At 47.5% G+C, this 471,652-nt stretch overlaps 17 protein-coding genes and 4 long non-coding RNA genes across 58 annotated transcripts; 13 read left to right on the top strand and 8 right to left on the bottom strand.

Moving 5' to 3' along the window:
* Positions 1-27,536: 27,536 nt before the first annotated feature.
* DEDD2 (death effector domain containing 2) lies at positions 27,537-38,576 on the bottom strand. Its single transcript, XM_083455794.1, has 6 exons — positions 38,029-38,576; positions 36,412-37,066; positions 35,883-35,993; positions 35,452-35,580; positions 29,375-29,770; positions 27,537-28,388 (listed from the first exon to the last, which is right to left on the bottom strand). The coding sequence occupies exons 2-5, from the start codon at positions 36,884-36,886 to the stop codon at positions 29,397-29,399; spliced, it is 1,089 nt and encodes a 362-aa protein (XP_083311920.1). The 5' UTR covers positions 36,887-37,066; positions 38,029-38,576; the 3' UTR covers positions 27,537-28,388; positions 29,375-29,396.
* On the top strand, positions 38,478-43,076 carry LOC310684235 (zinc finger protein 574-like). 4 transcript variants are annotated; one of them, XM_083455008.1, is made up of 2 exons: positions 38,478-38,611; positions 39,720-43,076. In XM_083455008.1, the coding sequence occupies exon 2, from the start codon at positions 39,739-39,741 to the stop codon at positions 42,334-42,336; it is 2,598 nt and encodes an 865-aa protein (XP_083311134.1). In that variant the 5' UTR covers positions 38,478-38,611; positions 39,720-39,738; the 3' UTR covers positions 42,337-43,076. The 4 variants fall into 4 exon arrangements, with proteins under 4 accessions (XP_083311134.1, XP_083311133.1, XP_083311135.1 ...); XM_083455007.1 differs by lacking the exon at positions 38,478-38,611 and adding an exon at positions 38,628-39,038; XM_083455009.1 differs by lacking the exon at positions 38,478-38,611 and adding an exon at positions 38,628-39,322.
* A 3,169-nt stretch (positions 43,077-46,245) lies between these two features.
* On the bottom strand, positions 46,246-65,452 carry GSK3A (glycogen synthase kinase 3 alpha). 2 transcript variants are annotated; one of them, XM_083455454.1, is made up of 11 exons: positions 65,354-65,452; positions 62,487-62,674; positions 62,316-62,399; positions 60,931-61,041; positions 56,193-56,323; positions 52,649-52,755; positions 51,945-52,042; positions 50,663-50,758; positions 49,204-49,390; positions 47,940-48,041; positions 46,246-47,770 (listed from the first exon to the last, which is right to left on the bottom strand). In XM_083455454.1, the coding sequence occupies exons 1-11, from the start codon at positions 65,379-65,381 to the stop codon at positions 47,694-47,696; spliced, it is 1,209 nt and encodes a 402-aa protein (XP_083311580.1). In that variant the 5' UTR covers positions 65,382-65,452; the 3' UTR covers positions 46,246-47,693. The 2 variants fall into 2 exon arrangements, with proteins under 2 accessions (XP_083311580.1, XP_083311579.1); XM_083455453.1 differs by lacking the exon at positions 65,354-65,452 and adding an exon at positions 64,555-65,008.
* Positions 65,453-81,190: 15,738 nt separating this feature from the next.
* Positions 81,191-83,243, top strand: LOC310684833. The gene is made up of 2 exons (XR_014514847.1): positions 81,191-82,749; positions 82,830-83,243. It is a non-coding gene; the product is annotated as an uncharacterized lncRNA (long non-coding RNA).
* On the bottom strand, positions 81,698-121,382 carry ERF (ETS2 repressor factor). Of its 6 annotated transcripts, none has more exons than XM_083455397.1 (5): positions 121,039-121,382; positions 115,321-115,407; positions 88,307-88,541; positions 86,210-86,325; positions 81,698-84,817 (listed from the first exon to the last, which is right to left on the bottom strand). In XM_083455397.1, exons 1-5 carry the CDS (start codon positions 121,082-121,084, stop codon positions 83,586-83,588), a joined length of 1,716 nt encoding a protein of 571 aa, XP_083311523.1. In that variant the 5' UTR covers positions 121,085-121,382; the 3' UTR covers positions 81,698-83,585. The 6 variants fall into 6 exon arrangements, with proteins under 6 accessions (XP_083311523.1, XP_083311525.1, XP_083311524.1 ...); XM_083455399.1 differs by having other exon boundaries at positions 115,326-115,407; positions 121,039-121,381; XM_083455398.1 differs by lacking the exons at positions 115,321-115,407; positions 121,039-121,382 and adding an exon at positions 97,566-97,689.
* Positions 121,383-131,561: 10,179 nt separating this feature from the next.
* On the top strand, positions 131,562-178,385 carry CIC (capicua transcriptional repressor). Of its 3 annotated transcripts, none has more exons than XM_083454678.1 (21): positions 131,562-131,693; positions 137,073-139,664; positions 158,817-158,966; positions 159,138-159,354; positions 159,703-159,832; positions 160,461-160,643; positions 161,250-161,409; positions 161,494-161,684; positions 162,262-162,481; positions 165,481-165,581; positions 166,116-167,385; positions 168,486-168,706; positions 169,723-169,889; positions 170,043-170,236; positions 170,395-170,664; positions 171,341-171,795; positions 172,445-172,719; positions 174,225-174,376; positions 175,254-175,385; positions 175,630-175,761; positions 177,035-178,385. In XM_083454678.1, exons 2-21 carry the CDS (start codon positions 137,105-137,107, stop codon positions 177,379-177,381), a joined length of 7,527 nt encoding a protein of 2,508 aa, XP_083310804.1. In that variant the 5' UTR covers positions 131,562-131,693; positions 137,073-137,104; the 3' UTR covers positions 177,382-178,385. The 3 variants fall into 3 exon arrangements, with proteins under 3 accessions (XP_083310804.1, XP_083310802.1, XP_083310803.1); XM_083454676.1 differs by having other exon boundaries at positions 174,222-174,376; XM_083454677.1 differs by lacking the exon at positions 131,562-131,693 and adding an exon at positions 132,804-132,955 and having other exon boundaries at positions 174,222-174,376.
* Positions 178,386-180,474: 2,089 nt separating this feature from the next.
* On the bottom strand, positions 180,475-186,827 carry PAFAH1B3 (platelet activating factor acetylhydrolase 1b catalytic subunit 3). 3 transcript variants are annotated; one of them, XM_083456125.1, is made up of 6 exons: positions 186,630-186,827; positions 185,769-185,864; positions 183,737-183,826; positions 183,521-183,637; positions 181,324-181,446; positions 180,475-181,109 (listed from the first exon to the last, which is right to left on the bottom strand). In XM_083456125.1, exons 2-6 carry the CDS (start codon positions 185,847-185,849, stop codon positions 180,843-180,845), a joined length of 678 nt encoding a protein of 225 aa, XP_083312251.1. In that variant the 5' UTR covers positions 185,850-185,864; positions 186,630-186,827; the 3' UTR covers positions 180,475-180,842. The 3 variants fall into 3 exon arrangements, with proteins under 3 accessions (XP_083312251.1, XP_083312253.1, XP_083312252.1); XM_083456127.1 differs by lacking the exon at positions 186,630-186,827 and adding an exon at positions 186,466-186,483; XM_083456126.1 differs by lacking the exon at positions 186,630-186,827 and adding an exon at positions 185,947-186,394.
* Positions 186,828-190,270: 3,443 nt separating this feature from the next.
* Positions 190,271-218,725, bottom strand: LOC310684284 (uncharacterized protein). Of its 17 annotated transcripts, none has more exons than XR_014514726.1 (9): positions 204,340-205,845; positions 202,033-202,273; positions 200,770-200,936; positions 199,187-199,284; positions 198,290-198,464; positions 197,128-197,245; positions 195,100-195,170; positions 192,843-193,839; positions 190,271-190,899 (listed from the first exon to the last, which is right to left on the bottom strand). XR_014514726.1 is itself a non-coding variant. In XM_083455156.1 (9 exons), the coding sequence occupies exons 2-9, from the start codon at positions 202,260-202,262 to the stop codon at positions 190,730-190,732; spliced, it is 2,022 nt and encodes a 673-aa protein (XP_083311282.1). In that variant the 5' UTR covers positions 202,263-202,273; positions 218,455-218,725; the 3' UTR covers positions 190,271-190,729. The 17 variants fall into 17 exon arrangements, 14 of the variants coding, with proteins under 14 accessions (XP_083311282.1, XP_083311292.1, XP_083311281.1 ...); XR_014514727.1 differs by having other exon boundaries at positions 198,299-198,464; positions 204,340-204,876; XR_014514728.1 differs by lacking the exon at positions 204,340-205,845 and adding an exon at positions 203,328-203,752 and having other exon boundaries at positions 198,299-198,464.
* Positions 206,437-219,153, top strand: LOC310684351 (guanylate-binding protein 1-like). Its single transcript, XM_083455361.1, has 12 exons — positions 206,437-208,473; positions 209,175-209,712; positions 210,705-210,930; positions 211,120-211,247; positions 211,851-211,960; positions 212,615-212,820; positions 212,971-213,204; positions 213,634-213,914; positions 215,325-215,537; positions 216,575-216,677; positions 217,432-217,625; positions 218,573-219,153. The coding sequence occupies exons 3-12, from the start codon at positions 210,756-210,758 to the stop codon at positions 218,699-218,701; spliced, it is 1,773 nt and encodes a 590-aa protein (XP_083311487.1). The 5' UTR covers positions 206,437-208,473; positions 209,175-209,712; positions 210,705-210,755; the 3' UTR covers positions 218,702-219,153.
* A 3,903-nt stretch (positions 219,154-223,056) lies between these two features.
* LOC310684346 (guanylate-binding protein 7-like) lies at positions 223,057-239,629 on the top strand. The gene is made up of 11 exons (XM_083455349.1): positions 223,057-223,383; positions 225,632-225,865; positions 228,193-228,320; positions 229,783-229,892; positions 230,755-230,963; positions 232,622-232,855; positions 233,114-233,394; positions 235,280-235,492; positions 235,839-235,941; positions 236,383-236,576; positions 238,744-239,629. Exons 2-11 carry the CDS (start codon positions 225,661-225,663, stop codon positions 238,879-238,881), a joined length of 1,815 nt encoding a protein of 604 aa, XP_083311475.1. The 5' UTR covers positions 223,057-223,383; positions 225,632-225,660; the 3' UTR covers positions 238,882-239,629.
* Positions 239,630-241,333: 1,704 nt separating this feature from the next.
* On the top strand, positions 241,334-257,903 carry LOC310684324 (guanylate-binding protein 7-like). Of its 6 annotated transcripts, none has more exons than XM_083455280.1 (11): positions 241,334-242,488; positions 243,712-243,957; positions 245,301-245,428; positions 245,953-246,062; positions 247,311-247,516; positions 248,785-249,018; positions 249,915-250,195; positions 251,555-251,767; positions 252,248-252,350; positions 254,725-254,918; positions 256,153-257,903. In XM_083455280.1, exons 2-11 carry the CDS (start codon positions 243,780-243,782, stop codon positions 256,279-256,281), a joined length of 1,776 nt encoding a protein of 591 aa, XP_083311406.1. In that variant the 5' UTR covers positions 241,334-242,488; positions 243,712-243,779; the 3' UTR covers positions 256,282-257,903. The 6 variants fall into 6 exon arrangements, with proteins under 6 accessions (XP_083311406.1, XP_083311405.1, XP_083311407.1 ...); XM_083455279.1 differs by having other exon boundaries at positions 241,334-242,570; XM_083455281.1 differs by having other exon boundaries at positions 242,197-242,488; positions 245,953-246,100; positions 247,304-247,516.
* A 1,905-nt stretch (positions 257,904-259,808) lies between these two features.
* LOC310684921 lies at positions 259,809-262,986 on the bottom strand. Its single transcript, XR_014514968.1, has 2 exons — positions 262,884-262,986; positions 259,809-260,152 (listed from the first exon to the last, which is right to left on the bottom strand). It is a non-coding gene; the product is annotated as an uncharacterized lncRNA (long non-coding RNA).
* On the top strand, positions 260,099-282,664 carry LOC310684331 (guanylate-binding protein 3-like). The gene is made up of 11 exons (XM_083455309.1): positions 260,099-260,171; positions 262,886-263,094; positions 265,413-265,540; positions 267,230-267,339; positions 268,330-268,532; positions 271,306-271,548; positions 276,826-277,106; positions 277,339-277,551; positions 279,050-279,152; positions 280,545-280,738; positions 281,196-282,664. Exons 2-11 carry the CDS (start codon positions 262,905-262,907, stop codon positions 281,409-281,411), a joined length of 1,881 nt encoding a protein of 626 aa, XP_083311435.1. The 5' UTR covers positions 260,099-260,171; positions 262,886-262,904; the 3' UTR covers positions 281,412-282,664.
* Positions 282,665-290,814: 8,150 nt separating this feature from the next.
* On the bottom strand, positions 290,815-291,792 carry LOC310684926. Its single transcript, XR_014514973.1, has 2 exons — positions 291,522-291,792; positions 290,815-291,297 (listed from the first exon to the last, which is right to left on the bottom strand). It is a non-coding gene; the product is annotated as an uncharacterized lncRNA (long non-coding RNA).
* LOC310684332 (guanylate-binding protein 3-like) lies at positions 290,840-322,598 on the top strand. The gene is made up of 11 exons (XM_083455310.1): positions 290,840-291,175; positions 297,604-297,812; positions 298,776-298,903; positions 300,637-300,746; positions 305,391-305,593; positions 315,145-315,387; positions 315,599-315,879; positions 317,285-317,497; positions 318,991-319,093; positions 320,516-320,709; positions 321,154-322,598. Exons 2-11 carry the CDS (start codon positions 297,623-297,625, stop codon positions 321,367-321,369), a joined length of 1,881 nt encoding a protein of 626 aa, XP_083311436.1. The 5' UTR covers positions 290,840-291,175; positions 297,604-297,622; the 3' UTR covers positions 321,370-322,598.
* Positions 322,599-326,007: 3,409 nt separating this feature from the next.
* Positions 326,008-341,310, top strand: LOC310684357 (guanylate-binding protein 1-like). Of its 2 annotated transcripts, none has more exons than XM_083455374.1 (11): positions 326,008-326,109; positions 328,307-328,521; positions 329,251-329,378; positions 331,624-331,733; positions 333,416-333,615; positions 333,984-334,226; positions 335,986-336,266; positions 336,873-337,085; positions 338,268-338,370; positions 339,714-339,907; positions 340,610-341,310. In XM_083455374.1, exons 2-11 carry the CDS (start codon positions 328,326-328,328, stop codon positions 340,679-340,681), a joined length of 1,740 nt encoding a protein of 579 aa, XP_083311500.1. In that variant the 5' UTR covers positions 326,008-326,109; positions 328,307-328,325; the 3' UTR covers positions 340,682-341,310. The 2 variants fall into 2 exon arrangements, with proteins under 2 accessions (XP_083311500.1, XP_083311499.1); XM_083455373.1 differs by lacking the exon at positions 326,008-326,109 and adding an exon at positions 326,475-326,757.
* A 1,485-nt stretch (positions 341,311-342,795) lies between these two features.
* On the top strand, positions 342,796-355,318 carry LOC310684309 (guanylate-binding protein 1-like). The gene is made up of 11 exons (XM_083455238.1): positions 342,796-343,168; positions 344,204-344,418; positions 345,491-345,618; positions 346,646-346,755; positions 347,612-347,811; positions 348,862-349,104; positions 350,332-350,615; positions 351,719-351,931; positions 352,726-352,828; positions 353,076-353,269; positions 354,398-355,318. The coding sequence occupies exons 2-11, from the start codon at positions 344,223-344,225 to the stop codon at positions 354,698-354,700; spliced, it is 1,974 nt and encodes a 657-aa protein (XP_083311364.1). The 5' UTR covers positions 342,796-343,168; positions 344,204-344,222; the 3' UTR covers positions 354,701-355,318.
* Positions 355,319-357,995: 2,677 nt separating this feature from the next.
* On the top strand, positions 357,996-374,802 carry LOC310684333 (guanylate-binding protein 1-like). Of its 2 annotated transcripts, none has more exons than XM_083455311.1 (11): positions 357,996-358,260; positions 359,142-359,356; positions 360,084-360,211; positions 362,163-362,272; positions 363,764-363,963; positions 364,554-364,796; positions 366,583-366,866; positions 368,981-369,193; positions 369,998-370,100; positions 371,483-371,676; positions 373,949-374,802. In XM_083455311.1, the coding sequence occupies exons 2-11, from the start codon at positions 359,161-359,163 to the stop codon at positions 374,156-374,158; spliced, it is 1,881 nt and encodes a 626-aa protein (XP_083311437.1). In that variant the 5' UTR covers positions 357,996-358,260; positions 359,142-359,160; the 3' UTR covers positions 374,159-374,802. The 2 variants fall into 2 exon arrangements, with proteins under 2 accessions (XP_083311437.1, XP_083311438.1); XM_083455312.1 differs by having other exon boundaries at positions 358,008-358,546.
* A 5,947-nt stretch (positions 374,803-380,749) lies between these two features.
* LOC310684529 (adenosine receptor A1-like) lies at positions 380,750-384,120 on the top strand. 2 transcript variants are annotated; one of them, XM_083455833.1, is made up of 3 exons: positions 380,750-380,864; positions 381,369-381,827; positions 383,097-384,120. In XM_083455833.1, exons 2-3 carry the CDS (start codon positions 381,502-381,504, stop codon positions 383,833-383,835), a joined length of 1,065 nt encoding a protein of 354 aa, XP_083311959.1. In that variant the 5' UTR covers positions 380,750-380,864; positions 381,369-381,501; the 3' UTR covers positions 383,836-384,120. The 2 variants fall into 2 exon arrangements, with proteins under 2 accessions (XP_083311959.1, XP_083311958.1); XM_083455832.1 differs by having other exon boundaries at positions 380,750-381,827.
* A 1,712-nt stretch (positions 384,121-385,832) lies between these two features.
* On the bottom strand, positions 385,833-387,013 carry LOC310684089. Its single transcript, XR_014514683.1, has 2 exons — positions 386,766-387,013; positions 385,833-386,540 (listed from the first exon to the last, which is right to left on the bottom strand). It is a non-coding gene; the product is annotated as an uncharacterized lncRNA (long non-coding RNA).
* Positions 387,014-388,852: 1,839 nt separating this feature from the next.
* Positions 388,853-399,105, top strand: RPS19 (ribosomal protein S19). The gene is made up of 6 exons (XM_083456365.1): positions 388,853-390,048; positions 390,110-390,487; positions 394,022-394,122; positions 396,406-396,589; positions 397,320-397,374; positions 399,039-399,105. Exons 2-6 carry the CDS (start codon positions 390,417-390,419, stop codon positions 399,063-399,065), a joined length of 438 nt encoding a protein of 145 aa, XP_083312491.1. The 5' UTR covers positions 388,853-390,048; positions 390,110-390,416; the 3' UTR covers positions 399,066-399,105.
* Positions 399,106-471,652: the final 72,547 nt, after the last annotated feature.

The following is a 471,652-nucleotide window of genomic DNA, read 5'->3' as shown; positions in this document are numbered from 1 at the left end:
CACTAAATACAAAATTAGGAAGAGTTTTAATGCTCTATGCAACTATGCAAAAGTTTTCTTTCTACGTTGCTCCCGTCTGCATAGATCTGCCTTCTAGATGGAAATGGAGAGGAAAAAATTCTGTGTAGTCTTTCACAAAGGGGCCATGAAAAAGACCTGGTGATAAAGAACGTAACCTTTTATAGAAACTGGAGGACTTGTATAGATAATCCTAATTCAGAATTTAACATTTTGTCCCGCAGGGAAAACATGCTGCCCACTTTGGAGATTTGAAATATGTAATTAGTATTCTGGGGAATCAAAGGTAATATAATCTGGACAGGAACATTGCTGAAGGGGATTAGGTGTTCTTGTACAATGTTATACTCAGGATTTCAAATTATTGTATCCTGACTAGCAAGTGCAAAAGATACATATAAGAAGTTATTATAAAAGAAGGTAGAGTAAAAACAATAAAAACAATATATAGAACAGATGTTAAGGATTAAATGTAAAATTTGGTTTTAAAAACTGTGTGAAGTAGATGTTGGAGTTAAAAGCATTTTATGGAATAATAGTCTATAGTGGAAGTACCATGTTCAAAGCCTTACATAACTAACCTGTTAATTAATTTAAATCTGACATTTTGGAAGTTAAAAGTCATATATGCTAAAATAATTAAGAGGTTTCTATGAAGTGCATATTAAGAAGTAGTAGGGCGACAATTTTAAAAAGAGAAAGTTATGTTTTTATGAATGCTTTTGAATAGCAAAATAGTCATACACTCTAAATAAGATTTTATTTAAATATGCAAAACAGTCTTTTAAAATGCATATTTATGATCCATAGTATTACCTTGAAATCAATGAAAAATGCAGCTAATATGAAATGCTTTATGTAATTGTTGACCCACAGCTGAAATTACATTTACTTAGATTATACAAGTTCCTGCATGCTACTTAGAATTTAAATGTAAATAATCATGTGGCAAAACTGAATAATCTGTGCATTTTATTATAGTACAATATATAGATTATTATGCTATATATATATATATATATATGCACACAACAAAATATTTAATTATTTCATTTGCAAGTAGAACAATATCAAATGGCATTCATACAATCAGCACAAGGTGAATATTACTCATTGGAAAACAAAATTAGTGGGTACATTTAGAAATACTTTATTTTAAATAAAGGATTTTATGTTCAATATGCAAAAACATTTCATGTAAAATCTATTCAAGGTAAACAATATTATATGCAAAGCAAAAAATTGAAAAACCCAATGGTGCTAATTTCTAGGAATTGATCTGTAAGGAAAACGAAATTTATAAGATTACATATGTCACTCCAGATATTATAGTTATATGTAAATCCATGTAAAGTTTTTGCATACAGTGAAAAAAGAAAAAGCATAATCAAACTGCAGTAATTAAAAGCGGATTGCTGTGGAAAAATGAACATAGGTATAAAATTGAGAACTTTATATTTAATACTCATTGATTAATTTTCAACTGATGTTATATGTAAAAGAATTAGCACAGATTAGATACAAAATGTTAAAGCCTAGCAAAGTTTCAATGACTACTGGAAATATATTTTCAATCACTTTATATGAAGAATTAATATGAAAATATGCAAAATATTATTCAGTTTCTTTCACCAAATCCAGAATCTTAAGAATAATTGCCAACACCGAAAATTAAGATGATCATATTAAATAATTCAAAGTATTGTATAAAATGGAAAAAGAAAAATCTGCAATTGACCTTTGAAATCTAAATTCTGGTCTGCATACATGAAGCCCAAATTTTACAACACTGGGTTTCTAATATTTAACTTTCAAATCCATTGAGTTACATGTATGTTAAGTAACTGAAACATGATGTAAGACATCTAACTTTTAATTAACTTTCCAAGAAAATTCACCCAGAAATTCCTTGTTAAATGAAATAATTTTATTTCGCTCTCAGACAGTGCAAAAATATACAAAACTAAGAGAAATTGCTGTAATTAAGTTAGAGAAAAATTCCTTCCCCCTTTCTAATGTATGCGAACATTCAAAAGCAGTTGAAGCCAATGTATTTTAAGAATTAAACCTACAGCATGTGACGTGTATCATTGGATTGCGATATTTTGTTTGTCCGAGGGCTTCGTTTCTCAGTTGGTCAGCTTCATTGCAAAAATAAAAAATAAAAATTGCCGGGGCTTTTTCCTGTTGTGTGCCATGGAAGACTCGGAATTAATTCTCACTAGCCAAATAGGTAATGTTAATAATATGCACAACATCCACTATACATCCGTAATTCTGTGTCTGTTGTGTGGGTATTCATTGGTTTGAAAACCAATCTTAGCAACTTGAACAGGATGAATTACTGCCTGCTCAAGTTGCTAAGATGACTATCATGCTAACATAAAATAATTCCCACAAGTAATCCAAAAGTAACTCAATATACATTGGGCATTAGGTTTAGATACCACACCTAGAACTTTGCATGTCATAACGATTTTACAGAATCGGTACTGCTTTATATGTGTTCTTGACGTACAGTGCACTGAAATCTAAACGTTATTTATCACATGCAGTCTTATTTACATGCAACATGAATTCAGCATTCCACGCAAAACAAAAATTGGGGAAATCCTGTACAATAATTAAAGTTGTCTGAAGATGCATCTTCAGGATCAAAGGAATAACAATTGACAATATTGCCGAGAATGAAGCATTTTTGCAACAGAAAAGCCAAATGGAAAAAACTGTTGCTTTTATCTAATGGGAACCTGGAATGAGTTATTATTTCCTTACATCTCTGAAGACAAATATATATACATATTTGTTCCAAATCTACAGGTTGCTATAAATGGCAATTAAAATATTTGCAAAGGATACACACTCAGGATTCTAGACATCGTACCGAGTGTGGTTTTAGAGTTACGTAGAACACTATCAAGCGAAGGCCAACACACAGGGTCTTTTTAAGTGGAAAAATACAGATTCTATTAGTTTGTGGGGGGTTGGGGGGAACCATGTCATGTGCCACAACTCAGGCTCACAGCCTGGAAAAAAATAAAAGCTCTTTGCACCGAATTTTACTGCAAAATGGACTTATCCTCTAACCCTTTTAACTGAGATACCAGAGTGGATTAATTATTGCAATTAATTTGAGATCCAAAACTCGGTGGCTTCAAAATGCATGGTTAGTTTCTCATGAAATGTATATTGCACACAGACACACACAAACACACTGTTAATTCAGCCTCGCTCTCCCAGCCGGTGCTTCCAAACCACAGCTGACATGCCTGATGCTTTGTTTGCCATTTTCGTCCATGTGTCTGACCACCAAACCTCGATCCATGCTTGCAAAGAAAGCAGGGTCGCACAGCCAGATATACCAAGGGCCAACAGTGATTCTGCTTGCCATTGGCTTAAGACATGGGTCCGCAAACTAAGGCCCGGATCTGGCCCAATCGCCTTCTAAATCTGGCCCGCAGACGGTCCGGGAATCAGCATGTTTTTACATGAGTAGAATGTGTGCTTTTATTTAAAATGCATCTCTGGGTTATTTGTGGGGCATAGGAATTCCTTCTTTTTTCCCTCCTTTCAAAATATAGTCCAGCCCCCCCCCCCAAGGTCTGAGGGACAGTAGACCGGCCCCCTGCTGAAAAAGTTTGCTGACCCCTGGAGCCTTAAGACATCTCAGGCAGCGTCATTTAAAACACCCCACTTTCCTTTTTAATAAACTTTGCAGAAACCTTGCATCTCCCATTTTGCGACATGGCGAAGGCCCAAGGACTACTTAAGAGCTGCGGGGGAAAGCTAAGGAGCAACCCTTCCCTCTCTAATTCATATATTTCGTCAGAAAGCTAGTTGTTTGTTGGATTATACGTTGTCTGGCGTAGCACTGACAGGCACGCGTTTCCCGGGAGCAAATGCTTGCGGTGTGTGGAAACAGCAACGTGATGACTTACCACTGACCAGATGCAGCAAACTGGAGTTGTGGTGGGGGCAACGTGTGTGGGGGGGTCCTAATGGAAAACCAGCCCCCGGCAAATCTAGAAGAAAGATTTCTGAGTTGCGAAAAAAGATTGCTGCGCGATTGGTCTTGGCGACTGTCGGTAACAAAAGAGAGTGGGTTTTGTTTATATTCAATTCATGGTTTCCTTGAACTCGGTGCTGTGTCTGGAGTGGAAGCTGCCATTGTAAGGGCTTCAGAAGGGATCGTGTGGCAGCTGCAGGGGGGGGGCACTGGGGGGGGCTGAGCAGCAAAATCTTTTCGAAAGCGAATGCCGGGGGATCTCGAGTGGCCGGGAAAACATGGCAAGCCCTGGAAGGTTATTTTGTGGCACAAATAAATAATGCCATGAGCATTAAATTTACATCAATATGCGTAATAAATTGTGGCGGGGGGGGGGTTGGCAGCGGGGGGACCATACTTATGTCGCATCAAGTTTGAAGGCTTTTAAGACATCTCTCATATGCCAAAAATAAATAGAACTGAGAAATCTCAAAGCCTGTCTAGTTCTATTTCAAATAAGCAATCAGTTCGAGCAATTGGTCATTGTCAAACAGCCACTTTTGGGCCTGGGGTAGCCAGGCCAGAGGTCCCACACACCTCAAAATGGCCTCCTACCAAATCTCATTGCCGGGGTGGCAACTTTCTTCAGCAAAATGGAGGCCCAAGTGACAGTGTCCAGGGAGCCCAGTTTGGTTCAAAGGCCACCAGTTGCTAAACCCAGCATCTGTCTCCCTCCCTCTTTCTTTCTTTCTTTCTTTCTCTCTCTCTCTCTCTCTCTCTCTGCCACCATTTCACGCAGGGAGTGGACAGGAGCCATAGCATTACTACATCAAGGTGGTCTTAGAATGGCAAGTGAGGAAGCGACTTTAATAAAGTATAGTGGCGCCCCCTACCAAATGATCTGGGAACGTCAGCTTCGAAAAATATTCGTCTCCTTGCAATCCAGGAAGCACCGAAGTTTGATCGTAGAACTGGTAATCTAGTGCCATGCAATATTCATATAACTTCCATAAACGAATGAATTACATTCCATTGTAAACATTGCTCTTTTCTTACAGCTGATGTTTAAATTGTGCGCTGTACAATGCACAGGCAAATGTGCAGCGATGCGTTTGCTCGTAGGCAACAGAAATGCTTGTCTTGGCTGTCACAATATATGTTAAAATGTTTGTTTCTTGAATTTATATACCTATATAAATATCCAGAGATCTAAGGGCGGTTCACATAAAAATATCACAGTATATAAAATAAAAATAAAAGCAATAACCCAATAATACCCCTCCCAAAAGAGCCACATTTTAAAAGGTTATGGGATGTCCATCAGGTCAACCGAAGGCCTGGTTAAAAAGGAACGTTCTTGCCTGGTTTCCTAAAGGTGTACAGTGGTACCTCGGGTTACATACGCTTCAGGTTACACACTCCGCTAACCCAGAAATCGTGCTTCAGGTTAAGAACTTTGCTTCAGGATAAGAACAGAAATCGGGCCCTGGTGGCGCGGCAGCAGCAGGAAGCCCCATTAGCTAAAGTGGTGCTTCAGGTTAAGAACAGTTTCAGGTTAAGAACAGACCACCGGAACGAATTAAGTACTTAACCTGAGGTACCACTGTATAATGAAGGCGCCAGGCGAACTTCCCTGGGGAGAGCATTCCAGACGGGGAGCCACTGCAGAGAAGGTCCGTTCTCGTGTTGCCACCCTCCGGACCTCTCAAAATGTTCTAAAATGTTGCAAAGGTCAGCCTTAATTAGTCGAAGAAATGTGACTGAACTGTCCCCCCACCTAGGTCACAGTTATCTGGCTGCACCCTAAAGAGGTTCCAGGCCCTTTCTGCAGGGCCAGGCTGAAGATGGTGCAGTCAAATAGCAAGAGAGAATGATAGGTTGGGACCCATAAACTTCCACAAGACAGTTCAGATTCTGGGGCTCAGGTGCAAAACAGGACCGGGACTCCTGCACCTTTAACAATAGTCCAGAAGAAGACATTCCAGAAAGCTAAGCTTGCATTACAAGCTACAAATGCTGCGAATCTCTCCTGTATGGAGCTATTAAAGTTGCAGGAGCCCCGGTCCCACACCCTACAACATTTCTCCAATGAAAATAGGTAAAGGGACCCCTGACCATTAGGTCCAGTCACAGACGACTCTGGGGTTGCGGCGCTCATCTCACTTTACTGGCCGAGGGAGCCAATGTACAGCTTCCAGGTCATGTGGCCAGCATGACTAAGCCGCTTCTGGTGAACCAGAGCAGCTCACGGAAACACGTTTACCTTCCCACCGGAGCAGTACCTATTTATCTACTTGCACTTTGTGCTTTCGAACTGCTAGGTTGGCAGGAGCAGGGACCGAGCAACGGGAGCTCACCCCGTTGTGGGGATTTGAACCACCGACGACCTGATCGGTAAGCCCTAGGCTCTGTGGTTTAACCCACAGCGCCACCTGCTAAAAATAGTGACGTCCTATTCCATAACAATGATTTTATTATTTATGCCTTGCTCACCTGGCTTGGTTGTCTCAGCCACTCTGGGGGACTCCAAACATATTTAAAAAACATAATAAAACATTAAACTTAAAAAAAAAAAAAAATCAAAACCTCCCTATACAGGGCTGCCTTCAGATGTTTTCTAACAGTTGTATAGTTACTTATCTCCTTGGCTCGGGAAGGGGGGCGCATAACTCCATACCTGCCAACATTTCTCTGATGAAAACAGGGACATCCTAAGGAAAAGCGGGTCATTCTGATATCAAATCAGAAACTGGGATTGCTTCTGTTCCGGGGAAACAGGGATACTTGGAGGGTTTGCTGTCCTCTGTCACGTCTGGTACATCCCTATCCCAGACGGGTTAAGGCAGGTGTGGAGAAGACAACAACTTGGGACATCCCACCCCAAAAAGGCCCACAACCTCAAGAAAGCATGAAAGAGCAAAGAAGGTTGGAGTCTGTAAGTGACATGGAGAGAGAGGTTTTATTGACCAAAGTCTGAGGACAGGAAGGGAAGTAATATAGGAACGGGAAAGGGCAAAGGGCTGGTGCAAAGGTGGGAGGCTCTAAATAGACTTGGCCCCAGTGAGACTGGTGGTTTTTTCCCCGAATGCAATGCCAGGAGCTTAGCAGAGTTGCAACCCAGGTTTTGATAGGCCTGCAGTTCAATGGGCGAAAACATGTTAATTTCAGTTTCTCCTTTTTCCGAAATTCAGTTCTTCACCTTTCCACATCGGTTTGCGAATATTTTGCTTGAAGGCCTCCTGAAAATTCACCATCATTCTAGTGTGAATTTATCCTAATATACCCTTTCGTTTTCGTATGCAGTTTTGCTGACTAGATTTTTACAAGCATTTTTCTAAGGCATTTTCACCAGGCATTTGTACAGTGGTACCTCGCAAGACGAATGCCTCGCAAGACGAAAAACTCGCAAGACGAAAGAATTTTTCGTTTTCTGAGTTGCTTCGCAAGACGGATTTCCCTATGGGCTTGCTTCACAAGACGAAACGTCTTGCGACTTTTTTTAAAAACCGCCAATGCATTCCTATGGGAAACCGTCAATACACAGTGGTGCTTCGCAAGACGAAAAAATTCACAAGACGAAAAAACTCGCAGAACGAATTAATTTCGTCTTGCGAGGCACCACTGTATATGCATTTTGCTCTGGTAAATGCATTTTTTGGGGCAAATATTACTCAGCTGGGGAACTGCACCACCAAACCTGGAGAAGTGCAAATTTCGAAGGAGGGCTCCGTTTTGATTCATACATTGTTGCAGGAAGTGTGCATCAAATTAAGTCCACCTTTCAAATGTGAACTGAGCTGGATTTCCCCCTCACCCCTACCTGCAGCTGATGAGACTTGCGCACATTTTGATACCTGTGCTTCATCTTGTTTCCTTTTGATCCTGTCTACGGCTGTAGCTGAAGCCACAGATCTTAATAAAGGTCTTTGCTGTGAACCAAGAAAAGTCTGCCCTGGTCCTAAGTTCAGGATCTGCGCAAAATAGTGTCTTACTAATAAAATCCTGCTAGCATTCAAGGATTTTATAGTCGCAGGAGCAGCAAAGATTTTTACTCCGCTTTTCAACTAAAAGGGTCCACAAAACAAGATACAGTGGTACCCCGCAAGACGAATGCCTCGGAAGACGAAAAACTTGCTAGACGAAAGGGTTTTTCGTTTTCTGAGGTGATTCGCAAGACGGATTTTCCAAAGGGCTTGCTTTGTTAGACGAAACAGCCCTGTCTCTCCTGTCATGGCGACGGTCACTGCACGCACGCACGCTCGCTTCCCCGCTCCTCCGGCTCCATCCCACCTTCCAGCTGCCGACTCCTCCGGCTCCCTCCGACCTTCCGGCTGCCTCGCGCCGCTGCCCACCGCCCTCTCGCGCTCCTCTGAGAGAGCCATTGCCGCCAGCAGCCAGCGTTGCAGCCGGAGTCGCGCTCCTGAGCCCCGCCGCCCTCCAGCAGCCGCGTCATGCGGTGGCCACAAGGCGCGGGTGAGTCTGAGCTACCGGATGCGGCAGCTGCCCTGCTTCTCCCCGCCCCTCCCCGCCGTTGTTAGTGTTTAACTGCAGAGGTGCTTCGCAAGATGAAAAAACTCGCTCAACGAAAGAACTCGCGGAATGAATTAATTTCGTCTTGCGAGGCACCACTGTATAAAGAGAAATTAAAACAGAAGAAGAGCCTGCCAACCAGTGGGAAACCCACAAATGGACCTGGTCCCATGAACGCTCACCCCAAAATAAACTAAAGGGGGGAAAACTGGATGTACATTTCCAAAATATAAGATAAAAAACAAATAAAACAAAACCTCCATACAGCAACCGTGTTTTGCGTTGTGTAGGCTCCTGTGATGTAAGTAATGGGCCCCGCCTGCTAGCCTGCTCCCGAAAATAATAATAATAAATAATATTTTTTTTTTTATTTATACCCCACCCTCCCCGGCCAGAACTGGGCTCATAGCGGCTAACACCAATAAAATTACATAAAACGTATTAGAAAAAGAAAGAACAGTTATTTAAAATACGGGTTAAAATACAATTTAAAATGCAGCCTCATTTTAGTAGCAACCCATAAATCAAAACCATAAGGGGAGGGAAACATAAGGGTCAGACTGAGTCCAAACCAAAGGCCAGGCGGAACAGCTCTGTGGCAAGATGTCAAATCCCCCAGGGCCCTGGTCTCTTGTGACAGAGCATTCCACCAAGCCGGGGCCAGTACTAAAAAGGCCCTGGCCCTAGTTGAGACCAATCTAACCTCCCTGTGGCTCAGGACCTCCAAAGTGTTGTTATTTGTGGACCTTAAGGTCCTCTGCAGGGCATACCAGGAGAGGCAGTCCCGTAGGTACGAGGGCTTTAAAGGTCAAAACCAGCACCTTAAACCTGACCCTGTTTAAGACCCTGTTTACTGGTTTGCTCATTTCCATATATAGGGTGCCTACATTCTGCATGTGCAAATGGCTTTAGATACCTATTAGGTCCATAAATTACCATATAGCAAATATTCAAGACAAAAAAACAGCGACCATTTGTCGCTGACAAAGGACAGCTGGACATATAAAGGGCCCTGTTACCTTGAGTAGCTTAGGGCCTCATCAGACCTTAATCCGGCCCTGCTTCCAGCAACTAGAATACAGAATGATTCCTGCCTCTGGAGACAGAGCATAGACATCATAGCTGGTAGCCATTGATATAGGCTTCTCCTCCATGAGTTTGTCCAAATTGCTTTTGAAACCCTGATCTCAGACTTGCAATTAAAAAACAACACCACCATTGGCCTGATCCAGCGGCCTCTTCTTGTGCTATTCCTCAAAAGGTGAGAAATGGCACTGTAAGTGAGAGGTTGTGTTTTATTTGGAACAATGTCGCTGAACCTCCCAGCAGAAAATCACAATAGATGTCTGGTACCGTGCACTTCCTGAATTTTTTGTTTTTAAGTCTGCATGCACAGCTACAGAAATACCTGATCACTTGGGGTGGGATCTACACACGGGGTGGGGTGGGGGAACGCTATAAATAAGTCAGAAATTAAATCGTCATAACAAAAGAAAAAAATTGCTATGTAAAAATCACAAAGAATATTTCTTTGCTCTCTGGCTCCACCTGGTGTTGCATGTTTATAGTGCATTAGTTTTTTTTACTAATGTAGCTGAGTCCTTGACCAGAGCAGAAGTCAAGGGAGGGCAGGCAAGGAATGGTGAAGGGGAGGAACAACCCCCTGACCCACAGACACATTCTGCCAAGTTTTGCCCAGAATAGCAATGAACGTCCATGAATCACACACAGAGAAATGTTTGGAAGCAAATGTACAAAATATGAAGAGGATGTAAATGACCCGTTTGTGTTCGGAGGTCTCCTCTTGGAAGCACCCAGAGCCTCTGATTTATTTCCCTTCTTATTTGCTTTTAACATCTGCTCGGGACTTTGGACTAAGAAAGAATATTTCATGCCGCCACTTTTGCTCAGGTGCTGCAAGGAGCATGGTCTCGCTGCCCAGAGGGCTTTGCACAATCAACATTGGAAGGGACAAGCGTGGGCTGTGGAGGGGAAGAGGTCAGAGGCTGGCAAATGAGCAGCAGCGATTGGGTCGGGAAGCAATGCTTCATTCCCAGGCAAAGCTGTCCAACCCACTTGGACCCTTTCCGTCTGAGCTTGTGAGTCGCACGAGGTCTGCACGACAAAAGGCCCACAGGCTGACTGCAGGGCCCTCTGTTGATAGAGACTTCACCCCACATATCTGTTGCAACATGGCAAGCTGCTATTCACACCCTCCAACATTCCTCTGATGAAAACAGGGACGTCCTATTCCACAACGACAACAACAACAACAACTTTATTATTTATACCCCACCCATCTAACTGGATTGCCCCGGCCACTCTGGGCAACTTCCAACATATGTAAAAACATAATAAAACATTTGGAAACTTCCCTATACAGGGCTGCCTTCAGATGTCTTCTAAAGGTTGTATAGTCAAGGGCGTCGCAAGGGGGGTGGGGGAGCAATCTGCCCTGGGTTTCATGCCTGGGGGGGTGACAACCCCCCCCCCAGGCAGATCGGCATTGCAGTGCTCTCACCCCCAGCGGGCGGATTTTTGTGATTGGTGCGATCGCCATGAAAATCCACCCGCTGATTGTGCAAATATGTCCGGCGATCAGCCTGGAACATAGCTGTCCACCTTCCCTTTTTTTGTGGGAAATTCCCTTATTCCAGCGCCGTTTGCCGCTGCAATTTAAAAAACAAGATTAAAATACAACATTAAAACATTAGGATGCAGCCTCTTCACAGGAGGAGAAAGGGAAAAGAAAGAGGGGGAGGGAATCAAACTGATTCTAAGCCAAAGGCCAGGTGGAACAACTCTGTCTTACAGGCCCTGCGGAAAGAAATCAGATCCCGCAGGGCACTGGTCTCATGAGGCAGAGCGTTCCACCAGGCCGGAGCCAGTGTTGAGAACGCCCTGGCTCTGATTGAGGCTAATCTGACTTCCTTAGGGCCCGGGACCTCTAGGGTGTTGCTATTTATGGACCTTAAGGTCCTCTGTGGGGCATACCAGGAGAGGCGGTCCCGTAGGTACGAGGATAGTATAGTCACATATCTCCTTGGCTTGGGGGTCACATAACTCTGTACCCTCCAACATTGCTCCAATGAAAATAGGAATATCCTAAGAAAAAGCGGGACATTTTGGGATCAAATCAGAAACCAGAACGGTTTCTGTAAATCTGGGACTGTCCCTGGAAAATAGGGGCACTTGGAGGGACTGCAATATACACAAGTAGCTCTTAAATTGATGTGAGCTGCAGACCCTGGGCCACAGCCCCTGTTCCCAGCCCCCGCTAACCACTAGGCCACTCAAGAAACCACAGGCTTATGCTCTGATATCAGTGCCCTGCCTTTTAAAGCCTTAGGATTAATTTTGCAACTTGGGAGCAAGTTTGCATACGGATCGGGGAGGGAATCTGCAACAATCCAAGATCCTGCCCTCCTCATTAATGATCAGTGGTGCATGATTGATTCATCATTGGGGGAATCACAGTCATTTACGGGCCTGAGAAAAGAAACCCGACAAATATAGACAAAATATCCGAGCGGCAGGGAAGGACATATGTAGCTTAGTGGAGCCACCCGGTGGCAGTTTTGACAAACAGCGAGTGCTGTTAATTTGCTGCTGCTCCCTGATTCACAAACACCTGTTTCAAAGATGATGTGGTGAAGTTTGTGTTTAGTCATGGAAAGCTGTCCTGAGATTGCTGAAGTCTTGAGTTCGAATCCTACCCTTCCCAATCACGAGATGATCGTATCCTGCTCCCATAGTTCATGGGTGAAAGTCCAAGGTTCAATTTTCAATCAAAAGCATTTCAGGTTGCAGTACAGTGGTACCTCGGGTTAAGAACTTAATTCGTTCTGGAGGCCTGTTCTTAACCTGAAACTGTTCTTAACCTGAAGCACCACTTTAGTTAATTGGGCCTCCCACTGCCGCCGTGCCACCGGAGCACGATTTCTGTTCTCATCCTGAAACAAAGTTCTTAACCCAAGGTCATATTTCTGGGTTAGCGGAGTTTGTAACCTGAAGTGTCTGTAACACAAGGTACCACTGTATGTGCTAGAAGCAGAGGCAACGCAATTTGTTGTCAGAAGTGGAGCACCAAATTCTGCCAGGGCCTGATGGGAATTGCAGTCAAAAACATCCCAAGGGTGGCAGATCAGGGAAGGCAGTTCCAGGCTAGGTGAATCATAGAATCATAGAGTTGGAAGAGACCACAAGGGCCATCGAGTCCAACCCCCTGCCAAGCAGGAAACACCATCAGAGCACTCCTGACATATGGTTGTCAATCCTCTGCTTAAAGACCTCCAAAGAAGGAGACTCCACCACACTCCTTGGCAGCAAATTCCGCTATCGAACACCTCTTACTGTCAGGAAGTTCTTCCTAATGTTTAGGTGGAATCTTCTTTCTTGTAGTTTGGATCCATTGCTCCGTGTCCGCTTCTCTGGAGCAGCAGAAGAAAACAACCTTTCTCCCTCCTCTATGTGGCATCCTTTTATAGATTTGAACATGGCTATCATATCACCCCTTAACCTCCTCTTCTCCAGGCTAAACATGCCCAGCTCCCTTAGCCGTTCCTCATAAGGCCGTTCCTCATAATGCCTGTTCCTCATAATGCCTGGTCTGACTTGAACACAAATCAGCTACATCTGTACTTTACATATTGATCTGGTGCCAAAGGATGGCAAGACTGAGCGTGTGTCAGGTTCCCAAGCCTAGCAGTGGACTTGCCACTCTGAAAAAGCAGCCATTTGTTTCCCCTCTTCATAGAGAGGATTAAAGAGGACCTAGAAATATCACTTAGGATGGATGAGGAGGGCCCAATGTGGACAATGGATCTGGAGGGGAGAGGAAATGCTGGAGACAGCTCTGTTTGCAGGTGTACCGTTTAAGACAGAAGGGGATAAGATTCAGCAAAATCCCCAAAACAATTGGGAATTATAGGAACAGAACCACCTAGAGTGTATAGAAATTTATTTGTGTATGCTACTACAGCGGGAAAAATGCTACTTGCCCAAAAGTGGAAAGAAGCAGAAGTCCCTGCAAAGGAAGAATGGATACAAAAACTCATGGAATAGGCAGAAATGGCAAAACTTACAGGAAGAATAAGAAATCAAGATAACAAACTTTTTATAAAAGAATAGAAATGGTTTATTGAGTATTTACAGATAAATTGTAAACAGATAAAAACATTAGCAAGATTATTGTAACAACTTGCAGTTTCATAAGAGTATATCTCTACAGTAGATAATTAAATGAGCAAGTGAAATGAATTTGGATATGCAGAATGAATTAAAAATTAAAAATAAAGATTAAGGAACCACAGAAAGAGGGGGAAGGAAGTCAGATTTTGAAATCCTAACTTGATTGTAAAACTAATTTTACATAGTACATACTTTTCAAGTACATAGACTTGAAAAGTATAAATGAAAACTAAAAAGAAAAAAAGATTCAGCAAAATCCAAAATGCTAGTTGCTGATGCCTTTGTAAAATATAAGTATGCCATGGCTGAACTTGGGGTACTGTGCATGGTTGCTACTGGCCTGTCTCAAGATGGGCATACAGTGGTACCTTGGTTCTCAGACTTAATCCATTCTGGAAGTCAGTTCCAAAACCAAAATGTTCCAAAACCAAGGTGTGCCTTCCCATAGAAAGTAATGCAAAATGGATTAATCCATTCCAGACTTTTAAAAACAACCCCTAAAACAGCAATTTAACATGAATTTTACTATTTAACGAGACCATTGATCCATAAAATGAAAGCAATAATGTACTGTACTATACAATAAATAAGATAGTATTGTAGATGATAAAAATTTAAAAAATAAAAAAAAAATCTTACCTGCACTGATGTTAGTCATTGTTTGGATGGGGGGCTTTCGTCTATTTTCACAGTCACACAATCAATCGATCGGTAGCTGAACTGGGTTCCACACAGTCACAAAAAACAAATCAACCAAAAAAGCCTCAAAAACAAAAACGCAAAATAAATAGCAAAAACAAAAGCGCCAAACTTAATCCATTCTGGAAGTCCTTTTGACTTCCGAAATATTCGAAAACCAAGGCGCAGCTTTGCATAGGTACAGGTGCCCAGGACACAATCATTAAACAACCAACCAGCAGCACCAGAACTGGCTTATGAATATAAAGAACAATTTTACTAAATAAGTATATAACCTCATAAACCAACTAGACAATGAGCAAACTAAACTGCAACGTGCATAACCAAGCCTGGAGATACTCGTGAACATAGAATGTACCAGTGTCTCTCTAGTTGCTGTACTGGTTATGTATGCGATAAGTATATCATAACACAGCTGGAACAAATAGTCGTTCACTGGAAGCACAAAGCCATAAACGTAGGAGCGGTTGCCAAAAAGTTTTCTTTAAGTAGTCGTCAGATGGAAGCGCAAAGCCAAATGATCAATTGAAGCCAAATAGATGAGACCTGTTCTCCGGATATTATCCAGGTTTCGCAGCAAGCTTCATCAGTCCATAATGCTAAATAATATAGAATAATACAGAATGGCATTCCAGTTACAATAAATGAGCGACCACAAAATACATGCAATACCCATCTCATGTTGTATCCTACTTAATCTCTCAACACAGTTCGCTCAAGACGAAAGGTACTCACAGGCACAGCAAATGTAGAAACTGGTGATCCCAAATATTTAAATACAGTACAGGTGCATGGAATCAATAATCACATTCATATATGGTTAAAGGTACAGTAACACTGCTCTGTTATTGCTAAACAAACGAAGGCACAAAAATAGATTTATATTTAACAACCAAGGTCAAATTCAGTATTCAAACCTTTTGGAAACAAGGTTCCTAGCTGAAATATTAATTTGTACTCTTTTTGTAACAAGGCTCTTCGTACATCAACAGGTCTAAAAGGTAGTTTTTCAAAAGTCCACAGAATGAAAAAAACTCAGGTCATTTTCAGTATGAGCCTCTTGCTGGAAATGCTGGATTCTAGGCAAGCATTGCGTATTTTGGACCTATGCTCAGAAATTCTAGTCCTGATTGCACGGGTAGTACTAAAGGTAAAGGTAAAGGGATCCCTGACCATTAGGTCCAGTCGTGGCCAACTCTGGGGTTGCGGCGCTCATCTTGCTTTATTGGCCGAGGGAGCCGGCGTACAGCTTCCGGGTCATGTGGCCAGCTTCCGGGTCATGTGGCCAGAGCAGCTCACGGAAACGCCGTTTACCATCCTGCCAGAGTGGTACCTATTTATCTATTTGCTCTTTAACGTGCTTTCAAACTGCTAGGTTGGCAGGAGCAGGGACCGAGCAATAGGAACTCACCCCATCGCGGGGATTCGAACCGCCAACCTTCTGATCGGCAAGTCCTAAGCTCTGTGGTTTAACCCACAGCGCCACCCACGTCCCTTACGGGTAGTACTACCTACCAGTGGCGTAGCATGGGGGTGCAGGGGGGGCCGGCCGCACCGGGCGCAACATCTGGGGGGGGGCACGCTCACACTCGCAGTTCTCTGCCCCTACCTGGCTCACTCACTCTCTCTCACTGCAGTGCTGGCTGTGCGAATCTGATCCGAGCCGCCGGGTCGCCACCCACTGTGGAGGGGAGGGTGCCAGGCGTGCGGTGCGGTGCGGAGAGAGAGCGAGGGACTATCTGGGGGAGGGACAGTGCAGCGGGGGAGGGGGCACAAATTACTTGCCTTGCCCCGGGTGCTGACAACCCACGCTACGCCACTGCTACCTACATATAAAAGCCCACAAGCACAACGGATACAGTACACACAATTTTTTGTAGAACAATTTGTAAACTGTTGCAAGACAGTCTTTCGCCCATTTATTGTGTTGGTAAATGATTTCACAGGCAAAGCAAATCTGCAACATGTGCAATGACCGCATCTATAATGCCCTTTCAGCGTAGTGTGTGGATCATCATTATGGTATTCAAGTAGATCAGTGTGGGCAAGAATGTCCCTAAGCCTTTTGCCTAAAGTGGGCACATTTTCACAGCCTGGAATATGGGGAATGATGTTCCAATGTCTCTTAATCACTCTTTCAATGAAAGAAGATAAACAATTGTACTCTATAGAACCAAAAATCCTGTCCTGATTGTTTTTGGGTTTCGGTACCAACAATTCCTGTCTAAGAGTTATTTTAGCCCTTTCAAAGGCTGTTTGAATTATTTCCTGCAGATAGCCTCTATCTCTTAATGAAGAGGAAAGGGATGCAGCATTTTTTTAAAAAAATCAGTATCAGTATCAAGGGAAGAATTTATTTTGAGTCTAATAAATTGGCTGAATGGGAGACTATTTTTTAATTGGACCGGATGGTTAGAATGATAATGAAGTAAAGAATTCCTATCAGTAGGTTTGCGAAACGGACGTTAATTAATGACATGTTCATTACGTTCAGTAACAAAAAATAATTCAACATCTAGAAAGGGAATGCTAACCTCGCTCTTTTTACCAGTAAATCTTAAAGCTGTATCACATTGATTTAACCAAATGTCAAATTCCAAGAATATATCCTGGTCCAAAACAAAAATTAAATAATCAATGTAACGATAATAAGCCAATAAATGCTTCCTAAATGGATTCGAATCACTCAAAATATATTCTAAATCAAAATGATGCATATAGATACAGGCAAGGGATGGTGCATAACAGACACCCATTGCCACATCCCTGCACTTAAAATAAAACTGTTTTTTAAAGCAGAAGAATTTATTTTCAAGAATAAGGTCCAACAGATTGGGTAATGTACCTGCGGATCATTTTGATTATTGTCATGCAGTATTTGTTCAACCAGGGAAAGTAACCTATCCAATGGAACATTAGTATACAAAGCTTCAACATCCCAAGTAGCTAATAATAATAATTTCTTATTTATACCCTGCCCATCTGGCTGGGTTTCCCCAGCCACCCTGGGAAACAGCGAGACCTTCTATAACAGAAATAAAATGTTGAGTATCCTTAATAGCTGACAACCGCATCGGACGTTCGGCTTCTGAAAAAGTTCGAAAACCAGAACCCTTACTTCCGGGTTTTCGGTGTTCAAGAACCAAAGCGTTTGAGTACCAAGGTACCACTCTATAGCATTGCAGGAAACACATTCTTAAGAGGAGCCTTGCTAGATTCAGTCCATTGTTCTGTTCTCACAGCACTAAACTGTGGGAAGCCTGTAAAGCCGGTCACTGATGAATGTCCGCAAATCTGGGAGGGCTGCAGTTCCTTCACTGCAAAGACAAGACCAGTGGCGTAGCGTGGGGGTGTAGGGGGGGCCGGCCGCACCGGGCGCAACATCTGGGGGTTAGGGTTAGGGGGCGCAAATCCACGGGTTAGGGGACGCAAATCCACGGGTTAGGGGGTGCAAATTACTTGCCTTGCCCCGGGTGCTGACAAGCCACGCTACGCCACTGGACAAGACTGCAATGTATGAAGCTATTTAGTTTAGAAATGAGGTAAGGTGTGATTAGAGGCTCCTAAGATTATTCATGGTGCAGAGAAAGTTGGATAGGGAGAGGTTTCTCCCCCCCCCCCTTTCTCTCATAGCAGTGGCTCACTGGGGTCATCTCATGATGAGAAATGGTCCAGCCCAAATCCCTCTTCTCAGGTCACCAGTATACTCACCGTGGGTGCTGATATTGGCAGTGGTGATCATTTGTGCCCTGCGATTGATCTGTAGCAGAATCCCTCTCAAAAGATGGCGAAGAAAAGAGAAGACACGCGTACCCAGTCGAAAGCCATTTGGGGTAGGGAAGTAGGAAGAAAAATTGTGCCCCTTCCATATTTCAGGGGAAAGGCAATTTCCCGGGCCACATTCAAGATGTCGTTGTTTTATTTTTATGATTGTTGCTTTAATGCCTTTTAAAATGGTGATTAAAATAGGAGAAAAGTTCTCAGGCAAAATGGGATGTGGTTTGGTTGCTAAAGGCATTCTGCCAGGAGACTGAACTGAGTAGTAAGTGCTCTAAATGTGGGTAAAAATGGGATTCTCCGTACTCAGGGGAACATCATTAGAATGGTTGTCACCTTCATTAAGACACTGGTACCAAGGTCAGGACAAATGGGAGAACCTAACTTGGAACTGGCACCGTTCAGAGGTAAAATGGAGGTACTGCCAATGATCTGGCAAGACCAGGATTTGAAGATAGGCTTCTGATGAGAGGTCTATCAAGACTTAGACAGCTCAGGGATTGGAGAACTGCCAGGCTGCTATGGAGATGTCGTCGTTGTCGTTGTCGTTGTCATCATCATCATCATCATTTAAGGTTATCGGAGCTGAGGACTACTCTCCAGTTCTCATATTTCTTCCAAACTGAGAAAGTAGTCAGGATCCCTCTTGCAATTAAACTTATTTTGTCTAGTACTGTACAGCGGTTCTCAACCTGTGGGTCCCCATATGTTGTTGGACTACAGCTCCCACCATCCCTGAGCTCTAGTCTTGCTAGCTAGGGCTGATGGGAGTTGTAGTTCAACAACATCTGGGGATCCACAGGTTGAGAAAGGCTGGTCTAGTAGATGCTTTACCACTGATGGGGTGTTTTTTTCCTGTCGCAATTATAGAATTGTTAAGCTGGAAAGGACGGTCATTGAGCCCAACCTTTTGCCCAACTTGGGACTCAAACTACAACCCTGAGGTTAAGAGTCTTATGCTCTACCAACTGAGCTACATATGTGGGTGAGAATTCAGTGGAGGAGCTTTTGAGATGGTTTGCACCAGCTTGTGGAAGACTATTCTACACATGGCCAAAGTACTGGTTCCTCCCACTGATGGCTTCTAAGGATGTGTGTGTGTGTGTGTGTAGGAGACGCTCTCTGTCTTAGGGTTTTTATGTTGTAAACTGTCCTGTGATGAAGAGCAGTATAGAATTAAAAAAAAAAGGAAAGATTAGACTGCCTGTTGTCTCCAAAGGCAGAGGGCTTAGCCATTCCCCTTAGGAAGGTCTGGAGTGGAAGATTTGCACGGATTAAGCAAAACTTGGCATATCTGTGCTGCTTCCAAGGGTACAAAGAGATTCACATGCATCATCTGGCTGTAGTTGTTTACAACAGCCCTATCAGGTAGTCACTATAAATATGCCCCAAATAAGGGGACTGAGGTTACGAGAAAATCCCTTGCCTAAGGCCACTTAGTGAATTACCGTATTTTTTGCACCATAACACTCACTTTTTTCCTCCTAAAAAGTAACGGGAAATGTCTGTGCGTGTTATGGAGGGAATGCCTACGGATTTTCCTCCTCTAAAAACTATGTGCGTGTTATGGTCGGGTGCGTGTTATAGAGCGAAAAATACGGTAATTAGTGATTCAAACTGACTACCGTATTTTTTGCTATATAAGACTCACTTTTTCCCTCATAAAAAGTAAGGGGAAATGTGTGTGTGTGTCTTATGGAGCAAATGCAGGCTGTGTAGCTATCCCAGAAGCCAGAACAGCAAGAGGGATTGCTGTTTTCACTGCGTAGCGATCCCTCTTGGTGTTCTGGCTTCTGAGATTCAGAATATTTTTCTTATTGTTTTCCTCCTCCAAAAACTAGGTGCGTCTTGTGGTCTGGTGCGTCTTATAGAGCGAAAAATGCGGTAGTTAGTGATTCAAACTGGGCACTTCCTGATTTACAGCTTAGCATCTTAGCCACTAGGCTACACCAGCTGCAGGAAAAACTAGGAGGATGTATTTTTGGGGTGTTTTTGTGGGGGTGAGATGGTGTGGCCTGCTGCATTTTCTTTACTGTCGAGACGCACTAATAGGGATTCCCCGAAGAATTTATCCCCTTCCGCAAGGCAAGGTTGCAGGGCTTGATCTGAATCCACGTTCAGCCAAGCTGCAGTTCACCAATTAAGGAGGCCACTTTTGCCAACCTGTCTCAGCTCAGGAGATCTTGGTTAAGGACACCCTGAGCTGATAAAACAGGGAGGGAAATGGCCAAAACACATTGGCCCGGGCATTTTTGGGAGCTAGGCTCCTGATCTTTTCTCCTAACCTTCTCTAAGTCTTCTGGGAAGTGTATGGTCCAAAGATGACTGAGGGGAAAAACTCAGTAGCCCCTCTGGGATGGCAGTGTGGCGTGAGCTCTAACACCCTTCTGACCCGGGTTGGCTGTGATGGGAAATAATCCCACTTGAGACTACAGCTGCTAGAGTCTGATATAATGGCCTGCTCTCCCGTGGGCACACATCCCCTACAATTCCTTGCTGACAAAATCTGAAAGCTCTGCCCTTCTTCTCAGTTTTTGAAGGGATGCGGGTGGCGCTGTGGGTTAAATCACAGAGCCTAGGACTTGCTGATCAGAAGGTCGGTGGTTCGAATCCCCGCAATGACGGGGTGAGCTCCCTGTTCCTGCTAACCTAGCAGTTCAAAAGCACGTCAAAGTGTAAGTAGATAAATAGGTACCGCTCCAGCGGGAAGGTAAACGGCGTTTCCGTGCGCTGCTCTGGTTCGCCAGAAGCGGCTTAGTCATGCTGGCCACATGACCCAGAAGCTGTATGTTGACTCTCTTGGCCAGTAAAGCGAGATGAGTGCCGCAACCCCAGAGTCGGTCACAACTGGACCCAGTGGTCAGGGGTCCCTTTACCTTTATTTAAGAGCTCTGCATTGGCTCCCAGTATGTTTCCAAGCACAATTCAAAGTGTTGGTGCTGACCTTTAAAGCCCTAAACGGCCTCGGTCCTTTATACCTGAAGGAGTGTCTCCACCCCTATCATTCAGCCCGGACACTGAGTTCCAGCGCCGAGAGCCTTCTGCCGGTTCCCTCATTGCGAGAAGTGAGGTTACAGGGAACCAGACAGAGGGCCTTCTCGGTAGTGGTGCCCACCTTGTGGAACACCCTCCTTTCAGATGTGAAGGAAATAAGCAGCTATCCTATCTTTAAACGACATCTGAAGGCAGCCCTGTTTAGGGAAGTTTTTAATATTTAATGCTGTATTGTTTTTAACACTTGATTGGGAGCCACCCAGAGTGGCTGGGGAAGCCCAGCCAGATGGGCGGGGTATAAATAATATATTATTATTATTATTAGCTCATGTGCTCACTGTCCCAAGGCCCGAGTGGTAAGGGACAGCATCCAAGCACAGGGGGGGGAGAGGGAACAGGATACTCTGTGGGGCAACGCTACGCCACACCTTCACCCAGGACCCTGCTTTCCAGTGAAAGGGCTGCACAGGGAAGAATGAGGTTGCCTGTGTGCATTGTGGGGGTGTTCTTTTGTGCTCCCCCGCCCCCCGCTCCCAGCAGATAACTTCCATCACCTTCTTGTATTATCCAGGGGCTGATGGGAGTTGTAGTCCAAAATGTCTGGAGGGTTGTCAAAGGTTGATTCAGGAAGCAGAGCCTTTAAAGGAGGGGAGAATGGATTCGTAAACTAAATGAATATGGCACAATTAACTGCTATAATAAGAAATCAGTCGAATCAAAAATTTAAAAAGGAGTGGAAATGTTTCGATGAATATATGGCAAAATATTGCTCAAAAAAAGATACACGAATATTAGCATATTAAATATGCTAATATGCCTAGATTAAAACGTGAAGTACTGGATGGAAGAAAAATTAGTAAGGAAAGATAATAATAATACATAGATGATTTGAGAAGGTTGTAGAATGCAAAGCAAATTGTACAATGTGGAGGAAAACGAGTGGGGGCGGGGGGAAGTGAGTGGGAGGAGAAAAGAATAATATGATGGATTGAGGAAATAGAAATGTAAATGTATAGGGGGATGGGAAGGAAATGGTGTTGGCTTTGGTACATCTGTATTGTAATGTAATATGTGAAAACCAGTAATAATAATAATAAAAAAAGTTTCAGACCATAAAAAAGGAAAAATAAATAAATAAAGGAGGGGAGAAGCTGGTTTAAAGGCAACGTCTTTAAGACAATCTCCGCTCACTGCCTTAAAGCAGCTGCCTTTGCGTTCCCCCTTTACATCTCCAACATCAGGGGTTTAATGAGCCAGTGTGGTGTAGTGGTTTAGAGCAATAGACTCGTAATCTGGGGAACCGGGTTCGCGTCTCCGCTCCTCCACATGCAGCTGCTGGGTGACCTTGGGCCAGTCACACTTCTTTGAAGTCTCTCAGCCCCACTCACCTCACAGAGTGTTTGTTGTGGGGGAGGAAGGGAAAGGAGAATGTTAGCCGCTTTGAGACTCCTTAAAGGGAGTGAAAGGCGGGATATCAAATCCAAACTCTTCTTCTTCTTCTAATGGGGGAACTTGCAAAGCCACACAGGGGATTTTGGCTGGTGGGTGATGCAACAGAGTGACCACAGAGTTGGAAGGGACCACAAGGGTCATTTAGTCCAGTGTTTCCCAACCGGGGGCCATATGGCCCCCCTCGGGCGGGGGTGTCCCAGCATATTCCAAGGGGGGCACAGGTGAAAATTACGTAAATGCTTGGCTATCTGTTTGGCCAATCACAAGCAGGTAAGGGGACGGGCCACCAGGGGGCAGCCTAGCGCTTCTTTTTGCCACATGCATTTTCATGGAGCAGTTCTGGTTTGTTTCCAAGATCGCCAAGGCTGCCGTTTTTGACCACTGCTTATGGCTGCCGCCAGTGCTGGTCCAGGTGGCAGCGTGGGCCTGACTCCCTAAGGTAGGGTCGTTTGGTGCTGCTGACTTGCATCTAGTAAATAACTAAGTGTCTATTCAGAAGAAAGCTGCACTGAGTTTAGTGGGCCTTACTCCCAGGTTGTAGTAGTAGTAGTAATAATAATAATAATAATAATAATAATAATAATAATAATAACAACTTTTATTTATATCCCGGCCGAAGCTGGGCTCAGGGCGGCTAACATCAGATATATAACATTAGTATAAAATCAAACAATAATCAAATTACCTCCTAAAAACAGGCCAAAATCAGATTAAAGTCTAATTAGATGGCTTTCCACAGGGTTAGGGTTGGGAACAGTAAGTGCTCATCGGCCCAACTGTTTACGCTGATCTTATATGGGCCTGTGAGAAGGCTGGGAGGCCTCTTTCATATTAGTTCTTATACAAAAAGAAAAGGGAAGTCAGGCTGAGCCCTTACCAAAGGCCTGGTGGAACAACTCTGTCTTGCAGGCCCTGCGGAAAGATGTCAAATCCTGCAGAGCCCTGATCTCTTCTGGCAGAGCATTCCACCAGGCTGGGGCCAAGGCCAAAAAGGCCCTGGCCCTGGTCGAGGCCAGCCTAATCTCTCTGAGGCCCGGGATTTCCAAGGTGTTATTATTTGCAGACAGTAAGGTCCTCCATGGGGTGTACCAGGAGAGGCAGTCCCGTAAGTATGAGGGTCCTAGGCCGTATAGGGCTTTAAAGGTTAAAATCAGCACCTTAAACCTGATCCTGTACTCCACTGGGAGCCAGTGCAGCTGGTATAGCACTGGATGAATGTGATCCCACCGCGAAGACCTCGTAAGGAGTCTCGCCGTGACATTCTGCACCCGCTGGAGTTTCTGGGTCAGTTTCAAGGACAGCCCCACGTAGAGCGAATTACAATAATCAAGCCTGGAGGTGACGATTGCATGGATCACAGTGGCGAGATCAGGGCGAGAGAGGTAAGGGGCCAACTGCTTAGCATGGCAGAGATGGAAAAATGCCGCCTTTGTTGTAGCTGCAACCTGCGCCTCCATAGAAAGTGAGGTGTCAAGGATTACACCCAAACTCTTGACAGAAGGCGCTGGCACTAATTGTGCCCCCACAAGAGATGGGAGTTGGGCCCCCAGCCCCATATTGTCCAGACCCAGCCAGAGGACCTCTGTCTCCGAAGGCTCCCACGCAGCCATCCAGCCACAACTTCCAAACACCTGGTCAGTGTGTCTGGGGTCGAGTCAGGTTGGTCGTCCATCAACAGACAGAGTTGGGTGTCATCAGCGTACTGAAGGCAGCCCAGACCAAAGCTCCGGACAATCTGGGCGAGGGGGCACATAAAGATGTTTAAAAGCATTGGAGAATTGGGCCCTGCGGCACTCCACACACCAAGGAGTGGTGCGACGACAGCTCCTCCCCTAATGCTACCCTCTGTCCCCGACCAGAAAGGAAAGAGCGCAGCCATTGTAAGACTCTGCCCTGAATCCCCACGTCGACAAGGCAGTGGTCCAAACACTCATGATTGACCATGTTGAAGGTTGCTGACAGGTCTAAAAGGATCAGCAGCCCCAACCCGCCTCGATCCAGCTGCCTACGGCGATCATCTGTTAGGGCGACAAAGCCGTCTCGGTCCCATGACCAGAGCGAAAGCTGGACTGGAATGGATCCAAGGCCGATGTTTCATCCAGAAATCCACCAAGTTGTTCAGCAACCGCTCTCTCCATCACCTGACCCAGATACGGAAGATTCGAAACTAGGTGGTAATTGGATAGATCTAAAGGATCTAATGGTGTTTTCTTTAAGAGCAGACGCATCACTGCCTCCTCCAGCTCCCCTGGGAATGTCCCCATGCCAAGGGACAAATTAATGATGTCACCTAGGGGGGCCCACACCTTGTCTGCACTGGCACGGGTCAAGAGGGCAAGTGGTGGGCTTTCCAGCTCAGAGAAGTCTGTCCACATTGGCTGGGCATATCCGATCGAAGTGGTCCAATACTGGACCCAGAGACAGTTGAGGTAAAGGTGTGGGGACTATAGTATTTTATCTAGGCAGCCAGGGCTTCTTCAGATGACAAGATCTTTTTGCACCAGGTCAGTGAGGACCACTTGCTTTTTAAAATTCTCCCACATATACAGAACTCCCTGTGCACCTTTTGCAGACCCTCCAAGTGTCCCTATTTTCCAGGGACAGTCCCGGATTTACTGAAGTCATCCACATTTCTGATTTGATCCCAAAATATCCCGCTTTTCCTTGACATCCCTGTTTTCATTGGAGCAATGTTGGAGGGTGCGGAGTTATCCAACCCCTGTGCCATCTGAAGGGAGCCCTGTATACGGAAGATTTTTTAATGTTTAATGTTTTATTATGTTTTTATATATGTTGGAAGCCACCCAGTGGCTGGGGCAAACCAGTCAGATGGGCAGGGTATAAATAGTTAATTATTTTTAAAGAATAGGACGTTCCTATTTTCATCAAAGAAATGTTGGAGGGTATGCTTTTGGACTGTTATCTGTAGGTTCCCCCCCTGTGTCAAATAACTGGAGTCAAATAAGTGTTGTTTACTTTTTACAATACATGGAAGATGAATCTCCCTCTCTTTACAAACAAAACATTTAAATAGCTACCATTCAATCAGTAGGATGGGGTGGGGTCCACAGGAAGGTAACAAGGTTGGAAGGGGGTCACAGTCGGAGAAAGGTTGGGAAACATTGATCTAGTCCAAGCCCCTGCAACCAAATAATCTTTTGCCCAACGTGGGGCTCGAACTCACGACTCTTGGGATTAAGTCTCATGCTCTGCCGACTGAGCTATCCCATTGGCAAATGTTTGCTCAGACCAGGGACTAGGTCAGGGGGTTGAGAACCTGTGGTCCTCTAGATGTGGCTGGATTACAACTCCCATCATCCCTGCCCTTGGTCCCCCAGGCTGATGGAAGTTACATCTCAACCTATAGAGGGCGACAGGTCCCCCTGACGCTGCTTCCCCAGAGGGAAGTCTGTGACTCACCAACTTGGAGGAAGACCAGAAGCTCAGGCCCTTTCTGCAACTCTCTGTGGTCTCATAGCCAGATCCTGATGGCACTTTCTGCATCTGAAGAAAGGGGCTCAGCTCTCTCTATACTCTGTGAAAGCCCATGCCATGATGATTTTTTTCTTGAAGGTGCTGATGCTTGTGTTATTCCTTGCCTCTGTTCTGCCTAACACACTTAGGACCAATGTCAGCGGCTGGCATCCTTAGGCAGCTGAAAGGGCCCACAGCTGTTCCTGCCTAATGGAATCAGGCGGGGGGAAGGGAAAGGAGTAGAAGCCTCTGAAAGGACTCAATTACGACAGGCATACATCCAAGTTGTTTGCGCAAGACGTAAGCTGTGGGATCTCCTCCCAGAAGCAGAAGTGGATGGGAGGAGTTGTCCGTATCAAATACTGTATACACCTCTGCAGGATCTTGGTAATGATTTATAGGTCTAGAATGGTTTTGGAGTAGGGAAAATACCAAACCAAACACTTGACATGATTAAGTTTGTTGACTAAAAAGAAATGGGAGAGGGGGATCTGGGGCCGAAAGAGGGTGACACGAGGGGATAGTATGGTTTGATTTTGAGGCTGCTAGGCATGCTAAGAACTCCAGTTCCGGTTGAAACGCCGCCTTCAGCATTACATAAACAGCAGAAGGCCGAAAAACCTGATGTACTGGGCTATTGCCAGTTCAGTTTCTTTGGCTGATGGCCGACATCTGAATGCCAAGGCATTCAGTTGAGAATCTTCAGTGTCACTGTATTCCGCCTTCCTTGGTAGCATCCACCCCCTTGGAATCTGGATAGCCAAGCCCGACAGCTGTACTTGCCTGTTCTACATTAACAGATGCTTTTTAATGTATCAGAGATAGGAGTCTATGGCCGGTATCTGGATCCTCTGTATTCTAGTCTGCATTGTCAGGCAGTGGCGATGGGTCAGTGTGTCTTACAAGTTAACCAGCCCACCCAGGGATGGCTGTGGGCAGGATTCCTGCATTGTGGGGGGGGGGGGGGGCGGTTGTTGATGGCCCTCTGGTTGCCTTCCAACTCTATGATTCTACGGCTTCTATGACCAGGTCCTCAGCAAAACTGACTCACCTAATTTTTGTCAGCTTGGCCAAAGACCACTAGGGGTGCGCAAGGGCTCTTGGCTTCCTAAACAGTATGTCCCTCCCAACTTCTCACTAATAAAGAATGGAGGAATTCACTCTAAATGTGTCCCCTTGCTCTTGGGATAGGCCTATCTGTTGTGTGGAAGGGTATAGGCCCTGCCCCCTTGCCAAACTAGTCACCTCAGTGACTCTTGGGTGGCCGGAAACTCCCTTTGGCAGCAGGCATACCAGCCTAACTGCCTTTCCTTGTTGGACAGGGAACAAGGTTTAATCACTACAGCAGCGACTGTAAGCCAGGACTCTTGTGTCCCAGCCTCTGATCCTGGTAAAACTGAAATATGAATCCAAGCAGTTGCAAATACTATTCTTTATTGACATTTGCAAATACAATACATTAAGAATCATTTGTCCAAAAAGTCTTTTTTTATATAAAAAAATACAACTTTTTAAATTACATGTTTCTGGCCTCTGGCCCTCCCACTGCAGTCAAGCAGTGTCCTCAGCTCAGAAATTCAACCAGAACGGGCCGCACCACCTTTTTTGAACCCTATTATTTATATTATGTACAAATAGCCACAGAACTGACAAGTTCCTCCAAAAAATGACTCAAGTTTCCACTTCTATCATCACTGGCTCTCCTGCCATGGGACTTGGATGTATACTTAAGAATGGAAGCCCATCCCTAGGTTCAGATTTGAAGGAAAATAGGTTATTTCTCTTTCTCCAGGAAAGTAGGCAACACAGCATGCCCTGCTACTGGCCTTAAGAGGTGTACCTGCAACTCTGCAAAATGAGAATGCTCTCCACCTCTGCAAAAGAGGTAGTGAGCATGATGCACATACCAACTTATTCCAAAAGGGTTTCAAAGCCCCTTTTTCTGCTTCATTATCAGGGCTAAATGGCTCTCCAAAAGCTGTCCCTTTCACTTCAAAATGAGGAATCCACGCTGAGTGTGTGCCTCTAGCCAAGCCCTACTTACACCTGAATGTCAATTAAGACCATTCCCAGTTGCTCTTTCAAAGCTTCAACCTATACAAGAGCAGCTGCGGCACAATTCTAACTCCCTGAAGTCCCATCGCCGTCAAGATCCAGCCCTGCCCCGCGACGGGACAAAGGTTCCTTGGCTAAAAAGAAATTTCCTTCCTGAAGTCTACATCCAATTCACGTAAGCCACGTGGTAATCAGGGAGTAAAAATGAAGTGCCCTGTGAGAAGAAAAAGATTAAGAGTGAAAACCAGGATGGATGCCAACTCCATACACATTTATCTGTTGTCATCCAGGCACCAGGAGGGCTGGTCCCCCACCCAACCCCCAGAGAACCTTTGGGACTCTGTTTAAATAAAATATATATGGAGGACCCAAGTCTTGCTGAAAAAGAGCAGCAATGGAGCTAGCCCTTATATCAGTGATGGCAAGCCTGTGGCACTCCAAATGTTGTTGGGTTTCCATCAGTCCCAGCCAGGATGGCCAAAGGTCAGGGAGGAAGATGAGAGGTTCAGTCCAGCAACATCTAGAGGGCCCCAGGCTTCCCACCCTATCCTGCACCAATCAGTCAAAAGAAGACCTTAGTCAGCAGGTTCTGGGAAACTGAACAAGTCTCAAAATTAGGACAAACACATATTGTTGCAGTGTAATTCAGTATCACTTGTGAAAATAGTTCAACTGCAGAACATCTGAAATTGTCCTGGCAGAAAATTGGCTTATTAGTTAAAAGCAAAGCTAAACTATTTGATTTTTACATTTATATGTATATGTGTGTATGTATACACACACACACACACACACACACACACACACACATTTTATTTTATATGCAAATCAGGGACCTTTCCCCAAAACGTCAATATGGTGAAGTATACAGAAAAAGTTTCCTACATACATGCTTACTTACAGATGAAGGAGAAAATATGCTAAACACATTACCTTCTGTTAGTAATTACAGATGTAACTCTATTTTGGTTTTGTAGTTTGGAAATATACCTGTTCAACTGCCTTGAGCTAGTCTCTTCCTTAAATTTATTGAAGCACTGGACATCTCATGTCATCCAGCACCCAGACAAAAAACCCCTAACGCCACTTGCAAAATCTTCTGTGTTGAGCCAATGGAGCAAGATGACAGCTGACAAATAGGGGGAAATGCTAATTTTTCAGAGAGTGTGAAGACGACAGATACTAGTGGAGGGAACATACCTAAATTTCCTAGTAGCTAAAGTTACCAGGCCTGGGGAATAACGCTTTCCAGTAACAGACGGCGACCCTCCTCATAATCATCTTCATCCACATTGACCAGCAGTCGGATAGCCTCCTGGCCCACGGCCTCTTTGAGAGAGTCCGTGATGAAAACCCCTTTCAGTGCCTCTAGCAGTGAGCCGTTCATATAGTCGCTCCAGAAGGCATCAAGGTAGGACAGCTCTGAGAACTTGATGTCACAGATTATTGAGCCCAGGTCACGGGATTTGAGGATGGTGTTGGACTGCCCAAAGACATCAAACTGCCGCTCCAGATGGTTCTGCTTGTTTGACATCACATTCTGACGCAAGACAGGGTCATGCTCACAGTATTCTGCACGAACACGGAGCCGGATGTCTGAGCAAGACACACAGAAAGAAAGAGAGAGAGAGAGAGGGAGGGGAAAGGAAGAAAAAGAGCGGCATTAGAGCTGGAGGTCGCAAACAGAGCACGCAGACAAACACACGGTCATGCAACAGTATTCCAGGGTTGGGCTGTTCAACAGCCATGAGCAGGTGCTGAACATCAATACCAACCAAGCTGAAGATGCAGGCCACCTAAGACTCCTGAAGAGTTCAGGTTCCTTAAGATGGTCAGTCCCAGCAAGGGGTGTTCACTCTCATTTTTGAAGTCTACCTTTGGCACAAAGTTACAGCTGAACTCCAATAATCACTTACTAAAAACATCTCAATTCTCAGCCCGGAAACATTCCTCTAGTACTCCCCACCCCCACTAAATCATTCCTGTTGAGCTATCTGCACCAATCCTGAAAAGTCATCCACAACAGCAAATTCTTCAAAAGGCTTCCCGCCACTTTCAATCCAAAATCTTGGAAATAATTTTTCCAAGTTAATATAGCTTGTTGTTACGTGACGGCATTATCAAACTGGACCACTGCTTTATTAAGGGCCATGAGCCATTCTTGACTTGGAAAGGAAATGACTTGGGGAGATCCTGAACTAAAGCTAACTACTGACAGCCAGCTGGACTCTTTGGCAGGAAAAACTTAAAATTTTAGCTAATTAAGTTCTAGCCCATCTCGTGAGTGACTTGCTGCAACAGACGTGTACTACCATGCTCTAGATGCCCCAGCAATTACTGAAGTTCAGCTGTAACTATGGACATTGGGCAGGTTTGTGTTTTGTTCAGTTGCCCAAAGTATTATCAGCATTGTAGCCAAAAAATTTAAAGGTTCAAGAGGGAGGGAGAAATGGAACAAATACAGAGTAGGATATGTTTTAAAAAATGAGGCAGGTGGTGTATTACATACGCTCAACAAGGCCGTCAGCTTTAATTTCTCTGTGTCTTGTGGTCATCACCTGTAGAAGCATTAACTCAAAGTGCAGTCACAGCCCTTTACCAGCAACTTTGTACGGCCTGGAGCCCACACCCACCCATACGAGTTAGCTACAAGGCAGCGTTTTGGTAGCCGGTTGCTAGTTTTCAACCAGCATGACAATTAGAACCCCTCTTTCCAGATGGGCAACAGCAGAGCTGTGCAACAAATTGAATTTGACAATTGTCCATGTAAGAAAGCCTAGAGCTTATACTAAGAGCAGTGCCATTTCCACCCCAAAATAAACAATGTACTGTAAAACTTGAGTAAGGAACAGATGTCCACAATTTCTCTTTACATTGTACACCAGCAACTGCTTTGCCTTGATAAGGCAGCACATTAAGAGCTCGGCTGTAGGACCCACTGGAAACCTTTCTCACATTCCAACCACAAGCTCCCACCCAATATGCTATATGCAGAGTAACTGAGAGGTTTCATTTTATTGGTACTGTACTCAGCTTAAGATATACAACTTTTGCATCCAGGGTTTGGCATACGATTTCATCTAAATATGCATCCCACCCACTTTTCAATATAAACAGTTCTCTGAAGTAAGAAGGATAGCAGCTGTCAGAGTTGGCATCAACATACTGGCACCTCTTGCGTCAGTTATGTCTCACTTAAGTGCCTGGAGGGCTCTTCCTCCCCCAGGACAGGATAAAAGCCTCAAATTATTGACCATGGGGGGGACGGGACCCACAGCTTTTATTTCAAAACAAGCAGGATGCACGTCAACTGCAAGACTGTGGGGAGAGGGTTTCTGCACAACTCAGTTGTACAAGGTGGTTAATTGTTCCATGGCCATGCTCAGCCAGTAGTAATGCAAGCCCTGAGCAGCTGCATCTAATTAGACACTTGACCTATATAGGCAATAATGAAACCAACTGAGGCAGCACAAACAACATGGTTCCCACCCAACCCTCCACTTTCAGGCCCCAGTCCCAGTGAAATAATCCCACTGTGGTTTCTGTTTGGAAGTATAGACAGCTTCAAAACACGCCACTGAGCCACATACTGTAGAGGCTTCTGCCAATGTCTTTTCCCAAGTTTGAATCACAGTAACAAGAGTGAAGAAGCCTCCAAGTTAATTACCACTAAAGTAGGATGGTTTCAGAGATTGAGGCCTGTCACCTCATCATCCATGCATACCCTTTAGTGTGTGTTCAGCATTAGAATTAGAAAACTCAAGTTATCAGTTTTCCAGAAAAGAACTGGGAACAGCATAGAGTACCAATTCAATTCAATTCCAATATACTACATTACCCCACCCACCTTTGACACACATATTTACAGGCCAGCAAAACCCATTACAGACAATGTTAACCGCGCAAAAATGCCTCCATTGTGCAGAAGGCAACAAGTCCCAGAGTCCAAGGCAGTGTCCCTCACAGCTTGTTTAACAAGAGCGCTGCAGGGTCCAGATGCAGGTCGCTTCTAACATAGGAGAAGCGGTGAAGAGGCAGCTGAAATAATCATGAGGGCCACACTTAAGTTTTTGCTTTTTTTAGTTTGTCTGGGTATTTTTGCCAGTGTCTGGTACTTGGCCCGCTTGCCTGGGCCAATACTTATGCTTTTCCAGGGATGAATTTCAACTGTGGACCGAGAGAAACATGGTTCAAGACTTTTAGCACATGGCAACATCAAGAAATCATTCTGAGATTCAATATGGCAAAAGAACACAAAATGGTGTGAAAACCCTGGCCTCACTTCTAAGTAAGTTGATAAAGAGTGACTGCTGCAGATACCAGACACAACATGGGAATTCTCACTGCAAGGACACAGGGTGCATGTTCTTGCTTATTCTTGACAACCACCAAATGGCACATGTATCAATGCAGGTTAACATTCATTGTGCTGACAGATTTATCATGAGAGAAATAACCAAGCAATGCAAGTGGATTTTGAAGTGAGAAGTGTGGAAGATTTTAGAACTATTAATTGTTAGCAGTTCATCCATCAATGATAAATGTTGACCAGCCAGAGGAAAAACTGTCCAAGAAAACTGATGGAAGCATCTGGAGGACAGGTAAAGTAGTTAAGGGAATGTTTATGCCCTAAGGAAAAAGGATTAACAGGAGCCCAGGATGATTCCATAGCAGCTCACAATGGCCTGATATCTGCAGCAGTAGCAATTAACATAACTAAGGGATCACGTGATATGGGAGCTATTTGCTTTTCTATCTAGTAGAGCAAAACCTTTAATTGACTGGCACTTGAGACATCAGCTGATGGCTGTCCCACAAGAGGCACAGTCCTCATAGCTTTAATACCCCCAGCCTGTTTATATCACTCTGCTGGAGGTTTGCAGCATATGCCCCCTACAGTGCCAGTTTTGAGTGGCTCTGTACACGATTACAATCCCAGGAGCTGCCAATGCAGCCTTGTCCCCACTGACCATGAGAATAGCCAAAACGCCTTTACAAATTGGCTGTTTGAGAGGCTGGCATGCAGGGTGGGCTGCCTGTGATTCCTCTGGAAATAGGTAACTCAGCACACATTTAAACACAGATTTGCTTTCACATAGAACTGGTGGAAATCTGGGTGCATGGATTCATTTACCTTTGCGAGACCATTCTGTGAGAGGAGTGCACAAGAGAGACAGAGTCTCTTTATCATCAACTTTTGCTTAGTAACCTGGAATTTAAATGGTGGATTGAGAAAGAATTGGCAGAAATCAAGCAGCAACAAAAAAAGAGATCATTTGGGGGTTTGTATGCTCTTTTTCAGTAACTAAGCTCTAGCTTCTGCAGGCTGAAATAGCTCAGGAGGTTGCAAACTGGAAAAGGAGATCAGTTTCAAACTCCCAAGCTTAGGTGTGCAATTCAGAAGGGTTATAAAATGCAGAGCTTATTTCAGAAGCAGCTGCCTGGAAAACAAGGGTCAAGCTCTGCCCCAGTGAAGCAAGGCAACATCATCAAGTATACAGGCAACAATCTAGTGTTGAATGGAGCTTACAGTTTGATCCTTGCACCTACCCGGCAGAAGCCTTATAGCTGCACCTTGAAGTTGCAGTTTTGACACTCATTGTATTATTTTTGAACCTTCTTCGTTAGAACCCATTGCCTGTAAATTGGTCAGATGGTAAGACAAGTGTTTTTGTGCATTCGCTTTTGTTTCATTTGCATTGCACTGACACAAAGACAATAGCACATTGAGCTATGTAGGGATCCTACACCAGCCCCTAGCACCCACCTGCTGAGTGAGAGCAGCTTCAAATGTTACGTGCAACACAATGCATTTCTGGGTAAGAAAACTGTAAACACTGTGTGTGTGTTGTCAAATCGATGTTTCACAGTTTCCCTATACAGAACATCTCTCCACATAGCAACATGTATCTGAAGCTCTAAGTTAGAAAAGGGTATATGCTGGCGTTAGAAATAGACATTCAACACTGAACTTAACATCAAGCCAGAAATTTGGATATAATTCACTTAACTGAGTTTTAATATGAATTCAGAGGCGAGTCTGGGATTTAAGAAAAATCCAGTTTGATGGGTTGGTGTTACGGACCAAGTCAGGAGAATTAACCCCTTTCGAAAGTCAGATACAGAACCAGTGCGTAGTATAGTGTGCTATAAAATAAACATGCAAACTCAACAGATTAGTCTAACAGAAAGATGTACAACAAGGCTCTCCAGGAAATATTACAGCTATGTTACTGGTGAGCACGTACAATTTTGGAAACAACTAAGGAATGTGGACAAAGTCATTCATAAGCTTGACCACCTCTTAATACTATTTAGTGCCGGAGCTGTGGCACTCATGACTCCCTTGCTCAGGAATCGTACTTTCTGAAGATAACTAGCTTCATAATCCTCAAAATAGTTTTATGTTATTCTATTCAAAATTATGTGCTGCACATCAAAAATCTCCAGAACCTCACTGTTCTGAAGAATTCACTGAATTAATTGGAAATATATAGTTTCAGCAAAAGTTGCATTTATTTTTAATTGGAGATGATTGAAGCAGAAAAATGGCAACTACCATGAATGAAACTACCTCATGTTATAGGGCATGATGTGTTTTGTTATTACAAAAAATAACATCAGATTAGCTAAACCAGTCTCTTTCCAAAACCAGCATATCACATGTAATGGTGTACTGACATTAACAGCCTCCACATCCCTTCCAGCAACTGGTGCCAAGGGATTAGTAGTCTGAAGGCATCCTTTCCTCATTTATAAAGCTTTCTTTTTGGTCTTATGTTGCTCTCAGAAAATTCTGCCTGAAGGGCAGGGTATGTAATTGAAGTAGTAAATAAATAGAGCTGGACCTTCTAGTGCACTATCAATAAAACAGGTACCAAACAGAACCCTGGGAATTGAAGACAACATAACAAGGAGTGGGTTAGAACCTTCCCACCCTCACCCCAAAGAGGGGGGCCAAAGCTCCCATTCCCCAACTGCACTGGAATGAAGTCCTATTGCCAGATTTGTACAGAAATTAATAGTGCAAGCCAAAACTCAAGTTCACTGACATAGAACAAAACTGACAGCACTGCAGCTACATATATATTTTTTCCTCCCCCCAACCCTTTCCCCATTTGGCTCCAGCCAGAGAGAAAATGAATCACTGATCAGACCCTTAACAGAAACCAAGCTGCTAATGAGCATTTTAGAATGGTTTCATGGCATTATAAAAATACTTTGTTCAAATCAAGGGCGCCCCCGGAAAAAAAAGCACATGCAAGGCTGACACCTACCACAGGTGACTTTCGTGGGAGTTTGGACCTCCTGCATTGGAGCATTAGTTGATTTAGCTCCCCGCCGCCTGCGGGAAGTAGACTTTGACCGGCCTCTGCTTACTCGTTTCCTTTTGCTCGTATTGGAGCCTAGAGAGAAAAAGCCGGGCATAGGCAATTATTTACACCAAAGCCTGGCAAGGAAAGCTCAGATTCCATACAGCTACTACTCCTAACCCCCTCCTCCAAATAATCTGATATCAAATGCAAACTATTTAAATTGCTGCCTTTCATCGGAGAGAAGTTATAAACTAGTAAAAATGTATCCACAATTGTAGCAGACAAGACATAAAACAGCTACGTAAAAACTGATGGCATTGTATATTTACTACACAAAAGGGATGAAACCATACACCTCCCCGCCACCCCCGCAGGCTGTACAACTCACACACCTGTCTCCCACTGATCATTTCGAGGCTCTGCAGAGGCTGAATTGAGACAGTTGTCCATCTGCCGGTCGGATGAAAGGACAGATGGTCCATAGGTGTATCTCTCAGGAGAAACTATTTTTTAAAAATAAATAAATCAAAAGGTAGACACTATGTCAACTGGGAAAAACAGTTCTAGAAGAAAGCAACATCAAACCTGTCAAATCAGTTCATAAGTGCCTAGAATCAGAATATTCTGAGCTAAGCAATAGCAGACATAATACCATAAACATACCCACCCCCCTATCTTTCTATTGCTAAAATTCTGGCCAGAAAGCTGAGTTGGAAGCTAGGATAATGTTCATTCAAGAAGGAACTTTATTTCACTCAATTCAGCCAGGAAGTCAAAGTTAATGACACTGGCTTGTATACAATGTTAGTCTTTCTCAGAGTATATTCACTGAAATGAGTGACTTGGGTCCACTAATTTCAACCGATCTATGCTCAGAAAACAGATACTACCCACTTGCTCTCTACTTTTCTGGCTCAGTACCTGTACGCTGCCTTTTCATAGTGACATATGGCAGCAGATCATGCCTTGTCAGTACTCTCAGGAGCTGCAGAAGCTGCACGAAGTTGGTTTCATCACATTTGCCCCTCCTCTCTAGCTCCAGGAGCAGTTGTACACCATTCTTGGGCAGTTGCCTCTGAGCAGCAACTTCAAGACTACCATCAGTCTTGCCCAAGCTACATCGCCATTGATTTTTCCTCTTCCAGCTCTCCAGCACAGGTGAGGTAGTCTCAGAACCACTCTCTTCTGCTGCTGCCACAGCCCAAAGGGCAGGATCCAACGGGTGAGTCCAAGGCTGTGTCTCATCCAGAAGGAAAGAGAGTGCATCCATGTCATTCTCTGTAAGCTGGGAACCAATGACCTCAAACATTCGATGCAGGGAAATCATCCCATAGTACTCTAGACATTCTTCCTCCTCCCATATGTGGGCAAAGATTGGCCTTCTCATGTCAGCCATATGGAGACACTAACCCCAATAGGGATTTACTGTTATGAGCTAACAGAACAGATGTGCTGTGCTCTGAACACCACAGGAAAGAGACACGTTTCGGCAGGCTGTGTATGATTATAATACGTTATAAGAGAGCCGGGAAAATGGAGGTCTTGAGGAAGGATCCCAACACTGCTCCACAAATGCCTGTAAAAGGAGAAATGGGGATGATTAGGGCATACCACTTTGCCCCACCCTAAAAAGCTGCTTAAGAGGCAGAATACACACAGAATAACACAGATAAAACGTTTCTAATTCTGCCATGAGTCCCAACCAAGAGTGAACATGCAAAGATACAGGGGAGAAAATCCTCTCTCAAGGCCGCTGCCGTGGCTGCCTCCTCCAGAGGATGCAGGGCCCAAAATGCGCCACAAGATGGCAGCAGCGACAGCAGCAGCCACAGGACGCAGCAGTCTCCCCTCCCCCTTGTCACAAGGGCAAGCACAAACCAGCCCGAGGTGTGTGTGGACGAGCCCCGTGCCTGCGGCTCAGCCCCATCTTGGCGTGCGCAGTGACCTCCCCTTTTCCATCCAAACACCCCTCCCCCCCGCTATCCCAGACAGTCAAGGCTCCGCCCCTCCATTTGCATAAACGGTCCCTCTGAGAGCGGGGGTGGGGCTCCTCTGGGCGTGGCTCCTCCTCCCCTCCTCCCACCGATGTTGTTGTTTTTCTCTCGCCTGCTCACACCACCGCCGCAATTACGTGTCCTTTTACCTCTTCCATGTTTTCGCGAGGGCATTTCTGGGACTCCCCTCCCCCCACCACACAGACGAGACTCTCCCCCCCCCCGGCTCTTCACATACACACCTCCCCCCCCCGCCTCCTTCAAGTGTTTTTCCGCCCTCGTCGCCTCACAGCTGTTCCCCTTTTCGACGCTCCTCTGCCTCTCTCGCCTATATTCTCTTGCCGGCCCCCCAAGCCCCGTTTCCCGGTTTCCCTCAGGGAAAAACGGCTCCCTCAGCCGTCCCCGTCCCCCACCTTCCCCTCAAAGCCGCACCACAGAACCCGCCTCGTTTCCTTTCCCCTGTCAGCATTCTTATCCCATACCCTTTTCTCTATCCGGCCCCCAAAATACAAATAAATCCCACACACGAATAAATCCCCCTCACCGGGTCTTCCTCCGCCGATACAGCCAGACGGCGCCGCCGTTCCGATCTTTCTGGTAGCTTCGACACGACTGCGCCTGCGCCAACCGAACCTCAAGCGCAGGGAGGGTTCTTTCACCCGCCTCACCCGTCGCGCATGCGCCCGGGCTGTCAAACGTCTTCCACTCCCCCACCTGGCGTCGCAGGATCCCAGGCTACGCAGGCGCAGACCCTGCCGCTAGTCCTAATAACTGCCGCCGGCGGCGCGTGCGTCGCCTTCTCCTGGCTCACGCGGACAGCCCGCTGGTGTCCTCGTGACCCACGTGCGGGGGAGGAGCCTCCTTTGAGGGGGAAGAATCTCAACGGCGGCGGCGGCAAAAGCAACGGCAGACCTGAGAAATTCCTCTCGCTCGCAGCCGGCGCCGCTGTACGCCGCGCTCTTTGCGTGACGGCTTAATCCAGCTGATTGGGTGGTGTGATATAGTAATTGAGGGCGGCTTTGCGCTACAAGCGCAGCGCAGCTCCCCCCTACTCGCCGCCTCTCCCTCCCTCAGACTTATGTTTACGTAAACGGGACGTGGGGTGTCAAGGAGACGGCGCTGATTGCGTAAGCGAGGGAACGGGAGGATAGGTCGATGCGGCTGTGACAGGAGTTACGTAACATGCGTAGGGAGAAGAAGGAGGCGGGGCGGCAAAGCGCAGTACCGTCTCCTCGTGACTGGGCGGGCCTAGAGAGCCGCCAATACGCTCCTCTTGCCTCCCCCCTGAATGGGCGCCTCTCGCCCCGCCTGTGCTTGCCGGCCTCACCTGAGGGCGGGCTGGCCTTGACGTCACCGAGCTGCTGGAGCCGAACCGCCCCCTTAGTATCGAGACAGCTGATTGGCTCCCCAGTGTTTGCGGGGGAGTCAATGAGAGGGCGCGGTGCAGCCTAGGCCAAGCAGGGCCTGTGTGAGGAGACTGAGAGAGACTGAGAGCAGGCAAGAGGGCGGGCGAGGAAGCAGCGGTGGCAGGAGTGGGCCAGGCCCACGGGCCGGGTGAGTGTGGCGTTCCTCCCACCACCCGAGCCCCCCGCCCCCTCTCCCTCCTGGCGGCATTGCAGTGAATTCCGCACAGATCTGTGGGGCCAGAGGCCCCTCCCGCATACCAGCAATACCCCCCAGGGCCGCCCCTTCACCCCTTTAAATGGCCATAGCAGTGGCACTGAAAGGAGGGGAACAAGGAGCTCCTGAAGGGTTGTGTGTAAAACTCTCTCAGGATCGCCTGGGGTTGACACCAGTTTTTTCCATTCCTGGTATGATCTCTCTTCTCTGCTGTTTAGGTACTTCTGCATGCCGCAGCAGACGTCTCCCTGGTCTTTTTGTTCTTCTTTTTGTACCTCCATTATAGGAACTCATATGGTGCTATGCATGACTTTACTCCCTTTATCCTTCCAGCAACCCTGCAAGAGGCATTAAAATAGTACACCTTATCAAAATGCCCACTATTATTACTACACACACACTCCTAATCTCCTATCTACCTTTCCTGTTGTTCCCTTATCTTTCTTAAGACATGATGGTGTCTTCCAAATATTAATATTCCTTTCCTGTTTTTATTTTTTATTTTAGGCTGAAACAACTATCCATTTATATAGTGTTCAAACACTGATTTCCTCTTTTCTTTTATAATCTGTCATGGTTCTTTAACTCACCTTGGTTTTTCTCTCCACCTTGCAGGCGAAAGCTTGCAGTTACCATGGAAGAGGAACTGCCTCCCTCTTTGTTCTTCCAGCATCAGTACATGTGCTCGGAGTGTGGACTCCTCTACAATACTTTGGAGGAGGTACTGATCCACCATCAGAGCCATCTAGGCGAGCCCTATGAGCCTGAAGCTGCTGCCACTGTTGTAGACACAGGGCCCCAGCAGGACAACCGCTACCAGTGCCTGGAGTGTGGCTGTGTCCTGTGGTCACCTGACGAACTGCTAGCCCACCAAGAAGTGCACCCCAGAGAGGTGCCAACCCGGCCTCAACCTCCACCAGCTACCAGTGGACAGATCCGCTACCAATGCAATGAGTGTAATGAACTCTTTCCTTCTACCAGCCTATGGCTAGCACATCGCCAAACGCACCAGAAACAAGAGGCTTCACCTGAGGCCCCCCTGTCAGCCCCACCAACCTCCCAGCCAGCTCCCTTGCCTCCTCTCCAATCATCTGTTCCACCACCTTCCCAGCCAGCCTCCCCACCACCCTCTCAGGCATCACTTCCATCACCTCCTCAGCCAACTCCACTCATGCATCCCTATGAGTGCTCAGAGTGTTCTTGCCTCTTCCCAACTCCTGAAGAGCTGCTGGACCACCAGGGTGAACACTTTACTGAGATTGAGAAAGAGAGCAGTGAGCCATCTGAAACAGCAGCTCAGGAGATTTGCAGTCAACGTGTGTCCCCGCTGCCATGCCCTGAAGAACCCCCTGCTGTGCCTCCACCTGCTCAGGCCTTCTGTTGCAGTGAGTGTAAGCAGGCCTTTGGGACAGTGGAGGCGCTGCGGAGGCACCAGCAGGAGCACATGGGGAGCAGTGAAGAGTTTCTTTGTGGCGAGTGCCAGCGTGGTTTCACAACAGCCAAGCGGCTGTTGGCTCACCAGCGCGTGCACGTCGATGGCACGTACGAATGTCCCAACTGCAACAAGATATTCAAAAAGGCAGCATCCCTTGAGCAGCACATGCGCATCCACAAAGGTGAGGCACTCTACCTCTGCGTGGACTGTGGGCTTGGCTTCTCTACCGAGATGACTTTGATCATGCACCGCAAGAGCCATACTGCCAATCCCCTGCACCGCTGCCACTGTGGCAAGACTTTCAGCAACATGACCAAGTTCCTTTACCATCGGCGCACACACGCTGGCAAGAGCGGCATTCCACCCACTCGTGGGGCTGGGGATCAGGCACCCAGCCAACCTCCTGAACCAGCGCCCAGCGACAGAGAATCAACTGTAAATGGCTCAGATTCCCCTGCCGTCGCTGCTTCCTCCCTGCCAGGGACATCAGTAGAGGTGCCCAGTGCTGGGTTTCTGTGCCCTCAGTGTGGAAAGGCATTCTCCACCCACATCCGGATGGTGCGGCACAAACGGGTGGTGCACGTTCTGGAGCGCAAGCACAAATGCCCCACCTGTGGCAAAAAGTTCAAGAAGCTGGTGCATGTGCGGAACCACATGCGGACACACACTGGTGAAAGGCCGTTTCAGTGCTCTGAGTGTGGCAAGACCTTTGTCTCCCAGGCAAACTTAGCTCGGCACCACGTGACACACACTGGAGAGCGCCCCTACCAGTGCCAGGTGTGTAATAAGCGCTTCACCCAGTCCTCTAATCTTCGCCAGCACCGCCTCTTGCACATGGCGCCTAACGGAGAGGGGCCTCACTCCTGTGAAGACTGTGGAGTAGCTTTCTCCCGAGCCCATCAACTGGCTCTGCACCGGACTGTGCATACGGGGTGTTTGCCCTTTCCTTGCCTAGAATGTGACAAATCCTTCCCACGCCGTCGCCTCCTGGAACTGCACCGGCTCAGCCATTCTGGGCATGAGCCTCACCGTTGCCCGGATTGTGGGGCTCTCTTTGTCACGGCTTCCAAGTTGCAGGAGCACCGCTGCGCTAGGCGCCGCGACCAGGCGACTCTGCAGTCCTTCCTCTGCATTTCTTGTGGCAAGTACATGGGCTCGTTGGCCAAGCTGGCGCTACACCAGCTGGTACATTCGGGCCAGCGTCCTTACCCTTGCCCACTCTGCGGGAAAGCCTTCACCACCCCCAGCGGGCTGAGCCGGCACCAACAGCGCCACGCTGGCCTGCGCCCCCACAAGTGCTCTGTTTGTGCCAAGACTTTCGTGGCGGCCTCTGGGCTTCAGCTGCACCAGCGTATCCACACAGGGGAACGCCCTTTCCCCTGCCCCGAGTGCGGTAAGGCGTTCCGGCAGGCTACCCACCTGCGGGAGCACCGGCGCCTTCACACTGGTGAGCGCCCCTACCGCTGCCCAGACTGCGGCAAGTCTTTTGTGCAGTCCATGCACCTTGCTGAGCACCGGCGCATCCACACTGGGGAGCGCCCCCACCCCTGCCCCCTCTGCCCCAAGACCTTCAAGACTCTTTCCAACCTGCGAAGTCACCGCAAGACTCACACTGAACTGGCTTCTAGTCAGGAGGCGCTCCAGTCTACAGGGTCTCTCGTGGCTACTGGCCAGCCCACCCAGATTATCATGTGCACGGAGTTTGGGGAGGCTATTGCTATCATTGAAAGCACTGAGCACCTCCCCTTGGTAGAAACTATAGAGATCTACCAGACGACACTAGAAGGCAACATTTAGGTGGCTGCCTTTGTTCAGGGACTAAGCAGCCACAGTCTCTTCTTTGCTCAAGGGCTACAGGTCAGCAGGAGGGAGAGTACTGTTCCCTTTCCTCCATGCATCAGTTTAGCATGGTCTATCGATGACAGAACCTGCAGACCAATCTCAGTGCCCTGATGCAATCTGTTCAGTTTTGTGGTGGGACCTGGCTCGTAGCCTCACCTGGAGGTTTCTTGAGGCAATGCCTTTTTTGTGTACAGCGGGCAGTGCTGTGGAATGGCGTCTGACTGCTTGTCTCTGCCACAACTTACATGTTTATTGTAAATTAAAGCAAAAAGTTCTGTTGTACTGTTAAATTATTCCTGTTGTGTCTCTTGATTATGAGACTCTAGGAATGTGCCTGCCTGCTGCTAGCTTGTCTGTAAAAGTCAACTCTCTAGTAGTGTTCATCCAGTCCCAGGAAATAGATGGCATCATTTCCTGTTGATCAGAGAGCGATGAAAGCAAAGCCTTTGCTTTTCATGATGAAGTACTGTTGCCTGATTTTGATAGTGGGAAAATACCTCTTTGATAATTTTACAGAAAGAAGGGTTGACACATGCAGCTCCTCTCACCAGATGAGCCATGTTTGTTAAAACTATCCCTTCTGTGCAACAGGTTGACATGCAGGGTCTCTGTTTCGTTTTGAAGATGTAACCCTTGCTGAAGGTCTGGTCCAGTTTTAATTTTTTTCTTAAATAAAAGTGGGGGAATGGGACCAATATCTTGTTTAGGTCACTTGGGGTATCTCAATCAATTTGAACTTGTCTTTTTTTACTTCAACTACTGGTAGGAATCCTGGATTTTAGTTTCTTCCAAGATGTTTTTCAGGGCAGAAGAGAGCAGCATAGGGGGAAAGGAAGCTGTTGCTTTTGTAGCTCTGAATGTTCTGCCAGGAAACTTTGTTTGTGCTGAGTGGGTTATATTGGGTCTTTCTAGGAACAGCCATTTACATCACCACTGTGAAAGAGGCAGATCTACAGACTGGTTCCTTTAGCTATGTATTACAGAGCTTTTATCTGTGTACAGGAAGGGTAAGATTAGTGAAGGATAACTCATTTTTCTTCCAGAAATGCATGGCCATAGTTCCAGTATTTGTAACTTTACTAGAACAAACACGCATAGGAGATTGACCTCTGATACAAAAGTGGAGTGTATCACTATTTTCAGTTAATGGCAAACACGCCTGAAATACAGCAGCAAACCTGTGGTATTTTTAGAGGAAAACCAGTCCAATTGCAGTAACTGTAATCAAGTTACGCAGCTGCTCTTTGGCTAGCGCAGAGCCCCGTGTGTTATGTACACTGTACAGAGAGGTTCAGGTTTAACCTTAGCTGGTAAATATTCAGATGGAGAGTTCTTAAAATTAGCTGCAGCCGCAGGATAGACTTTGAAAGGTCTTTAGCCACTTGCAGTTAAGGGAGGGAAGGAGGAGAGTCATAAGACTACTTTGGAAAGCAAGTGTTGGTTCATGCTTGCATTATTATAAGTCACAGAACACACACTATAGAGCTACCCTTCCACTGTCCCATTTACTGCAGTGGAACATACCCAAAGCCTTTTGGCTTAATTTTTGTGCTGGGACCTCAGATCAGGGACAATGTTCAGGGATGGTAGTTTTAGTTCACCATCTGGAGGGACACTGGTTCCTTATCCCTGCAATCTGTTCTTGTCCCTTCCTTGTTGCAGTACTGTAGCCGCCTTGTGCCTCTGGGCCCCTAGATATCACAAGCAACATACAGCTTAAAACATGCACAGATTTTCAACTCCACGGAGGCTAGTGGTATCCCCAACAGCAAGCTGGGGGGGGGGGTTCTTTACATTTAAGTTTACAGATGGTGAAAAATGCATGCTTGCTGACACATTATCGTCTACACTTCAGCTTGTCCCATGCTTTTGAGGTACAGGTCCGAGCGATCTATTTGCCCTGCCACTTTACCTGAGAAAACCTGCTATTTAGTGCTGAATTGGAGCAAACATCAATCATTGGAAAACCCAATTGAATTTTGTTCCGTTTCAGTGGTAAATGTCAATTTCCCTGGGGGAAAGCTGTAGTCTGGATGAGCCCTATGCGAGATATAATCCTTGGGCATCAGGACACTTGGTTTGGGCGTGTGAACATGTTATGACAGGAAAACATTTAGAGCTCATATTAGCCATATTTTAAAAGGTCATTTCAAACTCAGAGCCATGTTTTCAAAATCTAAATAGTTAACATTTTAATCAGCCCAGGAACACACAGATGGTAGGCTGCAAAGATTCATGCTAACAAAACTTGAGTATTAACTAGTTACATTGAGGTACCACCTTGCGAAACTGATGGAGGACTAAATAAAGGCCTTTTCCCCACTAACAATTTAATATTCATTTGTTGGTGTGAGGCCACAGTTCTTTACAGCATGTACACGTTTTATGTGAATGTAATATCTAGGCACTGGTGTTACTGCAGACAAATCTATACTTCTTTGAAGGGACACAGTTTTTCCTACTTCTCCCACAAAAGTTATGCAGAATCCAGGAAATCCAGCACTGCCACTTGCCGCTGGGTGTGGAACCAACTTCTAGCCTTGGAGCAGTTTTTTCTTTTTAAAATAGTATTCCAAGTGTGCAATTATGCAGAAAGGTGACATGAAGGCTAAGGTCATCTCCAGGAAAAGGTTACAAGCAGGCCTAAGCTCCTGTGCTCACTTCCCTCATGGGTGACATCAGCAACAAAATCAGGAAACTGCATTGTTCTTTGAACTTGAGTTAATCCCTGGGCTTTGGTGCTCAAAGACTGGGCAGAAGCCACAACTCAAGTAATTACAGAATCTTGCTGTTTGGTCATTCAGTGTTCTCTGCAATGGGAGTGCAGCATGCAAGCTTAAGGCTTCTGATTTCACCCTGAGGGAACAGTGTCGTGAGAAACAAGCTACAAAAAGGATTTGGAGTTTTGAGGAAACACAAATGCTCCTTGCGTACATCAGTGAAGAAATTGCTTCAAGTTTAACTAGCGGGAATGCTTAAAGCATGGGTCATCATGTGCAATGATAGTGAAGTGCTTACTCCTGGGTCCCTAGCACATGCACAACACTGAACAAAAACAGTGCTGCCTTTGCAAGTCTTTCCTTGTGTGGAAATTGCTTTGTATGCTCAGCTGGCAGAGTATGAGACTCTTAATTTCAGGGTTGTGGGTTCCTGCATTGCAGGGGTTTTGACTAAATGACCCTTGCAGTTCCTTCCAACTCTACAATTCTATGATGCGACATCCAACGCTTATTGACAATGGAGCTTTGGTTACCAAAGCCTGCTTTACCTCCATGCTTATGGCACACAATTCTTGGTCCCTACCTTAGGGGACTACCCTAGGGACGCGGGTGACGCTGTGGGTAAAAAGCCTCAGCGCCTAGGGCTTGCCGATCGAAAGGTCGGCGGTTCGAATCCCCGCGGCGGGGTGCACTCCCGTCGTTCAGTCCCAGCGCCTGCCAACCTAGCAGTTCGAAAGCACCCCTGGGGGCAAGTAGATAAATAGGGACCGCTTTCTAGCGGGAAGGTAAACGGCGTTTCCGTGTGCGACTCTGGCGAGCCAGAGCAGCGATGTCACGCTGGCCACGTGACCCGGAAGTGTCTCTGGACAGCGCTGGCCCCCGGCCTCTTGAGTGAGATGGGCACACAACCCTAGAGGCTGTCAAGACTGGCCTTACGGGCAGGGGTACCTTTACCTTTACCTTTAAGTATAGGGAAGCCGTGGTCATATGATAGTAAGCTTGGAAGCCTCTGGTTGGCAGCACCAAACATTTAACCACCAGGAATCTCCCTCCTTGCCAGTGGCTTCACCTGCTGCCTTTCCCAGCTCATCCACACTGCCAAGACCCTCCCCTGTCCCAACCCATAATAAGGAGCTCCATGCCGTTCTTTCCGTTCATGCCAATAATTTATTGAACCGGATGTCTGTACACAGCCAAAAAACCTAAGAAAGAAACTAACACACAATGTTGGAAGGGAGGGGGGGCAGTGATGAGGAATGGGCATGGGGAGGTGGGGGGAATTTATCCACAGGCTGCACCCTGGCTCCCCAGGGGGGGGACCTTCAATCCTAGAGCGATCTGAAGATGGAGAGGGAAATGGGGTTTGGGGCAATCATTGCAACGTTGCATTAAGAAAAAAAAAATTATAATCTATTTACAGGGAGAATGGTGAAAGGAAGCCACTGAGGGAGAGGGATGGGGAAAGAAGAGATGTATTTACAGCAGGAGAGAGAAAGGGCATGGAATTAAAACTTGTCTTCTTCTTCCCTCCCCTCCCACCCGCTTTGAGAGAACATCCCCCCCCTCATCCACCCACATCATTGATTTGCGGTGCTGGGGAGCAGACACGGCTGAAACTCAGAGCAAGCTCTGCTGTAAATTTATCCACCTGCCTGGGGAAGGAACAGCTCCCAACGCCAGCCTGTACTGAGGGCAAGGGGGGGGGGGAGGATTTCCCACAAGAAATCCTGGTGCCATGACGTATGGGAGGGTTGGAAGAGGAAGGTGCGGTTGGCCGTGCCCCCCTCACAGTCCAAGGCAAGGGGGATAGGAGTTTCTTGTTCCCATTAAGAGATTGTGGTGGAGGCACAGCCAGCAAAATGAGGAGGGGAGGGAGGCCTTTCAGGGAAGAGGAACGGTCCTAATTCCCCACCTGAAAGGGACAAGTTGGATTTTATTGGGGTTAATAAGAAAACGAAAAGGGGGGAAAGACTGACCCGCTTAAAAATACAGCATCCGTGTTTCAGAGGCAGACAGGTCTGGGGTGGGAGAGGGACACCCAGTGAGGGACCAGACCGGTGTGAGGGGGCCACAGGGTTGGAGTTCGGAGAGCATGGGTGACATGAGACTGGAAATAAAACATTTTTTGTATCCCTCGGGGATGTTAAAAACAAGAGCAAGTTAAAATCGAACTGGGCCATCCTTGGGAAAGGGGGGAGGGGAGGAGAGAAATGGGGGTGGGGTGGGGTGGCAGCTCTTGGGTCTCTCCCCCTCCCCAGAGGCACCAACCTTGACTGCTTTTGAAAAAGGGAGCCCTTAAGCCATGGGATTTTTTTCTGCCCTCTCCCCGTGCCGAGGCATCATGGGACAACATGGGAGGGAACCGCGAAGTGATTCAGGGAGACAGGGAATTCCGCCCCCTCCCCCTCCCCGTGGCCGTCTCGTCTCCGATTGGCCTCCCCACTGGCCAACGGGAGGCAAGCTCCACATGATCCCCCAGGCCACACCGTTGCTTCCCCACCCCCCCACGTTCACAGTTCAGAGAAGTCCATGTGGGTGGCCTGGAGGGTAGGGGGTAAGTGGAGGGGACCTGCCCCCCGGCCCAGCAGCCCCTCAGGATGTGTTGGCGATGGGTCCTGCTCCGTCCCCGGGCGTCACCTGGCTCCTGTCGGTTCCCATTCTCCCCTCACCTGCAAAGAGAGAAAGGAAAGGCCTCAGGTGTGATACTGAACCCTCTACTCTGTTCCCAGAATGCATCAGAGTGGCCTTACTTGAGCATCCATTCGCCCCTGAAAGGAGCAACCCACCCAAGCCCACAATTGTTCTCGCGCCAAATCCCAAGAGGATGAAGGCACTCACTGTGCGAAGTTGTGGAGCCAGGCACACTTCCCACCGAGCTGGCCTGGGATCGAATGTGTGGTGGAATGAGGTTTGTGTTCAACCCTGGCTGGATGGATAGCTCTGCAAGGGAAGAGAGAGTGGATCAGCCACACAGGTATCTGTCAAGGGAAGATCGTTCTTCATGCATCTGATGAAGTGAGTTCTAGCCCACAATTACATGGAAAAAAATAGGGTGGGGGTGTTTCAGATATTTCCCAGAGGTTCCGAACTGTTGTTAAGAGGGTTGAGCTTGAGAGGTTCTTCTTAAAGTTCTGATCAAACAGTTAATACAAAATGGGAGAAAGCTCGCTGAGGCCCACAGAATTACTAACCATGTCACTAATCCAATATTGGTGTGGGGAGACGCTGGGAGTCTCGCGGGGAGTAGGGACAGGTTAGCTACCTCCATTGTGCAGAATACATGGAGTACAATGTGGCACTGAGTCTCAAGCCCTCAGTGAGTTAGGGCCTTCCCCTGCATGCAGCAACAGGCTCCAGCAGAGTGGAACAATAGTGGGTCCAACAGTCAAGAAGGCGGTTTCTATACGTGCTGCAGAGGGAAGTGAGGGGCAGATGGGGCTTGTCAACCTGGGAAGGGAGCCCATCTAGGAGAAGGAAACTCTGATCGTAAACCTCTGCTGCCTCACAGGATATCTTAAGAAGAAGAAAAAGTCTGCACAAATCTGGAGCGGAGTCCCTAAGGCTGTTGGATAGCACCTTGTACAACTCTTTCCAGCAACTCCTGCAGCCAAGCTGGTGCCAAACATTGCTCTGCTTTCTTTTGGAACACATCAGTGAGGCTGAGAGGGGGGGGTCTTATCGTCTGGGCAGTCCAAGACCTCCATGCTCAGGGTTGCACCTCAGGGAGGTCACATTGGTGCTGCTAACACAGTGGTTTGACTTCACCCCTGGAGGCGCACTCCATTGCCAACAACCATCTTGGGGGACGACCTTTACATTACTGACCCATAAGCAGGGATAACAAGGACCCAAAATGATGAGGACAATGAAGCAGCAAAAGAAAAACTGTGGAGTGGCAGAGTAAACTGAATAATCAACATTCAAAAGCATCCACTCAATTCCTGGCCCAGTGAGGCCACATCTGGAGATGGAATTAACCTGCACCAAAGTCTTCTCTAGCAAATGTTTTGTGCTTCCTCGAGGACCCTGACAATAGGCCCCCTGCCTGACACCCCCCTCGGCCCCACCACTCTGCCTGCTTTCCAAGATGCCAACCACTTACCCACAGGGCTGAAGTTGAAGAGGGGGGGCAGGTCGCGGCCGTTGGGCAGCCGAGCATTGGGCTCGCGCAGCTCATCAAAGAAGCTGTTGGCGCAAGCCTCCAGTGGGGAGAGGCGGGTGGCGGGCGTGTACTCCAGCAGCCGGCTGCACAGCGAGATGGCCTCCAGCGGCGTGCGGGGCTTGAACACCTGGCATGGGGGGCACCAGAGGTCATCCACAATGCAATGCAGCTCCACTCCCCGTCCACTTGAAAAATGCTACTTGAGTTGCATGCAAAGGAACAAGTTTCACATGTGCATTTTCTGCAATATGCCCACCTTTATCACGGCCAATGACTTTTAAGCAGAGAACTGACGGAGCCCCCGGTAAAAGTCTTGAAGAGAGTAGTGTGCGCTCTCAAAGACAGCACGACATAGTGGCTAGAGTTATGTAACCAGTCTAGGGATATCGGAGCTCGAGCTCCTGTCCAGTCTTGAAGGTTATCAGGTGACCTTGCACCAAGATCGCGCTTGTTCTCTCCCTCGCTCTCTAACCTACTTCTCAGGTTGGCTGTAAGGATAAAGGCCTTTTTTGGCACCCTGAGCTCTTCATAAAGAATGGTGGGATAAATATGTAAATACCGTATTTTTCCGTGTCTAAGACGTAGGTTTTTTCCCTAAAAAATAATGTCAAAAATTAGGGGCCGTCTTATACACAGATACATCTCCTCCCATTTTCTTAAATCTGACCCCCAAAAAATAGGGGGCGTCTTATACATGGGGGCGTCTTATAGATGGAAAAATACGGTATTTGCTGTCACATAGCTGTGTTCCCCAAACTTGGGTCTCCAGCTGTTTTGGGACTAGAGTTCCCGAGCTGTAGACCCGAGTTTAGGAAACGCTGACATAGAAGGAATTATTTTTTTTCCTCCTGCTGCTTCACAAGGTAAGACCCTAACTGGTGGGTTCAAGTTATCAACAACAAGCAATTAGGAGGAGCCTCTGGAACGTACAGGGTAACGGAGAGCGAAACCTGTGCCGCAGCCTCCCCAAGCAGCTAAAACTCCCCCAACTGTCCCTCTCCAATGATACCCTTGAGCAGCTGTGGGGAAGCCTCAGGCCTAACTGGGCCCACCTGCACTACACCCAGCATTATGCAGTGTCAAGCGTGGGGCAGGTAAAGGTATAGCTGTACCAAGAGGAGGTTTGCAGGCACTGCCAATCGGCCGGCTGCTGGGGTCTGCAGAGAATGGTGCTCTGTGCAGCGGGGTGGGAATCGCCTGATGCTGTTGTGATGGCAGCTGATTGACAAGTGGGCAGCCCCACCCACCTGCCCAACTTGGCCCACCATGTGTGGAGTGGGGAGACAGGGATCCAGCATAGTAGATGCCATTCCCCAAGCCTGTGCAAGAGCCTCCCCGCACTTTGAGCAGAGGACAACAGCAACCTCCACCTACCCCGGTATTCCCCCACCATCTTTACCTTTATCCAGGGGTGCGCTTTAATCTGGGGGAACTTGAACTCCGTATAGTTGGGATTCATCTCTCGGATCTGTTCTCGCGTTGGTGTCCCCAACACCTTTGGGGGGTGGGGAAGAGAGAAAGAAGAGGGGGCGAATGTCACACTCAACAGTTACAGAAGGGAAGTGTATTTTAGTCACAAAGCATGTTGGGATGACGTCTCGGCTCTCCTCCCCTACCCACAATGTCTTACTGGCATCTCGATGGGATGGGAGGAATTGTGTCCAAATGAAAGGTCACAGACTGGTTGGACACAGAGGGATGGTGGGAGGAACCAGCCGGGGAAACCCCAAAGGAAGAAGGCTCAGAAACTGGCGAGTGGTGGTGGTGAGTGATCAGGGGGAGAAAAGGGAGAAGACTGGGAAGAGGAGGTGTCAGAAGCTGAAGAGGTAACAGGCTTTAGTGAGCAGGGAGAGTCTGTGGCAGAGACAAGTGCAGAATCTGAAGCAGAAGCAGAAGAGGAGGGAGGCCAAGAGGCAGAGAGGAGTCCAGCTGGGGAAGAGGCAGAGGTGTCTCTCCCTCCTGCTGCAACTAGCTCCCCTCCCTCATCTCCCAGAACCAGGAGAGGCATGAAGAGGGCAGAGAAGTTAGCTTCATGCAGGTGCAGTCTCAGATTGCTTGGGGAAAACCCTAGTGAGGAGGGAACTGAGGCAGCTGTGGGGAGGCAGGGACCTTCAGTCTCAGCAATGGCTTCATGGGGCAAGACCTGCCAGAGATGAGTTGCTGCGCTTATCAGGCCTGACGCACCTGTGCAGATCCTGTTCTCACTAGTAAAGAGTTAACTCCAACTTGCTCGGTGTGATTTACTGCTGGCTTGCTCCTGTCATGAAGGGAAGGATGACCCATAGTCCTCTGTTTGATGTAACAAACCCTTTCTAAGCAGGTATGTCCATAGGAAAGAGTACGCCAGTGGCCTTCAAACTGTGTTTTGGGTGGGCTTCAAGTTCTTTTCAGTGGTTCCTCATTGACAAGATCAGCAAGGAGAGACTATCACTTCCCCCACCTCAATACATTTTGTGCACCATCACCTGTCTTCTGTCACATCGGTTGTGCATGAAGGTGAGGTGCGTGACTACAACCCACATGAACCAAGCAGGGGCACACCAGAATTCATTTGCAATGCACAGGGTTCACCAGGCAAGAGTAAGATGTTAGAAAAACACTGAGGGAGCCCACAAGAGTGTTTATTTGAATACTTGAGCTGGAGTGGCCCAGCAAGAAAGAGTAAATGATCAATTCGTTACCTTGATGATCTCCACCAGCTGGTCCACTCCACTGTCCCCAGGAAATATAGGCTGCCCCAGAAGCAGCTCTGCCAGCACACAGCCAGCAGACCAGATATCTAGGAAGGAAGCAGACGGGGACTTCATTGAAACCTGGCCTCCTGGGAGGGAAGCAGCACCCCTTGCCTAGAAGTGGAAGTCTTCAACTTTCTCCTTTTATTAATGGGTGGGCAGAGGAGAGAGACTCCTGCCAGAGATCAGAAGTAGAGTACAAACTCCACATGTGGAAGGGACCCAGGTCAGATCCTCCAGCATCTCCAATCCAGTTAGCAAGAGTATTTTGTCAAACTCTGGAGAACCACTGCCAGTCAGTGTTGGCAGCAATGAGCTAGATGGTGCAGACTCTGGAAGGCAGGATGGATAACTTCTGGTCCTCCAGATGTTCTTGGACCACAACCTCTGAGGCTGATGGGGTGGGGAGTCCAACAACATCTGCTGAGCCACATTCTCCCCATCCCTGCTTTACGACATAATGCCAGCTAGGACGTACTGCATCTCACAATGGATGACGTTTCAGGCATCCACCTCTTCGGGGCATTACAGAATTCAGGAAAGCTTTCTTCCGTCAGCCACCAGGTCCCACTCACTTGTTACAATGAGAGGACATTCACTCTGCAGAGGCGTCTGAACCCCACAGAGATGCAAGAGTGGGGTCAGGCACTCACCTATGTTTGAGGTGTAGTCCGTGGCTCCAAAGATGAGCTCGGGAGCACGATAGTAGCGAGAACAGATGTAGGAAACGTTGGGTTCTCCTCGCACCAGCTGCTTTGCACTGAAAAGGGAAGCAGAGTATGGATGGGTGTGATAAAGACAGTGAGAGTATGGATGGGTGTGATAAAGACGGTGTGGTGTGGCAGTTAGAGCGGTGGTTCTCAAACTTTTTTCTATGGGCCACTCTTTCAGAATAAAACTTTGCTTGTGCCACTGAGAAGAAATACACTGGAAAACACAACTAGGGTTGTCCTCAAAATCACATGATGCTCTTGCTCTCATTGTGAAAAGATATCTATGTGTATTCTGCAAAAAGAAAAAAGATACTATACAGTGGACGCTCAGGTTGCGGACGTGATCCGTGCAGGATGCATGTTTGCAACCCACAGCGTTTGCAACCTGCAACGGCACTGTGTGACCACCGAAACCCAGAAGTAACCCATTCCAGTACTTCCGGGTTTCGGCGGTCCTGAAAAAAATACAACCTGAAGTGTCTGTAACCCGAGGTATGACTGTGCTACACTGAAATGTTTGAATGTTTCTTTCGACTATCCTTGAATCTTCCCACCACATTTGCTATCGTCTCCTGCCACACCAGCGTGGCACATCACATCCTTTGAGAACTGAGGTGGTACCTCTGGTTAAGAACTTAATTCGTTCCGGAGGTCCGTACTTAACCTGAAACTGTTCTTAACCTGAGGTACCACTTTAGCTAATAGGGCCTTCTGCTGCCACTGCACAATTTCTGTTGTCATCCTGAAGCAAAGTTCTTAACCCGAGGTACTATTTCTGGGTTAGCAGTGTCTGTAACCTGAAGCGTCTGTAACCCGAGGTACCACTGTATAGTGTCAGACTAAGAGACCTGGGGTCAAACGCCTCCTCAGCCTTGAAGCTCAGTGAGTGACCTTTCAACCAGCTGCACTTTCTCCCTCTCTCTTTCAGCCTAACCTACCTCACAGGATTGTTGTGAGGATCATAGAATCTTACAGCTGGGAGGGACCCCCAGGGTCATCTAGTCCAACCCCCTTCAATGCAGGAATCTTGGCTAAAGTATCCAAGGCAGATGTCCATCCAACCTCTGCTTCAAAACCTCCAAAGGAAGGAGAGTCTATAACCTCTCATAGGCGTCTGTTCTGCCGCTGAACAGCTCTGTCAGAAAGTTTTTCCGAATATTTACTCAGAATCTCCTGTATACAACATAGTGGTACCTCAGCTTACATACGCTTCAGGTTACGTACACTTCATGTTACAGACTCCACTAACCCAGAAATAGTACCTCGGGTTAAGAACTTTGCTTCAGGATGAGAACAGAAATCATGCTCCGGCGGTGCGGCAGAAACAGGAGGCCCCATTAGCTAAAGTGGTGCTTCAGGTTAAGAACAGTTTCAGGTTAAGAATGGACCTCCAGAACGAATTAAGTTCTTAACCCGAGGTACCACTGTATAGCTCAAGTCTACTCTTTGATTAAGGACTTTTTAAAAACCACCTGATGAAGTCACTAATTCATCAATTAAACGAATTAAAAGAACAGCTTGCATGGTGTAATAATTAAGGTGATGGACTAGGACTGGGGAGACCCAAGTTCAATCTGCCCCTGGTGACCTTGGGCTGGCTATTCCCCTCTCTCTCTCCATCTCAGAGGGCTGATGAGGATGAGAGAAGCAGGGGCCCAAAGCAGGTTTAAGATGTTACCCATAAAAAGGTCAACCAGCATAAAGCAATACCAAGTAGCTGCTTCAGTGAGCTATGAAAGCAGCATGAAGTTCGTTGACGGCAAGGTAAGCTGCCAGTCATTGTAAGATGAAAGGGAAGGGAGGACAAAGATGGCCTATGACCACAAAACCAGGGTGGATAAAAATCAATGATTTTTTTAAATACAGTGGTACCTCGGAAGACGAAAAACTCGCAAGACGAAAAACTCGCAAGACGAAAGAGTTTTTCGTTTTCTGAGTTGCTTCGCAAGACGGATTTCCCTATGGGCTTGCTTCACAAGACGAAGCGTCTTGCGCCTTTTTTAAAAAACCGCCAATGCATTCCTATGGGAAACCGTCAATACACAGTGGTGGTTCGCAAGACGAAAAAATTCACAAGACGAAAAAACTCGCAGAACGAATTAATTTCATCTTGCAAGGCACCACTGTAAATAAATAAATAAAATCAGGGTTTTTTTTTAAATTTAAATTGGATTTTTAAAAATAAAATGCTTTTGGAGGAAAAATCTTTTTAAAGTTAGTTTTCTATTTAAGTTGCATTACAGTCCAAAGATTATTCATCAGGAAATAAGGATTTGTTTTAAGTTTGTCAGTCTAAGGTTTGGGTTTTTTAAAAAAATGTTTAACCACATCAGTTAACAAACACGGATACATATGCTATGTTATTGTTTTAGTTAAATAATTTTTAAAATTCTTTATTAAGGAAATGGTTATTTTTCTCCTTCCAATAAAATACAGCAGAAAAAAGTTGTCCAAATAGAAAGTTAACTTACTAAACCTCACAATAATTTCATAATTATCTGTCTATGTATTTCTAATAGTATAACCAAATCAGCAGTTTTTTATATAACTGTAAAAACTACTCTGAAAATTTATTATTCCAAAAGTGAAACCTTCATATGGTTGTAAATGTTAATATTATACCAGCAAGAATGAGTCTTTCTTTAAAAAAATGATTTAAATCAAGTCTTACCGACTAGTGATTTAAATCAAATCTACCTTGCACAAAACACACAAAATTGTATGTAAACCTGCACCCTGAACTCAGAAACCCAACTAACTATGTCAGCCAGCTGCAGCCTTTGTTGATTAAAGACTGGAGCCTACGAGTCTCCATTTGCACCCTGAGATGTCACAGGGTGGTCAAACTGCTGAAGGGGAAAGGTCGGTCAAAAATGTGAAGGGAAAGCATTGGGAAGGAAGGAAGGGAGGGAAGGAAGGAAGGAAGGAAGGAAGGAAGGAAGGAAGGAAGGGTGGAAGGAAGGGAGGAAGGAGGGAGGAAGGAGGGAGGGAGGGAGGAAGGAAGGAAGGAAGGAAGGAAGGAAGGAAGGAAGGAAGGAGGAAGGAAGGAAGGAACTAATTGGTGGAGAAGCCTCATTTTAATATCTGATGTTTTATTGTATTTTTAATTTTGTTGTTGAAAGCCACCCAGAGTGGCTGGGGAAACCCAGCCAGACGGGCGGGGTATAAATAAATTTATTATTATTATTATTATTATTATTATTATTATTATTATTAACATCTGAGGCCTGTAGAATGATGGAGCTATGCAACAGGGGAAAAGGAGGCACGAGAGGCGGCAGAAGTCGAGTCGCACATATGGGTATGAAATAACCAAGCAAACCTTTGGCTGAATATTTTGAGCAAATGATGGGTCACGGACAGAAACAAGTCTACTTGTGTATTTGGAGCACAAGGGGGGTTTTGTAAATCCATCACACAAGGGCCGAAGTCCATTCTATGGGGCCGTGTGTGCTGGGAACAGCTGCTTCCGTGCTTCTCTCACCTGCCAAAGTCGCAAAGCTTCAGTACTGCTGTGTCGGGGTCCACCAGTAGGTTCTGGGGTTTGATGTCCCGATGACACACGCCTTGAGAATGGATGTAAGCAAGACTGCGGAACAGCTGGTACATATACACCTGGTTGGGGGAGAGGGAGACGACAGGCATTTAGGTTAAAACAGTAACTTAAATGATGTAATGCGTACAGAGGTGTTTCGCTCAGAGACCCTGGCTCAGTCATGGGTGGGGACGCAGCAAGTTAAAAATGCAAGCAAGGGAAAGCACTTTAGGCTCAACGTATAACCAACCTATGGAGTTTAATGTCATGGATGATGCAATGGCCGTCAGCATGTGACTTGGGAGCCAGGGATGGGAACCCTATGGCTGTAGCCACTGTTAGATGTTGCTGGACTCCAAGTCCCATCAGCCCAAGCTGGCCTGCTCCAATGGCCATGGATGATGGGAGTTGTTGTCCAGCAACACCTGCCGGCAGCCACAGGTTCTCCATCCTCGAACTAAAAGATTTGCGGTGGTGGCGCAGCCCATGGGGCTCCCTTAATGTCTCAGCGGGCTCGGAAAGAGGAAGACTGTCCTGCTGTCATTTGCTAAGCTGCTCCGATACTAAACTGAAGGCAAATCAGAGAATCCCAGGAAGCCGTGTGTGTGTGTGTGTGTGTGTGTGTAAAAGGCCAATGTCCAGCAGAGGTGAAAACAGATGTCTGGGAAGGCCAACAGAGGGAGCAGTGTCAGGGGGAAAGAAAGCAGGCCAGAAAGGGAAGCCTAAGAGGAGAGGAAAAACTCAAAGAGAACAGGCACACACACGCATCCCATTCAAAGGCCAAAGTTCACATATTGATTACCAAACAGCCGTCTTCTGGCAGCAACCACCAAAAGCTAGGCCTTTTCTTTAAAATTCTGTTTCTGGTGTGTTGTAGTTATGCATCTATTTGGACTGCTGTTACCCTGATGTTTTCTTTTTATTTTGCCTGCATTTTGTTGGCCGCTTTGAGCATCGGCATTGTTGGGGTGGGGAGAGCGGGTTAGAAACCTCAGTGCAAAATAGACTGTGGCACAGCGACGTGTTGTTCCCTGCATTTGCCCTGAATGGCGGAATGCATAAGATTCTCATCAGTGGCTGTCATCCACACAAACTAATTAGCACTGGGTTGTATCCAACTGTGGAAAGGCTCTTTGATCCAGCGGAAGCTTCTGTGAATGGGAAAGGGGGGGGGCAGAGGTGATTTATGTAAATTTCCCCTTTTTCCTGCAGCTCCAGCGCCATCTTCCACACTGTTCAAAGGGTCCCCCAACCCACTGGAGGAGATTTGAGGAAGGAGCATGAGGGGAAATCAACAAAATCACGTACCTCTCCACCTTTCTGTTCACTGGGGCATCTGGCGGCTTAAAGAGCCTTCTGCCACAACCCGATATCTCCACGTTCAACTACAATATACCTCTAAGTCCCAGCTACCGTGGTTCAGCAACACAAATGGGCATCACTGCCACGTCAGAACCATGAACCTCAGTTTAGCCACTGTTGGGCGAAAAACTGTGTCACTGCTCTGACCCAACCTTGCCATTCCTATTAGGATTCCCTACAATCAGAAAAAGGGACGCAGGTGGCGCTGTGGTCTAAACCACAGAGCCTAGGGCTTGCCGATCAGAAGGTCGGCGGTTCGAATCCCCGCGACGGGGTGAGCTCCCGTTGCTCGGTCCCTGCTCCTGCCCATCTAGCAGTTCGAAAGCACGTCAAAGTGCAAGTAGATAAATAGGTACCACTCCGGCGGGAAGGTAAACGGTGTTTCCGTGCACTGCTCTGGTTCGCCAGAAGCGTCTTAGTCATGCTGGCCACATGACCCGGAAACTGTCTGCGGACAAACGCCGGCTCCCTTGGCCTATAGTGCAAGATGAGCGCGCAACCCCAGAGTCGACCGCGACTGGACCTAATGGTCGGGGGTACCTTTACCTTTACAATCAGAAAAGCTACAGTGACTTGTGGCATGGCACCAATTTTATTTACACACAGCCTTTCTAGGATAAAAGAAAATCAAACTCAGGGCTGCTTCCAAATAAACACAGAAACTGCAAGAGAAGTAAAACCAACAAAACAAAATCAGCAGTAATTGAAGAAAACAGAACCACAGAAACCTCATCTATGGAGAAGCTTCAAAAGGACTAGAAGTGCCATTAAAATTCAAAATTAACTGAGAAAAGGGGTGGGATCGGAAAGAGAAGTCTATTGATGTTTAATATATATTTTATAGGTCAGTACAGGTCCTTAAGCAGAGATGTTACTCGCTACTGATAGGGAAACCCCACCAGCAGACAAACTGCACAAAGACAAGGGACCATTCACAGCACATCCCATCAGAAGGAGCAGAAAAAGACCCTTCTCTGCCCTCAAAGACCCCAGGGAGCTACTGCCAGACAGACAAGATAATACTGGGCTACAGGGACCCGTAGCTTCACTCAGTATGAGACAGCTTTATATGAATGTACACATACAGTATTTTAGAAATGTAAAATAGTTAATGGGAGTCTAAAAATTAGCTAGAGACTGTCTGTTATCCTGTTCCATTTGCAACAATTTTTCATGCTTCATAGTTATAGTGATTTTTTTGTTTTTACAAATTGCATATCCTGTCACTGGAACCCATCCTTGGACCTTGTGGGAACGGGCAAGTAAGAAAGTGTTAAATGAAAAATGAAAACCTCACTCCATTCACTCAGAAAGGTTAGCAAAAGAAGGAGAAAAGATAGCTGTGATTGGGAAGGGGCAAAAGGAGTGCCTCAGGGAAGGGTTGGGAAGCCTTTAATCCTCCAGATGTTTCTGGACTATTATTATATTTATTTATATCCCTCCTTTTTCTCCAGACCAGGACTCAAGGAAGCTTACACAAATTAAAACAACACATAAAACACAGAAGGTGAAGAATGTATAAAAGGTACTAGTTAAAAAGCAATTAAGACTATAATAGTACTAAAACAATATAAAACAGATCTATTAAAATTCAGATAGTAAAAAGAGCACAGCACTACTTAAAAGCCCTTTCCCTTAAATAATAAAAAAAAAGAACTATAATGTCAATCATCCCTAACCACTGGCCGCCTGGCTGGGGCTGATGGAAACTGGGATCAGTGGATGTTAGCAAAGTGGTTTTCCCCTTTCCTATATAAGAAGTAGGGGGAAACCTTCGGTCGTTCAGTGTTGATGAACTGTAACTCCCATCAGCCCTAGCAAGCATGGCAAATGGCTACAGATGAAGGAAGTTGTAATGCAATAGCATCCGAAGGCCCCAAGGTCCCACACACCTGCTACATAACATGCAACATTTAAAATCAGAGAAGAGGGTAGGTCCCAGCACTTATTTTTCCTTACAAGCTAACCTTGGGGTGAAAGGCAGGCGATAAATTAAAATAATATTTTCATCATCCCTTTCCGACAAGAGATATTTTATTTTAAAATAGGGGTGTTTAATTCCAAACTCAATGAAGGTGCACGTTCTTGCACGTTCTCGATCCGTGTTACTCAAATAAAGCTTTCAAAAATGATGGGAGATCCCAATCGACTTTATTAATACCCGAGGAGGCAAGAAAGAGCCCTCCGATTGTACGCATTAAAATGGCAACGCATGGGGGGGCTCTTGCCCCTTCAAAGGATCTAGAAGGCACAAGACGTCTTCTGGCCGTTGCCATCTTTCCAGGACGTCTTTGTTGAAACCAGGAAGAGCAGCTCCATAATGGGCCTTGTCTGTCTGCATCGCAGCCAGAACTTCTGAAGCATTCATTACACTCAGGACTCTGCATGTGCTGTTGTTGTACAGCATGCAAAATATGACATTATGGGCACTCAACTCCTGCTTCCAGGAAACCTCAACTTTCAGTTAAGTAAGTTGTTAATTAATCATAATAGTTACTATTATTTATTAAATTTATAAACCACCCTTCACCCAAGAACCACAGGGTACTAGGCAACTCCATGGAGGACTAGCTATGATGGCTGCTTATTTAGTTCATAAAAATTATACACCACTTGATTATAGAAAGAAAACCTAAAAAAAAAAAATTGAAACAATAAAATTGTCACTAAAAGATTTATAACCATAATTTAAAACACACAGAAGGTTAAAGCCACAATAGAACAGACTAAAACAATGTAAAACTCATGCAAACTTTCTAAACATCTGGGCAGGCTTATCTAAATAAGGATGCCTTCAGCAGGCACTGAAAAGAATACAATAAAGGCACCTGCCCGAAATCAATAGACAAGAAGTTCCAACGTGCTGGTGCTGCCACACTAAACAATCAAGTTCTTACAGATGTGGTGGGGTTATAATGTGGCAGCTGAATAAGTCTTATGTTCTATCTCTGCGGCCGGAGGTATTGCGCCTCTAAATATCAGCTGCTGGGAATCACAGGTGGGAAGTCCTGCTTGCAGGCTTTCCTATCCGGTTGGCCCCTGTGGGAATGGAGAGCTCAGCAAGATAGGCCTTTGGCCTGAATCAGCAGGCTCCTCCCACAATGCGAAGCAAAGGTTCACCCTTGGCTTCCCGAACTTAGTTTGAGCAAAACAACCCCGAGTTCAGACGCAATGCTAAATCCGGGATGGTGTTTTGCTTTTCTCACTCTTGCTAGGCAAGGAGGGAAGAGAGAGCAAGGCATGGTTCATTGCAATGTGCAAATGTGGTCCTGGGTGCCACTGTCTTCTTGGGCACAGAACGTTTTGCAGCAGGAGGGACACTCACCTTTACATAGATGACAGGGATGGTCTGTTTGGCTTTGGTGAAGTGCCGGGCCACGCGGTAGACCGTCTCGGGCACGAAGTCCAGGACTAAATTAAGATAAACTTCATCCTTCTGCAACAGATTGTGAAGAAGAGGGAAGTGAGGAAACCAACTCCACCTTACCAACTCCACCTTACAAATGGCAGTGAGCAACATGGAACCCTGAAGATACATCTGTTAGGACTGCCCCAACCCCAGCTTTCATCTCGAAAAGATATACAGACTCTCATATAATATAAAAGGACTTTTACACAAAGAGCTCATATGGTTGCAGAAGCGAAGGATAGAAGCGCAACAGGAAAAATGAGGGCTTAATTTTTAAAAAGAGAAATGTGTTGCATACTCCCGCTTATCTGGAAGGCAGAACTCAAGTCCCAGGTGCAGAGAGGGCAGCTGCTGCTTCCTCAGCAGTTAAGTGCTACGTATTTATGCTCAAAGGCATTCTGCTATTTCCAGGTGCTCTTGAGTTCAGCTCCAGCAATGAAAATGCATCCTGTAGCTGAGCTCTGATGAGATGCGCCTCAATTAGATCTTGGCAAAAACACCAAAGGGCTGGAAACAAAGAGGTCAATTAAGAGAAGCTTCAATTTTGTTATCACTGTTAGCTTTGCCTGCACCCCAACAGCCAGGATTTAGGAAGTAGCACAAAGGAACAAAACGTAACAGCTATTGCCACTTCGGATTACCAAAGTAGAGTAAGACTATCCTGTACAGTGGTACCTCGGGTTCAGAACTTAATTCGTTCTGGAGGTCCCTCCCGCTACCGCCACCACACAATTTCTGTTATCATCCTGAAGCAAAATTCTTAATCCGAGGTACTATTTCTGGGTTAGCGGAGTCTGTAACTTGAAGTGTCTGTAACCCGAGGCACCACTGTATAGAGTAAGAACAAAGTGTCAACAATCCGATTGCGGCTTTCATCATGCCAATCATGTGAACTATATACTGCTAAATCATCCAAATTCGCCGGAAACCTTTCCCCAGTGGACTCTCTGGTATAAAAGAGCCAGAATGGAAGGGCATAGCAAATAGACTAGGACTGAGGACACCCAGCTTCAAATTCCCATTTGGTCATAGAGCTGAATGAATGACCTCAGCATAGTCTTTGTTCCCCTTTGGACTGATGGGACTTGTAGCCCAAAACATCTGGAGGGAACCAGTTAGGCAAAGGCTGCCTTAGCACAGCTGCTCTCTCAGCCTAACTCAGGAGTGAGGAATCTGCAGCCCTCTAGATGTTGCTGTACCCCCCAACACCCATTAGCCCCAGCAAGAGCGGCCAATGGACAGGAACCAATGTTGCCAGACATTCTGAACAAACCATTTTCCATTTCCTCCCCTGTCCGTACCTTCTCCCCACTTGAGTAGAAGAAATACCGCAGGCGAACGATGTTACAGTGATCCAGCTTCCTCATGATCTGCAGCTCTCGGTTCTGAAAGCAAGAAGATCGAGGTGAGCTACAGAATCCCAAGTGGCGAAATCAGCAAGACGCATTGACAGACTTTCCCTTTCAACTCACCTTGAAGCGTTTATCTTGCAGCACCTTCTTGATAGCAACCAGCTCCCCGGAATCTGCTAGTCGGGCCTGGTAGACAACCCCAAATGACCCATTGCCGATGACCTTGATATCAGAATACGAAACTTCTTGGGGGCGGTCGGGGCCCTGACCTGGCGTGGCCACCACCGTGGTCACCTTGCCGCTATCTCCTGGAAGAAGGGGAATGTTTGAGAAAAGGGGTGAGAGTTCCAGATGCTGCAGAAATCTCAAGCACCACTTGACTTCCGCTCACCAAACACTTATCCACACCCTCCTCAACACAACACAATGTCAACATGCTCCAAATAGGACCCTGATGTTGGGAAAGATGGAGGGCACAAGGAGAAGGGGACGACAGAGGACGAGATGGTTGGAAAGTGTTCTTGAAGCTACAAACATGAGTCTGACCAAACTGTTGGAGGCAGTGGAAGACAGGAGTGCCTGGCATGCTCTGGTCCATGGGGTCACGAAGAGTCGGACATGACTAAATGACTAAACAACAACAACAACAGGTGACCCTCAGCACCCCCAAGCTGCTTCATCACTGAGTCCAATGGCCTACACACCCGTACCCAACAGCTGGTGCTGAACACACAACATTCCTAAGGAAACCCAAATGAGTAACCAAAAAAGTCACATCGTAACTCCCTGCGCTACAGCTAAACCTTACAAAGCACTTGATAATAGGGACCAGCAACTGCATATCCAAAACCTGATTTTTAGGTGGGGTGGTTGTGCTTTTCCCAACTGGTAATCCTAAGGGGGTGGACAGCAACACTCATAAAATATCCTTTGAGATTAGGAGGCTTAGAGGGTCTTGGTCTACACCCACTCTTCTCAAAGTGCCATTGCTAATTGATGGAATTATGATTGTACCCCTAAAAGCCTAAATTTTCATGCTGCACATTGCTTCCCTTCTCAGTGTCCAGCCGAGCCTCAGCCTCCCTCCACCCAACACCTCCGCCCCTCACTATCTTTCAACCACACACCTGCACTGCCTTACCTGTGCTGCCACTGCCACGCCCATTCTGAACTGCCTGTTACCAGGCAACCAGACCCTGCTCCAATTCTCCTTGCTCTTTCACCCAAGCATTAGTCGTTCTCCCTCCCCTTCATGGTCCAGCCCATCTTTCATTGCAACCCCCTCCTGGAGGGCACTGTGTCATTCCTACGCAAACTAGCTCAGCACCAGATTGGCACTAAGGAAAGCTTAGACAATTCCAGCAGCCGTCACAGGCTGCCTCCTTCAACCCCATGGAAATGAACACCCCTGGCTACCCTTACTAACCTCCCGGTTTCAATGATTTCATCCTGACGTCACCAGTATAATTCTGGACCACTCGTCCAGCTGCTGACCTCAAATAGCCTTTTTCCCAGAGCCCTGGTCCCACCAGCTGAGAACCTCAAGCCCTTGCAGATTCCCCCTGCACCGACCCAGGCCAACGTTTCTTCTGCAACACCACCCTGAGATGCCAAGTGACCCAGCTCTCTCCTGCACTGGTGCCAGTTAGCAAACCCCTCCAAAATAAAACACACGCCTCCTCAAACCTAAGGGGCACATTTCCAACATGTCCCCTCCTCGATTATTCATTCATTGGTTAGGCTTATATCCCACCCTCCCTCCCAAAAGAGCCCAGGGAGGCAAGTAGGACCCCCGTCCCCCCACCCCGCTTCCCTTTGCCTAAACCTCCGGAACCCCCAAAATTGGCACCACCCTCAAGAGCAGGTGTGGCTCTCGGAGACTCCTCCCTACCATCCTATGCCAGCCACCCCAAAGGCTGAGCACCCTCAGATACTCCCCCTGGTCCCATTTCTCCCCACATCTCCCCCTCCTTTGTCCCCGCCTCCCAAGCTCTCGCCCATCCCCCCACTTCCCTAGCACCCCTCTTTTCTTTCGCCCTTTCCCAACTCTCCCCCCCCCCCAGCCCCCAGCCCTTCTCCTCTTCCTCTGGTCGATTTCATTCAAGCCACCTCTTCCCCTCCCCCACCCCTTCTTTGTCCCCCCCCCTCCCCCTTCCCCACTGCCACCCCCGACCCAGGCGGTACTTACGGCCCAGCTTGAGCCCCGGGAAGGAGCCGACTGCCGTGCTGGTCCCGCCTCCCCCCGGCCCAGGCCCGGCAGCCCCCCCGGGCTTCCCCCCCGGCGCTGCCCCCGAGGTGGGGCCTGGCGCGGCGGGCGCCGTGGCGGGAGCCCCGCCTGACGGGTCTGCGAAGGAGCTCGTCCGGGGCCGGGAAGAGCCGGCGCTGCCGCTGCTCATGGTGAGGCCGGGACCGGGGAAAAGGGAAGGGGGGCCGCGCTGGCTGGCTGGCTCCGTCTGAGGCGGCTCGGGAGCCGGCCCAGCCCGGCCCTGTCGCGGGAGCGGATGGGAAATGGAGTCCCGGCCACCATCCGCCTCGCTACTCGCTAACGGAGGCGGGACTCCATTTCCCACAAGCGGCGCCGCGGAGGCGGGCCGCTCGGCCTCCTGCCGAAGGTCATGCTGGGACATGGAGTCCCCTAGCCCCGAAACGCCCCGCAGCCCGCTAGAGCCAGGGGACTACGAGTCCCAGGATGCCGAGCGCACCGCTAGCCGGCCGCCGCGAGGAAGGACGGGAGATGGAGTCACTCGGCGCACAATCCGGCCGGACTCCTCAGCGCAGAGCGCAATGGATGGACTGCGTTTCCCAGCGTCCCTCGCGCGAGGACGGCTAACCTATCCGGAGACGCGAGCAAAATGACCCTCTTGTGAGGCGAAGAGGGAGGCTGGGAAGGAAGCCGTACGGGAAGCCAAGAGGGTCATACAGAGCCGCAGGGCGGGGAGTGTCGCAGACGCCGCTCGGCCACCAGAAAACCAAGAGAGAGTTATAACCTTGTGCCCATCTCGCTCTGATATCCATTATCGCCTCAAAGCCCAATGGAGGCGGAGCGAGGCCTCATAAGGCCGCGGCGCGGTGCACGATGGGAGACGGCGTCGGTGCGGCCTGCCGCCGCTTTCCCAATACGCTCAGCGCGGACGCCCCGTGACGCGTTTGGCGGAGCCCCCCCTGTCCTTTCAACAATTAGCAGACTACACTTCCCATCGTGCACCGCGACGAGAAGGGCCGCGATTGGCAATGGGAGGCCGCTGTGGCTCGGGAACGGCCCGCGAGGCCCTTCAGGCCCGCCACTCTTGTAAGGCCAGCGCGTTATTCGGTGGGGCGGTCCATTCTCGCTTGGTGTCGAGTGGTTCCTTGGCATTAGGCCTCCCGTCATGCAGTGCCACACTGGGGCAGCGGCGTAGCTCCCGGCGTGCACTGCGCGGCTCCCGTAGGGGGTTTGTGGGAGATGTAGTTTTCTCAGCACTTCCAGGGAGCAGATGGAGTGGGTCTCTTCTCTACCGTTACTTGCAAGGAGGAAAATACAGGAACTAATTCTATTATTCATTCATACACTGCCTTTTCCGCCCTGACAGGCACTCTGGGAAAATGCTAGTTACAGCTCAGTAAGTAAGCCAATAACTTAACATGCATTTAACTTACGCACATTCAGCTTTTTTTGCACGTGTCTAAGGAAATAAAAGAGAGCAGAATGGGTGCATGGTTCTGGGGAAAATGACTTTGGCAGTCCCACCCAGCATTGGATCCAGTAGGTTTTGGCAAGGGGGTCAGTGCATCCGGCTGTGGACCAGAAGGTTGGTGGTTCGAGCCCACCCAGGGACTGCTGTGGGCAGGATTCATGCATTGCAGGGGGTCAGACTAGATGACCCTTGGGACCCTTCCAGCTCTACAGTTTTATGATTTTGACTTTAGGCACAATCCCTGGAACGTAACCTGTGTGTAGGTTACAGGCTATTTTTATTATTATTAAATACTTTTATTTTGCTTTGAACAAATACATATAAATATAGACAACCAAAATTACAAAAGAAAATTCGTTAATAATAATAATGGGGGGGGGGATTAAAAAATTACAAAAAAATATCAAAATACATGGCACAGAACATAAGTAACTATGGGAAAGAAAAAAGAAAAATAGAAGAAAAAGAAAAAGGAAGATGAGCCAAAACAGGAAAGCTCATCTATTGTAACTTCCGTCAAGTTCACAACAGATCATTATTCTTATCATTTCTCTATGCGGTATCATTCTAAACATAACCAGGTCTTTCTTGTTGAGCCCTTGTCCCCTAAATAATTATTTAAACGGGTTATTAAATAATTATTTAAACAGGTTGCAGGCTATTTTATATTTCTCCCACTGGACACCTGCAGAGCTAATGAAGGCAAGAACAAATAGGGTGACCACTTGCACACTGCTGTTTCCCCAGCGGAAAAAGAGTTGTGCAGTTTTTCATAAAATTTGCATATGCACATTTACATGTGGAGTTTCAAATTTATAAATAATGACCAGGGGCCCCATGGACATAACCAGGATTTTTGTTGGGGGGTGGGGCTGGCCTTTTGTTGGGGAGGGGACAGAACCTCAGTTAGCTATGTCTTTTTATTGATATGGGAGGGGGCAGCTGCCCTTCCCTCCCCCCCCCCAGGTATACCCATGAGTGGCCCTCCAGGATGTTGGTTGACTATAATTGGGATAGCTCAGTTGGTAGAGAATGAGAATCTCAGGGTTGTGGGTTTGAGGTCAAGCCCCCCGTTGGGCAAGAGATTCCAGCATTGCAAGGGGTTGGAGTAGAATAGATGACCCTTATGGTCCCTTCCAGGGACGCAGGTGGCGCTGTGGGTTAAAGCCTCAGCTCCTAGGGCTTGCTGATCGAAAGGTCGGCAGTTCGAATCCCCGTGGCAGGGTGCGCTCCCGCTATTCGGCCCCAGCGCCTGCCAACCTAGCAGTTCGAAAGCACTCTCGGGTGCAAGTAGATAAATAGGGACCGCTTACTAGCGGGAAGGTAAACGGCGTTTCCGTGTGCGGCTCTGGCTCGCCAGAGCAGCGATGTCACGCTAGCCACGTGACCCGGAAGTGTCTTTGGACAGCGCTGGCCCCCGGCCTCTAGAGTGAGATGGGCTCACAACCCTAGAGTCTGTCAAGACTGGCCCGTACGGGCAGGGGTACCTTTACCTTTACCTTATGGTCCCTTCCAACTCTACAATTCTGTGGTTCATTGAGGGTTAACCACTGGCCATGCTGTCTGGAGCTGATGGGAATAGGTGATTTCAGAATCAGTGCCAAGCACCCAATGGCATTTCTGGGCCAGTACCTCCCTACTTCCCACACTCCCACCTCTGCCAGCTTCTCTTAATGTAGAAGATATGATTCTGTGATTTATGAGTCTTTTATATAGAGAGAGAGAGATGAAACTTGCATGCACCTTGAAACAACACAAGAGTTAGATCAAAAAATATTTTTATTCCATGCCCTGGAGGCTGCTATTGGTTTGCCAACAATTGGTTTCTGGATGGATATGTTTTAACTATCAGGGCATGGCAGCATAATAGCCACACACCTTTCTAGCCTCGAGGCTTTTTATAAAAGGAGAGCTTAAGGTTGCAATAGGGGAACTTCTAAGTAGGCATGCCTAGAATTGCAGTGTGAGTTGTTTTAAGGAACATTCACCCTAGAGTCATAGTTCCAAGATAAATCTTGCCATGAAAAAGGCCAGTGCTCTCTCTTTCTCCTCCCCAACCCCTGTAAGCGGTATTATGTACAGAAGAGGTCTAGCAGCTATTAAGCCTTAAGGCTCAGATTACCATCTCAGAAATGAAAGAAGTTTAGAGAAGAAGAAGAAGAGTTTGGATTTGATATCCCGCCTTTCACTCCCTTTAAGAAGTCTCAAAGCGGCTAACATTCTCCTTTCCCTTCCTCCCCCACAACAAACACTCTGTGAGGTGAGTGGGGCTGAGAGACTTCAAAGAAGTGTGACTGGCCCAAGGTCACCCAGCAGCTGCATGTGAAGGAGCGGAGACACGAACCCGGTTCCCCAGATTACAAGACTACCGCTCTTAACCACTACACCACACTGGCTGCAACAAGATGACTTAGAATCATGGAAGTAACTGCAACGACCATCTACTCCAAGCCCCTGCAATGCTGGAATCACAGCTGAATAATCCCTGGCAGATGGCCATCCAACCTCTGTTTAAAAACCCTCCAATGAAGGGGAGTCCGCCATCTTCCGAAGGAGTGCAGTCCACTGTCTTACCGTCAGAAAGTTCTCTCTAACAGAATCATAGAATTGTAGAGTTGGAAGGGACTCCGAGGATCATGCAGTCAAAAGCCTAGCATCGCAGAAATATGCAACAGGCCTGTAAGGGGTTCGAACCCACAACCTTTGCATTATCATCACCACACTCTAACCAGCTGCAACTATTGTTTTGGGCCCTACCCTCTGGAGCAGCAGAAAACAAGCTTGCCACATGTGACAGCGCTTCAGATATTTGAAGGCGGCTTAACCCCCCTCACAGGATTGTTGTGGGAATAAAATGGGCTTGGAGGCTGTCCCAGGTGAGATAAAAAATGGGCTGCATAATAACACAAACTAATATGAGTCATCCTATTTCCTGATGCAGAAATCCTATCCAGAGTTACTTGAAAATAACCCCCCATTGAAACCAATGGGACTTATTTCTAAATGCCCATGAACAGAATCGGGCTGCTAGTCAGCAGGTGAGCTCTTTTAGAAGCTCTCGGGTTTTTCGGGGTACGGAAAGGAGGTTTTTTTGGTAGAGTGCAATGCTTTTGCATTCAAACTGTTCCAGATTCAATTCTTGGCATTTCCAAGGATCTAAAGTGACCGGGGCTGCAGCCAGTCGAGGCACATAATCAGGGAGGTTGAGGATTGTGGCTCCAGCGACCTCTAACCAAATCAGTTGCTGACCACAGCTATCATAAGTCCAAGCCGAGAGAGATATATGAAGCAAAGAAGGGCTGACTGTACATTGCACCTCTAAAGCACACCCCCCTGCTTCAAAGAATTCTGGGCACTGTAGTTTACCCATCTCAGGGTTACAGCGCCCAGTAACCCTTAACAAACTACAGTGCCCAGAATTCTTTGAGGGATGCAACGAGGGGTGTGTGTTCTTTCAATGTGCCTTAAAGGCATATACAGCCCAGGTTGAAGCCATGCAGTGGAATTCAGTCGCCACAAGGGGGCACTTGGAGCATTGTGTTCCTACAGGGAAGAGGACTGTTTCCACTCCAGCAGTATAGATCTGACCTAAAGGGAGTTTTGAAATATCTATTTGCACAAATCTGCTAGGTGTCTTTAGAAGGCCAAACCTGCCCTGCAGGTGAGCAGCTACAAAGAGCCCCCCTGCACGTCCTGCAAAGGGGACGATCCTTGTGGTAATTATAGGGGGGAACAATGTGCGAACTTGAGCACATCTTGAATTTAAAGAACGCACACAACCAGGAGTGATCTCCTGGGTGGATTAAGTGTCCAAGCCAGAGTCAGCCAAAGCAATAGAGCAGGCCAAGGCCTGTACTAATTTAGGAATTCTGTGTTCAGCTGCCTGGACCCCAGGACTCTTCCCCAGACTACAACCCCTCAGTGGCTCTGCTCTGATCCCTCCTGAAATGCTGTTGCCTAACTGGTAAGGGCAGACGAGCTGGGATGATGTCCCTTGCTTGCTTGTGTGTGCATGTTAGTAGAAGCCCTTGGCTGCCTTTTTGCATGGCAAGAAAGTAACCTACACAGAACAACAAACCCCTGTGTTGCAAACTTAACACAACAAGCAACACAAGCAACATGAAGACCAGTGTACTAGATAGCACTGTAGTTCTTATTGCATAATGTACACGATTTAGTACAACAGAAACAAAATATGTACACTTGTAAATTCAACAAAGGTCCGTATAGTAAAAGCTATGGTTTTCCCAGTAGTGATGTATGGAAGTGAAAGCTGGACCATAAAGAAGGCTGATTGCTGAAGAATTGATGCTTTGGAATTATGGTGCTGGAGGAGACTCTTGAGAGTCCCATGGACTGCAAGAAGATCAAACCTCTCCATTCTTAAGGAAACCAGCCCCTGAGTGCTCACTGGAAGGACAGATCCTGAAGCTGAGGCTCCAATACTTTGGCCACCTCATGAGAAGAGAAGACTCCCTGGAAAAGACCCTGATGCTGGGAAAGATGGAGGGCTCAAGGAGAAGGGGACGACAGAGGACGAGATGGTTGGACAGTGTTCTCGAAGCTACCAGCATGAGTCTGACCAAACTGCAGGAGGCAGTGGAAGACAGAAGTGCCTGGCGTGCTCTGGTCCATGGGGTCACGAAGAGTCGGACACGACTAAACAACTAAACAACAACAACAAAAATTCTCTGATATATCTGAAAACAAATGAACACACGTCTGTCAATCTTTGAAAGTCCATAGAAGTATAATGAGTCTATGGTTGAAACAAAGTAATAGATGCTATCTTGTGGGCTAAGCAGTAAAACTTTTTAGGCGTTCATGGTGCTGAAGTAGTAAGTGAATAACAACGTAGGACAGTGATCCTGGATCACTGGATTTCGCTGGAATCTTCTTCAGCACAATCCATAGATTAGAAAAATGCACAAGCGGCAGTGGTTACATCAAAAATTATATCCTGCTTGATTGTGTAAATAGAAGCTCTAAGGGGATTGCAATAAATAAATAAAAATGGTCAATTTAACATGAAGTTGAAAACAGGAATTCTGAAAATAAATAATCAAAATATAATTAAAATCAACATCTACGCTAGAAACAGATTACAAACACATGTCAGTTTTTAAACGCCCGGCTAGGCTTGCCTGAAGAAAACCGTTTTTAGCAGGCACTGCAAAGAGCACATCGAAGGCACTTGCCAGGTGTCAATCAGCAGGGAGTTCCACAAGTGTTGGAGCTGCCTCCTTGAGAGATTGATTTCTTCCAAGCGAATAATGATATTATGCAACACCTGTAAAGGTCCCAGTTTTGCAGATCTCAGCTAATTATTGATATGCAGCCTCTTGGCTGTGGAGGTTCCACTTAATTATCATGCCTTCCAGCTGCTGATAAGGCAAATCGATGGAGGTGGAGAGTTCATTCTTTCTTGAAGCTGTCAGAGTTGGTGGCTGCCATTACAAGCCTGCGGCAGGGAATGCTTCACCCTGATTTCATGTTGTGCGAAGACGTCCTGAGCTATAATTGTTGATCAACTTCGCCGGGTGAATCCCGCTTCTTGTATAATTATGGAGTGGGGTGGGAGAGAGAGAATCCATAATGAGACCGAGAGATACTTTGCTTGTTAAAACAAGTTTTGCTGTGGAGGAGTACAACTTCACCTGAGCCAAGTCTCAGCCTTCAGAAACCACCTTTGTTTGGTTTCCCCCCCAGTTCCTGGAACGTGCAAGGCAATTATGAAGTGAGGAGTGCTTCTGAGCATGTGTAAAATGTATCTAGCTCCACCCAAGGGGAAAGCGATAGCCTACTCCTCTGCCCACCCCAAATAGACCTGGGGTTAGGAGCAGTGTCCTTGTGTGATTGAAACGCCAGCCCTTTTGGAGAGTAACCACTGTTCTGTAATGAACAAATTTCTTTTCATGTAAGACCAGGCACTTGTGGTCAGCCTCCCGTTGGTTGTGGCTGCGAAGAGCAAATCGTAACCTAGGACTGCTACCACTGTGGAGAATTCACATACAAACACACCGTTTTGCCTGAAGTACCTTGGAAGATCAGAAGCCAAGGGACCTCAAAGGAGATCTGAGGGCAGATATTACCCTCCTAGGAGAGTGCCAGTGGAAAGACACACTCTCATTCACTCCAAGGCAACACTGAGCACTTGAGCTACACACCAATTAATTTTGCTCCGCGCTACAAAGCCTGCCACACTAGCAGCCTGATCCTAAGCATCTTTACCCAGAGGAAAGGAGCCAGCTTTTTTTTCTAACCAGCCTCTCAACCTCATAAGGAACATAGGAAGCTGCCTTAGAGCGAGTCACACAATTGGTCCATCCAGTTTATCATTGTTGGCTGTCGGGGGCAGGTCAGCAGTAAATCACTCAGAGAAAGTGAAGTCAACTATTAGAAGAAACAAGGTCTGCTCAGGAGTGCCAGGCCTAATGAGCACAGCAGCCCTTCGTAGGTCTTGCCCCTATGAGGCTGCTGTGGAGGTTGAAGGTCCCTGCCTTCCCACAGCTGCCTATGTCTCCTCCACTGATCCTTCCCAAGGAATCTGAGACTACGCCGGGGCACCTGCCTTTGCTACTCCCGCTTCATACCACTTCTGGTCCTGGGAGACCAGAAGGGAGGGGAGCTTGTTGCAGCAGGAAGGGGAGACACCCTGGTTTCTTCATCAGCCTGACTCCTCTCTGCCTCTTGGCCATCCTCCCCTCCTGTTTTTCCTTCTGCACTTCTCGCTGCCACAGACCCTCCCTGCTCACTAAACCCTATTATCTCTTCAGCTTCGGATACCTCCTCTCAGTCTTCTTCCTCTGACCGCTCATCGTCACCCACCACCACTCCCCAAACTCTGAGCCATCTTCCCTTGGCGGGTCCTCAGCTGGTGTCTCCCACCCACCATCCAGCCGGTTCATGACAGGTACATGTCCCAGGTATCAGCCAGGGGCAGGGAGTTGCTCCCAGACCTCCCTCGAGATGGCAGGGATTGAACCTGGGACTTTGGCATGCAAAGCAGATGCTGAGCTGTGGCCCATCCCCAAAGCCTCTGTCTCTAGAATCAGCGCATGATAAACACTTGCCCTACAGCTTTGCAAGCAATTACATCAGATTCTTGTTCCCAAAGAAATGCAAAGGCTGTTGGAAAAAAGGCTTAGACAGCTTGATGGGAGAGGTATTAGGCTGCAACAGCTATATAAAACCTTCACATCCGGGAGGAGTTTATCAGAAGTTATAAAAGGAAGTAAAGGTAAATGGACCCCTGACCATTAGGTCCAGTCGCAGACAACTCTGGGGTTGCGGCGCTCATCTCGCTTTACTGGCCGAGGGAGCTGGCATACAGCTTCTGGGTCATGTGGCCAGCATGACTAAGCTGCTTCTGGCGAACCAGAGCAGCGCACGGAAACGCCGTTTACCTTCCCGTCAGAGTGGTACCTATTTATCTATTTGCACTTTGACATGCTTTTGAACTGCTAGGTTGGCAGGAGCAGGGACTGAGCAACAGGAGCTCACCCTGTTGCGGGGATTTGAACCGCCAACCTTCTGATTGTTTAACCCACAGCGCCACCCACCAGTCTATAAAAGGAAGTACTTCTTCACAAAACACATAGTTAACACATTGGAGACAAATTTTAAAAACCCTCCAAGTGTCCCTGTTTTCCAGGGACAGTCCCAGATTTACAGAAGCCATCCCAGTTTCCGATTTGATCCCAGAATGTCCTGCTTTTCCTTAGGACGTCCCTATCTTCATTGGTGAAAATGTTGGAGGGTGTGCAGTTATGCAACCCCTGAGGCCAAGGAGATAAGTAGCCATACGACCTTTAGAAGACATCTGAAGGCAGCCCTGTGTGAGGATGTTTTTACAGTAAATGTTTTGTTGTTGTTTTTATATGTTGGAAGCCACCCAGAGTGGCTGGGGAAAACCAGCCAGATGGGCGGGGTGCAAATAATAAAATTATTATTATAACGGAATAGGACGTCCCTATTTTCATCGGAGAAACATGAATCAATAGAGTGCAAGGCGTTCAGCGGCCGCTAGCCACAATGGCTGTGTACTATGCCCAGGGGTCAGGGACGGCATGTACCCAAATGCCAGCTGCCGGGGATCAGCTGTTGACCTCAGCTGCTGCTTGCGGGCTTCCTGTCGGCCCCTGCGGGGACAGGATACGTCTTGGTCCACCTCCAGCAGCCATACTCTTCCTGGGCAAGGCAACCTCCATCATCTTCCGAGCTACTCAGTGGCCTGCCACTGACAAAGGCAGAGCCCCCTCGGAAGCTAAGCCGTCGTTAAACCCGATTAATGTGGCCGGCCCATTGCGGCCTACGCTTTACTGCAAGAATATTTTCGGCGTGTGCCGAAAGCAAGGACCTTTGTCGCTCGGCCCAGCAGTAGACGGGCACGAGTCCACGGCCCCGTAAACGCTGGCGGGGATTCCTGCCTGCCCTCCCCAGATCTCTACTCAGGAATGTGCGCGACCCAAAGGGTTAAAGCATGTTCAGTGTGGGGGGAGATGGAGAGGTTAATGAATTATTGAGTAAGTCAAGGGTAAGAAGCAAAGAGCCTCCCACCGGGAGCAGGCAAGATTAATTCAATTAGGGGATGACGGCACTCGCGCACACTCCTGCCAACTCACGTCAACAGAGTTGCATGGGGGGGGGGGCAGCAAAATCGGGACAAAGCTCGTGCGCAGGCAGCCGGCCGTTTTATACTGATGCCTGCATCCAGCATCCTCTCTAATGCTGCCGGGCCCTCACATCGCTGCTCCGTAGGGGAGGCATCGCTGTTGCTAAGAGACAACCCAGTCTTTTGGTTCAGGCCTTGCTTCCCAAAATAGCAGAGCCAGCAAGAGGCCGCACCCGCCGTTCTTCCCCCGTCTCAAAAGGGGTGGCAGGTGGATTGACCTCCCTAGCCTCCCTCCTGGCAATAGGTGGCGGGTGCCGCCTTCTCCCGGCCCAGCTCTCGCCCTACAATAGGCCCGGATCCAGCTCTTTGTGGAAGGCCCCACAAGGCTATGTTACCTGCCTGGAAATAAGATTCGAAGGATGTGTTTTATTATTCGGATCCGCACCAGGACAGGGGGGCTTGAAGGGCATAGAACTGTTGGTTCGGAAGGGACCGCAAGGGTCATCTAGGCCAATCTTTTTGCCCAGCTTGGGTTTCGAACCCATGACCTTGGGATCGAGAGTCTCATGCTCTACCAACAATCACTGGGGTGGTCGTAGGCCAGTGGCCCTCTCGCTCAGCCTAACCTACCTCACAGGGTTGTAGTGAGGATACAGTGGGAGGGAAGGGAACCGCCACATAGCCCTGCGCTCCGTGAATTAATAGAATTCATTCATAGATAGCCCCAGAAGTGTGTTCCAACCGGTGTGTTTTTTTAATCAGGGCCTTTTCTGATGCCCATCCCAGGCAAACCACTATCTCTGCTTCGACAGATGCATGTTAAAAAATGTCCTTAGCATGTCACCATTCTTCTCTCCCGCACTCCCCAGATCTTTAGAAATTGATTGAGTTGTGTACCAAACCTGTCACCGCTGCACAAACAGGCACGCACACAAATGCTCAGGCTACAGCATAGTGTGTTTATTGCCATAGCTGGCAAAGTTCCTTTCGCTCATTTGATGATCTGTTCCAGAACAATTGTGTTCCCTGTACAAACACCCACCCCAGCCATATTTCTTGAACAGAACAACACCCTCTTTGCCTTTCGGGCCGTGCAGGTATGCAGGCAGCCATCAGAGCTATGAGGCATGTTTAAGGTACGGGGAAATGTCTCCGTTTCCCTCTGAAAGACACTGCCGGCTTTTGCTGCCGTCCCTTTGGACAAGAGACTCTGCTTTGCACCAGAAGGTCCCAGGTTCAGTTGCCAGGTAAGCCCAGGAGAGACTTGCTTTGTGAAACCCTGGAGAGCATCTACCTGTGAGCACAGAATCTGTGGCGGGGAACCTGCAGCCCTGCAGAGGTTGCTGGACTCCAACTCCCATCAGCCCCAGGCAGTCAATTGTTAGGAATGATGGGTAACGTAGTCAAAACTCAACAGCCACATTGCTCACTGGAACAATTCATTTCCGGGCCCAAATCAATGTGCTATGCAGCCTTACACAGCTCAATATCTTAAGGACTGCCTTTCGCCATACGAACCAACCCAGACCCTGCATTTGTTGTCAGAGGCCGTTCTCTATGTCCCCATTCCCAGAGAGGCTTGGAGGGTGGAAACATGAGAATGGGCCTTTTCTGTGGTGGCTCCCCGTGTGTGGAATGCTCTCCCCAGAGAGGCTCGCCTGGCGCCATCATTGCATGTGTTTACGTGCCAGGCAAAAACGCTCCTCTTTACCCAGGCCTTCAGCCGTTACATAATCTATGGCCTGTTGAATGTGCTGTTGGGGGTTTATTAAGATTACAGTGGTGCGCCGCAAGACGAATGCCTCGCAAGATGGAAAACCCGCTAGACGAAAGGGTTTTCCGTTTGGGAGGTGCTTCGCAAAATGAATTTGCTATGGGCTTGCTTCGCAAGACGAACATGTCTTGCGAGTTCCTGCAATTTTTTTCCGCTCCCCACCCCCTTTTTCTAAGGCACTAAGCTGCTAATAGCCTTTTAGCAGCTAATCCGCTAATCCCTTAAGCCTTTAATAGCCGCTAATAGCCGCTAAACCACTAATAGCGCTAATCCGCTAATGGGCTTGCTTCACAAGACGAAAAAACTGCTAGACGAAGAGACTCACGGAACGGATTCTTTTCGTCTTGCGAGGCATCACTGTATTTTGTTCACATGCTGTCTATTGGTGTATAAACTGAATGAATGAATGGGCCATCTGGGTGGCCCATGCTTCCCCCACCTCAGACACGAGTTATCCTGAGATGCCAGAATTGGCACAAACCATTTAGCTACATAAATGGCACAGAGTCCTGCTCTGGGGGCGCCTGCAGGCTTTGGCCAACGGGCAACCGACAACCTTCCTCTTTTGGCTTAGGAAGTCTGTTGTCTCCAGAATGACGGAGCCCTGATTTCTGCTGGGTGGGCAGATTATTTCATCGCACTGCAGGTCATGGCAAGAACAGGAAGGACAAGATATTCCGGCACCCACAGCTGCCCCACATTTCCTTCCACTAATTACTTGCTTCAACAAGGGTGCAAAGGGACTTTCAGAGGAGCAACCTTTGCAACAGTAGAAGGAGCTGGCTGCCCTGGAGACCAGCTAACTGTCAGAACGTGAGCCATGGTTTGTATCATTTATTGAACACAGTCAAGGGGGGGGGGGAGCCTCTTAAGACTATATTTGAGCAAAATCTAGTGTGCACTCCATCTTTCTCCTCTTACTTACAAGCTCATTGGGGAGTATTAAGCAAAGTGGTAATGAACGCTCGGACACTGAAAATGCTAAGAGACCCTGGTGCTTTGTTTGAGGGTCCATAACTCTGCTCCAGCTTCCTTTTGCACCCAAGGGTGCTTGGCTAGGTTGCAGCCTAGGTGGAAGAGGAAGCGAGTTCTGCAGACAGGGCTTGCCCCAGGGTAGGACCCGAGATGTGCGCTGTCTCTCTTCCCTGCCACCCCCCAGTCTTGTGCAGCACAAACCGGTCTTTCTGGCAGGCATGATGCTGGAGGCTGGCTCCATAGGTATTAAGAGAGGTGAACGAGTGCAGTCCTTTTCAGGCTTGCTCTGGGGTCTTAATATCCTTTAAGCCCCACCCTCCAAAAGCAAACAGGAACAAAAGGAGGCTATTAATTCTACAAACATCTCCTCAAACCTTAAGAGATAACAGCCCCAAAAAAACACAAACACGCATGGCAGTTTCTAGAAAAGGACTTCAACAACTGGCCTGGGTTTATTTAGTACCGAAAAGAAATTAAGGTCCTGCTTCCAGACATGCCAGATTCTCAAGCCAGCACAAGTTAGGCAAACTTGCACAATTTACTTCCATGTGCCTTTTACTATTGCATCCTGATCTAAGTTTACTTCTCCCTACCCCATTGCCGCTGGCTTCTGAGATTTCCAGAAAGCTTCACTCTTCATTTTCAACGTGTATATTTGCAACTACCAAGTACTAGAAACTGCTTTGCCCCAACGCCTTTGTTCCTTTTAAAAAAACCAAAAACCACAACATACGTGCAAGCGGAGTTTCCAAAAAATGAATTCGGCAGTCCATACCGCATTTTCACAAAGTTGCACCGTAGAGGTGAAGCAAAGTTTTCTCAAATCTTCCACAATAATGGAGATCGTGGCAATGGGGAAAGAAAGCAGCATTTCCAAAGCAATCTCGTTAAAGCATCTGTGCCCCAATAGAGATCAGTCTTCCTCTGCTTGTGGTTATCTAGCCAAAAACTACGAGAGACTTACCAGCAGACTGTGCATACTTCCGGGATACCCCAAAATTATGAAAAATCTGCAGAGGGGGAAAAAACACATCCATAAAAATGGCCCCCTAAGGACATTAGGAGGCCCTTTTTGCATTAGACCAGTGGCTCGTCTAGTCCAGTATCTCAGTGACCAGCCAGATGCATGTACCACCTCCAGCTGCTTCTGTGCGGTTGGTGCCCCTGAACTGTGCAACTGCTTAAGAACCCGAAGAGTGTACTGGATCAGGCCAGTGGTCCATCTGCTACTGCATCCTGTTCTCACAGCGGTGAACCAGATGCTTGTGGGAAGCTCACAAGCAGGAAGGAAGTGCAACAGCAGCACTCTTCCCTGCTTGCTTTGTTTAGTCATTTAGTCGTGTCCGACTCTTCGTGACCCCATGGACCAGAGCACGCCAGGTACTCCTGTCTTCCACTGCCTCCCGCAGTTTGGTCAAACTCATGCTGGTAGCTTCAAGAACACTATCCAACCATCTCGTCCACTGTTGTCCCCTTCTCCTTGTGCCCTCCATCTTTCCCAACATCAGGGTCTTTTCCAGGGAGTCTTCTCTTCTCATGAGGTGGCCAAAGTATTGGAGCCTCAGCTTCACGATCTGTCCTTCCAGTGAGCACTCAGGGCTGATTTTCTTAAGAATAGAGAGGTTTGATCTTCTTGCAGTCCGTGAGACTCTCAAGAGTCTCCTCCAGCACCATAATTCAAAAGCATCAATTCTTCGGCAGTCAGCCTTCTTTATGGTCCAGCTCTCACTTCCATACATCACTACTAGGAAAACCATGGCTTTAACTATACGGACCTTTGTTGGCAAGGCGATGTCTCTGCTTTTTAAGATGCTGTCTAGGTTTGCCATCGCCTTTCTCCCAAGGAGCAGGCGTCTTTTAATTTCGTCTTTTAATTTCCCTGCTTGCAGTTGCAAGCAATTGGTATTCAGAGGCATGCAAATGGCCTCGATCAGGGTTTCCCCAAACTCTGGCCTCCAGCTGTTTTTGGACTCCCACCATCCCTAGCTTGCAAGACCAGTGGTCAGGGATGACCAGTGGTCCCTGACAAGTGGGTGGGAGAACCAATAATGGAGGGACAAAGAGGGCAGTGAAACTGCCTTGATATGCTGTGCTGTTTTAATAATTCCATCTGGTCCGCTTTAAAACAAACCAGCTTGATTTGCAGTCCCAAATTCGCTTGTGGCTCAGAATGCAGTTATCAAATCACGCTTCTGCATTTTGATGTAGAGCTGCACATAAAAATACGTACGATTTAAATGCAACTAGAGCTTTGTTTTTAAATCCACATCAACGGGAAGCCTATTGAGCACATGCAGAACTGACACTGAACTAGGAAACACATCCATCCGCCCATTGCTACCTGACTAGCAGAGATGGGCACCCTGTGAAGCTTCAGATGCAGTTAAGACTCTAGTTCCCATCAGGTTCAGCTGGCGGGGGGAAAACATCTCTTTAAGTGGGCTCACGTGAGGATTGTGAAACCAGTTCTGATCCCGAAAGCAAATTCCTGTGCCTAGGAGTCACCGTGCTCTTCATCTGAAGTGTAATGGAGCAATCTCCGCCATTATTTTGCATCTGGCTCTGGTTGGGGTATCTTCATATCCAAATAATAATTGGGGGCAAAGAAATACCTGAAGCCTGCCTAACCCTGCCCTAGGCAACCATCACTCCTTCCTTCAGGCTCACTTCCACTTGGCAGCTTTTAAAATAAGGTATTAAGAGGCTCCTCGGTGAGAATAATCAATAATGTCAAAGGATTGCACCCAATGTGTAGCACTGCGTTCCATTAATGTAAGGATTTACACTTGTGCAACAGAACCTCCTCCCTTTTCCTTTTGTACTGTTCTGGGGTTTCCCTCAATCCTCTGGAGCAAATTTGGGTCCCTTCAAACTCGACAATTTTGTGGAATCCTTGTGCTAATGGAATCCGTGTCTCAGATACTGTCCATGGTTCTTTGATGGACAGCTTGCTTACTACAGTACTGTCCTGTCTTCCACCGCAAAGGACTGTCCTAGGACCACTTGGATTCATCCAGAGCTACAGGAAGGTCTGCTAGGCCTTGCCAGCATCCCTGTTTATAACTCTGGAGTATACGATGATCCCCATGCCACTTATCACAGCGCTGAGCATTTTCCAAGCGTGCATATTCAACCAGTGTTGTCTATGATATAACAGGGCTGCTCCTGTGGATCAGCAGTGTCTCTGTGGGAAATATATAGCCGCAAAACCTACCCCTCAAGATTAGCTCTTTGCAACGGGATTATCTGCAATTTTGCGACCTTGGAACACTAGGCACAACCCTAGAAGGGATCCTTTAAAACGATTCTCCACAGGTTTCCACTCACAGAATGGAAATGTGGGGCGGCAAGCAAGCAAGCCAAGGGCTCCTTGCAAAGCACGTTCGATATTCAGGTTAAGATAGGAAAGGGAAATGTGAAAGAGAAGTTTTTCATCAGCCTTGAAGAGTTTGAAGAAAGGAGAAATCTCATCCTAGAAATTCTATGCATTATCTTTAATCAGAATATTGACCATCCTCGCTCAGGCTAATGGGTGTTGGGAGTCCAGCAATGTCTGGAGGGCCACAGAATCCTCACCCCTACCATGTTCTAAGCGGAGTCATATATGCATCTATAAGGGATGCGGGTGACGCTGTGGGTTAAACCACAGAGCCTAGGACTTGCTGATCAGAAGGTCAGCAGTTCGAATCCCCGTGACGGGGTGAGCTCCCGTTGCTCGGTCCCTGCTCCTGCCAACCTAGCTGTTCAAAAGCACATCAAGGTGCAAGTAGATAAATAGGTACCACTCTGGCGGGAAGGTAAACGGCGTTTCTGTGCGCTGCTCTGGCTCGCCAGAAGCAGCTTAGTCCTGCTGGCCACATGACCCGGAAGCTGTACGCCGGCTCCCTCGGCCAGTAAAGCAAGATGAGCGCCGCAACCCCAGAGTCGGCCACGACTGGACCTAATGGTCACGGGTCACTTTACCTATATGCATCTATAGCAGCATAGTCTGGAATTTTACCTTTTCAAGAATCTCAGTTTTTATCATCTCGAATAGGTCTACCAAACTCTGCTTGTAAATCCATGGGCAATAATCCCCCCACTCTTAGAAGCTAGAGGTGGAGAAATAAGCTTCCACTATTAAGCTTCATGTGGAAGAATTCAGATGTTCTTGGTAGAGAACTTGCAGTCAATGCAGAACCACTTTTTAGGGAAACTTTATAGCAATGTACTCAAATCAAGAGCAATGCATTAAACAGTAACTTTCCAAGATTCACCAAGCAGTTTTCTTTTCTTTTTCTAAGGGAGCACAAAGTTATGAAATCTCAAAACCCTTTTTTATTGGTGTTTTTTTTTTGTTTTGTTTTTACATTCTTAAAATGAGACACCCCCATTTCCTTGATATGTACAAGAATTTGAATAAGGCTGTATAAAAAAAAACACCCTTTAGCATGATGCCTCGTTATGTCCACCCTACAAACAGCAGGTTATGATCGAAGACCTAGCCTTCCGGGCTAACAACACCCTTCCAAAACCCGTTTTGAGTGGTGGTGTTTTCCTTTTTTGTCTGGATGCAGAAAAAACAACAGACAACATTTCTCTCTCCTGCTGGGAACTGGGAAAAGTCTCTTTCCTGCTTGAATGCGGGGTAGCCGAAAACAAAGGCGGGTATGCCTGCTTGGGTTTGGGGCGCAATTTGGAGGTACACAAGTGTTTTGTTTGGGGGGAAAAGATCCCTGCTTTGTTGTTTTTTTGTGTTTTTTTTGCAAGGCACTGTCATCCTGCAGTCACCCCCCTGGCTCCAAATCTCCCTCTTTGACAGAAAGGGGGAGGTGGGGCAGCTTCCGGGCCCTCCCTCTCGAGGAGGGATTTATTCAGCGAGGGGGCGAAACAGTGCCTTAATTTGGGGGTGGGGGAAGAGGCGTGGAGAGAGGAAGGGAGGGGGGTTTCGTGGGACAAAGAGTATTGGAAAAGTAGGGTTGGGAGAAAAAAAAGAAATAGGAGTGCCCACTCTCTCGGAAAAAGCACTTGCAACAGGCACTTAAAAACCCCTTTGAAATCCCACCCACCCAAGACCACAGTGGGACAGGCAGAGAGGGTGGCTCACTGTGACCAAGCCCACTATTTCATTTTTGGTTACATAAAGCAATGGATTATGAAGGAGTTTCTTTGGAGGGGCGGGTGGGTGGGTGGAAATCCCTCTTCTGTCATTATTCTGGATCCCAAGGTTTCACAAATATACCAGCTTACTATTCATAGGAGAGATGGGCTGGGGGAAGAGATTAAGATGATGCTCCGGAGCGAGACTCCAGAGCAGTCCAACACTCTCTGCCCTAGGACCCTCAGGCAAATGAGGTTGGTTTCTGTGTTTTTTTGGTGGGGCAGGGGAAGAGTGTAGTTGAGGGGGGTGTATTTTATTTTTTAAAAGGTACATCACTTCTACATAGTATGAGTTAGAAGGGGATATTAATTACCCCGTACCCCACTTCTTGGGCGCTATTAAAATGGAGTGAGATGCGTGAGAAATATGGCTAATTCTCTTCTCAATCCCCTGGAGGATTAAAAAGTGTATTGTGCTTAAAACTTGCCAATCGCAAGGGGGGGGGGGGAGAGAAGGAAAATATCGGGGAGGTGGGTTCTTTTAATAAGACCACCCCTTAAAAAACCCCGTGAAGGCAAAACCTAAATTATGAGCTTTCGTTCTTTTAAAAAATAAAAAACCCTACTCATTCCTGTGGGGTTTTCTTTTTTTAAAAAAGGCCTTGGACTATATAACCTTAAAGGATTTTAAGGGAAAGGGGGTTGAACAGGAATAAAGAGAACCCTTAAAAGTCGTCCCAGCATATTAATTTTTTTAGAAATCCCCCCTCCCCGCAAAGAGTTTATATATATATATTTATATATGTATATAGACACGTAAAAACTGTTCAATATTTTTTTCCGCCCCGCCCCCTAATTCTTTTTCTTTCCTCCTTTTTTTTTTTCCTTTTCGTCTGGCTTCCAGATAAGAAATAATAATAAAATTTACAGAGTTTCCGGAATAAACAGGGGGCGGAGGGGGTGGAGAGAAGGGAAACTGACAAAAGGTAAAAAGATAATCTCTGAGTTAAGGCAGCAAAACCAGCCCCCCCTTCTTCCCCCACCTGCCCATTTTGTCCGTCTGTCCTGGGGAGGGAGCCGCGGGGGGGCTGCGCATCCCAGCTCTAGGAATCCCGGTTCTCCAGGGTCAGCTCGGCCGTGGCCCGCTGCAGCTCAGTGCTGATCCGCCGGCCGCCCACCCCGTCCCCGTGGCTACCGGCGTCGTCTTCCCCCTTCACCTTCTTGTCATCCGTTTCTTCGGCCCCCGCACCCGCTTCCAGCTTCTGGTCCTCACTCCAGCGGCGCTTGAAGCGCAGCTTCAGAGGGATGCATTTGCCGCTCTCCCCGGCGCGGGAGGCGGGGGGCACAGCCGCCATTGCGGCCGCCGGGGTCTCCTCCTCCTCTTCCAGCTTTTCCAGAGGCACGAGAGGAGCCTTGAAGACATCCTCGTCGTCTTCGCTGATGTCGGTCACCTCGACAGTCAGGTCCTCCTCCGACTCACCCTCAGAGATGGGCTCCACCTTGATCTGGGGCAGCAGAGGAGGCTCCGCCCCAGATGTAGAGGCAGAGGAGGAAGAAGAGGAGGAGGAGGATGGCATGCCGCTGCTGGACTCTCCCGGGGGCAGGCCGGGGGGCTGCTGCTTGTCGCGGTTGCGGCGCCCCAACGGCGGCGGCTGCAGCTTGAACTTGAAAGGGGAAGGCGGCTCTTCGGCCTGCGGTGGCGGTGGCGGCGGCAGGGGCGGTTTCTCGAGGCGCTGGGGCTGCGGGATGACGATGTTTGGGTAGTGGAGGAAGGCCCTGGGGCTGAGGTGGTAGTTGTACACACTCTGAGTGTGGGCCTGGAGATAGCGCTTCATGTCCTCTGGGTTGAAGGAGAAGTGGGAGCCGCCAGGGTACATGGGGCTGAGGGTGGGCGAAGGGGTGTAGTTCATGTGCGTGGGCGTGAGGGGGAGAGCCGGGGACAGCTGAGGGGGCAGGAGGCCCGCCGGCCCGGCCATGGGAGACACAGGAAAAGGGCTGAGGGGCTCGGGGACCCGTGGGCGCGGGTAGACCCGGAAGAGGCCGTCATGGGTCAAGCGGCCGTGGCCGGGCACCGGGGGGCCCCGGAAGCTTCCGGGCTCCCCGCCGCCGCGACGCTGCTCCTCAGCCAGGGACTCCTCCACCTCCGAGTTGGCAGAGGTGCCGTCGCTGCAGTCGCTGACCGAGCCCCGCGCCAGGCGGCGCGCCACGGCCGAGAAGACGCCCGGCGAGCGCAGGTCTTCGGCAGGAGACAGCACGTCGGACGGTGTCGAGGGGGGGAAGCGGAAGTGGGAGCCGCCAGACGGCACGGGAGGGGCGCTCTGGGGCACAGCCCCGCCTGCGGAAACGAAGAGAAGTTAGGGAGATCCAACATACGGGAGGAGGAAGGAGGAAGTAGACAATATTGACCCAGTCCTATCCCCACTTTCCTTCTGTCTTCTATCACATCCCTCCAAAATTCTATTATTACAGTGGTGCCTTGTAAGACGAAAAGAATCCGTTCCGCGAGTCTTTTCGTCTTGCGGTTTTTTCGTCTTGCGAAGCAAGCCCATTGACAGATTAGCGCTGTTAGTGTTATTGGCAATTTAAGGGCTAAAAACGGCTTTTTAAGGCTTAAGGGATTAGCGGTTTTGCTGCTAAAATGCTTTTAGCAGCTTAGCGTTTCAGAAAAAGGGGTTTTGGAGCAAAAAAAAACAAAACTCAAAATTTTTCATCAATTTTCGTCTTGCGAAGCAAGCCCATAGGGAAATTCGTCTTGCGAAGCGCCTCTGCAGACGGAAAACCCTTTCGTCTTGCGGGTTTTCCGTCTTGCGAGGCATTCGTCTTGCGGGGCACCACTGTATTATTAAATTAAATTTGCATACCACCCTTCTTCCATAGATTTCAGGGCAGTTGACAACATAAAATTCTAGCATGTACATATCCAGTATCGGCTAGCTGTTCCGTTTCCAGGCCTAATTCAAGGTGCCCACCATTTGTGTATAAAGCCTTGATTGACTTATAGAATTGTAGAGTTGGAAAGGAGCCTGCTGATCTGCTATTCCAACCCCCTGCAATTCAGCTGCCCCATACAGGGATCGAACCTGCAACCTCGGAGTCATCAGCACCCTGCTCTAACCAACTGAGCTATCTTAGTACAGTACCTGAAAGACAACCTCCCTCTCCCCCTTACATGCCCCCTTACATCAGCCAATCTTCCACCTCCCTCAGAAGTTTGGGTGATAGTGGTGGCCCAGGAGAGGGTCTTCTTGGTGGCAGCCCCCAAAAGTTGCGCAATTCATTCTGGCTTCTTCACAGCACATCCACTGATGTTTCGGGCTTCAATTTCTATCAGCTGTAGCACAGCCCCCAAAAGCTTTTACGTAGGAACATCAGGGACTGATTTAGATTCTACATTATGCCTTTCTATGTGTAGACACCACCATATAGGGGAGGGGTGCTTTGTTCGTACACCAAGGCAGCACCCCAAATCTTTGCAAAAAACAACAACCCATCACTTTCACAAGTTGACATGCGCATTCCTCTAATGAAATCCTCCGCTCGAGCCAGGTGAAAGGAACCTTTGGGCCCTCCAGATGGTGCCCAACTACAACTCCCAACATTATCCTTGGCCCATGGACTCCCGATGGTTAGGGCTTATGGGAGCTGTAGCTCCACAACATCTGGAAGGCCAAAGGTTCCCCCCACCTGGTTTAAACTTTTGGTTTCTTTGTCCCCCCCCCCAACTCACCTGCCATGCCCATGTCAATGAACGGATAGTTGACCAGCACCAACTTGTTGAAGTTGAACTTGTAGGTGAAACGTTTGCCCTTGGTCTTGTGTAGGATCCGCTTGTTGTAGTAGTACCTGAAGGAGGACAAGGCGCAGGAGGAGGAGAGGGTCAGTGACTCACAAGCCCCGCTGAACACCCACTACAGAAACTCTTCAGACACTGAATACTTGGTGGGCAGTTCTGTGGTTCCTCCACACTCAGAGCAGATTTGAGTTTTTTTGCGGCCTGGGCACCTATTAAGCACAACCTGTTAACAACAGACAAGTTTCTAGACCTCATGGTGGAACAAGAAATTTATCACTTGCTTGGATGCCTGGGTTACCCATCTCCTCCAGGTGATGGCTAGAGAACATTCATAAAGCTTCATTTTCACCACCCCACAGGAGGCGGAAACAGATTTAAGCCCCTTACTTGCTGTCAGCTCAAGAGTGAAACCTCTGTTCTATTTGTCTCTTTGGAGTTGTCATCTCCCACAAGCATGCATATTATTTCCTGCTGTGAGGTTATGTTCCCCGTTGCATAGGTGGGTACCGGAGGTGGGGAGACAGTGATTTATCAACCTCCCCCACCACACACACACACACACACACACACACAGAGCTAAGCTGCTACAATTCTCAAGAATGCTTTATCAGTCAATCTCTCTTCACAGGGAACTCTGGGAACTGTAGTACTGGGAGGGGAACAGAGGGTATCCTGGCCACTCTCAGCATCCTTAACAAACTACACCTCCCAGAATTCTTTGCAGGAAGTGGTATCATAGTTTTAAATATACGGCGTGAAGGTCTCTTTCTGGCTACTAACTGTACAGACTCCAAAATGGTCATCATTCCGGCTTGCAGCTCTGGTCCGATGAAACGCAAAGAGCTGCCTTGTACCATGTTGGACTTTGGCCATCTTGCCCAGCGCAACCTGCTCTGAACGGCAGCCGTTCTCCAGCAGAGGTCTTTCCTCATCACCTGCTTCCGAATCAGACTGAATCTGGCACCCTCTGCTCTGCAGCCATCCCTCTGCAAAAGTGATGGAACCTCCCGGCAGGACTATATGCAAATCACTGTTATCAGGCATGGGGAGGAACCTTTGGCCTGCCAGATGTCGCTGAACTACAATTCCCATCAGCCTAGCAAGCCCAGTCAACGGCCAGGGGGTGACGAGCACTGGAGCTCAGCAAAATCTGGAGGGCCAAAGGTTCCCCACAGAAGCATTACAAAGCCAGAGGTCTTCCATTTAGATGCACAGAACCAGTGCAAACCTGAGCCTGTGGATTTGGGGTGATGAGACGACTCGTCTCTCAGGGAGGAGCAAGAGAGGCCTACCTCACAGGACCGTTGTGAGGCACCGTTCCAAAAGCAATACTATGGCCAGGCACAATGGGCTCGTGCGGTTTCACATGCGTGCCACACATTTTGAGCCGAGCTTCTTTTGCACAGGTGAGCGGAACAAAGCAGAGAACTGGGAGCTTGCGTGATTAGCACTAGGGTTGTGCGTTTGTGCCCCAAGATGAATGAGAGATTCCTGCACTGCAGGGGGTTGGACTAAATGACCTTCAAGATCCCTTTCCAACCCTATAATTTTATGGTTTATTTAAAATTATGTATTATGCACCAACTAAAGCAAAAAATAAACTCAGAATGAAGTAGGCAACATTTGACGGCTTCCGCAATTCATTCTGCTCTGAAGATTCAGAAAATAGTGTATCTGTGGTCAGACAGGGGAAAGGATTAAGCAGAGAAGTGTGTTCACAAATGAAGTGGGAGGCAGACAATGAACTCTGGAGTCTTCCCCTCTGTTCGCTCATCCCTGTTTCTGGATATAACCAGGTGCTGCCAAGCTGTTTCTGGAGCCGTTAAGGACTAGCACCATGCAATGTTTAGAAAATAAAAAAGGCTGCAGTCTCGGGATACAGGTTTCCACTCCATATATTGGTTTCCCAGGGTTTACACAGCAGTTGCACAGGCGTGAAAAACACAGCCAGGTTCGAACAGCACAGCCCAGGAGGGTAGGGGTTTCTTTTTCCAGCACCCTTTTCTGCCAGCTCCCGCCCCCCCGACTCACCTCAGGGCCCGGCTCAGCTTGTCGTAGTTCATCTGGGGCTTGCACTTCCGCACCCCCCAGAGGCGAGCCACCTCGTCCGGGTCCTTGATGACAAACTCGCCGTAGTCCCCCTGCCAGGCGATGACATCATGATATTCCTCTTTGCGCAGAAGCTCCAGGATGAAATGCCACAGCTGGATTTGGCGCGAGCCGGGGCTCGACTCTGGCTTGTAGGCCCAGTCTGGGAAGGCGAACCCTGGCAATGAGAAAAGTAGAGTTAGCCAGCTCGGGATAGAGGAGGCAGCAGCCAGGTTGCGCGGGGTGGGGAGGGGGGGAGAGAGAAGAGAGAAGCAAATAATTTTCCTGTTAAAAAAGAGGAGGAGGAGGAGGGGGAGACTTGGAACAAAGGTACTGCCATTTCCCATACTCTGACCCGCTTCCCGCATCCCATCGGTAAGTGCTGGCAGTAGGGCACAGTGGTTACAGCCAAGGGAGGGCTGGAAGTTCAGGACTCTGCCGGCCCATCTCCCCGCAGGATGAAACTACGAGGCGCATGGATTTCTCTCCCCTCCCTGCCACCCCCCCCCCAGCGCACACACAGGGAGGGGAAAAACAGGAAACCGGCGGCTGCTGCTGCTGCCGCCGCCGCCTCTCCTCTTGTGCAGCCAGGAGGCTGGGAGGCCGGCCAAGCCGCCTTGCGACTTCCAGGCTGGGTCCCAACCAGATCCTCCTCCAAGCGTGGGTGGGAGGGAGGAACAGCCCAGGCTTGCCTCTTGATGTTAAGCCTCCCTCTACCTGGGAGGGAGGGGGGGTGCGAAGAAGCCAGAGCTGGCGGCCTCCATCAGCAAACTTACAGAGTCCTGCCCCGGGGACCCATACCTGCACAACAATCTCCACCCGGAGAGCAAAACACACACTGAGCGAAAGGGGGGGGGGAGGAGACCTAAGGGGTGCAGCTCAGCAACTCTGTGAAGAATCAGCCCCATTATGGCACAGAGAGAGAGGGAAGCATCAACATGTTTAAAAGGGGGGGGGAGGAGAAAGGGGGGAAGGAAGGCTCTTTGTGCCATGTTCTCACTGGGCAAGGGGGGGATGGTTAGTGGCTGAGGTCAGCAGCTCCCAGACAAGGGGCCCTTTTTTCCAGCCACGAGGCAGCAGCCTAGCCCAGCCCCAGAGCATTCCTGGGGAGGGGGGTGGCTGTGGGGCTGCTGCTGCAAGGGGGGGCGCGCCTGGAAAACACAAGAGGACGTCAGAAGCACACCCAAGGCCAAAGACTAGTAGTAGGCCTGTGTTGGCAGCACCAAGGGTCAAAACTTTTTTGAGGAGGGTGGGATGTAGGCAAGGGTCCCCAAACACCCCCCAGACTTGTTTCTGACACATCCTGGCATGGGGGGGGGATAACACGCCTGTTCCCACCCACCTCACCAAATTTTAGCTGCTGCTCTCTCATAAACAGGAAGTCGGAAGGGAAAACAATAGGGCTGTTTCCATGCTGGCCCTGCAGGGAATGGGGCCTCCCACTAGGCCCGAGGAACAGAAGGGGTGCACCCATCACCCACAAGTTAAAGCGATTTTTTTTTTTGGGGGGGGAGCTCTCCCTAAAGGATCCTGGGGGCTCTTCCAGTTTGGACATGCTCCAACCTCTGCGCGCCTCACAAACTCAGTGCCACACAAACCCACCGTTTGGTTTAAAACGTATTTACATCCCATCTTTCCTTTCGTCAACAAGACTCACAGGGTTGTAGGCAAGCCCTCCCAACAGCCCTGTGAGGTAGCTCAGCCCAGCGAACAGACTGGGTGGGGGTATTTGAACCCAGGTTTCCCAGGTCCTGGGTCCAGCAGCCTCAGCTCCAAGGGCAATGCCACTCTCTTGTGTACGGGTCAGTAGGGCATGCCTGGCACACCAAATCCATACAGAGAAAGCAGTTGAACTCCCTCATGCAGCAACGAGTATATATGGGTGGTTGTAGGGAGACCAGCACCCCACAACCTTCTTCGCTTTTCTCTCCGCCCCCCCCCCTCACCAAACCCATCATGATCTCCTTGGCTTGAAATTGCTGAGCCTATGCCCAATGCCTTGGGGGAGGGGGGTGTCTGAGCTTTGCCGGGGGGGGGGGGAAGGAGGGGGGCACTGTGGTTTCCCATTTCCCAAACCCCAGGCGCTCTGAGCCCATCAATAATTCAGGGCCCTGTAATGGAGGCTGGGGACGCGGGCGGGCGCCGGCTCAAGGGCATCTCGGCGCACAGACCAAGCCATTAGGGTGGTGATGTCATCTGGAGAGGAGGGGGGGCGGGAGGGCTAGAGGTGGGTCCCATAGACGCATGCCTGGGGGGGGGGGGCGCTCCAAAGCTATTCCGTGTTGCCTGTATGTCCCAACAGCCCCGGCACCCATGAATTCCCCGACAGGCAAAAGGGAAGGGCTAAAGTGCGGTCCAGGCAGGGATGGGGAAGCAGAGTTGTGCACCCCCCCCAACCACAATTTCAGCTGAGCATCTTCCTCGCTGCCTTGCTCCCTGGCACCACAAGGGCCTTTTACAAACAGAAACCACCCCGCTCCCCCCCCCCACACAAAGTACCAGTCTCCAAGCAACAGGCAACAGCAAGGGAGACAAGAGGCTAAAAATAAACGGGGAGGAAGGGAGAAAAGGCACAGCGTGAACTGGGCAGCACCCCAAGGAGAGGCAGCCACAGGCACCCCACAACTACGCACTGGCGGCATGGGGAGGCACAACAACCCCCCGCCCCGATGCCCGGCGCAAAAGCAGCTTCAGATACAGCAGGTGCCCATGCAAGACTCTTGGTTCGAAAAGCAGCGGGGTCCCTTCTCCCCAATATCAGCCACATTTGGGGTGGGGGGGAGAGGAGAAAGTTTGGAGCAAGTTGCTCCCTCTTCTTCACAAAAGGAGTGCATTGTGAAGCATCAAGCTCAGTAGCACCTGTTTGGGGCTGGTGGAAGGGGCGGGGGGGAGAAGCCATTTCCAGGTACATCCCTATATGCCCCGCTTGACTCCTGGTTTCGCATCCCATCCAGGCCCCCCAATTGTTTTCCACCAGCAGTGGAGTGGGTGGACGACATCCCATCTCCCAGTTCCTGTGAGTTTGAAGAGGGTGGAAGGGGGGGGGGGTGCGAGAGAAAAAGAGGGGGCCGGGGAAGAAACAAGCCAGCCCTGCTCCCCTTGCCTCCCCCGGCTGCAGCATGTGAGTCAGCCCCAACTCTCTCTTACACACACACAGTCCTGTTCTCACTAATTAGGAAGGCGGTGGAGGAAAAAAAGGGGGGGGGAAGGCCGTGACATCAGCCGCCTGCAGAGAACTAAACACAGTGTGCTGAATGGGCTACTGTTCTCCGGCTGGTGCTACCAGATACACTCCCCCCGCCACCCCCACCAGCGGAGTCCTCCCGGGGTGTAACAGAGCCGGAGGAGCAACCCCCCCTCCCCTCCGTCGTGGAGTTTAAGGCGGGTGGGGGCCCTTCACATGATTATGACAATCAGGCCATTTCTCCCAGCAATGCAAAACTTCCCCCGAAATGTCTTTGCATAGGATTGCTTTTCCCAGACATGGACACCACACATTAAAAGAAGCAGAAACCTCATGTACCAGGATAGCAGGAGGACTTATCTGTGGGAGAGGGCTATACCTCCACCCTTTTAAAAGAAGAAATAGAAAAATGGCAGGGTTCACGTTGTCAAGACAAAAATTGTGTATGTGCATAGTGGTACCCAACTGCAGGCTCATGCACCTGATGCTGCGAGGTGCAGGCTGGCCGTCAGTGATGCTAGCGAACATCTGCACGGCCCCTAAAATAGAGTCTGGGATAGGGAACATGTGGCCTTCCAAATGGACTGTAAACCTCCATCCAGTGGTGTAGCGTGGGGGGTGCAGGGGAGGCTGGCCGCACCGGGCGCAACATCTGGGGGTTAGGGTTAGGGGGCACAAATCCACGGGTTAGGGGGCACAAATTACTTGCCTTGCCCCGGGTGCTGACAACCCACGCTACGCCACTGCCTCCATCCAATGTAAGCTGGGATCCTAGACGCACCTACAGGGCCCCACTGATGTGCTAAATGATGCGCAAAGAATGGTGTGTGTGCCAATGATATTGCATGCTGGAACCAACTCACCTGTGTACATCAGACCTCAGGTGAGTGGTGGTGGCTGGGGGGAGAGGAAATCTGGCTTCCTGGTCCACCCCGCTCTTCTCTTCTCTGCAGGGCAATCCTGCAGCCGGGGTTGACCTCCAAGCTGGCACAATCATTTTGGATCAGGGCGGTTGGAGGGAAGGGGGTATAGAGTCCCGTCAGCTAAAGAGGAAAGGCCTCTTGCAAAAGTTTGGTCTCCTCTTAATGAAGTGTGGGGTGCCTGCTATGGGGGCAAGTCAACTGGAAGATCCTATGGCAGGAGAAGGGGAGGAAGAGGAAGAGCCTGGCAGAGCTGACAGCCGGTTAAAAGGGCAAGCTCTTCCAACACCCCCCTCCCCTCCAGTTGCCTATCCAGCAGACCCTGTCCTGCTGTTTAGATTCTCACCAACTAACACCCTCTCAGGAACGCACCAGGCACATTCCTGTTCCTGTGGCCGGGAGAGAGAGAAAGAGGGGAGATCCTGGAGGATGGTGCTTGTTGCATTGCCCCATTGCTCAAAGACACAATCCTCTTATCATTTTACACCCACCCAGAAGCTCCCTCTCAATGATCAGGCTGCAGAGATTTAATCTTCCAGGGAAAGGGTTTAGGTTGCTATCTCCTCTACTAAAATAAAGAAGTAGTTATGCAGACACACACACACACACACTTCCTTCTTTATTCACAAAAGTCCCATTTGCACCCAAACCGAGGAACCCAGGATCACACCCACCCTATTATCCTTGCCTTCCAAGTCCTACCACAACACGCCACAGCCAAGAGGGTTTTCTCCCCCCCGCCCCCGCGCCATTATTCCAAAGTGGAAGAGGCACAAGACCGTTTCAACAAGTCCTCTGCTGCCACCCACCCTGCGCCCATGGCTGTTGCCACCATGTCTCCACCAACTCAGCCACCTCCTTTGCCAACCCACGGGGAGGTTGGCGGCAAAAACCACCGTCTGTTGGCTGGCAGTGCCCCCAGCTCTGGCACGAACCAGAGGCAGGCCTGTGCCAAGGGACTGGCTGGCTGGGTGGGGGAAGACGACGAGACACCAGCCGTCCCTACCACAGAGCTCGTGGCAGGTCCTTGCCACCCACCCAAGCCATACTAAGCAGGGAGAGAGAGAGCGTTTGTCATCACCGCCGAACCCTTTCCAGCCACCTCTCCCAGTCTTTTATGGGTCCCAGATGCCCCACTGGCAAGAGATCTCTCTCATCAAACGAAGCCCACCCCGTTTCCCCATCTCTGCAGGGCTCCAAGGCAGAGAGTGAGGGATACCAGCCATGCCACACAAACCCATCCGTGGCAGGAGGGCAGCCCGGAGCCACAGCTCTGTCCCAGAGAGGGCAGGCAGGGGGAGAACACCTTTGACCCATGCACATGCCCCAGATGGGGGAACTGAAGGCAATTAGGGGTATTTTCCCTGACAGCGAGAGAGCAGCAAGGCGCACGAAAAACGTACACACAATGCACACAGTGTTTGCAACCCCAGGCTTGGCTTAAGGCTCCTCTGGCCAAGCCAAGCCCTCCACGCCCCCCTTCCTATTTTCCACTGCTTCCTAAGAGAGAGAGAAAGTGTGTGTATGGGGGGGGGGCTGAAACTGCTCCTGCTTGCCAGAGTTCTAGCATGTGTGTGTGTGTGTTTTATTTCAAAGCTCAGCTGAAAGGGGACTCCATCTTAAAAACACTTTACCTCCTTTTGTCTGGTTGACTAACTCAAGGCTAGCCACACAGAGACCCTCCCTCCCCCTCCCCTCCAAGGAACTATGGTCTGTTTTGAAGAAGGGGCTCTATGGTTATTTGCTCAGGGATTTCCTGGAAGACAGCAAAGAAGAAGGAAAAGTGGGAGGGGGGGAGGGAGAAGAGAAGAAAACTGGAAATTAAGTTGATATCTCTTTAAATCGCACCCCCCCCCCTTTTACACACTCCAAACCACACCACCCCTGTGACTAATCCCCGGAGCCAGAAGCTAAAAGGGCTGGAATTCAATCCCGGCTTCAGAAGGGGGGGGGGGACCCTTAATATTACATCACTCCCCAATACTAACAGCCTTCTTAAAGCCACATGCACAAGTCTACCATTCTCTGGCTTTCAGCAAGGCAAGCGGGGTGAGGGGGGAGGAGGGAGGGGGGCCCACGCTCAGCTAGTAGAAGCCACATCAGAGGCCGTCTGCATGAAGCATGCCAGCGAGGGGTGGCAATAAAGACGAAGCCAGACACCTCTTTCCTCCCCCCCCCTCCCGCGCCAAAAACAAAGTTGATGGGGTCTTTTTTTAAAAAAAGCGTTTTTCAGACGGTGGAAAAACTAAGCGCCTTGCAATTGGGATCTGAATGCTTTCAGATCTGGGATCTGCGTTCGCTCTGTGTGTGAGAAAGATTCCAACATGGGGGTTAACGCTGCAAGATTTTATTTTCCTAGCGGCTTGGGCGAGGCCCAGGAATTATTATTAGGGTTTCTTTTTTTTTTCTTTCTTTTTTTAAACAGACGCCCAAAGAAAAGAACTTTCCCAGAGTTTAAGGGGAAGGGGGGGGGGAGAGAAGAGTTTTCAGTGGCCTCGATTACTGCAAAAGAGGAGGTGTGAGCTAAAGACAAGTCCGAACAGAAGCACTTCAAAAAAAAAAAAAAGACACACAAGATTCCAGGAGACAGACAATCGGGCTCGGAAGGGAGGGGAGAGGGTGGCGCCAGGGGGGGATGGTGTGGAAGCTCTGAACAAAACCAGAGAGTGAGAGAGAGGAAGGAGAGGGGGGGGGGGGTGAGAGAGAAGAGAACAGAGGAAAGAATCTGACCCCTCCCCAGAGCCTCTGCCAAATAAAAATAAAAATAAAATTTAAAGGAACTGCTGTCTGTCCACACACACACACACAATGCAAAAAGATTTTTTTAAGCCCCTTTCAAACAAATTGTTTCTCCACCTCCTAATGCAACCTCAGCTTTATTTCGTATCCGCCTCCCCCCCCCCCCCCGCGCAAACTCCTTTCAAGGAGCAAAGTCCACCAACCACTTGCCCTCAAACGGAAACCGCTGCAAGGCCATTTTTAAGACGGCAACCCCCCCCCGCAAGAGCCCAGCTTAGTAAAAGTGATCCGACAACACTCCCACACACATCTAAGTGTACCCCGCTTAAAGGTGGGCAAGCAATTCCTCCCCCAGCACTCGCCAATCCAGTGAATTCAACTCAGGCCGGATTTTGAATCTTGGGGGGGGGGGTTTGTTTTTATTTCAAGAAGCGGGGAGGGGAGGGCATTCTTCTACAGAGACACCCCCCTTCCTTATAAAGAGGTTAAAGTCCAGAATTTGATGTTGGAGATTAACCTCCCCCCCCCCCAACCCGCTACAAGAAAACTGAAGCTACATTTAAGGTAGCATTTGCCAGCTGGTGTAAAAGAGGGCCCCGCCCGCCATGTACCTGGGCTTACTTATGTTTGAGGTGGTGGGGAGTTCGAGGGTGATAAAGGAGGCATGAGATCCCCCCACCCCCAAACCAACTAATGCACAACTTGCAAGGCCACCCCCCCCACACCGCCGCGCTTTCACTGACCATCCCCGCCAGGCCACCTTAACACCACGTTGTTTGTCGGAAACAAAAGTTCCTTTTTCGAACGCAGAATTTCCAGTTCGGAACGCTTTGTAACTTTTTCTCCGTTTCACGGGCTCCCCTCGCTCCGTATTTACATACACGCACGCCGCGATGCGCCGTGAACCGTTTCCACTTGCCAACAATATCCTCCAGATTTGATTTTTGATTTTTTTTTTTTTGCGGGGGAATATATAACACACACACACACACACCGTAACCAGGGAAAAGGAAATCACATGCCTCGTTTGTCTTTTTACCGTGTTATCACTTTTAATCGCTTCCAAGGTGACAATGGGACGGGAGGAGAGCGCCCCGACCACTTCCCCAGTTCCGAAGTGCACCCCTTTCCCCAAAGCGAACGCAAACATCCCACCCCATTCGGCTATGGATGTCTAATCCGGTTTCGGCAACGTGGCGTTGAGTAACGTCTCTCCAACATCTCCCCACCCCACCCCACCCCACAGCCCCCTAAAGAAAACCCACCGGGATTCAGTCTATCCGAAACCGAAGCTAATCCGGTTTCAAAAACTCCCACAACCCCACGGCTGTGGGACGGTTGGGGGTGGGAAGTAGAGAGCGGAAAAAAGGGAGAGAAACACACATAGCCCGAGGCCTCCACAATTGCCACACACGCAGATTCCACCCCCACAAATCAGGGCCCACACAGCCTCAGTCACCCCCCCCCATTCATTTCCCTGCCCCCTCAGTCTGCCAGCAGCACCCACTGCAGAACAAGCGGGCCGGAGGGGGCGGGAGAGAAACACCCAGGGCGCCCCGACACCCCCCCAAAGTCGCCCCCATAACTCCGCTCACGCCCCCCACCCCCTCCATTCCAGGACAGCAGCGGAAACTCCCGGCTGGAGCGCTCCGTCCCGAGGCCAAGCGGGCAGCGCCACGCGCGAAACGGAGCCGGGCAGGGAAATGCAACAGGTCCCTGCGCCGCTCCTGCTCGCAAACTCCGGCGGAGCCCGGAGAAGAGACGGGTGGGCTGCCTCCCGCTCCTCGCCCGCCTCCCTGCGAAAGGATCTCCCCCGAGAGGCTCGATGGACAGGAAACAAGAGTTAAGTAGCCTCCATTAGCTGCCAGAGATGGACTCCGGGAGGAGGAGGAGGGGGCGGGAAGGGAAAAAAAAAAAAACTTGCTTGCACACCATTCCCTTCCCTGCAGGAACCTCCATTGCAGTTTCACTCCAGGCACGGGAGCCGGAGCCCGCTGCGGATCTTGCCTCGTCTCCCTCCCTCGCTCCCCGGTGGATCCCTGCCGCTCCTTGCAGGATTGTATAGAAACGTCTCCCCTTCCTCCTTCCCCTCCTCCGGAGCAGGATCCGTCCCTCTCGGTTCACCCAGGAATCTCTTGCGCACAGATAACGCACGATTACCCCTTTACCCCTCCGGGACCCCCAAAGTCCGAACTCTCCCGGGGTCGTTTTGCTGGGAAAACTTCCCCGCATCTTTCCAACTTTCCAAGCCCACGTGCCGCGGCCGACCCCCCCCTAAGCGACACCCCCCCTTTTACTCCTCCCCCACCGGGGGACCCCATCTCCCCACCCAAGCTTGGGACCTTCCCGCGGTCCCCACCTGCGTCCGCCGGGGTCTTCATGGCTCCTCGCGCTGCAGCCGCCGGGTTGGACTCGGGCTCTGGCCCCCCTCGCTTTCCCCCCCTCCGCCTCATATGGAGCCGGGACGCCCACGCCCCCCTCTCGCACGTCACCGCCGCGTCGCCATGGACACGCTGAGCCCGCCCCTCCGCCCCAGCCTGGCTCGGCTCCGCCCACAGAGCTCGGGGAGAGAGGGGGAAGTTAAAGGGGCCGCGCGGAGTGGAGCCGCGGGCCGGAGTGGGATGGAAAGTTGTGCACTTGGGAAGTTAAGGGGGGAAGGCAATTGGAAGATGGGTGGGTGGTGGGTGGGAGTCTGGGAGAGAGATGAGGCACGCATCTACAAGCCTCCCCCCACCCTTTCTGTAATAACAAATGTTAGTAGCAGGAGTGCCAGGAAGATTTTGTTCGGGTTGCCATATTTCAAAAAGTAAAATTCCTGACACCCGCAAAATTGTTGAGATTTTTTTTTAGGAAACCACCAAAATTGCTGAGATTTTCTTTAAGAAACACACCAAAATTGTAAAGCTTTTTTTGGGGGAACAAACCCAAAGTGTTGAGCCTTTTTGGGAAAACCTACCCCGAAAATAGTGATTTCAAAGCTTTTTGAGCAGCTTTTCCCATTGCATCCGGGTTTTCCCTGACATTTTGCCAATTCTGCAAAATTCTCCGATGCCATTTTCACACCTGAAAACCAAGACATGTAAGGAATTTCCCCGACCTATTGCAAGCCTAATTTTGTGCCGAGGAAAGCTAGGCTTCATTTTATTTCATTTATTTATATTTATTTACACAAGGTAGAACCTGTGTAAATTACTGCATGCGGGAAATTAGCCAGTGTGCACCTATTGGATTTTATTTTCCCCACTTTTTTATATTGTAGGTCTAATTGTTAACTTGAGGAATTACTGTCACAAGACTCAGCAGTGATGGCTACTGGTTAAAATGACAAATCAGGCAAATCCGGAGAAGAGAGGTCGATCAACAGCTATCAGCCATGATACCTAAACTGAACTTCCACTTTCAAAGGAAGTGTATCTTATCAATACTGGTTGCAGAGGAAGGTGATTGCATTCATGCCCTTTTTGTGGTCTAGTGTTGTAAAGAGCATGCTCAGCCCAATCCTATTCACTCAGAATTAAATCCTGTTGCATTTAATAATGATAATAATAAAAATAAAATCTGCACACTGCCCTTCATCCATAAATCTCAGGGCTTACACCCCTAAGGCTGGGCAATATTTGGTTTGCAACATCACAATATATCAATATCACCAGCTAAACTTTGCGATATAATGATATATCAAAATGTCTGAAATAAAGATGGGGGGTTATGTAGAGGCATTGGCTGAATTCAAGGTTTCCCCCACTTTGTGATTTTTGCATAGCGTGCACACACACATCACGATTCATTTTCTAATTCCAGGTGAAAAATTATAAAAACCAATATTACAATATAGATGTCGAACCAATTTTGAACGATATATCAATATATTGCCCGGCCCTACTTCCCACTAAGTATGTATAGGATTGTAGATTTAGTAGTCTGATACAACAGGGCTCATCATTTTAAGTGCCAAAAAAAGGAAAGTAAAAGATGCTGTATAGGACACGGTACCTTATTTATAAAATTCCATAACAGCCTTTCCTTAAAAGCTCCTTAAATATTAAAAACCTATATAAAAAACTAATACAATAGTAAACACAACTAAAACAAACTCTCTTTGACTATAATATCAGAGTTAACCATTCTTAGACACTGAATAAATAAAACATTTTTAGAAGTCTTAACCTAGAAACACACACTATGATTTTATTTTTACAGTACTGTCAATGTACAGAGCACTTTAGAGTGCTCAAGAAAACAGGTCACTGTACCGAAAGGCAACAGAAAGATGGAAGGGCGAGTAAAGGAATAAAAGAAATGAAACTTCAGTACAGTGGTACCTCAGTTTTCGAACGTAATCTGTTCCGGAAGACCGTTCGACTTCCAAAATATCCGAAAACCGAAGCATTTACTTACGGAAAACTCAATACGGAAGCTACGTGGCACGTTCAACTTCTGAAAAGCATTCGAAAACCAAAAGAGTTACTTCTGGGTTTTTGGCGTTCGAAAACCGAAACGTTCGACTTCCGAGACTTTAAAAAACCGAGGTACCACTGTACTTATGTTTAATAAGCCATGAGGGCTCTGGCTGAAATCTTAAACCTGCTCACCAGGGAGAAAGCCCCACTAAATGCAATGGAATTTAAGTAGACATGGACACGTTAAACTAGGGAACTCACTCCCACTAGAAACAGCGATGACCACAAACTTGGGTAACTTTTAAGAGGACTGGACCAGTTCATGGAGCATAAAGCCATAATGGCTACTAGCTATGATGGCAATGGTTGGTTGGGGGCGATAATGCTTCTGAATACCAGTTGCTGGAAACAGCAGGAGGGGAGAGTATGTTTCCGAGCACAATTCCAAGTGTTGGTGCTGACTTTTATGCCTGAAGGAGGGTCTCCACCCTCATCGTTGTGCCTGGACACTGAGGTCCTGCTCCGAGGGCCTTCTGGCGGTTCCCTCACTGCGAGAAGTGAGGTTACAGGGAACCAGGCAGAGGGCCTTCTCGGCAGTGGCACCCGCCCTGTGGAACGCCCTCCCATCAGATGTCAAGGAAATAAACTTTTAGAAGACATCTGAAGGCAGCCCTGTTCAGGGAAGTTTTTAATGTTTAATGCTGTATTGTGTTTTTAATATTCTGTTGTGAGCCGCCCAGAGTGGCTGGGGAAACCCAGCCAGGTGGGCAGGGTATAAATAATATATTATTATTATTATTATTATTATTATTATTATTATTATTAGTGTGAGAACAGGATGTTGGACTAAAGGGGCCGTTGGCCTAATCCAGCAGGCTATCCTTACGTTCTTATGGATAATAAGGCTGTACTCTAGGGAGCTAGCCAAGGGTTCGAAAAAGTTGCGCTGCAAGGAGAGAGTATGGAAGGGAAAGAACGGCAGTAGGTATCATCTAGGTGTTCTGAAAAGGAATTCCAAAGTCACATAAGGAATCCATCCAGTCGCTGAGGCTGGAGGACCAAAGTTCATAGGCAGGACTGCATTGAGACATATGTGTGGAGAAATTCGGAGAGAAGTGAAGCAGTTAGATAATTTTAGGCTCTGGACCTCAGAGTCTTTTGTGGGTTTTAAAGATAGTATTGTCTGTTGCTGTGCTTGCTTTTTACAGCTCATTCTGCTGGGTGAAGTCCTTTGGCAAAGTCCTGCCCCGACAGCAGCACCACAGGGGGAAAGGCCAAGACCATGAAAGGCCTATACAAAGGCTACACCTGGTCAAAATTATTCCATGGTTTTGGCACTACCACTGAGAAGGCCCTGCTCTTTGGGGGTTTTTTTTGGGGGGGGAGGGAATGGGGAGTGGCACACTGGGTTTTACCCTACTTTGCCTAGTCATAGAAAAGGTCTAGAAAGAGCTGTGTGAGGCACTCAACTGGAAGTCCTGCTTGGGAGCTCCACCCGACTTCTGAGATTTTACAACACCTAAAACATTTTGAAGGGTTGAACATTTTGTGGTGAAATCACACTATGCTCAGTACTCAGTGAGTCCTGAGGAGCCCCATCCATGCAGGGGTGGGGGTACAGGCTTTTATGGGGGGGCTCTAGAGTACTTTTTGAAAGGAAGGAAGGAAGGAAGGAAGGAAGGTGAGTAGATAGATAGATAGATAGATAGATAGATAGACCTTGGCTGCCCTGGGCTCCCTTGAGAGGAAAGACAGGATACAAATGTAATATATAAATAAATTGGTAAGGGATAATAATAATAATAATAATAATAATAATAATAATAATAATTTATTTGTACCCTGCCCATCTGGCTGGGTTTCCCCAACCACTCTGGGCGGCTTCCAACAAAGACGAAAAATACCACACATTAAAAACTTCCCTGAACAGGGCTGCCTTCAGATGTCTTCTGAATGTCAGGTAGTTGTTTATCTCTTTGACATCTGATGGGAGGGTGTTCCACAGGGCGGGCACCACTACTGAGAAGGCCCTCTGCCTGGTTCCCTGTAGCTTTGCTTCTCGCAATGAGGGAACCGCCAGGAGGCCCTCGGAGCTGGACCTCAGTGTCCGGGCTGAATGATGGGGGTGGAGACGCTCCTTCAGGTATATTCCATTCCCCCAGTTTTAGTGACCTCACAGGGTGTGTTTTTTAAGGGCTTTTAAATGTGCTTTGTGGAGTTGGTTTTTCTTGTTTTATGATGCATTTTAATTAATATTAATATGAGGAACAACCATACTGAGTTCCAGAGTGTGTGTTTTTTAATAAAAGAGCCTTTCAACATCCAAGAACCAGAGTTACGGAAGCCAGGGTCCAAAACCTGGATAACTGGGACAACCGTGGACCAGCCATTGTCTCTGTCAGCCTAACCTACCTCACAGGGTTGTTGTGAGAATAAAATGGGGAGAGGGGGAACCATGAGCTCCCTTTGGGGGGGGGGAAATGTGGGTGATAAATGTAATTAGTAAATAAATAAATAAAGTTAAGTCCACCACCCTTTGCCTTACAGAATCTGGGAACAGGGCACAGAATCCAGCTGCTTCCAAGACTTTGGAATAGGCCAAATTGCAGCCAGGGGTGCAGGGAAGGCCTTGGAGGCAGATGTTTGCCACTTGTTACAAATAGCCTGGGGGTGTATTTAAAACAAGGGGGGGGGGGTGGGAGGCCAGCCAGCAATTTGCACAGGATCAAAAACAAAGAGCAAGAGTGAATCAGGGGAAGAGGAAAGAACTGCACAACATTCTGTGAATAGCCTGGAGGAACAGGGAAAGGATACAATGCAGATAAGAGGAGGAGGAGGGTGGGGGAGAAGGTCCAGACAATGGTCTGATGGCACATGATGCTATTAAGGTATGTTTGTTAAAGCTAAGCAGGTCTCCAACCTGGCCACTTGCTTAGACGGGAGACTGAATAACCAGGGCTGGCTCAGTCAGGAAGGCAGTTTGTAACTTAGCATGCCAGGGGAGACGGCTGGAGCACTTAGGTCAGGCATGTCCAAAGTCCATTCCTGTGGCCTAATCCGGCCTGCCGGTTGGTTTAATCCAGTCCCCGTGGCAGTTTATTTCCGGGATAAGGTAAAGGGACCCCTGAGACCATTAGGTCCAGTCGTGGCCGACTCTGGGGTTGCGGCGCTCATCTTGCTTTATTGGCCGAGGGAGCTGGCGTACAGCTTCCGGGTCATGTGGCCAGCAGGACTAAGCCGCTTCTGGCGAACCAGAGCAGTGCACGGAAATGCTGCTTATCTTCCCACCAGAGCAGTACCTATTTATCTACTTGCACTTTGACGTGCTTTCAACTGCTAGGTTGGCAGGAGCAGGGACCGAGCAACGGGAGCTCACCCCGTTGCGGGGATTCGAACCGCCAACCATCTGATCGGCAAGTCCTAAGCTCAACAACTTCAATCCTTAAAAAAAGCTCAACAACTTCAATCTTAAATAAAGGTGAATAACTTTGGTCGGCCCTCACGCATGTTCACCTCATCAAATCTGGCCCTCTTTGGGAAAAGTTTGGGCACTCCCGACTTAGGTCCTCATAGGCTTCTCATATGCAACTGGTTGGCCACTGTGAGAACAGGATGGTGGATTAGATAGGTCACTGGCCTGATCCTGCAGTTCTCAGTTCCTGTGCCAGGCTGGAGCCCTGTGCAAAGGAAGGTCGTGACCCCAAGTCGTATGTGTCATGTAAGTGTCTCCCACAGGGAAGTGCAGAAAGAATGTAGTTGGTCAAGGGAGCCATGGACTCCCAAAGGCTGAGTGAAAACCACTGCTCTACAGGTTTCTGGGTGCAAAAAAAACTGGAAAGGAAACCAAGAGCTCCTTGCAAAGCACTTTTGATGCATATGCTTAGACAGGAAAGGTTAAACGAGAGAGAAAACGGCACCTACAATTTACAGTGCGTTTTCTCAACTTTTCTAAAAAAGTTGAGAAACAACTTTGGGGGGGGGGTCTCCTAAAAAAAAGCTGTGCCTCAGGAGCCCGGGGGGTTTGCTACGCTGCTGACGAAGGAAAGTTTGGGGCCAACAGAAGTTTGAAACAGAAGCAAGGCCTTTGTGTAAACAGGTTGGAGCCTGGCCTCGTGAGACGTGAAGCTCCTTGTCCGTGCTTAGCCAGGGGTATTCCTGGGCTCACAAACAGTCTGTCACCGTCTCATCTCCCCATCTGTAAAGCAGGAATATTAATGATCTGGCTGCTCGGTGCTACTGTGAGGTTGGGCGAGGTGATTGCCGCAAAGCACGGGGAGCATCAGCAGACACTCCGGGGGGAAGGCGTGCAGCTGAGAAGGTGCTAGCACAAAAGTGAAGGATCAGGGGTGGGAACGGCGGCAGCTCACTCGTTCCTGGGCCACGGGGCACAGAGGGAACAGGCAGCAGCAGATCTGAAGGAATGTGAGCGGGGAGGGATCCCTGTCCGGGCATGTTGGGGAGCTCAGAAGATTCCATCCTTTAAGCAGACAGGCAAGGGTGGGGAGAGGCCTGGCTGCAGGGAGGGAAGCGCGGATCAGGAAGCCCCCCTGAGGACAACAGGCACAGACCACTTTCCGTTCATGTCCATGGAGAGTGCCATGAAGACTCCGCCTCTCTGCAAAAGCCAATTTTGCAGGACTCGCACAGTGCAGATCTGGGGATCAGGGCGGTGGGGGAATAGGCTTGCTAGCTCCCAACTCCTTGCATGGCACAAAGAAGCAACGGTATCAAGGAGGCCACTAGGACACAGCGCCAAGTTGCATTAGGGCGCTGGTATTTACGTCGTACACAACCCATGTGTAAAGCACATTCAATGGATATTTAAAGCACACGGCTTCTCCCAAAGAATCCCAACCCTCCAAGTGTCCCTATTTTCCAGAGACAGTCCCAGATTTACAGAAGCCGCCCCGGTTTCTGATTTGATCCCGGAATGTCCTGCTTTTCCTTAGGACATCCCTATTTTCATTGGAGAAATGTTGGAGGGTATGGAGTTATGCGAATCCTGAGCTAAGGACATAAGTAACTCCACAACCTTTAGAAGACATCTGAAGGCAGCCCTGTATAGGAAAGTGTTTTTTTTTTTAAATGTTTAATGTTTTACAGTGGTACCTCAGGTTACAGACGCTTCAGGTTACAGACTCCACTAACCCAGAAATAGTACCTTGGGTTAAGAACTTTGCTTCAGGATGAGAACAGAAATTGTGCAGCAGCAGCATGGCGGCAGCAGGAGGCCCCATTAGCTAAAGTGGTGCTTCAGGTTAAGAACAGTTTCAGGTTAAGAACGGACCTCCAGAACGAATTAAGTTCTTAACCCAAGGTACCACTGTATTATGTTTCTATATGTGTTGGAAGCTGCCCAGAGTGCCTGGGACAACCCAGTCAGACAGGCAATATAACAGACAGGCAATATAAGAGGGTTATTTGTGGGGAATAGGAATTCATTCATTCCCCCCCCCCCAAAAAAAAATAGTCCGGCCCCCCACAAGGTCTGAGGGACAGTGGACCGGCCCCCTTCTGAAAAAGTTTGCTGGCCCCCTGCATTACATTAACAAACTACAGTTCCCATCATTCCCTGGGGAGAAGCCGTATCCCAGTGGTGTAGCGTGGGTTGTCAGCACCCGGGGCAAGTAATTTGCGCCCCCTAACCTGGGGCAAGGCAAGTAATTTGCGCCCCCCCCCCCCGCTGCACTGTCCCTCCCCCAGATAGTCCCTCGCTCTCTCTCCGCACCGCACGCCTGGCATCCTCCCCTCCACAGTGGGCGGCGACCCGGCGGCTTGGATCGGATTCGCACAGCCAGCACTGCAGTGAGAGAGAGTGAGTGAGCCAGGTAGGGGCAGAGAGCTGCGAGTGCGAGCGCCCCCCCAGATGTTGCGCCCGGTGCGGCCGGCCCCCCCTGCACCCCCCACGCTACGCCACTGCCGTATCCTTTAAATGTTTGGTGTGGGTCTACGTAGTTGTCTTCTTAACCTATATGTCCTTGGTTAAGAAGACACTTACGGCGGCATTCCTAGGAAGATAGGAACATACCGAGCCACAGCACCGGTCCATCTAGTTCAGTATCGACTACACTGATTGGCAGAGGCTCTCGGGGTTTAAGGTGGGTCTCTCACAGCCTTGAGATGTCCAGGACTGAACCTGGGACCTTCTGGATGCAACGCATGTGGCCTGTCACTGAGTGACAGCCAAGTATCGCAAATATTTTGAACAACTGTTGCCCGCCTTCAACTGGTCTGCAAATAAACTCTGGTTTCTCAAGGAAGGTGGGATACACAGTACAGTATTAAAATAACAAAAAAAGGGGGGGGGGGAGGACCAAGCACTACAGAAAACACAGGTTTCCCCAACGTGGATATTAAAGCTCTGTGTTTAAAACAGGATGTGCAATGCAGTTTTTGCTCCATGTAATCCAGGGGCACGAGGACTGCAGAGCATACAAAAGTATGAGTGCATAAGAAAAGTCTTGCTGGGTCAGCCTCGCTTTTTTGTGTGTGGGGGGGTGTAGCTCAGGTGCAGAGGTCCCAGTTTCAATCCGCAGTACAGTGGTAAAGGTAAAGGTACCCCTGCCCGTACGGGCCAGTCTTGACAGACTCTAGGGTTGTGCGCTCATCTCACTCTAGAGGCCGGGAGCCAGTGCTGTCCGCAGACACTTCCGGGTCACGTGGCCAGCGTGACAAGCTGCATCTGGAGAGCCAGCGCAGCACACGGAACGCTGTTTACCTTCCCGCTGGTAAGCGGTCCCTATTTATCTACTTGCACCCGGGGGTGCTTTCGAACTGCTAGTTGGCAGGCGCTGAGACCGAACGACGGGAGCGCACCCGCGCGGGGATTCGAACCGCCGACCTGACGATCGGCAAGTCCTAGGCGCTGAGGTTTTACCCACAGCGCCACCCGCGTCCCTGCAACAGTACAGTGGTACCTCAGGTTAAGTACTTCATTCGTTCCGGAGGTCCGTTCTTAACCTGAAACTGTTCTTAACCTGAAGCACCACTTTAGCTAATGGGGCCTCCTGCTGCTACCGTGCCGCCAGAGCACAATCTCTGTTCTCATCCTGAAGCAAAGTTCTTAACCTGAAGCACTATTTCTGGGTCTAGCAGCGTCTGTAACCTGAAGCGTATGTAACCCGAGGTACCACTGTATATCCAGTTTGGGCTGGGAGAGACTCTTGCCCCAAATCCTGGACAGTTCCTTCTAGTCAGTGTAGGCAAGGCTGAGGAAGGTGGACCACTGGCCTGATTCAGTGTATAAGGCGGTTTCCCGTGTTCCTGACGGACGAAGTGCCCATCTAGTCTTTCTGGTATTCTGCTGCCTGATGCCGCTGAGAAAGGGTGGCCCAAGGACGAGAAGGAGAAGGGAAGCCCACGGACCTGAGTTATATATGTGGTGAAAGGGGCATTCACACCGGGGAAGAGTACTATGGGAAGATGCGCAGGCCCAAGCGAGAGGGGATGCAGGCCAGGGAATGTGTCATGCCCCTGCTTTCAGCTCTAAGGAGGCGGGGGAATGGTAAGCCCCACAGAGATGTTTAGCAAGGCTGCATTGATTCAGTACAAAGGCTGCAGAATTCAGCATTCTGAGGTTCTCAGGTTCCACTTTAAAAGAAAGAAAGAAAACAGAGAGAGAGGTGGGGAAAGAGAGAAAGAGAGAGAAGAACAAGCTCTTGGGCCTTTAAGGTGTCAGAGTTAAAATTTCAATATTTATTTATTTTAATCCTGTTGCGTGCAACACCTGCAAAAACCTCTGAAGCCTTCTTGAAAGCTCATCGCCAAAGGGTCTTTAATTTAATGGCATCTTAACTTAAGGGGGTCCCCCCCCCCCGCCACCGCCCCACCCTCCCAAGAGTAAATAGTAATGGCATGCAATATTGTAAAGAGGAGGGTTTTCCCTCGCAAGCAGCGAAGTCTCAGAGGGGCCCACAGGGTGTTGGCTTGCAGAGGGGTGGGGAGGAAGGCGCACTGGACAGAGAGAAAGGTTATGCAAAAAAGCTCTGAAAAGCCAGATGACAGGAATATCAGCAAGGGATATATTGAGGTCTTCTTCTATCCCTGAGAGTAGGAAGGCAGCAGAAGTCTTTGAAAGTTTCAGGCTGCAGTCCTAAGCAGCCCAGGAAGCAAACCTCACTGGGCACAGTGGGGCTTGTTCCTAAGTAAACACACACAGGATTGTGCTGTTATTAAGGCTATAAATTAGGAGCAAATGGTCGAGAACACAGACCTCCTTACACCATATACCATGAGGTCCATTTTTAACCCGAAACTGTTCTTAACCTGAAGCACCACTTTAGCTAATGGGGCCTCCTGCTGCCACCGCGCCACCTCTGCCGGGCCACCTCTGTTCTCATCCTGAAGCAAAGTTCTTAACCCGAGGTACTATTTCTGGGTTTGTGGAGTCTGTAACCTGAAGCGTCTGGAACCCGAGGTACCACTGTACGAACTTTCTCAAGATCTGGCTGTGTTGATGGGCAGGCCATGGGCTTCTAAGGGCTTGCTTTTTAATATAAATATCAGGATGCGGTTTGAAAAAGTAATCTGCAAAACAAGCCATAAATGAGGCTGTGCTACAGGATTGGTCGTAAGGAACTGTTTTCCAGTGCATGCTGTTTGGGAACAGGACAGATCCAGCCATTAGCAGACAGGTGAGACCCTGGCCCTGTAAGCTGTCTGGATAAGAAAGCACTTTTTGGAACCATATTGTTATAGATTTGAGGCGATCCCCCCCAAATCCCTAAAAATTAATAAATGGTAGTTGTTGTTTAGTCATGTCCGACTCTTCGTGACCCCATGGACCAGAGCATGCCAGGCACTCCTGTCTTCCACTGCCTCCCACAGTTTGATCAAACTCATGCTGGTAGCTTCGAGAACACTGTCCAACCATCTTGTCCTCTGTCGTCCCCTTCTCCTTGTGCCCTCAATCTTTCCCAGCATCAGGGTCTTTTCCAGGGAATCGTCTCTTCTCATGAGGTGGCCAAAGTAGTATTTTGATTAACTGGGATATGGATGAAAATACAAGCTGCAGGACTGTGCCAGGCAAGGAATCCCTGGGCTGGCTTATGCAAAACAGCTTGGCTGGCCTAACGAAGAGCAAATCTATTAACATGACTTAATGGGCCATCCTAGAAGAATCCTTGGGCCTGCCTGGGAAGACAGATGTTGCAAAGGTGATGGTGTGTATGTGTGTGTGTGTGTGTGTGTGTGTGTGTGTGAGAGAGAGAGAGAGAGAGAGAGAGAGAGAGAGAGAGAGAGAGAGAAGGGACAGGAAAAGAGAGTTTATGAGCAAGGTGTTCTAGGAAGAAGAACCAGGAAGAGAGCCTGGGGTCCATTTGCATTTGCTGGGTCCTCAAGACTGGCCAAGGGTGCAGCCAGGACACAAATAATTACCGGGCTGCATATCCCGGTTCCTCCAAAATCCTGGAGCCAATACTGAGTACAGGACACACCCGGCATGTTTGTTGTAGAATGACAATACACCCCTCTGCAGGAGCAAGAGCCGGGCACAAATTCAACAAATAGATGAACATCTGATAGCAACACAGTGTCAACCTCCTTTCAGTCAGACACTGCATGTTGCCAGACAATGTATTGAAACTTGGATCCTGCCCACCAAACTTGAAAGGGGGGGGGATTTCATTGCAATCTATTGGCTGCTCCCCCTGCTTGCTGGGGAAAATATCATGGCAAGAAACGAGACTAGCTTGGCTCCATCTGTTGACCAGAAAAGGAGCAGTGCAGGGAGCTTGCTTCTTCTTTCCCTGCCAGAAGAAATAACAACTTGCAACTAAGAACTAGTGCCTGGGTTTGCTTTTTTTCCTCCTCCCTCCCAAAAGCTTTTCCTTTTGTGTCATGTCTTTTGTAAGCCTGGGTTCAGGGACTGATGGTTCCAAGACACTCTGGGAAGCCCCCCCCCCTTTTTTTTGGTTGAAGAGCAGCGTGCAACACACACAAGTAAATAAATAAATAAATACTGGTGCTGAAGTGGGAAACCCAGAATTGCTAAAGTCACAATTGCTAAAGGATTGGATGCTGATGGATAGCTCAGTCGGTAGAGCAGGGGTCACCAACCTAAAACCCACGGGCCAGAAACGGACCGTGGAGATCGTTTGACCCGCCCCCGAACCACCCCCGAACCGAGCCACCTGCTCTCGCGCTGCGCTAAAGTTGCACAGCGCAGCACGGGAAATCACGTCTGCGCAGGCACAGATGCCAAAAATCACGGGCGGGCGCGATCCAGCCCACAGAGGGATCTCTGTGGGACCGATCCGTCCCAGGTAAGATAAACCTTGTCAACCCCTGTGGTAGAGCACGAGAATCTTAATCTCAGGGTTGTGGGTTCAAGCCCTATGTTGGGAAAGAGATTCCTGCATTGCAGGGGGCTAGACTACAGGACCCTGGTGGTCCTTTCCAACTCTACAATTCTATGATTCTAAAATGTGGGAACGCCAGATCTGAGCCAAAGTTCATCTCCCCTCAGCAGCCAGCCCCCTGCCTCTGGGAAGCTTTACAAGCAAGTAATGAACGCCGCAGCCCCCTCTGCTGTTGCATCCCTGCAAATTGAATTACAAGGCATACGGATTCTGCCCCGGAGGTTCCATGCTGCCATTGTGATGGTTAGTGGCCAGTTACGATGCGCTACCTGCCGTGAGTTCCCCCGATGCACTTTTAAAGCCGTCAAAATGTGTGGCCATCATCACCACCACGTCTCGGGGCAGTGAATTCCAGTACCACATGAGGTTTAGATTTGCCATGCCAGCTAGATCTGGGGACCCTGGATGACTGTGGAAGCTGATCAGGATTTTTCCAGCAGGAAGGTGAATAAAAGAGGGCAGATTTCTGCAAAAGATCGCTTGCCCACTGGTCCTTCAGCATACACCTGGTACGCAGGCCGAGACCCTACCTGCCCACGGACTGTCTCGCCAGAGTGGTGCATGCTCTAGTTATCTTCCACTTAGACTACTGCAATGCACCCTACATGGGGCTACGTTTGAAGGTGACCCGGAAACTGCAATTACAGTGGTACCTCAGGTTACATACGCTTCAGGTTACAGACTCCGCTAACCCAGAAATAGTGCTTCAGATTAAGAACTTTGCTTCAGGATGAGAACAGAAATCGTGCTCCGGCGGCGCAGCAGCAGCGGGAGGCCTCATTAGCTAAAGTGGTGCTTCAGGTTAAGAACAGTTTCAGGTTAAGAACGGACCTCCGGAACAAATTAAATACTTAACCCGAGGTACCACTGTAATCCAGAATGCGGCAGCTAGACTGGTGACTAGGAGTAGCCGCCGGGACCACATAACACCAGTCCTGAGAGATCTGTATTGGCTCCCAGTACGTTTCCGAGCACAATTCAAAGTGTTGGTGCTGACCTTTAAAGCCCTAAATGGATTCAGTCCTGTATACCTGAAGGAGCGTCTCCACCCCCATCATTCAGCCCGGACACTGAGGTCTAGCTCTGAGAGCCTTCTGGCAGTTACCTCATTGCGAGAAGTGAGGTTACAGGGAACCAGACAGAGGGCCTTCTCAGTAGTGGCGCCCGCTCTGTGGAACGCCCTCCCACCAGATGCCAAGGAAATAAGCAGCTATCTTATTTTTAAAGGACATCTGAAGGCAGCCCTGTTTAGGGAAGTTTTTAATATTTAATGCTGTATTGTTTCTAACACTTGATTGGGAGCTGCCCAGAGTGGCTGGAGAAACTCAGCCAGATGGGTGGGGTATAAATAATAAATTATTATTATAACAAATTATTATATTACACAATTGTGGGGGAACCCTGTGCCTATATTAAAAGGTCTAGGATGCTCTCCAGAGTTTACCTAGGATAAGATGCCTTAGAACAAGCCCCCAGAATCCTTTGAACCATGCAGGACTTCTATGGCAGGCATTCACAGGGCACATGGCAGAATGTGAACTCGGAAAGGGTTCCTCGAGAGCGGAAAGTTTTAAAAGCCGCCGGTTTAACACATAGAGTTTAATCCAAAAATTCAGGGCAATCTTATTTGACAGCAGCCCTCTCTCATTCTCTGAAAGCTGTTATCCACTACTTGGATAATCTGTTTCAAAGCCATCTTTTAAACCTCGGCATTGTCTCAACAGAAAAGCAGGGCTTGGGTGAATGTGCTCTGTGTGCTCACCCAGGTGCCCCTAGAGGGGAGGGGTTTCCCCCCAAGGTTTGTGCTCCTTCCTAAAAACTGAGAATCGGCTCCAAAAAAACTGGGAGCAACTTTTCCCAGTCTTGCTGCTGATCTAGCTAACGGTTTCAGCACCTTTCTGTCAAGTCTTTATTATTTGTCGTCAGGTAACATTATATTGCTGTTGTTGCAACACACCCCAAGGAGAATTGACAAGCCATTGCTTTCATGATCTACTGGTGAGCTTCCAAAGAGATCAAAACCTGATCGTTACTGGAAAGAGGAGGGGCTAGATGGGGCTTCCTCAGATTCAGCAAGTCGGTCCTTGCATCCATTTGTGCCCAAAGCATGCACGGGAGTGACCTGTATCATCTATGCGCGATCAAGTGGAATATATAACAAGTGAGATCTGCAATAAAATGTTGCAGCGCACCAAGTGTGGGACACTTCTGGCCCTCAAGATGCTGCTGAACCACAACTCCCATCTGCTTCAGCAAGCATAGCCAATGACCAGGGATGATGGGAGTTTAGCAACATCGGGAGAGGGGGCGGCAAAGTTTCCCCTAAAAAGGTAAAGGTAAAGGGACCCCTGACCATTAGGTCCAGTCATGGCCGACTCTGGGGTTGCATCGCTCATCTCGCTTGATTGGCCGAGGGAGCCGGCGTACAGCTTCCGGGTCATGTGGCCAGCAGGACTAAGCCGCTTCTGGCGAACCAGAGCAGCGCACGGAAACGCCGTTTACCTTCCCACTGGAGTGGTACCTATTTATCTACTTGCACTTTGACGTGCTTTTGAACTGCTAGGTTGGCAGGAGCAGGGACCGAGCAACGGGAGCTCATCCCATCGCAGGGATTCAAACCGCCGACCTTCTGATCAGCAAGTCCTAGGCTCTGTGGTTTAACCCAGAGCGCCACCCGCGTCCTAAGGTTCCCCTACTCCCCCATTATATCCTTACAGCTAATAGTGCTCCTGTTCAGGGTTCCAGTCAACCATGTCCTACGTCAAGAAGCTGTCAAGGGCTCAAGCAGTTCACTCCCCCTGCCCGAATTTTTGTTTTGTGATTCCCTTGCTTCTACGTAACTTGGGATTTACCTAAGCACGCCCTCTCGATTTCCAGCAGCCCCTTTGGGGCTCTAATTCTGTCAGGATCCTACCTCCGAGGGCACAATTCACAGGGAGTGATGCTGAATTGCATGCCCTGCTTCCCCAGGTCTCTGAGCATGCGTGCCTCCTTCTGTTTGAACAAGGGGTTTGGATGATGGGTTTAAGATTGCAATCTAACAGGTTCCTAACCTGCCTGTTTCAGGTTGTAGCCTCCAGTGTTTGTTTTAGCGGCCATTTTAAGCCATGACAACTTTAAAAAAATAAAAATAAAATCTGAATACTTCTAAATGCATTTATGGGTGCACATGGTCAATAGTTTGAGAGTGGATAACCCAAAACGGCATTAGGATGTTTGTGGAGAAAGCAAAGAAAAGCTGGCCTTCTCGCTAGCCTACGGGATAGAATTGCTGCTGCTACATTTATCCTGGAGCAAATTTGTTTTATCCCAGTGTATGTCATCCGACTACATTTTATGCTGCAAGGAGCCTTTGAAGTTATCTTCTGGTAGATTCCCACCCTCAGACAATCAAACAAGCTATGGTTTGTTTCCCCAAAGCTCGGTTTGTTTTCCAGCTGCTCTCGCCTCAAGACTTTGCAGTTTGGTGACCATCCAATATGGGGTCAGTAAAAAAAGTAAAAAATAAACAATCAAGGAAGGGTGCTGAGTTCACACATGACACCAGGAAACCAAGTTTCATAAGCCAAATACAAGCCATAGCTTCAGATCATTCTTTGTTAATGGGAAACAAACCATAGTTAAGTTGCTGGGCATGGTTCACATGCAACAATAAGGGTCTTAGCCGATTAAGTTCTACTTAGAGCAGAGCAACTGCAATCAACGAACCTAAGATAGTTATGTCCTCTAATGGCTAACAAGATAATAGTTTACAGTTAGGCTTGTTCTTACAGGCAATGCTCAACTCTAGGCATCACTAGTTAAAGTAGGGGTGGAGAACCTGTGGCCACCAGGTGCTGATGGACTCCAACTCCCATAATTCCTGGCTGATGGACTCCAACTCCCATAATTCCAACAACATCTGGAGGGCCATAGGTTCCCCATGCTCAAATTAAAGGATCTCAACATTAAAACCAGTGTCTTGTTTCTAACAGGAACTAGCTGGAAGCTTCCAAGAAGAGTGCAAAGGCACAACATCCTTTCCAAGCTGATTACCCTCAGTGTCTTGTATTCACACAGGCATATTGCCCTCTGGTTCACAGAATCATAGAGTTGCAAAGGACCTCAAAGGTCATCTAGTCCAACCCCCTGCAATGTAGGGAGTTTCCATCTAGCTCTCCTGGCTAATAGGTGCTGGAAGACTGGTTATCCTCGGCAAATATGCCTGCTTGCTTCTTCTTTTAAGCCCTCTTAGCTAGCGGCCATAAATATATCCAGTGGCGGTGAATTCCGCAAGTTAATTGCACGTTGTATATGAAATACTTCTCTCTTTCGGCTCTCCGGAGCCTTGAGCTATTAATCTGCCGGGGAGGTGCCGCTGCGAGATTACGACCGGCTCCAAGGCTGCCCCGTGAACTGCCGTAGCAAAAGTGGGATTAGAACTCTGCTCTCCCAGATCAAAATATAATCCTCTCCTTGGAGGACTAAGCTTGTGTATATGTTGCATGTGCGCAGACACCAATGCCTCACACAACCGAAAGCTCCCGTGGGGACGCCCCTCTTTTCTCCAGGTCTCTGGGCTGCCTGCCGTTGCCCAAGGGGGTAATTATAAAGGTGTTTGTTTTTGATTGCCTCATTTAGACACAAGTGGCTTTTGCTCAGCGCAGAGCCCGCCTTGCGTGTGCATGTGTGTGTCTATATATCTATATCTGCCTGTCTGATGCAACAGCTGAACACTCAGAGAAGGAAAGATGGGGCCCACTCCCCTCTTATCTAGGGGGAGATGCGCCTCTGTCATTCGTCGCTAAGGGGGAAGACTCCAAAATTGGCTGGGGGAAACACACACTTTTGACCCACGTGAATTTCCTGAAGGGGGCGCCTTCCATCTGTATCTCTCCCCCCCCCCCCCCGCAACCCCTACATCTTAGGGCTATGAGAAAGTGAGGCCTGGAAAATCCCTAGAAATGGACTCTTCTGAGACAGCCACAACTAAAATTAGAAGTGCCGTAACTATGGGTGGAAGCGAGGGAGGACTTTGTGGCCAGGGGAACAGGCCCAAATTATCCCTAACTTTATTAATTATGGTGTTAGAAACACCTGAGGTGGCCTGGAACACACACACACACACACACACACACACACTCAGTGTATATCTTATATATTTAAAGAAAAGAGAAAAGAATCCTGGGAACTGTAGTTTCTGAGACAGCTTGGAAATGTTGCTGTGTGAGGGGGAAACTACAGTTCCCAGAATTCTATGGGGGGTAGGGAGGTGTGCTTTAAATGAAGGGTGCGTAGTAGCCAGTCGGTCAGAGGAAGTGGAGCCTAGTAGGTGGGTATGAGAATGAGAGGGAGAGAGAAGGGTTGTGAGGCTTACCGTACCTTGCCTCCAGTCCGCAGCGCCATCTTGTTTGCTCGCTGGAGATCGACATCTGCAATACATTCGACTTTGGCGAGAGGATGGCTGTGCAAACAGAGCAGAGGGTTAGGATACCAGCACAAAAAGTGTGTGTGTGTGTGTGTTTTGGTGAGGGGGGTAGAATCTCTGCCAAGAGAATCTGGCTTAAAGATGTCGAGGACCAAAGAGGACACCTCACTGCTCCAAGCCCAAATGAAAATTAACGGACCAAAGACTGGCTGTGTACATGCCATGCATTTAAAGCACATTACGGACAATCCTGGGAACCGTAGTTTACTCCCAACATACCTACCATTTTCAGCACATTTATCAAACTACAGTTCCCAGGATTCTTTGGGCTGGGGTTGCGTTGAATATACGGCTTGTACCACAGCCAGCCCAAGACATTTGGGCACCTGAGGGGAACCACAAAATGGCGTATGCTCACCCCGCCAGGAAAGAAAGGGTGAGTAAAGATCTACCTCAGGAGGAAGAAGTATCTACATCAGGATCAGAGTGACTACAGATAGCCTTTAACAGCCTTGGTAGTTGCTGCTGTGCTACAGCTCCCAAAATTCCCTGAGCAATGCAGGCGGAAGCTGATGTTGTAGTTTGAAAATTTGCAGGGCAACAGGTTTTTGTTTTTAGTTTATTATGAGGTCTGCCCTTCCTCCTGGGAGCTCAGCGTAGTGTACGTGGGTCCTCCCATTTTATCCTGACAACAACCCTGCGAGGTTGATTAGCTTCAGAGATTGCGATGGGCCCAAGGTCGCCCAGCGAGCTTCATTGCGGAGCGGGGATTCGAACCCAGCCCTCGCCTACAGTGACATCAAATTAATGTATAAACTTTTCCTGCATTAACTACAACAGAAAACACCAGAATGTCACATCGGTAGAGGGGAAAGGGAGGACTCAGAAGGTGGAGTTTTGGGGTCCCAAAAGGTTGTGTGAGTTTGCAGCCCAGTGCCACTTCTAAACACTTGACAAGGGTTTAACGTGTGAGTCCAGAAGTTCCTAGTTGAAATTTCATGTCTACCAGAAACTCAGTAGGTGGTCTTATGCATATTCCCCGTCCCCCCACCCATATTATTATACGGACAATAATGGTTTACAGAGGAGTAGCTGTAGCCTACATTACAAGGCTGTTGTAATGATTGCTGAGCCTGTGCATTCACAGCACTTTGAAAGGCTCTGTGTAGGAATGCATGATTCTTAAATAGGAATGAAATGTAAAGCAGCTGAGGGATATTACCAGCAGAAAGGAAGCTGTCTCGATCTATGTCGGAAGCATCGGAGAAGACAGCCTGCGTATGGCACGATATTGCTCAGAGGCACTTCTTCCAGTAAAACTCCGCAAGTCCCCCTCCTTTGTTAGAAAATAAACTTCCAAGTGGGTGCATATGGAGCAAACATTTCCACACTAATGCGTCCACAGTGGGTGGGAAGAACTTAATAATGAAAAGTTTTGGGGAGCCCAAAGTAGCCCATTGAGAGAGAAGGAAGTCTGTTGTGTTTCTGGATGAGTCACCAGCCAGGTAATCCTGCCCCATATCTGAAAAGGACAAGGTTGAACAGGGAGCCTCCAGATGTTTCTGGACTTCTGCCAGATGTGGCCAGCATTGCCAATGATTAGGGGCAATGGGAATTTTGTAGCCCAAACTGTGGAGGGCCACAGGTTGCCCGAACTATGACACAGCCAAAGAATCTCTGCCTTCAGAAGGAGACGTACTCTGCAAGTCACGCAGATTTATTTATTTATCACATTTTTATCCCGCCTTTCCTCCAAGGAGCTCAGGCTGGTCACATGGTTCTCTTTTTACAACAACCCTGTGAGGTAGGTAAGGCCGAGAAACTGTGACTGGCTCAAGGTCGCTCCGCGAGCTTCACCCAGGATTCGAACCCTGGTCTCTCAGGTCCTAGTCCAACACTCTAACCACTAAAGCACATGGCTTGGGTGGTGGTGTTGGGCTCTTTGGAGGGCAAGTTGCTTTTTATTCCTACGTGCTCTTAAAAGGTAAAGGGACCCCTGACCATTAGGTCCAGTCATGGCCGACTCTGGGGTTGCGGCGCTCACCTCGCTTTATTGGCCAAGGGAGCCGGCTTACAGCTTCCTGGTCATGTCGCCAGCATGACTAAGCCGCTTCTGGCAAACCAAAGCAGCGCACGAAACGCCGTTTACTTTCCCACCAGAGTGGTACCTATTTATCTGCTTGCACTTTGACGTGCTTTCGAACTGCTAGGTTGGCAGGAGCAGGGACCGAGCAACAGGAGCTCACCCCGTCGCAGGGATTCGAACCGCTGACCTTCTGATCAGCAAGTCCTAGGCTCTGTGGTTTAACCCAGTGCCACCCGCGTACCTTAATTCAGGGTCCAAGATTTGGGGTCCAAGAGTAAAGTGGACTTGCAGTTTTAAATCAGACCTTCTCAGTGTTGGCTCCCAACAGTGTGGGACACCCTCCCTATAGAGGTGTGTTGGGCACCATCCTTGCCAAGCTTTAAGCGGTCAATGAGGGCTGGCCTCTTATTATTGAATGTTATTGGCCTATTGTCCTGCCGACATGCGCTGCATGGCATTTTGGGGTGGGGTCATTTTCGATCCAATCTATTGCATTATCTTTCCTGGACGTAACTGGCATTTAGGGTGAAGGGCAGTTAACAAAGAGAACCAAATAATGAAGACCACGACGGAAAAGACGTGCCGACTACCAGTACCTTCCAGCGGGTTTGGAAGACAAATTCAAAAACCAGTGGTAGGGCAGTTCCCACTAGGGCCCGGAATACAAGGGGTTAACCCGAGGAGCTTGAGGCCTGACACCTGTTTAAAGAGACATGTGGGAATTTTCCGGTCTTGACCCCTGCCGCTGACCCCTGGCGACCAGGCTACTGGGGAACCAGGCCAAAATATGGGAACAATCTCCCCAGGCATGAAAACTGACAGCTTGGGGGAATGGAATGACAGGGGGGGTGGGGGTGGGGAGAGGCTATACAAGGACCCAAGGCGGAGGGGGGGGCTGGAGATGGGGCGAGGGGGCGGGCTGAATAGCCCTTGCATCCACCCGCTCCCTGCCCCCCACCGCACAAATCCCGACCTCCCAATTCCTTTTTTTTTTACTTTCTTTCTTTTTCAGTCTCCCATTGCACCTCCCAGAAAGGACCCCTTTGCAGATGCAATTTCTACCCGGCTCCCTCCCCCCCCCCCCGGCCACCCTTTGCCCTGCGCTGTCCTTGGGACTCCCTCTGGGTGAAGGGAGGGCGCGAGGCACGGAGGGTGGGGTGGGTGGAGAGGGTCACAAGCCCAGGGAGCAGGCAGCAGCCGAGAGGTCTGGTGCCACATTTTCTGGGGCCCGGCTATAAATAGCCGGCGTTATAAATAATGCAGCATTATTCCCTCTATAATTATCGGGTGGGAAGTTTGTGGCCGGACTGGCGTATTACATGGCTGTGCAGGCAGGCACCCTCCTGCCTCCCTTAAGCCAGTCTTCCTAATTTACACTCCTTCCTCGCGGGGCCCGTGCCTCCTGACAGACGGACAAATCGAGCAACCGGATCCCTCCTTTACTCTGGAGCAAAAGGCTCCACAGCGCAGACCACATCCTTTTCATTTAAACTCCCGGGAAATAACTGAGTGGGACCCTCGCCCCACTGTTGGGAGGGGAAAGGGAGCCGGCCTCCCCACTTCGGCCCACCCCACCCAAAAAGCTTTTGCAATTGTAGCCCCTGCTAGGCCGAGGTTAATTTCGAAGGCAGAAATTTTGACCCGCTCTGCTTTAAGCCTGTCCAGAAGACGTGCCCCGCTGACCCACAGAGCCTGTTCCCTAATCCGACATGTGTGTGGGTTGCCCGGGGTTACTCGGTAGTGAGGGGAAGGCAGGTGGGATATGCTCAGAAACACACTTGTCATGTTACAGGGTAGATTCTGGATATTTCGCATGCTCTGGGGCTCAGGCCCGGCATAAATTAAGACCCGCTTCACTGTGACATCATCATCATTATTATATAGCACCACCAGTGCATGGCGGTTTATGGCATGCAATAGGACAGGTCTCTGTCCCAAGGAGATTACAATCAACCTCACGGTACTAGAGTTCCCTAGGTATATCAGTTAAAATAGATCTATTTTGTTAGGGTTTTAGTCCTGTTTTCACTGTATTTGCTGTTTTTAATCTTGTGTGTTAAATCACCCCGAGGCAGTTGTTTGGAAGGCAATTAACAAATCACTGATAATGCAGTAGTAATTAATATCCAGCCCAATTGTTTAGCTCCCTTGTTTAGAGGCAAACTGTCAAATCTGCTTTCCTCTACACGTGAAAACACCTTCAGGCATCTCAGAAATATAACCAGTACACGCACTAACAAATTTTGACGACATCCAGAGTCTTAGCAAATTGGGGGTGTCCAAGCCAGCACGGGTGGGGAAACTGAGGCAGACACAGTGAACGGGGATGATGAATGCAAGCCTGTTTGTTCCTAACAACACCCTTAAGGGAGATGGGAATAAGGGGTGCCCCTTTCTGCTGTGGGAGAATTGCATTCTGACCTCCCTATGCAGGTCTACTCAGAAGTAAGTCACAGAGGTCAATGGAAGAGTTTGTTTCAAATATGTACTCCGTTCACACAGCTCACTGGGTGGCCTTCAGTTACTCAACCTCGCATACCTCACGCGGCTTTATCAGACGCATAGGATTATATATATATTGTAACTCACAGAGTCCCTCTAATATGGTACAGTGGGAAATAAATCTAGATGAATTCAAAATAAACAAGCCTTCTTTTTTGGCTCGGCTAAAATACGGAACCTAGGAGTTCAAGCTTTCATTAAAAGGCCCTGTCAGAAGTGATGCTTACATGCCTCTCTTTTTAAAAACCTTCATCTTCCACAAGTCTACTGCAACGAGGTTTCGGTCAGGTTTTGTTTTTTTACACGGAAACCGGTTCCCTACGCATGCTGCTAAGCAATATTCGCAAGGACCGCAATATTCGCAAGGACCGGCAATCCGGGTTTAAAATGGCTCCCTTGTGATTCCAACATCCACACATGGACCAAAGTTTTTGATGCAGCTGAACTGTATCCCACGGGGAAAGAGGGAGGGAGGGAGGGAGGGAGGGAGAAGAACTTTAAGAACTGTAGCCCCTGATAGGCAAAAGTTAATATTTAAAAGGCAAAAATTTCCACGCTGGGGCCTTGAGCCTTTCGAGAAGACCTGCTCTTTCCAATACAGTTGAAAGTGCCCACCCCAAATTTGTAAAATCAGCTTCTATCAGTTATAAGTTTCTGGGGGTTTTTTAAAGTCACTCTTCTGCTTTCACAATGATGCAACACATTTTAGGATTCAGTGGTTGTTGTTTTCAAAGACCATTGAGAATCATAGCAATTGATTTATAAATGTCCTTAAGTTTAAGCCTTTTTTCAAGGGGGGGTTTAAAAACAAAGACTCTCCCCTACCCACCCACTTCTACCTGTATTCAAGACTGTTGTTCTACATCTTCCTTGGTCCCCCCCCCCAAATCATAATAATTGGGGAGTTCGTGATCACCCCATTTGGTGTTGGGTCCAAGAATCAGAGGCATGCAAGGTCTGGACCTATTATGCAAAATGTTCTGCCCCACATGCAACACTCACCCCCCCCCCCAAAAAAAAATAAGAAGACAAGAGCTGAGGGTGGGGAGGAGAAGAGAGAGAGAGAAAAAGAGACTTACAGAGCAAAGAGGAAGAGAGGGCTTTCTTTGTGTGGGGCTGCCCCATAGACGGGCTAAGTCGTCCCCTCCCTTTTTGCCCCCGGCCAGCTGGGAAAGTCAACTCCGGGGAGCCGGCCGGAGGGAAAGAGCGAGCGAAGCGGGTATATTTAGCCGCAGGGCGGGGTCGGCCGCCTGAGGAAGGAGGGAAGGAGGAAAAGAAGGAGTAAAGCGGGATTAAACTCTAGAAGGGGACGCCCGGCGCCTTGTGACTCCTCCATCGCCGAAATAGCAGCGCGAGGCCAGAGGAAAAGTTTGTTCCTGCGGCGGAATTAGCAGCAGGGCACTAAAAACAGCTGCAGCGAAAGCAGCGCCGCCGCCGCCGCCGCCTCCCTGGCCCGGGGCGCCTGCCAGCTGGCAGCCAGCTCCGGCCCTGCCCTGCCCGGCCTGCCTGCCCGCTCGGAGCGAGAAGCGCGGCAGACACAAGCACAGGCCCGCACGGCCCTTCGCACGCACGGCGAGCCTCCCTTTGTTGCCGCTTCCTCAGCGCCGCCGCCGCCGCCCGTAAGAGGCGTGGGTTCCGCCTTGCTGGCGCCCTCGGCCACGCAGCGCCTCCTGCCGGCGGCGGCGGCCCGGCCTGCAGGGGGCGCTAAGGACGAAGCGCCCGGATACGAGGCGGCGACAAGGCAGCTCCCGCCGCGTCTCTGTGTGAGTCTCTGCTCTGGCTCTCCTCCTCTTCCTCCTCCTCCCCATCAGCTTTTTTTTCTGTTTCTCATCAGGCATCAGGATTTAGATTTAGATTTGATGAGGCCCTAAGCTACTGAAGGTAATGGGGCCATTTATTCGGCCACCTTTCATTTCTCAACAACAAATTGTTGTTGGTTTTTTATGTTGAATATATGCTATATGGCAATTTATGGATCTAATAGGTATCTAAAGCCACTTGCACATAACAAAATATGTATTTTAGCAAAGTAATTGTTGAAAAGTCCATGCAGAATGCAAAGTTGACGCAGAATGTAGGGCCCCTATATATAGAAATGAGCAAACCAGTGATATTTTAGGGAGCAGGCTAGCAGACCTGCTTACATCATAGGAGCCTACACGACACAAAACACTCTTGCTGTATGTAGGTTTTATTTTATTTATTTTTTATCTTATATTTTGGAAATGTACAGCCACTTTTTTCCTTTAATTTTTTTTGGGGCCCCCAAGAGAGTGGGGCCCTAAGCTATAGCTTGTTTAGCTTATACATAAATCCAGCACTGATCAGGAGTGCCACCTAAATAAAACATTTGGGGGGAGGGGAAGCAGGCAAGCTCAGACTTTCCAAATGTCCCTCTTTTCCAGGGACAGTCCCAGATTTACAGGCGTTTCTGATTTGATCCCGGAATGTGCCGCTTTTCCTTAGGACGCCCTGATTTTCATCGGAGGAATGTTGGAGGGGATGCAAGCTCTGCCCTGCCTAACTGGTCACGGCGCAGGCACACCGTCTGAATGGCAATGCCCATCAACTTGGGGGGAGGGGCTTCAAATATTTTATTAGGGGGTCCGAAGGGTCCTCAGCCCCTAGGAATTTGCTCCTATGACACACATATATACACACACACCAGGTTCCACAGCACTCAGTGTGATTCAGATATATCTTCAACCTATTAAGCAGTATAAGGTAAAGGTAAAGGTACCCCTGCCCGTACGGGCCAGTCTTGACAGACTCTAGGGTTGTGCGCCCATCTCACTCAAAGAGGCCGGGGGCCAGCGCTGTCCGAAGACACTTCCGGGTCACGTGGCCAGCGTGACATTGCTGCTCTGGCGAGCCAGAGCCGCACACGGAAACGCCGTTTACCTTCCCGCTAGTAAGCGGTCCCTATTTATCTACTTGCACCCGGGGGTGCTTTCGAACTGCTAGGTTGGCAGGCGCTGGGACCGAACAGCGGGAGCGCACCCCGCCGTGGGGATTCGAATCGCCGACCTTTCGATCGGCAAGCCCTAGGCACTGAGGCTTTAACCCACAGCGCCACCCGCCAGTATAGAAATCAAATAATAAATCAGTCGATTCATTCACTCCTGATACAAAGAGCCAGTGGAATTGTTGGGCTTCAGAAAGAAGCTTTCTTGTGCCCAGATCACTAAAATACAGGTGGGCAGGGGCACCCTGGAATTGTAGAGTTAGAACAGATCCCAAGGGTCAGCTAGTCGACTCTCCTGCAATGCAGGGATCTCAACAGACGGTCCCCCATCCAGTTTGGAACCATAACCAGATCCTGTTTAGCTTTGCAAATGTGCTAGTCGTTTTATTGCTGAAGGAGTTTCCTCTCAGTATATATTACTCTCAAAACAAAAGTTTTATGGTTAGACATAGAAGTGTATCTAACTGTAATGCAATTAAAAAGAAAACAGAAAACCTGTAGTTATCAGCAGCCTGGGTGCCAGGAAACATCAATTTGTCTCCCGTCGGCTGGGAGAATGCCAAACTGCAGAGATTAGCAGTAGTTACGTTAAAGGTGGCCTGCGAATATCAGAGGCTCTTCACGTATTTCTTTATGTTCCAAAACTAAAGGGAGCTTTTGTTTCTGTTTCTTTTCTTTCCTAGAAAAGAGAGGTGCCCATCGTTTTAGAGGCCACCTGTTTCCAATTTTGAAACCTAAGGGCTTCAAAGTGCGTTTAAGGGCCTCTGTGTCTGTCCACTAGCTGAAGGGTTTTGTAGGGTCAGAGGCCACCTGAACCGATTTTCTGTGTCAAATCTCAGCTCTGGAACCTGTCAGTGTGCAAAGTAGCCTTCACTCATGCAACTTGGGACAATTTGTTTATGTGTGTGATCAGATGCGGACGAGCTTTTAAGCGCCACAGAACTATTTATCATGGCAAAATGGAAACCCAAGAATACAGAGCGCAGCTTCTTGGATAATTACAGCGCCCTACTTGCCAACATTTAAACTGGGGGAGAAATGTGATTAAGTCGCAAATGGCAAATATTTGTTTTGGTGACCTAAACTGCTTCTGACATAGCTGAGAATCAGGTGTGTTTTCATTCCACACAGGTAAAGATTGTAACTCTAAAGCTTGCGTGTTTGTACACCAACAGAAAGGGGTAAAAATACATTTCTTTTCTAGTTTTGCATTTCTTGTGGCTACCCAATGAATCCAACAATTTCCTCCCCCTCATTGAGGACCTTTACAGCGCTCCCAGCAGATCCCCCTGCTATTGTTTGCACATCAGATCTGAAACGCCAGCAGCTGTGTTGCAGAAAACCCAGCGGCCCAATATTCTGATGCAGCACATAATATTTAACGTATTGAATAGGTGGTGCAGAGAACCACGCCTATCTGGAAGTGCTGTCCCTAACCCCAACTGCATAAAGGTGGTGAGAGGAAGAGGCTTTTCACATGCTCAGAGACACTCTTTTCCAGCCAAGCTGGAAGTCAAATGTAAATCAGTCCTTGGCTAATATGGATATATCCATATCCTATCTCCAGAGCTGAAACAGTTCCCATTGATTCAGGCCACTGTGAGAGTTGTTTGAGATTAAATATTACACCGTGTGTGTGTGTGTAAGTCACTGGACGGCTTACGGAAAGCTAACTGGAGAATATGTTCTATTGCCCTGGGTGGGGACTAGCTTCTAAAATAGAGATTATGTTCTGCATTCCAAGGATATCCTCACAGCATCAACACAGTTCTATTTAGGAAAAGTGCTAGAGGAACTTGCAAGGCTAGCTTCAGAGGGTGGCATGACTGGACATTTGTGGGAGCTTCCAAGAACAGCAGAGAGCCCATTGCACTGAGAATGCTGCCGTTTCCACCTTGCGCAGAGTATCAGATGCAGCCAAAGATAATTCTCTTTTAAAAAAAATATTTTTTATTGCTCAATTTCCACATAACAAATTATCAAACCATATAATCACCAACATAATTTCCCCCCCTCCCTCCCCACCATGGATTTCCCTCAGCTCCTCTCCCTGGTTTCGCTGCACATATTTTCTCTACATATTATAAAATTGAATATATCCTTACATATCTTTCCATCATGTTATCAACAATAAATTTGTGTATGTTTATTCAAAACCTGCCAAGGAGTCCAGTTCATTTTGTTGTGTTTTTAAATACCGTTTTTTTTGCTCTATAACACGCACCCGACCATAACACGCACGTAGTTTTTAGAGGAGGAAAATCCGTAGGCATGCCACCCGTAGGCATTCCCTCCATAACACGCACAGACATTTCCCCTTACTTTCTAGGAGGAAAAAAGTGAGTGTTATGGTGCAAAAAATACGGTAATTTGTGTGAAGTTCCCATTCCTCCTTAAAGTCACAGTTGTCCTTGTCTCGCAGTTTGTATGTCAGTTTAGCCAGTTCTGCATAGTTCATCAATTTCTCTTGCCACTGTTCTTTTGTCGGGGCTTCCTCATTCTTCCATCCTTGTGCTATCAAGACTCTTGCCGCTGTTGTAGCATACATAAACAAGTTCCTTATTTTCCTTGGCAGGTCTCGTCCTACAGTCCCTAACAAAAATGCTTCTGGGTTTTTTTTTACAAATTGTCATTTTAAACATTTTCTTCAATTCATTATATATCATTTCCCAATTTTTAAAAAAATTCTTTACACTCCCACCACATATGAACAGCCAAAGATAATTCTCAGTTTGTAAATCATGCTTGTTCTATGTTGGCCCCTGAGGGTGCTGTGTGCCCAAGGGCCTGCAAAATCCTGGATCCAGCAGTTGGGTGGCATGCTGGGAGACTGGGTGTCCCCAGATAATTCTTTTTTGTCTAAATATCTAATTTTAGGACACTGAGCTGGGGTGCGGAGCCTCTGGCCCTCCAAATGTTGATGGAGTACAACTTCCATCATCCCTGTAGAGTTGGAGTCCAGTATCTGGAGTGACACAGGCTCCCTACCCCTCCACTGAGAGCACACTGAGAGCCAGTGTGGTGTAGTGGTTAAGAGGGGTAGACTCGTAATCTGGTGAACCAGGTTCGATTCCCCGCTCCTCCACATTCAGCTGCTGGGTGACCATGGGCTAGTCTCACCAGAGAAGTGTCTCTCAGCCCCACTCACCTCACAGAGTGTTTGTTGTGGGGGAGGAAGGGAAAGGAGAATGTTAGCCGCTTTGAGACTCCTTCGGGTAGTGATAAAGCGGGATATCAAATCCAAACAACAACTCCTCCTCCTCTTCTTCTTCTTCTTCTTCTTCTTCTTCTTCTTCTTCTTCCAATGCAGGCTTCAGATCTTATACCAGAGGTTTGCAGTGCAATGCTCTGCATATCCACTCAGAATGAATTCCTCTGAGTTCAATGGAGTTTACTTCCAGGTACGTGGATATAGGACTGCAGCCCCAAAGAGGCATGATGCGTTCCACAGAGCAACCTGCACCATCTATTTTCAGTGCATGTGGGTTCAGCTTTACTGCTTGAGTTTTGACATACTGTTATTATTTCATTTATGCCTTATGCAAAAAAAATAAGGGGGGGGGGGAGCAGCAGCAAAAATGCCTCTAAGCAATTTACAGTTTAAGAACAAATATGCAACATCCAATATGACAAACACAATAAATAAAAATTCCTGCTGGAAAAACAACAACCGTCAACAAAATATCCTATATAGCATAAAGACAGCAATCAGATCAGAAACCCCGTCGTATGGGAACAGCCGTTCATATTAAAAACACGGGCTAATAAAACATGAATAATTGCTAAAACTGCTAAGAAGAAGGAGTCTAAAAGCCCTGGGGGAAGTGGAAAGACTTTGCCTTAGGGCCTGGGGTAGGCATCACATTAAGCTAGCTCAGCCTTTGCCATCCTGGGGCCTGCCAGATGGTGGCGGTTTAAATGAAGATGGGGAGAACATTGTACACCAGCTTTTTGCTCCTTGGAGAAAAAGGTGGCGCTGTGGGTAAAAACCTCAGCGCCTAGGATCGAAAGGTCGGCGGTTCGAATCCCCGTGGCGGGGTGCGCTCCCGTTGTTCGGTCCCAGCGCCTGCCAACCTAGCAGTTCGAAAGCACCCCCGGGTGCAAGTAGATAAATAGGGACCGCTTACTAGCGGGAAGGTAAACGGCGTTTCCGTGTGCGGCTCTGGCTCGCCAGAGTAGCGCTGTCACGCTGGCCACGTGACCCGGAAGTGTCTCCGGACAGCGCTGGCCCCTGGCCTCTTGAGTGAGATGGGCGCACAACCCTAGAGTCTGTCAAGACTGGCCCGTACGGGCAGGGGTACCTTAGAAATGCAGCAGTTTGTTCCCTCGATGCAAAGCCATCCTATACAGTGGTACCTCAGGTTACAGATGCTTCAGGTTACATACGCTTCAGGTTACAGACTCCGCTAACCCATAAATAGTACCTCGGGTTAAGAACTTTGCTTCAGGATGAGAACACAAATCCCGTGGCGGCGGCGGCAGGCCCCATTAGCTAAAGTGGTGCTTCAGGTTAAGGACAGTTTCAGGTTAAGAACGGACCTCCAGAACGAATTAAGTACTTAACCCGAGGTACCACTGTATATAGCTATATATCTATATGGAAGTATCATGTGCAGTTTTGTCCTCTAATGTCCGAGTGGCTGCAGCTCACGTCCAGAAGGTTCCAGGTTCAATTCCTGGGCAGGCACAACTAAGAAAGACGTCTTTCTAAGACACTGGAGAGCTGCTGCCATTCAGGATATTGCGTCCTTGAACTCTTATAATGCCTCACACATACCTGGATGGAGAAGGGTGTGTGAGTTTGTGTAGGAGCTAGCCTGCTGAGCAAAGTTAAAGTCATTTGAATTGCACCACCCACTTTTGGCTCTGGCCCTGCCCACCTCTAGCATGAGGTCCCTGGAAAGTTGCCCAGAAGAGTAGGCCACTACCACCAGGCAGGAAAACCTTCCCTCCCGCTTCCCACAGCATCATAGCATTTCCAAGAACTATCACTTCTTCAAGGCTTTTCTAGGAAAGGGTACTAGAAGGTTAAAGAGAATGCCACCATTTTATCGGTCTGGAAATTCCGCTTGTGGTGTTTTAAGAGGTTGTTCCCCGCTCCCCCCCAAAAGGACTGGATGTTTCACGAAGATTGATGTTGCTGAGGATCCTCAACTGTCCCGCTCCAGAAATCAGCTGGAGGACATGTGGGTTTTCAGTCAGCCCAACACTGTCGCCGGCATTTGTCTGTTTGTGAGCATGATGGAATGCAATCCAAGAATGAATGCCAGCTTTTGCAAACAACAAAGACTTTGCAGTTCTGGGAAGTAGGAAGCCAAGTGAGAAATCTTCAGTGTCCTCACCAAACTACAACCCCCAGGATTCTTTGCAGGAAGTTGTCACTTTTGGTCAGGCAAAATAAAGGACGGTTCAGGAGAGTGGGGACACAGCCAAGCAGTGGCGGACCTGGACTGTGCTAGACCAACATAATAATTATTTTAGGCATTTATTTAATATTATTTCTCTCACATTCTAGGGGTTGGACTAGATGATCCTTGGGGTCCCAATTCTACGATTCTATTATCTTCTGTGCATAAGCACAGGCAAGTGATTTCGGAGCGATCTCCTTTCAGTGACTTGTGTTTTCCTTGGAATTCCATTGTATGTAACAAAACCTGCACAGCGTTCTCTTGAAACTGAAACACCTTTCGTTTTCAGTTTAGCTTTGTCACACGCAGTGGCTAGGAAGCTCCCCTTTCACACTGATTGGGCAGCTGTAGGATGCTGGAGACAGGGGCCCTCTTGCAGAATGTAATAAGCATTTGACCACCTGCGATCTGGGGCCCACCACACCACATCTTACAACTGAATATGGCTTCCATGTGGCAGTCATACCATGTGCGCCCTGCCTCCATAGCTGTCAACCTTCCCTTTTTTGCAGGAAATTCCATTATTCCAGCGCCGTTTCCCGCTGCTTTCCCGGATTGTTAGATATCCCGTATACTGTCCCCAGGACAGGTGAGGCTGCTGATCCCTTATTTTTGAGGTTGTTGATCCCTTATTTTCAAATCTGAAAGTTGACAGCTATGCCTGCCTCTCACTTCTTGACTGTGACCCTGCTGACATAAACCTGCAGCTATTCCGCACTGCCGGTGGAACTTCCTACGTCTGTCCCCTGCTGGAGACAGAATGCTAGCCTAGAGGGGCTTTGAACCGATCCAGCAAGGGGATAAACAACACCAAGTCACAGAGCAGTAGGTGAGATTGTATCTTCTACAGCACCAGCTTCTTCTTAAAAGCGCTGCAGACTTGCAAACATCACGAGATGTTTTCTTGTTAAGTAAGAGATGTCAGGAGCCAAAGCAAACCGGGAGAAGAGGGAATATGTTTCTACGTGTCCAGGCTGTTGGGTCACCCTGCGATGCTTTGTGAGCAAAGGGCCTTCAGGCACACATGGCGATGATTCAACTGCAGCCCTGCACAGATGTCAGGGCTGAAAAGTACCCTAAATGTCAAGCTTTTAAAAACAGAAACACCACCCACGTTTTGAGCCTTTAAGGCATGCTTCCATAACGCCTATTTCCATGAGTGCAACACCCTGTTCCCCAGAGAAATTGACTGCAGGAGAAACACCCTTCTCTTGCATCTGAATCCTACTATGGTATAGATCAGGGATTCCCAAAATGTGCTTTATGTTTGGGTTGCCATATGTACTCTTTTTTCCCAGGACACCTCCTCTTTTTCATAGAGTCGTCATGGAGATCCATACTTAAAAGTAGAATTCAGCAAGTGTGTCCTCTTTTTTGCTCTTCAAAATATGGCAGCCCTAGACTGTGAACCACCAGTGGCCCGCAAGCTTCATTCAGGCGGTTCACGGCCATGTCCGCATGAAAGAATCATGCTGATTTGTAATTGCATTTTTATTGCTTCTTTTCTTTCTTATCTTGTATTTTATTGTATTACATTTTGTATTCTATGGAATGCAAATTGTAATACAATAAAAATTCAAGATAAGGGAAAAAAGAAGCAATAAAAAAAAACAGTTAAAGCCATACAGCGTGCAGTGCAGTGCATCACAATTGTTACAAAAGACGGAAGAGTCATTAAGACCCGCAATTTTTGGGAACCAATGTTATAAATCAAAAAGGAGAATTCGCATTGGGAAGGAATGATAGGTTCTGAGGGATGACGATGATTTTCATCAGGACCATGTTGCGAAAAGATTAACCCCCTTTCTTCAGGGTACAAATTTCCCAAATTTGGTTGGGACCTCTCCCTCCTCAGCTGCTATTTAAACAACAACTGAACAGGTTAAATGCATTTTTGCAGGGCCCATTTAACTGTTTAATAGCAGAACTTAAATCTGCGTCCTTGAACTCTGCTTTCCTATCATTTACACCATACGTTTAAAGTGAACTCTGAGATCACTGGATCTTAGAAGACTAATAATAATAATAGCAGATTTGAATATTTTCTCTCCCCAAAAGAAATCTGGGTGCTATCGTTTGTTTATGGTTGCTACAGTGCTCAGAAATCCTTGAGGGAAAGAAAGTGCTTTGGCCACCCTGAGTGGCTGGGGAAACCCAGTCAGATGGGTGCAATATAAAAAATAATAGGATGATGGCGATGACAAAGGAATGCAAGGGGTCTCCTTACAACTCTCAGCACCTTTACCAAACCAAAGCTACCAGAATTATTTGGGAGAAGCCATGGCTTTTTAAAGTGGCATTACAGCACTTTAAACGTATGGTGCGGCTGCGGCCTAACTGCTTCACTTCCTGGACCCTTCTGGGCTTCTGTGTTGGCAACTGTGAACACTCTTCCAAGGGGGCAGGATTTGGCCCAGGGCTCTGGATGGCTTGAGGAGCAGCTGCTTTGGAAGTCAAACCTAACGGGCCAGCGCTTTGTCCACATGGAGGTGAGAGAATGAGCGTCAGAAGACACCACTGTCCCGAGGAAAGCAGCTGCCACGGCACGGAGGCCCCTCTCGCTGCGCTCTCCGCTTATTTAAAACTACTACTGCAAGGCAGAAGGAATCCGTGTAGCTGTGCACGACCAGACACGCCGCCGCGCAAGTTAAATAACACGCAGCCAGGGCGTTTCTGGAGGGTAATTTGCAGGCAACGTGAACGCGCCTTTCCCCTTCCTTTCTGCAGAAACTCAGAGGGTGGGGAAGGCCTTAACCTACCCGAGAAGGCCTACGTGCATTTCCGTAGCACGCGCCAGTGTGGCTGACCTGCTTTCTTTTTGTGTGTGTGTGTTTTGCGGAGCTGAAAAGGCGAAAACTGCACCGCGCTCCACAAAATTGTTTGGACGGGAACGCCAAGTAGATCGCGCTTGTTGCATTTGCTCAAGTTGCATCGGGCTCAAATTGCTGGCGCAAAACGTGTGTGTGCATTGCACGCTCTTGCGGGAAAGTGATGGGCCTGCACGCGCAGGTGTGTGCGCGCGCGTGCGAGCGAGCGAGAAGTCGCCCCCCCCCCCCGCCGCATCTTCCAGGTTCCACAACTCCCGACTTCTCGCCCGTTCCTGTCCTGCCGAAAGCGCCTCCTGATTGGCTACGAACTCCAGCAGCGCCGGCCAATGCTGGCCCGCCCTGGTGACTTCATTCCTAGGCCGTCCCAGGCGCTGATTGGTCGCTGCCGGCCCCGCCTCCTCGGCCCCACGTGGGGAAGGGGATCCCGGTCCGGACGCTGATTGGCCGCGGAGCTGTCGGCGGCGGCTCCGCTGTTGCTGAGGGGAAGCGCGAGGGGCCCGGCCGGGGCAAGGGAGGCCAGGAGCGGACGACGGGTGAGTTTATGAATATGCTAATGACATGCAAATTACGTAAAAATGGACCTTCCGCCGAGGGGACTTGGGATGGGAACGAAGTCCACCCTCCCCGTTCGCTCCGCTTGCCTCAGTTGTACTTTGCAGCCCTGCGGGGGGAGGGGACAGGCTAGAAGTAACAAGCGGAAGAGCTTGATGGGAGTTGTAGTCTTTCCTAGGGGAACTCCCCAGGATGTCGTAAGGGCGGGCTGCCGTTTTGGACTACAAATCCCATGAGGCTGTGCGCGGAGCCTTGGCTTCTTTAGACGTTCTGTTGCCCCAAAGCATGATGGGTGCGCTAGTCTTTTACGAGTACGTCCCTCTGCTTTTCCTATGGGCATCGCTGGCCCTGAAGATTCTTCGGTACCCTGACCGTCTTGAGGAACGCCGCGGTGCATCCCGGGAGTTGTGGTTCTTTCTCTGGTAACTTCCTGGTTTCTCCCATAACACTTTATGGGACCCATGACTTCGGCGGCCGGCAGCCCTTGCGCGCTCAGCATTTCTAATACGGTAGAAGCCTGGCTAACAAGGCACTATGGGAATTGTTGTCTTTCACACCTACGCAGTATGGGAAGGATGAGTGACAAGAACTACAAGTCCCATGAAGGATAGCTCCTCGTTTCTGCCTCAGCTGTATTTCGCGTAGTGTCATGGGAATTAAAGTTCTTTCTGCGAGGGTTGGAAGACTCAATCAGCTGTGGGTGAAAGTCCTTAAAGACTATATGTCCCATGAGGCTCAGCGGAACCTCGCTCTTCCTGTTCGCCCGGCGCCCGGTAAACAAGTCTGCGTTCTTGCTCCGCCTCTCCGTCCCTATTGGCTACTGTATGGTGGGCTTCTCCCACTTCTCCCTTAATTCACCTTTCTACAGGCTACTGTAAGTGCTTCTCTCAAGGGAGGGGCAGGAATGCTTTGAATAGTCTGGCCGACCCCTTTCAGCGCTGATAGGCCGTAGGCGCTGCCTGTCTCGGGAGGTGGGGAATGCGCAAGTTCTGGAGGCGAGCAATTGGCTCGTACGAAAATCTGTCACGGAGTTGTGGGTGCCGATTGGACAGTGGCTCCAGCTGGTCCAGATTCATTCACCATTTTGTCTGTTGGAGTAAAAGGGGCTCGGAGGGGCCGAGAGGGGCTCGGGCTGGACCATCGGAGAAGCGGGGGAGGGGGAGTAAAAACTGGACTGTACCAAGATTCCCTGCAGAAAGAATTCTGGCTATCCTAAACTCCCTGGAAAGAGGGAGTCATTCAGGTAAGGGGGGTGATATTAACTCCTGTGCCCCCCTTCCCAAGGAGGGGGGGGAAAGAGGAGGCTCCACAAAGGGTTAACATCTTCACCATAGCCTCCAAAGGAAAAGGAGGGGGGTGGGATGCACCAACTTTACTCCCCCTCCTCCCCATTAGGTCCCGGGAGGTACCAACTCCCGCAGCCCAAAAATGGGGACCCTCAGAGTTGCAAGGCAGCAGGAGGAGACAGCAGCAGCAGAGATGCCCGCTTTTTATGTGCCACAACTTTTGGTGGTTTTATGCAAAAGAATTCTGGCGGGGGGGGGATGCGATCCCTTTTGCAGCTGCTAAGGCAGGTGGGATCAAGGCGAGAGACCAGCTTTGCCCCCCCCCCGCAGCTCCCCTTTCCTGGGCATGTTTGGGAGGGCAAAGTGGGTTGTGATGCACCACCAGGAGAGGAGAGGGGGGCTGATCCTGGCTGTGGTGGGATGACTTTGAGCAGGGCAGCGGTCCAGGCTGAGACCCAACACCAGTTATTATGGGATGGGAGGATTGGCAGGGAGGCCTGGCCATTGTGTGTGCGTGGCAGGAGGTGTTTGTGTGTGTTGGGGTGGGGGTGGAGAGAAAGAGAGAGAGCGGAGAGGAATTGCATAACATGGGAGGGGTCTTTGGGAAGTTAGTTGCGTGGTGGGAGCGTTGTCAAGAGCGAAGGAAAGTCTTCTGCTCAGCATTTGGGGTGAGCAAGGTCACTTGTGGGAGGTGCTGTGGGATAGAGGGTCTGTCTTTCAGATATAAGGCCGTGGGCAGGAGCAGATGATACTTTGCTGATTTTTGGGAGGGGGCTGCTAAGGAAGGATGGCATGGCTGTGTGTATCTGACTCTGAGGAGTAGTAACATGAAAATGCTCCAAATATTTCCTATATGGGGCAGGTGGGGGGGGGATTCTGCAGGGAGAAGGTGTGTGTGGATGAATTAGGGTTTAATTATTCCCCAGCTACACCAGGTATTAGCATGGGGACCTGTTCCGATTGCCAGTTTCAGCCCAAGGGTATGTAGAGTAACAGCATGTGCCTCTGAGCGCATACAGAGCGCTGCTGCTCCACCACTCGGGAACAGAGCACCCACATCTTCAGCTGAAGGAATCCAGAGCAGATATGGGGGAAAAGTGGGAGAAGAGGAACATGTTTAGAGGGTTTGAGATGGGGGCAGCAGCCATGGAGAGTCTGGCATAACCTCTCTCTCTCTTGAGGAAGCTTGAAGCCAGGGAGAGCGCCCGGAATGATACCATTAGGAATGCTGTGTCGAGCCAGTCCTTGAGACTGTTCGTCCATAGTCTGTTTTTTTCCAGGAAGCCTTTTCTCCCTCCCTTTTTGGTGGGGTGTGGGGAAGAGGAGGGGATTTGGCCTACGTCCCTGCGGATGGGTTGCAACTCTTCCACATTCCTTTGCACCCTGCTCCTGTCTCCAGGCCTCAGATGAGAAGGGAGCTAGGAAGGATTCCTCCGGAGGTCTCTGAGCATTCCTCTCCCCGCCCACCAGCTGCACCCAAGCTGGTAGCAGGGGGAGACATGTCAACAAGGAAGGTGCCTCCCTCTGCAGAACTTGGGGTTCTTTGGGTTTTGCTGCACCCCTTACCTGGGTAGCACATTACGGAAAGCTGTTGAGAAACCGTGCTGGCCATATTGAACAAGTGAGGATATGCCGTTTTCTTACGCTGCCTCATGTTGGGATAGTCGTGTGAGTTTCTTCTCTGGCCTTTGGCACAATGAAGCACAGACAAACTCGGGAAGCATCCGATGAGGTAAACAGAAATGGAGAGAAGTGTATCTCAGGAGATGCTGGAATGGGTGAAAGCTTCTTATTATGCTAGCCCGATTTGTTTCAGGCCGAGCAAGCCTCCTTGAGGGGGCTTATCTTACACATTTCTTTATAAGCTGCTCAGCGAACATCCGTTTTGAGGGACCTTGCAGGGCAAAACTTGCCTGGTCCTTACGGCATAACATCCAGACCCCAGGACCCTTTCGCCTCTCAGTTTTTATTCCCCACGGATGCTTCTGCTGTATAATTAAAAACGAAGGCAGAGGACCTCCTCCTCGTTTTAACATCACCCGGAGGTCACTTACCGTATTTTTCGCTCCATAAGACGCACCAGACCATAAGACGCACCGAGTTTTTGGAGGAGGAAAACAAGAAAAAATATATTCTGAATCTCAGAAGCCAGAACAACAAGAGGGATCACTGCACAGCGAAAGCAGCGATCCCTCTTGCTATTCTGGCTTCTGGGATAGCTGCACAGCCTGCATTCACTCCATAAGACGCACACACATTTCTCCTTACTTTATAGGAGGGAAAAAGTGAGTCTTATAGAGCAAAAAATACGGTATTCAGAACGTTGAAGGTGCAAGCCGTACCATACCGAAGCCTGTACTCTATCTTAAGTTTTAATGCCTTCATCTGATGAAGAGTTCTGTGTTGCTTGAATGCTTGCTCTTCCATTCTGTAGAATGGTGACGGGGAGCCTGTGACCTTCCGGGTATTTTTTGGACTCCATTTCCCATCAGCCCCAGCCAGCGCAGCCAATGGCCAGGAAGGATAGAGTTGTAGTCCGGTGGTGTTAAGAGGGACTTGGGTTCCCCCTTCCTGATTTACAACATAGCGTAGTTAAGTGTCATGACTGACCTTCTGGGGGGGGGGGGCGAGCTGGAAGGGATCCCTGAGGGTCATCTATTCCAACCCGCTGCAATGCAGGAATACCTAAGCTCTTTTATTTATTTCATTTGTTCTTGATTTCATTGGCAATGGTGCCAGGGGTGGCGTATGAGTGCTACCCAACCATTAGTGGATCCTGCCAAGTGCCCACCAAAGCGGTGTTTGTGTTTTCTCCATTTCTGAATACAGTGGTACCTCGGGTTAAGAACTTAATTCGTTCCGGAGGTCCGTTCTTAACCTGAAATTGTTCTTAACCTGAGGCACCACTTTAGCTAATGGGGCCTCCCGCTGCCGCCGCCACACCGTGATTTTTGTTCTCATCCTGAAGCAAAGTCCTTAACTCGAGGTACTATTTCTGAGTTAGCAGAGACTATAACCTGAAGCATCTGTAACCCGAGGTACCACTGTGCAATTATATGAGGTGAAGGAGCTCAGGGCTGGGAGGTGAGCAGAGAATTATGGGACGGGGCAAAAGTAACGAATATGTTGCTACAAGCCTCACACAAGCGAGAAGTAGCAGGTGGGTTTGTGCTTGCGGGAAGGGTCTTTTTTAGGGTTAGAGCTGGGGAAAGACAATGGGAGCAGGGAGCGTTTTAAGAATTGCATTGCAGGGGGTTGGGCTTGATGACCCTTGGGATTCCCTTCCAACTCTGCAATTCTGTGATTCTACAAGGAGACTTCTGAATTGGGCCAAGGGCCCATCGGATCCAATGCCTTGTTCTCACAGTGGCCCTATATTTGCTTCTGGGGAACCAGTGAGCAGAACGTGAATCATAGAATCATAGAGTTGGAGGGTCGTCTAGTTCAACCGCCTGCAATGCAGGAATCTTTGGCCCAACGTGGGGTTTGAACCCATGACCTTTGGATTAAGAGCCTCGAGCTGTACACAAGAGCACTCTCTCCTGTGGTTTCCAGCAACTGGTGTTAAGAGGCATTACTCCCTCCCAACTGTGGAGGCAGAGAATAGCCATGGAGCGTACAGCCACCAATGGGCTTATTCCCCATGAACTCGTCTGCTCCTCTTTTAAAGCCATCCAAGCTGGCGGCTGCCCCTTGTGGAAGTGAGTTCTGCACTGGCGAAGAACTTTCTGCCCTGAATCTTCCCAGCATTCAGGTTCATTGGATAACCAAGAGTTCTGTCATTCAATGTTTAGAATATAATGGATGCTTTCGCTGAAATTACTGCATTGCATGGGGGTTGGACCAGATGACTCTAGGGGTCCCTTCCAACTCTGTGATTCTATATGACATCCCCGCCCTTTAGCTTAAAACAAAACCCCCAGGATCTCAAAAGCTGGGTGGCTGCAATAGTGGGGAAGGAGAGGCCAGTGAGAGAGCAGGTATGGGGGTTTGTCACTCTGGTTCACTGGAACCTCGGCAGAACGAGCCTCTGCCTGCTCTTCTAACCTTTGCCTCTTGTCTTTCTCTTCTCAGCTCCCTGAGTCCACACCCAGCCTGGAGGGAATATGAAACCAGCGAGGAAGGCTGCTGGCTCCTCCTCCTCCTCCTCTAGCAGCAGCAGTAGCAGCAGCCGCTCCCCACCCTCCACTCGGGCAGCCAAGGCCCAGAAGCGCAAGGCCACTGAGGAGGGGCCCAAGCCCGAAGAAGAAGCAGGGGAGGAGTCTCTCGATCAAGCCCCGCCTTTCCCAGGTGCCCGGTGCCTGCAGCCGCAGATGGATCCCGGCCTGCAGGAGTTAGCAGGGACGCCCGAGGACCCCTACAAGCTGCCTGAGGGGGACAGGGACCCAGGGACTGAGGCTTGCGGGACGGAAGCCTCCCTGAACCGCAAGACAGCCACTTTCAAGTCGCGGGCGCCCTGCAGGAAGTGCCCGGGGGGCGACGAGTCGAACGGCAGTGAAGGCGCAGCGGGGCCAGCCGAGGATGAGCCCAGGCGCTGCCCCTCATCCAGCACCGACACCGCCAGCGAGCACTCTGCGGACGAGAACGACAAGGGGGCGGGGGACGCCTGGGCCACGGCCCCGAGCGACTATGACCTGCGGCAGCTGCGCTCGCAGCGGGTGCTGGCCCGGCGTGAAGGGCTCTTTCAGCCAGCCGTAGTGAAGCAGATCCGCCGCGGGCAGGACTTGGGGGTGCAGTTTGTGGGCGACCGTGTCACGGCATACTACGAAGGGGCTCTGGGCTCCGGCGCGGTGGACGTGGTCCTGGATGCCACGCCTCCGCCGGGGGCCTTGGCGGTTGGCACACTGGTCTGCGCTTGTGCGGACCCCGAGGAGACGGCCTACCGGGAAGGCACCGTCGTCGAGGTGAGCGCCAAGCCGGCTTCCTACAAAGTTCGCTTTGCCCGCCCCGTCGTCCTCCCTGGCACTGCGGCAGCCCGTAAAGACTCCGCCTGGGTGACGCGCTCGGCCCTGCGCCTCTTGCGCCCGCCGTGGAGCTGCGAAGCTGCCCCCGAGGACAGCAAGCCGCCTGAAAAGTCACCTCCGTTGCCGGAAGAAGAGAAGGTCGCCCTGGCCCTCCCGTGCCCAGACCCGAAACAACCAGAAGACGCAGAAGTCTCCAAGATCAGTGCCTGTGTGCGGGCAGAGGAAAAATCCGTGGTGGTGCCGCCCCAGATCTTGTCCCCGCCCAAGTCCCCGGCTTTCCCTCGCCTCCCCGAGCAGCCGTCCCCGCTGCTGAGCCCGGATGCGAGCGGGAGCCGCAGCAGCAGCGTCATGTCTGTGGACAAATGCAGCACCCCGGGCTCGTCTCGCTCCCGGACTCCCCTCACGGCGGCCCAGCAGAAGTACAAGAAGGGGGACGTGGTGTGCACGCCCAACGGCATCCGCAAGAAGTTCAACGGGAAGCAGTGGCGGCGGCTGTGCTCCCGGGAGGGCTGCATGAAGGAGTCGCAGCGGCGCGGCTACTGCTCCCGCCACCTCTCCATGCGCACCAAGGAGATGGAGAGCCTCTCGGAGGGGCGGGCCAGTGGGCTGCGGGAGGGTAGTGCCGAATTTGACTGGGATGACACCTCGCGGGACAGCGAGGCCAGCAGCGCACGGGGGGACTCTCGGCCCCGCCTGGTTCCCCCCGCCGACCTGTCCCGCTTCGAGTTCGATGAGTGCGAAGCGGCTGTCATGCTGGTCTCGCTGGGCAGCTCTCGCTCGGGCACCCCTTCCTTCTCACCCGTCTCCAACCAGTCTCCCTTCTCACCGGCACCCTCTCCCTCTCCTTCGCCCCTCTTCGGCTTCCGCCCAGCCAACTTCAGCCCCATCAATGCCTCGCCCGTCATCCAGAGGGCTGCCGCCCGCAGCCGCCACGTCAGCGCCAGCACGCCAAAGGGTGTCGGTGGCGCTGTGCTGAGCCCTGAGATGCTGCACCACGCGGCCTCCCGCGAGCGCCACCATTCGGGCATCACCTTCCAGACCAACCTCACTTTCACCGTGCCCATGAGCCCCAGCAAGCGGAAAGCCGGGGACTCTCACCACAGCAGCACGGGCTCGGCAGCCGACTTCCACAAGAACGAGAGCCTTGACTCGGGCGTCGAGTCCGTCTCGCACACACCCACTCCTTCCACACCAGCTGGCTTCCGGGCCGTGTCGCCCGCCGGGGCGGGACCCTTCTCCTCCCGCTCCCAACAGGCTTCCCCGCTCTTGCTGGTGCCCCCGCCGGCAGGGCTGACCTCCGACCCCAGCCCCACCGTACGCAGGGTGCCCGCCGTGCAGAGGGACTCGCCCGTCATCGTGCGGAATCCCGACGTGCCGCTGCCCTCCAAGTTCACCGAAAAGCCCCTGGAGGGGAGGGTGGGCAGCCCGCGGGCGGGGAAGGCCGGCTCCAAGGAGCATCTTCCGGGCAAGGGGCAGCTGCAGATGCCGGTGCCCATCAACGTGGGCCGGACTCTTCCTTCCAGCCAGCCCTGTGTGGTTTCCGCCTCCGAGCAGGCCCCGCCCATCTTCAGCGTCTCCTCCCCCTTCCAGCCGGTCGCCTTCCATCCTTCTCCTGCAGCCCTCCTGCCTGTCATCGTCCCTGGAGAGTACACCAGCCACCCCACGCCCAAGAAGGAGATAATCATGGGAAGGCCTGGGACAGGTGAGTTGGGCTGGTTGCTTAGTTTGTTTTCGTCTTCCGGCACAGTTTTCAATCCGTGAGTGGACTGCATTTGTTGGTTCCCAAGATCCATTCCGTAGAAGATGTTAGGCCCTATGCGTATACCTGCTTTGAATCCGCTCTGACTTGGCACTGTTTTCTTCTTTGCACCGAGAGAGGCTGCGTCTCTGTTTCGGAAAGAGAGTGGGGATCTTGTGTGCTGTATGGCCTAGTGGCCGAGAGAGTTTGCTTTGGATCTAGGTCCTGGAGATCTGATTTCAGCAGCCACTGCTGCCCTGCTGCTGTTAGCAAGTACTCCTTTTTTGGGCAGCGGCAGCAATAGCATCCTGCTCTCCAGGGTTGTTGTGAAAGCAAGGGCATTCAGGACTGTGAAGGACATTGTGAATTGAAAGTGCTCCATGAGTTGTAGGTGCAAAGAGATATTTCACTCAGTGCTGTTCGGAAGCAGGAAATGTACGCTGGCTTTGAGGCTGCATCTAGGAGGGAGTTTGAAAGTGTCCACATAGTTCATCTGAGGATAGTGTTTTTCTTCAGCTCTGTGCAGCCAACCTGGTGCGGATGCGATTCAAACATGACAATGAAGGGAAGGCGAAAGGTTTTTTGGTGCTCCATTTTGGGTTTGTACCCTAACCTCCTCTTAATAGCTGGTGCAATGTTAGAGACTCAGATATGTAAACTAGGCACCAAATGGCTCCTTAAGCCAAAGTTACAGTCGAGAAAATGGAACGTCTAGTTGCCATTTTTGGGCAAGTCTTATTTTTCAAAGGATGGACTGAATGTGTTTGATTTTTAGTTAAACGTCTGGCTATTTCAGATGACAACCTTGAGCTTTGTTAAGAACTTTGAGAACTTAAAGAAGGAAAGTCACTTGATCCAGTGACAGTCCACATATATATTGGCCTATTCCGACCTCTCTCTTTTTATGGACCATTCATAATGTAGGAATATTCTTCACAACTGTGAATGTGCGCAGGGCAGTGGGGTGGGGTAAGTGAAGACAACCAACAACAATTAACTATGCCTTTGTTTGCTGCACAGAAACAGCATTTGGGTTCCAGAAATTCATCCTGACCTTGCAGATAAAATATAACTGATGGAATTCTCCAGGATGTGGTATTAGTGCGTGAAAACAGTCCGGATCCAATGATCCCCAGGCACCCACCTCCAGATGGTGGATATGTCAGGCCCTATCCTGGCACCTAGGCCTCTTCACTTAGCCGCAAGTGGCCGATAGCCAGGTGCAAAATGCTCCTGGCGCCTGGCTAATTTCAAACACTGAGCTGGCGGCCACATTTTCGTGAGAGTCCTGCCGCTTCAGGCCAAAGGTCATGAGAGCAGAAGAAGGAGCCCTGCAGGATCAGGCCCATGGCCCATCTAGTGCAGCACCTTGTTCTCATAGTGGCCAACCTGATGTGTGGGGGACACCAAGAAGCAGGGGCCGAGCCCTCTCCCCTCTTGCGATGTCCAGCAACTACTGTTATCCAAAGGCAATGCTGCCTCCAACCGTGGAGGCAAAACACAGCCATCCTGGCAAGAAAGCTGCCCCAAGTTGTTGGCCGTCGCTGTGAGTTCCATGGTTAGACTCTGTGCTGTGTGAATAAGTTATTTCTTCTCTCTGTCCCCAATCTTTCAGCTTCATTGGATGTCAATGAGTTCTAGTGGGAGAAAAAAACTTTACTCTCCCCACTTTCTCCACAGCAGGCATAATTTTATAAACTTCCATCATGGCACCTCTCCTTTACCTTTCTCTTGGCTAAAGAGTCCCAAATCATAGTAGAGTTGGAAGGGATCCCGGGGGTCATCTAGTCCAACCCCCTGCAAATGCAGGACTCTCAACACACGGTCTCCCATCCAGTTTGGAACCATACCGGACCCTGCTTAGCTTTGCAAATGTGCCAGCAGTTTTCTTGCTGTTGCAGCCTTTCCTTATAGGTCCTTCTCGTGCATGCTCCCCACTCCTATTGTAGCCCAGTATTTTGTTGTGTTTTCCAGGAAGCAGGGGCACAAGGGACATTGAGCCCCACACCCCACTGCCTGCCTGCCTTCAGGCAACTGCTACTCAGAGTCCTACTTCTTGTGATTACTGTTGTAGTTAATAGCCACTGAGAGATTTTTTGCCTCTGTGAATTTACCTCTAGCCTACATCACGACCCAGCAGCAAGGTCCTTGCACTCCTACCTTTGTTTTCAGTACGAGAGATTTTAAGTAGGCAGAAATAGCACTGAGCCTTGGCTGGATTGGGCCCAAGGCCATTAACCGTCCCCTTTGATAGTTGTGGAATCTGAAGCAGAGAGAGTATGTGATGTGCTCAAGGCAGCAGCCCTGTCTGTCCAGGATTGAGTTGGGATTTCAACTTTGGTCTCCTTTGGTTCTGGCTGGACGTTTGACGAAACAGATTCTCTCCTCCTGCCGGAGGTAGGGTCACGCAGAGCTTCCAAGTTTTGTCCCAGCTCCTGCGAGGGATGGAGTGTCATCTGTTATGGATGCTTTAGGTAGATTCCTGCATTGCAGGGGGTTGGACTAGATGACCCACGGGGTCCCTTCTAACGCTACACTTCTTTGATTCTATAAGAGTGCGCGCGTGTCTGGGCAAGAGAGATCCTACAGTAGTCTAGATATTTCCCCCCCATGATTTCTCATGTTCTGCCACTTGCTTCCCAGTGCACTCTGGAACGGAGAACAGGCCCACACTGCTTTTGAACCACCTGCCAGGTTACACTCATGACCGTTTGCAGTCCCAAGCAGGCCACAACGCCAGGTTAGCCAAACCATCCTGTGCGTGTCCGTACACATTTGGTGGGTTGCATTTGACTTGGTTGGGTCGTGAGCCGCGTAAGCCTGATCTAGAAAAACAAGTTTGTTCAAAAATAAGTAAGCAAGTTCCCAGGTTGCAGTGTTGGTGTCCTGTGCTCGGGCTTTTCATAGGCATCTGGTTGGCCACTGTGAGAACAGGATACTGGACTAGATCAGCCTTAGGCCTGATCCAGGAGGGCTGCTCTTCAGTTCCTATGTCACTGAAAGGAGCCTTGGATATTTAGAACTGGCACTGCTTTCCTGGCTTGGATCTGCCTAAAGAAGTTGGCCTAGCCTTGTCCACATCAAAACAGCAATAGGGTTTTAATGTAGGCTGGGAGCAGGAGCCTAAACTCAGAATTATAGAAGGGACCACAAGGATAACCTAGTCCAACCCTCTGCAATGCAGGAATCTTTTGCCCAACGGTGGGACTCGAACTCACGACTTTGAGATTAAGAGTCTCACGCTACCAAGTCCAGTTTAATTTTTTTTGTGAGCCACCGTAAGTCTTTGTTCTGGTGAAAAGGTGGAATATCTAACTAACTAACCAACCAGCCAACCAACCAACCAGTTTGGCTAAGTGCTAGTTTTGATCAGTTTGAGATCACCTTGTTTTTAACCTGCTCAGATGATGCCAAGAGCTGTGTGACATATGATTAATGGCTGGGAGAGTTAAAGACCACCTTGAAGGCTTTTAGGCCTGTCACTTTCTCTCGGAAGTCTTTTACCCCAACACGTTACACTTTTTGAGAGAATTAGAAAAACCCCTAGTGTAAAAGTCGGTTGTGTTCCTTGGAATGCGTACATGTATGTGTGTAAGACATAGACATGTCCGAAACTTTCTTAAAGAGAACTGCAAATGGTAAGTGGGCGCAGTGGCGTAGCGTGGGGGGTGCAGGGGGGGCCGGCCGCACCGGGCGCAACATCTGGGGGTTAGGGTTAGGGGGCGCAAATCCACGGGTTAGGGGGCGCAAATCCATGGGTTAGGGGGCGCAAATCCACGGGTTTGGGGGCGCAAATTACTTGCCTTGCCCCGGGTGCTGACAACCCACGCTATGCCACTGAGTGGGCGAACTTTGGGGATATTGTTTGCCACCAGCACAGTAATATCTTGGAAGGACTATGTGGTTGGCAAATAATGTGGGGTGGAAAATTTTCCAAAATGGAAAGGGCTGTATCGAATGTCAATCATGCTCAGGAGAAGACTCATTGAATTGGATGACCATGACTAGCTTACTTTCTGCTGCTCCAAAGGGTAGGACCCGGAGCAATGGATTCAAATTACAAGAAAGGAGATCCCGAGTAAACATTAGGAAGAACTTTCTGTTGCTAACAGCTGTTTGACAGTGGAACAGTTGTGGACTCTCCTTCACTGGAGGTTTTTAAGCAGAGGTTAGACAGCCATCTGTCAGGGATGCTTTAGCTGCGAGTCCTGTGTTGTAAGATGTTGAACTAAATGACTCTTGGGATCCCTTCGAACTCTATGATTCCATGACTACCTTGGGCCCATTTTCAGTGGGTCCACTCTGAGGGAGAACCCGGTTGGCTCCAACTTGCCATTTTAAAGTGCTTTTATTTCCCCACGCAGAATTTTCTGTTTCATAAGCGCATTAGCAACACCGGAGAGATGCTGGTTCCCGAGTATAATGCTAGGCGAACGCGGCAGTTTCCAACGGTTTAGCTTTGCTTACTAAATATAGGTAAAACGAACATGCTCAATTAGGTCGCTCTCCGGGGCATAAGAAAATTTCCTGATGCGAACTGAATTTTTCCTGATGCAAAGGAAGAATTTCTGGTTCAGGTTTCCCTAGGAAACCCGAATCCCTTGCAGTCAGCCTACTTCTGTGTAAATTCTGTAACTATAAGTGCACCGCTGGGGTAATCTTTACACCCCCCCCCCCGAGGTCTGGGTTAGGGTTAAATATCTACTCACGTATGGTGAATAGAAATTGTCTCCGGGCAGGGAAGCGTTTGTAAAGCGGAAGGGAGTTGCTTCTATCCCCCCCCCCCCCGTTTTCCTTTTAGGCCAGCTGTGTACCACTACTGACTGAGGTGTGTGTTAGGAGGTTACTTATTAAAATATTCCTAACCCACCCTGTATTGGTTGGTCTCGGAGCAGGATATAACAATAAGGTAATCCTAGGTGGGCTAGCAATTTTTGTGGGGGTGCTTTTAAGACTGCTGTGTAGATCATCCAGCATAGACATGCTGGATTAATACCAATCCACACAGATACTCAGAAGTGTTGGCATTCCATCTGCACTATGCATTAGGGCTGGGCGGTATCTGGTTTTCTACATCACAATATATCACCAATTAAACATGGCAATATACTAATACAGTGGTACCTCAGGTTAAGTACTTAATTTGTTCCGGAGGTCCGTACTTAACCTCAAACTGTTCTTAACCTGAAGCACCACTTTAGCTAATGGGGCCTCTTGCTGCCGCCGGGCCACCGGAGCATGATTTCTGTTCTCATCCTGAAGCAAAGTTCTTAAGCTGAAGCACTATTTCTGGGTTAGCAGAGTGTGTAACCTGAAGCGTATGTAACCTGAAGCATATGTAACCCGAGGTACCACTGCATATCACAATGTCTGAAATGAGGATGGAGCTAGGTAGAGGCCTTGGCTGGCTTCATGGGTTCACACACATTGTGATTTTTGCATAGCTCACACATACATATAACGATTCGCAATATATTGCCAGGTCAAAAATTACCAGACCAGTATCACAATATGGACGTCAAACCGGTTTTGGATCGGTCAACGATATATTGCCCAGCCCTGCTACGCATTTCAATAAGTGTCATGCAACTTTAAACAATCATTTAAACAACCTTAAACTATCCTAGGCCTGTTGTTGTTCAACATCTTTATAAATGACTTGGATGAAGGAATTGAGGGGATGCTCATCAGATTTGCAGGTGACACCAAACTGGGAAGGGTAGCTAATGCCGCAGAAAACAGAATCAGAATTCAAAATGACCTTAACAGATTGGAGAACTGGGCACAAGCTAACAAAATGAATTTGAATGGGGGCAAATGCAAGGTTCTGCTCTTAGGCAGGAAGAACCAGGTGCACAAATATAGAATAGGGGACACCTGACTTAATACAATACATGTGAAAAGGATCTAGGGGTCTTGGTGGACCACAAGAGGAACATGAATCAACAGTGTGATGCAGCAGCAAAAAAAGCTAACACTGTTCTAGGCTGCATCAACAGAAGTATAGTGTCCAGATCAAGGGAAGTAATAGAACCACTCTATTCTGCCTTGAGGGATGCGGGTGGCGCTGGGGACGCGGGTGGCACTGTGGGTTAAACCACAGAGCCTAGGACTTGCCAATCAGAAGGTCGGCGGTTCGAATCCCCGCAACAGGGTGAGCTCCCATTGCTCAGTCCCAGCTCCTGCCAACCTAGCAGTTCGAAAGCACGTCAAAGTGCAAGTAGATAAATAGGTACCTCTCCGGTGGGAAGGTAAACGGCATTTCCGTGCGCTGCTCTGATTTTGCCAGAAGCGGCTTAGTCATGCTGGCCACATGACCTGGAAGCTGTACGCTGGCTTCCTCGGCCAATAAAGCGAGATGAGCACCGAAACCCCAGAGTCGGTCATGACTGGACCTAATGGTCAGGGGTCCCTTTACCTTTTTATTCTGCCTTAGTCAGACCACACTTGGAATACTGTGTCCAGTTCTGGGCACCAGAATTTAAGAAGGATGTTGACAAGGTAGAACATGTGCAGAGGAAGGCAACCAAGATGATCAGGGGTCTGGAAGCTAAGCCTTATGAGGAGCGCTTGAAGGAGCTGGGTATGTTTAGCCTGGGAAAGAGGAGACTGAGGGGAGATATGATAGCCATCTTAAAAGCTGTCAAATGGAATAGGGAGCATGCTTGTTTTCTCCTGCTCTTGACTCCAGGCAGTGGCTTCAAGTTACAAGAAACTTTAGGGTTGCCATACGTCCGAAATTTCCCGGACATACCCAGAATACTGCAGTCGGAAGGAGTGTCCGGGCGGGAAGTGGCAAAATGTCCGGGAAAATCTGGACATATGGCAGCCCATGCCAGCAGTGTCATTTTTGCCTTGGATTTCCCTTAAAAGTAGCTCAAAAATGTCAATTGCTTTTGTTTCTGGATTTTCACTTTTTGAAATATGGCAACCCTACAAGAAAGGAAATTCTGACTAAACATTCGGAAAAACTTTCTGACAGTCAGAGCTGTTTGGCAGTGGAACAGACTCCCACGAGGGGTGGTGGACTCCCCTTATTTGGAGGTTTTTAAGCAGAGGTCGGATGGCCATCTGTTATGCATGATCTAGTTGAGATTCCTGCATTGCAGGGGGCTGGACTTGATAACCCCTGGGCAGTGTTAGAAACTGAGATATGAAATCCAGGAGCTAAATGGCACCTTCAGCCTAGGTTATGGGCGCAACAACGAAATATCTAGGCGCGCTTTTTTAAATTACAAAAATACAAAGCTGAAAATGAAGGAACTGCAGCTAAAATATTATGCTCATTTTTCACACGTTCTAGTCCTTCCCCTAATATTCTTAAGAGGGTCTCTTCTCCAGTCTTCAGAGAGTAGCTGGAAGTGGGGAGGCAGAAAAAGGTCCCCCTTTCCTTTCTTTCTGCAATTTTAATCTCAAATCTTAGGCGCAGTACTGCGCCCAGAGCTCAGAAACTCCTTGTGCTGATGAAAGTTTCGAACCCTGCCCATGGGTCCCTTCCAGCTCTAAGATTTTATGGCTTCCCCCAAAGAATCCTGGGAGCTGTAGTTTATTTAGGGTACTGAAGGTGGTTAGGAGACCCCAATTCCCCTCACAGAGCTACAGTTCCCAGAATGATGCTGCTTTAAATAGATAGTGCAGATGGGGCTTTAGTGTGCAGAATGAATATGGAGGCAGTTCTGGGGAGACCCAGTGCTGTGACCCCGCGCCCACCCCCCTGATTCCTTCATTGCAGCAAGTCATGCCCGCTGCACCCTCCCGTTCTTGACCCTGAGACACCCGGGTTGAAGCATTTCCCGCAGCCAAGAGACTAGTTCAGACATGACTTTTCTTTATTAGACATTTGACTCATTCCCACATGCAGGTAGATACGGTTTGCGACATGGCTGAACATGTGTCCAGGTGTCGCGGGACGTTTGCCCATCCATCCATGTGTGGACAAGGCTTCTCACTTGGATTTGCATTAATATAACTGCTGGTACCCATAGGAACGACCAGTTGCACACCAGTCTGTGTTTTGTGTATCGTCCATGCACAAGACTGCTGAAGCATCACATGATGCTTGCGTGAGTGAGTGGAGAAAGAGGAACATACACGGAACGGCTGGCTGGCTGGCTGACTGCAGTTTGCCCCCCGCCCCAGCGACTGTTCTGTACCATAAGAAGCCTCACAGACCTCTTTTCTCCCCCTGGTGGCTGCTATCACCAAAATCATAATGTGAGATCCAAACTCCATACCACTGGGTACTTCTGAGCAGTGTTAGAAACTCAGATATACAAGCTAGAAGCCAAATGGCTCATTAAACCAAGGTTGCTGTCGCCAAAAGGGAACGTCTAGTTGCCATTTTTCGGCAAGATGGCTCTAAAGTCTTATTTTCCAGATGATGGACTGACTGTGATTTATTCTCATCTGTCTGGTTCAGACGAGCTAAGTTAAAAGCTTTGAGAACTTAAAGAAAAGTTCCTTGTTCCAGGAACGGTCCACATGTATATTGGCTTATTCCAACCTCCTTCTCTTAACGGCGACTGCTCTTGCTCGAACTGCTAGAAAAAAACTATTGGTTTCCAGAAATTCATTCCGATTGTGCAGATGAAATATAACTGGGAGGGGTATTATTGGATGGAAACAGTCCAGATCCAATGATCGATCCCCAGATGGTGGAGATGTCAGGCACCATCCTGGCACCCAGGTATCTTCACTTGGTCACAAGTGGTCGAAAGCCAGGCACAAAAGAGAGCCAGTGTGGTGTAGTGGTTAAGAGCGGTAGTCTCATAATCTGGGGAACCGGGTTCGCATCTCTGCTCCTCCACATGCAGCTGCTGGGTGACCTTGGGCCAGTCACACTTCTCTGAAGTCTCTCAGCCCCACTCACCTCACAGAGTGTTTGTTGTGGGGGAGGAAGGGAAAGGAGAATGTTAGCCGCTTTGAGACTCCTTTGGGTAGTGATAAAGTGGGATATCAAATCCAAACTCTTCTCTTCTGGCCCCTGGCTAATTTCAAACACTGCCTCTGAGCCCTTCCCGTTCACCCCTTTTGGGGTGGATAAGAATGCATGCTTGTGCTTTGCCAGTTTTCTGCACCCAACTAGACACACTCTTTGGGGACTCTGAGATCAGGCGGTTACATTTGAGATGTGCTTTCTGGGGCCCTCATTTTGGCAGTGGTGATGGGCAGGCTCTGGAGCTCTGTGTCCCCAGGACACCGTGGCTCACGGTTGCTCAGGTCTGTGCACATCCTGCTCTGGGGTGCTAGGACATATGAAGGGAAGAGTGCCCCCGGGACAGAGGTGAGGACTCGAGCATGCAAGGTAAGGGAGAGCGTGGCATGTGCTTCTCCCATTCCCAAGGCACTGGCTCCATCTCCCTGCAGCATCACAACTGCAGTTTGCTGTCTCTCGGCAACTGGTAACCAAGGCTACCATCTCCCTGCTGCTCGCCCGGAGCCCCATCTCTATTTTTATCAGCAACGGGAGAGACCAGATCCAGATTTAGGGGAGTTGTATATTTGGGCTTGGGGCTTAGGTGCATTTTGCGCGTACCGCAGTAGTGCCGGCTCCCTAACTCCCACACCCTCACATGCGATGGGTTTATTTGTGTACTCGCACTGAGCGTGGGCGTGCTTGCGCAGTTGTGTGCACAGGCATATCCGTCGCATGCACACGTGTGTTCCGCAATTGCACCATGCACGTATTTCCCCGTGGCGCAGCCGTGGTGCCGCTCGAGCAAACCTCGGGGTACGTTCGCACTTCCTCTGAAAGTGTGAATTTCATGCTTGCAAGCTGGCGTTCCACACCTGTCTTGTGCTTTTATAAAAGGAAACCATCATTCTGTGGAAAGCAATCAAGCTTGGCAGACTCGCATGTGGGAGGGAAACTACAAAACGATCCTGTGGCATCTTAAACACTGACCCATTTATTAGAGTACAGTGGTACCTCAGGTTAAGTATTTAATTCGTTCCGGAGGTCTGTACTTAACCTGAAACTGTTCTTAACCTGAAGCACCCACTTTAGCTAATGGGGTCTCCTGCTGCTGCTGCGCCGTCGGAGCATGATTTCTGTTCTCAACCTGAAGCAAAGTTCTTAACCTGAAGCACTATTTCTGGGTTAGCAGAGTCTGTAACCTGAAGCATATGTAACCTGAAGCATATGTAACCTGAAGTACCGCTCTATGACCTTTCGTGGACTAGAGTCCACTGTATGCAGTAATCCATGAAAGCTTATACCACAATAGATTCATTAGGGTTTAAAGGGCTGTCAGACATTTTTGGGGTTTTTTTGGCTGCAACAAGTTAGTTTATTTTATATCCCACCTTTGCTCAAGGGGGCATACATTTTTTCCTGTGAGGTACGCTAGGCTGGAAGACAGTAACTGGCCAAAGGTCACCCAATGAGCTTAATGGCTGAGTGGAGATTTGAACCTGGTCTCTCAGGCTCTAGTCCTGGGACACTCTAACCCAGCTTGTTTTGGACTACAACTCCCATCATCCTTAGCTAGCAGGACCCAGTAGTCAGGGATGATGGGAACGGTATTCCAAAAACAGCTGGAGCCCCAAGTTTGGGAAACCCCGCTCTAACCACTACACCACACTGGCTAAAACCACACCCCCTCTGGATGTTCTTGCAATGTGAGTCCGAGAGGCTTTTCACGCTTTATTCGCCAGCCTGGATGCACCAGTGCTCACCATGAGAAACGTGCAAAGCATGACTGGGAGGCATGAGACTTCTACTTGCATTAGAGGCTCTGGCTCTCTGATGCACCTCTCTGCAATGTTTGGATTAGGACCAGCCGTAGCTCAGTGCCTGAGAACATGCTTTGTACCTAAGAAGGTATTTGGTGCAACCACTGACATTCTCAGGTAAAATAAAATGGATCAAGTAGCAGCAGGTTATGGGAAAGACCCCCTGCCCCCAAACCCTAGAGTCATTGGCAGTCAGAGTAGTTAATATTCGGTGAAATGGATGAATAGGAAGCTGTCTTATATCAGGCCAGGCTGTGGGTCTCATAGCATGAGAGTTTCAGGACACAGGTCTCTTTTTCCTCTTCCACTGCATCAGACGTTAGTGGAACTCTGATGCCCTGGGTTGTTGTATAAGGTGTGATGTGTGGCTTTCTCCCTATTATGTAATGCAGCGTGTACCTAGTTCCAGCACTGAATACCTGCTCTTACACAATTCCGGATGTTCCCTACACCCTGGAAAGTGCCAGGATATTAGTATGGTAAACGATTGTGCTCCCGGCAGAGGACAGTGCCGAAAGCACGCCAGCAAGCCAGTTGTATAACACATAACACTCCCTGCTACAGCCAGGATGCAAAACTCCCCATGCAGCAGGGGCCAGAGTGTGCACACAGCCTACTGCTATGTGGGAAATCCAGATGGGAACAGATGGCAGCAAGCATCTGCGGTTGCCCTCTTCGCAGCTTTGCATGTGTGCACAAGAACGCAGCTTTTCCCCTACAGTGACTGGTGTTGTATTTGTATCAACACAGCACTAGGTCGTTTAATGGCTAGTGGTCACTGGGGGTGGTCAACCTGTATCTGAGTTGTACCGTTTTCGACTCAGGCAGTGACTCAGATGATTGAATAATCTTCCGCTTAACTGTGATCAATATCCCTCCATGCCGTTTACTAGCATGATGAGGAGTAAGACTCTCGCCTCACCTTCTCCCCCCCCCCCCCCCCGTTCAGTTTTCTATGTGGAATGCATGCTTTTTGTACAGAAGAGCATTGAGTCATGCTCATCTTTAGGCCTGAAGTGGTTTAGCCCGGCTATGGGATAACCACATTGAGTGATAGCTTAGCCTCAGTCAGGGCAGGACAGGAATTAAGCCAGAAGCATATTCGCCTTGAAAGAGGAGGACAATCCCAGTTGAGCCCATCTCCCTCCGGAGATGGTGGACTCCTTCCTTGGAGGTTTTTAAGCAGAGGTTGGATGGCCATCTGTCATGGATGCTTTAGTTAAGATTCCCTCAGGGTCCCTTCCAGCTCTACGATTCTATGATTCCTCATCTTCCCATGAAAAAAGGAGACCTTCATTTCTAGCAGTGTGTTCCTGTGTCCTCACCGAACATGAGCTTTTGCATGTGAGAGAATGTATTTCTCACTGAGAGTGCATGCGGGCACTGCAGAAGCAAGACACACACCCAGTGGCGTAGCGTGGGTTGTCAGCACCCGGGGCAAGGGAAGTAATTTGCGCCCCCTAACCCGTGGATTTGCGCCCCCTAACCCTAACCCCCAGATGTTGCGCCCGGTGCGGCCGGCCCCCCCTGCACCCCCCACGCTATGCCACTGCACACACCAGTAAAACTTCTAATGTTGCTTGGTTGCATTTATGCGAATGAGAACTAGAAAGGCTCAGCGTTCTGGGATAGATCTCTTTATGTGGCCCTGAACTCCTTGGAGGAACTATGGATCGTCCGGGATCTGGTGGCCAACTCTTAGGTCCATTTAATCTGCATTCCTTTTAGACGGACGGGATGGTGTGCTGTAAGTCGCCCTTCCCTTTAAGCCACCTTGAAGTAAGGAACTTAAAATACAGCTTTGATTCCTGTCTTTCACCGAGAGAGGTATATCTGGGTTTTGAGTGTCATGTGCCTCCTGTTCTGTGAATATGTTTTCCTCCCTCTGTGCTTCCTTCTGTCCTTTGCACTCGGCGGACATAAAATGCGCTCGCCGGCGCGAGAGAGAAGGCGGTGTGTGTTGCCCTTGGGCTGCAGAGTTTGCAGGCAAAAAGTTCTGTGGGCTCCTGCGTTGCGCGAGGCAGCGGGTCTGCATGCAGCATGTGTGGCTGTGTCGGGGCAGAAGCATGAGGAAGGCTAGGCTCCTATGAGTTATCTGCATGTGAGTCGATGTGCATTGCAGAGTGAGCATTGCAGAGTGAGCGTGGGTGGCGCTTTTTCTGTGCAATTGTTTTTCTCTCTCTCTCCCCCCCCCCCCCGCCCCAACGTCATGGTCAGTCTTCCCTTCCACCCCGCCCTTGGCGTAAGGCAGTGCGTGCTGGGAGTGGTGTGTTTGTGTCCTCTCCTTCTCACCCCCCCCTCCCCAATTCCCTCAACAATGGGATCCTCGCCCAGGCCTGGCCTTGTGCCCAGATCTAGTGTGTGTGCTTGTGTATTGGTGTGTGTGTCTGTGATGGGGGGGGGGGTTCCTACGTGTCTCCTTACTTCACCTCATAGCCTATTGGCTGCCTGCTGGGGGAAAGAGGCTGGCTACAACCCACCCACCCCCAGCTGCGAGCAGAGGCAGCATTGAGTCAGTCTTGCGGGGGAAGGGGCTGTGGTACTCAGGGACGGGAAGGGGCTAAGGGAGGAGGCGAGTGTGAGTCATAGGGAGGCAAGCGGAGGCAGTTCTGTGGAAGAGGAGGCACGCGCGGGGGGGGGGTGCCCTGGAGTGCACGACACTCGGGGTTCACTGCCTCTCTGCCCCCCCCCTCGCCCACACTCCTTTTTCCCGCCACCCTGCCCCAGGGAGGATAGATTATCCCAGGAATGCGTCTGTGCTGCAAGCTCTTAATCCCCAGCCGCACTGGGCTGCCTGCCAGCAGAAGCAGCTTCAGTGCATATGTGTGAGTAGTATGATAGGAGTGACTTTAATATAAAGACACGTATGTATCTGGGAGCGTGACGGTGATGCACTGATCTTAGCCTGCATGCTTAGCTGGGCTCGCGCCCATGTGCCCCATTCAGGTGTTACACAAGGATGCATTTAATCCCACATGTGGGTCTGTCCATGCGTATGGCTAGCCAGGCGTGCACCTTATCAAGGGTATGCCCAGGCTCAGAGGTGGTGACTGGTCCAAGGTCACTCCAAGCCAGCTTCACCTCTTGAGCAAGGATTTGAACCCAGGTCTCTCCCAGGTCCTAGTCTGTTGTGCGCTAAGTCAGTAAGCGGGGGGGGGGGCAAACACCACAAATCTTGCACAGCTTTCCTTAATATCCCCTCCCTACTTTGTTTTGTCTTAAAAACAAAACAAAACTGCATCAGCCCTACTTGTTTCCTCTTTTTTCTTACTCTTGACCTGGTTGGCCCCGTCACCACTTCCTGCCCATCCTTACCCACCCCCATCTTCCCTTTTATTGCCCGTCCTCTTCCCCCACTTCCCCCTAAGCCCCCACCCTTATTTCCCCCTTCCTCCCTATGCCCCCTACTCTCATTTCCCCCTTTGCCCCCACCCCTCCACCCTTTGCCCCCACTCATTTCCATACCCCTCCACCCCCCAGGATTTTCCCACCTTCTCGCGCCCCCCCGACCCCCATCCTTCCCCTGCCCCCCTTATCACGCCTCTCTTGCCCCCTCTCCCCTCACTTCGCCTCCCTTTTTCTCTCCTCCGCTCCCCCCCCTCTCCCCGGGCGTGGTCTCTCCCTCTCTCCCTGGGTTCCGACGGGCGGGCCTGAGGCGGCGGTAGAGTACAAGAGAGAAGACGGGGGGGGGGGAGCCGCGGGAGGCGGGAGAAGAGGAGGAGGCGACTGGTAGTAAACCACGGCCAATGGGAATCCCTCTCACCCCCCACCTCTCTCTCTCTCTCTCTCTCTCCCTCTCTCCCTCTCTCCCGCCCGCCCCGCGATCCGTTCCTTCACCCCCACCACCACCCTCGCGTCGGCTCGCGGATTTGCATATGACTGACATTCCAGGGGCGGCCAATGGGCTGCCGCGGTGCGTGCGGCAGGGAGGGGTGCTCATTTGCATGTGAATGACCCAGCGCGGCGGCAGCCAATGGCGCGGCGGGGGCTAATTGGGCATGCGTGACGACGGCAGTCTGTGTGAGTGTGTGTGTGAGAGAGAGAGCGAGCGAGTGAGTGAGGAGAAGGAGGGAGCGGGCGAGGAGAGCGAGAGGAGGGCGGTTCGGGCGAGGGGGCCGCCCTTGTTCGTAGCCCAGAGCGGCCGGGAGAGGGAGGAGGAGGCGGGCAGGCAGTGAATGGTGTTTGGTTACAACGTTACAACCGGAGGGGACGGCGCGACAGGCGGAGCAGCAGCAGCGACAGCCTCCTCCCTCCCTCCGTCTCCGTCAAGACGCTCCGCGACAAGCAACCGCCCGCCTGTCGCCGACAGTGGCTGCGAGGAGGAGGAGGAAGGGGAGGCGGGCAGACGGGAATAGGCGGACAACTCGCGACCTCTCCCCTTCCCCTCCCTCTCCTCCCCTCCCCCCCCCCCCGGTCTCTTCCTGCCTTCCCAATGCGCGCACACCGTAATCCTGCCAGGCGACAGCCTCTGGCCGGGGATCGGGGCAGGCGGTGTGGGCGCTCTCTCTCTCTCCGCCCCCCTTCCAAACCCTCTTCTTCCTACCCACCCGCTTTCATCGCTGAGGTGCTAAAGTGCCCTTGCATACTCGCACACACCCACCTCTAGAAACTGCACCTCAAAGCAGCCTGTATTTCCTTCCCTCCCTCCCTCTCTCTCTCTCTTTCTCTCCCACCAGCACCTTCCTCTCAACACTGCTGGACCCACACGCCCCTCTCTTTTTGCACACACTGCCAGAGCAGCCGGCTTGGCACATGGGTGCGCGCACACACACGCCATCGCCACACGGCTACCTACCTCGCCTCCCTCTCCTCCCCCACCCTAAGATGTTTCCTAACTTACCCCATGCCGACTGCCGGACATGCTGCTGCGCCTGTGAGGAGGACCAGAGCAGACCGTAGGAGAAGAGTGTTGCCCCTCCTGCTGCTGCTGCTGCTGTTGCACATGGGCGGCAGTGCGGTGCTGAGCCTTCAGACTGTTGACATCCAGCTGGCCTTCGCCCCGCATGGGCATTTCTAAGGTGGCCCTCTGCCGTGGAGGGGAACTGGCTTGCTGACCCAGCGCGCACCCAAAGCTGCAGACTTCAGTTGGCCTGTTAAAGAGACCACCCCCCACGCCTCCCTCCCCAGGGCAAGGGCAGGGGGAGAATGCTCTCCGGACTGGGCAGCTGAGAGACACGTGGTCCACCTGCCCTCAGGACAGCGGCTCAACACACCTTGGGATGTTCTCCACAGAAAGACCCCCGTCAGCGTTGCCCCCTCTGCCGCACAGGGGGCTAGGCATGTTCGGTCAGTGAATTCTGGGTTGCAGAGTGGTAATTCTGAAAGGTGGATATGTTTGTTTATGGAGACATGCAAGGCACGCCTTGGTCTTCTCTCATACTCTCTTCATGCTGGAAAGATGGGTGATTTGGAAGATATAGTTGACCTGAAGCTGACCTTTAACCTTTCTTGTGTCGCAAGAGATTGAGGGTGTCTTCCATTTCATACTAAGATGACTGTAGAGGTGAAATCTGCAGGATGGAAGGGGGCGTGGGTTCCTTGATATTTCCATTTCATTCACATAGTCCCCTTTTAAGTTCAGGAGGTCAGTTGGCTGCAGATGGGGAATGGGATTCGAAGTTTCCCTCTTCTCCTTCCATGGCTACAATTTCTGTTCCTTGTCTTAAGACGAGGAGCAAATGTTGGATATTTGAATTTGCAGTATTGTGTTTGGTGGTCCATTATGCTAGCAGCAGCTTGGCACCCAGGTGAACTTTTTCTTGGAGTTGGAGATGTTGCAAGTGACAGAACAGCAGCCTTTTTTTTCAGCATTTCTGGATGCAGTAAAAAGACACAGCAGCCTGTGGTAAAGGCGACAACCCTGACTGAGTTTTGTCTGAAGCCCCTCCCTATGGGCACTCCTCCCCTCTCCTCCCCACCCCTTTATTAGCATCCTCTGTGGAAAGGTGATTGGAGAAGATCCCATGTGTTGCTGTTTTCATGCTTTCAGTTCTTTTAATTTGCATGTCATGTCTTGCATCCATGCCAGCTCAGTGAACTTGCTTGCTTTGTCTCCACCTCTGTAGATGAGAAATCGAGGCTTAGAGAATGGTGGTGGGCTTGCGGTTGGTTTATGAAACTGGATTTCTTGTCCTGTTCTCTGTGTTGGATGGGGGCATCTTGGGGGTCAGGAAAGGAAACGGGATGCCATGATTCCACATGGTGCCGCTTCAGACGAGCCCTGTGTGTTCTTCGTCACGTGTGTTGTAGTTTTTCTCGATGGACAGCAGCTTCAATCTTGGAAGCTAAATCAGTAATCTTTACTTGGGGGTGGGTGGGGGCAGCCTCCAGTCGTGACATTTTAAGAGCCTTGTTGCTTTGCTGAGACCAGAGGGAGGGTCTTACTATTTTGTGCCCTTCCTTCTGCTGTCGCCCCCCTCCCTTCTCATCCTCCCCCTCCGCATAGGGATGTGGTCACCAGCCGGAGGACAGGAAGCCACTGAGCCAGCATTTCCCGGCACAGTCCAACCACGATGCGCTGAGTGCTTTTAATAATTGAGTTAACTTTACACGCAGGCACAGGAGCGATGTGACTGATCCATCAGGGAATGCAAAGGAAGGAAGAGAGAGAGAGAGGAATGATGGGAAAGGGGCTTAGCAGTGGGAATAGAACTATCCTTTTCTTTCTGGAAAGCAGAGCCCCCCCCGCTTCTATTATGATTTTAGCATTTTTCTTATCAAACAAGTACATCCATTTTTTAAAAAAACCCAAACCGTAAGTAAAATCCAAATAAAACCAAAAGCCCCCAGCCTGCAAAGGAATGATGAGCAATGCAGGGACATGGGAAACCTTATCTACCAGGACAGATTATTTGTCCATCTGGCTCAGCATTGCCTACTTTGGCTGGCAGCAGCACCCCAGGGCGTCTGGTAGAGGCGTTTCCCAACCTGACCTTTTTAGCTGGGGATGCCAGGGATCAAACCTGTGGCCTTCTGTGTATCATTCCACCAAAGTATAGTCAAAACTAAGTATGAATTGGTTTTCTGGTAGGTATGTTATTGCTTGTGGAGTGCTGAGCACTTAAGAACGCAGGTGACCCTGAGCAGCAGTTGCTTCATGGGGATGAGGGTAGCATAAAGTATGTTAGGTTGTGCTGTAAGTTTGTGCTGCTGTTTAGAATCAACACTACTCACTCCACAGATTTAAGCCTGAGGCATCTTTGTGCACAGCTGATTAGCATGTAGTTTTCCAGTTATGCATGTCAGCTGTGTTTTGTAGAGGCTGTTCGTGGGATGGTGGTAGAGGTGGCACTAATTTTGTGTTTGATGCTGAAACAGAGAGCCCTGCTGCCGCCACTGTATGACTGAAGTTGATCTAGGTAGCCCTGCAATGTGTCCTGGGTTGTTTCCTGTAAAAAACAACAACACATGATGTGGTTTGTTGCGGTGGTGCAAGGCTCTGGTTTAGTCACCCTGGTTTAGTTAAGCTGTAGTGGACACTGTGAGTCCACGTGCCATAGAGCTGGGAGTGTCCTGTAGAGGTGTTTACACAATATTTCGGGCTTACTGGTGTTGCGTATGTGGTTTGCTTTTTGGGTGCCGTAGAACCAGGAAGTACAGATGCTGCAAATTTGATTGTGTGTGCACACGCATACGCAAACACATGCAAGCCAGCTCAGGTCTCTCTCTCCTACGCAATAATAGCCTTTTCTTGGAACCCCAAGAAGGAAGTCTTGCTTAGCCTGATACAGGGGCAGCAGGAAGTGATGGGAGCGAGAGCCAGTGCAAGCAGATCACTCCCACCTTCAAGGAATAGCTTCTAATGGGGGGGGGTGTAGTGCTGATGTCTATGGACACTTCTTCCTAGGTGGGGAGGACCTTCTTCTCCTGAGGGCACAACCCTGGGGCACAGTTTGGCTTCCCTTGCCCCACACAGCCTGAGCTCCTGAGGATGCTCTCAAGCCCTCTGGCTGGGATGGAGCCAAGTAGCTTGGCTGCCCCAGCAAGCGTGGGAGTCTGAGTGAGCTGGGCCCCTCACCCCTTCCCTCCCCTTCCCCTCCTGCAGCTGTAAAATTCCTTTGCCTGGCTTCCAGCTGGGAAGGGCGGAGGAGGGGGGGCTCTTGCTTCCTGGCAGGCAGAGGAGAAAATCTCTCCCACCCCCAGGGACCTAGAAGCTAGCGATAAGGCATGGCACAGATTGTGGCTGCTAGGACTGAGGACGGAAACACAACTGGGATGAGGCTGTTAGAGGTGTGCATGAGAGAGAAAGGGAACTGGAGGAAGGGAGACTTGGACTGTGATTCAACCCTGGAGTCCCGACTCCCAGTCTCCTATTCCCCTTATTTTGCTTGCTGGTCTGAGCTGACTGTTGCAACACTTTCTTTCTTCTCCTGTTCCTTCCAGTGTGGACGAATGTGGAGCCACGGTCTGTGGCTGTATTCCCATGGCACTCCCTTGTGCCCTTCCTGGCTCCCAGCCAGCCCGATTCCTCCGTGCAGCCGACCGAAGGCCAGCAGCCTGTCAGCCACCCGTCTACATCCAATCAGAACAAAGGCAAGCGCGCAGGGCGGGGCGAGGGGAAGAAAGGGGGCGGGTGCAGAATTTCCACCAAGGCTTCCTGCTATGGGACAGGCCAGCAGGTAGGACCGGGCATGCGTGCAACTCCTTGCCCTCCTCCGCAAGGGCACATGGCTGTTCATTCTCACCCGAGGCTTTCCATTTCAGAACCTCCAGAATCAGCTGCCGTGGCCCATGAGCTCCCTGGCGTGTCTTCCGGGGCCGAAGCAGGGAGGCCAAACACTTCGCACCCTGACAGCCCGACTCCAGTTTCCCAGCCGTCAGCGGCGACTCCTGGAGGGAGCGGAGGGCCAGCCCAGCAGGAAGACGACGTCCCAGGGCACTCGCGCCTGGACAGCGAGACAGAGAGCGATCACGACGATGCGTGAGTTCCGCTGCCTTCCGGGGCTGCTCCATCATGCTTTGTTGCGGTTCTCCTTCCAACAGCCTTGCGAGGTCACAGTCCCCCCACCCTGCCTGACAGACAGCTGTTTTATAGCTGTGGGTGACTTATGCAAGCTATAAGTCCACGACAGAAGTGGGACCCCGCAGCACAGTGGAGCAGGGAATGTGCTGCTGGAAGGAGCGGCGTGAGGCAGTTGGGAGAGAACCCTAAAACAGAGAGGGAACGGGGAGCATGGTTAAGTTGAAGGAGGATGTCAGGAGACTCGGGCGAGCTGGCGGCACTGGGAATTGTTTGGAGAAGATGGTGAAATTGGACTTCCTTCTGTAGGTTCCTGTCCGTTGTATCTTCTGAGATGCAAATCCCACTGCTGCCAGGCAAGCGTCGTACCCAGTCACTGAGCGCTCTGCCCAAAGACCGAGATTCATCTTCTGAGAAGGATGGGCGCAGTCCTAACAAGGTGAGGGATCTTTTTCTTCGTCTCCTCTTCTCTCTCTCTCTCTCTCATATTCCTCAGCCTCCCTTCTCCCCATTCAGCTGTGGAATGCTCCACCAGTATTCAGGGTTCACCCTGGGTAAAATATAAGTTTAGTGGTGGCTTTGGTGCTCTTTGCATTCACACTGTCAGGGAACTGCCATCAGTGCCGAAGGGAGAGAGCAAAATCCAGAGGGATTCCGGAGAGTGTCCCAGGATTAGGAGAGGCAGCCCATCTTCTGGGGAAGAGAATCAGCATAGCACCAGTGGAGAAGGGGGGCAGATGGGGGAAGCGGCGAGGCGGTCCCATGACTCCTTGCCGGGGACCAGCGGGGAGAGTAGAGGTCCTCCGCTGCCTATGCCCTCCTTGCGCAGAAGGCTTTCGCGCAGAGAGAGTAGGAGGAGACTAGGCGTCAAAGAGCTTCTTTGCTGGAAGAAGTTTAAGAAACGCCCACTGACGGATTCTGCCAGCGATTGAGACAGCCATGGGTGAGTGGCTGTCCGGACAGAAAAGGTTCACTCAGGCAATCCAACCAGGTGTTTGCACCGGCTTATGCACGAGCAACCCCTAGAACCATTACACACACACACCTTTTTTTTTTTTTTTTTGCAGAGAGAAAAAGATCACATCCGGCGGCCTATGAATGCTTTCATGATCTTCAGCAAGCGACACCGGGCCCTGGTGCACCAACGGCACCCCAACCAAGACAACCGTACTGTCAGCAAGATCCTAGGCGAGTGGTGGTATGCGCTGGGGCCCAAGGAGAAGCAGAAGTACCACGACCTGGCCTTCCAGGTACAGCCTCCTAGGGAGCGTAACATGGAGAGCGAGTCGGGCGCCTTATCTGCAAGTGCTGTTGCCTCCCATAATGCAGCTAGCATGCCTGGCTTAGATCAGTGGCTTCTTTCATCCAGCATTCTGTCTCCCAAGAGTGATGCTGTTAAGCAAGGCCTGATAGTGAAAGCCAGGGCTGTAAGCATGTAACCTTTTCAGGAGTACAGAAAAGGCACACAAGGTTGTATGGTTGCAGACCTGAGTTTCCGACGAATATCTGTTTTCATGTAATTATAAAAGCAAGTCTCCGGCCTTTAGGCTGCCAAGATATGCTTGAAAAAATTGTAGGTAAAACCTAGTAAAATCTTAGAAGTTTTAAAGGGAACATGGATGCGGTGTCTTGCTTTGTTTCTTTTCCCAGTGTATAGCAAGGATGCATAATTTGCTCATTTTAGATGGGATTTAGATCTCCATTGCACAGAATTCTAACTTTTACGGCGTGGCGTCTACAAGAGCCATTCCCACTTTCCCCCCTCAGTAGCTGGTATGTTGCCTAGGAATCTTTTCTTCATTTCTCTCCATTCTCATCTTTTCTCTCTCTCTCACCCCCCCCCAAAAAAAAACCAGGTGAAGGAAGCCCATTTCAAAGCACACCCTGACTGGAAGTGGTGCAACAAAGATCGGAAGAAGTCTAGCTCAGACGTGAAGCCCTCGGGGCCAGGGGGATGCTCCAAGGAGACCCGAGAACGCAGCATGTCTGAGACGGGTACCGCTGCTGTGCCAGGAGGTGAGCTCCTTTCATAGCTCTCCCCCCGCCCCTTGCTCTAAGGCTCTCTCCTTCTTGTCTTACCACTCTCTGCTTCCCCACCAGGCCCTTCCGAGATGCAGGTGCTGCTGGGGCCAGAGGGCAAGGCAGGCATGGTCGGATCCGGCCACGGACATGGGGAGCGGATCCTGCCCACTGCGGGGTCTGGCGCACAGCGCCCCCGGGCCTTCTCCCACAGTGGGGTGCATGGGATGGAGAGCGACCGTGACAGCCAGGTGCTGCAGGAGCTCACCCAGGTACGTTGGCACACTCTTGGGTTCTGGCGGCGAGGGGCGGGGCAGTAGGAGGTCATGGAGAATCTGGGTTCTGATCAATTTAGTGGCGTAGCGTGGGGCGTGCAGGGGGGGCCGGCCGCACCGGGCGCAACATCTGGGGGTTAGGGTTAGGGGGCGCAAATCCACGGGTTAGGGGGTGCAAATTACTTGCCTTGCCCCGGGTGCTGACAACCCACGCTACGCCACTGGATCAATTCCAGGGGAATTGGGGCTTTGGGAAGGAGAAAGGATTATTGCTTGCTGCAAACCCAGCTCACATGTGCACACACACAAGAAAGAGTGCAAGAATGCAAGGCAAAGGCAGTGTTTCTCAGACATGTACCCTGACCTGGGAGCTTGTAAAGGGAGTTGTGGTACCACACATAGCCTTTTCTGGCCTACACTAGTTCTGGGGCTTCCTTGTCGGTTCAGCTGTTGTTTTGCTACCCAGCTCCTTCTTTCAGCTGAAGTCTGACCTGACAAAAATCCTTCAGGTCACAGATCACCTTGTTGCCCTGGGAGATGCGAGGCTCTAACGGATGACACTCTTCTGTTCCAGATGTGCTCAGGACAGTCTCTGTACGTCAGTGGGAAGGGGCAGTTCGGGGGGCTGGGCCCTTCGGGGTCCCCATTTGCCACCCCAGGCGAAGGCCCCAGGCACTCCTTGCACCTGCACGCCTCCCGTGCCTCCCGTTCTCAGCGCACAACCAGCGAGGACATGACCAGCGACGAGGAGCGAATGGTCATCTGCGAAGAGGAGGGTGATGACGACGTCATTGGTAAGGAGTCCCTGCCCCGAATGCTAGCACAATGCTTTCACTTTTCCCTGAACCACACGGAGCTCAGAGTACAGTGGTACCTTGAGTTAAGTACTTAATTCGTTCCGGAGGTCCGTTCTTAACCTGAAACTGTTCTTAACCTGAAGCACCACTTTAGCTAATGGGGCCTCCTGCTGCCGCCGCGCCATCGGAGCACGATTTCTGTTCTCATCCTGAAGCAAAGTTCTTAACCCGAGGTACTATTTCTGGGTTAGCGGCGTCTGTAACCTGAAGTGTATGTAATCTGAAGTGTATGTAACCCGAGGTACCACTGTATTTAAACTTGTGGCCCTAAATTCCTGCATGGCTGCCCCCCTCCTAAAGCAAAGGATGAGGAACATTGCAAATACATTGGGGGTGAGGAAGATGACATGTTAAATAAATGCTGTGGTTTCAAGAACTTGATGCAAACCATGAACTAATAGTTGAGCATTAAATTTAAGTTGAAAGCTGGAGGACTGATTTTCAGCAGTAAGACCTGCACTGTTTTGGAATAGGCTTGCTGGTCTGCTAACTGTTGCCCTCACATCTGCAGCAAGAATAGCGTGTGGTGTCTTGTATGGCCTTGTTGCTGCTCTTGTGCCATAAATATCAGTGTACCCATATTCTTACCCACTGACCCAACTCTTGCTAGGAGATCTGTTTGCCCCTTGCAGAGTAGAAGGTTATTCAGCACTGTGTTATAGGCGCATCTAGCTTGGGACTAGCAGGGCATCCCTTAAAGTTGCTTTCTGGGGCAGTGGGAGCCCAGTTTGTCATCCTTCAAACCCAAATTCATGCAAATCCACCATGTGCCACACAAACCTTGTAGTTAATCTGTTATCAAATGAGGTTACATCTGGTAAAATTCAGTGAAACCAAGGAGGCAGGATTTTCTGCGATTTCTGGGAGCTTGTAGAGGCGAAGAAGCTGGGCCCCCTAAGTTATCTTTGACTCTCACTTCTACAATGCTAAAGTTGATTGGGTGGGACTGGAAAGGCTGTGACCCCCATGGATTTAAGAAAGAGTTAGGTTTTTGTGAAATACCTTGTGATTTGCTGCACAGGTAACATAGCACAAGGATGAAGAAATGGCTACTCTTCCATTATCGATGGGGGTATCCTTTTTCTTTATGTATTCTGAGATTGTAGTTTGTGGGCATGGAAAATGGTACTGGGAAATTACTGCTTGGGATTTAGCATCTTCAGAATTCCTTAAGTTTCTAACATTTAAGACTGCAAAGATGGGCTGGTGGACTATCTCCCAGATGCTGCCCTCTCAGAAGCTGAAGAGGTGGAGAAAGTTAGTAAGATCTCTAGGGCTTCAGTGCCGCGCACAACACTTTCTCCCTTTCCATGACTTGGGAGAGAAGCAGAGTGAAAATATGCAAACCAAGTAAATATATGTGCTCATTAGCATGATTTATGCAGATTGCAGAATAGTGTGACTGTCCTGAATCCCTGGATAGCTCAGTTGGCTAGAGTGTAGTGCTGATAATGCTAAGGTTTGCAGGTTTGATCCCATATTCCTACTAGATGATCCTCAGGATCCCTTTGAACAATACGATTCTATGATTCCACCATGTTTTTTCCCTCCTCCCAATTTACACAGTCTTGCCAATAAAGAGGAACTTTAATTTACTTCGGTCAGAGTGCAACACCGACTGTTCTTTACCTGCAGTGACAAGCTGTGCTATTACACTGTAAGCTAAACAAATGTTCTTCGCTACCCAAACCGTTCAAATTTTATTAGCTCAAATAAATGAATGGAATTTCCTCTTCTAGACACAAACTCAATTCAGCGATGGAAGCAGCCACCTCTTTTCGAACAGTAGCTTTAGGCAAGCTGCTGTAATCACCAAATTGCACCACAGAAGGGGAGAAAGAGGGATAAAACTCAAAATATTGGTGGCGGGAGGGGGTGCAAAGTGAGGGCAGAGGAGTGATGACGCCCCCCCTTGGGGAGCGTGGAATCTCCTCCCAGGTGCCATTTCATAGTGAAGTCTTCAGTCTTACTCCCATAACCACAATGGCTCAGACTTCCCCATTTATTAAAAAAACCCCAGTGTTTTCTGTACCACGAGATCATCGTACCCTGCATTAGTTTAGGTGGAATAAGCTGCTCTCAAACAAGCATCTGATTCCCTTGCACACAATCTGTCATATAGGATAGAACGCAGAGTGAGGCAGTTTGCTGTGCTGCTTTATTGAGGCTGGATGGTCTCGGCGGTGGAGCCAAGTGACCTGCATGCAAAAGACCCCAGGCTTAATCATTGGCATTTCCAGGTAGACACCTGCTTGGCACCCTGGAGAGCATCCGCCAGCCAGTTCCCGCAGACAGTATTGAGGCAGATGAGGCCAGTGGTCTGATTCTGAATAACGTGTCTTCCTGAATCCCTGCTTTAGCCAAGAGGCATTTATTACAGGAGTGGGATAGTCCCATTCTTGTTGCTACTTGCTTTTTAGATTGTGAACGTGATGGCGCGTACTGGCATTGAAAGGTAACTAATCTGCATTTAAATGCAATCTTGATTATCTACTGAACAAGATTCTCTGAGTGCACCAGAAGCCAGATTGCTCTGCTTCAAAGCGGGCAGGTAAAGAGATGGGCATTTCTGCCTCTCGTTTTCTGTCCTCTGCAGTGTTTCGTTGTGCCCTGGTTATGGCCCACTACCAGCACCTTCTTTTCCTCCGATTACTCAGCTCCCTTCTTCACCCAGAGCACCCCTAATTTAGATCTGTTCCAGGGGACAGCAGCTATAATTTCTAACACACACACACACACACCTTTCCCTGCAAAAAAATAAAAATAAACCCTCCGCATTTTGCCTGTACTTGCAGTGAGTGAATTTGCAGATTTGCAGTAATCCTATCTCTCTCGGATAAAAATCTTTGCCTCTCCAGGAGAGTTTTGGAGAGGGAGTGGGGGATGTTTGGAGGTGGTCAGGTGTCTTGCTGACTCATGCTTCTGCCCTCTTGCAGCTGAGGATGGGTTCAACCCTGCTGACGTTGACCTCAAATGCAAGGAACGAGTGACGGACAGCGACAGCGAGGGTTCCTTGGGGGATGAATCCGACAACAAGGTGAGTAGGCTGGAAGTAAATGAATAAGGGTGCAACTTCCGGGGGGGGGGGGGTGTGTCTCAGCCTTGCAACATAAAGAGGTTGTGGCAACGAGAGAGGAATCTTTGCTTTTTGAGGGTCTGGCAGTGGGATGCTGCAGAGTGTTCAAAGCACCGCATGCGTCTTCCTTGCGGCAAGCTAAACTCCTGGCTTTTGGCATGGCGTCTTTAGAGGTTTTTAATTATCATTCTGTGTTGAGATGAACAAACACATGCACAGTCCTTTGCAGGCAAGGGGCTGGAGCCGAGAGAGGGGGACTTTGCTGCCCTCTTGGTGGAAGTGAGATTCGAAATGCGAACTGTCCTGGTTCAGAACTCATTCCTGTTTTGGGACTTAGAATTGTAGAGTTGCAAGGGGTTCCGATGGTCATCTAGTCCAACCCGCTGCTAGGCAGGACTGGCGATGCTGTAAGGAAGAGTATGAAAGTGGCGCTGTGGAGGAGATAGCTCACAGGCGTTCTGGCAGCCTCCTAACCCTTTCCCCATCTGCTTGCAGGACTTTGGGCGCAAGCTCTTCTCCCCGGTGATCCGCTCGGCTGCGCTGCCTCCTTCCTCTGGTGCCTTCGCCCCCTGCCGCCCGCCACCCCCTCTGGACTTGGAGCCACCCCCGCCTCCCCACAGCCTCGACCAGCAGCCCCCTCCCAAGACGTACGGCTCCTTCCAGCTGGCACCCAGCACCTTCAAAGCCCAAGACTCCCGAGGAGGGCTCCGCCCCCACAACACCCCAGCCAAACGCCTGGAGCCGCGCTACGAATCGGCAGCGGCCACTTACCGGCGGAAGCGGGCAGAGAGTGCTGGAGGGGGCTCCCAGGCAGCAGCCACGGAGTCTGGGGTGGCCCCCCTGGCCGCCCCTACTCACTCGGTCATCTCTCCGCCTGGTGGAATGTTTCAGGCCGTGGTGCTCTCCGATTCCGCCCGCTTGTCCTCGGGCACCGTGCTGGTGACGGCCCCGTCCATGAGTGCCCCGAATGTGGGAGTGATCGGCTACAGCGGCGCGCCCAGCCTGGTCCGCACGGCCTCCACCGTCGTCACCAACGTGGTCAAGCCGGTTAGCAGCACCCCGGTGCCCATCGCCAGCAAGCCTTTCCCGCGCGGGTCAGGGGAGGGGCTCCCGCTGCTCAGCCCCCCTCCCTCGGACGGGGCCACGAAGGCGGAAGGGATTTCTGTGGGGCGCCTCGGCCTCCTCTACGCCGACAAGAAGACTCAGCCGCCCTCGGCGATGCCCGGGATCCAAGCCACATCGCCTCACCTTGTAGCCGGCCCTCTCATTGGGCAAGGCTTGACCGCTGTGGGGAAGGGGCCTGCCAACCAGGGCAGCGTGGTGACCAACCTCCTTGTGGGAGCTCAAGGCTACGGGCAAGCGGGCAGCGCGGGAGGAGCTGCCGTTCCGGTGACTGTCTTGCCCCCTGGCGCCATCGCACAGCAGCCCTCGGTGCAGTTCATCACGCAGAATCCGCCTGGGCCCGGGCAGAATGGCCCAGTGCCGCTCAGCATCCTGCAGCCTCAGGGCATCCTCTCGGGGGCAGCGGGCAAGGCGGGCGGCATCACTCAGGTGCAGTACATCCTGCCCACCTTGCCTCAGCAGCTGCAGGTGGCCGGGGGAAAGGTGCCGGCGGGAGCGGGTGCTCCTGGAGCTGCCAGCATCCATTTCACTCTTCCGCCAGCCAACGGGAAGGTGATCGCCACACCCCAAGCCATCCCCATCATCCAGCCTGCCCCAGGAAGCGGCAACAGCAATGTCACCGTCATGTCCTCAGCACCCAAAGGTAAGGGCATGGTCCTTTTTTGCTTGATAAGCCCTCTGTACCAATATTTTATTTTTTAAAAAAGATAATTGTATCACATCAGAGGCTTAGACCTTAGCCTGCCTAGTTTCTCTGTAATTCCTGATTGAGAATGCTTCCTGGCTAGTTCATCCATGCCCCATGACGGACTGCAGAAAGAGATTCATTTTCATTTACGGATCTCTCATCCCTATAGGGTCACCGCTCCCCAAAGCTTTACACATTTTAGAAGCGCCAGGTTCCAGCCATTTTTAATACATGAAGCGCTTTTTACCTGAAACTTCTGCCACCTGTGTGCTAAAGGAGCTCGCCTGCCTGTTGGTGGTGATGGCATGGGTCACCGTTTTGTACTGCAGAGTTCACTTCCGGTCCCCGGGCAAGCAAGAGGAGGCCGGCCGACAAGAATATGCACATTGTCTCTCCCTGGTGTAAAAGAGCCAAGAAGAGCCGTGCTGCATTGGGCCAGGGACCTGTCTAGTCCAGTATTCCATTTTCCATGGCGAGAGCCATGTGCCCAGAGAGCAAGGCATGAGGTCAATTGGCCTCTCCAGAAACGTGTATGATGTGACCATCACAGCTAGTAGCCCCTGATAGCCTTTGCCCTCCATGAATTTGTCTAACCCCCTTCCCCAACCGCTGCCCTTTAAAGATTATGGTGAAGGTGCCTGCCTGATGCCAGCAGGCAGGGAGCTCTACCGTATGGGTGTTGCCACCCTGGAAGATTTGATTCCTTGCAAATGGGAAGCAAGCATTACGTGGCCTCTGTCACGGTGCCAGTTCTGTGGATCAAAGTGGTTGGGCGGCCACATACAGGGTAAGGCGATCTTGCAGGAAAACAGTAGAATTACGTAATCCTTGATCGACCTTCCAAACTTGAGAAGCCCCAAACGTAGCTTTCCTCGTAGGGAGAGGCGCTTTTGTCCTCCCGATAGTTGCTCTGTCCTGCACCTTTCCCAGCTCTGCAACATCCTTTATGAGATGTGGTACCTTGGTAGCTCTGCTCAAATGCTGGGCTTTTTGAGATCCGCAAACTGACCTCGCTGTGTGCGCCTCTCTTCTCTCTTCCTCTCCCCCCCCCCCAGTTCAGTCAGTGTCTCCAGTTCAAGCTCCATCTCCCGGCACTTCAGCCCACCTCGTGTCTGGGCAGGTGGTGCCCCCTGCTGGGCTCCAGGTACAAGGCAAGGTCCTGGTGCCCATGGCACCCCCACAGGTGACGGTGCGCACCTCCACTGCCACCCAGCTGCCTCTGGTGACCCCACCTTTCCCCGTCCCGGTGCAGAACGGGAGCCAGCCAGCCAGCAAGGTTAGTTAATTGGGAGTGGGGGCGGGGAGGGGGCTGTGCTGGGTACCTTATGCGACGGGTGAAGGTGGTGGTATCTGCTAATTGTGAATACTACACTTGGCGTAAATGCTGCAGGACTGTCCAATAATAATAGTAGTAGTTGTCGTTCTGGCGGCTGCTATTATTACTGGGTAGGTGGCCAATTCATGGAGCAGTAGATAAGCCTAGGGATGGGGGTTTGAAATTACCTCCATGTAGGAGTCTGCATATCCTACTTAGGTCACCCTCTGGGTTTCAAAGTCCAGGTACTTCCCTTGAACCGCAAGGTCTTTAATTCATGGCATGTAAAAAAACAACAAACTTTCTATAACCTGCCAAGATACCTTTGGCTAGTACAGTTGTTTCATTTGTTTTTGACTCTTGTATTCCCCCTTTTCCTTGCAAACAGTGTAATCAAGTTTCTTTGAGTATATTGTTAATGTAGTACAACGTGGGGAGGAGAGCAGAGCCTCTTAACGTTGTGTAGCAATGCTTAAATCAGCTGCTCGTTCTATAAGTAAAGCAAAGGAAAACTCAACCCAGCTGAATGATGGCACTCTGCTGTAGGGCCACAGGCATGCTGCGAAACTGGAGGATTGAAATTTTGGTACAGGATGCGTTGCTTTGACTGGAAAGCTGAGAAAACTCTGCTTTAATCTCTTTCTTTCTGGATGAGTTGATCATCTTTAGGATTGTGGGGATGGACTTTAAAAACGGAGAGATAAAACTAAAAGGGGATTGGTGGGCCCAGATGGTTTCTTCCTCACAGCTCCCTGTCCCTACCGATCACAGTCTGCAGTTCCCACTCACACTTCAACACTCCTTCCTTTCTTCCAGTTAGGGCACCTAAGGCAGCCTAGGTTACACGAATACCGTTCCTACTACTGCAGATGTTGAATTCTGACAAATCAGACCTGAATGCCGCAGGGAAACAGTGTTTTCATGATGTTGGTTGACAGCTCTGATTGACAGGTCTGCCTGGCTTTCTGCTTTTCCAGATCATCCAGCTCACCCCGGTGCCCATGGTTCAGCCCCAGCCCTCCTCGCAAAGCAGCGCCACCTTGGTTCCACCCCTTAGCCCAGCTGCTCTCCAAGGCACTGTGGCCACTGCCGTCATGGGCTCCCCGAGCCAAACCCAGAAAGTCCTCTTGCCCTCCTCCACCAGGTACAGACCCACCCCTCTACTGATTGGCTACGCCAGATCCTGGGGGCACCCTGCCTGGGGGGTGGGGAAGGTGGCAGGGGCGCGATCTTGTTCATTTCAGCATCGGCCACCTCCTTTGCTATAACACACTCTTCCCCCTCTCTCTGCCCCCAGGATCACCTACGTGCAGTCAACAGCCGGGCACCCCCTCTCCCTGGGCACCTCGGCCTCCCACACACAGCCCAGCGCCCCCCCGGCCACACCTGCCACGACCTACGTTCAGTCCCCAGTGGGCCCTGCCCCCATGGCACTGGGTTTCACAGCCATTGGGCCGAATGGGCAGGCCATAGTGCAGCCGCTGCTCTCAGGTAAGGTTTGCAAGGCAGCTGGGGGGGGGGCAGATGAGGCCAGGCTGGACGGATGCGCTTGGCAAGGGGCATGGGGGCAACGAGAGATGGCGCCGAGGGTCAACTGACTTGCCTTAGTGCCCTGCCTCTGATTCCACTGCCCATTCTGCTTCCTGCAGGTCAGAACCCTCTGCTGGCTCCAGGTCAAGTGGTGTCCCCACTGCAGAGTCCCCAGCTCCCGGCGTCCTGTGCCGGACAAGGGCAGGTCATCACTGCCATCTACCCCAGCCCCACGGGGACCAGTCCTGCTCAGCCCACCAGCCACGGCGTGGTCTACACGGTGGCAGCCACCAGCACCGTCACAGTCTCCTCTCCCACAGCCATCCTGCCCAAGGGGGGCAGCAACACTCAGAGCCCAGGGACCCCCAGCCAGGGCCTGATTTCCACAGGTACGGGGTGGGTGGGTAGCAGCAGCAGGGAAGGTGGGGCTTGACCCAGAGGGAGGAAATTGAGAAGTAGGGGAGGCAGCCAGGGCTAAAAGAAACAAATTGTACACCTAGGCTGCAGTTTGTAAATGTTGCCCATCGCTTTACATCATTTGAAGTCCATAAGGAGTAGAAATTTTGCTATTTTTTTAAAAAAATGTGCATTCCACTATAGTTCATTCCATTATAGTGGAATGTATGAAAAAGAATATAAAACAAAACTGCATGATAATACCATGACAACAGAAAAAGTATAACGAGAAAGATTGGAAGTTTTTTGCAAAAAAAAATTTATTTGATAACTATAATGTCAGATAAATCTTTGGTCTTTTTTCCTTTTTATTATTTTTTTGTCTTTGTATCAAAATTTTTCTTTCTTCCCCTTTCTTTTCTTTTTCTTTTTTTTTTTGGTAATTAAATCTGAAATACTTATCGTCGTTGTATGTTTGTATGTGTGTATTTTAAACCAATAAATATTTATTTATTTTTTAAAAGTGTGTGGGGCACTCCTGCTTGGCAGCACTATGTTCCTGTGGTGCTGGATCTGCTCGGATCCTGAGTTAGGTGGGCTTTCTTTCCCTTTTGTGCGTTTCTGACTTGACTCTAACCAGCTTCGTTTTCCCACCTCCCTCCTACTCAGCTACCCCTGCCGCTCCTCCAACAGTCCCCCGACCTCAGCGGCCGCCGCTCAAGCCCCTCCAGAAGGTGAAGGCCACGATCGCCAGCATCCCGGTTGGCTCTTACGAATCCTCCCCCTCGCCGGGTCCGGCCAGGCCCCCCGGAGGGCAGCAGCAGGAGCCCGGAGGGTCACGATGCCACCGGGAGGCCGAAGCCGCCGGAGAAGCCCGGACTTTGCGGGAGGCGGGGCCCCAGGAGCCGCCTCTTTCCCCCGTGTGCCGGGGCAACGAACAGAACCCCCCGCCCAAAGCCCAGGATCTGAAGCGGGAGTCCTGGGAGCCGGTGTCACCCCCGTCTCCCCAGCAACCGCAGGTCACGGAGGCAGCGCCCGCGGAAATCTGGAGCCAGCGGGAGGCAGGAGCCAGCGAAGAGAGGGCGGTCCGTGAGCCTCCACTGGGCAGCAAAGGGACCGAGACGGTAAGGAGGAGACTGGAGGCCTTTGCTCAACCTGTGCTTCCAGCGCTTGGAAATCCCGCAACCGTCTTTGCCAACCCAGCCCCCACCCCCAACATTTCACCAGGGAAGGCGGAAACTGGGAAAGTCTTCCACAAAGTCTCCGGCAGAAGCTCCAAGGAGATGGTTCTGTGTCAGGGGAGCACAGCCACTGAGAATGCCTCTCTCTGTGCCAGCCTTGACCAACATGCACTCCCTGCCCCCCCCCCCCCAGCCAATGTTTTGGTCTACAATTCCCATCAGCCCCAGCCAGCACAGCTGTAGGAATACAGCTGCATGTCCCCGGAGATTCCCCCAAGCTGCGGCCTGAGCATCTCCTGGAGACTTTGGAAGATCTTCCCAGTTTTCACCTGCTTTCACCCAGTTTTAAGCTCACAAAAGGTTACAGGGTTTTGAACATCGGGATTGAGGCTTCTGGGCTGTGCATTTCTATAATAACCTCCCGCACATAATCATTTTGCCTTGCGAACCAAGCGAGAGGGCCTCCCCACTAGAAGTTCAGCTCCCCATTTGCCAGCCTTGCTGATCTGCCTCCATGTTGGCCCTCCTTCTGACTGCCTCTTCCCAGCCGCTCTCTGGTAGTAAACACCCTATTCCTCCCCCCCCCCCCCAGGCCCTCAAGTTCTCCACTTCCCCGGACTGGAGAACGGCCGGTGCTGAGGGCCGCGGTGAAGCGTCCGCCCCATCCGCAGGCCCGCTGACTTCCTCGCTCAGCCCTGGCCCTTCGAGCTCCGCGGAGGCCCCTAGAGGAGGCCCCTCGACCCTTGCTCCAGCAGCAGCAGCAGCCTCCACATCCGAAGCGGGGCCTGAGCAGAAGGAGGGCCCCGTGGGGAAGAAAGTCAAGGTCCGGCCTCCGCCGCTGAAGAAAACCTTCGACTCTGTCGACAAGTGAGTGATTGGGGAGCTGCAGGAATGGGTTGCCAGAGACCTAAAGCACAGGCAGCTGCTGTATGCAGAGTCAGATTATTAGGTCCAACTAGCTCAGAGTGGTCTGCGCTGATTGGCAGTGGCTGTCTGGGGTTTCAGGCAGGGAGTCTTTCCCTGGAGATGTTGAACCCCAGGACCTTTTGTATGCAAAGCAGATGCTCTATCACCAGGTTACATCCCTTCCCCAGGAGTTACGTTTTGCAAAGTGCTCTGGGGTATCTGGAGTTCTTCATCAGGGGTTGCCGAATTCCCCCCACCTACCCCTCAAATGCAGCTTGCTTGTTGATACAATATTATTATTATTATTATTATTATTATTTTATTTACATGCCAACCATCTGACTGGGTTGCCTCAGCCACTCCTTTCCTTCAATCGGCAGTTGGCTGCTGGCAGTTAGCTTGAAGGGACCACCTTCTGTCCATACTGATTATATTTATTTTATACGTATTATCACATGGTTCTCCTAGAGTCATAGAACTGTAGAGTGGGAAAGGGAACCCTGGGGGTCATCTAGTCCAACCCCTTGCAGTGCAGGAATCTTAGCTGAAGCATCCATGAGAGATGGCCATCCAACCTCTGCTTTAAAACCTCCAAGGGGTCCATAACCTCCCGAGGAAGAGACCGTTCCACTGTCAAATAGCTCTTAATGTCAGAAAGTTCTTCCTGATGTTTAGTCAGAATCTCCTTTCCTTTAACTTGAAGAAGCCATGGGTTCAGGTCCTACCCTCCAGAGCGGGAGAAAATAGGCTTGCTCCATCCTCCATGTGACAGCCCTTGAGATCTCTGAAGAGGGCTCCTCTCCCAGTTAGAGCTTCCCAACAAGCCTGTGATGTAGACTAGGCTGAGAGAGAGTCCCTGGCCCAAGGCCACCCAGCGAGCCTCATGGCCAAGTGGAGATTTGAGATTGGTTCTCCCAGATGTCCTGCCCCTGCAGTGACATGGAGGTTCCATGGCAGTGCATTCTAATGTGCGAAGAACTCTGTGCAGCTAGGAAGCTTGGGGAGCTGCAGACGCCAGGGGGGAGTTGAGCTTGGTTTGGCACGTGTGAAGGCTGCTTTCTGTGTCACTCTTTTCCACACAGCTGTTGATGCTTGTGCCGAACTAACAGCCCAATTCCAGAAAAGGCACGTGCCTCCGTAATGTGCAAATAAGTGTGCAAAGTGCCCTGAGCTCACACGTCGGTAAGCGAGTACGTGCCAGCATCGCAGAAACACACACGTTGGTTAGCACTCTCTTGCGGAACGGGCGGTGTTGCAAGTTAAATTCACGGGTGAAGGCAGACAAGGTTTTCCACAAAGACTTGTCACTGGTGGCGGAGGGACCCTGGAGGAAAGCACTGGCCTTTTGAAGAGCAAAGCACGAGGTGGCTGCTGTGTTGGGGGGCAGCGTGTGTGTTGGGGGGGCATGTTCTGCGGGAGCCCCTGACTGCACGGTGTGACCCACACCCTGTCCCCTTCCCCAGCAGGGTTCTGTCGGAGGTGGATTTTGAGGAGCGCTTTGCCGAGCTGCCCGAATTCAAGCCCGAGGAGGTGCTGCCCTCGCCCACCCTGCAGTCTCTTGCCACCTCGCCCCGCGCCATCCTCGGCAGCTACCGGAAGAAGCGCAAGAACTCTACCGGTAAGGAGCCAGGCAGGGCCAGGAATAGCCTTCTGTGCTAGCGGCTGCTGGGCATTGCATTTCCAAGGCAACAGAGAGGACAAACACAGAGGAGCAGATGAGAACGGCAGACATAGATATTGTCAGGGGCCGGACGGAGGAGGAATGGTGGTGGCCGCCCCCCACACTTCTCATGAACCTTCCTGTGAACAGGAGGACAGTATAGACTTAGAGCAGTGGTTTGCAGAAGGACATAGTTCAGAGGATGTAGAGGTGAAAAGCTGGGCGATATTGGAAGAGGAAGCAGATTCACTGGGGGAGAGACAGATGACGGACTCAGTGTCTTTGGAGAGCATTCCTGATTCCCCCTCCCCAGGACTAGGCGTGCAGTGAGAGTAGCCAAACAGAAAGCTTAAGAGACAGAAGTCCGGACCAACCGGCGCAGGGATGACGTAGGATAAGAGAGACGAAGGGGGTGGGACTTGGAGTAATGCCATTATAGGGATTGCTGCATACCTTCATCATTCTCTGTGAATTATTGAATAAATTGCTTGGTAAGAACTTTAATCGTTTCTCGATTCTGGGCTGCCACCGTGGGAGGGATCTGATTCCCCAAAGCCTGACAGATATGGAGGATGGGGTACCATCTGTTCTGTGGAGAGTCTCCAGCCAGGACAGGTTTGCCCAGGAGGTTACTGGAGTCAAAAAGCAATGTGGGATATCCGCCCCTTTCACATTTCTGGGATGAGGTGGGAAAGGAAGCGTAACTTGTGCTTCCTATTTCCAGGCTCTCCCGTAATTCTGCATCCTTGGGTTTAATTTGGTGCAGATTTTTTAGGGGCAGGGCTTTCCCCTCCCCTGACTTGTAACACGACTTGTGTGCGGGTGTCCCTTTCAGACCTGGACTCCTCTACGGAGGACCCCATCTCCCCCAAGCGGAAGATCCGGCGCCGCTCCAGCTGCAGTTCGGAGCCCAACACTCCCAAGAGTGCCAAGTGCGAAGGAGACATCTTCACCTTTGACAAAACCGGTGAGTAAGGTTGGAGGGCAGGGGAGAAAAGGTGGCAGTGGAGGAGAGGCCACCTGAGCCTCAAGCAGCACTGAAATACCCCCCAAGCTGTGTACCTGCTTCTTCAGAGGGAGGGTGACCCCATTCAGAGCAGGCAACCCCCCCAACCAGCCGCTAGCAAACCACCCACTAACATTTGGCCACCCCAAACTTTCTAAAGGGGCATTTTGGCTCCAGGTGCATCATAGATCCTTTCTCAATTTAGGCACAGACACTGAAGACGTACTCGGGGAGCTGGAATACGAGAAGGTACCGTACTCTTCACTCCGGCGCACCTTGGACCAGAGGAGGGCCCTGGTCATGCAGCTCTTCCAGGATCATGGCTTCTTCCCTTCAGGTAAGGAGCAAGCTCAACCCGGCTTTCCCGGCTGACATTGTCCTTGGGGGAGTAGAAGTTTGGACTTTCCTTTTCCTGCAAGGGATTCATTCCCCCCCCCCCCCCCCCGTCCTTGGACCCTTCCTCCACTGCAAGAAAAACGACTGTAGTTTTTGGGTTTCAACTGAGCAGCCATTTTAGGGTCCACCAGACAGTTGTGGAAATGTAATCGAGAGCAGCATTCCTCGTCTGGCGGGTTTTTTTGGATTCCCGGCTCTCACCAGCCCCAACCACCACGGCCAGTAGCTGGGGACGATGGAAGTTGTAGTCCCAACAGCTGCTGGAGGGCAGCAGGTTAGGAAAGACTGACGTAGAACAACTCTGTGTTGTCCTCCTGCTGCTATCTGAATGGCAGCTTTCAGTTTGGAACAGGAACCGAGACTGACTGTACCCCTCCAGGCTTCTTCTGTATATTTTTTGGCTTTGCTAGTGGGTGGGGTGTATGCTCCAGGTTCTTCACATTGTTAAAGCACTGCCTAGGGAAGAGTTTCTGTATTTGTTCTATCAGAACAGGGTGGCTGCATCTCTGTAGATGAATCACACTTCATTCATTCATTCATTCATTCATCCAACCAACCATCCATTCATCCATATACCCCGCCTTTGAAAAAACAACAATCATTTTAAAAATTGAACATTAATAGAATTAAATTTATCTATCTATCTATCATCTATCTATGAAAAATATATAAAAACCATACAAATAAAAACAGCATAGCACCAGCCCTTTCATTAAAAGCACTCAGTTCCCCAAAGCCTGCTGGAACAAGTGCCTGGAGGGAGGACAAAGAGGGAGCCAGTCTAACTTCTCTAGGGAGGGAGTTGCAAAGTGACAGCAGCCACCGAGGCAGCCATTTCCTGCATCCCTACCAAGAGTGCCTCTGAGGGTGGTGGGACTTGAGAGAAGGGCCTCCCCTGGAAATCTCAAAACCAGGGAAGGTTCATATGAGGGAATACGCTCCATAGAATTGTATGGTTGGAAGAGACCACAAGGATCATCTAGTCCAACCCCGAGATGCAGGCATCTTTGCCCAGTGTGGGGCTTCAACCCATGACCCTAGCGTTCAAAACATTTCAGAGATTACTGTAATATTTCTTGGTCTTTCTCTGTTTTGTGGCCTAGTTCAGTTCTCTGCATTAGTTTGTAGGCTTTCTCCCCCCACTTTTTTATTCCCCAGCCGTTCTCCTCCGCCCCATCCTCACCACCTTTCCTCCCTCCCTTCCTCTTTGGCAGCCCAAGCCACCGCGGCTTTCCAGGCCCGCTACTCCGACATATTCCCCACCAAGGTCTGCTTGCAGCTCAAGATCCGGGAAGTGCGGCAGAAGATCATGCAGGCGGCCACCCCGACGGAGCAGGCCCCGAGCACGCCGGAGCCCGGAGGCCCCGCCAGCCAGGGCAGCGCTGCAGAAGCGGGACAGCCTCTGGAGCTGACCATGGCGCAGGACTGTGCACAAGGAGCAGAGGCCACCTCTGCCGCCGCCACCGCCACAACTGCCCCCCTTCCTACAACAGCTGCCAGTTGGGACTGTAACCAGCAGTCTTCCCCAGGAGGCAGCGGAGGCAACACCAGCAGCAGATGAACAGCCGTGAGCAGAGAGAAACAGCCTTGTGGAAAAGGAGTGGGGGGGGATATTGGAGCTTCGCCCCCCCCCCCCGCTGCCATCTCTGTTCGTCACCCCTGCCCTCCTTCCCTTGCTAAGTGCTTCCCCCATTTTCTGTGCCCCTGCTCAGGGACTGGAAGCAGGGAGGCAGCTGTCCTTCCTATGCAGACTCTTCCCCTTTCTTCTTGCACTCCTCTCCAGCCAGTCTGCTCCGAGAGGGAGGGGCTCTGGACTGCGGCCAGCCCCTTCGCTTCCCCCTCCACCCCAGGACTCGAGTGGTGGTGCTGAAAAACCATTCCAGGACACACAGGCCTTGCTCTCTCTTTCTCTCTCAATGCAGTGGAGACCAGCGATAGGGCCGAGTCGGGGGACAGTTTTACAAAGGGCCTTGAGCGATGGACCCGTGCGAAGTGTCGGTTTCCAATTTCAAGGCCCCTCCCCGCCCTTTTAATAATGTTAAATATTTTGAGAACCCACATATTCGTTGCTTTTGTGTCCGTAACTGGGGTGGAGGGGAGAGTCTTTCCCCAGACACACACACACACACATACACACAGCTGCAGGGGGTCGGGCAGGGAGTTTGCGGCCTTGAGTTCTGGACAGGTTATTGCTTCGGTCGCCGGATGCGAAGGAAGAAGAAAGCACACCCAGACCGCTGCTGGGATCAGTTGATTACAACGCCTGCTTCTCTTGACCGGTCAAGGCTCTGCGTTGGCAACGAGGAGGGAAGAGGGCGCTATTTGCGGTAGAGACTGCATACAGACCAGCCTACGTCTGGACAGGAGGTGGAGAGGAGTTTCTGCGAGTGAGGGGCTGACCCAGCACTCAAAAGAAGCAAGAGAGAGCAGGTGTGGGTAGCTGGGGGGGCTCCCCCCCCGAGCGTGAGTGCCCTGGCGGCCCCACGTCACATGTTGACCATGTGTGTAACCCCTTCTGTATTGGGGTGCTCCCACCTCACATGCTATTAAAGCTCTTTAACAATCCGTCCAGGCGTGGAGTTTTAGTTGCGCACAACTTTGGAGAACGCCTTCTGGTGGGGGGATACGCTTTCCACCAAATTCTCCTGCAAGTCTGGTGCAGAGCGGCACAGAACCCAGCTCCTCCCGAAACCTCCACTCCAGCATCCTCCAAAGGCTTTTAAGCTTTAAAGGGTAAAAAAGAGGTACAGTGGTGCCCCGCAAGACGAATGCCTCGCAAGACGGAAAACCCGCTAGACGAAAGGGTTTTCCGTTTTGGAGGTGCTTCGCAGGACGAATTTCTCTATGGGCTTGCTTTGCAAGACGAAAATGTCTTGCGATTCCTGGGGTTTTTTTCCGCTCCCTACCCCCTTTTTCTAAGGCACTAAGCTGCTAATAGCCTTTTAGCAGCTAATCCGCTAATCCCTTAAGCCTTTAATAGCCCTTAAACTGCTAATAGCGCTAATCCGCTAATGGGCTTGCTTCGCAAGACGAAAAAACCGCTAGACAAGAGACTCACGGAACGGATTCTTTTCGTCTTGCGAGGCACCACTGTATGTCTGAAATGAGTGTATGCGAGGGGTTCCTGTTCCACCCTTGGCCCTGGGTGCTCTCCCTTCTGCAACGCTGCAGCGGCAGAATAAAAGTGTGTATATTTGCAGTGAACTTGTGCAGGCTTCAAACCTCAAGGCGCGTCTGTTACAAAACCCAACAGCAGCAGGATGTGGAGTTGGCTGCATAAATTGAGCCCTTTTGTGCATCTGATTTACAGGTCTCTGGGTTACAATCCTTATTCAAAACGGTTTTCAAATGGATCTTGAGTGGCAGCAGGAGGAGGCTGAACGGCAGGTTGCAATCAGTGTAGTCTAGGAGTCAGCAAACACTTTCAGCAGGGGGCTGGTCCACTGTCCCTGAGACCTTGTGTGGGGGCTGGACTATATTTTGAAGGGGGGAAAAGAACGAATTCCTATGCCCCACAAATAGCCCAAAGATGCATTTTAAATAAAGGCACAGTTCTACTCATGTAAAAACACACTGATTCCTAGACCATATGCGGGCTGGATTTAGGCGGTGATTGGGCTGGATCCGGCTCCCGGGCCCTAAGTTTGCCTACGCATGGTGTAGTCGGTGGTCTCCTCCAAAATCTAGATTTCTACATATGAAGAGAGATGACCTGTGCCTGTTTTTCAGCCATTTCCTGATAAGGCGGGGCAACTTCTTTTTGTGAGTGGTGAATGGTAGGATTATTGAGTAGGCATTTATAGCATTACGAGGTTCTGCAGCGAGGCTGTGTAATGTTGGCTTGCACCACATCTCAAACCCTGCTGTGCTGTTGGCATCTGTCTTGTTTCGGAAGACAACAGAAGAGTGAGTCGACCGTTTGGAGAGCTCCACCGCTTGCTGTGGCAGTAAGGAACGATACAGGACTTGCACCAGGGCGGTTAACAGTAAGCCCCACCTGTCCATTTAGAGATGAGAGCCTGCACTTCAATTACCTAAAGGTTTGGGAGGGAGCAGCTTTAGGGAGAAGGTGCCATTATACAGAAGGACCAGCTTTCTGGATCTTGCATGTGCTCCATCTGATTCAATATTCAACTACCTAGCAAAGATTCCAGGGAACAAAGGTGATATTCCCTGCTGCAGAGGCGTAATAGGCCCTCCATGGAAGGTTCATGCATATCGGTGGTGAACTATAACTCCCATCATCTGTGACCACTGTCCATGCTGACGGGATTTGGGGTCTCAACGGGAGCTGGAGGGCTTCGTTCTCCACCGCTGCTATTACACGCTGTGGCTAATGCTTTGACAGTTCTATACTAATCCCTGTAATTTTTCAAAGCCTGCTTAAGGCAGGCCACCCCCAGAGAATAGGATAGTGCTTTGGCAAACCTCCATTTTCGTTTGAGAAGTCGCTGCTTGCAAATCTGGGACAAAAAAACCCGCACCCAGTCGGAATCCTAGACTTGGAAAGGATCGCAAGGGCCATCTAGTCCAACCCCCTGCAATGCAGGAATCTTTTTGCCCTGTGTGGCGCTCAAACCCACAGCCTTGAAATTAAGGGTCTCATGTTCTACTGGGTGGAGAGAAAGAAGAAGCCAGTCTTGGAGACAAGAAACTTTGTGCACCGCTTTTATTAAGTAAACATAAGCAAGTTCCCATCAACTTGCCCTGTGCCCAACTTAATTTTTTGGCAAATGCCGGCCAACAGGCCCCCCAACCCCACAGTCTCCCACAATCACTTAACAATCTACAGAACTAACATGCGGAAAGGGATTTGGGGGAGAGAAATCAGCATTCAGTGCTGAATACTAGGTAGATGGAGACATAACAGCTTGGGAGGGAAGCTGTATTTATTGCCTGCCCACTTGAAGACTGGAGGAGAGGTGGCGGGAGAGACAGCATTCTAACTTCTGGGGAGATGTCCCTTTGCAGCCACCCAGGCCAGAGCGTGGCTCCATCTTGGCCACAAGCGACAGCATTTGGTCAAGGGCTTTGAGCGTGGCATTCTCCCAGCAGGCAAAGCAGCAGCCGGTGCAGGCCGGGGCAGAGTCTGGCGTAGCCGTTGCGGGTCAGGTGGAGGTAGTCGTACATGTCGTGGTGGCTTATGGTCCCGTCCGAATGCACAAAGCCCGGGTCGACGTTGAGGAAGGAGGCGTTGGGCAGCAGAGGAACCTTTGCCTCGAGCAATTCGTTCACCCTGCTGTTCTTCTCCCGCAAGGGGTTGGGGTTCTTGCCCCGCGGCAGCAAGCCCTGCGTCGGAGGAGACACAAGCCGATTAGAAAGCAGTGCAGACCTTATGCTAGGGTTTCCCGGACTTGGGGTTGTTTTGGGACTACGGTTCCCATCATCCCCGACCACCGATCCTGCTAGCTGGGGATGATGGGAGTGGTAGTCCAACAGCAGCTGCCTTAAACCTTCATCCGTCCCACCAGAGCAGTCCCGCCCAGACACCCTTGGCACTCACCAACACCACCACGCGGGCCTGTGGCTGCTGCTGATGGATGACCCGCACAATGGCTTCTATGCCGCCAGCCACCTGCTCGGCAGTGTGGCCGTGGTTATTGGTGCCCACCCAGACGACCACGATCTATGGGTAAAAAGAGGGTGGGGGAATGGGGGAATCAGTTTCTCTTGGAGAAAGGAGAGGTTGCTGTCCCGGCCTAAAGAAAGCCACCCGCATCGTTACAACAATTATTTTCTCATATGTAAAATAACTAAGCAAGTAATAGACATCACCCCAGAATTGGCCCTACTAAACATCTTCCAAGACAACAATGCCCATTTACACCACAAAGAACTCATAACCCACCTACTCTCAGCAGCCAGAAGCATCATAGCCAGTCACTGGAGAGACCTGTCAGGAGTAAGTATGGACCGATGGTACCAAATAGTATGGGAAACAGCCCTACTAGAAAAATTAACTAATAAACTGAAACTGACACGGGGACAAACAGAAGAAGACGCCTTCACCCCGATATGGCTCCCCTTTATCACATACACAGCCCAACAGGACAATGACAATAATCCACCAACAGCATACAAATCAACATGGCTAACCTGATCCAAAACACACACACACCTCACACACGAAAACAAAGATCACCACAGCCAATCACAAGCAAACAATCACACCCTAGGCCAACCCCAACCTCTCTCACCACTAAAGGAACACAAGTGAACAACACAAACAACGCTGACCCCAAACTCTACATACATTAAACATAATAGAAACACCGCCACCCGACCCCACCCCCTTCCATCTTCCCTCTCTCCACCCCCCTTTCTTTTTTCTTTTTTTCCCCTTTTCTTCTCCCCCTAATGCCTCAACAAATGAAATGGATTTGTAAAAATGTTACATGGAAAAAACAACAACGAGGCATTACACTTACTTCTGTAAAACAAGAAAATCCTTAATAAAATATCAAGATTAAAAACAATTATTTTCTCCTGTAGCTGAAGATTCCTCCCTGCAGGGATGGAATGTTGCTGTATTCCCATCAACCACAGGTTCCCCATCCTGCTTTTAAAGCCACAATTGGGCTTTTTTTTTCTCAGCAAAGGGGGGGGGGAGTCTCTCCCCTAACCAGTGGCGGCAGCGACAAACAGTATGGGGATGGGGCGATTGGGGCGAGCTGTGAAGGGGTGGGTTTTTTGGGGGGCCAAGGTGCAAAGAGAATGGGGTTAGCATTGGGGTGGGCGAGCAAGGATGGAAGCCCCTAGCTGATGTTTTAAAAGCTTGTTTCAAGTCCTTAGGCCTGGCAGCTACAGTATACAGTGGTACCTCTAGATATGAACGGGATCCGTTCTGGAGCCCCGTTCACATTTAGAGGTAAACGTAACTAGCGACGGCGCGTCTGCGCGCACACGTGCCGCTTTTCGCAGCTTCTGCGCATGACGTCATTTTGAGCGTCTGCGCAAGCGGAAAAACCCGGAAGTAACGCGGTCCGTTACTTCCGGGTTGCTGAGGAGCGCAACTTGAACGTGCTCAACTCGAAGCATATTTAACCCGAGGTATGGCTGTATGCTTTACAAGGTGCAGATAATCTGAGCAAATCGGGAGAAGTAGTCTGAACAGAATTTCCAGTGCTTTCTTCTTCTTCTTCCCAAGGGCTCGTTAACTAGTGAAAGCAGAATTAAGCAAAATAAAGAGACATAGGCATATGATGTATGCGTCACAGAAACTGAGTTAAATATTATTTGCGAAGAGATTATGCAAGAAGGGCTACTGTCGATTTATCTTTTCATCCTCCCTTGTGAGTTTTTGGATACGTCCTTTCGAAAAAATGCCAAAGCGCGCGCGCACACACACACACACACACTCCTAGAGGCAGAATAAATTATGCAGAAAATATGAAAATCTGTATGATTTCCTGCTAGTAGAACAGAAACAAACCTAACTCTCCTTAAAGATCAGCAATTACTTCCTCATCCTGCTCTATGTTCCCGTACCACTGCTATCCAATCTCGGATGCTTCCCATAAGGAGACATCTCTTGGGAAAAGCTTTAGGATCACGGGAGAGTGCTCAATCCCTGGCATCTCCAGTTTTTAAAGGATCTTGGTGATCAATGCCTCTGAGATCTTGGGAAATGGCAGTCAGTAAGTTCTGGGCTGGATGGACCAATGGTCTGAGTCGGCATAGGACTATGTCATAAAGATTACCTTTGGTCGGATGTGCTGCAACTCCCCATTCTGCAGGCGCCAAAGCACGTGCTGGGTGGCATCACCCCCAATGCCAAAGTTGAGGGCGTGTAGAGGGGAGAAAAGCTCTCTCCAGATCTGTGGGGGAGAGAGGAAGCGAATCGGCTGTCAGACTATGAAAAGAGAATTCCACTTACCCATCTCGCCCCTTACAGGTTTCTTTCTGAGCCACCTTACCTCAAACTGGTGCAGCAGCTGCACCAAAGAGTCTCCAATGAAGACAACCTCTGGTTCCTTGTCTTTGCTATCAGCAATAAAGCGATGGTGCTGTTTTATGGGGAGAAAGAGGGCAAATTTCAAGAGACAAAGCTAAAAAAAAGGGAACGTCATTAGGTGGAGAGAGGAAGCAACCCAGACCAGTTTCAAAATGAGATGCAGGTGAGACTCACTATAGTCTTAAAATATACCTAACTTCGCACAGGAGTGCCGCCTTAATCCCTGCAATGTTAAGGCTGCGCACACACCAATTCTTCAAATCACATTAGAAGCACATTCCTCCCTCTCAAAGAATTCTGGGCAATGTAGTTTACCCCTGACAGTGTTACAATTCCCAGAAACCCTTAACAAACGAAAAGTGCCCAGAATTCTTGGGGGCGGGGGGGCGGGGAATGTGCTTGGAATGTACCTTAAAGTTATATTGCGTACGCAGCTTTTGTGTATTGTTACCGCCAAGCATTTCCCGTTCACTTACCACACAAAAAACTGCCATGTATTTGCATGCCAAGACATAGAAATGGAAAAAAACTCCACTGTTATTGTCCACCCTGATGGGAAAGAAGTACCGGTAGCTAAAAAGGCGGCTAAAAGGGGTACCTAACATTCATAAAGCACTTTCCACATTGTAATGTGTGAGGTGGTAGCCAGGCCAAAGGTGAGAAATTAGGCTTAGAAATGGAACCTTCCCAGGGGGCATAAATGTGCCCCATGCAAACTCAACACTCCATTATTGGCCTTCATTTAGTGGTGGCTAAGAGTGGGTCCCACCTCCCTTTACAGATTCAGGTGAGCCACACTGGTGATACCAGCACCATTTTCTTTTGTAATAGTAATAATAATAATAATAATAATTTTTTTATACCCTTCCCATCTGGCTGGGTTTCCCTAGCAACTCTGGGCGGCTTCCAACAGAACACTAAAATACAATAACCTATTAAACATTAAAAGCTTCCCTAAACAGGGCTGCCTTCAGACGTCTTCTAAAAGTCTGGTAGTTGTTTTTCTCTTTGACATCTGGTGGGAAGGCGTTCCACAGGGCGGGTGCCACTACTGAGATTATGAAGAAAGAGGAGGATAGGAGGGCACATACAAGGTTGAAATATTAAAAGCAGGCCCTGGCCCTAGCCTGCAAAAGCATCTCCACCAATAAAAGTATTACTATTTAAGGTGCTCTGTTGGTTTTGCTGCGATAGACTTGACACAGCCTACACTCCTGAAACATTAAAAATAGGTCCCATGTTGATAGTTAAATGAAAGTCCTACAACTGAGGAGGTAGTAGGTGGTTTTATCGCTCTGCACCACAACAGCACCCTTTGCAGGGATGGGGCTCCGTTCTGCATCCTTCTCAGGATTAGCACATTGGCAATTCTGGCCTAGCACACAAGAAGTGAGCACACAAGCACCTGTACACTGCCTGAGGACCATAATGCACTATCGCCTCCACTGTAAGTCATTTGGGATTTCGCTTGTTGTTTTCCATTTTGGGAGAGAAAGTGGGTCGCAAATACTAAATGAAAACTGCAAAGGCAGGAACGACGAGGGCCTTCTCCAGGAAGGGCACTGAGTAACCAAAAAGGTCAGAGACAATGAAAACTAATAAGGCTACTCAAAGAGCCCATTGGGGCAAGTGAGAGGCAAGAGTCTTTTGTCTGTTTCACAGGTGGTTCATTCATAAGGATATTTCCCTCCCCTTTTCACCTTCTCCTACATTTGCTTTGTTGTCGTTTTTTTAAATGCTGCATGTAACCTGCTTCTTTCTTTCTTTTTGCGGGAGGGTGCATGCGTTTCAATCTAAAAATGCAAATATTTTGCAAGCCTTTCGAAGCTGCTAACTGTGACTGCCACCATTTGGAGACGTGCAAACGAAAATCCTGGAAAATGCAACTGCACCCTCCCAAGGTGGAAAACTATTCTCTCCCCCCCCCCTCCTTGCTTTGTTCTCTACAGCCCGCCATCCTCCCAATGGGCCATTGAGCCAGCTGGGCCTCTCACCAGGGACATCCATCGCCCATCCCCTTGCACATCAGTGACTGGGGTCGGGGTGCTGGCTGGGTTCTTGTCGCCGTCACTCATGGTCCCTTGTGGCTCCTGGGAAGGCGAGAGCAAGAATGAGACCTCACACAATGAAAGCCCCCCCGCCCCACCTGCCCTGCACAGGGGACTGCACTACCTAGCCAGGGAAGGGAGGGGACTGTGCACACAGCACCCAGTCCAGGAAGGCTAATTGCACGCGGGCAAACCTTTCCCTCTGACCCTCCCGTCGGCGCGAGTGGTTTAGTCCTTTCTCATTGGCTTCACTATGAATCGACAGTCCCATTTCTCAAAAGAAGGGGAATTGGTTTTATGACATTGGTCTTTCTCGTTCGGGATCCTCCCGCTTCAGGGCAGACAGCACTAGGCAGCGTGATAGTAAAATTATATTTTGTGGGCGTGGTGGTGAGGAAAATACATAGGAAGCAGGACAAAATTTTCCTGCAGGCTCCCCTTTTGATACAATAGCTCTGTCCACTGCTTCCCCCTCTGTGTAGCGCATAGTGGTACAATCCTCAAGCTCCAAAGATGCCCCCTCAAGGCGAGTGGGAAATACCAATAAGCACAATGGGGGGAGTGAAAGCGGTTTGCCCACAGAACCTCCCCCAAGGTTATGTAATAACTCAAGGTTCCTGCTTGTCTTTTAAAGCACTCTTACCGACGAGCTGGAATTAGGTTTCCTAATTAGGTTTCCTCAGGCGAAGGGGAAAGGGAGTTTGCCCGATTTCCTCCCCCTCTCGTGCGCAGTGGTTCGGTCTGACCTTATCCGCTCTACGCTTGATACAGGCAGTACCATTTGAATCGGAGGGGGGAAATACTCACGGGGTTGATCTGAAAGAAGCCAGTTGGTCCAACCCTTCAGCGGCGGGAAGAGCCCCTTTAGCCGCCGACTGACTTGACGCTCAAGCCACCTTAGCTCCGCGCTTGGAAGCGGTTGCTTGTGCGGCCTCGGCGGAACCATTTGACCCCGTCATTTGAGGGGAGGAGGATGCATTCCTTCGCCACTCCCCCATCTCGTGAAGGAAATGGTACCGCTGTTCCATTCATCCTCCGGCTGTTCCTGGTACCCTCCTTCCGGTATAGGGCTGTGCTGTGCATCTCCCCTCGGCTGCTGCTTCCTCGGTGCCGCCTTACGCATGCATCTCCAATGGGCGTCAGCAGTTGGTGCAGGCAGGATTTATAGAATCAGAGACTTGGAAGGGACCCTGAGGATCATCTAGTCCAGGATCAAACCTGCAAGCTTGGCAGTATCAGCATCATGCTCTAACACAGCAGTTCTCAACCAGTGTGCTGCCGTGGCACCCCGAGGTGCCTTGAATAATGGTCAGGGGTGCTGCGGGCACCACTGGCCTCCATCCCTTTTTCCATCTCTCCCTCCCCTGATGCCTTCTCGTGTCCCTGCCTCCCGAAGGCTTGCACATCAGTTTGTTTCAGCAGCCTTGGCTACAAGCGCCCCAGGGCAAATGACTGGCCAGGGGGTGCTTCCCAGGCCGCTGTGGGGCAGTGGGAAGAGACACCTCTCTCTGGGGTGGGCAGCTCAGAGACGGAGTGGGGCAGCACCTGCTTCCCAGAAGACTCCCAAGGAGAGAGGAGAGGAGGCTGAGAGAACACTTCACAAGGGTGTTCAAAAAGGGATGAGGGGCTGCCAGTTCTGCAGGCAAGGGTTGGCATAAAGGGGCTCCTGAGCCCCACAGGGGTGCCGCAGAAAGAATGTAGTTGGTCAAGGGAGCTGTGGGCTCAAAAAGGTTGAAAACCTCTGGTCTAACCAACTGAACTATCTGAAACTCAGTATCAGATCCAACAACATTTGTGCTCATGAATGGTTTTTGTGTGTGATAGTAGTTGGAAGCAATAGCTGTACAGTGGTACCTCAGGTTAAGTGCTTAATTCGTTCCAGAGGTCCGTTCTTAACCTGAAACTGTTCTTAACCTGAACCCCCACTTTAGCTAATGGGACCTCCTGCCACCGCCACGCCGCCAGAGCACGATTTCTGTTCTCATCCTGAAGCAAAGTTCTTAACCCGGGGTAATATTTCTGGGTTAGCGGAGTCTGTGACCTGAAGCGTATGTAACCCGAGGTACCACTGTATAATGTTTTCCTATTCGGTAGTGTACATTTTTAGATTTCTGCATTTCCTTACATTTATATAATGATCACCACACCCTACAGGTGCCATGAGAATAAGGCTACTGCCTCTGTATTCCACACTGCCTTAGCTCCTGCACATCTGGCAGAAATTCACGTATTGAAATAAAGGCATTTCAGCCCTGCCAGGTAAAAATAAAATTGGCAACACTTTCTATTTGGGGGCGAATGGGAGAGAGAGCAAGCTAATAGAAAGCCAGGGGATATTTGGCTCTCCATATTTTGTTGACCTGTAACTCCCTGAGTCATAGTAGCTGGGACTGGCTGGAGTTGGGAGTCCAACATTTGAAGAGCCAGAGGTTCTGCATTCCTGGCTTAATGCATTCCCACAACCATTTGGAAGCCCAGTGTATTCCTGTAACCATTCAGAAGTTAGCATGGGTCATTCTTTTTAGAATCACAGGATGGGGGTGGTGAAAAAAAATAACTTAGCATTTGTACAGCAGACTGTTAATAATGTGTTAAATACTTTGACACAGCCATCCCTACAACAACCTTGTAAGGTGGATCAGTATTATCACCTTATTGCAGAATGAGGTGCTGGGGCTGAAAAAATACTCCAAGCCTGCACAATGTGTGACGCATTAATCTGAATGCAGCCAATTGGCCACATATTGTCCACCACGTTAATGAACCTCCTATTTTTGCTGCAAGCTCCTGGATGGTCATATTATACAGCTGATAAAGCGCTGCATTTAGCTCCAGGATTCACAAAGTTGTGCTGGCCTGAAATAGTGGCCTTGCTGATGCAAGTTTTAAACCAAGGACTTTCCAGCGCTTCGTATATTGAGGCCTAGTCTACCCCATAGTGGTACAGCCACACCTGGAGTGGCACTTGAATATTCACATTCACGTGTGAAGAAACATTGTGTGTTACTACAGTAGTTCGAAAGCACGCCAGTGCAAGTAGATAAATAAGTACCACTGTGGCGGGTGTGGTGGGAAGGTAAACGGTGTTTCCATGCACTCTGGTTTCCGTCACGGTGTTCCGTTGCACCAGAAGTGGTTTAGTCATGCGGGCCACATGACCCGGAAAGCAGTCTGTGGACAAATGCTGGCTCCCTCGGCCTGAAAGCAAGATGAGCCCTGCAACCCCATAGTCGCCTTTAACTGGACTTAACCGTCTAGGGGTCCTTTAACTTTTTACCTATATCCAAATAGGGACTGACCAGGAGAAAGCTGTTGCATTCTCTCTCTCAGCCACACAGGGGACCCATTTTCCTGAGAATCTCAACAGAAAAGCAATAGGAAGGAATAGTGCTGCAGATCAACCCTGAAGGTATGGCATTGTAGGCATGCCTGTACCATACACTAGGTTGACTGTCCCACTGCCTTCTGAGGGGTCTAGAGAACAATAGCAGATAATTCTCAGCCTCTTCTCATAACTATAGTCTGCAAGGTTCAAGCTTGTCCTGAGGATGTTCTCACATGTAGAACTTAAATTAGTGTTGCTGTCCCTGTATCTGAAATTCAAAGGTCTCTAAGCTATTTTAGATAGAATGTTTCTGCTTATCTTGCATTAATAACCAAGGCTTGTATTTTAATTGTTTTAAGTTGCTCTGTGCAATATGAATGCATTGGAAGGCCTGGATGCCCATCTTTCTAATAAACAAATAAATGGGGTGGTTTTGAGTTACTTGTTTCTGGAATTATTGTTTATGGTAAACTGTGATGTAGACTCTGTGGGCTTGGAGAGCTGATAATGAAAGCCTGCTCTAGAAGTGTGAACCTACAGAACACGGCCCCACCTCCTTTCGCTAATACATCAATCCTTCTCCCCTTTCTGGCAGAAAGGTGGAACAACAGAACAGTCCAGTTTGGAGTGAGGGAGATCATAGTATGATCTACTGCTGCAGAACAAACCTCACTTAACATCTGCTTGATATTTGCTGCAGAGGGTCTCTGTGACTGTATATGTATATGGGAATATGTATATGGGAATCTGGTACACGTCACATCTGGTACAAGTTTGAGAACTTTTTTGTTTTAAAAATACTTACAGTTCTTGTTGTGGGTGTAAGTTGGAAAATGTATAGAAGTGTTTGTAAAAGAATTCAGCATGCAAAGGAGAAATTAACTGTGACACATGGTTTTCTCCTCTTACCTTGTGGTTTTCACTTATGGTGTTCTTGCATACCCTCAAAAACCAACATGCTACATAAGCTTACAAATACAACCCTATTAATATATTCTGAGTGCAGAATTTCAGTATCGCTCTAATTTAGAAAACTCGGATCCTTCTTGAAATAGCACTAGATAAAGCAAAGTGAAAAATCTTTCAAACTTCAGCCTGGGGATAAAAATCAAAACAACTGCTGTTGTGTCTCAACATTTTATTGGCAGCGTTCATGTAGGGAACGTAACACATGTCTTGTTCATTAATCATTTCAGTGTGATTTATTTTTAAATGGTAGAAATCCATTACAATATCCCATTTCTTCAAGAAGGAACATTAACTGCTTACGCTATTTGTTAGAAAGCTACTCCAACATGCTATTTTAAAATCTAACATTTTCTCAAAACCCTTTCAAAAACTCTGCCTGTTGCCTGGCACTGAACTAGTTAAAAATGAATTGAATGTGTTAAGTGATGCTGACTTTGTCTTGCCACAATAAAGTGGTTGCAATAACTCAGCTGGGGATCTGAAGGAAAGAACTGCAGAGGCTGTGCCCCAGACCATGCCCTGTTAAAAGATCAGGAGGGAAGGGCTTTACCCAACTGAAGCCCTTCTTTTCACAAAGTATTATATATGCACGCACCCTCCCACTGTCAGAAGCCTAGGTGGGGAGCGAGATGGAGCCCATCTGGCCAATGCTTAGGGAAACAGAGGGGGAGGTGTTGGCCTGGTGGAGGTGGCTCGGCTGTTGTTGGCTTGGTGAGGCTTGCTGAACAGACTGGCTGCATGCTTGCTTAGATGCGAGGAAGTCAGGCGCTGCTTCTGTAGAACCTACACAGAACAGAGAAACCCTGTTAGATCTCTAACAGTGCAGCTCAATGGCTTCAGACCTCACCTGGAGTACTGTGTCCAGTTCTGGGCACCACAGTTCAAGAAGCACACTGACAAACTGGAACGTGTCCAGAGGAGGGCAACCAAAATGGTCAAAGGCCCGGAAACGATGCCTTATGAGGAACGGCTAAGGGAGCTGGGCATGTTTAGCCTGGAGAAGAGGAGGTTAAGGGGTGATATGATAGCCATGTTCAAATATATAAAAGGATGTCACATAGAGGAGGGAGAAAGGTTGTTTTCTGCTGCTCCAGAGAAGCGGACACGGAGCAATGGATCCAAACTACAAGAAAGAAGATTCCACCTAAACATTAGGAAGAACTTCCTGACAGTAAGAGCTGTTTGACAGTGGAATTTGCTGCCAAGGAGTGTGGTGGAGTCTCCTTCTTTGGAGGTCTTTAAGCAGAGGCTTGACAACCATATGTCAGGAGTGCTCTGATGGTGTTTCCTGCTTGGCAGGGGGTTGGACTCGATGGCCCTTGTGGTCTCTTCCAACTCTATGATTCTTCCCCTATTCCTACCTATACAACAATCACACTGATCTTGTGACAGCCATTCAGACAGGCCTCCCGCAGGGTGTCAGCCTGCTATTTGTAAATACCATGTGGCTGACCTGGGTTTGTTCCAGGTCAGCTAGAAGGTAACATGATTGGAATTGCATTGCCTTCTGCCTGATCCGGTGTGAACCCAGGTCAGCTACAAGCAGTAAGTTGACACACTGCAGGAGCCCTGTATGAATAGCTCCTAAGTGGCAACACCGTAATTGCCCCTTTTGAATTCTTTCTCTCAGACACTCTGGGTACTCTGCACATCATTATGACCATGATCCTTAAATCCCATGATTCTCAAGTTGACTGCAATGCGACTAATCCGGAATAAGTGATTTGAATATTTCTGTCTGTGTTCTGAGGAGCCCAGCTGTATGACCTCCTGTGTAACCTCTTGATGCAAAGGTGATGGTGTTTAAACAAAGGAATTCCAGCATAGCTATATGAGATGTCTAGAGCAGGTTTCTTCTTTGCACCATGGACACTGCCACTTGGTACTTCCTTGTATATGGGAAGATCAGCAGAAGATTCTCAGTTTGGGAGAAAAGCAATATGGGTGTAGGTATGTTTTGGTCACAAATCAGGTTTCCTGATAAAGGAGAAACCTGCTGAAGCTAGTTTGCATGCATTCTTAACAATTTCTCTGCAAGGACTGTTCTTGCTAACGGTAGGAATGTTCCTATACATCAACAGATCAAATCCTTTTTTAAAAAACAACAACCCAAGAATCCAGAATTAATATCTACAGAGCGAAATAAAGATCCCCTCATTCCAGATTCCATGTCTGCCTGTACACGTGCTTAACATTTTGTGCAAATTCCTATGAAAGCAAACAAATTGCTACAGGTAGCAGTGCTGCATCATGGAAGGGCATTTCCAAAATTTAAAATACTTCAGTTTTGTATAGTGAGTTTTTCTAAAAGCTCAAATGCACATATTTGCATACATTATTTCAATAACCCTCACAACAGCCCTGAAAGGTTTACCAATATTATTATCATCATAACTGTTATCCTCCAGCAAAAAAATATCTAATTTTTTTTTAAAAGTCCAGTGGCTATCACAACTGCAGCCAATTTCATGTTGATTGTGTAGTGTGAAGTTTTTTTGTTGTTAGTCCTGATCCTACTGCCAATCACTTTCATTAAGTTCTAGTGTGTTTATGTGTGAGAAAAATAAAATAAAATCTCTATATACAGCCCTCAGTTAGGTATATTTTGGGTACAGGGTGCTTTCTGCACATGTCATTGCTCTTTTGGAGACACAGTTTTCAAAAACACTTGATAACACATATTAGTCCTGCTGGCATCGATTGCAGCTGCATTGTCTATAGTGTACCTTCTGGGTCCTTGCTCCCTGGCGCATTGTGGCTTCTGCCATGTTCTTCTCTTTCCTGTCCCTTGCTGGAATGCTTTCCTTCTTGGCTCTGTTGCTGATGGCATTGTTGTGATTTCTGCCCTGGGGGGGAAACTGGCTCTGGGAAACCTTCCTGAGCTATAATGTAGGGGGTAGGATTCAACAGTGACAGCCTGGGAAGCATGTGCAGTTCCATCCCAAATGGAGTGCATGGGATGCCAGTTTGTAGGGGCACTGAAGTGACAGACACATCCATTGGTGGGACACAGAAGGGCAGGATTTGAGGGCCACTGTGAGCGGAGCTGGATGGAGCAAGGACCTCAACATTTGTCTCTGAAATCCAACCACTGTCTACAGTTTGTGGCATGCAGATGGTATGTGGCATGGAGCCTGAGGCTGTGTGGTAGGTTGCCACGTTTGGGGCAAAATGGTGGTGGCTGACACTGGAAGTCCCTCTGAGGCTGGGTTTGACAGCTTGGATGCTGGAAACCATTACAGAAGTCGCCACTTGGGGTGCCCGGGATGGAGCAATTGAGAATAGATGGACATTTTTGTACTGCTGGGGAAGAGCACTTCCATGGAGTAACGGAAGGAAAAGAGGCCCTGGGGCCTGTTCTCCATGAGCACTAACTGACTCTGGGGACAGCTGGGTTCCTTTCAAAGCTATGTCCTTGGAAGCCTTTACAGGCTGAATGTCACATGGAGGCATGTAGTATGAGGGATGCTGCTGGAAGGGACTGGCCACCCCGGGATTGTGAAATGTTGCTGAGGGGCGTGTGAAAGCTGATGAGGCCAACAGAGCAGGTGCAGAGCTGGCGGGGGGCAGAAGACTGGAAGTGGCCAAAATGGGACCTGGCTGGGGAGCATTTCTTAGCACCATCAAGGCTTCAGCAGCCTCTTTCTGCAGCTGTTGTTCAGAAAGGGGGGATAAGATAAACCCCCTGGTGGGCCAGACCGAAACATGAGCAGAAGAGGTTGGCTGAAGAGAGAGGGGGAGAGACTATTAACCTCATGATTAACAAACAGACATGAACTAGATTAATGAACGTCTCAGGTACAGATTCTGCTTGTTCTTTTGCAGAGTTTGGGGAACAGAATAAGAGCAGGGCAAATCTTGCATCCTTCTTTGCTGGTGGGAAAGAACAAAGAGACCTGCAACACCTTAAAAGACTTAACCATTGTATTATAGTATAAGCTTTTGTGGGTTACAGTCCACTTTATCAGAAGCATGAACTGATGAGAAGGTGCTAGCTGAAGCTTCGCCCATGCAGGTAACCAGCTCATAGCTCTGGACTCCTTTTCCTCGCCAGAGTTAAGAAGAAAAAAGGAAAGTGGTAGCAGCAATAAGAATGACACAAAACCGGCCTCTGCTGCAGGACAGGTCCTCAATTTTAATCTAGCCCCAGGTTGGCTTGTGGTATGGGCACTTGCAACATGGAATATTTTAATAAAGGTTTCCGATTAGAATAGGATGGAGATGCAACTCTGGCTGCTTTCCATGTATACAGAGTGAAGTATAGACCAATTATTAGTCATTTTACCAATTGCCTGTGCCAAATAACAATTCTTTGATTGAATGGATATCATTTAGCCTTGCCAATCATTGCTCGTGTTCTCCCCAGCTGTGCATTCTGCTTGGTCCAATTTAAAGGGCTGGAAAGGAATAGGAGTTGTTTCACTTTCCAAGGGATAATGTTTACTGTTTCCAACACAGTTCCTCTTTTGCAGCCAGAGCTATGGCATTTCATAACTTAACATTAGACCAAAGAGCATGACTGGCTGACTGTCCCACTTTTACCCTCTCCCACTAAACCACTGGACCAGCCCATGAAAACCCTCTACCAATATAAGGCCCTGGCAAGTTGGGGCCTTCTTATGGCAGAGAAGCAATCACCTACAAAATCATGGGACTTTTATAGGGGAAGCATCAGTTCTACTATTAGTAAAGAGGTTGCCCATTCCAAGACCTTGAACTACTCTCCATTTCTCTGTGACAAGCTAACACACCTGTGAGCCACCAACTGGAGAGACATCAGGAGAGAATCCTTACCATACACTGGCATGTGTGTATTCGCCCTCCCACAGAACAGGGCAGACTAAATCATTCCGACTGCCAGCTTTGCTACCTCCTGCAAGATCACTGAAATGTGTGTTCCCATCTTTCAGGAAGGAGGGAGAAGGTAATAATTCCAGCTCACGGGCAATTTTTGTGCAAGACACAAGGACCAAAATACCTGACCTCCCAAAGGTGCAGCCTTTGGACGTCTGCTGAAATCCATGTTGCCACTCAGGGGATTCAGGGCCATGCGGCTGGAAGAGGGTGGATGGGAGGGGGAAGAGAGAGAAAGACAGAGAGCACATTCAATCCTGTTTATAAAGTTCCTTACTGGCAGCTTGTCTCCCACTCGCCTTCTGTCCTTGCTAAACCACAAACTGTTGAGGGGGAAGAGGGGCTTTTGCATCTGTCATTCTCCCAAGTTCACTTTACATTTCCACCCACAACTTGCTGTTTGCAGTAAATGTTTGTTAGTATAGACAGCTGTTGCTGAACCAGTGCCAAAGAATAAGAGATAAATAATAGATTAGGTAGTATCTTCCATGGAGCAATTTCTGTTTATTCATTATACAGGACCTGAAGTTACATGGAACTGTTAAAATTGTTCTTTAAAGAATTTGTGCAAATACATTATTCTAGCAGTAAAGGCATATACCACCCGCTGGTTCCACTCATAACAAGACAATTATTCTAGCACTGTCTTTGCTATGTCTACTTCATATCTGTGACTTTGTGCTTTCACTAGATTCTTCTGGATCAGGGATAGGAATGTTTTTCAGCCTGAGGGCCACTTTCCCTTGTGAGTAACCATCTGGGGGCCGCATGCATGCCCAAAAGTGGGTGGAGCAATGGATGTGATGCTTTCTTTGTTGTAGGCCAAGCAAACGTCAGAGGTTTTCCCTCTCCACCCTCCATCCAGGCAAGGAAAGAACATCTCCACACTTCAAGAACATATTCAACCAGGCAAAAAATCTTGGTTGCAGAACAGGGCTACTGAGGTGTGTTGCCTGGGGAGAGTTCTGAGGGCCACATTCGGCCCCTGAGTCTGAAGTTCCCCACTCCTGCTCTAGATTAAGACTTCTGTGTAACTGGAAAGTTTGAATATTTCCTTTAGCAACAGAAGTTGGCCAAAAGGCTCATCAGCTTATCTGCTTTGTATCTCATAAATTTCTATAGCAAACTCTACCTTTTATACTTCCCTTTGACTTCACTGTAATTACTTTAGTAACTTCACCTTCTACTTACAATGTAATTTACACAGAGAAGTAGATCACATAATAAATAACCCATCTTAAATCATGGGCCTTGTGTCTAGCGGAGACTTATTCCTCAACAGCCCTGACATTAGCTGGATTAGCCCTTTCTTGGGATTAGTGAGCTAATATACACCCTGATACTGTAAACATTGTGGCAGAAGTCAGTCCTATTGACATTAATTGAACATTTATGCTAAGTGCACTTAGGATCGTAGCCAAAAGGCATGTTCATTCCCACGTGTGGGAGGCACTACCTGATGGCGAAATCAACCATGTGATTAATACCCAGAGGTACTATTACCAACTGTTTGCTCTCTGTCTTGTCCTGGCTTCTTGTTTTTGAATCCTCAGCAGAGCAGGGAGACAGAACATTACAGCTGCCAGACTTTCCTTAGGGTGTTTACACAACTGTCATGTGCATAAACATTTTGGACCAGAAAATATTTCATAGAGAGCAAATATTTCATCATATAGTGTGGACAAAATGTGAGTGGACAGGTGGTAGAATTGCCAGCTCAAAAGTTCAAACTTACTCTGGAGCTATGTTACTTTTTACAGACCTCATTCAACATGTTATGCTTGGGAATGTGATATGGCCAGGGCCACCTCTTTAAAGATCTAGCAACTCTAGTGAATGTCCACATTCTTTTTACTAGATAACTCTGCAAGGACTTCTTATCATTGTGATAGGATTCCCTTATTTTCACCAGAAATGTGTTCTCATATGCAAAATAAGCAGTCATTAAATTTATTTTGCATATGGAAATATTCATACTGACCTATATTATAGTTTTTACAACTATAATGACCAAAGATTTCAGTCACCCACAGTTAAGTCTTCCTGGCTGATTAGCTGTTATAAGAGACATAGTCCTGTTTTTAAATTTTCAGTCACAGACCATTACTTAGCTTTAAATATTCCTGATGCTGGAACACCATACACAAAATACAATACCTGGGCAGATTGGCAGGTGAAGGTAAGCACCAGGACGTGCCAGGGGTCTGGTGAAACATCTGTCCTGGAGCTGTCATATAACTATCTGGCATGTACAACGCTTCATTACCATCACAACCTGCAGGGGGTGGAAAACAAGCTCAATGATTAGACCCTGAATACAGAGGCCAACATGGTGTTTACAATATAAGAAACCAGAACTAGGGCCAGCCTTTCTGAAGCAACACCTCGTTCCTCAGGGCTGTTTCAAAGAACACCGGGATGCTGGAAAGGTTACATTAAATTCTGATATAATTGCTGCTATTATCGTATAAGAAGTGCAATATACCGTATCTTTCATAGTGTGTGCTATGATCATGTAAAAGGTAAAGGTAAAGGTACCCCTGCCTGTACGGGCCAGTCTTGACAAACTCTAGGGTTGTGCGCCCATCTCACTCAAGAGGCCGGGGGCTAGCGCTGTCCGGAGACACTTCCGGGTCACGTGGCCAGCGTGACATCGCTGCTCTGGCAAGCCAGAGCCGCACACAGAAACGCCGTTTACCTTCCCGCTAGTAAGCGGTCCCTATTTATCTACTTGCACCCGGGAGTGCTTTCGAACTGCTAGGTTGGCAGGCGCTGGGACCGAACAATGGGAGCGCACCCCGCCGCGGGGATTCGAACCGCCGACCTTTCGATCGGCAAGCCCTAGGCGCTGAGGCTTTTACCCACAGCACCACCCGCATCCCGCTATGATCATGTAGGTTTTATTAATTGCATGCAACTAAAATATTAGCCATCAAATCACAGGGTGAGGGTCTGTTGGCTCAGAGTGGGGCCCTGTTTGTATGAGAGACAGAGGGGGAGTGAGTGGGCTTCTATATGTGAAACAGGGAGTAGGAACTCTTTCTAAGACCACTGGTTGTCTAAAACGTTTGACGGTCTTGTGTTTGTTTTTTACCACGGTATTTGGTTTTTGTAGTTTTGCTTTTGTTCCTTGTGACAAAATTGTTGTCGGGGTTTTTTTTTTGTAATTTTTGTATGCTGTTGTTTTTACTTTGTTTAGTTTTATTAGTTGTGCCCTGCTCTGTGACTGAAAATGTTCAGTGAAGAGCAGACTACTAAATGCAACAAAATAAATAAATAGATTACACCAGATTTATTACTAGAGAAATTGGTCACCCACCTAACATACCTTGAAATTGAAAAGAATGTTCCTGAGGCAAGAATGGGCAGAAGGGTGCAGGGGGCATAGGAAGCGGAGGGGGGAACCAAGCAGTATGAGGTGGTTGATGTCCTCTAAGGGCCCACGGCAGTTCTGTCACTTTAGAGCAGTGAGGGAGAGGCAACCAAGAACATTCCTACAGAACAATGCACAATGCAATGCAAATACAGCTTATAAATATTGCAAACATCATATCAATTATGGTATTTCCTCAAATAAAAGAAGCAATTTTTTAAAAGTTTCTGCTCAAATCATTAATTCACATGAAATATATTAATTATCGTTGGGAAATCCTGATGGCATCATAGGGGACATTTTCTGTGAGGTTATAGCCAGAGAATCAGTCAAGTCTCCTAGATCTTAAAGGAGTGAAGGAAACAAAGGGAGGCATCACAGGCTACACCTAGATTCCAGAGCATTTTGCCAGGGAGAACACCTTTCCACTCTCTGGCACTGCCCACGCCTGCCAAGCCTACTGTTGCAAGGAGTTCCACAGGCTCAGGTTGGATATATAAGGGGAAGTAGCCCTTATCAAAAATAAAACACCCCTAAGTGCTAATAGTGACTCCAGTGTTATGCTGGCAAACGTACATGAGGCTGGCTACTTTATGTTTAATTTGATGATATCAAGACATCTACATTTCAAGGCTTCCAGCTTTATTTCATTTCTCATTTCCTGGCCATTTTGCTAACAACTCTATGACAACAAAGCTGAGTTTAGCTTTGGAAAAGGCATATTGTTGCCAGTATAAAGGGAAGACCGGAAATCTCTTTCTGCAAGTGCCAACCACAATCTACTGTTAAAATGACCCCATCAAATAAGAAGACAAGATAAGTGATCTAGTCCCTTTTCCTCACCTTCCTGGCTGCTCTCCGCCTTTGTCTTCGTAGGAGTCCTGGAACCCCTCTGAGTCCATCCTCTGAATCTTTCAAGGGTTCTTCATTCTCTTTCCTGCCTGTACAACAAAAGAGAAGAAGCTTGTGGGTCACTAGCTGTGAACTGGAATGTTGCCTGAATTTTGAAAAAGTCATGTAATGGTAGTTCATTTGGTGTCTGTCATGCTGCACAGCAAAGGGAAGCAGGGCTATTTCATTGACTCTGCTGCAGGTCTGTGCAGAGCTTGTCTGAGACCTGGGGCCTGAGGCTTGTTCTTGGCATGACAGCACAGGTCCAGCAGGCCCCTGGCAGGGCACCCTGGCCCTCTTAGCCTTCCAAGGTCTGGGGCAAGTGTACCTGGCTGCAATCCCCCCCCCCAGGTCTGCTCTGATGAGAGACTAACACCTTCGACCCTCCCTGAGCTGTCCCCAGCAGCACTATTCCATCAGATTATCTGAAGTTGGTTGTTTAAGAACTGAAACTTTAAGAACTGATGCCTGAGTTTGCTTACCGCCTCCCTTCCCGCTTTCCCCTTGTTTGCCACAAGATTTAGATTAAACTTGAGGGCAAGGACTGTCTTACAAAAATAGTTAGTAAGAGGCTCAAGGAGCCTTTTCAGTGCAAAATAATGGAGTAAAAAATACTTAAAATAAATAAGTGTATTTATTATTTAAAATCTGACAAGCAGCCAATTTACCTCCTATGATACAGTATTTATTTATTTATTTAAGACATTTTTACTCAAGTCTTCAGCCAAAAAAGATTCCTAGAGCTGGCTTACAAATGTCAGTAGTGCAACAGTCCCTGCCCACAGTCTTACAACCTAAAAGACATGACAGAAAAAAGAAAAAAGGAAATGGGAAGAATTAAAAAAGCAAACACAGGCACAGAATGCTTCTAAATACCAGCCTGAATGGATTTTTTCAAGGAGAGAAGGAGCCAAAGGTTGCTGGACTTGCAGCAATCTCTGAGTCCCTGACCCTAAGGACAAAACTACACACATATTTTAACAACCACCCCACAAACAGGTTTTTTTTTTTGAGAAATTCAGTTTCAGGAGGATAATTTTGGAGCATGAAAAATTGTGGGGAGAACGCACTTAACCCTCTTCCCACTTGTTAATTTTTGTGTGTACTCTTAATCAGCTTTTCCATCTAAGTTCAAAGCATCTGTTTGCAAGGGCTCATGGAGCTGAATTTGCAAAAAACATTCCTTGCCAGCACAAATCCTCATTTATTTCATTGCAGCCATTCACATCGGACATATATTTTCTGCTCCCCTATGTTTGGCGGCCTGTCTTATTATTGTTATATATGTATTTATACCCCGCCTTTTTCTCTGGTGGTGTTCTTTTGTTTTAGAACTCAGAGGCGATTGAGAAAGTCAGTTGCTCCCATATAAGCTGATGGGATTGTATATATAATTAATGCTAAAGGCTATAATCCTAAACACATTTAGGACTGGAAGCAAATTCAGATCAATTAGGAGTACAGTTCAGTCCTTTGTATTTTTTTTATTTATATAATTCAATGTCCCATGTTTTCCTGTTCTCATAGCAGCTTACCTATGTCTCCCCTGCATGGTTTGATCCCTTTTGGTAGTTTGGGCGGGTGGAGAGAGCTTGATGTGGGACTGTCTTGAAGCTGCAGCAAACCACTGGTCAGCTTCCTCAGCTCCATCTCCTGCTGCCTGCGCAAGGCCACCTGGGCAGCCATGACCCGGCGTCTCTGCCTGGGAGGAGAAACCATTAAATAAAGAATTAAAGTGGTAGAGTGGGGAAATACAAATCACACACAAGCAAAGAGTTCTTGGTCTTTTCTCTACGATGTAACAAATCCTGCTTTTCTCCCTTTGGAGCAGAGTGGTCCAACACATGGCCTTTGAGGCCTTTTTTGCAGCCCTTGGCAACATTTGATGCCCCCCACTCCTGGGCTACGCTTTGGGAAGAAGGTGTGAGGGCTCTCTGGCAGGGTCCTAAGGTCCTACCGCCTCCTTCCCAAAGCCTAGTTAGTGCTTCCTCAGCTTTGGGAAGGAAGTGAGAGGGATCTAGAACCCTGCCGGAGCCTAGCACCTCCTTCGCAAAGCATGGCGTCTCGCTGGCCGGCTTTGGAAAGGCAGTGCAAAGGTTTGGGGTGGGAGCATCAAGTTTTGGCTTTGCTTTCCTCCTCCCATGTGACAAGGCCATAGCTGTCAACTTTCAGATTTGAAAATAAAGGCTCAGCAGCCTCGAAAATAAGGGATCAGCAGCCTCACCTGTCCCAGGGACAGTCTAGAGGATATTTTAACAATCCGCCATAACAGCGGGAAGCAGCGCTGGAATAAGGGAATTTCCCGCAAAAAAGAAAAGAAAAAAGGGAAGGTTGATAGCTATGGACAAGGCAGTGTATGTAGCCTGCTGGTTCCATGTTGAAGTATTCTTGCGGCCTACTTGGTATGAAAAGTTGGCCTGCCCTGCTTTGGAGTTTCAGATGCACATTTAACCTTCCTGGTTCTCCAGTCATACCCTCCCAAGATTGCCTTTTTCCAGTTTTCAAAGCCATCCATGCACATTTGCATACAGATTCTTCCTTTAGGATACCGAGCAAGGAGCTGCAAGGAGTGTACTTTAAAAAGAAAAACATTGTGCCGTACATCATTGCAAGTATTAATAGGCTTCCGCGGAGCTAGCAAAGCACAAAGGTAGTGCTTGCAGCTTAATATGACGAAGGCCTTATTCATAAGGGAACAGTGCCACCTACTGAGACCAGCACTGTGCTACGTTCAACACAAATCCCCACAAGGACAGGGGCCAGCACCCACTTCCAACTTGCTTTCCCACCAGACGTACAGGATCAGGATACATTTTTCACACTGGCACCCCTGGAACTGGCAAGTGTTCTTGTGGCCTTTCAGTGGGACTCGGATGCCATGATTGCGGCAGCGGGCACAGGTTGGAGAGCGTACGATGGTGGGGAGCGCATAATCATCTTGGGTGCTGCTGTCGTCTGTGGTGGAGTCTGAAGGGGAGCACTGCATGCTTGGTGCTGCTGCAGCGTCAGGATCCTCATTGTCTCCCATGGTGTGGGAACCTGAAAGGGAGGGGAGAAACATCATGTCTCATTTCCTCTATCTAAACAGAGCCGCCCATCTTAAATGTTGACTAGAACCAGCTTTGAAGGTTTCCCGGTGCGCTCCTTGACCACTTCAAATGTATACCCTCCCGTCTCAATCTTGCAATATGCCTGAAAAGATACATTTTCTTTGCCTCTAAAATGGCATCTTTCCTATTTTAGATAGTTGCACGCTGCTGCTGGTGGAGCAGGATTACCCAAACAGAGGGTAATAAATGGGTGAGGTCAAAGGTGTGATTGCCTGTGCTGGCCTTTGACATTTTTGCTCCCAGTATGAAAATTGAAAATGACCCTAAGGTAATTGGCAGATTTTATTTTATTTATTTTTTTAATGACAAGCACATCCCAGTCCATACTTGGAAGTGAGCCTTGCCTTTTTTCTAGGGGATTCACTTTCAAGTAAGTATATTTTGGATTGCAGCCACAGAGATGGAGATTAGAGGTGGGAAAATGGCAACCCCTCTGAAATTTGATGCAACCGCTTCATGCGAAGGCCTGCTCTGGTTACGGTCACCTGGACCCCCCAAATTACCAACATTTGCTCCTGGAGAAATATGAAATAGACTCCTGGAGGAGATTATGCCGCTATAATCTTGACATGACCGAGAGGGACTCATGCCATGGAATTACTACAGAAACATGACATAATTTTAAAACGCTGGGGTGTGCTTGAAGCCAGGTTGCTGTTGGGGAAGTATTGGAAGGGCACTTCATGCACGGTGTCCAAATGAGGTGAAGTTAAGGCACAGCAGTTGTGTGAAAGTCAGGACACTGTGGGTTTACGAGGGAATTGTGTCACTAGATAGCCAAGTTAAGTACCTGAGTGTGACTACAGGCAATAGTGACACCATCTTGTTTTTGACAGGATGACGGGATCCTGTGGGATGGTTGCTAGTGATGCCCTCACAATGAAGGTGTGTCAATACTATGAAAAAATTGTTGGGTGAGGAGAATGCAGATTTTATTTCCAAAGGCTAATTAAGGTTCTGAGGCAACATTTTTATAGCATTACCATGTCACTTTGAAACCGATATATATATTGGCTACGGGATACTTTTGTGGAGCGGCGTGACAAAAAAAGGAGAACTGAAGAGCATTTCAGAACGCTATAAAAGGCAAGCAAGCATTCATGCACATAAAACGGTTCCTAGAGCCCTTGCTTTAACTCCGACGTCAAACAACCAATCACAGCATGCCTATCATTCGCTGCTTGGACGGCGAGCCAATGAAAAGTGGCCTTTTATTACTCCTTTAGCCCCCGTGACCAGACAAAAATCATTCGTTCGCCCCCGCGCCTCGCCAGGTTGCTACTTTGAGTCCTTTCTGCTAAACTGTCGCTCTTCCCTCCCAACTGCAAAAAAAGAGAGAGCCAATCAGCGACGAGAGCGTCCCAGGCTCGAGCGGTGTGGGGTGGTAGTTAGGAGAAGTCCGCTCAAACTATTGAGGGGAGGAAGCTAGCAACAGTTGGGCTGAACCATTGTGGGGGAAATAGGGGGAGAAGGGGAGGACCACTGTGTTTCAAAAACAGTGCTGGTGAAAAAAGTTGGCGAAGGGATGCCTTAAAAAGCAAAATAATATGCTCGGGGCAGATCAGTGGAAAATACAGCGCCCACAGAATGCTCTGGTTCCCTCCAAAATTTTGGGTGGTTTGCCCTGAACCAATGAGTAATGAAGAATATACTGTACGTGTATAGATAAGATAGAATCAGCAAGAGATCCAAGAAAGGGATCGAGCCTCTCAGCTAAACGACTTGGATGGAATTCCCCTCACCCCTAATTTGGGTGAAAGGCTATTACAACAAAAATGAAAAACCCAAGGGCAATATTGATGGTTTTTAAAAGTGCATCAGCCACCCAAAGGCCTCCCCCCCCTCCGCCCCCAGTGTGATAGGAGTCTGAAGCTATTCCCCATTCCCTGCTTCTTTATGTGAAGCTTTTTGAAACAAAGTTATGATTTTTTATTTTTTTGGCTTTTAGCTTATTAAATTAAATGCAGCTTGAATCAGTAGCTGGGATTGGTGCACCTCTGTGCTGCAAAATAAAGGGTATCATCCCAAACTGAATTGTCACTGTATTTATGTTCCATCTTCCCTTCAAAGAGGTCTTTTTCTCTTCACCCATTTTACCCTCACAACAATGCTGTGAAGTAAATTACACTGAGATGGCCCAAGGTCACCCAGCGTGCCTCATGGCTGACGGGATTCCGATGTACTCTGCTCTTGTTATTTATTTTATTTACTTATTTACTTTCATCAGGTCTATCAACCATTTTTTTCTCATCGTGATAGAGCTAAAACCAAAATTTAAAATACTGACCAGGATTTCTCCAACATTGTTCTAATCACATTTACAACTCCTTTTTTTTACCTGTCAGTTAGCTACCAAAATAAACCATCCATTTATATTTATATACAAGACTGCTATGAATATAATATGTGGGGGTGCGGATACTGTCTTGAGATTGACAGATATGAAAGAGGGACATGGAATAAAAATGCAAGCTTGTAAATAAATCCACACACGTTACTAGCCTGCAATGTTATTAAAACAGCCCACTAAGAATTATACATTTCCTTGCTAGCTACAGAGGAGGCGAGTCACAGAAATGCAGGCTGTTAATTCCGATTTCAAGCTATTCCACTGAAAGGGCAATGGGAGCTGCAGAGAGACTTAGGGGCTAGTTGATAATATATTAGTCAAACTGTTGCAGGCCAAATCTGCTGTCTCACTAGAACAATTACTCGTGAGTCGGGTTGAAGAAAGAGTCCAAAAGTTTATTTACTGCAGTAAATAGGTTCAGCACGGTCACCTCCACAAAGGCTGAATGGGGGGGACGACCTCCCAGACCTTTTACAGTGGTACCTTGATTCTCAAACAATCCGTTCCAAAAGTCTGTTCCAAAACCAAAGCGTTCCAAAACCAAGGTGTGCTTTCCAACAGAAACTAATGCAAAATGGATTAATTCATTCCAGACTTTTAAAAAACAACCCCTAAAACAGCAATTTAACATGAATTTTACTATCTAATGAGACCATTGCTCCATAAAATGAAAGCAATAAACAATGTACTGCAGTCACACAATCAATCAATCAATCAGTAGCTGAACTGGGTTCCACACAGCCAAAAAACAAACAAAAACGCAAAATAAATAGCAAAAACAGACAGACCTCAGCGTAACACTCAAAACGGAAGTGTGGCACTCAAAATGGAGCACATTGGCTTTCAAAAAAAGTTCACAAACTGGAACACTTACTTCCAAGTTTGCAGTGTTTGGGTTCCAAGTTGTTTGAGTACCAAGGTGTTTGAGAACCAAGGTACCACTGTATAGGTTTTAGAGATAAAAATCCGATCAAACTGCTGCAGACATTTGCAGAGAGTAGCTGGCAGAATACTCATTGGATACAACTTTCTAGATGTCCAGCCTGCAACTTGACGTGTGTCCAGCCCTTCTAGGGCCCCTTGCTTCCAAAGTTTTGAAGCCTACATAGATACAAGCCTACATACTAAAGAAAGGAGAATTGTAGTCTGAGATTTATGTTCACCTAGATAACAAGCCTACAAAAGGGGAGTTGTCCTTGGTAAGCTGGCACAGCCAGACTCCCATAAGTTCACTCCCTGAATGCCTTATCTTTGGTATTTCCAGCAACTGGGCTATGTGTCTTTTATGAACAAAACAAAACTATTATGAACAAAGGATTTTAACAGAACTCCAATATATCATTCAGTTGGGACTTTTTTTTTATAGGTTTCTCACACAAAACATAGGGACACGGGTGGCGCTGTGGGTAAAACCTCAGTGCCTAGGACTTCCCAATCGTATGGTTGGCGGTTCGAATCCCCGCAGCGGGGTGAGCTCCCGTCTTTCGGTCCCAGCTCCTGCCCACCTAGCAGTTCGAAAGCACCCCTAAAGTGCAAGTAGATAAATAGGTACCGCTTTATAGCGGGAAGGTAAACAGCGTTTCTGTGTGCTGCACTGGTGCTGGCTCGCCAGAGCAGCTTCGTCACGCTGGCCACGTGACCCGGAAGTGTCTCCGGACAGCGCTGGCTCCCGGCCTATAGAGTGAGATGGGCGCACAACCCTAGAGTCGGACACGACTGGCCCGTACGGGCAGGGGTACCTTTACCTTTTACACGCAAAACATATTTTGGGGGCCCTTGGGGTCCCCCTACAATACCATTGGCCAATGCTACCTCAGTTAAGAATGAAGACAGGAATGGGAATTTCTGTGTAAACTCAAGGTTATTTTGATGGGACTGATTTCAACATACCTTTCTGATATGCCTAATGTTGGGGTGGGAATTAATTGCATATAGAAGTTAATTTGTCTCACTGATGGTCTTCTTATATTCGTGGATGCATATGTCAGGGGTGGGCTGATCTGATCAGAGCATCAGTCCCCTCTGTTATCCGTCAAAAGCAACACCAACAACTTGACAAGGATAAATGTCTGGAGGAATAATCTACTACTGACAGAATATCACAACACATAATAACAAGGGCTCATTTCCTCATCTTCCAGTTGTCACTTAGCAGCAACGCCCTTCTGCTTTATATAAGTGACAAACAGACCAGTTCCTGAGAATAAATCAGTGAAGGGAAACCCTCAGCTCACAGGCCAAATTAGGCCCACCAGGGACCCTAATTTCAGAAATGAGGCCATTTCCCTCAAACCATGTCCACCTGCTCCACATCTGGCTTTGTATGTGACACCTGGTGTGGGTCAGATAAAGTTGCATCTGCAAAGGGACAATCGGAATAAATAATAAAGTGTGTGCCTGATTGCTTTTTGATTAACAACATGGCTGGGGAGGAGGGCGCTTGCAATAGCTTGGCTGAACCACTGTGAAAAATAGATGCAGAATGATAAATAGAAGGAAAGGGCAGAAATCACTGTGTTAAAAGTAGAGTAGGGAGAAAAAGATGGGGAGAGGATTCCTTTGAAAGTGGAGTAAAGAATGAAGTATAAATGCTATTTTTGGCATGTTCCTGAACGGAGGAGTGTAGCCATATATATTTATTTTGATTCCTCGGATTTCCCCAAACCATAAAACAGCACAAACAAAATTAAAAATTGTGTGCTGGGCAGGGGAATTAAAACAGGACAAAACAAGAAAACAAAAACAAGGTGCACCTGCAGAAATCTGTTTATGTGCCCTACCAGTACATAACTGGTGTAACAGAATTAATAAATTAGAAGGTGGGGACAAACATAAAAGGTAACACCTACTGGTATAAATTGTAAATTACTCCCCAGATACAAATTTAAATACATATGGGTCTCAATTAGTCTAATGCAATTTGAATGGTGGGGTGGGGAGTAGATTAACAGCTAAACAATGCTTACATATGGACAAGCCCGATGGGAACACCTTCTTACAGACCATCCTGCCTGCACCTTAAGGTCAGTGGATGATACCTGGCCGGTGGTCCCTGCGCAGGATGAAGTGCATACCTCTGGGACCAATGGAAGGACCTTTTTAGTGGTGGCTCCATGGCTCTGGAATGTTCTCACTAAGATGTGCCTAGCCAGATTATCATTTTGTTTTAGAAAGCAGGTGAAGGCACACCTATTCCAGCAGGGGAATTGTGACTGAAGTAATGTGAAAATAGTTTGATGCCGCTGCTTTTGTTTGCAAGTCCTTGTGTGGCTTATTATTATGATGTTGTTGTAAAGCACCCTGTGGCCTGTTGGCAACACTTATTTTTAAACAAAATGACAAATCAGCATCTGTGTTGGCTACCCCTTGTCATAGACTGTGCTTTTTGGATTGCATTGCCATTTGAAAAGCTTGTGGTGCAGTTGATCTGTTTCAGATCAGAATCTCTCCCAGTCCCACCCCCACCTGGAGACTGAACCTGGGACCTTCTGCATGCAAAACAGATGATATACCACTGAGCTGCATTCCTTTCTCGTACATCTCTATCTTTGGAAATTGCTACCCTATATTTCCAGGAACTGCTGATGCTCATTCTGAGAAAGAGGAATAAGAGCAACATTGTTTTGGAGAACACAGGCAGAAGTCTTTCTTTGTGGAAATATTGCTTAGTGTCAGCACTGAAAAAGCTTTCTGTGCAGAATTGGCAAAGATCAAGGGGTCAAAAACAGTGTTCCCATTATGGGTGTATGGGTTTCACTTTCTTCCCTCCTCACAGCACTGTTACCGGAAAAATCCGAGGGCTCCCTTGGACAAAAAGTAAAGACACCAACCAGAGTAAATTGGAGCAAATCAGCAGCCTGTAGGCTTGGCCTTTATTGTACTGTTGCAGCAGGGTGTTCCCCTCACTCGCAGGAGAGAGGAAAGACCCAGAACAATGGTGTGCAAGACCTTAAAAAACTTTTGAAATTCCCCTCCTCTAGGTCAAGCCCACCCCCCAGAAACATCATGCATACATTACAGAAAGGAGGGGTTGAGGGAGGAGTTGTGGTGGTAACCTGAGTGTCCTGTCACCTGGCTGGTTCCTCCTTTCTCCCCTCCCCATGAGTACTTTCCAGGTGACAAAGGGGAGATTGCAGTTTCCTGCCCCCTGAGGGGAAATCCAATCACTGTTCTTTTGTTATAGTCCAGGTTGAATCCACTCGTGTATGCAGGGTTGATGGTTTTCTGTCTGAAACCATCAGGGTTGGCATAGCAACTGGGCAGGGCTCCTGTGAATATGCTGCTCTGCTCAAGGAATTATGGTGGCCTGTATCAAACCTTCCCCATTTTGTAGTCTTTCCTTCATGGAGTAAAATAAAAGTGGAACAGTGCAAATCTGATGTATGGTTGATCTTCTATGAATTTATAACAGAAGTGTAGCGTATGTAGTGTGTGAGAAGTCTGTACAAACTGAATGATGGGGGGGGGGTTCCTGCTACAGCACCAAATGGGCAATACTTCTTCTGTGCAAACAGGAGAATTTCATATTGACTTAAGCACTGACGTTGACCGGAAATGCCGTAGCTGTGGGCTGAGTCACCAAGTGCTGGGAGCCAAGCAGCTACAGGGCAGCACATCATGTGTCAAATTTAGAGCTTTGTGAAGGGATTGTGCAGTTTGCCCTGCTCAAACAGTGGGATCTTCTAGCCTCCAGCACCTCCACCTCACCCCTCATTCTTTAGTCAGCTGAGAACAAGCAGTCCTGCTGGCTGGTTAAGACAGGAAACCAAAAGGGAAACTGAAACCTTTTCTTTAGCAATTCTAATTCCAGTCAAAGCATCTAGTGAGGGGAATTCATGTGAGCACTACCATAAAAAGCCACTGGGGTTTGCAGTCAGAGCAGGAGTGTTGTAAACTGCTCCAAGCACACATCTGTGGGAAAGGCTTCAGCAGCTGCAGCCCCCTCCTGAGTTTCCTCCTGGCTGAAGTGCCCTGCAGAGAGACTGCTGCCAAGCCAGACCAGCCAGAAAATTACCTATGTGAGTACCACCTTTTCTCTCCACAGTCCTGCCTAGCTGTCAGCTTGAGAGAAACAGCCACAAGCCCTGGATTTCAGACTTTCAGGCTGGGGAAGAAATGACTTGGGTCAAATCAAGGCAGGGCTGGCAGGATACATCTTGCTGAGTGTGGCGAAGCAGCAAATGCTTTCTATTTGTGCCCTGTCTTGCTGGCTATGCAAGGAATTGAGGAAGTAGTCAAGTGATTCTGGCACCTGAGGCAGAAAACCCCACAAATGTCTTGGCAGTGAAAACGCAGTAATAATAAATAACAAACATAGAATCATAGAATCATAGAATCATAGAGTTGGAAGAGACCACAAGGGCCATCGAGTCCAACCCCCTGCCAAGCAGGAAACACCATCAGAGCACTCCTGACATATGGTTGTCAAGCCTCTGCTTAAAGACCTCCAAAGAAGGAGACTCCACCACACTCCTTGGCAGCAAATTCCACTGTCGGACAGCTCTTACTGTCAGGAAGTTCTTCCTAATGTTTAGGTGGAATCTTCTTTCTTGTAGTTTGTATCCATTGCTCCGTGTCCGCTTCTCTGGACAATTTGCGGCCTTTTCCTGATGCACAAAAACAGCTGCCCGCCCCTCTACCTAATGATAGGGCTCATCCTGGAGTGAGTGAATAGTTTCATAGTTCTTGAAGAAAAGCACTCAGAGATCCTATGGGCAGCCCTTCCTTTATCTAGCTAAGGGATGGGGAATCTCAGGTTCGGGTGCCAAATGTTACCCTGTAGGCCTTGGGACCACACCTCCTCTGCCCAAGAGATTTTGCCTAACTGAAATATGTCCTTTCATTTTGCTGTTTTAAAATGGTGGGAGTCGCTCACATTCACTGCTCTGGCCCAGAAGCTTGCCCATGAGGAAATGCCCTTGGGGAAAATGTTTCCCAACCTCGACCCAGCCTTTCCAGGGGAAATAACCTGAGTGCAGAAGCAGAGCTTGGAATTTCTTTTTCTCTTTAGATTCCTCAGCCTCTTTCCTGGGCTGCCTTCTGAACTGCTCAGCCAAGCATAATGGAAGAGCCAATGTGTCTGATTGAGAACAACCCCAAGGAACAGCTGCGGGTCAACCAGGAAGCCCTGAAGATCTTGCAGAGCATCCAGCAGCCAGTGGTGGTGGTGGCCATTGTGGGACTGTACCGCACTGGCAAGTCCTACCTCATGAACAAGCTGGCAGGAAAGAAGAAAGGTGAGTCTGCAGTAGAGGTAGAGACTTTGGGCTGGATGGGGCCAGCAAGGTACATTCAGATGTTGCTTCATTTAGGTAACCGCTTTTTCAGATATCGGAGAATTCCACACTAAGAGGACCATATTCTGAGATTACTGCTGATCCCCTCGTATCTGATTCCCTTATTCCTGTCTCATTTGATCCCTATAGGCTTCTCTCTGGGGGCCACGATTCAAGCACAAACCATGGGCATCTGGATGTGGTGCCTTCCTCACCCCAAAAAGCCTGACCACACCTTGGTGTTTTTGGACACAGAGGGGCTGGGCGATGTGGAGAAGGTAAGTTGGAGACACAGAGCAGCTATTGTTTGGGGGAAGGGCCATAGCTTAGTGGTAGGGCAGCTGCCTTGCATGCAGAAGGTCCTAGGTTCAATCCCCGATATCTCCAGGTAGGGCTTGCCATTTGTGTCTCACGCCTTCATTGTATACCTTTAGGCACCAGGCAAAAACATTCCTTTTCAACTAGGCTTTGGCTGATTAATATTCTACAGCCTTTTAAAATGTTTGGGGGGTATTGTTTTCTTTTCTTTAACTATTTACTTTTGTTTTTACCTTTTACCCAGAGATCTTGTGATGAAGGGTGGTTCAGCTGGGGAGGGCGGGATATAAATAAAATTATTATTATTATTATTATTATTATTATTATTATTAAAATCTTAATTAACAACAACAACTATACAACAGGAGAACAAGGCTAATCAGGAGCACTTTAAAAGCTCTCAGGTGAGGAAGGATCCTCATAGGAGTAAGTCAAAGGTGAGGGAGTGCGAGCAGAAAGGGATCAACCAGGCAGAGTTCTTTACTGTGTGTAGGGATGCAGCCTAGGTGCAGATCAAGTGTGTAACAGGATTCTGCACTAATTACTTACATCCCACCCTACAGAGCAATACTGCGAATGACTCCTGGATTTTTGCCTTGTCCATTCTGTTAAGCAGCACCTTTGTATACAACAGCATGGGCACCATTGATCAATATGCTCTGGAGAAACTGCAGTATCCTTTGTACAAATTGTGTCAGGCAGTTCACTGCCAGTTTTCCTGCTTTGCAGTCAGAATAGATGGTGTGTAGATGCTTTCGGTAGCAATGTAGCTGTATGTGCACGCTGGGAAATGCCTCTTCGTACATACATTTATTTTCACCACACTGGTTTCCAGGAAACACACTAATGGACAAATTCAAACGATGGTGAACAAAACTGTGATAATAAATAAGACAGCAATTTTTAATCAGTTAGCTGGTTAGATTTCTTTGGGAGGGAAACAGCACTAAAAAAAGACACCTCTCCAATGAGGCAGCAAAAATCTGTTAATTCATTTAAATTCAAGTCCTATTGATTTTTATCAATAGAGGGCAGCTGCCTTCTTAAAAGAGTCATTCTACCTTCTCACACACACAGAAGGAATGCCTCTTCTAGTACTGTGTCTGCTATGTCGCATGCATACATCATCTGAAAACGAAGGAATTGTGCTTTTTGATTTGGAATTACTGTTTTTATCTAGAAGCAAGATTTATCTAACTGGGTGACATTTCTAATAAGGCCCTTAGGAATAGTGAGGAGGGATAGAGGAGGAAAGGTGAGGGGTATTTGAGAGATTACTGCCCTGTGAAGTGGAAGAGGCATCGTAATTTCCTTAGTGTGATCCCAGGTATGTGACAGAGCTGACTAAGTGCATTAAGGTGAAGAGCACACCTGCAAAGGACTCTGAGGGTGAAGAGGAAGATTCGGGTGACTTTCTCAGGTTCTTCCCAGCTTTCGTCTGGGCTGTGCGTGACTTTTCGTTAATGCTGAAACTGAATGGGAAACCTATCACTGAAGACGAATATCTGGAGAATGCCCTGAAGAGGAAGAAAGGTACTGAGAGTCGGAGGGATCCAAGCCTGGATGAGTGCCGGATTTAGGACGGTGTGGGATGTTCCCCCTCACAAGGGGTCGAGCCAAGGGGGCACAAAATAATAGCAGCAGCAACAATAATAACCTTATCTGTGATTCTCTCTCTCTTAGACAACCCAGAGAAGTTGGACCTTGCCAAGAAATGCATACGCCAGTATTTCCCCAGCCGCAAGTGCTTTGTCTTTGACCGCCCGGCCTCAAGGCGAGCTTTAGAGGAACTGGAGGACCTCCCTGAATCTAAACTGAATCCTGACTTTCTGGAGCAGGTTCAGCATTTCTGCAGCTATATTCATGAGCAAGCTCAGACAAAAGTCATCCAGGGAGGGCACACGGTGACAGGGACATGTGAGTAGAGGCAAAGGGAGTGGGTTGAGTGGCTCATGGGGAATCCTGGGTGGAGAGGCTGGGGTTTCACCATGAACTTCAGGATACAGCCAAATGGTTTATGGACTGGAATATGTTTTTGTTTATGGACCAGAATACTTTTTGGTTGTTTTTTCTGCAAGAGACTAAGGGCCTTTCAACACTTCCACTTGCCCCAGACTTTTGCACAATTTGTGCTGGACCATTACCACTTATTTGAGAGCTTTTTCATATATCCTGAACTATCTCATCATCATCATAAATATTTATACCCTGCCCATCGGGCTGTGCTTCCCCAGCCACTCTGGGCCGCTTACATTAGTTCATCATTTATCCATTTTTACTCATATCATATCCAATCACATTAATATCTTATTAAACCATATTTCTCTCCCTTCCTACCCCTTGCAGCACTGGGGCTTCTGGTGGTGACCTATGTGGACGCCATCTGCAGTGGCTCCATACCCTGCATAGAGAACGCGGTGGTAGCCTTGGCGCAGATTGAGAACACAGCTGCTTTGCATGAAGCCATTACATACTATGAAGTTGAGATGGAGAAACACTTGAAGCTGCCCACCGAGACTATCGAGGAGCTGCTGGAAGCGCATGCCCAATACGAGAAGGAGGCTATTAAAGTGTTCTTGGCACGGGCCTTCAAGGATGTCAATCACGAGTACCAGAAGGAACTTGGGGTATGGGGATTAACTCACCAGTGGGCATGAGATAGGGGGCTCTCCATATCTGATATGGGGAAAACTAGGAAGGATTTTGTGTTGGATGGAAAGTTGGATACTCAGAAATAGGTATGGGGCAATATATTTCTATGGGGCAATATATTCATTCCTGTCCTAGTTCAGAGACTGAGTAGCCAAAATGCCAAGGGATGAGATCCGGCTCCTTAGCAAGGTTGTGTTGGCCATTGATTGGATGCCATTGGAAAGTTTAGGGAAGTTTTTAATATTTAATGCTGTGTTGTTGGAACACTCGATTGGGAGCTGCCCAGAGTAGCTGGGGAAACTCAGCCAGATGGGTGGGGTATAAATAAATTATTATTATTATAGTTGAGATGAGCTAAGATGCCCCCAGGAACACGGAACATCTGGCAGTCTCTTGGTTTTGTTGGGATGAAAAAGTAACCCTGTTCCCAAGGGAGGTGTTTAGAATGAGGAACTAGCTGTGGGAGGACCAGTTTGAGGAGGACAGAGGGTAGTAGGTGGGCCACCTTTTTCAGGCAAAGTAGACTTACAGCAGGTATCCACACTTACCTTTTTGCCTTGCTCTTTCTGAGCTTTAAAACACGGATTGTGCCTGGAAAGAGCGGAGGAAAGGTAAATGTGAATAAGCCCTAGGTCTTTTAGCCCTTTTTTTGCATCTCTTCTCCTTCTGGGTTGACAAATGGGAAGCCAGTTGGCACCCAGCAGAATGGACTTTCTGATCTGTATCTAAGAGTCATTTTCTCTCATGGATTTCAAGGGCATTGCAGCCTTCCTCCTGGGTCTCCCCGTGCAAGATGCAAGCAGCTTTCTACCAGCACCTGCTCAGTGCTATTTATGATAAATCTAAAAAGCAGAGTTAGGGGCATTCTGGGTGCTAACTTGCTTATTTGTTTGATGGTGCTGGGAGAGTGAGGCAAGAAGATTCCACCTAAACATTAGGAAGAACTTCCTGACAGTAAGAGCTGTTCGACAGTGGAAGTTGCTGCCAAGGAGTGTGGTGGAGTCTCCTTCTTTGGAGGTCTTTAAGCAGAGGTTTGACAACCATATGTCAGGAGTGCTCTGATGGTGTTTCCTGCTTGGCAGGGGGTTGGACTTGATGGCCCTTGTGGTCTAACTCTATGATTCTATGATGCTATGAGTAGGTAGAACAACAGCTAACTTTCAGAATAAAGTCCTTTTATTTCATACACTGAATCACACTTTGGAACCATGTTATCCGTTGCTTCCCCTTTGCACTGGTCCACTGGGGCTAGTGCCTGCAACAAGAGGGAGCCCTGAAATCCCTGGAACAGGGAATATAGGACTGTTCTCCATTAGGAAGCACCATTTGCCTCTCACCCTGTGCCCCCTTCTCTCTTCCCCTCCACTCTTCCCTCTTTCCTCCAGACCCAGCTGCATGCCAAGCTTCTCGAGTTCTGTTCTCGCAATGAGCAGGCATCATCAGATCGCTGCCAGGCTGTGCTTACACAGCTGTTCCAGGACCTGGAAGAGGAGATTGGCAAGGGGAGCTATTCTGTGGCTGGGGGCTACCAGCGCTTTCTGGATGACCAGAAGGAAAAGGTGGATCAGTATTACCTGGTGCCTGGGAAAGGACTCATGGTGAGTCAGACTTGTAGGCACAGCAACAGGAGGGATAAGAGGACATGCAACACACCCACAAACCACGTTTAGCTTCCCCCAGGGATAGATACTCTCCTTATAACTATTTTACTGTTCCTTTGCTATAATAGGTTTCTCCAGAGCTGTCGCTCCATCCCAGTCAGCAGCCCTGTCAGCATTACTGTAAGAGACACTGTGGTGCAATGGTTAGCCGCCCTGAGCCCGGCTTCGGCTGGGGAAGGCGGGATATAAATAAAATTTATTATTATTATTATTATTATTAGAGTGCTGATCTAGGATCTGGGAGACCAGGGTTCATATCCCTATTTCAGCAACAAACCCGCTGGGTGATCCTGGCCCAGTCACTGCTTCTTTGCTATCTTGCCTCACAGCTTTGTTGCAAGCATAAAATAGGGCGAGAGCCAGGCACACCACCTTCAGCTCTTTGGAAGAAAGGTGGGATATAAATGTAACCCCTGCCTCACTCCCCTGCCTTGCCCGCTCCCTGCTCAGCCCGATAACCACATTTCTCCCAGCGCAGTTCTGATCCTGAAGTGAATCAGGGTGGGAGAAGATTTCTTTAAAGGATAGTACACCTTGGGGTAAAGTAGAGGAGGAAATTACTTTTTAGATAAATTACATTTTGCTTTAATTGATTAATTAATACCCTGCCTTTTCTTCAAGTAACAGAAGGCAGTGTGAGTTGTGTTCTCCCAACCTTTCTCTTACAGCAACCCTGTAGGGTAGGCTACGGAGAGAAAGAGAGAGAGAGACTCCAAGATCTCTTCATGGCTGTGGGGGGGACTTGGACCTGGGTCTCCACAGTCTTAGTCATACACTTAAAGTAATACACCTCACTGTCTCTCTCACAAACCCAGCTCAGCTCCAGATGTGATTGGGCCATTAATCTAGATAAAGTACGAATGGCTACCCTGCCATATCTAGACTGGCCTTCAGGTTTTTGCAGTGTCTTCTTCACTGCATGCAAGCACAAAGCCAAACAATTTGCCTCACTCTACCCCTCTTCTCCTCTTTAGGCTTCCCAGGCCCTGCAAGACTTCCTGAAATCCAAGGAGGCAGCAGCCCAATCCATTTTGCGGGCTGACCGGACCCTCACGGACAAACAGAAGGAGGTTGAAGGTGAGCCCCAGTTCAGAGGCCTCCTCCACAGACAGACCTTTCAGACCCATAACAATCTTGGCTGGGATTGTTAGTTTTATTAGTTCCTGATTCCTACCAATTCCCAGGCCTCTGAATGAAAGCCAAACTAGGAACATCTTGGAGGGTACAATGATCAGACCTGCCATTTAATAATAATTTTTAAAAAATTGTAATGGCCACTGTGGAGTGGTGACTTTGACTGAGACCACAGGATGGAAGAGGAAAATGTTGCTGGGAAGATTCTTGTCAACTGATTAAGTGGGAAAGGCCCAGTAGACTGAAGTTCATTAAAATAACAATGTGACTTCCAATGATATGATAATTTATTAAAACTTGTTTTTTTATATTAAAAATCCCTGATACTGAGCTGTCACAGTAGCCCAGCTGAAATGTGATGCAGCAAAAAAAGAACTGATGGTGCTGTATACTGTTAAATACTGTGATGACGACGACAACAACAACAACAACAAATTAATAATGATTATGCTACATGAACGCCACTCATGTAAAACACATTCCCTTCCCTAAGAATCCTGGGAACTTAGTTTGTTAAAGGTGCTGGGAATTGTAGGTCTGTGAAAGGTAAACTAAAGTTCCCAGAATTCTTTAGAGGAAGCTGTGTTTTTAAATTTGATTTCAGTGTGTGTACACAACCTCCAAATACGCCAATGCAGCCTTTGCCAACCTGCGTCTTAATGTACAATTAGCATTCACCATCTCTCTTTCCCTCTAGTGGAGCGAGTCAAGGCTGAAGCCTCTGCCCGGGAAGCAGAGTTGCATGAGAAGATGAAAGATGAGGCTGTCCAGAGGGCCCAGCAGCAGGAAAAGAGTTTCGAGGAGCACAAAAGACAGTTAGAAACAAAAATGGTGGAGGACAGGAGGAAGCTAATGGCAGAGCATGAGATGGTGATGAATGCAAAGCTCCAGGTAACAATATCCTTAGTACTGTAAGCCTGATCATTTATGCAGTCTTACCAGCTTTCACTAAAGAGGCCAGAGGAGGAGGAGGAGGAGTTTGAATTTACTTTATCACTACCCGAAGGAGTCTCAAACAATCTCCTCCCCCTTCCTCCCCCACAACAAACACTCTGTGAGGTGAGTGGGGCTGAGAGATGTCAGAGAAGTGTGACTGGCCCAAGGTCACCCAGCAGCTGCATGTAGAGGAGCGGAGACGTGAACCCGGTTCCCCAGATTACGAGTCTACCGCTCTTAACCGCTACACCACACTGGCTCTCTATAAGACACTATATATCTATGCAATTTCTATGCATGTATTTTTACCCCACTCTTTAGCCAAAGAAGGCCTCCTGAGCAGCTCACAGCAAACAGTAATAAGCATTCAGGCGTACAATCTAAAAGATACAGCACAAAAAGAAAAGGGATTGGGAGGGAGGACAAAAAAAGCAACCCCAGGCACTACTTCTTAGTCACAGCGTTCTTTTGAGTCTTCTTTCTGGCAGACTAGAAGGAAGCAAGCTTCCTCTTCCTGCTGCTGCTGCCGCCTCTTTGGATGATGAATGGAGTCTGGTTTGTCTCTCTTGCCATTGTTATTTTATCTGGGGACTTGTGACCATTGGGGAGCTCTACAACATACATCCTTCAGGAATCACAGGGCCAGTTTGTGCAAGATGGCACCGTTCTAGCTGACTGAGGATGCCTGTGTCATCTTGAGATAGTCTTCAGGGACCTAACATTAGGGGGGGGGGAGCAGTTGGATTGGGGCATATGGAGAAGGGAGGAAGAAGCAATTGCTCACCTGTCTCAATTCACCACCTGAATTGGCCTAGCTCTGTCCCCGTCTCTTATTGCAGTCTCCAGCTTTGCTCTGTGATCAACTGGCATTGACTTTATTCTTTATCCCTGCCATTCCTTAGGAGCAGAGGCGGCTTCAGGAAGAAGGGTTCAACCGAGAAGTCAGCAGGCTTCAGGGCGAGATCCAGCACTTGCACTCTGTGATGAGTCAACAGCCGAGTGGGGGCCCTGGATTCTGTATGATTCTTTGAAGCTGCCGGCATTTCCAAAAGGCCCTAAATGGATGAGGAATGGGATGGAGAGGAGAGATCTACTTTGTATCTGGGCTCACTGAGTAGATATATTTGGTGTGACTTTTTGTGTGTATATGAGAAAAATGATGGCATATAAAGACAAAATGGGTGAAATTAAACAAGAAGGAAAATCTGAGTTGATTGTATTCTGTTGGTATAATAGGGTTCATGCCTTGTAACCTTGTCTTAACTATTATGTTTATGCTGCAAATAGTTCTAGCTGCTGCCTTGCAAGTATTCACATAACTATGGTTTATTTATTTTGGTTTTATTTTATGTCTGTATTTCTTCGACAGTGATTTATAATTGTATATGGACCATGTATATTGCCACTAGATCATGTTTAATAACAGTGCATTTTGCAGAACCTTATATAACAGTTTATGGACAATAAATAAATTGGAATCTGCCATGGGTAGAGGCTTCTCTGTAAAGGTAAAAAGTCTCCAGCTTGAAACAATCTAAAGGCAAGACAGTATGTGAAAAGTTTATTGGGCTTGGATGTGGGGAAATTGTGCTCAGCTATGAAGCTTTCATGGATGGGTTTTAGGAAGGGTGGAGGGAATTGCCCCCATATACATTTCAGATGACATTATTCATTAGAAGCACCTTTATCTCAGGCAAATCTGCTGCATCTTTGTATTGACTGGCTTTTGTGAACAATTACATTTCTCCAAAGTTCTTGATTGCCATTAGTCATATGCAAACCACACCAAATATGGACATCATATTTTCTCCAGGGGAATCAGACTTCTGCTGCTTGTCTCTCATACACAAACACACCTTTGCTGCTGGAGAGCACACTTCAGCTGTGAATATTTGCAGGTTTCCTATCATCTGCCTGACTGCTAAAAAGGTGATCTGGAGCCATGCTGTTCGTTGTTTTTCAGACAATTAACATTTCCACACTAAGGTCTGCCAGTGCCGTCCAGACATGGCTGTTCTATGGTCAGCTAGAAGCAGAATTATAAATGTCCACATAATCAAATGTGGCTTGATATTGCAGAAGAAATTTTGACCCCAAGGCCTCAGTCCTGGTCTGTCACCGCCAGTTTTGACCCCATGAGCATAGATGTGAAATGTAAGGTTATTTTGTCCCAGCATGAATCATTTTACACTTGAATTGCATTTGCCATTCCACCACCTGTTCACTCACTTTGGTGAGGTTCTTTTGGTACTCTTTGCAATCTCTTTTTGTTTCAACAAATCTGAACAATGATGTATCATCAGCAAACTTGGCCACCTCACTGTTTACCTCTTAACTCTAGATAATTTATGAGCAAGTTAAAAAGCACAATCTTTGGGATAATACCAATCTTTGGAAGACTGCACTTTCTTCTCCATTTGGAGAACTGTCCACTTATTCCTACCCTTTGCTTCAAGGAACTTAACCAATTCCTGATCCACAAGAGGACCTCTTATTGAATAACCTTAGCAAATGTGGCTATTTTCAGTCTCTGTCACTTAGCTCTGCGGGGGGCGGGGAGCAAGCAAGCAAACACCTATTATTCATACCCCACTCCTCTGCTTTTGTATTCAAGATGGTCCAACCCAGAGAACGCAATCATCAGGTGAAGTGGGGAGGGATAAGGAAGTGGCAGAGTTCCACTTACACTTCTCTGAATTCAGGTTGCTCCTTGTTAGCCTACTCTTTCTCTTCAAATAAGGTGGCAGTACTATGCATGCTGAATCCACTGAATCTATTCTTGTGATGCATAGGATCTGGCTGCTCCTGGGATAAGCCCTGCTGGAACAGACCAATGGCCCACGTAGCCCAATATTCTGGTCTCACTGTGGCCCAGCAGATGACTTTGAGAAGCCCACAAGCAGGGCTTGAGCACAACAGCAATTTCCCCTCCCGCCGTTTCCAGCAACTGGCGTTCAGAAGCATTCTGCCTTTGACGACAGAGATGGAATGTAGCATTGCGGTATGGAAGACGTTGATAGTCTTATCCTCCATAAATTTGTCCAGTCCTCTTTTAAACTATCCAAGTTGGTGGCCATCACTACCTCTTAGAATCATAGAATCATAGAGTTGGAAGAGTCCACAAGGGCCATCGAGTCCAACCCCCTGCCAAGCAGGAAACACCATCAGAGCACTCCTGACATATGGTTGTCAAGCCTCTGCTTAAAGACCTCCAAAGAAGGAGACTCCACCACACTCCTTGACAGCAAATTCCACTGTCGAACAGCTCTTACTGTCAGGAAGTTCTTCCTAATGTTTAGGTGGAATCTTCTTTCTTGTAGTTTGGATCCATTGCTCCGTGTCCGCTTCTCTGGAGCAGCAGAAAACAACCTTTCTCCCTCCTCTATGTGACATCCTTTTATATATTTGAACATGGCTATCATATCCCCCCTTAACCTCCTCTTCTGCAGGCTAAACATGCCCAGCTCCCTTAGCCGTTCCTCATAAGGCATCGTTTCCAGGCCTTTGACCATTTTGGTTGCCCTCCTCTGGACATGTTCCAGTTTGTCAGTGTCCTTCTTGAACTGTGGTGCCCAGAACTGGACACAGTACTCCAGGTGAGGTCTGACCAGAGCAGAATACAGTGGCACTATTACTTCCCTTGATCTAGATGCCATACTCCTATTGATGCAGCCCAGAATTGCATTGGCTTTTTTAGCTGCCGCGTCACACTGTTGGCTCATGTCAAGTTTGTGGTCAACCAAGACTCCTAGATCCTTTTCACATGTACTGCTCTCAAGCCAGGTGTCACCCATCTTGTATTTGTGCCTCTCATTTTTTTTGCCCAAGTGCAATACTTTACATTTCTCCCTGTTAAAGTTCATCTTGTTTGTTTTGGCCCAGTTCTCTAATCTGTCAAGGTCGTTTTGAAGTGTGATCCTGTCCTCTGGGGTGTTAGCCACGCCTCCCAGTTTGGTGTCATCTGCAAATTTGATCAGGATGCCCTTGAGTCCATCATCCAAGTCCATCATCTTGCCCTTGAGTCCATCATCTTGTTGGAGCGAGTGTCATTGCTCATCTTTGAGCTGCACTGAATCTTCCAATATTCAGCCTCAGTGGGTGCCTCTGAGTTTTAGTGTTATGAAAGAAGAAGAAATTATGCACACAGTAGTGGGGACATTATTAAGGTGTATAAATTATGCATAATTTTATACACATTTATAGTAGGCTTGCCCTATTTCAAAAAGTAAAAACCAGGACGCCCCGAGAGAGTTGTAGAGCTTTTTTTAGGAAGACCCCAAGGACTGATTTTTCAATGGACTTGCCTAACATCTAGGACCAAGCAATGGCCTTTGGAAATTCCCCCGGATGTCGATTCTGCCTTTGAAATCCCAGTAATATTCAGGAAAATCTGGATGTATGGCAGCCTTGCTTTATAGTGTTTCCACTTACGGTACTTGCCTTTTTTATTGTTCTATTTTTTTATTTAAAAAATAATTAAAGATTCTTGGTTTACAAAAGTATGTGCAATATTTTCTCATAGGCTTTTATAGGGACCTTTGATCATGTTGCGTTTGCTTACATTGCATCACATTTGCCATTTTGCTGTCCAGCTGGGAGAAATTGTTTTGCAGCTTCTCAAAATCCCTGCTTCTTTTAGCAAGCTCCAGCAGCATAGAACACCGGTCCTAAGATATCTGCATTGGCTCCCAGGACATTTCCAAGCACAATTCAAAGTGTTGGTGCTGACCTTTAAAGCCCTAAACGGCTTCCGCCCTGTATACCTGAAGGAGCATCTCCACCCCTATCGTCCAGCCCAGACACAGAGGTCCAGCGCCGAGGGCCTTCTGGCAGTTCCCTCGCTGTGAGAAGTGAGGTTTCAGGGAACCAGTCAGAGTGCCTTCTCGGTAGTGGCACCCGCCCCGTGGAATGCCCTCCCACCAGATGTCAAAAAGATAAATAGTTATGTGACTTTTAAAAGACATCTGTAAGCAGCCCTGTTCAGGGAAGTTTTTAGGGTCTGATGCTACATGTGTTAGACTTCCCCCAGTCTAACACAGAGCATCTGGTTGTGAACTAGAAGTTTGGTGCTTCAAAGATTGTGGGAAGTATTCCTGCCTTGCAGGGGGTTGGACTAGATGAACCTTGGTGTCCCCTCCAACTCCACCATTCTATGATTCTTTGATTCTATGGCTCATCACCACCACCACCACCTTGGAAATTGAGCCCTGTCTCTTCTGCAGGCTTTCGTCACAAACAGAGGTGTGTAATGCTTAGAGCCTTGAAGCAGAAGAAACAACCCAAATTACAGTTACTGAGGGCTGATTCATGAGCTGGGAGTCAACGAATTACACAACTCAAGCCCGTTGTGTGCCGCGCAATCATCTCGCTTCTCCTAATCACCCTCCCCCCCCCCGCCCCGCTTCCAAGGCTGCGAGAGTTGATCTGCTCAAAGGACAAAGGCAGTTTCCCTGAAAGGGAAAAGCGAAACTAGAAGTAGACATTTCTCATGCTGAAAGAAGGAAAATTCCAAGCAAGGAAACCCCCAGGAAGCACCCGTCCCACCACCATAAAAAAGCCAGGGGGGAGTTCAGTGAAAGGAGAAGAGGTGAGCCCGGTTCCAGCAAAAGAAGAGCCACAGCAAATTCTTGCCTTCGGCAGAAGTTCTGTCCACAAGCAGTGAGACTCAGCAGCAACCCAGATCATCAGCCGCTGCTCCCAGTAAATTAACTCTGTAAGTACCATTTTCCTTCCTCCTGTCCCTCCTGTTGGCTTGAGAGAGACATGCATAAGCTTCAGAGGCCAGACTTCTCAAAGCAGGGAAGGGACTGCTTTGATGAGTGCAAGGATGCTGGCCAGCTAGTAATAATAATAATAATTTATTATTTGTACCCCGACCATCTGGCTGCGTTTCCCTGGGTGGCTAGGGATGGAAGTATCGACCAATTTCAGCTCTCTCAGCTTCTCGTTCTTCCAGTCTTAAATTTGATTCTTTCCATTTCTGCAGCAATCTGCAATCCCCCTAAAATGTGCCACCTGAGGCAGCTGCCTCACTCTGCCTAATGGAAGGACCGGTGCTGTTTTTGTCTGCGGTCTGCTTGCTTGCTTTAGTGGTTGTGTCGTTCTTGCTGTTACAATATATTAGGTTTTCATTGTCATTGTACACACATACATATTCTGGGATCTGCTTGGATGTTTCCGACCTTTTTAAAAATAATAATAAAAAATTAGTTCCCCAGATCTTACAGAAAAGAGTCTGAAGAAGCCACAGGCTGGCTTTATTAAGAATTCTCCTAATTTTCCCTTACTCATGGCTCAGCTGATGACAGCCAGTTCATTGCTTGTCCCTGAGCTTGCCTTGCTCAGTAGGCAGAGAATACAGTGTAGAGAGAATTCAAACAAGGGAGGTTGGGATGGAACGGAGTTATCCTGGAAAAGGGCACAAGTGGCTGGCTGGCACTATAGAGGACACTGCACAGCGTTTTGTTGCAGTTTTCACTTGTGGGACTAGAGATTTCTCTGGAAGTTGATCTTCAAGCAATTAAGCAGTGGATCCAGACTTAGTTAGACTTAGAGCAGACCCGCCAGATCAATGGGACAATCTCATTGTTTGTAATGGATCTGCACATCATACAGAGAAAACACATTCCCCCCCCCCTTAAGAATCCTGGGAGCTGTGGTTTATCCCTCACAGATCTACAATTCCCAGCACCTTTTACAAACTACAATTCCCAGGATTCTTGGGGGGGGGGGGTTTGCTTTACATATATGGGGCGTGCTCAGCCCAAATGTGAACCCAACCCTTACACTATGCTCAGATTCATCAGCAGTGCATGTTCCAGATGCTTGGAATGTGTTTCCAGATGTGGAACAACAAAGAGGCAGTTTCCAGATGTGGCTTGGAACACAGAACCAAGTAAAGGGGAGGTGACCTTGGGCATAGTCCTGTTTGGTGCTGTGCCCTATAACTGACCAGGAACACTGACCACAGTGCTATCAAATCCATTAACTTGGGGTCCTTTCCAACTCTAAGTTTCTATGAACTATGTAAACAGTTGCAGGGAAAGTCCAGCTCTTGATTTCAAAAGAGGAAATTATTTTTAAAACAATGGGGTTCTGGTAAAAAAAAGAAAGGAGGAAGCTGAAACAAGAGCATTTCCAGAAACAGCTTGAAAGCAAAGCAGACAGTGAGTTTCATAATGCTTTTCTGAACACCCTTTAGCAGTGCAGAAATAACGTGGCCAGGCTATCCGTTTGTGCATCAAACTTGGATGTCTGCAAAAGGGGTGCCTATGTTTGAGAAGGTACACCTGCATATGCCCTCCACACAATTTAATATCTTTACTTTCTAGGGTCCTGATACCACGGAGCACCTGAAACCTTTGTCGATGTGCAGGACTGTTCTAAAAAGGGATAAAACATGGTAGCGTTGATTCATAGAGGGTCAACGTGGACCTTAAAAAAGGAAATAGCTAGTGCCATCAATACAGGCCCTTAGTAGCCAGAATAGCAGTGAAATAGGCCATCTACGCGGGTGGCGCTGTGGGTAAAACCTCAGCGCCTAGGGCTTGCCGATCGCATGGTCGGCGGTTCGAATCCCCACGGCGGGGTGAGCTCCCGTTGTTTGGTCCCAGCTCCTGCCCACCTAGCAGTTCGAAAGCACCCTTAAGTGCAAGTAGATAAATAGGTACCACTTTATAGCGGGAAGGTAAACGGCGTTTCCGTGTGCTGCGCTAATGCTGGCTCGCCGGAGCAGCTTCGTCACGCTGGCCACGTGACCCAGAAGTGTCTGCGGACAGCGCTGGCTCCCGGCCTATAGAGTGAGATGAGCGCACAACCCTAGAGTCTGTCAAGACTGGCCTGTACAGGCAGGGATACCTTTACCTTTACCTTTACCTTACTCTTAGGAAAGCTGAGCAGCTATCCTTCTGAGTTAAAAAAAGCCAGATTTTCTGAACATTTTCCTTTCCTTTTTCTCCCAGGAGGTTCTTTGTCCTGATCCATCCCTCTCATGGGCTCTCCGCGGCCTCCGTCAGTGAACATGGAAGAGCCAATGTGCCTGATCGAGAACAACCCCAATGAACAGCTGCGGGTCAACCAGGAAGCCCTGAAGATCTTGCAGAGCATCCAACACCCAGTGGTGGTGGTGGCCATCGTAGGACTGTACCGCACTGGCAAATCCTACCTCATGAACAAATTGGCAGGAAAGAAGAAAGGTGAGTCTGCAGGAAGAATCTGCTCTGTGTTCCTGAGTAGAGACTGGGGTGCTGAATGGGAACATTCACACCAAGCCAGAGTTCCCTGAGAAGAGGGATTGATTGGAGGGGAATAATGAGGCCTCCTCTCAGCTCCCTTAACAAACTACAGGTCCCAGTTTTCTTTGGGGAAAGCCATGACTGGCATCATAGCAGTTCAAGCATAGAGTGCGAATGTGGTCGATGAGAAGGGGGCAGTTATAGTATGAAGTCCCTTAATAATGGGTTGTACCAAACTAAGTGCTCAGAGTTATGGATGGATCGATGGATCTCTCTCTTTCAGTTCTCGCAATTTCTCATCTCTCCAGTCTAAAATTCAGTTCCCTATATTTCTGCAGTAATTTGCAAATAAGTAAATAAAATAAAATCCCCATCAGCTTTTCTCCTAATAAAAGGTTTTCAAGGGTCTCGGAAGCCAAACGTTTCGGTTTTTGAACGCCGAAAACTCAGAAGTAAATGCTTCTGTTTTTGAACGTGCCTCAGAAGTTGAACTTCTGAGGCGGCTTCCTGTTTGAGTTTTCCATACGTTTTGAGGCTTCCATATTGAGTTTTTGGTTTTCGAACATTTCGGAACGTTTCCGGTCTTCCGGAATGGATTACGTTCAGAAACCGAGGAACCGCTGTAAAGACCTTTTTGTATGCAATTTTGCCCAACATTTTTGGAAAGCTGTTATTTTCACTAAAATATGCATTGCCATGCACAATTTACCCTAATGTATGGATTTTTGTGCACATTGCTCTGCTGGACAGCTACGTTTCAAAATTTGGAGAAGTGTGGATTTCAGAGGATGGCTGGGTTTTCAGTAAACACATTGTTTTGTAAAGCATGGATATGGTTGGTTTGCCTTTGCAAGCGAACTTAACTGAACGTTCCCCCCATCCTCATTCAGAACAGACGCAGTGAAATTCATGAGGTTAGTCATGCCCAGTACAGTGGTACCTCGCAAGATGAATGCCTCGCAAGACGAATGCCTCGCAAGACGAAAGAGTTTTTTATTTTCTGAGTTGCTTCGCAAGACGAATTTCCCTATGGGCTTGCTTTGCAAGACGAAAACGTCTTGCGCCTTTTTTTTTAAACCGTCAATGGATTCCTATAGGAAACCGTCAATACACAGTGGTGCTTCGCAAGACGAAAAAATTCACAAGACGAAAAACCTCGCAGAACGAATTAATTTCGTCTTGCGAGGCACCACTGTAACTTCATTGGGTCCACTTTGAGTTGGGCTAGCAGTGCATACACATCATATCCCTGTCTCAAGTGCATGTGCAAAACTGTTCTAAAAAGGCTAAAATAGAGCTGATTTGTAGAGGGTCAATGTGGACCTTAAAAAAGGAAACAGCAAGAGGCCAGAACAGTAATACAACAGGCCATCTGCTCTTCAGCTACTTGCTGGCTATAGGTTTTTGGTCTGCGTTCCCTGCAAATGGAAATACTTCATTCACTCCTTCTGATCTTTTGAACCTGTTCCATCCTCCCTTCTGTGCTGGAGCAGTCATCTAACCCACTTTATGGGCAATTAAGTGGCTGACAAGAGCCCCAAGGTTCCTTTTACAACCAGGCTATTGCTGCAGTTTGTAGTTATGGTGCTTCTTTGCATGTGCAGGGGATATAACAACAAGAACAACTAATTTATTACTTATACCCCACTTATCTGGCCAGGCCTCCCCAGCCACTCTGGGCAGCTCCCAAAAGAATATTAAAAACACGATAAAACATCAAACATTAAAAACTTCCCTAAACAGGGCTGCCTTCTGAGGTCTTCTAAAAGTCAGATAGTTGTTTATTTCCTTGACATCTGATGGGAGGGCGTTCCACAGGGCGGGTGCCACTACCGAGAAGGCCCTCTGCCTGGTTCCCTGTAACCTTACTTCCTGCAGGGAGGGAACGGCCAGAAGGCCCTCAAAGCTGGACCTCAGAGTCCGGGCTGAACAATTGGGGTAGAGACACTCCTTCAGGTATACTGGGCTATTCCTTTCATGCTGGCTTGGAAAAGAACATAAGTATTTGGCCAAACTGCTAGAAGATAAGATGTTCACCCACCTGGTGCCATGCAGATGTTTTTGACTACAACTCTGGATTAGGCTGATGGAAGTTGTGGTCCAAAGCACCTTCACCGAGTTGGTGATGGATGCTCCATAGGATGCCTACTTGTTTGCAAAGGCTGGAAGCCCTTCATTTTAAGAATTGGAGTGAGTACTATTGAGAGTTGAAGAACAACACCTCCACCCACAACAAACACACAGGTGATCCCCTAATATCTGATCTCCTTCCCCTTTGTACCCTACAGGCTTCTCTCTGGGTGCCACCATACAAGCAGAGACCATGGGCATCTGGATGTGGTGCCTTCCTCACCCTGAAAATCCTAACCACACCTTGGTGCTTTTGGACACAGAAGGACTGGGTGATGTGGAGAAGGTAGGCTGGAGGACAGGGCTGGAGCCAGTGTGATGCAGTGGTTAGGGCGTTGGGCTGAGACTTGGGAGGCCAGGATTTGAATTCCCACTCAGCCACAAAGCTTGCTGGGTGGCCTTGGGCCAGTCACTGCCTTTCAGCCTAATCTACCTCACAGGGTTGTTGTGGGGAGAAATGTGTCACACTTAATGAGATCCCCGTGACATCCTAGGTCCCAGGTTTTGGCCTTGAAATCTCAGGCTCCTGAGCTGGCAGTCCTAAGAGCTAGGCTAATCTGGAACACTCCCAAAGCTTTTGGATGTGGAGTGGCTGGGCGATGTGCAAACATCTGGAAGTAGGGAGTTGATGCCTTGAAGGGTTTTCTTTTTAAAAATGATAATAATTTTTAAATTCATTTTTAGCTTTAACGATTAGCATCACAAATAAATCATATACATATAGGATTCTCTGAATCCCCGGACTTCCCTCCACCTCTCCACGGTTTCCATAGTTATTCTTTTCCAACTGCATCAAATAATGTTCTCCGTATTTTCTTTAACCTCAATTCTCACCATTGTTCTCATTACACTGCAAGTGGGTTTTTTTTTATCCCTGCCAATGCTTTTAATTGTTTACAGTGATATTTTAAGTAACTTATAAATTTTCCCCATTCTTTATCAAATTTATTATCCTCTTGAACTCTGACCTTCCTGGTCATTTTTGCCATTTTTGCCATCATTTTTGCCAGCCATTCTTCTCTTGTAGGTACTTTGTCTTCCTTCCATCTTTGGGATAATAACATCCACGCAGCTGTCATAGCGTACATAAACAGTCTTTTCTGCTCCTTTGGTATATCCGGACCTAAAATTCCTAATAAAAAAGCTTCTGTTTTTCCCCACAAAAGTTATTTTAAACATTTTTTTCAACTCATTATAAGACATTTGCCTAGGATGGTTTTCTATGCAGTCCTTACATACAACAGGAAAACTAGACTAAGAGCAGCCCCAGAGCTCCTCAAAGTCACCACAGTCTGAGGCAGTGGGAACAGAAAATACCCACCAAAGCAGTATCTCTAACTCTAGCGAATGCAACAACTCTAGGCTGCTGATATCAGGAAGGCACCATCATTGTACTCTTTCCTGCAAGAAATTTAAACTTTTTTTTAGGTAAACCTAGCGTAGATGTTGATATGCTTTTAATCTCTCTTACTGTAGATTTCTTAAAATTAAAAAATCGCATTGCCGGGAGTTGGACGATATGACTCCTGGGGTACCCTCCAACTCTACAACTCTACAATTCTGTGATTCTATGTTTTCCATTGTTTTTAGCTTTTTAAATTCATGTCGTTTACAAATTTATTGCAAACCTCTTACAGGCTTTGCCACAATCGAGCGGTCTATAAATGGCGTCAGATGCAAATAAATAAAACAGGTGCAAGCCCAGTGTGCGAGGGTTTTCTGCTGATTATTCCTATCCCTCCCTACAGAGCAACATTGAGAACGACGCGTGGATCTTTGCCTTGTCCATTCTGCTTAGCAGCACCTTTGTCTACAACAGCATGGGCATCATTGACCAGTTTGCCTTGGAAAAACTGCAGTATCCTTCCATGAAAACTCCATTCCACCTCCAGTTCCCTGATTTGCAGCCAGAGTAGATGGGGCAGGGACTTTGGTTTGTGTGGTATCTCCATGAACATTATGGGATCTCCTCCATGCACTTCTTTGCAGGATACTAGATGGCCCTCGCAAGCCTGCAGTGCCACTGTTCTCTCTGGACTCTTGTGTTTGTTAGGAAAACATTCTTTAAGAAACAGATAAAAAGTTCCTGGAAGTTTTAAAGAGGGTTCCAGAATTTTCTTTAGTGTGTAGGAGTGGCGCTCTAGGCTTGATTGGTGTCAGCTGGAGGTGCAAATAAATAATAATAATAATAATAATAATAATAATAATAATAATAATAATTTATTTATACCCCGCACTCCCCAATAAAGGGAGGACGCTGCAGGCTGCAACTTCCGCACGAGGAAAGCACAGACACACACAGACACACACTGTCAGCACACACGCTGACCACAAGGTTGGAAGTAGGACTATGCACTGCTGATACTATGAGTTTTTGCTGTGTCGGGATTGTTAATTACTGGACTGAGATTATACCGTGCTGGAGAGATAAAGAAGGAATGTAAATAGCTTGTATATAATAGTAACAGAAATGCTTGTGCAACCAGTCAAGCAACAAAGAAGCTCTTGACTGTGAATTTGAGTATGACTCCTGTTCTTGTCCTCTGCCTCCGGGGAAAACTCTGCTACAAACAGTAAGAAGTGGTTTTACCGAGGTGCCACCACACAAGCAGAAAAGCGCAGCAGAAGCGTGTGGGCGGTAGCCTCTAATAATGTTATTTAACTGAGAGATTATTGCCCCGACAAGAGTCATCTCCATACATTCCTTAGTGTAATCGCAGGTATGTGACAGAGCTGACTAAGCGAATCAAGGTAAAAGCTACGGCCACAGAGACCTCTGAGGATGGAGAGGAGGAAAGCAGTGACGACTTCCTCAGGTTCTTCCCAGCCTTCGTTTGGGCTGTGCGTGATTTCACGCTGCAGCTGAAGCTGAACGGATGCTCCATCTCTTCCGACGAATATCTGGAGAACGCCTTGAGGCGGAAGAAAGGTACGGGAAAGAGGGCTGATGGGATCCCACCCAGGCGTAGGGTTGGGTCTTGCATCACTAATCTGAAGCTGTGGCAGGGACTGACTCTATCAGGGGCTACCTTTATCCTTCAAGGAGCTGCATTCCCTTTTGAGCAACCTTACGGGGGCCACAGGGCAGAGGAAGATGGAGTAATGCCTGTACAAGTGACCTTAGTACAGCAGGTCAGCATATTCTCCACCCAGGCAAGCAAAAAGCCTTATCAGAGTTCAGGGACACAGTTCAGCCAGGCAAAAACTCTCAAGGAGGCTGCAAGGCAAAGCCATTGAGGTCTGTAGCCTGAAAAGAAGGGGTGTGGACTGGGGAGAGTCCTGAGGGCCACCCAGAGAGACCTGCAGGGCTGCTTTTGGCCCACAGGCCTGAGATTCCCCATCCCTGAATGACAATCCTGTTAGCTTTTTATAACATCCGCGTCAGTGGGAAGTCCAAATTCTATAGACAAATGATTAAAAATGGGAGAGAGTCTTTCTGTGAAATGGGGCCTTTGAACATAAGAATCCCAAAAAAGCCCTGCTGGCAGGCAAGAACTGTATGCGTACCGGTGTACGGTTCCCAATTCTGTCATTTTACTACACAATTCTCTGGGCTAATGGGGTTGCAAACAGATGTTTGTTTCTGGAAGCAATTAATGTGGAAATGAGTGCTAAACCTCCTCTATATTCTGCTAGATTTCTGGAGGTAATAATAATAATCATAATAATAATTAGTATTAGTATTATTTTCCCAGCCACTCTGTGCAGCTCCAAACAGAATATTAAAAACACAATAAAACATCAAACATTAAAAACTTCCCTAAACAGGACTGCCTTCAGGAGTCTTCTAAAAGTCAGATAGTTGTTTATTTCCTTGACATCTGGTGGGAGGGTGTTCCACAGGGTGGGTGCCACTACCAATAAGTCCTTCTGCCTGGTTTCCTGTAACCTCACTTCTACCAGAAGGCCCTCAGAGCTGAACCTCAGCGGCTGAAAGATGGGGTGGAGACGCTCCTTCAGGTCTACTAGGCTGAGGCCGTTTAGGGCTTTAAAGGTCAGCAGCAACACTTTGAATTGTGCTCGGAAACATACTGGGAGCCAATGTAGGTCTTTCAGGACCGGTGTTATATGGTCTTGGCAACCACTCCCAGTCAACAGTCTGGCTGTCGCATTCTGGATTAGTTGTTATTTCCAGGTCACCTTCAAAGGTAGCCTCACATAGAATGCATTGAGGTGGCTTTTACATTGTGGGAAAGCTCAAATATAATGTGGATACATGAGGGAAACAGAATGAACTGCTGATGTGGTCTTTCAGGGCTACGTCACTTAGGATTGCTTATGGGGCACTGTTTAGTTGAAAGAACATCCTTGACAGAATCTGCTGGCAAAACGAGCAGGAAAACAGGATGAGCTAGAATTTTCCTCCCTGGTTTGTCAGCTTTCTGCAGGTGGGAGGATTTTGGCACAGGGGTGTTTTCACCGAAGCCATTATAAATGTGCATTCCAAAATGCTGTTGACATGAAGGATTGAACCGCTTGGCCAGCTGAATTTGATCTGAGGCAGGCATGACGTCTAGAGCAAAGATGGAATGCAGCAGCCCAGAAAGAGTGATAGCTTTGAACTTTCTTGCAATTCTCCCTCTCCAGGACAACCTGAGAAGCTGGATCTTGCCAAGAAATGCATCCGCCAATACTTCCCCAGCCGCAAGTGCTTTGTCTTTGACCGCCCGGCCGGAAGCCGAGACTTATCGGAACTGGACGACCTGTCTGAAAAGATGCTAAGCCCCAACTTTGTGGTGCAAGCGCACCGCTTCCGCCAGCACATATATGAGAGTGCTCAGCCCAAAATGATCGAAGGAGGACACCTGGTGACCGGGATATGTGAGTAGAAGGGAAGGGACCAGAAAAAATGGATGTGTTAGCAAAGTCACTTAAGTAACACAGACGGAGTCCAGAGGGAGAAAAGGAATCGCCGTAACACTTCACACGAGAGAGGGGAAAGTCCCATCGCGCAAGTGGAAATCCCTGACAGATACCCACAACTTAATATAATTGAAATAGGAATACAGCATGTCTCACCATAGAAATCCAACTAGCTAGCTAAAATAAATAAACTGGCTTTCTTCCCTCCCTTTGCAGTGCTGGGGCACCTGGCAGTGACCTACGTGGATACAATCTCCAGTGGCTCCATACCCTGCATAGAGAACGCAGTGGTAGCCTTGGCGCAGATTGAGAACACAGCTGCTGTGCATGATGCCATTACATACTATGAAGGAGAGATAGAGAAACATTTGAAGCTGCCCACCGAGACTATCGAGGAGCTGCTGAAAGTGCACGCCCAATACGAGAAGGAGGCCATTAAAGTGTTCTTGGCTCGGGCCTTCAAGGATGACGATCACGACTATCAGAAAGAACTTGGGGTATGACTCACCAGTGGGCATGAGATAGGGGGCTCTCCATATCTGATATGGGAAAAACTAGGATTTTGTGTTGGATGGAAAGTTGGATACTCAGAAATGGGAGGTTCCTTTCTATGGGGCAATGTATTCATTCCTGTCCTAGATCAGAGACTGAGTAGCCAAGATGTCAAGGGATGAGATCCAGCTCCTTAGCAAGGCTGTGTTCTTGTCCATTGATTGGATGCCATTGGAGCTAGTTGAGTTGAACTAAGATGCCCCCAGGAAGATGGAACATCTGGCAACCACTTAGTTTTGTTGGGATGAAAAAGTGACCCTGTTCCCAAGGGAGATGTTTAGAATGAGGAACTAACTGTGGGAGGACCAGTTTGAGGAGGACAGAGGGTAGTAGATGAGCCACCTTTTTCAGGTAAAGTAGACTTGCAGGAGGTCCTGTTATTTGAGGCCTTATCCACACTTACTGTTTGCCCTGCTCTTTCTGAGCTTCCCCACTCAAGCAAGTGGCCGCTCCTATATGGGGAAAACTGAAGAGGATTTGTTGTTGGAAGGAAAGTTTGAGACTCAAAAGTGTTTCTTTCCTTTTCCACGGAGGGTAGCAGGTTGATGCTTGCCCTCATTCAGGGATTGACTGGCCAGGATGTGGAGGAATGTGACCTGGATTCTTGGCATGTGTCATGAATACACCAGCTCCCAGGGAAGAAGTGCAGACAGAAGGGAGAGGGGAAACAGGAAAAGAGGTCTGCATCCAACCCTCAGGAATGTCAAATGTAAACAAAGCTGAGGGAAGATCAAATCACAGGGACACAGGACAGGAGCAGGGAGGAGAGCGGGAGAATTCACAGAAGTCTGGAAATGAGGAAGAGGAGAGAGTTGACCCCATTAGGACTCCAGAATCGCCTTCCTCACAAGAAGAGGGTAGGCTGCTTTTGGTTTCGAAGGAAGAAAACACCCTAGTGGGAACATCACCAGTGATGGACGGCAGGCAGATGTTGCCGCTTTGTGAACCTCTGTTGCTTTTCTTGCAATAAATCTTCTTTTAATTAACCACCCTCGTCGTTTCCAAGACTCCCTGACAGTATGGTTGTGTTGGCCATAGATTGGGTTTGGTTGGAGCCTGTTGAGTTGAGTTGCCCCCAGGAAGGCAGGGCATCCAGCAGCCGCTTGGTTGTGCAGGAACAAGAAGTTGATCCTATTCCCAGGGAGGTGTTTCGAGTAAGCAACTAATTGTGGGAGTACCATTTTTTGGAGTGCAAGAGAGGTTTGTGGACCAGCTGTTCTCTTCTTCAGGCAAAGTGGAATAGCAGCAGTCCTGTTATCCAAGTCCACTAGTCCTTCTATTTATTTCTTCTCCCTCTCAGTTGGCAAATGGGAAGCCAACTGATGACGACCAGATTTGGTTCTGGGGTTCCCAGTTGTTGATCTATAGCTAAAGCCACTTCTTCTGACATCAAGGGCACCTCGGTCATCCCCTGGGTCTCCAAGTGTGCTTTTTGCACTCGCCCACCTGGTTTTATACACAAATGGACGAGAAGGTTGAATTAGGGGCCCTCCAGCCTCTTACTCCGAATAGGTTAATCTTACATTGCATGTTTGGGTTACATCCTGCTTGCATTTGTTGACGTTGCTGGGAGGGGTGGCCCAATGTAATTTTGTGCTTTCCTGCAGACTTTCCCTTTGACACAATGAAGCTTTCGACTCTGGTGATCCCATTGTTTTCCTTTTCCTTTGGCCTTCTGCCTGGGAAAAGAGTGAACCGTGCCAACAGATTTGTCCTTGTTTTTAGGATGCTTAGAGTTTCCAGACTTTCTGGAATGGTGAATATAGGACCATCCTCTACTGCTGAGCATCTGTTCCCATCTCACGCTATCTGTTTCTTGCCCAACCCCAGGAGCGGCTGCAATCCAAACTTTCCGAGTTGTGTTCTCGCAATGAGCAGGCATCGTTGGATCGTTGCCAGGCGGTGCTCCTGGAGCTATTCCAGGACCTGGAAGAGAATTTCGGCAAGGGGACCTACTCTGTGGCTGGTGGTTACCTGAAGTTCCTGGATCACCAGAAGGAAAAATTGGAACAGTATCACCTGCTGCCTGGGAAAGGCATCATGGTGAGTCAGACTCAGTGGGAGAGCAATTGGGGAGAGGGGATCGCAGGGCCAGAAGGATACCCCTGAGAAAAATAACTCCTCCTTTAGCAACCTCAGAATGTTATTATTAGTTATATAATGCCAGATGTGTACACAGGGCTGTATCCAACAAAGTGATAATGTAAGACCCTATTCGAGCAAGGATTATCGCTGGCACAATGTGGCTCAATCACCCCCATCTCCTTTCCCTGCACCCCCCCTAAATCTAGGGGTCCCTCTGACCCTTCGGAGTAAATTTGGGGAGAGTGTGGGGTGTGTAGAGTGGGGAGTTAAATAGAAACAAACAAACGACTTCTCTCTCTCTCAGGCTTCCAAGGCCCTGGAAGAATTCCTGAAATCCAAGGAGGCAGCAGCACAGTCCATTCTGCAGGCTGACCGGACCCTCACAGAAAAAGAGAAGGAGCTTGAAGGTGAATCTGTTCAGAGACAGCTTGTTACAACTCGCAGACACTTAGGCTGCTTCCACACTGGCCATTTAATGTGGAATCGCCACTTTTTGCTCACACCCTTTTAATGAGATCTCTGCAGGTGGTCGCGAAGAAAACATCCCCCTCTCATGCCTTTCTGGTTTATCTTCATTTCTGGTTTATCTTCAGTTCTTTTCTGTCCCCCCCCCCCCAATGCAAAAAGAAAAGAAAACCTACATTTTTAAAGCTCAGAAGAAGAGCTGTGTCGTTTCCTATCCCCATGTAATGAATGTGGGGTGCCCCTGCAGGGCAGATTCATGACATCTCCTCCGAAGTCCTCCCAGTAGATGGTGACAGGAGGTAGACTGGAATAAATCCGCAGTTTCTTTCGGAAATTAAAAAAAAATACCAGCATGAACTCACTGCTTGTCTCTTTCTGTGCAGTGGAGCGAGTCCGGGCCGAGGCTTCTGCACGAGAAGCTAAGCTGCAGAAACAAATGAAAGAGGAGGCTATCAAGATGGCCCAGGAGAAAGAGCGGAGTTATAAGGAGCATGAAGCACAGTTAATGGCCAAGATGGAAGAAGACAGGAAGAAGATGCAGGCTGAGCACGAGATGGTGATGAACAGGAAGCTTGAGGTAATAGAACAGTGGCCTCTATGGGCAGCCTTGGTCATCTACAACAGAGGTGGAGAGACGTATGCCTTGGGGGACAGAAGAAGAAGAAGAAGAAGAGTTTGGATTGATATCCCGCCTTTCACTTGCTTTAAGGAGTCTCAAAGCGGCTAACATTCTCCTTTCCCTTCCTCCCCCACAACAAACACTCTGTGAGGTGAGTGGGGCTGAGAGACTTCACAGAAGTGTGACTGGCCCAAGGTCACCCAGCAGCTGCATGTGGAGGAGCGGCCCCCTCAAGGCTCTCAGGCTCTTTGGAATCGCCTCAGGCCTCTTCGTGGCTACATTTCTTTTTTCATTTCACTTTTAATTTGTATACCGTATTTCTATATTACTATGTACAAGGTGGTTTACAGCAACAAAACATACAACAAAGGACACGGGCCTTGGAATAATCTGATCCAATACAGAAAGTCATAATACAACATATCTTTAAAATGGAATGGCTTATATCAAATGAAGCAATATTCAGTAATCTAGTAGAATGAAATAGTACACAATCTCAATACATGAGCAAATAATAATTAACAATTGCAATGAATAATTAAATTCCTTCCAGGACACAAAAGCTCACACCAATAACAAACTTAGATGGACTCCAAGGTGCTGCTGGAAGGAATTTTTTTATTTTGTTTTGACTACCGCAGACCAACACGGCTACCTACCTGTAAATAAATAATTACTAAACCATGACCAATAAAAATAACTGCAGGTCACAATGCATAAAATGCCACAATACATACCAAACCCTGTAAAAGGATCAAATTGAGAGAAAAAGGACACACAACTGATAACATTATTATTATTTAAATCCCTAAATTCCTCTCCTCCCTTCCTACCTGTTATGGACCCTGCATTGCATTTTCCCTTGAGGGTTTTTGCCTGACTAGAATATGATCTTGAACTCGGATGACACCACTTGCATAAGATTTCCATATGTTAATTTACACAGACAGCACCACGTTTAGAAATAATAACTGCAGTAGAAATACAATACATCTTGCCCCAGTGAGGAAGATGGTGACCAGGGGATCTGTATGGTTGCTCAGTCTGCTGTCTAGGCAGGGCTGGGCGATATATCGATACATCGTCCCATGTAGGTTTGTAGACCACACCGTGCGAGCTGTTTCAAAACGATTGAGCTGGCAATTTATTTCTGAAGCACAGCCTCCAAAACTCCAGGGGGCGGTATAATGGTGAGTCGTCTGACAGCTGGCTGGCTGCCATACCTTTCGGCTCCCTCTCCCCTCCAATGGCAGAATAGTCCCACTCCCAGCCTCAGTACCTCCCTGCAGCTGTGATATCTCTACCCAATGTAGGAATCGTGGCTTGGCTGCTTCTTCCTTCTCCTTCTCTCTGTCCAGGGAGAAATGGAAGGAGTTTGCCCTTCAAAGGCAAGGGCTCACCTTCCTCTGAGAGGAGGGATCCGCATTGCACATGGTACATAGCAAATAATAAATAAATATTTATACCCTGCCCATCTGGCTGAGTTTCCCCAGCCACTCTGGGTGGCTCCCAACAGATTATTATTATTATTATTAGTGATAAAACATCAAACATTAAATACTTCCCTAAACAGGGCTGCCTTCTGAAGTCTTCTAAAAGTCAGATAGTTGTTTATTTCCTTGACATCTGATGGGAGGGCGTTCCACAGGGTGGGTGCCACTACCAAGAAGGCCCTCTGCCTGGTTCCCTGTAACCTCACTTCTCACTGTGAGGGAACTGCCAGAAGGCCCTCGGAGCTGGACCTCAGTGTCTGGGCTGAACGATGACCACTCTTTCGCCTAATCTTCGCCCTTCCATTATATAGTTCCATGTTTCAGACACTGTGATATATCACTATACAGTAACTTAGTGCTTAGCTGGGGATACCTTGCGATGTTAAAAACCAGATATCGCCCAGCCCTACAGCCCAGGTGTTGCTGATGAGCCTCTGCTCTCCCTTCTTAGGGTTCCTTATCTTCCCAATGGATTTGCACTGGGCAGCCTTTAAACAGAGGACTATTCTCTATATAGCATAACACACACGGGCACTTTAGACAGCCCTGTGCCCTTTTATTCATTCCTCCCATTCCGGCTGCTTTGTGAGGAACTGGGGCTGACTTCTATCTTCGTCCTTGCCACTCCTTAGGAGCAGAGGCGCCTTCAGAAGGAAGGGTTTGAGCAGGAAGTCGCAAAGCTTCAACTTCAGATCCAGGCACTGCAGAACACGGTGGCAATGCAGAAGCCACAGCCTCGTCCTCGTCCTCTTCGTTGTGTAATTCAATGAAAACAGCATCCCTGGAAGTTTTGATGGGTTGAATAAAGGTGTCTAGACTGGCCTCAGGACTGTGGGTGGGAGTGCAGCTACAAAGCCAGGGGATGGCGGAGATCTACCTTATGTTACCATTTAGCTGGTGTTTGCAGTCTGTTTGCCACAAAGGAACCCCAACTTTTTAAGACACAGTCTCTTTCTAAGGGGTCATCTACACCTGCCTATAAAGCACAGGTCTGAGTGGTTTTCCATTTGCCCCACTCCTTTCCCAAGGAAAACCTGCTCTTTAGTTCTCAATCGAAGCAAACAACAAACCCGAATTGCTGTTTGCACCGATCGAGCACTAAAGAGCAGTTTCCCCTGCCCCCAGGACAAGGGGAAGTGTGGATAAGCTCTAACAAAAGAGCAACACGCAACAGACTGTGACATGAAGACTCACTCTCAACCTAACCCATGAGTGTAGCCAGGATTTTTGCTGGGGTGTGTGTGCCCAGGACCAGCTAGTTAAGTATTTCTATTGTTTTACTTGTTCTAGGGTGGGGGGCAGCTGCCTCCTGCCCCCTCCAGCTATGCCCAAGGCCTAACCTACATCACAGGGTTCTCATGAAGATTAAATCTGTATGCTACCTTGAAGGAAAAGTGGGAAATTAATGCAATATATATTATCATCTATTTTTAAAAAATAAATGCATATTATTGGTTTTTCAGTGAAGTTGTACTGTTGCAAAAAGGAAGAAATCAATAAAGTACAATTGAACAAAAAGAGATATCACATCGTTTTTCCTGTGGAGTAAGATTTGGGGAGAGAGGGTATAAAGCCAGTGTAGTTAATACAGAACAAGAAAAACAGCAGCCATTCATGTCAATTCACAGAGACACCCCCCCCCAAGCCAACGTATGGAGCAGAGGGCTTTAAATGTTTGCAGGTGGAATTAATAAGAGTCAGAAATGGAAACCACACGTCTGCAAATGCATCTGTTAAGGCTAAAGCTCACTTGCCCTTTGGTTGGCCTCAAATTATGAGAAAGCCTCTCCCTCAAAGCCAGATGCCAGATATTATGATTGTACCATATTATGACTGTACCAATTTTCAGTGGAGAAGTCCAAGGGTGTTTTCCTCCCTCCTGCTACTGCCCCCCCCAAAAGAAAGCTAATGAGAGCCCTGTGAAATAGTTTGGGACCAACAAAAGAGGAAAGTAGAGTTAGTGAGGGAGACTTTGGGACTCTTTGGGGCTGGATATTTTTAGAGACATGGTTAAATACAAGGCCCAGACCTGAGCCACATGGAGTCAATGCTACCACATAAGAAAGTTGGAGCCCTAAATGGACCATCTGCTCCAGCAATTAGGGGAGAAGGTGGGGCTCATCTAGCTCATGCATATCAACATCTTGATGCAATTTGAATGCAACTCGGCATGCTGTGGCAGGTTTGGGCTTAAATGCGGGGAAGCTGAGCTGCAAATGCCTGCTCAACTGCGAAGCTCCCTTGAATGGGGTTTCAGAGATGGTGGTGTAACAGGGAGTCCTTGGAGCACCCCACAATAGCCTAACCTTGACTCCCATAGGTTCAGGTTGGGGTCACAAGCAAGAGACTTCAGCCAGGAGATAGAAGCAAAACAGCAGCCGGTTGGTCTGATCTTTATTGCTGCAAGAAGACTTCTCGCTACCACGAAGATGAAGCAGCCAGGTCAATGGTTACATCCTTATTTTAAAGTTTCCCAAAGTTTCCCACAATACAACTCAGGATGCATCATCAAGACATCATAGATATGTCACAGAAAAGGTGTGGCCTCAGGTAGAACCTGAGATCTAGGCATGCCCCTGTCAATCAAATATAGCCTTTCACACTTACCCCGTCACAGTACAAAGAAAGGTATTTTCATTATTTTCACTGCCATGAGCCTACACTTTGTTGAAGGGAAACTCCCCTCTGGAGTAGACATCATATACAGTGGTATCTCGGCTTACATACGCTTCAGGTTACAGACTCCGCTAACCCAGAAATAGTGCTTAAGGTTAAGAACTTTGCTTCAGGATGAGAACAGAAATTGTGCTCCGGAGGCGCGGCAGCAGCAGGAGGCCCAATTAGCTAAAGTGGTGCTTCAGGTTAAGAACAGTTTCAGGTTAAGAATGGACCTCCGGAACGAATTAAGTACTTAACCCGAGGTACCACTGTATTGAACAGATGGAAAGCTCTTTTATCTGAGTAGGCTGAAAGAAGAGTAAGGTTACCATAACTTTCATCATAGAGCTTCAGTATGCTGATGACAACATAGTGTGGGCATGCTCAGAGGATGACCTCCAAACCATCCTAAATATCTTCGCAGCAGCTTACGAAAAGCTTGGCCTATCGCTCAACATCCAAAAAACCAAAATTCTGCACCAACAAGCACAAAACAACCCCTCTGCAGCACCACAAATCCAACTCCATGGTGTAACGTTGGAAAATGTTGATCACTTCTCCTACCTGGGCAGTTATCTTTCCACAAGGGCCAACATTGATGCCGAAATCCAGTATAGCCTGAGCTCTGCGAGTGCAGCTTTCTCCCGATTGAAGTGCAGAGTGTTTGAGGACCGGGACATTCGCAGGGAAACCAAAATGCTTGTTTACAAAGCTGTTGTACTACCAACCTTACTCTATGCTTGTGAAACGTGGAACTGAGAAGATTGATAAAATGAGTGAGTTCGGATGACTTTCTAAGGTTTTCCCATTGAGCCAGTACACAGATACGTTTAACAGTGAATTGCTACGTTTGGTATTGACACTTTCCCTGTTTTCCTTTGTTGGAGACCTGGGTTTCAGCGGGGAGTCGTCGGCTCCTGAGCTGAGCTTCCCTTGCAGATATGTATGTTGCAGTTATTTTCTCTTGACACGAGAGGATTTGGTTTGACGGGTGAAAAGGCAGCGAAATACCTCTGATATGTGTACGAGTGAATGGTAATGTGCAGCGGAGACTCTTTGTCTTTGCCTCATGTTGTGGAGAGGCAAGACTCGTGTTGTGGTGGTGGGGAGGTCTCTCACCCCCCTTCCAATTTCCCGGTAGCAGTGGGTGCAGACGTTTCACTGCGGACACGTGTAGGCAGCAGGCGTAGCCTGTTGCCGCGTCCCCGCCCCTTCTACAATCCCTAGAGTCAATATCACTTATTCCCATCTCCCCTTTCCTCCGAGGACCAAGAGGCGGCAGACCCGGGCCTTCCTCGCTCCGTTTCATCCTCACAACCCTGTAAGATCCAGAGTCTTTCCCTACCATGGGGAAAAGCGGAGGGTGGGCGAGAGCGATACAGAGGCCACACACACACAAAAAAAACCGTCTAGGATAATGACTCGGGAAAGCTGATCTGGCCTTTCCCACGACCGTGGCAGTGGCGAGAGGAGGACCAGGCAGGCTCCAGAGATGGGACTTTCCCCGGGGAGGGCGAGGCGAGATCGCGTCCCGTAAAAAAAACGCCCCTCCCCGCAGCAAGCGAAACCGAAAGTACAGCTGCGCGTCGGCGAAGCTTGAGCCACGGGGGTCTCTAGGCAGCGGCTCCTTCGCTGGGGGGAAATCCTGCGGCTCCCTTGCGCTGCTTTCCGCACCAGGACGCGCCTGCCGTGCGCGCCGGATCAGCGTCCCACGACCAGGTTTGCGCGCCGGGTTCCGCCACTTTATTTCTCCCTAAACTTCCAAGAAGGGATTGCGTAACGCGTCGGAGGAAAAGGAGGGGTGAGTTTGCGCGGAGGAGTGAAGGGGGGCTGGGGAGGAAGTCTTTTTGCTTTGTCTTTTTTTTTTTTTTAAAAAACCTTTTTAAACAAATAAAACAACACACTGCAACAAACAATTACGATAAACCACAATCTCTTCTATAATGCATTTGTATCCGGAGGGTGGGTCTGGGTGAAAGTCTTTGGAAAACCAAACAAGCTATGATTCCTACCTCCCAAACAAAGCCAGGCACAGAGCTGTTATTGTAGCGAAATGTTTTGGGAGGCAGCCAACGTTTTATTTTTAGTTCTGTTCGTGCAGGTCCTCTGCTGGGAGCTGTAACTCTGTGAGGAGGAAAGGAGTCTCCTAACAGGAGCCAGCCCCGTCCCCCTAACAGGCTACAGCTGTTTGGGAAGTCATGGCTGTTCAAAAGGGCTTTCAGTGGTGTAGTAGAGCCCTTAATTGGCCCCAAAGCAGCGTGATATACCATTTGCACTTGGGGAAACTGGGTTCCACCAAATGAAGGAAGTCGGGTTTTCTGAGCCCTGAAAGAATAAAAGGTCGCTGATCAGGGAAAACAAGAGAGGGAGGTGTGTTGCTTTATGAAGTACAGATGCCCTTTGAACAGTGAGTAAAATATGGCTGTTTCACAGTGAATGTCCAGTGTGGAAGTGGAATGTATTAACCTTGAAAATGCCCCAACCTCTAACCAGCTACCTGGACCATCACTCCAGCCATCCTTGGCAGCAGCATCTTGAAGTATTCTCCTTCCTTGCAAATACAAATCAACACATTGCTTTTAAACAACTAGCAATGCAGTCCAATTTTTTTTAGGTTCTTACTTATTAATAGAGTTAAAGAACTATTCTCTTTCTTGTCCCAGAGAGAGATTCAGATAAGCAACTTGCTTCTCAATAAGCTGGCAGTTTCTGAGAGAGACCCAGACTGCCAAGGATGAGTCACCAATTAAAATAAACACTGAAAATAATTTTCCATCCCCTTGTTGCAGCTATAGCTGCAAAAACACTTTTTTCTTTTTTCCTTTATTGCACTTGTACAATTCTCTGCAAAACAAACACCCTGCAAATGCAGACCACTAAGTTTCATACACAATGCACACAAACGTAGCGTTTTGTGAGTGTTAAACTTATACCCTTTGCAGCATACAGATTCCTCAGTGTCCCCAGTCTCCTTCCTGGCCTGGTTTTGGCTAGAGCTCAGCCAAGCATCATGGAAGAGCCAATGTGTCTGATCGAGAACAACCCCAAGGAACAGCTGCGGGTCAACCAGGAAGCCCTGAAGATCTTGCAGAGCATCCAGCAACCTGTGGTTGTGGTGGCCATCGTGGGACTGTACCGCACTGGCAAATCCTACCTCATGAACAAGCTGGCAGGAAAGGACAAAGGAGGTAGGAACATAAGACATACTTTTGTGGGGTTGGGTATGGCCCACGGCATTTAGCTGCCTGTGGCAGTAAAGCAAATGGTTCCCCCCGCCCCCCGGCTGCTGTTGCCCCATCCCCAAGTTAAATTATGTAATACTCAAGTCTAGTCAAGTGATTTTGGTATTTGAAGCAGAAACTCCTCCAAGCACATAGCAGAAACCACTGCCTGTTCATTACACCCAAAATCTGCTGCCCAAGGTGACGTTCTCACTCTACCTAACAGTAGGACTGGCCCGTATATTTGCTCTGTGAGCTGGCATTCAGGTCCTCCTTGCAGACTTGCAGGAGAGTTGCTTGCAGGTATCTGATTGGCCACTGTGAGACTAGAATGCTGGACTAAATGGGCCAGGCTTTCCTTATGTTCTTCAGTGCAGTGAAGCCTTTCCCATTGACTCCCATCTCTCCCCCCCCTTCAGTACAAGAGGAGCTTACGCTCTTGACCGATTTATTTTATTTCAACCATTTGTATGCCACTTAGCACAGTAGTTTGTAAGCGGTGTAGAAGGGATGTTACAAAAAGATATAATCAAATCAGTTTAAAATAACCCCAGATCATTCTGCTGGAATAAGAGGCATTGTCACTGAGTGCCAGAAGTTCAACAGTGAGGGGGGAATTGTCTGCCCTCAGCCTGAAGGAAGTTCCATATAACTGAACACATAGTTCCCAGCGGATAGGAGCAGTGTGTCTGAGCTATTGGGTGAACCATTCACAGTGAGTCCAGCAAAAATCTCAACGATCAGGCAGGGATATAAGGAACCACCGGAAGGCCTTGGTGGTGGATCTCAGTATCCGGGCAGAACGATGTGGGTGGAGATGCTCCTTCAGGTATACTGGGCCGAGGCTGTTTAGGGCTTTAAAGGTCAGCACCAACACTTTGAATTTTGCTTGGAAATATGCTATGCTTTGAACATGGACATCTATGTATGAGCAGATACTCCTGTTTTCTGTACTACTAGGATTCCCGTGCTCTCTGGGGCTGTGATATCACCTATACCCTCAGTGCATGTGTGGACATCCCTGACGGGGTTTGTACTCTATGGGCTCTGGGACCAGGAGGCATGGGGTTGCTCTGACCTCCACATCCTCGTCTATAGGCATGGAAAACTGCTCTAAAAAGTGTACCCAAAACAGTTAAGGCAATTTCACACGACCCAGAAACCTGAGACTTGATACACATGGCGCCTAAGGCACCTTGATTTACCAGCAAGTCAGAAGTGTTGACATTGTATGTTTTCGTTGGCAGTGGTTGAGAAATTGCAGAGCTGCATGCCTCACCGCTTCTGTCCTTCCCATTTCTACACTATAGGTTTCTCTCTGGGATCCACAGTGCAAGCAGCCACCAAAGGTATCTGGATGTGGTGTCGCTCACATCCCCTGAAGCCTGACCACACCCTGGTGCTGTTGGACACGGAAGGGCTGGGTGATGTCGAGAAGGTGAGTTAGGGGTGGGGGCAGCCAGGATAGCTCACCACGGAGCCCTTACCTGCAAGAGGACTTCAGAGATCAGGGCCATTCCCTAGTCAGCAGGAGGCACACTAGGATGCAGTGGGATCAGGACAGCACCCCGGGGGCCCCAAAGGGTGGAGAGATTTCCGAGAGATCTGAGATTTCAGACAAAAAAATTGCCAACGTTTGCATTCTTGTCCCATGCCAGGAGTGGAAATCAGTGGCTATGACCCATATTGAAATGAACAGGGTGCATAGTGACAATGCAACTTGCTTACTTGATGCAATTTCCACAACCAATCACATCAATTGTTTAAGTTGCGGAATTTTGCTGCAGCAGACAGCCAGACAAATAACAGTGTTTGGCAAAAGATGAACCGCAGTGGAATGGAAACAGTGCTGCGTATGACACATATGGTTTATGATGCCATCTTACGCCCCTAGTGGAGACCTCGGTCCAGTTCTAGCGCCTTGTTGCCCTGGAGTTTTATGCTCACTGGCCTCCTTTGCAGAGCAACCCTGAGAACGATGCGTGGATCTTTGCCCTCTCCATTCTGCTTAGCAGCACCTTTGTCTACAACAGCATGCACACCATCGACCAGTATGCTCTGGAGAAACTGCAGTATCTTTTTGTAAGAGTGCTCCCTGGCAGAAACACGGGTTAGTGAAGTGTGTGGGAATCCTAATGCTGTGTTGTTTCACCAGGCCCTTGTCAGGTGTGACGGTGAGGGCTCCAGGGTCCTTAAATGAGAGGCAGGAGTCTTTTTAAGTGAAGTCTGAAAGGGCTTCAAATGAAGGAGCTGGAGGGGGAGAGAGCAGACTTTTCAGAATAACACAGTACCTTGTAGAGGGGTCTTTGTAGAATTAGAATTTGTTGAGCTTTATGGAATTGGGAGCATCTGTTAGAGGGATTAAGAGACTCTAGTTCTGTTTGTACAGCCTCCTTCCTCTCCAGTTTATAGAATCATAGAGTTGGAAGAGACCACAAGGGTCATCGAGTCCAACCCCCTGCCAAGCAGGAAACACCATCAGAGCACTCCTGACATATGGTTGTCAAGCCTCTGCTTAAAGAGGCTTGACAACTTTGCTGAGCAACTTTAAGTAAGGTATAGCTGTAAGTTAAAAAACATTATTAAAAGATGGGGGAAAGGAATAAGAAAAAGGGATAGATCCATCAAAGGGGAAAAAAGACTGGGGTCCCATTTTGCTGCATGTTTTGATGGTGTGAGGATTCCTTGCATACTCACTTTAGCATTTATATTTTTTAATTTAGCGTTTTCTAAAACCAAAACACCTAGGGAATTATGAAGCTTAGTGCGGTAAGTGAAAATGCCAAGCCATTCCAAGCCAGGGTGATTTTGATTTCTATGAGGGCAAATCCAGGTTTAAAAGAAAGGCACATAGTGCCATTTCACTGCACAATTCAATGAGAAGTAAAATGACTTGCACCAGAGACATGTAGTTTGGTGTGTGTGTGTGGGATTAGACTTCTCCCTTGGCATAGGCTTGGCTAACCTGTGGTCCTCTAGTTGTGGCTGGACTACAACTCCCACATCTCTGACCATTGGCCTGAATCCCCATCCCTGAATAAAAACTGAAAGGGAGAGAGTCAGCTGAGATTCTCAAGGAAGGATGTTAAAACAGCCTTGGTGCTGTTACTGAGAAGGCCCTGTCTGGTGCCCCAGTCCGTTGTGTCTCTGAAGGGCAAAGGAAAGAGAACCTGACTTCTGGGGATGATCACGAAAAGGTAGACAGAGGATATCAGTATAGATATCACAGACGCAAAACATTGTAAGGAGGGACTGTTGAGAAACTATTATTGTATTCTGGGGTGGGGAAACACAGCTCATTTCCTTAACTGAGTCCCCAGCTACGTGTCTGAATTAACTGAGCATATCAAGGTGAAGACATCGGCCGGGCAGAGCAGTAACAGATATGATGAGATGCCTGATGACTTTGCCTTCTTCTTCCCAACCTTCATCTGGACTGTTCGGGATTTCACACTGCAGCTGAAGCTGGATGGGTGCCCTATTTCAGAGGACGAGTATCTGGAGCACGCACTGAAGTTGAAGAAAGGTGCTGTGGGGAGCTTTCCTTGCTTGAAAAGATTGGGCCTTGCTGCTTTTGAAGCGGAGGCCTAGTAGGGTTGCTTGTAAAGAGCCAGTGTGGTGTAGTGGTTAAGAGCGGTGGACTCGTAATCTGGTGAACCGGGTTTGATTCCCTGCTCCTCCATATGCAGCTGCTGGGTGACCTTGGGCCAGTCACACTTCTCTGAAGTCTCTCAGCCCCACTCACCTCACAGGGTGTCTGTTGTGGGGGAGGAAGGGAAAGGAGAATGTTAGCCCCTCTGAGACTCCTTAAAGGGAGTGAAAGGCGGGATATCAAATCCAAACTTTTCAAATCCAAAACAAAACCTGAAAGTGGCTTACAAAAAGAATGCAACGGTGACATTACCAGTACAGTGGTACCCCGGGTTACATACACTTCAGATTATATACGCTTCAGGTTACAGACTCCGCTAACCTAGAAATAGTGCTTCAGGTTAAGAACTTTGCTTCAGGATGAGGACAGAAATTGTGCTCCGGTGGCGCGGCAGCAGCAGGCGGCCCCATTAGCTAAAGTGGTGCTTCAGGTTAAGAACAGTTTCAGGTTAAGTACGGACCTCCGGAACGAATTAAGTACTTAACCCGAGGTACCACTGTACAATTAAACAGTTTAAAACTGCATTGCAGCGGGATTGAACTAGATGCTTTCCAATTCTATGATTCTTTGATTCTAAAACAGGTTCCTAATACTTTTTTAAAAAAGTATTTAAAATCCACAATAAGATAAAAACCAGATTTTTTTAAAAAAGTCAACATTCTGCAGGTCTGGATAGGCTTGTCCAAGGAAAAAGTGTTTTAGCAGGTGCCGAAGAGAGCATAGGGAATGTGATTGCCTGATGTCAGTAAGCAAGGAGTTTCAAAGTATGGGTTCTGCCACACTAAGAGTGATTTCTTGCAAATGTGGACCTGGTATTGCATGGCAGCTGTGCCAGTTATGCAGGTCAAAGCAGTCAAGTGAGCAGATACAGTGGAACCTTGGGTTATGTTACCCTCAAGTAAAGTCAACTTCGGGTTGTGAAAGTGGCAAACCCGGAAGTGTTTCACCGCTCGCGCATGCGCAGAAGTGCGAAAACTTCAGTTGCGAAAACTTCGGGATACGGCCGGACCTCCGGAACGGATCCCGTCCGCAACCGGAGGTTACCACTGTATATGGTGTAAGGCAGCCTTGCAGGTAAATGGTCCCAAGCTGTTGAAGCACTTTATACTAACGGTATTATGTGTAATTTGATTCTATATTAGATGCCCCCGAAAAGCAAGATCTTCCAAAGAAATTCCTGCGGCAGTATTTCCCCAAGCGCAAGTGCTTTGCCTTTGAATGCCCAGCGTCGCGGAAAGACTTGGCCGTCTTGGAGGACCTCCCGGAATCAAGGCTGAGCGCAGAGTTCGTGAAGCAAACGCACTGTTTCTGCAGCTACATTTATGAGAACGCCCAGGCCAAAGTGATTCAGGGACGGCACTTGGTGACTGGGGCATGTGAGTAGAAGCAGGGGAAAATATACTGAAAAGACTCCTGGAATATTCCATATGGGGCAGAGGTTGGGCATCTTTGGCTCATCAGGGTTCCATTTTGACTTATGAGGTCATTTTTTCCAAAACCATAACCGCCTGTCTATTAGCTAATATCAGTCCAATGCATGTGTGACATCAGCTGTTGGGTGAGGGGGGGGGGGCAATTCTATGTTGGCTGCTCATACCAGTTCTCCACACAAAAAACTGGCCCACGCAGCCAGTACAGCAGGATTAGGGCTAATCCTGCTCCATTTTTCTTTAGGGAACTCACCCATGTAGCCAGAGCAAGGAGGATTTAACCCTCATTCATCAGGTGATGAGTGGGGAACTCAATCCTGCTCGGTTTGGCAGGATCACAGCTTCCATTGAAACAAAGTCCCCCTGTCCCCTCACTTTAGCAGTGCCTTTCTTCCTGCAAGAGGCTTTGAAGTCTGAACTTCAGAGCACCAAATTGAGTGACGTTATTGTGACGCCAGGTGATGGTCAAGTTGCCCTGCCCACTTCTCACATTTGGTACCAAAGGTCAGTCCTCATAAGAATCCGGTTCATGAAGCCAAAGAAAATTCCCAGTCCAAATGCGGGTCTACTCAGAAGCAAGTCCCATTGGATTTGAGGGAGTCACTCGCAAGCATAGAGAGGATTTTTAAAAATCTTTTCATTTCGTTCAAGAGGCCAAAATTTAGACATTAGTTCTTTGGAGAAGGGTCTGATGTTCTATTAAAAAAAACCAACCCTCTGGATTTTATGAGATAAAACAGCTGTTGCCTCCATGAGTTCCCTGGATGAAGAAAGACAGAAAGTTAATGAAATAAAATAGACAACCGAGTTAGCCTGCCCTTGTCTTCCTCTCCCTTTTGCAGCCCTGGGGAGCCTAGTGGAGACTTATGTGGACTCCATCCGCAACGGATGTATGCCTTGCATCGAGAACGCTGTGGTGGCCTTGGCTCAGATCGAGAACCAGGCTGCCATGAAGGATGCTCTGAACCGCTATGAGGCAATGGTGGACCTCATGTTGATGCCTCCCACTGAGGACGTCGCAGAGGTTCTGCAAGTGCACGCTGTTTGCGAAGAGGAGGCCATTCGAGTGTTCCTGGCCCGTGCCTTCAAGGACGAAGACCAAGTGCGCCAGAGAGAATTAGGGGTACGGGATTCTATGTCTCTCGTGGGAATAGGATGTTGGCCCTATTGGTTGGTCTCCTAAGTTCAAAGAACCTTTTCTGTCTGCTGCAGAACTCCTGTGCATCCCAGCAAATCCTGGAGCACGTTCTAAGGCAGGGACAGCCAATGTGGTAGCCTTCAGATATTTTGGACTCTTAGTTCCCACCATTCCTGACCATCTCCCATCCTGGCTAAGGATGATGGTAGGTTGGGAGTCCAGCAACATCTGGAAGGGAGCATATTGGCTGTTCTGGTTCTAAGCATAGGATGCTGCTCAGGCCTTTTGGACCACATTCTTGCCCTGAGTAAAGGGAGGGGGTATCTTGGACAACATTGAAGACCCTTCTGTGACTTCAAGTTACAGGGGAAGATTGACTGTGGTGGAGAAGCAGTATTTCAGGGAAGCTTGTGCCCCCATTGATCTCCTTTTTAAAATAAAATAAAATACTTTTTTGATATTTCCCCCATTTTTAACGAAAGGAGAAATAGCATCTTAATCTGAGTTGTTCCCCTATCATGTTCATGAGTAGGGATGGATTAACCTGTCAATTTTGGTTTCTGTCAGTTGTTCGTTTTTCCAATCTTAAATGGGAAAATCTCATTGCGTTTCCAAGGAACAGCAGGGTTGCCCAGAATATCACCTGAAATTGCTCCAATTAATATCTGGGCCTAATTCAGAAAGATTGGTTGGAGATTTTTGCCCAAGTTTAGGATGAACCAGCTTAGATGGCGGACTGTGAAGATCAGGGCTGTTGGAAGGAGTGGACCACCTGTGAACTGTTGGTACTAAAGGGTTAAGAGGTAACAAGTCGCTCTAATCACTGAGCAGCTGGAGGTCATTAAGCATCCAGGAATGTGAGTTAGTTTGTATAAATAGTCAGTTCACCCGTGTGTTTTTCCCTGTCCCTCTTTTTGACCTGACTCGCAGACTCTGTTTGTGGCCATGGGCGTGTTTGCTGATATGAGTTAATTTTAGAGTGGAGTTTTCTTTATGCCGGAGATAAAAGCATGTGTGCTTTATCGCCAGGGTTTTTCTTTTGTAAATAAAGTTTTTTTCCTGAGTTCCAAAGTGCTTGCTCCAGGATTCGTCATTGAAAGGTACTGACTCTCCTGCCTTCTTCAACCGCTGCATGAAATTCTCTGCTAAGATTTATGGCGTTGGAAGCGCACTGGACGTTTACTTAACATTAAACTAATTAAAGTTTAATGGACGTGAACTGCTTTGGTCAGCTGGACCAGCAAAGAGGTTCAGGGTTGGAGAACTCCTGGAACAGGGGATAACAGGCCTTTCTTTATTAGGGAACATCTGCTTTATCTGACTCTGCCCACCTCTCTCCTCCAGAGGCAGCTACAAGAAAAACTTCAAGAGTTGTGCACTCGCAATGAGCAGGCGTCATCAGACCGTTGCCTGGCTGTGCTCATGGAGCTATTCCAAGAAATGGAGGAGAGGATTAGCAATGGAGAATACGCAGTGCCTGGTGGTTATCAAAGGTTCCTCGAGGACCAGAAGAAAGTAGTAGAGAAATATCACCAGGCGCCTGAGAAGGGAGTAATGGTATGTTGGTCACCAACCTTGGCTTCTCTGCTCTTGCATGGGGATTCCTGTTTTCAGTGGGTGCTTCCAGATGGGAGCTTAATATTACAACTGGGTCATTTGGATATTGCAAACAGGTCACTGGCAATAGGATTTTAGTTAAGTTTTTCGTATGGTAAATCTAGATTAAGGGGGTAGGGGGGATATGGACTTCCTTTTTGATGGCAGTAACATCAGTCACATGACCTGCCCCATACATTTAAAGCACATAACTTCCTCCAACGAATTATAGGGATTGCAGTAAAACAGTTCCCAGGATTCCTTGGGGAAAGCTGTGTGCTTTAAATGTGTGGTGTGGATCATGTGACATGTGAGGTCACTGTGAAAATTGTGTGTGCATGAGGATTACCAGTTCACAATAGATACCCATCTGGAAGTGCCCAGAGCCGACTTTATGATTCTTCAAGTTCCAAATGAGCCACCTCACTCTCTTCTCTTCAGGCTTCCCAGGCCCTACAAGACTTCCTGGAATCCAAGGAGACAGCAGCCCAGTCCATTCTGCAGGCTGACCAGACCCTCACAGACAAACAGAAGGAGCTTGAAGGTGAGCGCCTGTCCAGTAGCCTTCGTTTGCCTTGAAGACATACTGGCCCCAACAGGCCATTGTAGCTGTGAAAATATGATAACACAGTAAACAATGGATTGTATCTACAGACATACCTCGGGTTGTGAACATGATCCATGCGGGAGGCACCTTCACAACCTGCAGCGTTCACAGCCTGAAGTGCTGCATCTGCGCATGCACACGGCATTTTGCACTTCTGTGCATGCGTGAGTGCCGAAATCCGGAAGTAACCCGTTCTGGTACTTCCAGGTTCGGCGCAGTCCACAACCCGAAAATGTGCAACCCACAGTGTTTGTAACCCGAGGTATGACTGTAATGTACAACCCAGTGAAGTTAATGAAGAAGAGGAGGAGTTTGGATTTGATCTCCTGCTTTATCACTACCCGGCTAACATTCTCCTTTCCCTTCCTCCCCCACAACAAACACTCTGTGAGGTGAGTGAGGCTGAGAGACTTCAGAGAAGTGTGACTAGCCCTAGGTCACCCAGCAGCTGCATGTGGAGGAGCGGGGAAGCGAACCCAGTTCACCAGATTACGAATCTACCGCTCTTAACCACTACACCACACTTAATGAATCTAAGTTAGTCATGTCTGTTAAGTTCAATTGGTCTACTCTGAGTAGCACCAGCATTGGACACAACCCACTAAGACTCTGTGTCGGTACAGTGGTAGGTACTCATTATCCCAGACATTCTCGTCCTAAGAAGTTGTGTGAAACAACCTGTGTCGCTGTATCAAGCACCTCCCCAAGTGGTCTGTCGCCTCTTGCGTCGTTCCACCTCAGGTGATGCCAGCACTGCGTTTTTGGACTAGACCAGCCCTGAATGCAAATGCCCTGAATTCCCAGCTACTCCTCCTACTGTGCTGTTCTCCATCTGGGAGCAGGTTCTGCACCTGGCAAAAGTGGAAACTGCGAGGCTCCACCGCCTTGAGGTGCAAAAGACAGGAGGACTCCTGCACCTTAGGTAGTTCTGCAGAACCTGCTCTCAGGTAAGGAACAGTGCGGTTAGAGGCATAGCTGGGACCCTCCGCCGGCAGAGGCAATATGTTTCTGAATACCAGCTGCTGGGGTTCACAAGTGGGGAAAGTGCTGTTGTGGTCGAACCCTTTTTGTTGCCTTTGTATAAGCATCTGGCTGGCCCTCATGAAAAGAGTTTGCTGGACTAGGTGGGCTGCTGACCTGGCTAAAGCACCCTGCAGAGTTGGAGGAGGGCTCCCAGGAGTTCGGATATGCAGGAATTCCAAAGAAAGATGCCCAAACCATCAGAACGATCAGGTGTAACGATTTATTAAAGAAGGGTTCAAACCTAGAGCAAAAGTCTGACAGCTCCCTCCCTCCCCCTGCTCACATCATTCCATGGGACGGACTGCAGCAAGGAGATGGCTTGTCCACACCCAAGTAAAGATACACACAATCTTCATGGGCTCAGTGCTCTAAACCACTGGGCCTCTTGGGCTTGGCGATTGGAAGGTTGGCGGTTCGAATCCCAGTGATGGAGTGAGCTCCCACTTCTCTGTCCTAGTTCCTGCCAACGTAGCAGTTCGAAAGCACGCCAGTGCAAGTAGATAAATAGGTACCGCTGTGGCAGGAAGGTAAATGGCATTTCTGTGTGCTTGGGTTTCTGTCACTGTGTCCTGCTGTGCCAGAAGAGATTTAGTCTTTCTGGCCACATGACCTGGAAAGCTGTCTGGGGAGAAATGGCGGCTCCTTCAGCCTGTAAAGCGAGATGAGCGCCTCAACCTCCTAGTCGCCTTTGACTGGACTTAACCATCCAGGGGTCCTTTACCTTTTACCTTTACATCACATGGAAACACAGGTGCCTGTTATTAACCATTGCCTCTAGCTATGCCTGGGGCCTGTGGATACATCAAAGCATGTGAAGCACACATGAGCTCAGTGCTGCAGCTGCTACCAATTAGGCAGGGGTCATCTTGATCATCAATATGCAAAGTTTCCAGACCAGCTTACCTTTCAGTTCAACACACCAGGCCTGATCCAGGAGGCTGTTCTTACGTTCTTCATTACAAGAGGACACTTCATTAAGCGTTGCTTGCACAATGAGCAGCACCTACTTAACATTCCCTCTTCCACCCAGCTAATGTGCAGGAGCCGTGACCCACCTAAATTACAGGCCACTCTAAAGAGCAGGGCTCATTGCAGGGCAGGGAATGGGATGGCTATGACCTTCTGGAGGTGGCTGGACTGCATCTCCTGTCCCTCACTAATGGTCACAATGGCTGAGACATGCTGAAGACCCAACTGAGATCTGGAAGGTCCCCTCTGTTCTACTGCTTGAAAAACACCACTGGTGGGAGAAGACATTCCTGTTAACTGTGTTCCTCCCCCACTATAGTGGAGAAAGCCAGGGCTGAGGCCGCCAGGCGGGAAGCTGAGCTGCAGAGACGGATGCAAGAACAGGCTGAGCAGATGATCCGGGAAAAGGATCGGAGCTATGAGGAGCACAAGCGCCAGTTGTTGGCCAAGATGGAAGAAGAGAGGAAGGCCCTCCTGGCTGCGAATGAGAGATTGTTGAACCAGAAGCTCCAGGTAACAGCCCTTCCCTGCTCCCATATTGTTTGCTTTTCTTAAAAAAGATGTTTCAATACATGCAGTTCCTTATGTGTAGGTCTCATGGTCAGCAAGGGCACACCAGTAAGTGGAGCCCTCCAAAACTGGTGTTTCATTGTATCCTGCAACATGTTCTTGACACAATGGTTAGTGCACTAGGGATGGCTATATTATTCTATAGGCCACAGTCACACCATACATCGAAAGCCCCTGTGATACCACTTTGAACAGCCGCAGCTTCCTTCAAAGAATGATGGGAGCTGTCGTTTGGTTAAGGATGCTGAGAGTTCTTTCAGAGGCCCCCTATTTTTCACCCCAGAGCTATAATACTCAGAGGTTCCCTGTGAAAAGGGATTGATTGTTCAACCCCTCTGGAACCACCCTTCCTCTTGCTTCCTTGGAGGGAAGCTAGAGAGTAGAGCATATGTAGAAGCTAGCCTACTGTCAGACACAGGTCTCCGTTGTTGGTGAAGTTGACTTTTCAAGGAAACGAATATGCAACTTGGCCTCGTGGTCTCAGCAACACTCCCCAGTAGGTCTTGCCCCATGGAAGGGTTGCCAGGACTGAAGGTCCCTGTCTTCCACCCTCTCTAAGACTCCTCCTGGATGTTTCCCAAGCAGTCTCAAACTGCATTGGCATGCCTCTGGCCTCTTCTCAGCCCATCTTGGAGACAATTGGAGCCCATCTCAGAGACAACTGGAGTTTGTCGCAGCAGGAGAGGGAGACCTCCTGGGTTCTTCAGCCATCCCTTGACCACCTCCGCTCCTCTGCTTCAGCCTCAGAGTCTGAACTGCTCCCTGTCAGGTTCTTCCTGCTCACTAAAACCTGTGCCCCTTCAGCATCTGACACCTGCTCCTGTCCGGCCAGTCCCTGACACCTACTATACAAGGCTACAAAATTTACATGAATTACTCCAACCACTTTTGTTTCTGCCCCCTCCCATCACTGACATGTGCTCTCTGGAAGATGGTCCAGAAGGAAATGTGACCCTCTTTGCTTCATGAGCGGGGGATGAAACATGTTTTTGTTCATTCCTTGAAAACTTCCATGGATCCTGGGATCTGCTGGGAGCTGGCAGCTGTGGGTTCTGTTGTAGCCCAGTTCCATCTGTTTTGTGATCCTCTATTCCCCCCCCTCTCTCACACACAAAATGTGTTACAATTAACAGATGCTGACTTTGTTATGCATCTCTCCACCCCCTTCCTCTGACAGGAGCAGAGGCGTCTTCAGCAAGAAGGATACCAGCAGGAATTCTCAAAGCTTCAATCTCAGGTCCAGAGCTTGCAGTCTCAGATACAGCAACAGAGGAGTCAGAAAAGAAGAGGATGTGTGATCTCTTGAGGACTGCATCTCTGAACAGCCCTGATGGACTGAGTGAACGAAGGGGAAATCCTGGCCTGGCTTCAGGGCTGTGGATGTGGTTCAGCTGGGACGGGAGAAGGAGAGAGCTCTACTTTGTACCACTTTTAATAGATGTTTGCAGTGTGTATATGCGTACATGATAATTTTTTTTGCTGCATTTTCAGAAGAGCCGGGATAGGTCGCAGAATGGAGGTTTCTGTGTAAAGATTAAAAGTACAGTGGTACCTCTGGTTACAAACTTAATTCGTTCTGGAGGTCCGTTCTTAACCTGAAACCGTTCTTGACATGAGGTACCACTTTAGCTAATGGGGCCTCCCGCTGCCACCGCACAATTTCTGTTCTCATCCTGAGGTAAAGCTCTTCACCTGAGGTACTACTTCCAGGTTAGCGGAGTCTGTAACTCGAAATGTTTGTAACCTGAGGTATTGCATCCAGGCTTACAATGCAATCCTAATCATATTTACTCCAAAGTAAGTCCTGTTGTATTTAGTGGGGCTTCCTCCAAAGCAGAGTTAGGATTGAAGTATTAGACATGTTTACAACAGGTGAAGCCAGCTGGACTTCGTTAGACTTACATGATTTCAACAGGTTTGCTCTAAGGCTGTAGTTCTAACTTCATTGATTTTAATAGGACTTGCTTTTGATACAATCTTTATTGTCATTGTCCCATGCAGAACAACAAGTAGGCTTGGTTAGGGTTGCATCCTAACCAACCCAAGATTTTCAGCTTGAAATTATCTGAAGGCAAGTTAAGTGTGTGGAAAACCTATTTGGTTTAGATGTTTGGAACTGACCACTGATTTTTCTATCCATGAAACTCAGAAGGATGGGTTTTAGGAAATGGGAAATAGAGGTCATCCACCATCATCCCACTTATTTCAGTATGTGTGTCATTATTCCTGAAGGGCATCCTTTATCTTGGGCAAATTCACTGCACCTGTGTACTGACTTCTGTTTTAAACAATTATCTGTGTCTGTGTTGAGTGAATCAGTCTTCAGGGGGCATTTACAATGTTGTCTACGGTTGTACACTCAACTGCATTTTGATATGGAGGGTGCTAATATAAAAACAGATGGTTGGGTCCATCTCTTAGGAAGAAGATAGGAAGCTGCCTGATACATAGTCAGATCACTGGTCCATTTTATTTTGTCTGCACTGACTGGGGTTTCAGATAGGGACATTCCCAGCCCTATCTGGAGATGCCAGGAATTGAACCGGCGACCCTCTGCATGCTAAGCAGCTCCTCTGTCACTGAGCTACACCTTTGCCCCTCTCCCGCATTGCTAAGAACACTCAGAATCAGCTGTGTGATGGGGCTGTTGCTGCCCAGTCCACATGTACAAAGCAGCTAAGGTGGAGAATCCCTCATATTTGGCTCGTGGTGCTGTGTGTTATGAACTGGTCTGCAGCCAAAGATGGGTGAATGTGTAGCTGCTGTGCTTTTGCAACCTCTGAATTCCTCACCCCAAACCCAGATTCCTCGCATCCCTCCAACCACCAGCGATCTGCACTATTGACAAGGGAAGGAGGAAGGAATCTAGTCAGTTTGCTGGACTGGGGCGGCAAACTTATTTTTTTAAATAAAAGCTTCTGTCTTTGAGTTCTCCTGCTTTGTTTCTAGTCTCTTCAGCTAACAACTTCTTTTGAAATGTTTTTATTTTGGAGAGCTGCTGTACCAGCTTGCGTTGCCAATTCTATCCCATTCCAGGAAATCGGTCAATCGACATTCTTGCCGAGGGAAAGAGTTCAGGGATCTCAGTACCGCTCACAGGTTAGGACACCATGTTAAATCTTAAAACTAAGACAAGGAACTAGTCGGTTCTCAATATGACAGTTGAGCAAGCAGACACAACTGCCTCATTTGCTTGTGAAGCAATTTCTCCATTGAGAAAGACTTGCGGTTACAGCTCATTGCGGCTAAAAGGTCACCCCTTTGGGTCTACTCAGTTTGGACTGTCACAGCTTTCTCCATCAAATGCAGACCCTGAAATTTGTTTAAAGAGTGTCTAGTCAAGTTAAAGGAAGGCGGGAAGTTATGAGTGTGGTTGGGTGAGGAAATAGTAAAAAGTGAGGTCAGAAAGAAATGAAATGCAGAAAAGTACAGGATTGCGGCAATTCTGAGGACGCAAGGTGAGAGACAGGCAGAGGGGTGCAAAAAAGGGAAGGGGAAAATGAGTGGCCGCTGGCTCCTGCCCCATCAGGGCAATATTTGGGGGCAGACGTCCAGGGCTCCAGGGCCAGGCTTGCTACTGCAAAAGACCGAGGGGGGGTGTTCGCATTACTGCCTCAAAGTGCAGTGAAGTTTTTGAGGGTTTTTGTGTGTGTGTGCATTTCTCATCTGACTCCCTCCCTCCCAGCTCCTTTTTATCTGTAAAAGAAAATAACAAGCATTTGAAACATTCAGAAATAATAATTAAAATCAGCCATATTCTAAAACCATGACAGGCTGGATATTCAATCTGCTCGTAGGCCCCCCTCCCAGGTTGGTCACCCCTGTTCTGGTGCCACAGAATAATTTTGCACGCCACATCAATCTGAGGTGCAGGGTTCAATTTTCATGGAATGCAGGTCAGTGGTGACTGTGGTGTCTTTATGATATATGGTTTATTTGCATATATAAGGTAAAGGACCCCTGGATGGTTAAGTCCAGTCAAAGGCGACTATAGTTGCGATGACACTCATCTTGCTTTCAGGCAGAGGGAGCCGGCGTTTGTCCACAGGCAGCTTTCCGCGTCAAGTGGCCAACATGACTAAACCACTTCTAGCACAACGGGACACCATGACGGAAACCAGTGCGTACCTTCCCGCCGCAGCGATACCTATTTATCTACTTGCACTTGCTTTCGAACTGCTAGGTTGGCAAGAGCTGGGACAGAGCAATGGGAGCGCACCCTGTTGCGGGGATTCGAACCGCTGACCTTCTGATCGGCAAGCCCAAGAGGCTCGGTGTTTTAGACCACACCATCCCTATTTGCATATTTAGCTATATGCATACACACCCGCCCACCTACCCACCCTGACAACAGAAATCAAGCATGGCTTTCCTTCCCTGGCTTCTGCCTGAAGGCTGCTTCCAACTCTCACACATGACTCTGCTGCCCCTACCAGCCAGGTGATTGAGGGGGAGCACCCATTTGGCACAAAGCTACTTCCCTTCGTTATAGGTAAAGGTAAAGGGACCCCTGACCATTAGGTCCAGTAGCGGACAACTCGGGGGTTGCGGCGCTCATCTCACTTTATTGGCTGAGGGAGCCGGCATACAGCTTCCGGGTCATGTGGCCAGCATGACTAAGCCACTTCTGGCGGACCATAGCAGCGCAGGGAAACGCCATTTACCTTCCTGCTGGAGCGGTACCTATTTATCTATTTGTACTTTGACGTGCTTTCGAACTGCTAGGTTGGCAGGAGCAGGGACCGAGCAATGGGACCTCACCCCGTCGCAGGGACTCCCCCCCCCAAAAAAAAAAACTCACAACACTAAAATCCCACAAAAGCTAGGCATATATCAAGTTCATAAGTTTATTGTTCTAGCCAAAGTCCACAACAAACTGGTGCTAGGCAATAGTATTAATAAAATAATACAAAACAGCGTCCATAAAAGGGCATACATAACTGGCAACGGTTCAGAAACACCCAGATCCGTGCTTGAAGGCAGATAAAAACTCAGAAAGGGAGGACGCGGGTGGCGCTGCCGGGAACTCTCCGCTCTTACTGGAATCCTGCGCTTACAATCAGGAGCTACTTTCACTTTCACTTCCTGGTCGAACAAAAGCCCCGCTGGGCAGGCGAGGAGCCAGAGTTAGCAGGGTCGGCGGGAGGTCTGGGAGCCAGAGGCCGCTGCTGCTGTTGCTGCTGCTGCTGCCGGGAGGTAAGGAGAGCGCCCGGGCCGCGTTTCGGGCGGACCCCGCCGCGGTCGGCAGTTTCGCCGCGATTCCAGTTGCTGAACAGCCGCGGAGGCGGAGCTTGGAGAGAATCCACACGTGCAATCCCAGCCCTCTTTACCCGGGAGTCATCGTCGTTGCATAGGTGCCAACTCCCTGGGACCCTGGTGGGTGCGCCATCGCCCACAAAATTCCCCATGAAGGGGACCGGGCACCCACAAATTTCGGTGCCAGGGTCATGCACGCTGCATGGCACCCACGGCCCCGGGGCCAAGTTGGCACTCCTGCCCCGTGGGGTTAAAGGAAGGCTTACTTCTGAGTAGACGTTGCACCGGAAAGTTGGGAACCACCGCGCTCCTGCGCGAGAGGAGAGGGGGAGAGCCGTCGCCGTCTGGTTTACTTCCGAGTAGACCCGCGGAGGATCGGTTTGCTGGTGCACATGCAAAAGCAGAGCAGCGGCGCTCACGGGGCAGCGAAGGGCCGGTTGTTTATTCTGGGATCCCCACCCGAGCTAGTTTTAGCCAACCATTTGGAGCGGCGCCGAAGCGAAGCTCTTTTTGCTTACGAGGTGCTGCCAAATGTCTCCGCGCGTCTGAGGCTGGTTTAGCGCCAAGCTGGAGGGGGGGGGGGGAGCGATGAGCTAAGGAAATAGCCAGGGGTGTCAATTTCAATCAAATTGCGGGGGGGGGGGGAGATAAGCCTCGCACCACATAATCGATCACATGACACGGCGCACGCACATTGTTTGAATGGCAATGCGGGGGGGCCGCGACCCCCTCAAACATTTTATTGTCGGGGGGCGGGCGGGGCGAAGGGACCTCGGCCCCCTAGGAGTTGGCTCCTATGATGCTAACTAAGAAGCATTTGGCACCATTACCCCATTGGTGCGTGTCTCGTGAGAATCGGCCTGGGGATTCCCACACGAACCCTGTGCGGTTTGTGGTTTTGCGCGATGGGTTGCTTTGCAGGCTGCAAAGAGGCCAGTCAACCTTCCGGATCCTCTGTGTGTCTCTGGGCAAGGCAGGGCCTGGATCCGGAAACCGAAGCAAGTTTTAACTGCCTCAGTAATTATCACAGGGAGGGAGGGAGACCCCCCAAACTTGGTGGTTTTGAAACGGTGCTCCTGGAAACACGGGGCTCCCCAGAGATTCTTGGGTGAGAAGTTTGCACATTGCAGACAAACTGCTCAGAACATAGTTTCTTCCTAATAATAACAGTAACAGAAAAAAATTGTTTGTCTAAATTGTACGCCACCTTTCATTTCCAATAAAAGCCATGGCAATTTACAGAAAATTTAAAATATTAAAACAATATTATTGTTGTTGTTGTCGTAACTTCAATATGCGTGGTGTTTTTGCAAAAGGTTAGCTCCTTGCCTTGAGGACCTTACAGTCTAAAATATGACGCAAGAAAAACGAAGGAAGAGGAGAGAGGTGAAGGCAGAGTTTAAAGGGAGAATGCTATTTTAATCATTTCAGGGCCACAAATGCAGGGATGTGGGACCTGCAACCTTCTAGATCAGGGGCCAGCAAACTTTTTCAGCAGGGAGCCGGTCCACTGCCCCTCAGACCTTGTGGAGAGCCAGACTATATTCTGAAGGGGGAAAAACGAATTCCTATGCCCCACAAATAACACAGAGATGCATTTTAAATAAAAGGACGCATTTGACTCATGTAAAAACACACTGATTCCCGGACCGTCCATGAGCTGGATTTAGAAGGCAATTGGGCCGGATCCGGCCCCCGGACCTTAGCTTGCCTACCCATGTTCGAGATGACAGAATCATAGAGTCAGAGAATTGTAGATTTGAAAGGAACCCTGAGGGTCAGTGCAGGAATCTCAACAGGTGGTTCCCCATCCAAATCGAAACTATAACTGGCCCTGCTTAGCTTTGCAAATTCGTCAGCGGTTTTGTTGTAAAAAATTCGTCAGCGGTTTTGCAATAAACCATCAAGTTGTTCAAATGGTAATAAATATAATAATATTAATGGATTTATTTGCACATTGCTTGTGCACATTATAAATCATCTATCTTATCTTCACTGGTGGTGCTGTAAATATGTAAACTTTTTTTGGCAAAGGGAGTTTAAGGAAATAACAGAAATCACTGCATTAAAGCTGACCGAAAGTCCAGAGGTAGCATTATTATCTATTTACAATGGGGTGGAAGGTTCACAGGCTATGAAAGACTTGCTTACAAATTTATTGACAGCTGCACGAATTACGATAGCTAGGAAGTGGAAGGGGCAAGCAGAATATAAAATGGAAAAATGGGATAAAGAGGGGTGGGTTATAGCTATTAATTATTAAGTAATATGTGCCATTAAGATAAGACGGGGAATATGCAGGAGAAATGATTTTGAGGAAACAGGGAGAGTGTTTGTAGAATTTGTACTGTTAAAACGGAAAGGGGTCAAACCATAGCAAGACCTGTTGAAATTTTGGGATGTTAGATAGTTGCAATGGAATGGTCTCGGAGGTGGGGTGCACATTTTTATTCTTATATATTTGTGATTATTACTTTGTCAAAACAAAAAACAAACAAACAAACATCTATCTAAATATAAATAAATAAATAGCATCTTTCTGATTCTTCTGGCTGCTGGATCCGTGCAGCTCATATTTTTGATTCATAGGTGTACATGAAATATATCCCATGGTGACTCTTCCTGGTTTTCCATCTGTCTCCTACCCCAAACAGTACTTTAAGGTTTAGAGCAATGGCGCCCGAAAGCCACGTGTCCGAGCCCATCTGCCTGATCGAGAACAGGGACAGGAAGCTCTTTGTCTGTGAAAAGGCCCTTCGCCAGCTCTCTGAAATTCGCCAGCCGGTGGTGGTGGTTGCCATTGTGGGACTCTACCGAACGGGCAAGTCCTACCTCATGAACAAACTAGCTGGCAGAAACTCAGGTGAGAGAGAAAATTGCAGTGAACCCTCGAGAGGGAGGGGAGTAAACTCTACATTTAAGTGTTTTATGCTCAAATGGGGTGGGTGTGTGTGGACCACAGAGTGCCCTTCTGTGCAGAGAGAATCATGTAGTAACTTATTCCGAGCACAATTCAAAGTGTTGGTGCTGACCTTTAAAGCCCTAAACAGCCTCGGCCCAGTATACCTGAAGGAGCGTCTCCACCCCATTATTCGGCCCAGACCCTGAGGTCCAGTGCTGAGGGCCTTCTGGCAGTTCCCTCATTGTGAGAAGTGAGGTTACAGGGAACCAGGCAGAGGGCCTTCTTGGTGGTGGAACACCCTCCCTTCAGATGTCAAGGAAAGAAACAACTATCTGACTTTTAGAAGACATCTGAAGGCAGCCCTGCTTAGGGAAGTTTTTAATATTTGGTGTTTTATTGTGTTTTTAATATTCTGTTGGGAGCTGCCCAGAATGGCTGGTGAAACCCAGCCAGATGGTGGGGTATAAACAACAACAACAATTCAAAGACAGTTAATGTGTTCCAAGGCAACAATTTGGACACAACTTCTACAAGAGTCCAGCATGACTCTAATCCTAGTTTTCCTGGTACATCTCTTTGTAAAATGTAGAATATTAGTAGAGTATCTGATCTGCGTGTATAAGTTCCCAGGTTGAATGTTCGTAGTCTGAAAACCCTGGTGAATTGCTGTCAGTCAGCGTAGTCAATACTGGGTTAGATGGGCTGATTCAGTGTCAAGAACCTTTCTAGTTTCCTAAACAGAAGCCCACTTTTCCTACCACCCCACCCCCCTGTGTGGGAGAGTGAACTACACCCCTGAAATGTTGTCACTTGTACAGTGGTACCTTGGGTTAAGTATTTAATTCGTTAAGGAGGTTCATTCTTAACCTGAAACTGCTCTTAACCTGAAGCACCACTTTAGCTAATGGGGCCTCCCGGTGCCGCCATGCCGCCGGAGCACAATTTCTGTTCTCATCCTGAAACAAAGTTCTTAACCTGAGGTACTATTTCTGGGTTAGCAGAGTACCGTATTTTTCGCACCATAGGGCGCACCAGACCATAGGGCGCACCTAGTTTTGGGAGGCGGAAAACAAGAAAAAAATATTCTGAACCCCAGAAGCCAGAAGAGCAAGAGGGATCTGGCTTCTGGGATACAGTGTGGCTGTTCTGGCTTCTGGGTAACCGCGCCAAGCCTCTTCAGGGCAGTGGGATGAAGGCTCCCCCTGCCCGAAGAGGCTGCGCAGGGCTAAAGCAGAAGCCAGGACAGACGCGTCGCTGAAGAGGCACTGCGCCTTCTCTCTCTCTGTGCAGCGCCCCTCCTTCACAGGAGAGGCGGTGCGCAGAGAGGGAGAAGGCGCAGCGCCTTTCAGCGAAGCTGGAGAAGGAACAGAAGGAGCCCCATCAGTTCCTCCTCCGGCTTCCAGGACCGGCGCGTCACCGTGGAGCCAAGGCGCACCTAGTTTTTTTGGGGAGAAATAAAGGGGAAAAAATTTATTTCCCCCCCAGCCCACAGAACAGGCAACTCTCTGCAAGCCGCGGGAGCCCAGCGGCAGGCTCCCGCGCCTTGCGGAGAGCTACCCAAGCGTGCCGGGGCTTCGGGATAAGAGGCAGCGCTGCGCAAGCCGGGGGAGCCCTCCCACGGCTTGCGCACAGCTACCCGAAGCCCCGGCGCGACTGCTCAGTGTGCCGGGGCTTCGGGATAAGAGACAGCTCTGTGCAAGCCGGGGGAGCCCTCCCGCGGCTTGCGCACAGCTACCCGAAGCCCCGGCGCGACTGCTCAACGTGCCGGGGCTTCGGGATAAGAGACAGCTCTGCGCAAGCCGGGGGAGCCCTCTCGCGGCTTGCGCACAGCTACCCGAAGCCCCGGCGCGACTGCTCAGCGCGCCTGGGCTTCGAGGTGCAGGCAGCTCTGCGCAAGCCGGGGGAGCCCAGGGGGGACTCCCGCGGGCTCCCAGGGCTTGCGGATAGCTTCCTGAAGCCTGGAGAGGGAGAGGGGTCAGTGCGCACAGACCCCTCTCGCTCTCCAGGCTTCAGCGAAAGCCTGCATTCGCCCCATAGGACGCACACACATTTCCCCTTCATTTTTGGAGGGGAAAAAGTGCGTCCTATACAGCGAAAAATACGGTATGTAACCTGAAGCATATGTAACCTGAACTGTATGTAACCCGAGGTACCACTGTAATCTGTTTAAGACGTAAGAGCCTTCCAAGAGAAAGGGCGTCAGCCCCGTTCCCTGATCTTACTAGCTCACATGTTTCTGGCTTCCTAAATCCTAAAAATTTGGTTATCTCCATGGTTAGGTTTCCCCCTGGGTTCTACGGTGCAGTCAAAGACCAAGGGAATTTGGATGTGGTGCGTCCCTTACCCTGGCAGGCCTGGTCAAACCCTTGTGCTTCTGGATACAGAGGGACTAGGTGATGTGGAAAAGGTAATTCTGAACTCTTGGATGGCGCACCTGCTGAATTTCTGCCTAGCATGTACGGGCAAAGGACATAACAGCATTTGTGGCAGGGCCAGGAGCAACATACCTGCCACCGTACCCAGCTGCTGAAGGATCATTGCCAGATATTTGTCTACAGAACCAGAAAACGCACACAGCAACAGAGATAAATGTTTTATACATTCAAAGTGCCACTCTGAGGCTGAAATCAGGTCTCGGCAAAGGGACTGTGAAAACAAGCAGGTGTGAGGCTGCCGACCTCTTTGTAAACTACAGGAAATCCCCAAGTATGACTAATTATTTTGGCTGCTGGGATTTTGATGGCTCAGCACAACTTATGTAATTTTTGGAATTTCCAGTCAGTTGAAGTTGAGAGCTGGAGGAAGGTCTATACAGTAGTGTGAATCTGATGCTGATTGCTTTCCCATCCACAGTGGTATGGGATAGCAAAGGACAAGCTCGAGCCTACATGAGCAAACATCGCTACGCCAATGTTTATTTCTCAACTTCCTTGCACACTTGTGCTTTAGAATTGCCACTTTGTTTCTGGCAACAATAGCATCAGCTTGAGGAGCAGAAACTGTTTAGGGAAGTTTTTAATTTGATGTTTTATCGTATTTTTAATATTCTGTTGGAAGCCTCCCAGAGTGGCTAGGGAAACCCAGCCAGATGGGTGGGGTATAAAATAATAATAATAATAATAATAATAATAATCATAATCCTTGAAAAGCTTTTCTCTGGCATGGGAACAAGTGTTGGGCAAAGCTTTCCCTGCTTGATTTTGACGTGACTAGCTGCTGTTAAAAACCCAGAATCGGGGCTCAAAGGAAGGGAGTTTAGGGACAGCCCAGCACCAACAGCACTTTGGTTCTCAGTAGTGCAACTGCGTCAGTGGCAGTCCTTAGCCCGCTACGCCAGCTTTGCCAGGGCCAAGTAAAAGCAACAAATAACTTGAGAATGAATCAGTACTTATGTATTGTGCAGCTCAGTTGGTTAGAGCATGGAGCTGATAATGTGAAGGTTGCAGGTTCGATCCCCGTATGGGACAGCTGCATTGTATTCCTGCATCGCAGGGGGTTGGACCAGATGATCCTCAGGGTCATGGGATCAGTTCTATGATTCTGTGAACAATATTTGCAGCAACACTGCGGTGGAAGGGGAGAAGCAGAACCTAACAGCTTTCTGTGACGTTAACATCTGAGAGAGTGCTGGACCCAGGGGCTTGGAGTCAGAGGGATTATAAAACCAGCTCTGGGAGGGTTGGGGGAGTTGGGAGTTGGGTGGTTGGTTGGAGTGGGAGTGAGTTGGAATAGAGTCTGTGGGTAGGTTGAGTTAGTGTAGCAAAATAAGCTGAGTCATGAACAGTTAGGGGCTAGGAAGACAAGTAAATATCTGAGAGGTGGTTTAGTGAGTGAGAGCAGGTAGTGGAAGTTATAGGTCTGGATAGGCACCCCATGAATGCAATTGACTGTTACTGTTTATGAAACCACACGCTTGTTAAACTGCAATAAATAGACAAACGTTTATGTTCCAATTTAACCCTGACTGGACTCAGTATTGTCCCAGGTAGGGCTTGGGTGTTGGGAGCGAGAAATAAAGTGGTGGCACAGGGATCAATAGACGGTGAAATGGCCGGGGACCCTGTGTGATTGCCACACTTTCTTCCTCCTTTCTTAGGGCGACACTCAAAACGACACCTGGATCTTCGCTTTGGCTGTGCTCCTGAGCAGCACCCTGGTCTACAACAGTTTTGGTGCCATTGACCAGCAAGCTATGGATCAGCTTCAGTATCCTTCCCAAGCACTTACTCTGATTTTCATTTGCTGGAGGGAGTTTGAGGAAGTCCTGTACTGGCTGTCTCTCCTTAGGACATTGCCTCTTGTTACTCTAGAACGGTAGGAAATCTTTTTCAGCCCAGGGGCCACCTTATTTTATGTGCAACCTTCCAGGGGCCATGTGTCAGTGGTGAGTGGGGCCAGAGATGAGAGTGTGCAGAACAACGGGTGCAACTCTAGCTTTTGTAGTGTTAGGTTTTCAACCTTTTTTGGTATTGTGACCCACAAGTCCACAGAGCAAGCCAGCAGTAAATCATACCGTTCAAAGTTGGTGATGACTTAGAAGAGGAGGAGTCAGACTGGGAAGAGGAAGTCTCAGAAAATGAGGAGGTTATGTTAGCCCCAAAATGGAAAATGAGCGAGGTTCCAACCAAAGAAGAATGGCAACTTAACTTGACAGAATATGCACAACTTGCAGGCTTAGCATACAGAGTAAGAGAACAAGAAGAACATACATTTAAAAATATTGGAAAATGTTTATTGAATATATGGAAAATAATTGTGCCCAGCTGAAAACGCTGGCAACATTAAGATAAATTCAACAGTGTAAATGAGTTTTGATGGATGCAATAACGGTAAACTGATTGGTATAGTTTTTTGTACAATATGCAGGGATTTAAGATATGTAAAATGAACCATGGAAAGAGAAGAGAAGTCATTGATATCTTAAGGATGTAAAATGAGAATTTGAAATTGTAAAACAGAAAATTGAATAAAAATTATATACATAAAAAACAGAAAACAAAAGAAGATGAGGAGGTAACAGGGTTTAGTGAGCAGGAAGAATCTGTGGCAGAGAGCAGTCCACAATCAAAGGCAGAAGTCAAAGCCGGCAAGTGGGAGGACGCCAAGAGGAAGATGAGTCAGGTCAATGAAAAGTCACAGGAGTGTATTCCCCCTGTGCAGGCAACTGGTCTCTTGATTCCTAAACCTGGCCAACAGCTATGTGACAGAGCTCACGGAGCGCATCAAAGCCAAATCGTCCCCCGGGGGTGGCAGTGAGGGACTGGAAGACTCTGCTGAGTTTGTCCGCTTCTTCCCAAGTTTCGTCTGGGCCTTGCGGGATTTCACCTTGCAGCTGGAGCTGAATGGGCGCTCCATCTCTGAAGACGAGTATCTGGAACATTCCTTGAAATTAAGGAAAGGTACTGACAGTGGCGGGCGAATTCAATGGATTCCCCCAATGAATGCCAGGAAGTGCTGTTTGTTAAAGGTGCTGAGAAGTGTTGGGAAACTACTGTTTCCCTTCCCAGACTACAGAGTTCCTTGGGAAGGAGTGTTGGTTGTTAAACCACTCTGGGAATTGTAGCTTTTGGGGGGAGATTAGGGGTCTCCTAACAACTCTTCGCACCCTTAACAAACTCCAGTTCCCGGAATTCTCTGGGGGAAGCCACGACTGGTCAAAATGGTATCATAGTGCTTTGAAGTACAGTATTGTGTGAATGTGGCTTTAGTTTAATACCAGTCTTGGTGTGTTAACGTCATGTCTTTACTACCTAGCAGAGTTGTGTTTCAAAGCATGTTTGATGTGTTTACACATCACATTTATTTGAAACAGTTGCAGCTTTCCTCTGCACAAAATTCTTCCCAGCAAACCACAATAAAATAGAGTATATAAACTGTTTCAAAGGGGTAGCCGAGTTCCTCTGTTGCAGCAAACCACAATAAAATACAGTACAGTGGTGCCTCGCAAGACGAAAAGAATCCGTTCCGCCAGTCTCTTCGTCTTGCGGTTTTTTTCGTCTTGCGAAGCAAGCCCATTAGCGTATTAGCGCTATTAGCGGTTTAGCGGCTATTAGCGGCTATTAAAGGCTTAAGGGAGTAGCGGATTAGCTGCTAAAAGGCTATTAGCGGCTATTAAAGGCTTAAGGGATTAGCGGATTAGCTGCTAAAAGGCTATTAGCGGTTTAGATCAGCTGATAAGCAGCTTAGATCAGCTGTTAGGCGGCTTAGCCATCAGCTGTCAAGCGGCTTAGCTAACAGCTGTTAGGCGGCTTAGGGGCTTGGGGGAAAGGGGGGGGGGAGGGGAAAAAACCCCAGGAATCGCAAGACATTTTCGTCTTGCAAAGCAAGCCCATAGCAAATTCGTTTTGCGAAGCACCTCCAAAACGGAAAACCCTTTCGTCTAGCGGGTTTTCCGTCTTGCGAGGCATTCGTCTTGCGGGGCACCACTGTATATAAACTGTTTCAAAGGGGTAGCCAAGTTCCTCTGTTGCAGCAAACACAACGGAATCTTGCTAACTTACTAACAGCTGTAGGAATAACTGAGACCACAGGTTGAATGTGAGTGAGCTATGCGGAAGCAAGCTAATCGACTAGCTTGGCAGAGCCTCTTTTATTGGCAAAAATCAACAGTTGCAAAGCAGTAGTGAAACCACTCTGAACTTTAACATATTTCCATCTAAGCACATTCCCAGCATTAGCAAATTCACATGACAGCAGGTGTTTCCCTCAAATGTCCTCCCCCCATACTTGATAACATCTGCTTTCCCTGCCATGCTCCAGCCAAGCAATATGTCTAAGCAAACAGTTTGTGAAAGGACAAAAGGTCAGGGGGGAAACCCTGTTTTCTAGCCAACAAGGCAAAAGGTCAGGGAAAGCAAGCGTAACATTGACCTGCTGTGGCACGTCTTTGTGCGAGGTTTGCCTTTGCAGAACGGAGCGTTACCCCCACAAACTGCCAGCTCTGGTAGGCTGCAGTCAGCATGGACATTGCTTAGGGATGATGGGAGTTGCAGTCCCATGACACCTAGAGGGCACTAGGCTGGCTAACCCAGCTTTGTAACTTGCATGTGTGTATATATCTGCCAACTTGGGATAACATTCCATGCACCTGAGAGAGTAAGCTTATGCCATAACATACTTGCTAGTCTTTAAAGTGCATGAGACTGTTGTTTTTAGCATATATATTAAAAAAACTCAGAATTCATAATGCATCTGAAATTACTAGTTGTTGCTTAAAACTTAGAAACTCATGCCTATAGGCTTGCCATCTAAAGTTAGATCTAAGAGTCAGAATGGGGGGGAAGCAAGGAAGAGGGGAAAGGGTTGTGTGCCTATGTACTTAATAAGGATAAGCATGAAGTATAGTATGCCTTCCCTTCTGTAGTATGAAATATCCGCCTTGCTCAAATCCCACTTTTCCTCTTCCATGTTCCAACCCTCTGGTATCTTTGCACTTCCATGTGCCATTTCAGATTTACCCACAAGCTCCCCATCTCCTGTTAATATTTGTACTGGTACTGTATTTGTTAGAAAATGTATTTTACAAAGAGTGATTTGTACTGGGGGGAAAGAAAACCTATGTAATGTAACAGCTGCAGAATCTTGTGACTCCGATTAAGGTCACAGAAATGCTGACTCATTGCCTTGTTAATTTGTTAACTCCCTTTAAAAGTGAGTGTGTTTCTTATATAGGAGGGGAGGGAGTTGGAGGTTGTCTTGTTGTTGTTTAATTGACCAACAACAACAACAACAACATGGGAGTGTGGAAACTTCAAGCAGATGCTGTGTCTGGAGGCGTTTGTGAGGACAGACAAATCAGCAACTCAGCGGTTCTCAACCTGTGGGTCCCCAGATGTTGTTGGACTACAACTCCCATCATCCCTGAGCTCTGGCCTTGCTAGCTAGGGGTGATGGGAGTTGTAGTTCAACAACCTCTGGGGACCCACAGGTTGAGAAAGGCTGTCTTACTGCTATGAAAGAGTTTTTGAAGCAAGAAGCAAAAAGATCCTCTCTTGGGCTCAAATGCATTGTATTGGACTTTATATGCACCAATAATACTGATTGTTAACAGCTGCCATCCTGCAAGTAAAGAGTCACCCTGGTTCTGGAGGCTACTTCATCATGAAGGCTTTGAGGGTGAAACCCCTGCATGACTCAGGAAAATAGCTAACATCTCCATCGTCTTCTTTCCAGGCGATGCCTCTGATGTTCAGCTGTACAACCTGCCTCGCAAATGCATCCGGATGTTCTTCCCCACTCGCAAGTGTTTCATTTTTGACCGACCCACTACTAGGAAGAACCTGCCCCATCTGGAGTCGATGCAGGAGAGCCAGCTGGAGCCCGACTTTGTGGAACAAGCCGGCCAGTTCTGCCGTTACATCTATAGTACATCCAAGGAAAAGACCATCCCTGGAGGACACCTTGTCAATGGCCGCTGTGAGTCCTGGTAACTGTGTAGTCCTCCTCAGACTAGCTGGTTGGACCTGTGCACCTGCCATGATTGCCCCAGGGAGGAGCTTGGGATCTGGCCCACCATCCTAGCTACTTGGGTTTGCATTCCAGTGGGCCACTCTGAGCACAGGCAGTTCAGTGTGTCTTCCCACAACTACCTCCTTTTCTCCCCCCCCGGTAGTGCTGGCGAACCTAGTGACGACCTATGTGGACACCATTCGCAGTGGGCAAGTGCCTTGCATGGAGAGCGCAGTGCTGGCCTTGGCTGAGATTGAGAACTCGGCTGCTATCTGTTGTGACGTGGGGTTTGTGATTTCAGCTCTCTTGACATAATCTGCTGGAGACAGTTCTCTAGTAACACTTCTTTATTACAGCAAACAAGACTGAAGACTGAGGAGGGGAAAGCTACATTTATAGGGACAGGGGACTAGCTAGAAAGGATACATTTTGGAGGGAACAATATCAGGCAATCACAGTCCTGCCTTTTGGAGGAAACCAATAAGACAGAGGATCCAAATACAGCAGTTTAAATGAACCAATAGTAGCTGTACCCCCTGAAACCAAAAGGCAGTTACTTTACCCTAATGCAAATATAGACAATAATAATACAGATATAAAATCCTTTGACTCAATACACAACACCCCTCCCCCCCTAGTGAGCACAGCAGACGTAATCTCTCAGGTACTGTGGGGTCCTACAACTTCTACTTGATCTCCTGACAACAGGCGTTGCCTGTTCTGGATTGGGTGTTACCTGTGGTAGAGGGGCTGCTATAGGGGTTTCCTCAGGAACAGATGGAGTCCCAGACATCTCAGGGTTCCCTACCTGTACCTCGTCATCATGAGGACTAGCAGACCCTGGTTCATTTGCTGAAGCCCCTGGTGACTGCACCTCTGGGCCATTTTCACTCTGGTCTTGCAGCTCTGCGTCGTTAGCCAGGGATGAATTATCTGACTCCTCCCTGCTGAGCGCCCGGCGCCTCAGCTGATCTATATGTCTCTTCCAAACTTGCCCATTTTCCAAGGTTACATAATAGGACACAGGTCCACTAGCCCGGGTGACCACACCAGCCACCCACCGCGAACCTCGTGAATAGTTCCTCACCCAGACCAGATCTTCAGGGGCGAGATACCTTGTTGTGTCAGTCTCAGCCTGGGGGGTTGCTCTTGAATTATGGTTTGGCATTTTATCCGGGTGGACATAATCCAGCACCGTTACCAGTCTTCTACCCAAGAGCAGCTCAGCTGGCGACTTGCCCGTCGCAGTACACGGCGTCGCATGCTGCAAAAATAACATTCGCGCGATGCGAGCTGACCAGTTACCCTCCATTAAGCGCGCAATGGATTCTTTGGCTGTTCTTACCATGCGCTCAGCCTGCCCATTGGAGGATGGGTGAAAGGGCGCGGATGTGACCCCTCTTATGAAGTTATCAGCCAAGAATGCCCTGAATTCTTGGGATACAAAAGCTGCCCCATTATCTGATACAATGGTCTCAGGTAACCCGTGGGTTGCAAACAGCTGCCTCAACACCTTGATTACGGCAGCTGATGCCATGCTAGGGACCATCGCCACTTCTAACCATTTGGAATATGCATCGACGACAACCAAAAAGACCTTCCCCTGGAATGGCCCAGCAAAATCTAAGTGCAGCCGGCTCCAGGGAGATCTGGACTGCTCCCACCAGTGAACTGGTGCTCTGGCCACTTCTGGCCGCACCTCTTGGCATGCCTTACATGTTCGTACCCATTGTTCTATGTTCTGGTCCATTCCAGGCCACCACACATAACATCGGGCTAGCGACTTCATCCTGACCATTCCCGGGTGTCCCATGTGAAGCGTCTCAAGCACCCTGTTTCTCAGTGGTGCTGGGATGATCACCCTATCTCCCCACAGGAGACAACCCTTATGCATGGACAACTCGTGCTGCCTTGTCGCATAAGGCCTGAATTTGTCTTCATGCGGACCACCTGGCCACCCCCTCCCCACCCAAGTGAGCACACGGGAGAGAACAGCATCTTTCCTCGTTTTCTCAGCTATATCAGTAGCCGTTACAGGAGCCCCCGGAAGTGTTTCCAGCATCATTATGTGCTCCGCTGGAGCGGGATCCTCATTGCTCCCGCCAGGAAGGGGCAATCGACTCAGCGCATCAGCGTGGCACAACCGTTTCCCCGGCACATGGGTCAAGGTGTACTGGAACCCGTTCAGGAATATAGACCAACGCAACATTCTGGGGGAGAGAATTTGTGGCGTTTGTTTGTTCGGGTTGAACAACCCTAACAGTGGTTTGTGGTCCGTTTCAATGGAGAAATGGCGACCGTACACATAATCATGGAACTTTTTGATTCCTGCCACAATTGCAAGCGCCTCTTTGTCAATTTGAGCATAGTTGCGCTCCGTGGGCGACAACGTACGGGAATAGAAAGAGATGGGCTTTTCCGACCCATCCAGTTCCCTATGACTCAGCACCGCCCCCAGGCCGTATTGAGAGGCATCACATGCCAGGACCAGCGGCTTTGACTCATCATAATGAGCAAGGACGCTCCCGCTACTCAGCATTCTTCGCAAGGAGTCAAAAGCCTTCTGCTGCCCCTGCCCCCATCGCCACACATTCTTTTTCTGCAACAGTCTATGTAATGGTTCAGCTACCGAAGCTTTATGGGGTAAGAACGAATGATAAAAGTTAATAAGTCCCAGGAATGACTGCAACTCCGTCTTGTTCTGTGGTCGTGGTGCCTCGATGATGGCCTTAATCTTAGCATCTGTGGGGTGGATGCCTGATGCATCAATTTTAAACCCCAAGAAATCCACAGCTGGCACCCCAAAACTGCATTTTTCCTTTTTCAGTTGCAACCCCACCTCCTTGAACTTGAGCAATACTGCACGGACACGCGCAACCAGTTCCTGTGGGTCTTTTCCAGCAATCAAAACGTCATCAAAAAATGGCAAGACCCCCGGCAGACCTCTTAACAGGCGTTCCATGAGCCCTTGAAAAATCCCTGGGGCCACACAAACTCCAAATTGTAATCTGTTAACTCTGAACGCCCCTTTATGTGTGACAATAGTCTGTGCTTCCGCTGATTGTGGGGTTACTGGCAGCTGTTGGTAGGCTTGTGCCAGGTCAATTTTGGCAAACACCTTGCCCCCAGCCAGTTTAGCCAACAGATGTGATACGACTGGAATGGGGTATGAGTTTCCCCTGAGTGCCTTATTGATAGTACATTTGTAATCTGCACAGATCCTGACTTCCCCATTTGCTTTAAGGGGCGTGACGATTGGAGTCTCCCACTTAGCAGAGTCCACGGGTGAGAGAACTCCCTGCTTGACCAATTTATCCAGCTCTGCTTCGATCTTGGGTTGCAGTGCAAATGGCACTCGCCTTGGTTTGAGTCGGATTGGGGCCACCCCAGGGTCCAACTCGAAGTCAACTGGGGGCCCTTTATAACAACCCAGTTTTCCATTAAAGAGACCAGCAAACTCTTTGCATAATGCCTCGCTCATCTCAGGGCAGGTTTGGATTGAATTAAGCCCTGATATACTCAGTCCCAGGGCGGGGAACCAGTCAGTGCCCAGGAGACTGGGGCGACTGCCCTTCGCAATCACCAGTTTGAGTACAGCCTGTTTGTCCCGGAACTGAACTCTCACGGCACACATTCCCATAACATGGATGCGGCCCGCTGAGTATGACTGCAAGGTTGCCGGGAAGGGCTCCAGAGGGGGCAACTTACCCCTGGGGAAGAATGTCCTCGCGGTCTGGTCCGACACGATAGTGAATCCAGATCCGGAGTCCACCTCCATGTCGCACTGCTGACCCTCAATCTTCACCTTGACGTGTGCCTTGCCTTGCGCTGGGAACTGCACGACCCTCCCGTTGATCTCCGTTACATAGTGGCAGTCCTTTAGAAAATGGGTTGCTGTGGGCGGTCTGCGATGCTCCAGTCTAGGTGTTCCTGTCGCTCCCAACGCCGCCGATCTACAGACCCTGGCGATGTGACCTGTCTTCCCGCACGTCCGGCACATAGCATCCCGGAAACGACAACTCTTCCGCTCATGGTTTCCGCCACAACCTGGACACCTGCCTCGGTGATCTTTGTGCCCTGTGCAGGCCTGACGCACTGACTCGACCCCACGGACTGGGCTCTGGCTCGGAGTAGCCTCTAGCTCGTCCATGGCATGCGCAACTTCTATCTGTGGCTTAGGGGCCTTGCGACTGGCATCAAGCTCCTCTCTTTCATAATTCTCCGTGGCGGTGGCCTCCTTCAAGGCTGAAGCAAGGGTAACCTCTTCTTTAGCCACGATGCGTCTTCTGGCTTTCTTGCTGCTCAGACCACCGATAAACCGATCCAGGAGAGTCTCTTCCAGATTTTGGAAGTCGCAGTGCTGAGCGAGCTTCCGCAGTTCAGCTAGAAATGCAGATACAGACTCCCCAGCACGCTGCTGCCTCTCATGAAACTCCATCCGCCGGGCCATCTTGGTCTCAGTAGGCGCCAAATGGCTTGTTAGGCAGGCAAGAATATCTTTGAGAGATGTCTCACTTAGCTTCGCTGGAGCAAGCAATGCCTTGGCCAGCTTGAAGGTCTCAGGCCCACAGTAGCTCAGGAATGTGGCCCTTCTTTTGCTGGCATCGGTGATCCCTTGAGCCACTGCGAAGAACTCGAAGCGTTCGACGTAGTCTTCCCACGTGTGGGGCTCTGATGGCTGGAAGGGCTCCAATACCCTTGGACTCTCCATTGTCCTGTGGCAGGGTCGTCTTCTCAGCTGGCCAGTGAGTCTTGTTCTTAGCTGCAATCCGGACTCTGAGGCAGGGCTGCGTTTAACCGCTCCTCAGCATTCCGGATCCCACCTTCGTCGCCAGTTGTTGTGACGTGGGGTTTGTGATTTCAGCTCTCTTGACATAATCTGCTGGAGACAGTTCTCTAGTAACACTTCTTTATTACAGCAAACAAGACTGAAGACTGAGGAGGGGAAAGCTACATTTATAGGGACAGGGGACTAGCTAGAAAGGATACATTTTGGAGGGAACAATATCAGGCAATCACAGTCCTGCCTTTTGGAGGAAACCAATAAGACAGAGGATCCAAATACAGCAGTTTAAATGAACCAATAGTAGCTGTACCCCCTGAAACCAAAAGGCAGTTACTTTACCCTAATGCAAATATAGACAATAATAATACAGATATAAAATCCTTTGACTCAATACACAACAGGCACAGGCAGTTCAGTGTGTCTTCCCACAACTACCTCCTTTTCTCCCCCCCCGGTAGTGCTGGCGAACCTAGTGACGACCTATGTGGACACCATTCGCAGTGGGCAAGTGCCTTGCATGGAGAGCGCAGTGCTGGCCTTGGCTGAGATTGAGAACTCGGCTGCTATCCATGATGCTAAGATGCGCTACGGGGAGCTGATGGATCAAAAGCTGAAGCTTCCTACGGAGACGGTCCAGGAGCTGCTGGGGATCCATGCCGAGTGCGAGAAGGAGGCCCTGCAGGTGTTCCTGGCTCGTGCCTTCAAGGATGACCAACAACGGTTCCAGGTGGAACTCATGGTAGGTTGTCCCTTGATCCCCTGTATATTAACATGCTGCAAAGTGTATATTATACCCAAATATTCAGATTTTTGTTCACCACACAAGAATCTTTTGGTGGAGGGTGGTTAAGAAATGTCTTGAACAATTTTATTCTGAAAATAAATCTGGGCGCACAAAGTCTGTTCTCCCAGACTAGAAATGTTTTGAAGTGCTTAGCTATGTCTCAGCTTTATTTTGTTTGTGTTGCCAGAAAACCATGGACCAGATGAAGGAGGGCTTCTGCCAAAAGAATGAGCAGGAATCTTCAAAACTCTGTTGGGCTGTGTTGATGTCCTTGTCTGGGGAGCTGGAGGAAAACATCAAACAAGGGGTTTACTCCTGTCCTGGCGGTCACAAGCTGTTTTCGGATGACCTGAAGGAAATGGAACAGAGATACCACCAAGAACAGAAGAAAGGAGTGATGGTGAGGAAGCGCGAGGGCTGCTGAATGAACATCTTAAAGGGGCATTATAATAGCTCGGCTAATTGGAGGGTGGGGGTGCACTCCAAATCGTGGTTTTCTCAGAATTCAAATTGCCAAAACCTGAAACACATTTCATAGGTGTGGCTGAAATAGGTGCAAAGTTCATATCTGAGTACCAGAGCTGGAGATTGGGTACTGAAATTGTGACTGGGGAAACCCAGCCAGATGGTATAAGACAACAACAACAACAACAACAACAACAACAACAACTCTTGCTACACAATTGCACCATTTTTAAAATTCTGAATCCATGAAAAATTAAGGCGTGTCTGACTGCAGTCTAATAGCTCATTGTTCAACCTGGTAGCAAACAGAAAGGCACACAGCTGAAACAAGCTCAGATTCCTGGTCCAGTCGAGAGACATATAAAAAGTAGCCTGGGAGAGAGATTGTGGGAGGTTGTTCTGCTTCCCTAGCAATGTGCCTGAGCTTCCCAATTTAGGATCTATGTAGATGCGACACAGGAAGTCCACAGTGCTTTGAAATTTACTTAAAATCAATTGCTAGAGATTGCGGATTGGACTAGGACACAGTGGCCCTGAGAGATCCTTGTGTTATGGGATATTTGGAGGGCTGTTTAGCTCAGGGAAGCAGATGACCTTTTCTTCCATCCTGGCTGCTCTGATGTGATGTGCAGTCCCCAGCAGTGTTAAGTAACTTTCAGAATGCTAGCAGATCCAATCACAGGCATCCCCTCAACATATCTGCTTAGGCTCTTACAGGGCCACAATTCTAGGGGTGAATAATACAGAGGATGTGGGTGGCGCTGTGGTCTAAATCACTGAGCCTCTTGGGCTTGCTGATCAGAAGGTTGGCGGTTTGAATCCCCATGACTGGTTGAGCTCCCATTGATCTGCCCCAGCTCCTGCCAATCTAGCAGTTCGGAAACTAGCCAGTGCAAGTAGATAAATATGTGCCACTGTGGCGGAAAGGTAAACAGCATTTCTGTGCGCTCTGGTTTCTGTCACGGCGTTCCATTGCGCCAGAAGTGGTTTAGTCATGCTGGCCACATGACCCAGAAAGCTGTCTGTGGACAAACGCTGGCACCCTCTGCCTGAAAGCAAGAGGAGCGCTGCAGCCCCGTATTTGCCTTTGACCGGACTTAACCGTTCAGGAGGAGTCCTTTTTAATACAGAGGTAATAGAAGAAGGAAATCCACAACCCTCAGCTGCATGATGAGATCTACTTTGTGCCTGAAATGAAAGGGGTGCCTGCCAGGGAGTCAAAGGCCATCTGGGCCAGCTATCTTCTCACAGTCCATGCTTCAGACAGTCTCCCTTCCTCTTTACTTTATTAACATCACTGCAGAAATGTTCATGCATTTGTATTTCTCCTTTCTCACCTTATTAAGCAAAAATGGGAAACTTGAAGCAGGCAGGGGACCCAATCTGTTTTAGCTGGCCTCTCTTCATTCACTCTGCTGACTCTTCTGTTGCAGGCAGAGACAGTCCTACAGCAGTTCCTCAAGGAGAAGGAGAATGTCGGCAGAGCCATACTGCTAAGTGATCAAGCTCTGTCAGAGAAAGAGAAGGAAATGGCAGGTAGGGGGATGGGAAAGTAGCATGCATGGGGCAGTGGTCAACAATGGGCTCCCTGGAGGTCTTCCCCTGGGGCCCATGAAGACTCTGGGCCTCCCCACATGCTGCACACTTGGTCATGAGGTTTTGGGTGTGGTTATCTTTTTACCCCTTGAAAATGACATAGAAGCATGTTGGAAAAAGAGACATTTTCTCCCACTTTTTCTTTCAGCTCTATGTGCTTTTCAAGGCTGATGGTATAGGGCTGTATATAAATAATAATAATCTGCTTGCAGAAAGCTTTTGCAGAGGTTTGATTAAATCCAACGTTTGCTGAGCATTCATTGTGATTTGTTTATGACATGGAACATTCATCCTGACTTGCTTGTAGGGTGCTTATACATTTTCCCTTTTACTCATTCACATCCCACAGTTTTCAGTTCAATTGTCTGTCACTTTCCTAACAGCAGAAAAAGTTTCTTTTTTAAGTGGAATTCTTGCGCTAGGGCAACAGAATTCATTAATTGACTTGAATGCGCACGCGCGGGTTGCGATTCAGCGCTTCTGCGCATGCACGACCGCCGAAACTCAGAAGTAACCTGTTTCAGTACTTCTGGGTTTCAGCAGGTCCATAACCCGAAAAAACGCAACCTGAAGCGTCAATAATAATAATAATAATAATAAATAATTTATTATTTGTACCCCGCCCATCTGGCTGGGTTTCCCCAGCCACTCTGGGCAGCTTCCACAAAGACCAAAAATACACTAAGATGTCACACATTAAAAACTTCCCTGAACAGGGCTGCCTTAAGATGTCTTCTGAATGTCAGGTAGTTGTTTATTTCTTTAACATCTGATGGGAGGGTGTTCCACAGGGCGGGCGCCACTACCGAGAAGGCCCTCTGCCTGGTTCCCTGTAGCTTTGCTTCTCGCAATGAGGGAACCGCCAGAAGGCCCTCGGCGCCGGACCTCAGCATCCGGGCAGAACAATGAGGGTGGAGACGCTCCTTCAGGTATACTGGGCCGAGGCCATTTAGGGCTTTAAAGGTCAACACGAACACTTTGAATTGTGCTCGGAAATGTACTGGGAGCCAATGTAGGTCTTTCAAGACTGTAACCCGAGGTAAGACTGTATTCACTTGAATCTGTCCCACAAACTACTGCTCTGGAGCATTTATTTCTGCTACAACTTTTCTATTTTCTAGTTGTTTTGGGGCTTCCTACTTTCTCCAAATACAGATATGAATGGTATGCAGGGCCACTGAGCATTAACAAACTTCAAGCAGTAATTCTGGCCCCTTTAACCCTATTTTAGCCAAATCCAAACTCCATAGCAGTCAGTAACCGTAGAACAATATCTTGTGGCTCTGCACACCTGCAGTTATTCGTTCTTCCTTTTTTTCATTCCCGGGACAGAGGCGAAGGCAAAGGCTGAAGCTGCGCAGCGAGAGCAGGAGATCCAGAAGCAGAAGCAAGCTGAGCTGGAACAGAAGATGGAAGATCAGAAACGGAGCTACGAGCTGAACATCCATCAGCTGGAGGAGAAGATGGTGAAAGAAAGGGACAATCTACTGAAAGAGCAGAATATGATGATGGAGAGTAAACTCAGGGTAACTATCACAGGCCCATCTTGGGCCTCTTCTCTATTTGCAACAAGCAAACACAAGAATGCTAGTTTGGGTGGTTCTGGAGTTCTGTGCTTCCTTACAAAATGCATCAAGTCAGGCTCAGGGGAGTGTTAGCCCTCTTCCTCACAATCCCAGGGCCCCTATCTAATTTAGTTAGCAGTGTTTTTCCTGGTCAGGCATCCTTGCGAGACACACTCAGCTGTGGAGTGAAGCTTCTGGGGTTGGAAGGAAGTTCGTCGTGATCTGAGCCATCTCCTTGACTGTCAAGTGGCACAGACAATGACGTTAAAAACTTAAATTCCATTCAATTAGATGCCTTCTTTAGAACACCAGAAGAAAGCTTTTGTCTTTCGGTTTGGCTGGAAGTATTCTTAAGCACACCGAAAGCCGAATCACACCCCTTTTTTTCTTTTGATGTGAATGCTCTCTCTTTTTGCAGGAGCAAGAGGCTTTGCTGAAGGATGGATTTCTGAAAGAAGCAAATCGACTAAATGGGGAGATTAATCAGCTGAGACAACAGGCTGAAAATATCAAGAAGCCATCTTGGTTTGCAGGGGTGTTGGGTGGTCTGGTAGATGTTGCCACATGTTTTTTGCCTGGTATTGTCCCCAGAATTGCTGGATCGCTGGCTTCTAACTTTATAAGGCGCTTGTGATCAAGCAGGGAAAGGCCTACAGATCAGTTACATTTGTCGTGAGACAGTGGTGGTGAAGGCATCCTCTTCTATTTCTCCCCATGTCAGTTTCAGTCTCAGTTTATTGATTAGCTTTTCTAGTAAGGCTGTTTCCCATACTACTTGATACAAGTGTTCCATGTTTATTCCTGACAGGTCCCTCCAGTGTCTGCCTATGATGTTTCTGGCTGCTGAGAGTAGGTGGGCTATGAGCTCTTTATAGTGTGAGTGGGCATTGCTATCTTGGAAGATGTTTAGTAGGGCCAGTTCTGGGGTGTCTTCTAGTACCTGTTTAGTTATTTTGCTTCTTTCTTGTATGACTGCTTTCCAGAAGAGTTGGGCTTGGGGGCATTCCCACCACATGTGGTGGTATGTGCCTGTGGAGGTCCAGCCTCTCCAGCGTTTTGGCGAGGTTCCTGGGCATATCAGCACCAGTTTCCATGGTGTTAGGTACCATCTGTATATTGTATATTGTGGATACCATCCCCTTGCCATGTTCTGTTGCTGTTAGGAGAAGGTTTTCGAAGGTGGTCAAGGGCTTAGTAGCTGTTGATTTTACTACTGAATTGTTTAAGAAGGTGTGTAGTTGGTGGTGTGTTAGCCAGGGCATTTGGGTGTCCCCTAGTTTAGCTTCTGTTCTTCCCTGACACACCCACATATTAATATATTTGCCAGGATCCCTGCCCCTGCCCCCTATCGGAACTGACACTTCCTTTTTCTTCTTCTCTGACATTTGTATTAAGTTAGTAAGCAAAAAGGAAGCTGTAAAAAAATTCCACTTGGAAGTGGGAGACAAGAATGCCTTCCAAGATTGTATTGAAGATGCAGATTGTGTACAGATTTCCTTGAACACCTTATAATGGTGCTGTATTTGTCAAAGGCAACCTCTTTATGAAGTCAGTTAGCTACTTCCATGCCTGTTGCCTACGAAGAACTTTTTGCCATACAGTGCCTCAGGTGACACCAAAGCCACTATCACGAAGAAAGCTGCTGTGTTGATGTAGCCTGAGTGCCATATTGCAGTATTAGCAGAATGATGCTTACCACAGACTTGACCTGATAATGTGGTTGGGTGCAGATTGTAAGCCCATGGAAGCTTACAAATTTGACCATCACATTTGAGGGTAGGTTTAATTGCTGGATTTGAAATATGCCTGTTTGCTTTGATCTTGTTTTTTTTCTTGTTTTTTACGTGAATAATGTCTGGCAAAATAATAAAATAATTCTGGAGTTCACAACGTTGCATTTTTAATTGTGTGTTTCATTAAAATTTCTTGTGGCATTGGAGAAGAGGTGGCTTATTTATTTATTTAACTTTTTTCTCCTAAGGAATTCAAGGTGGCATGTTGTTGTTGTTGTTTAGTCGTTCAGTCGTGTCCGACTCTTCGTGACCCCATGGACCAGAGCACGCCAGGCACTCCTGTGTTCCACTGCCACCCGCAGTTTGGTCAGATTCATGTTTGTAGCTTCGAGAACACTGTCTAACCATTTCGTCCTCTGTCGTCCCCTTCTCCTTGTGCCCTCCATCTTTCCCAACATCAGGGTCTTTTCCAGTGAGTCTTCTCTTCTCATGAGGTGGCCAAAGTATTGGAGCCTCAGCTTCACGATCTGTCATGGATCCCTTCAGGGATCACTGCCTTGCCGTGGCGAAGGGGCTTGAAGAACTCAGAGAAGCTATGAACTATGCCGAGCAGGGCACCCAAGATGAACAGGTCATAGTGGAGAGTTTTGACCAAACGTGATCTACCTGGAGCAGGAATCGGCAAGCCACTCCAGTATCCCTGCCAAGAAAACTCCATGGACAAAGACAACAAGGTGGCATACACCTCACTGAATCTCCACAACAGCCCTGTGAGGTTGGTTAGGCTGTGGGAGGCTTTGAATGCCCCATGGTCATCACCCAAGTGTTGTGGTCATGTGGGGATTTGAACCCTGGTCTCTCAGGTCCTTGTCCAACACTCTTAACCACTATACCACCCTGGTATAGTACAAGATGTACAATATTCATGAAAATGTCATGCTATCTGAATTTGCTTTTTGTAACAGCCGTGTGCCCCAAATCCTACTTATAGGCCCCAGCACCTGTTTTCCAGTCAGAAGCACAGACTCTGCTGGAGAAACCCTGGCCTGATAGAAAGTCTCAAATTTCACATGCAATGGGCCAGAGTTGACTCCCAATCTGCAAAAGGTGAGGAGGAGTTTCTGCACCAAGGCGAAGAAGAGTTATATCAGGAGCAGCAAAGTGGGAGGGTAAGACATAGGGCTTGTGCACAGCAGAGCAAACTGTTCTTTAGCTCATAAGTTTCTTGTTCTAGCCAAAGGCCACGACTAACTTGTATTAGTATTAATAAAATAATACAGACCATATGTCCATAATATAAAAATTCATAAGATGAAAAATGACTTTGCCAAGTTCCTGAGCATTAAAGCACAGTTTCCCTTGTGCATCCCTGACAGCTCCAATTCTGATATTATTTCGCCTTTTTAAATTCAGTTTGCCAACATCCATGATGTAAGAGAGAGAAGTTACCACAGAACAAAATCAGGATGAGAACAGAAATAGGGCAGCAGCGGGAGGCCCCATTAGCTAAAGTGGTACTTCAGGTTAAGAACGGACCGCAGGAACGAATTAAGTACGTAATCCGAGGTACCACAGTACTGGCATTTTCTCCCATTATGAGATCTTGTTGGTCTGCACCAAACGTGGTCGCCTTATACTCTTCTAGGCTGTAAGTGCTGTGAAGATCAGCAGCTGTCCTCCTCCAATGGGGCCTGGGAGTGGGTGCAGGTGTGCGCCTTATCTCTCCTGTGGGCACAGAGCAACGTTCATGGAGGGTTCAAGGCGTAGGCAGTCCTTGTGGCTGAGCCAAATACATTTCATGTCTCGGGCATGATAATTTGTCAAACTAGGCAGGCGCCTGACAGTTGGCCAAATTCTCATTAAATAACAAAGCGAGGGACAACCCCTTATCTATATGATACGTGGTCCTAACTATATTGACAGAGAGTGACGTCTCACGTCAAGTCCTCATTATAAGTTGGCTATATGAGGATGCCCTCACTATACGGATAAATATATAAAGATTCAAAGCTACAATAAGCGTTGAAACCAGGAAGCGCCAATTACTGGCCATATGTGGGTAATATATCCAGCAATAGATATAATCATTGCTGTGGTTTATTTTTGTCCCACTTTTGTTGCGCTATAGCTCCTCCAAGCAGCAATAATGTGGAAGCACTAGGAAGCAGAGCAGAACATATCTGTCACTAATGCACTCTTACAGTGTAGAGAGCACATTGCAGGATACACCCACAAATAAAACACCAGTCAGGGAGGGGGGAACCTGCAGACCCCACATCTGATAAGGTTGACATATTTCAAACTGAAAAGCCCGACAGAAAAGTTGTTGAGCCGTTTTTGAGCCATTTTTTGTGGGGAAATGGCACTGTTGACTTAGGTATTCCAGATACAGTGGTATCTTGGTTTAAGGACAGCTTCGTTTATGAACAACATGGATTAAGAATGCTGCAAACCTGGAAGTAGGTGTTTTGGTTTGTGAACTTTGCCTTGGAAGCAGAACATGTTAAGTGTGTTCCATTTGTAAACTGAGACCCCCACTGCTATGGCAAAGCACGCCTTGGTTTAAGAATGCTTTGGTTTAAGAACGGACTTCCGGAACGGATCAAGTTCGTCAACCAAGGTACCACTGTATGTCAGCCACGTTCAATTACCAAATGTTCTGGAAAACTCAAGTTCACATACCAATTTGTCACATTTGGGCTAGCTTAATAAAAGTATTAAGGGGGGTTAGGGGGCGCAAATCCACGGGTTAGGGGGTGCAAATTACTTGCCTTGCCCCCGGTGCTGACAACCCACGCTACGCCACTGTTTCCACCACTCAGACCAAAGGCCAATCAAGTTCATTTGGCCCCTGAGGCAGAAAAATCTCACAAGTGCCTTTCCCCCACCGTGGAGGGGGGGAAAAGAAAATAGAATTAAAACGAATAACCACTCGACCCCCCCTCCCCACGCCCGGGGCAACGCACACAAACGAGTCATTTTGCGCAGGAATTTATTCGGTTTGGGATCAAAGTGCTGCAAGGGGAATTCAGAAAAAGTCCCTGTTTTTGTCTGCAGACGGGAGGGTTCTTCCTCCTCTTCACGGTTGCCAGGGAGATCTATGTCGAGCCGGGCGTGAGAAGCGCTGATTTCCTGGAATCGCTTGCCTTGGCAGGAAAGAGGCAGCCGGGTGCCTGCTTTCACTTTCGGTCCTCCGCTATCTCGCCGCACAGACAGGCCAATCTCACGTTCCCGCCCAACCCGCCCCCTTGGCCAGGAAGCGGCGCATTGTTGGCGGCGGCGCCCATGAGTCTGGATGCAGCATCCTGTTCTCAGGAGATGGAACAGTTCCAGGCAGCTGGGATTCAGGAGCATTTTGCCGCCTTTGGTCTCCTTCTACGTGGTCGCGTCCTCGTTTAAAGCCATATCCAAATCGGTGGCCGTCCTTGCCTCCCGTGGCAGTGAGTTCCACAGTTTATCTATGCGCTGCTCGAAGAAGCATTTCCTTTTAATCTTCCAAGATTCAGCTTCGTTGGGATGTCCACGAGTTCTGGCGTTATGAGAGAGGGTGAAAACGTGTCTCTATCTCCATGCCATGCGTAATTTTGCAAACTTCTAGCACGTCTCCCCTCATTCGCCCTTTGTTTAAAGCCGTGGTTCCCGACGTGGGGCACACGCCACACAGAGGGGCAATTTGATTTTTAAGGGACGATTTATTAACAGTTAATGGCCTTTTAGGCTTCCTCTACGTGAATAGGAGTTCACTCTTTGAATAATACGAATTGTATGGGGGGGGGGGCACCAGGATTTTAGAGATGCTCACTGTATTCCAGATACAGTGGTACCTTGGTTTAAGAACAGCTTAGTTTATGAACAACGTGGACCAAGAATGCTGCAAACCTGGAAGTAGGTGTTTTGGTTTGTGAAGTTTGCCTTGGAAGCAGAACATGTTGAGTGTGTTCCATTTGGAAACTGAGTCCCCCGCTGCTATGGCAGAGCACGCCTTGGTTTAAGTACAGTTTGGTTTATTTACGCACTTCCGGAACGGATCAAGTTCGTCAATCAAGGTACCACTGTATGTCAGCCAAGTTCACCCTCAATTACCAAATGTTCTGGAAAACTCAAGTTCACATACCAATTTGTGACATTTGAGCTAGCTTAATAGAAGTATTAACATATTAAGTATTAAGTATGTATTAAGTAGGGACGCGGGTGCTGCTGTGGGTCCCACATCTTGTGCTCCTTTGATCATGACTGATTTAACATCTTCATCTGTTGCTTCCCATTCTAGCAACAGATTGCACATTTTGGAAATTAATTTTCTATCATTTTCTATCATTTCTCTCGGAAAAGTTGAGATTTTGTACTGAAATCCTTTCTTTTTCTCAATCTTAAATGTTTCATTTAGCTGAAAGTATTGCAACCAATCTGTTACTTTCTCTCTAATTGCATTAAATTCTTTCAATTTTAATTGATTTTCTGATTCAATTAACAACTCTCTATACGTGGCCCATTCAGTGTCCATTTTTTATTTTTTCCTTGATATTGCCTCTATAGGGGAAAGCCACCATGGTGTTTTTTGTTCCAATAATCTTTTATACTTTATCGCTTTCCTTAGTCTATGATTTCAGAAACTTTGATGTATTCTGGCTTTTGCATACCATAAGTAGGCATGCCAACCAAATCTATTATCCTACGCTTCGAGATCTAATAAATGTTTTAATTTGATCCATTCTCGAATCCAACAAATGCATGAGGCTTCATAGTCTAATTTCAGGTCTGGCAGTGAAAAGCCTCCTCTTTTATATTTGTTAATAGTTTATATTTTATTCTCGGCTTCTTGCCCTGCAGTATAAATTTTGAAACATCCTTTTAAACATACTATATTACTTATCACTGTAATTGAGTGGAATAAAAACAACATTTTTGGCAATACATTCATCTTGATAACTGATATCCTTCCTAATAGTGATAGGTTCATTCTATCCAAATTTATAATTTCCTTTTTATTTCTTTCCAATTTTTAAAATAATTGTCTTTATATATATTAATATTCCTTGGTATTAACCATATCCCTAACTATTTCACTTTTTTATGTATATTTATGGCTATTTCTTGTTGAATTTTTCTTTATCCTGTTCTGGGGTATTTTTAACTAATAATTTCATCTTATTTTTATTGAGTTTGAAACTAGCAACTTGTCCAAACTCTTGTATCTTGTATATAACCTGTTCAAGCTACGTAATTGGATCTTCTACTGTAATTACTAAATCATCAGCAAATGCTTTCAATTTAAATTCCTTACTTCTTACTTTTATTCCTCTATTTTTTTCATCTACTTTGATATTTCGCTTGAGTTCTCCAACAAGGAGAGTCCACATCTTCAATATATGTTTGGCTTAAAGCATTAACTTCTTCATGAATCTCTTCTTCTGTAGCATCTAATTTTGTTCAGAATGAAAACTTTTTTGCAGCATCATTGTATACTGATGCCCTTTGTGCCAGATTTGATTCCAATGCATCCATCACAGGTATAAATGCTTTGATTCTGAACTTGTCTCTTGGCTCAAGGTTCTCTGAAGCTTCACCTTCACCTTCACCTATATGTCTCCTTCTAGAATGATCTTCTTCTGCTTTTCTTGTAATCAACATCAGGCAATTTGTCATTTACCTGTTCTTCAAATCCCATCTTAGCCATACCTTGTATACTGTGTTATTTATATGATATTAGCCGCTCTGAGCCCAGCTCCGGCTGGGGAGGGCAGGGTACAAATAACATATTATTATTATTATTATTATTATTATTATTATTATTATTATTATACTTTCCCCTGTGTGGCTACCCATCTCTAGGAAGGTTAGAAAATGTTAGATAGGGAGCCTATCATCTGGTGAGACATACCTTACAATAACAGTGAGCTGATCAACATGGGACAGGTCTGGAATGGAATCTACAGAAAAACTGAAGTAGCCTGCAGTTTTAAAATCATCCATAATTGATTCTCTTACTTTAAATGCCATCATTTGGATAAATTCATCACGTATTGTTTTAGAAAGCTAGGATGTGACACCTGATCCTCTATTTCAAAATTCTTTTATATGGTTTGCTAGAAAAGGATCTGCATAAAGCTATGCTTTTCCCAGTAGTGATGTGTGGAAGTGAAAGCTGGACCATAAAGAAGGTTGATTGCCAAAGAATTGATGCTTTTGAATTATGGTGCTGGAGGAGACTCTTGAGAGTCCCATGGACTGCAAGAAGATCAAACCTGTCCATTCTGAAGGAAATCAGCTCTGAGTGCTCACTGGAAGGACAGATCCTGAAGCTGAAGCTCCAATACTTTGGCCACCTCATGAGAAGAGAAGACTCCCTAGAAAAGACCCTGACGGCTAAACAACAACAACAACAACAACAACAACAACAACAACAACAACAACAGGAAAGGGATCAAATTTTGCAATAAGTAATCCAAGGTAATTGCTATTGTGGGGAGAACCAAATATTTCCTCTGAAAGGTAAATCACGCTCTGCCAGAGTTATTATGACTGCCACAACTCGTTCAAGAACATGTTTCCAGTATTGCCGTTCATTATGTATCTGTTCTGCTAGTTGACAATCAATTGTTGAGCCACTTTTTCTTCTTGTAAGATATTAAGTTTTTCTATGGTCTTCAGAACTAAACTAAATAGGTGTTGTGCCAATCAGAAATCCATCTGATGATAACGGTGTGGAAGAATTTGAAAAGGGTTTGCACACAAAACAGTATACACAACCAGTTTCTGGTGAATATACTAACCGTTCTCTGTAGTATTTTTCACCATAAGCCTGTTTGGGATAGAAAAAGCTCTTTGAACAATATCTGTCTTGGCTTGCAAGAGAGCCAGTGTGGTGTAGTGGTTAAGAGCGGTAGTCACGTAATCTGGGTAACCAGGTTCGCGTCTCCGCTCCTCCACATGCAGCTGCTGGGTGACCTTGGGCCAGTCACAGTCTCTCAGCCCCACTCACCTCACAGAGTGTTGTGGGGGAGGAAGGGAAAGGAGAATGTTAGCCGCTTTGAGACTCCTTAAAGGGAGTGAAAGGCGGGATATCAAATCCAAACTCTTCTTCTTCTTCTTCTTGCAAAAGACTTTTCAAATGAACCATCTGAGTGCTGACACTCTGATGGACCTTTTTCTACCCAGTGTACTATGTCATCTTTGCTTAAATCACCCCATAGCCCAACATCATTCTGTTTGTATTTTGATGTTGAATCTTCTGTGCTTGGGCTACTCTCTGCTCGGTCAATCTGAATATTTCTTGCTTCAGTCATTGAAGCAGATTCTATAGAACTAGATGTACCAGGTTCTGTATCAGGAATGGGACGAATATCACATGACTGATTCACAGTGGTATAAGCTTTGGGTTCATCAGGCCCCTTATTTGTCTTTGTAAAGAAGCTATCTAATTTTGGTAATTTGCTAAGCTCTTCTCCAGCTATCTGCTTCTTCCTCTTTTGAGCTCCACTCATGTAACTTCTGGTTGACATTTTAGAAACTGTAAGAATTATAATATTTATATATAGAATTATAGTATTTATATATAGAATTATAGTATTTATACATAGAATTATAGTAGCAAGTAGGGGTAATAGGGAACTGTACTAGTAAAGTACAGGGGGCGCTGTGGTCTAAACCACTGAGCCTCTTGAGCTTGCTGATCAGAAGGTCGGCAGTTTGAATCCCTGCAACGGATTTTAACCCTTGCTGTGGGTCTAGGAGCCCAGGAATTAGGACTCAGGCATTATACAGACTACTAAAGGTAAAGGGACCCCTGACCATTAGGTCCAGTCATGGCCAACTCTGGGGTTGCGGTGGTTTAGACCACAGCACCACCCCTATTTGCATATTTAGCTATTTGCATACACGCCCACCCACCCTGACAACAGAAATCAAGCATGGCTCTCCTTTACCTGGCTTCTGCCTGAAGGCTGCTTCCAGCTCTCACACATGACTCTGCTGCCCCTACCAGCCAGGTGAGGAGCACCCATTTGGCACAAAGCTACTTCCCTTTGTTATAGGTAAAGGTAAAGGGACCCGTGACTATTAGGTCCAGTCACGGACAACTCTGGGGTTGCGGCGCTCATCTCGCTTAATGGCCGAGGGAGCTGGCGTACAGTTTCCCCAGTAAGTCACCAAGAAGATGGCCTGGCTAGTTCATACCAGATTTTAGCCCTTGCTGTGGGTCTAGGAGCCCAGGAATTAGGACTCCGGCATTATACAGACTACTACTCCCCCCCCCAAAAAAAAACCCTCACAACATTAAAATCCCACAAAAGCTAGGCATATATGAAGTTCAAAAGTTTATTGTTCTAGCCAAAGTCCACAACAAACTGGCGCTAGGCAATAGTATTAATAAAATAATACAAAACAGCGTCCATAAAAGGGCATACATAACTGGCAACAGTTCAGAAACACCCAGATCCGTGCTCGAAGGCAGATAAAAACTCAGAAAGGGAGGACGCGGGTGGCGCTGCCGGGAACTCTCCTCTCTTCCTGGAATCCTGCGCTTACAATCAGGAGCTACTTTCACTTTCACTTCCTGGTCGAACAAAAGCCCCGCTGGGCAGGCGAGGAGCCAGAGTTAGCAGGGTCGGCGGGACGTCTGGGAGCCAGAGGCCGCTGCTGCTGTTGCTGCTGCTGCTGCCGGGAGGTAAGGAGAGCGCCCGGGCCGCGTTTCGGGCGGACCCCGCCGCGGTCGGCAGTTTCGCCGCGATCCCAGTTGCTGAACAGCCGCGGAGGCGGAGCTTGGAGAGCCGCCGCCTCGTTTGCCAGCTGCGAGAATCCACACGTGCAATCCCAGCCCTCTTTACCCGGGAGTCATCCTCGTGGCATAGGTGCCAACTCCCTGGGACCCTGGCGCCATCGCCCACAAAATTCCCCATGAAGGGGACCGGGCACCCACAAATTTCGGTGCCAGGGTCATGCACGCTGCATGGCACCCACGGCCCCGGGGCCAAGTTGGCACTCCTGCCCCGTGGGGTTAAAGTAAGGCTTACTTCTGAGTAGACGTTGCACCGGAAAGTTGGGAACCACCGCGCTCCTGCGCGAGAGGAGAGGGGGAGAGCCGTCGCCGTCTGGTTTACTTCCGAGTAGACGCGCGGAGGATCGGTTTGCTGGTGCGCATGCAAAAGCAGTGCAGCGGCGCTCACGGGGCAGCGAAGGGCCGGTTGTTTATTCTGGGATCCCCACCCGAGCTAGTATTAGCCAGCCATTTAGAGCGGCGCCGAAGCGAAGCTCTTTTTGCTTACGAGGTGCTGCCAAATGTCTCCGCGCGTCTGAGGCTGGTTTAGCGCCAAGCTGGAAGGGGGGAGGGCGATGAGCCAGGGTTGTCAACTTGGAGGGGGGAGATTGTAGCCAGGGTTGTCAACTTAAATAAAATTGTGGGGAGAAATTGGGGGGGGGGGGGGAGAGGTAAGCCTCGCACCACATAATCGATCACATGGCAGGGCGCACGCGCATCGTTTGAATGGCAGTGCGGGGGGGGGGAGGCGCGACCCCCTCAAACATTTTATTGTCGGGAGGGCGGGGCGAAGGGACGTCGGCCCCCTAGGAGTTGGCTCCTATGATGCTAACTAAGAAGCATTTGGCACCATTACCCCATTGGTGCGTGTCTCGTGAGAATCGGCCTTTGCGGTTTGTGGTTTTGCGCGATGGGATGGAGGAGGTTGCTTTGCAGGCTACAAAGAAGACAGTCAACCTTCCGGGTCCTCTGTGTGTCTCTGGGCAAGGCAGGGCCTCGATCCCGAAACTGAAGCAAGTTTTAACTGCCCCAGTAATTATCACAGGGAGGGAGGGAGACCCCCCAAACTTGGTGGTTTATAAACGGCGTTCCTGGAAACACGGGGCTCCCCAGAGATTCATGGGTGAGAAGTTTGCTCATTGCAGACAAACTGCTCAGAACATAGTTTCTTCCTAATAATAACAGTAACAGGAAAAATTGTTTGTCTCAATTGTTTGTACACCACCTTTCATTTCCAATAAAAGCCATGGCAATTTACAGAAAATTAAAAATATTAAAACAATATCAATATTGTTGTTGTTGTTACTTCAATATGTGTGGTGTTTTGCAGAAGGTTAGCTCATTGCCTTGAGGACCTTACAGTCTAAAATATGACGCAAGAAAAACGAAGGAAGAGGAGAGGGGTGAAGTCAGAGTTTAAAGGGAGAATGCAATTTTAATCATTTCAGGGCCACAAATGCAGGGATGCGGGACCTGCAACCTTCTAGATTAGGGGCCAGCAAACATTTTCAGCAGGGAGCCAGTCCACTGCCCCTCAGACCTTGTGGAGAGCCGGACTATATTCTGAAGGGGAAAAACGAATTCCTATGCCCCACAAATAACACAAAGATGCATTTTAAATAAAAAAACTCATGTAAAAACACACTGATTCCCATGGGTTTGGATTTAGATGGCGATTGGGCCGGATCCGGCCCCCGGACCTTAGCTTGCCTACCAGTGTTCTAGATGACAGAATCATAGAGTCAGAGAATTGTAGATTTGAAAGGAACCCTGAGGGTCAATGCAGGAATCTCAACAGGTGGTCCCCCATCCAAATCGAAACCATACCTGGCCCTGCTTAGCATTGCAAATGCATGAGCAGTTTTGTTGCTGCGCCACATTAAGGCAATAAACCATCAAGTTGTTCAAATAGTAATAAAGATAATAACTTGGCAGTGTAGCATAAAATCATTAAAACATCCAGAAATTATAAATTCATGGCATGCAGAACAAATGGTCAACACTGAATCAATATCATCACCTAAATTTTTTAGCTGTGTTTTATTAATGGATTTATTTGGACATTGCTTGTGCACATCTTTATATAATCTATCTTACCTTCACTGGTGGTGTAAATATGTACAATTTTTTTGGCAAAGGGAGTTTAAGGAGATAACAGAAATCACTGGGTTAAAGCTGACCGAAAGTCCAGAGGTAGCATTATTGTCTATTTACGATGGGGTGGAAGGTTCGCAGGCTATGAAGGATTTGCTTACAAATTTATTGACAGCTGCACGAATTATGATAGCTGGGAAGTGGAAGGGGCAAGGAGAATATAAAATGTAAGAATGGTATAAAGTGGGGTGGGGTATAGCTATTAATGATAAGGTAAAGGTAAAGGGACCCCTTACCATTAGGTCCAGTTGTGACCGACTCTGGGGTTGCGACGCTCATCTTGCTTTATTGGCCAAGGGAGCCGGCATACAGCTTCCGGGTCATGTGGCCAGCATGACTAAGCTGCTTCTGGCAAACCAGAGCAGTGCACGGAAACACTGTTTACCTTCCCGCTGGAGTGGTACCTATTTATCTATTTGCATTTTGACGTGCTTTCGAACTGCTAGGTTGGCAGGAGCAGGGACCGAGCAACGGGAGCTCACCCCATCGCGGGGATTTGAACCACCAACCTTCTGATTGGCAAGTCCTAGGCTCTGTGGTTTAACCCACAGCACCAGCCGTGTCCCAATGATAAAGTGTGTTGTTGTTTAGTCGTTCAGTCGTGTCCGACTCTTCGTGACCCCATGGACCAGAGCACGCCAGGCACTTCTGTCTTCCACTGCCACCCGCAGTTTGGTCAGATTCATGTTTGTAGCTTCAAGAACACTGTCTAACCATCTTGTCCTCTGTCGTCCTCTTCTCCTTGTGCCCTCCATCTTTCCCAACATCAGGGTCTTTTCCAGTGAGTCTTCTCTTCTCATGAGGTGGCCAAAGTATTGGAGCCTCAGCTTCACGATCTGTCCTTCCAGTGAGCACTCAGGGCTGATTTCCTTAAGAATGGATGCGTTTGATCTTCTTGCAGTCCATGGGACTCTCAAGAGTCTCCTCCAGCACCATAATTCAAAAGCGTCAATTCTTCGGCGATCAGCCTTCTTTATGGTCCAGCTCTCACTTCCATACATCACTACTGGGAAAACCATAGCTTTTACTATACGGACCTTTGTTGGCAAGGTGATGTCTCTACTTTTTAAAATGCTATCTAGGTTTGCCATTGCTTTCCTCCCAAGAAGCAGGCGTCTCTTAATTTCGTGGCTGCTGTCACCATCTGCAGTGATCATGGAGCCCAAGAAAGTAAAATCTCTCACTGCCTCCATTTCCTCCCCTTCTATTTGCCAGGAGGTGATGGGACCAGTGGCCATGATCTTCGTTTTTTTGATGTTGAGCTTCAGACCATATTTTGTGCTCTCCTCTTTCACCCTCAATAAAAGGTTTTTTAATTCCTCCTCACTTTCTGCCATCAAGGTTGTGTCATCTGCATATCTGAGGTTCTTGATATTTCTTCCAGCAATCTTAATTCCGGCTAGGGATTCATCCAGCCCAGCCTTTCGCATGATGAATTCTGCATATAAGTTAAATAAGCAGGGAGACAAAATACAGCCTTGTCGTACTCCTTTCCCAATTTTGAACCAAGCAGGTGTTCCATATCCAGTTCTAACTGTAGCTTCTTGTCCCACATAGAGATTTCTCAGGAGACAGATGAGGTGATCAGGCACTCCCATTTCTTTAAGAACTTGCCATAGTTTGCTGTGATCGACACAGTCAAAGGCTTTTGCATAGTCAATGAAGCAGAAGTAGATGTCTTTCTGGAACTCTCTAGCTTTCTCCATAATCCAGCGCATGTTTGCAATTTGGTCTCTGGTTCCCCTGCCTCTTCTAAATCCAGCTTGCACTTCTGGGAGTTCTCAGTCCACATACTGCTTGAGCCTTCCTTGAAGAATTTTAAGCATAACCTTGCTAGCGTGTGAAATGAGTGCAATTGTGCGGTAGTTGGAGCATTCTTTAGCACTGCCCTTCTTTGGGATTGGGATGTAGACTGACCTTCTCCAATCTTCTGGCCACTGCTGAGTTTTCCAAACTTGCTGGCATATTGAGTGTAGCACCTTAACAGCATCATCTTTTAAAATTTTAAATAGTTCAGCTGGAATACCATCACTTCCACTGGCCTTGTTATTTGCAATGCTTTCTAAGGCCCATTTGACTTCACTCTCCAGGATGCTCAAGGTCAGCAACCACACTACCTGGGGTGTACGAGACATCCATATCTTTCTGGTATAGTTCCTCTGTGTATTCTTGCCACCTCTTCTTGATGTCTTCTGCTTCTGTTAGGTCCTTACCACTTTTGTCCTTTATTATGGTAATCTTTGAACGAAATGTTCCTTTCATATCTCCAATTTTCTTGAACAGATCTCTGGTTCTTCCCATTCTGTTGTTTTCCTCTGTTTCTTTGCATTGCTCATTTAAGAAGGCCTTCTTGTCTCTCCTTGCTATTTTTTGGAATTCTGCATTCAGTTTCCTGTATCTTTCTCTATCTCCCTCGCATTTTGCTTGCCTTCTCTCCTCCGCTATTTGTAAGGCCTCATTGGACAGCCACTTTGCTTTCTTGCATTTCCTTTTCATTGGGATGGCTTTCGTTGCTGCCTCCTGTATAATGTTTCGAGCCTCCACCCATAGTTCTTCAGGCACTCTGTCCAGCAATTCTAAATCCTTAAACCTGTTCCTCACTTCCACTGTGTATTCATAAGGGATTTGGTTTAGATTGTATCTTACCGGCCCAGTGGTTTTTCCTACTTTCTTCAGTTTAAGCTTGAATTTTGCTATAAGAAGCTGATGATCTGAGCCACAGTCAGCTCCAGGTCTTGTTTTTGCTGACTGTATAGAGCTTCTCCATCTTTGGCTGCAGAGAATATAATCAATCTGATTTCGATGCTGCCCATCTGGTGATGTCCATGTGTAGAGTCGCCTCTTGTGTTGTTGGAAAAGAGTGTTTGTGAGGACCAGCTTGTTCTCTTGACAGAACTCTATTAGCCTTTGCCCTGCTTCGTTTTGAATTCCAAGACCAAATTTGCCAGTTGTTCCTTTTATCTCTTGATTCCCTACTTTAGCATTCCAATCCCCTATAATGAGAAGAACATCCTTCTTTGGTGTCACTTCTATAAGGTGTTGTAAGTCTTCATAGAATTGGTCAATTTCAGTTTCTTCAGCACCAGTAGTTGGTGCATAAACTTGGATTACTGTGATGTTAAAAGGTCTGCCTTGGATTCGTATCGAGATCATTCTATCATTTTTGAGATTGCATCCCAGTACAGCTTTCGCCACTCTTTTGTTGACTATGAGGGCCACTCCATTTCTTTTACGGGTTTCTTGCCCACAGTAGTAGATATGATAGTCATCCGAACTGAATTCGCCCATTCCCGCCCATTTTAGTTCACTGATGCCCAGGATGTCAATGTTTATTCTTGCCATCTCATTTTTGACCACATCCAACTTACCCAGGTTCATGGTTCTTACATTCCAGGTTCCTATGCAATATTTTTCTTTACAGCATTGGACTTTCCTTTCGCTTCCATGCATATCCGCAACTGAGCGTCCTTTCGGCTTTGGCCCAGCCGCTTCATCAGCTCTGGATCTACTTGTACTTGTCCTCCGCTCTTCCCCAGTAGCATGTTGGACGCCTTCCGACCTGAGGGGCTTATCTTCCAGCATCATAACTTTTATATACCTGTTGTCTTTGTCCATGGAGTTTTCTTGGCAGGGATACTGGAGTGGCTTGCCGATTCCTGCTCCAGGTGGATCACATTTGGTCAAAACTCTCCACTATGACCTGTTCATCTTGGGTGCCCTGCTCGGCATAGTTCATAGCTTCTCTGAGTTCTTCAAGCCCCTTCGCCACGGCAAGGCAGTGATCCATGAAGGGGAATGATAAAGTAATATGTGTCATTAAGGTAAGATGGGGAATATGCAGGAGAAATGATTTTGAGGAGATAGGGAGAGTGTTTGTACAATTTATACTGTTAAAATGGAAAGGGGTCAAACCATTGCAAGACGTGTTGAAATTTTGAGAGATTAGATAGTTGCAATGGAATGGTTTTTGGGGTGGGGTGCACATTTTTATTATTTTGTATTTGTGATTATTACTTTGTCTAAATAAATAAATAAATAATCTCTCTAAATATAAATAAATAGCATCTTTCTGATTCTTCTGGCTGCTGGATCCGTGCAGCTCATATTTTTGATTCATAGGTGTACATGAAATATATCCCATGATGACTCTTCCTGGTTTTCCATCTGTCTCCTACCCCAAACAGTACTTTAAGGTTTAGAGCAATGGCGCCCGAAAGCCACATGTCCGAGCCCATCTGCCTCATTGAGAACAGGGACAGGAAGCTCTTTGTCTGTGAAAAGGCCCTTCACCAGCTCTCTGAAATTCGCCAGCCGGTGGTGGTGGTTGCCGTTGTGGGGCGCTATCGAACGGGCAAGTCCTACCTCATGAACAAACTAGCTGGCAGAAACTCAGGTGAGAGAGAAAATTGCAGTGAACCCTCGAGAGGGAGGGGAGCAAACTCTACATTTAAGTGTTTTACGCTCAAATGGGGGGGGGGGTGGACCACAGAGTGCCCTTCTGTGCAGAGAGAATCATGTAGTAACTTATTCCAAGCACAATTCAAAGTGTTGGTGCTGACCTTTAAAGCCCTAAACAGCCTCGGCCCAGTATACCTGAAGGAACGTCTCCACCCCCATCATTCGGCCCAGACACTGAGGTCCAGTGCGGAGGGCCTTCTGGCAGTTCCCTTACTGTGAGAAGTGAGGTTACAGGGAACCAGGCAGAGGGCCTTCTCAGTGGTGGTGCCAGCCCTGTGGAACGCCCTCCCTTCAGATGTCAAGGAAATAAACAACTATCTGACTTTTAGAAGACATCTGAAGGCAGCCCTGTTAAGGAAATTTTTTAGTGTTTGATGTTTTATTGTGTTTTTAATATTCTGTTGGGAGCCACCCAGAATGGCTGGTGAAACCCAGCCAGATGGTGGGGTATCAACAACAACAACAACAACAACAACAACAATTCAAGGACAGTTAATGTGTTCCAAGGCAACAATTTGGACACAACTTCCACAAGAGTCCAGCATGACTCTGATCCTAGTTTTCCTGTTACATCTCTTTGGAAAATGTAGAACATTAGTAGAGTATCTGATCTGCATGTATAAGTTCCCAGATTAAATATTCCAGTCTGAAATCCCTGGTGAATTGTTGTCAGTCAGGGTAGACAATACTGGGTTAGATGGGCTGATTCAGTGTCAGGAAGCTTTCTAGTTTAGGAAACTAGAAGCCCACTTTTCCTACCACCCCACACCCTTTGTGGGAGAGGGAACTGACGTAAGAGCCTTCCAAGAGAAAGGGCGTCAGCCCCGTTCCCTGATCTTACTAGCTCGCATGATTCCAGTTTCCTAAATCCTGAAAATTTGGTTATCTCCATGGTTAGGTTTCCCCCTGGGTTCTACGGTGCAGTCAAAGACCAAGGGAATTTGGATGTGGTGCGTCCCTTACCCTGGCAGGCCTGGTCAAACCCTTGTGCTTCTGGATACAGAGGGACTAGGCGATGTGGAAAAGGTAATTCTGAACTCTTGGATGGTGCACCTGCTGAATTTCTGCCTAGCATGTACGGGCAAAGGACATAGCAGCATTTGTGGCAGGGCCAGGCGCAACATACCTGCCACCATACCCAGCTGCTGAAGGATCATCGCCAGGTATTTGTCTACAGAACCAGAAAATGCACACATCAACAGAGATAAATGTTTTATACATTCAAAGTGCCACTCTGAGGCTGAAACCAGGTCTCGGCGAAGGGACTGAAAACAAGCAGGTGTGAGGGTGCTGACCTCTCTGTAAATTACAGGAAAGCCCCAAGTATGACTAAATATTTTGGCTGCTGGGATTTTGATGGCTCAGCACAACTTATGTAATTTTTGGAATTTCCAGTCAGTTGAAGTTGAGAGCTGGAGGAAGGTCTATTATACAGTAGTGTGAATCTGGTGCTGATTGCTTTCCCATCCACAGTGGTATGTGATGTTGTTGTTTAGTCGTTTAGTCATGTCCGACTCTTCGTGACCCCATGGGCCAGAGCACGCCAGGCACTCCTGTCTTCCACTGCCTCCCGCAGTTTGGTCAAACTCATGCTGGTAGCTTCGAGAACACTATCCAACCATCTCGTCCTCTGTCGTCCCCTTCTCCTTGTGCCCTCCATCTTTCCCATCATCAGGGTCTTTTCCAGGGAGTCTTCTCTTCTCATGAGGTAGCCAAAGTATTGGAGCCTCAGCTTCACGATCTGTCCTTCCAGTGAGCACTCAGGGCTGATTTCCTTAAGAATGGAGAGGTTTGATCTTCTTGCAGTCCATGGGACTCTCAAGAGTCTCCTCCAGCACCATAATTCAAAAGCATCAATTCTTCGGCGATCAGCCTTCTTTATAGTCCAGCTTTCACTTCCATACATCACTACTGGGAAAACCACAGCTTTTGCTATATGGACCTTGGCAAGGTGATGTCTCTACTTTTTAAGATGCTTCTAGGTTTGTCATTGCTTTTCTCCCAAGAAACAGGCGTCTTTTAATTTCGTGGCTGCTGTCACCATCTGCAGTGATCATGGAGCCCAAGAAAGTAAAATCTCTCACTGCTATTTCTTCCCCTTCTATTTGCCAGGAGGTGATGGGACCAGTGGCCATGATCTTAGTTTTTTTTTTTTTTTATGTTGAGCTTCAGACCATATTTAGCACTCTCTTCTTTCACCCTCATTAAAAGGTTCTTTAATTCCTCCTCACTTTCTGCCATCAAGGTTGTGTCATGGGTATGGGATAGCAAAGGACAGGCTCGAGCCTACATGAGCAAAAATCGCTACACCAATGGTATTTCTCAACTTCCTTGCACACTTGTGCTTTAGAGTTGCCACTTTGTTTCTGGAACAATAGCGTCGGCCTGAGGAACAGAAACTGTTCAGAGAAGTTTTTAATGTTTGATGTTTTGTCGTATTTTTAATATTCTGTTGGAAGCCTCCCAGAGTGGCTGGGGAAACCCAGCCAGATGGGAGGGGTATAAAATCATCATCATCATCATCATCATCATCATCATCATCATCATTAACTTTGGGAAGCTTTTCTCTGGCATGGGAACAAGTGTTGGGCAAAGCTTTCCCTGCTTGATTTTGACATGACTAGCTGCTGTTAAAAACCCAGAATCGGGGCTCAAAGGAAGGGAGTTTAGGGACAGCCCAGCACCAACAGCACTTTGGTAGCAGCACTGCGGTGGAAGGGGAGAAGCAGAACCTAACGGCTTTCTTCCTCCTTTCTTAGGGCGATACTCAAAATGACATCTGGATCTTCGCTTTGGCTGTGCTTCTGAGCAGCACCCTGGTCTACAACAGTTTTGGTGCCATTGACCAGCAAGCTATGGATCAGCTTCAGTATCCTTCCCAAGCACTTACTCTGATTTTCATTTGCTGGAGGGAGTTTGAGGAAGTCCTGTACTGGCTGTCTCTCCTTAGGACATTGCCTCTTGTTACTCTAGAGCGGTAGAAAATCTTTTTCAGTCCAGGGGCCACATTATTTTATGTGCAACCTTCCAGGGCCATGTGTCAGTGGTGGGTGGGGCCAGAGACGAGAGTGTGCAGAACAACGGGTGCAACTCTAGCCTTTGTAGTGTTAGGTTTTCAACCTTTTTTCAACCCACAAGTCCACAGAGCAAGCCAGTAGTAAATCATACCGTTCAAAGTTGGTGATAACTTAGAAGAGGAGGAGTCAGACTGGGAAGAGGAAGTCTCAGAAAATGAGGAGGTTATGTTAGCCCCCAAATGGAAAACGAGTGAGGTTCCAACCAAAGAAGAATAGCAACTTAACTTGACAGAATATGCACAACTTGCAGGCTTAGCATACAGAGTAAGAGAACAAGAAGAACATTGAATATATGGAAAATAATTCTGCCCAGCTGAAAACGGTGGCAACATTATGATAAATTAAACAGTGTAAATGAGTTTTGATGAATGCAATAATGGTAAACTGATTGGTATAGTTTTTTGTAAAATATGCAGGGATGTAATATATTTTACAGCAGTTCTCAACCTGCTACAATCTTCCCTCCCCACTTGTCTCCCAGAACCAGAAGAGGGCTGAAATGGGCAGAGCAGTGCAAATTGCATGCAGGTGCAGTCTCTAATTGTTTGGTGAAAGCCCTGGAGAGGAGGAACTTAGACTGCTATGGGGAGGCGGGGAGTCATGGGGCAAGACCTCAGCAATGGAGTCATGGGGCAAGACCTATCGGAGGTGAGCTGCTGCGCTCCTTAGGCCTGATACTCAACCAAGTCCGTGAAGATCCTGCTTTTGCTAATAAAGAGTTAACTCGCAACTTTGAACGTCTTTGACATCATTTTCTAAAATTGCCATCCACGTGCCACATAAAGTTGAAGGGCTTTTCTCTCCTGCTGTAACTTTGTTTTCCTGTGGCAATAATTTCACAGCAGGCCACCCTTGGGGGCGGGATGGGGGGGAAGAGGCATGGAAAGGGCACATTGTGAGGACATCATCACCACAAAATGCAGCTGCATGAGGATTTTTAATGATTTTTATTGAGATTTAAGAATACCAACACCAACCAACAAAAACATCAAGTCTTATTACATATATCCTTCATTATGCTCCGTAGAGCCGTTGACTTCCTTCCTTCCCATCCACAAGTTTTCCTATTCCAGTCTATAATTCACAGTTTCTTTAATTAAAAATTACACCATGACATAAGATTTACTTCAATCCTGCCAACGTTTTCATATTTGTACAGTTCTCATTTATATAAATCATAAATTTACTCCATTCTTTTTGGTACTTCGTCTCCTCCTGATTGCGAATTCTGTATGTCAATTTAGCCATTTCAGCGTATTCGACCAGCTTTATCTGCCATTCTCTTATCGTCGGCATCTCCTGTAGCTTCCACTTTTGGGCTATCAAAACTCTAGCTGCTGTTGTTGCATACAGATATAGTCTTTGGTCTATCTTCTTAATATCTTCTCCCACCAAGCCTAGCAAAAATTCTTCTGACTTTTTGGGAAAACTATACTTAAACATCTTTTTAAACTCATTATAGACCGAATCCCAAAACTCTTATTTTATTACATGGCCACCACATGTGGTAGAAGTCGCCGTCCTTTTCCTTGCATTTCCAACAAGTTTTACTACTTCTCCTATACATTTTTGCCAATTTGGTGGGAGTGAGATACCAACGATAGACCATCTTCATAACATTCTCTTTTAAGGCAGAGCATGCGGTGAATTTTAGACTCTCGTTCCAGAGTTTAGCCCATGCATCATAGTCTATGTTATGTCCTAAATCAATAGCCCATTTTGTCATGGCCTCTTTTATTAATTCGTCTTTTGTGTTCCATTCTAGTAAAAGATTGTACATTTTTGAAAGTGGCTTGAACTTACTTTCTATAATATCTGTTTGGAATTTCGATTTTTTAATCTTCAAATCCTATTTTTTTATCATCTTTAAGAACATCATTAACTTGATGGTATTGCAACCATCCTGTCAATTTTCCGGCAATACAATTATAGGGCTTCAATTTCCAACCTTTCTCAGATTTCATCAGAATCCCCTCGTAAGTGGCCCCTCTCCCTTCCGTGTTCAGTTTTTTGACTGTTAACATATTGATTGGTGACACCCACCACAGTATTTTCCTTTTCAGCAAATTCTTATTTCTGTCCCAGACTTCAAATAAAGCACCCCTGATCACATGGTTTGCAAACCCTCTATGCACTTTTGCCTTACCATACCAAAAGTAGGAGTGCCACCCAAATCTATTGTTGTGTCCCTCCAAATCTAACAAGTCTGGGTTGTCCTGGGTTATCCAATCCTTTGTCCAACATAAACACGCTGCTTCATAATAAAGTTTCAGGTCAGGTACTGAGAACCCCCCCCCTTTCCTTCTTGTCCGTCAATATTTTAAATTTAATTCTTGGTCTTCTCCCTTGCCATATAAAGCCCGAGAGAGTCTTTTGCCACTTTTTGAATTGTCTTAGACCTCTAAATATCGGGATTGTCTGGAACAAAAATAACATTTGGTCTTTATGAATTAAATCATTTAGTATTGTCTTCAATCTGTTGGCCATGATATCCGCAAAAAGTTTATAATCATTGTTTAACAATTATATCGGTCTGAAGTTTTTAACACTCTGATGATCTGTATCTTGTTTGGGGATCAGCGATATATACGCCTCCTTCCAGGAGTTTGGTATTTTCCCTTTTCCTTGTAAAATAGCATTCATTACTTCCCCTAGAACTGACATCAGCTGCTCGCTAAGTGCTTTATAATACTTAGCAGTTAACCCATCCGGTCCTGGGGCTTTGCCTTGTTTCATCCTCTTTATTGACCTTTGGATTTCCTGGATTGTTATTGGGGCGTTTAATTGTTCTCTTTCCTCTGATGATATCTGTTTTCCTTTATGGGTTTCCAAATATCTTTCTATCTTTTTTATATCTTCTTTTTCTTTACTGTAAAGCTCCTTATAAAATCCTTGAAAGGCTCTTCTTATTTCTTTTGGGTCTTCCGTCAGCTGTTCCCCTATCCTGATTTTATTGATTACGTTTTGACTTTGACGCTTTCTTAGCTGCCATGCCAATAGCTTCCCGGTTTTATTTGCTGATTCAAAAAATTTCTGTCTCATTAATGTTAATTTCCATTCCACTTCTTGATTCACCAGCATGGAATACTGAGTTTGTAACATTTTAATAATCTGTTTAGTTTGTTCATCTTTTGGTTTTATTGTCAATTTTTTCTCATTTTCCATGAGTTGAACCAGGATTTCCTCTTTTTTTTCTTTCTCTTTCTTTTTTTGAATGACTGTTTTGCTGAATTAGGAAACCTCTCATGACCGCTTTGCTCGCGTCCCACACAGTATCCAAGCTAGTTTCTTTATGTAAATTCCAGTCAAAATAATCCTTTATTGTCTCTTTCTCTTTCTCTACTATTTTTGGGTTCTCAAACAAAGTATCATTCATCCTCCATCTAAGTGAGGATTGTTCTTTACCTTTTAATTCCAAATACAGTGGTGCCCCGCAAGACGAATGCCTTGCAAGATGGAAAACCCGCTAGACGAAAGGGTTTTCCGTTTTGGAGGTGCTTCGCAAAACGAATTTGCTATGGGCTTGCTTCGCAAGACGAAAATGTCTTGCGATTCCTGGTTTCCCCCCCCTCCCCCCCTTTTCCCAAGCCCCTAAGCCGCTTAACAGCTGACCTAAGCCGCTTATCAGCTGATCTAAGCCGCTAATAGCCTTTTAGCAGCTAATCCGCTAATCCCTTAAACCTTTAATAGCCGCTAATAGCCTTTTAGCAGCTAATCCGCTAAGCCCTTAAGCCTTTAATAGCCGCTAATAGCCGCTAAACCGCTAATAGCGATAATAGCGCTAATCCGCTAATGGGCTTGCTTCGCAAGACGGAAAAAACCGCAAGACGAAGACTCGCGGAACGGATTCTTTTCGTCTTGCAAGGCACCACTGTAGATCGAATTATGGTCCGATAGAGTTTGTGGGGTAATCTCAATTTTGTTTACTCTAGAAACCAATTCGTTAGAAGCCCAAACATAATCTATCTGACTCGAGCTATGGTGGGGCTCTGAGAAAAAAGTGAACTGTTTTGTAATTGGGTATTTCCACCTCCAGATATCTATTAGACCAAAATTCTCAACCAATTCAATGAAAATATGCCGCTAATGGAAATAAAGCAGATTTTTTTTTGCAAGATTAGAGGAAAGATTGATGGAATTTATGGATCAGAAGATAATCCTGATGGGAGATTGTAATGGAGTGGTAATGCCAGAAATGGACAGAATGTCAAAGAGAAATGAGGGTAAGCAGCTGTATGAGGATTTGTTCTGCACATGCAATGAAAAAGGTTAATGAGATGGCACTCCAAAATATGCAGCAGTTTAAAGGTATGGAACCTTTCTCATTTGCATCGAACTATCTGTTCCGTATTGCATGGTGCGGGGTATTTTGAGGGGGTGCTTGTTCTCCCCCTGTGCAGGCTACTGGTCTCTTGATTCCTAAACCTGGCCAACAGCTATGTGACAGAGCTCACGGAGCTCATCAAAGCCAAATCGTCCCCCTGGGGCGGCATTGAGGGACTGGAAGACTCTGCTGAGTTTGTCCGCTTCTTCCCAAGTTTCGTCTGGGCCTTGCGGGATTTCACCTTGCAGCTGGAGCTGAATGGGCGCTCCATCACTTCAGACGAGTATCTGGAACATTCCTTGAAATTAAGGAAAGGTACTAATAGTGGCAGACGAATTCAATGGATTCCCCCGCCAGGAAGTGCTGTTTGTTAAAGGTGCTGAGAAGTGTTGGGAAACTACTCTTCCCCTTCCCATACTACAGAGTTCCTTGGGAAGGAGTATTGGTTGTTAACCCACTCTGGGAATTGTAGCTTTTGGGGGGAGATTAGGGGTCTCCTAACAACTCTTCGCACCCTTAACAAACTCCAGTTCCTGGAATTCTCTGGGGGAAGCCATGACTGGTCAAAATGGTATCATAGTGCTTTGAAGGATTGTGTGAATGTGGCTTTAATTCAATACCAGTCTAAGTGTGTTAACGTCATGTCTTTACTACCTAGCAGAGTCGTGCTTCAAAGGACGTTTGATGTGTTTACACATCACATTTATTTGAAACAGTTGCAGCTTTCCTCTGCACAAAATTCCTCCCAACAAACCACAATAAAATACAGTGTATAAACTGTTTCAAAGGGGTAGCCAAGTTCCTCTGTTGCAGCAAACACAACGGAACCTTGCTAACTTACTAACAGCTGTAGGAATAACTGAGACGACAGGTTGAATGCGAGTGAGCTATGCGGAAGCAAGCTAATCGGCTAGCTTGGCAGAGCCTCTTTTATTGGCAAAAATCAACAGTTGCAAAGCTCTAGTGAAACCACTCTGAACTTTAACATATTTCCATCTAAGCACATTCCCAGCATTAGCAAATGCACATGTCAGCAGGCGTTTCCCTCAAATGTCCCCCCCCCATACTTGATAACACCTGCTTTCCCTGCCATGCTCCAGCCAAGTGATATGTCTAAGCAAGCAGTTTGTGAAAGGACAAAAGGTCAGGGGGAAAACCCTGTTTTCTAGCCAAGAAGGCAAAAGGTCAGGGAAAGCAAGCGTAACATCGACATGCTGTGGCACGTCTTTGTGCGAGGTTTGCCTTTGCAGAACGGAGTGTTACCCCCACAAACAGCCAGCTCTGGTAGGCCCCAGTCAGCATGGACACTGCTTAGGGATGATGGGAGTTGCAGTCCCATGACACCTAGAGGGCACTAGGCTGGCTAACCCAGTTTTGTAACTTGCATGTGTGTATATATCTGCCAACTTGGGATAACATTCCATGCACCTGAGAGAGTAAGCTTATGCCATAACATACTTGCTAGTCTTTAAAGTGCATGAGACTGTTGTTTTTAGCACATATATTTAAAAACACTCAGAATTCATAATGCATCTGAAATTACTAGTTGTTGCTTACAACTTAGAAACTCATGCCTATAGGCTTGCCATCTAAAGTTAGATCTAAGAGTCAGAATGGGCGGGCAGCAAGGAAGAGGGGAAAGGGTTGTGTGCCTATGTACTTAATAAGGATAACCATGAAGTATAGGATGCCTTCCCTTCTGTAGTATGAAATATCCGCCTTGCTCAAATCCCACTTTTCCTCTTCCATGTTCCAACCCTCTGGTATCTTTGCACTTCCAAGAGCCATTTCAGATTTACCCACAAGCTCCCCATCTCCTGTTAATATTTGTACTGGTACTGTATTTGTTAGAAAATGTATTTTACAAAGAGTGATTTGTACTGGGGGGAAAGAAAACCTATGTAATGTAACAGCTGCAGAATCTTGTGACTCCGATTAAGGTCACAGAAATGCTGACTCATTGCCTTGTTAATTTGTTAACTCCCTTTAAAAGTGGATGTGTTTCTTATATAGGAGGGGAGGGAGTTGGAGGTTGTCTTGTTGTTGTTTCATTGACCAAAAACAACAACAACATGGGAGTGTGGAAATTTCAAGCAGATGCTGTGTCTGGAGGAGTTTGTGAGGACAGACAAATCAGCAACTGTGCGGTTCTCAACCTGTGGGTCCCCAGATGTTGTTGGACTACAACTCCCATCATCCCTGAGCTCTGGCCTGGCTAGCTAGGGGTGATGGGTGTTGTAGTTCAACAACATGTGGGGACCCACAGGTTGAGAAAGGCTGTCTTACACACTGCTGTGAAAGAGTTTTTGAAGCAAGAAGCAAGAAGATCCTCTCTTGGGCTCAAATGCATTGTATTGGACTTTATATGCACAATTAATACTGCTTGTTAACAGCTGCCACCTTCAGTCCTGTGGAGGCTACTTCATCATGAAGGCTTTGAGGGTGAAACCCCTGCATGACTCTGGAAAATGGCTAACATCTCCATCTTCTTCCTTCCATGTTCGGTAGATTTATTGCTTTATTGTTTGGCGCCCAGCCACGCTTCCCTTCCTGGCCTCCGCAGCTTCTGTTCACGCAGTGTGGCTTTGGAGCGGTCGTAAAGCAATTAGCAGAATTACACAGCGCCTGTGTGTCGAAAGGGCAGTAAATAATTCCAGACGTTTCTTCTATCCTAATATCTCTTTATTGGAAACAAAATAGTGTATTTACAATCCATAACAGCCAACAGAGTGTAGCTGCATTTTCTCTGCGTCCTTCTCTCTCAGTGCAGCGACTGAAAAAACTGCTTTCGATTTCCACTCAGTACACAGCATTCCAAGCTGCTTTCGTCACGTCCTGGCGTACTTCCCTTGTACGCGCCTCCTCTCAGGCTTGAGGCACAGAAGGTTAACACTTCACTACACCCAACATTCCAGGCGACTTCCGGGTTGGTGCCTCTGGTAATGGCAGAATTCTTCTGATCGCGAGGAATTCGCCCCGTGGGAATTTGGGTCTGGCCGCCACAGTGAAGGCGGAGACCCGCAAAAAATCACAGGCGGGAGAAGCCTGTGAACGTGGGATTCGGCGGGCACCTTTTGCGCCTCCCCTACTCGTGGAGAAACCCGGTTTTGGGGATCCGGAGGGACGTGGGGTGAGCAGCACGGTGCTTCGAATTGTCTGCTTCTTCCACGGAGCGAAGCCGCATAGTTGTTGCTGGAGAGCACTGACTTTTTCCTGTGGACAATTTGACTTTAAAGCAACTACCCGTGAGTAGAGCTGAAGCGGGAGGATTGGATTTTTAAACATTTAATTTTATATCGAAACGTGGAGGTTAAATACAGGAAATCCACCTCCCCCTTTTGTAAATAGATTGAAGCAATGAGGCTGCAAGCTGAAGTCTTGGAAAGCCTTTTGTAAAGGACTAAATTTCCTTCGGCAAAGAATATGAAGCCCCCCGTGGAGGCAGGAGAAGAGGGGGGGGGAGTTGTGTGTTGAGTGTGCTTGTAGGAGAGAGCGATGAGAGTTAAAATACAGCCGCTCTGACCCTGGAAACAGACTGCTAGCAGGACTGGCGTTTTATGGAATGTTCACTGACAGCGTTTAGAACGTTCACTGACAGCTAGTTAAACAAGAGAGAAATACATTGTTTCTACTGTCTCCAGCTGCTTTTAAAAAGGAGTAAAAGTAGCTGAAAATTGAAACTAACTTTTGATTGTTTGAACTGTGTTTTTTTTAAAAAGGACATTACTGGCTAATATAAATAGAAACTGTTTCCCTCTAGTGGAAGTCTTTGAAACTGGTGGCTTTACAAGAGCTGCGCAAGGGGAATTTCCAGCTGCAAGATAAAAAACTGTGAGACGCTGGGACTGACCTTGAATCTTTTAGGTGTTGTGGCAAATGGAAAGGAAAAAACAGATCAGTCAACTACTGAAAAAACTTTAAGGTCTGGGAAGACTTGGCAGCAACCCAGGAGGGCCTCAACATCAGGCCCTCCTGCTTCTTCTGTTGCTGCTTCTGCAACAGTACATTCAAAACCAAGGGGAATGTCGACAGAAGAGGCCTTAGCAGTTGCATTAGGTAAGATAAATGATTCACTGGAACAGCTTAACAGGAAAGCAGACACGATAAATGCGAAAGTAGATGCTACAACTATTAAAATTGACTTAAATACAGAAAGTATAAACAATCTGGGACAAAAGGTGAATACTAATACAGAAATTATCCAGAAATTGATACAGGAATCTACTTTGATACGGCAAACTGCGGAGGAAGCCAGGGAGAAAGCAGTTGTGGCTGAATGTAAAGTAACACAACTGGAGAGAGAGGAGAGTCCCAGCCCTACAGAGGCATCTTGATGAACATAAGTTGAAGCTTGCTATGATTGAACTTAACGAAAAACAGACGAATTTGAGGATCAGAGCTCTACCTGAATTTGAGAAGGAAAGCTTGATAGACTTTCTCACACAGGAATTTGCTGACTTTTGGGGCTTGGACTTGGCTCAAGGAGAGTTTAGAATTGTGAGGGCCTTTAGACTTGGAAGAGGAGGGAAAAAAGAGAAGAATAGAATAAGAGATTGCTTGATCACCCTTCGAACTAAAGAAGAGAGAGATAGAATTTTGGGTTGGCATTCCCAAAAGAATCTTGAAATACCACAATCAAGAGTGGAAATTTTTAAAGACGTCCCGAAATATCTTTTGGATCTTAGGCCTAACTACGGAGATATTGTTGCCCTGCTGAGAAGGAATAAAACCATCTTTAGGTGGGAGTTTCCCCAAGGTCTATCTTTTAGCTACAAAGGAAGAAAAATAAAAATAAGATCAGTAGAAGATAAAGTAAAGTTTTTGTATAAATAAGAAGAAGATCTGCAGAAGGGACTTGGAAAAGAGCCAAGATCATCGGATAGAAGATCATCAGATAGAGAGTTAGAACAAAGAGCATCGGACAGAAGATCACCAAACGGGAATATTGGATATATCAGCACTATCCTTTGGATTGGACCTCCCAGTGAATGTGTCACCATCACTACCAACAGAAGAAGAGCAAGCATTGGGTGCAGTTGGAGGAATATCAGAGTAATTACATGATGGCGTTGCAGGCTTTGAGTTGGAATGTAAATGGACTGAACTCCCCAGAAAAAAAGCGGAGAGTCTTTCATTTATTGAAAGAGAAAATTTGGACTTGATTTGCTTACAAGAAACACATGTGATAAGGCTACACAGGAAGATATTGAGTAATAAAAGACTGGGCCAAGAATTTATCTCATCAGACAAAGTCAAAAAAAGAGGAGTGGTCCTTTATGCAAAGGAGAGTCTATCACCGAAATTCATATTCAAAGATGACCACAAGGAGATAAATTCTTGATTGTAGGTATTTATGCACCAAATGAAGGAAAATCGGAGTTCTTCAAGAAGTTACACGAGATACTGATGGATTATATGGATTATAATATGATTTTGATGGGAGATATGAATGGAGTGGTGTCTACAAATATGGACAAGGCACAGAGACATGTAGTTACCAAAGATGGCAGATTACCAAAGACCTTTTTTGACATGACTGAAAGTATGGACTTAGTTGACATTTGGAGAATGAAGAACCCTCTGGGAAGAGAGGGAACTTTCTTCTCTGAGGCTAAAATGACTTGGACAAGAATTGACCAAATTTGGGTAACTAGGGGATTGGTTCCGAAGAGCAGCAAAGTGGAGATTTGCCCTGAAACTTGTTCTGACCATAATGCTGTGAAGATGGAAATGAAATTGACGCCAACTGGTTCCTTTAGATGGAGGATGAACGATACTTTGTTTAGGAATGAAGAGGTGACCAAGAAGGCCCAAAAAACTCTAAGAGATTATTTTGAGATAAACATGAATACTACAGTGGAAAAAAGAGTAATTTGGGATGCAAGCAAAGTGGTTATGAGAGGATTCCTAATACAACAGAACACAATTAAGAAGAGAATTCAGAATGAAAAAAAGGACAAAATCTTGGGGAAAATAAAGGAAGGAGAGAAGAAACAGAGCAAAACCAAAGTCACAGGAGGTCCTGAAAGAGATAAAGTTATACCAAGTACAATATACGAAGCTGATGAATCAGGAAATAGAATGGAAGATTAAACAGATGAGGCAAAAGACATTTGAATTGGCAAATAAGTGTGGAAAATTGTTGGCCTGGCAAATGAAAAAAAGACAAAAACTTAATATTATTACGAATTTGGAAGTGGAAGGAAAGAATATACAGAACCCAGCAGAGATAAGGAAGTGTTTTCAGAGGTATTTCAAACAACTTTATACACAGGAGAAGCAGAAAGAAATGACATTGATCGATTTTTGAAAATAAATGGATTACACAAAATCTCTCAGGAAAAACAGCTAATGTTGAACGGTAAAATAATGGATCAGGAGGTGGAAGGGGCCATTCAGAACATGCAATTAGGCAAATCTCCAGGACCAGGTGGACTGACTTCAAGATACTACAGATCTTTGAAAGAATGGTTAATCCAACCATTGAAGGAAGTCTGCAATGGAATATTGGAAGGGAGAAAGGCACCAGAGTTGTGGAAGGAAGCTTATATTACACTTATACCAAAAACAGAGATTGAAAAGACACAGCTTAAGAACTACCGGCCTATATCGCTGCTTAATGTGGATTACAAAATTTTTGCAGATATTTTGGCCAAAAGATTAAAAAAGGTGTTTGTAGAATAAATTCATAAAGACCAAGCGGGCTTTCTCCCGGCAGACATTTGTCTGACAACACGAGGAATATAATTAATATTCTAGAAAAACTACAAGTGAATATCAATGCTAAGGCAGTTTTGATATTTGTGGATGCAGAGAAAGCCTTTGACAACATTTCTTGGAGTTTTATGAAGAAGAATCTACAGGGGATGGGGGTAGGGCGAGGTTTTGAAAATGGTATAGGTGCAATTTATTCAGAACAAAAGGCAAAATTAATTGTGAACAATGCAGTGACAGAAGAGTTTAAGATTGAGAAAGGGACACGACAAGGCTGCCCAATTTCTCCATTGCTCTTCATATCGGTCCTTGAAGTTTTGTTAAATATGATTAGAAAGGACCAAGAAGTTAAAGGTATACAAGTGGGAGCTAAAGAGTACAAACTGAAAGCATTTGCTGATGATTTAGTATTGACTTTACAGGAGCCAGAATCTGGTACTAAAAGGGTATTGGAACTGATTCAAGAATTTGGACATGTAGCAGGTTTTAAGTTGAATAAGATGAAAACCAAGGTGTTAGAGAAAAATTTAACTCTGAATGAGAGGGAGAAGTTTCAGGAGGAGACAGGACTAACATTGGTTAAGAAAGTGAAATATTTAGGGGTTAACATGACTGCCAAAAATATGAATTTATTTAAGGATAATTATGAAAAATGTTGGATTGAAGTGAAAAAGGATCTAGAAGTATGGACAAATTTGAAGTTATCATTGTTAGGCCGAATTGCTGTGATAAAAATGAATGTGTTGCCAAGGATGTTGTTTTTGTTTCAAACATTGCAAATTTTGGATAAGATGGATTGTTTCAAGAAGTGGCAGAAAGATATTTCCAGATTTGTTTGGCAGGGCAAAAAGCCTCGAATAAAATTTAAGATACTAACTGATGCTAAAGAAAGAGGTGGATTTGCCCTGCCAGACCTTAAACTTTACTATGAATCAGATGCTTTTTGCTGGCTGAGAGAATGGCTGCTTCTTGAAAACACTGAAGTGTTGGATCTAGAAGGCTTCAACAAAGTATTTGGCTGGCATGCATATTTGTGGTACGATAAGGTAAAAGCACATAAAGAGTTTAAAAATCATATTGTTAGAAAATCATTGTTTAATGTTTGGATAAGATATAAGGATTTGTTAGAAAATAAAACCCCAAGATGGTTGTCACCAATGGAAGCGAAGGCACAGAAAAAACTCAATATGGAGGCCAAATGGCCGAAATATTGGGAAATTCTGGAACAGGATGGAGACAGAATAAAATTGCAGAGCTTTGAAAAATTGAAAAACAAAGTGTGAGATTGGCTCCATTATTACCAAATAATGGAGGCATATAAATTGGATAGAAAAATTGGCTTCCAGGTGGAAAAATCAAAATTGGAAACAGAACTGTTAGAACCCAAAACTAAGATCTTGTCAAGAATGTATAATTTGCTGTTGAAATGGAACACTCAGGATGAAACAGTAAAATCTGCTATGATTAAATGGGCACAAGATGTTGGACATAACATAATGATGGCTGACTGGGAACAGTTATGGACCACAGGTATGAAATTTACGGCATGTAATGCCTTAAGAGAAAATTTAATGAAAATGATATACAGGTGGTACATGACACCAGTCAAGCTAGCAAAAATCTATCATTTGCCCGATAACAAATGTTGGAAATGTAAAGAAACTGAAGGTACATTTTTTCACCTTTGGTGGACGTGCCCAAAGATTAAGACCTTCTGGGAAATGATTTATAATGAAATGAAAAAGGTGTTTAAATACACCTTCCTGAAGAAACCAGAGGCCTTTCTCCTGGGCATGGTCGGCCAACAGGTGTGAAAGAAGGATAGAACTTTCTTTATGTATGCCACAACAGCAGCAAGAATACTTATCGCGCAGTATTGGAAGACACAAGAACTACCCACTCTGGAAGAATGGCAGATGAAGGTGATGGACTACATGGAATTGGCAGAAATGACCGGCAGAATCAGAGACCAGGGAGAGGAGACGGTGGAAGAAGATTGGAAGAAATTTAAAGACTATCTACAGAAATATTATAAGATTAATGAATGTTCGAATGACATCGGATTGAACGTAAAAGGTTATTAGTAATAAAGTGGTGAAGGAGTACAGAAAATTCAAAGGTTAAAAGGTGTAAAATTAAAAGGCTTAATTTGTTAAGATATTAAGGAGATTAAGATATATTAAGATATTAAGATCAAGATAAAGATTAGGTAAGATAGAGGGAAGGGATTAGCTGATCAAATGTATGAACTGGAATACAGTGAAGGGAGGTGTGGGGAAGTCTGGGAAATAAGTAAATGCAAGGAATATTATGAAAATGGAATTGTTTTTATTTGTTCTTTTTCTCTTTTTTGTGTTGTTCTTTTTGTCGTTTTGTATTTTTGTATTTGTTTTTTCTTTTTATGTAAAAATCTTAATAAAAATATTATAAAAAAAAGAAAAGAAAAAGGTATTCAAATATACCTTTCTGAAGAAACCAGAGGCCTTTCTCCTGGGCATGGTCGGCCAATTGGTGCTAAAGAAGCATAGAACTTTTTTAATGTATGCAACAACAGCAGCAAGAATACTTATTCCGAAGTATTGGAAGACACAAGATCTACCCACCCGGGAAGAATGGCAGATGAAGTTGATGGACTACATGGAACTGGCGGAAATGACTGGCAGAATCCGAGACCAGGGAGAAGAGTCGGTGGAAGAAGACTGGAAAAAGTTTAAAGATTATTTACAGAAATACCGCAAAATTAATGAATGTTAAAAGATTGTTGGAATGAAGTTATATGGCTTTAGTAGAAATGTTATAAGGATTTAAGTATAAATAGATTAATGGAATATTAAAGGTAAAATAAGGTTAGAATGTGTTAAGATAATTATAGGACAGAAAACAGGAAGATAGAAAGGAATTGCTGAAACAATTGACAGAAGTGGAATACAAAAAGGGAGGTGCGAGGAGGTCGGTGAAATAAGTGAATGAAAGATAAGATATTGAAATTGTTTGAGTTTTTTAAATTGTTTTTGTTTGGTTTTGTTAGTTTAATGTGTTAGTGTTATGTAGTGTCTTTGTATTGTATTGTTCTTTTTTGTTTTTGTTTTGTTTTGTAGTGTTTAAATTGTTCAAAAAGTAATAAATATTATTATAAAAAAAAAACATTCCAGGCGATGCCTCTGATGTTCAGCTGTACAACCTGCCTCGCAAATGCATCCGGATGTTCTTCCCCACTCGCAAGTGTTTCATTTTTGACCGACCCACTACTGGGAAGAACCTGCCCCATCTGGAGTCGATGGAGGAGAGCCAGCTGGAGCCCGACTTTGTGGAAAAAGCCGGCCACTTCTGCCATTACATCTATAGTACATCCAAGGAAAAGACCATCCCTGGAGGACACCTTGTCAATGGCCGCTGTGAGTCCTGGTAACTGTGTAGTCCTCCTTAGACTAGCTGGTTGGCAGCTGGATGGCCCTGTGCACCTGCCATAATTGCCCCAGGGAGGAGCTTGGGATCTGGCCCACCATTCTAGCTACTTGATTTTGCATTGCAATGGGCCACTCTGAGCACAGGCAGTTCAGTGTGTCTTCCCACAACTAGCTCCTTTTCTCCCCCCCCCCCCGGTAGTGCTGGCGAACCTAGTGACGACCTATGTGGACACCATTCGCAGTGGGCAAGCGCCTTGCATGGAGAACGCAGTGCTGGCCTTGGCTGAGATTGAGAACTCGGCTGCTATCCATGATGCTAAGATGCGCTACAGGGAGCTGATGGATCAAAAGCTGAAGCTTCCTACGGAGACGGTCCAGGAGCTGCTGGGGATCCATGCCGAGTGCGAGAAGGAGGCCCTGCAGGTGTTCCTGGCTCGTGCCTTCAAGGATGACCAACAACGGTTCCAGGTGGAACTCATGGTAGGTTGTCCCTTGATATCTTCGTGTTAAGAGGTGATACATTGAGAGTGTTGGTCTGGTTGCAAAACAAACATGGAGCAAGCATGTTAAGCCTGGACGGTTGGAGAACCATTTGGATTTCATTTGGATGGCTCAGACTGAAATGGCTTGTCTTGGCTTATTTGTTGGTTTGAAATGATATTTATATGTAGTGTACATTGATTTTATTCAATTTTTTGTTTTTTTAATGAATTTTTAAATTTTGTTTTACAAATTCATTCACAGAAAACTATTCTTGCAAATATTAAAATTTAACACAAGATTGTTTTGAATCCTAGGACTTCCTTCTTCCTCTCTGTGGGTTCATTGAAAAACTTTTCTAGCTGCATATCCAATTTACAGTCCATCCAATTTACAGTCCTCCGTTATATCCAAAGTCTATACAGTGGTACCTTGGGTTGCATACACTTCAGGCTACAGATGCTTCAGGTTACAGACTCCACTAACCCAGAAATAGTACCTCAGGATAAGAACTTTGCTTCAGGATGAGAACAGAAATTGAGCAGAGGCGGTGCGGCAGCAGTGGGATGCCCCATTAGCTAAAGTGGTGCTCCAGGTTAAGAACAGTTTCAGGTTAAGAACAGACCTCTGGAACGAATTAAGTTCTTAACCCGAGGTACCACTGTATATCATTGCAAGAGTTATTCAAGAGTTCAAGTGTTTACAGTGGTCTTTCAAGCACAATCTATATTTGTCCCATTCTCTGTTGAAGTTTGATCCTCTTGATTTCTGATTTTCCCAGTTCATCATGCCATCTCTGCATAATCCAATAATTTCATCTGCCAGCTCTGGGCAAGCAACATCCTTGCAGCTGTTGTAGCATACAAAAACAGTCTTTTGAGTCCCTTCGGAATTTCTGCACCTACAATTCCTAACAAAAAGGCTTCTGGGTTTTTTTTACAAAGGTTATTTTAAACATTTCCCCCCAATTAATTATACAGTACTATATATCATTTCCCAGAATTCCTTTATCACTTTGCAATTCCACCACCTGTGATAAAAGGTGCCCTCTTTCTCCTTACATTTCCAACAAATATTTGAACTTGTCCTATACATTTTCGTTAATTTACTAGGAGTTAAGTACCAGCGGTACATCATTTTTATATAATTTTCTTTCAATGTAATGTGCGCTGTGAATTTCAAATCCTCTTTCCATAGTTTTTCCCATGCTGAAAACTGTATATTATACCCAAATATTCAGATTTTTGTCCACCACACGGGAATCTTTTGGTGGAGGGTGGTTAAGAAATGTCTTGAACAATTTTATTCTGAAAATAAATCTGGGCGCAGCAAGTCTATTCTCCCAGACTAGAAATGTTTCGAAGTGCTTAGCTATGTCTCAGCTTTATTTTGTTTGTGTTGCCAGAAAACCATGGACCAGATGAAGGAGGACTTCTGCCAAAAGAATGAGCAGGAATCTTCAAAACTCTGTTGGGCTGTGTTGATGTCCTTGTCTGGGGAGCTGGAGGAAAACATCAAACAAGGGGTTTACTCCTGTCCTGGCGGTCACAAGCTGTTTTCGGATGACCTGAAGGAAATGGAACAGAGATACCACCAAGAACAGAAGAAAGGAGTGATGGTGAGGAAGAGCAAGGGCTGCTGAATGAACATCTTAAAGGGGCATTATAATAGCTCGGCTAATTGGAGGGTGGGGGTGCACTCCAAATCATGGTTTTCTCAGAATTCAAATTGCCAAAACCTGAAACACATTTCATAGGTGTGGCTGAAATAGGTGCAAAGTTCATATCTGAGTACCAGAGCTAGAGATTGGGTACTGAAATTGTGACGGGGAAACCCAGCCAGATGGGCGGGGGAATAAGACAACAACAACAACAACAACAACAACAACAACCTCTTGCTACACAATTGCACCATTTTTAAAATTCTGAATCCATGAAAAATTAAGGCTTGTCTGACTGCAGTCTAATAGCTCATTGTTCAACCTGGTAGCAAACAGAAAGGCATACAGCTGAAACAAGCTCAGATTCCTGGTCCAGTCGAGAGACATATAAAAAGTAGCCTGGGAGAGAGATTGTGGGAGGTTGTTCTGCTTCCCCTAGCAATGTGCCTGAGCTTCCCAATTTAGGACCTATATAGATGCGACACAGGAAGTCCACAGTGCTTTGAAATTTACTTAAAATCAATGGCTAGAGATTGCAGATTGGACTAGGACACAGTGGCACTGAGAGATCCTTGCATTATGGGATATTTGGAGGGCTGTTTAGCTCAGGAAAGCAGATGACCTTTTCTTCCATCCTGGCTGCTCTGATGTGATGTGCAGTCCCCAGCAGTGTAAAGTAACTTTCAGAATGCTAGCAGATCCAGTCACAGGCATCCCCTCAACATATCTGCTTAGGCTCTTACAGGGCCACAATTCTAGGGGTGAATAATACAGAGGACGCGGGTGGCGCTGTGGTCTAAACCACTGAGCCTCTTGGGTTTGCTGATCAGAAGGTCGGCGGTTCGAATCCCCACGATGGGTTGAGCTCCCATTGCTCTGTCCCAGCTCCTGCCAACCTAGCAGTTCAGAAACATGCCAGTGCGAGTAGATAGATAGATGTGGCGGGAAGGTAAACCACTTTCCGTGTGCTCTGGTTTCTGTCACGGCGTTCCATTGTGCCAGAAGTGATTTAGTCATGCTGGCCACATGACCCAGAAAGTTGTCTGTGGACAAACGCTGGCACCATCTACCTGAAAGCAAGAGGAGCGCTGCAGCCCCGTATTCGCCTTTGACCGGACTTAACCGTTCAGGAGGAGTCCTTTTTAATACAGAGGTAATAGAAGAAGGAAATCCCCACCCTTAGTTGCAGGATGAGATCTACTTTGTGCCTGAAATGAAAGGGGTGCCTGCCAGGGAGTCAAAGGCCATCTGGGCCAGCTATCTTCTCACAGTCCATGCTTCAGACAGTCTCCCTTCCTCTTTACTATTAACATCACTGCAGAAATGTTCATGCATTTCTATTTCTCCTTTCTCACCTTATCAAGCAAAAATGGGAAACTTGAAGCAGGCGGGGGACCCAATCTGTTTTAGCCGGCCTCTCTTCATTCACTCTGCTGACTCTCCTGTTGCAGGCAGAGACAGTCCTACAGCAGTTCCTCAAGGAGAAGGAGAATGTCGGCAGAGCCATACTGCTAAGTGATCAAGCTCTGTCAGAGAAAGAGAAGGAAATGGCAGGTAAGGGGATGGGAAAGTAGCATGCATGGGGCAGTGGTCAACAATGGGCTCCCTGGAGGTCTTCCGCTGGGGCCCATGAAGACTCTGGGCCTTCCCACATGCTGCACACTTGGTCATGAGGTTTTGGGTGTGGTTATCTTTTTACCCCTTGAAAATGACACAGAAGCATGTTGGAAAAAGAGACATTTTCTCCCACTTTCTCTTTCAGCTCTATGTGCTTTTCAAGGCTGATGGTATAGGGCTGTATATAAATAATAATAATAATAATAATAATAATAATAATAATAATAATAAATATCTGCTTGCAGAAAGCTTTTGCAGAGGTTTGATTAAATCCCACGTTTGCTGAGCATTCATTGTGATTTGTTTATGACATTGAACATTCATCCTGACTTGCTTGTAGGGCGCTTATACATTTTCCCTTTTACTCATTCACATCCCACAATTTTCAGTTCAATTGCCTGTCACTTTCCTAACAGCAGAAAAAGTTTCTTTTTTAAGTGGAATTCTTGCGCTAGGGCAACAGAATTCATTAATTGACTTGAATGCGCACGCGCGGGTTGCGATTCGGCGCTTCTGCACATGCACGACCGCCGAAACCCAGAAGTAACCTGGGTTTCAGCAGGTCCGTAACCCGAAAAAACGCAACCTGAAGCGTCTGTAATAATAATAATAATAATAATAATAAATAATAATTTATTATTTGTACCCCGTCCATCTGGCTGGGTTTCCCCAGCCGCTCTGGGCAGCTTCCACAAAGACCAAAAATACACTAAGATGTCACACATTAAAAACTTCCCTGAACAGGGCTGCCTTCAGATGTCTTCTGAATGTCAGGTAGTTGTTTATCTCTTTGACATCTGATGGGAGGGTGTTCCACAGGGCGGGCGCCACTACTGAGAAGGCCCTCTGCCTGGTTCCCTGTAGCTTTGCTTCTCGCAATGAGGGAACCACCAGAAGGCCCCGCCGCTGGACCTCAGCATCCGGGCAGAACAATGAGGGCAGAGGCGCTCCTTCATGTATACTGGGCCGAGGCCATTTAGGGCTTTACAGGTCAACACGAACACTTTGAATTGTGCTCGGAAATGTACTGGGAGCCAATGTAGGTCTTTCAAGACTGTAACCCGAGGTATGACTGCATTCACTTGAATCTGTCCCACAAACTACTGCTGTGGAGTATTTATTTCTGCTACAACTTTTCTATTTTCTAGTTGTTTTGGGGCTTCCTACTTTCTCCAAATACAGATATGAACGGTATGCAGGGCTACTGAGCATTAACAAACTTCAAGCAGTAATTCTGGCCCCTTTAACCCTATTTTAGCCAAACCCAAACTCCATAGCAGTCAGTAACCGTAGAACAATATCTTGTGGCTCTGCACACCTGCAGTTATTCGTTCTTCCTTTTTTTCATTCCCGGGACAGAGGCAAAGGCAAAGGCTGAAGCTGCGCAGCGAGAGCAGGAGATCCAGAAGCAGAAGCAAGCTGAGCTGGAACAGAAGATGGAGGATCAGAAACGGAGCTATGAGCTGAACATCCTTCAGCTGGAGGAGAAGATGGTGAAAGAAAGGGACAATCTACTGAAAGAGCAGAATATGATGATGGAGAGTAAACTCAGGGTAACTATCACAGGCCCATCTTGGGCCTCTTCTCTATTTGCAACAAGCAAACACAAGAACACTAGTTTGGGTGGTTCTGGAGTTCTGTGCTTCCTTACAAAATGGATCAAGTCAGGCTCAGGGGAGTGTGAGCCCTCTTCCTCACAAGCCCAGGGCCCCTATCTAATTTAGTTAGCAGTGTTTTTCCTTGCGAGACACACTCAGCTGTGGAGTGAAGCTTCTGGGGTTGGAAGGAAGTTCATCGTGATCTGAGCCATCTCCTTGACTGTCAAGTGGCACAGACAATGACGTTAAAAACTTAAATTCCATTCAATTAGATGCCGTCTTTAGAACACCAGAAGAAAGCTTTTGTCTTTCGGTTTGGCTGGAAGTATTCTTAAGCACACCGAAAGCCGAATCACACCCCTTTTTTTCTTTTGATGTGAATGCTCTCTCTTTTTGCAGGAGCAAGAGGCTTTGCTGAAGGATGGATTTCAGAAAGAAGCAAATCGACTAAATGGGGAGATTAATCAGCTGAGACAACAGGCTGAAAATATCGAGAAGCCATCTTGGTTAGCTGAGATGTTGGGTGGTCTGCTAGATGTTGTCACATGTTTTTTGCCTGGTATTGGCCCCAGACTTGCTGGATTGCTGGCTTCTAAGTTTATAAAGCGCCCCTGATCAAGCAGGGAAAGGCCTACAGATTAATTACATTTGTCATGAGACAGTGGTGGTGAAGGCATCCTCTTCTATTTCTCCCCATGTCAGTTTCAGTCTCAGTTTATTGATTAGCTTTTCTAGTAAGGCTGTTTCCCATACTACTTGATACCAGTGTTCCTTGTTTATTCCTGACAGGTCCCTCCAGTGTCTGCCTATGATGTTTCTGGCTGCTGAGAGTAGGTGGGCTATAAGCTCTTTATAGTGTGAGTGGGCATTGCTATCTTGGAAGATGTTTAGTAGGGCCAGTTCTGGGGTGACTTCTAGTACCTGTTTAGTTATTTTGCCTCTTTCTTGTATGACTGTTGTCCAGAAGAGTTGGGTTTGGGGGCATTCCCACCACATGTGGAGGTATGTCCCTGTGGAGGTCCAGCCTCTCCAGCATTTTGGCAAGGTTCCTGGGCATATCAGCACCAGTTTCTGTGGTGTTAGGTACTATCTGTATATTGTGGATACCATCCCCTTGCCATGTTCTGTTGCTGTTAGGAGAAGGTTTTCGAAGGTGGTCAAGGGCTTAGTAGCTGTTGATTTTACTACTGGATCATTTAAGAAGGCGTGTAGTTGGTGGTGTGTTAGCCAGGGCATTTGGGTGTCCCCTAGTTTAGCTTCTGTTCTGCCCTGACACACCCACATATTAATATATTTGCCAGGATCCCTGCCCCCCATCGGAACTGACACTTCCTTTTTCTTCTTCTCTGACATTTGTATTAAGTTAGTAAGCAAAAAGGAAGCTGTAAAAAAATTCCTCCTGCAAGTGGGAGACAAGAATGCCTTCCAAGATTGTATTGAAGATGCAGATTGTGTACAGATTTCCTTGAACACCTTATAATGGTGCTGTATTTAAGCATCAAAGGCAACCTCTTTATGAAGTCAGTTAGCTACTTCCATGCCTGTTGCCTACGAAGAACTTTTTGTCATACAGTGCCTCAGATGACACCAAAGCCACTATCACGAAGAAAGCTGCTGTGTTGATGTAGCCTGAGTGCCATATTGCAGTATTAGCAGAGTGATGCTTACCACAGACTTGACCTGATAATGTGGTTGGGTGCAGATTGTAAGCCCATGGAAGCTTACAAATTTGACCATCACATTTGAGGGTAGGTTTAATTGCTGGATTTGAAATATGCCTGTTTGCTTTGATCTTGTTTTTTTTTTCCTTGTTTTTTACGTGAATAATGTCTGGCAAAATAATAAAATAATTCTGGAGTTCACAACATTGCATTTTTAATTGTGTGTTTCATTAAAATTTCTTGTGGCATTGGAGAAGAGGTGGCTTATTTATTTATTTAACTTTTTTCTCCTAAGGAATTCAAGGTGGCATGTTGTTGTTGTTGTTGTTTAGTCGTTCAGTCGTGTCCGACTCTTCGTGACCCCATGGACCAGAGCACGCCAGGCACTCCTGTGTTCCACTGCCACCCGCAGTTTGGTCAGATTCATGTTTGTAGCTTCGAGAACACTGTCTAACCATCTCGTCCTCTGTCGTCCCCTTCTCCTTGTGCCCTCCATCTTTCCCAACATCAGGGTCTTTTCCAGTGAGTCTTCTCTTCTCATGAGGTGGCCAAAGTATTGGAGCCTCAGCTTCACGATCTGTCATGGATCCCTTCATGGATCACTGCCTTGCCGTGGCGAAGGGGCTTGAAGAACTCAGAGAAGCTATGAACTATGCCGAGCAGGGCACCCAAGATGAACAGGTCATAGTGGAGAGTTTTGACCAAACGTGATCCACCTGGAGCAGGAATCGGCAAGCCACTCCAGTATCCCTGCCAAGAAAACTCCATGGACAAAGACAACAAGGTGGCATACACCTCACTGAATCTCCACAACAGCCCTGTGAGGTTGGTTAGGCTGTGGGAGGCTTTGAATGCCCCATGGTCATCACCCAAGTGTTGTGGTCATGTGGGGATTTGAACCCTGGTCTCTCAGGTCCTTGTCCAACACTCTTAACCACTATACCACCCTGGTATAGTACAAGATGTACAATATTCATGAAAATGTCATGCTATCTGAATTTGCTTTTTGTAACAGTCGTGTGCCCCAAATCCTACTTATAGGCCCCAGCCCCTGTTTTCCAGTCAGAAGCACAGAGTCTGCTGGAGAAACCCTGGCCTGATAGAAAGTCTCAAATTTCACATGCAATGGGCCAGAGTTGACTCCCAATCTGCAAAAGGTGAGGAGGAGTTTCTGCACCAAGGCGAAGAAGAGTTATATCAGGAGCAGCAAAGTGGGAGGGTAAGACATAGGGCTTGTGCACAGCAGAGCAAACGGTTCTTTAGCTCGTAAGTTTCTTGTTCTAGCCAAAGGCCACGACTAACTTGTATTAGTATTAATAAAATAATACAGAACATATGTCCATAATATAAAAATTCATAAGATGAAAAATAACTTTGCCAAGTTCCTGAGCATTAAAGCACAGTTTCCCTTGTGCATCCCTGACACTCCAATTCTGATATTATTTCGCCTTTTTCAAATTCAGTTTGCTAACATCCATGATGTAAGAGAGAGAAGTTACCACAGAACAAAATCAGGATGAGAACAGAAATTGGGCAGCAGCGGGAGGCCCCATTAGCTAAAGTGGTGCTTCAGGTTAAGAACGGACCGCCGGAATGAATTAAGTACGTAATCAGAGGTACCACTGTACTGGCATTTTCTCCCATTATGAGATCCTGTTGGTCTGCACCAAATGCGGTTGCCTTATACTCTTCTAGGCTGTAAGTGCTGTGAAGATCAGCAGCTGTCCTCCTCTAATGGGGCCTGGGAGTGGGTGCAGGTGTGCGCCTTATTTCTCCTGTGGGCACAGAGCAAGGTTCATGGAGGGTTCAAGGCGTAGGCAGTCCTTGTGGCTGAGCCAAATACATTTCATGCCTCAGGCATGATAATTTGTCAAACTAGGCAGGCGCCTGACAGTTGGCCAAATTCTCATTAAATAACAAAGCGAGGGACAACCCCTTATCTATATGATACGTGGTCCTAACTATATTGACAGAGAGTGACGTCTCACGTCAATTCCTCATTATAAGTTGGCTATATGAGGATGCCCTCACTATACGGATAAATATATAAAGATTCAAAGCTACAATAAGCGTTGAAACCAGGAAGCGCCAATTACTGGCCATATGTGGGTAATATATCCAGCAATACATATAATCAGTGCTGTGGTTTATTTTTGTCCCACTTTTGTTGCGCTATAGCTCCTCCAGGCAGCAATAATGTGGAAGCACTAGGAAGCAGAGCAGAACATATCTGTCACTAATGCACTCTTACTGTGTAGAGAGCACATTGCAGGATACACCCACAAATAAAACACCAGTCAGGGAGGGGGGAACCTGCAGACCCCACATCTGATAAGGTTGACATATTTCAAACTGAAAATCCCGACAGAAAATGCCGTTTTTGAGCCATTTTTGTGAGGAAATGGCACTGTTGACTTAGGTATTCCAGATACAGTGGTACCTTGGTTTAAGAACAGCTTAGTTTATGAACAACATGGACCAAGAATGCTGCAAACCTGGAAGTAGGTGTTTTGGTTTGTGAACTTTGCCTTGGAGGCAGAACATGTCGAGTGTGTTTCATTTGTAAACTGAGACCCCCCACTGCTATGGCAAAGCACGCCTTGGTTTAAGAACGCTTTGGTTTAAGAACGGACTTCCGGAACGGATCAAGTTCATCAACCAAGGTACCACTGTATGTCAGCCACGTTCAATTACCAAATGTTCTGGAAAACTCAAGTTCACATACCAATTTGGGACATTTGAGCTAATAAAAGTATTGCCAGGTACATATTTTGGCATTTTTCAGAACAGGTATTTGGGCATTTCCCACAAACTATCTCCAGAACCGTTTCTCAGACCTCTGGACTCTCCTTCTTGGAGGTTTTTAAGGAGAGCTTGGATGCCGATCTGCCATGGCTGCTTTAGCTGAGATTCCTGCATTTCGGGGGGGGGGGGGTTGAACTAGACGACCCTCAGGGTCCCCTCAAACTCTATCATTCGATTATTCTTACACACGCTCAAAGGCCATCCGTCCAAGTGTCGCTGCCTGAAGTGGGACTGCAAATGGTGCCTTTCCACCCAGTGGCGTAGCGTGGGGGGTGCAGGGGGGGGCCGGCCGCACCTGGCGCAACATCTGGGGGTTAGGGGGCGCAAATCCACGGGTTAGGGGGTGCAAATTACTTGCCTTGCCCCGGGTGCTGACAACCCACGCCACGCCACTGTTTCCACCACTCAGACCAAAGGCCAATCAAGTTCATTTGGCCCCTCAGGCAAAAAAATCTCACAAGTGCCTTTCCCCCACCGTGGAGCGGGGGGGGGGGGAGAAAATAGAATTAAAACGAACTAACCACTCGATGCCCCCCCCCCCACGCCCGGGGGAACGCACACAAACGAGTCATTTTGCGCAGGAATTTATTCGGTTTGGGATCAAAGTGCTGCAAGGGGAATTCAGAAAAAAAGTCCCTGTTTTTGTCTGGAGACGGGAGGGTTCTTCCTCCTCTTCACGGTTGCCAGGGAGATCTATGTCGAGCAGGGCGTGAGAAGCGCTGATTTCCTGGAATCGCTTGCCTTGGCAGGAAAGAGGCACCCGGATGCCTGCTTTCACTTTCGATCCTCCGCTATCTCGCCACACAGACAGGCCAATCTCACGTTCCCGCCCAACCCGCCCCCTTGGCCAGGAAACGGCGCATTGTTGGCGGCGCCCATGAGGCTGGATGTAGCATCCTGTTCTCAGGAGATGGAACAGTTCCAGGCAGCTGGGATTCAGGAGCATTTTGCCGCCTTTGGTCTCCTTCTACGTGGTCTCGTCCTCCTTTAAAGCCATATCCAAATCGGTGGCCGTCTTTGCCTCCCGCGGTAGTGAGTTCCACAGTTTAATCCTTTTAATCTTCCAACATTCAGCTTCCTTGGGATGTCCACGAGTCCTGGGGTTATGAGAGGGGGTGGAAAACGTGTCTCTATCCGCTCTCGCCATGCCATGCGTAATTTTGCAAACTTCTAGCACGACTCCCCTCACCTTTTTAATGTTTCTTTGCACCAGGTTCGGAATGGCAGATCTTGGGGCTTCTAGCAAAAAATAAAGGGGGAAATTCTGCTCGAGGAAATCTCTGGGCCTCGCCCTCTGCTCCGTCCGCCCGGTGCCATTGGGCTCGGGCTGGAGCTCGTAACCAAGGCTGAGCTGCTGCGCCGTCGTTGCGAAATGAGCCCGATTTCCTCGCCGTCTCCTTCGAGGTTTTGCTTGCACTTATATTGCTGCTGCGGCGGCGGCTAGCGCTGGATCTTTGCAGATCCAGGTCGGCAAGAGAGAGCGGCGCTTTCCAAGAAAGAGATCCAGAGCGAGTAACCCGAGCCTTCCGGGAAGAAGGTACGAAACCGATCGGTTCATTGCTGTCAAGGCGCTGGAATTTGGCCGGGGAGGGTGCGAAAGTGGACGGAGGTGATTATGTGGGAAAGCAACTGGCAGGCAGGGGAAGGGTTAAGTCAGCCTTTCCGCGCCCCTCCCCCCAATCTTTGCAAGGGCGAAATCGGAAGTGCGCAGTTCTTTAGAAAAGGGTTTAAAGTGAACTTTGCTCTCCCAAGCTAATACAGTAAATCTATCATAGCGTCATCTGTGTCTACCCTGAAATGGGCTCCACTGTATTCAGCGGGACTTATTACCATGTAAATGTATATGGGAGTAATGTGTAAGCATTCTATACAGTCCTTACTTCTGAATACATACATATATATAGAGGGGGGGGAATTGTACTGGAAGGCTGAAATCTTGAACACACTTTGTATTCCCTCCTTGAAAGCAGTGGGCCTTACTTCTGAGTAAGCTTTGCAAGGTTCCTGCTGTCAATCTGCAAATCTGATTCACTTGTAGAATTGTTTTGGAAGGAAAACCTGGACTCCATTTTTTTAAAAATTAATAAATGTTTCTGTGTTATGACAGCACATGCCTCTGATAAAGATCTTAAAACTCCTTCCCTTTTTCTAGTTTGATTTTGTAACATATATCAGATTGGAAGAGTGTATTTTATTGTATTAATATGGAAATTAATAATAAAATGATATGTTTGACTTAAAAAAAAAAAAGACTGCATATTGGATCAATTTCCTCCCAAAATCAGTTTAAAAGGTTGTAATTATATACACAGCCCTCCCGCTAATAGATGAGCAATGTGAAAAAAATGTTAATTATTTTTAGTGTCAGTACATAAAATAAAAGGTGGCAGTCATTCACCTTCAATAAATAGGCATTTGCTCTTCTGTCTCTTCTGCTATCATAAAAATAAGGAAATGTTTTAACTTCTAGCCAACCAGTGTATTTACACTACTGGGCATGGTGCATAGCAACAGGGCTGTCTTAAGTAAATCTGACGCCTGGTGCAAAGATCCCTCCAACGAGGAAGAGGCGGAGGCTCCAGGTGCAGTGCTTCTTCAGCGAGGTGGGCGAGGGCAGTGAGCTGATGCCAGGAGGTACCACGTCCAGCCTCAGCCTCTTCCCTGGTGTCCTGCACCACTAGCCTCTATAGGCAAGATGCCCCTGCATAGCAAGTAAACCGCCCCCCCACCCCCACCTTTGGCTTTCAGTGTCAACATCTGATGCCAAGGACCACAAACCTCTAGAACAGGTGTAGACTTGTCACAGCTATCCTGCGAATGGTGTTCTGGGCAATGTGATCTGTGCTGTTCCTAACGTCTTGCCCTGCCAAGTCAGGTTTCACTTATTCACTCACTCCAGGGTTTCCAGCTGTTGTTGGACTACAAATCCCACCATCCCTAGCTAGGAGGACCAGTGGTCAGGGATGATGGGAACTGTAGTCCCAAAACAGCTGGAGACCCAAGTTTGGGAAATGCTGGCTCACTAATAGGCAGAGACACACTTGAGTTTCTAATGTGTTGTGAGCGCCTCTGTTTTCCTTTTGCAGACCCATCTTCTCTTGCACGATGGCGTCAGGGCAGGTCCACATGGCGGCTCCTGTTTGCCTAATTGAGAACATGCCGGATGGGAAGCTGGTGGTGAACCAGGAGGCTGCAGAGGTGCTTGCCGGGATCCGCCAGCCAGTGGTGGTGGTGGCCATTGCGGGGTTGTACCGCACTGGCAAGTCCTACCTCATGAACAGGCTTGCCGGCAAGAGAAAAGGTGACTGGCTTCATGAATATTCCCCATTACTCAAGGGAAGGGCTGGAGTCTAGTAGCTTCTCATGAGGCCTCTTCGGAGCAAGGGCCTCTTCGGAGCAAGGGCAGATTTCGATAATATTTTGGCCTCCCTGAGCGAGGCTAAAATTTGGCGCCCGAAAACAGATCTTCTCAATTATGGAGCTTCACAATTTTGCACCCCTTCGGTTCATTGCCCTGTGCAGGGGAACCACTTTCACCACCCTTAATCCAGCACTGTTTGAAGCAAAGCAATGACGTCTGCTACAGCTGGAATTGGCTTTCAGGGCCCCTGGGTTTTCTGCCTAGCCTAGGGAGAAGCATAGAGACAGAGGAGTAATGGCTGTCGTGGAATATTTATATAGACTTATCAATGTGCACGGTGCATTTCAGATAAAATCGTCAGTAGGTCCCTGCCCTGGGGAGCTTCCAGTCTAAATTTCAACAGGCGAGAGTAATAAGGAGCATCAATATAAGTAAATGGGGTTACACACACTTGGCTTCTTTCCCAACATATCTACTTTGTTTCTTGTGGGATACATATTCTGGGTTTAAGCCAAAATAGCCTAGGAAGTAAAGTGATCTTGCAGCCTGATCCTCAGAAGTGAGCCTCGTTGGGTTCAATGAGGCTAAATCCTGAGGAACTGTGCAAAGGATCAAAGCCTTGGGAGCTCTGGCTTTCTTGATGGGAATCATTGTCTGCTCCTTCCTCAGGTTTCTGTCTGGGTACCACAGTGCAGGCGCAGACCAAGGGAATCTGGATGTGGTGCCTCCCTCACCCCAAGAAGCCTGACTTCACACTGGTGTTACTGGACACAGAAGGGTTGGGTGATGTGCAGAAGGTGAGCTGGGGGAGATGGCAGCTGGGGGGGGGGGCTGTGGAGGACTAGCACTTTCAAAAGAGCCTCGTGACAAAATACGTTGAGCTGGTGGCCAGCAGTGGGGGATGATATCTATGTGAATTATCTGACATCCCTGTGTCACACGTTTGGGAATGTCTTTGTATCTCAGAAACTGGTACAGCCGTAACTGGAAGTCAGATGGAATCCTGCACCCAATCGGAAGCTGCGGTTGCCACGCCAGATGTTCAGCTTCCAAAAATCATTCAAAAACCAGAACAATCACTTCCGGTTTTCAGTCGTTCGGGAACTGAAACTTTTGAGTTTACAGGTGTTCAGCTTCCAAGGCTCCACTGTAGTAGGGAAAAGTAAGATTCTGGAGGGAAAAATATATTTTAAAACCCTATGGCTAATCTTTATTAAAATGTAGAAACTAGAGAGGTCTTGGTGCAGGTGGATGGGATACTGATGGAAGCCCACAATATTATATCATTATTTCAACCTTCAGCACATTTTATATATGAATGTATAAAAACAGAGGCAATCAAGGGAGCTTTCAAAATGAAAAAGGACACGATATCACTATGAATCAAGAAATATGAACAAATCTGTAAAAAAATATAATTTTGAAAATACATCAAATTAACACCTGAAAGAGCCAAGATTAAGAACAGAAAATGCTGTGCAGCAGATAAATTAGAAGCTGCTGCAGAAGAAGATTTATCAAGTGACAGTAAAGGGGGGAGAATAACCAAACTTCTGTGAGTTCAGCGTTCTGTGTCCCATAGAAGAAAGGTCCCTTTCTTACTTCCTTGCTAGCCAAACATGGGAAGGTAAAGGGGTCTGCTCTTTCTTTCAGGGCCACAGAAATGGGACCCATGTCTCTGTGTGTGTGTGTGTGTGTGTGTGAGAGAGAGAGAGAGAATGAGACAGGATGCTGCACAGAGAGAAAGCACTATACCAGAGGTTTACAACCCTTTCTGAGTCCACAGCTCTCTTGACTGACTACATTATTTCTGTGGCACCCTAGTGGGGCTCAGGAGCCCAGTTATGTCACCCCTTGGCCTGCAGAACTGGCAGCCCCACACCCCTTTTCAAACACCCTCCCTTGTAGGAACACCCTCCTTCAGCCTATCTCTTCTCCTGTCTCCTTGGGAGTCCTCTGGGCAGCTGCCACCCCTGGTCTCTGAGTTGCCCCCTGTCCTCACACTGCCCCACAGGAGCCTGGGAAGGACCCCATGGCCAGTCCCAGAGGCACTATTCGCCTGGGGAGCTTGTAAGCCAGGGCTGCTGCAACAAGCAGATGTGCAAGCCTTTGGGAGGCAGAGACTCGAGAGGAGGGAGGGAAGGAATGCAGGACAGAGGCCAGTGTTGCCCGCAGCACCCCGACCATCATTCAAGGTTGAAAACCACTGCACTATGCAACCCTGTCATGCTGGAAAATTTTGCCAATACAGTGGTACCTTGGTTTACAACCATAATCCATTTTGGAGGTCTGTTTGTAAACCAAAACAGGTTGTAATCCAAGGTGCACTTTTGCCAATGGGGCCTCCCCCCCAAAAATTGTTCATAATCCGGAAAAAAAAACACGGGTTGTAATCCAAAAAAAGGTTGCAAACCGGAACACGCATTTCCAGGTTTGACGTGTTTGTAATCCAAAACGTATGCAAACCAAGACGTATGCAAACCAAGGTACCACTGTATCCACTTTGGGGTCTAGCTCTGTGCCCTTTTGACAGCTTCCCCCAATTGATTTTTGCTGTGGGTCAGCAGTTCATCATAGTCAAAAAGGTTCCTTACACTTACCTTAGGGGCTAGAAGCTGGCTTCAACATTTTAAGTAAAAACGTGCTTGATTCCTGTGCCCAGTACCAAATTCTGTTACAAGCCCACTTTGGGGGCTGTGTACAGGATTGAGTGGCACGATATACACAGTAATATAAAATAAATAAATATGCTTTAGCTCTTCCTGGGGCACGTGCCCACAGTTGTGAAATGCGCACAACTGCTAAGCACCACAAGCCTTCCAAACGCAGCCTGAACAACTGCGAGCAAGTCACAGTTTGCATTCATTTTAGACAACGACTTCGCCTAGTGCAACAGAAGCAACAACAGAAATCTCAAAGCAGCTGCTTTGCACATGCAGGTCCCAGAGGAAAAAGCTGCAGATAAGAATGGGGCATCAGGATTTCGGGTATTGGAGGCTTGGGATGAGAAGTCTTTAAAAAAAATGCCTGTATCTGTTTCAGGGAGGCATGGAGAATGATTCATGGATCTTTGCCCTGGCCATTCTTCTCAGCAGCACCCTGGTGTATAACAGCTTGGGCACCATTGACGAAACGGCCATAGAGAAGCTCCAGTATCCTTTTGGGGGCACCATCAGTTCCAACCAGCCCCACAAGATTGGGAAGGCAGAACCATGTGGCAGCTGGATGTCTAATAGGACAGCACTTCCTGGGGAGAGAAAGCTTTTGGTGTAGCTGCAAGTGGAGCAAACCTTCCCTGTCCAGGTCTGCCTTGGAACACAAAGCGCTGGGGGAGTGCAGGGGGGCAAAGGAAACATTCAGGGCATGTAGCTGATGGGGGGTGGGGCAGGCAGCCTGCCAAGAATCAGGTGAGCAGGTCACTGGGGCAGAGCAGGGATGGGGAACCTGTGGTCTCCCAGGTGTTGGTAGACTCCAACTCCCATCAGCTCCAGGGTGGGAGTTGCTTGCTCAGCCACATCTGGAGGGCCAAATGTCCACCCATCCCTGGGTTTGTGCTTTCGGAATGAATAGATGAGGGTCAGACCACCCATGAACTCAACTGGATACGCTTCAGGTTGCAGACTCTGCTAACCCAGAAATAATACCTCAGGTTAAGAACTTTGCTTCAGGATGAGAACAGAAATTGTGCTCCTGTGGCGTGGCAACAGTGGGAGGCCCCATCAGCTAAAGTGGTGCTTCAGGTTAAGAACAGTTTCAGGTTAAGAACGGACCTCAAGAACGAATTAAGTGCTTAACCCGAGGTACCACTGTATAGGGTCCGCATTCTCCACAAAAAAAGAAAACAAACACCTGCCTGGTGTCTCCATCCAGAACAGGACTTCAGTATGGAGAAGCCAAGGGCTTTGACCAGTTACCCCTGCTGTGGTCCTGATTCAGATTGGATCAGGATCTGGGTGCGAAAAGCCTAGAAAAGAGGAGACCGAGAGGAGATACTAAAGCCATCTTCAGATCTCTCAAGGGCTGTCACACGGAAGAGGGGACAACCTTGTTTTCTCCGGCTCCAGAGGCTAGGACCCGAACCAGTGGATTCAGGTTACAAGAAAGGAGATTCCGACTTAACATCAGGAAGAACTTTCTGTCTGTCAGAGCTCTTTGACAGTGGAATGGTCTCCCTCACGGGGTTGTAGACTCTCCTTCCTTGGATGTTTTTAAGCATCTGTCATGCATTTAGCTGAGTTTCCTGCATTGCAGGAGGTTGGACTAGATGACCCTTAGGGTCCCTCCCAGCTCAATGATTCTATGGCATATCACAATTTGCATGGCAAAAAGGCCCCTTTGAAATGACTCGGATCTTTGCCCCACTTTATTTTGCAGTGATTATTGCAGGTATGAGGCTCCTGGTCAAGACTGGGATTGCAGGGAGAGCAAAGGGTTAAACGTCTCCTGTCCCAGGATCCTGATCTGTATCTCTCACACTGCACTGACAATTTGTGTGTGAGCGGCACACCTTGCATTAAATGGCAGGGCTACAGAGTTAAGGTCATGTAGTTTCACCTTCAGCTGGAGTTCACTGGCAGGCAGCTAAATAAGGGCATCTAGGAACCCTGGAAGCAAGCAGGAATGGGGATGGGCCCTAATGTGTAAAGCAAGATATGCCAGGAGGGGTTAGGGCCAGGTTCAGCCGTAAAGCCTTGCCCAGCCCACTACTGTGTGCCCACAGTGAGGAAATCACAGGTAGAGACACAAACCGTTCCAGCCAATGCATGACTTGGGAGAAGTTCAGATTGCAAACCCCCATGATAACCTTGCAGTCCTTTTCCTTAGCAAGCCCCAGCTATGTTACTGAGCTGACAAAAGCAATCAGAGCAAAATATCCCTCCGGGGATGGCCAAGAAGAGGAGAATTTCACCGAATTTGGCCGATTCTTCCCAGACTTCATCTGGGCCTTGCGGGATTTCACACTGCAGCTGCAGCTAAACGGACGCCCTATCAGTGCAGACAAGTACCTGGAGAACGCCTTGAGATTTCTGCAAGGTGCGGTAGCCGAAACCAAATGCAACATCAGGACAGATCCTTCCTTGACCCTTCTTGTTTCCACTTACCTCCTTCTAATCGATTTGAGTTTTCTGTTCAGCGGGGAGATTTTGTTTTATTTTGAAAGGTGTTCTGGGCATCGCCACCTGCTGATGACAGAGTATGCTTGCCGGGGTTGCTGGGAGTTGTAGTTCTGCAACATCTGGAAGGCCACAGATCCCCTGCACCTGGATTAGAGAAACCAAATGACACCTGCAGACTGTCACTGTTTTGCAAGAGATGCATTCTGGAACTTTAGGTCAGCACAATACTAACAACGAACTGCACCGCCCCCCATACCTACACCCGTTCTTCGTCTTTTCTCCTAGGTGATGCTGAGCACATCCAGAAGCACAACATGGCCAGATCATGCATCCACAGTTTCTTTCCTTCACGGAAATGTTTCATATTTGACCGTCCAACTACCAGGAAGAAGTTGCATCTGCTGGAGGAACTGAAAGAAGGGGATTTGGAGGAAGATTTCTTGGTACCAATGGCTCATTTCTGCCAACACATCTGGGAGACGTCACGACCCAAGATGATCCCAGGAGACCGAGTTGTGACTGGAACGAGTAAGGAAGCTCCAGCAAAATTGTAGGCTTGGGGGATGTGGGAAGCTTTCTTTCATTGAAGCCATAAGGAGCAGTGTTACTGACTGTGCTGCAATGTCACAGAGGTCTTCATGTGTGCTCTTCAACCCTTTTGTGTTGGTCAATTACCTGTGTTGCACTTTGAATCAAGCCCAATATAGCTTTGCCCAGCTTTGTTATGGTATCAATAACAGCTGTCAAACTGGTGGTGGAGGGACCCTTTGTCACCAGAGCAACATGAAGGTGTAAGGAGCTGTTGGCTTGACCATTGTAGATGGCTGAAGTTAGCAGTCCAGCAGGCATCAGGTGCATAGCTGTCAACCGCCCCTTGTTTGGTGGGAAAGTCCCTTATCCCAGCGCTGTGTCCCGCTGCTGTTCCTTATTGATGATGTCCCTTAAATTTCCTGGGTTTCAAAGGAAGCAGCTCCTCTCTCTCCCTTCCTGCCAGCCAGAGAGGAGGGAGGCTCCAACTGTGTTGCTTGGCTGCGTTGCTCACCCAATAAGGAGAATGACTGGGGGGTGGAGCTTGCATGCCTTGTGCCGATCAAATTGACCGCGTTGCCTGGGGACTCTCCTTTGCTCAGCGCTTCCCAGCGGAGAGGTGACGGTGGTTTTCCTTGCTGCATCCCCTTTGCCGGGTTGCTGTGCTGTGGGAACCACTGCTTGAGGCTTCGTTTGGCTGCTGGCTGGGCTTTCTGCCTTTGGCTCAGAGGGGCTCAGAAGCTGAACATACCTGTGCTCGGAAAATCCCTTATTTTGGCTGCTGATCCCTTATTTTCTAGGCTGCTGGCCCCTTATTTTCAAATCTAAGTTGACAGCTATGATCAGGTAACATCAAAAACCAATGGGGTTCCCCCCTCCAACCATATGAAGTTGCTGATTCTGCCCTGGCCCACTTGATTGCCTACTGAAAGCACCTTTGCCAGCAGGTGAAACAGAGTGGAGAGATGAGAAACAAAGGAAAGTTGAAATGGACAGATTCACTAATCCCAAATGATAAGTTGTTTTGTTATACTGTTGCCTTGTCATTTGGAAATGGTCAGTCTGCTGCAGCACCCTCTAACCTGCTCTTTGTTCCTAGGGCAGGGGTGGGGAATCTGTGGTCCCCCCAAATCTTCAGTCAGCATGGCCAATGGCCAAGCGTGATGGAGTTTCAGTCCAGCAACACCTGGAGGGTCACAGGTTCCCCATTCTGCAACAAGAACACGGAAATTCTGTTGCATAAATTATGCAAATCAAATGAATTGGTTTGTTTTTCATTATTTATTCTGCTTTCAGTGTAGGTTTTTAAATTTTTTTAAGAGTTTCAATTTTAAGGGAAGCGCAAAGGGCAAGAACCAGAGTCCAGCACAGAGGGATCAAATTAGGACTGAGATTTATAGGGGGCGGGGAGTAGAGCAGAGCAAAGTAACTATGAGAGATGGTGATTGAATGGTGGTCCTCATCCCCCTCTGCTTTTTCACATCTTCAAGCTCTTATTTGTAGCTAGGAAGGCTAGAGCCCTTCTTCTGAAAACGAATGGGATTACTTCATACTACGTTAGGTGCAATTTCCTGATCCTGTTCTTGCATGACACAAGAGATACAGAATACTTGGTCCTCACTCTCTTGCTGACGTGGGCGGACACTTCAAGGCAGTTTGGGTCTGCAAATTCTTTCTCAACGTAAGGAGGTTAATCAAGCCGTGCATTCAGCGTCTATTACCTCTGATTCTTTGACTTCAACAATCTCTCCCTTTTCAGTGCTCGCAAGCCTGGCAAAGACCTATGTCAATGCCATCAACAGTGGGGACGTGCCCTGCTTGCAAAACGCAGTGCTGGCCTTGTCCCAGATCGAGAATTCGGCTGCTGTGCATGACGCCATTTCCTGTTATGAAGAACGGATGCAGCAGCTGCTGCTGCTGCCGACCGAGACTCTTGAAGAGCTGCTGGGGGCACATGCCAAGTGTGAGAGGGAGGCCATTGACGTCTTCATAGCCCGTGCCTTTGGGGACAACGTTAAACAATTTCAAGAGGAGCTTGAGGTGTGTTCTCTTTAGTGCCTTGTCAGCTGCCTGCACTTTAGCCCATGCCCATTTATTTATTTAATATGCTTATACATCACTTTTGGTCACACGCGACCTCGAAACAGTTTACATAAAAATTAAGCGTTATCATTAAAAACACAGATTAAAAATCACAACAGAAGATCAGTGACACAAACAGTAATACCACAAAAATCGGTGCTATAAAGCAAATGTTTAATGTTTTACTGTGGCTTCATAATTGCTGGAAGTAGCCCAGAAGTGGTTACTGCCGATGGGTGGCATATAAGTAATAAATTATTATTTATTGCAGTTGCAGACAGTTCCCACATTTGGGGGGGGGGTGTTGACATAACTATTTCAGTTAAGTCAATCTTACACTGATTGAATTTTGTAGTGTAAGCAACAACAACAACAACAACAACAGTACCCCTCCCATCTGACCAGGTTGCCCCCGACCACTCTGGGTAGCTTCTAACAAATATAAAAACGTATTAGTATGTGGCCTTAGTATGTCTTCCCATTGTTTAGTACACTGGGGAGGAAACTTTTCATCATTGCTAACGTGCCATCTTTCTGGTGCTTTGTTCTGTTTTCGTCCGGTAGAATAAGTTGAATCAGAAAAAGAAGGAATTCTGCGAAAGAAATGAGAAGGTGTCTTTGGACCACTGCCGTGATGTGCTGCGCTTTCTTTCCCAGGACCTGGTATCTGAGATCCAGGAGGGGATTTACGCAGTGCCTGAAGGCTATAAGCGCTTCCTTGCCAAGATGAACAAAATAAAGGAGAACTACGATGCATTTGATGGGAAAGGGGTTCAGGTAGGAGAAGCACTTCTGTGACACTCGGAGAGGTGGGGATCCTGTTGCTGACTGAGGGCAGACTTACAGTGCAATCTAATGCATGATTACTTGGGAGTATGTCCCACTGAATTCACCAGTTGGGGGTAAAGATGCAAAGGTACTAAACTGGTTGAAGAGGAATCCTCTCATTGCAGGATTGATAGCGATCACAAACATTTCTGAAAATTGTCCCCTCCTTAGTGAGTTTTACAAATACTTCAAAACATTTTTAATGCCAATCCACATTTTATGAACTTTCATCAATTGTTATTGTTAGGATCGTCCTACTCACGTGTAGGACCCTGGCAGAGACACATGCCCGACTGGCATGTTTTCTCCCTCCTGGTCGATCATTCGGGAGCTTCAAAAGCTTTCTTGAGCCCGAACATCACAGCGACTGATACCAAGGAGCATTAGCACACTTAGGGATCCTCAGAGTATTTGCAGTTTGTGTAATGGAACACAGTAGCACAGCATTTTGGCTAATCTACTTTATTTACATATAATACACTCGGAGCATTCTGCTTTAGCTCCTTCTTCTTTCTCATCAGACAGCAAAGAGAGAAAGAACAAAGGACAATAGTCCCACTTCATGGAACACAGTAATACCAAAACATCCTATCTCCATCACTTTCCACACTGTGGAATGAAAACATACACTGTCATGTGATAGACAACAATCTCATGACTGCAAACACAGAGCAAGAATCCTAACAGTTATATCACTGGTGGGTTGGGTTTTTTTTTACTGTTCTTTTCTGGCTCATTTTAAGGGATATAGTTGTTGTTTTTAGTTGTGATGATTTCTCTCTATTACCTTGTGAAGACATCTGTTCTAAAAGGCTGGATATATACAGTGGCGTAGCGTGGGGGGTGCAGGGGGGGCTGGCCGCACCGGGCGCAACATCTGGGGGTTAGGGGGCGCAAATCCACGGGTTAGGGGGCGCAAATTACTTGCCTTGCCCCGGGTGCTGACAACCCACGCTACGCCACTGGATATATAGCTTTCAATGAGTAAACAACATCAGTTTCTCAGCGTGTCAATAAACTACTCGCTTACGTCATATACTACCTTTGGGTCTTTAATCCCAACAGGACAGAATATTCAGTTTCCTCATCTTTTGGCAAAATTAATAACTTTTGCTCCCAATGTATTGTCAGGCAGACAGAGCTCTCGAAGAATTCCTGAAATCCAAGGAGACGGTGGCAAAATCTATCCTTCACATGGACAATGCCTTGAGTGGCAAAGAGAAAGAAATTGAAGGTACAGATTTGGGGAAGCAGAAGCACTATATTATAATTTATGAATGCCACAGATTAAATGCCACTGTAAGTGTGGGGACACCAAAGATTTTAATTGGTGTCCAGAAGATAACAGCATGGTGAGGTTCTAAAGCAGGCTTTCCCAAACTTGGGTCTCCACCTGTTTTTGGACTACAACTCCCATCATGCCTAGTTAGCAGGACCAGGTCACAATTATGGGAATTGTAGTCCAGAACCAGCTGGAAATCCACATTTAGGACCCTCTTCAAAAGTCCAGATCAGGGTTTCCCCAAACCCTGAGTTCATTGACACCTTGATGAGTTTATAAAGTTGTAATTGACTGCTTCTTAGGAATGTAAATGAGGGGAAAGTGCAGTGTGGGTGTCAGATGCTGATGGTGGTTGCTCGTGTCTAACCAGGCAGGACACCGACCTATCTTTTACAGGTTTTATTGTGCAAACTATTTACAGTGCAGATGTACAAAGTTCATGTCTGTCTTAGTCACTTGCAGAATCCGGGAACGGCCCCTTCCGGCTTCTCCCCCAACGTAAGAACTTTGGCACCCCAAGCCTCCTCCCCTCCTTGCCTTTCACCCGTCTGTGCAAGCTGAGCGATGGAAGTGGCGTGTGTCCCTCCTGGCCAGCCTGGCCAGGTGAGGAGCTGGGGCTCTCAGCAGACCCTTTCCTCGCTTGGCTGGCCCCTTCCCTCTCTTCTCTACTGGAGGTGTGGCTTTCCCCACCGCTGGAAGAGGAACTGCTTCTCAGGAGCTTCGGAGGCTCTCTGTATCCCAACAGCCCCCCTGTTCCGATGGCAGTCCCCTGACAGTGGGGATTATTTCTTCGATGCTGCAAAAACAATTATTTAAAAAGTGAAACACTGCGCCTATGCACCACTGTTTAGCAATAATGCAGCATGCTCTGAGAATACTATTGTATTGTGGAACCATCTTATTAAATTCAGGGGTTCCTCACTGGCAAGGAAGGTGGACCCTGTACCCATGCCCTTTATTTCTAGGGATAATAATTCCTATTTATTTTTTCTATACCTTGTAAACCTCATGCGTTTTCCTAGTCCCTTTTCTACCACCTTTCTGCCCCTTGGTCTTTATTTACCCGCTGCCCATTCCTGTCGATCCCAGGGGATTAACATCTGCCACTTGGGGAAATCTTGGCCTAGCTCCACCAGTGCAATGGCAAGCCCCAGAGGGAGGCCTGAGCAGATGATTATAGCGCACACAGCCAGCCAAGTTCATATGAGTGTAGAGGGTTCCTCCAGATTATTCACCTCGGATGCTTGATCTGACTGCCAGCAAATCACTACCTCTGTTTCTTCCCTGGACCACAGTGCAGCGTGCTCAGGTTGAAGCAACCCAGCTGCAACAGAGGCTTTTGGAGCAGGAGCTGGCCAACCTGGAGCAAATGATGGAGGATAAGAAGCGACATAATGAGGAAGGCATCCAGCGGCTGAAGGAGGAGTGGGAGGAAGAGATGAAGAAGATGAAAGAGGAGGCTGAAAGGAGAAAGAGGGATTTCCGCAAGGTAAGGAGAGGAATGCATGGCACTGTATTTACATTTACATTGTCACTGTTGTTTTAATTTCATTTTTGTATTGTTCCCTTGTATTCATGGATGCATATTTGTACTTATCTTCACACTGATTTGAAGCCACTTTGTGTCCTTCCAAAAAGAGACTCCTGGGGGGCTGGAGGGACGGAACAGCCCTTGGGTTGGGGCAATTGGCTAAAATGTTTTAAACGGTTCCAATTTTGGTTTATCTGTTTTGTTTTTGTCGGGTTGATGTTGGTTAAATGTTTTGTTGGGGTTGGCGGTTATTTTAATTTGGGTATAACTGTAAACTGTTTATTATTGTTATTGTTATTATTATTGATTTATTGGTTTGTTTGTTGCCCGTGTAGGATATTTTGTTTTTTAATATTTGATGCTTTGTTGTGTTTTTATATATGCTGTAAGCCACCCAGAGTGGCTGAGGAAATCCAGCAAGATGGGTGGGATATAAAATTTATAATAATAATAATCATCATCATCATCTCCAGCTAGGATAAAGTGTTTTCAGGGAGCCCCTCTCCAGCATGCTGGGAAATGCATGTTTATTTTGTAACCAAAGGCAACGTGGGCCTTGTGACCCAAGACAGGCCTGATTCCACCGTGAGTTTGTATCTGTTGCCCTCATTCATCTGTTTTCTCAGTTGAACAATGACTGTGTGCTCCTTGTCTCTCTAGGGGCTGCTAAGGCAGAGGTTTTTGCTGATGGCCATGGAAACAGAAGTGGAGCTCCTAAGTCTCAAGCTATAAAGGAACAATACCTCAGGGCTTATGCTTACTACAGAAGCTGTCCACAGTGGAGTTTTGAGGACCAAATAAAGAGGCCTGGAAGTCAGGACATAACCGCAAGGCTGGACAATTGGAAACTTCAAACTAGTGCAGGTTATGGCAGCCTGCTTGTTGACTGACACGAGCTTTTGAATACCACATTGCCTGTTTTGAACCATCTGCACTGCGTGAAGTATCATTTCTGCAATCACTTCGAAGTGCTGATTATTACTTTTAAAAGGTGATCAGCCTGGTTTCCTCAAGAAATGTCTCCTCCCATATGAGCCTCCCTCATAGGAAGAACTTACAACAATGGCTTGGTCCAGCTTCTGTCTAATGAGGAAGTCATAAGAGGAACTGCTTTCCAAGAAATGGTTCTACTGTCACAGCCTTCCTGCTGGCTAAATAAGAAAAGAAAAGCAATAATCCTGTTTATTTCAGCTGGCCTGTGCTGTTTTGTGTTTCTCTTATTGTCCAGCTTCAATGGGGCATTGTGTTGTTGTTGTTGTTGTTGTTGTTGTATTTTAAATCTGTAAACCACTGTGATATAGTTTATGAACAGATATATGTAAATTTCAAATAAAATAAATGTGCAGTCCTGAGCGTGTCTATTCTGAAGTCGTATTAATTTCAGCAGAGTTACTCTCAAGTAAGTATGCATAGGACAGGCTGCATTCTTACACCATATATCATAACACTGAATTCATACCATGGTTGGCTAGGGGAGCATTCACACAATACATATATATAGCATTATGTGTTAGTTTACCTTGTTGAAAATGCAGATTTCTGTTTAAACATAGCTCTTCTCTTGATAGGAACACCTGGGAATTTCCTTTTAGTTTTTATCATGTTTATGTCCCCTCTTTTCATGCGTTGACAGATGTTTTAAATACATCGCTGTAGTACTTGTCATACTGCCACTAGTTGTCACTATAGTACTCCCCGCACAGCTAACAGCGACTGCAGCAGCAATTTGTGAGGAAGGGGAAGGAGACATTTTTTGGGGAAGGAAACCCATCATTCTTTAAATCCCTGTGGTTCCAGTTTGATGGGACCAGACAAAGTTGCACAACAGGCCAGTTTACTGAGAACTTCTTCTTTTATTATTATTAATTGCATTTTCAAAAACAGGAATAGAGAGCATATTTAACCCCATCCCTCTGTCCCACTTACAACTTGTACCAAACACAGCATGTATACTAATACCTAATGACTTCCCTTCCACGCTTTTCCTGGTTTGTTTGCTTTTCTACTACTCTGCGTAATCCACATCTTTTTTAATTATCCAATTTGTTATCTATTAAAAACTCTTTATCTCTGCTGGATTTAGTTCACTGAGAACGTCTTGAGTGCAGCGGGCTAGCAAATGGAGAAGCATTCGTGGCTGCTTTGATTTCTAATGTGCACAAGAAATTTCACAACTTTAAACATGACAAAATTAAGAGCTAAGAAACAGAGAATTAGAGAGAGACTGGGTTGTTTTGAGTTTGTTTTTATTTTCCCCACATCTTCCAATTTGGGCAGTAGGATTATCCTGTTGGTTCTAATGAGCCTCCTGTTTCCTAGGAAGGCAGTTAGCAGTCTGTGCAAACCAGTGAACATTTACTGTCTCCTAACAAACTTGCTGGGACACGGGTGGCGCTGTGGATTAAACCACAGAGCCTAGGACTTGCTGATCAGAAGGTCGATGGAGGAGACTCTTGAGAGTCCCATGGACTGCAAGAAGATCAAACGCATCCATTCTTAAGGAAATTAGACCTGAGTGCTCACTGGAAGGACAGATCGTGAAGCTGAGGCTCCAATACTTTGGCCACCTCATGAGAAGAGAAGACTCCCTGGAAAAGACCCTGATGTTGGGAAAGATGGAGGGCACAAGGAGAAGGGGACGACAGAGGACGAGATGGTTGGACAGTGTTCTCGAAGCTACCAAGATGAGTCTGACCAAACTGCGAGAGGCAGTGGATGACAGGAGTGCCTGGCATGCTGCAGTTTGGATCCAACTCAGTACATAACACCGGTGCTACTGGAAGGATTCCCACCCACCCCCATTGCTTAATTCCACCTGCCTTTCTGTTTGCTCGTTTCCCGGAATCGCGCTCCTTTCAGAGAAAGAGGTGCGGAGCCCGGGCACTTTCGCTTTCGGTCCTCGCATATTTTGAAGCGTCGCCAGGGCAATAAAGGAGGCTGATTGGTCGCGACGACCTCCCATTTCCTGAAAGGGCAGCTGGGGCGCTGCAAGAGCTTTCGAGCCACAGAAGCGTCTCGCAATTCCTGAGTTCTTGCTCTTACCCTGAAGGCGAGGCTTGAGCTTCTCCTGCTGTCTCCGCTGGGAACTCCGAGCAAAGCTCTCTCCCTCTTCCTGCCGGCCTGCCAGCTCGTCTGCAAGAGAGAACCCGCAACAATCGAGTCCGGTCAAGACCCATCCTCCCGAGGCCCGTCCCTGCAAAAAGAAAACAACACCAAAAAGTAAGAAGCGGCAACTTCGCGATGTCGCTGTTGTTGTTAACCCCTAGCGCTCCTTTCTTTTTGCAAGGTAAACACGGCGCGGGACTCTTAGCCAGGAGCAAAAGCAGCCGAGGGAGTGTAGGAACCAGTTCCGAGGGGGTCTTTGCGCCCCCCATAAAATATTTGACCGCCGCCGCCTCAAGTTGATAGGCATTGTCACTCAAATGGGGTGCGTGCACCGTGTCATGTGATCGATTATGCGGGGCGGAGCTTACCGGGGCCGCCCCAATCTTTCATTCAAGTTTTGGCACACCTGCGAGGAAGGGAATCCTAGCAGCGGGGAGGGGGCTGGCAAGGAAAGGGTTAATCAAACACGCAAGTCCCGTGTCGTTCCCCCCCCCCCCCCCCGCACTGACCTTTGCAGTGGAGACTTTTGCTTTCGTGGCTGCAGCGTGCAGCTAGAACTTTTGCTTCAAAAGATGCCGGTAGTAGAAATAATACATGGCTCTTGAAACAGAGGCATGGGAGGGGCGGAAATTAAAATGTCAGCACACCATTAAATGGGGAGGGGGGCAGTTCTGCCGGCTTCGCATCAGTTGCGATAAAATGAAAGCCATAGGTGTGGTGCTGGGAGGCGAATGGTGACAGCACGGACAAAGTATATTTCCAGGTGTGCATGAAAGAAAAATGACAGCATCTAGGACAGATGTAGACTTGTCACAACTATCCTGAGAATGTCCAACTGGGTAACTTTCAGGTTCCAGAAGATATCTGGGATCCCAGTGAGGCGAAGCTGATTCGTGATTTGTGCCCTTCCTGAACTCTTTTTCCAGTCAGGTTTCACTCATTCATGGGCTCACAGGCAGAGAGAAACTTGAATTGAATTGGACTACAACTCCCACCATCCCTAGCTAGCAGGACCAGTGGTCAGGGATGATGGGAACTGTAGTCCAAAAACAGCTGGAGACCCAAGTTTGGGAAACACTGACTCACTAATAGGCAGAGACACACTTGAGTTTCCACTGTGTTGTGAGCTCCTCTGTTTTCCTTTTGCAGACCCATTATCTTTTGCACGATGGCGTCAGGGCAGGTCCACATGGCGGCTCCTGTTTGCCTAATTGAGAACATGCCGGACGGGAAGCTGGTGGTGAACCGGGAGGCTGCAGAGGTGCTTGCCAGGATCCGCCAGCCGGTGGTGGTGGTGGCCATTGCGGGGTTGTACCGCACTGGCAAGTCCTACCTCATGAACAGGCTTGCCGGCAAGAGAAAAGGTGACTGGCTTCATGAATATTCCCCGTTGCTCAAGGGAAGGGCTGGAGTCTAGTAGCTTCGCATGAGGAGCAAGGCAGTGGTGTCTGGTGTGTCTGGAATGGAGTATCGGAGCCCCTGTGTTTTCTGCCTAGCCTGGGAAGAAGCATGGAGGAAGAGGTGTAAATTAATATTTATACAGAACCAGAGGGGAGATAGGACTTTGAGGCAGAGGTTTGGGGTCCCCACTCAGCAGAATTCACAAGAGGGTCCGGAAATACGGCAGGTTATTTTTTATTATAAATATACCCCATGTTTCCTCCAAGGAGCTCCAAGTGGTATTCAGTTTTCCCCATATACATTTTATGCTCACAGCAACCCTGTGAGGTAGGTTCAGCTGAGAGACAGCAACTAGGGTAGGCAACATAAGGCCCGTAGGCCAGATGCGGCCCAATCACCTTCTCAATCCGGCCCTCAGACAGTCCTGGAATCAGAATGAGTAGAATGTGTCCTTTATTATAATGCATCTCTGGGTTATTTGTGGGGCATAGGAATTTGTTCATTTCCCCCCCTTCAAAATATAGTCTGGCCCACCACATGGTCTGAGGGATGGTGGACCGGCCCACGGCTGAAAAAGGTTACTGACCCCTGAACTAGCCCAAGGTCTCCCTGTGTGGATTCCAACTCTGTTCTTCCACATCCTAGTCCCAGGTTCAATGTGCACGACACTTTACAGCTTACATAGGTTCTTCTTTGTTATGTGCACTTAAGTTTTCATTCACTAAGGGGACAGGTGCTAGGGGTTTAAACCAGAAAGAGTAGCTCATCTGATCCCTCTTTACTCAGAAGTCAGGTCACATCTGCACCATAAACCTAAAGCCTGGGAACTGTAGTTTACTACTTGCTGAGCTACTATTCCCAGCACCCAAGCAAAATACAGTTCCCATGATTCTTGGGGGGTGAGTGTGCTTTAAAGCAATGATGGGGCTGTGACAAATGTTTCATTGAGTTCAGTGGGGTTTCCCAGTGACCTGCGCCTTAAGCCTTGGCACCTGTTGTTTTCTCTCTCTGAATCATTGCCTGCTCTTTCCTCAGGTTTCTGCTTGGGTGCCACAGTGCAGGGGCTTACAAAGGGCATCTGGATGTGGTGCCTCCCTCACCCTCACAGGCCTGACCTCACACTGCTGTTGCTGGACACAGAAGGGTTGGGTGATGTGCAGAAGGTGAGCTGGGAGCTAGGATTACTGCAGAAGACTAGCCCTTTCAAAAGAGCCTTGTGACAAAATATGCTGGCCTGGTGTTAAGAATACCACAAGACACACGTAACTGGCTGTAAAGTAAAGTAACATAACATTATATAATAACATTACAGTGGTACCTCAGGTTACATAAGCTTCAGGTTACAGACTCCGCTAACCCAGAAATAGTGCTTCAGGTTAAGAACTTTGCTTCAGGATGAGAACAGAAATCGGGCTCCCGCGGCACAGTGGCAGCAGGAGGCCCCATTAGCTAAAGTGGTGCTTCAGGTTAAGAAAAGTTTCAGGTTAAGTACGGACCTCTGGAACGAATTAAGTACTTAACCTGAGGTACTACTGTATATATAATTGTCATATCAAAAAATTGCAAAGCACAGTTCCTGGTGACAATAACATATCACATTACTATTAACCTTCTGTATGTTTTTATTGTCGTAACGTCCAAGGATAGTCAAGTCCAAAGATTGTCAAGTCCAACGATTACAACGTACAGTTCCTGTGGGCAACGACATTTCATACTGATATCTTCCTTCTGCATCGTCCTATGTCTTAAGAGTGTAACAAACAGAACTACTTAGTAACAATAAGGCAGTGGCGTAGCGTGGGGGGTGCAGGGGGTGCCGGCCGCACCGGCCGCAACATCTGGGGGGGGGGCGCGCTCGCACTCGCAGCTCTCTGCCCCTACCTAGCTCCACGGGTTAGGGGGCGCAAATTACTTGCCTTGCCCCGGGTGCTGACAACCCACACTACGCCACTGCAATAAGGCAGCTGATGATAGTCCAGTTCTCAGGATACACCCTTGTTTCACCCATTGGGCTTCTTCAGCGACAAGGTTTCAGAGACAAGTGTGTGTTGTGGTATTCTGAACATTATTTACATAATGAAGCAATTGTGGTGTGTGTTAATGGCAATGGTGTCTACCAGAGAGGTGGCAGAACTGAGTTCTGGCTGAAAACCCCCCTGGTGGTAACTGATATTTATATTTCTGTTTCAGGGGAACACACAGAACGACTCGTGGATCTTTGCCCTGGCCATTCTTCTCAGCAGCACCCTGGTGTACAACAGCATAGGCACCATTGACCAAAATGCCCTGGAGAACCTGCAGTATCCTTTTGGGGCATCAGAAATCCCAGCTGGACTTGTGTGCTTGGCCTGGAGGATCTAGGAGGAGGCAGTTGAAGGTTGTCCCCCTAGGGGTTTCACTCCATGGGAGACAGATCTCTTGATGCAGAAGCAGGTGGAATGAACTCTCCTGGTCTGAGACTCCGTGATGCTTAGAGTGGTCTGCATGATGCTGAGGATCTACGGGGTGGTGAAGGAGGAAACACAGAGGGGATGCAGCCGATAGAAGAGGCAGGCAATCTCCCAGGATTGGAAGGTGGGCGAGGAGCTCATTGGGACACGTTGTGAGGGGGGTGGATCAGTGATTACAGCTGCAAATTGGGAACCTCCACAGATATGTTTTACAGATAGATAAGGGGCTGGGGGTGCAGGCAGGAACTCCAGAAGACATAAAAAAAGGAATTGACCTTAAGGTGTGAAAATGAGAGATGTCAGCCCCTTGCCACAAAACCCTGCCTAAATTACAGTTGCAATACAGTCGTACCTTGGTTGCTGAATGCCTTGGAACTCATGCATTTCTGTTCCCGAGCGATCGAAAACTGGAAGTGAGTGTTTTTGAACGATTTTCGGAAGCCGAACGTCTGGCACAGCTTCCGATTGGCTGCCAGAGCTTCCTGCAGCCAATCAGAAGCTGCACTTTGGTTTCCGACTGTTTTGGAAGTTGAACAGCCCTCCAGAACAGATTCCGTTCGACTTCCAAGGTATGACTATATGTGGTCTTTCTGTAGTATAAATCTCTCTGCTCAAAAGCCGTATCATCATTTTTGGCCAGCCCACAACTGCAGGTTCAAACAGGCCCCAAACCAGCCCTGGAATTGTTTTCCTTATCACTCCCCAGCTATGTCACTGAGCTGACAAAAAAGATTAAAGCAAAAGCTTCCTCTGGGGAAGATGCAGAGGAGGAGAACTCTGCCGAATTTGTCCGTTTCTTCCCAGACTTCATCTGGGCAGTGCGGGATTTCACACTACAGCTGGAGATAGATGGACACCCCGTCACTGAGGACGGGTACCTGGAGAATGCCTTGAGACTCCAGAAAGGTACAGTAACTGCAAGAAAGAAAATGCAGTGTCTGAGATGGGGAGAGGACACTGCTAGTTTGTTGTTGTTGTTTAGTCGTTCAGTCGTGTCCGACTCTTCGTGACCCCATGGACCAGAGCACGCCAGGCACTCCTGTCTTCCACTGCCTCTCGCAGTTTGGAGCTAGTTTAGAGGTGCACAACTGATTTAAGTCAAAAAGGCCTAATATTCAAGTGGGTTAATGTATCCAGTCACATAGCCACTGAGGGCTAAAGAGGTTTAACTGATTTCCCCTGTGCTACATGGAGCAAGACAGAGATATATCCCACCGGGTCCTGAGGCACATGTCTCTGGCTGCAGACTGCATGAGTAATAACCCTTCAAGCTAATCCTCAGTTGTGTTCCCAGGGAGGTTTACAAACGCCCTACAACAATTACAATGCCAACACCCAAACTGTAAAAGCTAAAAGCCACAAAATTGTGAAAAACCTCATACCACCAGGTTAGTTGCTTGTACAGTTGGACTGGGCTCCCTGAAACTCCTATGAAATAGGAGTCTTACCCGCTAATCTCAAATATACACATGCGAGCTGTAAGTGCGCTATGAAGAGGGAAATATATATACAGTGGTACCTCAGGTTACAGATGCTTCAGGTTATAGACTCCACTAACCCAGAAATAGTACCTCAGGTTAAGAACTTTGCTTCAGGATGAGAACAGAAATCGTGCTCCGGTGGCAGCGGGAGGCCCCATTAGCTAAATTGGTGCTTCAGGTTAAGAACAGTTTCAGGCTAAGAATGGACCTCCGGAACGAATTAAGTACTTAGCCCGAGGTACCACTGTACTCAGAGCAAGGCCATAACATTGGAGTGCTGAAACAGAGAGCAATATCCTAACTCACTTTACAGCAAGCCTTGGGACCTCAGGTGTCAGTTGAGTTGGCATGGAGAATTGAATGTTTACAGGTAACCAGGTGAGTTTGCTCCACCAGGGAGATGGTTGGCACATTTTCTGTGGAATTTGGCGATAGTAACAGATTGTCTCGTGTACTCACACTTCTTCTCCCCCAGGTAATAGTGAGCAAATCCAGAGGTGCAACATGCCCAGGTCGTGTATCCGCAGATTCTTTCCTTCGCGGAAATGTTTCACGTTTGACCGCCCAGCTAGCAAGAAAAAGTTGTCTCGGCTGGAGGAACTGGAAGAAGATGATTTGGAGGAAGATTTCTTGGAGCCGGTGGGCCGTTTCTGCCAACACATCTGGGAGACATCTCGACCCAAGACAGTCCCGGGAGGCCAAGTTGTGACAGGAATAAGTAGGGAACATTTTTGAAAGATTGTAGGCTGGGGTTGGTGGGTAGGGAACCATTCTGAGTAAAGTAATTAGTTTTACCCAGTGCCGTTCTAATAATACTAATAACTGGTCTCAGTCTGGGAACCCCATGTATGGGGGGCTTTTTCCTCCAGAGCAGTTTGGGGGTGTAGGAAGCTGTCAGGTTGAGGTGAATGGTGTTACTCAGCTACCAGCCAAGAAGGAATCAGGTGACATCAGAAACCAATAGTGACCCACCTGACTGTAGAAAATGCTTTAGTTTGCCTTGCTCTGCAGTTTGATAATTTCTTTGTTCACGTCCAGGCTGAATTGCGTGTAAGCTGCTCACTTGATTGCCTGCTGAACATCATTTACCTAGAATTTATTTTGAAAACTATATACACGATTCTGTGATGAAACCCAAATTCTACTTTCAGAGAAATTTGGTTGCGTCATTTGTGCAGAAAGCAACATTGTATGCATTGTTTTAAACGCTTACATCATTTATTATGCTTCTGCAGCAAGCAAGGACTTGAACCCATGACATTTGGCTACTAAAAAGCCTGTTCACCCCCTCCCCTTTTACTTATTGAGAGTTAATAGACCAAGCCCTTCCATGCCTATTTCTGCAGAGTTAATTCCCCATGGTGCTGCTAATATAGGGGCTTTGTTCTTTGTTTTGTTGATGTTTTATTTCTTGTATTCAATAAAATATTGGTTCTGAGCTGGGTTCTGAGCCCAGTTGTGCTTTTTCATACTTATCACAGTGTGGCCCCAGGACTGCAGGATACACACTGTGCTGACGATGAGTTATGGATTGGGCTGCTTCCAGTTTTGGCAAGAACCAGAAGTACGGAAGGCAATAATACATATGTAGCATAGAGAGGTAATAATAATTAGGAATGAGATGTGGGTGCAGGCCAGAGAAATCTCTGCTTTTTAAGCATTCCCAAGTGCTTCCTTCATATTTCAGGTTATTTTCTACAGGCGTGAGGGCCAGAACATTACTTTTAAAAACATGTCTTCTCTGCCTCTTGTTTTGTGCAGAATATCTATTTCTTTTATGAGAAATCTGCAGGTACAGTGGATGACGTGCCCCAGTTAGAGTACAAACGTTTGAAAGATGTTTGACTCGGGATACATTTCCTCGGCGTACAAAGGTTAAGTGGGATGGGCATCCCTGTTCTGCCATTTCTGATTTGGTGACTTTGCCCAATTCTTCCCTCTTCAGTGCTTCAGAACCTGGTGAAGACCTACGTCAATGCTATCAACAGCGGGGATTTGCCCTGCTTGGAGAATGCCGTGCTGGCCCTGGCAGAGATTGAGAACGCAGCAGCTGTGTGTGATGCCATTTCCTGTTACGAAGAGCGGATGGGGCAGCGGTTGAAACTGCCCACGGGCTCCGTCAATGAGCTGCTGGCGGTGCATGCCGAGTGTGAGAGGGAAGCCACTGGCATCTTCATGTCCCGTGCCTTTGGCGATGCGTTGGTAAAAAAATCACAAGAGAAGCTTGAGGTAAATCTGTTCTCTTTTTTTAAAAAACAACAACACCTCTGCCCCAAGGATAGAGACAATACTGGTCTGACTCTGTACGAGGGAGCTTCTTGTCTTCCTACATAAATGTTAATTGGCTGAAGGAAACATTTAGAAGAAAACAAGATCAGGAAAAAATAAATAAAATAAACACTTACCTAGCATAGCTCTGAGCATCACAGTTAGGAGGGTCCTCCAAAACTTGTACGGTTTCCTAAAAATCTCTCTCTTCAGAATGGAGACAGCCTCTTGTTATCCGAAGGCAAAAAGGAACACAGAAAGGTGACATAAAGCAGGTTGGTATAAGCTAAGCTGGTGTAAAGTTATACACCAAACTCCATTCAGCTATTGAGCTGCTGCTTGCTTAGCAATCCTAAGCCTGGCAGAGGGAGAACAAACCTGTAAAATGTGTTTGAACTGCACCATCCCCTTGGCCATCTGAGTTTTCATTGGGTTTCCAGGTCACATGACTGAGCAGAATAGGCCTAGGATTCCCCCCCCCATCCTGCCCCCATCATGCCCCTTAAATGCCCTCTTTTCAGGCTTTAGGCCAGCTCGAGATGTGAGTCATGGCTGAACCGGGATCAGGGGGATACTCTGGTGTATCCCCGACTGAACCGAGCATGAGGGAGCGAAGCCAGCATAGCTTGCTTGTGTGGGGAACTTCCTGGCTCAGCCAGAGATCCGCTGGATCCTAGCCCGTTCATTGTGGAGCATCTTGCTGTAGGATTGCTCACTTTGTTACCTGTGAAAGACACATTCTCCAGATGAAATGGAAGACAAACACATATCCCAGAAGATGGGTAGGGTTGCAATTTGATTGGGTACACACTTAGTTTTAAACTTTAGGAAGGGTGGAGCCAGACAACTTAAACTGGCCTACATTTTAGAAATGCAGCCGTTCTAGATCATTGGTGTCGTAGCCAGTTCCCACGATTTTTGGTGGGAGTGGGGACAGCTAAGTCAATTGAAATTTGTACTGTAGTTTTGATGTGGCCTTGTTAGTAAGTCTTTCCACTGAAGAGGAAAAGCTTTTTCATCATTATTAACAGATCATCTTTCTGCCAATTTTCTGTCTCTCGTAGCAAGAGCTGAAGCAGAAAAAGGAAGAGTTCTGCAGGAAGAATGAGCAGGCGTCTTTTGACCGCTGCTTTGCCGTGCTGACGGATCTTTCCCAGGAGCTAGAAGATGAGCTCCGGATGGGAATTTACTCTGTGCCTGGTGGCTACCAGCGTTATCTGGAGAAACGGGACGGAATAGAGAAGAAATACCACTTGGTACCTGAGAAAGGAATTCAGGTAGGACAGGAAGCCAGCATTTCTGTGATATCCAAAGAATGAGCATTCTTATACTGACTGAGGACAGATCCAAACTTTAGACCTGGGGTGCAATACTGTGAATATTTTCTTGGGAGTAAGCCCCACTGAATTCAATAGGGCTTGATTCAAAGTGAATTAGTTTCTTCATCTACTTACCAAAATGAATAAACTCTGTTCAATGAAAAATATATTAAAGTGGTTTACATAAAATAGTTTAAAAGAGATCTTTGTCTTCTAGGCTATGTGAGAGGGATTGTTGTTTAGTCGTTTAGTCGTGTCCGACTCTTTGTGACCCCATGGACCAGAGCACGCCAGGCACTCCTGTCTTCCACTGCCTCCCGCAGTTTGGTCAGACTCATGTTTGTAGCTTTGAGAACACTGTCCAACCATCTCGTCCTCTGTCGTCCCCTTCTCCTTGTGCCCTCCATCTTTCCCAACATCAGGGTCTTTTCCAGGGAGTCTTCTCTTCTCATGAGGGGGCCAAAGTATTGGAGCCTCAGCTTCAGGATCTGTCCTTCCAGTGAGCACTCAGGGCTGATTTCCTTAAGAATGGATAGGTTTGATCTTCTTGCAGTCCATGGGACTCTCAATAGTCTCCTCCAACACCATAAGAGAGGGATAGGGACCACTATTATCAATTTCTCAGTGCCTCATTAAGATACAATTATTAATTTACTATACACCAATTTTTGCCCTTAATCACAATATATAATCTCGTCTGTCCCCCCATTATACTGTAAAATGAATAACTTTTGCTCTCGATGTGTTATCAGGCAGACAAAGCTCTTGAAGAATTCCTGAAATCCAAGCAGGCGGTGGCAAACTCTCTCCTTCAGATGGACCACGCCCTGACCGACAAAGAGAAGGAAATTGAAGGTGCATATGTAAGGCAATGAGTATATGTTATAAATTATATGTATTAGAAAGTAAGCGTCCTGGCCTTCTCTGGCTGAGTTCCCAGGGAAGGGTTACAGTTGTGGTACCTTTTTGCAGAATGGCATAGCGACAGATGTAGTATTCTCATCTTCAGGCAAGGAGAGAACATTGAACAGAACACAGGGTGAAGGGGAGATGGCAGCCCCCTCAGTATTCATGTTGTCTCTTTTCCTTCGCTGGCCCCCAGCCCAGCGCGCTCAGGCCGAAGCAGCCCAGCTGCAGCAGAAGCTGTTGGAGCAGGAGCAGGCCAGACTAAAGCAAATGATGGAGGATGAGAAGCGAAGCCACGATGAACAGCTCCAGCTGTTGAAGGAGAAGATGGAGAAAGAGAAAAAGTTGATGGAAGAGGAAACAGAAAAGATGATACGGCATAAACTCAAGGTAAATAGAGCTGAGTCAGATGCAGACTGACCCACTGGAAGATTCAATATTTAGGCCAGGGGTGGAGAGTCTGTGGTCCTCCAGATGTGTTTGGAGCCAACTCTCATCTTTCCCAGTCAGTATGGCCAGTGTTCATGGTCCCATTTCCCCTGCTCCTGCTTTCTTCTTAAGATGATGCTTAGAAGCAGAACTCTTCCTCCGTTCAAGGCCAAATCTAGCTTACAGATAGCCTCCTTTACCCTTCTAAATGTCTCAACATAAACCATATATTCCTGGATATGCCATCACCCTCTTTATACAGAACACATAACCCTATGTCTTTCAAGCAAAATCAAGAACAAATTATTTAATGCTTTAAAGGTGATTGCCGTCACCTTGATTTGTGCCTGGAAAAATCCCTAACTAGAGAACCTGCTTTAAAATGGGCATAATATGCTCTTGCAGGCAAGAAGGCTGCTCTGTCTGGGAGCTTTTCAGTGACTCACTGTGGCTTGGTAAAACCTAGGTTCCATATATTCAATAGACGTTAGCTGGCGTTTCTACAGTACTTTTCCTGAGTGTTCAAACAACTTCTTATACAATTCCTTTGTTCTCTTTACAACAAACCCTTGAGGTGGGTCAGGATCTAATTTTGCCCATACAGTATAGGGTGGAATAGTCCGCATGGTACCCTCCAAATGTTAGTGGCCTCCAGCTCCCATCGGCCTCAGCCAGTGGTCATGGATAATGAGAGTCCATTAATATTTGTAGCGTTGACTGTGGCTCTTATCTGTGAAGGTATGGGTCCCACTGGGATTGAGAGATATTGGCTTGCCTGAGGACACAGAGCAGGACTGAGCTGAATTTTGTGTGTTGCGCATAGCCAAGCTCCTGTTGCTCTTAACCACGTCAGATTTTGCACAAATCCCTATATGCTCAAAATAAAAAAGCAGGTCTAGTTTGGAGACAGTTGGTTTTATTGGAGGCCATTTGGCAACACGGTGGGAAATGCATTGGTTGGCTACGAAAACGCAACTGCCACACAAAGTGGTCCAGGCCGGGCCTGATCCCATCCCTGTTCATAGATGCTGACCCATTTCTTATCCATCCGTCAACTAAACTGTCTCTGTGTGCTTCTCAACTTCCCAGGAACAAGAGGAACTGCTGAAGGAAGGATTTCAGCAGAGGGCCAATGAGATGGAAGATGAAATCCAACGTCTCAAAGAAGAAAATAATAACTCCAAGGCGGCCCTTGTTCTGTCTGCTATAGAAAAAGGGGTGTCAGCTATATCATCTATAGCAACACAGCTTTTGCAGTACAAGATGCAGAGTAACATGCTTTCCACTGCTCTAAATCAACAAAAGAGTGAAAGTGCACCACAGAGTGTAAAAAGCACACCAAGGAGTAAAAACCCACCCAGGAATGTAAGGAGCACACCAAAGAAAAAATAGTTCCAGCATGGGAATAAATGGGGCTAGTTGTTCTTAGTTTTCTGCTGACTTCCCTGTCTTATCACCACATCCACACCTTCACTGCAGTGTTATGTATAGATCCGTGTTTGAAATTCGCCAAGCGCATTTTGCACCCGGTTACTGGCCACTTTGGGAGCAGGTGAAGGTGGATGCCTGGGGATCCTTGGCTCTTGCCTGTTTTAAATATGCTGTAGAATTCTCTGTAATATTTTAACTGCACAATCAAGACTAAATTTCAGGAACCAAAAAGTTGTATTGAAAAATAAGACTTTTGAGCTGCCTGGCCCCAAAATGGCAACCAGACATTCTGTTTTTGGCGGCTGTAACCTGTTAGTATTTCCTGCCTCCGATGCTGCAGGTGAGATTGGTGTAAATCACATGCCTGTCTGGGAAGAGTGTGGGAGCAGAAGACGGTCTTATCTCTTCCGCTGTGTACTGTTTTAAGGAGTCATTAGGCGCCTAGCTTATATATCTGAGTTTCTAACTGGCTAGAGAACTAAGTGAATTGTTGTGTCCGACTTGATTTCTTATATGCTATTTCTTTTCAGGCATGCAAAGCTGTATAGAAAATTAATAAAATAAATGGCCTGGTCTCTGCCTATAGCCTTATGATTTTATGCCTCTTCCAGTAACTCTTGCAGCCAAGCTGGTGCCAAATGTATGCTCTCCTTTGGACCACATCAGTGAGGCTGAGAAGCAAGGCCTTGTCGGCTGGGCAGCCCAGGACCTATATGCACACTGCCCAGGGTTACATCGCAGAGAGGTCACTTTAGTGCTGCTAATGCAGCAAAAACAACACGGGAGGCAGAAGTTTAAAAGTTACCGGTCTCTGCAGCCACAACCGGTGCTGTGATTTTCCAGCGGGTTGGCTTCACCCCCGGAGGTGCACTCCATTGTCTCTTGAGACAGACAGATGCCAACAAATGGCACATGCAGGGGACGGGCATGAAAACTGGGCAAAAGCGGGGAATTAGGCAAAACCACAGAGTACTAAAAAAAAAGCCTGGCTGTCACTCACTGTTTGCCGTTCAGGGATTAATGGGAAGTTTTTTCGCTGTATGAAATGTGAAACTTGATCGCTGATAATCAGGCATTTGAGACTGTACAAGTAGATGACTGGCCCAGCCCTGTCAATAGGCGGAGTGACACAGGTGCCTCAGTAGGCGGGTGGTGAGGAAGAGAAGGGAAAACAGCAGCAGTGGTGGACCTTGGGCTCCCAAATTCCGGCAGAGCCCTGTGCAAAGCCAAAATTTGGTTCCCGCTGCGTCTTGGGACTCCATTCTAAATAATAGTTGTGGTGTCCTCTGCGGTGCTTCCAAAGCTCTGCACCCAGGGCGACTGAACTGGTCGTGCTCTCCTAAATGTGCCTCTGGCAGCAGCCTACCCAGCCATTCTGACTGAGGCCCCCCTGCTGCCACCAGTTCCTCCTTTAGGATAGCAAAAATGAATGTGTCCCTCAATTTGCCCCGAGACCTGCAAGCTTCCCTGCTGCCTTCATGTGTGGTGGAGGATGCTGCCTTGTTGTTGTTGTTGTTTAGTCGTTCAGTCGTGTCCGACTCTTCGTGACCCCATGGACCAGAGCACGCCAGGCACTCCTGTCTTCCACTGCCACCTGCAGTTTGGTCAGATTCATGTTTGTAGTTTTGAGAACACTGTCCAACCATCTCGTCCTCTGTTGTCCCCTTCTCCTTGTGCCCTCCATCTTTCCCAGCATCAGGGTCTTTTCCAGTGAGTCTTCTCTTCTCATGAGGTGGCCAAAGTATTGGAGCATCAGCTTCACGATCTGTCCTTCCAGTGAGAACTCAGGGCTGATTTCCTTAACAATGGATGCGTTTGATCTTCTTGCAGTCCATGGGACTCTCAAGAGTCTCCTCCAGCACCATAATTCAAAAGCGTCAATTCTTTGGCGATCCTCAGTTTGCTGCTTTGTTACCAGCGTTTAAATTGTCAGCTGCCAGTCCAGTCAGCTACTGTATGTGGACTGTGCCTCAGGTGGCAAAATGTCTTGGGCCAGCCCTGGGAGCAGCCGGTTCATTAGACTTCTAGCCTTCCATTTTGCTTTATCCTGTGTCAAAAGTTACCTTTCCTTTCTCAACTGTACTATTTCCTCAGTGTGGTGAGAGCTCCTCAAAAGGAACCCAAAGAATCTTGGGAACTGTAGTATGCCCCCACAAAGCTGCAATTTCCAACACCTTTAACAAACTACAGTTCCCAGCATTTGGGGGGGGGGAGAGTTTTGTGACACCCCTAAATCAGCTGACAATAAATCATAAAGCTGATGCCATGTCTGTGAATAGTTGGAAGGCATATTTTACAGCTTTTGAACCATCTTTCTTTCCTCAGTTTGGAGTTTTAAGTGCTAATGTGAAAATTAGAGCCCCAGAAGAGTGTGGACCATGGGTAGGCAAACTAAGGCCCAGGGGCCAGATCTGGCCCAATCGCCTTCTAAATCCGGCCCATGGACGGTCTGGGAATCAGCATGTTTTCACATGAGTAGAATGTGTCCTTTTATTTAAAATGCATACTGGGTTATTTGTGGGGCATAAGAATCCGTTCTTTTTTTTTTTTTTAACAAAAATATAGTCCAGCCCCCCACAAGGTCTGAGGGACACTGAACCGGCCTCCTGCTGAAAAAGTTTGCTGACCCCTGGTGTGGAAACTATTTTTCTTTTGCTTTCCCCTGAGTCAAAGTTATTTACCCAGCTCTCAACAGTATTGTTTTTCCCCCAGTGTGGTGTGGCCCTTCAAAAAGCACATTCCTCCCACTCCAAAGAGTCCTGGGGGCTGTAGTGCGGCCCTCACAGAGCTACAATCCCCAGCACCTTGAAAGAAACTACAGTTCCCAGGATTCCTTGGGGAGAAAGACCTGCTTTGAAAGTGCTTCGAAGGCATCGTGTGTACAAGCCTGTATAATGCAAATAGGACGAGGGAAGGTCCTCTATGCAAATAGGACGAGGGAAGGAACCCCCCCCCCCAAATCCTAGTAGTTGCCGCTGCCAGCCAGTGTAGGCAATACGGAAGCAGATCGGTCTGACTCAGCACAAGGCAGCAACCTCCTCATCTCTGCCACTTAAGAGGCGGACGGCCCCCTGTCCGGGCTGCTTTAGTTGAGACTGCGGCATTGCAGGGGGTTGGGCTAGATGACCCGCGGGATCCCTTCCACGTCTGCAATTCTACGATCCCAAGAAAAGCATTCAACTGCGGAAAAGGTGAATTCCCGGTATCGCTTGCCTTTCCGAGAAAAGGGCAGCCCGCGAGCTTTCGCTTTCACTTTCGCTTTTTTATATATATTGGCAACGGGACGCCAGTTTTCCGGGGAAGGGTGACCTGGGCAGTGGGCGCAATTTTTGAACCATTTTCCTGCCCGCAAATCCAGACAAGAGGCGGAGCTTGGGGGATCGCTTCCTCTCTGAAGACCCAAGGTAAGCGGGGAGCGCTTTGCAAACCACCCGGGAAAACTTCGAGCTGTGGGGGGGAGAAAAAAAAAAACACGAAACATCGCAGCTTTGGATTCCTCGCCGCTCCTCTCTTTTTGCGAGGTAAACGCGGCGCTGGCATGTGGGCGGGAGCCAAAGCTGGCGAGGCTGGGAATCCGCGCGGGGAAGTGGCTGGCAAGGGAAGGGTTAAGCATTTCCTCCCTCGGCTGCAAATCGCCCCAGCCCTTTGCAATGGAGCCTGCGGGAGGGGGCTGAATGCCCGCGCGGCGCCTGCAAGAACTTTGCTCCCTTTTGCTAATATTAATGTTAACGCGTATCTCTTGCAACGCCCCCATCCCATGTCTCCTCGGCAGTAACTGCTACTGTGTCCTGCGGTGCTTACTTTCAGGTAAGCGTATGGGGTTCAGTTTCCGAGCTCTGAATAAACTTTCATCGAGTTTATGTTTCAGGTTTCATTCACTAGAATGTAGTTATAAGCTGATAAACTTAAGAATATCTTTTTAAAGTAGTGCTGCACTGTTGATTTGCCAGTATGATTCACAAATCGAACTGATTGCGGGGTGGAAGGAATCGGGGCTCCCACTACTGTAGATAAACTTTACTTTTAAAGGAAGTTTTGAGTTGTTCTTTAGAGAGGTATTCCTTGTGCTTCGTACTGAGATATTTCTGTCAGCTTCTGAGGCTTGAGCCAGGAACACCCTTGTTGACTGCTGCCAACCTAGCAACCTCCTGCCACTGGCTTTGTGTTCTCAGGCCTTAGTTCTTCAGGAAGAGAGCTAATGGCACACACTCTTGAGACAAACAACAATGGCAGCCTGGTGTCAGCAGCGACTTGGCCAACTCCTGCCCTCAGAGGTACCAAGACAAGAGGTCCTTTGGAGGCCTCCTGCTGCACCAGGGCCTCCCTCTGCTGTGCCAGCCTAGGGTCAGTGGCGGCGGCAGTAGGCTGTGGCATAATGAGCGCCTCTGTTTTCCTTTTGCAGACCCATCTTCTCTTGCACGATGGCGTCAGGGCAGGTCCACATGGCGGCTCCTGTTTGCCTAATTGAGAACATGCCGGACGGGAAGCTGGTGGTGAACCAGGAGGCTGCAGAGGTGCTTGCCAGGATCCGCCAGCCAGTGGTGGTGGTGGCCATTGCGGGGTTGTACCGCACTGGCAAGTCCTACCTCATGAACAGGCTTGCCGGCAAGAGAAAAGGTGACTGGCTTCCTGAATATTCCCCGTTACTCAAGGGAAGGGCTGGAGTCTAGCAGCTTTGCATGAGGAGCAAGGCAGATGTGTCTGGTGTGTCTGGAACGGGGTATCAGAGCCCCTGGGTGTTCTGCCTAGCCTGGGGAGAAGCATGGAGGAAGAGAGTAAATTAATATTTATATAGAACCAGAGTGGATGGGAAGGACTTTGGGGCAGAGGTCCCCGCTGAGCAGGGAGCTACCTTAATATGACAGCTGACACACGTTGCCATCTTAAGGGGTACCCTAGGACTATTACCTAACTGCCCCACTGAAGGAACATCAGCACAAGTGGCACTTTGCAGACTCCCTGGCACCAAAACGATAGGCCCCTCCTGTGAGTATATTGCAATATATATTTCAACAAGAGAGTACAGTTCAATAAGAAGGAGAAGCAATGTGAGCAATGGACTCAATAGGTCCTGATTACTCCTCAAAGTCCTGTGAGGTGTCTTGAGGATGTCTGGAAGCCTGTGGCAGCTGGGCCTTGAGCCAAAGAGAGTTTGTCATCTGATCCTAGGTATCTTTACTCAGAAGTAAATTCCACCTTCGAAATTCCAGTTTAGAAACTGTGTGCAGGATCAAAGCCTTCAACCTTGGCACCCCTTGTTTTCTAGAGTGGTTGGGGCAACCCAGATGGGTGGCATAATAATAGTGATGATGATGATGATGATGATGATCTGCTCCTCCCACAGGTTTCTGTCTGGGTATCACAGTGGAGGCGCTCACCAAGGGCATCTGGATGTGGTGTCTTCCGCATCCCTACAGGTCAGACCTCTCACTGGTGTTACTGGACACAGAAGGGTTGGGTGATGTGCAGAAGGTGAGCTGGGGGAGATGGCAACTCAGGTGGGGGCTGCAGAAGCCCAACACATTCAAAAAGCCCTGTGACAAAAGGCGCTGGCTAAATATTGATAGTGATGGCTGATACGTATGCTAGTTACAGTGGTGCCTCGCAAGACGAAAAGAATCCGTTCCGTGAGTCTCTTCGTCTAGCGGTTTTTTCGTCTTGCGAATCAAGCCCATTAGCAGATTAGCGCTATTAGCGGTTTAGCGGCTATTAGCGGCTGTTAAAGGCTTAAGGGATTAGCGGATTAGCTGCTAAAAGGCTATTAGCAGCTTAGTGCCTTAGAAAAAGGGGGTAGGGAGCGGAAAAAACCCCCCCAGGAATCGCAAGACATTTTCGTCTTGCGAAGCAAGCCCATAGCAAATTCGTCCTGCGAAGCACCTCCAAAACGGAAAACCCTTTCGTCTAGCGGGTTTTCCGTCTTGCGAGGCATTCGTCTTGCGGGGCACCACTGTATATCCCTGTGTTACACATTTTGGAATGTTCCTGTAACCCAGAATTTGTTAGTAGGATAAAAGCAAGGGTGGGTATAGCTGGCTGTTTCTGGCCCCCCAAGTTGTCCCCGCCCCAAACATGCCATTTTTAAAGATGGCCGCACCCACTTTTATAATTTGGCTACACCTACTTTGACATGTGACTTCCAGAAAGTTGGCCATACGCCAAGGTGGCGGCCCTTGGGGGAAAGTGAAGAAAGTTAGCCTCTTTTGCTGGAGGGGCCAACATTTGTTACGAAACTAAAGGGTTCTCGGTGCAGGTATTTGTGGTTTGCAAATGGGGCATGTATCATGTTTACCCGAGTGACAATTCATTGACACAAGGCGCAGCTCTGAAAAACATTTTAAGTACACAGAAAATGCTGCCGCTCAAGGAAGTTTACAATGAACTATAATGCTTCACTGAAGAATGAGAGTTTTTGATGAAGGCATGATGCTTTAATATGCCAATGGGGTCATGTTTACTAATGCCCTACAGGTGCTTTAGATTTATAGTTTTCCTGGGACACATTAGACAGTAAAAATGAAATTGAAACATTTAATGTTTTGTATCAACAAAGGTTTCAGTTTCAGGCTTGTTTCCAGCAATAATTGCTCTGGGTGTGCCAGGGCACATTTTCCACTTGCCAGATTTGTGCCACACAAGGTAATTAGTCATCGCAAACACAAACAGTGATTCCGCAGTCAACTGTGTGGGCTGTGTTTTCTTCGCCTTGAAATGATAAAAAAATTCCCCTGAAATCCGTGGCCTTAATGGTAAGCAGTCTTGCATTTATTTGCTCATTTTGCAAGCTGCACGCAGGTTTTTGGTTCTCTGCACCACCTAAATGGAAAATGCTGCTTCTTCCACAGTGTGTGTGTCATTGAGAGGTAAGAAGAACAAGAGTGGTGCAGTCCTGGAAATTCTACTGATCATTATTTTTGGCTCTGCCCACCATTGGCTGCATGTACCCTGGCTAGCTTTCGCTGTGGTTCAGCAGGTTTAACCACTCTTACCTTGTGTGCTAGAATTTACTCTTTATATTAACTGAAAGTTTAAATTCTCAGGATACTGAGTTCCTGTGCCCGTCACCAAATTCTGGTACAAGCCACTATGGAGGTTGTGTGACAGGCTGAGTGTCATGGATGTAAAAAACCCCCTAAACATATCTGTTTGGTGCTTGTGGGGTAGTTGTCAACAGTTAGACAATATGCCTCTGCAAGGCTTCCAAGTGCAGTCTAAGATGCTGCAAGCAAGTTATGATCTGCATTCATTTCCAAGAATTCCTTAACCTGGTGCAACAAGAGCAGCGGAAAAGCAACAACACAAACCTCGAAGTAGCTATCTCTGCACATGCAGCTCCCAGAGGAAAGAGTGCAGCTGTCAATGGGGCATTGGGATTTGGGGTGATGGACTCTTGGGATGTCCTCGAAAGCCCCGTTTTATATTTCAGGGAAACACACAGAACGACTCGTGGATCTTTGCCCTGGCCATTCTTCTCAGCAGCACCCTGGTGTACAACAGCGTGGGCACCATTGACCAAAATGCCCTGGAGAACCTGCAGTATCCTTTTGGGGCATCAGAAATCCCAGCTGGGCTTGCATGCTTTGCCTGGAGGAACTAGGAGGAGGCAGTTGTAGGTTGTCCCCCTAGGGGTTTCACTTCATGGGAGACAGATCTCTTGATGCAGAAGCAGGTGGAATGAACTCTCCTGGCCTGAGACTCCATGATGCTTAGAGTGGTCTGCATGATGCTGAGGAACGATGGGGTGGTGAAGGAGGAAACACAGAGGGGATGCAGCCGATAGAAGAGGCAGGCAATCTCCCAGGATCGGAAGGTGGGTGAGGAGCTCATTGGGACACGTTGTGAGGGGGGGTGGATCAGTGATTACAGCCGCAAACTGAGAACCTTCAGAGACATGTTTTTATAGCTGTCAACGTTTACCTTTTTTAAAGGGAAATTCCCTTATTCCGAATAGGATTCCTCACAAGAAAAGGGGAAAGTTGACAGCTATACATGTTTTGCAGATATGGGCGGGGGGGGGGGCAGGCAGGAACTCCAGAAGGCATAAAATCAGGAATAGGCCTTAAGGTGTAAAACCGAGCGGTGTCAGCCCCTTGCCACAAAACGCTGTCCAAATTACAATTGCGATATGTGGTCTGTCTGTAGTGTAAATCTCTGCTCAAAAGCCCTATCATTATTGCCAGCTAGCCCACAACTGCAGGTTCAAACAGGTTCATCGTTTGGCTGAATTCAGGGCCAACGCCCCAAACCAGCCCTGGAATTATTTTCCTTAGCGCTCCCCAGTTATGTCACTAAGCTGACAAAAAAGATTAGAGCAAAAGCTGTAGGTGTCGTCTTTGGGTTCAGAATCAAGTGGAATGAACTCTCCTGGTCTGTCTCGGAACAAATAGAACCATAGAATTGTAGAGTTGGAAGGGACCCCGAGGATCATCTAAGCCAACCCCCTGCAATGCAGGAATATATAGCTGTCACAAAGAGGGATCGAACCTGCAACCTTGGCGTTATCAGCACCACACACTGACCAACTGAGCTGCTCAGGAACTGGGTGAAGGGCAAAGAAACATAGAGAGACATAGCTGATGGGCAGGATAGGCAAACCCCAAGGATCAGGTGCTGGGTGAGGAGCTCATGGAGACACAGTGTGAGAGTTGGGAACCCCCGAGGGCATGTCTTACTGAGAGATAGGTGGAAGGAGTAGGGGAGCTAGGAATCCTAGAAGGGGTGGAGTCAGGAATTGACCTAAAGGTGTATAATAGGAGCTGTCAGCAGGGCATAAGGCCACAATGTTAAACTACGTCCCTTGCCACAAAGCTCTCCCCAAACCACAACTGCAAGAGGTGGTCAGTCTGTAGTGTAGAAAATCTTGCTGCAGCTAGGAGGTCATCTCATTCTCCAGTCACTACTGCATCTCCAGACAGGTCTAGCCAGTGCATGATTCAGAGTTCATATTGCAAATCCCCAGATCATATTGCAGTTCATATTGCAAATCCCCAGCCCAGCCCTGGAATTGTTTTCCTTAGCACTCCCCAGCTATGTCACTGAGCTGACAAAAAGGATTAAAGCAAAAGCTTCCCCCGGGGAAGATACAGAGGAGGAGAATTCTGCCGAATTTATCCGTTTCTTCCCAGACTTCATCTGGGCAGTGCGGGATTTCACACTACAGCTGAAGATAGATGGACAGCCCATCACTGAGGACGGGTACCTGGAGGAGGCATTGAGACTGCAGAAAGGTACAATAACTGCAAAAAGATAAGGCAGCGTCTGAGATGGGGAGGGAAAGCTGGGGCTTGTTAACAGCCCAGAGGACACTGTTAATTTGGAGGCATACAACTGATGTAAAGAATAAGGGCCTAAAATTCAAGTGAGTGCACATGACTAGTCATGTACCCATTGAGGGCCAAATGGGTTTAGCAAGTGTCCCCATGCGACTTGCCTGATGGAGCACACATATGGGTACATCACAACAATACATCAAAACTGCATACTGCCAAGTGTACCATGTTGCGTGTGCATTTGGACTGGACCTCCTGAAACCCCTCTGACCTAGATGCCTTGCCCAATAATCTCACATATACAGGTGTGAGCTGTATGTACATGTTCAAAAGCGTCATTTATACCATCACATTTGCAGTGCTGAGACAGAGAGCAATATCCTAACTCAACTTACAGTAATTCCTGGGTCCTCAGATGTTGAGTCAACATGGAAACTTGAATGTGTACAAAATAAATATTCCCCACTGGGGAGATGAATGGCACGTTTTCTGTTTAATTTGACAATATTAAAAATTTGTCCTGTGTACTCACACTTCTTCTCCCCCAGGTAATACTGAGCAAATCCAGAAGTTCAACGTGCCCAAGTCATGTATCCGCAAATTCTTTCCGTCACGGAAATGTTTCACGTTTGACCGCCCAGCTAGCAGGAAAAAGTTGTCTCGGCTGGAGGAACTGGAAGAAGATGATTTGGAGGAAGATTTCTTGGAGCCGGTGGGCCGTTTCTGCCAACACATCTGGGATACATCACGACCCAAGACAGTTCCAGGAGGCCAAGTTGTGACAGGGAGAAGTAAGGAACGCTTTTGCAAGTTTGTAGGTTGGGACAGGTGGCAGCTGGAAACCATTTTAATAGGAGCCATTTCACACTCTTCCATTGTCTCTCGAGACAGGTGGATGCCAACCAATAAAAACCAATAATTGGCCATTGTACAGAACACCTCAGAGCTCTCCGGGTGTTGAAAGTACACCTAACACACCTTAGTGCTGGTCAGTGACCTCTGTTGCACTTTGGACTTGAGACGTAAATACTTTTGCCTGGTGTAGTTCTGATGGTACTACAGTCGTACCTTGGTTTTCGAATGCCTTGTGACTCGAAAATTTTGGCTCCTGAACGCCGCAAACCCAGAAATGAGTGTTCCGGTTTGCGAACTTTTTTTGTAAGCCGAACATCCAACGCGGCTTTCACGGCTTCCAATTGAGTGCCGGAAGCTCCTGCAGCCAATTGGAAGCTGTGCCTTGGTTTTTGAACGTTTTCAGAAGTCAAAGGGACTTCCGGAATGGATTCCGTTTGAGAACCAAGGTATGGCTGTAATAACAAGTCTCAAACTGGGAACTTCATTGGTGGAACCTTTCCCCCTCTGTCAGCAGAGCAGCTTGTGGATGTTGCGATGTCTGCTGCACAGCAGCGCCACCATTCTAGTTGGCTTAGTGTTACTCCAACCAGCCCATTAGGGATCAGGTGACATCAGAAACCAATAGGGTCCCACTTGGCTGTAGAAAATGATTGGTTCTGCCCTGACTCCTCAGTTGGAGCAGGTGCAGACTAGAGACTTGCCCAAGGCAGAGCAAAATGTGGATTTGCACATGCTGTCTCTCCATTAATTTAGGAGTGTTCACATGGCATATTCCCTTGTCTCAGTGTTCCCCTTGTCTCCCCCTTTTCCTTCTTTAAAGTACAAGTTTTTTTGAACCTGGCCATTTCATAATTTCCAAGGATCAACTGTGCCCTGCATTTAAAAGGGGAAATTGTCAGTGTTTGGAAAAAAAAAAAGGTTCTGACCTCCTTTCTACTCCTTTGCCTAGTCCTCAGACCTTGGCTGGCACAAAAGAGTTTTTGAGAAAGAGTATTCTTGCAGAGTATTGCTGCGTTTAATCTTAAAAAGTCTTCTTCTCCAACCATGACTGACAGCTTTTACACACACCAAACGCAACCAGCTTTCTACCATCCAACCAACCCACACCCAACACTAACATTGACCACTCTGTATACATACAGGTACAATCTGGTTAAAAGTTGCATGAGTCATTGTAGGCCGCTGACTCATGCTGACTTAGTTCTTTTAGCATTAAAGAAACAGCGGCCAATTTTTAGCCGTGACAGATATATCCAGAACAGCAAATGCCCCTACTGTAATGGGGAGACAGATAAGTAAGTGCAAATCCACATTTTGCTCCGGTGTGGCCAGGACCTCAGTTGCATGTAAACAACTCACCTGATTGCTGAGTTGTGGGAGAGAGCAAGAGAGGAAGGCAAACAAGAGTAACTGGGAGGATGCATGTGTTGGATTTCTGTCAAGATCCCTCCCTGCTTTTTCAGCCAAGTGCTATTTACATGTATTCAAGTTATTTCCTGCAGCCACAAGGGACAGAATCTTTCTTTGTAAATAGAAAACGGGTGGCTACTATGCCTTTTTTATTACGTGCAAGATAACTGTTTTCTGCTCTCGTTTGGTGAATCTGCAGCTACAGCAGAATACTTGGTGCAGACAAACAACTCATGGGTGTTTGGGGCCTGAAATTACTCTTTCAGTGCAAGGAGGTTAGTTCTGTGGCTTCACCGATCCTTCCCTCTTCAGTGCTTGAGAAGTTATTGAAGATCTACGTCGATGCTATCAACAGTGGGGATGTGCCGTGCTTGGAGAACGCAGTGCTGGCCCTGTCTGAGATTGAGAACGCAGCTGCTGTGCACGAGGCCGTTTCCTGTTACGAAGCGCTGATGGGGAAGCGGTTGGCGTTGCCCACAGAAACGGTGGATGAGCTCCTGGCTGTGCATGCCGAGTGCGAAAAGGAAGCCAACACTGTCTTCATGGCCCGTGCCTTTGGCATCGCGCAGGTTAAAAAATTCCAGGAGGATCTTGAGGTATATGTGGTTTCATTTGTGCCTCGTCAATTGTCTCTGCCAGTGTGGCTGGAAACCGAACTTAGGGTCATTTTTAAAAAGTTCCTTCCCTGCTCCTCAGTCTGTTTCACAGGCCCAAGAAAAGGCCTCAAGAATGCTGAAATGTAGACAAATGTAGGTCCTCTGCCCCCACAGATGCACCCCATCTGCATCATACATTTGAAGCAGTTTCATATCACTTTAAACAGTCATGGCTTCCCCCTAAGAATTCTGGATGCTGTAGTTTTTTCAACCACTCTGGAAACTGTAGCTCTCTGATGGGGAATAGGGATCTCCTAACCAGGGCTGGCCGAGACATTTTGGCACTCGAGGCAAACCACAAAATGGCGCCCCCACCTCCTGAAGACCTACATCAGGAACAAGACGGGTGGGGAGAATAAACATCTACGTCAGGCTCTGCAGCCCCTGTGGATTTTGCCATCTGAGGCAGTCGCCTCACCTTGCCTCACAGGCTGGCTGGCCAGGTCTCTCCTAACAATTCTCCAAACCAACTGCAGCTCTCCAAATTCATGGGAGTCCTATAGCACTTTAAATGTGCAGTGCAAATGGGGTCATGGAACCAGAAACATTCTCAGTGGTCAGAGAGGAAACCCACAAGGAAGAGAATGCAATTAAAAACTGAAGGGCTGGAGCACCAGAATAGAGCACCTGCTTTGCATGCAAAAGGTCCCAGGTTCATTCCCCCGCATCTCCAGGCATTTGTGATATGAAAAAAGATCACACTTAGTAAAGCTTATTTAGACAAAATCCTGTTGCATAGTTATAGACATCATGGCTAGCAGGGCTTTCCATAGCTTACTTATTTGTTGGGTTTATATTCCGCCTTTTCTTCCAAGGTGGTTTAAAACACCAAAGCAAATAAAAAAGGTAAAGGTAAAGGACCCCTGACAGTTAAGTCCAGTCGCAGACGACTCTGGGGTTGCGGCGCTCATCTCGCTTTACTGGCCGAGGGAGCCGGCGTTTGTCCGAGGAAGTTATTCCGGGCCAGCATGACTAAGCCGCTTCTGGCGCAACAGAACACCAAAATCAGAGCAGGACACGGAAACGCTGTTTACCTTCCTGCCGGAGTGGTACCTATTTATCTACCAGGGCCGTCTTAACCATACCTGGCGCCGTGGTGCAAAGATCCCTCCGGCGCCCCACCCACGTTTCCCAGAGTTGTTGACCTTTTCTCAAGCTTCTGCGGGGATCGCTCTCCTCCTGTGAGGGCTTGGGAGGCAAGCTGCACGCCCGCCAGCCATATGGTTGACAGGGCGCAGCTGGCAGGCATGCAGGAGGGAAAGGGGAGGCCTCTGGCAAAGCCACGCAGCTCCCCCACTCGCTGGGGTGCCCCTGAGAGGCCGGCGCCCTGGCGCAATGCGCCAGTAAGCCCAGTGGAAAAGATGGCTCTGTTATCTACTTGCACTTTTTGGCGTGCTTCCGAACTGCTAGGTTGGCAGAAGCTGGGACCAAGCAACGGGAGCTCACCTTGTCGTGGGGATTCGAACCGTCAATCTTCTGATTGGCAAGCCCAAGAGGCTCAGTGGTTTAGACCACAGTGCCACCCGCATTATATTAAAAGAAGACTGACAAAGAGTCCTCTCATGCCAACTGGGAGTTGATGGTATGTGCACTTCCTGGCCTGGGCTCCTTCACTTCTGCCTGAAACTTAACATGGTTTTCTCAGAGTCTCTTTGTCCAAAATGGAGACCGTTGCATGTTGTCCCCAGGCAGCGACAGACATTGAAATGCAGGCCAAGTTGACCTCAACTCTTTTACTTACGTAGCCTAGAGAATGCTAGCAGCAAGCGGCACATTTTCCAAGTGAAATTGAATATATGTGCATCTCCCAATAGACAGGTGGTTGAAAATGGCAAGGGGGCCTGGCTCTGAACTCAAGGAAAGATGTGGTTGGACAAATAATAAAACTCACGTCCAGCACAAGCAGTTCCAGTTGGACTGAAATCTGTGCTGTTGATTGTATGTGGGCCTCGGTATGCCTTTCCCATTGCAACAGGGTACAGAACAGGGCAGGTTCCCCCTCGTCGTTAACACACCATCTTTCCGCTGGTTTTGTTTTCGCTTTGTTCTGGCAGCTTCAGCTGAAGCAGAAAAAGGAAGAATTATGCGAGAGAAACAAACAGGTGTCCTTTGACCGCTGCAACCATGTGCTGGTGGAGCTTTACCAGAAACTGGAAGATGGAGTCCACATAGGAATTTATTCTGCTCCCGGTGGCTACCAGCGTTATCTGGAGGACTGGAACAAAATGGTAGAGGAATACCGTTTGGTACCCTGGAAAGGAATTCAGGTAGGTTCACTACTTGAGCCAACATTTCCTGAATCCAAAGATTCAGCATTCTGGTGCTGACGGAGGGTAGAACCAGAGGGTAGAACCAGAGGTGAGGAGCCTCAGGCCAAGGGGGCCAACTGTGACCATCCAGCCTTCTCCTTCTGGTCCTCTGGACTCTCCCCAGGCTACAGCTCCTTAGCCATACCCTCTATGCCCAGGTCACAGCCCTCATTAGCCTTACTTTAGGGTTTCTGCCTTGCTGGAATGTGCCGCTGAACTTTCATAATGTGTCTTGCTTACCTGTATGGAGGAGAGAAGGATGTATGTGTTTGTGTGTAAAACTAGCATATTAAACAAACTAGCATATTACACATGTTGCTCCTCCCACTTTTACCTGTGGCTCCACCTGCCACTAGCAAGCACCTCCCAGACGTTTCCCAGTAGGGAAGGGGGTATCAGTCTCGGGGGGGGGGGGGGAAGGATTGCCGCCCTTACTGTAGATGTAAACTGCAATCCGATGCACATTTACTTGGGAGCAAGCCCCACTGAATTAAACAAGATTTGATTCAGAGTAAGTATCCCAAGGATTGCACTGTAAAATCAGTTTAAGAGGTGTTCCTTCTTTGCAAGCTATGTGATAGGGATTACAGATCACTAACATCCTTTTCTCAGCATATCACCCCAGCTACTATTTTTCAGTTATTTGCCACATTAATACACCAAGTTTTTTGTTGTTGTCTTTAATCCCTGCATGTAATCTGCTTTGACTTTCCCCCCATTTTTGCATTCAGTTAATAACCTTTGCTTCCGATCCTTTATCAGGCAGACTGTGCTCTTGAAGAATTCCTGAAATCCAAGGAGACCGTGGCAAAATCTCTCCTTCAAATGGACCGCGCCTTGACTGCCCAAGAGAAGAAACTTGAAGGTGCAGATCTGGAGGAGGGGACTTTACACATCATAAATTATATGTCATTGTTCTGGCCTGCTCTGGTAGGGCTCTGAGCTCCTAGCAAAGCAGGTTATAGTTGTGGTACCTCTTAGCTTTATGATATTGTAACAGGTGTGGTGTTGTCACATTGAGCAGGATGAAACCCCAAAAGCACTGGGTGAAAGGGAGATGTCTGTGATCTTACAGGGAGCTTGTCTTGTTGTGTAGCCAGAGGCTCTTATGGCTTGGGGTAGGAGGAGTAATCAAGGGATGCCCTGAGAGAGAGTATTTTAATTCTGAAGTGTCCCTGGGAAAGACATATATTTTGGTCTGGAAGGACCTGATACAGTGGTACCTTGGTTCTCAAACTTAATCCATTTCGGAGGTCCGTTCCAAAACCAAGGTGCACTTTCCCATAGAAAGTAATGCAAAACGGATTAATCCAGACTTTTAAAAACAACCCCTAAAACAGCAATTTAATATGAATTTTACTATCTAACGAGACCATTGATCCATAAAATGAAAACAGTAATCACTGTACTGTACCATAAAATAAATAAGACAGTATTATAGATGATAAAAATTAAAATATTTTCTTTTCTTACCGGCACTGATTGTAGTCATTGTTTGGATGGGGTTTTTTTTATCCATTTCCGCAGTCAATCAGTCAGTCAGTCAGTCAGTCAATCAATCAATCAATCTATCAGTAGCTGAACTGGGTTCCATACAGCCACAAAACAAATAAAACGAAAAAGCCTCAAAAACAGAAACGCAAAATAAATAGCAAAAACAAAAGCGCCAAGGTACCTTGGTTCTTGAACTTAATCTGTTCTGGAAGTCCGTTTGACTTCCAAAATGTACGAAAACCAAGGCGTGGCTTCTGATTGGCGCAGGCGCCCCGGAAACAACAACTGACAGCCGCATTGGATATTCGGCTTCCGAAAAATGTTTGAAAACCGGAACACTTACTTCTGGGTTTTCGGCGTTTGGGAACCAAAGCGTTTGAGAAGCAAGGCCTTTGAGAACCAAGGTACCACTGTAAAGGAAATGGAGATCCTTCCTCCAGATTGCCCTCAAAGTTTTAAAGAGTATTAAATATAAGACATGTAAACTCTTGGGCACATAAGAGATGCCTAAAAGATAACAATGGAGGCAGCCTGATGAATATGTCCAGGGAATGTCTTCTAAAGTCTGGATGCCACCACAAAGCAGGCCCTGTCCCCACCTCAGCTTGGAAGTTGGAGACACTCAAAGAGTGAAGACTGTAAAACCAGCCAGGTTCATAGGGTAGCAGGGGGTGGTCCTCCAGATTATGCTCTTTCAATGCTTTCCTGTCTGCCAGCAGTTCAGTTTGTCTCTTTTTCTTCGCTGGCCCCCAGCCCAGCGTGCTCAGGCCGAAGCAGCCCAGCTGCAGCAGAAGCTGTTGGAACAAAAGCAGGCACAGTTGCAGCAAATGATGGAGGATGAGAAGCGAAGCCACGATGCACAGCTCCAGCTGTTGAGGGAGAAGATGGAGAAAGAGAAGAAGTTGATGGAAGAGGAAACAGACAGGATGATAGAGCAGAAACTCAAGGTAAATAGAGCTGAGCCGGATGCAGACGCTCGCTCACTGCAGTATGTAATCTTTAGGTCAGGGGTGGGGAGCTTGTGGTTGGGTCCAGCACTCTTCAGTACAAGCCAGCATGGCCAATGCTCAGGGGCCAACAAGGTCTGGAGGGTCATATTTTCCCAGTTCCTGCTTTGGGGCATCTTATTAAGATGGGACGCGGGTGGTGCTGTGGGTAAAACCTCAGTGCCTAGGACTTGCCGATCGCATGGTCGGCGGTTCGAATCCCCGCGGCGGGGTGAGCTCCCGTCTTTCGGTCCCAGCTCCTGCCCACCTAGCAGTTCGAAAGCACGTCAAAGTGCAAGTAGATAAATAGGTACCGCTTACTAGCGGGAAGGTAAATGGCGTTTCCGTGTGCGGCTCGCTAGAGCAGCTTTGTCACGCTGGCCACGTGACCCGGAAGTGTCTCCGGACAGCGCTGGCCCCCGGCCTCTTAAGTGAGATGGGCGTACAACCCTAGAGTCTGTCAAGACTGGCCCGTATGGGCAGGGGTACCTTACCTTTACCTATTAAGATGGTGCTTGGAAGCAGATCCCTTCCCTCCACTCAGGGCCAAATCTAGTCATCCCTACCCTTCTCAGTGACTCCTCACCAGTCATTTATATACCCTAAGATATCCTCACCCTCTCAGTGCAGGCCACATGTCGTTTAGGTAAAGCTTGGATCCAACTCATGTAGTGCTTCTTCACAAATCCCTGTATAATAATAATAATAATAATAATAATAATAATAATAATAATAATAAATTTTATTTATACCCCACCCTCCCCAGCCAAGGCCAGGCTCAGGGCGGCTAACACCAGGTATAAAAACAATTGATTAAAATACAACTTAAAAACAAGATTAAAATACAACATTAAAAATTCAGCCTCATTTCAGTAGAAACTCAAATCAAAAACTTTTTGGGGATGAAAACGTCAAATCTTCACCAAGGCCAACTATCCAGACTGGTCCTACGTGGGCCAGAAAAAAGCCAGGGAAGTCCCCAAATAGGAGTTCTATCACAGAAGGAGAAAGGAAAAAGGAAAGAGGGGAAGGGGATCAAGATGATTCTAAGCCAAAGGCCAGGTGGAACAACTCTGTCTTACAGGTTGTACGGAAACAAATCAGATCCTGCAGGGCCCTGGTCTCATGAGACAGAGCATTCCACCAGGCCGGAGCCAGTGTTGAAAAGGCCCTGGCTCTGGTTGAGGCTAATCTGACTTCCTTAGGGCCTGGGACCTCTAGGGTGTTGCTATTTTTGGACCTTAAGGTCCTCCGCAGGGCATACCGGTAGAGGTGGGCATACCGGGAGTATGCTTATTGTTATTAAGTTGATTTAAGTAGCTTTGAAAGGCAGGGGAGGTTTAAAAGTCCACCCGACAGCTCCCAGAGTCTTTTATTGATAAAAGTTGGCAGATATTTTCATAGGTTGAGCCTTTTTATCAGGGTTATTTGGTCATTCGAGCTCCTACTCACGCAGCAGAGACTCAGTTGAGACTTCACCCGGTGCCATCTTCCATTATTATTATTATTATTATTATTATTATTATTATTATTATTATTGAAAACCAATTCTAACTTGGAGACAGTCTATTTTCAGGTTGTGTACACACAACATCTTATTCTAGAATTGATGGAGACTGAGTCCTTGTTTTTTCTACATAGTCCACAAACAATCTGCACATTTTTATCCCTGATAAGTGCTTCTTGAGAAACCGCTGCAGTTCCAAAAATCAAAGCTCATTGCAGATTGATTATGTGTTACCCCCCAGTGTGTCCACCCAAAAACAGACGTAAATGGTCCCAGCCATGGGGCGTATGTTGGTGTGTGTATCCATAGCTGGTCAATGACATTGTGGGTGAGCGTGTTTCAAGATCGCAGTCAGTACTTTCGTCCTTCGTTCTGCTGGGGCATGTGAAGGGAAGAAGAGGCATATCAAGCAGCCCCACTGACCCTTGTGCATGGTAGGATCTAGAATCAATCTGGATTGAAAGCAGCATGTTGAGGATGAGCATAAACAATTCTAGATTGAGCAAAACTACATATTTTGTGCTATTAACAGCTGGGTGTGTACGCAGCCTCAAAGGGTGCCTCTCATTTGGCAGCACTCTGGAAAAATGTACATTTTCATATCCAGCTAGTGTAGTGGACGTTCTGCTCCAGTCCTGGTCTTATTCTATCCTGTGTCTGTAATTTTCTGCCCTCGCTCTTCGATTCTTAGTTGAACCAGTCTCTGTGTGCTCCTTACTTTTCCAGGAACACGAGTTGCTGCTGAAAGAAGGATTTCAGAGGATGGCAGGGAAGATGGAGAGTGAAATCCAACGTCTCAAGGAAGAAAAGAAAAGCTTTTCCTGGGAACGGGTGTTGTCTGCAGCGGAAAATTTGATCCCAGCTGTGTTATCTTTGGTGGCGCACAGTTTGCATCTTGCAACAGTTTCTCAAACTGGGAGCACGCCAAAGAAATAGTTCCAGCATGGGGGGGGGGGGTCGGGGGGGGATTAATGCAGGTTGCAAGGTTGCATTTGAATGTATTATTAGATGCATCTGCACAAATCAGGAAGCATGAGAGCTGTATCTATACACCTTTAAAGCACATTCAAACCATGTTCTTTCCCTCAAAGAATTCTGGGCACTGTAGTCACAGAGTTTAAAATTCCCAACAATTCTAAACAAACTACAGTCCCCAGAATTCTTTGAGGGGATATGCTTCCAATGTGCTTTAAAAGTATAGTGTGTGTGCAGTGTTAGTCTTTTGTCCACTGACATTTACTTAGGATAAAGATTATGCAGGGAAATGTATTCTGGGTGGGTCTTCTAAGAGAAAGCCAGCTATTAGCTTGTGTCTGTGTGTGTGTGTGTGTGTGTGTGTGTGTGTGTTTTTGGAACATGGTTGTGAATGCCAAAATGTGAAGTAATGTTACATTTTTAACATATTAAGTCTGAGCTTCACTATACAGAACTTGCAACCCCTGCTCTGGAGTTCCTTTGTGCAGAACTAAAAATAGGATAGGCTATTTCTGGAAAGAAAACAAGCCGGGCTTGCATTGCCCTCTAGTGGGCAGAGACCAGATGGTGATTGCCTACATAAAGTGTGTCTACTTAAATATCAAGGATAATATAAAGCCAAAATTGTGTATGATCAAAACACATTGAGTTCAATGGCGGGTGGGATTGCCAAAGTCATTTCCCTCCGAGCCCCACCCCCTTAGAAAATAAAAATCCACACACATAAAGCTGAATGCACGCAAGTTAAGTGTGCATAAATTGCAGTCTTGCTGTATTTGACTCAAGCAGCCTTCAACCAACCTGATCCCCTCCTGTTGTTGTGGGACTACAACTCCCATCATCCATGACTATTGGCTATACCAGCTGGTGGGAATTGTGGTTCATAACATCTGGACGGCACCATCTCTGGGAAGGTTGGTTTCGGAGCATCTACAATGATTACCACCTTGACCTAGTGCATTGTTGTTAATTTTGATACCTTCTTTCTCCCTTCCTCATCTTCTGCAGCCAGGCACAACTTAAATTAATTCCCTTCTGGAATCCGTTGTGCGCAAGAAATCAGCTCTGAAATATATGCAGGAGCAGAACATGCTCAGAGCCAATTTCCCTCTGTGCCGCGTAACAACAACCTGCTGCATGTATCCAGGGTTCATCTTTGCCCCTGTGGTGGGTGGATGTGCTGGAATTGCAGCCTGCAGTGCTGATGAGCTGGGTTTGTCCGCACGAGAGTAAAATATGAATTTGTACTGGCCTTTCTCTCCAATAAGGGATCAAATACTTTTTCTCGTCACTGTAAATCTCCGCATAGTCCATCATCTTCATTATCCGTTCTTCTTTCGATGGGGCTCTTTCTTCTTTCCATCCCCGGGCAAATAGCATTCTTGCTGCTGTCGTCGCCTACATAGACAGTACTTTCTTATCCTTTGGTAATTCTTCTCATATTATACCTAGTAAAAAGGCCTGTGGTTTTTTAAACAAAAGTTATTTAAACATTTTTTCCAGTTCATTATAAATCATTTCCCAGAAGGCCTTAGCTATTTTACAGGTCCACCACATATGATGAAATGTACCAACATATGTTCGTCAAGTTCTTACACATTTTCGCTAGTCTTGTAGGAGTCAAATACCATCTATACATTATTTTCATATAATTCTCTTTTAACGTACAGCAGGCTATAAATTTTAAATCCTCATTCCATAACTTCTCGCATGAAGCAAATTGTATATTATATCCCACATCTTTTGCCCAGTAAATCATTACAGATTTTACTTCCTCATCTTTTGTTTCCCATTCCAGCAACAATTTATACATTTTTGAAAGAACTCTTTCATTATTTTCCAGCAATTCTTTCTGCAATATCAAAAATTCTTTACCAAAACTGACTCCTTTATCCAACCTGAAAATGTCATTTAATTGATGATATTGGAGCTAATCAGTTAACAGATGTCTTATGTCTTCAAACTTTTTTACTTTCAATTGATTTTCTTCCTCAGTTAGCAACTCTCTATACTTTGTCCATTCTTTTTCCATACTTATTTTTTTAACTGGCAATGCTTCTAATGGTGATAGCCACCATGGGATTTAATTCTCTAATAAATTCTTATATTTTCCCCAACCAGCATAAATTGATTTTCTAATAATATGGTTTAGAAATCCCCTATGAACTTTCGCTTTTCCTTACCACAGATATGCATGCCATTCAAATCTATGTAATGGCCTTCCAGATCTAAGATATCTGGGTTCCTCAGTGTCATCCATTCTTGTAGCCAGCAAAGACAGGACACCTCATAATATAATTTTAAATCAGGTAGGGTGAATCCTCCTCTTTCTTTAACATCTGTTAATAACTTATACTTAATCCTAGGTTTCTTCCCCTGCCAAATAAACTTAGATATATCTCTTTGCCATTGTTTGAAGTGTCCTGTTCCATTGACTATTGCTATAGTTTGAAATAAAAACAACATTCTTGGCAATACATTTTTATTACTGAGATTCTTCCCCATAATGATAATTTCATTCTTCCCCATATTTCCACATTTCTCTTAATATCATTCCAAACTTTTATATAGTTCTCTTTAAAAATGTTTATATTATTTGTTTTCAGCCATACCCCTAAATATTTCACCTTATTTTCTATCCCCAGCTGTGTTATCTGTCTCAGTTCATTTTTCTCCTGTTCTGTCATATTTTTTTTACCAACAACTTAGTTTTATTTTTATTCAGTTTGAAGCCTGCGACTTGGCCAAATTGGTTAATCTTATCCAACATCCTTGGTATACTTTCCAAGGGGTTTTCTACCATTATTACCAGGTCGTCTGCAACACAAAACACAATGTGAGTAGAATTCATTCCTCAAGAGCATTTGGAATCTTGAAACAAGCACAGAGTATGGTAGCTTGCTTGTTAGCAGGAACAAACTGTTACCTATCTTATCTGTTTTGAATCATCTGACTGGACGGAGAATTTGCTTCTAGACCTGGTTCTTGCTTTTTAAACCATCAATGGCTTTAGGGACTCTGATTTTCTTTAGAAATGCCTCCTCCCATGTGAGCCTCCCCAGCATTTAATATATTTTGATGGGGCCTGGGTTGCTTCAGATTCTACCTTATGGGGAGACTAGATTGTGAGATTTTGACCAGCTTTGGCCCATCTGAAGCTGATACAGGCTCGTCTTATCTTGAGCCCAAGCAGAGTAGTCTACACAGCAGAAGGATAAGCAGTATGTGCCACATTCTTAACTTTATTTCCACTCTATGCTGAGAGAATACAAACATGCATCTTGCCTCTGTGAGAGCAGGGAAGCAACTGTCTCTCTAACAAAGAAACCGAGAGAACTCTGAAAAACAGGAAACCAGTGTACGTCACATTCAGTCTCCCATTCCCGTGGGAACCCAACAGTAACTTGGACTGTGGAATGCAAAACAACGTCTTGTGACATACATTCGCTGCTCAGTGAGGAAGCAGAAACCAACATAGATTGGCCTCCACCAAGAACAGGGCCTTCTCTGTTGTAGCACCAATGCTCTGGAGCTTCATTCCACAACAGTATCACCACTGCCCCCCTGTTGGCCAACTAGATAAAAACGTATTGATTGCGGTTGGTCTTTGAAAACTGCCGTATCCCATATTTTATGGCTATTTTGTGATGTTGTTTCTGCTTGGTTTGAATGAAGAATGGTTGTATTTTGAATATGTAAACAATTGTGGTGTATTCTGTGAACAGACGTATTTAAATAACCTTAAATAAATAACAGTGCAATTATACTAGTCCGTGAATTGCCCTGTTGTGTTCAATGGAACTTACTCCCTGGTAAATTTGTATAGGTCTGGATTGCATCAAACTAGGTACTCATACCCTAAACATCATGATGGCAGTACTTCATTTTAGCACTGATGGGGAGAGTTTAAACAGTCATAACTATGTGGGTGTCTTTAATGGCTACAGATTTTTGTTTAAACATATATCCTCTCTGGAATATTTGGGTGTTTCCTTCTGGCTTTTAAAATATTTACATCCTTCACTCCTTCTCCTTCTTTGGCCAATGTTTTAAATGCAGCGCTGTAGTATTTGTCATACTCCCTATCTGTCACTAGGTGTTGCTGTCGTGCACCCTGCACAGCTAATAGCAGTGCATCAGCACTTTGTGACAAAATGGGAAGATACATCTTTTGGGGAAGGAAACCCATTGTTCTTGAATTCCCTGTGTTCCTGGTTCCGAGGGACGAGGCAAACTGGAACAACAGGCCTTGTTCACTGAGAACTTATTGAGTGCAGTGAGTTAGCAAATGGAAAAGCATTTATGGCTATGTCACATACCGTTTATTTCAATGTGCCTTGCAAACTCCCCAGCGGGCTGCTCCTGTGATTTTTAATGAGCACAAGAAAAGCTCGCAACATTAATATAAAATTAAGAACTAAGAAATGGGGAATTGGTGAGAGAAGAGATTGCTTTGCTTACAAAAATAAATAAATATCTACCCCTTCCAATTTTGGCAGCGGGATTATCCTGTTTCTTCTAATGGGTCTCCTGTTTCCAAGAAGGGCAGTTAGCAATCTGTGCAGACCAGAGAACACTGACAATCTCCTAACAAGCTCGCTTGACGTACTGATGCATTTCCTTTCCCCGATGTCCTATACTTCCCCCTCTGATGTGCCATATTTCATTCTGGGAAATGGCCAGAATGGATGAGGTTCCAATTTAGATGCGCACCTGATTTTAGTGAATAGCCATCGGGGACAGATTGAATTTGCTCATGAAGGAGGAGGGCGCTCCATTGCTATCCAGGCCTCCAAGTCTGTGGCAAGTGCTAAGAACCAGATTTCTGTGCGCTGCAAAGTGGGAAAGTAGGAACTTGCTGGCCATTTAATGTCACCCTGTGGACAACAATGGGGTTGATGATGGAGGGGAGGTAACAGAAGCAGCAGCAAAAATGGCAGGCAGGGAAAACCATGGGCAAGAGAAGAAGCAATGAGGTAGAGAGGTAAAGAGAAGGAAGCTGGCAGTCATATCTGGGGGAGGGAAAAGGCTGGATGGAGTCGGGCAAGGGAGCAGCAGTGAGCGAGGAGAGCTGGTGCGAACAATAATAATAAATTTAATAATAATTTTTTATTTGTATCCTGGTCAAGGCTGGGCTCAGAGTGGCTAACATAAAAACAACACAATAAGCATAAAAACAGGCATCAATTAATTAAAATACATCTTAAAATTAATTCAGACAAGTTAAAATCCGGGCAGGTGGCAATTATCAGGGTGGAATTGAGAGTGGTTAAAAAATGCCAGGACCAACTGTTTCCACTGATCATACAAGGACTGGTGAGCGGGTTGGGGGCCTCCTTCGGGCTTGTTTTATACAAAGGAAATTAAGTCAAACTGCACCCCCCCCCCAGGCCTGGCGGAACAGCTCCGTCTTGCAGGCCCTGCAGAAAGATGTCAAATCCTGCAGGGGCCTGGTCTCTTGCGCGTGAGCGTTCCACCAGGCTGGGGCCACAGCCAAAAAGGCCCTGGCTCTAGTCGAGGCCAGTCTAATTTCCCTGGGGCCCAGGATCTTCAAGGTGTTGTTGTTAGCAGACTGTAAGGTCCTCCATGGGGCATACCAGAAGAGGTGGTCCTGTAGGTACGAGGGTCCTAGGCCATATAGGGCTTTAAAGGTTAAAACCAGCACCTTAAACCTCATCCTGTACTCCACCGGGAGCCAGTGCAGCTGGTATAGCACTGGGTGAATGTGATCCCACAGCAGGGACCCTGTAAGAAGTCTTGCCACGGCATTCTGCACCCGCTGGAGTTTCTGGGTCAGTTTCAAGGGCAGCCCCACGTAGAGTGAGTTACAATAATCAAGCCTGGAGGTGACCGTCGCGTGGATCACAGTGGCGAGATCAAGGCAAGAGAGGAAAGGGACCAACTGCTTAGCATGGCGGAGATGGGAAAATGCTGCCTTTGTTGTAGCTGTAACCTGCACCTCCATAGAAAGGGAGGCGTCAAAGATTACACCCCACAACCAGGATGGTGGGATCTTTGTGGAAATGCAATTGGTGGGGAGGGTGACAAAAGCCAGGAAAAGTTAATGGGAAGGAGTTCAGTGGCAGAGCTTCTGACTTGCATGCAGAAGACCCCTGGTTCAATTTTCTCACCTGAAACCCCGGAGAGCCACAGCAAGTCAGTGCAGGGAATACTAAGTTAGCCGGACCAAAGGTCTGACTTTATAGAAGGCAGCTTCCTAGGTTCCTAATTCCTAATCAGGAACAATTCCCACAACTGAGACAGTGTAGTGCAATACGTAACCTGGGGCCTGAGAGATCAGGATTCAGATCCCCATTTGGCCACAAAGCTCACCAGGCGACCTTGGGCCAGTCATCGTAATCGCTACGTAACCTACCTCACAGGGTTGGTGTGAGGATAAAACATGAGAAAGGGGAGAAGCATGTCTCCTTGCAGTTACGGTGTGATATATAAAATAAATAATAAACTATCTCTTATTATTATTATTATGCACACACACGCACAGAGTGCTGGTTGGGGAACGTAAACATACATAAATATGTGTGTGTGTCTGTGTGAATGAACACATGAAATCCAAAAGCTAAGAGCCATCTGCGAGGACGGGAGACTCCACTCTATATCTCCCATAGGACACATTTGAAATGTGGATGCCTGGAGCTTTGGACTTGTGGGTATTCTAAATTCTAAAAGAGATAGCTCAGTCGGTAGAGCGTGAGCCTCTTAATCTCAGGGTTGTGGGTTTGAGCCCCCCATTGGGCAAAAGGATTCCTGCATTGTAGGGGGTTGGACTCGATGACCCTTATGGTCCCTTCCAACTCTACCGTGCTGTGATGCTATGAGAAGCTCTGATAATTCCCATCTGTAATACATTTGTGTGTGTGTGGTTTGTATTGCCACTGCTTCCACACATCCCATTTCATTTAAGCTCTCGCATTGATTGTCTTACCTCAGAGACGTGCTTCCCTAATCCACGAGCATTAAATGATCCACATAAAAAGCCATATTGTGCCTGGGCTGATCTGATCTGTTTGCTAGCAGAACACTCAGCAAACAGAGACAGGTTCAGATTATCGATAGCAGGGCAGAGCTGGGACTGCCACATAAGGGAAGGATGTGTCATAAGACACACAGAGAACGATGTCTGAACGTGGATCCTTGATGTTCCATGTAGATCAAAGAGAAGAAACTGTCCCATGCCTGGTTCCTGGTGGGAACCATTCTGCTGAAGGAGGACCTTCCTTTGCAGAGACAACAGAATTACTGTGCTGTCCGGTGAAAGGCCGTTTACAATAACAACAACCTTCATGGACATGTATTTTGGTTTCGTCGTTCTTGAGGGGGTCCTGGCAGTGGCCATTATCTCCATCAACCTGCTGGTTTGTGCCACTGTCTACCTGCACAAGGAGCTGAGATGCATCACCAACTACCTGATTGTGTGCCTGGCAGTGGCCGACCTTGGTGTGGGAGCCCTGGCCATCCCCTTCTCAATGGTACTCAGCATGGAGTATGTCCTCTGTTTCTACACGTGCCTCTTCCTCACTTGCTTCCCACTGGTCACCACCCAGTTCTCCATCCTCCTCCTGCTGGTCATTGCCATCAATGCCCACCTGAAGATCAAGCTGCCCAACAGGTAAGCCAAAGGCTCTTCCTTCAGCATCCAGCCTGTGAAACTGAGTGAGCGCATGTGAGCCAGCAACATCTATGCACATGACCAACTCCTTAGGGGTTCTGCAAATGCTGGTGCATCATTTATGCTAGTGGTTCCCAACCTTTTTTCTTCCATGGACCATTTGAAAATCGCTGATGGTTCTGGTGGACCACTCAAATGATTTTTCTGCCAGTTGTAGCAATGACAACGTATTGTGCTCGGTGCTATCTGCTTTGTAATTGCGTTTTTATTGCTACTTTCATTTCTCATTTTGTATTTTACTGTGTTACCATTTGCATTGCATAGAATTCCACTTGTAACAATAAAACGCAAGAAATAAAAGCAGCAGTAAAAATACAGTTCAAAATCGATATGAGAATATATAATTATTTCATTTCATAAAATTTATACACGACTTGACTGTAGAAAGAAAACCCTCAAAGCAGTTTACAAAAAGATAAGAACAGTAAAATCAAGAAAAAATTACAGCCGTACTTTAAAAAAGACAAAAGTAAAAATACTAAAACAGGTTAAAATTACCCTGACTTTCTAAGCATCTGGGTAGTAAAGGTAAAGGTACCCCTGCCCGTACGGGCCAGTCTTGACAGACTCTAGGGTTGTGCGCCCATCTCACTCAAAGAGGCCGGGGGCCAGCGCTGTCCGAAGACACTTCCGGGTCACGTGGCCAGCGTGACATCGCTGCTCTGGCGAGCCAGAGCCGCACACGGAAACGCCATTTACCTTCCCGCTAGTAAGCGGTCCCTATTTATCTACTTCCACCCGAGAGTGCTTTCGAACTGCTAGGTTGGCAGGCGCTGGGACCGAACAACGGGAGCGCACCCCGCCGCGGGGATTCGAACCGCCGACCTTTTGATCGGCAAGCCCTAGGCGCTGAGGCTTTAACCCACAGCGCCACCCGCGTCCCACAAGCATCTGGGTAGCCTTGTCTAAAGAATGTTTTTAGACGATGTGATTAGTGTTGGGTTGAAATAAACGACAGACGAGTGACAAGTGTCATATGGGAGGCATCCACCAAGCATGTCTCGGGGAGTCCCTTTTATTGAGTATTACAGCATTGCCACATATGTGCTTGTTGCTGATTGGTTAACACAAATCATATGCAAGGGTTGCATCAGATTAGAGTAGCAATGGAAGAGCTACTAATGGAGGCAACACTTGTTTGTTGACCGTAGACAAATGACACCTGACTCCATAGTCACATGACACTCACAAGGATTATTTTCTGGACAGCTACGCCGCGCACGTGAAGAAGGGAGGGATGGTGATCATTGTGATCTTCTGCTGGCTGCTGTCTCTGCTGATAGGTCTCTCACCAATGATGGGCTGGAACCGCTTCCAGCACTATGTGGAGACCAGCAACAAGACGCTACCTTTCAGCTTCCCCTCTGAGAGGACGGCCTTCGTCATCATCGCCCGCGACCTGCCTTACGGAGGCTTCCTCTCCAAGGTCTATCCACGCCAAGAGAACCTCAGCTACTCTGAGATCCACAGCGGACACCTGGGCCTCTGTTCCTTCACCTCCATTTTCAGCCCCGAGTACGTGGTCTATTTGAACTTCCTGATCTGCACCCTGCTGCCCTTGGCCGCCATGTTGGGCATCTATGCTGACCTCTTCCGGGTAGTCCGCGGCCACTTCCAGTCCCAGGCTCCTTGGCCAGGCAAGAAAAGGGAGTTGCAGATGGCCCGCACCCTCTTTCTCTTGGTGGGCGTCTTTTGCATTTGCTGGATCCCGCTGCATGTCATTTACTGTGTCCAGCTATTGTGCCCCGACTGCCAGCGCTATGAGTCACTGAACCGCCTGGCTGTGTTGCTCTCCCACCTGAATTCCTTGGCCAACCCACTAGTTTATGCCCTGAGGAAGAAAGACTTTGGGCTAGCCCTCCGATCTGTATTCCTCCACCGTGTTCTGCACTGGCCCAGGCTGAAGGCCTGCTTTTGTCCCAACCCCAAAGTCCACCCCCAGGCCTGAAGGAGGACAGAGAGCCACTCCTTCTAATAGCAGACTAAGGTGCTGAGTGCCGACAACAACAGAGCCAAAAACAGGTCCAATGAGGGCGGGTTCACGTTACCCTTTGCAAAGGTGTTCCCACCTTGGCTAGAGACAAATTGGGAATGGCTTCAAGGACTTACAGCATGCCTGGATAGCTAAGTCGGTTAGAGTGTGGTGCTGATAATGCCAAGGTTGCAGGTTTGATCCCCGTATGGGATAGACAAGTACAGACAAGTACCTATTCCTACTTTGCAGGAGGATGGACTAAATCAGGGGTCAGCAACCCGCGGCTCCGGAGCCGCATGTGGCTCTTTTACACCTTTGCCGCGGCTCCGGGGCAGATACTAGCGAGGGGGGAGGAGCATTGTGTGCACTGACACTCCCCACTGTTTTAAATGTCGCAATGGTTTTGCGGCTCCCAGTTTTTTTTCCTTCGGTCCAAGTGGCTCTTTTTGTCTTAAAGGTTGCAGACCCCTGGACTAGATGATTCACAGGGTCCCTTCAAACTCTACAATTCTATGATTCTATGACTCCAGTGGTGTGAAGCTGGTTTGAGAAACAACGCAGCCAACAGCAGCCTTTTATAACGAAGTACAGTCCCAGTGGTCATTTCTCCTCTGGTCACTGCTATGGGTACACGATTTGACTGTGAAGCACCATGGTGCATCTGCAGCAGCACAACTGGATGCCTTCATCTGCCCCAGCTGCAACAAAACATGTCACTCCTGCATCGGCCTCTACAGCCAGAGTAGGCACTGCAAACGTCAAAGAGTTTGACCAAAGATGAACTCCTCCATTGTTTCCCCAAGTCCGATAGATGCCAAACAACAGGATACATAGGCATTTGGGATCCAGGTTCTGCCATGACAAGATTAAAAATCCAGCACGAACTGCACAGTAATTGTTAGTATGTAGGCAGCCTGAGAAACAGGAGGCGAGCTATTTATATGCTCAGGGGAACTCTTTTGAGGTTTTACAGAATGACTTTTTTTTGCTAAAAGCAAACAAGCAAACCACCACCAACAATCTGGGCAAAAAACTCCAAAACCAGCCCAATGTGGACTAGACTTAATCAGTAGCCACAATATGTTGAATGCCGGGCATGGGAGAGATTCGGTTCAGTTTGCATTTATAGGCAAACCTACCGAATTTGCATTTTCTGTGCACTGAAGCAGCTGTCCTTTGAAATCTGCACTTCTCGGAGTTTGCAGTTCTCCAGCCCAGCGATGTGTACAAAAATGTATATGCCAGGGTACAGTGTGCATAAAAATGTATATTGCAAAAAATGTATTATGTAAGGGAATTGCTTTAGAAAAATGTCTTTGCTGGGCAAAATTGCATCCAGAGATGTGTGTATTAGGAGAAATTCACATTAAATTGCTGTCGATTTTCATGAAGACGTAAATATAGAGAGGAGACTGATGTGGAAATGTGGAGAACTGATTCTTAAAGAGTGGAAAAGTGAGAAACCGAAATTGCCAGATTCACCAGTTACTTGTTGAATGCCAATTGGAAAGAAAAATGGAAAAGCACCATGTGCATGTGTGTATGCAATGCCCTAGGTCCCAGGATTTTTTGCGGTCTGTGCTTTAACTGTGCAGTGTGTATGCAGCCAGTATGCAGCCTGGGGGAATGTGGGACAGTCCACACAGCTCTAACCACTGACCACCCTTCAGCATTTGCCCCCTGAAGCGGTTGCTACACTCTGCCTCCCTGGTAGGGCCAGCTCTACCCACCAATCACCATCCATAACTACGTCCCTGCCTGTCCCCTTGGTCCAATCTACACCACTGCCCAAGAGGAGAGGGCAAGGCAAGGTTGAGGTTCTTCCTCCTTCTTTGTTTCCTTCGAGAGCAGGAAAGCAGGAGGAGCAGGGCCAGAGGGCACTGGGAATTGACCGTGAGGTCCTTCCTGTGTGGCAGACCTGACAATGCCCAGCAGCGATGCTGCCTCTGAATAAGCCAATGAAGACATGACTTTAATAAGAGCCTTTAATTAGGGTGAAGCTGAAAGAATTTTTGTCAGGTGCAGCTTGTCAAACCAGAGTGGGGAAAGCTGGTGCCTGGTGAAATTTCCTCTTCTGTGTGATGTGAACATTTAAAGGCACAAGAGGAGCCCAATTCTCCTTTGTCCCTCGCCTCCCTCCCTTTGTGCGTCTCCTCTACCTTTGGGCACCATCAGCTAAGTGCAATTGAGAGAGGCCCACTTAAGACAGCAATAGGAAAATCGCTTCCACCCACAAAGCAATTATTGAAAATGAGGGAGCTGAACTGCAGAGAGCTATTGAATATTGCGGCATTAAAGCACATAATGGACATCAGGAACTGTCGATAAACCCATTATTTAAACAAAGACTGTGGCTCGGCCCTCGGTATTTTTAGAACCTTAAATTAAGCTAATGAAATTGATTCTGTTTAAAACTCGGCGCAATAAACCTCACTTTTTATCTATGGAGGTAAAATAGTCAAGAAGGAAAAGAACCATGGAAAATTTGGAAGGAGCAGGTATGGTTTCAATTATTGACTGTTGGTTCTCGTGATGCCCAGGGTGCTTCTGCAATCTCCAGTCCACAAATAATTTCAGTCCAGGGTTATCCGTGTGTGATAAAGTTCTCTTCATGAGAATTGCCACCTCTTTTATTATTATTATTATTAATATTAATATTATCAGCAGCAGCAGCAAGTCTATGTGTCTCTTGGAGCTATGACACAGGCATAAATCACATTTGTGTGGCAAGCTTCAAAATTAATTGCCACCTGTTGCTGCTATCAAATATTAAAAACGGTGCCCCTTTCCTCATGGAAATGAAGGCAGTTGATAGGGAAACTGTAGCTCAGCCCAGATTGAGCAATGTGCAATTCCTCTGCCAGGGGATAATTTAATATGCCTTTTAAGCAATGTAACGAGACTGGAGTTGTAATGGGGTATAAAAAAACAAATGGAACTGGCCAGTCTTATTTTCTTGTGGTCTTGCCTGTATTTTGAGGGGACCTGTGCTGATCCAAAACATTTTGCTACCTGGAGTAGAGCCCAAGTGCCCTTTCCCTCTGGAAAAAGAGGTACCATAACTCACAATGAACACTTCCCTCGTTCTCTTGGAATGGCAACCTGAGAGTTGTTGGAACTTAATTCTGGCGAGTTCCAGCTGGGGGGGTGGGGGGGAGAAGCAGCCCTGGTACTACATAAATCATAGAATCATAGAACAGTAGAGTTGAGAGGGACCCTGAGAACCATCTACTTCAATTCCCTGCAGTGCAGGAATACACTGCTGCCCATACACGGATCAAACTTGCAATCTTCGTGTTATCAGCACCATGCCCTAACCAACTGAGCTATCCAGGCTGAAGCATGTTGCTTCTCCCTGCTGTATGGTAGGGCTGGCCCTGGATTGGACCAGATTAAGGGGGGCATAAATTCTCTATTTAAATGTCTGTCCAGTTTAAAGAACAATAAGGGAAAGCAGTGGCCTTGAAGTTGTTCATCAACTGCAGATGAAAAGAAGACTGACTAGGTAGAAGCTAGTCAGACTAGACTAGGTAAAAGCCTATGCAGATGCTCAAATTTCCTCTAGCCTCTAAGGCCTGCAATTTCAAGAATCTTCTTTAAAAATGAATGCATTGCCGTAATTGAAAAGGAAAGGTCAGGAGAACCAAATCTCTTCAGAACATTTGGAGATTATTTGAAATGTGTACAACAGACATTCCAAAAGCTTTTGTGCCTTTCGTAATTTGTAGTCCAAAAGTCCAAGAAGGTGCCAGAGTAATAAATGTATTGTCACTCAAGAGAGTTGTATATGGTGGTGTAGTACAGGCAGACCACAGGAAAACCGAATTAATTCTTTGCATCAGTCTTCACTGCAAAGGTTGCACACACACAAATGCTTGACTACTTTTTTTCCTGGAAGAATGTCTGAAGAAGTCAAATACAGGTAACAAAGAGATGAAGCAGCATGGTTAATGAAGAGAGTAAAAATTAGCAACTTGCTGGGTTTGGATGACACATAGCCAAGAATCCCATAAAAGTGTCAAATTTCCAACAAAACTATGTAAATTCCTTTCAGTCCTTTGGCAACACCATTTTTTAAAAAGCATCTGGAGAGAAGCAGAGAAATGAAGCAGAAAAACCCATTATGCCTAACCTGCCTAAGCAAATTGGTAGATAGCACTATTAAAGCCAGAACTATTAAATATATAGGCAAAGAAGTATAGCTGAATAAAAAGCTGTATATTTTCTGCAACGGGAAGGCGATGCAAGAATTCTTTAAGAGTACGTAAGTCACCTGGCACACGTTTTGAACGGGGTTCCAAGGTTGTTTTGGCAGTTGTAACGGTAGTTTTTATTACTTCCCTAGCAACCAGGTTAACAAAGAAGCTTGTGAGCACCTTAAAAACTTCGGCTAATATATTAATATTGTGGACAGAAGATTTCAAAACACTTTTAGCTTGTTCTGGAAATACCAATATTAAAAAATTCGCCTTATTTCGTCTGTTGTTATAATTGTTTATCTTTATTTATTTTAGCTTATAATGTATACAAACTTTATCCTCCCAAAAAAAATCTCAACAAATTTATATAAGTATTATTATTAATAATAAAAGCAATAACCTGTGTCACCTGCAAACCTGTTTCCTCTATAAAGCACCAATCAACGCTCAAGTCAAAAGAAAAAGTGAGATTCTAACACCCCTCCACCCACCAAATTACTCACGAGGCGAACGACGGAGACTGGGCTAGACCAACATCCGCCCTTTTGTGGGCGAAGTACAAAACCCTTCCGCAGCTTCCGCTTCCGCCGCTGAGGTGTGTGAGCGGGGGTTTAGAACTAAAAGGCGGCGCTATGCCCCTCCCGCGTGCCGCGGTGATTGGGCGCCCCAAGTCTCGCGGCCCACTATTGGCTTACAGAACCTCGCGACGCCCGGAGCCCTTGTGAGTAGCGGGTGGGTAACCCCTCTCGTTCTCTTTTTTTCCTGGAGCGCAGCGGGCAGGAGCACGGTGAGCGGCCTCGGGGAGCGTGGTGGGTAGGCCTGGGTCCTCTCGGGGAAGGGCGTTCGGCGCGCCCGAAGGCTGGCGGCCCAGTCTCCCGCCGCCCCTGGTCCGCCTGGCCTGGCGTCCCCCGTCCCGCTGGGCCAAGAGCGTGTGGACGGGGATGCTCTTCCAGGGGGTGGCGGGGAGCCGGCTTCCATGTCTCATGAGGCGGAAGAGGAGAGGCGGGGGCCTAGCTTGCGCTAAAAGCCCCGTGTTCTGGTTACCAAAGCCATAATAAAGTATACATTCCCCCGCCCCCCCCCCAAATCGCCACGTCAACTTTAAAATGTGCTTTGGGCACAAGGCGAAGAAAATTTATGTATTATTACTTGCGATAACAAGTAATTTTCCAAATTGCGCGTCAAGTTTAAAATGTGCTTTGCTTTATTCCCTTGGGCACAAGGAAAAAAAGTTCATTTCCAAAACTTAAGACAGGCTAAAAGAAATGCATGGTGAAATAGTGTGTATGGTTTCTTAGAATTCGTTCGCTCTGTTTTCAGTGGAGCCTACTCCTAAGTAAAGTTTTGCACAGGACTGCAGCCGCCTTGTTTAATTCTCTGTACGTTTACTTGAAAGTAAAGCCTGCTGTTATAAAGTTAGTTAAAAGGTTTTTGTTCCCCATTGATCCACACCTATGGAAGAGATATCAAAAATAAAAATGGGCCTAAGTTGGAGAGGATTTAAAAGGGGAGAATGTAATTGTTATTACCCTGATTCGTAAAAATGCTTCGTAAATGGCGAACGAGCCTTAAACTAGAATATACATTGGGCAGGAAACCTGTAGGCATTTCAAAACTAGGAATAGAAATGTTCTCCCTGCTGCAGCCTTCATCCATTTTAAACAAAAGTAAAATAAATAAAATAGGCATTATTGTTGATAATAAAGTTGTCATTGGGTTATATGGTGTGCTGCAGAGTAAAATGCACAAAGCACCTTGGCCTAAATATGTATAAATACTTCAGTAAGTATGAACCACCAACCATATTCTAAGATGCAGCTCAGAATTTGATAGACATGGTGCAAATGGAAAAGAATGTGAAGGAAATGCAAGTGTAGGAGCAGATGCAGATTGATGGGGCTTGATGGATATTGCTGTGATAACCTATAGCTCTTGAATTCCTGACCTGTAGCAGAGGTTAGAAAATACTTCTCTTGCAGTCCCTAACGTAACTAACAGTTAGGGCCAAGTGTCCCCCCCCCCCCAGGAGGAAAGTAAGCTCCTTGCAGCCTTCTCTGGCTGGTGGATGGGGCCAGGTTTGTTGTGATTTTTGCCATAATGTTCTTCCTGGGAGGCAGCCTTCCATTGGTCCTTGGGATGGCTCCAGAGATCAAAATGTGCCTCCCTTCAGCTCTGGATAAACTTCCTAAAGGTGAGGACTTCAGCTAGGGTTTCCCTCCCCCCAACCTCAAAAGCTTGCCATGAATTTGCTTGGTCTTAATATTTCCCAACTTTGTGTACTGGGAGTTTTTTCCTTCTGAACTTGCATTAATGGGTACTGGTCTTCGCTGCTTCCCCCACCCCTCTGTTCTGTAGATGCCTGGAGTAACTGTAAAGGACGTGAACCAGCAGGAATTTGTGAGGGCGCTTGCAGCCTTCCTCAAAAAGTAAGTTGCCTGAAAAATGAATTGGTCCCATGGATTTGATAAGGGGATTAACTGCACTTGTTAGTTAAAAAGAAAGGGAGCACAGTCTACCTGCCCTCTTCTGCTAATTGCTTTGTGTATGTGTGTATGTCTTTACTGTTCTAAGAGTGCAACACTGAGCCAAACATAAGGAAATGCTCCCTTTGGTGTAGTGATGGCTCATCTAATGAAAAAGCTACTTAGGTGCAGCTAGTTGTGCCAAAATGAGAATTACAAATAAGAACTCAAAGCCATTGAAAGCTTTGCAGTGTGGATAGATGGTATCTTGTGGACAGCTGGGGTTCCTGATTTCAGCAAATATCCCTTTAGTAACAGGACATTTGTTTTGAGGTTTATACATTCATGAGTCTTGGCAGACACAATGCTTGAAGTGTGTATGTGATAAGGGAGTTCCTCCCTCCATAAAACTAAACTTTAAAAAATAAACAGTGGCTTCCCCTTTGATCAGTGATATCCTTTTATCTGATCAGGTTTTAGTCAATCTAATTATAGTCTTAAGCATGCCTTGTGGGATCTGTAAGTGGAGGTGCAGTTGTCCAGGCCATCTTTTGTTCTGAGCACAGATGCATCATTTGCCTCGTTCCTGGGTGTGACTGTAGATCCAGCTGTTCATCACTTAGTTGTATCTGACTGTCTTTTCTTCACAAGGTAGAGAGTATGTGTTAGTTTTTAGATAGTTTTAAGGTAGATTGTGCTTTGCTTTGGCAGTCTTGTGGCAACAAACAAGTTGGATGATAAACTTTCAAATAAATAGAAGAAAAGCAGGGATAAAACAGAGACACTAATGGGACAAAGGCTAAACTTGCTCTTTGTTCCTCCAAACTTCAGATCCAGGGTGGGTGTTGTCTTCTCTTGATTTTGTTCATGGTAGCAGCCTGTGCACTTGGAGGTACTAGAACTCAAATGGAACCATTAAGAACAGACTCTGTTCTCATCCATTTCTCATCTGCCTAGCCCTGCCCTGGGTTCTGTTTTATGGTCGCAGCTTTATTTTTATTATTCTGTTTGTTTATAACCTGCCTTTTTCATGATTGGATTCAAGGTAGTTTACAGATAAAAACAATAACTCTTTAAAACATAGAAAAACCAATAATTAAAAATAGAATTAAACATTGATATAATTGAAACTATATACAACATATATAAAATCTGTTTAAAACATACCAGAAATTACAATAAAAGCAGCACAGCACCAGCCCACCCTTTCATTAAAAGCAGTTAATTCCCGAAGGACCGTTGGAATTGTTGACAGCAAGGAGGGAGCCAGCCTAGCTTCTCTAGGGAGGGAGTTCCAAAGTCAGAGCAGCCACCGAGAAGGCCTTGTCCTGCATCCCCACCAAGCATGCCTGAGATTGTGGCGGGAAAGAAAGAAGAGCCTTCCCAAAAGATCTCAAAACCCAGGCAGGTTCACATGAGGGAATATTGTCTTTCAGGTACTTTGGACATAAGCTATGTGGGGCTTTACAGGAGATAACCAGCACTTTGAATTGTGCCCAGAAACAGACCAATAACCAATGGAGTTGTTCCTAGTACAGTGGTACCTCAGGTTAAGTACTTACTTCGTTCCGGAGGTCCGTTCTTAACCTGAAGCACCACTCTAGCTAGTGGGGCCTCCTGCTGCCGAAGCACGATTTCTGTTCTCATCCTGAAGCAAAGTTCTTAACCCAAGGTACCACTGTATAGCCAGTCTCATAACCAGCCCTGGTCAACAATCTAGCTTCAGCTCTTAGAGCCAATGGACAATTCTGAGCACTTTTCAAAGGCAGCCCCACATAGAGTGTGTTACAGTAATCCAGATTACTGTAAACCCTGAAACCAGATTGGTACGGATGTAGATAGTCATCTCCAGAAACTAACTGAAGCTGAGATTCCACCACATACTCTAGTAGCTTGCCCCAAAATAGGATATTGGAGGCTGGCCAGTAATTATCTGGTAAAGTGGGATTCAGGGAGGACTTTTTCAATAGAGTCACTATAACCACTGCCTTCAGCCAGTCTGTTGTTGGCCCTTTTGATGAGCCAGATAGGGCAAAGATCTAGCATGTGGTAGCTCTCACATTTCCAAGCTGTACGACTTGAAAAGGATCCATTAACACTGGACAAGCAGAAAGCCAAAGGACTTGTATCAGTTATAGCAGCCAAGTCAGGACAGACCTGAGCAATTTTGTCAGCGAAGTGCTGAACAAAATAGTTCACAGTGGGCCAAAGTGTGAGAGACCTCTGACCACTCAAAACAGCTCCACTGGATGGCTCTTTGCTGACACATAAAAAGGTCTTCAAAGAAGAGATTCTAGCCTGTGTTTGGTTGGGCTTATTCCAAGTTTTCTGCCAATATCGGCCACGCATCTTCAAATACACTCAAACCAGGAGAGGGCACCTGGTCAGGGGGATGCAGTTGTGATAGACCACTGCAATTCTGCCCCCCCCCCCCGGCCTTGCTTGCTGCTGTATAAAGAATCCTGGTGGGCAGCTTCAGCTCATCAAGTCTCTTAATTCAAGCCTAATCAGCATTCTTTTGCAGGATCAAGTCCTGGGTAGCGGTTGTATCCCATTCACCGACCTGGCAGCGTGTAATGGAGCATCGATTAATTAGCTTTTATTTTTATATGGTTATGTTTGTAGGATGACGTTTTAGGGTCAGAACAGTCCTTTGAGGATTTGACTAAAGAATAGTGACTCGACTGGTTTCATAAGTGGTGGTTTCAAATACAAAAGCTATTGGCGCTGCCTTACAAGAGGCCTTTCTCCTTTTTTCACAACGGGAGAGAGTTCCTCCTTTGATTCAGGTGTGGGGAACATCCATAGCTCAGTGGTAGAGCATCTGTCTTGCATACAGAAGGTCCCTGGTTTAGACAGTTCTTTCTCTTTCATTCTTTCAGAGGTATGTTTTTTTTTAAGTTGCCCCATTCTTCAGCTAAAGAAGACTCTTAAAGTGGTTTTCACATCAGTAAAAACAAGACAGGACCCTGCCCTTAGGCTTACGAAAAAAACATGACACAAAAGGAAAGTTAATTGGGAGGGAGTGGGAAATATGCAAACTTAGGTACCAGTTATTTGTTACAAGGTCTACTAATAAGCAGCTGGGATTGAAACAAAAAAAAAAAGCCAAAAGTTGCTGGGCTGCTTGCTTGCATCGTTGGAGTGTCTCTGTCTCCCTTCTTTGCCACAGGTGGCAGGTGACGAGGGAGGAGGGACTGGACACCCCTCATCTCTTTTTGCCTCCCATTTGCTGCAGCTTGATGGAATTGCCCCAGTCAAGTGAAGTCTTAAGGCTGGAAGCTGTTCATGCAAGGATCTAGCAAATGATAGTTCAGTGAGGCATGGGTTTGAGCACTTGTCTTCTGGTGACAAGTAGGAGAAAGAGACTTACCTTTTATAATGTGAAAATACCATTGAGGTATGTGCTGCCTTTGGGCAAAAGTGATAGCTTGGCTGAAATAAAATTACTGCTGCTTATTTGTATGGTGATAACTGGTGTTTGAATTGTTCTTGCAGGTCAGGTAAACTGAAAGTACCTGAATGGGTGGACACAGTCAAGCTAGCCAAGCACAAGGAACTAGCTCCATATGATGAGAACTGGTTCTACACCAGAGCTGGTAAGGAACTGGGCAGATATAGTAACATGCAAATATGGTGCAACGTCTTACTTTTTAAGAACAAAGTTCATAATTGTTTTTAACAATCCATGATTGTCTGCATAAGTGTTGCGTTGCATATTGCATCAGTGTGACCAAGATAGATCCTGCCACTCAGATCTATTAAGGGCACCACTTTTGGAATGAGATTGTTGTAGGATAAGTGCAGTGCATTAACTCACTGGTTTGGCACCTGACAACTTCATGAAAATGAGATGCAAATTACGTTGATTATATACAGCTAATGGTAATGCTTGCCATTTATACAGCAAAATGTAAGTGCTTGAAGCGGTTCACGTACATTATTAGCAGCAGCATCAATGCACATGGTACTTTATAGGCATTTTATAAGTGAAAATGGGTCACTGCCTCCAAGGAGCTTACAATAAGAGGGATAACATGGAGAGTGAGACATGTAGGACAAAGAGTGGATATGAGCAGATACAGTTAACATGTGTAGCTTAGTGTCATTATCCCAATAATCCTTAAAATTCCTCATGCCTCTTTATCCAGCATAGTTGAAAATGCTTGAGTTTGGTGTGCAGTTAGGGGGAGTTTGGAGATGACAACTTCTTGGGGGATAGCTAGTGTTCTGCTCAAGGAAATGAGCCCTCTCGGCACCATAAAAGAAAACCATTTACTATTTTCATTGACAGGGCGAGTGTGTCTTCCCTGATGTAGACCATGAATAGTTAACTGTGTGCTTGTGATGGTGCATTATTAGCTCCCCTGTGCTAGCCACGCCTACTTAGATAGATGACACATTGGATAGACATTATGCAGCATTTACATGTTTCATTAAGAGCAAGTTACTGGGGTTCTAAAGACATGAATCAGTTGCTTGCTTTTACTTCTTTTTCCAGCTCTCCTGATCTTCTCAGGATTGTTACTAGAGGTCTTGCCACCTCACCGCACCCAATCTCTGTCAGTGCTGGGTGCTGAGGCAGTGCGATTTTTCACAGGCTCAAGTCATGTGCCTTTTGATTTGCTTGCCCATAGAAGGAGGAAGACGCAAACAAGTGTTGGTAGCCGGCCAAGCAATCTGTCTTGGTTTTCTTCCCGCTGCCCCCCAAGGCCCAAGATAGTTTTGTTCCTGACTTTAGGCAGCTCCTAGCAACAGTTGGAGAGCTTTAGAGTTGCTCTTTGTGGAGATCTTGCACTGTTCATTCACATGTCGCTAGAATGCCTTCTCAAATGCACACATCTGTTTGTATTCATGGTAAATAACGCAAACCAATTATCTATCTTTTCATGCCTCGCTTTCTAAATGCCCCTCCACTGTGGCGATGATTTACAGGGAAGCTCTAAAGTCCAATGTGCTTTTCTCTCGCAGCACTACCGCAGTGATGTCTATTAAGTGCCGTATTCCCAGATGTTGTCTTGCTGCTGTAACTGTTTTAGCGAAATGAAGGCTTGAGAGGTTGCCTTGCGGCAATATGGCCTTAGGCTGTGTCTGTTTTTGTCTGCTTGAACGGTGGCCTCAAAGGACAAAGCAGGTGGCTCTGTACAAAAGCAGCCATGGCGGTGAAAAGTGCTCTGCCCTCCGTGCTACATTCTGCACTACCCTGTTGTCCTGTTCTAGGTCTAAATTGGGGTTTTTACACCATTTCTTGTTCTCAAGTGATATTAACAGTATGGTGCTCTGTTGTTTCTCTGGAGTTGCCACACTGTTTGGCTAAGGTTCCTCCAGCTAGATGATCTTAGGCTGACAGCAATTGTGCTCATTAACAGTTCGCATGCTACTGTTGGCTACTTTTGTGTGGTTCCTTCCTTCTTTAACGGGAGTAATGCATTCAAGCATGCAGCCAACTTAGTGTGAGCTCAGAGACTTTGGCTTCTCATTCTGGAGATGTTCCCCAGCTGGAATTGGGAGTTCTCGGTTCGTATATCACACTGCTCAAATAAGTACACCAGCCTTCTTCAGATCAGTGCCCTCCAGATACTTGGAGCTAGAAACCTGTTTCAGCTCCAGCCAGCACAGCTGATGGTTAGGAATGGTGGAAGACTTTCTCGGTGACATCACCAGGTTTGAGAAGCGTGGAGTACCCTATTCCTGTGAGTAAAAACATGAGTGGTGTGCAAGGCAACCTTTTGAACCAGGAGGGTTTTTATCAGTCAGTGTATAGAAAACTTACTTTGCGGCTGTATCTGGTGTAGGAAGACAAAGACAAAATGTTTTGATTGAAATAAACAGGAAGAAGAGTCAGGAAGTGATGTGTTGTTTGTGTTTTGGTTTGTTTGCAGCATCCACAGCTCGCCATCTGTATCTCCGTGGTGGTGCCGGAGTCGGCTCCATGACCAAGATCTACGGGGGCCGCCAGCGCAACGGCGTAATGCCCAGCCACTTCAGCAGAGGCTCCAAGAGCGTTGCTAGGAGAGTGCTGCAGGCTTTAGAAGGGCTCAAAATGGTGGAGAAAGACCAAGATGGGTGAGTCTCGGTACCAAAAGGACGCAGAGAACTTGTGCGACTCGGTAGCCCAAGAATTGCACCTATAAGGGAGAAAACTGCTGCAGGGTATCATGGCCGCCTGCCCCACTTGCAAAAACTTCAGGTTGTACTCAACACATTTTTACTTGGAGTAGGATCTCTGAAATCAACAAGCCTAACCACGTCATGTCCATTGACTTCAGTGGGTCTACTTTGAGTAGGAGTATAATTGCCTACAACCCATAACATGCCACAGCTGACAACATGCAGAGATCCGTTCATCAGAACTTGCTTATATTATTCATGATGGCTGCATAGAGCCTTCATGTTCAGAGGCAGTGTTATCACTCAGTATTAGTTGCGTGGGAAAACAGCAGAAGGTGGCCATGACCTTTGGTGCCCTATGATTTGGCCATCAGGAAGACTCTGACTAACCATGGATCAGAATTGCTGGACTAGGTGCACCCTTGGTTCAAGGAGAAGTTCACTAAAGGTTCCATCGATCCATACTTTCATGCGTGGATTAGTTATGTGCTACATTGCCTATTGGAAGGTGCTGAAGCCTAGTATATTTATGTGGGGCATTTAGGGCTATGGGGTGAGGTTGTACACGTTCCTTGAAAAAGATCATAAATCTGCTAGGTGATGGTAACTAGGGCAGAGAATTGCCCACAGTAGCGACAGAATTGCCTTTCTAAAAATGCTGATACTGGTCACTGCTTTCTTTCAGAGGTCGCAAACTTACTCCTCAGGGGCAACGAGATCTGGACAGGATTGCAGGACAGGTAACCTTTTTTTCACATGAATCATTTCTACAAGAGTAGCCGTGTTATTCTGTTGCAGCAACACCAAGGAAAAGCCTTGTGGCACCATAAAGCATTCTTGTAAATAGCTCCCTGCCTGCAAGCCGTTAGAATTCTATTCAGGGAGCCAACCTGGACATTTTTTTAAAGTCCCACCCCCCCTTTTCAAGGCACAGAAAAATAATCTGTTCAACGTGGGCAGACTAGATTGTGTAAAAATTTGCAGATCACTTAATTTTGTAGAGTACTTTTGCAAAGGTGCCTGTTGCATAAGTTTTATTTAAAATATTTTAGGGTTGCTTTTTGGCATATGCCTTTCCAATGTGGTTTTACAGTCAAACAATTAAGGAAAAGGAAAACAACAATACAAATTTTTAAATTCTGCTGTTGTTTAGGAAATCACATTCTGAAATAAATGCAAGAGGCTTTAAGATACTAGAAGCATCTTCTGTTTCTGCCACAAAAAACTGTTCTCGGTAGCAGGGTAGGAGAAGGAATGCTGGAAATGAATCATAATTCCCCCCCCCCCCCCCGTTGCTTTGGCTTGAAAGTCTTCCTATTACTTAAAGAATTGCACTATCTTACTTGAAATGCTTCACAACGAAAGGAAAATTGAACAGAGAGTGAGTGAGTTAGGATCAACAACTTGTGAGATCATTTCAAGAAAAGTTCTGCTGTGGCATAAAGCGAATCCCTAGCAGCCTGTGTCGCTTCAAAACTCATTAGAAAGAGCTGTGTTGTGTAGATCTCCGCAGCTTTAGATTTGTTCCTTAAAAATTTACTTGATAATCTCTCCCCAATAAAACTCTTTTTAACAGCCCCAGTGCCATCAGATAAAGTGCCTGAATGATGTTGCATTAACTAGCTCTCTGTTGACATTTACAATGTACTGTGGATGAATTATTCCTCGCAAACGGTTGCCTTTACAAATACATAGAAGTTATTAAGTGCAGCATGTCCAAGCAAGTACCAGAATGAAAAATCACACAGAGTTGATAGATGTCTCTCATTTCTAGCGGTTGAGCTAGACTGTGAATCTGAGTATCTTGAAATTTTCCCTTATCGGTTCTTTCAAAATTACAGCGCTCCATAGAAAAAAGAGCACGTTGAAGGAACTCCAGTTCAGCTGCTAGTTAGCCGAGTTCAGTTGGTGACTGAATTTATCGTTATATAATTCTGAAGGGGCAAGCCTTGTGTTCTGTAAGGAGGCATGGATTTCTCATCCAGAAGCTGTGGGTGAAGTAGACCAAAATGCCAGCTCCTCCTGGGCTGTTTTATGTGCCATCTGTATAAACTGTCAGTGTTCAGGCCAATGGATTATGCCTTTCTTCATAGAATTGTAAAGTTTGAAGGGGTCCCAGTGGTCATTTAGCCCAACCCGCTGCACTCCGCAGACATGACAGGAAGCATGTCATGGTGCTATGTAACATTGAGTTGTGCCTTTTCCCCTGCCAAAGATCAGCAGCATTCCCACCTTGGTGTTTTCCAGATGTTTTGGAGCATAACTCCATCATCCCTGCCATTGACAGTGCTGGCTGTGGCTGATGGGAGTTGCAGTCCAAAACATGTGCAGAAAGTTGGACTAAATGTAAGCCTTGCATGGTTTCCCCACCAAAATGCAGACCTTTTTCTCTCTTCTTTTCTAGGTGGCAGCTGCAAACAAGAAACATTAAAGTGAATTGCAGTTCAGAAATAAAGTCCTTTATTTACTGATGTTGCGTGTGTTTTTCTGAAGGCTTCACTTCTCCCACCTTACTCCCTGCGCACCCTCCAGTCTTTTTTGTAGTATCTGAATCTTGACCACATAAACTGCCTACCATTTCATAACATAAACCACCATTTCAAACCTTTCTTCGAAACAATGAGGACTAAAATCTTCAGGACGAAAATGTCATACCAGCTGCAAATATCCCCGCTTACATGGGCAGCTGCAGCTATATGTAAAAAATTTATATGCAAGTGTGGATATAATTACTGCCTTTTAAAAAAGCACTGCCTCCCTGAGAAATACTCTGTGCTCAAGCACAGTTCATTCAGATTAGGGATGCAGTCTTTAATTGCTAGATTAATAAACTAAAGCTCTTGCTGTTGTGGGTCAATTTTAATTGGTGAGAGCAAACTTTAATTTGTTAGAGCTGCTAGTAAGGGCACACTCTTATTTTATTTATTTTTTAAGCTATTTTGGTTCCAAGGTAGAAAAAATATTAAAAGATGGCCTTTCTGAAAGTTCTTATACATATCCTTCAATAGTAAGCTTTTGGTGATTTGAAAATAAAAATTTAATTGGTTAGAAAGCAGAAGATTCTGTAATCAGTTCACAACCCTCTGATTTGCATCTTGTGTGTTCCATATGGAAAACTTATGCTTGTTTGATGAAAACAGTTGCCAAATTTTATTAAATTGGGTACCTTTGCCCTGCCTTTCCAGTGCAGTTTTTTATTGGATTAAACCCCTCATCAGAAAATGAATTCGCTTTTGCCACTGTTCTTACACTCGCTGCTGACAACTCGCTTTTAGGTCTTGACTGACCGTTTGACATTCTGGTAGGTGTTGGAACTGAGATGTTAATTTTAGCTTGTGATGCCCTTGCCCCAGACTTCCCTGATGGCAAACTGCTTAAATGTGAGAAATTTACTCAATGAGAGCTATAGGCAACACAAATATTCTGTGGCCTGGTGTTAATTTGGAGAATATGGCGGTTGGATATGAACTTGATTTGAAATAAAAAGTTAACTGGGAGAGTGGTGTATTTCTCTCTTTACCTCTGCTTCCTGGTCTTTATATTCCCGCTGCAATTCTGGGGTGGATAAGAAGAGCCAGCTGGATCAGGCCAGTGGCCCATCTAGTTTGACATCTCTAACAGTTGACTTTGGGAAATCAGCAAGCAGGATTCGAGAAGGAGCGCTCCTGCAGTTTCCAGTAACTTGTTCAGAAGCGTTACTTTCTCCACCTAGAGACAGCATAACCATCATAGTTAGTACCCATTGATAGCTTCCATGAATTTGTCCAGCCCTCTCTCAAAGCCATCCAATTTGGTGACCATCACTGCCTCCTGTGGGAGCAGTGTTAAATGTGGGAGCAGTGTGGGAGAGTTAAATTCCAGAATTTAACTTGCGTAAATAAAGTACTTTTACGTGTTTCAACATTCCATCTTTATTTTTTTATGCAACCCTCAAATCTGTTCCTTTAAAAAAATATAAAACAACACTTGGAGACTGCATGAGTTGTGGGTTAGCCCCAAGGGCTTTTTCCTCCCTGAAGTTTATGAATGATTTAAAACCTGGGAATTTGGAATAAAACTGCCACCTCAGCCTTAACTGTGACTTTGACGGTGGCGCTGAAGCCCAAGAGTGTTTCTCTGCAGCTTGATGCTAATGTACACTTCTGGAATGCCTCTCAGGAGCTCAGCACTTTACAAACTCAATTAAGAATTTGCGCCACTCCTGGGAAAATGGGGGGTATCTCAAGCTGCTGTGCAGTGGAGATGAGGACATTTGGCATAATCTGATAGTGTACACAAAACTTGCCTGTGTAAGCCATTGTATCTCGGTGAATCAACACACCAGGAAAACACAAACTTTAAATCTGTTTTTATTGCGCTGCCAACTCCCACCTCCAAATTGGAGCTGTATTTGCAGCACCTGCCTCACTGATGATGTTCAGATGATGTGTTACATTCTAAGGTTGGCATCCTGGGTGCTGTATGTAGGAATCATAGCCACTGCTAGTTCTGGAATTTACATTTTTGTACATGTGTTTTTGCATGATATAAAGGTAAAGGTACCCCTGCCCATACAGGCCAGTCTTGACAGACTCTAGGGTTGTGCGCCCATCTCACTCAAGAGGCCGGGGGCCAGCGCTGTCCAGAGACACTTCTGGGTCACGTGGCCAGCGTGACATCGCTGCTCTGGCGAGCCAGAGCTGCACACGGAAACGCCGTTTACCTTCCCGCTAGTAAGCGGTCCCTATTTATCTACTTGCACCTGGGGGTGCTTTCGAACTGCTAGGTTGGCATGATATAGACATACACAAATCTAGTGGCATCCAGTGCAGGTTTCTTCCTAACATTTAAACCTTGTCTTCAAGAGACTTTCGATGAGAGCAGATAGACAAAACTGCTAGCTCAGTTGGTACAGCATGAGACTCAATCTCAGGGTTGTGAGTTTGAGCCCCACTCTGGAGGGACGTGGGTGGTGCTGTGGGTTAAACCACAGAGCCTAAGACTTGCTGATCAGAAGGTCCGCAGTTTGAATACCCACGACGGGGTGAGCTCCCGTTGCTCAGTCCCTGCTCCTGCCAACCTAGCAGTTCGAAAGCGCGTCAAAGTGCAAGTAGATAAATAGGTACTGCTCTGACGGGAAGGTAAACAGCATTTCTGTGCGCTGCTCTGGTTCGCCAGAAGCGGCTTAGTCATGCTGGCCACATGACTCGGAAACTGTACACTGCCTCCCTTGGCCAATAAAGCGAGAGGAGCGTCGCAACTTCAGAGTCGGTCACGACTCGACCTAATGGTCAGGGGTCCCTTTACCTGCATTGCAGATTTCTGCGTTGCAGGGGGTTGGACTAGATCCTCGTGGTCCCTTCCAGCTCTAGAATTCTGTGATTCTACTTTGAGATTGCTGTACCAAAGGAGAGCAGACTTTGGCTCTGCCATTAGCCTGTTGACACAAATTCTACTGGATTGTGTGTGTTTGTGTGCGGTTAATTCATTGCTGAAATTACCTCCAGTGTTGGAAGAAATTAGCCTCTGAGTGCCAGTTTTGGGGAAACTCGAGCGGGGAGAGTGCTCTTGTGCTCAGCTCCTGCTTTTGACCTTTCTATAGGCATCTGGGCGGCCCCTGTGAAAACAGGATACTCTGCTAGATGGGCTGTTGGCCTAATCTAGCCTTCTTAGGTTCTTCTTAAATTTGTTGTGACATAAACTCTCATACAGCCTACTTCACTGAATGTTGCAGGTTGACAGGTGTGTGAGTGTATGTAAAACGCACGTGTGGGTATAGAGAAACTGTTGTGAAGTGTGGGGACAAAAGGTTGTCAAAGGTAAGTTCTTGAATTTCACGGTGTCTTGGTCCGGCTTAATTCCCCTCCCTTCTACGTTTCTGCCTGTCTATTCGAAATAATTCAAGCATCAGACAAAACGAGTGCTAGCCCACAAAAGCTCGTGTGTTACAGGGCAATGCTATATGTTGGCTGAGAAACGAGCCCTGTTTATAGAATTGCAGTCATGGGTAAGTTTATAGAATTGCAGTCTTAGTTTTAAAGGGCTGTGTGTTTGTCGTCTTGAATAGGGGACACGTGCCGGGATTGCCAACTCTTCCACTGTCCTTGCTTCTCTGCCTTTCAAAAGCCTGTAATGCAGGAATGAAACGGGTGAAACCTATCCAGTCTTTACTGGGGCGAAAAGCTCCACAGAAGAGGCAGGGGCTTAGACACGCCTGATCAGCCCCACGGGGTGCTTACCGATTAATATGTGCCTAGAGGTAGCATGAGTGGAATAAGAAAGTGGCAGCGTAAGCTATAATTCTGCATAAATGCAAATTAAATAATAGATATCTAGGCTACCTTAATAGCCTCTAGAGTGCAAGAACCATATGCCACAGGGCTGACGTTAGATGTTGGTGGCATAGGCCTCTATTCCCGTCGGGCTGTTTTCCTGCTATACTTTTCTCCTTTCTGCACGTAATTCAGCCTGCTGCTGATTTTTCTTCTCATTTCTCTTCCAAGCCAGGCCACTGAGGTTTTCATATGGGCGGAGGGCAGTGTTGGGAAATGGCTGCTTCGGTCCCCCTTGGCAAAAAAAGGGCACACTGTGTCAAAGGGGCAGAACAGCCTGTTCTCCCTTTGGCACCAGTGTAGCTTTTGCAGTAAAAAGCATCTTGGAAATCCTGTCAGAGGAGGAGGAAGGAGGCGTTCTGGGGGTGTTAGGAGGAGTTTGTCATTTGTTGCTGTCAAGGACTGCCAAAGGTAGATGTTGATCCCTGACATAAGCTAATGAGTTGAGCTCCTGGGGAGCCAGAGTTTAGGCACCCCCTGGTTTAAAGGCGTCTCTCGTCAATGCAGGTTGGGATCCATGAAAAATTGGCTCTCAGTGGCCAGGACAAGACTTGCCTGTTAAACGCTGAGCGGGAAAGTGTGGCGATGTTTGTGCAGGGGACTGAGCGGAAATCGTGTGGAACGGGTTTTTAATATGCTGCAGTCTCTCTCCAGCCGTCTTTTGAGAGGCCCTTCTGGAAATAATTAGAGCTGCTAAGAATTGTTAATTCAATATACGTAACAGCGGGGGCCTGATGGGCCTCCCCCCACCCCACCTGTCGCTCCTTTGCCACCCATAAAGAGGCATTAAAATGGGGGAGATTTACAGCCTTCAGCGGAGAGGAGCGTTGCAAATTTTTAAATGGCGCCTTCGACATGCGACAGGCAACGAAGTAATGCGTTTCTGATAGTGGCGCTGATCTGGAAGCGGGATTTGAAAGGGACGCAGCAGCTGTTGTTTACAGCTGCTCAGCTTGAGTGGAGGGGGCTGAGATTTATCACTTGGGGAAGCAGAATAGTTTGGAGGGGGCCTGATGCCTTCAGTCAGTCATTTTTGGATGTTTCCTTTTAATGGCACCCTATAGCTCTGGGATGGGCCCTCATTTGCCAGAGCAGAGAGCTCTTGCTCCCCCCCCCCCCAGCTGAAATCATTATTAAAGCTGGAGATAAGGGAGAAGAGGGAATATATCTTCATCAACAAGGCAGGGTTATGATTCATCCTAGAGTTGGAGCCAACATCAGCACACGGCCCGGCGTGATTGAGTAAACAACTCTGATGATGTTTCCAGCATCATTACAATTTCATTGGGATTAGTTTGGTTTAAATATCAGTGTACTGAGGATGGGGGCGCATTTCAAATGAGTGGATATTCATGCTGAACAGGCACCCATTCAAAATCCAAAGCAGCTCCTTGGAATTTGCATCTTGAAGAGATTCTAACGTTTGCCTTTGTCGAAATTTGGGATGCCGCTACCGATGAGGGCGAACAGCACGGCCCTCCTCAAATGAAGTATGGCTTTCAAAATTGAATATCCCTCACCTCAGCCACAACGCTTGTTTTCTGAATTTGATTTTTTTCCTTGTGTGTTCAAAGCCAAAATTAGCAATTCTCTAACTTAAACATTTCAGATGTCGTTGACATTTAATTAAGAGCGAGTGTGACACATGTAGGGTTGGCAGAAGCTGAGCTCTGGAAGGGATGATGGATCTTGGAGAAGACTTTGTGTGCTGGTGTGGGGCCTGGCATTATCCACGAGGTGGCACTCAAGTGAATGCATTTCAGGCTAATTTCCTAGGCAAGGGAGATGTTGTGACAGGGCCTTTTCTTTTCTCTTTTAAAGGGCAATAGATTTAAGGAGGGAAGCCTCACTGAGGGGTGTTAGGTAGTCTCCACCCAAACAGAGGAAAGCGTGTCATTCAGGAGCTTGAAGCTTAGCTGAGGCAAAAAAGTCTCCAGAGCATTGCTGGAGGCTCTGCTGAGGGAAAAGGTATGAGATGTTGTAGCTGAAGGCCTTTCTGCTCCCATTCTAAGACACCACCTGCCGCCTGAAGCCACATTCAGGTAAAAGGACGGTGAAATGTTGACATTTGAAGCGCCATTAGGCCTAGCTATGGGGAAAGGCCTGAGGGGGACACCGAGGAGTCCTCAGTGGCTGAGGGAGGGAAATGTCTAGGGCGCTGAGGTCCACTGCTGGGAGAGGGAAAGCTGTACAATAATTATATTTAAATTGACCAGAGGTTAATTTGCCTTGGCCAAATTGTGCACAGTTGGTTTATAACCAGATGCGATGTGTGCAGCTCAGCATTTTTGGACCAGGTCAATATGAACTGAAATGGTCCACACAAAATATGTAACCAATATTGCATGTCTGGGAGTGTCATGGTCACAACAATAAGGTCCAACATTGGTGGTGGTGGTCTGGATCTGGTAGGGTGGCCAGTTTTCAAGCCAGCCCCTCCTCCTCTGTCTTTAACAGTGGTTTGATCTGCAGAAATTAACAGGATGCGTTTGCCCTCGCACCTTAAAAAGGGGCCACCTGTTGATTTCTGCAGAACAAGATTTGGATTTGATGTATTTAGAGAAGTTGCATGCCACGCTTCTTAAAGTGGCTGTTAAAGGCAGAAGAGCAGACCTGGTTGTTTTTTTTCCCTCATCCTTTGGCATCCCTACACCATTCAGAGGTGAGGTGAGGCAATGGCAGAAATTTCCATGACTCCAGAAGAGGATAGTTGTTTGATTTAGCTGTATAGGTTGCCAGAGCAATTATTCTATTGATCCAAAGCTGATGTTGGGTTAGACATTTCAGGGGCTTTTGGGGGTGTCCTGCTGCAATTGTTACTGCTGAAATGGTTGCTCAGGACCAGATAGTTCCCTATCTCTCTCTCCCCCCCCCCCCCATCTATCTATGTCTATTTGCACTCCCTTGCAATTTGGGGGAATTGCATATGAACCATGACCACAGTCCCATTATTCCATACAGGAAGTAGTCGCTTGTAATTTGTTAGTGTGTGCTCTTTCCTTTCCTGTTTAATGATTCTTATTGAAGGTACTGTAGTAAGATTTGTCAATATATGTGGTTTTTCTTGCTTTCAATCCCCCCCCCCCCGCCTTAAACATTCTCTGGGGTCTGAGGAAAATGTCAGGTCAGTTTTTAAAAGTATTTTTCCCCCAGTTCTGCTGGCTAGGCATAAAGGCTTGAAACCCCGAATACAGGTACCTTAAAAGTCTCAGTAACCAGGATGCCCACACATGTGTGTCTTTATGTGCAAAAACACACATATGCCAGCTTCCCAGACACTTTCTCCAAGCTAAATTTTACACACAAAAATGTTCCCCCGCCATTTGAAACTGTCCTCCTTAAGCACTTGCACAAATTTTAAAGACTGAAGTTAACATTCTAGTAAGTTGGAATACTAGTAAGCATAGTACTCATAGTTTATACCTTTAAAAGCCTGGACATTTTTACTGAGCTCTAATCTCAAAATGTAAGATTTCTAATATGGTGTTAACAAATTGGCACACAGAGCATTGGAACAGATTGGGGTGCATGAACAGTTTCTTATCTTCTTTAAGCGGAAATCCATAAGGAAAGCTTTCATTCTGTTAACAGCTGCACATAATTAAAAAAAATATGCATATCATTTATTTTGAGGGCTACAAATGTGTACTTATAAACACTTAGAAACATTTCCAGCCAGTTGCTTTTAGTGAGAGGATGACGATGCAAGGTGTGATGGCCTGGGATTCCGATTCGGAGGATGAAACAGAGGAATCCCGGCCTGCACAGGAGTCCCCGCCTCCAGGGCCGGCTGAACTGGGGCAAGGCCTAGATGCTGAAGAGCCTGCACCTGTGGCAGTGCATCAGGAGCTGGCCCCAGGTGAAGCCCTTCTGGCCCCAGAGAGGCTTGACGACTCAGTGGCCACAGGTGAGCCTCCTCCAGGGCCCAGTAACCCTTCGGCCTCTCCTGATCTGCAGAGGTTTAGAGCAGAGAGGCGAAGGGAACTGGTTGCCCCCAGGAGGAGTGCTCGCCTTAAGGCCAGAGGAGGCGGGGCTCCTGGGGGCCGGGACCGCCCCTGGCCTTAGAAGAGGATAAAAGCCCAGTCAGCCCGGCCCCAGGTTGCGGGAGCAACGTCGTTGTTGGCTTCGGACCTTCCTGCGTTCCTGATCCCTGCTCGGCCTCCTGTTCCTGACTATCCGGTACTCCTGTTCCCTGCTCGGCCTCCTGTCCCCGACCATCCGGTGTTCCTGTTCCCTGCACAGCCTCCTGTTCCAGCGTTCCTGTTCACCGCCCGGCACTCTGCCTCGGACCTTGCCCCTCTTCGTGTGGACTCTGCTACACCCAAGGTACCTTACCCCCGGGACCAGCACAGTTTGCTCCCGCCACCTCCCGCACTCCCCCTTCGTAGGGGTGCGTTCGGGAAGAGCCAGAGGCCATGGCTGAACAGGCGGCTGCACTGGTGGCTTTGGCCCAGGAGAACCAGGCCTTGTCTCACACCGTGCAGCAGCTCAGTGACGCGGTTGAGGCACTTCAGCAACGCTTGGAAGCCCTACCGGCTCCTGGGGCCGACGCCCCGGCTCCGGGCAAGTACCCAGTGGCTTTGCCTGAGAAATTTGATGGAGCCCCGGCCAGCTTTCCCATGTTCCTGGCCCAGGCCAAACTGTATATTCAGGGGCGAGCCCGGAACTTTCCTGACGACCGTACCAAGGTGCACTTTTTGATTAGCTTGTTAAAGGACCAGGCGGCCAAGTGGGCGTTGCCGCTACTCAGGCAAGACTCCCCCTTGCTGGCAGACTATACGGGGTTTTGCAATCGTTTGGAGGCCGCGTTCGGCAACCCCCAGAAAGAGAGTCAAGCCAACCGGGCGATTCGGCATTTGAAACAGGGCAAGTCCACGGTGGCCACATATACCACGGAGTTTCGGCTGTTGGCACAGGACTTGACCTGGAATGACTCGGCACTGCGGGACCAGTATCTCGAAGGGCTTTCGGACGAGGTACTGGACCAGTTGGCCACAATGGAACGCCCCACCACGCTGGACACTCTCATTCAACGGAGTCTACAAATAGACGACCGGTTGGAGGATCGTCGTCAGGCCCGGGGTCGCCGACACTTCCAGTTCACGGCACCAGCTTTTTCCGGCAGCCCCACGGTCACAACTGATTTAACGGAGGAGCCTATGCAGCTCGGGGCAGTGCGGCCACGCCTTTCCCCCGCAGAGAAGGCGCGGCGTCGGGATGGAAATCTCTGTCTTTACTGTGGCGGAAGTGGACACTTCGCTCGGTCCTGCCCTGAGAAACGCCAGCCGCAGGGAAACCGCCAACCCCAGTAGCTGATGGCCCTAGCTACCGGGGGTCCCAAACCGTACAGAATGGGCCCGCACCAATGGACTTGCAACATCTTATGGTTTCGGTACGTTTATACCCTCCAGGTGGGCCCTGGATCCTCACCCATGCTTTGGTAGATTCAGGGGCAACCCGCTCCTATATGGACGCTGCTTTTGCCGCCCATCATCAGGTGCCACTTCGGAACAAGCCAGTACCGGTCCAGGTGGAAGCGATTGACGGACGACTTCTGCGGTCAGGTGCCGTTACTCAGGAGACCCAGCCTCTGGTCCTGTGTCTCCAGCAGCACCGGGAGTTGCGAACTTTGGACATTGCCTCTATGCCCCGCTTCCCCCTGGTGCTCGGGATGGACTGGCTGGAAGCCCACAACGTTCAGATTGACTGGGTCAAACGGACCGTGCACTTCCCAGTCCCATGTTCCCATGCTCAATCCGGAACGCTGGCGTCCGCGCCCTCAGAGGAGGCAGCACCCACGCTCCCAGCCGTGTACCAGGACTACCAGGACGTGTTCGAGGAACGGGGGGCAGACCAGCTGCCGCCGCATCGGCCTTTTGACTGCGGCATAGACCTCCAACCCGGAGCGCCTTTACCAGTGAGTCGCTTATATTCCCTAACAGAGCCAGAGCGCGAGGCTTTGCAGGACTTCTTGCGCAAGAACCTGGAGCGTGGGTTCATTAGGCCTTCCACCTCGCCCACCGCGGCACCGGTGCTTTTTGTTAAGAAGAAATGTGGGGAACTCCGCCCTTGCCATGATTACCGAGCCCTGAACAAAATTACCGTCCCAGACCGGTACCCCTTGCCCCTTATCTCGGAGCTGCTGGAGCGGGTGCAAGGGGCACAGGTGTTCACCAAGCTGGACCTCCGGGGGGCCTACAACTTGATTCGGATCCGAGCCGGGGATGAGTGGAAGACAGCGTTTGGGACCCGGTACGGGCAGTTCGAATATTTGGTTATGCCTTTCGGTTTGTGCAACGCGCCTGCTGTGTTTCAACGCTACATCAACCACGTGTTTCAGGACTTGTTAGACAAGTACGTGGTGGTGTATTTGGATGACATACTGATTTACTCCCGTGACCCGGCCCGCCATGAGGGACATGTCCGGACCGTGCTGCAGCGCTTGCGTGAGCACCGTTTGTACGCAAAGCTCAGCAAGTGCGAGTTCCATCAGCGGACTGTGGACTTCCTTGGTCACCGGCTCTCTCCAGATGGGGTGCAAATGGACCCGGGGAAGGTGACAGCGGTTCAAGAATGGGCGGCACCCCGGAACCGCAAGGACCTACAGCGTTTCCTGGGGTTCGCCAATTACTACCGGACCTTCATCGCTGATTATGCTCATCGCACCACCCCGTTGACCCGGCTACTGCGCCCAAAGACGCCGTTTTCCTGGGACAAGGAGGCAGAGGAGGCGTTTCAGGGGTTGAAGGCCTGTTTCCAGAGGGCACCAATCTTACAACATCCTGACCCCTCTCGACCCTTTGTGGTGGAGACCGACGCTTCCAGTACGGCTCTCGGTGCCGTCTTGTCTCAACAGATTGGTCCTGAAGCGCCACTCTTACCCTGTGCCTTCTATTCCCGCCAGCTCCTACCAGCGGAGCGTAATTATACTGTGTGGGAGCGGGAACTACTGGCCATCAAGGTAGCCTTTGAGGTCTGGCGCCACCATCTTGAGGGGGCACGACATCCGGTGGAGGTGAGAACCGACCACCGGAACCTGGAGTACCTCCAGACCACCCGCAAGCTGAACCAAAGACAGATCCGGTGGGCGTTGTTCTTTTCCCGGTTCCAGTTCCGGATCCGCTACATCCCTAGCTCTCAGAATCAGAAGGCGGATGCCCTGTCCCGGAAACCTGAAGACAACGCAGACACGGTACAGCAAGCAGAACCCACCACGATCCTACCTCCGGCTGCATTCCTGGCCACCCAGGAGGCGCAGCCACTGCAGGTTCGGGTGCGGGAACAGCAGCGGGTCGACGCTTGGGCCCAGGAACGACTCCGGGAGCTGGCTGAAGGGTCCAGCCCACAGTATCCGGGGCTGGTCCTGCATCAGGGCCTTCTGCTGCACCACGGTCGTCTGTACATCCCGCCAGGGCCACTACGGCTGGAGGTTCTCCGGATGGCCCATGATGCCCCAGCAGCGGGGCACTTTGGACGGTATCGGACCACCCATCTGGTCAGTCGAGAGTTTTGGTGGCCCCGCCTGAAGGCTGACGTGGCTCGCTACGTTGCTGGTTGTGATGTCTGCCGGCGCGCTAAGGGACCTACCGGGCGACCCCCCGGCCTACTTCAGCCATTGCCAGTTCCACCGCACCCTTGGCACACGGTTTCGTTGGACTTTGTAGTGGACTTACCCTCGTCTCGTGGCTGTACCTGCCTTCTGGTTTTCTCCGACCATTTCACCAAGATGGTGCACTGCGCTCCCTGTCCATCTGTACCCACAGCCAAGGAAACTGCTCAGCTGTACCTTCAGCATGTCTTCCGCCTGCATGGCCTACCTGAGCGCGTGGTGTCCGACCGGGGCGTTCAGTTCACATCCCGGTTCTGGCAAGCACTACACCAGACCCTCGGGACGGAGGTCTGCCTCTCGTCAGCCTATCACCCACAGACCGATGGCCAGACGGAACGGGCGAACGCGGTGCTGGAGCAGTACCTCCGGTGTTACTGCAGCTACCAGCAGGATGACTGGGTCGACCACCTGGCATTGGCGGAGTTCGCCTACAATAACGCGGTGAATGCGTCCACCCAGCAGACCCCGTTCCAGGCCAGTTATGGTTATCATCCACGGCTGTTTCCAGAGGTGCTGCCGACATCCGCAGTCCCGGCGGTGACGGAGTGGCTTCAAGAGCTCCAGTCCCAGCAACAGCTTTTGGTGGAGCAACTGCACCAGGCCAAGGAAGCGTACAAGGCCCAGGCCGACCGCCACCGCCAGGTGGGGCCGGAACTTCGCGTCGGTGACCTGGTTTGGCTCTCCACTCGCCACCTCCACCCCTCTCGACCTTCGCGGAAGTTGGACGCCCGCTTCACCGGCCCGTTCCCTATCGTAGACCAAGTCTCTCCTGTGGCATTTCGTCTCCGGTTACCCGCAACCCTGAAGGTTCACCCGGTCTTCCACAGGTCCCTTTTGAGTCCGGTGGCCCCACCCGACGAGTTCCACCCGAACCGTCCCCGACCGCAGCCAGTGTTGGTTCGGGGAGAGCCTGAGTACGAGGTGGAACGCATCCTGGACTCCCGATACCGCAGGGGAAAGCTGCAGTATCTCATTGACTGGAAGGGGTACGGACCGGAGGACCGTTCCTGGGAACCTGCGGCCAACGTCCACGCACCTGCCTGCCTCCGAGAGTTCCATGCGACGTACCCCGGCAAGCCGGGTCCGGACCCTCGGTTGAGGGGGGGGCCTGGGAGGGGGGATGGTGTGATGGCCTGGGATTCCGATTCGGAGGATGAAACAGAGGAATCCCGGCCTGCACAGGAGTCCCCGCCTCCAGGGCCGGCTGAACTGGGGCAAGGCCTAGATGCTGAAGAGCCTGCACCTGTGGCAGTGCATCAGGAGCTGGCCCCAGGTGAAGCCCTTCTGGCCCCAGAGAGGCTTGACGACTCAGTGGCCACAGGTGAGCCTCCTCCAGGGCCCAGTAACCCTTCGGCCTCTCCTGATCTGCAGAGGTTTAGAGCAGAGAGGCGAAGGGAACTGGTTGCCCCCAGGAGGAGTGCTCGCCTTAAGGCCAGAGGAGGCGGGGCTCCTGGGGGCCGGGACCGCCCCTGGCCTTAGAAGAGGATAAAAGCCCAGTCAGCCCGGCCCCAGGTTGCGGGAGCAACGTCGTTGTTGGCTTCGGACCTTCCTGCGTTCCTGATCCCTGCTCGGCCTCCTGTTCCTGACTATCCGGTACTCCTGTTCCCTGCTCGGCCTCCTGTCCCCGACCATCCGGTGTTCCTGTTCCCTGCACAGCCTCCTGTTCCAGCGTTCCTGTTCACCGCCCGGCACTCTGCCTCGGACCTTGCCCCTCTTCGTGTGGACTCTGCTACACCCAAGGTACCTTACCCCCGGGACCAGCACACAAGGCCTAGCACTTACGTTGGTCTCTTGTCAGTTGATCCAGACAAGAATAAGAGCCCTGCTGAATCATACCAAGCCTTTATTTAATCCAGTTTCCTGTTCTCCAAAGCGACCACACAGAAGCCCCCAGGGAATCCACAAGTGAGGCAAACAAAAATGTTGTTCATTTCTATCATCCATTGTTCAGCTGTACACTGTCTGTGATGGGTGGGCAGGAGTCGTGTTTGCTGTCCATTGGGACTAGTGGAGTGTAATGCAGGAGGCCAACAGTAGGTGGAGCTAAAGCCAATTTGCTCTTTCTTCCTCCTTTCTGAGCTTTGCTAAGGCAACATTGAAACTCATCAGGAGGAAGTTGACAGCCAGTGCCGCCCCCTGGACAGGTTGTAAGTAAGGAGGTAAGCTGGTTGAGGACAGATTGGAGTTGCTGGGGTGGTGGTCCATCTGCTCTCAGAACTAGACTCCGTTGATGGGCAAACAGTTTTTCCCCTGTTGAAGGCAACATTCTCTTGGGGATAATCTGTCAGGAGACACGTACTGGCTATGGACTTGGGTGGGGCCAGAGCACAAGATGTATGCGGCTATCCCCTTTTATTTCTAATTTATCCCATTCTCTTTCTCCTAACCCTTCCTCCTGTTTATTCCCTCTTGCTACCTGCATAAAATTAAGTCAAGGGCTGCATGAAATGGAGCTGAGGGCCACAGTTTGCCTATCTGTGCTGTTCATGGATGTTCCATTTACCTATTCTTGTTAGCCTGTATATCTAATCCCTATTCCAAATTATCTAAACTAATGATCCTCACAGCATCTTGTGGCATTAAGCCAGTGGGTTAAATCCAGAGGCATTTATGCGTGTTTGCTGCTGAGTTAGTTTTTCAGTATTGGGATACGATTAACGGTACTGTTCTGAAGGCTTCTGGTTGGTATGTGAACATTTGCCACGATTGCAAATCAGTTGGAGAGAGCCACATGGCCTCTGGGCGCCATTGCTGGCTTCCTGCCCCATGGTGCAGGGCTCAGGTCTATACACACTGTCACAAATGCTCACGAAACATTCCATCATGGCAGCTGAATGCATTTGGTTGGCCCTGGGATGGGAGCCAGCATGTGTAGCATTTTCAGCTTGTGCCTTATGATTGTGTTAATTGGTGCTTAAATGACACTGATGCTAGGCAGGGGAGCAGGCGAGTATTTTGATCGGAAATGCTGGAAAGCAGGGAAACTGTTGCTGTTGTTGGAGAAGTAAGGAGAGTATGTATGCTATTAAGTGGAAATTGCTATTGTAGTTACACCCACACCATTTAGAACACTCTGATACCATTTGCACAGTCATGATTTCCCTCAAAGAACCTTGGAAGCAATACTTTGTTAAGCATTCTAGAAGTTATAGCTCTGTGACTGACAAACTACAATTCCCAGGATTTTGGGGTGGGGGGGAATGACTGTTAAATGTCTGGTGTAGATGCAGCTTAAGTTGGTACCACTCCTTTGTTTATCCACTTACTGTTCAAAGTTAGGTTGTAAGCTTTTTAGAACAGGAGACTTTGTTTGTTACTCTGCAAAGCACCGTGTATGTTGGTGTACTTTATCATTCCTCCTAATAGCAAATTTGGGTGCTGAGTGCCACCAGGATTGTAGCCAAAATGTGCCACTGGGAGACAAGGAAGCATCAGCATGCTTGGAACCACAGGGTATGTAGAAATAGAAAAACATCTTCTGTGGTTCACGTGAAAGGAGTATTGAAGGAAACTACGACTGTGTAAATTTTCCTGCCTTAAAATACAGCTAGGTCATTTTTGTTCTCAATTTAGACGAAAGCTGATTTAGAGGAAAACACATTAAAATGCAGTATTTCATAAGAAATGGCAGGATAGAGAAAGGATAAATATGGCTAGCTTTGTGTTTACACAGCTTCCCGAACCAGCAGTTGGAGCACTCTGAATGCAAAGAGAACAAAAGAGTGGATACAGCTTTAGGTGGGAAGAGGATGGGTGTTAAGGGGTATTAGTACAAATTGTCAGGGATTTTTTTTTTTTTTAAATACACCTTAAAGTGCCAGAAGGGAAGTCTTTGCATGCTTGGGGAATGTCAACGTTTTTTTTTGGGGGGGGGGACGGGACATCTGAAGTGTAGGTGGGTTCCCACTAGGCAAGACACAGCAATAACAGCAAGAACCTTTATTGAACTACATAACTGGGAAACGGGCAAATCAACTGCTTATATACATTCCTGAAAGCCTGGGCCACTCCTACTCCCAACGTGATTGGCTGTCTAAACTTCCAAGCTGCGAATCATGACTAGGAGTTTAAGGGCCAGTTGCAGAGCCCTAAATCCTAAATGTTCTGTGATTGGATATCATGTAGCGAATCAGAACACATGAGCTCAGAATCCTTAGTCCAGACTCAAGCTCAGGCAAACACAGACTGCTGAATACATAACAGAACCTATGAAGGCAACTCTTTACAGAAAACAGCCCAAAGAGGACTAAAGTATGCTCAGTACTCTCAGACAGTGGACGGGGACAGTTGGAGAAAGGAATGTGGAATGCCTTGCTTTATGAGAATGGCTGTCTGGAACCCTGAACAGGAGCACTCACTTCAGGAGAGAGGACGCACAGTCTGTAACATTTTCTTGCTGGCCCCACTTAGAGATGTAAATGGTGAGCAATGCAGTTCTGAGGGCCCCCCTGCACCCTGAGTTTACTAGGCTCTGGAGCCGTTTAACATGTAGCCTTATTGGAGTTCCCCGTTTGGGTCTGCGTTGCTCCGGGACAGGAGGAAGGAAGTCAAATGACACCGAGTTGGTTCAAAGAAAGAGTTTATTCTGCTCCCCAGATAGCAGAAGGCACTTGCGTGATCAAGTCCACAGCAAGTCCAAAGAAATGACAGGTTTCATGCAGTTTATATATCCTCCAGGCACCCTCTCACTCCTCCCCTAGGAGCCCAACCACGTCGGCCTACGTATGCAGGTTGACATCACATATGTTCCTGCTCTGGTACTCTCAACCATAAAAGGATCTTCCTTCCTGTAGTTCTGACCATAAAAGGATCTTCCTCTTCCTACTCTTATCTGGGACGAGGTCACCATCTCCAGGAACACGCTTTTGGCGTTTTTCCCAGACATCGGTCTTGCGCGTATTTTGTGGTCAGCACATAAGATAAAGTTCTGACATGTTTTCTTTGTTCCCCTAGAGAGCCAAGGCCATCCCTTGCCGTGACTGATAAAGGAGAGAGCTTGTTTATGTTTTTGCTCAACGGCTCGAGTTTATGCATTTTAGCTAAGGAAAAATAGGGATTTTGGTGCAGTTTAAAACTGCCTGCACAGTCAGTTTTTGGGTTTGGGGAAACCCATTCCTTCAAACATGCTGCTCAAAGAAGGCAGTTGCAGGTATGAAAGTTTCTGAAAGATTTGCCACCAGCATCGCAAGGTATCTGAAACAACAGACTGCATTTCTTCTTCCCCTTTGCTTGTGTGACCACTGTACACCACAACTTGTGCTTTCAGCCTCATACCCTTGCTATCTGTGTGGGCTTGCTGATTGGGTGCTTGAATTCTCCCTTCCATTCAGTTTGATTGGCTGTTTTGCATCTCCCGTTGCGGCTGGCTGATTGGCTGTTTTGACATTCGCCCCCTGTTGTGGGGTCTGATTGGTTGCCGCAGCCCCTGCGGTGTGCTGATTGGCGTAGGAGGGAGGCTTACATACATGGCAGGGTGTGTATATGAGAAAATATGGCTTGTATTTTCTCTCTCTGACACAAAAACATGTATAGCTAATTAATTTCCCCCCACACTTTTGGCTCACATCTTATCTAAATTGTTTTGGTAGCCACATGCTCAAAATGACTTCATGCAAATCACCACAAAGCACGTTTAAACAGCTCGTTTTGTTCGCACAACTAGGGTGGTTAAAGAGTGGTATAATAATTGCCAAGCCCTCCTACACACCCCTTCAATTCATGCTTGAATACTAGTCTTCATTAATGCTTTTGAGCATGGAACTATTCTAGTCAAAATCATTTGGCGCCAGAGTCTGAGCATATGAAGGTGGCGCCTGAAAAACTGCATGTTCAGGAGGAAGTAATGGGAGACTTGGAGACAGTCACCTTTTCCTGAAGCAGTAGCCAAAAGGAGGATGGTCTGGTATTAACAATAGCCAGCATCCCACCTGTATTATAACTCCTCTCATTGCTATGATTCCCTAGGCCCTGTAAAGGTCAAAACGCTGCCAAGCTTTCAGCATTGGGACAACTATATCTCTTTAATAGATACGTCAAAAATAAATTTCTGTTTATCATGCCAATGGGCCGCAGGGAGTTGAAAAGTTGCATTTGTCAAAATACCGCCGTTTTCACAACTGTTAAAGATACAGCATTCCTAACGTTGAAAGTTTGACCCACATTGCTATATTCTGATCCCTTTTGCTCTCGGTAGCACCATCCAAAACACAGTGATGAAGTGGGGCTGCTCGTTTTATGTCTCTGCGGCAGCTCATCCATCAATGGGCCTCCAGGAAAGCAAAGCATGACCTCTGCCACAGCTGTCAATGACAGCCTGTAGAACAGTTGGTGAGGTTCTTTCACAGGTGGAAGTCCCCCTGGTGACGTATCTCAGGTTTCCCCTGCCTCTGGACCTTGGCAGCCAAGATCTCACTTTGACCTTCTGCACATCTTGAGTGAATGGTATTACCAGCCTCCTGTACTGCCCTAGGTGAGATTTAAGACTCCCATTTGCAATTATATGCCTTGGACATACGCTCAATGCAGGGAATGAACTTGCTTTGCTATTATAATGATTTTTTAAATAGGCTTTCATATTGAGAAACCGCCGCTTATGCACCAGCAAACGTGGTCCCTGATGTGCTCTGCATACAGCTGTGATGGTTCAGGCAAGAGGCAGGCATCAATACATTAGGTACCACAGCTGTTAGTGACTATGTGCCTCTACACGCACACGCAGACACACGTCTCACTTTATTTATTTATATTTTTGTGTGGGAAACAAGCATCCGCAATCCTTGCCTAGGAACAGAGGTGGCCTGTTAACGTCTCTCCTTCCTTGAAAATGAAAGGGAAGGCTAACATATCATTTTACTAATCAGTTTACTTGTCTCATTTTTGCTGAGAGCCTTTTAGTAATAATCTTCATTAATCTAATAGGTCATATATCATCTCACAGATTTTGGACGTTCTGCTGCACTAATGGAAAAAAAAGAAAAAGAAAATCAGGCACTTTCTGTAGGTGGCTGAGATCAAGATGGGTGGAGCAGTGGCACGCCTCAAAAGCCATAAAATCAAAGTTAGCTGAATAAATTGGAAAGCAGCTTTCGTGTATTGTGGGGTGGGGAGAGAAACTGCCACAAGCAGGAAGGTAAAAAATTGAGTTTTACGCAGATTAAAGGGACAGGGAGAGGGAGCCTGGTGGTCTGGCTGCTATTTTTCAGTGCATGGCTAGGCTTTGCTGAAAGAGCTGCTTCCCTTACAAAACTGGGACACACTTGCAAACACCCCCTGCACCAGTGGCTATTACCCAAGAGGCCTCACCCGCCTTTGTCCTCATTGCACACTGAATCTCCAGCTTTGCTAATATTAAAACGGCCATGTTCCTCTTTGCTACTACCCTTTACCTACCACGAGCAACCTGTGTTTTTGCTTATGGCTGGAGAAGAGGTTGATCTGGGTAGCTGTCTGTTGAGCTTTATATTTTCAAAAATGGGGGAATCTGCCATGGTGTGTTGCCTTCATTCCAGCATCCCTAGCTGTGACTTGAAACATGCACAGCATCTTGGAGAGCATAATCTCATTAAGTCCTGCTACCATTTCCTACATTCTTCCTGAAGGCTGAGAACAATGTATGTGTTGCGGGTCAAGCCAGTTCCTTCTCTCTCTTACCAACATCCAGCATGATGAAGGGTCCTGGAAAACTCAAAATCTTCATCTCTGTTTTGTGACTTTTGCTCGGTCCTAATGAAGGAACGGGACGCGGGTGGCGCTGTGGGTTAAAGCCTCAGTGCCTAGGGCTTGCCGATCGAAAGGTCGGCGGTTCGAATCCCCGCGGCGGGGTGTGCTCCCGCTGTTCGGTCCCAGCGCCTGCCAACCTAGCAGTTCGAAAGCACCCCTGGGTGCAAGTAGATAAATAGGGACCGCTTACTAGCGGGAGGGTAAACGGCGTTTCCGTGTGCGGCTCTGGCTCGCCAGAGCAGCGATGTCACGCTGGCCACGTGACCCGGAAGTGTCTTCGGACAGCGCTGGCCCTTGGCCTCTTTGAGTGAGATGGGCGCACAACCCTAGAGTCTGTCAAGACTGGCCCGTACGGGCAGGGGTACCTTTACCTTTACCTTTAATGAAGGAACGGCCCCACCGTGGTTTTTGCTGGGTTTCTTATGGGCCAACGGTGTTACCTTTGTGTTCCTCCCTCCCACCTTCTCCCCTCCCCAATCCGATGTATGCTTTATCTGAATTGCTGTGCTGTAGATTGTTTGTAGAATGCTGTTTTTTAGTTTTGTAACTAATTGTATTGCCTTGGTTGTATTTTATGGGTTTAATTGTTTATGTCAGCTGCCTTGGTAGTGCTTTGCCCTGAAGGCCAGCAGATCAATCCGGGAAACAGAATAAATAAGAAAGAGTGAGGGTTACAAAAAAGGCAAAGCCAACAGGTAACAAAAAGATTCATTATCAAGCTGATTTCCAAATTCCCCAATGCATTATAAAACGTGTGTGTACTTTCTTAGATTCGTCGTTGAGGATTTCCCCCAAGAAAACAACATTCAGATTGATTTTCATCTTCTGTAGCCAGAATAGGGAACCTGCGGCTGTTGGTGGACTACATCTCCTGTCATCCCCGATCATTGGCTGCTCTGGCTGGGGCTAATGGGAGCTGGAGTCCAACAACCTCTGAAGGACTAGAGCTTCTTCATCTAGTATAAATATGGCATTCCATTCCTGCTTGTTTCGCCACGAAAGAGAAAGAGGTGGAGTGTCAAGGAGAGGCTGCTCTCCCCAAGCTTTATTCCAGGGGAAACTGGACAGTATGCCATTCACATTCCCTGTTTTCCCCAAACTACAACCCAGAGTGACCCAGTGAAGCTGAATACCAGACAAAAGGAAATACTTCTTTGCATAGCGCCCATTTCAGTGACACTAGTTTTAGCCTGGAAAGCCCTTATGGTTCAGGACCCCTATATCTTCTGAAACCTACTTGGACCCTTGGATTATCTGCTGAGTTCCTTCTCTGGGTCCTCTACTGAGGGCGGCTCAGAAGGTGGAGGGAGAGGACTTTTTCGATTGTGTCTCCCCATCTGTGAAATACTCTCATCTACCTGCCGCCTTCTTTGACATCTTTTCAGTGCCAGGTAAAGCCCCACCCCAGTGTTTGGTGGATAGAGCTGGTTTTGTTCTGCCCGAGCTTCTTGTGGCTGTTATGGAGGTTATTCCTCTGTGTGTGCATGTGGATTGTAGGCGTTCATATTGGTAATATATTTATGTTTATGTTCTGAAATGTAAGTCGCTTGGAGACCTTGGTAGCAAGTGACTAATAAAACGAATAAGTAATAATATTTAGCTTCTAGAATTTGACACCACAAGGTATGACAGCCACCAACTTAGATGGCTCTGAAAGGGGATGACACTTTCATGGAGGGCAAGGTGATCCTCTGTCATGGATGCTTTAGCTGAGATTCCTGCATTGCAGGGGGTTGGATTAGATGACCCTTGGGTCCCTTCTAACTCTATGATTCTTAGACTATAAATGGCTACTAGTCATGGTGTCTGTATGTTACCTCCAGGGTCAGAGGCACAATGCCCATGAATATTAGTCACTGGGGAAGAGCTGCAGAGGGCTTCTGCTTTGGCGTGATGCTTCCCATGGGCATCTGGCTGTCCCATGTATGTAATGGGATGCTGGCCTAGATAGTGCTTCAGTCGAATCTAACAAGGCTCATTTTCTCACACTTTTATTGGGAGCTGCAGACCTGGCCCCTGGTGTGTGCTGTGATCCCGTTGTGGTGTCTCGTTTGCTCTTTGCAGTGGTATTAACTTCCTAGAAGCTCTTCCCGAGCGAGGAAGAAGTTATTGTAGCAGAAACTTAAATCAAAAGCCCAAACACCCAACAATAAGCCAAGGAGGAAGATTCAATCAGCATATGAACTGCTTTCCATGCAGAAAGCAGATTTTTTTAAAAAATACAGTGAGCGTTTTAAAATGTAATAAACAAATGTGCATCTGCTACCCAAGTGCCTCTTAATCTACCCACTCAATCTGGTCTGCTTTTCTTAAGCCTCTTGTTGGAAAAGCTGGCTTCAGGAAAGAGGTGAGTGTGTGGATCATTTGGGGAAAGGGGTCCTCAAGGAGTGAGTGGGAAAGGGGGGGGGGCTTAGTGGGCAGGTGGGCAGCCAGACTTGGCTGTGTTGTGTTGAATAATTTGCAGGCAAAGTTAAAACGTAGCCACCTAAGACTTTCCAGGATGGAATATTGCCTTGATGTAAATGTGAGATTGTTATCCCCAAAGAAGCTGCTGGCAACCTCTTTTGACACTTGTACTTTCAGTAGTTTCCATGTTCTTACATTTGGGAGCTCATTCTCTCCATGTTTCCCTCCTCCCTGCCCATAGTAATAAAAGCTTTCAGGCCACTGCACATAGCTGAAGGAGTGAACAGAGGGAAGAAAAATTAATATCTGGAACTTCAGCCGAGTGAATCTTATTGAATTCTTGTTACTGGTCTTATTGAAGAGCGTTTGCAGGGTTGACACTGTGGTAATGCGGCAGGCTGGTGGAAGATAGATTTGAGTTTTGCTGAGCCAGTTTGTGGTCCCAGATCTATTGAAAAATAGGAGAGAAAGCAGAGAGCTGTGACCTAAAAATCCCAGTGGGCTAGATCCTGTTTATCTCTCTCCAGCGCTGTAATATCTTACACAGGTGACTTTAACAAGATGGTGTAATTCTGATATGTTAACCCGCTTTAATTATCTTTTTGTTCAGGCAGGCTAATTCTCAGCAGCTTTTCCTGCAATCTTTTAATTTATCAGTTACATTGGTATCCTTGCCTTTCCTCCAAGGAAATAAAATGGGTGCTCAAACTTCACAACAGCCCTGTGAGGTAGATTACACTGAAGGGCAGCGAGACACACAGAGGAGGGTGTCCAGGCCTACAACTTTATAGGAATATGGCTAATCTATGCCAGTTTCAGGGCCAGCACTGTCTGATTTGCCACATGATCCTGGCTGGGCCAGAGGCACCCTTAATCTCTAAAAGAAATCTGTATCCTGTTAGTAAGGTCGAGGATAAGGCATATTGGCGGAGAATGGTGGAGAAAGCGAACTCCAATAAAGAGAGACAGCAGGGAGTTTACTAAATACCCAATGGGGTTGCTTTATTCATAAGCCAAAGGAACAAGATTTATGGGAGGAAAATGAGCGATAAATATACAGGAGAGATACTCAAACCAACAGAAACATGCTTAACTACCGTTCTAGCTACACTATCTCTAAGGTCGTTTAAAGGGCAGGACAGCTATATGACAGGGGAAGGCTTATAACAAATCGCCTCTAGCTTCACCCCCCCTCACCCTGACTCGTCTTCAGAGGTCTTCAAACTGCTACACAGTGGCGTAGCGTGGGGGGTGCAGGGGGGGCCCGGCCGCACCGGGCGCAACATCTGGGGGGGGACGCGCTCGCAGCTCTCTGCCCCTACCTGGCTCACTCACTCTAGGGGGCACAAATTACTTGCCTTGCCCCGGGTGCTGACAACCCACGCTACACCACTGCCAAGACAGCCCAAGATTATCCCTGGGGTGGATAACCAAAAGATGTCCCCCTTTGGGCAGCTGCTCCCAGCCCCAGCCCAGCATTGCAGCCGTCCATAACCCCCAAAATGCAGTGCTTTGTGTGACGTTGATGTAACATTGGGCATTATATATGCGAGGTTTTAAAATGGTGGTTTCCTGACACCAAGCACTGGCTGCAGTGAATTAAGTCCTGAAATTTCATCTTGCCCTTAATATGCCCAATTGATCACTGCCTTCTGCAGATACCCTGTTTATCAAGAGGCCCATTCTGCACAATGTAGGAATCAGGCCTTTAGTGTTGTGGCACCTACCCTCTGGAATGCCCTCCCCATTACACAGCCACTGTCTTCTCTTGTCTTTTTTTTGGAGCTTACAGAAGACCTTCATCTTTTAAGAAGTCTTTCAAGGTGAACTGTTTCCCAGCCTGCATCTTTATTGGATATGTTTTTAATTGCTTTATCACCACCCTGGGCTCCTCTGGAAAGGTGTAGTCCAGAGCAGAATGTCAGGTGGGCAGCTGGAGACAGCAGCAAGTGTTTTGCTGATTTCCCAGTCCGCTGCCTGAGCTTGTTGTGCCCTCCAGGTGTTTTGGACTACATCTGCCTACCAGCATTCACAGTCTCTGGCCATGCTGCCTGGGGCTGTAGTTCAAAACATTTGGTGGGCCCAAGGTTGGGCAAAGCTATCCTGGGTTCTGGTTTTCACCTTCTTCTGTCTCGAGAAGGGGCATGTTGCATCAGACAGAGCAGAGGCAGAGAGACTTCAAGTTTCCAGGATCTACTGTGGTTGTTTTTAACTAGAAACACAGTCTACCAACTAGAGTCAGCTACACAACTGCAGCAAAGGAAATAACCTTAGAATTAGTGAAGAAATAGGACACTTATGACCACGTGCACAGGCTAGGAGTTTGTTTTCACTGCCAGAGTAGAACTGTCAATCATTCCACACATATGTCCGCTCCTGGTGCCCCCTCAAGCTTTCTCCATGACAGTAACTTAATTCAAGGGGAGTGGAAGAGGATAGCTTTTTTTGTTCTTTTTATTTTTACAATATGAGGGTGGTGTGCAACAATAAAGAAAACCAAGGCAACAAGGTGTTTCAGCAATTGGAAGCAAGAAATACTTGCTGATCTACTGCAAATGATCTAGAGATCTACCAGAAAGGAGCCCCCTGTCTACTGCTGACCCCTCATGAGATAGATGCTGCATCATGGCCAGTCCGCTTCCAGCTATGGCTACTCAGATGATTAAGAAGCATGCAACAAACAGGGCATTGTGGCAACAAACTGGTTGCTTGTTCATTTGGTATTCAGATGCATGCTGCCTTTCAGCGTGGATGGTTCATTTAGCTATCACAGCTAATAGACATCAATAGACCTTTCTTCCATGAATTTGTCTACCTGTCTTCCATGGACAATAGATCTATCAATGGCTGCTAGCTCAGCTAGAGGGAGATGCTACTGAGGTAACTGGATTTCCATTCTGAGGCTTTTTGTGACATTGCTATGGATAAAAGGACTTTGGGTCTAGTTATATTTTGAGCAAGCAACACAAATGGCTTCAAAGACTGAAGGGTGACTGTGGACCAGATCTGTATGTGTTTGACCCCTCCAGGCAGAAGTGCTGAGACCTGGGCTTTGAATCTGTGCTGTATATCCAGCCTGCAGTGCTGAACTCAAGATGGGAGTGTGGGCAAAACATGCTGGTATGTGCTTGAATCCCATTCACAAAGTGGCTGCATACTGGAAGTGGTCAGAAAAAGCTCAGAAGAGCAAAGAGTGAGGCTGGCAGGTTATATCCAACGGGCCCAGCATAACACTGAGAACCTACCGAGGCAAGCAATTATTGTTCCATTGAACAGATGTGGAAACTGAAGCTGTGAGGGATGTGACGCACTTCAAGCTCATGTTTCAATGAATTGGGGAGGCTTTGAACCAGTGTGTCTTGGAGCCGATGCTAATGCGCTATCCACTAACAGTCAAACATATATGTCGGTTTTGAAGCCTAAGCAAAAGGTGAAATTCCAGGCATTCTGCCCAGTTTATCTTCCATCCAGCATTTGTTGATGTTTGATGAAGACTCTTGGGATGCAGCTTGATGAAAATACATCTAAATAGATTTCATCTCGCCTCTGATGCTAGCTAGCGGTGTTAATCCCAGAAGAGACCAAACTATCTTCTTTTTCTTTTCTTTCTCTTTAAACTTTTCCTTTTGTTTTCCTTCCCGGCCTCTTTATCAGGAAGGGCAAAATCATTATATGCCTGCAAATGATGGAAGCCTTCGAGTGGGGAAGATTTACCTTAGGCTGACAAACTGCCTGCCTTTGGATCATTGTCTGCTCTCTTACTCTGCGGGAGATGAGCAGTCGAGTAGCGAAGAAAATATTTAAGTGAAGTTTTATGAGGGATTCCCTCCTGCGCATTCACTTAATTTGATATGAAATGGCAGCCTGCGAAGACACACGTTACCAGTCGGCATCTGCTATTACATGGCTGGCTGTTCCTCGCGGTGTTGGTTTGCCTACTTTACAAGCTCTGAGCAGATAAAGAGGGAGATGTGAGTGCCTGTAGGTTTTTATTTTTTTTTTATGAAGTTGTGTGTGTGTGTGGAGGAGAAACCCACCCTGCTTTTTGTTTCATATTCAAAAGGCAAATGCTGTGTGGAGGGAATTTATCCAAGGAGAAGGAAGAAGAGAAGAAGAAGAGGAAGAGTTTGGATTTGATATCCCGCCTTTCACTCCCTTTAAGGAGTCTCAAAGCGGCTAACATTCTCCTTTTCCTTCCTCCCCCACAACAAACACTCTGTGGGGTGAGTGGGGCTGAGAGACTTCAAAGAAGTGTGACTGGCCCAAGGTCACCCAGCAGCTGCATGTGGAGGAGTGGAGATGCGAACCCGGTTCCCCAGATTAGGAGTCCACCGCTCTTAACCACTACACCACACTGGCCCTCACTTGTGTTGGCAGCCTTAAAGAGGGTGGTCCAGGGGAGCCTGGCACTCAGCAGGACTCTTGAGGAGGGACGAGCAGTGGTCTGACTGGATATACAGTGGTACCTCGGGTTACATACGCTTCAGGTTACATATGCTTCAGGTTACACACTCCGCTAACCCAGAAATAGTGCTTCAGGTTAAGAACTTTGCTTCAGGATGAGAACAGAAATCATGTTCCGGCGGCGCGACAGGAGCAGGAGGCCCCATTAGCTAAAGTGGTGCTTCAGGTTAAGAACAGTTTCAGGTTAAGAACGGACCTCCGGAACAAATTAAGTACTTAACCTGAGGTACCACTGTAATGTGGTTTTCTATGTGCCTGTGTTTGAGTATCTCTTCCCATTTTATCTATAAGCGGCACTGGAAAAAAAGGGGAAGAGAACTCCATTGTGGAAAGCATCTAAGGAATGGTGCAACTGGTTCCACATGCTCAGGTATCACTGCTCAACTTTGGCTAGATCTTGAATCTGAGGTCCCCACAGAGGAGGAGCAAAAGGAACCGTGTCCCAAGGCACCCACCAGTGACGCTGAGGGAATCCTGGGTCCCGGCAAACCATTTTTCTACCTCAACACTGCAGTCACAGGTGCAGAGATCACCTGACCAGTTGCATACCCTCCAACATTTCTCTGATGGAAAATAGGGACATCCTATTTAATAATAATAATAATAATAATACTCTTTATACCACACCCACCTGACTGAGTTGCCATTCTGTGTGACTTCCAACATATATAAAAACATTAAACTTTTTTTTAAACTTCCTATACAGGGCTGCTTTCAGATGGCTCGGGGTCAGATAACACCATACCTTCCAACATTTCTCTGATGAAAACAGAGTTGTCCTAAGGCAAAGCGGAACATTGATGTCCCTGGAAAACAGGGACACTTGGAGGGTCTGTAGTTGCCTGGGGCTTCCAGACAGCTCTCAAAATCCCACCCCACCCCCAACTCGTCACCCTGGGAATCAGAGGAGACAGCCAGCCAGGAAAGAGCTTCAAAGCTGCCAGCCGAGTGTCTGGCTAGCCGCACAAATCTATCCTTCATGTGAGATTACTCAAGAGGATCCCACATAGGTGCCTGCCTGGATCAAGGCCTGGCTGATGGTCAGGAAGGATGGAGCCCCTAAGTCCTACATAAGCTCCCGTTCTGAGCCAAGCCATTGCTGAAGTAATCGCTCCCTTGGGGCTCACTGCTAAGCTCCTGCCCAGTGCACCAGTGGTTGGGTTTGCAATTGTGAGTCTTTCTAGTACCAGAGAAATGGACATGAAGGCTGCTTTCTGCTTCTGATGCTTTTTTTTTTTAATGGGATTGATGTATATCAATCTCAAAAGCTCACAATCACAAAGAATAATAAATGAACAAAATGAATACCAATCCTTCCTCCTCCCCTTAGGTGGTTTTTTTTTTGTAACATGGTTTTTACTCCTTTTATTTGTCTTTAAGCTGCTTAACGTGGTTGAACAGAGATATATCTTTGTTTACATTAGAGCACATGACATGCAACAATTACATGAAATTAAAATTAGAACAGCAACAACAATGATATACACTCTGATAAACATTTCTGAGAAGTGCATATACAAAAATTTCTATGCTTATCACAGATATGAAATGATATATTGTAATGTGTGGTGCTTAGATTGCTATCCATAAGCAGAAAGGTATTTTGCATCAATTTCTCCTCAGGTTAGTTACTAAGGTAATTGTCATTATTTGCACAATCTTCTAGACAGACTAGTCAGGTGAATCAATGTCCCAGTGTTTATACTGTTATCCAAACAGGTCTTTAAAAAATGTATTGACTTGTGTTTCTTGTATAGTATCCACCCCACCAACACACACATGTGGCAAAACCCTTTTGAAACTGAGAGGTCCTTAAATATTGTTTCTGTTAAAGGGGCCCTGGTGGATCTGTTGTCAATTCAAAGTGGGGTGGGGTGGGGTGGGGGTCGTAACTTCTTCTAGGTGTTCCTGAAGCAATTCTATGGACCTGGCCCTTTGATTATTAGATTAATACATAAATACATAATTTTATTTGTATGCCACCTTTCCATTGTTCAAGCAATGTTCCATCCCAGGTTCTATTGGCATGTCTTGCTTCTTGTATGTAATGCCGTGTAGAGCAAACTATAGCTGCAGAAGCAACTACAGATTCAGTCTTCCTCAACATGCAAGGTTTGGGCTCAGTGGCATGCATAATGTGCTCATTCTTAAAATAATTCTTTTCATGCTGTTTTTTAAAAATTTCATTTACTACAGCTACTTGTTCAATTTGTAATCTACTGGTCACTGTAAAGGTCCAAGGGGGCAGTGGCATGTGCAGAAGGGGAGGGTAGAAGCTAAGCCAGAGGTTCCGGAAGGAGTTGGCAAAAACTGTTGTGCCCTGAATGAAGGATGTCCCATCCTTTTGGCAAAAGTAGAGGCACTAAAAGTAGATCGCTGAAGAATTGATGCTTTTGAATTATGGTACTGGAGGAGACTCTTGAGAGTCCCATGGACTGTAAGAAGATCAAACTTATCCATTCTTAAGGAAATGAGCCCTGAGTGCTCACTGGAAGGACAGATCGTGAAGCTGAAGCTTCAATACTTTGGCCACCTCATGAGAAGAGAAGACTCCCTGGAAAAGACCCTGATGCTGGGAAAGATGGAGGGCACAAGGAGAAGGGGACGACAGAGGACGAGATGGTTGGACAGTGTTCTCGAAGCTACCAGCATGAGTTTGACCCAACTCCTGGAGGCAGTGGAAGACAGGAGTGCCTGGCGTGCTCTGGTCCGTGGGGTTACGAAGAATCGGACACGACTAAACAACAACAACACAGAGGCAGTAAGAGGATGAGCCAGAGGTTCCAGGGACCCCTGAAATGACTGTGCCGTGTGAGTGTGGGTGTAATCTATGGGTAGGCAAACTAAGGCCCGGGGCCTGGATCCGGCCCAATCACCTTCTAAATCTGGCCCTCGGACGGTCTGGGAATCGGCGTGTTTTTACATGAGTAGAATGTGTCCTTTTATTTAAAATGTTTATCTGGGTTATTTGTGGGGCCTGGCTGGTGTTTTTACCTGAGTACAATATGTGCTTTTATTTAAAATGCATCTCTGGGTTATTTGTGGGGCATAAGAATTTGTTCATTTTTTTCTTCAAAATATAGTCCAGCCCCCCCACAAGGTCCGAGGGACAGTGGACCGGCCCCCTGCTGAAAAAGTTTGCTGACCCCTGATGTAATCCTCCCTGACTAGGACGCAAAAGTGCTGGAGATTAGCCCTGAAACATGCGCCGTTCGTGCTCTGCATTTTAAAGTGTCACATTCCACGGCCCTTTGGAGTCCCAGAGCGCCTCATTTTGAGAGCCTGGGACTGAGAGGGATGTTGGCAAGAGATGAACTCTTGTGGGATATTCTTTCACCATCGCTAAGCCCTCCCCCTCCCTCCCTCCCCGTTTCAGGCTGTGGAGTTCCATTCAGTGCCATTGTCTCAGATAATTTCAGCGAAAGAGAAATGCCTCGTTAATACTGCTATAATTAAGTGACACTGCCACTTCCCTGCTTCCTTCTGCTTGCCATCCCCCCTGAGCCTTCTATGTCCCTGCAAGGAAGCCTGAGGATCCTTCAGCTGCATCATGGGTTTTTCCCCCCCAACGCCCCCTCTCTCAACAGCTCGCATCTTTCCCCTGGACGGATCTCTCTTCCTGGGTGGCTCTCAGTACTGTTCTTTTATTAGCAGCAAACGCTTATCTCTTTTTATATGGCTTGGAATGCATTAACTGATTGCCTGCTGAATGCTGGCATGCTTCTGCAAGAAATCAAGAAATTCTCCATTGTGGCCTGGGCTTTGCCCATGTAGCCCAAGAAATCAGGGGGTTTATGCGACACAGTCTAAGTCTGGCAGTACAATGGCAACCAAATTGGAGGTCAAAGGGTATTTTCTCTTATGCAAAAAAAATAATAAAGCAAATTGATTTCAAAGTTGCATCCATTGAAAGCCTAAGACTCTGAATAATGCACATGCCATTCTGATGAGTGAATGACCAGTTACAAAATGTGGATATGTTGCACCTGGGGAGGGGGGAGAGGAAGACTGCAGCTGAGTGGCAGAGGACATGTTTTGGATACAGAAGGTCCCAGATTCAATTTTTGTCTCTTAAGTAGGAAAGGCCCTCACTGGGGAGGTGCTGCCAGTCAGTGTCGACAGTATTCTGAATAGGCAGGTTCCTGCTGTTAGAAAAACGAGGTTGGCTTTTACAGCCAAGCTCCCTATCATGGGATTTTGGGTCTAAAAATGGAAGCTACCAAGGAAGCAAATGAAGCTGTTGATCTTTATTGGTGTGTTTTGCAACAGAGTCTCTCCCCCTTCCTTCCACCTTGCAAGGAGGTGAGGAGCCCAGAACAAAAACATCTTACAAATTTTAAACCCTCAGATAATGCCCACCCCTGTAACAGAAAAACCACCCCAGAATGTCACAGATACATCACAAAATGGGTTGTATGCCTAAATCAGATCATGCTCAGAGTTCATGTTTCTCCGACATATTTACACAGTCAGTCAATCAAGATACCTGATAATACCTGTTAATTGTGCTTCCTGGCCTCTCTGAGACATCCTTTTGAAATGGTGAATAGACGGGACTCCAATCCGTTGTCAAGGACCTGTTTCATTCATGCATAGATGTCTGATCTTTTGACAGATCAGCTTGGCCATTCAAGAGATACTTAGAATCATAGAGTTGGAAGGGATCCTGAGGGTCATCTAGTCCAACCCCTTCAATGCAGGAACATGCAGCTGCCCCATACGGGGATTGAACCTGCAACCTTGGCATTATCAGCACCATGTAGGGATGTTTAATTGAAAGGGACCACAAGGGCCATCTAGTTCAACCCCCTGCAATGCAGTAATCTTTCACCCAATGTGGGGCTTGAACCCACAACCCTGAGATTAAGAGTCTCATGCTCTACCAACTGAGTTATCCCAACAAGATGTTCTACCAGTTTGCAGAGGGAGGACCTATCAGGAATTTCCTGCTATCTGACTTGACAGGGTCTCTGACGTTGACTAGGGGCTGCTAAACACTGCTGCTGTGTTGCCCTCGGTACTATTTCAGACGTGTATGCACTTATGAACGTGCATTTTATTCACAACACCTTGGAATTCCTACAGTGTTGTGTTACCAGTTGCATCCAGCACCCTGTTTCCCACAGGGCATGAATCTGACTGCTGCTGTTCCCCAGCAATTGGTTTTCAGAATTATATGGCCTCTGAAGCTCGAGGTTCTGCATTGGAGTCATAGGTAATAGCTGTGATAGACTTATTCCCTATTTGTCTAATCCTGTTAAGGGACGTATTTTACACCATAATCTTCAGAAGCATTCGTGGCTGCATAGCGACAATTGGTCAGAGCAGTAACATTTAAGCACCAATTCATTCTTCTTCCGTGCAAGGGGCCAGAGCTCAGGGGCACGACACGTGCATTGCATGCAGAAGGTCCCTGGGTTCAGTCCCTTGTACCCTCAGGTAGGGCCGGGGAAGCCCTCTGCATCTGAAACCGTGGAGAGCCTCTGGCAGCCATTGTAGACAGTACTGAGCTAGATGATGGGCTGAGAGACAAAGTCACCCAGAAACCGTTTCACTTATTTCAGAGAGTATTTTTACTACACCCTTCCAGTGTAGAAATAATGTTCAGGGTATCACAGGGCGTTTTTAAAATAGCTTTTGAAAAAAGGCACCTGAGTATTGCGATTCACATTCAGTATCCTTTGGATATGCCACAGTGGCATCTGCCATCCGTCAGGCAATAATAAAAAATACATTAAAAACGAGTTTAAAGAATGAATATGGACGGTAGGCAGCAAAGCGGTAGTCAATGGTTCGGTTCCTAAGGAGGTCAAAAGCAAAATTCACATTCAATGTTTCCACCCAGGTGATTATTTGGCTGTGTACACAGATGGAGTGATTCGCCTGTGAGGAAAGGTTGCGGAATCCAGGGAAAAGTCAAGGAAGAGGTAACATGGCAGAGGTTTATACAATTATTCATGGAGAAAGGGGAGAGAGAAACAATTCAGCAAATTCAACTCAATTTCCATGCAACATTCCCTTAAGATTTTGACCTCCCATCCGTACTTCCATGAGGTTTCTCTTCAGATCATTCCTCTATGTAATATTTCTCTAAAACATATATCCTAAAAAGCAAGTGCTTCTTCACACAGCAAGCAGTTAAAACTGTGGAACTTGCTCACACGGGCCACCAGCTTGGATGGCTTTAATAGAGAATGGGAAAAAATTCATAAGGGATAAAACCTATCAATGGATATAAGCCATGAGGACTGTGCTCTGCTTCCATAGTCAGAGGCAGTAATGCTTCTGAATACCAGTTGCGGGAAACCACAAGAGGAGAGAGTGTTCTTATGCTCTGGTCCTGTTTGCCTGTTTTGCACAGGCCTCTCTGGGTCACTGTTACGAGAACAGGGTGCTGGACTAGATGGGCTCATTGGCCTGATTTAGCAGGCTCCTTTCATGTTCCTACACACTAGCGGTTTAAAATGCTGCTAGGTCATTCGTTTTCTTAATTTGGATCAAAGCTGTTTTTTGGGGAAACTACATCAAAGTGCAGTATTTCATAAGAAACTACAGGACAGAAGCAGGATAGACATGGATTGTAGCTAATGTGGTGTAGCTAAACCAGTGGTGGGAGTGCACTGGATGCCTCTGTCCTGGATAGCAGGATTCTTCAGGTGGTGCTGTGGTCTAAACCACTGATCCTCTTGGGCTTGCCAATCAGAAGGTCGGCGGTTTGAATCCGCTCAGTGGTGGTGAGCTCCCATTGCTCTGTCCCAGCTTCTGCCAACCTAGCAGTTCAAAAGCACACCAGCGCAAGTAGATAAATAGGTACTGCTGTGGCGGGAAGGTAAACGGCGTTTCCGTGCACTCTGGCACTTGTCATGGTGTTTCGTTGCACCAGAAGAGGTTTAGTCATGCTGGCCACATGATCCCGAAAACTGCCTGTGGACAAACACCGGCTCCCTTGGCCTCAAGCGAGATGAATGCCGCAACCCCATAGTGCCTTTGACTGGACTTAACCGTCTACGGGTCCTTTACCTTTACCTTAGCAGGATTCTGAGTCTGGGATCATCATGAGCTACCAGCCTTTCTTTATCATTTTGGTGGGAAGAACAGGCGCTTTAATAAGCAGGGCGGTCCTCGTTGGAAAAGGAGGGCAATGTACACATAGTAAGGAAATGGCTGTCAGCTTTGGGGACTATAACTGTGGGACTGCTATGGGGGACATTGTTGAATGGAACCCCTAGTTCAATTCTGCTTCCAGCTGAGAGTGGAAAAGCAGTGTGTCAATCAGCTGTTCTCAAGAACCCAATTATGACGGCAAACTCGTCAACCAAATAACACACTTCAAGCCTCTCTGCCTCCTCCCCCTCCCTCAAATGATATTTAGGCCTAATTGAGGAACCCAGGACAATCTGGAATGCAGAAAGGTGCCTTATACCAAGGGAGACCAGAGGTCCTTGTCTACTCTAATTGGCAGCAGTTCTCCAGGGTTTATGGACAAGTCTTTTTCCAGCCCCACCCAGAGATGGCAGGTATTTTATTGCTTTATATTAGAGTCATACGCTGCTTCACAGCCAGAAGTGGTGCCGCTAAGACAAAATGGGGCAAAACGCAAAAGATAACAGACTCTTAAAAACAGCAAAGCCATTTATACGATTATACAATTAATGTTCCATAAAATGATTGAACCTGAGACCTTTTTTATGCAAAGCATGTGCTCTGCCACTGAGCTTGTGACCCTTCCCCTTCGTTCACTTTGGTTCAGCGGCCCTGAAACCAAGGAAAGTTTACAGAGTACAATTTATGAGAAAATAAGCACACAGGTTATGGAAGGCGGTAAGGGGGAATTGGCTGGGGTGAGATAAAAGCAGGAAACGATGGGTGATTTCTGATTTCCGTGCAATTTGTTATGAATGTATTCACTGAAAGTTTTGCATACTGTGAGATCTTTTTGCATTTAATGAAATCTCATTGAAGCTGCCCACCCGCCCCCATTCCTCCACTAAAAACTGGCTTGCTCAGTCTGAATTCAGCTCAGCAAGGAGTTTTCCTCAGGCACCCTCTGGCTGTGCCAAAGACTTGCAAATGGAGAGATCCCTATCAGTGCAGAGGAAAAAGTAGGTTCTTGCTAGCTGCAATCCACCCAGCATGCAAGAGGAGCACTCACCAAAACTAGTGGGGGGAGCGGCAAATATCCTGCCTGCGAGGTACCTCTTGCCAGCCTTTTAATATACCGTATTTTGCGCTCCTAAGACACACTTTTTCCCTCCTAAAAAGTAAGGGGAAATGTCTGTGCGTCTTATGAAGCAAATGCTGCATGGAGGAGGGACGTGTAAGCGGCTCCTTTCCGCTTTGCTGCTTTAAAGCGAGCCACAGAGGAGGGAAGGAAGGGGAGCCATGGCTCCCTTCCGTCCCTCCTCTGTGGCTCGTTTTAAAGCAGCAAAGCAGACAGGAGCCGCCCGCTTTGCAGCTTTAAATAGTTTAGTACAATATTTGATTCAGAATATTTTTTTTCGTGTTTTCCTCCTCTAAAAACTAGGTACATCTTATGGTCAGGTGCGTCTTATGGAGCGAAAAATACGGTAAATATTTATGGGTTTGGAGAATTACATACCGTATTTTTTGCCCTATAGGACGCACTTTTTCCCCTCCAAAAATGAAGGGGAAATGTGTGTGTGTCCTATGAGGCGAATGCAGGCTTCGCGCACCTCTCCGCAAGCAGCGGGAGCCCAGCGCTGGACTCCCGCTGCTTGCGGAGAGTTGCCTGCATGCTGAAGCCTGCGCGCGCTGAGCTCAGCGCGTCCAGGCTTCGCGGACCTCTCTGTAAGCAGCGGGAGCGCTCCCGCCGCTTGCGGAGAGTTGCCTGCATGCTGAAGCCTGCGCGCACTGAGCTCAGCGCGTCCAGGCTTTGTGGACCTCTCCGCAAGCAGCGGGAGCCAGCACTGGGCTCCCACGTCTTGCAGAGAGCTGCCTGTTTGGGGGCTGGGGTCGGGGGAAGCTCGGGCTTCCCCCGCCCCAGCCCCGCGCCTGGGGGGGAAATAATTTTTTCCCCTTTCTTCCCCCCCCAAAAAACTAGGTGTGCCTTATGGGACGGTGCGTCCTATAGGGCGAAAAATACGGTAATCTAATCAAACAGTGCTTCTTTCCCCTCATTTGCTTTCTTTCTCATCCTCGGTTTTTTGCCATCTCTCTTTCAAGCAGACAGTGGTCGCCATGAAGCCTAGAAATGTAATTTTAAACAATGACAAACTTCTGTGGAGTCTAAGGAGACCTGATCTGCCATACTAAAGTGGTTCAAGATACATATGTGTGCTGCCCACTTCTGATCTCCTAAGTGGGCTTATCTGAGAGGAATATGAGTTTGTCTCAATGCAGCAGGTAGGGTGAGGTGATGATTAGGATTCCCCGGATCCCATGAGTTTCTGAAATGAGAAATCAGGAGTAGAACTCTGCTCCGTGCTGTGCAGAGTGATGATTGTTATTGTAATTTCATCAGTGTCTGGATTTTCAAAATTTCCTAGCAACTCTATCACTTGACTCTGACTTTATGTAGTTACTTCTGCCAAGGTCTGATTTTATGCCCAAATAGCTTTGTGGATTCCAATTGTGAATCCAAATCTTGCTGTCCCTTCTAAATAGCCGTCTTTTAAATTCTTTTTTGGGAGGGTGGGGTGGTATTATATACTACATATTAATTTGCAAGAAGGTAATAGAAAATGCATTGAAAGATAATCCATGGAAGAGTATATTAAACTCCCTTAATTGTTAACTACATTTGCAAGTTTTTAATTACAAGCTTGCCTTTTGTTATGCTAGAAAAGAGGTGGGTATGATGGAAACATTTTTGTAAGGCAGTGTGGTATAATGATTAGAGTAAGGTTACCAGATTTTTTTCAAAGAATCCGGGGACACTTTTTTTTTTTGAAAAGAGAAAAAAAAGTTATTTTTAAAAAATTTTTTAGAAGTAATATCTTCTCTTCTGTGATCTTCTCTGTCACGTGGCTTTACTCTGGGCCCCAGCCTGCTCTCTTGGAGGGCTAGCCGCCGTGGAGTAGGCTTGGGTCGGGCCTGGGCTCTGCCACATGTCCTTGCCCTCCTGGTGCTCTCCTACCTCTCCTCAGTGGCGGCGGCAGTGACGCAGCAAGGTCGGAGCTCCCCTCTTTTTTCTCCTTCCTCTTTCTCTCTCTTCCTTCTCCTTCTCCTCTCCTCCTTCTCTCTGTGTTGGCTCCAGGGTTTTCATGGCCCTGGAGCACTGCTGGGCAGTTGGACTAGTGGCCCAGTGCTCTCGCTTCCATCTCGATTTGGGTCGCAGGGGAGGGGGAGTCTGCGGTTCCCCCAGTTGACGCGCCGGGTGTCCCCGGTTCCCCCTTGGCAGTGGCGTCCGCCATTTTGCCTCGCCGGAAGTCCCCATATGATGTGTCTTGTGCCGTTGAACCAATCACGCAACATTCATTCCCTACTAATAAATCTACAACACTTAAAATATAAATCTGGGGACATTAAATGAAATCTGGGGACAGATTTTGTCCGGGGACGGATTTGTAAATCTGGGGACTGTCCCCAGGAAACGGGGACGTCTGGTAACCATAGATTGGAGCGTTATAGACTTATACTGGTGAGAGTCAATTTCAAATCCTGCTCAGTTATAAAGCTGACTGAGTCCATTCAAGCCGGTTACTATCTCTTAGCTTGACAGAGCTGATCCTACCATTGGGCAAACTGAGGCAATTACATCAGGTGGCAGATGGGGGTGCAGTGATAGCAGCTTCCTGACTGTTCTGCCTAACCTCCCATGGGACCAGAGTCATTTCCCTCTGTTGGAGGACAAAGCTATGTTTCTCATGCAGTCTTTTGGTACAGTGGCAAATGCTGTCCCATCGCCAGTACTAGATTCATCTGAAGTAAGATTCATTCTCTTGCCCCTTACCTCAGACTCCAAAATTTTGGCCTGATATAGCAGGCTTTTCTTATGTCTTGGGCTCCGCCCCCCCTTGTCTAACCCACCTCACAGGGTTGTTAAGTGGGTTACAGCAGGCTAAACCATACATGCTGCCTCAATCATCTCCTGGGAAGGCAGAATAAAAATGTAACAGTAGCAGAACAGCACTGCATGTGCACCAGAGAAAATTGGGCTTCAGTTGACGGCACATGAATGAGATATTTATAAAGGGGGGGGGAGATTAATGTACAATGGAGCTCCCCCTCCTGGGCCTGCCTCAGATCTGGTTTGGAGGTTTGGGGGGACCCCTAGAACAGATTTAGGGGGCACACTGGCAGGGCACTGTAGCTGAATACTGCCCTTTGACTTTTATCTGTTTAACAGCAAAATGCATATAGCACTTTGTCAAATGAAAACCTCCACAGCAAAGCTGCGGCTTAAAACTTCCCAAGGTGATCAAACAGACGGAGAAGTGCGGCACCTGGAGTTGCTGAGAGAGACGCAATCTCGTGTATGAAATTTCAGACTGGGGTGCTAGTTAAAGGTGCACACTGTTCCCAATTTGAAATACTTTTTGGCTGTAGGGTAGCATATTATAAATAATGTAAACGTACAGTGCCTCTCTCTCTCTCTCTCTCTCTCTCTGTGTGTGTGTGTGTGTGTGTGGATTTATTGTACTGGATTTGTAGTTGGGTTTGCTTTCCTGGCTGTCAGGAGAACGCAAGAACATTAGAAGAGCCCAGCTGGAGAAGGCCAAAGGCCCCTCTATTCCAGCATCTTTTCCCCACAGTGGCCAGCCAGATGCCTGTGGGAGGTATTGTCTTTTAAGCCTGTTGGTTTTCTTACTCTCTTTATTTGCGCCTGGATAATTAGTTTTGAGGCACCTCTTACATTGACATGTAATAATAATTTGGAAAAAAAAAAAAATCTAAATAGCGCCAATCTCCACCCTCCCTGCTGTGTCTAGATATGCACCCAGTTGTAGGGCAGGTCCCAAACTATGTGCATTGTGAGCTAGTGTTCTTCTACTTCGCATAGATAAACATCACATTTGTCATGAATATTTATTTATGTGCAGTGCTTCAGATTTCCTGGTGTTACATGCTCTCCACATTCCTGAGCTGTGAGATGTTCTGGGGACAATGCTGCACCAGGTTTGTTTTTCTCTGGATGAGAGAGCGCTGCAGACGGAGGGTGTACTTTCCTTTATTTACAGAGAGCTGAAATGGAAGCAGTGGATCTGCTCCTCCACATGAGATCCCCAGGGAGAGGCCCTATATTTCCAAGGTGCCTTCAATTAACTCACAACTCTCCTGCTCCTGCTGTTGCCCTCCCTCTTCCAAACCACAGAAATATTTTTCTTTTCTTCTCTCCTTTCCCCGCTTACTCCTCCACCCCTAGCATCCACCTGTCCCTTCAGCTGAGTCATCTTTCTCAAGCTCTGATATGCATGCCACTCACACATATATCAGTTTGCAGCAATTGCCTAACCACTACAGTGGTACCTCGGGTTAAGAACTTAATTTGTTCCGGAGGTCCGTTCTTAACCTGAAACTGTTCTTAACCCGAAGACCACTTTAGCTAATGGGGCCTCCCGCTACTGCCGCTGCACAATTTCTGTTCTCATCCTGAAGCAAAGTTCTTAACCCAAGGTACTAGTTCTGGGTTAGCGGAGTCTGTAACCTGAAGCGTCTGTAACCCGAGGTACCACTGTATGGGATTTGTGGCTGTTAACTATGAACTCCACGTCTGATGCATCAATTGCTCAGTTTGTTGGGCGCTGCACAAAGTGGGGTTTTCGTTGCAAAGTGACTGCAAAACTTTGGCACAGGTTTGGAGGGGGGGCTCAAATTTGGGGGTTCGTAGTTAGTAAGCCTGCTCACATTGATGTTCTCTCAATCGACCAGCAGTCCCCCTAATAGGGGAGTGCTCAGTCAGTGGGCACAACAATATTATTATAACACACTGAACAAAGCAATTGAAAGTGGCCTATGGCCATCCTCATATAGGCATGCTTGTTACTTGATGACTGCAACATTAAGTGATGACTTGTGTGTGTGATGTAGCCGTTGTCAATCATGCACCTAGGACAGAACATTCATATTGCCTCCACAGCAAATGCTTTTCAGTGGAGGCAGTTCATCTGGTCTGGATGTGCAGCTGAGTGAGATGGAAGAGTGGGCTCCCATCATTCAGACTGTTCTGCTTTATAGAAACAAAACACAATGTTTCCAACAAGCAGTGAAGACCAGCCTGCAAGGGAGAATGGGGCACCTACCCTACTGGCCTCATCCTGCCTTCAGTCAGCTCCCACCCACCTGCCTTCGCAGCAGAGAGGAGGAGGAAGATGGGGACAAAACTGGAATCATTTGGCTTCGCCTGTCGTTAGCTCTGGCTTCACCTACTGTTTGGGCTCCTTGTCTTCTGCCCCACTGGGGGCCCCAATGGGCACCAGCCACTGCTGCCAACAAATAAAGAAAACTAGCATAGCAAAAAGCAAGATTTTTCTCCCTGTTGTGCTGGCTTTCTACCTGCAGGGAGCTGTGTGTGTATTTTAATGTAGGCAGTCATTTGCAAATATGATCCCCACCTCCTGCCAGCCTGAAATGCATTCTGCCTCCTTGCTCTGCTGCTTGTGTAGATCCGGCCTTGGCAACTGGCAAATAATGTGGTGTGAGTTCGCCTTAAGTGTAGGACAGTCTTGCTACACTATTGTGACAGAGGATACTGTTCCAAAAGCCCAGGGCGCCTGTTTCTCTCTCTGCTTAGCCCATGTCAAGAGCGCATGGGATCTCAGGCGCCCACACAGGGTCTGTTTCCCTTCGGAGAATGGAAGACACAGCTTTAAGAAATATGGTTTTATTCACACATTTTCACCTTCAGTCCTCATGGAGGATCTTACAGCATGGCCCAAAGCATTGCAGGCAGTCCTTCCTTCTCCCTCGCCAAGATGGATCTCAGCCTTTCTTCCCAGATGCCCTCCTCCAGAGCAGTTACCGTGGCAACTTTCCAAATCTCCAGTCTCTGGTCACACCTGGGACAAGAAGTTCCATTGTCTTGTTAACAACCCACAGTGGCTCTCTTAACGGCCCTAGTCTGGCCACGCTACCCAGGAATACCTTTGCATCGTATATTCTCCCTTCATATCACAAATAACCCCAAATCGTAGCACTTATTCATTTAATGTTTAAGGGGACCCCCAGTTCTGTAACAATACTTCCCCCCCTTTACCATCATTCCTCCACAATGCCCAAGACCCCTGCACGATCCATTCTTCTCTGAAGCAATCTTCTTAACATCCTTGCCTTTTTTCATTCTGCTAGAAAATCCTGCATGCCTCACACAAGGCACTCTCCACCAGCTTTCTAATTTGGGCTTTGCATTATACTCTGGATTTATTTTTAACACCTCGGGTTCAAATGTTTCTTTTCTTTCCTTTTTTTTGCACGGGCCAAAATAAGCTCCTAATTTTTAAGCGCTTCCTCCTTTTAAGGAGATGAACAATATTTTAAATTCAGCTGTTTTTTTAAAACAAAAAATAGCTCATTTATAAGCCTCTTTGGTACCCTGCGCCTCCTCCATTACTCTTTCCAGTTGCATTTGTTTGTTGCTGTTGGGTAATAATAGATTTCTCTCCCCTGCTGCCTTTCCTATAGAAATGAGGCCTCCTGCCTAGCTTACCTCTTTATTTGTGTTCTACCATCATTTATTAAGTCAGCACAGCGGTCAGCGCCTAGGAAGAGGGCGTGCTAGGTAACTTGAGGTCCCTCTGCTGCAACAAGAACATCCACTTTGAAGGGTTCGCTGCACAGCAAGCTGCTTTTTTCCCAGAGTAGAGAACGGTGACTTCGGGTCTATGTTGTTAGTTTTCCCTTCCTTTTTTAAAAAAACAAGAAACGAAAAAACCTTCCCCTCTGACATCTGTAGGACACGGATCTCTGGATGGAGATTTAAAGAGACAGCAACATCTCCAAGCAGCTTAGCATCAGGAAGCCTCCCTGTCAAGGCTAAGGGAAAGCTTTTTTTTTAAGTCGCCAGATTTCAGAAGGCCCGGCCAGACTCACATTTCTGCTCTCGCCACTGAGGTGGTGCTGAGGACGTCTCAGATGATTTATTTCTAAGGGGCCCGGCAACTGCAGTGACTAATGTGCCTTGTGTGTCTCTGCTTTAGATCTGCCCAGGGATTTGATTTCAGAGATAACTGGGCCTGACAGGCAAGACAGCACACTGAGTGCGGAGGGGAAAGGAGAGAGAGGGGAGCCGGGAGAGAGGAAAGGGAACTCGGAAGAGAAGGAGCCAGCAGGCACCAATTACTTTTGCAAAGTGCTCCCACTTCTCTTTAGTTACCTCCAGTAGATAGGGAAAGATTAGATCTTCCTGCCGTTTGCCTGTTGGTGGCAGGCTCTCCTTGCGCCCGACCCTTTTTGACAACCCAGCTCTGGACTGCCTTGTCTGGATCATCTCATGCCACAGCAAAGCTGCGGATTCCCAAAGGAGGATTTATTGGAATTTCAAGGACATATCCCCTCATAGCATTTTGCAAGTGGCGCTTCTGAGTCAGGAGGCCGTTCAGAGCAGGCAACCGTCTGCATTATTTTTTTATTTATCATTTGGTTTTTTTAAAATGTTATTTGTTCCAGTTATGAATTGCTTCCTGTGAAATAACTTGGAGGAGTTTCAAAATACATTTCACACACAGACACGCACACTCATACACCCCAACTGCATATATTTAAAAAGTAAGAACAAGAGCCAGCGAGGTGCAGCAGGTATAGTGTTGGACTAGGGCTTGGGTAGTATAAACACCAACAACTGGGAAACACTGGTCTGCGAGTGCTCCAATTGGAGAACAGCCTTTACCAAAGGTTTCATGGGCTTCGAAGATGCTTGAACTCAGGATGAAAGGGAAAAATGTGCTAAGAGGAAGGTTCGCTTGGCAAACCATCACCGTGATCAACTCCTGCCTGGAAACCTATGTCCCCACTGTGGAAGGACTTGTGGATCCAGAATTAGCCTCCACAGTCACGGACTCACTGTTAAAACCGTGTTTATGGAAGACAATCTTACTTGGCTACGAGTGATCACCAAAGTAGAGGAAGAATAAGAAGAAGGGAGACCAGGGTTCGAATCTCCACTCAGCCATGAAGCTCACTGGGTGACCTTGCGCTTGTCACACACCTTATGTGTATGCCACCTTTCCATAGTTAAAACTATGTTCAAGGCAGCTTACGACATGAAAAGATTTACATAATTAGAAACACGACAGGAGCCAATCCAGCAGTAAATCACACCCAACAAGTGGAGTTAACTCTTTCAGGCTCTGCACAGGAGTATTAGACCTAATAAGCACAGCAACTCTTCCTTGGTAGGTCTTGCCCCAACATGAAGCAGTTGCTGAGACTGAAGGCTCCCTGCAGCTGCCTAAGTCCCCTTCTCTGCAGCGTTTTCCCCAAGCAATCAGAGACTGTGCCTGCGTTCTAGCTAACTCCTCTTCTGCCCTGCTCACTTAGGCCTGTTACCTCTTCAGCTTCTGACACCTCCACTTCCCAGTCTTCTCCTTCTTCCAGTCCCCGGGCTCTGAACCTTCTTCCGTTGGGGATTCCCCAGCTGGTTTTCCCCACCATTCCTCTGTGTCCAACTGGTCCATGACATTGCATAACAAAAGTAGTCATAAACAGTAAATAAAAAGGTACCCCTGCCCGTACGGGCCAGTCTTGACAGACTCTAGGGTTGTGCGCCCATCTCACTCAAGAGGCTGGGGGCCAGCGCTGTCCGGAGACACTTCCGGGTCACGTGGCCAGCGTGACATCGCTGCTCTGGCGAGCCAGAGCCGCACACGGAAACGCCGTTTACCTTCCCGCTAGAAAGCGGTCCGTATTTATCTACTTGCCCCCGGGGGTGCTTTCGAACTGCTAGGTTGGCAGGCGCTGGGACCGAACAACGGGAGCGCACCCCGCCGTGGGGATTCGAACCGCCGACCTTTTGATCGGCAAGCCCTAGGCGCTGAGGCTTTTACCCACAGCGCCACCCGCGTCCCATAAACAGTAAATAAAACGCATCAAAAAACTACACAACCAAAATGAAACCAAAGTTTCCATGTAAATCATATTATCTAAAAATAAATATACAAATAATCAATATCAATAACAGCAACATAGCCCTCTAAACAATACCCCAGCCCAAGAATCTGTCCAGCAACCTTAGCTTTCAGTCAATCAAGCAGCCAGGGCCCAGCCTCCCAGGCCTGGTGGAAAGAGGCTAGTAAAGCAGAGTGCAGGTTTTCCATATAAAAATGATTTCAAATCCAAAAAGACACTAACTGGGATAAAAACAAAATCTCAGCTTTGAAGGCTTATTGAAAGAGGAACGTCTTCAATGGATGCCATAAAAGCAATAGAGATGGCACCTGTCTAATACTGCGTCCTGCCTTTCAATGCAAACTTCCCCGTAAGGTGGCTTCCAACAAGCGAAGCAAAATAGAATAAAATAAAATGTAAACGATCAAAACAGCAAGAAAGCCACAGCAAAATAGCAGAGCCAGCAGCTATAAGCATATTAAAAGGATCTTTAATACCGTTAATACCACATTACAGTTCCATTGTGCCATTTCAAATATAATTAATTGCAATTATATGGTGGTGACGAAGCCTCTGGCAATGATTGGCTAAGCTATCTTCTTGGTCAAGGGAAGGCGGGACAGGGAGAGGTTTTGTGGCTGCCACTGGCTGAACACCTCAGACCCTGAGAGACACAGGGCAAATTAAAGGACCCCGAAAATGAGCAGGCAGTTGGATCTTAAGAAGGGGGCAGATGCTGTGGATCAGGTGAGTCTAGAGCCGGAGCAGATAACATGTGGCCTTCCGGATACTGCTGGACTGCAGCTTCTATGATCTACAATTCCCATCATCTTGAAGTACTGATGGGCATTTGAGTCCATGGATTTGTGTCCAAATGGATTGTAGTTCCATTTGTGTTTCTCAAGCTGTTCTCTGACCATAATAAATTTCAAGGTAATGAGTCCAACAATATGTGGAGGAACACAGGCTCCTTCCAGGAAAAAGTGCAAAGCAAGAAGAGCAGGGACGGAGAAGGAACACCATTTTTAAAGTCAGAAATTAGCCGTTGTGGAAATATGTGTTCTTAATTGCCTGATGGAATAGGAAAGTTTTCAGCAGACTTTAAAGAATTGAAACAGAAGGTGCCTGCTGATGTCTCTATTGGCAGAGTGTTCCACAAGATGGTCTCTTAAGATGTTTTTATGTAGTGCAGTTTCCATCCAAACCATTCTAGAAACCAAACTGGTTCAGGGTCAATGCATGGGACATTCTGTGCCTTAAAAGCTAGAGCCGGTGTGAAGGAGCAAGGAGGAAAGAGGGGATGACACTGGTGGAATTGGGGGTGAGCAAAAGGGCCCTCCGGTCCCCTTGCTTATTGTGATGTCCCTGTTCCTAGAAGACTACAAGGGGGTTGTGGTGTTGGTGAAATTTGGGTGAGCCAGGGTGGAATATGCTCTTTGCACATAATTTGAACACTGGGGGAAGCTGATACAACAGGCAAAGGAGCAGCGTTGGGGAGTGTGTGGTCCTCTCAGTGTTGTTGCAACTCCTATCAGCCCCAGCCAGCATGACCAATGGTCAGGGATGATGGGGGTTGGAGTCCCAACCACTTTGGGAGGATCACAGCTCCCCCATCATTGCTTTGGAGGAAGCAGGATTCGAAAAGGGGGGAAAGCCTGCAGGGAGCAAGAATGCAAAGCAGCTTGTTGCTCAGCCCAGATCCAAGAGTCGTGGATGCTCTTGAAGCCTGGCAATGCTCTCATAAGCAAGCAGGAAGTCCGGGTTGGCAGAGGCAAGTATAGAACCTGCAGGACTGCAGCTATTCTCCATGCGTTCAGCAGCCTGGAGTTGCTCTCTGTAACAGACGGGGAGAGTTCCTTCTTTAACCGGTACCTAGTCCTGAGAAGCCTCAGTGAAAGATCAACGTGGGACATGATTACTAAGATACAAGAGTGTCACTAAGACATCGGTCTTCTCCAGTCACCCCACCCCTCGCTGCGGTTGTAGGGGGGATCCATAGGAGGACGGTTGCATGACAGACTCCTTTTGCAGCTCATCAAAGTCATGCTGGCAGCAGAATCCATCTGACATTGGACGCCTGCAGTAAGTCAAGTTCCATGTTGATCCCAAGATGAAGTGACTGCAGAAGTCGGTACACAGAGGAGGAAAAAAGTGACAGCTTGAATCAACCCAAGGATATTACTTGCTTAATGGATCTCCCGGAGCAGAGCTGAGAGAGGCTGCAGACCTTGAAACTGTGGCCGTTCGGTTTTGTGCCAGGAGATGGATGGGCCGCTGGTCTGACTCGGCGCAAGATGGCTCCTGGATGGCCACCTTCCACCAGTGGTTGGGGGAAAAGCAACAATGGCATTTCATTTTCATCGGCCGGGACCTGAACCCCAGGAGGGCTGCCAGTCATAATGAGTGTCAGTGGCTGCTGAAGTGTTTCATTATCTGTGTGTTCCAGAAGGGATTTAGCAACTCTGATGTTTGATCACTCTTGACTAAAAATGGTTGCGAATATATGAGGCCTAACATTATGGGGGCACCGTTGTAATGTTTCCAGTGCTGCCTAAGTCCAGCAACAGAAACCACATCTTCTTGTATTTGACGGATTGAGCCGTTTAGTCTGTTGTGCTAAAGGAGTTTGGCAGTATCCTGATGTCCTAACTCATCCGCATGTTGTCTTTCTGTGCCACAGTGCAATTGTTGGTCTTCAAGGCCTTTGTAGAATGATGTGAGGACTGTTACTCAGCAGAGCAGCATCTCATACCTTAAGATACTTTAATAACTTGTTTGGTTTTCTTCCTTTTTTGTGCTCTTGAGTTCCTGTGGCTCCCACAGCAGCGGGTCCAAAAAACACACATTTGTTTTGTTTTGTTACCTTCCCCTACGCCAGCTTTGAGGTGGATGGGACTTTAAGCCAGGCTAAGTACTGTCTTTTAAACACGGGTGAGAGAAGCTCGGTGGGTGTTCTGGAAGCTGTCAGCTTGGCGCCTTTATAACTATGCTCCCCTACCTGGTGGCAGGAGAGGCGGAGGGTTTGGGCGGTCAAGTTGATAAAAACCTGGCACATTTGCAGTCTCAAACAAGATAAATGGAGTGAGGCCGATAGCAATGCTGGCGGCGTGAATCCATTACACAGTGAGTGATTGCAGAGATGATCATTAGTATTTATTATCTGCATGCCTGGATTTTTCTGCCTTTGAAACAGCACTTCCGAGGCTGCCACACTGCTCCCCACGCACCTGTTGCAAGCCTGTGGGAGTTCTGCTCTGGTGCCATCGGGAAGCAGGCGATCCTGGTGGGAAGCGAGTGAGGAGAAGTGCCGCGGAGATCCAGCTTCTGATCTGCCTCCAGTGCCTAACCCTGGAGAAGTGAGGAAACAACAGCTGCTAAACGGTTACAAGCAGGGGAAACTGAGGGCCTCCAGATCTCGTTGGACTACAACTCCCATCAACCCTGGCTGTTGGGACATAGGAAGCTGCCCTATGCCAATCAGTCTGCCTAAATCAGTAATGCCAACACTGAGTATCAGAAGCCAACACAATCAGACAGATGATTTGCCTGGGCATACAGTGGTACCTCGGGTTAAGAACTTAATTCATTCTGGAGGTCTGTTCTTAACCTGAAACTGTTCTTAACCGGAAGTACCACTTTAGCTAATGGGGCCTCTTGCTGCCACCGTGCAGCCACCATGCAATTTCTGTTCTCATCCTGAAGCAAAGATCTTAACCCGAGATACTATTTCTGGGTTAGCGGAGTCTGTAACCTGAAGCGTCTGTAACCCCAGTTACCACTGTACTGGGAAAAGAACCAGGGATGCTCCATCATTGCGCTACGGCCATTCTGTCTAACAACATCTGGAGGGACACAGTTCTCCATCACCACTTCTCTGAGTTAGGTTTTTGCTGTTTTTCCTCTGGAGGCATGTTTACATCCCATGTCCCTTTTCTAAGAGCGTAAGGAGAGCCTGCTGCATCAGGCCAATGACCCATCTAGTCCAGCACCCTGTTCTCACAGTGGGCTACAAGATGCTTGTGGTATTCTAGCAAACAGGACCAGAGCATGAGAGCAGTCTCCTGTCCTGTGGTTTGTAGCAACTGGTATTCAGAAGCATTATTGCCTCTGGCCATGGAAGGCAGAGCACAGCTATTATGACTAGCAGCCGCTGATAGCCTCTTTTTCCAATCTTCTTTTAAAACCATCCAGGTTGGTAGCCATCACTGCCTCCTGTGGGAACAAGTTTCGCAGAGTCCATTCTATGTGCTGCGCGAAGACGTACAGTCATACCTCGGGTTACAGACGCTTCAGGTTGCGGTTTTTTTGGGTTACGGAGCCACCGAAACCCGGAAGTACCGGAACGGGTTACTTCCGGGTTTCGGCAGTCGCACATGCACAGAAGCACTAAACCGCACTTTGCGCATGCGCAGAAGTGCCAAATCACAACGCTGGGTGTTGTGAATGTGCATCCCACATGGATCATGTCCGCAACCCGAGTGTCCACTGTACTTTCTTTTTCACTCGCCATTTCAATAAGACTTACTTGCGAGATCGTTTACATTTCCTTTGAAAAGTTTAAAATGCTGCATTTTAGCTGGCTGGCGATCTTAAAAATTTGCGTTTGAGATGGCTGAAGCTCATCTCAAAGTTGAACCTTTTCAATTAAGAATGAGTTCAGCGGAGCTGAGACTCCCCCCCCCCCCGCCTAGCAACCTTCCTGAATTTATTTAGTACCTTTTGTACAGATTTTTTAATTGTGAACTATTTTGGCAACCCATCGCTTTTGAACAGCGGGTTGTAACAGCACAAGAATATAACTAATGGCTGTAAATGGCAAAGGGACAGATTTGGGGGGACATTTCCTAAAGGCAAGAGCTTATCTGAGAGTGAAGCCGACTGCCTCAGGAGCTGGTGGCGACAGAAGCAGAATATGGATGGTCATCCATCAGGGGGTGCTATGTTTGCAAGACGCCTGTGCTGAGCAGGGGATTGGAGCAGATGACCTCTGAAATGAAGATATGGGAGCATTCCAAATCATTTGTCCATTCACACGCAGAGAGAATAGTACATCTGGCCGAAAAGCAACAAAAGGAGATCTGCATTGAAAGTTGCAATGCATCCCTAACTACTATTAGTGCATAATTCTGCAGTTGTTGTACAATCTTAGAAAACAGCGTGGCTGCGAAGGGGAATGACTATCATGAAGGGACCCTGAACTTCTGAATTTTCCCTAATTTATACCCTGCTTTCTTCAACTTCCATTACACCTGGCAAGGCACAACCTGCCCCCCCCCCCCCCCCGCAAAGGGATGCAGTGTGAACTTAGACCATGGCCTAAAGGCAAGGGGCTAATCCCCCACCCACTTCTTTCCTCATTTGTGGGCTTTTGCTTCAACTTGCGTCATGTTGTTTCCTTGCCTACAAGTTCCCGTAACTACAAATGCCCTCAACGGGAGGTGGCTGCATTTACCTAGCAGGGGAAAGTGTTTTGTGCCTGGCTTAGTCATTGGGGATTGTAGCTGATGGAGATGTGGCCTTGTTAACTTTGCATTTCCCTCTGCCCCCTCCCTCTTTGGAGTTGCAGGAAAGTCTTCTCGTTCTTGTTAAAAGAGCCCTCTGGGAACGTAGAGCTGAATGTTGTGCACTGTGCCCCCTTCTCAGGGCTGCTTTGTAAACTGACTTCTAGAAAATGGTACTCTCCTCAGAAACTAGCCTGCCGTGCTACTTGGGACAGTCCTGCCAGCTATTGATGGGAGACCATTGCCTTCCTCAGCCTGCTCCACCTCTCAGGTTAGAAGTGCAAACTCCCACCCAATATGCAGCAATGTTTATGCATTTATCTTAAAATATTGGCACACCATCATCACAAGGCATTTTATGAAAACAACAAATTTGTTAGTGAAACAACCAGCAGATAATAAGGCAGCTGCCTTTAAAATACTGAAAAGACAGTAAAAATGTTTTAAAATGCATGGGTAAATAATAAATCATTTTGCCCAGTGCCTAAAGGACAAGAGTTAATGCTCAATGATACTTCCTTGAGGAGGGCATTCTATAGCTGCTGTGCCACTAGCAGAAAACCTCTCTTTCTGTCAGTGTGCTAAACTAAGCACCGGCTCTGATAGAGGTGGTATTTGGAGAGACATTGGCTGATGATCTTGGCATGCAGGCAGACAGAAGCCTGCTGAATCAAAACAGAAGTCCAGCATTCTGTTCCCACAATGACCAACTAGATGCTTCTGAGAAGCTCACAAGCATCCCAATCTTTTTAGGGCTGTAAAGATAAGCCGCCGTCACCATGATTTGTGTTTATATGGTTTACGTTGTTCCTACTTGAGGTCATTTGGAAGGGGAAAGGAGGCCAACACAATTACGTTTCCTCTTTCTGGGCCCAAATTGGGCCCTAACTAACAAAATGAATTTCAAGGTTTGCACATTATCAGGAATAGCCAGCTGCACAAATACAAGAAGGAGGACACCTGCCTTGCCAGTAGTACCTGTGATCTAGGGGTTTTAGTAGACCACAAACTTAACATGAGTTAACAGTGTGATACAGCAGCAAAAATAGCTAATGCTATTTTAGGCTGCATCAACAAAAGTATAAAGTCCTGATCAAGCGACGTAATAGTATTGCTCTATTCTGCCTTGGTCAGACTGTACCTGGAGTACTGTGTCCAGTTCTGGGTGCCCCAATTTAAGAAGGCTATTGACAACTAGAATGTGTGCAGAGGAGGGCAACCAAGATGATCAGGGGTCTGGAAACCAAGCCGTATGAGGAATGGTTGAGGGAGCTGGGTATGTTTAGCCTGGAAAAGAGGTGACTGAGTGGAGATGTGATAGCCGTCTGTAAATATCTCAAGGGTTGTCACATGGATCAAGCTTGTTCTCTCTTGCTCCAGAGGCTGAGACTCAAACTAATGGATTCAAGTTACAAGAAATGAGTTTCTGACTAAACATCCGAACTTCCTGACAGTAAGAGCTGTTTGACAGTGGAACAGTCTCCCTCAGAAGGTTGTGGACTCTCCTTCCTTGGAGGTTTTTAAGCAGAGGTTGGATGGCCACCTGTCATGTATGCTTTAGCTGAGATTCCTGCATTGCAGGGGGTTGGACTAGATGACCCTTGGGTCCCTTCCAACGCTGTAATTCTATTCTATCCTTCCCCTCCCTACCCTTAGGCAGGGCCAGCACTTGAGCATTGCCTTCTGTGACTGGGGATATTCCCCAGTTACGAAGGGAAGCCGGAGCTGCTTTCGGGGAAGGAGGTGTAGGATGATTTCAGTGCCTCTGTTTTCCTGCAAGGGCAAAGAGGGTATTTCTTGCATGCAGAGATAGTCCCTCCTACCTTGCTGTCCTCATTCCTTGCTTGGGCTCCCAGCGTGTCTGAACCTGTGTGTGGGCATTTTACCAAGAGAGATTCTTTCCCTTCCTGTCTATTCCTAATAGACCACTTTTTTCTCTCTCGCCTGCAACTCTGAACTCAGCAGCTTCAGTTTAGATCCTGCTGACTTCCTCAGTCTTACCATAGCCTAAGACGTTGATTAACACTCCAAGGCATCATTCATGTTCACAGTTTAGATGCCTGTGGCTGCAAATCCTGCTGCTTTTGAGGAGACATCTGTTAGCTTTAATTCCACTCAGGCCTGTATTACTAGAATATCCCTTCAGGCTATGACAGACATTTAATGGGACACAGAGCCAGTAGGATGGACAATCTATCCACTCTAATGGAACTTTGAAGATCCTATTAGAACCTTCAGGAATCTAGATTTTTTTTACTCCTTAAAATAGAGAAGTGAAGATTCTAGCTCTCGTGATGCTACAAATGGGTTTCAAGGGTTTGGTAGCAAAAAAAACGGACTACAAGTGATGAGGTCCTATATGTTTTGAGGGTTGGGTTTCACCGCTTGACAGCTTCAAGAAAAATGCAGAGAGCAAAACCAACCCCTGTATATGGTGTTTATTGACCTGACTAAGGCTTTCGACACTGTAAATCGTAATGCCCTGTGGACTGTCCTTCTGAAAACTGGCTGCCCAGATAAATTTGTAAACATCATTCGGCTCCTCCATGATAATTTGACAGCAACAATCGCAGATAACAATGGCTCTCAAAATGAACCATTCACAGTGGGATCAGGTATTAAACAGGGTTGTGTTATTGTCCCAACTCTGTTCATTATTTTCATTGCCATGATCCTACACTTTGTCGAAGGGAAACTCCCCACCGGAGTAGAAATCCATTAACGGTGTCTCCGAAAAATTTTACACATCACTTGGGAAGACAGGCGAACTAATATGGGTACTGGAAGAAGCAAAGATCACCAGTGTTGAAGCAATGATTCTTCAACATCAACTTTGTTGGACTGGTCATGTTGTGCGGATGCCTGATGATCGTCTTCCAAAGCAACTACTCTATTCCGAACTTAAAAATGGAAAGTGTAATGCTGGCAGTCAACAAAAGAGGTTTAAAGACAGTCTCAAGGCAAATCTAAAAAAATGTAGTGTAAACACTGACAAATGGGAAACACTGGCCTGCGAGCGCTCCAGTTGGAGACACCAAAGGTGTCATGGGCTTTGACGACACTCAAACTCAGGACTCAAGAGAGAAACATGCTAAGAGGAAGGCACACTTGGCAAATCCACACCGTGATCAACTCCCACCCAGAATCCAATGCCCCCACTGTGGAAGGACGTATGGATCCAGAATTGGCCTCCACAGTCACTTATGGACTCATTGTTAAAACCGTGTTTATGGAAGACAAACTTACTTAGCTATGAGTGATCGCCAAAGAAGAAGAAGAAGTTAGGATGCTTGCATTCAAATCTCTGCTCAACTATAGGTAGCTTTGGACATTTCGTAGCGTACGGTGATCTGTCTCCACAAGGTTGTTGTGAGGACCACAAAAATAAAGGTTGCAACTGTCAAGTTCTTTATATGCCACATTTTTCACAAGTGAATCTGTGAATCTCCAAGTGAGTCTCAAAAAGTACAGTAATACAATGGCCATACATAATAAGGCATATAATTTCACTGCAACATAACATTAAAAATGAATAATCAACAATTTGTTTAGCCTACATGAACATTTAAGTGCGCATATAGTTCAGCAATAGGTCAGGTCAAAGCATTCATTAAGCAGCAGTTTTACCCCTTACTGGGGTAAAACAAGTGAAACAGACCATCCCCTAATGGCAACCACAGGGTGTGTCTCTTCTGACAGTTCTTCCTCTAGAAACAGATCCCTTAGGAAGGCTTTCACCAGGGCCAGCCCATCCATGAGGCAAGGTGAGGCAACCGCCTTGGGTAGCAGGACCCACAAGGGCAGGAGACCCAACCTCCAAGGAATGCATTGCATGTAGATCTTTATTCCTCCCCATGTTCCCGATGTAGATCTTCACTCTCCCCTTTCCTCTCTGGCAGGGGGATTCACCTCAGGTTCCAAAATATATTGGGCTGGCCCTGGAGCATCCTTAAGGGAGCTGTTTCCAGAGGAAGAACAGTGAGGGGAGAGAGACAGCCTGTTTGTCATCAGGATGGTGGTTGGTTTCACCTGCTACCCTGAAGGAACCTTCAAAAGGGAGTTGTTGCAATGGGCATCATGTGTATTTTAATGAGCTGAATAGATTGAAAGATTGAGAGTCCTGGGGGTGCAGAGAGTGTGTGCATGAACTTAACAAATGAACTTAACAGTGTTTAGCTTATTTTGGGGTTGCTATTTTGTTAACATTGTTCTAGAGATTATAAATGCTGTATTGATTTGTTAATTGTATAATAGGACATTTGCGATGGGTAGCTTATTTTTCATTGTTGCAAAACCGCTCAGAGCCATGCCTAGAAAGCATGAGGCTAGCAGAAAACATCTCAGACCCTTCCTTTCCAGTGAAAGTGTGGACAAGCCCTCAGTTTGCCTTTCAGTACAAACCAAATCAATTTTCATCGCCTTCTTCCCATCCTCAAGACTCTTTCCAGGTACCTGCTACCTTCTCTTTTTAACAGAAGATGCCAGGGATGGAAAACCACAGGCAGTGTGGTGTAGTGGTTAGAGTGTTTGACCGGGACCTAGGAGATCAGTGTTCAAATACCCACTCAGCCATAAAACTCCCTGGGTGACCTTGGGCCAGCCGCTGTCTCTCAGCCTTAACCTACCTTGCAGGGTCGATGTGAGGATGAAATCATGGAATCATAGAGTTGGAAGGGACCCCAGGGGTCATCTAGCCCAACCCCTTGCAATGCAGAAATCTCAATTCAAGCATCCATGACAGATGGCCATCCAACCTCTGCTTAAAAACTTCCGAAGAAGGAGAGAGTCCACAGGCTACCAACAGGGTAGAGTGGAGCATATGCCACTTTGAGCTCCTTGGCGAACAGGTGGGATATAAGTGTAATAAGACGATGATTATAATAATTAATAATACAGTGGTACCTTGGGTTACAGATGCTTCAGGTTACAGACGTTTCAGATTACAGACTCCGCTAACCCAGAAATAGTACCTCGGGTTAAGAACTTTGCTTCAGGATGAGAACAGAAATCGTGCTTCGGCGGCAGCAGGAGGCCCCATTAGCTAAAGTGGTGCTTCAGGTTAAGAACAGTTTCAGGTGAAGAATGGACCTCTGGAACGAATTCAGTTCTTAACCCGAGGTAGGAAAAGGTAAAGGGACCCCTGACCATTAGGTCCAGTCGTGACCAACTCTGGGGTTGCGGCGTTCATCTCGCTTTATTGGCCGAGGGAGCCGGCGTACAGCTTCCGGGTCATGTGGCCAGCATGACTAAGCCGCTTCTGGTGAACCAGAGCAGGACACGGAAACGCCATTTACCTTCCTGCCAGAGCGGTACCTATTTATCTACTTGCACTTTGACGTGCTTTCGAACTGCTAGGTTGGCAGGAGCAGGGACCGAGCAACGGGAGCTCACCCCATCGCGGGGATTCGATCCACCAACCTTCTGATCGGCAAGTCCTAGGCTCTGTGGTTTAACCCACAGCGCCACCCGCGTCCCTAACCCGAGGTACCACTGTAAAGAAAACCTGGGACCTTCTCTGTGCAAAGCATGATCTCTGCCACTGAGCTGCAGCTGGTGACGTGAGTATACGCAGATAGAAATCTTTCCCATGCTATAACTTGCAGCGCAGGTGTGCCTCGGAGAAGCCTTCCCAAGAAATAAAATTCTGATGTGAGGAGCAAGGTTTCCCTCGCTCTCCCCCCCCCCCCACCTCACCCCCTAGAAAGCAAACACAGATTGGCTTCAGCAGAGGGCCCAGCAAGCTCAACAGAGAGGGAAGCGAGTGTGTGGAAGCCCCAGACAGGAACAGCCTTCCCAACATCCTTCAGCAGACATCTATGAAACATTTCCCGTTGCCCCCTTTATGTATTTACATCCCATTATTGACAGATTTGGCATTCATTCAGTCACAGGGAAGAAATCATTTGGTTACTGAAAGATCTGCAGGGAAAGCAACTGAAGGAACACACACATAACCAAATCAGCTTCCGAAATAAATAGTCCCCCTGCAGATAGATACACTTCCGAAGATATGTCATATACTTGTGCAATATTTTTCCTGTGGCTCCAAGCTTGGGTGTGTAAAACATATTTATTTTACAGCATGCCAGTAGTAACTCTTTGCATGGGTTTTTCTTTCTCTTTAAATGCCCTTAGCGTAATTCATCCCCAGAGGATAATGCCCTTGGGGTCCTCCCCGCCCCCCCTTCATCCTGCCAGCTCTGCCTCCATCAGGGGCACATCTGACCCAGGGGAGGGAAAGGTGTATTTTGGTTTGATTAAGCTTTCCAGATTGCAACCTGAGTCCCTTTTTATGAGTGTTCTGCTTTAAGGTTCCCTCGCACAATTCCATCCTGTAAACTTTATGGGCAAGAGAGAAGGAGGTGCCGCTTGGGGTGGATTTAAATATGGTCACAGTCAAATTTCGACAAGGGACGAGGTTGCCTTACGAGGGGGCAGAGGCTGTGCTGCTCCCGCTTCTGCTGTCATGTTTCCGCCTCTTTGCTGCTTTTACGGCCGATGTTTCTGCTTTGTCAGGCTGCTCCAGGAGCCACCTTCTGCATGTCTAATTCTTTCCTCCTCCACATGAAAGGAGCTGTGCCATTTCCCACCTCTGCCTCGAGTCAGGTGCAAGGTTTCAATGCTTTTCAGTCCGTTTTCTCTTAAAATGCAATTTAAGAATATCAAATATGGGTCTTTTTTGGGGTGGGGTGGGGTGTAATTCCTGCTCACTGAAAACACGTTTCAAAATGTGGAGAAAGTGCATAATTCAGTTGGGAGTTGTGTTCTGATCGGGACCGTTGAACTGGGTCGGTCCACTGCAAAAAGTGGATCAAATGAGCTCCTACGCCACCCCTAGTTGGATCTAATATAAGAGCCAGCCTGGTGTAGTGGTTAGAGTGTTGAAACTGAAGGAGCATCTCCACCCCCATTGTTCTGCCCAGACACTGAGGTCCAGCACCGAGGGCCTTCTGGCGGTTCCCTCGCTGCGAGAAGCCAAGTTACAGGGAACCAGGCAGAGGGCCTTCTCGGTAGTGGCACCCGCCCTGTGGAACGCCCTCCCACCAGATGTCAAAGAGAAAAACAACTACCAGACTTTTAGAAGACATCTGAAGGCAGCCCTTTTTAGGGAAGCTTTTAATGTTTGATGCATTAATGTATTTTAATATTTTTTGTTGGAAGCCGCCCAGAGTGGCTGGGGAAGCCCAGCCAGAAGGGCGGGGGTATAAATAGTAATAATAATAATAATAATAATAATAATAATAATAATAATAAGTTGTTGTTAACGTGGGAGATCAGGGTTCAAATCCCCACTCAGCAGTGAAGCTCACTGGGTGACCTTGGGCCCATCTCTCCTCTTTGATCTGTCTCTATCACGCTCTCCCTCCTTCTGTGCCCCCCGCCCCCCGGCTGGGATGCCCAGACTAGAGATAGATGCTGGAATCATCCAGCAGGCTCTTCCTATGCTCTTAGGAACTGCAAGGAGGAAGAATAGGATGCAGAACAATGTGATAAATAAAAGGCGCACAAATAGTCAATGCATAACTTACAATTTGTTAAGTGGCCTTTGGGCATCTTTCTTCTTCCAACATCTATAAAACGGGAATTATTACCTCCTCCTCTTGCAGAAGGTGAACAACGTTAGAATTTCAAAGCACTTTGCATTATTTTTTGAAGTGCTGTATTAATGATTCAAAACAATAAATGTTCTTTTAAAAAGTAATGGCGTGTAATTAAGTGTCACAAAGGTGTGCAGAATCACGGCAGCAGCCTTGCTAGGGTCCGGGGTTTGGTCACCACGCTGCTCGTGGAAACACCTTCCAGCTAGCTGAGTGGTCCATTAAATCAAGAGCCAAGGGGCGAGATTGGGACCTCTTTCTGCCAGTTGCCCTTTCTGAGGTCCATAGTGTTAATTCCAGTTGACTTGCAGGTTCCTGCATCAGTCAATTTGATGAATATGGGGATACTGGGAGAGATGTGAATACATGCCTGCTGTTCTACCCTGAGGTAACTTTTTGCCGTTACCTCAGGGGCAGTGACCTGTGTTAACCCCGTTCTAGGGTAGTAACTCCTAAATTGTATGGCAGGGCAGAAGAGAGAACTGTTAATGTGCCGGGCGAAATAGCTCATAAAATGAAAGAAAGGTCCCTGTGACCCCCAATTAGCAATTGACAGAAAAGGCCGCCCATTGTCTCTGTATGCGTCACTGCTGTAGTAATCTGGGGGGCAGATAAGTTTCCTTAGGGTTCACCCACACTTTCTCTGCTGTTTACTGCTGAATCAGAACAAATCTCAATCCATAGAAAACCTAGAATCATAGAATCATAGAGTTGGAAGAGACCACAAGGGCCATCGAGTCCAACCCCCTGCCAAGCAGGAAACACCATCAGAGCACTCCTGACATATGGTTGTCAAGCCTCTGCTTAAAGACATCCAAAGAAGGAGACTCCACCACACTCCTTGGCAGCAAATTCCACTGTCGAACAGCTCTTACTGTCAGGAAGTTCTTCCTAATGTTTAGGTGGAATCTTCTTTCTTGTAGTTTGGATCCATTGCTCCGTGTCCGCTTCTCTGGAGCAGCAGAAAACAACCTTTCTCCCTCCTCTATGTGACATCCTTTTATATATTTGAACATGGCTATCATATCACCCCTTAACCTCCTCTTCTCCAGGCTAAACATGCCCAGCTCCCTTAGCCGTTCTGACTGATGTTTATTTGGATTCAGCAGTAAGCTTTGGGTTTTCCTGGGGAAAGCGGTGGAACAAAAGAAAAACATGCCTAGAAATCATGGGGCAAACTTATTCTCTGAGGAGGCACATCCTCTGAAGGTAGGGAGGCATTTCTGCTTAGCCCTCCTTGACCCAATATAAAACCAAACTTTTCTCATATAAGAATATAGAGAGCCAGTGCGGTGTAATGGTCAGAATATCGGACAATGACCTGAGGGACATGGGTTCAAGTCCAGCCATAAAGCTCACTGGGTGCCCTTGGGCCAGCCATTGCTTCTCAGCCTAACCCACCTCACAAGGTTCGTTGTGGCGATTGAGGAGGGGGACCATGTGTGCCACCTTCAGCTTGGAGAGAGCGGTGGAATAGAAATGCAATAAAATAAAACAAACAGTTTGAAATTGAGAAAAAAGAAGTGACCTTCAGGATTCAGCAGTCTAGGAAATACTGATCTGTTGAATGACACAAAGCTGTATTCAGACAGCCATGGAGCTTGAATTTGACAAGTTTCGTAACCTAGTCAAGGACGGCAGGTTTATTTTATCCCAGGGTTTGGGGAATCTGTGGCCCTGGAGATGTTGATGGGTTCCAAGTCCCATCAGCCCAAATTGCATGGCTAATGATCTGGGATGCTGGGAGTTGTAGTCTGGCAACGTCTGAAGGGCCGCAGCTTCCCTCATCCCTCTTTTATGCCATGACCTGAACAATTCACTGAAATGAACATGGATACTTCTTCTGCGGTGCATTTTTTTAAAAAGACTGTTATAGTTTCTTTTTTCCCAAAGACATGCTAGTTCACATTTAAATCGGAGACATAAGTTGTATTCTGAGTCACTGGGGCCTCATGCCTTTGATCATCCTGCACAGAGATTTTGGTCTCTGGTGCAGTATTTGCGTCCCTTAGAATCTCTGCTGTCAGATAATGGTTGCTGTTCACTCCCTTCAAAAACATCTAAGCAGTGGCTTCATTCCTTTTGTTTTTACCCTTCCCTTTTATGCCTTTCGGTGCCTCCCTGCCCTTCCAAATTTCCAGATGTAACAAGTATGCAAGCTGAGATCATTTTAAGAAGAATAAATAACACCCACATGTATTGAATTGGTGAGTAGAGATGCTGTAGCGCAGGGCATAAATACATAAGAAATGCCTGTTGGATCAAGCCAATGGCCCATCTTAGTCCAGCATCCTGTTATCACAGTGGCCAGCCAGATGTTTGTGGGGAACCTGCAAGCAGGATCCAAGCACAAGAGCAGCTCTCCCCTCCTATGGTTTCCAGCAGATGGCATTCCGAAGCATTGCTGCCTCTGATCTTGGATATCATGGCTAGTAAGTCATTGATAGCTGTACCCTCTGCGATATTGTCCATGCACCTAAGATCATGCATCTTAAAAAGCAGAGACCTTGCCAACAAAGGTCCGTATAGTTAAAGCTATGGTTTTCCCAGTAGTGATGTATGGAAGTGAGAGCTGGACCATAAAGAAGGCTGATCACCAAAGAATTGATGCTTTTGAATTATGGTGCTGGAGGAGACTCTTGAGAGTCCCATGGACTGCAAGAAGATCAAACCTATCCATTCTTAAGGAAATCAGCCCTGAGTGCTCACTGGAAGGACAGATCCTGAGACTCCAATATTTGGCCACCTCATGAGAAGAGAAGACTTCCTGGAAAAGACCCTGATGTTGGGAAAGATGGAGGGCACAAGGAGAAGGGGACGACAGAGGACAAGATGGTTGGACAGCGTTCTCGAAGCTACCAAGATGAGTTTGACCAAACTGTGGGAGGCAGTGGAAGACAGGAGTGCCTGGCGTGCTCTGGTCCATGGGGTCACAAAGAGTCGGACACGACTAAACGACTAAACAACAACCACACCGCCTAAGATCATGACCTGCGAAATACTGCTCCCATCTGGATGTCCAGTTTTAGAAAGTGCTTTTGGATGGGTACTGCTCAACGCCTCGACATTTACACCATAGGGTCCCCTCGGGGTTCTTTTGCCTCCCGTGGTATTTTAAGCGTTTGCACAAAACTGCTCAATGAGCTCATTCAGAGGCTTGTGGCGAGGTGTCTGTCACCAACATGTGGATAACATCCAAGTCTATTTCTCCTTTTCTTCACATTCAGGTGAAGCATTAGAAAATCCTTAATCAGACCCTGGCTGCAGTAATGAACTGGATGGGGGCCAATCAACTGAAGCTCAATCTGGGCAAGGTGGGAGCTTTTGTGAGCAGGTGGTTCATCTGCCCAAAGGATTCTTAATTATTTTGTGCTAGCCAGCCAGGGCTGCAATCCCTCGGAAGTGAAGGCTCGTAGCTTGCAGGAAGGGCTCCTCGCTCCATCTTTGTTGGTAGAGGTGCAATTGGCTTCTGTGGCACAGTTGCAGCTGGTATACCCGCCTCTCTGAACAGAGAGGTTCTGGCCTTTTTTATCCATGATCTGGTAGCCTGCAGGTGTATGCAGAGCTCTCTTTTGAAGACTGGAAGCTGCAGTTAGCACAGGATGCAGCTGCTTGATTGCTGTGCTGTGGTCATATTGCACCTGTGCGCCACTGGCTCCCAGTCTGTTTCTGGGTCCAATTAAAGGTGTTGGTTTTGATCTTTAAACTTTCACAGCTTAGGACCAGAGTATTTAGAATCTTAGATCTTAGAATTATAGAGTTGGAACCCTCTGCAATGCAGGAATCTTTCCCAACATGGGGCTCAAACCCATGACCCCCAGATTAAGAATCTCATGCTCTACCAACTGAGCTATCCCTTGCATGAGCAGATGTACGTACCCACCTGCACATGAAAAGGAAGGTCTCCTCCTGGTGCTTGCCCTCCCCGGCTTCTCAGATGAGCTGGTTTAAAAGAGGCAATGTCTTCTAAGTGTTGGCACCCAGATGTGGAACACTTTCCCTGATATCTGCCCAAGGAACATAGGAAGCTGCCTTACCCCAAGTCTGACCATTGGTCAATCTAGGTTAGCATTTTCTGCACTGATTGTGGTTGGTTCTCCAGGATTTCAGATGGTTCTCTCCCAACCTTACCAAGAGATGCCAGAGATTGAACCCACAACCTTCAGCATGCAAAGCAAATGTCCCAACATAAGATCAGGCCAAAGGCCCATGAGTTCAGCATCCTGTTCTCAAAGTGGTCAACCAGATGCCCGTAGGAAACCAGCTAGCAGGGCCTCAGCACAAGAGGACTCTCCCTTAGTGGGATTTCTGGTAAATGGTCTTCAGAGGCATATTTCCTGCAGCTGGGATAGCCATCATGGCTAGTAGCCTTTGAGCCATGACCCTTATAGTCAGATTGAGGTTGAATCCTGACAAGACAGAAGTACTGTTTTGGGGGAACAGGAGGCGGGCGGATGTGGAGAACTCCTTGGCCTTGAATGGGGTAATTGTGCCTCTGAAGGACCAGGTGCGCAGCCTGGGAGTCATTTTGGAATCACAGCTGTCCATGGAGGCGCAGGTCAATTCTGTGTCCAGGGCAGCTGTTTACCAGTTCCATCTGATATGCAGGCTGAGACCCTACCTGCCCGCAGACTGTCTCACCAGAGTGGTGCATGCTCTAGTTATCTCCCGCTTGGACTACTGCAACACGCTCTACGTGGAGCTACCTTTGAAGGTGACCTGGAAACTACAACTAATCCAGAATGTGGCAGCTAGACTGGTGACTGACAGTGGCCGCCGAGACCACATAACACTGTTCCTGAAAGACCTACATTGGCTTCCAGTACATTTCCAAGCTCAATTCAAAGTGTTGGTGCTGACCTTGAAAGCCCTAAATGGCCTCGGCCCAGTATACCTAAAGGAGCGTCTCCACCACCATTGTTTTGCCTGGACACCGAGGTCCAGCGCTGAGAGCCTTCTGGCAGTTCCCTCACTGCGAGAAGCAAAGTTACAGGGAACCAAGCAGAGGGCCTTCTCGGTAGCGGAGCCCGCCCTGTGGAACGCCCTCCCATCAGATGTCAAAGGGATAAACAACTATCTGACTTTTAGAAGACATCTGAAGGCAGCCCTGTTTAGGGAAGTTGTTAATATTTGATGAATTATTGTATTTTAATATTTTGTTGAAAGCTGCCCAGAGTGGCTGGAGAAACCCAGCCAGATGGGCGGAGTATGTATGTATGTATGTATGTATGTATGTATGTATAAATAAGTTGTTGTTGTTGCACCTGTTAAAGACCTTTTAATTTCCCGAAGCTTTATTTGTGCTGTTCTAAATCTTGCTGTTTTATGCTATTTTGTGCCTTTTAGCATGTTTATATGTTTGTACGTGTGTGCGTCTGCAAGTGATTGGAGATTAGTGGCATTAAAATATTGATAATAAATAAACAAAGGAGCACCCAATTTGTTTTACAGGGTCATGTGGTTGTTCTGGAATAAGTGATGACTCTCAGGGGGAAAAAATGCAACACAGGCCTCTTGAGAGACACCCCACCTTCCCAAGGGCATAGGAGTTGTATCTGTCATGCCAAGAAGTGGGAACCTTTCTTGGTGGCGGCTGAGCCACGCAGCTGAATTCTAATAGGGACGCTGGGTGTGGTATGGTTCATTCTGACTCAGCAGAAGTAGTCTGGGAATGAATGGTGGTGCCCTGACCCGTGAAACAGGTTCTGGTGGTGCAGGCTGTGTGCAAGTTTCCCTCTGAGCCCACGATACCTGCCCTGTTCCCCTGCCGCTTTGCTAACAAGCAGTGACTTGTCTCTTTGTTCAGAGCTCAAAGGTATGAAAGCCACTATAGAAAACCAGGCTCAGGCTCATTTAGAAACATCCATTGATGGATTTTTTTCTCTCCCTCCTCCCCCCCCCCATCCTGTTTTGAAAAAATACACCGTACCTCCGGGGTTCATTCACAAAACCTGGTTGATAACAGCTGGACATTTCTGAGCGATCGATCAGGATATCAGTTCTCTTTGTGAGAGCAAAAAGGGCAATCTGAGTTGCTGAAAGAAATGCTGAGCTTGAACTCTGGCCCTGGCTCTCAACAAGTTAATAAATAAAAGAGCGGGGGTATGATTTTGGATGGTTGTTGCACACAGCCCCCTTCTGTAAAAAAGCTGAGCCCTGCCATGCCTTTGAGAAGCTGCTTGGTCTTGTGTCCTTTTTCCAACTGACCCACTAGGCATGACCTAGGTAGCAACAGTCACAGCACCTTTACCACTCCTGACTGTTGCTTTTGCCACAATTGCAAACAACTGAGCACAGGGATGAGTGTGGGCTAAGAAGAAAAAAGGCCATGCACCTATACATTTTTTATTTGGGCACCGCTTAGTGTTGGACTGCAACAGAGGTGAGCAGCTTCAGCTGTCGGGGTGCAAGCAGATAATTTTCTCTTCTGCAGCTAGAAGCATCATTGCCGGCAAACAGGATGGATGGAGCAGTGCAGCTGCATCTCACAAGCCCTTTTAGCTGCTCTAAACCCACAGTGTTCCTCTGATTGTTCCACATTCCCTGCACAGCAATGGATTCCCAGTGCTCTCCCATGTGTCTGACTCTCCAGTAACCTCTTGTGTGCTGTGTCATCACCACCTAATAGCAGCCTCTGTTTCAAAGGAGCCATTCCTGTGGCACAGTTGCAGTGCATTGCACAGAGGCTGGGCAAAGCAATGGGACTGGATCTATCTTCTGCCCACAAGTCCGTTAGAATATTACAGAGAACCCTTCAAAATAGGCAGAGGTACCAGGGTAGATATGGGGGGTGGGGTGGGGTTCTTGGCAGTCAAGCAGGACTACATACAGATGAAAATTTGAAAGCTACTGGAATAATGATGATAATAATAACAAAATACTGTAGATTTAAGGTCTGACATTGGGAAGAAGGGAGAACAAGGAGGAGTAACGAAATTTAGGATATTTTCCCCCCAGCATCCCCTCCCTCTGTCTGGAGATAAGGTTGAAACAGATGAGTCATAAGACTCCTTACAATGTTGTTAAGGGACAAATTCATTTGCGGCCAAATACATGAATTTGTATTTGAGTCAAGCACACTCACATACCCTGCTGGAAGGTAGGAGAGACTGTAAGGTGCCTTTCGTTACGTACTCAAAGGTAGCAACTACAATTACTAACCCTCAGTCTGAATCTCTGAACAGTTTTGAAATACCAGATGGGGTTTCTTTGGGGCTTCCTTTTAAGCTGTGAAATCTCGTTGGCCTGTACAAAGTAGCCAGAGGGACATAGGTGGGGTCAGTCCAGGCTAACCAAGAGGCTTAACCAACACCAGACACTCAATTCTGTTCATTTAAGAATCAAGTCGGAGACATTCAGAAATGGGAAATAGCAAAACAAAACAAAACAAAATAGAGAATCAACTAGCTTACCTTTATATCAGATGAAGTGGATTGTAGCCCAAGAAAGCTTATGTGGCAGTAAATCTGTTAGTCTTTAAGATGCCACAACCACTCCATTGGAAACTATTGTTTTCTGAATCAATGAACCTTGTTTTTTTTGCCTGTGACTGTCTTCGTTATACAATTGCCAGGGCAGAGGCTAGACTTGGCAGATGTCAGCTCCTGATGCCGACATTTCATTCCTGACCCCTGTTGCTTTGCTGCCAAAGTCTGTGGGCCAGAGACTTCCACCGAGGCTCAAATCCATCGTTATCTGGAAACTCTAAGCTCAGGAGAACTCCAGCGGTAACTGAGAACTGAACCTTGCACGTACCTATGAGAACAACTTCAGTCGGATGCTCCTTTGTACCTTTGTGTGTACACAGTGTTTGCATTTTCTGAGATTCACAGCAAGGGCATCTGCTGATCAATCAAAGTAAAGCCCTTGTTGGTAGCAGACCCGGGTGTCACTGTGGATTACACAAGGATGCTTCAAAGAGCCAGGAGAGGGTTCAGGCAACCCAGTAACAATGTTAAAAAAAGGAAAAAAGGGAAAAGTTAACAAAAATTCCCCAGCGCGTCAGATGATTCATTTTCCTCGAATGAAAACCGACTCACATTTCAAAGGAAGAGCTTATGAGAGCTGGCTGTGCTTGAAGGAGAACTCAGCAGAATAGACCAATAAACCAATGAGCAAAAGATGATTGGGGGAAATTCTGGGCCATGGGAAAGGTGACATTCATGGGTCCGTGCCACTTCCTACTCCTTTCACTGTGCAGTGGAGCAGAGGGGAGCCGTGCTCTCCAAATGTCTGATAGCGGAACCACATTTTTCTCTCAATTAAAAGTGGAGGCAGGTATCATAGCTCAGCCGGCAGAGCATGGGCTTTGCATCCCGAAGGTCCAGGTTCGATCCCTGGCATCTTTGAGATGTGGAAAGGCTTCAGTCTGATCTCTTGAAGATCCTCCAGATATTTTGGACCATAATCCACATCAGCCACAGCCTGCATGGCCTGCGGTCACAGATGATGGGAGCTGTAGTCTAGATAGAATATCTAGAGCATGGATTCCCAAACTGTGGTCCACAAACCACTGGTTGTCCTCAAGCTTCATTCACGTGGTCCATGCAATGTCTGTGAAAAACATTTACTTTTAAATAGGTTTTTTTAATAAAAAAAACATTGCATTTTATTGTATTCTATCCCATAGAATTCAATTTGTAGTACAATATAATGCAATATAAGAAAACCAAAAACTATTTAAAAGCAGCAGAAGAAGAGGAGTTTGGATTTGATATCCCACTTTATCACTACGGCTAACAATCTCCTTCCCTTCCTCCCCCACAACAAACACTCTGTGAGGTGAGTGAGGCTGAGAGATTTCAGAGGAGTGTGACTAGCCCAAGGTCACCCAGCAGCTGCATGTGGAGGAGCGGGGAAGCGAACCCGGTTCACCAGATTACGAGTCTACTGTTCTTAATCACTACACCACACTGGCTCTCAGCATCTAGCACTTTGCATTACTTCATGGAGGAGAGGGCTATCGAAGGCTACTAGCCAGGGCTTTTTTTCAGTCAGAGCTCATAGGAGCTCAGCTCTGGCACTTTCCAGGTGGGCGCTGTTGCCATTTGAAGACAACAAAGTTCATGGTGAGCTCCGGCTTCTCTTTTTCTGGAAAAATAGCAGTGCTGCTAGCCATGCAGGCTGTGCTCTGCCTCCACAATTGGGATCACTTCTGAAGACTTCTGAATATCAGCTGCTGGAAGCCACAGGAGGGGAGAGGGCTCTTCCGCTTGGATCTTGCTTGTGGACTGCCTACACACATCTGGTTGGCCACTGTGAGAACAGGATGCTGGACTTGATGGGCCATTGGCCAGAACCAGGAGGTTCTTCTTATATTCTTATTAAAATTGTCATATAACAGGTAGAAGAATCGTTAAGGGGTCTGTCAAGTTCCTCAGCAATTTTTCAGTGGTCCATGGGTGGGAATGAGAACTACCGGTCCTAGAGTATATGTAAATATAATATACATATGATATAAATTAGTGTATGGTTAAATAATACAGCAGCAGTGAGACTTCCTGGATTGGGGAAACCAGGTGTAGACAATATTGAATTACATGGACCAGTGGTCTGACTCAGTAGATAGCTGTTTTCTAAGTTCCATTGTTGGGCCCAGAAAGGTTTACAGTGGTACCTCGGGTTAAGTACTTAATTCGTTCCGGAGGTCCGTTCTTAACCTGAAGCACCACTTTAGCTAATGGGGACTCCCGCTGCTGCTGCGCCGCCGGAGCACGATTTCTCTTCTCATCCTGAAGCAAAGTTCTTAACCCGGGGTACGATTTCTGGGTTAGTGGAGTCTGTAACCTGAAGTGTATGTAACCTGAAGCGTATGTAACCCGAGGTACCACTGTACTTGTAGATTGCACAAAAATAAGAACTGTCTACCTTTTGTTTTGAACGCGCACATCTTCTGCATACTTCACCTGAGGTGGTTTTGCATTGCTCTCCACAACAAGAATGGTCGAGGCAATCTTGTTGCAGAGACAGAGCTATGGGGTGGGATTTCCCAACCTCAAGTGAAGACTGAATGGAAGGAGGTCCGGCAGCGACTCGTGCAGAGATATGGCAGGCAGCCTCCCCTGAGAGCAAGTCATCAAGCTGTACCTTTTGCATCGGCAATGAATGATCAGTCCATTTCCATCTGAAACAGAGGGTGTAATTGCTCAGTCCCAGCAGAGGCTGACTGGAAGACAGCAGGACCAGGAGCACTGACTCTGCCAGAGACAGAAGGTGCAAATTTACTTAATTAGTAATTTGAATTCTCCCACCATCCAGTTTGAGAATTACTGGGGCTCAGTAACAGTGCAGTTTGCAAGGGTTCCTCTGCTTGCTCGATTGCTGCCGCCCCCCTAGGGTCTGGCTTAGCAATTTGGGATCTCCTGATTCTCATTCTGCTCTGCCTAACATCTGAAAAGGGAAGGAGGAGAAGCCCAAAGTGGGAAGGAAAAACCTTCTTGTGGTGAGTCTTTACCACTAAAAGGGAATAGGCAGTGGCGTAGCGTGGGTTGTCAGCACCCGGGGCAAGGCAAGTAATTTGCACCCCCTAACCCGTGGATTTGCGCCCCCTAACCCTAACCCCCAGATGTTGCGCCCGGTGCGGCCGGCCCCCCCTGCACCCCCCACGCTACGCCACTGGGAATAGGTTCCCCACAGATGGTTACTATTCTGACAATTTATCCACTTCTTAAAGATCAAAAATGCCTAGCAGAATAGGTCTTGTTTATTGAGATTGCTAGCTTAAGTCCCAATTTCCCCTGCCCCTTTTCTATGTAGCTTGGCTCACTTGCATTCATCATCTTAGTTTGCTGTATAAGCACCATTTTGGGGTACTCTGGATATCTTCATATAGCACAGCATAGTAGCCTGGTAGGTTAGTGGTCAGAGGCAGAGTTTACAATGGCCTGCTGAGATGGGAAATTCTGGCAACTGCACATAGGCTGAGTCTCTCTCTGGCTTCTGGAGAGTGGCAAAACCTATTTCACCCGTATCTGGCAGCTTTCATCCATGTTTCTCCCTGGTTCGCTGCTTCCTGTTTGTAAATTACTGCATTTTGTGGCTTTAAAAATTGCAGAAGGTTTAGTGCTCTGTTATTACGAATGCAAGCCACCTTGAAAGCAGGGTCACGGATTTAAAAACTACTAACAAAAATATACGCAAGCAGGGGGCATCTGTTTTTCTTTTTGAGTGCTGCACTCTTAGGACCCTGCAATGAAAAAACACAAAACAATTTATGGGATAGGTGCAGGCTGGCGCACTTCTACCTTGCAATGTGTTTGTGAGTGGTGGTGAGGAAAAGGCCTCGAGAGGCCATGGAGATGCCCTGATTTCGAATTCTGCTCCACAGCCACTCTTCGTGGGGTGCTGCTTGCTTATGAAAGGTTTGAGTGGGCCTATGGTTGCCAACTGACCAGGAAAAAAGCAACAACTAGGCTTGCCTGATCCTGCGCCTTCGGCAACAGCTTGATCTGCAGAAATTAGCAGGTGATACTCAGCATTATCACTTGGTGCTGTCCAAGCTGTTGTTCAAGGCCCAGGAGCAGAGGATGGTAATGAAGCTGGCATCCCTGTCATTAGGTTATTCTTCCTATTCATGCCAGCTGGTCCAGACTTTGGCAGGTGTCGCTGTAGCTTCGCCATCTTTCTTAAAAGTGCCAGAGCAAGCGCTCCAGCTTCTCTCCATCATGCGTAACCTTTTGCTTGCTCTGGTGTCTGCTGTATAGACTATCACATTTCCCTGTCTGGCTGTTTAGTTAGTTTGGGCCAATTTAATCTCTCCTCATAACTCAGGCCCTGCAGCCCTTCTGATGTGTGAAGTGCCTTCCGTTCATCTCTGCCTTTCTGCTCCATTGCCCAGTTCAATTTGGTCGCTCCTTGCCCTCCTCATCCTCCTTGCTTGTCTCAGCATAAGTGTACACTCTTGTTAACCTTTCTCCTCCGCTCCGCGAGGATAAGATCGCGGCCTGGAAGTTTCCCTCCTCTTCCTTTATAGGGTTGCCTGCTCAAGGTATCCTGACAAACATTTTCCTGCATTTCCTTTCCTTCTGACCCCACTGTTTGCACACACACACACACACACACACACACACACCCCTGTGTAACCAGGGCTGGGAGAGAAATCCAGTTCAGTTCATGCTTAAATGCAAGCCAGATTAATTCACAGCATGCAAAATGAAACACAGGCATCCATTGAAATTCGTACGTCTTTGAATTTTGCAGGTCTCCAGGCAAGTCACATGTACAGAAATGCATATAGTAGGGGGGAAGTTTGCATAAAAACATATGCATTCATTAATATACTCCAAAAAAGCCTTAAATCAGGGGGAAATTTCTTGGCCATGTGGTCAAGAATAATGTGCCCCCGCTGCTCTTGATTTCTCAGGGTGGAGGATGACTTCAGATTTTAAACTTTAAAACTGGATGTAAAGTGATGCCAAGACAACTCAGCCCATCTCTTAAGCCAAAGGTTTCAAGTGTACCTACTCAGCCTGCTGCTCAGGTGTTAACTCTCAACGGGCAATTCCAAGGTCCTCGCTGCTCTTTATTCATACGGTTCCTTATCTTTCAACTGAACTTGGAACTGATAGCCCTTCCAGTAGAGGACTGTCCTCTGTCAGGTGGGACACATGGCCACCCTGCTTCCACAAGTCTGTACTGCTCTCCTTTCCCAGCAATCTGCACCTCTTAATTGAATTTTGAATAAGAAGTGCTAATGGCTCCATCCATCTTTTCTGCCTTGACAAACTGCCCACAATGGATGAAGGCCAGCGAAGCTAACCGGTCTCCCACCTACTTTTGTCTTATTGTTATATCCCAGTTTGTCAAAAGATTCATAGTGCCAGGTTAGGGATATAACATGTATGTAAAGGAGAGCATCTGGGTGCTCTGGAGCTTGGGAACTCATTCCGTGAACTTGAGCTCATTGGAAGCACCAAGAAATCTTGGTCTTGTTTGCTTGTCACTTCAAACCATAATTATTTTGGCACCACAGGCAAACAACAAGGGAATAAGCACTAAGTGAAGGTCTGCATCATGAACGGGGGGTGGGGGGTGGGGGGGATAAAAATCTGCATTGGGATCTGATGCTCTATGGATCCTTCCACCTGAGGCAGTTGCCTTGCCTTGCCCTGTGAATGGGCCGGCCCTGAGTTATGCCAGCATTAAGCTAAGCCAGTTTCCAAACCCAGAACTATGGTTTGTCTCTCTCCAAACAAACCATGAGCGATAAGCCAAGAACAGCTTGTGGTTGGTTTGGAGAGAGACAAACTACGATCCCAGCTAAACCATGGCTTAGGTTTGCATAGTGTAGCAATACATCAGGAATGGAGGAAGATTTTTTTCTCTGTGCACCAGCAGCTGGTGTGTTCACCTTTACACCATAGTTAAGACCAGGGATGCGGGTGGCGCTGTGGTCTAAACCACTGAGCCTCTTGGGCTTGCTTATCAGAAGGCGGGGTGAGCTTCCATTGCTCTGTCCCAGTTCCTGCCAACTTAGCAGTTCGAAAGCACACCAGTGCAAGTAGATAAATAGGTATCACTGCGGCGGGAAGGTAAATGGTGTTTCCGTGCACTCTGGTTTCTGTCACAGTGTCCCGTTGCGCCAGAAGCAGTTTAGTCATGCTGGCCACATGACCCGGAAAAGCTGTCTGTGGACCAACGCCAGCTCCCTCGGCCTGAAAGCGAGATGAGCGCCACAACCCCATAGTCCCCTTTGACTGGACTTAACCGTCCAGGAGTCCTTTACCTTTTACTTTTTACCATAGTTAAGTGTAACTGTGGTTTAGAGTGATGTTTGAGCTAGTCCTGGTGATTTGGTGGTGCAGGTCAGTGTTGAAGTTTAAACATGTAATATTTCCCGCTTCTGAGCTGTATTTATTTAGCTCTTATATCTTAGTAGGTTTGTGTATACTGTTCTTGGGTGGTTATTTTATATTTGTCCACAGTCTCCTGGACTAGGCAAGCTGCTGCTGCTGCTTTTTTTTTAAAGTGTAAAAATGTGTTTTGTTTTGAACCATAGGTGCAACATCCTTGTCTGAGGACTTACCCCCAGTCACCTGGTGCAAGGTAAGGCAGTCCTTTCCAGACCATACATCTGAGCACATAATTGCTTCCCTTCCAAGCTGCAATAACAGTTTAACAACCAAGAGGAAGAGCTTTTACTGCTGAAGCATTAAATGTTTTTTGCCTAATGATTGAAAATAGTAAAATCCTAGCCTCTGATGGTTAAGGCAGCATTAAAGGGGAATAATAAGGGCTGGCATTTAGACAGGGCCTTTCATCTTAGAGGATCAGTTGTAACCTACATATAGATGGAGGGGCTTTTGTCCATTCATTCAGGGCCAGCGTCTCCGGTGGAGTTTTGTCCCAAGTGCCAAGCCACTAGGGGGCGCAACACATCCATTCAGGGTCACAAACACAAATATACACCTCCCACTCCTTTCTGTAATAGGGGGTAATTTGGTGGTTACCTGCAGAATAGTCCCAGTGGTGCAGCTAGATGGTTTTTTGAGTCTGGACTTAATGGTCTTAGAGGGGGCACTTACCCAGCACTCCACTTCTGCTTCACTTTAAGGGCAGGTGTCCACCCCACTCCACTTCTAGTGTGGGTTTACGGCAAGATTGGTGCACATGTTTTGTAGAATTTGCTACCTGCTTAGATTGTAACTTTGCTGTCCGAGGCAGCATATCACTCCTGTTTCATAAAATATACCAAGCGTTCTTTATTCCTCTGCATGAGAGCTGCTTGTGGTCATAAGGTTAAGGGTTGACACACATCCATAATGAGCACATGTCATAACTCCAGCAAAAAGATCCTAAAACCTCTTGGCAGTGTGTATATGAACATACAGGAGTGCTGGCTGCACACCTGTGAGTCCAGGTGCACACTGGTAACAATGGAAGATGGCACAACCTTCCCCTAATACCCAAACCAATGGAACAAGAAAGGATATTCTATTGAACATCAGGAAGAACTTTCTGACAGAACGAGCTGTTTGACAGCTGAACGAGCTCCTTTGGGAGGTTGTAGACTCTCCTTCATTGAAGGTTTTAAAGCAGAGGTTGGATGGCCATCAGTCATGGATGCTCTAGCTGAGATTCCTGCATTGCAGGGGGTTGGACTAGATGACCCCTGGGTGCCTTCTGACTCTAAGATTCTGTGATTCCTTTTCATTCTGCTGATTGCAGCCCTGGCCCATATGCCCTAAGCTCTTGCCCTGACAATAGCTTTCTCCCCAGTGCTCAAGACACAGAAATCAAACAGTAAGGTCAAGATGAACCTTTTTGGTACAGGCCTCTGCAGAGTGTACCCTTCTATTTGACCAAAGAGAAAATGAAATTGAATGTTAATGTATTGCATTATTTAATTGAATGGAGCTGTTTGTGACCCACCCTGGGACTGCATAGTGAAGAGAGGGTCATAAACGCCAATAAATATTTATTTTAGATAGTTTATATTCCCACTCATCAGCAGTAAACACCAAACAAGAGCAATATCATTCAAAGCGGCTTGCAACATTTTAAAAGAATAAAATGCCCTAACCAAGGATGCAACAATATTATATTTTAATCGCTGTGTGGGGCACAATTAAGCTTTCTGTTGTTGCCTCAGTCAGCGAAATTTGAGCTGGCGCTGGTAAAGAGATCTCTGATATTTTAAAAAAGAGAAAAGGAAAGATGGGATCTGAAAATCTGTCCTGTGTGCAGAGACACGGATGTATACATTTAAAGCACATACGAAGCATGCACACAAACCCAAAGAATCATGGGAATTGCAGTTTCTTCGGGGTGCTGGGAACTCTGTGAGTTGTAAGCTAAGTTCCCCTTATTACTTGGAGGAAGTGAGATGAGTTGAACTGTGTGCATCTTAGCCACACTTTAGGGTGCAGAAATCTGACCTTGAGGGGGCAGAACTCTTTTCACGCTCCAAGGCAGACGTACCTGCTGCAGCTTCTTCTCATTTTGAAGGATCCTGGATCAAATGCGAGAACTGCTTTTCGCTTTCTCATCGGTCAAATGGAAGGGTATAACTTTGCTCTCAGTTCTGTCTGTAGATTGCTTAATGGAGCTGCGGATTGTTAAGAGCGGCCCACCAAATGTGCCGTGGATGTGATTAGTAGATACCGAGTTTCCTTCCATTGAAATACAGCACAATACATTTTGAATGGTTGGTATGGAGCGGTGATGTGAATGCGCGGGGAAAAAAAGCCATTAGCTTTGCATTTTGGCAGAAAAAATGATTTTCTTTTAAAGACGCCTCACCAAGAATTACACATTCTGTAATAATGAAAAGGCTGTTTGCAGGAGCTGTTTCCTTTGCATAATGCGCATATGTATAATACATATGCTTTTCAGTGCATATTTCACAATTCCTCGCAGCATTAATGCTTGCATATTTTAGGGGGCTCAATTCTTTACCAATCTTGCGACTT

The sequence above is a fragment of the Podarcis tiliguerta genome, assembly GCF_965153285.1.
Source record: "Podarcis tiliguerta genome assembly, chromosome: 8".
NCBI lineage: Eukaryota > Metazoa > Chordata > Lepidosauria > Squamata > Lacertidae > Podarcis > Podarcis tiliguerta.
This window is presented reverse-complemented; position numbering and strand designations above follow the sequence as displayed.

Bases quoted from the DNA above. Each gene is read 5' to 3' on its own strand.
- DEDD2 (XM_083455794.1), bottom strand. From the start codon at position 36,886: ATGGCTGACATGAGAAGGCCAATCTTTGCCCACATATGGGAGGAGGAA. The intron at 35,994-36,411 runs GTACTGAGCCAG...TTTAAAAAATAG, and splicing joins TATGAAAAGGCAGCGTACAG to TTTCTCCTGAGAGATACACC. The intron at 29,771-35,451 runs GTAGGTGTCAGC...TGTCTTGCTCAG, and splicing joins TCCCACGAAAGTCACCTGTG to ACATCCGGCTCCGTGTTCGT.
- LOC310684235 (XM_083455008.1), top strand. From the start codon at position 39,739: ATGGAAGAGGAACTGCCTCCCTCTTTGTTCTTCCAGCATCAGTACATG.
- GSK3A (XM_083455453.1), bottom strand. From the start codon at position 64,993: ATGTCCCAGCATGACCTTCGGCAGGAGGCCGAGCGGCCCGCCTCCGCG. The intron at 52,043-52,648 runs GTGAGTGCCTGA...CTTCCTTCCTAG, and splicing joins GGACTACACCTCAAACATAG to ATATCTGGTCTGCTGGCTGT. The intron at 48,042-49,203 runs GTAAGTGGTTGG...CTTCCCTTGCAG, and splicing joins CTTCAACTTCAGCCCTGTGG to AGCTATCCATCCAGCCAGGG.
- ERF (XM_083455397.1), bottom strand. From the start codon at position 121,084: ATGGGGCAGCCCCACACAAAGAAAGCCCTCTCTTCCTCTTTGCTCT. The intron at 88,542-115,320 runs GTAAGCCTCACA...TCTCATTGCCAG, and splicing joins CGGACTGGAGGCAAGGTACG to GGTTCGCCTTCCCAGACTGG. The intron at 86,326-88,306 runs GTGAGTCGGGGG...GTCCTCCTTCAG, and splicing joins AAGCTGAGCCGGGCCCTGAG to GTACTACTACAACAAGCGGA.
- CIC (XM_083454676.1), top strand. From the start codon at position 137,105: ATGAAACCAGCGAGGAAGGCTGCTGGCTCCTCCTCCTCCTCCTCTAGC. The intron at 159,833-160,460 runs GTGAGGGATCTT...TTTTTTTTGCAG, and splicing joins ATGGGCGCAGTCCTAACAAG to AGAGAAAAAGATCACATCCG. The intron at 161,685-162,261 runs GTACGTTGGCAC...CTTCTGTTCCAG, and splicing joins TGCTGCAGGAGCTCACCCAG to ATGTGCTCAGGACAGTCTCT.
- PAFAH1B3 (XM_083456125.1), bottom strand. From the start codon at position 185,849: ATGAGTGACGGCGACAAGAACCCAGCCAGCACCCCGACCCCAGTCACT. The intron at 183,827-185,768 runs GTGAGAGGCCCA...CCCATAAAACAG, and splicing joins ATGGGCGATGGATGTCCCTG to CACCATCGCTTTATTGCTGA. The intron at 183,638-183,736 runs GTAAGGTGGCTC...TCTCCCCCACAG, and splicing joins AGCTGCTGCACCAGTTTGAG to ATCTGGAGAGAGCTTTTCTC.
- LOC310684284 (XM_083455155.1), bottom strand. From the start codon at position 204,436: ATGGGTGAAGAGAAAAAGACCTCTTTGAAGGGAAGATGGAACATAAAT. The intron at 195,171-197,127 runs GTATTGTATTTT...ACCCTCTTCCAG, and splicing joins TCACCTGCCAATCTGCCCAG to CCGCATGGCCCTGAATCCCC. The intron at 190,900-192,842 runs GTACACTATAGA...TGTTCTGTGTAG, and splicing joins AGGGAGCAAGGACCCAGAAG to GTTCTACAGAAGCAGCGCCT.
- LOC310684351 (XM_083455361.1), top strand. From the start codon at position 210,756: ATGGAAGAGCCAATGTGTCTGATTGAGAACAACCCCAAGGAACAGCTG. The intron at 213,205-213,633 runs GTGAGTAGAGGC...TACCCCTTGCAG, and splicing joins GCACACGGTGACAGGGACAT to CACTGGGGCTTCTGGTGGTG. The intron at 213,915-215,324 runs GTATGGGGATTA...TCTTTCCTCCAG, and splicing joins AGTACCAGAAGGAACTTGGG to ACCCAGCTGCATGCCAAGCT.
- LOC310684346 (XM_083455349.1), top strand. From the start codon at position 225,661: ATGGGCTCTCCGCGGCCTCCGTCAGTGAACATGGAAGAGCCAATGTGC. The intron at 225,866-228,192 runs GTGAGTCTGCAG...TGTACCCTACAG, and splicing joins ATTGGCAGGAAAGAAGAAAG to GCTTCTCTCTGGGTGCCACC. The intron at 228,321-229,782 runs GTAGGCTGGAGG...CCCTCCCTACAG, and splicing joins GACTGGGTGATGTGGAGAAG to AGCAACATTGAGAACGACGC.
- LOC310684324 (XM_083455276.1), top strand. From the start codon at position 243,152: ATGAAGTACAGATGCCCTTTGAACA. The intron at 249,019-249,914 runs GTGAGTAGAAGC...TCCCTTTTGCAG, and splicing joins GCACTTGGTGACTGGGGCAT to CCCTGGGGAGCCTAGTGGAG. The intron at 250,196-251,554 runs GTACGGGATTCT...TCTCTCCTCCAG, and splicing joins TGCGCCAGAGAGAATTAGGG to AGGCAGCTACAAGAAAAACT.
- LOC310684331 (XM_083455309.1), top strand. From the start codon at position 262,905: ATGGCGCCCGAAAGCCACGTGTCCGAGCCCATCTGCCTGATCGAGAAC. The intron at 267,340-268,329 runs GTATCCTTCCCA...CCTGGCCAACAG, and splicing joins CAAGCTATGGATCAGCTTCA to CTATGTGACAGAGCTCACGG. The intron at 280,739-281,195 runs GTAACTATCACA...CTCTTTTTGCAG, and splicing joins TGATGGAGAGTAAACTCAGG to GAGCAAGAGGCTTTGCTGAA.
- LOC310684332 (XM_083455310.1), top strand. From the start codon at position 297,623: ATGGCGCCCGAAAGCCACATGTCCGAGCCCATCTGCCTCATTGAGAAC. The intron at 315,388-315,598 runs GTGAGTCCTGGT...CCCCCCCGGTAG, and splicing joins ACACCTTGTCAATGGCCGCT to TGCTGGCGAACCTAGTGACG. The intron at 315,880-317,284 runs GTAGGTTGTCCC...TTGTGTTGCCAG, and splicing joins GGTTCCAGGTGGAACTCATG to AAAACCATGGACCAGATGAA.
- LOC310684357 (XM_083455374.1), top strand. From the start codon at position 328,326: ATGGCGTCAGGGCAGGTCCACATGGCGGCTCCTGTTTGCCTAATTGAG. The intron at 334,227-335,985 runs GTAAGGAAGCTC...CTCCCTTTTCAG, and splicing joins CCGAGTTGTGACTGGAACGA to TGCTCGCAAGCCTGGCAAAG. The intron at 336,267-336,872 runs GTGTGTTCTCTT...TTCGTCCGGTAG, and splicing joins AATTTCAAGAGGAGCTTGAG to AATAAGTTGAATCAGAAAAA.
- LOC310684309 (XM_083455238.1), top strand. From the start codon at position 344,223: ATGGCGTCAGGGCAGGTCCACATGGCGGCTCCTGTTTGCCTAATTGAG. The intron at 350,616-351,718 runs GTAAATCTGTTC...TGTCTCTCGTAG, and splicing joins AATCACAAGAGAAGCTTGAG to CAAGAGCTGAAGCAGAAAAA. The intron at 353,270-354,397 runs GTAAATAGAGCT...TCAACTTCCCAG, and splicing joins TGATACGGCATAAACTCAAG to GAACAAGAGGAACTGCTGAA.
- LOC310684333 (XM_083455311.1), top strand. From the start codon at position 359,161: ATGGCGTCAGGGCAGGTCCACATGGCGGCTCCTGTTTGCCTAATTGAG. The intron at 364,797-366,582 runs GTAAGGAACGCT...TTCCCTCTTCAG, and splicing joins CCAAGTTGTGACAGGGAGAA to TGCTTGAGAAGTTATTGAAG. The intron at 370,101-371,482 runs GTGCAGATCTGG...GCTGGCCCCCAG, and splicing joins CCAAGAGAAGAAACTTGAAG to CCCAGCGTGCTCAGGCCGAA.
- LOC310684529 (XM_083455833.1), top strand. From the start codon at position 381,502: ATGGACATGTATTTTGGTTTCGTCGTTCTTGAGGGGGTCCTGGCAGTG. The intron at 381,828-383,096 runs GTAAGCCAAAGG...TTTTCTGGACAG, and splicing joins AAGATCAAGCTGCCCAACAG to CTACGCCGCGCACGTGAAGA.
- RPS19 (XM_083456365.1), top strand. From the start codon at position 390,417: ATGCCTGGAGTAACTGTAAAGGACGTGAACCAGCAGGAATTTGTGAGG. The intron at 394,123-396,405 runs GTAAGGAACTGG...GTTTGTTTGCAG, and splicing joins CTGGTTCTACACCAGAGCTG to CATCCACAGCTCGCCATCTG. The intron at 397,375-399,038 runs GTAACCTTTTTT...CTTCTTTTCTAG, and splicing joins TGGACAGGATTGCAGGACAG to GTGGCAGCTGCAAACAAGAA.